This window comes from Ambystoma mexicanum, chromosome 4p (assembly GCF_040938575.1).
Source record: "Ambystoma mexicanum isolate Mex_15411 chromosome 4p, UKY_AmexF1_1, whole genome shotgun sequence".
NCBI lineage: Eukaryota > Metazoa > Chordata > Amphibia > Caudata > Ambystomatidae > Ambystoma > Ambystoma mexicanum.
This window is the reverse complement of record NC_090927.1, coordinates 514,501,011-515,077,726: the sequence shown is the minus strand read 5'-3', so window position 1 is coordinate 515,077,726 and position 576,716 is coordinate 514,501,011.

The following is a 576,716-nucleotide window of genomic DNA, read 5'->3' as shown; positions in this document are numbered from 1 at the left end:
CGTAGGCCAGTATCAATTGCACAGGTAGGCTAATATCAATTGCACAAGTAGCCAGATATCAATTGCATAGGTAGGCTAATATCAATTGCATAGGTAGGCTAATATCAATTGCACAGGTAGGCTAATATCAATTGCATAAGGTGGGCTAGCGAGCAGATTGGATGGGTGAGTAGTAGTGCATATAATCAAGCCTAAGCCGGTTACATGCGGCAGTTATGTGAGACAGTTGCATATATAACCCATAATAGGTTGAGGGGGTGAGTATCTGGACTATCTGGTCATACAGGTGAGTGGTATACAGTTACAAGAGGTAGATGGCATTGTTGTTCGAGTTGGGTGGGAGTAGGCTGGCGGGTTCACTTGGAATCCTTAAAGTTTTGGATTGCAATGTGGCCAGGATGTTTGGGCAGGTGGAGGAGTATGCGGCTCAACCTTCGTGTCCGCCCATTAATTGCTATAGATTTGCTGGTGGCAACTGGTGGCACACCGATGGCTGTGCCCTGGATCTGTTTATAATACCTACCACAAAAATGGAAATAATTTTCTGTCAAAGCTATCCCTGCGCACCACAGGATGAATGATCTTGGTGTTTTGGTGTCATGACATCACTGATATCATGATATGATATGATATGATATTATATGATATGGCATTTATAACGCGCCTATACAAAAGTGTTCCACATATATGGCCCCTTGTTTGTGTTCACTGAAATATCTAGGCCAGGTGGTTTTATTCACTGATAGTCAGAATACTAAAATTCAAAAGGTGCTTTTATTATTACATGTTTAACATTACACAATCACCCTGACATCTTGTTACCAACATTATAAACACAACCCCTTGTAGGGACCGTTCATCAAAATTAATTTTACATGTGATGTCATCAGTGATAACATCAATAACATTTGTGATGTCATCTTTGATGTCCTGGGTGTTAGTCTTATCAGTACACGGTGGTGGTGCGAGTTATGGTTACTTAGCTTACTATAACTGGTGAATTTTTTAGGTTTTTCGGTTTTACTTGTAACCATACGTCCCTTTACCAACCTTTTTTTCATATAATTTCATAGGTTTTTATTAGTGAAACTGAACCACAACTTCCCTTTAACAAAGTTATTTCATTGAATTTCATAGGTTTTTGTTAGTGGAACTTAACCATAACGTCCCTTTAACAAAGTGTTTTCATTGAATTTCATAGGTTTGTATTAGTGCAACTGAACCATAACGTCCCTTTAACCTTTTAACTGCCATTGGTTTTCCCCCCCAGGGCCAATGCCTTTTTTGGTGATTTTGGTATTTCGCCATTCAATGCCTTCTAACGTTTTCTGTTTCATTAACCCCTTAAGTGCCAAGGACAAGGTATCTCATCCTTGGAAACAGGGATGTAATCCCAAGGACAAGATACCACGCCCTTGGCACTTAAGGGGTTAACAAAGTTTTTTCATTGAATTTCATAGGTTTTTATTAGTGCAACTTAACCATAACGTCCCTTTAACAAAGATTTTTCAGTGAATTCTATAGGTTTTTATTGGTGCAACTTAACCATAAAGTCTCTTTAACAAAGTTTTTTTCAGAAAATTCCATGGGTTTTTAACAGTGCATGCTATTTTCCTACAACTTACTAATATCATACTTACCCCATTATAGCAAAATATGTGTCCAATTTACAAAGTTTCACCTTAAATCTCTGCCATTTTCCACCTTCTAGTATCATTTTTAACACTTCTACACTTTTTACACTGTTTTTGCTTCCGTCGATATCCGCAAACATCTGACGTCATTGCAGAACTTCCGGGCAGTGCCACGTGACCATGCACTCGCACACGGCATGATGAAGTGTCCATGAATGCATTTACATTTACATGCAGTTGCGTATTTATTGCAGTGTTATGGGCATTGTTAAACAGCTGTTGCCTTATTCTAACAGTTGGTCGTTTCACAGGTCATTGAGGACAGTTTGTAGACCTTCATACTCAGTACTTTTCTTTTTAAATACTATGGGTGAAACAATATTATTGTGTCCTTTCCACAGTTGTTGTTTCTGTGACTATAATCATTGGGTCATTGGGGAAAAAACTGTGTAGCAGCGTAACTGATGTCCTCATGGGCCAGTTTGTGTATGCTAAGTTGTTCCAGTTTCACTGGGCACAAGGTTATTTTTCGTTTGCAGTTACATATCTGTTGGTGGGTATTGGGAAGAAGGCTAGTCTACTTATATAGATCAGTGAGTACATTTTGGTTTCAAGAATATTAAGTAGGCATTTGCAAGATTTGCTGATAATCTCTGCTTCAGAGTAATGAAAGTACCATTGCATTCAAATCACCCACATTTCTTTTTAATGTATTCAGTATAGTGACCTGCAGTGGTTGTGGAACCCTTGTGGTAGATTATGCCTACTGTTGTGAAGGTTTCCTTGCCAAGTGATACTTGCCCGTGTGTGAAGCTAGTAAGCTTGCAGTTGTTTTTGGTACCATATGCATTGTATCGTAAAAGCATTACTATTACGTATTGGCTATGTGACTGTATCTGTAAGGTGGAATGATTGTCTGAATTGCAAGTAGTACAGACTACGCTATGATTTGCATTTTTTACCTGCTGCTGAAATGGAATGGATTCACAGTTGGGTATAGATACATACACATCCTTGTTAGGGACTTGTTCCTGCAACACATGGCTGCAGAGAGTGCATGTGTGTTTCCACATGTATGAAATCTGGAAGATAGGTACGTTTTTGCTTTCCAGTACTTGCAGTAAGTACATTAAACATTCTTGTGCATCTTCTTGTGTGTTTATAATGAATCTCACCATTCCCAGTAGTCCAATTCCTGCCTTATTCTTGAGACAATGTAAGTGTTGTCAGAATTGTTTGTTGCATTTCTTTGTTTTCAACAATTGGTGGCAAGTGGAATAGAGCATTGATTCCTACATTTGCATAACAATTTACACCAATTGTGTTGGAAAATTTGAATGGACAAGACAGTTCTGTGTCTGAGTCATTTGATGGAAGTTCATGTGCTCATATGTCAGATTCCTCATACTGGCACATGGTGTTTTCTACTTCAGTCATGGCTAATTCTGCCTCATTTACTATGAATGGCTCTCCAATTGGTTCTTGGCTTCCTGTAAGAGAAGGTTGACTGGTCTCAGGAGTGTCTACGTTTAGTTGTGCTTGAAGTTCTTCCTCTTGTTGGTGTTTGTTGTCCAACATGTTTTTGTACTATTTGAAGTTCAAATCTGTTATAATGCTTTCACTCGCATTGAAAGCTTCCTCATAGGAGGCATGGGTGTCCCATGAATCTTATTCTTTTCTGCATGGTTTAAAAAGTTGCAGTAGGGACATGTGGTTACGTTCTCTTTGTTGAGGAGTTTTTAATGATAGTTTCATATGATTAATCAGGCTGCGTTTGGTAAATTTAACCAGGTTGACCTAACAATGTTTGACTATGTATTTACCTTTTTCTCATCTGGTTTAATATTATTATTGTATGAGAAGTTTTGGGCTATGTGGTATAGACACATGGTTTCCAAAGCAGTACTCATGTTTGGGTAGTATGTGTCCACTAAATTGTTTTTCAAAATATCCTGGCTGTTTGGATCATTTTTGGCTATTGTTTCTATGTCTTGGTACGATTTGAGAACTCTTTTTCTGGATGCAGCAGGACCAAAGCTTAGCCAGACTGTGTTTTCAGATTTCCCATACAAGGCTCTGCCGGTTAAATGGTCTGCGGCTTCGTAGCAACCACATTCTCTATGGGAGAGCATTTTTATGCCATAGCTGTATCATTTTTGTGACAGTGTTTTGTCAGATGATATGTCATCCCAGAGGTTTTACAGCTCTGTTTTCTCAGTTTTGGTTAAGAAGGCTGTGACATATCGGGCAACTGCAGTGGAATTGTCTGCAATGTACTGCACTTCTATGTTTGCATTCCACAGGAGGGCAATGATTGCATTGTAATCATTGATGTACTTTGATGCTTTGGTTTTTTTAATGCAGTATGTCTTCTTAGGCGATTTGACTTTCACACTGTGCCTAACAGAAGACATGAAGATGTTTACTTGTCCTTTTAGCTGAAAATGGTCTATGGAAAACAAAGTAGCATTTGGTGTAGTATTTGCCTTTGTTTTTATATCTGCGCCAACAATATTTGGCACATTTGTGTCTTTGAAACTGCAAACTTTGTGCATGTAGGTCATGGTATTTTCATGTCTATCCCTGCTTTATTTTCATTTGCTATGCGTAGGACATTGTGCAAGTCTTCCCATGCATACTCTGCACAACTTAATGTGACAAACCATGTGGGTGGGCCAGGGTTGCTTAGCATACACAGTACATCTGCTTGACACCGGAACCACGCATGTTTGCCAAGAGATTTGTAATACTTGACTGTAAAACTTCATCATTCTCTTGCACTTTATGAAATAGCTGCTTAGCAGACTTGTTTAAAAAATTGGAACCTGTTTTCAATGTGTGTGCAACTGCGTAACACAGAGTTGCTAGTTCACTTTCAAATGGGGAGGTGGAATATGTATTCAATGTTTCGTCTGAATCTGGGGTCTTCAGAATACATTTGTAAAGAGCGATAATCTGAAGCTGTTATTTGTGTTCATCTTTCATCATACCTTCCACCTTTTCCAGTAGGGAAGAGTAGAGGAAAGGCTTGTGCTTGTACACTTTTTCCCCATATGCTGATTGGATATCCTTTGGCTTGCCACATTTGATATTTGTATTTGTATTTGTATTTATTGATTTATAAAGCACCTTACACCAAAGCGCTGTACAGTGGAACAACTTAATACATAAAAACATAAACAATATAACGGTGGAAGCAAAATTACAATATGAATCAATCAACAAAACAGTGAAAAGAGCAATCAACTGAAGGGAATAGGGAGAATAGGGGAGTGGGAATGGGTATGGGGGAGGGGTGGTGATGAGTAGGAGGAGGGAAGGGGAAGGGTGAGAGAGGGGAGGCAGGAGAGGGGAGGGAGATGGTCAACGGGAAAGAATAAGGAGGAAGTGGATACAGAAGGGGGAAGGGGCTTCAAGGAGGAGAATGGAGGAGGAGAGATTTAAGGGACGTGCGGAATGAGGTGAAGGTGGGGGTGGGGCGGTTTGCAAGAGGAAGGGAGTTCCATTGCAGAGGCACTAGGAGTTGGAAGGAGCGGAAACGGGAGGAGGCACAGGGGGACGGAGGTACAATGAGAAGGGAACGGGAGGGGGAGTAGAAAGAGAGACAGAGGAGAGATAAGGGGGAGCGAGACCATGGAGAGATTTGAAGACAAGGCAGAGAAAGTGAAATTTAAGTTGGGAGTGAAATGGAAGCCAGCCAAGGTAAGAGAGAGAAGTAGAGATGGAGTCACGGGAAGTAAGGAGACAGAGGGTACGAACAGCAGAGTGGTAGATGGATTTAAGAGGGGCAAGATGAGATGTAGGTAGTCCAAAGAGTGGGGAAGAGCAGTAGAAAAGGCGGGAGAAGATGAGGGAGGAGATTAAGAGTTTGGTAGCGTGGAAAGTGAGAGAGGGACGGATATGTTTCTAATGAATTGTCTATGGTGTCTTTGGAGTGCAGTGGGTGAATTGTATTCTGGTCTAAAATATTGGAGGCTGTAGTAGGATCTAGAAGTTCAGTGGTTTCTCTCAGGTTTTCTTCAATGTTTATTTCTTTGTAGTATTCATTGTTCTCTGTAAGATATTGCAGGGCTTCTCTAACTTTGCTTAAGTCTACTAGTTGCTCGTTTGCCTTTTGTAGGTACACCATTCACTAGGATAATGAAAGATTGGTCTATTGGCCATTGCACTCCCAGAATGTCTGCATTTTCTTTAAGATCTAATGGCAAATAAACTACTTTGCCACAAATTCCTTTTAGTAATTCAGAAGGGGCAATGTGGCTGTTTTCAGTTAAAGGCGTATTATCGCTTGAAATGGGTGCACTGTTTGGATTACAATGCTCTCATACAAATTAAGCTGCAGGAGTGGTTTTGAAAGTGGGAATATTTCCAAGTTATTAGTGCTAGCCTGTGAAGGCATTTGGTTATTATGAAGTTTTCCAGTGCAATATGTACAAAGTATTGAGGGTTTAGTAATTTCATATTTGTTTTCTACCATAAGGTAGAGAGCTAATTGGAACCATTGGGATTCCTCATTGTCTTCTATTTTGTATGTTATAGCTACAGTTTTGGTGCTCTTTGTATAAAAAGTTCTACGACAACACACACATACTTGGTTTGGTACTTCAGCAGATGTGCTTTTTAACTTTGCTATTTCTTTTTTGTACATGTGTAATAGCAGGTTGGCTTCTGCAAGGTTGTCGCTACTCTCTTCTAAAGTTACTGGATTTTGTAAGTGTTCTTCACTTCCAAAATATTTGCTTTGGATGTGGTCTATTTCTTCCAGGAGTTCTTTGGCTGTGCCATGTAGGAGTATATGATTTAAATGCTCCAGTGCTAAAGCAGGACATTCTGCATAGTACAGTCTCTGAACGAGATTTAAATAGTAGAATGGTGTGTTGCTAACATTTTGATGTGGTGGAAGGTGCTTTTGCAAGCATGCCCGGAAATGCAGGCTAATGAATGTCCTCGTAGTCCTGTGTATTTGCGCACTGGAGTCCATGGTTTGTAATATTTTCATTTTTAATTTGTCTTTGGCTTTCACATGCTGATCGAGGAACTGCAGAAAAGATTTGAGGGATTGTTTTTGTACGTTACACATTGAGGTGTACGGCCATTTTTAGATGGGATGGATTAGTTTGGTGGAATGGAGAGTTGATTGTAAGTTTGTTGGGGATATTCTTGCAGTCAGTGTTTCTTCTGCTATAATGGTACTGTCTACCTTTTCATACCCTCGGCCATCACTATGTATGGCAATTGGGTTTGTATGCTTCTTGAATGAAATATAGCTCTGTGCTGGTTGTGTGAATCCACTCACCAGCACAGACGTTTGCAAATTTATCTATGTTGATATTGCATATGTTAATTAATTTTGTTAGTGGTTTCATTCTGTTTAAAATTAATGAAAATAATTTCCTTTTGAGGAACATTGCACTGTCTATGAAAGCTTCCAGGATCAGTTTTCCGTGGTAAGTTTTAAGGGTTGAACTTGAATTCTCCCCTGTTTTTATAAGGTTCTGAAGGATTCTATGGTGGAATTTATTTTATAAAATTCATTTTTTGCAATGTTTACTTGTGGGTATGTTAACGTTGGTATATGTAGTGTTAGCACTACTGGTAGTTGCATTTTTCTTAATACATTTACTTTTAGTTTTACATTTTGCAAGATATGTCACACTTTGTTCCTGCTATCTGGTTCCGTTTTGCCCAGAGACTGTATTAGCTGTTTTGTTTGAACTTTTTGAACTAAGTCTGCTAGAGGTCGATGGCTATTTCTGCATTGTTTTCTACGGGGTTGCTTTTTGGTAGGCATTCTCTTGTGTCTGTTGGAGAAAAAAAGGAAAGTTTGGGTTTGGAAGTTGTGCAATGTATTTGTGTGTACTGTGCATGAGTGTCTGAATATGAGGGTAGGCACACATAGAGGAGTGTGATTGTGCAAAGGGCTGTTACATTTGGCTGGGAAGACTGTACTCCTATGTGTGTGTGTTCCTGTGGGAAAGGTTTGCTTCAGTGTGTATGACAGTGTAATGTACTTAAAGAAGTAAGGACATTACAATGTTTTTATAAAACGAGTGGATATTGCCATACTGGTGTTCTGATGACAATACAAATAGTGGACCTGGCAAGGTGCAATGAGTAAGGGTCAAGCGAGTGCTGTGGGGTTGGATCGAATTGTTTAGGCTACAATACAACAACACTGCACTGTCTGAGTAACAGGCAGAACACTACTACAGTACTGCACTTACTTTGTTGGATGTGAAGAGTAGATTTCGTCTGGGTTTTATCTTCCAGCAGAGATGTCACTTGCGTTTAGAAGGCAGTTCTTCACTGCAATTGCAAAAGAAGGAAGTTAGTTGGTATGCGTGTTAATGGTCAGTAATAGCCGTAGGAGAACACATTATTTTAGATTGTAGGGGGATTTGTTGGCAGGAAGAGTTAGTATGTGTTTGCAATTGTACAGCAATGCATATGAGTGGGGACTTGGGAGTATCAGCATTGTTGGTATGGGGGCCAGTGCTGCAGTGATTACTACGCCCTATGGGGCTGCACATTTGAAGTGTGTGAGATGTTGTTGCACTACTTGCTTTGGACATGGATTAGTGCAATTCATAGTAGGGTGAGAAAAAGGGCAGAAAGATGTACAGATTGGAAAGGAAAATGTTACTGTGTTTGGAATTTTGTTCATTTTTCTCACACATAGATGCTTGCTACATGAGTGCAGAAATTAGTTTCTGTTGTTTCATTTATTTATCCAAATGTATGGATAGTACTGTTTCCAATGTACACATGCATTTCTTTGCTTTCCTTCCAATGGTGCATTTTGTTAATTGTGCAATGTATGTACTTGCCATGCTTTCCTAATTTACATGCAGTTTAAATTGTTGTGTGCCTTCTGGGAATTTCACATAGGATCTGGCACTTGAATGTGCTGTACATATGTCCCCAATGTGGTGTTTTATAAAGAGAAATCACAGAAAGTGGTGCTGAAATTGAAATGTGTGGTTTGCAGCTGTTATGCTAGTGGGCAGTACAAGAAAACCTTGAAAGCGAACAGCATTGTAGGTAACTGTCAGTTGATGTGAGGAGATGGGACAAGTGATAGTATGATTATTGAGTAGGTTATGCAGGGCAAGTGTCAGACACCATGTTCACATGCATGCAATCTATGTACATGATATGCTTTGGTAACAGCAAAAACAAAGAGGTGATGGCTGGAAGGTTTAGACTGAATCTTAACCACTGGCATTGCTCGGGGCAACCCTCCAGACCATCGTTCTTCGCCTGCCAAGCCATTACAGAAGGGGAAAGACCATATGCAAATCAGGCTTGGCCCCACCCCAAAAGGGACAGTCCAGCCCGAACTGCTAGGTCACATCCATTCTGCACGAGACCACAAGCATCCCCAAACATGTTTCGCCCTTGTTGGGGCTCATCAGTGAGGAGTAGCTTGGGTCTCTAGGCCCAGCAGGCACGGGACCCACGTCTGGGCATACCCGTCCCACTCGGGGTGACAAAGCAAAAACAAAGAGGTGATGGCTGGAAGGTTTAGACTGAATCTTAACCACTGGCATTGCTCGGGGCAACCCTCCAGACCATCGTTCTTCGCCTGCCAAGCCATTACAGAAGGGGAAAGACCATATGCAAATCAGGCTTGGCCCCACCCCAAAAGGGACAGTCCAGCCCGAACTGCTAGGTCACATCCATTCTGCACGAGACCACAAGCATCCCCAAACATGTTTCGCCCTTGTTGGGGCTCATCAGTGAGGAGTAGCTTGGGTCTCTAGGCCCAGCAGGCACGGGACCCACGTCTGGGCATACCCGTCCCACTCGGGGTGACAAAGCAAAAACAAAGAGGTGATGGCTGGAAGGTTTAGACTGAATCTTAACCACTGGCATTGCTCGGGGCAACCCTCCAGACCATCGTTCTTCGCCTGCCAAGCCATTACAGAAGGGGAAAGACCATATGCAAATCAGGCTTGGCCCCACCCCAAAAGGGACAGTCCAGCCCGAACTGCTAGGTCACATCCATTCTGCACGAGACCACAAGCATCCCCAAACATGTTTCGCCCTTGTTGGGGCTCATCAGTGAGGAGTAGCTTGGGTCTCTAGGCCCAGCAGGCACGGGACCCACGTCTGGGCATACCCGTCCCACTCGGGGTGACAAAGCAAAAACAAAGAGGTGATGGCTGGAAGGTTTAGACTGAATCTTAACCACTGGCATTGCTCGGGGCAACCCTCCAGACCATCGTTCTTCGCCTGCCAAGCCATTACAGAAGGGGAAAGACCATATGCAAATCAGGCTTGGCCCCACCCCAGAGCAATGCCAGTGGTCAAGATTTATTCTAAACCTTCCAGCCATCAACTCTTTTGTTTTGCTATTGTCACCCCGAGTGGGAAGGGTATGCCCAGACGTGGGTCCCTTGCCTGCTGGGCCTAGAGACCCAAGCTACTCCTCACTGATGACGCCCAACAAGGCTGAAACATGTCTGGGGATGCTTGTGGTCTCGTGCAAAAGGGATGTGACCTAGCAGTTCGGGCTGGACTACCCCTTTGGGGGTGGGACCAAGCCTGATTTGCATATGGTTTTTCCCCTTTTGTAATGGCTTGGCAGGCGAAGAACGATGGTCTGGTGGGTTGCCCAGAGCAATGCCAGTGGTCAAGATTTATTCTAAACCTTCCAGCCATCAACTCTTTTGTTTTGCTATGCTTTGGTAACATACATGCAGTTTTCATTTTCTGTGTGCATTATAAAACATATGCATACCTGTAGCTTGTGTTGATGGATGTAGATGTGGATCAATCTGGAAGTAGACATTTTGGAGAGTTTTACAGTACTTTTGAATGCAGGTGCTTGGGAATCATAGGAGACCTGCGCTCTGAGTGTTGAACAGTACATCTGCAGTGTTGTACTGGGTTGATAGAGTTAGATGAAGAGATCTTGGATGTGCTTGGTGGATGGTTGTGGGACTGCTTACCAGTAGCCAATGAGAGAGGGTTGCAAAGAGTGAAGTGGAAAGGGAAGACGGGCCGCCCATGTTGTACGAAATCCGCAAACACTATGGTAGTTTGTGGATCACACATGCTACATCCGGGGCTTCTCAGCATGTCTGGCATGGAAATGGGACTGTGGGGAATAGCCAATCAGGTGTTAAGGGTGTGCTTTACAGGAAGGGAGGATACAACTTTTTTCATTGCTATTCTGGTTGTGTAGTGAAGATGACTGGCGTTATTGTATGGATAGTGGGAGATTCCTCTGTATGTGATCTGGAGAGGTATGCAAAGGCAAGAGGTGTTCCTGCTGATCTTGGTTTTGTAGTCCTGAAGGCTTTATGGTGCAGTGGGCCTGACTGCAATTTGTAGGCACTGCTTGCTCTTTGCAGAAACATGGCTACTTTTGGTAGTCCTGATGTTTTGGTGGTGCATTATGGAGGAGAGCATGTGGGCTACATCAGTGCTCCATGTTTGGTTCCTGTGTTGGTGGAAGAACTAATGCTGCTTTTGCCTACTGCAAAGGTGTTTTTTTCTGAAATACAACCAATAGCACAATGGAACAACCCCAATGTTCTTAATCCCCAGCAAAAGGTTGGAAGGTGCCTTGTTAATAGAGGCATGGGTATAGTTTTGCGACGTGCTGAGATGTTTGTTTTCTCCAATGACAATATTGACTCACTTAGTGTGCACTATTTTACCGCAGACAGCGTTTTGTAGTCCATTCTTGGAAATGCTTGTTTTTTTGTGTGCAATCTAAGGGATGCTTTGAAGAGGTTAATGTAAGGACGAATAGAAGAGAAAAAATCCCCCCAAAAAATAGAAAACAAAAGGTGTTTGTTAAGTAGCACAGTCTCTTTTCAGAGCCACCACAACAGAGGAAATCTCCTACCCTGGGTTAAATTTATCTCCCCAATCCCTTGATTTGGCCAATTTATCCGCAAACTCTGCGGTAGTTCATGGATCACATGTGCCACATCCAGGACTTTTAAGGAGGGCAGGCATGAAAATGGGACTGTGGAGGCCAGGGGCTTCGTCAATAAGGATCCTGGGTGTGGTGTGCAAGGAGAGAGTGTGGAAGAGCCTCTGTTTGCTGAGAGGAGTGCAGATGGATGTGGCTATGGCTTTGTTTTTCAGGAGGCAGAGTGTATGGATTTTGGGGGACGCTTGGATACATTGGTTGCAGGTGCATGCAGAGCACTGTGGAATGGTTGCACATCTTGGATTCCCTCATGTGGATGTGCACTGGTATGCAGTGTGTGACATGAAGTGGCTGGATTTTCTTCCCCTTTGTGCCACTTTGGTGATGCAGCATCATCCAGACATTATTATTGTTCATTGTGGAGTGAACAGTTTAGGCCACGTTCCTGTACTCTCTCTGAAGTTTGCGATGAAGGAGGCTCTTGGGAAAGTCATGGACATGTTTCCAAACTCTCAAGTACATTTTTTCATGCATTGTCCAGAGACAGATGTGGCTGCGCTCTTCATCATTTGGTCTGCAAATGGAGAAAGCCAGGCGCAATGTCAATAAGGCTGTTTGCACATTTTTACGAGATGTTGGTATGTCTTCCTTCCACAATGAAAACATTACAATTCGTATCAACGACATTTTCCGCAGAGATGTTGTCCATCTTACTGATGCTGGCAATCACCTTTTTTCCCACAATATCCAAAATACTTTGCAGCCGTTATTGCAAGCCTAGAAAGCATTTGTGCAGTAGGTGTTGGCCACTTCAAAACTTCCAAGAGCAAAAAAAAAAGGTTATTTTCAGAGCCACCACTTTCTCCCGGAAAAGAATGCAATAGTTTACATGCTGCCACCCCCAGCATGCTTTGGAAGTCTGCGGACTACTGCGCTGTCCATGGACTTCATGGACTGCACAGGGGGCTGCACCATTTCATTGGCACTTCTATTTTTGAACTGTGAAAGTTGGCTCTGAAAAGAACTGTTTTTTTTTTTAGTGTTTTGTGTTTTTTTGTTTTTTTTAAAAACATATTACACAAGGGAGGCAAGGGAAGGGAGGGTAGGGAAGGGGCACCAACCACAGGGATAAGAAATGGCAGATGGAGAGAGGAAAATGTTGGGTGGGCCTCATCGAGGTAGGGATCACTTTCCATTGTGGTCCAGGACCGCAGGCTCGAAACCATTCCAGAACTGCTCATTCCTGCAGAGTACTGTGTCGCACTACACACACAAAACAGTGACCTTTGATTTCATGGGGGTTAGTCTTAGCAGTGCACAGTGGTGGCACAAGTTATGGTTGCTTAGCTTACCATAACTGGCTAATTTCTGTTTTTTTTCGATTTTACTTGTAACCAGAACGTCTCTTTAACAACGTTTTTTCATTGAATTTCATAGGTTTTCATCAGTGCAATTAAACGATAATGTCCCTTTAACAACGTTTTTTCACTGAATTTCATGGGTTTTTACCAGTGCATGCTATTTTCCTACAACTTACTAATATCATACTTACCCCAATATAGCAACACTTCTGTCCAATTTACAATGTTTCATCTTAGAACTATGCCATTTCCCACCTTCTAGCATCATTTTTAACTCTTCTATACACTTTTTGCAACTTTCTCCACTGTTTTTTCATCTGTCGATGTCCGCAAACGTCTGATATCATCACAGACCTTCCAGACAGTGCCACTTGAGCATGAGCTCACATGCAGCATGATGACGTGTCTGCGAAGGCATCTGCACTTCGGAATCGGGTCCATGCTGGGAAGACTGTTTGGAACTGCATTTTATTTCGACTAATCTAGGAACTTTCAAGCCACCACCAACAGCTGGACGACCTACACAACAGAAAAAGCGCAGTACTTCCAAAAACAATGAAGAGGACCAAGAAGATGAGGTAGAGGACGTACCTACCTCTAGCACCTAGAGAGAATCATGGGTGTGGCAATTCTTTACCACTGTTGGGAATTTGGGACTGCTGTTGGGACTGCACAGGGGGCTGCACCATTTCATTGGCACTTCTATTTTTGAACTGTGAAAGTTGGCTCTGAAAAGAACTGTTTTATTTTTTTAGTGTTTTGTGATTTTTTGTGATTTTTTTAAACACAACACACAAGGGAGGCAAGGGAAGGGAAGGTAGGGAAGGGGCACCAACCACAGGGATAAGAAATGGCAGATGTAGAGAGGAAAATGTTGGGTGGGCCTCATCGAGGTAGGGAGCACTTTCCATCGTGGTCCAGGACCGCAGGCTCGAAACCATTCCAGAACTGCTCATCCCTGCAGAGTACTGCGTCGCACTACACACACAAAACAGTGACCTTTGATGTCATGATAGTCACAGAGCCCCCGTACAGAGCCCCTCTTCCCTTTCCATGGCAGCCTGCAGAAGGGGAAGACATAACCCTATGACCATATTACCACAAGCACATTTTTTTTCCCTTTCAAACCTATCCCACATTCGAATAACTTTACCACATAGCCGGTCCAAAGTTATAAGCCATCAAATAATGTTAAAATCCCCCTCTAATTTAGGCCCCTCCTGCCAAAATCCCACCAAACTTTACAAACACATTTATATCTAGATCTAAAATCGTTTTGCAAACTTTCGTGTTCATTCGTCAAATGGCACCACATTTATAAGCCTTTACAATATTTTGGGACCCCCATCTAAATTTGTTCCCTCTTGACAAAACAGCTCCACACTTTCCAGAACCATTCGGAATCAAGTCTAGAATAACATTCCAAGATTTCATGCAGTTTCATTGAGAGGCACGAAAGTTATAAGCCATCCAAAAACTGCTTTTCACCAACCCTGTAATGCAAAAATAGCCACAGATGTCCCTGAACATCTGAAGTGTTCGCGTACATCAGAGGACTGTACTCGAACATCCGGACTATTCGCAGACTTCCAGCATGAAAAACACCAGTTTTTTCGCTTCTTATGGCCATATCCCATCCCATCCTCATCACCCCTATCCTCCCCAGAGATTGTTTGATAAATTTGACAAGTGCAATGTTGTGGTTTTTATATGTTTTTACCTCGGTGTCGCGCACACCGGCGGATGTCAGCAAATCCAACATGGCAGGCTTTTCCAAAATTCTGACATACTTCACGCTTTTCACCATCGAATCAGGGGGCGTGTTCGATGTCCGGGGACATCACGTCACCCTCTAGGTCAATTGTAGGCCTGCCCGTGGTCTGAACAGGGAAATTGATCCGCGGAGCTGAGCCAGATATCACAAATTTGTTATGACCTATTTTTTGGTCGTTTAAAAAAACTACTGGACGGATTTCCAACAAATTTACAAAAGCACGCTTTCTCGACTCAGCCGCTGCTCCTGACGCAAATTTGGTGAAATTCCATCCAGCAGTTTGGGCTGTAGGTGTGAGCAAAAATGTTTTCCATTCAGTCTATGGAAAAAATATACATTTGGGGAACCCCCCATAACAACTTAGCCCACCCCTTGACGAAACAGCACCAAACTTGTCAAACAAATTCAGAGCGGGTCATATACTCTTTTTGCTAAGTTTGGTGAGGATTTGTCCAAGGGCAGCAAAGTTATTAGCCACCCAAAAAATGTTCTTCCTATGAGTTGAGCAACTTAACCATAACCACATTTATTCAAGGAAAAAACTTTAGTTGCAGGGACATTAAGGTGAGAACTTAATGCAACAAAACCCTGGAAATTCAGCTAAAGTCACCTTAACTTCGCACCCCCTGTTGCACAGACTATGACCACAATGATGACATCACAGATACCATCACTGATGACATCACTAATTACATGTTGTATGAGAACAATGATGACATCACAAATCACATCACTGATGCCATTACTTGTGGCAACACTAATTACATTGTATAGAACTGATTACATCAATAAGGGAATTAGACATAACATCATTTATGTGTTAGCTCATGAAAACTGACAAAGACTGGGGTCACTGGCCAGAACCAAAGGCCATAGCTAGTGGTTGGTTAATGTTCAAAAATACCAATGTGCATGGTTATAAGCCTCGACTAGTTGCCCATACCTGTTTTAAAATATACTGTGGGCAACGTTGAAAGCTGTAGTCATTGGCCATGGCTAAAGTCCATAGCTAGTGCCAATTAATATGTCAGAATATACAGTCAGCACAGCCTAAGGCTGTGGCCACTGGCTAGAATTGTGTTGAAGTCCATGGCTAGTGGCTTGTTAGTGTATATAGTATACAGTGGGCACAGTCGAAAGCCATAGCTAGTGGCTGGTGTCACAACCCTCGGCAAAACCCCTCTGGCAAACCCATTGGCCAGGTGGAGTCAGGACTCGGGCCTCTAGAGCCTGGCATCCTCTCCAAAAGCCCTCCTGGGGCCAGTCCTGGCGCCTGCGGCGCCAGGCTCATACACCATGAAAAACATGTGCTTTGGAACTACTTTATTGTGTCTGTCAGCCAACATGGAAGCATCCACATAGCTTGGTTCCTAGGAACCAAGCTATGCGGTCTAGTGTTTTGGGTGTGGTAGCCTAGGGACTACTTTACCTGGACTATTTTGTTGGGGCTATTTAAACCACACCCGAGCAAGACAACACGCTTCACATTATTTTGCAGTTTGCAACGTGACGCTCACCGTGTCCAGCTATACTCACAAACCTCGGAGAAGCAGACCCTGCAAGGAGACAAAAGGAACATCGTTAGCAGCAGCATCTTACCTGCAGTCTTCATCTTTAGCTACTCGCCACTCCTGAGGACAGCTTCCTTGAATCTGCACGCCTCCCGGACTGAATGACCTGAAAGAGGAAGATAGAGGCAACATTAAAGACAGCATAAGAGACATTGCAAATTACGAACTGTCCTAAAGGCTTACCTGGCTGGTCGCCTCTCGGCTGGCACCACTTCGGAAATTCCACACGCGCTGAAGAACACTGCGACCTACAAGGAAAGAAGGAAAAAAACAGGTTAGCAAAGGCAAGACATCGTAGCGCTGCGCATAGCGCTTACTTACCGCATCATAGCGCTCTTAATGCGCCATCGTTTACCAGCGAGGCTCAACCAAGCCAGTTCGCCGTGCTGGAGCTCTGAATACCTAAGGGAGAAAAAGAGAAATTATTAAACAAAGAAAGGCATGCAGGATAGCAACAATACTAAAGAACAGCAATAAGACCTACCTGAACGATATCAAACGTGCCGGCGTCAGTGAAGTAACTGGACCGCACACGCCCACGAAAGACAACGCGCCCCTGCAAAGAAGGCAGAACGGAGAACACGCCTAACTCTACCACAAGGTGAGGAGAGGGCCCCAGAGGGGCTGAAATCATACGGGGTTGGAGGGAGGATACTTACCCCGGTCGGCCAGTCTTGAACACAGTCCTCCTGTATTTTCAGGCAGAACCTTCCCCGCAGACCACATCTGGGCACCACTGAGAAGTATACCAGCGAGTAACGCGGCTGGGTGGCGTCCCTGTGGATACCAGGTGAGCTTAACAGCTGGTTAGTGTTGTGTAATACACAGTGGACACGGCCGAAGGTCATTGCTTATTGCATTTTATTATTTTAAATCTTCTGGCCACTGGCCAGTATTTTGTTAAGGTCCGTGGCTAGTGCCTGTTCACTGAATATAATATACAGTGAACACTGTTTAAAGCTGCTTCCACTGGCCAAAATCTATGGTTGGTAGCTTGTTAGTGTTTTACAATATTAAGTGCACATGGGTGAAAATTGTGACCACTGTCCATAACTGAAGGCCATGACTAGTACCCATTCATGTGTTAAAATATATTTGGCCATGCACACTGACCATGGCAGAAGGCCGTGCTTAATACCAGTTACTGTTGTAAAGTAATTAGTGATGTAATCAATTATGTGATCTGTGATGTCATCATTGTGGTCATAGTCTGCTCAACAGGGGGTGCGAAGTTAAAGTGGCTTTAGCTGAATTTCCAGGGGTTTGTTGCATTAAGTTCTCGCCTTAACGTTCCTGCAACTAAGGTTTTTTCCTTGAAGTTTTTTCCTTGATTTCCAAGGGTTTTGTTATTGCATAGATTTTAGATCGCTTCCAGACCACTAGCATGGTCTTAGGCCATGGTCAGTGGGCATGGCCTTTGTACACCCCTTTTTGGTGTTATCATTTTGGTTACGGCCCGATTTGGCAAGCCCAATCCGACACAGCGCCCATATCGATGCAAACTTTTCAGGTTATTTTGGCATGAGGGATGTTTGGAGGTGGCTGACATTGCAGCCACGTCTAAATGCCCAAAGGCTAAATAAGATCACAGGACTACACTGCAACCAACCCACCTCCCACTTGTGTTGCTTTTCTTTAAATTAGTTACATTAAAAAAAAAAAACATACAGCCATGAACCCTGGTCTGCCAGAGTTTGAGGCCCAGCATTTGACCACTAGTCCACAATTGCTTGGTGCTTCATGGGGCAAACATTTCATACTTAGCCTTTAATTTAATATGTTCAATGATAAAAGGCTAGTTATGAAACTTGTGAAAATCTAAACAATGACATCATTGTAGCACAATTGTTAAGTGCTACGTCTCAAACTCCTTAAGGACAGGGTTCTCTGATAACAGTGTTCAGCATAAATGTGATTTTTTTAAATTAAATTTTTTCTGTTTTATAAAAATGCAGATGCCATGTGTTATGAGATATTTAAAACTAAGAAAACATGTTTCATTCAGGGCCGTGGACTGTCTGCCATCCATGCAGTAACCAGGACCGACCCTGCCTAGTTTCAAAGCGAGAAAGGATCCAGCCCGCTTAGGCCATGTTTCTCTAAGTGTTCTTCTTGGAGGAGGCATATATTAGGCAACATGGCCTTAGTAGGCTGACCCCTTCCGTACTTTGAAGCTAATCACGGTTCTTTCCAATTGCTGCAGGTTTGGGAAACCCACTTTTGCAGTAAAAAATACCTATTTTTGTATTTGTTATTATTGACTGGGAGACTACAAATACCAGAATGCAATTCAGCAAACGGCAAAAAATTGGCTCTGAGTGCAAAACCTTCAAGGACTGACAGCAGCACGGTTTAAAAAAAGTAAATCATTCAAATGCCCATTTGGTCACCCATTCATGCAATAACCGGGACTGACCCTGATTAACATCAAAGCAGGGCTGACCCTGCTTAGTTTCAAAGCAAGAAAAAGGGCTGGCCCATTGCTCTAAGTGGCCCTGTAAGTTTGGCTCATATATTAGACAACATTGCCTGAGGAGGCTGGCCCCTTCCTCACTTTGAAGCTAAGCACAGTGTGTCCTAGTTACTGCATGAATGGGAGACATGGATGGCAATTGAGTCACTGGCCACCTGACGTCACTATAGTTATAAAAACTGAACAGTCGGTCCCGAACTACACATAACCGTGGTTATCTGTAGTCCTTTGTAACCTCAGATATAGCCGCGAATATCGGCAAAACAGCTGAAAAACAAATGCTTCCCAGGCCATCACCAAGTGCCCCTTATCTGTGCCAACTCCCCAGATGGCCTCCTCACCTCCCCTGCCCTCTCGCTTTCACTCCAGAGGACACACTACTTCTCTGATGCAGTTTGCTTTCAGATGTCGGATATTCGTGGCTATAGCCAAAGCTACAGAAAGCTTTGCATTGCAAACTCGTCCCTGGATCCCCTCCAACTCCCACATTTCACTCAGTGCTTTCTAGCCATACCCCACCTCTAACCTGATGGCATTTGTATGTTTACTGACCTGCTCATAGCTATTTACTGCTGTTCATTTTCTCCATAACCTCGGCTATAGCCATGAATATCTCTCGCATCGACAGAAAACCAAGATGGCAGTCGTTTAATTTCTGAAAACCATGATCCTGCAATGCACTATGGGAGATATAACTAGAATGTATGGTCAAGGGGGCAACCCCTTCCCTGTCAAATTTTAAAATAACTACGACACGGAATAACCCCAAACCATGCATGATCACGTGGCAACGATTCGTGCCCAAGTTGTTTCAGACCTGGTTCAAATCTGTCCAGTAGTTTAGGCTGTGCGCTTTGGCAAAAATGTACCTTTTTTGTCTATGGGAAAATGAATGGGAAGTAGGCTGCACTTTTGGCTAAAAAACATTTTTGGACGCTTAATAACTTTTCTATTTTTTTATTAATCTTTACGAAACTTTGCAGTCTGGGGGGACGCAGACTTATAAAAGCTTTCAGAATTTCGGCTAAATCCGTTACTCGAATCAAAAGTTATTAACAATAGAATTTTGAGGGGTTCCTATGTGTCTCCAACTCACCTTAACTATAGGACAGCAACTACTGCCATATCATATATATATATGTATATTCAGTGAAAAAACTTTGTTAAAGGGACGTTATGGTTAAGTTGCGCTACTAAAAACCTATCAAATTCAGTGAAAAAACTTTATTAAAGGGATGTTATGGTTCAAAGTAAAAAAGAAAAACCCCTGAAATTCAGCAGTTATGGTAAGATAAGCAACCATAACTCGTGCCACTGTGCACTGCTAACACTAACACCCAGGACATCAAAGATGACATCACAAATGTCATTGATGACATCACTGATGACAATTTTGTGAAATTGTGTGCGGTTTCATTACCAGTGGGGGAAGCTACAGACTAAACAACTGCTGGGCATACTCTGCTGGGCGAACTTGTGCGATGAGTGGAAGTCCTGTCCCGAAACCGTTTTTTTGCACATATGGTGTCAATCCACCCAGTAGATTTTTTTTTAAACGGCAAAAAAGTAGGTCCAAAAAATTTTGTGATATCTCCGTCCGGTCCACGGACTCACTTCTGGATTTGGTGTGTGCAGGTGCATTTAAGCCAATCAGGGGACAGCGTGCAATTTGCAGACATTATATACAGCTGCTAATTGGTCAATTGAAAATGTCAAGTGCGTCAAAACCTTTGAGACCGATGCCATGTTGGATTCTTGCACTGAGTCCGTACCCCGCAGACATTGCAGCCCAAAAAAGATCTGAAAAACATGTTTCTGGTTATTTTGAGGATGAAACAGTGTTTATTGATGATAAATGGGGAGAGATGAAACGGAAACATTTGTGCAGTATTGTAAGTGGAAATAGCTGTGGGGTTGTCAATGAGTCCACAGGTTTAAAACATTTTTTTATTGTGTTTTGGTTTTTACATTAAACCTTTCACAATTTAACATCTATAACACAATTTGACAAAATACCAATAAATAATTTCCAAACAAAAATAAAAATGTAACAATTACATATAAAACACCAAGATAAAAAGTAAAAGAAGAAAAACAAAATTTAAAAAAGCTGATTATCTCTACCCTGTCCAACCTTGGTGGGTCGTTCAAATCCGAGTTCAGTCAATCAGTAATATAGGGATAAACTTAAACAATAGAAAAGTTGATGTATGCTCTCCCTCTTGACAGGTTTATAGCGCTACCTTCAAGTCTACATACAGTTAGCATTGCACTCGCTCTTCAAGGGGTAACCCTGAAAATATTCATCAATTCTCTTAAATGTGTCCACAAGAAAGGCATGCTGGGCCATATAAGTGATACGCCATCCCCCCACATAAGCTGAGCCCAGAATGACTCCCCCAAACTGTTGGTCTCTTTGGGAACTACAGATCTAAAGTGTTGGAGTCTTATGTCAGTGACTTTGTTACATTCTAGAGTCAAATGCTTTAAAGTCTCCGGAATGGACACATGATCGCATAGTGTAGTGTTCGCCCTACATCAGACTTCCAACTCCCCACACGCTCGAGTGTAGGCAGTTTATTTAGTTGGAAGCGCAAGTATAGACTTTGAATTTCATTGCATGGAACTAAGTAGACAAATGTTGGCAAGACCAGCCTTTTCCTGAGGAACTTTGCATATTCAATGTAAGTTTTGTAACCGGCCAAGCAATCAATTGTAGTACACAAGTCCATTGCGTAAAGTTTGCTTTTGTGATAGATGGTTTTAGGATTCATTCCTCCTCCAAAGGAATTGATGTTACACAGAATTATCTTCATATTAACCCTGAACACATTCAATGACTCAAGGAACTGGTTTACTAATATTGCTCCCAAGTCCATATACAGGGAGTTATCTGGAGAGCAGATCATTTTTGCATAATTGGACAATTGTCTCCATTGGACCCTGGCTTGGAGCGAAATCAGCTCCAGCTCATTTCTAATAATGGTGTTTGGGACTGATTTCAACAATCCTAAGGTATCCTTCCAAACTAGTACTTGTATGGTGTTCAATTATAGGCTTAGGTCAAGGGTTGTCATATCTAAGGCATTGATTGATTGATTAATATTTTATTTCTACCGCACTCGTACACAAGTGATTCAGAGCGCGACAAGGCAAGGGAGGGGAACAGGGGAGAACAAAACAGCGATCTTACTAGGCCCACTGACATTGAGAATGCGCGAGTGCATGGGAGAGGGGGAGGGGAAAAGTGCATGGAAGGAGGGAGATGTGTAAAGTGCGAAGCAGAGGAGAAACAGATAAATAACAATAAATAATAAAGGCAACAAACAGTGGTAATGCAGCCAGCAATTTGCAAGTGCTAGGTTTAAGGCCGCAGACAGGGTAGGTCTGATAAGTGCAGTAAGAAAAAGGGGGGGCTGTATGGGTACAGATACAGACCCCAATGCAAGGGGTGGCCCGGAGGCAGTGCCGGAGAGTGGCAGGGTGAGCAGGTACCTGGGCCCGCAGGACAGAGGGTGGCCAGGTGCACAGTGCCAAGAGAGAACAGATCAGCAGGGGAGAGGGGGAGCGAAGGCAGAAGAAAAGAGGAAGGTCTTGAGGTGCTTCCGGAACCAGAGATGGTTCTCCTCAAGTTTTAGAGTTGCAGGGAGGCAATTCCAGAGGGAGGCCCCAGCCGAAGACAGAGATCTACCCCCAGCTCGTTTCTTTGAAAAACGACTGACCCTGAGGGAGTTGGAGGTAGAGGAGCGAAGGGCTCGAGAGGGGAGGTATTTGCGGAGGGATAGCTGAAGGTATTTTGGCCATACAAAAAAGAGGGCTCCACTTTAGCTAAATACCATTTTAATGAAGGAAGGAGGGTGAATTTACAAAGGTGTACATTTATCCTTTCACATGACAGAGAAAAGGGGCCAGGATTTCAGACCAGTCTTACATGCTGAAAAGGATCAGATCGGGTATTCGAGAGATTTGTTGCCTAAATAACAAATCGAGGATACTCCCTCGAAACTGTGTTCACCCACTTTCCAGAGCAAAAAATGACAACCGTAGACTTCTCACCATTCATCAGGAGGTAACTCTCGACAGAGTAGTTGAATACTAGTCTGTAGCCCCATGGCTGTTTAGCTTTCTTTGTAGCCCCATGGCAGTTTTATCAAAGAACACCAAGATATCGGCAAATGCCAAACAGTTCAGTTTTATATGCCCCAAATTGACTGGGAAAGTAATTGCCTATGACCATTGTTTTTCTATGTCGCTGATATAAACATTAAAGAGGGAAGGTGACAGGACACAGGCCTGTTTAAGCCCCACAAAGGTCTGTACTGGGCCTGACACACTACCCTCTTTCGTCATCGTGATCTTAATAGTTGGTATCCTATGCATACTAACAATTAGTTGGACTAACTTCACTAGTACTAAGCATTTAAGCAACTTGCTCCAGAGAAGAGTTCTATGTACTCTGTCAAATGCGCTACTGTGAGGGTTGCTAGTTATCTGCCTGCATGTATGCTGAGGGCTTGAGGGGTGATGTCACGAATGGAATGTTTGGGTATGATTAAGTGGAATGCTGTGTGGTGAGTGTTCCACCCAGGACAGTTGAGAGGATGTGAGCCTGGGTGGTGGGAGCCAGTGGGTTTCCCCTCATGTTCCTCCTGATCTCCTGATGGACTTGATGACATCTGATCCTGTAACTGAAGATACCAATAAAGCAACTGTGAAGTGTACTTGCCAGTGTATCTTTGTATATCTTAATGACCGAGAATCGGATATAACAATTGACGACGAGGATGAGATTGTTAGAGTCTCTTCTCTATCCAGTATGCTTCTCCCAGGTATATCACTAAGGTATGTCACAGTGCTTCCCTGCCATGCCAGGTGCTCTCTCGCCCCCCTGGGTGGTGGGACTCATCATGGGTGCAGTGGGCTCCCTCCCTTTACTCAGTCTCTTCTATTGATCCTGCGCTGCACCCCCCGCAGCAGTCTCCTTTCTCCTATTGTTCTTCTCTCTCTCTTCTCTCTGGCCCCAATCACACAGAAGGTACCTTCTTTTCCAGGGTTCTTGAAGACCAACTCATCGCCAATTTATGTTGTGACCCTAAGTGGGGTCTACAGGTAAAAGATACACTAGATGCCAGTAACCTTCATTAATTGCTTTAATCAGGTTACATCAGGAGATTCATCAGATTCAACACGGGTAAATGACCTGTTCTTTGGGAAGTTACCGACTCGAGAGTCCGCAGCCACACTTTAGCTCACTGTACCTTTCACAGAAGGGAAATATACATTTGCATCTCTTTTTTAAGCATTGTTTTGTATATTGGTCACAGTTTGCAAGGGTTGGCATTAACCTCTTAAATGCCAAGGACAAGCTATCTCGTCATTGACAATACGTGTGTAGTGCCATGGCATTCTGTTTTTGTGCGATCCCTGCAAAACAGGGATTGCACAAAACTGAAATCCAACCCCCGAGCTATGTGAGGAGGAGGTCAGCGGAGCCAAAATTGTAAGCACAATCACCCAGAGGAGATGCCAGGGACCGGTGAGTGTAGTGGGACGAGCACTCGAGCCGGGGTGCTCTTGGGGCTTTGTGAGAAAGTCGAATTAGGGGCAGAAAGAATGGATAAGCCTATGCCTGCTGAAATTAACCAAAAGTAACAGGTTTAGAGGGAAGTACAAGGACAATATAATATGCAAGCGGCAAAGTGAATAATCACAACAATTGAATACCAAACTAAAGGAAGGCTTTTGGCAAAGATGTGCCTTGATGTCAAGTATGCGTGAAATTCAAATATGGCATATTGAAAGCAAAACACGAGTCGTTTGAAGCATAAAAGAAAGCAAGTATGGAAGATTGTGAGAGAGCATAAAAGTAAGGCAATGAAGGAACAAAAACACCACAAAAAGAACTATGTATGAAAATACATTGTGGCAAGGCCAAAAGACAGACTGGCAAAGGAGAGAACACATTGTGTTGAAGCCAAGAGGCTGACAAATAGGAGCCAAGTGAATGTGAACCATAACCCAGGTACAGATACTGAAGAACCTGTGTGGGCTAGAGATCCTAGGGTTCCTGGTTGAGCGGCCTGCAATGGGTGGACCGTTTAGTCTGACAACTGAGCCTAGACCAGGAAAGCCCACTTGTGAAAGCCAAAGAGGTCTTGAAGTGAAACAGGAGAAAGCAATCTTATTGATCTGTTAAGAAACCAGAAATAGTATAAAGGAGGGCTGGAGCTGCTTTTGAATATTAAAAGAGTGAGAACAGCTATAAGTGGAACTGTCTTGAATTTGAGGAAGGGAACCCGAAGGTTTTGTGGAACCATCTTGAACTTGGAGGATGGAACCCCAAGGTTTTGTGTAACTTTCATGAACTTGGGGAAGAAAGCCTGAGTTTTTCGTGGAACTGCCTTGAACTTGGGAAAGAATCCCAAGTTGGGGAAGAGGAACTGATAAGTAAGCCAGGAGCTGGAAAAAGCTCAGAACTTTCTTTGGAACACGATTTCTTTTATTGCTGACATCAGCACACATTGATTCGCTTTCGGTTTTAGGGCAAGTAGAGGCTTTGGATATAGACAGACTTTTAAGTTGAACTTTCTGACTCAGACATTCCCTAGTTTCTTTAGGTAGAGAAATCCCACTTAGGATTGGGCAAGTTAGGCCTTCAACCATCCTGACATTTGAGTTAATAAATACATTTGTGTTTGAACTTTGAATCTGTTGTCTGTTACTTGGTTCATGATGTCTTTACACAGTACACACTAAGATAGTTGAACATTGAAGGTATGGCTCAACTGCCTCCTAAATGGCCTGTGATGCAGCAAGAGGAATCCTCTGCTCCAATGAGGTAGAACAAGTGGTGGCAGGAGTGGAAGACGAGGGCGCAGTAGTGGAGATGCCTCTACATCCAGTGAAAGGAATTGCCTTTCTGAGGGCAGTCAAGTGGAAAGTGCAGGAGTGGCGGCGCATGGATGTGGTGCCAAAGGAGTACTGTTTCTACTTGACAGTTGGTAGGGTGGGCGCAAATTGTATTTCAAAATGTCCATGAGGCACGGACATCGACCGCAGACGTCATCATGCCGCATGGGGCCAGTCATGTGATGAGGTGCGTGGTTGTCCACGACCACATCACGGCAATCGCAATGTTAGCGCACCTGGAAAAATAAACACTTATGGTGCAGTGTATCTCTGCGCCACAGCCTAGTTCCTGAAATCCATTTTCTCTGTGGATGACAGTATGTCATAAACAGGGAAACTGACTTCTGAAGTTTCAATAAAAGATATATGATTTTGTGGTATGGAACTGTGCCATGCCAGACTTTCAGGAACTAGGTTTTGGTGCTCAGATGTACCACAAGCTAAGTGTGTTTTTTTGTCGTTAATTAAACATCTTTAGCACCTGCATGGTGGTAAAGGTGTTCAATAAAAAAAGAATATGACCTTGTGGTATGCCACTGTGTCATGCCAAACCTTCAGATTCTGTTTCTTTGTGGATGATGCCACGGTCATCAACAGAGAAAATGGATTTCAGGAACTAGGATGTGGCACTGAGGTGCGCTGCAAAGATACATTTTTTTTTTACAATTAAAAACCGTTAGACCCTGCATGTTCAATTAAAAAATATGACCTCCGGTGTGGCCCTGTGCCGTAATTTCCGAAGTACATTTCTCTGTATATGAAATCATGGTCATCAACAAAGAAAATGGATTTCAGGAACTAGGGCGTAGTGCTGAAGTGTGCTACATGGTATGTTTTTTTTAATAATGACAGACCCTTAGCACCCACATGGCATGTTTTTTTAGTAATAACAGACCCTTAGCATCTATGTAGGAAACTACACGTGTCTTAATAGCTATATAATCTGCAGCAGAGGGCGGAGACTGCCAGTAACAGAACCGCTGCCTGCATTCTGGAACCCTTTTTCATTTGGCCTTTAACTTGGGCAGTGGGTGATTATCTGTAGGGTTAGCACATTGTCGTGGTGCTTCATGTTAAACCCAGACCCCCAGATTAAATATTTTTTTTACTTTTTAGGGTAGTTCTGAATAGAACTGATGTGGGGTTAAAGAGGGGCTCAGAGGGACTGTATGTAGGAAAGGTAGGTGGAAAGAAGACAATTTTAATTTTTTATTTACATGTTTTTTAAAAAAGATTTAAATTAACAGTTAGGTAAAAACAAACCTGAACAAGGGAGTAAACAACTCTGAAAAAAAAACTACTGGCAATTTTGCCCATATACCGCACAGGCATCCTCAACTGCCACAAAAGTTGTTGCATTCAGTGTTATTGGCATATAGCACTTCATGCAGGTGAAAACACTACCTACTGGCGACCTGCGCTTCTGTGGATGGTTTAACACTAGGGCTGCGGAGGCAAAACTTCCATCATTGACACCAGATGAAATCGATGGGAGAGGTGCAGAGGATGATGCAGCTTATGATGGTGGTCCTCCTTCCTCTGCGTCCAGTGGCGTTGCAGGTCCAATGATGGGTTGCAGGGCATTACAACCAAGGTGGATTGCCTGTTCATCCACTTGCCACCGGTGGTAACATATCAGGTGGCTCATGAACACCATGGTGCCCAGGCTTTCTTTAAAAAGGTAGCAGGCTGCCCTCTCCAGTAAGAACATGGCATGTTAACCTGTTCTGTGGTTTTTTTCCCACTTTTAGAGTTTGCAGCCATTGCTTTTTGCTCACTGTACCTTTCACAGATGGGAAATATCCATTTGCATATCAGTCTTTGTCGCGCCCACATGGGCTGTCCAGCAATGAAATGCTATTGCAATTCCCTTCTGAACAAGAGTACCAACAGCAACCCCATAGACGTGTTTCAGCCTTGTTGGGCCTCAACAGTGAGGTGGAACTGTGCCTCCCTGAGCACAGTGAGCAGGGAGTCCACGTCTGGGTTGCCCCAGGTAACTCAGGGTGACCAACCCCAAGTTCCTTGCAAACATTTTTCAAAAAGGTAGTAGGCGCCCCTCTCCAGAAAGAACATGTCATGAGAACCTGTTCTGTGTTTTTTCCCACTTTGAGAGTTTGCAGCCATTGCTTTTTGCTCACTGTACCTTTCACAGATGGGAAATAGCTATTTGCATATCAGTCTTTGCCCTGCCCACATGGGCAGTCCAGCACCAAAATGCTTTGTGCAGGAACCATGGATAATCCTCTACTTGAAACCTTGCCACAACATGTGCACTGTCCTTTCTTGATGTCAGACAGGGGAGTGTCTTTAGGCACCCAGAAGTACCACCAGCATAGAGAAGGTGGGAAGCTCCTGCAACGGTACTTCTTGGCTGGAGGTGGCTGCGCTACCCACTTCACGTCTTACAGTTTTTAATGGACTGTGACATCTCTTTATGCGCTGGAGGGAGCCTCAGGAAGTTGTGTCCACACTGCCAGAACATAATCAAAAAGATAATTCAAAAGAAAAAAATAGAAAACTTAAAAGAAAAAGTGTGCCCTTAAGCACACTGATGACATTACAAATGACATCACTGATGATATCACATATGACATCACTTATGGCATCATGAGTGACATCACTGGAACAGAAGATCATGTGTGCAAGGAAGAGAGATGTAACATTTGAAAATCGTACTTCTGCATATAAGGGTGGATTCTGCTTGATTGTAGTCTGCATTTAAACATTGTTTGGCACTGAACCTATTTGCTTTAACTGTCCCTTAAATAACGTTTTTTACTGCTATACCTCCAACCACCTGTAATTTTATAATTTTTTCTTGATAATATACCTGATACTAAATACCATTGTTATCAATAACTATTATTGAGCTACACAACAACTAGTTTATCTTATCAAGTATGGCTGTGTTTCCTTTGTCTACTAGATAAGAAGGGATTAGTAATTGTGTACTGCGAGGAGGAAGAGCGAGGTGGTGTTATTGGGTGACTGTAATGAGGAAGTCTCAAAGTTGTGTAGTTGGGGACTATGATGAGCAAAAGTGAGGTGGGAAGTTAGGAGCTGCGACAAGGAAGAGTAAGGTGGAGTAGTTGGGGACTGGGATGAGGAAAAGCAAGGCATGGTTATTGGGTGACTGTGACGAGGAAAACTGAGTTGGTACACAAATATACCTTACACATTGTAAACACAGATCTCCTTTTAAAACCTACCTATAAATACAAAGTTTAAAAAAAAAGAATAATACTCAGATCGAGGTTTATGAAAGTACTGGGATGAGGAAGAGGGATGTGCTGATATAAGATCTAGATTGATGTACAATATCTAAGTGTTTGAGATCAAGAATTAACAAAAAAGGAAAGATGCAAAGACAGTATGTGAATCAAATTAGTCAGACGATACTGGGACGAGGAGAGTACATTGAGCAGCACTGCAGATCGAGAACCAAGCATGCACCCAATTTCAAGGTTTTCATTGCATTAGATTGCTTCACCTTAACATTGCCTCAACTAAAGTCTTTTCACTGAATATATATGAATATATATTATCACTGCCCTATAGTTAAGGTGAGTCAGACTCCCATAGGAAACTCTTAAAATGATATTGTTAATAACGTTTGATTCCAATAACGAATTTGGCTGAAATTTTGAAAGTGATTAGGGACTTGTGCCCGCTTCCCCCCGTATCCGCCAAACCAGACTGCAAAGTTTGTTAAAGATTTGTTAAAAAATAAAAAGTTATTAAGAAGACAACATTTTTTTTCTCCAAAGTTGTGCCCTAATTCCCATTAATTTTCCATAGAAAAACAAGGTACATTTTTGCCAAACCACACAGCCCAAACCACTGGATGGATTTGGACTACGTCCGAAACAATTTGGGCATGAAGCGTTTAAAAGAGGCCTTTTTGTGGTTTGGGGTTATTCCAGGCAGTAGTTTTTAAAAATAATTGACATAGAAGGGTGTGCCCCCTTCTCATAAATAGTTAGCTATATCTCAGGTAAATTGCCAAAACCTGGGGTTTTTAGAAATGAAACAGCTGCCATCTTAGTTTTTGCTCAAAGCGAGAGATAGCCGAGGTTATCAGAAAATGAAACACAGGAAAAAAGCAATTTGCAAGGTCACAAAACATGCAAATGCCAATAGTCTAGAGGTGGGGGGCTAAAGGGCACCAAGTGAAATTTGGTATTTGGAATTTGGTATTTGGAGGGGGTCTAGGGACAAGCAAACTGCATCACAGAAAAAGTGTGTGTTGTGGGGGGAAAAGGGTGAGGGCAGGGCAGGTGAGGAGGCCATCTGGGGAGTAGGGGTAGTTGGCACAGATGTTGGGGGCACTTAGTGAGGGCCTGGGGGGAAAGAAAGCATTTTTTGAGCTGTTTTTTATGATATTCGCAGCTATAATAAACTACATACATAAAATGACTTCAGATAGCTAAGGTTATCTGTCGCTCATATCTAGAGCTATAGAAAAAAGAAGTTAAAAAAATGGGCATCTGGGACTCCCATCCAGGCAGCAACCAAGACTAACCCTGCTTTGCTTCAAAGCAAAGGAGTCGTTGACACCCTCAGGCCACGTCGCCTAATAAATGGACACAACTTAAAAGAATAAATGAGCACAAGTTAAAAGACTACTTAAGCAGCATGACCTAGGGGGCAGGCGCCTTCCTCACTTTGAAGCTAATCAGGGTCAGTCCCGGTTACTGCATGGATGGAGACAGTCCACAGTTCTATATGCCGTGTGTTTTGTTAGTTTTAAATATCTCATAAAACAGAAAGAAAACACACGCCATCCACATTATTTTCTTTTAAAAAAAGTTGATGTCAGTCCTTTAAAGTATTACACTTAGAGACTATTCTTTCATCTTTTGCTGAATTGTGTTCTGGTATTTGTAGTTTCCCATTCAAGACAGGGGGAATAATGCCACAATTGTACACTTTTTGCCTAACATAGTTTGATTATGATTTATATATTTGAGTGACAAGATGATATGTGTAATGTTCAAGTTATCTTTATAAAGCAGAGCATTCATGAAAGCCAGACATGTGGGTGAGGAGGAAAAAAGAGAGGGCAAGTAAGTCATGAGTATTTAGCCACAATGTGGCAAGAGAGTTTTTAATCCTGAACAGTGGTGCAGTTATGGTGCAGTTATTCTCCCCTGATTATGAGTGCTTTTTAGGGCACACGTAAAGGAGACATGTGGGTGAAGAGCGTACATTTCTTTCTGAGGGGGCCGGACGCAACCCCTTGTTTTTTTTTTTGAGGTTGGCAAGCTTGCTCATGTTTTTAGCCACCAGGGTTTTACTCCGGTTATCATGTTCCCAGTGCAGACGCTTACCCACAAGACCACAAGCACTTGTTTCGTATTGGGATTTTGGTTACCATGGAATATTTCACTACAGATTGCTGGGTTTAAAAGGTGAACACCTCTCATACTTTGCAAGCATATTTATTGGAACATTTTCTCTCTCAGGTTATTTTTCTGGTGTCCATTACTTTTTTTAAAGGTCCAATGCTACTTTGTCTTGTGCACTTTCCTCTAAGGGGAAGGTCAAATGAACTACATTTGTATATTTCACTTTGAGATAGGTACACTCATGGGCACCAGCTTTTGATTTTGGCCGTGGGGGCAAAAGTACCTGGTCATGTTTTCCCCTTTTCCATTCTGCTTAAATGCGGTTAGTTGGGATCATGCGATGTGTCACAACATTCACAAAGAGGATGGCCATAAACAAGGGATCGGTACCATGCTGCTTAACCAAAGTGTTTGGTTCACGGCAAATAATTGAATCTCACTGCACCTTGCCTGAAAGCATTGTGAGTTTTCAAAGCCTGCAATCTGTTATGTATAACAATACCACTGTCAAACAGTTTGTGATTGAGAAACATCTTTGCGTGATGGGTTGGAAGTGTTGTAAAACATAGAGTGCCCGTGCCCAGCGGCCATGGCCAAAGTCCATGGCTACTGGTTTGGTAGTGTTCGGCCATGCCCACTGACCATGGCGGAAGGCCCTGGCTAGTGGTCTGGTAGTGTTCTGAAAATCTATGGAATAACAAAACCCTTGAAATTCAAGGGAAAAACTTTTATTGCAGTGACGTTAATGTGAGAACTTAATGCAACAAAACGTCTGAAATTCAGCTAAAGCCAACTTAACTTCACGTCCCCCTGTTATGCAGTCTATGACAACAATGATGACATCACTGATGACATAACTGTTGACATCAGTAATTACATCATCTATGGCATACACACAAGTCAATGTATTAAAAAATTGGAAAGTCTTTGTAGATTATTTTTACTTTGTACAGTATGTGTTTTATTTAAATTTTAACAATTTTAATCACTTACAAAAGACACACAGAAATAAATATACATCTATGTATGTTTTCATGCAAATGTTGAATTTTAAAACTTCATTTAGTTTCTATGTATATGCGTTTATAGTAATAATACATTTCAATACCCATGTATGAAAATTCATCAAATGTATCCTAAAACGTAGTTGTTTCCTGTTTTATAGCACTTCATATGTCATTTAGAAAATGCTACATGCACACATTTTTCTTTAAAAAAACATTTGAGTATTTACGTATCTTTATTTTAAAATGTTGTAAATAATCAACATGTGCCACTTTCTATTTATTTTTACTCTTTGTTTGTGAATGCATATACAGATTATTTTAAAGTGAACATGTCCTTGATATATTTTACACAAACAGGAACATTCTAAGCAATATATTTTTTTATAATTCAGATATCATCTTTTACCAACATTCTGCAAAGGAAAAGCCTCACAAGTAGTTATGTGACCAATGTGTAGCAGTTTACTGTTTTAAACAATCTATTCATCTTCTAAAATGCTAATATCACATTTGTATAAACGTATGGGTGGTCTAAATATGGACAAATACGTAGAGTTATCTTATTTCTGATGCCATTAGTTAAATAATAATTGATGTTATTTATGATGCTATTAGTGATGTCACAAGTGATGTCATCAGTGATGCATTCTGAGATGCCATCAGTGATGTCATTAATGATGTTGCCAGTGATGTAATCTGAGGTCACAGGGGTGCAAATTTAAGGTGGCTTTAGCTGAATTTCAGGGTTTTTGTGTGTGATAAGTTCTCACCTTAATGTCCGTGCAACTAAAGTTTTTTCCTTGAATATATACATATATATCCCATATTTGCCGGTGTGTGCACACACTATCAAGTCTGAGTCGCACTCATAGACAGGGTATTCCACTGTGGCAGCCCTCAGTCCTGGAAGAATCACCAATATCCACAAGATTGAATGAAAATATCTTCTTTATTCAAAATACAAATGTTAAAATACGCCATATAGCTCAACAAAGTGGTCAGGGGAGACAGTGACCAAAAGGACGCGTTTCGCAACACCTACTTGCTTGGTCACATGATTTTGCCTATGTGTGTCCACCCCTTTTAAAGATACACGTGTTGCTAAAAAGGAAGAAAGAGAGGAGTGTTTTTCTTTTCAGAACAAACACAGTCTCATATTAATTTTTAGTTGGCCTATGTGTCTCAAAGACAATCACTATGCTAGTGAGTCAATATGCAGATGGTTAGAGAGGAAAAATATTTCGGCCATCTTATGCGTTCCAAATACAAGCATATTTTGTCATCCAAGCCACTTATATAAACAGTTAAAAAATCACAAAATTTTATATTCACATGTAATCCCATTTTTGGAAAGCAACAGCGTGCAAAGTGTTATGCTGGAAATGGATGTGTATAAGGTTGTATATATATTGTGCCTTCCACTGAGTTGTTACCTCGCATACTCACAATGTTGGTATATTAGTTACATTGATTGCACGGTATCTACGATCAACCCAGTATGGATTGTAATAGCAGCGTAGTCGTCTAAAGTTGCAATTCCACAACTGGATTCGATGTCTCAAATATAGTTTACATGCATTAGTGCCTAGCAACCTGTTGTGATTCTGAAATGCCTAGTGTCCCGCAACATATTGTGAAGTGGCGGTACCCTATAAAGGCAACGTTGCCATGTGATGAATCTAGAGGCTCATGCAGCGGTGCTCAGGTCATGAAAGCGTGACTTAGCTCTAAGGTGCAAGGTGCCTTGGGCCATAATGTACAATGTCGTTTGGCTCGCTCTAAAATGCTTGTTGCACTACTACATTTCTAGGCTTTAAAGTCCATGATACCTGTCAGTTTAACTGGCGATGTTATTAAAATATAGAAATATGCGTTTGAACTAATGGCTCACTCTATGGTGCTTAGTAGATAGGAGCATATCTTGGCTCTAAAGATATGTATATATATAAAGCTGCATTCCAACAGCCACTGCACTATAGTTAAGATGAAAGTAATTTGCGTTGACCTTTCCAAGAATTATATTTCTGTCCTGTAAGGAATCGCTTAATGGATGCTCCTCGAGGAGCGATTCCTTACAGGACACTTCACTCAAAACCTTTGACTTCAACGAGGGAAATAATTGCTGTAACACTATGTACCACATCAAATTCTTACTTTCAAAATAACGCTCCAATCCACTTACCTGACTCCAACAAGGGGAGGATTGCTTTAATATTAACAGCAACATCAAATTCTTATTTTCAAAAGAACGCTCCAATCCACTTACCTGGTAACTTATAGAAAGACCCAATTGCCTTGAGAAAGACTTTCGAGTCGAAACACGTGTTGGCTGTTTTTGCTCACCTAATACCAGACAATGAACTGGAATACCAAACGGTTGAGGACTTTGGGATACTGTATATATGGACAATTGTTGCTAATATCGGCCAACCGCGGAGTGCGAGTGGTTTCTCATTTTAGACCTTATGCCGCTGTGCACACATATTCTACCAGAGTTCATCAGTGATGTCTACCTGCAGGACGCTTGCCCATATAGATTGTGCATTGGACTGCAGTGTTATCGAGCGGTTTTGGAATATACGATACATAGAGGACACCAAGCCACGGTTTTCACTCACACTTAAGATGTATCCCAACATTGTGTCACTCTCAGGCTCCACCAGGAAACCCTCCCATTGCTTCTTGCATGCCCTGCTCAAACAAGCCTGCTGCAACCATAGCAAGGTGTTCCGCTGTACAGGTAGTGGGAAGTTGCTAGTGGAGATGAAATTACCCTCCAAGTGCAAGTACGGCACACAGTTCCAGAGGGGGAGATCCCAATGGTCACGCCAATCTTCTTCTTCTTATGCCAGGTCATTGCTGTTAGGCTACCCAGGTCGAACTCACAGATGTCGATGACTCGGGCGGGGAAGACTAATGACCTAAGGTCCCTCTCACCAGCAACATAAGCCTCTAGCTTAACTTGCGGGGGGATAGGCTCTCAGAGAACCAGAAGGCAGCAAACTGCACCTGGGTTGCTATGCAATGTATACAGAAGTTGGCGGCCGCAAAAAAACGCCCTTCTCGTAGGGTTGCAATAATGTGGCCCACTTGAGATACAGCACCTCAGAATGCCATAGAAACCGACATATTTCTACTTCTAGGTCCTGGAAGAATGCCCAGCTGGGCCACAATGGGACGTTGATGAAGAGATAAAGGAGTTTAGGGAGAATGTTCATCTTAATAAGTGCTATCTTGCCAGCAATAATGATGGGAAGCCGGGTCCAACCCTTAAATTTAGTCACTAGTTGTGTCATATACGTAACATAGTTGCATGTGTACATGTTAGCACCCTGTCAGGCAACCACAACACCCAAGTTTCGAATGGTGGAGGGGGACCAGGTGAACCCCTGCAAGTTGTGGGGCACCTTGGTGGCATCTGTAAGGGGAACTCGCTTGGACTTGCTGCAGTTTGCACAGAGGCCTCATACCTCCCCAAATTCTAGTATATCAGTCATAATGGGTGCCAGGGGTGTGTGAGGATCTTTGATCTATAACAGTGCATTGCCAGCATAAAGGGAAATCATTTCTGGTGTGCCCATCAGACAGAGCACACAGTGCCTTTGGTTGTGTCCTATCAAATTTGCCAGTGATTCAATGACAATGGCGAATATGAGCGATAGCAGGGGGCAGCCCTGGAGCATGCCTCTGGCAATGGTGAATTTAAGGGACAGTGTTCTGTTTGTGTTGACCCTAGCCGTCTGTGCTTTGTATCGAAGGCACAGATAAGAAAGAAACCCTGGACCAAACCCACATTTCCACAGTTTTAGTAGGTGAGGGGCGAGGGCTGTCTTGAAGCGCTTATAGAAGTCAGACGTGGGGTCATCAGTACTCAGTGTCTTCCCTGATCGTAAATCATCGTAAATCATCAATTGCCCAGGTAATGTTTGCGAGGGAGATTGGGAGATCAAGACGGGCCCTGGCCTCCTGGGACAGCTGACTAATTGGGAGGTGCTTCAGGAACCTATCAATGTCTTCTAAGGTACGAGTGTCCTTGTCGGAATAGAGATCAGCATACAATCAAGTAAACACATTGTTGACATCTTCCTGTGTGTTCACCGTATTGCCAGTTTCATCTACTATGAGTGGGATGCATCCATTGCCCCCCTCCTGCCACGCCATGTGGGCCAGCTGTCCAGCAGGCCGCTACCTCTCTCCATTTCGCCGGGCCACCCTCGTAGACATCAAGGTACTTGAGCTCTCAGTCGGCATGCGCTCTAAACTTCTCCACAGCCTCATTAATCTGTATAAGCGTGGCCGTAGGTGGGACAGCCACATGCCCCTGTTCCAGGTCCCCAAACTTCTCTTCGCAGTTCACCATGTCTCGTAAGATGGTTTCGAGGACACTAAACTCGGTAAACATGGTGATCCCATGCACATAAACCTTAAAGACTTCCCAAAATGTACTAGTAGAGGAGACAGAGCCTACATTAGTGTCAAAATATAATTTCACATGTTCATCCATTGTGGCAGCGAATGCTACATCCTGCAGTACCTGCGGCTTAAACTGGCAGCAGTTACGAGGCCTAGGGAATGACTGCAGTACTAAGGCGATACAAATGGGAGAATGGTCAGAGTGGTTTCTGGGAAGCATGTAGGCCTCCTTGACTCCCCCGAGTAACTTGTTGGATACTAGCCACAAATCTATGCGAGAGAAGGAATCATGTACTGATGAATAAAAGTAGTAGGCCCAATCACTAGCATGTAATGCCCACCAAGCATTACATGCCAAGCATCCGCCAGCCCCAAGGCTGTCATACCCCCTTTAATAATGCAAGCAGTTTGCAAGAGTTGTCTGTCGGTGGGGGTGGACCGGTCTAATTACAGGCCTGAAATAGTGTTGAAATCCATTTGGGCCTACAGCTCTGTAATATTTAAGAGTGATAATCAAATGATATATATTATCTTCAATATATGTGTATTTATATGCTGGAAAGGTTGATTCCATACACAATACATTGTCCATACTATTACAATATATTGGTACACCGTTTCTCATGAAAGGGGTTTGTTTCTCATTTTGGTACACATTCCTAAAATGTATTTATCAGAATTTCTTATTATCACTGGAGCGCAATGATCGATATATTAATTGCCATCTTGCTGTGCATATATTTTCTAATTCCAATTACTTTGTCGTGCAATTTTTGGGAAGTTGTCTACTATGTTTACTCCTTTTACTAGTTTGTTGTAATATTTTTATTTGATTGCAATAGTCCTATCATTTAGTCTTTATATAGTATCAGAATATATCCATTTATTACCTGGCGTACCATAATATTGTGCTGCTTGAGTCCATTTATCAATAATTTATTTTGGATAGTCTATAAACAATCGAATAATTAGCCCAATATTATTCTGTAAAAAGATGGCCAATTTTCTTCACCCTCGAAAATAGCATTGACCTGCATATTCAATTCACTTTGTCCTGTCTGATATATATGCTTGTGTTTCTCAGCAGTGGTCATAATTGTTAAACAGAGCCCTGCATGGTCACTTATGTCATTAGTAGATATCATAAAATTATGAATCCAATTTATCATATTTTCCTCACAGAAAATAGGAAAACAAGTACATTTCTGCAAGGCCAGGGACAAATAAGACAGGGAACACATCTGTGCAATGTGAGGAGATACAAAACATGCTAACACATCTGCACTTGATTAGCCATAACAAACCCACAGAACCAACCAATACAAATACAAGAGGCATACAACTGCAAATCCTCCAATGTTGTATACCTCACCCAAGGCAAGAACTGCTCACAAGGGAAGTATGTAGGAGAGACCCACCAAGAACTCTCTGAAAAAATGAACCTACCTAGACACACCATCTTGACTAATAATTCAGACAGGACCTGCCATTGATGCTACTGAAAATCGGCCTCTCAGGTACGACACAAGGAGGAACATGGGAGCTCAAGTACTTGAGGATACACAACATACAAAATGGCAGTCTGATATAGAGCTAAGATTTATGGCACACTATGGTCAACTTTGAGCCTGAGACGGCCAAGGCAACAATATCGACCAACCTGTATCACCACTTCTTACATACAGATGTTGTACACAATAATATTTAATAACAATGACTGAGGAAAAGAGCAGAACAAAGGGCACCTTCAATGTCTTAACTCTAATAGTTGGTACCCATTATCAAGCCTGGGGCAAAGCTCAGCAAACAAGGAACATGGCACCATCCTAATAGTGATCATATATATTTATATTTGCCACTGTGTATGCAAGCCATTAAAGAAGTCATCTCTGGTTCTTTGATAGCCTATGCAGTTGACTATCTCAGTATATTATTATCAGATAATCCAATACAAGTTATCAAAACTTGGATTTTATTTGATGATTTATAACTGAACTAACACAGCAAGAAATATATGCACAGAAAACACAACAAATTTCGATGTGTAAAGTAACTACAATATCTGCAACTCGTACTCTCTGCATATTTTCATTAAACTTTTTCCAAGCCAAATAAAACTCTAGATATTTAATTGTGACAACGTTTCAATCTGACAATGTATCACCCTTCTGCAGCATTCCAAATACTATGGGTCTCATTACTACGTAGGCGGCCGCGGTATGAATGGTGCTGGTAGGGGACCGGCACCGTTCATACCGGGCCGCCCCATTACCAGTTCTGCAGTGGGTCCTGCTCTTCACGCCTGGTCAGACCAGAAGAAGAGATGTGACAGAATCATGACCTTGAAGGAGAGTTCACACTGCTCATCAGAGCACATTGTGATTTGTTAGATGACCTCTGCAGCCTATCCTTCTCTGAGAGCCTCCTGGCGCACAACAGAAGCAAACAATCAAAATGCTCTGTACTAATTTGTCTACCATACATCATCATGTTTTGAAGTCTTCTAAGGCAGCTTCCTGATGAGAGCATTTTCACCATTTTTAATACTCTTTAATAGGAATAGCTTGCCAAACCGATCTGAGGTGGTGGAACCCTGTGGGCCACTGCTTACCACGTTCGGGAGATCTTCTCTCCAGTCTTCTATCCAGAAAGGCACTGACCAGGAACATTTTCCATGCACTGGCCGTCCAGGATCTAGATTCTATGTCCGGCAATGCTTTTGGGCAGTCCTGTCTTTTTTCCAGCTCAAGAATACTTTATCCAATGGCTCCCAGCAATTGAATAGTAGGTCATGGACTCCATAATGGACATTTATGTGACCAGCATCCGCTTAAGTGAACTAAGCGTCATTGTCCTTGGGTGCTTCCTGCTTAACTCAGTTCCCCTGGAGCCATTGGATCTTTACTTCAGCCAAGCTACCAAATAGGAGATCAAATAGTACCCTAAGCCTGCTTGGTTTTCATGTGTGCCTTTAAATTGCTCAATCTGGGTGCTGCAGGAGGTTTTATGTTGTTTACAACGCCACTTCCTTGTGACTTCCTCACTCTATAAGGTCGCTGAAATGACATCACTGCTCCCACAGCATGTGCATACTGATATGACTCGATGTATTCCCACTCAAAGAAAAGCAAACAGGATGTATAAATAGTTTTTAACATAGGTGGAGGCCATTTTGAAGAAATAACATTCTGAAGCATGACGTGAAAACAATACTGCAGTAAAATAAAGATAAACATGAACTATCAAAAACCTAACGGGCAAGGATTGCAGAGTGACAGTTGTAAATAAGAATAAAGCATTGCCTGTGGCCTTCATGATCATGACCTAGATAACGAACACCCGAGGGAGGGTATATTACCATATCAAACCAAAAGACCGAAAAGCATTAGTAACGTCAAGGATTGGCTGAAATAATTAGGGATGAGAAATAGGAAATAAAGAGAAATATAATGAGGTAATAAAATGGGGAGAATCAGAGGAATGCAATATTTGTGTTGACTGTGTGCCAGTGCCTGTGGTCTCTGGGGCTTATATTAAATGCAGAGCAAAGACTGCTACAATGCACAAAACCACTTTGTAAATAGTGTGCATTTTCGTTCAATTGTTTAACAGAAATATTCCTATGGATTGCAATGCAAAAGTTATTCAAGCAATAAACCCAGAGGTGGTGGGGCATTACTGGTTGGGTAATCGCCCAGGGCGTGTGTTAACCTGGGCCTTGGTGCCATTACCTGGCCGGTAATGCCCAACCATGGAGGGTTTTATAACTATTAGCACCATGGCATTGCATAGTTCCAGGCTGTTGACATGCTGCATTTTTGTTATTGAGAAATGGCACGTGCCTGCGAACTACATTTAGTCCTCTCTCCCTTTCCATGATGTCTATAGTCACTGAGGGGAAGAGGCGGGACAGCAGGACTGTCAAAAAGCAGACTGCGGGGCAGGTGGCTGCAGGTATGTGGGGTTTGGGCTAGTTTGGTTTGTGGATCACGCTGGGTAAAGGAGAACTGGTATGGGGCAAAACGGCTGCGGGTCGGGGGAACAAATACGTTTGCACTGGAAGAAAGATACTATCCTGCCACTGCTCTGAATGCTTGCAATGCAGCCAATACCATGAGGTAAAGCCTGCCTTGTGAGGTTCCTGATCGGACAAATAGTCAATATATACCTCCTCTTATTCTCATTTGGTGTAATAGTTTATCAACCCATGTTTCATATCAACCCTATTTCCATCATGCATCAATAGTTCTGTGAACTGTGTTACAAAGAAGAAGCACTGAATTACACATGTTGCTGTAGTTCATGTGAGCTATTTTGTCCTTCTGTATAGATGGAAGATGAATACTGAAATATGTCACTCCTCCTGGCAAAGGAAACTTTATCTAGCTTCATTGACTGCACTAAGATCCATTTAGGTTGCACAAAAGGTTCACACAAAGTTTAAAAAGTCTTAACATGCAGATCTTACAGAACATTCAAATAAATTCAAGGTTAGGTTAAACATTATTGCACTGATTTGTAATTTGCACACAGTTCGGTTTTGCCCCAATTAGCAAGTTCCTGAATTTGGCAAAGTAGTTAAATGAAAATGCTTAAAAAACATACACGAAGGTCTGTGTTGTTAACATGATCTTGCTGCAGTGCACTGCCAGTAACACATTTCACTTATCATGCTTAAAACACAAAAGGCCTGATTAGAAGTTTGGCCGTAGCAGTAAAACATCCAGTATTGACCACTCATTTTACAACTTGAAGCTCTTCCACCCCACCTGCTTTTTTATGGTGGTAATTACCAAAGGTGGTAATGTTCATTAATTTGTATGGCAGAGAGGCGGGCGGAATGCAACTTGCGATTCCGCTGCTCCCTTACTTTACACCATACAAATACTCGAGCATCTGCACCGGCATGGATTTTAAATCCTGCGCAAATGCTGAAGATCCCTATGGGTCTACCTGCTTTATGCACCAGCAAAAAGCAGCTGCACCCCATAGGGATGCATTGTACACGCGCATGGCAGGTGGCATGTACAATTACAATTAAACCCTCCGCAACATGCGAGCATGCCGGGGAGGGTTTAATTGTAATTGTGAGCACTGCTTAGCATGCACATGTACAATGGATCCCTATGGGGTCTACCTGCGCGCATGTCAAACAGTGCTCACTATGAAAAGTAAACGCTGCCTGGCATGCCAGCTTGCCAGGCAACTTTTACTCACTTTGCACTGTAGAGTGCAAATGTGGAGGGCAAAAGGCAGCATATACGCTTTGCCCTTTACAATCCCACCCCACAGTGCAAATGATGAAAAATGGGCATCGCAGACCTTGCTACGCCTCGGTGCAAATGTACCAGGTACACTCCATCAAGTTACATTTGGGAGGAAAATGAGCTCCAGAGTGTTTTACCAAGATAGCAGCCATATTTAAAAACAATGAGCGGAGTGGACGAGACCGAGTGGTTTGCTAAATCTGCTGGAGACTGTGGCTGCTTTACCAGTGGAGAGTCTTTTTTCTATCCCTATTGAACTGGAGGAGTAGCTGCTGCAGCACTAACACCTAATCCCCCACGCAGCGCGGAGTGCTGCGCAGAGTAGACGAGACCGAGTGGTCTGCTGGTGGTGTGCGGTGCTCAGTGCCATATTATATCAGTGAGTCAACTTGAGTACTGCTATCCTTACAGCTGTACGATTCCCCAACTAAGCCTTCCCGATTCCTCCACACCCCTGATTGATACACCCATTCTGTGCAGCCCACCCTCTCCTTACTCTGACATTGACTTCAATAAGAGCCCGTTTGATACGTTGCTCTGCTTCATTCTGTGTCAGGACTATTACGCCTCTATCAGCTGTTCATATAACATGCCTCTCAGACCGCATCTAAGGAAGCTGCGTAGCAACTCTGGTCTGTGCAAGAAATCACGCCCAAGGTTTGCCACATCTCAGACCTCAACTTCTTGGAGGGGCTGCACGATGGAACACTGACGGGCACCGTGACCGAGCCTCAAATACAAACAGAGGCAGAGGGTGAGACAGCAGGCCCATCAGGAGTCCCCCGGGTTGTGAACCGAATGTGCTTCCAGGAGGTATATACCAATGAAATTAATACATATAAGAATCCAAGTAACTTTGAGAGCAGCCGGAGGACCAATGGGTCGTTGCCCGATGAATTCAACCTCAAGCACACGGCCAGAAATAAATGATAAACAAGTCGGAAGTAGGCTTGATGGAGGCATGAAGATGGAAATACGGTTGCTGGACCCATGTGCCTTATGGCGGGGACTAGTACGGAAATTAGATACCGGGAACCCATTAAGGCAAACCTATGTGTTTCTGAGGAACTAATAACTGATGGCAGTGTATTGGAGTGTGCTGACAACACTGGATGTATTACCTCTGTAACAATACACTCTGACCTGAGTGCTGTACATGAAGAAAGCAATGTAAAGCACCCCAATGCTAACAGATATATAAACTCAGAGATTGAACATTCTTCATGCCCAGTGCTGCAGATTTCTCCATCTCAATTAGTATAACTAATGACACCCAATTCCTTGCAATCAGAGAAAGAAAACCCACATCCTCACCCACTGCATCACACTTTAAGGGAAGCTGATGATCAAGTAAGGTTGACATCTCCTTCTAGCTCAGCCTTAAATTCAATGTGCGTCTGCATGCACTTATTTTAAGTGAACTAAATATGAAAATGGATATCCTAAGTAGCTTGGCCTTTAACCCGAGGGGGACAACGAAGATAACGAGGATAACGCTGGATAAATGCATCAGGACTGACTCAACTTCTACCCTATTAATTAATGGGGAAGACAGTACTGCTACTGAGTTAAACAGCAAACCGCAACAAGAAGGATCCCCATAAACAAAAGAACACTGACCCTGTAAAAAGCAGGGATGTAGAAAATTCCTAAGAAATATATGTTTTCAATCTGAAGAGGTTACAAGGTCCATCCATATCTGAGGGCCTCGCAGACACAAGAGCAAACAGAAAATTCCTTGACCTCTAGCAACAATCCGAATAAACATATTAAGAATCTGTTGGAACAGAGAGCGGGCATTGAGCTATCCACGGTGCCCTTTCCGATGGAAACGTTTGCCCTGACTAAATCGCAGGCTACTAAACCTTGGGACTCTGATCGCATGATGCATAATAGAGCTAATGCAGCATGCTCACCTAACAGAGCAGATTCTATACCATCTAGTACTCTGGATACAGAACCCATCAATATGGGGAAAATAGAAATAGATCTATCCAAACTAACCTTTTTTGTGGGAGATGCAAAGACCTAAATCTACCAGTCGGTAATGTGGGACATAAGGCAGATCTATTACAACCAACGGAAAGACACTCTGATGAACCATCCTTGAGACAGGAAGTTGATATATTTGTAGAGACACCCGAAGTGGCAAGAAATGCTGATGAACCGGCAAAAACCAAGGTGATCCTATGGGCGCCGATATTTGAGCAAAGAAAGAGGAACCCTATACTGGGGAATAACACATAGACCTTTTAATTCAAATTTAATGGGAATACAGGACATAGCATCAATTGCCTGAATCCCCCTATAATTATTCAGGACAATCAAGGGGATGCTGTACAGTTACAATCTGACCCCTGAAGAGTGAAAGATGACCCCTTAACTCTGGAGAAACAAGAATGCCTACACCTTTTATTTGGGCCAAAAATAATATTGTGCCATCTATTGCCGAAACCTGCATTGAAAAGTGCCTCTACGTCTTCAACAATTGATTATGTATATTTATCACGATCAAGGTATGCGCATTGTAAGACTATGGGCCTCATTACACGGAAGGCGGTAAGGGTTAACGGTCACCGGTAATGGTACTGGTGACCGTTAACCCTTACCGCCTTACTACGAGGTCCCTTTGCGGGTAGGTACTTTAACGCCTGCTGTTTAGCAGGCGTTAAAAACCAACCCGCAAAGGGACCAGGGTGCTAATTACGGTACCGAAATTTGCGGCACCGTAATTAGCGCCTTCCGCATTCCCATAGAGCCCTATGGGGCAAAAATGGGAATGGGGAAGGGCAATGGGGGAAGGGGGAATTACCGCCCCGCCAACCTTGGAATATGGCGGTAATTCCCCTTTCCACCAAGGCGGTGCCGGTATTTTACCGGCATGGACCAAGGTGCTAATTGCACCTTGGTCCTCCGCCTACCGTGTAATGAGGCCCATATATGAACTTACAGAAAACTATGGCAAGTGACCGTAATAAAATGATAACATTTTCTTTAAAGAAAGCAAATAAACCTCTAAGCATACATTCAGACCTTTCAGTAAATAATGGTGGAAACAGAATTAGAACATTTTAAAAAGGTGGCGTACAACTTACATAGGCCCTCTCTAGAAACATTCAAAAGAACAATATACAGGCCATTGGAGAGGTACGCACAAGTGAAGACTTTAATTACTTTATTTGGAGACAAGAAACCCCTAAACCTATGGGAGCTTTTTTGACTGGGCACTTGTCATAAATTTGATCAGGGCGTTCTGGGTAGGAAACGGTTTCATAGAAAACAGTTGCGCTATCTGAGACTCAATAAAACAGATAATGAAATGTATAAAATAAATAAAAAAACAACTAATGTGGGGGGGGTCTTGGGACCGCTGCGAGAAGCATGGCTCCTTAAGAGATCCTGGTGTGCTCCAGTTCTCAAACAAAATATTGTCTGCTCCTACGTCCTATTTTTCAAACATTGAAGTCATGGAATGCCTAAGGGATGGCAAAATCCAGTGAAAATTTGCCGTAACTTCGGCGGTATCTGCAGCAGGAACTACTGACTCGGCACGCTACCCGTGCAGAAAATGGTGCCCATGGCAGTTCATCACTGGATCTCCAGTGCCGCAATGGAGGTGGAGCCGTCCAAGCAAAGCAAAATCCACGGCCCGGACTGAATTACAGGGGGGCAGCCGTAACAACCCAGCTGCATATACTCTGATGCCCCTGAGAAGCGTTGCCTATCTTTTGTCTCCACACGCTGGAGCTGCCTGGTGTACTCTCCGCGAGCACAGCCATTGCCCTTTGCTGCACAGCCTTCGGTGCCCACACTCAGCACCGGCACCCTGTCGCAGCAACATCGGACTGGCCCGACCTGCAGGGAACCGCCCGTGATGATGTGACTCCAGTTGCTCCACCTCTCCAGCGATGGCCCACCCGATGCCAGTCTCTGTGAGCTGGAGCGGTGTAGTGATCCCTCCCGACATCACTGCCGGAGGCGAGGTTGCAGCCTCTCACTGAGAGGTTCTGCCAGGAACAGCACTCAGCCTGTTGCGGCTTGGCCCTGCCACCTTATTCCAGCCCAGTTCTCGATCCGGCTTGCCTGGTCGGGACCCCTGCTCTCCACGACCCCCATAGGACCCCCTTCCTCGTGGGACGCCCTCCAGTTCACCCTCCTGGAGATCGACAACCACCACCCCATATTTTGCGGGCAGGAGGAGGAGCAGAGCCAGCACCTGGCGGTGTAGCTGTTGGCCCGGGGATTACAACCTACAACATATCACCTTCTGCCTGGCGTCCCCTGCATAGTGGAGGGAGATTTGCTTTGGAGCACTGTATCACTTCCCCTGCACTGCCCCTGCTCCTCTGCATCCACTTAATGAAGGTGAGCTTTAAGAATTCTACGGGTTAGCGGAGAAGGATAAGACCGTGCAGTGTCCTTGATACAACAAACACATTACACAGCCCCAACTCCTTCTGGCCAACAGTGCAGTCTGGGTGACACAGAAGAAGCGCATGCTCAAGAGGCCCCTCGGCGGACCTAAGGTTCACGATACCTCACAGAAATACCCTTCACGGGCGCTCCCCCCCATAACACCTGGTGTTCTGAAAGCTATCCTGCGGTGTAGGCCTGTGCCCCCCCTCCTGAAAGAATACCAGACCCTCCAGTGGCCACTACACAACACTGCATTGCCCAGCCAGGCTGGGTGGGCCTGACAGAGTTCTGATGGGGAGAGAAGTTTCCTGCCGCCTCGGTGAGGAGGGCTCTCCTTACCCCTGTAAGTGGATCTCGACACTTCCCGCCCTACACAAACCCGATCACCCATTAGGAGACTCACCTGGGCATTCCGCTGAGTGCCGGCAGGGGTGTAGGAGCGGGCAGAGCACAGGCAGACCTCTTATAACTTTATCCATCTTCACTCACCAGGCTGCAATGGCGAAAAGTGGCAAAACCTCCAAGCAGGCGGACATTGCAGTGCTCATGAGCAGGACCACCCAGGAGAAGGCGAAGGAGGGAGACATGCAGAGTGAGTCATCCTCTGGAATCTGCCCTACCCAGAGTGCCACAGACACTTAACAATCTGCCACAAAATCAGACTTAAAAGACCTGCCCGCGGCTCTGACTAAGGAGATCCAAAAGGGCACTGAAGAAGTCTCAAAGAAGATCAACCTCCTGGACAAAAGAGTGGCGGACATAGAAACTTGCATGGAGGAGTTGGAGAGCGAGTGGTGAGACCAGAAATTTGAATGGGAGCAAGGGCAGGAAAGGATGGTCGCCCTGGAGGCTAGGTGCGAACAACTGAAGGCAAAACAGGAGGACACGGAAAATAGGTCAAGGCGCAACAACATTCGTCTCAGAGGCATTCCAACTACTGTTCTGGACCCAGAACTTGAGGGGTATGTGTCAGATCTATTCAGATTCATAATAACTCTCCCAGACGGGGACCCATTTGAGCCTGACCGTGTCCACAGAACAGTCCTGAGGCAGTCGACAGCATCTCTACGGGACGTCCTGGCAAGAATCCACTTTTACAAAGTAAAGGAGGAGATCATGAAAGAAGCGAGATCGATGCAACAAATCAATTTAGAGGCTCTACCATCATGGTCTACCACGATCTTGCGAGTCACACCCTCCAGAAACGGAAGTCTCTCAAGGTCCTAATGGAATGGCTGCGGGAAAAATGCATCCCATACCGTTGAGGAGTCCCAACATCAGTAAAATGTACTTGGGAGGGAGCCCAGCAGCAGATCCACTCACTGAGAGAAGCTAAAAAATGTGTGGGCGCCCGAGGGGGAGTTGGAGCTTCTGATGCCGAGGATACCTCACAGGATCACTTCAAGAAACAGACTGGAACGTCATGGTCTAAGGTCAGCAGGAGACGCAGGATCTGTGGTCCCCACCGTAAGACGCCCAAACCGGACTGAGCACCATTGCCATTGTCCACGCTCCCGAGGTCGAAGAACGCACTGTGGGAGACTGTAGGGTTTCGCTTACTCATGTTGCCAACATCGATATTCCAGGAAATGAATCAATAGCGTAAGTTCTAGAGTGGGGGCAAGGCATCGAGCGGAATGGTGCTAGAAGTTGAGGTTGGCTAACTAATCCGGGCAGCACTAATCCGGGCAGCACCCATGGCCCGCTGCATCCCCTCCAACTGCATCAGAGCTGCAACCGCACTTCACTGCTCTACGCTGGCCCGGTTGGCCTCAGTTGCTCGGTGCCGAAGCACCACCAGTTGCCCTATTAGGTAGGATGCGTTCAATCCTACTGGTTGGCAAGGTTGAGAGGTGTGGGGGGAGGGACGGGGAGAGATTAGGGCAGAGCGAGTTGGTTTTGGAGGGAGACGTGATCTTTCTGCAGGAGACCCATCAATTGAACACAGATGAAAAGCGTATTAAATTTAGGAAATACAAAAAGGTGTTCTTTGTCACCACCAGGGAGAAAAAACAAGGTGTAGCAATTTTACTAAGTGAAAGGGTCCCTCTAACAAACATCAAAGTCAAGAGAACCCGGTGGGAGATTTCTCCTGGTGAAGGGTCACCTTACTGAGCGCCTGGTTACTGTAATTACTGTTTATTGCCCTAACACTACCCAGGACAAATGTATTGCCGACCTGATCCTAATGATTCTGGCCTTCGCGGAGGGTGTCCTGATCATGGGTGGGGACTTCAATATGGTTCTGGATCCCCTGGTAGACAAAACTCTTCCCCGACCAGAACTGATTACAAGCACACCCTCTCCCTTGCTAGTCTCCTCAGGGAAACAGAGACCGTAGATACATGGAGACTGCACAATGGCGGGTTGAGGGACTACACTTATTACTCTCATGCACACAGGGGTTTCTCGCGTATAGACCTCCTACTCGTTTCGGGGGCCATCTAACCAGCCCTGGAAAAAATAGACATTCACACTCGGACAATCTCAGACCATGCCCCAGTCTCAGCAGATCTGAGCATAAAAGATTCCACTCCTCTGACCCAGAGATTATGGAAGCTGTATGACACTATCCGTCTAGACGAGAGCAGAAAAAGAGAAACGGGTGAAACCCTCACTGACTACTTCTCTGAGAATGCAACTCCTGGCATAGCCTTAGACATTATCTGGGACACCATGAAAGCGGTGGTTAGGAGTACCCTCATCAGCGCATGGGCGGAGCAAAAGAGGATCTCTAAAATAGCCACAGCCAAATTAGACAGCGAAGTGGTATCCCTTGAAAAAGAGCTGCAGTCCCACAGGTCCCGGAAAACCGAGCGAGCATGGAAGAGAGCTAAGACTGCACTCGAAATGCACTGGGCTGATCGCACTGCCAAATCGTTAGCCTACACAAAACAATTTTATTATATGAAAGGCAACAAAGCAAACCGAGTACTCGCGTATAAACTGAAAAGAGTTCACAACAGGAAAAACATCCTAAGCCTTGTCAGAGCCGACGGCAGTACTCTTTACACCGAGTAGGACAAAATGAGAGAGTTGGTGAATCACCATAGAGGAGTAATGTCTGGCTCCACTGCTCTCCACGAGGACCTACTCAGCTACCTAACTTCCCGTGCCCCCCACCCTGCAAACTCCCTGTTAGCCCTAAAAATTCCAATTATTTCGGAGGAAGTCTAGGAAGCCATCAAGTCTAAAAAAAATACTGCACCGGGCCCTGACGGGTTAACGGCAAAATGTAATAAAATGTTATATGCCTATATTCTTGTCTCACAATTGACTACCTAATTTAACTCCTTTCTCTCCACGGGCTCAGTCACTAAGTCAATGGCGGAGTCGTTAACGATCCTAGTCCAAAAACCAGGGAAGGACCCCACCAGGCTTCCTCTTACAGACCTATAGCCCTTATGAATAATGACGGAAAAATCTTCTCAAAAAGCTTAGCTTCAAGGCTAAGTCTGCATCTCCCAGACATTGTTGCCCGCGATCAAACGGGGTTCATACCAGGTAGGGGAACACAAGACAATATCAGGCGGACTATAGATCTTATAGAGAGTGCCTCCAGGACTTGGGAGGGAATGGCAGTGCTATCATTAGACGCACATAAAGCATTTGATCTGGTGAACTGGGAGTACATCAGTAAGGTAGTAGCACAGTTTGGGTTTGGCCTGAATTTCTCAAGATAGGTAATGGCTAATTATCATAATCCCACCACACAGCTCCACGTTAACGGCGCTAGGTCAGAGCCGATCATCATAACTAGAGGCATCAGGCAAGGTTGCCCCCTATAACCACTTGTTTTTGCCTTATATATGAAGCCATTCGCAAACAGGATACAGCGAAACCTAAAAATAAAAGGGCTCACGTGGGGAAATATGAGTACAAAATTGCACTATAAGCAGATGACATGCTCATCACAGCGACTGTGCTGAACACATCCCTGAGGCCCCTATGGGAGGAAATTGAGGGAATTAGGCGGGTCTCCGGGTTCAAGGTGAATATAGACAAGTCAGCAGCACTGGCAATCAATCTTACCAAAAAACAAAAGACAACCTTCAGTCCCATATTATTGATCCCATGGGCCAAATCCACGATTGATTACCTTGGGGTACGGATCCCTAAGGACATCTCCCGCCTGTATTTAATTAACTTCCCTCAACTCCTGGAAGAATTCCGGCGAGATCTGAAGCAGTGGGAGACCCAAGAAATCTCCTGGTCTGGACGTATCACCGCTGTAAAAATTAATTTAGTTCCTAGACTACTATACCAATACGCGACACCCCCGGTAAATGTCCCAGCAAATGAACTGGCCACCTTGCAGATGAACATTCAAAAATGTATCTAGGGGTGGAAAAAGCCCAGAATAGCAAAAAGGATTATGCTCCACGGAGGGCATTGGGAGGAATGGGAGCCCGAGATGTGACTAGATACGCACACTTAGCCCAACTCTCCCATGCATACACCTGCTCCCAGACCGTTGACCAACCTCTGTGTAGGCAGTTGGAGGAAGCCTGGTGCATGGTTCCCCAGTCAGAGCTCCCTCACCCAACCCCCATAAAATTACAGGCAAATCAGGGCCTCCTTTTGGCAACAATTGTGACCGCTCACAGTTGGAAGGCAGCAGCATGGAAATGGGGGGCATGGGCCACAGGGGGCCTCTCACCCCCATTTGAAACAACCCTGATTTCTCCCGGGGCAATCACCCGCTGCGCTTTGCAGCATGGAAGGAGGGAGGGCTAGCAAAGCTGTCAGATATGTTAGAGGGGGGTTACCCCATCTCATTCGAGCGGTGTAAAGAAAAGTTTGGGGTAAGGGAGGATGAGAGGTTCCACAATGCCCAACTTCGACACTGGGTCTCCCACAGAAAGGTCAAGGAGAGGGAGGCCAGAGAGCTAACAGCGCTTGAAAGTTCGCTATTATCCACCGCCCCTAAAGGCAGGTTCTCAACACTCTACTGTCTGCTGGACAGAACAAACCCAGACAAAAAGGAAAAGTACATGCTAGACTGGGAGAGAGACCTGGGATGAGATATAGTGATCGAGGAATGGGGTAAAATCTGATCCAGGCTACACAAGAGCACACAATGCATCTCAAACAGGGAAGGAGGCTACACAATCTGTTATAGATATTATGTTACCCAAGCTCAGCTAAACCAAGAAAATCCCAAAACTCCCCCAAACTGTTGCAGAGGGTGTACAGCCACCGGCTCCTTATTCCACCTGGTGTGGTCTTGTCCAAAAGCCGAATCATACTGGAGGGAGGTGACAGACAACACAAAGGCAATCACCGGCCTGGCAATCCCGTGGGATCCTGGAATTGTGCTCCTGGGGGACAGAGGAGGAGGGGAATTTCCATTATCGGGGCAGATATCTCGGCTCTGCACACATCTTCTTCTAGCCGCGAAGGTTGCAATGGCCAGGCTTTGGAAAAATGCAGATGGCCCCTATGTCCCTCTATGGTGGTTGAAGTGTTGGGAAATTGTGGCGGCCAAAAAGGTAACAGCTATTCGGGCAGGAAACCTGAACTATTTCCTGAACACCTGGGCGCCGTTCATGGATTACGCCATAAAATACCGATGTCTTACCAAAAGGCCCCCACTAACACGCTGGCTCCAATGAGAACTGAATTGGCAGAAAGGGGGGATCGGGAGACATTGAACTATGACTAGAGAGCCCCGTGGCAAAGTCAATATTACGAGAGCCTCGGCCAACTTAAGGCCACCCGGACATGCACCGTGTTATCTCTGTCAAATTGTGTGACTATGTAATACAATGCCAATGTCAATGTGTTTCTGTGAATACTTGAATAAAATGTTTGATTGAAAAATAAAAAACTAATGCTATAAAAACTGGCCTCGTTTACATCAGTACTGTGTTTTACAGGTTGATGAAGAATAAATGTTACATACGTTAATAATTAAAAACACAAGAAACTTTTGGTGAATGATTAATACCCTTAACCACACCCAGAATGTAAAACAACTTAATGCAGTCACTGAAGATAAATGGTGTCTGCATTAGAAGGACATGAAACCCATTGGCAATTCAGTAGAACCAGGTGTTTGAGATGTCCCCTGGATTATTGATTTTGAGAGGGGGGGAATGACGATTCCTGCATAGTTAAAATATCTAATTCTGGCGCAGCCGGTCCCAATGGTCTCTCAAATAAGATCTAGAAATTTAATAGAGATACATGGTCCCTCTTACTATATATGCAATTTAAAAACATTCTTATCACTAAGGCTCTGCTAGAAACATGGAGGCAGTCGATAATCAAACCCATTTTCAATAAGGGAGATCTGTCGGAACTGGCTAACAACCGCTCGATCTCCCTTGTTGACGCGGAGGGCAAGGTCTTTTGTGCTCTGATTTTGGAACATCAGGAGAAATGGATAGAGGAAAATCGCATATTGGACCAGGCCCAAACTAGGTTTAGAAAAGGCATGAACACCTCTCATTCTGATGCCATTGGGAAATCAGCTTTGGACAACTAAAAATAATTTGCTATATGTAGCCATGATAGATTTTTCCAAGGCGTTTGACACCATAAATCGGGATACATTATGGCTAAATTAAGAGCATGGGGTATTCCACCTACTTTACTAGCCATATTGCAACTTATCCACGAGAATAACACTGTTCAAGTATGCCTAGGTGATGAAGGACATTTGACAAACAAGATAAGAGTCACTAGGGGACTGAGACAGGGGTGCATTTTGGCGCCATGACCATGTAATCTTTATATGGCAGATTTAGGCAATGCATTGGCAAAATCTGTTTTTGTCAGTCCCAAATTGGGTAATAAAAAGGTATTGTGGATGGCCTACGCAGATGATGTTATTTTATTTGACCACACTCCTGTAGGCCTACAATTATCACTCACTGCTTTGGGGGGTGTATGCCAAGCAAAAGGACCTGATAATAAATCAGAGCAAATCAAAGGTCCTTCATCTCACGAAGATGGCTGCCAAAAAATGTGGATTTAAATGGTCAACTGATGGCACAGACATATCACTGGTGAAAGAAACAAAGTACTTAGGGTTTCTTGTACTGGCAAACTCTAGAAAGCAGATAATTGTTGAGGGCCTAGAGGACTCTAGTATCCATCAGATGTGGATGATCTTGGGATTGTTCTATAAGTTCTCTATAAACCCACTAATTAAATCTTATATTGGCAAAGTGGTTCCAACAATATTACATGCTAGTGAGGTTGAACAAGTCTACTATAATATGAAATGGGAGAAGCTAGAGGGAAGGGAGCGAGTATTAAATCTTCCTCTCGCGACCCCAATGCCCTCCGTACGCTTTGAGCTAGGCCTGCAATCCCTCCAAGCCTGGTTTAGTTGGTGGGTATTATCCCTATGTGGAAAAATTATCTATCCTACTAAGGATACACTATATGAAGCCCTGTATCAGAAACCTATGACCGAGCCACAGAATTTCTTAAAACATCTGAAAGAAACTACAGAAACCATTCTAGTTCGGTGTGATAGTACTATATTAGACTTCAACATAAATCCTCTGAAAGTCAAGAAGTCTTTCAAAGAGATGGCTTGGATATATATTATCACCAAACTAGAAAATACCAACTGCATGCCACCTTTTCACAGGTGGACAAACCTCAGGGCTCCCTACCTCGCTATCTCAAATTGTTTCCAAATCCTCAATATCGTAGCCATTTCCTGATGCTCTGCCTGAACTTGCTACCGACAGGTGAAGTACCTAGAGCTTGTGTACTACACCAGATCCCAAACTAGGAATCTGTCATAAATTGTAATTCTGAAGATTCAGTTCAGACGCTTAGACATATATTGGTTGACTGTATGAAATTGATGGAGGTCCATACGAAATATCTGGGACATTTTTTTAATCTAAATTTATTTGCTGACCATGATGATATTCAGAATAATTGCCGGACAAGAAGTATTTCTTACAACCGAAATAATAAGAATGCTTGAAATACTGGAACTCTAGAAGAGTTTTGAGAATAAAAAGTAGGAAATGTTCAGCAGCTTTAATAATTCATACGTGCAATATATATTAATGTGTTCAGGGATCCTTGGATTTCTGTTTTACTATGTAATTTTATGAAATTACACTTTAGTTATATTTGATTATATGGATAGAAGGTTTTAGTTTGTTTTAGTTTGTTTTAGTTTGTTTGATTTAAATACGTACTCTGCATTTTATTAATGTGTAAAATGAATTTTGAACTTTGACATTTGTAATTTATGATTTTTCTTTTTTGTGAAAAAATGTGAAAGATCAAATATTGATCAAATCAAATAACACATTTTATAAATAAAAAAAGATGATTGTTTTTCTTCCAATCCTAATAAAATAACTCAATACCTCCTGTTGATGTGTTTAAAAATGGATGAACACCACTGGAATATTTTAACCCAGGCAATTGGTGATCTGGCTGTGCATTTAGAAAATAGGGAATTTTTGCTTTCGTGGATTCCTGTTCCTGCTCTTTTGGTGTCTGGGTGCACTTTCTTTGAAATTTTGCTGGACTGAAAAATGATTAGTTATACTATTTGGAATTCATTACCACTTGCCTATAAAGTGCAATTGTTTGTTTCTGGTCATTGCTCCTCTTCATTTGTATAGGGATTGCTGTTTGCTACCATATCCTATTCTCCTTCATCTGTTATCTTTTATCTGCCACTGATTTTGAATAAGCAGGAGAGAATTTAGAGTACTTTTCCAAATTATGCTGTTGGGGATTACTTACTTTGACTCTCAGAATGGCACATAGCATTTCTGTTTTCACAAGGTGATAGGCACACATGTTCAGTTGAACACGCTATTGGAGTTCGGAGCTACAGGTAAATCCATGAACATAAAATGGTCAAAAGAAATGGAAATCCCAGTAGTCTGTGAGAAAAAAGCTTAAGTGGTCAGGGTGGTTGTTGCTGCCAGATCAACCTCTGGACCAATTACATTGCATATCATAGAGTAGAAAATAGGCTACAGAACACAACATCAAGAGCTCATTTAATTTGATATTATTGATACTCCCCAGTTCAGAGACATCTTGTGAATGCTGTTGCTTGCTGCACAGTATTTGAGCATCATTACTATCATTTAATTCTATAAGGGTATTTGTTTAGCATGGACCTAGCATTGGGGCACAATAAAGTGCTTTACAATCATAGGGAGAAGAACAAGGTTAGGGGGCAGGGAAACAGGGGAGTGGGGATCGAAAAAGAGGGGAGGGAGAATAATTGTCAGCAATGGATCTACAAGTAACCACGGGAGGAGACATTGGGGATAAGATCACCCAGTTTCAGGTATGGTGGGGTGTGGATGGTGTATGGACCTAAGTGTTAGGGAGGGGACTTTCCTTGTAACAGAGGGTCTTGAGCTCCTTCCTGAACAGTAAAAGTGAGGTGGCGAATCAGATGATGATGGGGAGGAGGTGCCAGGGTGTTGGGGTGTAGACAGAGAAGTGATGTCTTCTTTTTTTTCCTTCCTGCAAGTCCGCACATGTCCTTACTTCAGTTGGATTGTAGGTCTTTGGAGATGCTGTGTTTCTCAGTGATGTCACTTGGGGACTTCAGGGCAGGGGTGTACTGGGAAGAGGGACAAGGTGGCAATAGCCCTCAGGCTGGTTGGACTGTTCCTTCCACGGCCAGTACAGAAAAATATTTTTAAAAACATTTAAAAAGCACTCAAAAAGACAAATTCCTTCAAATGTCAGTCTGACTGGAAGGAGTCGAGTGCTGCAAGGCCTTCTCGGATTCCGTATAGATGGGGAGAGACACTCATCTTTATTTCAGTAACGTTATAGATGTGCCTGGGTGGCACTCATATATGGGCTTCTGAAGAAAATTAGTGAGAGGGAGAAGAGTCTAGGCTGCAGAGGCAGGTTCATAATGCCCAGCGGCAATGTACACATTAAAGTGACAGGTTCTGTGAGCCTACATGGTAATGTTTCTACCAATGCACCCCATACACCATTAGTCTGTTATAATCCTCAGTGATTTATAATGAACCCTACTTGGTAAAGAAGAAAGAGTATATATCTTTTTACAGTTTGTCCTTGGTTTCATTCCACAAGAAGGCTCCCCCTATGTTCTGGTGAATTTATTGATCACTAGTGAGTTCATTTCAGAGATGTTAATAACAACCATGGATGTTACTATATGGTGGTTACGGAAATGGCTGCTGGATTATTTGTGGTACTCACTTTGAGCACCATTGAAAAACACTCACAGGAAAATGTAACATTCATGTATTAATTATTAGGACAAAAACTAAGGGGGTAATTCAGAGTTGGGTGGCATTTTTCTAATTAAATACTGCTGGAGTTTACTACCAGCGGAGGTGGTATTTCTGGAATACCTTCAGAGCTATTTCAGAAATACCACCTCCACTAGTGGCAACGTAAACAGGTGTTTTAAAAAAAAATATTTACCAGCCATGTTCACCATCAATATCAAGGTAGAAATGGATTATATGTGCAATATTAGGTCACACCACTAGTTCACAAATTCTATGCACAAAAAGATAATGGGCCTCATTACACGGTAGGCGGTAACCATGGCGCTATTAGCGCCATGGTTGCCGCTGGTATTTTACCGTGTCCGCCTTGGTGGATGGCGGAATAACCGCCCTACTCCAAGGTGAGCGGGGGCGGTAATTCCCCATTCACCAAGGCACTTCCCCATTCCCATTTTTGCCCCCATAGGGCATAATGGGAATGGGGAAGGCGCTAATTACGGTACTGCAAATTGCGGTACCATAATTAGCACCAAGTTCCCTTTGCGGCACCCTACTTTAACGGCTGGTAAAACCAGCATTAAGGTCGGGTCCCGCAAAGGGAACTCGTAGTAAGGCGGTAAGGGTTTACCGGTACCGGTGCCGTTACCGGTACCGGTAAACCCTTACTGCCTACCGTGTAATGAGGCCCAATGTCTGAAATTCTGACCCTTTTATGGATTACATGGATAAGGTAGTGAGAGCGGAATAATCACAGCTGCCCACTTTTCCACCCCCTTAATATGACCCTATGTAAAAACGTGTTTTCACTCCATTGAGTGGAAGTCTCTGCATTTCCCTTGTGTATAGTAAAGAAGGCTTACAAAAAAACCTGGGGATCATTTTGATGTTTTACCTTCACTTTTTAGGTGCAGCTATGAATAGATGGATTTTTTTTCTACAGAAAGTAAGCCTAATATACTACCACTAGTATTCCCATTGAATACTGCTAATGGCATTTGATCAATGCTGAATTGAGTGGTTTTTGCCCAATACCACTGATCTTATACCATTACCACCCAACTCTTTATGAGTTTGCTGGTAACTCAGTAGTAAATCTGCCCAGATGCCACCAAACTGTACTACCATTACCGGCACTTGGTTCAGTGGTATTACTGCCAGATTATGCATGACTGTAAACAAGAAAGGGTCCTGCCTGTAGGGATACTGTTTGGTTGCACAGTAATTCACAGTGCAAATTTAATTACATGAACGGCACACTGGCAGCATATTATTTACTGACAAGTTGTGCAAGGCTGTGTCAAAAATGCAGTACAAGCACTCAGAGTGAGTTACAATGTGTTTTACTGGTAGTGGACACATTCATTATTGAGAACATACAACAAAATTAAAAGCATTCTATGCGTGAATGTACACCAGAACCCAAGGGGGTTCATATAACAAGAAACAGGTTGTCTCATAATAAACAGAGAGGTATATATATCAGTAAGCACCCTTTCTTGTCTACAGCCTTTGCTAGCCCACTGCCCTGTTCCTGTTCTGGGCTCTCCCTCCTGTGTCCCCCAGATTATGCATGACGGCAACAGTTTTAAATCCCCATTCAATGGAGTCCCATTGGACTCCATGGGGATGTAGCCGGTATTACGGAGGTAAATCAGGTACCCCACTGGCAAACATGTACTTCACTGGTGCAGTAACGTGCCGATAAATGGAATAACTGACACATTATTACTGCACAGGCAGATTCGTAACGAAGCCCATCGTGCCTCACCAGTGCATCTCTGCCATGGCGGACATAGCAGCCTGGATATCAGATGTTGGAAAGGGATAAAGACGCCAAACTCCTACACTAGTAGTACTAGCAGACCTTTACAAGTCTGAGTCTAAGGCTGTGAAATTATGTGGTGCAGTGAACGGGTCAAGTGCAAAGTAGTCCATGGTGCAGCAGGAGCTTATTGCATCAGCAGATGGCAGGGTTTCATGGCTCTGCCATACTCTATTTATTATATTTTGATGACACCCTTGTGTGTACCCTGTATTCTATTCAAGTAGCTTTGAGGCTTTAAAACTCTCCTATGAAGTCAGTGCTTCATGTATCACCCAATTGCTTGGCTGCTCAGGCTTCAATTACCTTCATGAAGTGGCATTCCACAAAATGGCTGCTGCTTGGATGCTATCAAGTGTTAATCACAATTGCTCAGGCTGGATTATTTAATTGCACGTTGTGTAAACACTGTTGCATTCAATCAATATATCAAACTGCATTAGCTCATCTAAACATTAATGTTCATATTCCTCATTATTTTACCTTCATTTTGAGATTGCCAATCTGTAACGAACTATGTTAAAATATCAATCACGTGTTTGTAGAACCTTACTTAAACAATACAATCTTAGATACATTTTCATTATTCAAAAGAAAAATGCAAATATAAAAGTGATGTTTTAAGAAAAAATCAAATGTCCATACATTTAGGTATAATGGCCTAATTGCTAATAACTTCTTGGCCACAATATGTTTTAAAATTGTTCTACTTGGGGTAAGATAACAAAATACATTAATTAAAACTGGCTACATTAATAAAATTAAGCAATATGTGTTCTGCAGCTACCCCATAGAGCATTCCTGTGAAGCAGTCATACCGAATATTTGGCCAGCTTTGCTGTATATGTTTCTCTGCCGTTTAATTATATTATCCTTGATATTAATGGATGTATCCAAATGTGCCCCTTTTTTCGTAATAAGAAATGTTTATAGTTTCGTTCATCATCCAGTTAGCTCTTGATTATTAATTTATATTTATATTTTCCAACACAACATGGAATGAAGTTCTTTTAAGAATTAATTAACAAGGAAATTAGGTTAATTTAAAAAAATCCGAGTTTCTACGTAGAAGATAAGGTAAACATGTTCCCATCTAAGAGAAAGTAGAATATCGTTTGCTACACAAAAAGTATTGTTAGAGAAATAATGAGAGTTTTCCCCACATACAATTCTGTTCTGGTATTCACAGATTGAAGGAAGTGAAAGGGTCTCAATATACAGTGACATGTTACCAGTTTCTGTCAACTCAGCAATGGAAGCTCAATACAGCAAAGTTTATTTGCAGCCTCTAACCCTGAATAATATCTAGCAATGTTAGCAATATAGGACAAAAATATGTACTGAAATTCAATACAGAAAAGTGTATTTCCAGCCTTTACCCCTAAAGAATGTCTACCAATGTTAGCAATTTAGTACAGAAGCATATAGGTTTTATTAAAAACACTGATGTAAAGGTTTGTACATATTCAGCAGTTATTTTACCATCTTTTCTAATGGTCAGATGTCAGGATCATAGAAATCTGCAATCGAATATTGGCTACATGTATTAATATTTTCAAGTATACTTCTTGTCGATATTTTTTAAACTTGCTTCATCTTATATTATTTTTAATGTTCCTAGGCTTGGCATACTTATGTTATATGTTTACAAATGTATTTTAATAAAAATGTTAAGCTATGTTTTCCTTAATGATGTAATAGACCTCATTACAAGTAATGCAGTGTGGTCAAAAATACCAGCAGCGTGGCAGTAATTCCTTTGCTGCTGCATAACCACACCACCATTGGTAATGAGGCGGAGGATTTTTCTCCCGCAAAAGGCTGGAGGAAAATCTACCACCTTAACGCCAAATAAATCAGCAAAATCAGGGAATTACCACTTGCGGAATTACCACCAGTGGTAATCTGGCCAAAATCCACATGGGGTGGTATGGACTCCAGAAAATGAGGCCTTACACCATTGTAATCTGGCAGTAAATCAGCCAGACCAAGTGGAGATAACTTTAATTCAGTTAGGCGGTATTCCGGCAGATTTACTGCCGGAAAACCCCCAAACTTGTAAAGTGGCCCATAGATGAGTGAATATTCGTATTGTTGTTGCTCTCCCTCATTTTTGTTTATTAGTAACTAGCTGATTTAACTGGTGTTGCCGGGGCTTTCATTGCCTCATAGGTACAGGTGGCGGTGCCAAATTTGGTGCAGATTGATGAAACGGTGTGGAATTGTTTAAGGAACAATGCTTTGCCAACCCACAAACCCACACCTAAATGTTCACTTTTGCTGAAATCTCTGGAAAGGGGTGGGGTGTGCAGATATCATGTAGCCAGTAATGTCCAGAGGGCCCTAACTGGTGACTGTGCAAAATGTGGTGCTGATTGGTTAAACGGCGTGGAATTGTATAGGGAACATGGGAGAAGCCACACACCCACACCCAAATTTCCACTTTTGCTGAAATTCGGGGAAAGAGGCAAGGTGTCCAGATGTCATGTAGCCGGAAGGTCCCAACATGTGACTGCGCACAATTTGGTGCAAATTGGTGAAAAGGTGTCCAATTGTATCGGCAACATATGCCAAGCCACCAACCCAGACATTTTCACTTTTATAAATAGGTTGTGGCCCGGAAGTGGCAAGGTGACATTAAGCACCTGGAAGATCCCTACTTGCTCTTTGGGATCTTGTATAGCATGACGGCATTTTGAAAACGAATTTTTGCTGACTACATTTTCACATGACTATATTTTTCTGGCGATATTTTCACATAGAACCATGGAAATATATTTTAACTCTAGGACAGCTCTCTTTTTGTAATCCAAACTTCATTCCATCAGATAATGAATGATTCTTAAAATAAGTTATTTTCCCTTAAAGTTCTTCTTCGGGTAATGCAGTAATAGTATTGCAGATCCTTCCTGGGCCACTCTTCTTCTGGTACCACTGATACAGAAAAATCAGTGGGAATACTTGTGCAGAGCCAGCGGTTATGCTCCTATGGGTACTTTGCTTCCTATTGTTTTGTTCCGCCTATTTTGCTCCCTTATTTCATTGGGAGTGTGTGCCTGTTTTGAGGGAGTAAAAGTAACTGGAATGCCATCTGTACAGCTGGTTATGAGCAAGTGATGTCAGCACTCTGTTCAAAGGGAAAGGTGATGCTGACCAGGAAGTCTGAATCCCATACTTTGTGGTGCAGCAATACCCATGCAATTATCCTCTTGACACATACATTATGAGAAGCATGTTATGCTACCCCACGAATGACCTCATTCTAATGAAACATAAACTCTCATTGGAATTATCTTTCATTATTCATTCTGGCACATTATGTTTTATGTTGTCATTTTTGACCTGCCATGAGTTATAAGTGATATTTGTTTTTTTGTAACACAAATGATCATTTCCCCCAGTGGCATTACATGTGTATGAACTGTGAAAAAGGCAAACTGAGAGAACAAAGGCCTTCCTTGGTTTGGGTGTAGCCATCTGGCATCAATCCTGAAAGAAGAGCTTTAGTCTTAGCCTTTTTCCCTTGTATCTCAGGGCCAATTAATGAAACCCAAGTTTAGTACATGTATTTCAGTTGAAACTAATATGGCTATTACCAGGTTTCTAATCATATCACAACATATGTCCGATTTAAGTGCACCTGGTATCCATTTTGTAGATAGCTAGGACAATGCCACCAAGTATGGCAAAACATTACAAATACCAATGAAGTTTTCATATGAGCTTTATTCATTTCAATAAGACCCCACTTCTGTTACGCGGTTTTAGGTTTAGCAGTGCATGGAACCGTAAGCAAAGGTGAAAGGTAAGTTCCGAAGCTCCGGACAGCAATGGCCGCCAGCAAGTGGACAATGAGACTCTGCACTACATTTCACAGAAGTCCTGGTGAGCTTACAATAGTCCCAGGGGCCATTTCCTATCTGGCTAGATAAGCCACACCTATTCTGTGAAACAAGTTCTTTATTGTGGTGTCTTCCTACACGAAACATTAGTGCAAACCACATGTAAAGAACAAGCAATGATTTTTAAGGAGTGTTCTGAGGCAAAGGTGGGGGGATTGTCTCCGGGAGATCATTGACACTTAGATGAAGCACTGTGTGATGAAACACACACACTCACAATTTGTTAATATGAGATCCCATTGTGAACATTCAAAAACATTGTTATAGAATTGAGAGAGCATTGGTGACAATCAAAGCAAGGTAGATTGCAATGCACAAAGCTCCAAGGAAATATTGAACAGTAAGTAACCTGTGATCCTGCCTCCAGGAAATGTTTAATGCATAACAATTGTGATGTTTCTAAAATGACATGTAGAATCCCATTATGCTTCCTTAGAAAGTTAACGGTGGTACCCATGAAGGAAAGGGGTGTCCCATTTGAGAGAGAACATAGTCTATGGAAGCAATGAAACATACATGAAAGTATTGTCTTCTCCAGTGTAAACTTCACTGGTAAACTTACAGACAACAGGCTGGGAAGACTACCATCCTTCCATGTAGACAGCTCATATTTCTCCCCCAGGTAGCACACACAGATGGGGAAATTGCCTTGCATGTTTAATGAGTACTTCAAGGTCCACGTGCTAAAAGTAATCAATTCTGTTTTTTTAACGTCTGGACTCGAGTAGCCATCTCAGTCCCCCTCCCCTTTCACCCTGGCTCATTATGTGAGGCACGTTAGTTGTTTATTATCTATTTATGGGGCAGCATTGCCAGGATACTGCAGGCTCATACATCTCCCACAATCAAGGTGGGTGACAGAGATCCCATCCATTGTGGACCAAAATGAATGAGGTGAACTGATATAGTTATGTGTGTAGAGGTTCAGTTACATCAATGGTAGATGCAGCTCTTTAATGCAGCAATCGACCCCGCTAAGGGGAGCATCCAGTGCTGGTAACCTGCAAGTACATCCCCCTAAGTGTGGGGGGTGACTATTCGCACCCCGGGGCTCGTCCCGGGTGTGAATAGATTTGTTTTTTATTTTTAACGTGAGACAGGCTCTGCATCTAGTGCGCAAAACCATTCTCCCGTCAAAAACCTAAACAAGATGGGTGCTGCCATATTTATTAAATAGAGAAGGGACTTAGGATGTTGATAGGTAGGGCTGAGTGCTGCTGTGTTTGGTGTGGCTACTTGGAGTGGCGTAGTGCACTCAATTTTCTGATCAAGGAGCATTGTTGTGCAATTTGGAAGCGTGCTTCGACATCATACTGAAAAGACTGCTGCAAGGGGAGGGCAGTGCTGCTGTGTTTGGTGTTAATCCTTGGAGCAGCGCAGTACGCTTGATTTTATGCTCAAGGAACGTCATTATGAAATTTCAAAACGTGTTTTTACGGTGTCCTAACAGACTCTCTGACACATGAAGTGCTGCGAAGTGCATGGTGAGGGCAGGAAGCACTGAGACGTACTGTGTTTGGCGTGGACACTTGGAGCGGGGCAGTGTGCTCAATTTTGTGATCAAGACAAATCGTTGTGCAATTTGGAAACATACTTGGATGGAAACCTAAAAAGGCTCTCTGACACGCCACCAAGTGCCACAAAGTGCAGTCCTGCAAGATGATGCCAGGTAGCCCTGGGAGCTGCTGTGCTTGCTGTGAATGCTTGCAGCAGTGTGGTAAGCTCAATGTTGTGCTCATGGAGAATCACTGTGCAATTTGGAAACGTTCTTGGACAGCGTTCTAAGAACACACTCTAATGCGCAAAGTGCAACGAAGGCCATCCTAAAGGACAGTCCTGCGGTCCGGCAGGAAGACACAAAGGTACAAACTTAAGCCATATTTACGCTTACATATTTGAAAGGAAGGATGGAATTCATATATAATTTAAGGGGTACAAAACATTCTCTAGACGGAGCCTCAGCTACAACAGGTGCCATAAATGAAGTAAATGAGGGAGGAGGGGAAACCTTATGGCAGCAAAAGACAAGAGATCCTGTAAGATCCACCAACTATGTGCTTTTTGCTTTTCTCAAATGTCATGATTTTGGTTCTAATGGACTTTTTTTCTCCAATGTGAGAAATCTGAGGGTGTTCTCACTCCTATTCCCCATGGGTCCACTGCATTGGCGGCCAGGGGAAGTCCATCGCTTTTGGATCCTGACCCTGGGGGTGGGCAAGCGAGGCAGGATCACCTGGGTCGAGGGTCTATGGGGACTGGGAGTGGGATGCCCTTGGGAGGGACATGGAATCCTTCCTTTCCTACTAATGACCAACTTAACCCTTCCCACAACTTCATGGGGTATTATGAGTCAACTCCCTTAACTTCCTCACATATAATTACTAACAGTACTGAGACGAGGAAGAGGCAACTGGGAGTAATGAAGACTAGGTGCTTTTACCCCTCTGGTTCTGGGACGAGGAAGAAGCCTGCTGAGAGTAATAGAGAACAGGCATGTCCCCTTAATGATGGTCAGGTAGGTCCAATTGTGCATTCACACCTGCAGCCTGTTAAAGGGCTGCAGGTGTATAAAAGAACCAGCCCAACAGAACCGATAAAGGAGAGAAGGATGAGAAAAGCCGTGCGTTGATGGAGGCGCAGCATCAGAGAGGCCAAGAGAAGCAGCGAGGATCTGGAGGTACGCGGCATGCCAGTGGCTCAAAGGAGTGCAACCCGGGAGCTGGGGCTCCATGGAACTAAGCAAACTCTATAAGAGGAGCGGTGCCTGAAGGCTACCTCTTTTCATGGAGTTCACAGTGCTCGTTCTCCTGGGGTTAGAAGCCGACCAGGATTGATTAATTGATTGATTTGTTATTTATTATGCGCCTATACACAAGCTTTCAAGGTGCAACCAGGTAAGGGAGGGGAAACAAAGGGAAGCCAAGACAAACGATCTTACCAGGCCTAGTGTCATTTAGATTGATCAGTTGCGCAACAAAAAGTGCAGGGGAAGGGGTACAGGGGGAACTGCAACCAGAGCAGCAGGGCTCTGAGGTAAGTGCAAGGAAGGCTGGGACTACAGGGAGCAACCCAGCTAAGTAGTGCAAGGTCAGCCAGGTGACAGTGCAAGGTGGGCCAGGCAGCAAGTGGCTGGGGACTAGTCCGGGGGGGGGACCTGTAAGATTCAGAGGACACCAAGCAGCCAGTCAGCAAACAGATGAAGGAGCAAGGGTAGGTTAGCAGGTGAGAGTGGATGAGAAAGAGGAGGAGAAAAGGAAGGTCTTGAGGACCTTCCGGAACTTAAGGAGATTTGGCTCAAGGCGTTGAGAGAGGCTGAGGAGCCATTCCAGAGGGAGACACCTTCATAGGAGAGAGATCTAGCCCCATTGTCTGCTTAGATAAGTGACTTACCTGCAGAGAATTAGAGATAGACAAGGAGAGGGCTCTAGAAGAAATGTATTTAGGAAGAGATAGTTAAAGAAATTGAGGTCCACGGCCCCAGAAAGCCTTGTGGATTATGCAGAGAGTCTTGGACTTGATCCTTGCACCCACAGGTAGCCAGTGGAGGGATTTCAGGGCCAGAGAGATGCAGCCCCTGGCCTTCAGGCAAAGGATAAGTCTTGTGGTCCTGTTCTGGATGAGTTGAAGAGAAGTAAGAGTAGAGTTAAGGTGATTGAGAAAGAGGCTGTTGCAGTTGTCCATCCTACAGAGAACCAGAGCTCTGTAAACAGTGAGCTTCTGGGGGAAGGTGAGAAAAGGGAGAATACCTCTGAGAAGGTGCAGCTGGAATGGGCTTTCTTGACAATGTCTGTAATGTGGGGAGAGAAGGACAGAGTGGATTCGAAGATGAACCCAAGGTTTTTTACCTCACAAGAGTGTGAGGGGAGAGGGGAGAGGACCCAAGGAGGGCTGCCAGAGTGACAGAGGAAACGTGGGAGCAGGGGATCCAATGAGAAGGATCTCAGTCTTACTGGCATTAAGGCAGAGATCGTTAGAGGCACATCATGCTTGAATAGCGGATAGACAGTCATGGATGAGCGAGGAGGAGGAGGCTAAGGGTAGCCTGAAAGAGAGATGTGTGTCGTCCGCATAACACTGAAAGGTAGAGATCAAGTGGGCCAAACGGGACAGTTATACATTGAAGAGCCAAGTTGAGAGCATACAGCTCTGGGGAACACCACATTTGGAGAGAGAGGTGATGGAGATAAAGGACCCAAGATGAACCTGGGAGGGTCAACCCAAGGGGAAGGAGATCCACCATGCCAGGACCTAATCCATGATGCCCAGGGTCTAGCTGAGACGATTAATCAGGATGGCGTGGTTTACCATGTCAAATGCAGAGGAAAGGTCATGGAGAATGAGGACAGAGTGAGAGCTGGAGTCAAGGTTCGAGAGCAAATCTACACGGGTGTTCAGGAGAGCAGGTTCCAGGACACTGGCTGCTCTGAAGCCAGACTGATGTATGGAGACACCTGACAGATTCAGTGTGGAGGGTTAGCCAGGAGACAGCCAACTTCTCGCAGAGTTTGCCCAGGAAAGGGGTGATAGAGATCAGGCGATAGTTTGCTGGAATGGAGGGGTCGGCAGAAGGCTTTTTTAGCAGAGGTTGCGCAAGGGAGTGCTTGAAAAGAGAGGGGAGAGAAGCAGTGGTGAAGGAGTGATTACAGAAATCAGCCAAGGCTGGAGCGAGAGAAACAATGTTGTCTTTAATGGCTCTGGAGAAGCAGGGGGTCACCTGTTTGGATGAGACTTTCATAGACCGGACTTGTCTAGAAACATCATCAGGTGTTAAGGGAGAGAGGGAGGAGAGAAGCAGGGGCGATGGAGGCAGCCACAGAGGACCAAAGAGAGGTAGAGGGAGAGAGAGGAGAGAAAGAGGGGAGTGCAGACAGGATGACCTGGGTTTTAGTGGTGAAATGAGAAGCCAGAGCTGTGTAGAGATTAAGAGTACAGTAGATTGGCCTGCTCCTTGCAGATATTGAAAAGTTCGGCCATGTTGTTAGAGGCCACAGAGATGCAGGCTTGAATATGGACCCTCTTCTTAGAGAAGATGGAGAGTCTGCATTGCCCTAAGAGCAGGCGGCAGGCCAATTTGTCAGAGGGTGCGCCCGATTCCCCACTTCCGCTCAGCTACTCTGCACCTTTGTTTCAGAGTGGCCAGATCCCAATCATACCAAGAGTTGCACTTGGTGGTAGACTTCTGGCGGATCCTCATGACAGGGGCAAGGATATCTAGAGTGTTAGAGATAGAAAGGTGAAAGTCGGAAAGGGCTGTGTCAGAGTGGGAGTCAGCTGCAGGAGTAGGTGGCGGGCAGAAACTGGAGGCAAAGGCAGCCACTGACACTCGCTTCATAGGACGAATGACCGCGAACGAAGGTGGCAGTGCTGGTTGGGGCTTTGCCAAGAGGACAGGAAGCTTCAAGTGAGAAGACAGAAGGAAGTGGTCAGTCCAGGAGAGAGGAGTGGTGAGAGGATTAGAGAGGGAGATGTCTGAAGAGATGAGAACATCCAAGGTGTGTCCGGCTGAGTGTGTCGGACCAGGGGGTAGAATGGGGAGGGGTAAAGAGAGTCGCATAGGTTGCGGAAAAGCCCAGAGGAGTGGCTTGGGGATTCGTGGTGGATGTTGAGATCCCCAAAGAGAAGAAGATGAGAGTTATAATAAAGGAGAGAGGAGATGAGGTCAGCCAATTCAGAGAGAAAGAGGATGACCTGGCCAGGCCGCCTGTAGGCGGTGGACAAGATCAGAGAGAGGCCGGGAAAGATGGAGAGCCTGCAGACCAGGCATTCAAAACGCAGAATAGGACTGAGTGGGGATGATGGAAGCAGGGATGCATTCAGGAAAGATCAGGCCAAGGGAGAATTGACCCAGACCAATGCATCAGCCACCTTGGCCATCATTTTGCTATAGGCCACACTAGGGTGGGCTTGAGGATCAGCTTGAGGAAAATCCACCTCAGGGAAGGCAACCAGTCAATGGGCATCCTTTAAAATGAATGCTAGATCTGCAATCCTATTGTCTTCATCTTCAACTCAGGTTGTCAAGTGAGACACAAGGGATTGAACCTGAAAAGGATCGGGTCGTCCTCCTCAATAGAGATGCCTTGCAAGGAAGACATTTCATCCCTTCTGGGCACCATTCTGGACTTTGGGGTTTAATCTCGAAGTGGAGGATTCCTCGACTGTCGATGCCGAGAGGCCTGTCAGTGCTGACGCTGGCAGGGCCTATGGGGTGTCGAAAAACACAACAGCTGACAAGTACATCAAGGTGTTGTGAGCTCTCAAATTTTCATTGAGGCTTTCACCGTTCCCAGGCTCTGAGATGCACAAGGAGGTCAGTGCCCCAAAACCCTGCCATTTTTTTCAGGTGCAGTAGGTTCGACGATCTTTATCAAAGAAGTGGAGGATATGGGCAGACTCATTTTCTTGAAGACTTCATCATTTTCAAGTGGAACTCTTCCCACTTTTCCGCCAAAGCAATTTTTGAAGGAAAATGTACCTGTCTATCCGGAGATGAATCTATGTATGAGTGTCTTCACCTAATTCTCTTCTTCTTTGTTGATGAAGAAGAGTGTTGTGAGTCCCTCTTTGAGTGGGACCTTTTATGGTGTTTTTTCAACCATTTATTTTCCATCTTCTGTGGTTCTTCTACTGTGGAGCCTTTATTGTCAGATTTTCGTTTTGACATTGTTGTATTGGGCGAATTAGATGTCAAGCGTCCTAATGCCAATTTGGAGGTTCTCTCCTTTGGGCTTTGGGTATCATGAGTTGACATGAACCACAGTCTGCAACTATGTGATCTTAAAACCCAAAGGTTTCAAAATTGACATTATCAATGAAATTGAGAATTTCTAAGTATTTTGAAGACATTTTTAACATGCATCACAGAATAAGTTGACTGAGGCATCGAAAGGAGTTCCAGAGAAGCATGCAGAAAAAAGGAACTGTGGTCACAGCACGCCGTGGACTCTATTTGAATCGACATCGAAGTTACATCCAATTGTGTAGCCGATAACACAAAGGTCCTCAACACCAGCCACACAGCTCCCCCTGCTGTGAAAAAAGTTTCAGAGATCTGCAATGGCAGGAAAATAATATCTAAGATGAGGAATCCAGAGGAGGACACAATCCATTAGAATTATACTTTGTGATACACAAGCCCCAGTAAGTCGAACAGCTTCCTCGTAGACAGTTATGTCCGGACCGGTTTGGAAACCAGTTATTCTCCTGAGCTTGAGGTATGTCTGTGGTATGTGTGGTATGCAGGGGGACATGTTGGTGCATCTGTAATGTATATAACAGGAAAATGGCTGGTTTATCTTGGGGCGGTGAATATTTGCTATAAACTGAAAAGCCTGTTAGTGATGGACAAAGATGCTTGTGACAAGGCGATAGACTTTGTTAAACATGCCAACTTTGACTACTCATAATTCCGGCAAAATGCCCTAAATGTGATGAACACCTCTTTAACTGGAAAATAGAGGTGGCTATCGATGTTGCAGAGCAAGAGATTCAGTGGGAGATCCCTGAGGCACCATTGTACATTGACATTGTGAAAGAGAACACACACAATAGCCGCTCCTTTGAGGATATGGAGGTGCTAGAAGAATTGTTTGAGCAAAGATTTTCGGAAGGTGCCTCTGCATTGGTGGAAACCTCATATAATGAAGGTGAAATATGAGTATGGCACAATCGGTAATAAATGCCTTTACTAGGTCTACCCTGTGAATTGTAAAACTCGGCAGCATGGTATTTATTTTTCAGCAAAATGTTGAAAATATGTACAAACAGTACCTGACATTATGTCACTGATGGCTGTGAAATTGTATTGTCTCTGCTGCTCAAAACATAGAGAATACACCTGTGTGCAAAGTCAGGAAGTGTGTAAGGATTGTCAATTAATAGAGGAGTTGTTAGAAGTTTAAAAAAAAAGATGGAACCAATGCAACTGTTGGAGGGTGTGTCTGTTCAAGATGTAAAGTCTTTTATAGGAAAGAAGTGCTTAAAATAAGATTATTACAACCATTTTAATAGCCAACATCACCAGGATCCATAACAAGATGGGCATGAATATCTGAACCACTCATACATGCCATGCACTATTAGAAAATGTTGTTAAATCTTCGACCCTGGTAGTCTCCGATATGTTGAACCTTGTTTGTAACATACTCGGGGTGGCAGAAAACCCTTGTATGGTTAAAACGACAATTAATCAAGACTTTGAGAAAGCTATGGTGAGCCAACAATACTGGCTATAGAATTGAAAACCTACACCTGAAATCTAGCCCTTAACTTCTGTATTAAAGGACAGCGATTGTGCTGGTACCAATTTTACGATCTGCTGAATGTGATTAATATATTATGTAATCAGGCCTACAAAAGATGTGAGAGGTAGATCTTTCCTAAAACAGTCAAAAATACAGTCTAACATTTATCTCAAACTGTAACCCTGATTCCTACAGAATGCAAACTAACCTTCTTCTGAGAAAATGTAATAAGATAAAGGTTTTTATGTGTGAAACATCTCTTTTGGTTGTATTGCTGGTGAGGGGAACACGTCAGACAAGCTGTTAGACAAAATATACTACAATAAGGGGCTTATATGGCTCTTGCGCCCCTTTATAAAGCAGTTGGGGCAATGATAAGAAAATCAAAAGAGAGAATCTTGTAGAGTAGTTATCAGGGAGCATTTCTCCATTCTACATAAACTGACTAGAAAGCATTACCCCAGAAGGGCTACAATGGACGTGATTGTAAACCATTTTTATTTTATTTTATCTTGCATTTAAAGCAGCGTGCCAAACTCTCGGGCATCAGGGTGCTAGTTACAGTAAGTGCAATGTAGAATACTTCCGAATGCATGATTACTTAGATAGAATACAATAGACATGAGCAAAGTCTGGAAACGTCGTGCCTCATGGTACGGGGTTCACCAGGCAAACATATACATGGGTGTCAAGATATGGCACATGCTAAGTCTGGAGAAGCTGCACCTCATGGTACGGGAGGCTACATCAGGCATACAGATAAATGGGTGTCAAGATAGGGTACATGAAAAGTCTGGAAAAGCCACACCTCAGGTTAGGGGGGTACTTCAGACATTCAGACAATTATAACAGCATAGTAAGCAGTGTCATAGTGCTTAACCCTTATGGCATTGTAGCAAGGGGTGGATGGGCCTTGCAGCCAGGTAATATCATAGTCCAAAGTGTCACGGTATGTAGGCATAATGCAGGTTGTTAATGGCAATGCAGTGCTTACCAGAGCTTGGTACAGGCGCAGGACAAGCAGCTCGGTTATAGTCGGGAGCAAGGCTGCTAGCAACGTAATAGGCATGACAGTCAGCGTTACTTTAGGAATTATGATTTTGCAAGGTACTGAAGAGGTGAACGGTGAGGCATTCAATTGTGGCCTATGGTTGGTCCATGTACACTCTGGGGCACAGTGATCCGGGCGACAAGGAGTAAACATATTTAAAAAGCAGTATTCGTAGTATGCATCGAAGGCAACGGTAAAAACGAAACCGGGGTCGTGAGAGGCATGCAGTGACCTGAGACATTCTGTGACTTGGCACTTAATACCGCGTGTTGCAAGGAGTCAGGCAAACAATTAGGAATAAGATGAATGCAGGATCTGCGTGACTCTGAGGACACGGCTAAATAGGTATTGCGAGAAGCATATCTGAGCGGATGCATCTCGGAAATGAAAAGCAGCTTTTTGTCATTGTACGTGCTGAACTCAATACTGGCCGATTGACGGTGACAATGCAATCCGGGGAGAGCCTGCAGAGGCGGTATCCTGCAGATTAGAGAGGCACTGGAAGGGGGTTGCATGGGCGATGGCAATTGCAATAATCTGCTTGGTAGTGCAAGGGGGGCAAAGGCAGTGTAGTGCAGCGTCGATAGGCACAGTAAAGACTCGTTGAGAGGGGACACAGGGGCGAGGGATGTAGGGGGGACAAGTCGGCAGCATTTTTTGGTGAGAAGCCCATGGGTGATAAGCCATGTAGAGTAACACTCTTACCTGGTGCTGGTGGTAGGCCCCATTATACTGCAGGATTCAATGTGGGGATGAATCGGTGTGTGGGCTCCATTGCGTGGGCATAGAAGCCAACTGGAAGAGGAACTATGGCAGCCATCGGTAGACAAGGAGAGACAGGGGCCTTTGACTTGGGCCTTTTTAGAGGGCCCGGCTTCGCCTCACGGCTTTGCTTCCCAGCTCAGCGGACGGCAACCTATTATCATGCTCGATCTAGACTCGTGGTTCCGCTGGGCTCACTTAGATGGGATTCACGCAGAATAAGGCAGCGGCCATCTTTACATGGGATTCCATTCCACTTAAGGTCTTTGCTGCGGGTGCAGGAGCCAGTACCTGAATGTTGGATGGCACATCACGCTCAAACTGCACTAGAAACATCAATGATGAGCCGATCTAATCAAATTATCAAATCATAAAATATTTCGAACAGGGTCAGATACCCATAAAACTACAGGCCAACTCTAGTAAAGACTTTTTGAACAAGTCATTTAGAGCCGTGCTATACATGTTGGACATACAACAGCACTGATGTCAATGTTAAAAAGCATATGGCATCGTTTTAGCAGATGCAATACCTACAGGTAAAAAGATATTTTACAGATGGTCATAAGTACATATTACGCTAAATACCACAGGTCAATCAAAATTGCCCTCAAAAAGGTCACCCCCAATAATGCATTGACAGTGTAGCAGAACCTCTATGCCATGAGATGTAGCTCAAAAAAGCCTTAATGCTGTTTAAAATGGAAGGCCACATGTATATTGCAAGGCTGCATGTTTACGAAGGGATACCTGCAAATGTAAATGACAGAGCTATTTAAAGTAGATGAAGTAGATATCAAGGATGGTGTACCCATCCACCATATGAAGGTCAATAATAATGAGGGTTGAAACAATATTTTTAAACATAGGAGTTGCACAAACAAAAAAATGATCCTGATAGAGAATACTGCAAGGAGAACATTATTGCAACGAGGGGTGTGGGACCTAAAAATGAATATCTGGTTAAATGGGAGGGTTTGAATGCCACCTTCAATAGCTGGATTTTGGCTAGCCCTCTAGAAGATACGTACGTGGGTGTCCCAACAAAGAAGAAAATGAAAAATACATCTGTTTATATCCCCTTACCATCTAACTCCATAATGGCCAGTTTTCCAAAAAACTGCATCTCCAATCACACCATAAAACTGTCCAAAGCCATAGATCGCAAAGGACCATAGGAAGTTGCACAAGCCAAGGTCCATTATCCCTGAACATGAGAAATGTTTTCGAGAAGTAACGGGGAATTCACAATCGGCCGTACAAATCTGACTGAAATACTATGCGGGCAGACATATTACAAGAGCGTAGCCAACATCATGAAGACCATCAACAAGATACTTGCAAACAGTGTGATGCATATGGACAAGAAACGGACTCTAGACAGCTATTTAAGGAAAACATTTATTGTAGATCCGGATACCAAATTCGACTGTTTCCGGAAAACTCTTTAGCCTTTTAGGGGCAGTACAAATAGTAGATAACTTTGATCTGCATGTCAAAGCACACCCATTTATTAACAGAGGACTCTACACTTTTTCTGTATTATGACATTGTATAATGTCTAAGTATGGGTGACAGTTACATGTTCCATTTGAGACACATGCAGATCAAGTGTTGTTTAACAGTATTGTGAATATTAAGGGACTATGGGCCTCATTACGAGTTTGGAGGCAGCCAGGGAGCGCCAGGGTCTTAATGAGGCCCAATGTGTCCATGTGTAGAGAACATTTTAATGCCATCAACATCATGATATTGGATGATCAGGCAGCTCTCATCAATTTAAGCCTGGAAAGGTGGTCACAAAACTACATCTGTGCCTTTGTATGAGTTTTGACTATTGATCAAAGTGGTGATTAAAAACTGTGGGGCCCATCCCTTTGCAGGGATTATTGCATGACCCAGGCAGGTCATGCCATGCCGGCCTTCAACCGGGTGTAAGTCATGTACAGATCGGGTTTGGGTGGTATATTTGAAATCTCATTCAGTAGATCTGTACCATTCATGAGAAGGGGGTGAAAGATTGCCAAGCCGCATGTGATGACAGCAGCTAAGAAAATCACTACTAACTTGATGCACTCTGTGTCTGGGGCTCTGTATGAGTAAAAGGGTGCAACAGGATTTTCAACAGGCAGAACAGAAAGGATGAACGAGATCCACACAGACCTTATATAAGAACAAAAAGCAGAGCAATCCTGCAGCCACGAAGAGCTTGCAAATGATGCTTCCAGTCATGAAACAACAACTTGTAAACCATAACATGTGTACATTTCACGTCGAAGAAATGTGGCAAGTGCAAACTTTATATTTTCAAAATTCCTCCCACACAAACCAGCAAAGAAAAAAGCACATGTTTGAAAGTTTCACCACTGGCCACCCACACAGTACATTTGAATTTTGATATAGCTGGACGCCCCGTTTCCCCAGGACCCTAACAACAGCCTGTTATACCTATGTCCCCCTACCTATCAGCAATCGCAACATATTCTAGAACTGGTATAATTATATAAACAAACTCCAGTCCTGGAATATGTGGATAAAGTCCTGGATAGTGGGAGGTAAAAAAAATCGTTTCCACAACAATGTTCTTTCCCGGGGATGTAATGACTGGATACCTTTCCAGTTCAATTGGTGCTTTTATCATGGCTGTCCCCAGTGCTATCCTGCAAATGATTTAATTTCCCTAACAAAACCAACTCACTGATATCTGTACCATAGAACTATCATGACAGGCAGTTATCTTGAAGGTTTGTGTATGACAATGCACACATTGTGGGAACACGTAGGCTTCCATGTTAAAATCTTTTGTGCAAGTACATCAAACAACATCCTCCTCTGCATTCTCTGGAACCACGAGACGGTTTATACCATGGATGCAGCAACACCGTTAAACTATGCCACAAAGCGGCTGGCGATATAAAAATACTTTACTATGACTTCATAAACCTGTATCCTTTTAGAAGCAAAACAAAAAGTATCCTATGGGGCCCCATTGAATAATCTTCGAGGGTTGGCTTCATTACGAGTCCGGCAGTAACTGAGCTGGAAAAACCGTCAGGTTACCGCTGGACTCGTATTACCATTCCAACTCCATGATTCCCAGAATCACCGGGGCATTACAACACCAGTGACCTGGTAATTCAGGAGACGGAATTCAGTAAATCCCCATTCCCATGGGTGGGAATGGGGAAGTGGAAACAGTGGCACCATGCTGTAATGGTGCCAGTGTTTCCACGTCCGCCTGCAGGCGGGTGGTGTTAAACCCGCCAGGTCAGACATGGCGGGAGTGACACCTCCCACCTGCAGAACTAAAGATCAGCCGGTCCGGAAAGAACGGTGGTGGTAAATTTACCACCACCGTTCTTTCCGGACCGGCTGACTCGTAAAGAGGCCCGTTGATCAGGCGTTATGGACGGGACCCGTTAAGGGACTTCAGAGCTAATAACGGTACCGCAAATTGCGGTACCGTTATTAGCTACTTCACCATTCCCATTGAGCCCTATGGGGGCTCAAATGGGAATGGGGAATGGCTTTTTCAATGGGGACTCATCGGTCCCTCAAATGTCGGACTACACCGGTAAGTCCCCATTGAACGAGACCATGCCGGTAACGTTATTGCAGGCAGTCATGGCGCGAATAGCGCCATGACTACCTCCAATCTCGAAATGAGGCCCACTGTCTGACTATTTCACACCAATGTGGACGATGAAGGTCACATATTTCACACAAGACAAGAAAAGTGGAGATGCTCAATAACTTCAATAACTTTGTGATGAGACTACGCATCACACTAAAACACTGTGAGTTCCAAAGATACTCCAACAATGAGGCACTGCGCTCCCAGGTCATCGCTGGGTGCGAGTCCCAGACATTCAGAAAAAGACTATTACAGAAACAGAGGTCACCTGAGGAAATACTCGCATTGGCATGCATGGAACATGCCATTGACCAACAATTGGACAATATGAGCAAGGTAACAATTCAGCTGCACCACAAAGGAAAAGACAGTGTGAATAAGCTAATACCATTGGCCATCAACAACACCGGGAGGTGTCCAGAACTCACCTGCTACAAATGCGGGTACGAATATCTGCATAACGCAGCGTGCCCTGCACTGGGGCAATGATGTGCAGCCTGTGGCTGGGAAGACCACTTCTGGGCAATCTGTTAGAATGAGTTGCCAAAAGGGAGAGGAATGAGCCCACATGATGCAGGTGCCAGAAGTGAATCAAGAAGATACAGACAGAGAGACCAGGAGAGTAGTAGAGTCCCCACTTGCAGAGAACAAGGCTCACCAGATAGTCAAGCCTATCGATGTTCCTAGAGAACTGTGAGATACAGTGAGGTGCGATCATCATCTGGCAGCGGATCCACTTCCTCTGCATATGATCAGAGGAAGAAGGGGTACATGTGGGCGCCGGGTAACGACACAGCCAAGGAACACAGTCTGACACTGATGATTCATGTAAACAATACACACACTGAATTCCTCATTGATGCAGGGGCAACTGTGAACATTTTAAGTGAGGAAGCATTTAACAGCTTTCCGCAACCCCCAAAACTGAAAGCATCGGCAATAGACATATATGCCTATTGGTCTAATGCACCCTTACCATTCAGGGGGGTCACCTCAGCGGTCTGTTCATATAAATCACATGCCGCACACCTCCAACTATACGTATTGAAGACGTAAACAACAGTGGCTGCATTCTCAGCTTGAAGACAGCAGTAGACATGACACTGGTTCACGTCTTGTACCAATTGATGGCTCACAGTTACCTGGCCAATGCGGAGGACATTGAAGATGCATTCCCAAAGCTATTTAAAGTCCTTGGCAAGCTCAGGCATTGCAGAGTTAAGTTACACATTGACCCTAATGTCAAGCCAGTAGCCCAGAACTATCGGGGCATACCATTTAATATACAAACACAGGTAGAGGAAGAAATGAGACAATTGCTTGACCAACACATAATTGAACCGCCTACAGGACCCACACCATGGGTGTTCCTCATAGTGCCGGTACCTAAGAAGACAGCTGAGGGTGTCATACGTCTGTGCATTGATATGGGGAGGGCAAATGAAGCAATTTAGAGAGAAAGACATCAGGCACTGAGAATCACTGACATGATTCACCTCCTTCAAGGAGCGATGGTCTTCTCCAAATTTTAACTTACAAAAGGATACCATCACCTGAAAATAGTCTCAGAATCACGATACATTACCACCTTTGTAACACACATGGGGCTGTTCCGGTACAAGTGTTTGATTTTTGGAGTGTCGTCAGCAGCTGAAATTTTCCAGGAAGAAATAGATAGAGTGATAAGACACGTCCCAAACTGCCTAAACTACTCGGATGACGTTCTGGTATTTGGGAAATCAATAGAAGAACACAACACTGCACTACACCGAGTGTGTGCAGTGCTCGAAGGGGCCGGGTTGACACTAAATAAGAACACATTTGAGTTCTGCAAAAGCACCCTCAAGTTCTTCAGACACATCTTCTCAGAACGAAGCATACGGCCAGACTCTGACAAAGTGGCTGCTCTCAAGCAAACCCAGAGGACTGAGAATGTGCCCGATCTACAGTCATTCCTGGAGCTGGCCAGCTACTGCTCACGGTACTTACAGGACTACGCCACCATCAGTACACCTCTCAGAGAACTCACAAAACAACATCAGGCATTCAATTGGACGCCGGAATGTCAGGAAGAGTTCAAAACCATTCATCGAAACATCTCGAAGGACGAGGACATGGCATATTTTCACAGACAGAACAACCAAGGTGATCGTAGATGCCAGCCCAGTTGAGTTGGGTGCCATTCTGACACAGCGGGACCCAGACATGCCTCGTACTAGATTCATTGTGGCTTATGCCAGTCATACCCTGACCCATTCGGAACAGGCGTATTCACAGGCCGAGAAAGAAAGTTTAGCGGTTGTATGGGCCTGTGAATACTTTAATTTGTTCTTATACAGGAAGGCCTTTACTGTTTGATGAACCATCAAGCCCTCCTAACCATATATGGCAATCCAAAAGCCAGAATGCCCCCAAGATTTGCAAGATGGGGCCTACACCAGCAAAATTACAAATTGTTTGTCGCCCGGGCAAGGAATAAAATCCGGCTGACTGTTTATCTCGACATCCCACTGGGCCTGCTAGAACAGAACCTTCTGTAGCAGATGTCTACCTTAACTACATTGTGCATCACATGAAACCATTCCCTGTCGACTGGGTGACCCTCAAAACTAAGTCTGAATCGGATCCGGCGTTACACGCTGTCACATATTGCCTTGCAAGGGAAAAATGAAACACGCCAAATCCCAGGTAAAACATCACAGCATGGCTGTCCAGCAGGATGTACGCATTCTTGGGTTACTGCAGAATCATGCTCCTGAGTTCACTGGGGCAGCAGATCATTGATCTCGCGCACAAAGGGCACTGAGGCATGGTGTCAACCAAAAGACTTCAGAGACAAAGTCTGGTTTCCAAAGCTAGATTCCATGGTAGAGGATATGATACAGAGATGTGCCACATGCTCTGTGATAGCACTCCCACCCCATTCCAGTCCCTTGCACATGTCCCTGTTGCCATTGCCGGATGAAGTGTGGTAGGAACTGGCAGTTGACTGTTTTGAGCCACTATGTAATGGAACATACGTGTTGGTACTCATAGATTAGCACTTTTTCTAGAAGCCCGGGCGATTGAGTCTACATCTGCCACATGTGCGATACCAGGGCTAGATTGCATGCTCACAACATACAAGGACATCAAATCAGACAATGGCCTGTCTTTCACGATGTGGACTTTGCAAACTTTGCACACTACATGGGCTTCCAGCATAAAATAATCACACCATTGTGGCCAAAGTTCAATGGCATAGTTGAACGGTTCATGGACAACGCCAAACGAACACTGCAGGTGGCTAGCATCACCAAGAGCACATTTGAGCAAGCACTATATCAACTGTTGATAGATTATAGACAGACGCCACACAGCCCAACAGCAGTATGCCCAGCAGGCCTCATGTTTGGGAGAGAGGTGCGAACTGGACTGCCACAGGGCCCGACCACTCATACTAGAAACAAGACAGAACAGTAGTCCAAGATGAGATAGCGAAGCAAAAGATGAAACAAATGGCAGATGCCTACAGGGAAGCTAAAGAGAATGACATACAAGTGGGGGATCAGGTGATCTAACATTGATGGACAACAAAGGTACCATGCTCACATCAGGGAAATGGCCCCGCAAGACAATAACACGAAATGTATCACATTTCAGGAAATGCTCAAACGAAGAAGGGCAACCCTGGATTTTCACCATGACAGACTAGAGGGCGCAAGAGTCAGAGGAATCCTATCTAGGAGATGGTGAAGCCTTGGAGGAAGAGCAAGAGGTGACCAGACCGGACAGCAGTCGAGTGGCTCCAGAAGGAAGGTGCGACGGATGCCCGGCCATGTCCAACATAAAACCCTGAAGACTGATTGAAGAGCTGGGGTAACAATTTAAACTTGTTTGTTATAAAGGGGGGAGATGTAATGTCCATCAGGATGTGACAACCCACTGGCATTGTTGTGAGCCAACCCACTGGCATTGTTGTGCAAGGAAGTGGCCACCTTGAGGTGGCAGAAAAAAGACGCAGGGCTAGGGAGTTTCCAGAGTTCCGGGGTTTAGTTTGTAAAATAATGAAGTAGATGTGCAGAAGACATGCTTCGTGTCCTGTGTCTCAATTATAAAAGCGGAGCAGCCCTCCACGGATGAAGCGTGTCCAGGGACACCACAGCCTGCAGATCATGTTTGCTATGTCGAGAATTATTCCTATGGAGATATATTGGGCAGGCTAGCCACTACATTTCTGAAGTAAATAAACAGTCCCATGTAACACATTTATGATAACCTTCATTCCATCCTCTGATTTTGCAATTAGAATTCTATTGACCCCTCTCCTCTCCAGGCAGAGACGTCATATGTCATATTTTTGACTGTTACTTCAAAGAGACGATATTTAAGTGCAACAAAGCCATGAAAAACCTGTCACCATCAAAAACAAAGTACCTTCCCATCTCCCTCGTTGCGAGGACAGTTTCTATAAATCAGTGATAGTGAGGTACATGAATCCCAAGACAGGAGAGAGAACATACGAAAAACATCATGGCTGAAAACCAATTTCATATTCAGGCATGCCATTCCTTGACACCCATTAATTTCGCAAGGCTTCAGACTAGAATGTCCTATGCTGGAAAGTGCAAGGGAAGATTTATTTCAATGAAAGTGAAAACTTGCACATACTAATAATGTGCCAAAGAAAAGGTACTTAAACTGACAAACAGTGGTATTAGACAACCTTTAACGCCTTAGTGGCCTTGGACTAATTGAAAATACATCTTGCAAATCTACTTTCTCACAGCGCCAGTATTAGAGCTTGGATAACCTCATCCCCAGTGATTCCTTCTTTGTAACATCTCATTGGGACCTAACTTGCTCACAGGTTTTAGTAGCAAATAGGCAACAAGATATTGGAATGCCAATTGGGTTGAACCACTTTTGCAAAAATGTCAGATACGTGCATCTTTTGCAGAGTGACACAATCGTTATGGTTGTTCTTTGAGCATCACACATAATGTGCACACATTCAAGTACTACAGCACACTATGGCTACAGGATTCTCTCTGATTCAATGTAACCTCTACTTCCATCACACTGAGGAAGGAGACAGAGCATCAACAAATAGGGAGCAGCAGAGAGCGCTTACATTTTATCATTTCCATAACAGAAATATCTATAATGAGGCTTTGGGCATGATTGACAAAAGGCTTTCACAATGGCACAATCGCATTGGTAAACACTTTGTATGTGTTTCCAAATTTGTATTAGCAATGCTTTAATCATTTTAAGGCCTTCGCAAGCAATGAATTATTCACCCTAACAATGTATTGAGGCAATGGAGTCCTGTAAATGTGAAGTAAATTTGAATTCCTTAGAATGGAGGTCACTGTAAGACTTTGGGCCTCATCACGAGTTGGGTGGTATCCCGGCGGTATTACTACCGTGATACTGCCGGGGCTATTAGCGCCGGATCACTGGTTTGGCGGAATGGTAATTCTCCATTCCACATTGGGCCCAATGGGGAATTTTCGGCACTACTACCGTCGGCAGTATTACTGCACGGTTATAGTGCCGTAAATTGGCAAATTCGCAGCAGATTTACCCCCAGCTTAGAGCTGGGAGTAAATCCAGCCAAACCTATGATTTGACGGACCCTTAAATGCGGCAGTAATAGCGTTACCGCTGCATTTAAGGGTTACCGCCAAACTCGTGATGAGGCAGTTTGTGTTTTGTACGTTCAAAGCGAGATTGCAAGAAGCGATTGTATCCATATGGGGTATTCTCACTGCATCAAGATGAAATTGTTCCCAGGAGTTTTGCATGAACCGGGAAACCTCCTAATTAAGATTTTGTGTGTATTTGTTTTTTAAAAAGGTCGAACAGAATCCTGCCTGATCTGTCGTGGCGTGAGAGAAATACACCACGTATATTGTGTTTGTTTGCGAATGTATTTTCCGACAAATGGTGATGAAACCTTCCCTACATTGAACTGTAACAGGGAGCATGCATTGCCCATCAGACCGGATTCTGGGTGAAGCACTAAATTCCTAGTTCTCAAAGATTAGACTTCCCAGATTAGTGCAAATTATGCTCTTCGCAGAGATGCCCAATTTCCCCTCTCTCTGCATAATTGCAAATTTGGTGTGTGTGATTAAAGCCATATGTATCTGAAATTCCTCCTTGGGTGTCACTCTGGACCCACACGTCATGAAAGGTGAAAATTGGGAACTGATATTAAGAGCAAAGGTATGTTAGATATTTGAAAAGGTTCTGGACAATATTAGGTATTGTTCCTCGGCGAGTCCTTTATTTGTTTCTATTGTTTGTTATAGTTGTCAGCACGCTTAAGCTCAATATATTGTGACGGTGGCAATAATATACATTAACTTTTTCAGTTGAGTTTGAGCTCAAACTCAAGTGAAAAAGTCAACGGTATGTTAGGTCTAGCAGAGTGAACTTTGCTTGCTAACATAGCTATTGAAGATAACTACACAAGACAGGAACTGGTGTCAGCTGCTCCCTCATTACCAGTGCAGCATGCAGAAAGCTCTGTTACAACAGTGGGCATTTTGTAAGAGCTAGCAGAACTGTAAGTTGGGGAGGTATTTACTGAATGCAGCAGCATCTGGTGAAGTTTTGAGCAGGAGGGGCAGACATTCTTTCTGTTAAAAATTGGGTAAAAAGCCACACAGTTTACAATCAGTTTTGAATGGTAGCAAATGAAGAAAAAAAAACAAAACAGATGCAAGTCACCAACAGTGCAAATGAGCATTTTATGATTTTATGATGCCTTTATCCCCAACAATTGCCAGTATATAAAAAAATATTAGCAAACAAAGGGGGGTCTGGGAATCTCTCTACCAGCACGAACACAGCCCAATGACCTGTTCTCGGGTGAATAACCCCTGGGAGAGACTCTACCAAGTCTTTAGCTCACTGTCCTTTTCACAGAGAAGAAATTTCCCCACATATCAGCCTTTGTCCTGCCCAGAGGCAGTCCAGCGCCGAAATGCTAGGCAATTCTCCTCTGAACAAGAGTACCATCAGTAACCCCATACACGTGTTTCAGCCTTGTTGGGCATCATCAGTGAGGTGAAACTGTTGCCTCTCTAAGAACAGTGAGCAAGGGGTCCACGTCTGGATTGCCCTGTTAACTTAGGGTGAAACCCAAAGTTAATGTATGCAAACAAAGGGGGGTCTGGGAATCTCTCTACCAGCACAAACACAGCCCAATGACCTGTTCTTGGGTGAATAACCCCTGGGAGCGACTCTGCCAAGTCTTTAGCTCACTGTCCTTTTCACAGAGAAGACATTTCCCTGCATATCAGTCTTTTCCCTGCCCAGGGGCAGTCCAGCGCCGAAATGCTAGGCAATTCTCCTCTGAACAAGAGTACCATCAGTAACCCCATACACGTGTTTCAGCCTTGTTGGGCATCATCAGTGAGGTGAAACTGTTGCCTCTCTAAGAACAGTGAGCAAGGGGTCCACGTCTGGATTGCCCTGTTAACTTAGGGTGAAACCCAAAGTTAATGTATGCAAACAAAGGGGGGTCTGGGAATCTCTCTACCAGCACGAACACAGCCCAATGACCTGTTCTTGGATGAATAACCCCTGGGAGAGACTCTACCAAGTCTTTAGCTCACTGTCCTTTTCACAGAGAAGAAATTTCCCCGCATATCAGCCTTTGTCCTGCCCAGGGGCAGTCCAGCACCGAAATGCTAGGCAATTCTCCTCTGAACAACAGTACCATCAGTAACCCCATACACGTGTTTCAGCCTTGTTGGGCATCATCAGTGAGGTGAAACTGTTGCCTCTCTAAGAACAGTGAGCAAGGGTTCCACGTCTGGATTGTCCTGTTAACTTAGGGTGAAACCCAAAGTTAATGTATGCAAACAAAGGGGGGTCTGGGAATCTCTCTACCAGCACAAACACAGCCCAATGACCTGTTCTTGGGTGAATAACCCCTGGGAGAGACTCTACCAAGTCTTTAGCTCACTGTCCTTTTCACAGAGAAGAAATTTCCCCGCATATCAGCCTTTGTCCTGCCCAGGGGCAGTCCAGCGCCGAAATGCTAGGCAATTCTCCTCTGAACAAGAGTACCATCAGTAACCCCATACACGTGTTTCAGCCTTGTTGGGCATCATCAGTGAGGTGAAACTGTTGCCTCTCTAAGAACAGTGAGCAAGGGTTCCACGTCTGGATTGCCCTGTTAACTTAGGGTGAAACTCAAAGTTAATGTATGCAAACAAAGGGGGGTCTGGGAATCTCTCTACCAGCACGAACACAGCCCAATGACCTGTTCTTGGGTGAATAACCCCTGGGAGAGACTCCACCAAGTCTTTAGTCTTTAGATGGTTCTCAAATGTGTCCACCGTCCTGTGCTAAGAAAAACTTACTTCTGTCCCTTAAACTAGAAACTAAAGAATAAGGCAGTACTGTTCTAGCCATAGGAGAATGACTCCCTTCTTCTGGGACAAAATTCCTGGTTTGTTGAAAAAGTTCTCAAATGTTTGAATAGTCTCATGTCTCACACATTGTCATGGTCACTGGACAAGGGCCCATGTTTCTACCACCTACAGGGTCCAAATGGACCCAGTCCTGGCGTACCTGGCACCAGGCTCATGCAAAAATGTGCTTTGCACACTTTATTCCTAAGGCATGTGCATCCAGGCCAGACGTGGCCATAGGAGAACATTGGGGAGCATGTGCAAGAACCTCTGGGAGTCGCAAGGTGGAGCCACAAGGCGGGGCCAAAGGGAGGGGCAGGGGCCAGCCTATTTAAGGCCAACCCGTCCGCATCCTGGCACTTCGCGTTAGTCTGCTTTCTGCAGCGTAATGCTTACCGCCGCCTGCAGAGTCCTTACCTGTTTTCCAGCTCATCACCTCGAAGCGCATCTTCCATCGCTGAAAGCGCATTTTACCTGGTCCTAGCTACACCATCGCTGAAAGCGCATCTTACCTGGTTCCCGCTAAACCATCGCTAAAAGCGCATCTTACCTGGCTCCACCTACTGCATCGCCTGCAGCGCATCGCATCTTACCTGGTTCCATAGTCCTCAGAGTTGGAGCACATCCTTACCTGTTCCGGACATCCTGCTACGCGGGAGCTTATTTCATCCATCCTCTTCACAGAGTCTTCCATCCTGCAAACATGGACAGGCCTTTGGACAGCCGCTTCCTGCTTGACATCGCCAGGCCATAACTGCAAGAGAAAAGAACACACAAGGTTAGAAACTGCATAAATAACTTACACTTGGCCGCGCAACACCTGAGTCTTGCGTTCTACCCTGAAAGCCAACTTACCACCTACTTGGGAGCTTCGCCATTCTCTTGGGCTTCATTGAGGCTAGCTCTAAACACTGCGACTCTGTGCAGTCATCTTCACACCTATAGGGGAGAGACAAGACATTGCAAGAATTACGAACTATAATCACAGCAAAAAGACATTGCAATAATTACGAACTATAATCAAGGAAAAAAACATTGCATTAGAACACGGACAAAAATCATTGTTAAAGAATCTTACCTTCCAAGTGGTCAGTTGCAGCAGGTTTGGGCCACCACATCCACGGAACAGTGAAGAAGCTAGGTCCATCCAAGGCGCCCCTGCTAATGAGAAGCAGGACGGAGAGCTCAACCTTACAAGAAATCAGGTGAGCGTACATGGGCAAATGCTTGCTCATCTCGTTTTGGAACGAAGGGTTCGGGGGGAATCGCAATTCCACCACACCATTCTCATTGCCTCTCGTATTCCCTCAGAGGCAGTTCCAGCAACCGGAGCAGTCAACATTGCAGCAACTGGGGGAGAGAACCGATCCAAGGGAGCCAAGTCTTGGAAGGGCTCCATCCGTGCCCCAAAGTCCCCGCAGAGACCAGGTGAGCGTAACACACATTGTCAGGGGGAGTGACTCCATTCCCCTGATAGTAAAGTTGCACACAATACTTTCTTGGTGGGTCAGGAGGAAATTGCCCTTCTCCTGACATCCAGTCTCAGGACACCCAGGGGAATGACTCTTTTCACCAGGCCTTTTGGACCTTCCTGCCAGTCCGGGTTTCCAGGAGAATGACTCCCTTCTCCTGGTGTCTTGTTATCAGTTCCAGTCTCAGATAGCCCGGTGGAATGACTCCCTTCCCCAGGCCTTTTGGACCTTGCTGCCAGTGCGGATTACCAGGGGAATTACTTGCTTCTCCTGGTATCTTGTTATCAGTTCCTTACAACCAGGGGGAATGACTCCCTTTCCCATGTCTTCTTTTCATTAGGCTTCACACCTACAACACCCACTCTGAGTGTTAGGAGGGTCTGCGATACTGGCTTCTCTTCTTCTTTGACCAGACCCACTTGGTTCACTTCCCTGTCAAGTACTGCCATGAGGAAGATGACTCATATCACTTTCTTGCTTTGGGTCCCAGACCCTGGTTTCACTTCTTCTTTGAACAGCCCACTTGGTTCATTTCCCTGTCAAGTAGTGCCACTAGAAGGATGACTAATATCTCTTTCTTGCCTTGTGTCCCAGACTCAGGTTTCTCTTCTTTTTTAACTGGCCCACTTGGTTCACTTCCCTGCCAAGTACTGCCACAAGGAAGATCACACGTATCTCATTTAGAGTCCCTGACCCCCTTTGCTGTCACTGGGTTTATCCCTGCCACTGTTGTGAGAGACTCTCCCTCTCAAGTTCTCTTTGCGGTACCTGAGGTCCTTGACCCTTCCCTGGTGGTCAAAGGGCTTTGTTTCACCACTGCAATTTGGAGGAATAGGTTTGCAGCATTTCTGCCCCTGCCATGCCACCCATCCATTATGGTTGCTAAGGGGCTCAAGGACAACTGCATACACCCTCTGGGTAAACCACCCTGTGTCTTCTCTGGGTCTCCCGTGCCACTCTTTACCTTATTGGAGAGTTAAGCACGTCGCAGAGCTTCCTGGATGGTGGGCCTTTGATTAGACTTCTCTGGCATCTTGTTTTCCCTGCAACTCTGCAATGGCGTTCCCGGCTGCCGTCCACATTCCAGCCTCCTCTAGACACTTCTGGGCCAGCGTCCTGGGAGCTCTCGCCCTCCGGATCAGCAACGCAGGTTTATATCTCTCCCACGTTCGGTGCGCAGCACACCTGCCATCCTCTGCAGCTACCCAAGGCACAGTGTTTAGTCTATTGTCAATTTTTATACAATGTTGCCAGCAGTGTCTGGGCCCATTGTGTAAGTCCTTCATCTCTTTCACATGTTTTGTTTTCATTGCTGCACAGGGTGAACTCATACCAGTACTTGGATTACCTAGGATCCCGTTGTTCTTCTTCGTCTCAGTACTTTCCAGAACCTTAAGCTAATCTGCCTAATATGTAGGTCTACTGTTTACAAAGAGGTTAGCAGAGGAAGGAGAGGCTATAGTATGTGGGGTTGCGATGTTCTCATAGGACTCTACCTTAGATGGTCACCCTTATCCCTAGAGAGAAGTCCATCCCCATGAGATTCTCACACATTATAACACCCCCAGGGGGACTATCAGGTAGCGGCCTCACCTCTCTGGCCTCAGGGGAAAGGTCTCCCCAAGGAGAAGTGGTGACGTGGAGTCGAGCACAGAGTCAAGCACTCGTGCAGTCCCTGTCTCTCTTCTCTACAGTCTCTACAGTCTGTTATCCATTGCCTTCATTGTGGGTGGACCTACATAACGTACTAGCTTTCCACAGAGCGGAACGCGCCATCGAGCGCAGAGTCAAGCAGTCCTGCAGTCCTCGGCAGACGGAGGCAGGCGGTGCAATGGGAGACTCATCGGACTTAGGCCTGGCTCCGTCTGACATCGAGCCAAGACGCTGTCTCCAAAGTAACTCAAACCCTCTTCCTCAACGTGACAAAAACTCCCCAGCAAAGCAAGGCAAGAACTTCTCTACCGTTAGAAGGGTCTCTCCAAGGTGTATGTTGAACATGCATCCTTCTCATGTACCTGATTATACCGCCCCTCCTGGAGCATTGCGGCCTACATCAAGGAACCCCAAAAATCTAAACTCCGCCACAAGTCCTGACATATTTGCACCCAGTGATGGAACAGACGATTCGCAAACCCATAAAGCTGTCGGGGACAAATGTGGTAAACCTGTGTAGGTAAACTGTAATCATCTTCTTAATTTACCTGATCTGAATGCCCTGGCTGTGTCCTTGGCTTCTCCAATTAATACAGCTTCAGGAGCCTGGCCAAGCGCAGGCCGCTTGGTGAAAGGTTTGCCCGCCGAGGCTGTCGGAGGGTGACCTGGGCAGACCCATTCTCCAGCCGAGCGCGATATTGTAGATCTTGACTGCAGAATCACTCTGTGGCACGCCAGCAACTGCAGTCACCCGGATGGACATTTACATAATGAAATTCAAGAGACAAAACAAAGTTCTGACGATCTATCAGACTTTCATGCAAAGCGTACTGATTCAGGGGGCATTGACCAGCTGTTTCGCTTGTCAACTTCAAATTCGCTCCAAACAAGGGCGCTTGCAAAAGACTCCTGTATACTTGAAAACCGAGCGGGAAATATCTGCCCGCCATCCACCCAGGCAAGGGCTTTAATTCATGCAGAGGCTGAGCATGACGCCCCCTGTGGTATGACTGCCGTTCACAGAGTCCACGGTGAACAAGAGACCCAACTTTCATCCACCAAGGTACCCAGGGCGGGTTGTACTAGTCCTCAACCGGACAACTACCCAAATCAAGACAAACAAAACGAGTCTAGCAGCGACCGTGAATAAAAAAATAAAAAAGACATTAATGATTCCACATACATCGACCTGACGGGACCCTCCATGGAGGCCATTCTATCTACAAAAAAAGCTTCTCCTACAGTCTCTAAAAGAACAACGCATAATAAAAGAGTAAAAGGAAAGATACAAGGAGCCCAGAACTGCGAAAGGCCAACATCGAGACTGGACACAGTAGGAAAGAAAAGGAGACAGCGTACCTTCTCAAGACCATAAGAAAAAGAACGTTACCTTAAATAAGAAATCCGATCCAGAGATACACATCCTACCAAATCCACTAATTTCGAGTGCTCTTTTCAACTTTTTTAAGAAACAACAATGCAAGCACAAGCTAAATGCAGAAATGGAACTCTCGGACATGGAAATCTTAGAGGTCTTAGACGGTATTCTACCGGCAAAAGTTGAGAAAAACAGACAACCAGAACAACACGCAAAACAAACTACTGGTTGTTCAGGCTCCAAATACCACAAAGTCTCCGCTGTCAGGTGCCCCTCTCCGTTCTGAACAACTGTCCACTAGTCCCCGTCCTCAATCTATTCAATCAGACCTTGGGCTAAATGCCCACTTACAGACAGCCAACCAACTGGCCAAGTGGACACCCACTGGGGCCACCTCAGAACGTAACAACCAATTCTTTAGCAAGCCAAATCAATCAACGCATGAACATCGCAATCAAGAGGCCTGCTTTGAAGCAACAATGAGCCCCCAACCCTGGGCAAAAGTACATCTGCAACGAACAGATCGGGGCAACACATCGATAAGCCGGCACCCAGAAGCCATAAACCCGAACTCAAGCAGTGGAGGAGAGCATACCCTGCCATCAAGAGAAATGGCAGTACTACAGGACGGTTCACCATTGGAGACTCCATCTGCTCCTCACCATCCTACCCAACGTCCAGAACTCAGACCCTCACCTGCTAAAAACAGAAGACAGAGCAAACTCTCTGCTGAATCCTATAAAGCCTTGCCAAGCAAAAAGACAGGTATGACAACTATCATGTCAGCTATAACTATTGCGCTGGCCCCATTTGGAAAATTATACAAAGCCATCAATGACTCTACAAAGGATAATACGATGCTGGCAATGATCCAGTCTAAACTCACTTTCATCGAGGGCTACATAACGGCAGTAGAGTCAAAAAACGCTGAACACCGAGCCACATGGGAAGTAAAAATCACATGCTTAGAACTCAAACTGAAGGAATCCAGATCCACACAATGGGCCAGGGACACAGGAGCTGAAAAAGCGACCCAAACTGGTACTGATAACACACAAATGGGACTTGCCCCAATCTTCAACAAACCAGCCGTGACAGAGACACGAGAATCAAATACACGATTTACCAAGGGTCACAGTCCTTCCAAGAGGAGTTCGACACCTGTCCACCTTCAAAAAGAAAGTGTAGCTTTAAAGTTGACAAGAGCAGACAAATCAACCATTGCAAATGAATCTATCAGAAGCCGCAATCAAGCTGAAGACCAGACCAAACAGATCTTAACTACAAATAGCCCCCACCAAAAAAAGCTAAGGGAGGCACAAGCGCCCACAGATCCCACAAATTCGCCAAGTACTCCTGCGGAATTTCTTGCAACAAGCACCCTAATGGATAGATCACAGTATTTAAACCCAGATTCATCTCCAGTTAATTCTCGGGGGCAGAGTAGCAGGACAACTTTGACAACATCAAGTGATGATGGATCACAGAAGGGACTGGAACCCTCGATGAGGGTTAACCCTCAGTCCTCACTGGAATGCGGACCTCAGCAAAAATCATCAGCACATCACCAGGACCGTAAACCTGACCAAAGAGAGAGGGTTCAAGCAACAGACTTGGTATCCCCAGGAGTCTTCTCCAGAAATCCATCCATTTCACCAAAAAGGCGAACACATCGCCACTTGGATCCAGGCTCAAGGAATATGCAACGTAATGAATGAACAACCAATGTTGAAAAACCTTCAAAGGAGATCTGTGTATTTAAACTAGAGCAAGTATCTAGTAGAAGCCCTTACATGATCCTAAACAGGAAAACGGTGCTGAAAACTCTGAGCAAAATAAACACCCTACAGTCGCTGAGAACGGAAGATTTCATTTTGATTGAGCCGTATCCTAAAGACCAAAAAGCAAAAGTATATCTGCACATAAAACCTCAGGCTCTCAAAGAAATTTCTGTGGAGGTCTTCAGCGACTCCAAGTGCGCTGGTTTTCTACTGACTGAAATTGAAAGGGCTCATAAAGAGACCCCAGAAAATTCACAGAACAATAGTCGAGAACAAAAATGTCACTATATAGCATAAACCCAAGAACTTTCCAATAAAAAGAGGCACGCTTTAAGGGAGACCGCCCGAGAGACACATCACCAAGGGTCTGTAATGATTATTCAGGCAAATTCCCTGCATCGGACATATACTATCATGGCCGCCCCAGAATGTGGCCACATCACTGTCAACAGACTAGTCATTCTTTCCCAGGATGCAATGCAGGACGCTGAGGTCACTTCCTTGCCTGCAAATCAACAGGGAATCCCAGGAGATCACTGTGTTGCTACTCTTATAGGAGTATACAAACGCTGCGTGAGTATAGGATTCATCTTGCTACCTTAATTACTCTGTATAAATTAAACATTTCCTATCTACACTTTCTATATCCTCTCTATCTCATTCTTTACTATTAAATCTTCCCCAGAGCGCATCATTAAAGCAACACGTAACGATCGAAACTGAAAGGATCAAGCCACGCCCCTTTTTCACGCGGCTGCATTCGGCTTCGCTCTGGGATTACAATCCAGGTCGGGTATCCCCTCATAGACTGCATTATCCCCGATCCGCTCTGTAACTTCTTTCACTTAATTTTTTACGGAAGACAATTTACTTTCACTTTCAGTGCAGTCCCTCGCGCTCGGAAAAAAAGCTATCGGCAAGAAGCCGTATCTCTGCATTCAGCAGTCGAGCACTTGCATGTAAGTGGCTGGCTAGTAGGACTCTGCTCGCCCCTATTATTCCTCTAGAACTGTCTCCTTCTTGTGCTTGTTCTTTACTCTATTCTGATTTTCCCTCAGTTGTCTTGATTACCCATGGACACGTCTTCCAGCATCTAGACGATTCTGACCTACTACCTCCTGTGGTAAACCCCAAGATCTTTAACTCTATAATTTAACGTGGTTTCAGGCTAGAACCTTATACTAAACCCTCTACTGTCTCTCCTATTCTATTTAGTCCCTGATCAGTTCAGATAAGACCAGTGTTTAGAGACAGAACCTGATTTCACCCCTGGTCGTCCCGCAGAGACAACGCATCCCAGCAGCTCTTAGCAGGGTTTTATTCCCCGTGAGGGTTTCCCTGTGAGCCTCCCGGCGGCCAAGCCTTTGTGCCGGGCCTCGGAGGGGTTTTCAGGGGGATTTCTTAAATCAGCTGGGAAGCAACCGAGGCCACTGGCTCAATTAGATCTACACTTCAAAGATCACTTGGATCAAGAACCTACCTTTCACCCATTCAAGGTAGGTGATTCTTTTGCTTCTGTTCCATTTGGTTTGGGCTATTAATATAACAAGATACATTTGAAACCTGAACATAACAGGGTCATACAGACAGCATCAAGAAAGATGGGCCTCAACTAGCGGTAGCGACAACCACATGAGAGAAATAAAAAAACATGCAAGATAAAGACCGGACAAAACCCACAATCACAACCACAACATAAGATCGCAAGAAACCCCACTATATAGCGAAGCCCATGTGGAATCTGCAAGAGAGGTAAAGGCACGTAACAATTCCTCCCGAACCACAGCAAAAGCATCAGATCAAACCGAAAACAGAACTCTGAGGGGCCCATGGAAATGGCTAAAAGCAGCTTTAAATGTAAATTCTGGTAGATAGCAATCATAACTGGATTTAAGCCAAGATCGTTCAACAACACATCTTGACCAAGATGACCCGGCCTCAGAAGTCTTGACAATGGCCTCTTGGAACACCAGAGGTCATGTTCGCCTAACCAACCCAAATAACCAGGACTTGGGGGCATTTGACATCTTATGCCTCCAAGAAACCTGGTTAACGGAGAAACCATCTCTAGAGGGCTTCGCGATTGAGCTTTCTCCGGCTTCAAAAGGCTGGTTTGGTCGGCCTTCGTCAGGCTTGCTACTAGCAACTCGGCTTGGATCTGGAATTAAGATCACTAAAAAACTAACAGAGGCATACAGAATCGTAGCTGTCTTAACCACATGGAGCCATCAAGATCCTAGCTCCAGAGCCTGCTTTACGTCTCAGCTAGCCACCATAAACCTTTACTGGAATCCTGAAACAACATCTACAGTAAACTTTTGCAATCAAGTAGCTGATGTCATTGACAACATCTGCGTGGATCAGAACATGACTGTCACAACCTCTACCCTTATAGCGCCTGCTCCCACCAATCCGGTAACCCATTCACACATATGTGCTCCAGGACTCTGTCATTGGGTTCATAAAACATCACAACATTTCCACAACACAGCATGTGGAACCTGGAGGGAACCCAGCTGGACCAGGGCATGGCGCTCCTGGCACCAGCTGCATCATTCAGCACTGGGCTAACCATCCAACATGGAGGGGAATCAGCCCTGAACCAAATCACGGGCAGCAGTCTAGTCTCTGGGTGTGGTTGGCTATTTAAGCCACACCCAGGCATGCTTCCACGCTTCGCGTTAGACTGCCCAAAGGCAGGGGAACGTTCTCTGTGATCCAGAAGATTCACTAACATATCCGTAGCAGCCAGCCGTAGCAGCCACAGTTTTACGGGTAACGCGCAGTTCTCTGCGTTCCTGCTGAGCCCCTCCAGCTTCCTCCGAGACTCAACTCACCTGTTCCGGCTCCCGCGACGTCTCCTGGCTGCTCCTTTGTCAACCCGCGGCTCACTTGCTTCCAGTCTTCGGGTCCGCGACATCTCCAGGCTCCTCCTCCGGCATAAAGGGGCTTGCCAGTTCCCAGCCATCAGCTCCGTTCACGAGCTCCTCTCTGCTCTGGACCCTGCAAGAAAGCATAAACACGCGGTAAGAGGTAACACGTGCAGTAGATGTTTAAAGGGACATGCAGCGCAACTTACATTAAGCAAGAAGGCAGAACTGAACACCAATAGTACAGCAAGAACTTGCTAGCACGAATCCAGTGCAAAGACTGCAATAAGCAAAGAGAATTCACAACCAAGGAAGGCAAGCAAGAAGGAAAGGCATACCTAATGAACAGGCAAAAGAAGTCTACAAAGAAAGAAAGCAAGCAGGAAGGAAAGGCATGCACATATTGAACTAATCACATGCCAAAAAGCACAGCAGGCAGTTATCCAATGCCACAGCAGGCCTGGGCGTGGATGTAACATCAGTGAAGTAAGTGATGATGTTGGACTATTGCACCCCTGCTGAGGAATGAGAGCAGGACGGAAAGTCTACCTCCTATTTACATAAGACACAGTCATCCTTGAGGAGGCAGTCAGGAGGTTAGCACCACACAGAGTTTCCAGGCGCTCCCGCAGAGCTAAGGTGAGCGTAACAATGACACACATAATCATATGCGGTGACCTTAATGCAAAGTGTATTCCGGCCGGGAGCAAAACAAACACCCAGCACCCCAAAAGCTTAGCGGAAGAAAGAGGTAATGCATGGATGTCCTTGATGAACTCCATAACATGGCTTGGTTGAAATCTTGGGAGCAGATCATCCCGACATGGGAACGCGATAATTCTAGAGCAACGCTAGACTACTTTTTCGTGTCCCATAGCCTACTGTCATATATAGAATCCTTCAAGGTCACGCGAACTAAAGAGAGCGACCACAATCTCCTCTCTATGTCATGGACATCGGCCCATTCTTTGAGAAAAACGTACATTTCATCTATGGTGGCAAAAAAAAAACAACAAACGAGGTTATGCCTGACTGCCACCAACATCAAAAACATCACGGACAAATACGAAAGAGACATACTAAATAATTCTGAAAAAAAGGACCGACCTGACTATCTACCGTTTCTGCTCAACTACAAGGTAGAGTCGAAAGGAGGGAAACCAACCGGGTCGAAGACTAACCATGATTATGACAGAACTTTGGTTGAAAAAAAAGATCTACGAGACAACTGAAAAGGTCAGCAATTGCTCACAACACAGAAACAGCGTGGCTAAAGTGGCAAGTGGCAAGAGCTACAAATTATGGCTACAAAACCAAAGGCATATTATGTACCAAAACGATGCAGAGGCCATGCTTAGGACCCTTAGGGCCAGAAAATCTAGCGACTTCCAGTCCCTTATCAAAAAATCAGATAGGACCCATGTCAACCAATTTAGCAACTCAGTCTCAGAAGACAAGTGGGTCAAATTCTTTGAAAATTTGTTTTCAGCCCCGCCCGCCCAAAATCCACTTATTCAGCCGGCGACAGACAGCCCTTGGATCAATCTATCCTCCCAAGCTGACATAAGAGACGCGATCAAAAAACAGAAAGCTTCAAGAGCGCCGGGTCCCGACGGCTTAACAAACATTGACCTCAAACAAAACCTAGAGGAATGGACAATATTCATCAGTAACTTATTTACCCATTGCAGTTCAACAAGATCAATCCCGACTTTGTGGACACATTCAGTGGTGGTTCCCTTATTCAAGCGAGGTAATAGAGAAGAACCGGCGAACTATTGCCCAATTGCGTTATTAGATATCATTGGAAAAAGCTTCGCCACCTTGTTACTTAAACATTTCCAATGCTGGGCCAGAACCTCACCAGCCAACGATCCGTCAAAATGGGCTTCCTAAAAAATGGCGGCACAGCTCTAAACATTCTACTACTGAATTCAATAAAATCCAAAGTCAAACAAGGTACACCAACAGTTTTTCTGGTCTTTGTAGACCTCTCACAGGCTTTTGGCAAGGTAAACAGAAGTATCCTTTGGACCAAACTTAAAAGATGGAAGTGCCCGAGGTAAATATTAGATCCTGTGCTGGCTCTTCACACCCACACCAAAATGCGTGTTCGATTAAACCGCCAAGGTATTCTGTCAAAGGAAATTCTATCTGAGCGAGGGGTAAAGCAGGGTTGTCCCCTTGCACCAGCTCTTTTCGTCACTTTCCTGGGTGACTACAAGGACACAGAAGCTGCCATCCAAGATTTCCTGCCCAAATTAGGTAATGTCAACGTGTCGCACATTTTATATACTGACAATCTGATTTTGCTCGATCAGACCCAAGTTGGGCTCCAGCGGCAATTTACCAACCTTGCACACTATATGGACACAAATAATATGGAAATTAACAAACTGAAGACAAAGGTAATGGTCTTTGAAAAACATCAATCAAAAAACAAACGCAATCAAAAATGGTATCTGGATACCATCAATATCGAAGTGGGCCCCCATTATAAATATCTGGGAGTGACAATTGATGGTTCCACGCAAGGGCAACAAATGCAACAGACTCTGTGGGATAAGACAAGAAATCTGGCAGCTCAAATGAGAGCAAATGATAAAAAAACATGGTAAATTTTCATTATTACCAGTCATCCAATTTTACAGAGGCAAAGTGGTGCCGACCTTAACTTATGGAATGGGAGCAACACTTAACATGCCTGTAACAATTTGGCCCAAACCTGAATGGCTGTTATGGAAATCAGTCCTTGGCCTGCCCAACTCGGCCTCAATAGCGACAATCAGGCGTGATCTTTGTTTGTTGTCTTTGGCCTCTACAGTAGAGCAAAGCTCCATGCAATTATTCAGACGAACTCTCCACCTGGACACACTCCCGATTTACAAGATCATTGCCACAGAGATAGCAAGCAGGCATTCAAATACCCTAAACACCTGGGTAAAGATCGAAAAAATGAAGCTGAACGAGCTGGCCTGCACCGAAGCCGACTTAACAACAAATCCACTGAGAGTCAAGTTCAAAATGGAGTGTCAGGATTGGATCATCACATCTGACAAAGCACAAGCTAACAACCTTGTAAAACACCTGCCTCCCAACTTTAACAAACTTAAAACTCCTTTGGCCTACTGCGCCAAATTCCCTGATAAACGCCTAATGAAAGTTTTCATGAGAGCACACCTGAACTTAAACCCCACTCGTGAAATCCCAGCCATTAGACTCCAGACAAATAACAAGGAGTGCAGATTGTGTGCCTTGCCAAACCAACCTGAAACGTTAAGGCACCTCCTCATGCATTGTCTCAAGCTGAGGAAGGAAAGAGCAGCATATCTGTCCCCGTTCTGCGCAGACCTCTCTGTTGTCGAAGAATCTGTATGGTGGAACAGGTTGATGGCCATAGAAAACATTAAATGGACCATCGCTTCGGCAAAACTACTTGACATTGCCTTTAAAAAGATAACCAATCTTCGAATTTGCTGAACTGATTTTGCTCGGCCTTCAAAAGTTCACCCCATTGTTGGACGATGCGCCCGGTGGGTCCAGTTTAGTTCAGTTCAGCTTACTTCAGCTCATAGCTCACAGCTCGAAGTTTTTCTTTTTCTTCAGTCTACAGCACGATGATCAGGACAATGAACAGCTCTTACCTTGTAAAAATCTTTAACACGATTGTACATAAGTAAATAAAACATTTTTTAAAAAAGAAGTTGTGACATCTAGTGAATCATTGCAGTCAGCAGTAGAAATTCATTCTTGGAGGGGTTGAGTTTCAGGAAATCATGGAAAGCCAGATTGGGTCAATGTGTGGCAGGCCTTGAGCCTGTGAAGGTCTTAGTTGGAGGATATATTGAGGTAGAGCTGCGGGTTATCTACATATTGGTGGATGTGGATGTTGAGTGGAAAGAGAAGGGTTCTGACCGGCTCCATATAAAGATTGAAGATCACAGTGAGAGGATGGATCCTTGCAGGGCTCCTCAGGTAATGGGTAGAGTTGTTTATCTGGAGGAATCCATTTTTACGTACTGTTAGTGATTAGCAAGGTAGGATTTAAACCATATGAGGACGATCTTGCTGATCCTCATGCGGTGGTGGAGATTGCCGGTGAGTGTCTTGTGCTCTCCTATGTCAAATGCTTTTGAGAGGTCAAGAAGAACAAGGAGGCAAGAATGGCCATTGTTGAGGATTTTAGGGCATCGTCAATCACCTTGATGGTAGCCATTTCTGTGCTGTATCTGAATGCAGATTGGTAGGACTGAAGGAGGTTGTCGGCTTTGAGGTGTTGGAGGGGGATTTAGTCAGAAAGTCTTGAGTATGGAGGCATGGAGGCTGTTGTACATGTACAATGTGGCCTTGAGGGATACCAGAGTGAAAGTCATGTCTTCCATAGGTGTGTGTCTTGAAAGTTGTCCAGGTGGTTGAGGTTTCGCGAGGCAGGGTGAAGTGTTCTGTCAATTGTGGCATTGGTGTCTATGTTTGGTGGCTCATGCTGATCTTGTTGATGAAGAAATAGTGGATGGAGGTTGATTTTTAAATGGAGTGCGTTATCTGTGGGTAAAGCAGTGGGTTGTTTCAGTGCGCAATGGCATTGAAGAGGGCTCTGTTTTCATTGTTGGCAAATTACTCATGTGCTTTTGGAAGACTTTTTTGTATTATTTTTTTTATTTTATTATTTATAATATTGTTTTAGTAGTAGTTTGGCCTTGTCAGTAGTGATCAGTCATCAGCATGTAGCATGGAATTTCTTGAGCAGGGCAAGTTCAGATGCACGCCACGATTTTCACCAAGTCTTTTCTTGTTTTCTGATGGTTCGTTTGCTGAAGTTGAGTTCTTGGGCACCAGGGTGCGGAAGGATTAGGCTTCAGAGTGCATTGCTTCACTGGGGCATGGGGGCTAATGTTTGTTGTGAGTATGGTGTTGAGTTCTTGGAGAAACTAATTGCAGTCTTGGTTTGTCAGAGGTAGATCAGCCCATGTGAGGTGAAGTTTGGTGAGGTCTGCTGTTAGAGCCTCCACGACAAGTTCTTGAATTATCTGAAGGCTTGTTTGCTGTGTTTATGATGGGTTTATTTGAGATGGTGGGCAGGGAAGTTTCAGACCTGAACGGAAGGCCGGGATTGAGTGAATTGTCTTTAGCTGGAGTCCCATGTCAGGATGATATTTACCAGGAACAGTAGAATTGTTCCAATCGGGCAGATCTGTTGAGGCAGACCATGGAGGCAGGAGTACTGAATCACTCCAACGAAGGGTGCAAACACAGAACGAATGTCATAGCCTATTCCAAAAACCAGAGGACAGACTTAAGGGCTTTGGCCCTAAGGCTTCTGCAGCAGAAGGGTGCAAAAGACCTTCATTAGTAACTCCAGTCCAGACCTTAAGTCCCTTGAGGTTTCTACTCAGCGACCACTGAGGTGGCTATTGAGTTAGAATCAGGCTCAGTGATCTCAGGGTTGCCTACAGGCCTAGAATAGCAGAAATAGAGATGGTGGACATGGAAGTTTCAGACCTGAAGGGCATGTCAGGACTGAGTGAGCTGTCTTCTGCTGGAGTCCAGGTCAGGGTGATGTTTGCTGGGTAGAAATAGACTGTACTACTGATGAGTCTGTTGAGGCAGACAGAGGAGTAGGTGCAGGACAGAGGTCCTGAACCATTCCAAAAACGGGAACAGGCTCATTACATACGCACTGGTCTTTTCCAAAACCAGTGCAAGGCAAAGACTCTGACCAGTTCAAAGACAAGGAGCCAGGACACAGTCAGGAGTTAGTTTTTCAACCAGGCATCAAGGGTTCCCTACATGACATGGTTTGTCACACAATTGCTGCTCTTTGATGTGTCTGGCACATCTGACAGCTTGTAAGATAATTTTACAGTCCATGTGTGGATTAAAAAATGTTAAGAGTGCGCCCATTCCGGTCTTTCCTAGGCACTGACAAGACAGGAGAGGCACACCAGACTGCCTTAAATCCACTATTTGTGGATGCTCTTGTGAGAGGAAAGGTACATTCTCTCAGGTGGGATCCCCACAAGACATCATCACTGACAGATGACCCCATGTCATATCTCCGGCTGTCCAGAAACCACCGAAAAATCAGCAAGTCTCTGTCTGCCAAACACGTGTCCAGTGCTAGAAAGCTGGTTTGTGAAGTGCATCAGTTCTAGAACTTCCAGACTATGGGCAGATAAACAAAAGCCAGCCAGGAACCTGTAAAACTGCATTTGGAGTAGACTCACTGCAATTTAGCTCAGATGTTGCTGATCAGCCATGACCTACATTCACCTGTGGTCTTCTCTTTCTCTTTCAATAACATGGCAGACCTTCTTTGGTGCAAACGAGATGTGAACAAGTAAGGACAACCCCATCTGGATGCCAATGTGTGCCCTTGGAGGAATAGGAAGGGCAAGGGGATCTCCATAAGAGCGTCCTCTTAGAGAGGGAAACATTCACGGACTCATAAACCTTCTGCTTGTCCATGAAGAGATGTCAGCTTTTGGTAAGTGTTCCGTCAACAAAGTAATGGTGGCAAAATAAACAGCAAAGTCCGATGTGACCGGTTACGGTCGCTGATGGATGCCACACAACCTGGATCACATTCATGCCATATTACCTCAGGTGGTGCCTTGTTTGACTTCCTTATATCCTGCTGTATTATATAGCATGATTAACACAGGTTGGTACTGACTTCTATGTACACTTTGGTGGAGTGCCTTCTGGTGGGAGAACATCCTTTGGTGGGCAGATTGTTGAAGAGCATCTGTGTGTCAAGGCCACCTTCTGTTTCCAATTATACCTGCTTTAAGGATGTTAACTTTGTGCATTCCATGTTTAGGACCAGGACAGGCAATTGAAACCTTTCTTTACAGGCCTTTCTGGCCAACTTGAAGTTGGTAATGTTAAATATCTGGAGTCAGTGGATCAACTGTGTATTTCATTCAGTAAATCCTTTCATCATGTGCCTTCCCCTGCCTTGGCCAGGTGGGTTTGCTGGCCAGGTGGGTTTGCTGGATCATGAATTGGGCATTTGTGGATGTTTACTTTTGGCATGCGGTTGATTGGAAAACATTTTACAGGAAGCTGATTGGTCTAATTCTACTGTAAATGTATTGTGCATGCTTTGCCAGTTTGGCAGGGCTTTGACTTGCACAATAGGAAGCCTGTGTGCCACGCCTTAGAAGGATGACTGCTCTTAGCTTGTGATGGAGAGTCAGGACTCTAATATTGGCACTGAGACTAATGTTATCCCTTCCATATGCTCTCCATTATGTGTTCGTTGGTGTCCAGGGTGCCCTGTTCCCATCCACTCAGTGTGCATTCCTACTCCATATGTCATGTCCTGTCTATGTCCCTTCCTCTTCTTTTTAATGCCTGAAACTGACACTCTTGCAACTATAATCCAATAACCAACCAGAAACAGTCCATGGCCTCTTAACTCTGACTCGGAACAACGCTACTGGTGATAAACAACAACTCTGGACATTGCCGGCACAACCAACGTTCTCGCCTTCAGACGCCTATCACTGTCCCGACTTAGCCGTTCTTCTGGTCTTCTCCTGCAACAATAAATAATTCATAATTAGGGAGGGGAATACGCTCATCATTCATTCACATATAATTGCCAAACAGTACTATATATCCTATATGTATTTTCAGGGAGGGATAATGCTCGCCTCCTTGTCTTTCATAGAATCAAGACTCCCTGTGCTGTAAGCCTGGGTTATCTTCATTATATCTCGAGACCGCAGGTGAGCCCCACACTTGTTCAAAGCTCTCTACCACTGCTGCAGCTATGGCTGATATCGGCTTGAAATATAAAGCTCTGAATGTGGAGTCACTAGACCAATCGACTGCCCTCATGATATCTTTAGGAATACGCTTGCTGCAAAGGCTTTGGAGGCCATAGCTCCACAGAATGTGCGCCAAAGACTGACACATCGACCTCTGCAAGTGCCATGAACTCTCTCACCCACCTCACTATGGTGGTGGGTGCTACTGCATGATAGGGATTCCTGCGTGCAATAAGGAGCTACAACACACTGTGTGGTATGACTTCCACTGTAGCGGCTTCATAGCTCTTAATGCATTGTGGTACACATAGCTTGCTATTAGGTGGGAAGTACGGGAAGATATTATTGCAGAATTGGTCTTGGTAAATCGTGCAATACTGTACACTATCCCTTCTGGATAGAACACCTTCCTGTCCACCTGTAGCGCCCTAATGTCCGATAGATGCCTACAAGAAACTAAACAGAGCAGGGTTGCTAGCTTGCCAGATAACCATCGGACTGATAGCAAATAGTAACTTGGCCACTGGTCGAACAGTCTGAGGATCGTTTTGTTGTCCCACAAAGAGGAGCATTTCGGTAAGGGGCCTTACTAACCTTCACTCCCCTGAGCAGTCTAACCACTACTGGATGCTCGCCTACCAGCGTGCGTCCACTAACTTGTGACCGCTAAAATGGCTGAACGGTAAACTCCCACAGTCCTAAAGGCTCTCCCCAGATTGGTTAGTCACGCTAGGAGGTTTACTACCTGAACTACAGGGGCAGAAATGTGAGGAATACTCTGCTGCCTGCACAATCTCTCCCATGCCTGCCATGAGGCACTATAGCTCCTGCCAGTTGATGGGGCCCAAGACACCTGGATGCAGCCTCCTCCGAAAGGCCTCACATATTCCATCTGTGCCTGAAACTCTGCAAACAATCAGCGCTAGCTTCTGCTCTAGCACTAGGGTGTGTACTGTTTCTGACGGGTCTGTTAACAGGTCCCTCTGACATGGAAATTTATGCGGGAAAGCCAAGGAAAGTTCCATCAGAACTGCTAGCGACCTCCATTCCTGCATCACTATCTCTAGCTCTGCTCTTTACCTGTGGATCTTTCCTAGGGCCTTCACCAGCATCGCAAATGGCTGGCACGCGTAGTGAGGACTCTCTGCCCAGTGATGCAGGAAGGCATCTGTCCCCAGAGATTCTGGATCTAAGCTCAGCTGAAATATCTCAGTAGCTCTGTATTCAGTCTGGAAGCGAAGAGGTCCATATCAAAACGCCCCCAATGCGCGAAGTAGTCATGCAAACACTGCTTCGTCCACCCTCCAATTACTCAAGTCCTGCAAATAGCGGGAGTTCCAATCCACCACTGTGTTCTGCGCGCTGGGCAGATACTCTGCTGTATCAAAGATCCCCTGATCCAGACAGAAGTGCCAGAAGTCCTTCGCTAGCTCCACCAGCATTCTGAACCTGGTACCTCCCACCTTGTTGATATAGCGTACCGCTGATATGTTTTCTTTTCGCAGGAGCATGCAACATTGCGCCCTCTCCTTCACAAATTATTTCACTGCGAATGAGCCTGCTACCAGCTCTAGACAGCTGATGTGTAACTCTTGCTCTTCCTGGGACCATTTTCTGCCTGTCTGTAACTGTCCACACGGGCGTCCTAGGCTGATCTGCTGGCGTAGGATTCTATAATGAGTTCCGGAGGGCTCTGAATATGGCCCAGCTGTTCCATGCCTCCCTATTATGAAGCCCCACATAATTTTGCCCTGCTCTCCTCGTCTAGCGGCACTAACTGGTGGAAAGTGCATGCCTCCCTGGAGGTGCTTGATTTTTAGCCTCTGCAAGGCACTGTAGTGTAACGGACCGGGAATTATTACCTGAATGGATGCTGCGAACAGCCCCACCACTCTGGCTAGACTCCGAAGGTCGCTTTCCATGTGTCTATGATGAAACCAAGGAATTCTATCCTCTTGCTGGGGACAAGAGCTGACTACTCGAGGTTTACAAGGAACCTGAGGTTGGCTAGGACAGAGGCGACACTCTGTACCTGGGTCAGTAGCCTCTCTCTGTCGCACGGCATCCACAGGATATCACGGTATATTATCATCTGAACTCCCTTCTCTCTTAGCGCTGCTTCCACCAGCCTCATCAACTTGGTAAACACCCAATGGGCTGATGAGATCCTGAACGGAAGGCTCCTGAACTTCCAGGATTGCCCTCTCCAGATAAACCTTAAAAAGGGACAGTGCTCTACTGTCACCAGGATGGTGAGGTATGCATCTTTTAGGTCTAGTCTTGCTAGCCAGTCACCCTTCCTGAGGATATCCCCTAACAGAGAGATGCCTTTTCTTCTTGAAATGTCTGTAAATTAACCAGCTGTTGAGCTCTCTGAGGTTTATGACTGGCAAGACTTCATCCTTGTGACAGACTAGAAACATGTTGCTGTAGAATCCCGGAATCCGAGTGTCCGCTCGCTCTATTGCTTGCTTGTGCAATAGCAGCTCTATCTCCACATCTAGTACGAGGCACTCCTCCCACGATGAGCGTATCTCATCGTAGAAGGGTGCCCCTTCTTGGATACCTCTACAAATTTTAAGCGGAACCCTGTTACCGTCTGTAGCACCCATGCATTGTTTGATAGCTCATGCCAGGTCTCTGCGAATTGCAATATCCTGCCCCCTACTGGTGGATAATGTGCATTGCATTTGCTCACCCACCTGAGTGTACACTATGGTGCCTGCAATAACCTCTATCTCTGCAAACTCTGGACCTTCTGCCTCGGTTGGGAAAGAAGGTGTCCTGCTGCCTTGTTTCCCAGCATTGCTCCCTCAGGCATTGGGTTCTCCTCTGAGCACTAAAGCGACTGGCGGAGTGACCCCTGTGTCAACCGGTTCTGGAAAAAACTGTGCTGGGGAAAACGTTTCTTATGGCCGCTTGCGCTTTCTCCAGTGTAGTAAATGTTCCTAAGAACTTAGTTATTTCTTTGAAGAAGGCCTTGCCAAAGAGAAGCAAAGTCATCAAGCTTGTTATTTATTTTCAGGAGCAGGCTTTTCCACCTCTCCAACAAGCTTGCACAATTCTCATTGCCGAGCATGCACACTGCGTGTTGTGCCCAATAAGCTAGCAACTGTGTGTCTATCGGCTCCCCAGTATCCTTTGCTATCTCCACAAGTTCCATAATCTTGGCTGTGGCCCCGGCCAGGTCGGGGACCTTGTACTGAAAAGATTTCCTTGTGCGGTGCATGCTTTTCCTGATGTCCTTGGACACCTTTGTCATGAAAGTGAGCATTTTAGGGTCCGGTTCTGGGGTCTCGGCCACCTTACCCACTCTGGTCTGGGGCATTCCACTTTCATGTGAAATCTGGTTTACTTTTCTAGAGACTTCTGCATTTTCTGGGCCTATAGCGTGCCACTCTGGGAGATGGCACCCAGTCTGTTGACCTATAGTGTCTAATAACCTCTGCCTCGAACATGTCTGACATATCATCGTCCTTCTGCAGGGCCTGCACTGTGCTGGTTTTAGGCTTGCAGGCTGTGACTGTATCATTTGTCTGGGTGTCGGTACCTGCGTCGTCATCCTCATCAGTGATGTCATCCTCCTCTGTAGATGCCTGCACATCCCCTGTATATTTCGCTGCAGGGGTAGGGCGTATGAGGGTAGGCAAGTCTGTTTTCAGTAAAAATGCGTTCTTCAATCTAGTAAACTCATCAGCTGCCTCTTGGGTCTTCCTTTTAATCCCTGAATCAACACCTGGGGCAGTTGAAGAGGCCTTTCTCTTCCTGGCTGGTTTCCTTCCCTTTATCTGTTTCCTTGTTGGGGTTACCTGTGTATGGCCCTTCACCAGGATCCTCACTTGTCTCACCAGTAGATTTATTTGAGATGTTTTTGCCAAAGAGGTTCTCCAGGACTTTCAATTTGTTCTGTAGAGGTTGTACTCCTTGTGCCACTGCCTGCAGTAAGGAATCCCATAGCACCCTTTTGAAGCTTAGGGTGAGGTCATTATCTTCAGTCATTGCTTCTTCTTCACTGTCTGCACCCCATCTGGGGTCTGCCTGCTCACAAGCCATTTGTGCTTCTACAATGTGACAGGAAATACCTGATTCAGTTGCATAGTGATTAAATAACCAATGCTCACTTGTTGTGATCCTGCAGTGACTCTCACATGTAAGGTGACGAGTTGCCCTCTTCGCAAGCGTTTGCTCGATGTAATTAACAAATCAATGCTGGATCGCTTTTCTCCATTTTATTATAACTTGGAAGGCTGGAGGCGTGCACACTTGCGCCTTGTTCCGCTACAGCCCGTGCTATAATAGGCATGGGGCGTTTGAGGCGTGCAAGGCGTCTCACGCTGGCCCTTTCCTGAGAGCCAGTGCATGACGCCGAATGCTCCGACTGCTGGGAATAGAAGGGAGCGGGCCGGTGCCCTGAGGTGGGCTAGTCCGCCCACAGGACCGGCCTGCTCCCTCTCTCCTCTGCCAAGACGCAATCCCGCTGACACGTGGCATGAGAAAAAAATGCATATGGGGGCCCTTCACAGGGCTCAGCACACAATATTCTCGAGCCCCGTGAAGGGTTCGTGTGTGCATGAGCCTTGCGCCTGTGACCCACTGAGAGGCGCGCTCTGCAACTACAGCTGTAATCAGTTCTAACCGAAAGCCCCAGATGTGATTCTCCTACCACAATATGCAAACTATAAGGAAGACATGGCTAACACTGTCGCGCATATAAAACACATATCAGTGTAGATAAAATGTACATTTGCTAGGGGATGCACACAAAAGCACCAAATTTGTATAGAGCAAAAGATTGGGTGTGCTTATCTGCCAGAGAGCAGCAAACAGAAGAAGAGGTAGGGACCTAGACAAGACATGACATATCGAGTAGGAGTGCACCCGGAATGGATGGGAGCTTTGCAGTCTGGACTACAAGAGTAACTATGGTGGATCGTAGTCCCTTTTTGTTTGTTTCTTATGTTTTCTACAGTTGGGTAATGATATTGAAGTTTTGAAAGATTGCTATAGAGTAGTTAATAAAGAAGTGATGCATAATGCTCACCTCCGGTCTTGCCATAGAATACTCGCCTCCGAGCTACTGTCACAGCATAGAAATCGACATTCGGAGAAAAAAAATATGATCAACCTCAGACTCACAAATGAAACAGCAAAAGATGAGATGAACCACACGCAGGGCAACAGGCGATAAACATATCACAAAGTCTCCAAGACTTTAAAATACAGTTTATTTCAGATGTACACCCACTAACGTGTAGCATCTAATTGTATTCACTGAATGGCCAACAGCCATTTTCTATTTCAGCAAAATGGTGCAAACACTCGAAGAATGACCATGCAGAATTACTGCATCAATAACAGAAATACAGATATCCTGGGTTAGTAAATAATTATCAGAGCCAGGACATGACGTTAAGGAAATGAGTCTCACAAACCTGAAGAGGTCTTCAGCCAGATTTGAATCCAATTAAGTGAAAATGAGGATGTGATAACCTGGATTAAGTAGAGTAAGAAATGCATGCCAAATTAACTGACTGCCAGTCAACCTTGAGGAAGTCTGCAAGAGAAACAGGGACATGGAGAGCTGGGCCTCTTCCCATTGTTCCAAGGCGAGTGATGAACTAGATCATCAAGATGGTGAACTCCACACAGACATGATGTCACCTTTCCTGCCAAGAAGGGATTGTCTAGTTTCATGCCAGGGGTTGCACAGTAGGTCCATTTGCACACTGCCGGCTATCTTGTGCAGTGTAATCCTGTCGAAGACATTTGGCTGACGCCCAAAGTAATTAAAATACGACTTTCCTGTTTTGACTAATCCTGCATTTCCCTCACACATTTTAACATGCAATTAGAATTCAATTCATGAAACAGAAATGTCTGTTTTAATGAAACCTATATATCCCCTTTGCCCACTTTATCATTAAATCCAAATGAATGCAAAATACAGAAAATAATTGCTTTGCTCTTGATGCGGTCGCCTAGATCATGTATGCCTTACACACGCTGAACCCCTAGATCTGACCGTTCTCCTGCTTAAATGATGGTTCTGTTTTATTTGTTGTACACCTTCCTCTACAGAATCCCCACATGAAGAAGCCCACAAAAGAAAGCAATACTTCCTGTCCTGGTAACTGCTTGTAACCTGCTATATTCCCTCTACAAGTTAGCCTTCAAGTAAAAAAGAATTGACAAAATAGTCAGTTGTTACCCAAAAGACTAGTATATATTTATTTTTCATCTGATACAAATCATTGCAGGACCAGAATCCTTAGGTGACACAAGTATGAAAAAATCCAGGCAGGTGTCACAGGAGTACAACGTGACACAGGGAATTTGGTAACATCAACACTACAACACTAGAGGAAAGCACTGCACCCTCCGCTTATGCTAAAAAAAAAACATCCCATTCTCCTGTAGATCCCAAAAGGCCCAAGAGACCATGTAAATAGAAGCAATATGCGGAATATGGCCTAATAACATAACAGAAGATAACATAACATAGCATAACAGAGAAACTGAAAAGCACAACACGAAGCTGAGATTTATTATGCAAAGATCTTGAAGTCCCAAACAGTGCAGTGCACTGTTTACTCTCCAAATGTAGGGGTTGTCCGTACAAAATAATGCTCAGTGTCTGCAGGTTCAAAATAATAAAACACCTTGTTCCCTCGAAATCCTGGGCACATCACTTATCTGGTCCCCCTACTATGATAATGCTATGGGGTATGCATAGATGATGGAGTTAAGAAAATACTTGTGTTCCCTCCTAAATTCTGTCTGGTGATGTGTTAAAGGCACATGCCTTTAATTTCATGACATGTTTTCTGTATTTGTATTGGGTGGGCATGGTGTCACTCTGATGCAAAGAGTGCCATCTGTTTTCTTATCTGTTACCATGTCATGTTAGTTGAGATTGGCAGATTACATTCTAACTAGGTTGTAAAAAAATCTGCATGATTGTTTATTTTATATTTATGTATTTTTCGGGGAATCATGGCTTGTGTTGTCACAGGAATTTAAAGAGATATTATAAAAAGAGAAGTTGTTGTGTTGATATTCTGTTTGTTGGAGGCATGACTTGTATGTTGTACTTGTTTGTATGGGCCTCATTACGACCCTGGCAGAGTGGGTTTACGCCAGCGGTATTCGCGGCGGACCCGTCCGCCCTACTACGAGTTCCCGTAGCGCCATGGAGCGTTTTCCGCCTGGTTTTTCCGGGCGGAGAAATCCATGGCGCTACGGGACCTTGTTGTTAATTACGCCACCGTATTTTACGGTGGCGTAATTAACGCCTTCCCCACTCCCATTATACCCTATGGGGCAAAAATGGGAATGGGGAAGGGTAAAATGGGGAATGGGGATTTACCGCCCCGCCAAGGTCGGAATGGGGCGGAAAATCCGGCAACCCCCATGGCGCTATCGGCAGCTTTCCGCCGTGCTCCATGGTGCATTTGGCGCCACGATTTCCGCCAGGGTCGTAATGAGGCCCTATGAGTTTTTTGAGGGATAGCAATTTATTGTATTGCAATGATGATATGTCTCTCCAAAACAAACGTTATGTAAAAGATGGGCTCTTCAGACATAATTAATTTTCAGCACATGCTCTAGTGACGATAGTATAGCATTGCATGTACAATCCCCCGCTTAGCCTAGTTTATGTTACAGAGAGAGGACATTGTGTAATAATTCCAGCAACACAGAGATGTATTTGGACAAATACGTTGAGGCTATAATTGTTCTTGTTTAGGGTTTGCAATTGTTTTTCTTGTTTGTAACTTACAGTCACTGTCTCAACATTTTAATGCTGTAATTCCGATATCTGTGCAGGATTAACACTAGACATGTGTGGTCTCAAGATTCCAGAGGTACGGCAATAGTGCAATAATCACAACATACATTGATTTTTATTGATTATTTTATTTGTGTTATAGTTCAAGCAATGAGCTTTCCACAATACAAGAACAACAATAAAAACATACAATATGCATACATATAATTATCCATTAATTAATATTTTAAATACTATATACGGACATATTAGCAACTCCCCAAGCTGCTAAAGTGCCTATGCCAAACATTACATATTTTTAATAGGGAACAGCGTTTTCAAAAATGTACCCAAAGCTAGTTGCCATGAAATATGGAAGCCCTCTAGGGGTGTACTTTAAGCAAAAAGTGGTTTTGAATAAATCTGACAATCAATGTATCTACTGCACCCGATCCCTAACCAGAAGCACACCCTATCCTTGTGGGGTGTGTTATCCCTAGACAAGAGCTGGTGCACCGCCTGTCTAATAGAAAAGATGAGAGGAAAACTATCCCTAATTCTACAATGTGTCTGTTGAAAGATCTAAAAGAGGCTGGGATCCAGTCCCAACATCACCCGCACACTGAACATTTCATAAGGGAATATTTCCTTTTTTGGCACAACGCTATTACTTTATTCACCCTCAGTGAAGTGTGTACATGAAGTGCGATATAGAAGAGGATTTTATAGGTCCCCCAATATTAAAAAAAAATAGAGGAAATATCTCTTAAAAGATGAAAAATTGTTTGATGGCCAATCCCTTGAGTGGGGGTTGGTGGGGGACTGTTTAGTTGTGCGTTTTTCTGTTGTTTTGTCATTTTGGTTGTGTGTCATGGATCTTTTATAGAGTTGAAAAATGTTATTTTACATGTGTTATGGATGTCCATATTGTTATGTATTAGTCTATCTTAGTTCTACTCTTATTATGAGTTTTGCAATTTGTACACAATGTTGTGATATGGAGATTGCTGTATTGAATGTTGTTCAAAATGTTAAATAAAGTGATTAAAAAAAAGATGAAAAATGAGATTAGACGGTAGTGCATTAGCTACCTTAGCTGCTCAGGACTTAAGCTTTTAATCTATCTCTAAGTAAAAAACCTTCATCAAATGAGGGTTAGCCGATTTTATGTCATGCAGACAGACGGCACTGATTATTAATACTTATACATCGCAACCCCGGAGCCATTTAGGGATATCAGCAACATCACAAGGTAGACCAGTTTCGATGACACTGCTAATGGTCATCTTCTTCAGGACCAATTATTTGGGGAAGTGCTGTCAGTGAAGGTGGCCATCAGACAGGATAGGGTATCCAGACCCCGCCAAGGGATAGAATTAAATAAAAGGTGCTAACCCAGGTTTAGCTTTACAGGTAATATTTGATAAGCACTAAATGCTAAGAATTTTGTTCAAAGACAATAGTCAAGCTCTATGACTGTGCCCTATTTCCCTTGCCGGGCACACCCCAGAGGTGTACCCCCCTATAGAGTAGAAAGAGTCTCTCCCCAGTAGTTACACACATACATGTATATATTTACAGTTCCATTAGAAAACCAAGTATTGCATTATCGTAGTGAGACTGTCAAAAAGCCATGCCACATCAAATCGAAAGATAGAATGTGTGGTCTGCACAAGTGGTTACCTTAGTATACTGCTCCACGGCTTGTACGTGTTGTGTTATGAGGCAGGTAGAGGGGTCCCTTTTGTTTACCGGTCTGTCTCTTAGGCTTTTTGTGGTTAATCAATCACTAAGAATGCAGTGCACCCGAAAATGAAAAGGAAAAGGGTGTCTTGTATTATATAGATAGCCACTTGCTTCTTTAGTTTTTTCTAGATGTGGTGTGTGGCTAGTCTCTTCACATTATGCAACTCAGTGCATCATCCACGCCATGTGCCCCTGGTCGTGCCTCATATAACTACCTGACCGACAAGATGGACACAGCTGTATGTGTATTCCCCGGCACCCGTCAGTACAGCACCATTATATTTAGATTTAGTTCTTGTATATATTGTCAGGGACATTATGTCCAAGATTTTCATGACCGGATCACGTGTGGCTTTTAACTGCCTGTTCTATCGCGGCCGCTTTTTTTCTTAATGTAGAAGCTTATATTTAGATCTAAATCTTACATCTATTGTAAAGGCTCACTCCCCGTAGAACCAGGAAAAATGTATAATAAATGACACATCCCAGTAGGGAATGAGACTAAGAGAACAGGTTGCAAGTTTAGCAAGCTTTTATATAGAATTGGCATCCAGAGAACTCGAGAGCACTCTGGCAAACATTACAATTACACAATGTTATAAAGCAAAATATCATCAACACTATAGGTTACAATGCTGGCACATGACTGGCTGGAGAGTAACGTCCCATATGGCTCTGTAGGTGCTGCTTCTTCAGGATAGGCTGCCCAGTTGGCGGGAGGGTGTGAGTCATGAGGTCCTGCGGTCGGTGTCCGGGTGGAGTGAGGGTTAGGTTGCGGCGAAATAGAGTTGGCACTAACTAGCTGGCATGAGAAACTACCATTAGACATATATAAACAACAATCACTGGTATACCTTTGAGTAAATCTTGTCAACCTATAAATTGCATGCACATGACTACATCATCTCTCATTGGGACTTTTATGAGGTACAGGGCTTAGGGGGCTCGCCCTTCTTGATAACCTGGGTGACTGAGTGGCTCTTAGCACATCAAGGCAAGTGGGGAGTATAAGGACATATGTTAGTTTTAGGACACAATATACTGAGACAGAGGTCCGGATTTAGTGGGGGCACTTTGTGGTGGGCTGCACAGCAGGGTCACACTTCTGGTACATCAAGAGAATACCTTAAGAGGACACAGGGTTAGTTTGGCAGTAATTTTCCACCACCGGGGGTGAGAGGGCAGGAGCAGGTTTGTGGAGATGGATGAGCTACAAGTCATGGCTGAGGCCGGTTCACACACAGGACAGTGATCTCAGAGGAAGAGTGAGGAGATACATTAAGTTGTTTCAAATTATCCCCGGCACATTCGCGAGAAAGGGTTTTGGGAAGCTTGAGACAATGGAAGAAAAAGTGGGGCCATGAGCGCGCTGTGCGCGGTGCTACAGAGAAGAGTGAAGCTTTTCGTAGTATCAGAGTGCGGCCTAGTCCAAAGATGGGGTAGATGGCACACAAAATGGAAGCCAGGTGTATCCCGCAATGGCCCCAGCTATGCTAATGTTAGCATAAGGGCAATGGAGGCATCCCCGCTAGTGCGTGAGCAAGTGGTCCATTTCGTATAGAATGTACAGAGGGGCCCAAATGGCTCTTCACTCCCTCACACTATTGTCAGGGGCATTAGAAGAAGTTTTTTAGCAAACAGCATATCTCATATGGAGATCATAATGTCTTTCCTTTTCATATGCTTATCGTCGAGTTGTGCGTGGCTACGCTCTGAATGCAGTTAAAGCAGCGAGTGTCGAGTGTCACAGGAGACTCTGGCACGTCGCAGCAACAAGAAGTTGCTAGGTAATCAGACTTGCGTCCTTATAATGACGCAAAAGAGTTTTCAGGGCATGATGGGAAATAGCCTGTGTAATGTGTCGGCCATTTTTGGAGTTCTCAATCTACAGATTTTACAATGTTAATCATGTAGTAGACACATTGATTGTCAGATTTATTCAAAACAATTTTTTTTTAATTTTTTATTTTTTATTTTAATGTGATTTAGTTTTCTTACAAATATATAAAAACATTTATTTACTCAAAATTCCTCTAAACTTAAGCTTATACTTTCAAATCTTTAGCCCAGTATATTGAGTCATGTGAGTCCATCAGTCGTTCTCCTGTGCTACAGTCTCAACGTCAGTGCCATTCCACCGTGATTCTTCAACTTTCTTCATCACTTCATCTAGGAAGTTAATGCCAGCACAGGTAAGTCCTTTTTTTTCTCCTGTTAAAAACTTGAGCCACCATTCTCCTGCTAATTCCGTGCTTTCTTTGTGAACATATTGCCCCAAAAACACAGTTCGGGTTTCTGTCCTAGCTTCACATCTGTCATTAGGTGAGTGACTGTTTCCATTTTATCACGAAAGTTGCACACTCTACATTCACCGTTGTTTGTTCCACTTCTTCCTGTTTGCCATAAATAGTCATTTGTTTTGTAGACATTAAGTCTAATTTGTAAAAGTTGGTCTCTGTGATATCTACTTGGAAATTGTTGTAAATATTTTGGAATTTCGTCTCTTTTCCTATGGTCTTTAGCTGTGTTGTACAAGCTTTTATATTTCAGTTTTTCATACTGTGTGTTTATCCAATCAATACGTTTTAATTCCTCTTTAACTCTATCAGGATTTGACGTTAGTATCTCTAACTACAGGTTTATCCACTCCAGATGGTTCATACATTTTTGTTTCCAGCGCGATAGCAAAGCTGTATCTTTACCCTTATCTTCCAGTTTTAAAAATGCATACGGTACTGCTGGTTTTTCTTCCATTATTTTCCTCAGTAGATTTAGTGACTTCACTGAGTGTAAAGATTGTAAGCCCAACTCTGATCTTATTGCCACCATTGGCAGTCTATTTGGAAGTTTCAATACCCTTTTCCAGAACTTACTCTTCAATTTGGACCATATTCTCCAGTGTCAGTTGAGGATTCCTTCTCCACCATATGTAAGACATGGTACTACTTTTTGTAAGTATAAGGTTCTTAGTGGAACCAGCGTAAATATTCCATAATGCATATGCATGATTGATCCTTGTGCTGCTAATGCTATCACTTTGTTCTCTAGTTCCATTTGCCAGAAATTTTCCTTTTCTGATGTATTGTACAGAATACCTGGGTATTTTATGGTCTCCACTGTTTCCAACTCCTTTCCATCCAGTTTCCATTTAAACTTTTTTGTCTTTCTCTGTCTCTTGTTTCCAATTATTAGGGTTCTTGATTTGTCACTTTTTATTTCCAAATCATGTTGTTCCATATATTTTTGTATGTTGTTCCGACTTCGTTGTAGACCATTCTCAGTTTGGTCTATTGCAACCAAGTCGTCTGCATAGACCAAGGCTGGTATTTTGGTGTTATTAAGAATTGGAGGTGTGAGTTTATTATCTCTTGTTATCTCTGGAAAGTCCACCAGGTATAATTTAAAAAGTGTTGCGGATAGAGGAGATCCTTGTTTGATGCCTTTTTTAATTTTTATTTCGCTTGATAGGTTGCCCTCCTTATTCAACCACAATTTCGTTGTAGTGTTCTTGTGAAACGCTTTAATCATTTCCATTTGTACAATTTGTCCAAAAGTTTCTCTCTGTTCACACCATCAAAGGCTGCTTTTAAGTCAATAAAGGAGATGTATAGCTTACTTTTAGATTGTATTGCCTCCAATTTTAATAATGATAGTGTGAATAAATTCAACGCAGTTCCAGTGTATTTTGTAAAGCCTGTCTGTCTTGGGTCAGATATCTTTTCTCTGTCCACCCAATTCAATAGTCTTTCTTGCAGGCTTGATGCTAGAATTTTCCCAGGGATGTCCAGTAAGGCCTGTAGTTTGCTGGGTCTTCTCTAGGCCCCTTTTTAAATACTGGAACAATTATTCCAGATGTCCATGTTGATGGTAATATTTTTGTTCTAATGATGTTATCATATACTTTTCCTAGAAATCCTGCCCATTCCTCTGGATTTTGCTTCAGAGTGATGTTTGATATACCATCTGGTCCTGCTGCCGCTGAGTTTTTTAGTTTCTTTATTTTTGTACTTATCACATTGGCGATTAGATCATGCTTCCAGGTTCCGGCTTTCACTGAGTCTTCTATTTCGCATTCTTTATTGTTTGTTCCAAATACCTTTGAGAAGTGTTTGATCCAACTTATCTCTGAGACTGCATTATTCAGACGGCTTTGTTGATTCAAATTTATACTATTAATGATGGCCCAGGTTTCTTTTGTTGTCTTGTCCCTCATGGAGGTAAGCATAGTTTCCCCCTGCTCTTGATCTCTTCTTTTCTTCAATCCAATCAGCCAATTCCAGTATTGTTGCTTTATTAATTTTATTCCTTTTTTTCTTTCCAATTCTGATAGGTTGTGTTACCTTTCTTCCATTTTTTTTAGTCTCATTGTAGTGTTTTCCTTTTTTCCACTACTGCCTTAATATATGAATGTTTGGGGAAGAGTAAAGACTGTTTCATTCCTTTCCTAACTTCTCGATATTCTGCCAAAAGTAGTCTTATATGTGTCATCATTTGGTCTCCTTTCTACTTGTTCAGTGTAAATTGTTCAACATCCCCCTTTCTTAGTTTCAGCCAATTACAACCTTGGTTGATTTCTAACCTTGGACCATTTGTTATTTAATTTGTCTCATCCTTTACTTCCTATATTAGCTTCAGTGGTCTATGGTTGCTGCTTTGTGCTTCAAGGACTTCCAGCCTTTCCTTTGAACTTTGTGCAGGTGGTTCCTTGACACGTATATATAGTCTAATGTTTTTAGTCCATGTCTGCTTCCCTGGCGTGTCTCTGGGAATCTGTAGAGGTTTCGCGATAGCATTAGCTTTGACCACAATGCCTCGTTTGAGGATTCTCGTTCCACTTCTCTTTCAAGTTTTGTTTTGGGGATACCATATTGTGTCAAACATTTGATGTTCAAATCTCCACAAATTATTATTTGTGGGTTTGTCGAGCTGTTATACATTATCTATAAAGTCTCCTATACAGTCGAGGAGATCTGTGATTTTAATTTTCAGTGAGTTCCAAGACATATTTATAATTAGTACATCAGGCAGCTCATCCCTTTTTTGGGTCACTGGTTTTAAAAGGGACCATTGTGTATACGGGTTTGGCTTCCCAGTACTGACTATTGACAGAGTGCTATTGTTTTTTACCATCGTCACTAAATCTGCAAATGGTCTACCATTTGTTCCTTTTCCTGCTGGATTTATTCTGGTATTGAAGCTTTCATACACTGGGCAAGTTTCTAACCAAATCTCCTGGAGACAAAATATCTTGGCTTACTTTATGTTGTCCACGATTGGTTAAATAAATGTCTGAAGCCTCTTGTGTTCCATGTTATTAGTGCACAGGTCCAAAATTCACTTCTCTTTTTCCCTATTGTTTTGTATACTGTACATGTGTTCTGGCTAACCATGACCAGTCATTTCCTTTCGCTTCTTTTTCTCTTTCTTCCATTTTGCCTCCTCATTTTTGTGAGGTTTGACTTTGATTTACAAATGTCCCCTTTATCGACATCCACCTGTCTTCTTTTTTTCCTCTTGTATCGTTGTCATCGCTTTTTTCAATGTTTTCCCTTAGTTGGCTTGAGTTTGATTCTCTTTTCTTTGGTGTCTTGTTTTGAGTGTTTCCATATTCGCTTAGATCATAACCCAGTCGAAGCAACTTACTTGATTTTATTTTCAGTAAATCTGCTATTTTTGTTGATTTTATGTGCAATACCACTTGGTCAACTCGTTCTTCATCCAGGTATTCCACTATGACTATATTATCCATAGTTATGTACCGCAGTCCCTCTACTGAATGTATCAGACGAATTACGTTGGTTCGATTTAGATTTACTTCGTTCCGGTCTCTAAAAATATTCTCCAGAACTAGTTTTGAGCTACCTCCTCTATTACAGTTCGGGGCTGTACCTTGTCTGTGATCTTCTGCTCTTGCAGTCTCTAACAGTCCCGGTTTACTTAGGTTCCAAATATTGTATTTGTTTTTTAATGTTGTTTCGTTTTGTTTTTTCCTTGTTTCTTTGACACTATTGTTTTCCTTGTCCTTAGTTCTCCTTTTTTGTGATAGTGTTAAAAAAGCAGCAGTAGGGTCCACTGAATCAGTTGTCACTCTTCTTTCAATGTTTTTTTCTTAATGTTTTTTGTACCATTTGGTTCTCTTTTTTCCAAGTGACGTGTCAGCGTTTTTTAACTTTTTTCAGGCTGTATCACCGACCCTTCAAGCAAGTGTTTGTTTAATTCGATATAATATGAGATATCATCAATCAAATCCAGGTCCACTGTCTCATTTGTTTTTTGTGACTCTCAACCCAATGAAATCTCTAATTGCTCAGATTGTGCTTTCTTTCCCATTCGGGCAATGCTACCTTCTAGTTGCCTATTTGTAGCTTCTGTGCTTTTCACACAGTCTTTTGTTGCTCGCAGTGGAGTCCAGAGATTCCATAGAAACACTTGCGAGCCTGTAGCTTTTGATTTTGGTACTATTGTCATGTTTTTCATTTTTTGTTTTCCTATTTGGTTCTTCAGTTGAGGCTTGGATTCTGTACCTTTCTGTCTTTTTGTTCTCTCTCTTTGTCCAGTTGTTTCGCTATTCCCGTCCTTTATTGGCATAATATTTTTCTGAAATATAGAGTATTCAACTTCTTTTTGAGGGTTCCATGTAATAATGTCACCACAAAAATCTCGGCATGCAAAAATATTGCCGAAAAATTGGTGTTTTTTGTGGCGACATTATTGCATGGAACATGCGGGGGACACCCCTGCAACCCCCAAACTTTTTTTTTTCTTTTTCTTTTTAATTTTTTTTTTGCCCCGTCCCCATATATATGGTCACTCATATAATATCACTGCAACCTTTTCCCGGCAATATTATTTACGGCAACCATATATATAGGGATAATATTACCTGATACCTTTTTGAGCTGTCTTTCCATGTTTTTGGCCTTCTTTGGGTTTTGTAAGACCTGGCGGTTGATTTTGTTGCCTTGAGTCACTTCGGTTGTTCAATTCTGGTATGTCTTGCCACACCTCCAAGCCTTGTTGTGTCTCTGCGTTCGTGTTTGGCGCTATTCTTTGCCTTTGTTCTAATATTTTGCACTGTGATAACTTTGAATTTTCATCTCTTTCAAGCTTGTCGGCATGCTTTATTATCCACTGTGATGTGTCTAATATTGCTGCCATCATCATTGATTTGTCACTTTGTTCACCAACTGCTAAGTCACATTGGGCCTCATTACGACCCTGCCAGTCCGGAAAGAATGGTGGTGATAAATCCGCCACCACCATTCTTTCCGGACCGGCTGAATAAGAGTCCTGCAGACAGGAGATGTCACTCTCGCCAGGTCTTACCTGGCGGGTTTAACACAACCCGCATGCAGGCGGACATGGAAACACGGGCTCTGTCATAGATGGAATCAGTGTTTCCATGGTCCCCATCCCCATGGAGTCCTATGGAGCTCCATGGGAATGGGGATTTATCGATTTCTGCCTCCAGAATTACCCGGTCACCGGGGTTGTAATGCCCTGCTGATTCCAGCAATCACTGAGGTGGAATGATAATACGAGTCCGGCGGTAACCTGCCGGAATTTCCGGCACGGTTACCGCCAGACTCGTAATGAGGCCCATAGTCTTCTTTGCCAAGAAGCTGTGTTTTCTGCTTCGTAGTTCATTCTTTCTTGAACTTGGGCTGTGAAAGTCTCTAAGCAAATTAATTTTGAATGTATCATTGCCAATAATGTTGAATTATCTTTCCTACATTTGTTCATGGTCTTGTAGAGTTTTGTGAACCAGGCCATCGAGATTGTCATTGCAGCCATTACATTTTTATGTATCTGAAAACCCACTGCTGGGGACAGGTGCTTGTTGTTACTCCTTTCCTCTACTATTTCTTCCATGTGCCTTCTATTTTCTCCAGTCTTGTCTGAGAGTTCTTATTCTAATTTTGATGGAGTTAATTTACTGCTGTGTGTTCTAGTCCACTAGTATCCATATATTTATTTTTCATTTCTTCATTATTGTGCAATCTCTGCTGTGTTTCTTCCCCGGTTGAGTAATCCTCTCTTTGGTCGTCATCTTGTCCTTCTGTTGCTCTCTCCGGGGGAACAGAGATACTTTGCACATCCTCTTTCTCCATTTCAGATTGTTTGTGGTTTTCTTTACTGTTGCTTCGTTTTTTTCCCCAAGAGCACTCTTTCTTTTGTTGTAATCGTGACTTTCATTTCTGTCATTTGTTACTTTCCCAGAAATCGTTACTCTTGCTCCTGTTCTTCCTTGCATTATTTCAATAAACTTTGTCCACAATTTGTATTCTTTCATTTCATCAGCAAATGACTCCTCACTTTTCTTTGAGTGTTGCACATTATTCTGGCCCTATGGGGAGAAGACTGGAGCTGGTGTGGACATTTTAAGTCCAGAGTAGCTTTGTTGTGGTCCTCTTTGTGTTTGTAAGATGTGAGGCCCATGAAATGTGCTTGGTTCCTGTTGTGTGGTGTATTCCATTTATCATTCTGGCAGCCCCATGATTTGTATGCTGAAATACGAGATTTACTTGGATTTTTGTCCGTTTGACTATTTTCCTTTTGTGGTCCTTTCCCAGAGTTTGCAAGGATACCACAGTTATTATTTGTTGACAAGTCGCTGCAGTCATGGCTATCACCGATATCAGTCGGCTCTTCGAGCATCGAATATTCTGATTCTGCCTCTAGTATCTCAGCATCTGGTGTATCAGCCGTATTGATACTTTTCTCTTTATTTGTCTTTGTTTATTTGTATTGCGCACCATGCCCACGGGCATCAGGGCACATGTTTGGAAAGGTAGTTACAGAGCAGAGTTACATAGATAGGTTTGTCATGAGATCATTTTGTTCGTTTTGTTTCTTTTTGTTTTTGTTTAGGGTCAGGCCTGCCTTCTGTTACCCACTAGACACTTACCTGTGTAAATGAACGATGCCTGTTTCGTTCTCAATCTCACAATCACTTTCACTTTCACTTTCAGTCAGTTCTACCGGACCCTGTGGGCCAACGGTATCAGCAAAGTCAATCATATTACATTCCCTTCTGTCATCGGATTCACTTACTTTTACTACTCATGACAATGACAACAGTAAATCGGTCCTCTCCTTCGGCACAGCTGTCTCACTTGACTCGCAATGCCGCTCTCGCTTTGCAGCCACGGCTGCTACTAAAGCATCATTCATTACAAGTCGCTCACCCACAGTTCCTTCTTGTATCCGTGAGTTCAGTCGGGTGTTCAGTCTTCCGCTGCTTTGCTCATCATTGGCTAATATTGCTTCTGTTTTCGTGCCTCATGAGTGCCCCATGAGTGTCTGGGAGAGACTGGGACCCTCTCTGCACTCACGTGCGGCACTACGCACTGTAAAGGGGTTTATAAAACCAACCCACTTGGTTAAAGACACAGGCACAGACTTAACAATGTTCCAACAGCTTCTTTGCAGGAACAAATAAATGCAGCTCCCATTGTAGAGACTGAGAGAGACTGGGACTCTCGGGACTCACTTTTTTGGTTATGGTACTCCTAGATGGCTTCCATATTTGATGGTAACTAGCTTTAGGTACATTTTTGAAAACGTTGTTCCCTATTAAAAATCTGTATTTTTTGACATACGCTCATTAGCAGCTTGAGGAGTTGCTAATATGTCCTAATCTAGAATTTAAAATATTTATTGATGGACAATTATATGTATGTGTATTGTATGTTTTTATTGTTGTTCTTGTATTGTGGAAAGCTCATTGTTTGAACTGTAGCACAATTAAAAAAATCAATAAAAATCAATGTGCGTTATGATTATTGCACTATTGCCGTACCTCTGGAATCTTGAGACCACACATGTCTAGTGTTAATCCTGCACAGATATTAGAATTACAGCATAAAAATGGTAAGACATTGGGCCTCATTCCGAGGTTGGAGGCAAGTTACGATCCTTGGCGCAAATAGCGTGTCTGTGCAGTCATTAGCCCTCTAATAGAGGGCTATTACGACTTCGCAGGCACGAGCTTTGCGCCATGCCGGTAAGGGCATTACCGGCATGCCGTTAAAGGCACGAAAAATGCCCTTAATGGCATCATGCATAGCGCAGATAGCACTACCGGCATGAACCAATGCGGCATTAGCGGTGACCGCTAATAACGGTCACTGTAAAGAAGCAGAACCGGAAGTAGCATCATCGCACAGGAACGGGAAGGAGCACAGCAGCCATCTTTAAAAACACAATCCATTGCCATCCTCAGCACACAGGACCTGTGGGACTCTGCTGTCCGTCAGAAAAGCTTCTCCAAACACACCACAATGCCCAAGGCCCTTAAGAAGGGAGCTGCCCACCAGCGCAAGGAGCGCTTCAACGAGGATGAGTTGGAGAAGCTAGCCGGGACACTGGTTGAGCATGCTGGGATTGTGTTTGCCAACAGCATGAAGAGGGAGGCCATCTTAAAAAAAAGGAGTTCTGGGCACTTGTGGCACAGAAAGTTAGTGCAGTTGGAAACACCCCACGCACCACAAAAGACTGCTGTAAGCGCTCGGACGACTTGCGACTCAGAGTAAGGCACATACTCTCTGTCAACAGGAGCCAGACAATGGCAACAGGAGGATGTCCCAGTTCACCCATCAAGCTGACCCCATGGGTGGACATCTGCGGCAGCATGATTGGAATGGAGGGGGTAGAAGGTGTCGGCGAGATGTAGTGTGGCGCCACAACATCAGCCGATGGAGGTGAGTGTCCTTAGAAAACACTGTAATGCAGAGTCTGATGAAAGTCAACCAATATGTCAGTCCAAAGAGGCAAGCCAACACACACACACTCCTAGCAAAGTATGCAGACGCATCACAGACACATGCAGATGCCTGCAGCAAGGCAATGCCGTACCTGACACATACAAAGATATAAATGCCATAAGTCACACAGCATGCAGGCCCCAATAAATATGCATGTCAGATAGCATAGGTCTTGGCCAACATGAGTGACCCCGACATATGCCTGCATAACCCACCCATGTATCAAACGTGTCCATCCAAACTCAAATGTCTGTTACCCTCAATTGTGTGGATGATCAATTGTCCAAATGTATGTATAGTGCCTATCAAAACATCGCTCATGCCGTCCCTCTCTTTGACCCCCACAGGCTCTGACCATGACAGTGATGGCCAGGACGCAACCCCCGCGAAGACCACACCCCGGAAGAGGTCCATGGATGACGCCAACCGCCCTTCGACCTCGAAGGGACAACCCAGGGGCCGCCGTGCACCACCAGTCAAGACACCCCAGGTTGCTAGTACACCGGTGCTGGCAAGGGATGTAGAGCCCGAAGCACCAACACCCATTGCCCAGCCTGAGTAATCAACCAGGACACCACACTCGGAGGAGTCAAGTTTGGCTGGGGAGGTGGCAGCCACAGCACCCCAGGCTGTGGAGGAGCCACAGGATGAGGTATGGGTGCCCATTGAGGATGATACATCAGAACTGCCCCGCATGCCAAGTCCACTGGCATCCCCCCAAATCTCATTTCCTGAGACAGACCACGCCACCACCCCGGAGCAGTCTGGGTGGGAGCAAATTGAAGGGCACTTTAGCCCGATAGTGGCGAGTGTTGAGGCTGAGCAGGACACCCAGGAACCATCCATCTCCACAGGTGCACCCGCAGGGCCGCAGCGTGCGGAGCAGCTGACTGCCCTTGTGCGGCAGTTCGTTGAGGACAACACACAGGCTAGGCAGTAGTGGCGGGAGAACATTGCCTCTCTAGGCAGGACCATCTCTGAGAACACCGCCTACATGGGCAAAATATTTGCCGAGAACACTAGCCGCCTCTGTGAGGAGGTCTCTGCCCTGCGCCAGGTACTAGGCTGCATAGCCAATGCCATGGAGGCAGGGCATCTGGCAACCCGATTCGAGCAGGCGGCCACACCGTCATCATCTAGCTCGACCCAGACGAGCCCGCTCTGCAGGTCATCACGCACCCTGCGCCGGCCAGACATGCCGCCACCTGGTCCAGGGAGTGCAAATTAATAATCTGGGCAGCCTGATGCAGGCATTAGAGACTTGATGGGACATGTGTGGAGGAGTTTTGGGGAGAGGGGGGTTATGGGGGAGGGCGTGTGGCGGAGTTGTGGGGGAAGGGGAGAGGGGGAGGGTGTGTGGGGGAGTTGTGGGGGGAGAGGGAGGGATGAGGTTGTGTGGGGGAGTTGTGGGGGTGGGAGGTGAGGGTGGTGGAGGGTTATTTTCTTTTGTTAAATTTAATACACCCGTTGTGTCTAAAGCAAGTCCTGAGTGGACATTCATCATTGCGCATGTGTCATTTATTCATATACAGTGCATTGTGTGCATGTACCCACACACCGAGTGGCCTCTGTCAGAATATCATGTCACCCTCTGCAGCCATGTCTGTCATGTCTGTCAGTAATATTGTGCAATCACTGACTGACGCACAGCACGTCCCTCCTGTGCATCGCCAATGATGTGCAGCCACTTCTTCTTCATCCCCTTCATCATCACCAGGTGGTAGCAGTTCAATGTCAGGGATCAGGGGCACGTTGCATCGGATACACATATTGTGCAGCATAACACATGCCATGATGGTCTTGGCCATCTTTCCATGCATGTAGATGAGTGCCCCACCTGACGGTCTAAGGCAGCAAAACCATGCCTACAACAGGTCAAAGGTCTGGGTAAGGGTAAGGGTGTGGGATTGATTGTAGTCCTCCTCATGCCTGTTCTGTGTGTTTCGGACAGGGGTGATGAGCCACGGCATCAAGGTATAGCCACTGTCACCTGCATGGGAGGCATGAAAAGCTATATGTCAGTCGATTGGTGATGGACAGCTGTACTAGTCACACATGTCGGCAGATTATCGTTGGTCACATGCACATGTCCCTGGTTGTATGCACGCCATTTTCATGCCCTCAGTGTGTCCTGTGCCCTGGAATAATGTTGTGGGTTGCATCTTCAAGATGATAGACGGTGTGCTCTGCCGTCTTGTAGCTCATGCATTGTGTACGCATACGTGTTTGTGTAAATTTAGTGATGTGTTGTGTTCTGATGGGGAGCATTGGCAGTAGGCTGTGCAATGTTAGGCATTGTGCGCTGATTTTCCCATGGTGACATGCAGCATTCCTGTGTGATCCGGGATATCGGGCACAACAATGTGTGATGATCTTGCTTGTGTCGCCTTCCATCTGCACCTGTGTGTAGTGGTATTGCTTGCAATTGCGGTAAACCACCTCCATGGCATGGAGGCGACCTTTTGTTTGAGGAATCTCCTGGGGAGTCCGTGGTAGGGATATGTATTCCGTTGTGTGCTTGAGGAGGGCATCCAGCACTTGCTTCAGGATGCGAGTGACTAAGGGTGGTGATATGCCATGCATGTACCCCACTGTGTGCTGGTTGGTGGCTGTGGAAAGGAAGTGGAGCACCGACACTACCTTCAATAGAGGGGGGATGGTGGTGTATATTTCAATGAGGCTGACAATCGTGTATCATGTCCACGATGGTGTTGATGGTATCCCGGTCCAGACGGTACAGGGTGTGGTTGTGCTCCAGGGTAGGGTTGGAGGGACTGGCTCTGATGTTTGGGATTGGGTGCTGCATGCGTGGTTACGCTGGCTGCACTGGTGGGCATGGTGGGCCTGTCTAACCCTCCTTCTCCTGCTGCGTCTCCTGTGTGGTGCCTGCTGTTGGTGTTGGTGTTGTTGCTGGTGTTGCAATGCATGCATGTCCTCCTGCTGAAGTGTTGATGCTACTATTGGATTGATCTTGGTGTGGAAAGGGGTGTGGTGTGTGGCTTTGCTCCTTTTGGTCAGGCCCAGACTCCATTGCCTCTACCTGTGCTGATGGGGTGCACCTGTGTCAGTTGTGAACAATGCACATGGCATTTTACGGTTGGTCAGAGATGCCAGTATTTGCGGCGTGCCGGAAACCACTTTTAACGCCTTCATGATGCCGGTATTTGCATGTCCACTTCACTTGTGATCTCCTCCAGTTTACGACATGCCACTATTGCCGGTATGATGGTCTGCGTGCACGCACCCATGCCGCTATTAGAGGCAATGTTATTTACGGTGCCGCTAATAGCGGTTTGGCTGGTCGGAATATCCTGGAGCAGTAAGCGATGCCGGTAATCCTTTACCGGCATCGTTTATCCCTTACCCCCAACCTCGGAATGAGGCCCATTGACTGTAAGTTACAAACATGAAAAATAATTGCAGCAACTTGATTGTCTAAATACAAACCGTAAACAAGAACAATTGCAGCCTCAACATATTGTCCAAATGCATCTCTGTGTTCCTGAAATTATTACAACAATGTCCTCTCTCTGTAATATAAACTAGGCTAAGAAGGGGATATTACACACAATGCTATACTATCGTCACTGGTGCATGTGCTCTGGGCAACCTTCCACTCCACCGTTTTTTTGCTCTTCTGAGCTGAGCCATTCCGAAGAGATCCAGCCATGTGAAAATCAGTCAGAAACTGCCACCAATGGGACCAGCCCAGCCCAAACTGCTAGGCCAGGTCCCCTCTGCATGCAAACACAAGCAACCCAGACATGTTTCGGCCTTGCTGAGCCTCATCAGTGAGGTGCAGCTTGGTACCTTATGGAGCAGCGAGTAAGAGACCCTCGTCTGGGAATACCCTCTCTCACACAGGGAGACCAACTATGGTCTTTCACCTTTTGTAATGGCTTCGCAGACGAAAAACTATGATCTGGAGTATTGCTCATAGCAATGCTTGACATTAAGACTTGTAAGCTTTCCAGCCATCACCACTTTTGTTTTGCTATGTCACCCCGAGTGGGACAGGTATGCCCAGACGTGGGTCCCGTGCCTGCTGGGCCTAGAGACCCAAGCTACTCCTCACTGATGGCACCCAGTGAGGCTGAAACATGTCTTGGGATGTATGTGGTCCCATGCCAAAGGGATGTGACCAAGCAGTTTGGGCTGGACTGCCTCTTTTGGGGTGGGACCAAGCCTGATTTGGATATGGTCTTTCCCCTTTTGTAATGGCTTGGCAGGCGAAGAACAATGGTCTGAATGGTTGCCCAGAGCAAAGCCAGAGGTGAAGATTTATTCTTAACATTCCAGCTATCACCTCTTTTGTTTTGCTCTAGGAGTTTACACCATAGTTCGTCTAACGAGCAGCACCTCAATTTACTGAAAGAGCACCTCAAATATACCTTCCGCTGTTCAGTAAGGTTCATGCAGTCAAATACCAAGTGTTGCAAAGTTTCCACTACATCCGGCTTTTTTACAAAAGCGACAATTCCTTACATTCTTTTATATTTCCTTTCATGGTCCTAGGATCTCATTTGTTGGCAGGTGGTTTAAACTGATTCTTAAAATATAAGTCCTCCAGCCAGAATCCGGGAATTTCATTAAGTAGGGAGGAAGGGTGTTATATTTTTTCCCATTAAACAAAATATTGGAATGAAATTTGAATTTTTTAGCCTCACGTATTGTATGAATCCACTCTTCCCTCCACAACTTTACTTGAATGTAACTGGGATTTAGTAACATCATTTCAATGTTGGGATGCAGGGAGCCTAACATCAACTCACAAAAAGCCATCCAATTACTCAATGCTGGTTCTTTAATAGTCATTAATATAGCTTTATAGACCTGCAGCGAGGCTCTACCGGGTGTAATCGGCCCTGAAGACCGAGTTTGAGGGCCCATAACGATGGTACTGCCTGAGGGCGAGGTCTATAAAGCTATTTCAACCCATGGGCAAGCACACAAAAATATGGGGGGGACTATTCCAGGTGGAATATTTAAGTTTATAAAGGGGCACAGTAGGGGGGTTGGACCATGCCCTCAGAGGGAGGAGTTAGTAGGTGTGAGTGTGCGACAGAGCACAGAAAGTAGAGGCCCGGAGGAGTACAGGGAAGGCAAGCGAGGACCATAGAAGAGTGAGGGACAGCAGAGAAATGATAGTTGAGGGGGGTGAGTAGTGCACAGTGAGGAGGAAGGGGCACAGGGAAGGTAAGTGAGGGAGCATAGCCTGCCGTGCGTGCTCGGCCTCACGGAATGGGGGGAGTCAGCCGGCCTTAACTTTGTTTAATCAGGAGCAGGGGACACTCTCACATCCCCCATAGCATTATAGTGAACAAGGGGGAGGGGGACACCCCCACAGCCCCTGCTTCCATTGTTCACTATAATGACACTGAATGGGGGATTTAGTGAACATTATCGGCTGCATGTAATTTTCATACAGCCGATTTTCGAACAAAGCTCCCATTTGTTTTTTTGTTTTCGAATATTTATACGGATTCCATGGTTATGGGTATTAGCTTACATCTACAAAATTTCAAAAGGGGGACTGTCAAAAATCGATCATATTCATTATTAATATATTTTTATTGAAACGCCAACCTACCAAGCTTATGCATCATTAAGCTTACCAAGTTGTTTTTATTTGATTGTACCATTAAATTAAAACCCTAGTATATAAAAGACTTACCTACTCCAGTTACACACTCTTCACAACCCATCTGGGTATGACACTGCTGTTTTTGTTCTAAGGGCCTAAGATCATAATATTAGATTTTTTAGCGTTCATAGGCAGAGAGTTATTATTAGCATATTGGAGCAAGGCCTCTAATTGCTTTTGTAGGCCGATTAGGGTCTGATCAAAGAGAACTAAATCGTCACCACAGACTAGCCAATTGAGGGTTAGCTCACCGAAACGAGGAGGAAAAGAGCGGACCTTGCTAAGAGTCATGCCCAAATGTGAGATGAATACATTCAAAAGAGTCAGAGCCAACACATAGCCTTGCTGTAAGCCGCACTCAGTTATTACTGGAGCCGAAAATAAACCCTTGTTATTCAATCAAATTTTAGTTGATGTTTCTGAATGCAGCTCTTAATTATGCTGACAATGTATTCCAGACAGCCCCAATTAATTCATTTGGGCCAAAGTAAGAGGTGATCAACACTGTCAAATGCATTAACGAAGTCAACAATGCCACATAACTCGGAATATGGCAACTAGTAAAGTTTGCTTTCAAGGCTTTGGTCAGGAATCCATTCACCATGGTTCCTATTGCCTTGACGAAACCAGTTTGGAAACTGACAAAAAAAATCCTGCTTCCATAGCTCAGGTCTGCAGATGATGTCCGAGGACAGTGACACATATTTCGCTCGATATGTCAAGCAGGGCAATCGGCCTGTAATTAGCTGGATTCTGCTAACCCCCCTTTTTATGGATTAGCACAATAACAGAAGATTTCCAAGAACACGACATTTTTTGAGATTCCAGAACCAATTAAAAGAGGGTTGTTAACATATATGACCATAACACAGGATTTCCCTTCATGGTTGCATTAGAGAGCCCATCCATCCAACACACTTATAGGGGTAAATATTTGTAACAGCAATTTTTACTTCTAAAGTCAGCAAACTGTGCTACAACAAAATGACCTCATGTATACAGCTTTTGGTTGAACAATTGCAGGTAAATGTGCTTTGGTCATTAACAGAAGCCTTTGTTATCTTGTTTTTCAATTTTATGAGATTGGTGACGTTGAATAATGTCTTATATCACGAACAGTATCCATGAAAGTGGGGAAGGATGCATGCCACTGTCAATTGCATAGGTATCCATCCAATGAAGTGGATGTAGATTTTGAACCGCTTGGTATACCTCTGTTTCACCGGTTACACGCCATGCCTTAATATAATAATGGTTCAAATGAAATAACAAAAATTCCCTATAAACACATGTTCCCCTTTCGCTTAAGGGTGGAATATGGGACATCAAAAAATGAATTGGTCACAGCAGGGCATAATTGCATCTAGAAAGGCCAGGAGAAAGAACACTCGGCTAATCATATATCACACGCGCACCATCCAGTGTAAAGAGCACTTTGTTTTGTGCAATTTACAAAAGCTGCTCTTGTGTGAAAACGTCATTCGGGGTCACAAGATTTCTTGCAGTGCAAAAGTGGGAAAAACTCCAACAGTTTATTTTTTGTATGTTTTCTCTTTCTCACATCTGATATTTTACAGTGTATTTTTATACTTGAAAATATAATACATTCATACATGTACATATATTTGTTTAATTACTTGTCCACTGCAAAATAAAATGCCTATAAAGAAGACTTCATCTTTTCGTTACAGATGAAAAAAGAAATGCTCAACAAGTACTAATGCTAACCCTGAATGGCACATTGCAAAAACCTTGACTATGTGTCCATGCCACACTGATGCCCACTGTCTAACACAAAACCTTCCTAAGCAAATAGCAAGAGCCAAAACTGCTCCCTTTTCAAATGTGTGTTGTGTATTTTAATTGAAACCCACAATGTCTCCTTGTACTGTACTGGTTTTCATTTTTGCTGTGTACACAGTGACACCAAACAATATGAAAATATTATTTCAATTGGTTAGTTCCAGATGCCTGTGTTTTCTGCTGGACTTTCAGTATCATTCCTATTTGTGGCAGAATGGTAATGCTCTTTAGGTACTTCACCTTCATCTGTTCCTGTCATAAACATACATAGGAGCTTATCTATATAAATAAAAAAGTAAATGTTCGTTTGTTCAAAATCTTAAATCTCCGAATGTTCTGCACGGATTGCTTTGAAATTGTGACACAACGTTGCATTCAAATACACGTGTGTTTTTAAATACATACCATACATAGATGTCAAACCTGTGACAGGAAAAAACATGTTTTCCGAAAAACCGTGCCATCTGTTGGACGTAAAAGCAACACACGCTATACTAAACATTTTCATGCTTTTTCGGAAAAAAAGCGCCATTTTGTGGATGTAAAAGCAACACACACACTATACTAAATATATCTCCGATTTATAATGGCTCAAATACGTGCCGAGGAAGCAGCAGAGCGGCGTGCAGCCATAATTCAGGATGCACGGTTGCAAGCAAGGCGATCGCATTCTGCAGGCTGAGAGTGGCTAAAAGACGACAACGAGAAACAGAAGATCAGCGTCAAACACGACTCCGTGCTCAGCAATCACGTGATTACAATCGCCTTCCATTCCGGTACAACCCAGCTGATGATTATAGTTTGAGCCGGCATGTTCTCATCGGCACTATGACTGAAGTGTGTCCTTATTGCAAGGCTCTGAAATTTAATGGAGAAACGAAAGAAATGTGTTGCGCCGCCGGGAAAATTAAACTGCCTCAAATTGGAGAACCGCCAGAGCCATTAAAAAATGTGCTTGCTGGATATACCACCGAATCAAAACATTTCCTATCTAACATCAGGAAATACAACTCATGCTTCCAAATGACGTCGTTCGGTGCAGGAATCGTAATAGCTCAATTCATGCCAACTTGCGTTTGCAATCACCATCAACAAAGCTCAAGGCCAATCTTTACAATTGTGAGGTTTAGATCTAGACATGGTTTGCTTCTCACGTGGACAATTAGATGTTGCGTGTTCTACAGTCGGCAAACCAGACAATCTCTAAATCTGCACAGACAATGGAACAACAAAAATATTGTATACCCACAAGTATTGTGAAATTAAACATATTTGAAATGTGAGCTTTCTCTTTTCTTTCTTTTCCATTTAACCAGACTGAGGCACAGCAATGCGTGGTCTGGGACAGCTAGTTTTACATAAATATGTAATTTGACAGTGGAGACCTAGTACCTTTGAACTCATGCGTAGCCAGGTGCCCACCGCCAAATGGCTTCATTTGCACAGCAGAGTACACAGCACAAGGTGGCATACACATGTCTATGCCACCTTTTGTCCTGCACTTTTGCCCTCTGCTGTGCAGTGAGCATGCTTAAATTCCTGGCAGTGTTTACTTTGAATTGTATGTGCTGCCTGCCATGCTTAAATGCCTGGCAGTGTTTACTTTGAATTGTACGTGCTGCCTGCCATGCTTGCATGTCTTTGCAAATTGGCTTTATAGCACAAAGTATAGACCTCATTTGATTTGTGTTGTGCCTTATGGTCGCTAATAGACCTTACTTGATCTGTGTTGTGCCTTATGGTCGCTAATAGACCTCATTTTATTTGTGTTGTGCCTTATGGTCGCTAATAGACCTCACTTGATCTGTGCTGTGCCCTATGGTCGCTAATAGTGTGGGATATTTTTACCCATGCATCCAAGCCCTACGATAAAACTGTGCAGTACTGGCATGGAAAACATCATGATGGCCAGAACTCCCCAGAGAGTGCACAGGGAAAACATGAAGAATAGGCTGCCACCCATTATTGCCTATGTTGTGAGCACTGCCTAACCACCATTGGGCTACACACACAGTAGCCTGAAACCATTGGGAATGGCAATGCTGATTGCCAAAAGCAACCCAGAACTGTGGGGAATTCATTTTCTTAATCCCAAAAATGGTTGCATTACCAGTACTCACCACTATCAGAAAGCCGGCGTTTTAAAACCACCAGACTTTTGTGTAAAACTGCACAAATGAAACAAAACCAGACCAAGGAAAGACTTGCTAAGTACTGGAAGAATGTAAAACCATATTCTGAAATGACTTGAAGGAAGTAATTGTTTAATGTATAGGTACAAATTGTCAGTTTGATTTGAATGTAGAAAACTGGGAACAAAAAGTGACATTTAGCTGAAACCTGGCTTAATGAAACTGAATTCTGCCTGACAACTACCCCCGACAGGAGTTGAAACCTGCTCAGCCACTCCCCTTGCCAAAAGGAGTTGTCACCTCTCTGATTAGATTAGGGGTGGAGCAGCTGGGGACTACAGGGAGTTGAACAAAGGCATGTCCTGGACTCAGGCAAATTTTATATTGGGGGGCCGTAAAGTGGCTTCCTCTTAGGGGAAACTGGAAGGGGCAGTGCCTCTGCTAGCAGCTGAGCTTGGGGGAAGTGGATAAACCAGTTATTCCACCCTGTGATGTGGGAAGCCACACCCCTTTTTGACCAGGGCATAATTTTAAAAAGATAGATAACTCATAGTGCAGACTTGTCAGAATTATATAAGTAATATCATTATTTTTGTGATTTTTCTGTGAACATTTTGAGAGGCGTTAGGACCCTGTGGTGTATTCTGGGGGGTTGCTAGCGGAAAATAGGTTCTCACTCCAAATGTCTGCATGTTAAAAATCTGACACTTCATCAATTAATGTCCATACTCCTTGCGCACATGTGTGTAATTTTGGGTAAATGTCCGATATTGCAAAATGAGTTAAAAAGCGCAAAATGTTGTCATTTTTTAATGCAAGCCCCCAGGAAGATCAGAGGTGGACAAGCATAGACCATAAGGAATATATAATGTGCACATGTAATTTCAACAAATTGTATATCTGGGATGGATGTATTTGAATCAGAAATAGATTTGTGTGCAATCTGACAAGGGGAGGTTCCTCTGACAATAAAACCTACAGCATCACTCTGACTCACATTTCCTTCCCCCAATCATGGGAGAGGGGAGAATTGGGCCAATGACACGTGAGAGGGGCAGGTTTAGTTATGACCAACGCACACACCCACTTTCCAAAACACATAAAAAGAGACTGCTGAGACAGGTAGAGACATTCAATTCCATTTGCTGCGGAGCATGCTGACCGACGACTTCACATCCAGAGATCCAGACTTCAAATCCATCAATCTCCAAAGACCAGAACTTTACTTCAGAACTTAAAGCAAGGGCCTAAAACCACAAACTGAGAACTCTTCTCAGCAGGTCTCAGCAACCTTAAAATCATTTGCAACTATTCCAGCAAGCTGTTTGAATTCTTTTGCCAAGAACAATTGCCAGAGACCAGACCAGAGATTCAGAGTGACCCAGACCGTTGTGAGCAGAAGCAGAGAGCTGACCCAGATCACTGTGAAGTGCAGAGACCAGAACCGGAGTCCAGTCCAAAACCTCACCAGATCCGTGGCGAGGCCTATTTCAAATTTATATTGTGAGTACCTAGCAGAACTGTGCAGAACCAATCTCTTAGTTAAAATAATCTAATCCAAACTATTTTAACCTAAGTAGAAATGCCTCCTAGAAATCGTGTCATCTGTCATTTTTAAAGCTGCACAACTGTCACCTGTCAATTCTGCAGCTGCAAGCTGTCACCTGTAATTTTGAGTTTACTTTAAATCTGAAAAACGACCTTTACAAAATCGTTCATATCTCTGGAACCGTTTGTCCTAGAAACTTGGTTTAACATTCCTGAAAGCTTAGAATCTCAGCTTTCCAACGAACCTAGAACCGACTTGCTACTGCTTATACTTTTGCTGTAATCACGATTCAGGCACTCGCGAATTTTGCCGCGATTTGCGATTTGGCCTGATTTCTTTACCTGTAAAAAGATAGCAGTTTTTTGCTTTCCTCTGCTAAAAATGTGTTTGCCTCTTAATAACCATCCCTGAATCATTGCTAAAGTGAGCCTGAGCTCATCCCAAGTATCTCTCACTCACCCTGAACCTCCTAAAGGGAATTAAAAGCATTTTCAGCATATTTCTCACTTCATTGCCACCACATTCAAAGCACTTGGGCCTGTGTTTTAAAACTCATACCGGTTTTCTCTAAGCTTGCTGGGTGGGAACTGAATTTTGTATTGCATTTGATTGCATTCCTGAGAACTGTGTGCTCCTCTTTCCATCTCCTTCCATTTCTTACATTGCATAGGGGAGGGGGGTGAATTGCCAGAGAAAAAGTGATTATCTTATCTTTTGCTAAAATCATATCAAGTATTTCTGTACTGCGTTTTATACCCCATTGCTTTTCCTTTGAAATCATAAAAGTATTTTTGCTACTTTATCCATCCTACACCCACTCCTCATTGATTATAAAGAAGTGTGCTAGTGTCAGATTACCCATTGTTGATTAACATTATATTTATAAGGGCGATATTGATTATTAATTTATTATAAAAGCGTGGTATCTATATTTTGTTTTATTTCTCAAATAAACCTTTTAAACTTGCAAAACAGAACTACTTCTTGGCTCAGTGGGGTCAGGGGGATTCTAAGAGAGGGGTGTTATATAGGAGTAGTCATCCAGAACTCATGAACTGGACATAAAGATATATCAATAAGGGTTTCCATTCAGTATCCCAGACTAGGCATTGACTTAGCTGTAGTGTTGATTGAATCCTCTTACAATAGACCTCATTTGATTGTGTTGTGCCTTACCTGTAGTTACTACTGCACTCTTGCTAATAACCTATGAACTTTACTGCCCCCATCATCAGAGCCAAGCCACCTACAATGTCCACATTTAGAGGCACCACTCTAACTATGGCTACCCTCCTCCCGTTGCTCCGCGCCCACACAACCACACCACTTTACCCAGACCTACTATTTCCAATAGAATGGATAAACAGATTTGCCCGCCCACCTTCACCATGCATACCCTGTCCTACACCCCTCAGAAATATAATACTAGGTTCTCGCCTTGTTGTACCCACTACCACATGCCTGAACGCAGCCCCACTGACCATGACTAGAAACAATAGACTCAGCTATCGTACTAATCTTGTCACAAAGCTCACTAGAATGCTCACCAATCAGACTACGAACCCCAAGCAGCCTACCTCACTTTCTGAACTCTCACCTAGTCACAACCCTACTATACCGCACTTGCCACCACACACGAAAACGGACCCTCCTCAGACCTCTATCAAGGGAGCCCTCATCAACGCTCGCTCATTGGTTGCCCACGCTACTGATGTTGCCGACATTATTTCCACTAAGCACCTAGACTTTATCGCCATCACAGAGACATGGCTCGACCCAGCAGCCGGTCCCACAATAGCTCTAGCCACTCCAGACAACTACAACATCATCCGAGCTGACAGGAAAAATGGAATAGGCGGAGGTATAGCAATTATTGCAAAATCCACCCTAAACATCAGAGAAGTAACCCGCACAACCCTACCTTCAGCCGAACTTCTATCCGTCAAACTCCCATTATCTGACACACAAACCAGCCTGCTCCATATTATATACAGACCCCCAGGACCCCCCTCCACCTTTGAAGAGGATATCTCTCTCCTACTCACTACCAATTTGAAACCCAAATCCCAAATCATCATTCTGGGAGATTTCAACTTGGGACTCAATGACCCCAATGACAACCAAGCCACTTCCCTTAATGACACGATTACTCATCTAGTCTTCACCCAACACATTAATCAACCTACACACACAAAAGGAAGATCCTTGGATTGGCTTGCAGATGCCAACTGCAGACTCTCACTGACTGACATCACTCCCTGTGCTTGGACTGACCATCATCTTATTACCTTCTCTTTACCTAGATCCTTACCATCTTCCACACGACCCACAAAGTTACCTCAAATAATCTCCAGAAACAACCGCAACATCCTATAGAGAACCTCAAACCTCTTCTCGCACCTATCAGTAAAGCTAATCTACCCACGCAAAAAAACAACCCAGCAGCCATAGTAGACCTATATAACAATACTTTAGAACTAGCCCTCAACCAGATAGCTCCTCTCAAACAACGAAAAGCCAAACCTGTTGCCCACTCCAACAAATGGTTCTCAGCAGAATTAAAAGCTCTCCGTAATATTAAAAGAACTGCAGAAACTAGCTGGAGAAAAGCCCATTCTCTCTCCACTAAAGACAAATTTGCTTCAGCTGCCTCCACCTACAAATCCGCCATCTTAAATGCTAAGAAAGAGACCTACAACTTGAGAATACAAAATGCCAAATCTGGCACGAAAGAACTCTTCTCTATACTAAGAGAACTTGAATCACCACTGCCCCCTACAGAGGACTGCATCACAGACAAGGCTTGGTGTAACAATATCCAGCTCGCCCTCGCTAACATAATTGCCCTCCTACAAACCAAGATAGAAGCAAAAAAAGCTAGCCTTGTGTAGAGATGTCGCGAGAGCCCCGCTCTCGCGAGATCTCGCTCGCGCCCTTGGCTCCGCCCCCGCGCGCTATGCGCGCATTACGGGACGAGCTGAGGACACGGACAGCTGCGTCCTCCCGGCTCCTCCGAGCACGGGACAAAGTTAATGTTACAGCTGCACTGTTTCTCCTACTGCAGCCCAGCCCCAGTTGGCCACGTTGGCCTTAGTAATTCTGGACAGTATTTATGCAAGATCAGTTCCAGCTTATCAAGAAAATAAAGCCCTGGTGAAAACCCTGCCTGGCTCCTGTTGTCCTTCAAGTATTAATTTACAACATAAATTGGCGACGAGGACCACCACGAGAAACCGCGCAGAAACATGCAGGGAGCCACGCCGCCGCCACCCTTTCTGCAAACGCCAGGTAGGCCTGCCATTCCATGGCCACAATGGCAGCCCCTGTTCACGACGTACGTGGAGGCTATGGGTGGATCAGGATTTTCAGCGGTGAGACGCAGGGCCATGCTACTCAATGCCCTAGGGGTGGAAGGGCAAAGAATATTCGAGGGCCTTACCCCGATACTAGTGGATGACGACAATGATGATGTGTTTAATGAGGCCGTTAGAAGAATCGTTAAGAGGTTCGCCAGCAAAGAGAACACAGTACTCCATAGAATAAGATTTTACACTCGAAAACAAGAACAGTCTGAACCTGTCGATGACTACGTCACGAAATTAAGGGAACTAGCAGCCCTGTGTAACTTCGGCACCAATGCGGAAAACCGCATATGCGACATGCTAGTCGTCCACACCAACAGTCGGAAAGTCCAAGATAAGTTCATCCTCGAAAAAGAGCTACAGTTAGAAAAAGCCGTCGAAATCGCCAGAGCAGTCGAGGAAACAGCGGGAAGAAGGAAAGAGCTTACAGGAGCCCAAGTTCCCACCGAAATACAAGCGGTGGGATTCCGTCCAAGAAAGGAAAAGTTTGCACCAGACACGAGAGAAGCAAGAAACAGCAAGAAAGAACCCCTCAAGTGTCATAGGTGCACCAGCACCAAACACCTGGCATTTGACAGAGAGTGCCCAGCCAGAGACAAGGAGTGCTCCGTCTGCAAACGCATAGGACACTTCTCGATAGTGTGTCGATGGAGGAACAAGAAAGTTACAAGCCTCACCACGGAACACATAAGGGAAAGGGAATCCTCTTCAGATGAGGAGGGTAGACCCACAGTCATAATGGTGAACAGCACACGAGCCAGGAGAGAGAAGCCCCACTGCGTGATCAAAATCGATGGAAAAGAGACAAGGGTCATGGCTGATTCTGGGTCGGACCTCACCATCTTACCCCTTCAGACATACAAAGACATGCTGGGTAACGAGAAAGTGGAAGTACTCACCACACGACACAAGCCCACGGTATTTGGGGGGGCATCAGTCGAACTGCTAGGGTATATCAACGGCAAAGTCGAATTCAAAGGAAGAGAAACCATCACCAGAGTCTACTTCAGCCATGAAGGGCCTGCTGTTTTGGGCTGGGATGATCAAGACAAACTAAAAATCAGACTGGATCCCAGCACAGAAGATCAAGTTCTATCAGTCCATACGAGGAGCGAATCCGTCGTCAAGAGCGATTACCCAACACTTTTCTCGGAGGAGCCGGGGCACATTAAAAGTTTTGTTCACAAAATTGTGCTCAAAAGAAATGCCGTCCCTGACAAGCACCGGGTGAGACCAGTACCGGCCACAGCAAGGGACACCTTTAGGCAACAGCTAGACAAAATGAAGAAGGAAGGAGTGATTGAGGAAATAAAAGCGTCCGAATGGTTGAGCCCAGTCGTCCTGATAAAGAAACCCCAATCACAGGAATTAAGGGTGGGCATAGACCTACGCAGCCTAAACTTAGAAGTCATCACGGACAATTACCCGCTCCCAAGCATAAACGAACTCATATTATTAATGAAGGAGGCCAAAATATTCTCAAAACTTGACATGAGAAATGCATATCATCAGATACAGCTCCACGAAGAATCGAAACCCCTTACGGCATTCATCACGCCTTTCGGCACGTTTCAATTCACCAAAATGCCTTTCGGTTTGTCATCTGCTGCATCGGCCTTTCAGCGCATGATGGACGTCCTACTAAGGAAAGTCAAAAATGTAGTATATTTTCAGGATGACATATTGGTTTATGCAAGGGACAAGCAGACGCACGACACCACCCTCAAAGTGGTTCTCAACAAACTACAAGAAGTAGGAGTGCGTTTACGTCACGAGAAATGTTCATTTGGAGTAAAGGAAGTTGAATATCTGGGGTACAAGATTTCGGAAAAGGGCATCAGCCCTAAACAAAATCTAATGCAAGCCATCACCAAAGCTCCTGAACCCACCACCAAAGAAGAGGTCAGGTCTTTTCTGGGATTGGCTGAGTACTATGCGAAATTCATACCATAGTTTTCAGAAATCACTTCACCCCTACGTGATCTACTCAAAAAAGGGACAGAATTTCTGTGGAGTGAACCCCAGAAGAGGGCGATGGACACCATAAAGCAACACATCATGAAAGCTCCATGTCTTCAACCCTTTAACCCAGAGTGGGATACGGTCATTACCACTGACGCCAATGCGTACGGACTAGGACCAGTGCTAACGCAGAGGAGAGGGGACACCGAACATGTGGTGGCCTTTGCGTCGAAGGCACTATCGGTGGCGGAACAGAACTATTCCACCATTGAAAAGGAAATGCTAGCATGCGCATGGGCAGTCGAACATTTCAGAACATATGTGTGGGGCACAAAGTTCAAGCTGGTGACAGATCACAAGCCGCTCATCCACATGCTTAGTCCGGGAGGCACCAAAACATCCACTCCCAGACTAGCTTGCATTGCAGCGAAACTACAGGAATACACATTTGAAGTCCATCACATCTCTGGATGGAAAAACTCGCAAGCCGACTGCATGTCGAGATTGCCAGAAAACAAGGAAAGGGCTACCACATTCCTACACGGAGAATGCATTGTCGCATCCATCTCTGACATAAGGGCCCCAGACTACCTGGAACTCAGTGAGAGACACTGGGAAGAAGAAGACGTGAATGACCACACCATGGCCAAGATGCGCAAATGGATCAAAGAAGGGTGGCCAAATGAGAAAATGCTGCCGGAAGGCATGAGACCATATTGGAAGGTGCAAGATGAGTTGTCGGAAACAGAGGGGATAATCATGAAAATGGATCAAATCATCCCCCCCACAGGAATGAGGCGCACCATTCTCTGCAGGGCCCATGCAGGACACCTCGGGAACACGATGACCCGCCGCAGGGTGAGAGAAGCTTACTGGTGGCCGTCTATGGACCATGAAATACGTGCCATGATTGAGCGCTGCCATGAATGCCTAAACAGTGACAAAAGACTGAAGGTTCGACAAGCACCCCTCATACCCACGGAGATACCAGAAACAGTATGGTCCAAAGTGGGCATAGACTTCATAGGGCCCCTGGAAGCGATGGGAACGGAACACAAATACGGCATAGTGCTGGTCGACTATCTATCCAAGTGGGTGGAAGCCGAGTTCGTCCCGAACATAACCACAGAGACGGTCATACAGGTGCTCACTGAGATATTCCAAAGGGAAGGCCTTCCCAAAGAAGTCGTCACAGACAATGGAGTGCAACTAGTTTCAAAAGACATGGAAGCATTTTTAAGGAAGAACCACATCAAACAAAAGAAGGCGGCTTTGTATCATCCCCAAGCAAATGGACTCGTGGAGAGGGCGAACAGGTTCATAAAAGGGGCCATCCAACTAGCAACAGCGTCGGGAATGGACCCCCTCAAAACCACCAAAGAAGCCATAGCGGCCCACAGGCTCACGCCAAATGGAATTACTCAAATATCCCCGTTCAAAATGTTGAGAGGGAGGAGTGCGGCATCCACCCTCATTCCACCTTGGCTGGTGAAAGTAAGGGAAGATGAAGCTGTTAACATGACAGAAGTGGTATGGCGCATGGAGAGAAACAAGACACGCATGAAATCGTGGAGTGATGAAAGAAGAAGGACGAAGAAAGCGCCCAACATAGAAGAAGGAGACTGGGTCAAAATCAAACTGCCAAGAAAGGACCTAGCCACGGGATCCCGCTATAGTCGGCCCATAAAGGTAACTCACAAAGGAACAAATCATGTCCGCACAGAAGACGGGCGCACGTGGAACTTTGAAAGAGTGGCATTATACCAGCGAAGGCAAGAAGAAGCGAGAACCCCAGGGACACCCCACTTAGAGACTGAAAGAGAGGACCGGAGAAACGAGGAACGAGAACCAGAAGGAAGCGATGGAGAAAGAGATGAGACCGAAACAGAACGAGAAGAACCCAATGTGAGTCCAGAACCGGATCAGCAAAGACCATGCTCTGCAACCAGTGAGAGGCCCCGAAGGGAGCACAGAAGACCGGTGAGATACAATGACTATGTGTTACAGTGAACCCGTTCCGTATTGGAAAAGGGGAGGTGTGTAGAGATGTCGCGAGAGCCCCGCTCTCGCGAGATCTCGCTCGTGCCCTTGGCTCCGCCCCCGCGCGCTACGCGCGCATTACGGGACGAGCTGAGGACACGGACAGCTGCGTCCTCCCGTCTCCTCCGAGCACGGGACAAAGTTAATGTTACAGCTGCACTGTTTCTCCTACTGCAGCCCAGCCCCAGTTGGCCACGTTGGCCTTAGTAATTCTGGACAGTATTTATGCAAGATCAGTTCCAGCTTATCAAGAAAATAAAGCCCTGGTGAAAACCCTGCCTGGCTCCTGTCGTCCTTCAAGTATTAATTTACAACACCTTGCCTTCAAGCAGAACCCCAGCAGCAAAACTAACCACACTACCCCTATCTGCCCATCGTTCCACTTCTCACCAGTCACAGAAGAGGAAGTAATCAAGATAATCGCCAGCCTCAAACCATCCAACTGCAAAGGTGACATTTGCCCAGCATCCGTCATCAAAGATGGTGCTAATGAGTTAGCCCCTCTCATCACCTCTCTGATCAACTCCTCCTTCAAAAACTCAGTGGTCCCCAACAACCTTAAAGAAGCGTGGGTCCTACCCCTGCTCAAAAAACCTTACCTAGATCCCAACATCCCCACAAATTACAGGCCCATCACCACAGTCCCATTTCTTCTCAAAATCTTGGACAGGGTAGCCTATCTCCAAATACAACAACATTTGGAAGAAAACAACCTCCTAGGCCTGCGACAATCCGGCTTCAGACCAAGGCACGGGACTGAAACTGCCCTCTTGGATCTAAAAATCCAAATGGATGACACCAAACACAAGGGCAAACTGGTCATCTTACTCTTGTTGGATCTCTCTGCTGCCTTTGATCTGGTTGACCACCAGATCCTCACTCAACACCTCTCCTCGGCTGCTGCATTCTCTCAGAATGCCACTAAGTGGATCCAGTCATTCCTGTCTGACAGGACGACTAGAGTCTTCGCCCCCACTGCGGCTGCGGACCCTATCCCAATCACATGTGGAGTGCCGCAAAGCTCCTGCATTTCTCCCACACTTTACAACATCTTCACGAAGCTCCTATTTGACCGTCTTGACGATCTGGGTGTAAGCTACACTAATTATGCAGATGACACCCAGGTCCTCATCACGCTCACTGGTAGCTATGAAGAAGATGCTGCAAAGCTTAATGATATCTATTTAGAAATCCAAGCCTGGATGGCCACGCACAGTCTTTGCCTTAACGACGATAAGACAGAATTGCTTATCGTAGGCTCCCAGGCTCGCCTCAACAAACTGGACCAAAGGTACCAATCCTTTACCATTGATGGCAACATCATAAAAGTCTCCAAAGAGGTTAAAACATTAGGTGTATACCTCGATTCTACCCTATCACTAAAGAAACAAATAAACTCTACCATCTCAGCTACCTCATACACCAATAAATTGATCAATGCCTGTAGGCCTTTCCTCTCCACCTCTAGCTGCCTCACCCTATCTAGAGCGCTGATATTGTCTAAATTAGACTATTGCAACACACTCTACTTAGGCACTACCAATAAAAACTTGAACAGACTCCAGATCCTGCAAAATAATGCACTAAGATGTGCCCTCAACCTCCCGCGCAAGGCGCACATATCCACGGTTAGAAAAGAAGTCCACTGGCTCCCGATCCGTGACAGAATTAAGCTAAGAACACTGGTCATCACCCACAAGTGCCTATCACATACTGCCCCACGTTACCTTTCTGACAAATTCTCTAGACACTGCCCCTTTAGACCTACCAGAACACCTTACCTACACCAACTAAAGATCCCTAATTATAACCTAAAAACAGCAGAGGGCTCCAGTTTTCCAGTGCTTGCAGCACAATGTTGGAACACCCTCCCCACTACAATTAGATCGGAAGCCGCATTCTGGCCATTCAGAGCCATGGTAAAATCATGGCTACTAGCCTAATCAGCCAGACTCTCACCGACATGACCTGGCTAGCCGCCACTCTCCACCTGTAGTAATGTTTACTCCACCTACAGCCCTTTCAGGACCAACCTGTAACCCGGTCCGCATTAGCCACTGTAACTTTTTTTCTTTTTAGCATACTCTCTGTACATACTTTTCTCGGTATATTCTACTCTTGTATGTAAACATTCAGAGCCTGGACTAATGTACGCTCTGTCTGTTGTAATATGATGCTCGTGTAACGATATGTAACTCTGCTGTACACACGATTATAACGCCCAGTTACCTGAGGGTTCGAATGCGTTTTACAAATAAACAAACTAACCTAAACTAAACTAAAGTTTCAGTGGACTTGCTGCTGTACAGGAACACTCTCATGCTTCTGAACGATGGGCGGATAAAATGCTGATAACCGCAATGAAAAAGAGTGTGTTGGAAGAAATGAAATTGCGCTGAGCGGAAATTAAAAGAGACTGTATCATGCCATTGGAACCTCCATGTCATGGTTAATCCTTCTTTTAGGAGCCGCTGCTTGTTTTTTGGTCACATCATTGTCTGAATCTGGGCAAAATGTATGCATTTGTGTTTTTTCTTATTGATGGTTACACAATTGTACACATCAGAGGAATGGCAGTAATTTCATGAAGTGAAGGATTTGGGCCGGAAAGATAGCTCAGGAGAATGTGCTCATCTTGGAAACAAGACTACGCTGAGCAGCACGGGTCCAATATCCGGTCCCGCATTTAGAGGCTGGTGTCCAGCACGAAGCGCAATATAAGAAACCAATTTTATCTTTTAAGGATTTTCCTCCTGCAAGTTGATGGGGGTAAATCCTCCACTTTCACACCAACAATCAGCAGATGTAGTTAAAGAATTACCCCGGTCATGGTAAATCCCCCCCAAAAAACAAGGACTCCTAGCCACTACAAAAAGGGGGATTTTACACCTGCTTTTTACCACTTCTAATCTGGCAGTATTTCAGTCAGACCGAGTGGTGGTAACGGTAAATGATTTTGGCAGTACATTTGTGGAAAGTTACTGCCAAACTCGTAAGGAGGCTTACCGCTTTCCTTAGATAAAAAAAAAGTATTTGCATTGTTTCGCCATCTGCTGCATTTGGTGAACCTGCACATTAAATCGAGCAATAATATCTCTAATGGCAGAGGTGCCACAATTAACAATCGCTGTTGCATGTCCAAATAAGAACATAAGTAGTATGAATTGCATTATTAGCGACGACTGACATCAACTTTGACAAGATTAGTCCATGTTTGTTCAATATCAGTTTCCCCTGATGTTAAAACTTTTAGGGTGGGGTGATGTCCTGGACAGCCATAAGACTGCTGGTTAAGACAACGGTTAAAGATTTCCAGGGAGGCTTGGGCCTAATAGGTTTCATGCCTTCATATTAGCAAGGGCTTTGCCCTAAACAGGATTAAAAAGGACTTGACACAACCACGCAGGCTGTTTCAGGAATTTCTTTTGCTGGTGATGGCAGACACACCGAAGGAGATAATTGCAGATTGAATCCAATGGAGACTGGCTGTGCTCACATGAGCTGGCGAGTTGCTCCTGCTCAGAGCAGAGACACAGGTCTTTCAGATTTTCAGACTTTGGATTTTGTTTCGACAATGCTACCAGTGTCATGTCGTATAGTTGGTCTGCTGAGATGTGCTAGTACAGCCCCATTTGGCAATCTTGCAAGTACTGTTTCAGTGAAAGGATATCTGAAGGTTAAGCATGACAGTCTTCCTGGGAAGTCTAACACTGTTCCATTCAATTATGGGAGCCCTGCTGTCAGCATTGAAAATGCCACACTAAATGTGTGGGAATGCTGGTGTTGTGGCATTCTATATAAGATCCTACTGACTTCCGGAACTGTCAATAGCACACCGGGCTAGTGCTGCAGTCAATCAGGTTGCTCGAATTACACGTTGAATCTCAAAATCCAAACCCACGTTCCGAGCAAGCAGGAAGCTGCTTGCACCATCCTGCGGTCTTATTTCCACCTCCCCTTCCTGCTGCTGTCTTCCTCCACTGCTCCCAAACACCCCCCCCCCACCACGCTACTGCATCCAGGTCCACCATGGAGACCTGCCTTCTGTTTCCATGGCAGCATCTTGGGTGAGTATTTGGATGAATCAACAGGTCACCACAAGAGCTTGACCTGTTTATTCAACAAAACACATTGTTACTAGTTAATTAACACAGGGTGTTAATTCCAATATTACCAGGGTCCCCTTGCTGTACCATGCGGTAACGGCCTGGAGACCTTAGTTAAAGGCCCTCGCTTTGCTCAGCCCTATTAACTTGGCCCCCAGTCATTACCACCCGGTACACCCCAAGGACCCAGTTATTAGTTCTATAATAAAACCGTTATGTAAATAAATGGAAATCCACATTGGAAGGCTTTTTCACTCACCTCATATTCAGACCTGTGATATGGAGGTTGCAGCCAGTTATTTGCATCCAGGAGGCATCAGGCCTAATAATCCACTTACCAAGCCAGTCCTCCTGGAAATCCTGTAGAGCGTTGCCTGACTTGTGACTGACTCTGCCGCAATCTTCTGGAATCTGAAAGAAATAACCTAAGCAGACATTGGTCAGATTTCCCCAACAGCTTTGTCAAGGATGGTGGATATCGGCGCGTCCCAGGCATGGCAGAGGAAGATGGCATGTAAAATGCAAACTCAAAAATAATATGCAAAGGTTGGAAGAGTTTTGACTCTTCCGCCTTCATTTCTTGGGCTTTCTTTTAGATTGCTGACTTGTACTGGCACTAGGCCATTAGGTACATTGTAGTCCTCCTGAGAAGTTATGTACCTTTAACTATAACGTAATCTGTAGACGACCTGCTGAGGAGTGGTGGCCCTTTCTCATGAAGGGCAACCCTGCTGGGTGACTAGCAATTCAATAATTAGTACACTTTTGGGCTGACTGCACAAACTACCCACACTCATCGTTAGTGGAAAAGGTTGCTTTAATGTGACAAGCTGAGGCTTACAAAAATAAGCTGACCTAGCTCCCTGGTCTTACAGACTAACAGATCAATTAACAATCGCCAAAAACAACTAAATAAATAAACAATTCAAAGTCCTCACTTCCTGTCCCTCCCTCCCCTCCCCTCACTTCCTCTCAACCTTCATTCCCGCTTCCTCCCATCTTCTCTCCGAGGCCACGCCCCTCCATTCTTCAATGCCTCTTCCCCCTCTTTGTACCCCCGGGGTAGCCTGTTTGTGCCAACAGCACTAACCACCCTCTTTACCGCGATAATAATCCTTTGGCTTCAACCAACTATCATTTAACCAACCGCGTCCCTGGCACCAGAAAAACCCTCCTCAGAGGTGTTCTTTCTGCCCCCCCCCCCACAAACTTCCTATTTACTTCTTATGTAATTACTCCTTCGTCTTTCTCTTTGATTTATTTATTTTTTAAACTTTCCCCAAAACAACCTTGCTCCTAGACATAAAATCCCAAACTGAGAGAACCCTTCGTTATTTCCTCTTCTTTTGTAATTTCCTTACTTCCTTTCCTCCAACACTTCCCTTCATGTTGCTTGCCATGCCCATATCAATTTTCTCTGCTTTTTCTTCAAACAATAGCAACTCTTCATAAAACCGCCAAAGCCAGGTAACCCCTTCCATAAATTATAACTAAACTCCCTTCAGCTGCCATGGCCAATTTACTTCTCTCCATAGACCTAATGGCCCTCATGTCCTAATCCCCACCATCAAAAACCTTCTCTAGCAAGAAAACTCTATGCCCAACTACCCTAAAACCTTTACACTTCTACAGTACCAGGCACCCTGCATACATTGACCGGTCCCTTATAATCATCTTCCAAACACCACTTCCTGCCGCATCTGTAAAAGAAAAGACAAATTAAGGACCACAAGTAATTGAAATCACTCCACCTCACTGTGCTTCACTACTTCTTCTCTATCATACCCAAGACCTGCCACCGTCTCACAAAACAAATGAGAGACAATGGGGACAATTATAACCGCCCCGACATTCACCCCAGATGCCAGCTTGCAAAATGCTTCTAAACCAAAGAATCGCGTTGCCTTCATGTTTTAATCCCTACAGACAAAATCACCTTCCCTCAGTCCTCTACCAAATATAGGACTGTACCTTCATACAAACTGGATTTAATATTAAATAATTTTATTAATTCAATAGATTATAACAAATTCCAAACAGTTTAAAAAGACAAAGCACATAATTTCATCCATCATAAAAAATATATCTCATTAAGTGCAAGAAAACATTTAAAACAGTTAACAATACACACATACACTTTTTGACTTGATCAGAGTCTGACCCTCCGCAACATTAAGCACATCCGTCGGATACTAAATACTAAAGAACTCCTAAAATTCCAGGTTGCTCTCTTAATGCTTATATTCTGCTTATTGGGCAAATCCTTGTGATAACAACCACAAGGTTCTAATTTAATGAATAATGTATTAGAACGCGCTGTTACAATGTACAACGTCCTAAACACCCAACATGTGTTGTTCTTTTTCCAACAATATAAAAAATATAAGAACTTCTTCAGGGGAGCTCGACAAACAGGTCATAACACTTCAACACACTCTTCATATTGGTGTTCTTCTCAATGCCTAAGGAAAACAACATGAAAAAAACAGCCATCAATTAAGCTGCTAACTACTTCTACAACCAAAACAAGAAGGAGCATCAGTCTCCTGCTGTTGCTCACCCTGAAAGTATTTATTGCCTAAACATTCAACAAGTAGATGGGCTCGTCTTCATAGTAGACTGCGATCTGTCAAAATAACACACTAATTAAAGTCAGCTGTACCACCTGAGCTTTTTTTCTTTACTATTAAACATTCACCTATGCTCTACGCAACATGAACCAGCAACAATAGCAATAAACATGCTGGTCCTTGCATTTTAACATCAACATACTACAATGTGCATAAACCACACCACCGTCAATTAGCGAATTCCACGAACAAGCCTGCTGGTGGTAATGCCCAACTTACTTCTCTCCAAAGACCTAATGGCCCTCATGTCCTAATCCCCACCATCAAAATCCTTCTCTTGCGAGAAAACACTATTCCCAACTACCCTAAAACCTTTATACTCCTACACTACCAGGCACGCTCCATACATTGACCGGTCCCTTATAATCATCTTCCAAACACCACTTCCTGCCGCATCTGTGAAAGAAAAGATAAATTAAGGAGCACACGTAATTGAAATCACTCCACCTTACTGTGCTTCACTACTTCTTCTCTATCATACTCAAGATCTGCCACCGTCTCTAATATTGATTTTCTCCCCCAATAGTTCCTTGCACTTCAGAAGCCTTTCTCCTCCTCCTTGCTCACTATATCCCCATTCTGGCAAATCCCCCAACCCTTTTCCCGTGGTGCTCATACTCTCACAACCCAAAGCCCATACCACTTTCCCTGGTGTCCAATTCTACCACCTGACCAGATAAGAAAAACCTGTTCTTAATTTGTTACGTGTCTGCCCCACGTTCTGTTTCCCAAACAGGGCAACACTGCCGCTCCTGTCCCATAGCAGCCAAATACCTTCCTTTCCCTCATAGTGTATTGAGTTAATTAATTATTTATCATATTCATAACCACTTCTTTGCCCCAACCTCCTGCAACTAAAATCATTGTAAAACTGCACCAGTATCCTTATTATGCACCCACCATTATAGACCCCATGCCCCCAAAATGTGTTTGTCCCACCTCGTCCAACCTCTCCCCCAACCTGCTATACACACCCCCTCTTTTTCACCAAAAAGCCCTTTCATCTACTTTCGAACCCTCTAACTCCTTCTATTCCCCGCCAACACCTTCTCAGAGCCCTAACATGGCATTATTAGGCTCCTTTGCCCATTTTACCATCTTCCCTGACGCCCCACTTTTTTAAATGTTTTATAATTATTTATTTACTTATTTCCTTATTTATTATTCTTTTCCTTTTGAAACACATCCTCTTGCCCTTATACCCCATGCCCAACCACTCACTGCACTCTGATACCACCTGCCCACTGCTGCCACACCTTATTTGTTTCATTATTTGTTCTTTTTTTAAACCAGAACTCCTCTGAGGCTCACTTTGTCATCATTTCTCTTTATTTATTTACGTTCCCTACCCCCTGCATTAAGTGTTCTTGCAGACAGAACACCGGTCTTCTCTATCCTTCATATGCTGTCCAATCAAGTACCCTCAACTAATGCCACAACTACCCTTTATTTCCTGTATTCCTCACTTCAACCACAAACTTTCTCCTTGCCTCTGCCCATCCATGTGATACATTGTAACTGTAAACCAAACCCAACCTCATTTTGTATCGAACAACATTTCATGGCTATCCGCCCTCGTATTTGTGCTTCCCTGCACCCACCACAACCATACCCAATTGCTCAAGCTCCTTACACAGCATCCTTCCTTATTGCTCCCCCACTGCACCGGGGGCCGTACCTGCTCCCTCCGTCCATGCAGTTTAATCCCCCCCATGCAGTAACTCCACCCCCTCCTCATTCTCTCAATTTACCACTGTGATCACCCTCGTAATTACTTGCTCTCTGCTTTGCACCTCACATACTGCCCACCATTTCTAAATTGCCATACCTGCTCCTTCTTGTCTGTGCTATTTAATTCCCACTGTGCACTGCCCTTTGTGGCCCAACCCTTCCTTTAGCCACTGAAGCCCCATGTTCACCCTTGCATATGTTCCATATCATCAATGTTTCCACCACTGCACCAGGGGGCATCCGTGTACCCCCGTCCATGCAGTTTCATCTCAACGCCACTTCCCCCACTGCACCTGGAGCTATCTGTGTACCCCTGTCCATGCAGTTCCATCTCACTGCCTTTCCCCCACTGCACCAGGGGCCATCTGTGTACCCCTGTCCATTCAGTTCCATCTCAACGCCATTCCCCCCACTGCACCAGGAGACAACCATGCACCCCCATCTACCTGGCCTTCCAGTTCTCCAGTGCCATTTCGTTTATTAATATTGCCTGCCCCATCTCGTTCCCCACGGGGCTATCTAACCTTCCTTAAAAATTATTCTTTATTTTCCTTTATTCTTTTAATGTGTATTATATTTATTTAATCTCATCATTTCCCTCCAAATACCCCTCCCACACCACCTTCGTACCACCAACCTCACCCTTCCCAAACACCAATGCGCTTTCTGTTCCAATCCTCTTCACCTCTTGGCCCAAACCGGTGTAGCGTGGAGTGTACACCCCATCGCTGCTGCACTGCCGCTGGGGGAAGCCGTACAGATCTCTCTCCACTCACTGGGAACTCCATTGTTGCTGTACAGCCGCTGGGGAGGTGTGGGGGTGGAGCCGCCCAGCATCTCACCCCACTCTCAGTGTAGGTGACGGTGTTCCGGCCATCTCCCCACACCAAGATATCTTGTTCAGGGACGTACTGTTTCCTTCTGCTCCTGTTGTACGGTGGGCGCCCTAGCCCCTCCTGCTGCACCCAGGGATGATGGGGTACGCCAACTCCCTTCAAACGTGAGGATAAACCTGGGGGTGGCCTGAGCCCACCTACCCACCCATGATGTGACCCTGTGGTCCTCCTTGGGCAGCGCCCCCACCCAGCCTCTCCCCACTGAAACCTCTGCTGGTAGTAATGCCCTTTACTCCTGTGGTCCTTCTCGAGCATCGCCCACCCTGACCTACCCACTAGCTTCTCCAACACCCGATCCCCTCCCCATTCTGCCCCGCCTCTCCCCGTGGGTTTAGTCCACTTTATAAATGAAAATATGTAAATAAATTAATAAGCCAGGAAGTACCTATCCTTACACATTAAATTTCCTGTCAGCCTTGCTGAGGAGTGATAATATTACACTTTCCACTCCACATAATTGTGTCTGTGAGCCCAAATCGGTGCCACTTTCCGTAATCATCACTCTAAAACTGGCGGAAATCTGTTTTACCTCTCGTCTCGGGAGGATAGCTCAGCGGCAACATGCTTGCCTTGGAAGCAAGACAGCACTGAGCAGCAAGGGTTCGATCCCCGGGTCCGCGCTTAGAAACCTCTGGGTATTAAGCGTGTTAAAAATAACCTATCATATCATATCAATGGTAATAAAGTGTGGTTGAATTAGCCCTGCTAATAACCACCCATGCCATACTGAGGCCCTTTGTAAAATGTACACACCAGCACACCAGCATATACCCCTTTACAAAAAAAAAACATAATATTGTACTAACTCATTAATTCCGGGGCATGAAGGCGTTAATGTTTGAGTAAGGCACTTAAATCAGGGGGCTCAAATATCAAAATAGACCCGAAAAATGCTGCAAACATTTGGGCAAAGCAGATATCTGTAATTAAACCCCAAATCTCTGTGGTTGTGCCTGACCGGTTCTAAACGGGTTGTGCCTGACCGGCTATAAACGGGGCTCGCTGCAAATGCCTCCTCAACTACTCTTTAATAAAACAAAAGGGGGCTTTACACATAAATCATTGGCTGCGAGCATCAAGCTCAGCAAACAGCCCTCATCACTGACAAAACCCATCCTGGCTGCTGACCTGAAGGTGCTGCAGGGGCCTGGAGGGCCGCGTACCACACTCCCCTCTAGTGGTGCTCAGAGCGCACCACAAATCTAATACTAACAGAGCCGCAGGCACGCTCCCAGCTCTATCTCTCTCTCTGGAACACAGAAAGCATGGCCCAAGCCCCCACCCACTCTTCCAGTCAGCAAGCTGGCACAACCTCCTACAAGAGGAAGAGCACTCCTGCCTGCTCCCACCATCAAGAACTGGATTAAGCGGTAGCCACGGGCCATGGACCCGCAGGAAAATGAGTTCAGGTAAGTTGAAAACCCCTACCTCCTTAGCCTTAAAATTAATAGCTATAAGTTTTATAATCTATATATATTTATATTATCTGTATTACATGGCCAGTGGCCATGTAGTATTGGTTAAGTTGCTGGTTCCATAGGAAGAGCACTTTTTGGGCGGCTTATAACTTTGCTCCCCCTGGACGAATCCTCACCAAACTTTGCAGAAAAAGTATATGGGCCACTCTGAATTGCATTTTTGCAAAGTTTGGGAATGTTTGGGCCAGGGGGGGCAAAGTTATAGGGGGGATCCCAAAACTTCCTTTTTTTCCCATAGACTGAAGGGGGCAAAACATTTCCGCACGGCTACAGGTGAAACCGCTGGACGGATTTTGATGAAATCTGCGACAGGTACAGGGGCTTGGTCCAGAAAGCGTGGTTTCGTAAATTTGGTCACCATCCGTGCAGTATGTTTTTTTATAATTAACAAAAAGTAGATCTGAAATAATTAGTGATATATATGTTCGCTCCGCGGTCACACTTCACTGTTCGGTCGACGAACAAGATACCGATTGGCTAAGGGGCTGGCGTCATGACCGCGGGCATGCAACGTCTCAGCCCATTGGCTGCTGCGAGACGTGTTCTGCGTCAGATGGTTTGGATGCGCCGGACATCTTGGATCCATGGAAAGCGGAGCAACAACCAGCGTACACATGCTTTTTTCATGAAACTATTTTGCTGTGTCACAGAGCATTGGGAAAGGTTCAGACAGTAAGACATGGGTGATCAATGCATTTGTTCTTCGGTCGTCATGATGTCATTTCTATGGACACCTTGTACGCACAGTAAATGTGGGGTGTAATAACGATAGCACTTCAGTCCATGTAGTGGGCAGGAAATGTGTAACACTTCAGTCCATGTAGTGGACAGGAAATTTGTAACTGTTGAAAGCACACGCGTATTGGTAGGCAACATTGAAATTGACAACATGCCGTGAATGCATTATTTTTTACAATAGCTATTATTATGTTCATTAGTACGCCGCCATGGGTGGCACATGCTACGGTGGTTGTGGCCAGGGTCTTAAGATATGGGTGATGAATGCATTTGTTCTGGGGGTCGGTTGTCATGATGTCATTTCTATGGACATCTTGTACGCACAGTACACTTATACCTACTTAATGACGTATGTTCTATGGCCTCCTTGTACGCACAGAAAATGAGGGGTCCAATAAGTCCAGTATTTCAGCCCGTGCAGTGCACGGGGGAGTTGTTACATTTGTAAGGACACGTGTCGTGTTAGGGAACATTGAAACTAACAACATGCTGTGAATGCATAATTTTTTCCAATGACTATTATTCTTCAACTTGATTTTTATTGGCATTTCATACACCAACAATGAAAGTGTCAACAGGACAGGACTCCCCTTACCCCCACCTCGCTCCTCCCCCTTGCTTGATCCAGGAAATAACCCCCCCCCCAATGATGTCACTGATAAGTTCCAGGCATCCGAACAAGGGCTGAGACCCATACCCCTAAACGATAGATCCTTGAAGCCAGACCACTCTTGATTCATCTTATAGGTCCGATTCCTCTTGCGGGTCTATAATTCCCAACAATGTCATAGATTTCGGGCACAGAGCCCTGCGCGCTCCCTCCTTTAAATAAGCAATTAGTTATTATACTCATCAGTACGCCGCCATGGGTGGCACATGCTACGGTGGTTGTGACCAGGGCCTAGAGTCTTGGATGCATGGCCGTCGGCCGAAGGCCGAAGGCCTTACTTCCAAGACTGTAGGCCCTGGCCACAACCACCGCCGCATGTGCCACCCATGCATACACCCATAGTGTTGCATTTTGATTGGCAAGTTGTGGGGAGTGCCTGCAGTGTTGGGTGCATGGCCAAAGGCCAAGCACCCAAGAACAAAGTGGTAAGTATTAGACGTGAAAGACACTGCACACCCATCCCATGTAAGATCCACAGACATACAGCTAGGAGTGAAGCCTCTGTGCAGACGCACTGAAGGATAACACACCTACAGAATAACCCCCACTACCACACATCACTGAGGTGGTTGTGGGGAGACCCTGCACTCTTGGGTACAGGGCCGAAGGCCATGCACCCAATAATACACTTATACATACTTAATGACGTATGTCATATGGCCTCCTTGTACGCACAGAAAATTAGGGGTTCAATAAGGCCAGTATTTCGGCCCGTGCCAAAGGCCTTACTTCCAAGACTGTAGGCCCTGGCCACAACCACCGCTGCATGTGCCACCCATGCATACACCCGTAGTGTTGCGTTTTGATTGGCAAGTTGTAGGGAGTGCGTGCAGTCTTGCATGCATGGCGGAAGGCCATGCATCCAAGAACAAAGTGGTAAGTACTAGACTTGGAAGACACTGTACACCCATCCCATGTAAGATCTACAGACATACAGCTAGGAGGGAAGCCTCTGGGCAGAGGTGCTGAAGGATAACACACCTATAGAATAACCCCCACTACCACACATCACCGAGGTGGTTGTGGAGAGGCCCTCCACTCTTGGGTGCATGGCTAAAGCCCATGCACGCAAGAATGAAGTCATAAGCATTGGAGTTACAAGTCAATATGGGTGTGGTGGAATGTGCTAGTTGTGTTGATGTCCTAGTGTCTTAACTTCATGACTGTAGACGATGGTCCGAAAAGTAAATTTATAAGCAGCTAATTTACAAGGACCATGGTTTCCATATGCAGTGATGGTTGTGGATAGGAACTATACTCCTTGTACCTTGGTTGTAAGGCGTAGGTGGTAGGTTACTCACCGAAGATGGAAGTGCAGCCTACAGGCACTGCAGCATATTAGTACCATAGATTAGACGTGTAGAAAATGCCTGCCAATATACTTACTCCTTACTTTGTTCTGATTCCACATTCTTTTTTTTAATTGCCTTTCGTACTTGGCGGAAGTATCTTTTTTTCCATTTCTGTGATGAAAAAAAAGGTGTTAGTGTTCGCCTTTTTATAAAAAGGACCATGGTTTTCATATGCAGTGATGGCTGTGGATAGGAACTATACTCCTTGTACCTTGGTTGTAAGGCGTAGGTGGCAGGTTACTCACCGAAGATGGAAGTTCAGCCTACAGGCACTGCAGCATATTAGTACCATAGATTAGACGTGTAGAAAATGCCTGCCAATATACTTACTCCTTACTTTGTTCTGATTCCACATTCTTTTTTTTAATTGCCTTTCGTACTTGGCGGAAGTATCTTTTTTTCCATTTCTGTGATGAAAAAAAAGGTGTTAGTGTTCGCCTTTTTATAAAATTTACTACATTGCATAATAGACAGTTAACCTTTTCTTTTACCCTCATATTTAATTTACAAACCAGTGTACTGTGCATTGCGCTCAGTTTCTGTGTTTGCTTTTCTAATCCTTGGGTCTGGGGAAAAAAATCCTTGTCGGATTAAAAATAACCTTCATTTCATAGGGTACTAAATACTTCATTTTTTCCTTTCAGTGTTTTCTTAATCTTTCTGATCAATGTTATGTTTGTTGCCTTCCTGCCCATTTTTAACAACAGTTAGATACCTGTAGGCATATTGTAACTGTGCATTTGTTCCTACAGATTTGTGATACTTATTCATTTGTGTCGTTGTTATATCCTGTTTCCTTTATCTTTCCCATTAATGTTTTCTTTGTTGCCTTCTTGCCGATTTTTACCAACAGTTAGATACCCATTGGCGTATTCTACCTGTGCATTTGTTTCCAACGATCTGTGATAATCATTTATTTGTGTCATTCTTCCATCCTGTTGGGTAGTTAGATACCTGTGGGCGTATTCTAACTGTTTGTAGTCTTTCACATAATTTGTTGACAATTTAGAAGTACACATTATTTCGTAGATTTTGGCTTCAAGAACATTAAATACGCATTTGTTAGGTTAGCTGGCAACCTCTGCTTTAGAGTAATGGTGCTATCATTACACTCAAACCATCCAGAATTCTTTTTAATGTATGCAGTGTAGTGACCTGCATTGGTTGTAGCTCCTGAATGGTAGATTATTCCTACTGTTGTAAAGGTTTTCTTTCCAAGTGACACTTGACCGTGTGTGAATCCAGTCAATTTGGAGTTGTTTTTGGTGCCATCTGCATTATAACGTAGACGCATAAGTATTACGTAGGCACTATGTGATTGCATCAGTAAGGTAGAGCAATTGTCTGAATTGCAAATACTACATAATCTGCCATGGTTTGCATTTTGTACAAGTTGCTGAAATGGAATGCTCTCACTATTTGGTATGGAAACATACACCAATCGCTCATTTGGGATTTATTCATGTATCACTTTGTTACAGAGAGTGCATGTATGTTTCCACATGTATGAAATTTTGAAGATTTTAGTTACAGGTATGCTTTTGTTTTCCAATACTAATAGTATGTACATTAGAAATTCTTGTGGATCTTCTTGTGAGTTCATAGTGAATCTCACCATTCCAGCACAGTCGCCCTATTGTTGCCTTACTCCATGAACACTGTATGTGTTGTCAGGATTGCTTGTTGCATTTCTATGCAGCACTAACATTTGCAAACACAATTGGTCTGTGCTGTGCAGGTAAATATTGTTAACAAATGGTGGCAATTGAAATAGAGTATTCATTGCTACATTTGCATAGCAACTTACCCCACTTTCATTTGTAAATTTGAATGGGCCAGCAAGTTCTGTATCTGAGTGCATTTTTCAGTTTTTCTGTTGCTTCTTTGCCGACGTGCCTGGTTTACATTCCCTAATAGGTTCTTCTATGTTTGCGGCAATTGATGAAACTTTAGCTTCTTTTCTTTTCTTTGCGGAATTTGCTGTTGCATTCTGTTGCATTTCTGTTTCATTTACTTTTCTTTTACCACGTTTCACTTTATCTGGAACAGGGTATTGTTTTAGATGAGGGGTGTACAGTGAACTCAATCTATAGCAAGGAATATCAGCTTTGACTTTACTTGAATCAAAGTTTATTAGCAATAGACAGTCAAGTGTACGTAAGCATGATAATGCTACGTAGCTCATGCCTTCCTTAAACACTGTCTTTCCTATATCTATCAATGCTTTCTCTAGGGTAAGACCTTGGGATTTATGAATGGTATCTGCATATGCAAGAGTTAGAGAAAATTGCTCTCTACGAACAAACATGTCTTTGAAGAGAAGGAATCGAGCAATTGAGCGCCCTATCCTTTTCACTTCTGAAACTTGATCAAAGCAAATATTTACAAACTGAATGTTGCTATCACGTGGGTATGATTGAAAGCCAACAACTGTGCCCAGCGCTCCATTAACTAGCCCTTGCTCTACATCAAGGTTACGTTTAAGCATTACTCTACAATTTAATGATCATTTTAATATTTTTTCCAAGCCAACTGTGTTGGAGATTAAATTTTCTAAACTATTTAGGGGGTAATTAATAGATTTCAGCGCAGAGAGGGAGCGTGCACCAGCGTGCGCCAGCCATGTGCGCTAAACAGCATTCTGGCGCACCGCATATTCATGGAATTTCCAAGCCATAAGGAGCGCTGACGCAGTGAACATCCCACAGCGCCAGTTACACCCCCAAGAACGCCCCTTGTGCAAGGAAAAGCCATTGAAATCCCCAATGCAGTGCAAAAGGCCGTGCCAACCCTGGACCAGCTTACAGGGCCGATACACTGCAAACGCCGAGCGAGGAACGTGTATCCCTGGGGTGCGCTGGAATTATCACATGTGATAGGGCTTCGGCGAGTGGGGCGCGTGTATTACTGGGGTCCGCGGGGAGTTTCACACGCGATAGGCCCTGTGCGAGCAGGGTATGTGTATTACTGGGGTTCGCGGGGAGTTTCTCATGCGATAGGCCCTGTGCGAGCAGGGTACATGTATTACTGGGGTTCGCTGGGAGTTTCACACTCGAAAGGCCCTGTGCGAGCAGGGTACATGTATTACTGGGGTTCGCGGGGAGTTTCACACGCGATAGGCCTTGTTTGAGCAGGGTACGTGTATGACTGGAGTTCACGGGGAGTTGCACACGCGATAGGCCTTGGGCAAGTAGGGTACGTGTATGACTGAGGTGCCCCAACAGGAATTGGCAGTGTGTGTCCTCCCAGGTGATCCCTCACCACCCTCCCCAGGGCTTGCAGGCAGCCCACACCACAGGGGACTACCCTGCACCCATGGCCATGCCCCGCAGGCAGCCCATCCACCCTGGCCATGCCCCCCGCCAGCCCACATGTTACCATGCACAAGTGAGCACCGACTCATGTCCCCCGGCACCTCCCCCACCCTGCAGTGACGGGCACCTGCCAGCAGGCCCCGACTCATGTCCCCCCAACACGTCATAAAGATGCACAATCATGGCCCTCATGTCCACCAAAATCCCACAGCACGCCACCCCAGTCTTGAGATGCAATGGATTTCCCAATCCACCCCACACTGACATGCCTATCTCATGACACAAACCAAAAGTGAACTATGTACATCAACACATGTCCGTCACACACACACACACTAGGTGGCATTGATTGTGTAAACCCACATTTTGACATGCATGAACCCAATGAGCAAATTTCACACATGGAAGCAAAACATGAAAATGTATTATGAACAAAATTAATGTAATAAAATGAAAGCATAAAAAAATGTCAAACATGAAACGAAATGCATGTCCAAAACATACTAAAATGAAATGTAGAAGCAATCTAAAAAAATCAAAAAGAAAAATCGTCCAAACTCTCTGTCCACCAAAGCAAATCCAAAGAAAACGTAAAATGTAAAATCCATTGATCCATGGTGAATTAAAAAAAAAATAAGTTCTCTCAAATCCAATGTTCAACTATGTACAACGAATGTTCAAAGGGTCCATGAGCCCAACGAAAGAAATTAAACCTATCAAACAAACTACCTAAGAAATAACTATATACAAAAGTGTGGGGCATAGTCCAATCACCCCAAAATAAAGCAAAACGAAAATGAAACCTAACACTAAAAACTATATACAATGGTGGCGGGCTAGTCTGACAGCTCACTTTCCGATTTCCTGGGCCAGGGCATCATCGAACTCCTGCTCTATGTCCTGGAGGCAGTCCTCTTCCATGGCCCGAGGGTTCGCAGGGACGATGCCATGTTCAACTCCCTGCGAATTGCCTCGAGGCCCGCCTCAGTGCCCTCCGCATGGAGTTCTCCGCCCTGACCATTGTGAGCCGTGCCGCTTCCGCCCGCCGCCGGTACGCACCTATGGCCTGGCCCAACCGCTGCCACACGGAAGACACTCCCAATCCTGGGTCCTCCTGCCCTCTGGCCGATGCCTGCCCCTCGGATGATGATGGCCCCGAGCCATCATCGCTCCCACCTTGTTGCTGTTGCTGCTGTGCCTGTGCCCTGTCTGTTGCTGCCTGCACATACTCCTCCGGCTGGGGTGCAGTTGTTGTGGTGGCCACCCCTGCTGGATGTCCGACTCCCGACTGTGGCAGGGATGTGTCCTCCACCAGCCTGGCCGCTGGGTCAGAGGCAGCTTCACAGGGTACCCAGGTGATACATGGGTGCACATAAGGGGTTCAGGTGAGGAGGGGGTCGGAAAAAGGTCCAGCATACGGAGGAATCCAGCCCTGGTGACCCGTCCCAGTAGGTCAACGCGGTCAATGAGGCATCCGAGATGATCTGCAGTGTCTTCACAAAAACACTGCAGGTCACCTCGCATGCCCTGTTGACGCAATACCATCCCAGCCAGGACAGGCTCAACCTGGTCCTGGATTGCCATGTCCGCAGGGAGAGGAAGGCCAGTTGTTGTGCGCTCATCCCCTCCTGAAAACAGGTCTGGACGTAGGCATCCCTGCTGGTGCAGGATGATGCAGTCACAGGATCGGGGACAGGATTACACACAGGCACCTCTGCGGCAGCCTGTGCTGCCCCCTGTCCCTGCCCCTGCACTGCACCACTAGCACCAGTGGAATCCCTACCTCAGACCCCGTGTGTGTCCCTTCCATGGCCTCCTCCTCCACCAAACCCCCACCAACCTGGATGACTGTGCCATCTTCCTCCGTCGGACCCTGTGGGGTCTCAGCTGCCCCTTCTGCTGCCGAGGAGTTCACCTCCAACCTCCGCCTCTTGGACCTACCCTCAGCAGCTGCGGCCTGGGACGCGGCACCAGAATCCTCACTCCCCGATGAGATGACAACATGGGAGGGGAGCCGGGCCTTGCGTCTTCGGCTGGTGGTGCCATCCCTGCCGCTTTGCTCCACAGCACCCTCTCCGCCCTCTTCATCAGTTGACGCTGCAGACAGGGAGAGATAGAACACAGGCATCAGGGCACTGTACAATGGACTGATACACACATGACAGTTGTACATGAGTGGCAGTGTAAAACTTTAGACATGGCATCACACTCCCCAACACACATGTTATTTCAACTCACACACATGAGCAAATCAACAAGAATATCGCACCAGGCAGCACCATCCATACACAAACAACAGCACAACCAGTCAAAGGTGATCCTGACGTCACATGCAACATGGGGAGTGCACAACACATACACACACGCCACCAGACTTACATGCATGTGTACATCTACACCAACTAACACAGTGATGAGATCGCCATCCATGTCACATCTGGCATGTCACATAATTGTGCTTTTTTAATTGAAGTCTCTATTTTGTATTGTTCAATTTTGCATCACAGTTGCACACTTGTCAAATACACACACATGCACATGTACATAGTGCAGATACATGCAGCAGGGACCAGCATCCATGTGTGACACCACAACCATGCAACAGTACATACACATAATGTATTACATGTGTGCACCCACACATACATTTGCACAGCATGCTTACCAACACATACACCATTGATGTGTCTCACACTTGAGAGGAATCACAGGTGGCAGGTTCACGTCCCTGTACATACGCATCCATACATGTCCCTACAAAGAAATATGTGCAACCTGCACACTCCTGGCACACCACAACACGCACAGCGTCCAAACAGTACGCATGAACACTTACCGCTCGACTCCAGACGGGTCTGCCTCTCAAGGACCTGGACGTGGAGCGCTGGGCGTATGCATTCCATGACCCTCATTTCGTTGTTGTTCAGGTGGACCCGGCACCCCTTGGCATCCGCTGCCTTCAAGAGGCGCTGGGACTTGTTGAGGGTCCTGGACCTGAAGTCCTCCCAGCACTTCCGAACGTGTTTAATCTCGCGGACTGCCACCCCCTCCTCATTGATGGCAGTCACGATGTCCATCCAGATCCTCTTCCGTACTTCCTTGTCGGCACGCAAACTTCCAAAGAGGGCATCACACTGCCCCAGGACTTGCTCCACCAGGACACCAACTTCACTGGCACTAAAGCTGGTGGCCATCTGCCTCTCTGGCTGGGGGTTGCCAGTGGTGCCAGATGGTGTTGGCAGCAGCAGATGGCAGGTGGGAGCGTGCTCGGGGCTCTGGGGGGCAGGAAAATGGCCTTCTGGACAGGAGCGTGGTCTTCCGTGTGTTGTTGCGTGGCCAGCTTGATACGGAGTGATTTGACACGTGAAAAAATTGCACGTCAGCGTGAAATTCGAGGAAAGGCACTTTGCGCGTAAGCGCGTCTGTGACGTTACACGCCTGGGCGTTTCCCACAACACGGTGCATGTTTATTGTACACGTGAAAAAACTGCACATCTGGGTCTCACTGCGTGTGAATGGAGGAAAGGCCCTTAGCGCGTAGGCGCCTAAGTGATGCTGCACATGTGGGCTGGCTTAAAAGGTACACGTAGGATGCCATTTTCTTGTATGTGCTTTTTGTGGAGAGCGAGTGGGTGATTGTTGTACTTCTTGTCGGTTCAAACGCGATTACTTCACAACGGTTCCAATTCGTACTCCCTGTTTCCTCAGACAGCGTTCAATTCTTCTTTTGGTGGGGGTGTTGCCAACGCACACACGCGTGTCTTTTTCACATTCTTTTTCCAGGCAGACGGTGATTCGCGCACGTCGTTACCTACTGTGGTTGCCCCAGTGTGTTGCGTACCCCTTCAGAGATCATTGTAGGCTGCGTGTATAATGCGTACGCTTATTTTTGTGTTTCTGGGTGCCACAGCGTAGTGCGGGTTCATTTTTTCATGCACGTGGTCTACCAGGGGTTGCGTGCATGTTTGATATTGTTTTCGGGGTGCCTGTGTGTTGTGTGACCCGTCATCTTCCCCCAGGGGTCACAGCCAGCTTTGCTAGAGCACTAGGGTATGAATACCATCTAGTACCCTACCCCTTTCACCCCAATTGCAGAGGACAATTGTTTACTGCAACTCCCATGCGCACAACAACATCAGTGCCATGGTTGGGAGGCGACCAAGCAGTAAGGGAGGCATAGGTGGCCGAGCTCAAAGAGGTGGGCGCAGTAGGGGACATGGCCAGGATTTGCAGGGTGCCCCTAGAGCCCATTGTGTGGAGGACCAATCGGGGCCACCTATGCCCCGCAATGGTTGTGGGAAATGTAGCTGACACCATCCCAGCTCAGCCCTTAAGCTGGCCCATTTTGTCAACTGAACGGCACAGGATGACTCCCAGGCTGACTTCCAGGTCATCAAGTCTAAGCAACGCGTGGCGGTGAAAGTTGCTGTCACCAGGCCACGTGGATCTGGGGCAGCTATGTCATCTGCTGCCCCAAGTAGCCAGGGTGAGGAGGCTGCAGGGGCAGCTGCACCTCAATCCACCCCAGCTCCGAGTCTCCCAGCCGGGACAGTGTCGGTCCAAGTCCATCACACCGACGTTGGTCAGGCCAACATCACCCTGCAGCCAATGCCTGCACCGAGACCTATGGTCATTGCTCCTTTGCATACTTCAAGTACCCAGTCCACCTGCGCTTCTGCCCCTACCAACCAGAGCGGCGTAAGCCACTCAGGATCCGCACCACCTTCCAAGAAGAAGAAGGGTGCTCTTGCACTACAAGCTGGGACCCCAGACACAGCTACACAGTCTGGCACGTCAAGGAAGCCTAGATTCAATGACGCCGAACTAGATGCACTTGTGGGCTATGTCTCGGCCCATAGCCGCGAAATGGTGGTGACTGCAGGGTGCAAGACTACGCCTGCTCAATGTAGGGCCCACTGGCAGACCATCGCGGACCACATTAGTGCCCTTGGATTTGTAAGGCGCACAGCTGATGATTGCTACAAGCGGTGGAATGACCTGAAACGCAGAGCAAAGAACAAGCTGGCTTCCAATCATGCCTCTACTCTGGTGACTGGCGGAGGGTCTCCACCAGAGGATGACCAACTCACTGAACATGAGTCTGTCGCTAGAACCTTCGTCACAGAGGAAATGATCCGAGGCGTGAGAGACCTACCAGATCTTGAAGCATTGTCCGGTGAGTGCCCATGCATGTGTGTGCAATCCATGTGTATGTTGCTTGGGTGATGTGTTCTGATTGAGTGCCAGGTGAGGCTGTGTAGTCATGACTGGTAGGGGTCACCCATGTGGTTCCTCCAAACCATTCCCCGGCCTTGGGTATGACTGTATCCCTTCTGACCACAGTAGCCAATTTGCACCAGACTACTGCAGTTGCCCTTCAACCGTCATCTAGCAACAACATTGTTCGCAATGTTTTCCTGTTCATTCAACCTGATTGTTTCAATCCTTGCCATTTTTGCAACGCATTTTTCTGCCCTACTGCCACAAATGTGACATACTTCTGTCATAGATTACACCCCACAATGGCCCACATTTGTTAGCCTGTTATGGGAATGATTTAACCATTCAGGCTGATTGAGTAATGGCCTGCACACAATAATTTATGGGCCCTGTTTGAATGTTGAACATGACTGTTGTGTTCTGTCATGTTGAAGTGACCAACCATTAATGTATCCATCTGCCTGCCATCACTGTATAATTGAACACTCGATCTGTTGTAGTGTGTAGCACATGTGTGTTTTGTAACACTATTGTGCATGTTGTATCTCATGATGTCCATCTCACATGCATGGGTGACAGTACTTATTTCCTACCATATGTCTGTACTTCTAAAAAGTACCATGGCTATGCTACGTGCCATATGTGTGCTGGCATGTGTCATGTATGTGTATTGGACATGCCACTCACAGGCTAATGTGTGATGCCAGTGCTATCCAGCATGCAGCAAATGTGTTGCTTTTCCATCTTGGAGTCCTCAGTGTCTGCATTTTGCCTCCCCTTCCAACTCATTGACAGTGCATGCATGCCAGGGTTATAGCCATGTGGGACATGTGTAATTCATGTACTGGATCTCTGGCTTGTTAGGCCTAAGTATGTGCTATGGTGCTCATGCCTGTTTCCATTTGTTATCTTTCATGTTTTTGCAGGTGATGAGGCACTTGATGCTGATGAGGTGGAGGAGATGGTACAGACCCAGGAGGGATCTCAGCCACAACCGGGCACCAGTGGAGGACGTGGGGTGGTGGTGGGTGAAAACCCAATCCTCCTGCAGACCATTCTGTCCACGGGTGCCTCTATGATTCAGGTGCTGAATCGGACAGTGAGACATATGTCCCGTCGCAGGTGAGTGTTTCTGGCAGGGATGCTGTTCTGTCCAATCCCACCTGCACCGGGGGTAGACCCCTCTATGGGGATGTCAGTGTTGGTAACTCCGCCTTTGGCAGTTACGGATGCAGGGTCACACTCCACAACATTTGCTCCTTTTCCTGGGCCAGCAGATCAAAGGGGGAATGCAGTCCTGCAGCCTCAGGCAGTGCCAGCACAGCAAGGTGCAGATCGGCTTGCCCCAAACAGGTGTGGTGCCCGCCGACGCGGTGGCCATGCGCCACCAGGCAATACTGTATGGGAGAACTCCATGTAAAGTATAGCAGCACAACAGGGAGAATCGTGTGAAATGATGGCTCAGGCAATAGATAGGGTGGCCACTTCCATTCTTCCCCCTGAAAGGCAGATGGAACTCCAGCAGCAGGCAACAGACTCCATTTGCCACTCACACAGGAAGGACATGTTGCCGTCCAACAGGGACAGACGGGCAGCACTGGAGACTCTGCACAAAGCCATATCTGTAGAGTCACAGGGCCGCAGGGAAGCCCTGAGGTTAGAACACCAGTTCCTCAGGGATAATCTGGGTGAACTTGAGGCTTCCTGAAATTTTAGGTCAGAACAGCAGCTGGAGCAGCTCACATGTTCACTCTCAACAGAGCTCCAGGCAACCCGTGCGGTGATCCGGGCATCACGCGAGGCCATGCAGGGAGAAATGCGGGCTACCCGTGAGGTGCTGCATGGGGATCTCCGTACCATCATCCTGCAGAACAAAACCTTCCACAACCGCATGCTTGCTGCCATGGAGGACCATACCAGGGATTTGCGTGGGTTGCCTCCCTTATCACGGCCACCTCCTGATGTAGCATCAGAGGGTGAAGAGAGCAACGGCAGTTCTCCCACTGTAGCGTAGCCGTGCAGGCCATGAGCCCATGGAGGTATATTTTTTTCTCAACATCCACGCATGTGGGTGTTGGGGTGCACCCTGTCCTCGAACCCCCTGGGTGCCCCCTCCCCCCGGTCCACACATTGCATTATTTTTTTTTTTACAGTGTGTTGCTTTGTGTGGCTCCCGTGGGCATCCACTGTGTATTCCAGCTGGGCACATGCAGGCTTGTCCTGTCTTTGGGTTAGATGCTTGGGTTCCTGACACACACACCCCTCCTGCTTCCCCTTTCCATGGGCTTGCAAAGGGTGTGACCAAGTGACAGTAACTTACACAGTGACATTGGGCTCCCATGAGCTGTGTGGGCAGTCTGTAGTCAAAACTGTGTGTACATCCCTAGTGGGGATTGTTGTTGGATTCAACACTGCATGGTGTATTGATATGTGCTTGTGCATCCATGTCTTTCTACTTATTCACATGTACCTTCTTCATGTCTTTACAAGGCCGTCTCCTTTTCAGTTGCAGTTCATGTTGTATGCAGTACACTGGCACATTTGTCTGACAGCAACACTCTGCAGTTGGAAGTGGTTGATGTGCTGGCTTAGTCAGGTTGTGGGACTTGCACTACTTTAATTTTGGACTGTCATATATTGCCACTGTTTCATCCTGTGTTGCTGTTTTGTGTTGCTAGTATTTGTTCATGTGTGCTGTTTCTTATTGATTACTGGGAGCATATTGTCTGTGGCCTGTTTACACTAGGGACAGTGCACTTTGTGACACTTGTGTCATATGTTGTGCTTTCATTTGGTTGCTTTCACATTGCATGCCATGCCAATGTGTGTTGGGTAGCTGAGATGGGGAGGGGTTGGGTGACATGGCACTATTTTCATGTGGTATTTTGCAAGGGGGTAGTCAGTCATGCTGTATGAATGTGTGTCTTTTTGTCACACAGCATTGGTTGTCTTTTCACACAGCATTGGTTGTCTTTAAGTAGGTAGGGATGCACACAATGTAACACTTCCAGGTGACCAATCTAAGGCTGGTATGGTTGTGACAGTTGACTGTCCCTTATGTCATCATCATTGATTGTCAGCTGGTATGTGCCAGGGCTGTGTGCACTCCACAGGGGTAGGATTTTAGGTGAAGTAATTAGCCACCAGCTGGATACGGGCTGCCTCACCACGTGCCCTTTCAACTCCCATGCGCAGTGACCGTGCATGTGGTTGGGGATGTGGGGGCACCACCATGTCCACCGGCAGGCCCTGGCGGGTTGCAATGTTGTGCAGGACACATGCTGCCACTATGATCCTGCACACTACTGGGGGCGCACATAGCAGCTGCCCACCAGAGCGGTCAAGGGAGTGAAAGCGTGACTTGAGCACTCTGAATGTGCGCACCACTATGCCCCGGGTTGCAATATGGGCTGTGTTGTACCTTACCTCAGGTGGTGTGGTGGGGTTCCGAATTAGCGTCATCATGTAGGTGCTCAGAGGGTAGGCACTGTCCCCTGGGGAGTTGATGATGGGTATCATTAGTGGGGTTGACACATTTCTCGGTATCTGACATGCATGCATGTGCAGAGGCATTTATACTCACCAATCAGCCATGTGTCGCCATGCCGCCCAGCTTCTAGGACCCGGTTTAGGGGTGACATTCTGAAAATGAAACTATCATGGGTGGACCCTGAATAGTTTGCATATACTGAGGTGAGGATTCCCTTGGCATTACAAACTATCTGCACGTTGATGGAATGCCAGTGCTTGCGGTTTCTATAGATGTGCTCAGTTGCCCTGGGAGGACGTAGAGCCACATGGGTGCAATCAATGGCACCTAGCACTTTGGGGAAGTGTGCCACCCTGTAAAAGTCCTGGTCGGCAGCCTGCCTTTCTGTAGGTGTTCTGGGCATGTATATGTGCCTGCGGACTGAGGGGCGTGCAGTCATGATGGCCAACACCTGGTGTAAGCAGCGTGACTGCGTGGCCTGTGACACCCCCCCCATTATGGCACTTGTCCGCTGAAATGAACCAGTAGCCAAGAAGTGCAGTACATTGAGCACCTTTTCCAAGGGGCTCAGTGCTTGGGAGCCCAGGGTGGGTGAGGTGAGGTCATCCTCCCACTCACTCACCAGGTCGAGTATTATGTGTGGTGGAAACCTGTACCTCTCATACACCTGGTCATCAGGCATCCCAAAAAGGCTGGTCCTGGGTAAAAACATGCGGGCCCTGGCTATCCTCCTCCTCCTGCGGTGTCCCACGACCACTGCTGCAAGGAACGGTATATTCATTGTAGCGTCTGAGCTTGTTTGTTGTTTGCGCGCACTTTTATGCTACGCGGGGCCGCTTACGCCTGCTTCCTGCTGGCGTACGTGTTTCCAGATTAGCGCGTCTTTTTTGGCGCACGCCTTTCCCCTGTTCGATTCCATGAATACGTGTTGTTGGCGTGCGTGTGGGCGTTGCGAGCATTTACCTCCGGTACTTTCCCCGTAACGCCCACATTTTCACATGTTGTTCCCCATTCTGCGTGTTATGCCCCATGTTCCGCCCACTTTTGTCATCTGCGCTGCGCTATGTGCGCATAGCCCATGTCGTTTAATGACATGTGCGCCCGCGTGTGCCACCCACGATTTTAGCGCACATCCCAGGATTTACACGTGCACTGACTTCCATGAATCAATGTGCGCGGCTTTGGCATGCTTGCGCTGCAATTTTCAGCGCACCTTAATTCCATGAATCGGCCTGTTAGTCTTGTTCTGGCTTGCTCACACATGGGTACTGTCATTCCATGTACATCTAGTTTGTCTGTGGCGCTAATTTCTATTATTGCTTGCATTTCTTTCTTTAACATTGTTTCATTGAATTTGAAACAGCTTGCAAGAGTTGGCATTAAGGCCATACAATTGACATTTTTGTGCACTATTTGTTCCATAACATCAGTTGTACATGCATTATCGCCATAAAGTTCATGTATATGCCGGTTTTTCAATAGAGCTTGTAATACACCAACTCTAATACTTTTTAAGATGTGGCATAAGTGAGATCTGCAGATTGCCACATGTTCTCAGTTAATTCTCTGTATTGGAAATGTTGCCAGAGGTTAACATTACCTATGCTACCAACTGTTTTCCGGCAGAGTTAGTAGCCTAAGGTTTTAAAAATCGGTTCACCTTTCACTGGTGTCAATTGTAGAAGATCTCCGAAAACGATAATGTGTTTCCCTGCAAAGAGTTCTTTGTTATTACTTTTAAGTACTTCTTGCAATCTGAGATGAATCAAAGCCAACATTAGGTTGGAGACCATGCTCACTTCATCTATTAGTAGCATTTCCATTTGTTTCAATACTCTACGTAATTCCATTGCAGCTTCTGCAGAAAGTTTGTAGCAGTCTAATTTATTTGGATGCTCTACTGGAAGCAGTAGTAATCGGTGTAAAGTCACACCGCCTATGTTGTAGGCAGCTAAACCTATGGGGGCTGTTACAACAGCTGACAGTTGGTTGTTCGTCAATTGTTGAAGGAACTTGCTGATAATTTTGATTAAGAATGTTTTCCCTGATCCAGCTTCACCACTGACATACAGCAGTATAGGTTTGTAATTTTGGCAGGTACATTCTTTATTTTCGTGTTGTACGCCATGTACAATTTGTTTTGTTACGTCTTCAAAAATGGTGCGCTGATCGTTGTTAAGTTTTGCTTGTTGTACAGTTAAGTCTTGTGTATCTTATTGATACTGATACATGGTGTTTTCTACTTCTGCCATAGCTACTTCAGCCTCATTTGCTATTAGTGGTTGTCCTAATGGTTCTTGATTTCCTGTTACAGAAGGTTGACTACTGTCGGAAGAGTCTTTATCTACTTGGGCCTGAATTTCTTCTTTGTGTTGCTGCTCATTGTGTAACATTGTTTTGTACTGCGTAAAGTTCACATCGGTGATAGTGCTTTCATTTGCTTTGAAAGCATCTTCATAGCACTCATAATTATCTAGTATGTCTTCCTCTTTTCTCCATTGTTTGAAAAGTTGTAACAGAGACATGTGATATAGTTATTTCTGTTGAGGAGTTTTTAATGACAATTTCACATTATTAATTAAGCTTCGTTTGTTAAGTTTCACTAAACTCCCTTCAAAATCGGTAACTCTATATCTACGTTTGCTTTCATCGGGTTTTACATTATTTTTGTATGCAAAGTTTTGAGCTATGTGGTATAGACACATGCTTTCCAGAGTAGTACTCCTGTTTGGATAGTATGTGTCCAGTAAATTGTTTTTTAGAATGTCTTGGCTGTTGGGATCGTTTCTGGCAATTGTTTCTATGTCCTCATATGATTTTAGCAGTCTTTTTCTAGATTTTGCAGGACCAAGACTGAGCCATACTATGTTATCTGATTTTCCATACAAAGCAGTGCCAGTTAAACAATATGCTGCTTCACAGGCCCACATTCTCTATGAGAGAGCATTTTTAGGCCTAGGCTGTACAATTTCTGTGATAATGTTTTGTCTGATGCTAGGACATCCCAGAGGTCTTCAAGCTCTGTTTTTTCTGCTTTTGTTAAGTAGGATGTAACATATCGTGCAACAGCAGTTGAATTGTCTGCAATGTACTGCACATCTATGTTTGCATTCCATAATAGGGCAATGATTGCATTGTAATCATTGATACATTTTGATTCTTCACTTCTTTTTATGTAATACGTGTTTTTAGGTGATTTACCTTTAACACTATGTCGAACTAAAGACATGAAGTTGTTTACTTTACCTGTTTCTGTAACTGGTCTAGGGAAACCAAAGCGGCATTTGGTGTAGTATTTATCTTTGTTTTTGTATTTACGGTGACAATATTTGCCACATTTGTGTCTTTGAAATTGTAAAATCTGCCCATGCAGCTCACTATGTGTCTGTTGTGAAGGGATTTCACATGTGACATATTTTTGGATAAACTGCAGTGCTATCACTGTCATGCCCAAATTTCGGTGCACCTTTGATCCATAACAGCATGTGAATATGTGGTGTTCCTCTCGCTTGATATTCTTTTCTCCAAAAGAAGTGTTGTACTTCTCCAAGGGGAGGAACAGTTTTATTGCAAATAAAGTGTAGCATTGCAATGAAACAATGATGTAAATATCTTGAGACATTTACTGGATCTAGAGAGCAAAGTTCTCCAGGTGTTAATATATCTATGTTGTTTTTGTTGCTGTTTGCTATGCATAGGAACTCATGTAAATCTTCCCATGCATATTATATAGAATAGGTGGAATATGTATTCCACATTTTGTCTAAATCTGGGATATTGTGAATACATTCGTAATGAGCGGTATTCTGATGCCCCAATCTGAGTTGGTCTATCATCATATCTCCCACCTTTGCCAGTAGGAAATAGCAGTGGAAAAGCATGTGCTTCTATACTTTTTTTTTTCCCAAATACTCATTGGTGACCCTTTGGCTTGTCGCATTTGGTAAGTTTCTAGTGCATCATCTATGCTTTCATTGGAATGCAATGGATGAATTTTGTAATGGTCCAAAAGAGTGGATACTGTAGCTGGATCCAGAAGTTCGAATTGTCCAGTTTCGGATGGCTCTTGAATTATTTCAGTTGTTTTCCTTAAGCTTTCAGCAATATTTATTTCCTTGTAGTACTCATTATTGTCTTTTAGATATTGCAATGCTTGTCTAACTTTGTGTAAATCCACTAATTGTTGCCAAATTCTTTTTGTCCTTTGTTGGTACTCCATTTACCAAGACTATTAAAGAATGCTCTATTGAACGTTCCACTCCTAGAGTGTGTACATTTTCCGTTAGATCTAATGGCAAGTAAACTACTTTGCCACGAATGCCTTTCACCAATTCAGAGGAAGGTAATTTTGATGTTTTTGGATGAAGGCGTATAATTGCTTGAAATGGGTGAACTGTTTGAATTATTATGCTCTCATACAAATTGAGCTGTTGCAGGATTTTTGGTAATGGCAACAATTCCAAATTATTTGCAATAGCACGTGAAGGAGTGTGGTTGTTGTCTAATTTTGCAGTACAGTAACTGCAACATTAGGCGTTCAGTTATTTCATATTTGTTTTCAGCTAAAAGCTACAAAGCTAATTCAAACCATTTAGGGTCTTCATTGTTTTCTATTTTGTATGCTATGTCCACATTTTTTGTGTTCCTTTTGTAAAACGTTCTGCGGCAACACACACACACACGGTTTGGTACTTCAGCCGATGACCTTTTAAATTTTACTATTTCTTTTCTGTATGTGTGTAGTAGAAAGTTGCTATGTGCAGAATTGTCACTACTATGTTCTAAAACTGTTGCATTTTCTACGTGGCTTTCACTTCCAAAATACTTTTTCTGAATACGGTCCATTTCTTCTTGTAAGTATTTGGGTGTACCATGCAGAAGAGTGGTATTTAAATTGCCTAATTCTGAAGCTGGACTTTTTGCATAGTATATTTTATACACTAAATTTCTTACATTGGAATGATGTACTGATATTCTTTTAATATCATGGAAGGTACTTTTGCAAATAGGCTCAGACATGCAGGCTCACAAATGTCCTTTTAGTCCTGTGTCTTTCCGCACTGCACAAATATCAATATTTTGCAGCACTTTCATTTTACTTTTGTCTTTACGTTTTACATATTGATTGAGGAACTGACATAAAGATTTGAAAGCTTTGTTTGGAATGGCACACATTGATGTGCACAGCCATTTGTATACTGGACGGTGTGGTTCTGCTGAATTGAGAGGTAATTCTGAGTTTTCAGGAGATCGTTTTGTAAGCAGTGTTTCTTGTTCCATGATGGTAGTATTGATTTTCTCATACCCTCGTCCACTGCTATGGATGGCAATTGTGTTTGTTTGATTTTGTTTGTATGCTTCTTCATTACAATATGGCTCTGTGGTTGTTGTGTGACTCCATTCACCACCACAAACATGCAAGAAATTATTTTTGTTCACATTCTGTTTATTGCTGAGTTTCTTTTGTAGTTTGGTACTTAGTTTTGTTAGTGCTTTCGTCGTATTTAACACTAATATGAACAACTTCCTTTTGAGAATGATTGCACTGTCCACGAGTGCTTGTAGAATTAACTTTCTACGGTACCTTTTAAGGGGTGAGGATGATGTTGGTCCTCTTCTTGGTAGATTCTGAAGGACTCTGTGATGAAAAATGTTTGCTAAAATACTTTTTTTACTATGGGTTCTTCTTACACTATCAGGATTATTAGGAACATTGTTAGCTGTACAGGCAGCCGTTTTTTTGACACCATTTCTGTGTTTTGTGACACTTTTTGATGGAGGAGGTACAGTTTCAGTAGTTGCGACTTCCTTTATTATGTTACCCAACTGCATTATCTGGTTTGTACCAAGATTCTCTACACACTCTACAACAGGTGGATGCTTACATTGGGCACCTTTATTTGTCTTTGCTCTAATTCTGTGTTCCTTTCTACAGAGTTGCTTTTTGGTAGGCATTCTTTGGTGTCTGTTGAGAAAAAATATATACTTTGGTCTGCTGTCCAATGTATGGGTGCAGTGTGCATAAATCTGATGGGGAAGCTCTTTATCATGGTGTCTCAACGTACAGTGAACTCTAACAATCATTTGGTAAGGCTACTTTACTGTTTGTATACTACTACAATGTGCTTCAGATGAGAGTACAAAGTGGCCTACTTGTGATGAGAACCATTATTAATAACCAAAATGCCAAAAACCTACTACAGCAACTTCTTTTCACAATTTTACCTTCTAAGGATTACCTATGTTATTTCAGTACCAAACACACAGGGATTTGTCAGCCATTCTGCCTGTTATTCTTTATTCAATAAATGGATATTTGTAGGAAGAATGGTTTACAAATCAATGCTTGCTTTGGTGCCCAAAATAAACAAATAACCCACGCAGCCTCTCTAACGAGTAGTTACAATATAAAGGTTGTACTGTACTTACTATTTTGTGCAAGATGACCAGGTTTCTTCGGATATGTCGTCTGCAGCATAGCTGCTGTTGATTCTCAGGAGAGTAGTCTTCACTGCGAATTAAAAAAACAAAATCAATTACTTTGTGTGTTTGCAGCAGTGATGATACTGCAGACATTACTTGTACTTCTTTCGTCAGAGGATTGAACTTTCATATTTCAACCCAGTGCACGTGAACATTTAACTTCACTCTGTGCAGTCTTTGCTTAGTCCTTGCAATAAGGTACTTGTAAGTCCTTCAAAATAACTAAATCTTTAAAGGTTAGCGAAATACCTTGTTCTTTACAAAGTGTACTATGCATAGGAGAGAGGTTTGTAAGCGATAGGGCAAAGTACTAGATGGGGAAACATTTTGTACTTGTTAATGAAAAGCACAATGTCGAAAAATCGGGAGACCCTCAGAAGGAAATGTCAGCACTACAATCGGGAGCGCTTACTGTTCTCATACAATCACATTGCAAGTAGCATTACTGTAGGACGTACAGAGTACAGAACATTTTCAAATACAAAATTGAGGTCTGTCCTAAATAGGCATGCTTGCAACATATGTACAGGTTATGCGGAAGACAGTAAGCAGTAGTGCAATTTCTGCATGACAAATCGGCAATTGTGCACTTTAAAGGGGGAGCGTTGTTATGTGTTTCCTATGGACATTTAGCGGCATTATTTTGTCTAATTTAAATCATAGGGCTTCCACATGTTCTCTGATTAAAATATACATACCTGTACTCTATACTGATGCATGTGCACCTGTATGGAGCTGTACGTAGAAATTTGCAATCCTTGCACAGTAGCTTGTGAAGTAGGTGCTTTGCAATGGTATGCGACTTCCATTCAGAATCATCAACAGTATTTCTGAAGTGCGCATTGTTGATGACAGAGTTCAAATTAGTGATGTTCTATGTGATTGGTGGATGATTGTGTGACCGCTTAGTTGTGTCCAATGAGAGACTCGCTTTGCTACCGCTGTAGAAAGGGTGGAAGGACTGCGTAAGAGTTACGTGCTGCACGTAGGCAACGCTTGTCCGCTGGTAGGGTGTCTCACATACAGGTTTCTACAGCAAATCCTGCATGGAAAGGCGACTGTAGACATCAGCCAATCAGATGTTCACATTACTCTTTTGTGTGGAAAGCCGGTGCGCACACTGAACATGGCAGAGGTGGAGAGGGTCAGGGTTTTGATGCTTGGAGACATTTTTGCGCAAGGCTTACAACACTATTCCGAGAGTAGGCATGTGGCACACCATTTCGATGTACGAGGAGTGGAGGTGGTGTGGAGCGCTGACACTGATGCCAATGCTGCAGCAATTCTGCAAGTTTGTAGAGACATGCGTAGAATGACCACTCCTCATGTGGTAATTTTGCACTACGGCGCTTGCCATTTGGGATACCTGACTTCACGTACTTTTTTGGCAGATTTGGCACAGTTGGCTGAAGCTTTGCCTCCCGAGAGTACAATGGAACAACACTTCTGTTTTCTGTCCAGATCAAAGCATCGGGAGGTGTATCATCAATCGCAGCATGCGTGCATTCCTGCTACGAGTTGGTATGTTTTTTTGCAGCCACGAAAACATTGCTCCAAGCAATGCGCATTACTTTGAAGGAGATGGTGTTGCGCTATCTTCTTTGGGAAATGCGATGTTCTTTTGGAACGTAAGGCTTGCTTTAGAGAAGGTTATGTAGTGTTTGCAAGAGTAAAGCAAGGACAAAAAATACAAAAAAATACATAAAATACCAGATGTCTGTACGGTATCTGGCCAAAAATTTAAAAACGCCTCTTTTCAGAGCCTACCTTAAAGGGGAAAAAGGGGAATAGTAATTTAATGTACCGTCGTCACGCTCTGATCCTGTACATGTCCGCGAACATGGCGGTAGTTAGCAGCCAGCACATATCACCACCGGGGATTCAAGGGTGGAGCCGCATGTAAATGAGCGGCGCTATGGATTGGTCCATAGAGTTCAGTAGGTGTGTTCTGACCGATGTACTTTAGTAAGACCATCTTCTCCCTCACAGGAGACCACACAGCGTGCATGGCATGAGATGGCTGGACTTGGTACCTCTTTGTGTTACTTTACTGACAGAGCGTCCTCCAGATATACTGATCATTCATTGTGGAGGAAACTGTTTAGATCATGTATCTGGAATTTCTTTGCAATTTGCAATGAAGGAAGGACTCGCGAAGCTCATGGACATGTTTCCAAATTGTCAAATACTTTTTTCCGGTATTGCCCAAGGACAAATATGGCTGCGTTCTTCTGCGTTTGGTCCACAAATGGAGAAAGTGAGACGCAATGTGAATAAGGCTGTGTGTGCATTTCTAAGAGATGTTGGCATGTCCTCTTTCCACAATGAAAACATTTTGTTTCGCAGCACTTTCATTTTCCGCAGAGATGGAGTCCACCTCACATTTGCTGGCAATCAGATTTTTCTTCGCAATGTACAAAATGCATTGCGACCTCTTTTGCAATCACACTAACCTATCTGACAATCCGTTTTCCCCAATCCACTGTTTTTGACCCACCACACACACCACCGAAAGGCTCTTTTCACAGCCGCCACTTACTCTAAGCGTATACTTTATTGCGTTTGCTCCGCTTGCACCCTCCCTTTTTTCCTCTACGACTGTCCGCAAACTTTTTTAGAACTCCGCAGGGGTCAACGGCTGTCACTTCATAATTCTATTGTTATACTGAGAAAGTCGGCTTTGAAAAGAGCCTTTTCTGTAAAGTTTCTGTGGAGTTATCACGCTGGAGGCATCCTTTTTTTTATGCTACCATCCACTTCATTCTACATGCTAATTAAATTTGTTGTTTTCTTTTCCCAGCTTCAGGTTTCCATATTTACTTATTACTACTTATAATATCTTTATGGCCTTCTTCTACGTTGCACACTTTTTGTGTAAGACAATAGTACATTTTCAACTACCCCCCGCCTCTTTGGGTAATGTTGATCCTGTCCAACCCCGTCCGCAAACAGGCGCTCAGTCCGTACCTTTCCAATTTCAATAGGGAGGGGGTTCTGTATGTTCGATGTTAAATGTATGTCAAGTACGTAGATTATACTACATATCTGTCAAAATCACATGATTACAGTGTATATTCTGCTCACCAACTTCATTGCCACAATTTCATGCTTACCTTCCACCTTCCGAAAACCTACACAATTCCCTACAAAATAAACTTTGTTAAGGGGACGTTATGGTTAAGTTGCCCTCCCAAAAACCAGTGAAATTCGCTACAAAAAAAACTTTGTTGAGGGGACATTATGGTTAAGTTGCCCTAACAAAAACCTGTACACTTCACTAAAAAAAACTTTGACATCGCATGTGAAAATAATATTCCTAAAAAGTCCCTACGTACAAGGGGTTCTTTCTATTATGTTGGTAGCAAGATGTCAGGGGTGATTGTGTAATGTTACACATGTAATAACGAGCTCACAAATCTAGACTTAATACACACTTGTGCTACTATAAAAAATACATATGACGACCCAATGCATACAAATGATCAGCACATACAGGGAAACTGAAGTAAGGTAGAAAGAGCTAGCAGCATCTGACAGTTTATCTTCCTGTATACAAATTAATTGTGTGTTTGACGCCTGTTATTGCCCCATGCATGTGCATCATGAGCTGACACTAGACCCTAAGGAAAGTACTTTAAGAACACCCGACAAGGCTAACATTTTGCTATACAGCACCTTTTCAATTTTCATATTGTGCTGGTCAGTGAATAAAACCACCTAGTCTACATTTTTCAATGCACCAAAATAAGTGAGGCACACATGTGATGTCATCAGTGATGTCATCAATGATATTTGTAATCTCATCTTTGATATCCTGGGTGTTAGTCTTATCAATGCACGTAGATGGTGCAAGTTATGGTTGCTTAGCTTACTATAATGGGGGAATGTGCAATGGTGTTTGGTTGCACTGTGAAATATAACATTTCTTTAGTGATTTTTTACTGATTGTACACATATATGTATGGCAGGGAAGGAAAAGAAAGGGGCTAAACAAGTGATGTCGTCATTGATGTCAGCATTGACATTTGAGATGACAGCTTTCCTGGTCTGGGTGTTAGTGTTACCAGTGCACAGGGGTGGTGACAGGGTTGGGGGCGTAGTTTACCATAACTGGCGAATTTCAGGGGTTTTTCGGTTTTATTTTGAAGCATAAAGGGGAGATGGAAGGTTTTTTTTTGTGAGGTGTACAGGTTTTGGTTAGGGCAACTTAACCATAACGTCCCCTCAACAAAGTTTTTTTGTAGTGAATATATATATATTAATATATATCTTTTTATTCTTAGTAACCCACCAAGACACCTGTGGAGGACTGAAGGAAGACAGGACACAGGCTGTGCTGAACAGTGGTGTTTATTTAGACACCTGCAATAACCCACTTAACTGGGGTTGGGCAGAGTCCAGGGTCAGAGGCATAACAGTACTCACTGGGACGGATGTCTCTCTCATGCAGCTGCTTCACTGCTCACCATGTGTGTCAGGGATACACACATTACACTCCAGTGCACCTAGGTGGCTGCCCTCAGCCATGGTATTACGCTCTGAGTGTATAGCCCTCATGTAACAGGGCCTGGAAGCATGAGAGCTCCTAATTCAGGAGGAGCGCTTGGGGCCGTGCGTTTACTACACTGGACTCGGGATTCTGAAGGCATCGCGCATTCCATCCACGTTTCCCAATTCAGATCTCGCAAGATCGCCTTCCCGCGATCTCGCGATGGGGTGTCCCCACACACCTCCTTTGGTGGGAGAAGGATGAGCAGTCAGTTCATGACCTACTCTGAGAACCTGCCGGGTTTTCTTCTCTCCCGCTGTGGTCTACCTTGGTCAGAAGGTGAGGCTGGAAAGCGGGAAGGGAATTCGGGAGATTCGGGTGGATCGAGTTCTCCTTGTGTCATTTCGCTCCAGGATCCCCCGGACGGGGATGGGGGGCTCATGCCTGTGGGTTCGTCATGGTGCTGTGTTTCGGATGAGCTTTCCCGTGTATGATGGGGGTGGCTGGATGAACCTTGTTGGGCTGGATCTTCTCCTGCTTCTGAGGATGGGTGCTTGATAGATTCTCTTCGACGGTACATGGCCAATCTTTCCAAGTTCCATTACTTACCGTCGCTGTTGCAGATGTGGTCGGATCCCTTTGCGATGACCTCTATGGGTCTACTTTATTTGGAGCCAGTCATGGTGTCTTTATGGGGAAAGCATATTTTTACTAGGTCGCCTTCGCTGACTGCTGTGCGTTGAGTGGCCCTGCATTTGTCCCCTTGAGCCTTCTTTTTTTCCTTGTTTCGCTGCATGGAGAATACTATGTCTGGCATGTCCATGTCTTCATCTACCCTTACTTGGTATAGCCAGGGCGGTACCAGCATGGACGCCGCCCTTCTCCCTCTCAATAGTTGGAAAGGTGAAACGCTGGTGATTGCATTGGGTGTGATGCGGTGGGCCGCGACAGTATCCTTTACCGTCTTGTTGGGGTCTAAGCCCAATGCATGCGCCAGCTGCAGTGCTCCCTTGATGAAGCGGTTTGCTCTCTCCACTAGCCCATTTGCTTGTGGGTGGTACATACTCGCTCTCAGCTGTCGGACATTATGCTTTTTAGGAATCTTTTATGGCACCTCTCGATCATCACCCGTATGTCCTGGCCACCAGTAGGCATTGCATACTCTGAGCCTCGTCATGTTGCTTCCTAGATGGCCTGAATGCGCTCTGCACAGAATTATTTTCTGGATGCCTGTGGGGGGGATCACGTGGTTGCCTCTTAGAATGAGACCGTTCATGGCTGTAATTTTGTCACTCACCTTCCAGTAAGGGAGTAGGTCTTCTGGGATTGCTCTTTCATTGGGCCATCCCTCTCAGACCCACACTGCCACGCGGCATAGGGCTTTGTCCTGCTCGTATTCTTCTTGCCAGTGGCGTTCACTTAGTTCCAATAAATTTGCGGTTCTTGAGATCACTAATGGAGGTCACAATGCATTCGTCTTCAAGGAATGTGGTTCCTGGGGCATTTTGGTTTAAGAGCCTGGACATGCAGTCTGCCTAGGCGTTCTTCTAGCCGGCAATGTGGGCTATCTCCTAGGTGTATTCTTGAAGTTTATCAGTGATTCTGGCCAGTCTCGGTGTGGCGGTCTTTGTGCCACCTGGGCTTAACGTGTATGAGGGGTTTGTGGTCGGTGACCAATTTGAATTTTGTACCCCAGACATACAATATGAAATATTCGATGTGCCAGGCACACACCAACATTTCCTTTTTCACTGTGGAATAGTTCTTCTCCGATGCTGACAGGGTCTTGGAGGCAAAATCTACTATATTCTCCGTATCACCCCTTTTTATGGTTAGAGTGGCGCCTAGCCCGTAGGCGCTGGCGTCTTTCATGATACATATTTCCAATTCAGGGTTCAAAGGCTTTAGACAGGGTGTGTGCAGGATCCACCTTTTGATCCCGGTAAATGCTTCGTCCTGCTGGGGTCCCCATGCGTAGATCGCACCTTTCTTCAGGAGTTCCCTCATGGGGGTCGTGGTTTCTGAGAATATCGGGACAAATTACGAATAGTACTCTGTGAGGCTTAGAGTTCATCTTTGGACATCGGGGCCGGGGCATTGTTTATGGCTTCGAGGAGGTTCTTCTTGGGGCTCACCCCCTCCTTCGAGATGCGATACCCGAGGTGCTCAACTTCACTTATGCGAAACACGCATTTTTCATGGCGCAGGTGGGTGCCTGTTTCTTGCAGTCTGCTCAGTACTGTGTGCGAGTGCCTTGTCGTGGGTCACTGAGTCCTTGGCGTACTCAAGGATATTGTCCTGAAAGTAGGAGATGTTCGCGATTCCTTTCAACAGTGAGCTCATCATCCTCTGGAAAGCGGATGCCGCTAAGGACAAACCGAAAGGCATGCGAGTATACTGGAACATGCTGAATGGGGTGAGGAATGCCGTGAATGGGCATGAGGCCTTGTGCAAGCTTATCTAGTGGTATGCGTCGCACATATCTAGCTTCGAAAAAACAGTTGCTTCTTTCATCATGAGCACTATTTCACTGATGCTGGGAAGCGGGAAGCTGTCAGTGACAAATTCTAAGTTGAGGCTTCTGAGGTCAATGCAGACTCTGAGGTCGTTTGAGGATTTCTTTTTAATGAGTACTACTGGGCTCAACCATTCTGAGAACTCCACTGTTTCAATGGTGCCTTCTTCTACCATCTTCTGGAGGCGGGCTTCCAGCGCTGGTCTCGCTGTGGCAGGTACGGACCTGACTGTGTGTTTCACGGGCACTGCATTCAGTTTAAGGCGGATCTTGTGGACATAGTTCCTGATTTTCCCCGGAGTTTCGGAAAACAGGCCAGGGAAGGCTTCTTTCCAACTCAGCGCTCCTCCTGAAGGGACCAAAAGCACCTGATCGGGGTGCAGCGAATCAAGCCTTATACTGAGCCTGTGTTGATCATCCTATCCCAATACGGCAGGGCCTTGGGAAGCGAAATAGACTTTGGTAGTGGTGGACCTGCATTTGAATTCGATTTTTACTATGATGGAGCCGAGCTGATCGACGGTGGCTCCTCCGAAGACCGTCGGCTTCTGTCTGGTGGTTCTAATTTCCACTTGGTCTTGCCCCATCATCTCTTTAAATGTTTTTATGGGGAGGATGGCGATATCTGACCCTGAGTCGGCCATGACACGTGTCTCCATGCCATCCACTTTCACTGTGCATTGAGGTTTTTCTCTCCTGGTGTGGGGGGCGTTGACCATGACAACGATGGTTTTGTCGTGTAGCTTGTCGTCTTCACTCGACTCTCTGTCGCCATTGACGTGGGTGACGGTTTTTCACTGCCATGTGCAGGTCGGGGCCACGTGACTGAACACTCCTTGTTTCTGGCGGGGCAGTCGGGATCATTTGCTGCGTGTTTGGTGCTGGCGCATCTGTAGCACTTTGGTGCATCTCTTTGCCTGGGACCTTTGTCTCTGAGGCTGTCTTTCTTTGTGCCCTCTCCATAGCAGTGCGGCAAGTTCGGGTACAGGCGATGGACTCCCGACTTCTTTGCACCTGCTGGAGATCTCCTCTTCAGCTCTGGCAATTTGGATGGCCTTGTCGAGGTCCACTTCCTTTTCCTGAATTAATTTATCCTGCACCTTACTGGAGTTAGTGTGAACTACCAGCATGTTGCAGATGACTTGTTCTGCGTTGTCGCCGAAACCGCAAAGGGATGCGAGTTCCCTCATCCTGGTGATGTAGTCGTGCACTGGCTTGTTTCCTTCCTGCTTGAGTGTGTAGAACATCAGTCTGTGCAGCACCATGTTTTCCTTATGGGTGAACCTCTTCACGATGAAGCGAATTGCCTCCTTGTATGCATCATGTTCTTTGCCTGCCTCAGGCATGGCCTTGAGTCCTGCAAAGATGAAATGCCCTTCAACCCCCATTGGGTTTAGCAGCAACGCCTTCTTCCTGGCTGGTGCATACCCCATTCCCCCCATCGCCTCCAGGTATGTGGAGAAAAGTGGTTCCCACTGCTGCCATGAAATTGCCGGGGTCCCGGGCGACGAGAGGAAAGTGGGGGGGGGGTGTGGGCCTTGCATGGTGCGCCTGCGGGTTTCTGGATCCTCCTCACCATTTAGGTGGAGGCCTGAAGGAAGACAGAACATAGGCTGTGCTGAACAGTGGTGTTTATTTAGACACCTGCATTAACTCACTTAACGGGTTGGGCAGAGTCCAGGGCCAGGGGCAAAACAGTACTCACTGGGAAGGATGTCTCTCTCATGCAGTTGCTTCACTGCTCGCCATGTGTGTCAGGGATACACACATTACATTCCAGAGCACCCAGGTGGCTGACCTCAGCCATGGTATTATGCTCTGAGTTTATAGCCCTCATGTAACGGGCCTGGAAGCATGAGAGCTCCTAATTTAGGAGGAGCGCTTGGGGGTGTGCGTTTACTATGCTGCCCTCGCGTTCCATCCGCGCTTCACGTTTCAGATCTCGTGAGATCGCCTTCCCGCAATCTCGCGATGGGGAATAACCACAACACCCTCTACCGCCTGATACCCTCTATTCCCCAACCCCTTCTACCTCTGAGTACCCCCTAGGCCGCCCCCACAGCAGGGGGTGCCGGCGAAGGTCCAGGCAACACGGAATGGCGGTAACCGCCAAAAGTTCCTGAACCTTTGCCGGAACCCATATATATCACCTAATGGGGCCAATCTATCCCCTCCCAACTCCCAACTCGCTGGGCGGGTGCAGCGCCCAAAACCTCCCTGGGGAGCATCAGATATCGCATGCTCCCCGGGGCCCCCCTTCCACACTGACTCCACACAGAGGCAGCATGCAACCAAAACGCAAGCGCTTTTAGTGAGATGACAAGACTCAGTAGTATCACGTGATGACATTCATTGACTGCAGTTGTTAGCCCTGAAGATGGAGATCACTCCGAAATGCATTGTCTTCTGCACTGAATACTGCATTTTTTAAAAGATGAAATAAAATATCTACTGAGTTTTTTACCTATTGGTATTTTGCAAAGGAATATGTCATCTCAAATGTGATGATAGTTTAAACACTTACGTACTGTGAGCAACAGGTTGGACCAGGGTTGTTCCCTGTTCCTCATTTTGACTAGCAATTCAGTGCCATTAATAGAATTAAACACCCTCTGAGAAGTGATAATCTGTCATTAGACACAAGTATAAGAGAGCTGATGGAAAATATCTGTGTAGTCCTATTAACAAATACGCCCCTCCTGTTGAAAAATAATGGTATTGTGATATTAAACGTACTGCGTATCAGCTCTTTTTCAGTAGTATGGGTAGTGTGCCAAAAAGCATGATGGAAAAAAAGTAAAAGTAAAAGTAAAATCAGCCGTCTGAGAAGTTTGGATATGGTACAATTAAAGTATGGAAGCATCTGTCCTAGAGGTGTCCCATTGAAGGTGTGGCGTCCCTGCTGAGAAGTATGCTTTGTCTCTCCCAGGGAATGTATGGCATGAAGGGCCGCTATGCTCATTTTACATATAAAGCTGTCCTGCTTGAGAATGCTGCTACTATCCAATTAAAGCCCCGCAGATCCCACGAGAAGTGCTTGCAGAATTTCACACTGCTTACCACTAGCCATCCCATTTTCTCAGGATGGAAAAGAGTGGTCTTCTCAAGTCACGGCCAATCATTATCTGCACTCCCTGCTGAGGCTGCCAGCAAGTGTGACATCTGTACAATCAAACTTAAAATTAACGAAATCTATACCAGACATCCTCAGACTCAAAAAAAGGGCTATCTGGAAAAAGACAAACTATCGTAAATGTTTCTATAAATTGCATTGATAAAAGGATTGACTGCCACAGCCTTTTAGAGTTTGTTATTGCTGTCCAATTTACATTGCTCGAGAGCACGGTTTCTGTAAAGAGGTCAAGGTGATTGGAGCATTTCTAATATGCAAATAATCCACGGGTCAAATGAATTTACCCCACACAGGTTTGTTTTGTTTGATTAATTTTATACTGCAATGACGTTCGTGAAGTGTTGTGTGAAAAGTTTGTGTAAACTATAGCACACATAAATATATAAATAAACGTTGTAATAAGCCGCGGTTTCTAGTCACTTGAGGCAGGATAATGGCAGCATTAGGCAGTGCTATTTAATACGATCTCTGGAAGGGAGCTTTAATACTTGCAAGCAAACGAAACATTGATTGATGCTCCCAAACCGTAAGTGTTTATATGTGCTGATATTTTTTTTTTGCCTGAAATATGACATTGTGAAATATGTCAGCTGCATATCCGACAGATTTACTGCTGGTAGTGGGGTTGTTGTTATAACGACATTATCTGCTTCACACATGTTTACCTCAGGGATATTTACACATCCAAAATTGACTTTTGAACACGAGGAACGCTTCAGGCAAGGTTTAATCCGTTTGGGTCGGTGTGCTCGTAGGGAAACAAAAATAATTATCTTACTGAATTTCAGACAGCCACAATGTGAGAACGGTGGAATACAGCGTGCTCTTTTAGTGTTTCTCTGGCTCTAAATGATATAATGTGGTGTTTAAAGGGAAGGTAATATAGTTACAAAATCTCGTGTTTTATAACAAATTTAGAAGAAATATTGGTGCATATACAATATTGTTATTAGCACCAGCGAATCTACAATTGGTGCTATTTCTATGCTCAGTTCCTTTGAGACGATGACCCTTTGACCCCTCGGTTTCGGCTCTCATCTGAAACGTCATATTTCTACCTTCAGCACGCATGTCCATATTGTGTCATGCTACCTAATGAGGTACTTGCTAAGAAAACAGTCCATCCATTTGCTTATCTGCCAGTGTGGGTATGCCTTTGCCATTCTGAGCAGTTACTGCAAACAGTTATTGCTGTGAGAGATGAAAAATGCAAGCATGAGGTAAAACTGCAAGCATCATATTTTACACAAAAAAATCTGCATTAGGATAGATTTGCAGTGGGGATTGGCAGTGTTCATGTGATTGCACAGTGCACATGCGCTAACACCAAGCGCGCACAAACATATTTAGTTTTAAATCATACCACCTAAATGAAAGCCAGAAGCAGCTGGGGCCCACATAGAACACTTGACCACCCTTCCTGGACACCCAGAGTCATTCTCATGTGCCCTAGTGCACACCATCTCTGTATGTCCAGTGCCACTATGCCCCTCTCCTTAAGGAGGAAATGCTGGCACTAGCAACTCACCCCATTGGAAGTCTACACTTTAACCCTGGCCTTTCCAGGATTGCTGCCTTTTATAATGGACTGACCGACATCTTCACTGAAAACAGCTATGAGTCGTACCTGTCTAGACTCTCAGCAACTTCTGAATAACTATGAACTATTTCTAACTGATTGTGGTGGACTCTCAAGAAAAATGGTTGCCATGTCCTAGATCCCATAGCAGTGGAAATTCAGCCAAACCACATCTGGGAAAGCCAATTTGGCAAAGGTTTCCGATGAGAAAGCAAGGGTCCAAGTGCATAGAATTATAAAGGTGATGTATTTCATCAGTTCTGTTAGGACCAAGATTACATTGAAAGCAGGGTTAAGCCAGGGATGTCATTTCACCAAAATGTCTGGGGTAGCGGAAATAACATCACATGACCCTTGAATGCCTGATGATATCACAGGAAGTGATGTCATCTGACCCCGCCCCCAAGTGATATCACAGAAAGGGGTGGCAACCGACCTTCAGATATTTCAGATGCGTCTAGCAGCTGTGTTTCCAGGTGCTCTCATTTCAGCCAGATATAAGAACAGAGGCACAGAGGGAGGCGTGATTTGTCCACAATCACACATTTGGAGGATGTCATTTTCCAGATTCGACATGGGGTCTATATGTAAAATATACATAATGCAGTACTTGTAACAGGGTAACCAAAATCTGTAATGCAGGCTACAGCTAGTGTATGAAAGATCTATCAATCAATGGACACAGAAGTACTAGTTATCTGTGGCATTGCCGTGTTAAACTAGCAAACAAAATCACTGACCTGGGGATGTGTGCGTTGCTGTTTACCCAGGAGCAAAATGCTGCACAAGCAAGGCCTGAAAATTAAATCATTGACCAGGATTTAATATCAACAAAATTCCTTGATTATAAATGTATCTATGTGCATCATTACGAGGTGGGTGGTAAGGGATTACCGGCACCGGTAAGGGCACCGGTGCCGGTAATCCCTTACTACCCTACTACGAGTTTCCTTTGCGGGTCCTCCCTTAACGCATGGTTTTTTCAAGTGTTAAGGAAAGGACCCACAAAGGGACTCTGGAGCTAATAATGGTACCGCAATTTGCGGTAGCGTTATTAGCGCCTTCCCCATTCCCATTGAGCCCTATGGGGGCTCAAATGGGAATGGGGAAGGGCCCTGGTGAATGGGGAATTACTGGTCCCGCCAACCTTGGAATGGACCGGTAATTGCTCCATTCACCAGGGCGGAGTCGGAACGAGTTTGGAGGCAGCCATGGCGCTAATAGCCACACAGGGGAGTGCACCTGATAATGTTATCCTTGCTGGAGTGTAATGCCTGGGAAAGGGTCTTTCAATATACCGAAGACCCCCCATAGTTTTTATTATCTAAGCATAATACTGTGTGCCAATGGACTTAAAAAAAAACACTATTTAATGAAATATCATTGCTTCACACATAAATCTGTGGCACCACACAGTTATTTTAAATTGAAAACACCCACAAGTTGCTTCTCACCTGGGGACTGAAAGACCTCAACGTGCGCACTGCAAACTATCCTTTTGTCAGAACCAGTGGTGCCCAATAGTGTAGCACAAAATATGGTGCCCCCCCTGCGAGCCACACTTGAGTACCCCCCCTAAACTCCTTAACAAAGCACAGGGCCCGCCACACCCTGGGCTGGCCGGGACCACCACCTGTGTGCAATGTCCATGATGATTATGCCGCTGAAGGGGCATGCACTACTGCAAGTAATAGAAGTAAACATGTTTTTTAATCAAAGCTTAAACGTTACATGTAGCGTAGAAAGAAGGGGGTGGTGCCTGGTCCATAAATATACCAGCCACCAGTGGTGGTTGGTGAGTTGTTTTTTTGGAAGGCATAAATATTTTCCACAAGTATGTGATAGGGACCGCGTATAGAGAGGGAGCCCGAACTAACGAAAATGGGGTCGGAGGGCATTTGTTTCTCTCCCGTGAGAAAATGTTTTGAATAATGATGGTGCACTGTCTATGCATTTCCATTCTGTCCCCACCAACATTTGTACGCTTTAAGATTTATTTATAGTATCATTACTGGCACCAGGCATAACACTGGCTCCGCCAATATATGCCAGTACTGCTATGTAAGAACATACTCCAGTTGGTTTGCCCATTAAAACTGACAAGTCATAATATGAAAACCTGTCCCAACTGGTTCCAATGTAAGCCAGTCTTGACCCATAAGAACACTTATCATGCTTGATTCATCATAGATGCTCAGATAATCAAAAGTCATGCTACAGTAAAAAAATATACAGGATGCTACAACAAAGTATCAGTCGACTGAGGTAACACTACTTACCATGCTTGCTTTTTTAAAGATGCTGAGTAATAAATGTCATGCCACAGTAAGCAGTGGCTAGACTGGCTGCACCAAAATACCAGTCTAGCCAGGTAATGACAAACATGAACTTGACTCTGCCCAAAAAATACAAATAAAACATCTAAAGTCAATAAAGGATGTGGTAAAAATTCTCCAGTGATTCCCAGTCTCCCAGGGCCTAACACACATGCACACAGGCTTCCCCTTTCACCCACCGGTCACTCACCCATGCATCCCCTCTCACATTCTCTTACATCCACTCGTTGCATTCTCTACACAGGCACACAACCTCCCACGAGAACATTAAAAAAAACAGCATCACATTACTCCTCATTCACCCACTATTCGCATACATACATCTGACACGCACTTTACACATGCAAAATACACATCCTATTTAAGATTAAACCCTTCTTACCTTTTTCTTGGAGCTTCATTCCAGCCTTTGAGGCCCCCTTGGCTCCTCCGTGCTGCTCACAAACAGGAACCAGGAAGCTGCGAGAGCACAACACTTGGACAACAGCCAATATCTGTATTTTAAATTCCTTCACAAAGGGTGAGTGAGGCACAGTGATGCATATCTGCCTCTTAGTGGTGGCATACAGGACACAGCAAAAAAGGAACATTTTGGGCCAGAAAACAATTAGCCAAATTGCTGCAATGCCATGATCAAAAACCTCAACCAGTCCTTGATTTTTATCAAGCAGAAGACTCCCATGTGGTGGTACTTGGATCTACAATGCTCAGCATGTTATGTTATGTTATGTTATGTTATGTTGTGTTGTGTTGTGTTATGTTATGATAGTGGGATTTTTAAAACTATTGTGAAATAAAATAAAACATTGAATAAGCAATCATATTAAACAATGTTATGGTCTTAATGAAAAGAAAGAAATGTGTTACTACATTGAAAATCAAACCAATATAATGCTGCCATGTTAGTCAGGCCAAAACGCGGTAATTGTGCGCTGGTCTGAGTAGAGATGCAACTCCATGTATTCAGTAAAATAGCTCTCCCCTTATCGTGTTAAAGAGACATGTATGTACTGCTTTGCTGAAGGTCAGGGGTTCCTCTATTGTGTGTATTCCCATGGGGAAGAAGTTCCAGAGTTTCATTGAGATGTTTGAAAAGGCTGCTCCACTAGACTTCATTTTTGAATAATATTTGGGTTCAAGGCAACGAATAATAATAATTTCATTCTTATATAGCGGTACACACCATTAGGTTTCAGAGCGCTAAAATAACAGAAGGCATAATTATCCCACAGAGTGGTACACAATTTATCGACCTCAGAAGGATGAAATACTAAAATGACCCTGCCAGCATTCGAACCTGCCACAGCAGGCTGTGCACAGATATTTGGGGCAAGCGCTTAGGTTATTGTGCTATCTGACAGGCAAGACCTATGTCACTCCTAGACCTCAGGGTTCTGTTTGCTCTGTAATTGAAGATTTCATTCTTGTAGGAATTCTACTCCTTCGCCACATTTCAAAATTGTTCCTTTCTTGATCGGTAGCCAGTGTAGTGATCTTAGTGCTGGCATGAGGGGTTCTCTCTTGTTGACTCTTAGAAGGAGTCGTGTAGATTCGTTGTAGTTTTTTATTGGGATAGTCAGGCATACCAAGGAAGTTGCTGTTGGCATAGTTAATTCTTGACATGACAAGTGAGATAATGGCGACCGTTCTGTGTAGAAATTAAGAAAAGGTAATATCCATCTTACAGAGGGTAGGGGGAAGAAGCATTTATTTTCTACTGTGTTAGTACATTGGCCATCAGAATTGCAAAATGTGTATCTACCTTGGAGGCTTCTGGTCTGGTTCCCATTTCCATAGGCCATGGTATACACCCTTGGATAAAGGGTTGCTGGGCATGAATATGATTTCAATTTAAGCTGGATAGAGTTTAAGGTTGTTATTTATATCATCCGTGCATTGTTTGTGAGAGGCAATTGACAGGGTTTGGTCTATGTTGTTGCTGGCTGAGATTTGGCAGATATTTTGATTATCATCTGGATAGTTGTAACACGTGAGTCTGTGGGGGTCATTACGAGTTTGGAGGCAGCCATGGCACCTAGGGGGACCGCTAAGGGACCTCAGAATATGGTAGTAGGGGCTTAACGCAACCGGCATCCTTAACGGTGCTGTTAAGCCCTTACCGCCATACTCGTAATGACCCCCTGTGTCTTTTGATTAGTTTCATTAGAGGAGCCAATAAATGTTTAAGCCGTGTGGTGAGAGGTATCATTCACGTGGAACACTACAGTGAGTGTGATTGAGGTTCAGCTGAAAGACTGCAGCCAGGTGTTTTTTCGGTTTTTTCCGCCAGGACCGAGTTCATCGATTGTAGCATGCTATTGCTTAGCCCCGTTTCTTCTATCCTTTTGAGTGTCAAGGGTTTTGACCCATGTTGAATCAATAGACTGGGTAGATGTGGGGATGAGCTGTCGCCGCCCATTATTCTATCCCAGAACAAACTAAATCAATAGACTGGGTAGATGTGGGGATGAGCTGTCGCCGCCCACATTCACGCCACAATCCAGGAGAACTGCGCAGTTTGCGCACACCAAAATGGTCACCTAATCTGCCACCCACCAGTGCAAAGAAAGATGGTTCTGTTCAAAATCCGTTTTTATTGATGTCAAAAAGTTGCTAAAATCATGGGCACAAGACCACTCTAAAGATACAACCTTCTTGTGGGGGGTTCCACATCACCACTCTACTGTAAGGATACCATCAAAACAATGTTATGCAAGGATCCTATACTATCAAGCAAAAGACCACTCTATTGAAATGCATTAATTCAAGACAGATCCCAAAAATGGGTCCAGTACCAGCTTTGTCCACAAACCGGCGCTAGCGGTCTAAACTCTGACAGGAGAACTGCTACTTCAGAAGCTAATCAGCCTCCTGAGACAGCTGGAAACTTCAAAGGCCCGCTGGTTAATTAAAACTCTTAACCACCTGCTGTTCCCAGAGACGATCTGATTGCATTAACAGGCCAAGAGGCTGGGAAACCCTCTCACCTCAGAGACCCACACAACAGCCCAGGAAATCACAGGTTCATGCTAACCAAATGCAGAGTGGCCCCCTGGCCTGCTGACCTCAGCCGACACAGTAGACTCTTGCAATTGAACGGGGTATGTTGATTTTCAGTGTGGACTGTAAACAGAGCCGTGCCTGGGAGAGGAGAGACATGTGGTACTCCCAAGTTTCTGGGGGTGGACTCAGACACTTTTGTGGAATCATATTGCAGCAAATATATGTTTAAGTTAAATGCTTCTAAAATATTGTATTAAGCTCACACAAATGTGCAATTTGGAGAACCTTAATCTAAGAAATGTACCCACAATTCAAGACTTGATTCAACTTTGTACCATGTTCTGAGGCAAAACCCCGCTATTTATTGATATCACAGACACTGGGTTTATGCTAGAGACCTAGTAGATTACTGGAATGTGTGTAGAAGGAGGGTGCACATTTGTGTAAAATCTGGAAAGGTTTAGAGGTTGTGATCTGGATGAAAAGGGCAGAATTCTGTCATAAGTAGACACAACATCTTACAAAGACAGGGATCGGATGGTTTGGTGCTACAGAAAATATGTTAACTGGACGTATAATATTAGAAAAATGGTACATAGATAAATATGTATTTGGATCAGAAATAGATTTGTGTGCAATTTGACAAGGGGAGGATCCTCTGACCATAAACCTACCTAATCACTCTGACTCACAACCCAGTTCCCCCAATCAAGGGAGAGAGGAGGTACTGGCCAATGATAAGTTGAGAGGGTTGGACATGCAGAATTAGCCGGCCCACCCACTTTCTAAACACACAAAAAGAGCCACTGGAAGCCAGATAGGACTTTCTTTTTCACTTCTGCAGAGCCTTTTTAACTTCAGACTTCACAGCCAGAGATCCAGACTTCAAATCCATCAATTTCCAGAGACCAGAAATTAACTCCAGAATTTGTAGCAGAAAGGCCTGAATCCACAAGCTGAATCATTTTTCAGCAGGCCTCCAAATCATTTGCAAACTATTCAACAGCCGGGCGAGCTGTTTGAATTTTTGCCAAGAACTTTTGTCAGAACCAGAGACCAGACCACCGTGCAGTGCCAAGAACTTTTGTCAGAACCAGATACCAGGCAGAGATCGTCCGTGGCGAGGGAACCACAGTCCAATCCTGACCCGATCCGTGGCGAAGTCGCATTCCTGTCCAAAATATAGTGTGAGTACCACCAGAACTGTGCAAAACCAATCTCTTAGTTTAAAATAATCTAATCCAAACTATTTTAACCTATTTAGAAATGCCTCCTAGAATCGTGTCATCCTGTCATCTTTAAACCTGAAAACTGTCATCTGTCATTCTGAGCTTTCAAATTTCAAATCCGAAAAACTACCTTTACTAAATCGGCCGTATCTCCGGAATCTTTTGTGATAGAAGCGAGACTTTTATTTCGAAGCTGAGATTCTAAGCTTTCCAACACATATAGCTTATAGTGCCTCTGTAATTGCGCTCGATGCAAGCGGCTAAGTTGCTGCGATTTGACATTTTGCGTAATTTCAGCCAAGTGTAAAAATATTTGTCCTTGCTTTCCTTTGCTGAAATTCGTTTGCAACCTGACAATAATTTTTGCCTGTGTTTAAGACTCCTACCTGTTATCCTCTAAGCTTGCTAGGGGGAACTGAATTATATTTGATTGCATTCCTGAGAACTGTGTGCTTTCCTCCCATCTCTTTACCTTGCATAAAGGGGAAAGGGTGAATTGTCAAAGAAAAGTGATTACATTGTCTTTTGTTGAAGTCATATCAAGTTTATTTTCTGTACTGCATTTCCATTCATCATTGCATTGTCCTTGAAGCCATAAAAGCATTCTCAGCTACTTTATCCTCTCTATATCACTTCTAAGCCATCAAAAAGAGTATACACTGTAACATTATCCATTGTTGATCACTATCATCTTCACAAGTATGCTATCAAATATTAATTTATTATAAAAGTGTGATATATATATATATATATATATATATTGTTTAATTTTCAAATAAACCTTTTAATTTGCAAAACAAACCTACTTCTTGGCTCAGTGGGGTCAGGGGGATTCTGAGAGAGGGGTGTTATATAAGGGTTGTCATCCAGAGTAAACAAACTGGACATAAAAATACATCAATAAGGGCTTCCATCAGCATCCCAGACTAGGCATTGACTTAGCTGTAGTGTTGAATTGAAGTCGCTTACATGAGGATGGTTGCATGGTTGACTGTGTCAAAAGTCACTGAAAGGTCTAATAGTATCAATGAGGAAGTGGTGTGGAAGTCTGAATTCAATTTTAGATCATACCAGATGGAAAGTAGTGCTGATTCAGTCCCTCCCATACAGCTAAAACAGACTTTTGGCTTGTCCAGTGGGTGAATGATTTTCACGTATGTTAGCACTTGTCCATATACGTGCATTTATGGTAGCCTGGCTGGTAGTTGGTGGGGTTGTCTGTGCTTTCATTGAGAAGGGGGCTAATGTAGGTGGGTTTTGAAGGTCCCTAGGGAAGTTTCCAAAGCATTTAAGGCACTTATGGCTAAAAAGTCAGGATGTTAAAGTCATCATATGTGACCATGCAGCATTTACACTTTTAAAACACAAAGTGCAAAAGAAAGATGTAAATGTCCCCTCCTTTGTTTTGCACTGCATAGTGGAAATGAATAAAACGCTTGAAATTGCAAAGAGGGGAACGTTTTGCACATGATACATCAAAGTCTTTAAACTGGCAGCATTTCCTTTACAGCATATTGTTTCACTTTCTATGGCAAAATGTGTAAATGCATCCTACCAGCACGCAAGCAAACATCATGAACAATGGATTCATATGGAATCCGAATGATTTTACATCTGCACAAAAATGTCATGCTAGCTTGAAGCCATGTGGTATTTGAAGGCAGAGCAGGAATGCACAGCTCCCCACCAATCCCACTCTCCTTGCAACAAGGGCATCCCATGAGTTAATCAAGCCTCCTCTTATGCTTCTTTTAATACGGTGCATGATTGTATTTATCAGGGTACTTGTATCATCTATCCCAATGGGTGATAGCACCTGGACATTTGCCAAGACTACCAGTAAATGACCAGCCTCTGACTCTAAATCAGGCCTCAATGGAGCATGTCACTCGCAAGAGTTATCAATACTATAAAGCTTCTTCAAACACAGCAGATCATGATGTTCAGTTCACCTGATAGCCTTTCTTAGGCCCCATACATTGCAGATATAAAGTGGATTTTTCTGGCTAAGGACATAGCATACAATTTCCTACTTTAGACTGTCCTTCTATCTGAAGGATATTTCAATTCATGGATTTACTAAACTTGAAAAATGTTGTTTGGCTGTGGTAATGGCTCATGGCTCTATTATTACTCCTTTTATTGCCCGGGTTTTGGTGATAGTATGGCCAACGCTTCTCTGCAGCACCATTAATTCGATAGCACCAAGTGTTTCAGTAATAGGCATGAGCAATGCGACAACTAAATCCACAGATATCAAGATCATTGATTTAGAAGACTGGCTGTCTCTCATGCTTTCAAAAAAAGAAAAAGCGTCCACAAGTAGTAGACACTCCTGTGCCTTGCACACTGTCTGGTAATGAAATTCAAAACATTTAGCAGTTCAATTATATGTGCATATTTTCCAAACAAACAAGTAAATGGCAACAGGTAAATACATTCATGGAGATCAAAAGTAATAAAGGTAAGGTTAAAAAGACATTTTCATTCCATAAAAAAGTTTTTTTCATTATCAAAAGAATCCATTGAATTAGGACAGCACGTTTTGGGAAGCAATCCCTTCATCAGGAGCATATTCATTGTGTTAATTCTCACAAATTCAGAATGTGATCTACAACAGTAAAAAGTGATATATAAATAATAAAGATGGGAATGTATGTGTTAGATAGTCTCACGAAACATGTCAAAGAAGTATCCCTGTATAGCTTCTCTCAGACAGGAGTATGAAGAATTCATCCAGTTAAGCTCAAAAGTCTGGAATGTAGAGAAGAACAAGTGTCAGTAACTTTTACAAAAGGTAGTTCAATATATAACAAAAAAACTCTCCTATTTGAAATTCTGGGGCTTACCTCAAAAGGTCAACTAGTGGGTGGCAAAACAAAAAGGTGTGGATCAAATTCTATGCCCTGTGGTGTATAACAGAATCAGTATAAGTACTCTGCAACCCCTTAAAACATAGGTAAAATTTAAATTCACAGTGGATTTACAAAACGTATCTCTTCCTCATGTACTATCAAGTGCAGTAAAATGTTCTACAAAAAAAATAGAACAGAATAAATAAGGTCCAGGCAGAAACCCCACATCAAGTAAAGTAAATTAGATCAACCTAAAGGAGACGAAATCCACGTACAAAATCCAAGTTGGTGAACCATGTGAAACAACACATCATGCCATAGCGGTTGATGTGGCAAAAAATGGCCGACATAAATATGTCAATGTACATAACAATATATGATGTCATGGTGAACCGCGAATATCACTACGTTGGTGGAAAACAGAGAGTTGCGTAGATTTACAACAAAGTTTTAGTTACGATCATGGAACCTTCATTTTCAAAATAAAGGGTTACAAGGGTTAACAAAAAAAGGCACAGAGACTTTGGGGATGTCTGTAAAACCCCAACAGAAGTATTTGTATAGTCGGTCAAAGCCAATAAATAACATGAATAAAGGAAGGATTACTGAAACTAAGATTCAAACTTAAGAGTTGTAAAGAGAAACCTGAGGAATTTATAATGTAAGATGATTTAGATAAGTCGTACTCACAGACTAGAATAGAGAGTCTGCCCAAATCCATAAAGGTGTTAACAATTGGATCAGAATTGCACAATCAGAATTAATATGGGAATACGTTAGTATAGTAAATATTAGGTGATCAAAATATCAATATTCGAAATGATGGGTTTATAATTCCATAATAATGTAAACAGGTACATGTAAATACAAATAAATAATATAATTTAAATAAATCAACAATGGATTCAGTGAAGCCAAAATGACAACATAATAATCAAAGTTTGAACAGGATAATACAATCATACATCGAAGTGTATTTGCATAACAAACATTCGGTTGTCGAGGTCCCCAGATCGGTAGAGACTACACAGGTGTAGAATGACTTGTATCTCAAATCATATAATTATAAATCTCTAATCCTATGCACATTAACACACAGATGAAACACAATTTCCAATAAATACAGCAAAGTAAGGAAAATAATACGATCATCCTGATCCAGATAGAATAAGAAAATAATAAAAAATCAAGATGTTTCACAGTGACAGATAACCATCATGTATGTTATATAAAAAGGTTTAAGGTCAAAATCTTCAATCATCTCTGATGGTGACAGAGAATTTAAGAATGATCCAAAATAATGCTCTCTGAGACATAATGTGGGCAATATTTCCACCCTTCAATGGTGGATGTATGAGTTCTAAGGGCACATATCTTAGCTGTGCAATAGTATGTTTACCTGTATCAAAATGGCGAAATACCAGTGATTTCTGTTTTTTTGTCTAAATGTTGGATTTAGGTTCAATCAGTCTTTCCTTAGCTTTCCTAGTTGTTTTACCAACATAAAGTTTGCCACAAGGACAAATCAATCCATATATCTCATTCTTTGAGCCATAAATTGCAAAGTGTCGTAATCTAATCTTACATCCAGTATTTGAAGGCCTAATATGATCCCCTTTGTTGACATTATTATAATGACTGCAATTTAGACCCGGGAATGTACCATATTTTGGTCTCTGAATGAACATGTATTTATTGGAAGAGCCTATTTCATCCCTCACTAATTGATCTCTCAGGTTCCTTCCGCCTTTGAATGCCACCATAGGTGGATTTGGAAATAATCTTGCCAGCTTTGTGTCCAGCTGCATACGTTTCCAGTACTTTCTTATGATTCATGAAACCTGAAAGCTCTGTGAAGAATATTTCATGAGGAGAATAAATGGGTAATTATAATTTTTAGGTTTCAACACAGTCAATCAGTTCTTGTGTGATTTGTAGTTTTCGCAAGTGCTGATGTAAATATCTCAGCAGGATAACCTCTTTCAACAAACTTCCCGTCATGCTTGTAAATTTCCTCAAGAGGACATCATCTTGTGAAATGATTCTTTTGAGTCTGCGGTATTGGCTAAAAGGAAGGTTGTTTGTAAGAGGCAAAGGATGAAAACTCAAATTCTGCAGGATATTTATGTCATCTGTAGGATTACAAAAAATAGTTGTAACCAATCAGAAAGCAAGATATCAGCATCTAAAAAGTGAAGAGATGGGGAGCCTGTTTCCAGAGTGAACTTAATTCTAGAAAGACAAGAATGCAGCAGCTGGACAAAATCCAAATAATAATATCTTTATTGCGTTCAGCTTGTAAGATGTTTTCACAATTAAAAGCAAATTCAAAAATCCAAATATAAAATATTTACAAAACATCAATAAATAATAGAAACACATAAACAATCAAACTCCATCTACTAACATTTATGTAGCTCCTTCAATATAAGCCACACTCCAGGTAAGGCCCTAAAACACTTTGATTATATCGAATCACAGCTATGGACTAACAACCCTAAGTCCTCAATGTAGACAGAATTTAAACCAGCACATTTGGTAAGGACATGCCTAGGTGTTTCAAGCATATCCTTTCCACAACAGATCCGACAATACCTATCATAATGTGGCAGTCTAAACTAGGGTCCCATGATAGAGAGAAGTGGTAACTGATTTATGCAAAGCAGGAGGGGGAACGGCATACAGCAGAATAGGGACAAACCCACATGTACAACTGAGGTTTCAAATATTTGTAGGTTGCTTCCGCTACCAATGAATAATGTTTTAATTTGTACAGGTACTCAAAATAAATGTTCCAGTCCCAAAGTTTCAATTTTTTGCTGAAGTCTGCAATAAGACCTCCAATCGAGAATTTGAAACTGAATGTAGGTGCCCACTAATTGATATTAAATAGCTTGTGCGTTGTCTCCTCATACTCTCAACCCCTCCTCCTGCCACCAGAGCCTTCCCCCAACAGACAGAGAATCAGACATTCCTTAAAACCATCCCCCGAAGAGCGATGATACCCAGTTACAAGAGTAAATATTCCATGGGTACAGATTGGGGTAATTGCAAGATCTTCCACCAGAAATATGCTTCTATGTGGTTTAACCACAACAAATTGTACATAGTCAGAGTTTCTAGCCTGTAGAAAACGGCCAGGCAGAAACATTGGTTGTAGAGCGTTAAGACACCTTCCATAGTGAAGCCTGCAGTCTGCGTGGCAAATATATACATTAAGCCCGACAGTTGTTTCGGTTTCTAGTGTTGGCTTTGATTATTAAAGAATAATCACCGGTTCAGGAAAACTCCAGACCTAAATAAACATAACTGTCATTTAAAAAATGTTTTTTTTATTGTTCCTGGTTATTAAATAACCTTTAACAAACAATCACAATATTTTATCTAACATCATACAATGATACAACAACCTCATTCAAAGTTAGGAACATATCGAATCACAATTCATAGGCCCCAACTGCTAACGTTGTAGAAGTAAAAGCAAAAAAAACAGTACATCAAAAGGAAATATAAAATAAAATCCTTCATAATCCCTAAAATTCGTAGTTCATAAAATTCAATCAAGAAATACATCAATAATCAACTAATAAAACCTCAGAATCTCAATTCTAATTATTCAGTGCATAATAGACACATTTAAAGCCTTAATAAAAGCTGCGATGGCTATTACTACAGATGTAGTACGCCCCACTGATCATAAATCCCATATCAAACCAGCCTGCCTCATCGGGCACGATTCAAGTATCTTCCTCAAATGAATCGATCGTAAACTCCATCCAGATTGACAAAATGATATCAGATGTTCAACTGATTCCATCTTCCCACTTCCGTTACAAAAGTTACAAATGGCATGCTGCCCAGAAAACATTCGATATCTTACCTTTTCCCTTTGCGCCCAGGTAAGTGCACCCAAAAATGTGAGGTACCGTTTTTGTCGGGACAGCTGTGGAAACATTTGAAGGTAGGACAAGTATTATTGCCGGCATGTTTCAGTGGTTTCCAGGTGGCAAATGTCTGATAATTGTGTTTTTTCCCTACATTTTGGCTTTTGCCGGCCCTTGTGGGTAATACATTCTAGGCCGATTTGCTCAAGTCAGACCTCTTTGGATTCCTACGGTTGTCTTCTTTTCAGAAATGCATGGGGTTTCCTATTTTCCTTGGTGGTGGCCCCCCGAGGCCCAAATCTGTGGGTTGTCCACAATGCCAAATCCAGTCTTTCCCTGGGTGTTATATGTACCAGTGGTTTAGCCTTTTCCGTTTGCACCTAGGTCAGTGCACCCACACATGTGAAGTGCCATTTTTGTTGGGACACCTGTGGGAAGGTGGGAAGGTAGGACATGTTTTGTTGCTGGCGTGTTTCAGTGGTTTCCTTGTGGCAAATGTCTGGAAATTGTTTTGCCCTACATTTTGAACTTTGCCGAGCCTTGTGGTTAATACATTCTAGGGTGATTTGCGCAAGTCAGACCTCTTTGGCTTTCCACGGTTGTCTTCTTTTCAGAAATGCGTGGGGTTCCCTGTTTTCCGTGGTGGCTGCGACACCCCAGGCCCAAATCTGTGTATTATCCACAAAGCCAAATCCAGTCTTCGCCAGGGCGTTTGATGTACCAGCAGGTTAGCCTTTTCCCTTTGCGTCCAGGTCAGCACACCCATACATGTGATGTACCATTTTTATCAGGACGCATGTGGAAATGTGGGAAGGTAGAACTTTTCTTTTTTCTCTTGGTTTTGATAACGTTTTCTACTGCACTTTGTTCCACAACCCTTTCATTTCCCAAATGTGACCTGCATTTAGTCGCTGCTTTAGGCACTGTATGCTTTTATAGCCTGTGCAAGTCACCTATCCTTCAAAAGGTCTGCCTGTGCTTGTTCAAAAAATGTATGCTTGACATTCTTCACCACATTCTTTTCCTTATTTTCAAATGCTAAGTACGTCTGTTTAGGCATTGAGCATAACAATCCTGTGTACTGTGGCTCAGCTTTTGGCTCGTGAAATTGCTTGTTTTGAGCAACATTACGAAGAATGTGTGATTTCCTAACTAGAAGAGTCGGGGAATGTAGCGGTGCATTCCTTTTCCCAATATACAGAAGCCATTACCTTACAAGTGCAAACATATGCAGCACATACTTTTTATCCTGTCACTTTTCCAGTTTTTCCCCAAACTATGGGAATTTCAGGTACATAATTGTTGCCTGACCTGCGCAAATTACCCCTTCCTGAACTTGGAAGTTTTTCTTCTTTTCAGAAATGTATGCCTTTCTGTGTTCCCATTGGGCTTTCCTACCCTCCTCTTCTATTCCATCCAAGCATTTCCTATTTAAAAAAAAGGGACAAACCGCCTACCTCTCACAAAACTGATGGGAACCTTATGAACAATAGGTTTTTCTGTTTCCACTCAACCTGTTCTTGAAAGCAGTTGAAATGGCAGTTTTATAAATGCAAAACATTTGTTCCTAGCTCTTACAAAAAAAAAAAGCACAGGCTTCTTTGTACATCATTGTATTGGCAGTTTCCGAAAAAACACGAAATGTGGTCACTTTTTTGTTACTTTCTCACACCTCCCTACAGCAAACGACTAATCCTTGGTGGTGTTATGACTGCCTACATGTGGGAAGAAAGGATGTGGGAATTTGGCCGGGATATCACTTGTAACAAAAATGTTACAAGAGTTTGGGTGCGACATACCGAAATGTCAAAAAAAGGGCTCAGCACTGGGAGAAAAAACCCTCAGCAGTTAAGGGGTTCACGTGTGCACTTCTGGCTTTTAACACATTTGAGCAAGAATCAGCATGTTTATACTTATTTTAAAGCACACAATGAAAAGTTTTTTTCCCGATTCACTTTATTAAACTGCTCAAACTAATTTTCTGCAACACATAACAAGTTGCATGTTAGCTTTTTTACATCCAAACACATTCTATATTAATTATATGGCACAGCAAATGAAAGATCTCTTACATTAGATTAAGCAAGAGGCCAGGCAGTAAAGGAGATGGCAGTGGGTGGCCATACATAAGCAATAAAATACCCCTTACTGTAGGTAAAAATGATATTTGCAAGTCACCTCGGAGTTCCATAACCTTATAAAATAACTCGGCCTTCGGCCTCCTTACTCTGTTTAGTCACAGAACTTCCTCGGTGACTTGCGATATAACCGGCTTGAACCTAGGCAGGGCGGACTCAGCCCTTCACTCTTCCAACATTGTTCAATGAACTGTTATTATATTGGATGGTCCAAATACCTGTTATACCGGCACATAATAGTGTGACGCATCTGCACGAAACACGATATACAAATGCAATATTTTTATTACGACCTGGCACACATCAGGTGCTTTAATCGCTATAAAAAAAATGCATGATATCTTTATATTGTATAAAATAAGAACAAAGGTTTAGTCCCCTGAGGACGTTGGTTTTAAGACATTCTCCCACACCCTCACAAAAAACATGAATTGATGAAGATTATAATAGTTTAAACGACGCCTTTTTTATACATAATTGTAAGAGCCTCTGTAAAAGCAATAACTGTTATGGTACAAAGTCAACAAATAATGTAGGCTACTGTACTGTGCAAGCCTCGTCGTCAATGAGGAAGTATGATTCTTAAGTGTGATCTTTGGGGTCTTCGACTTTTGATGACATCCATGAAATACACTTGACATACTGAACTTGAAGCAGTTTGGCTCTTAAGTCGAGCTTGGAACAGCCATTTGGTTCACAAGATACAGCCGATGCCTTTCGTTTTGCCACTAGATAATCTCCATGCCATTCAACATGTGTAATAATGAGAACACATGCATGTGCTGTCCACAAGGCGCATGGGTGAAAAGCCAGAGCACTGGTGGATTGGGGATTAGAGGTATGCCCACGGAAGCGAGAAGCCATGAGTCCTCTGTTCGTGTTTCATCACTGGTGATCTCCTTTAACTACTTTATAATTATTTCTAGTTCTGCCATTTAACAAGATCTAAACTAAAGGCTCCATTACAGCGAAGTAATATACTTTTAATAGGATGCCTTTCAGTGTGAACAGTAGGTACTTAAACCTGACTCACATATTCAGAAAGCGCATTGGTAGTCTAGGAAAACCGGTTGTGGCCATTGAATGTAATCATCAGTCTGAACGTGTCTGTTTTGCTACTTCCATCCCCTGTAGACGACCACTGTCTAAAGGAAATGGCGACCATACTTGGTGGCAGTGTTTACACCTGTCAAAATAGGCACGCTCTACCCCTAGTTGATCAATAAATGCCCTTTTCCATATATCCTGGGCTACTTTGGTAATTCTTTTAACAGTAGGCAGTAAACCCGTAGTGTGTTCATTTGAAAATGAAGTATTTGGGTGTTGTTTTGGACTGGTCTTTTCAATGTGTTGCTCTGTCAATTGAGTGGGAAGGTTTGGGCAAAGCTCCAACGCATTGAAATTACAAGTGTTTGCCCAGGTCGAACCCTGCAGGTGTTTCCTGAGGTTTCAGATATGAGGTTTTAGTGGGTTTGACCTTGCTTCTGTATAAAGACAGGTTATTAGAACCGTGAGATAGCAGATGGGTGGCATTTGAAGAGACAGGAGCAGCTCAGGCTTGTTAGGGTCGGGATTTGTAGGATAGTTAATTAGGAGTAGAATCAGATAGGTGGGCCTTTGTAGAGTTAGGTTGGCCAATTTTTGAGTGGCTGGGGCGCATGATCTGTAGGCATCATGCATTTACTAGGCAGAGTCGAAAGCAAAAGTACTGAGAACCCTGCATGCATTTACTAGGCGTAAGGGAAGGCCCAAACACTGAGAACCTCAAATGCATTATAGGTGGAGGAAAAGGTACAGAAACGAGAACCCCAAATGCATCTACTAGGCATAGGGCAAGGGAAATCACTGCAAACTGCACTGCATTTACTAGACATGGGAGAAGGTCAAAGCACGGAAAACCTCACATGCATTTTAGAGCAGGAGGTGAATGCCAAAGCAATGACTGCACATACTTTTTGCATGTGGAGGAGAAGGCAAATCACTGAGAACTCCAGGTGTATTTTGCATTTGGAGGATAAGGCTAAAGCAGTAAGAACCCCAAATACATTTTCTTGGTAGGGTAAAAGGCCAAAGCGCTGAGAAACCCACATGGCTTCACTAGGCCTTGGAGAAGGCCAAACAATGAGAACTATACAGAGGAGACGGGCAAAGCACTGATAACTCCCACACAGTCACTGTGCCTACAAGGGCAAATAACTCAGAATCCCATATTGTTTTATGAAAAGAACATGTGAGTTAAATTACCATATCTGAAACAACTGTAGAGCCCGAACGTGGTAGGGGATGGAGTAAGGTATGGAGGGGGAGAGTGTATCTGTTGGGCATTTTACACCTGCTACAGTAGCCGCTGTTGGTGTTGGAGAAGCACAGATAGTACATGGGTTTCTGCGCCAGCCACACCTGTCAATCAGTAGGCACAGATATTTTCCTCTGCAAAGAACAGGAATATCAGTCTCAAAATGATGCATTATAAAGAAATGCATGTGTGCTTCCAGGGCCTTTGGACGTGCATCAGGTGCCAGAGGATAGAGGTAAGAAGGAGGAGGATGAGGATGTTGAGCCACTATCGACCGAGGTACAAGAGTGAGAAAATATGACATCAGCTCCATTGGCTGCTGGTGAATTTATTATTTGGAGTGGCGTAAATATTCACCACTAATATGCCATAGCGAACAACAGAGGGTGTTCGCGAGTATCACCCCAAGACGTTTTCTGACCCGGTCAGGTTGTATGTGTCGAGGAGGCGCAGGAGTGCCCCCTCGCACATATAAACATGAAGTTCCCCAATGGGTCATGCAAGGCGGAGGAAGCAGGACGCGCCCACCCTTGTATGGCTGACTGAGCATGCGCAACTGGGGAACTGAACTGTCAAATGTAAACCATGTTTCATTTTGACAGTTCATGCTAGCTCAGCAGCGCACCTGGGCTCACGCAGCTCATCCATAATGGGTGAGGGTTGTGATTCGGTCAGCACCGCTTCACCCATTATGCACAAGCTGCCCCATAGCAGCTCAGCAAAAAAAAAAAAGAGCAATCCACGGATGTGAAAGAAGGGATTCCTGAACATTTCCAACTTCTGATGACTATCTCAGATGACAATGATGACCATGACAAAGATTGTGCTCCGTCTCCGATTCAAGATCGAGACTGAGACAGAAAAATAGGAAGAGGGTGCAGGCATTGGCAATTATCAAATCTAAGAACTGTACACAGGCGGTTCGTTTCAGACACTCCCCATGTCCCAGGCCATAGTCATTTCCCTAAATTGTCAGAAAAACACATGTTTGAGGCACTAAAACTTTGTTGTCAGTCACATCAAAAGCACTGGCTCCTCACTCAAGACCACCCACACAGCAAAGTGCACCAAGCGGAACACAGGAATACCTGTCTCCGCTCTCCCAAAAAATTAGGAGGGTGAAGTTATTTTGTATTGTAAAAGCAGAAGGTTCATCTTGCCACCAGCCATTTGTTCAAGAAAAACGTTAGCTGAGGGAAGCAGGGTACCCATTTTCATACCTCTCCCATGTCGTCTTACATGACACTCTACATGTTTGACTAAATAAAATGGGAGCAGGGTAGCGTCCCAGCCCCCTTCAACTGCAGTCAAAGGGCACAATTATTATTATTATTATTATTATTATTATTATTATTATTATTATTGTATTTACTGAGCGCAAACCTAACTTCAAGAAGCAACAGAGCGCTTTACAGCGGTGTACAATATTACAAATGCAGAATAGAGAGCTTTTCAGAGGTAGCAACAGAACAGATATACAGCGAGTGAAAGGATACAGAGGGGCACAGAGGAGGGGTACAACTGTGCCGGGTGGCAGGGAGGAGAGTGGTGGGCAGTATCTAGCCAGTCAGTTGCTCAAGGTGCGACGTGATGGTTTATGTGCTGAGGAGGAGATACTCCTTGAAGAATCGGGTCTTGAGTTATTTTCTGAATTGTAGGAGCGTGGGGGCAGGTCTGATTCTGACAGGGAGGAGGTTCCATAGTCTTGGGGCGTGGGCAGAAAAGGCTTGGATTCTGGTCCTTTCCTTTTTGCAGCAGTGGATTTTAAGTCTGCAAGTGTCCTGGCTTCTGGTGGTGCGCTGTCCACAGGAGATGCTGAGATTCTCCACAAGGTGACTGGGTGACTTGAGGGCGACTGCCTATAGATGATGCAGCAATACTTGAAGGTGATTTGTGCTTGCAGTGGGAGTTAGTGAAGATTGATGAGGGCTGAGTTGATGTGGTCATATATGTGTAGACCTTTGATGACGCATGCGTCTGCATGTAGGACACTTCTCAGGGGCTCAAGGGAGGACGACGGGAGGCCTTCGAGGGGTGCATTGTCCTCATCCAGGTGGGACAGGACTAGTGCTTTAACAGTCGATCTACAGCTGTCTGGAGGGAGAAAGGGCTTGACTTTCCGCAGAAGCTGTCACATCCCTTCTGCATGGGACCACAAGCATCCACAGAAATGTTTTGGCTTATTTCCCCTTTATGATGGATTGGCAGGTGAAGAACGATGGTCTGGAGGGTTGCCCAGAGCAATGCCAGAGGTTAAGATTAGTCATAAACCTTCCAGCCATCACCCCTTTTGTTTTGCTATAGTCACCACAAGTGGGACAGGTATGCCCAGATGTGGGTCCCGTGCTTGCTGGGCCTAGAGACCTAAGCTACTCCTCACTGATGACGCTCAACAAGGCTGAAACATGTTTGGGGATTCTTTTGATCTCGCGCAGAAGGGGTGTGACCAAGACATTTGAGTGGTACAGTCCCTTTTCAGGTGGGAGCAAGCCTGATTTGCATATAGTCTTGCCCCTTTTATAATGGCTTGGCAGGTGAAGAACAATGGTCTGGAGCAGTGATCCCCAAAGTTGCTCGCGGCACCCTAAAATGTTGCTCTCCAGTTGCTCTGGGCCATGATGTGGAGGCCAAGAAGAAGGTGCAGAGGAGGTTAGACTTCAATAGAAGTATAGCTCAGACTGTGAGTCCTGCACTGTGCAAGAATGTTGGCCAATGAGCCTGCTGTGGTTCCAGTTGCTTATATTTGTAGATGCAAGATTTGAATGTGCCACCCTGCACATGCTTTTTCTGAAAATATCCTTACCTATTGCAGTGTCATTGTTAAAACTCTGTCATCATCATATACTTTGACCACTTTACAAATGCATTAATGAGCAAAAGAATTGAACCATGTTCCCATGTTTGTGTTCTGGAGAAAATGATCTTCTTCCGTTCCATTGTACAGCTAGTGAGTGCATAACGGGACAAATAAGTGATATACATAACCAATGTTTCTTTATTAAATAATTTGCATTTGTTGATGTTTGTACAGGTGAGGTATACTTGATGCCGCCATGCATTTTATGTATCAGAAATATTACTTTTAGTGTCACTTCATCTACATGTAGTGTTACATAGTGTCACATTTACATAAACATTGTCAGCATTTGAAACTCTGTCCGTTTGGCACATGAATAACTGACAGACAATATTAAAATGCAATTAATTTACTGTCCGTTTGGCACATGAATAACTGACAGACAATATTAAAATGCAATTAATTTACTAAGTTTTGAATAACAAGCCAATTAGAAAATCTAAATACCTAATTACCACCACCATACCTGTATGAAGTGGTCTTTACATGCTCAACATTTTGTTTACCACTACATGTCCAGGCAAATCCCTTTTTGGGAGAGGAGAGAGGCCTAAAATCCTTCAGACAAATGTTATCTTTTTCCAAGCCACATTTTCAGCAATGTAACAGTCCCCATGTCCTTTTACTTGCACTACTTTCCAGTACATGTCAAAAGAATTATTAGGGGGTAAACCCCAAATCCAAGTGAAATGATCTATAAATCCTACAATGTTCTGAACATTGTTACGGGTCTTGTGTGGCTAGCAATGCACCATTTGCCACTAAGGATCCTGGAAATTCAGTGGGCAGGCCCCAAAGTACAGATAAAAAACAGTACATCATTTGTCACCAATTTAACTGTCTAAACATTTGCACTAAACCTCTTGAAAATATTTTGAGCGAAAACCCTGAAGCCGCTGGTAATGTTTATTTAGTTCTACCATATTTTTGAAAAACTTGACAGGCCCCATCGGTCTCAAAATGTCCAACCTGCCACTTATTTTCCTGAACATTTCCTGTAAACAACCACTTAATGTAAGTTAAATGCCATTGTAAATGTCCTTTACTAGATTTGCAAGTGGCCTACATAACTGTTAAGAACTGAACATTAATATGTTTGATTAGCAATATTAAGTTTATTACATGTATATGTTGGTTTGCAATTATTTTTCCAACAAATGAGTGCCGATATGTTCCATCAAAAAATGGATATTGCTCACCAATTAATTTCATGTGCACATGTTGCTCATTCTGCGCAAAAGATTGGGGAAAACTGGTCTGGAGGGTGTCCCAGAGCAATGCCAGAGGTTAAGATTAATTCTAAACCTTTCAGCCATTACCCCTTTTGTTTTGCTATATTCACCCCGAGTGAGGTGGGTATACCCAGACGTGGATCCTGTGCCTACTGGGCATAGAGATCCAAGCTACTCCTCACTGATGAGGCCTCACAAGGATGAAACACGTTTGGGGATGCTTATGGTCTTGTGCAGAAGGGATTCATCACACCACAGCAGGCCATCTTGTGTATGGAAGGGCTGTGTTGATTTCTAGGAAAAAGCAAAGGAGTTTGTCGCACCTTAGCTCAGCCCTTGTGATATACAAGTGGCCTTTGTGGTAGATGATGATGGATATCATGTTGTCGCTGTTCAGAGGATAGGTGAAACCATGCAAATTCCCTGTTTCACCAATGTTCTAAATTTTGTGGACATCCGTTTCATAAGCCAGCACACACCACTGGATGAGATGATAACTGTGAACCAAAAGATTTGCACCCACTTCGGCCTTTACTGCAATGCCCAGGGCATGCTAGGAGAGCATTGGTCATGCTACCATTTCCCATGCAACTATCCAAAAGTGCAAGGCCAACTCGATGGAATTTAACTCTACACATGGCAGAGCGTCTGCGAGAAACTTGCAATACAGTCAACTGCTACTGCAATACACACGGCTGGCAACTGGGCAGTGCCTTAACACCTTCATAGTGGCAAATGTTGGACAATGTTTGTTCATTCACGCAGCCACATGAAAAAGACGTGCTATAGTTAAGCCAGCTGCATTAATCAGTGTGGTGCTGCCTCTGGTGCACCTTTTAGAATTAGGACTACCCAACATAATGTAGGAACATGAACTGTCTGGAGTTGCAAAAGAAGAGAAATGTATGATGGCAGGAACCATACATTGTTGGTATGGTGAAGGGGAATGGAGAGTATTTCCAGGCATCTTTCCTTGACCCACAGCTTAAGGTCAAGGTGACAACCTTTAAACATGTTAGTGAGGATGAGAAAAATGAAGGGAGTTGTCATTTGCAAGAGAAAGGGGGGTCTGGGAGTCTCTCTACCAGCACGAACACAGCCATTGACCTGTTCTTGGGTGAATAACCCCTGGGAGAGACTCTACCAAGTCTGTAGCTCACTGTCCCTTTCACAGAGAAGAAATGTCCCTGCATATCAGTCTTTGTCCTGCCCAGGGGCAGTCCAGCACCGGAATACTAGGCAATTCTCCTCTGAACAAGAGTACCAACAGCAACCCCATACACGTGTTTCAGCCTTGTTGGGCATGATCAGTGAGGTGAAGCTGTGCCTCTCTAAGAACAGTGAGCAAGGGGTCCACGTCTGGATCACTCTGGTAACTTAGGGTGTGACCCAAATGTAATTTATGCAAAACAAAGGGGTGGTCTAGGAATCTCTCTACCAGCACAAACACAGCCCATTGATCTGTTCTTGGGTGAATAACCCCTGGAGAGACTCTACCAAGTCTTTAGCTCAATGTCCCTTTCACATAGAAGAAATGCCCCCACATATCAGTCTTTGTCCTGCCCAGGGGCAGTCCAGCACCAAAATGCTAGGCAATTCTCCTCTGAACAAGAGTACCAACAGCAACCCCATACACGTGTTTCAGCAACAAGCCACACAATTCTTACCTGAGTAGTCATCTCCTGATCAGTATCATAGCTGGAACATTACGGCACTCGGCGAGGAACATCGCAACCTGCAAGGAGAGAAAAGACACAGGTTAGCAATATAAAAGGCGAAACAGCGCTGGGCATCGCGCATTACTCACCGGACAGCATCGTGCACACCACGCTTTCGCCTACCGGCCCATGCTCATCTTCAAACTGCATGACAACACCAGAATACCTTTCCATCCCTAAAAGGAAAGAAGCAAGACATTATTATTCGAACTAAGAGGAACGTAAGAACTGCATATAAAGACTGTAAAGCAGCAAACCTATGGAGTCGCAGCAGGCCCGGATTCCCACAGGTGGGCTTGCACCAGTAAAGTATCTTGGTCGCTGCTCGCCCCCCACATCTACCCGCCCCTGCCACGAGGCGCAGGACGGAGAATCCACCTTTTACAATATTAAGGTGAGGAGAAGGCCCAAGGGAGAGGAAGGAGTTAAGGCCAAGGGAGGTGGGAAAACATAAAGACAATCTGGTGTTGAATCCAGCTCTCCTATATTGCAGACCCATCTTTAACCAGAGGCCTTACCAAGGGACCGGGAGAGAGTTTGAGAGTGCAAATCATCCAACCAGGGCTGGGTGGCGTCCCTGTGGATACCAGGTGAGAGTAACAGAACGCAAAGCCTCAATAATATTATCCACCTGGGCGTCATGGAGACTTCAGAGATTGACCGGTTAGCTCAGTTGTTGGGGCAGTTACGTGCTGAAGTACATTCAGCCAGGCAAGAAACCAATGCTCTTAGGAGGGATTTGATTGTTACTAAGGATCGTACCGACGAAATAAGTAGACAATTGCTCCAATCACAGGCAGGACAGACCCCATTGCCTGGTAAACTTCCGCCAGCACCTGTACCAACTTCTCCCAATCCAGTACAAATAACCCTTCCTGGTGTAGTTCCTTTAGCTCCACCTGAACGATTTACAGGGAACCCCAAGAAGTACGCAACGTTCATGAACCAGTGTCATCTTCATTTCCTTTGCAGGCCTGGGGCTTTTCCTAACGACCAAGCGCGGGGTGCTTCTGTTTTGTCATATCTGAGCGGCAGTGCTGCAGATTGGTCGGTACCATTGGTAAGTCAGGATGACCCATTGTTACATGACTTTGGGGGTTTCCAGATGGAAATGGAAAAACTCTTTGCTCGTCATACCCAAGGCCAAGCATTAGACAACAAACTTTTGTCACTCCGTCAAGGAAGTCAAGACATATATAGCAACATTTAGAAGACTAGTCGTTGAAGCTTGGTGGCCTGAGGAAAAAAGGATCACACTATTTCATCGGGGTCTACGAGGGGAACTAAAGGATGTCCTTGCTCAAGTGGTTAACCCACCTAAAGACTGTGCAGAATTCATCAACCTTGTGGTGCAATTAGATCACAGATTACAAGACCGAAAAGCGGACCAGATAAGGTTAGACACTCGAGCTGTGTATGTCCAGTCAAAGGATAATGTTTCATGTACATTGGAAAACACGGGAGAACCCATGCAAATCGGAGGTGTACGGCACCCTTTAACTAAAATTGAAAGAGACAAGAGAAGGCAACAGCAATTATGCTTATATTGCAGAAAATCAGGCCACTTCCTCAAAGAATGTCCAGTGAAACCACCAAGAAGAACTGTTGGAGCCACAGAGAAGGAAGATAATAACAAGGAGTCGGAAAACTACCAAGCCCGGCAAGCGTAGAGGTCCGCTTGTCGAGGGAGAAGGATGAGCCACAGACCTCACACTTTGCATTACCAGTAATTTTGATCAATCACCAACAACCGTCTTGAATGCATGCTGTCGAAGTATACATAGACAGCGGAGCAGTTGGGAATTATGTAGACCAAGATCTGGCAGCAGAGATGGGGCTTCCCTTATGCTCTAAGTCGACTACTGAAAAAGTTACTACTGTTGATGGGACAGAAATAGCTCTGGACCAGTAACCCAATGTACAGCAGCACTAACCCTACTGTGCTAGGATGGCCACTGAGAATCTATTGCATTCGATCTCATCAAAGCTCCTTAGTTTTGACTAATCTTAGGGATGCCATGGTTGGTAGCTCACAACCCTCTAATAGATTGGCGTGCCAAGAATTTGGCCTTTTCCGATGATTGTGCTCGCACCTGTTATTACCAAGAAAAGGGGAAAACAGACTTATGTACATCTGCTACTCCCAGTAAGGCGGTGATTGTACTAAGTGTGACTAGTACACTACCAAATGAATACCAAGATTTTCAAGACGTGTTCCAGAAAGAACAAGCCAATACTCTACCACTGCACAGGCCCTACGATTGCCAGATCGACCTCATACCTGGTGCGCAAAAACTCAATTTTTTAAATCTTATCTTGATCAGTACCTGGCAAATGGATTTATCCGCCCGTCTAAATCACTGGCAGCCAGTCCCTTATTCTTCATACCTAAGAAGGAAGGAGATTGGAGGGCTTGCATCGACTATCGCGCATTAAACTAGATCACAGTAAAAAAACGTTATCCCCTGCCCCTTATTCCCGAATTATTGGATCAAGTCAAAGACGCCCAAATTTATACCAAACTGGACCTTAGGGGGGCGTACCATCTTGTTCGAGTGAAGAAAGCAGACAAATGGAAAACTGCCTTTCGTACCAAATATGGCTTGTATGAATACCAAGTAATGCCTTTTGGACTTTGCAACGCTCCTACTGCATTCCAGTACTTTATGATTGATGTTTTGCGGGAGTTCATCAACATTTGCACCCTGGTTCACAATGATGACATCTCAGTGTATTCTGCTACAAAAGAAGACCATGTCAGGCATGTCCACTCCGTCCTTACTAAACTCTGCCAACATAAACGGTATGCTAAACTCGAAAAATGCTCTTTCATGTCACCGAAGTGGAGTTCCTCGGTTTTATCCTCACACCAAAAGGTATCAGAATGGATAGGCACAAGGTAGATGCCATTCTTAACTGGCCGTCACAAACTTCATTTAAAGGAATACAGAGTATGTTGGGCTTTTTACCGCCGATTCATCCCAGATTTTTCCCAAATAGTGCATCCAATTACATCACTATTGAAAACAAACAATAAAAAGTTCCATTGGGCCAAAGAAGCAGTGAAGGCCTTTCAAGAACTTAAGAAAAAAATCACTTCTGCTCCAGTTCTACGGCATCCTTGCCCAGACCTCCCTTATATAGTTGAAACAGATGCCTCTAGCATGGCTATGGGAGCTGTTCTCTCGCAAAGGGACCCAGGAACTGGCCAGTTACACCCTGTGGCCTTCTGGTCACGAAAATTCTCACCTCCAGAACTCAACTATGCTATCACAGACAAAGAACTCTTGGCTATAAAATCAGCTTTCAAGGCACGGCGACACTATCTCCTTGGTGCTAGACATACTGTCACGGTCATAACTGATCATCGAAAACTGCAATACCTAAAAACAGCAAAGGCTCAATCAACCGGTCAACTGCGGTGGGCTCTTTTCTTCGCTGATTATGACTATGTGATTGTTAAACGGGATATTATATCCTGCCTCCTTTACTGTCTATATTGGCCTAAACCCAGTCGCTCTGCGAAGAAATCCGCGTTGCAAGGTTCTGATTTTAGGTCAATTTAGCCGCCATTTTAGGTTCATCTGTCATTTTGATTCTCGCTCCAAAGTCCCCCTGTGTTCTAAAATGGTGGACAGTGTTCTTGTGTTTGTAACATGGCCGTCTTGAACCCTAAGTGCAAGTTAATGCCTAAATTGCCCGTAGGCCAAATGTTAGGGTCATGTAATGAGACCTTGTACTTCGTTGACCTGTAGATCGAGGATTACCTGTGCCAACGTAACTGATCCGCGAGCATATATTAAGCACAATGTTGTGTAAATACTAAACGTGAACACTTGTTGAACTGCATTGTGTTAAAATATGTACTAAGGCTTATGTTAAATCCGAGAATATACTGTTACCATTTTGATTTGTTGAACATGTAAACTGAAGGTGATCCGTATGCATATAGCTGGGCGAGTCAGAGGTGAACTCGGCAAGAACCCTAGAGTGAGAATTATTAACGTACAGAGGGGCTGGACATTAGGTTAGAAACTGTATAAAAGAGTGAATATTCTGATGTACAGCCCCACTCACTTCTCACATCGAACGGGCTGGTATTCGCTGTGATGTACTGAGGGCCAGATAGCTATCTGATACTTTGTTCCTTTGAAAACTGTTCAGTTACTTTGAATAAAGATCTTTGTAAACCCACGTTTGGTGTAATTCCTTTTGGGGTGCTCAGCCTCGAGATTCTCCTTTTGCTTTTACATGATCACCTACCGGCCAGAAGTCCGAAACGGAAAGGCAGACACCTTGTCCCGCATGGGTGTTGATGAAAAGATATACATAACTCCGGATCCAGTAGCCATCATTTCAGAAGACAAACTCCTGGGTCTTACGACAACATTGACACAGGGTGAACTCCAAAACAAGATCCAACTCTTAATGGATCCATCATCTAGCCGAAACATGTCGACACCTCATATCTCAAAAAATGTCTAAATTTAGGCGTTTCTGCAACCATTTTATAGGATTATAGGGTGTATTGATTTACCCATTCCTTTCTCCTTCTGTCTGTCCTGTCTCTAGCCTTTTTGCTTTATGTAACAATAATTAGACACATTCCTTTGTGTCTGTTATGACTCATGGATGTATTGTATTGTTTTTAGCTTTTTTAGCTTTTGTACATTTATATGATTAAAATTTGATTTCATGTACCCTTATGTGTTTTGGCTTATTGTGCCTGTTTTATGATTCACGAATATCACACACTGTTGACTTGTTTGTAAACATGTCTATTGGTAGACTTTTGTACGTGTGACAATAATTGTTCAATCCTATCCTAGTGTCGAAGTAGTGAGGGGTAATCAATTCTCAGTGCCTTTACCGGCACCCCTGTTCTTCATACGTTACCTCGTCCCTCTTTGAGAATTGCTCTCCCATAAACAAACATTTTTGGGATTTGTCCTTTTTTCTATTACAAGAGGAGAAAGAAAGACAACATTAGTAAGCGTTTACTCACTTTTCCTCCCGATCGAAGAAAGCCACACAATTCTTACCTGGGTAGTCATCTCCTGATCAGTATCATCGCTGGAACATTACGGCGCTCAGCGAGGAACATCGCAACCTGCAAGGAGAGAAAAGACACAGATCAGCAATATAAAAGGCGAAACATCGCTGCACATCGCGCATTACTCACCGGACAGCATCATGCACACCGCGCTTTCGCCTACCGGCCCATGCTCATCTTCAAACTGCATGACAACACCAAAATACCTTTCCATCCCTAAAAGGAAAGAAGCAAGACATTATTATTTGAACTAAGAGGTACATAATAACTGCATATAAAGACTGTAAAGCAGCAAACCTACGGAGTCGCAGCAGGCCTGGATTCCCACAGGGGGGCTTGCACCAGTGAAGTAACTCGGTCGCTGCTCGCCCCCCACATCTATGCGCCCCTGCCACGAGGAGCAGGATGGAGAATCCACCTTTTACAATATTAAGGTGAGAAGAAGGTCCAAGGGGGAGGAAGGAGTTGAGGCCAAGGGAGGTGGGAAAACATAAAGACAATCTGGTATTGACTCCAGCTCTCCTATATTGCAGACCCATCTTTAACCAGAGGCCTCACCAAGGGACCGGGAGAGGGTTTGAGAGTGCAAATCATCCAACCAGGGCTGGGTGGCGTCCCCGTGGATACCAGGTGAGCGTAACACATACACAGTTCAGTTTCCTATTCCCAAACACCACCCGAAAAACCGAGCTGCGTAGAGCAAGCTTTGTTGGAGCACCTCTGTGTGAGGTCAATCAAGGCTGTGTCATTGGCATACAGTAACATGCCACACCTAATCCCATGTATAACTGGAGGGGTTGGTTTTTGCCAAGGAATTGTCGGGGCCACAATGTGCTCCCCTTGTAAAAAAGAAAAAATCAGGGGTTGCGGAGGTGTCCACACATTTTCAATGTAATAATGTCTCCGCTAATAACAGCAACATTTTTGTCAGGAGACATTTTTACGGGGACTTTATTCCATGGCACCGAGGTTAAACAAAGCATTGAAATTGTCCTCCTATGCTCCAGGGGTCTAAACGTGCTTACATGGCTCCTATCAGCAGGGCTCTTGGGTGCTGTAGCAAAGAATGTCATTGACTGTAAAACGCAAATTCGCTTCAGCATGCTTGCATATTCTAGCCATGCAGCCTTGAAATTTAGAGCACTCTTGGATGTAGCTGGGTTATTGACTTGGCTGAGTACAATGCCCCACTTCTTTGCCAGCCTAACCCCATATTTGCACCATGTATACTTCTGCACTGAAGACGAGAAGATTTCTGTCACTGCATTTAACCTGTTTGGGTTTTGAACGTCAAATGTATTAGTTTGGACAAAAGATTCCAAAAATGTGCACGTAGTTAGGTCTGCAATACTGAACACCCAAGCTCAGACCTTAGGGCCTCTCCTTGTGTACTTGGATCCAGACTGGTTACTTTTCTTTAAAGATTCGTTTTGGGCTGCATCTAATCCAGAGCGATCGGCAAATCCCCATATTATGCTTCCCATATAATGCAGACGAGTGGACTTTGGCCTCCATCACCCTTAGGCATTTATCCATTCTTTTCTCGTGCAAATCTGAAATAAAATCATAGCAAACCTCCAACTGCGGTTCCTATGTAACAAAATGCCCAGGTAATTGTATGTGTCCTCTATTATGATGTTAACTTTATTTACTGACCATACACAGTTCGGTTTTCTATTCCCAAACACCACTCGAAAAACTGAGCTGCATAGAGCAAGCTTTGTTGGAGCCCCTCTGTGTGAGATCGATCAAGGCTGTGTCATTGGCATACAGTAACATGCCATACCTAATCCCATGTATAACTGGAGGGGTGGTTTTTACCAAGGAATTGTGGGGGTCAAAATACAAAATAACAAAAATAAATGATAGCGGGTGAGTGGGCAGCTCTGCCTAAACCTTTGCAGGTTAAACATTCCTTGGTATAGCCGTTGGCTCTACACATCGTACTGAAACTGATATTGAATGAGATGCAGTAGCCCCTCTGGTACCTCCAGACTCTTCAGTTTCTTCCATAACATTGCCTGACCTAATGAGTCAAAAGCTCTTTCAAGATCCAAGAAAGCAACAAATAAACAAATGCCCTTGTAAACAACCGAGGCAACAAACGCACTGCCAACCACCCAGGTACAGGTAAATGCCACCAATGCCCACTTCTATGTGATTGCGGGCACCCCCATTGGGCTGCACACACGTAGAGCTGGTGGCCCCCACACTTCTGAGGAAGTCTACAGCAACCAGAAGCAGTACCATTCCCTCAATGTCCAGGTGACCTGTGACACCAACCTGACCATCATGCACTGCTGTGCCCGGTTCCCAGGATCAACCCATGACTCAATGGTCCTGTGGAACAGCACCCTACCAGCTTACACTGTGCATCACAGAGGACAAAGGACCTGGATGTTGGGTGAGTACATGTACATATATACCTACATTGCAGCATGGGTGACAGGCAAAGGGGGAGGCTAATGCCACAAATGCACATCCATCAATCACTGTGCAGGACCAACCAACGCACACCTCAATTGACAGGCCACAACACACAGGAGTAGCACATGACTGGAGAAGTATCAGTCACTGGGCAGGCCATTTCGAACCCCAACAGACATTCACATGCAATGCACTACAGGTACCAGATTGCAACATCGCCAACCCTCCAAAACAAATGTATCAGTAGACTTAGCAACCTAGAGCCATGTGATGTATGTCCTAGTGAGACATGTGGCATGCATGCACAGATTGACCTCACACATGTAAATGTGAATATGAACATTGATTGGTCTTATACTGCGCACTGTTGCCACTTGCGTAGTCTCTTTGCACTTTGGTGGGTCTGCAATGGAAGTAGTGTTGAGGCCGATTGTTAGTGTGATTGAGAAGGAGAAGAGTAAGGGGACTTTAATGTGCTGTTGCCAGCTTCAACCGGTCACTGAGCGTTGGGGTCTTCTGTGCATGGTAGCCGCCATGTCGTGCTCATGCATGAATGTGAATGGTTTGTCCTCATTGTAGGTTTCGTGAAGTGAGTGCAGTCAGTGATGCAGTAGAGGCATGGTTATATTCAGTTTAGATCATTAGGGTGCGTATGCAGACTGGTGAGTCCTCACCATGGTCAATTAGTGGCAATACATTTCCTACTCCAGCAGTCCATCTCAGGGAGCAGAACACAGCATGACACAGATGAGACACAGTGCCTGCCTCAGGGGGCAGCAGGGAGCATAAGGTACAGCCATACCATTAGACCAGATGCATAATGTGGCTAACCGGCACAGACAGGCTAAGTGTAAGAAATGTCAAATTAACACAGTTCTGCCATGTGCAAGAGAAGGCTAACCTTGTGTCCTTACCCGTTGCAGGTGACTCTCGATACCCGCTGCTTCTGTGGCTGGTGACCCCTCAGAGGGATCTCGATACACAGGAGGGAATGGCATACAACATGGTGCATTTGAGGACTAAGGGGACCATCGAGCAGACTTTTGACATCTTGAAGGCACGCTTCAGATGCCTACACCGGTCTGGGGTTGCACCCATGTACAGGCCAGAGAAGGTGGGGCAGATATTTCTGGTCTGTGCAGTGTTGCATAACCTCTGCGTCAGACGCAACATACTCCTGCTCCCAGATCTGGGCATTCCTTTGCCCGAGGATGATGGTGAGGACGATGCAGCACCAGCCAGGCCCAGGCACATGCACATGGGGGCCAGGGATTGGCGCATGGCCCACCAAGAACTCATTGATAACCCTTTCACTCTGCACTTCCCTTGCACCTTAATGCATATGATGCACACACACAATAAGTACTTGCAACAAAATATGGAATGTACACTCATTGCTTCAAGTGAAAACGAGTATGTCTTGATCAAAAGATTCAAACTACAACACCCTTTGGCCCCTTCCCCTCCCCACACATCCTGTTCCCAGACACATACCGCCTCCCCCACCCCACACACCCTGTCCCCACACCATGCCCTCGCCCTCCCCACATTCCCAAAACACCCAAATGTCCCAGTGTCAAACACAAAATTGTCACATTTTAGTCTTCTTCGCCACAGGGCCCTTGGATGGCGCAGGTGTGGCTGTTCGCTGCTGGGAGTGGCAGCTCAAGTTGCCCTACTGCAAGCATGATGGGGTGGTCACAGTTGAGGGTGGGTCAAACCCCTGGGTCCACAAGCGCTCCAGTGTGACCTGGACTGTGTGGGAGAAGGACTCTGCTATTGCCGACACCCCTTCAGCTGCAGCTTCTGGCTTGCATACATGAGGTGTGACTCATTCAGCTGTTGCTGAACCATCTCTGCCATTGCCCCATGCCATTTCTCGATGCCACTTATCTGTGCATCCATGTCCCGGGTGTTGGGCATGGCTGGTGTTGAATCCAGCTCTCCTATATTGCAGACCCATCTTTAACCAGAGGCCTTACCAAGGGACCGGGAGAGAGTTTGAGAGTGCAAATCATCCAACCAGGGCTGGGTGGCGTCCCTGTGGATACCAGGTGAGAGTAACAGAACGCAAAGCCTCAATAATATTATCCACCTGGGCGTCATGGAGACTTCAGAGATTGACCGGTTAGCTCAGTTGTTGGGGCAGTTACGTGCTGAAGTACATTCAGCCAGGCAAGAAACCAATGCTCTTAGGAGGGATTTGATTGTTACTAAGGATCGTACCGACGAAATAAGTAGACAATTGCTCCAATCACAGGCAGGACAGACCCCATTGCCTGGTAAACTTCCGCCAGCACCTGTACCAACTTCTCCCAATCCAGTACAAATAACCCTTCCTGGGGTAGTTCCTTTAGCTCCACCTGAACGATTTACAGGGAACCCCAAGAAGTACGCAACGTTCATGAACCAGTGTCATCTTCATTTCCTTTGCAGGCCTGGGGCTTTTCCTAACGACCAAGCGCGGGGTGCTTCTGTTTTGTCATATCTGAGTGGCAGTGCTGCAGATTGGTCGGTAGCATTGGTAAGTCAGGATGACCCATTGTTACATGACTTTGGGGGTTTCCAGATGGAAATGGAAAAACTCTTTGCTCGTCATACCCAAGGCCAAGCATTAGACAACAAACTTTTGTCACTCCGTCAAGGAAGTCAAGACATATATAGCAACATTTAGAAGACTAGTCGTTGAAGCTTGGTGGCCTGAGGAAAAAAGGATCACACTATTTCATCGGGGTCTACGAGGGGAACTAAAGGATGTCCTTGCTCAAGTGGTTAACCCACCTAAAGACTGTGCAGAATTCATCAACCTTGTGGTGCAATTAGATCACAGATTACAAGACCGAAAAGCGGACCAGATAAGGTTAGACACTCGAGCTGTGTATGTCCAGTCAAAGGATAATGTTTCATGTACATTGGAAAACACGGGAGAACCCATGCAAATCGGAGGTGTACGGCACCCTTTAACTAAAATTGAAAGAGACAAGAGAAGGCAACAGCAATTATGCTTATATTGCAGAAAATCAGGCCACTTCCTCAAAGAATGTCCAGTGAAACCACCAAGAAGAACTGTTGGAGCCACAGAGAAGGAAGATAATAACAAGGAGTCGGAAAACTACCAAGCCCGGCAAGCGTAGAGGTCCGCTTGTCGAGGGAGAAGGATGAGCCACAGACCTCACACTTTGCATTACCAGTAATTTTGATCAATCACCAACAACCGTCTTGAATGCATGCTGTCGAAGTATACATAGACAGCGGAGCAGTTGGGAATTATGTAGACCAAGATCTGGCAGCAGAGATGGGGCTTCCCTTATGCTCTAAGTCGACTACTGAAAAAGTTACTACTGTTGATGGGACAGAAATAGCTCTGGACCAGTAACCCAATGTACAGCAGCACTAACCCTACTGTGCTAGGATGGCCACTGAGAATCTATTGCATTCGATCTCATCAAAGCTCCTTAGTTTTGACTAATCTTAGGGATGCCATGGTTGGTAGCTCACAACCCTCTAATAGATTGGCGTGCCAAGAATTTGGCCTTTTCCGATGATTGTGCTCGCACCTGTTATTACCAAGAAAAGGGGAAAACAGACTTATGTACATCTGCTACTCCCAGTAAGGCGGCGATTGTACTAAGTGTGACTAGTACACTACCAAATGAATACCAAGATTTTCAAGACGTGTTCCAGAAAGAACAAGCCAATACTCTACCACTGCACAGGCCCTACGATTGCCAGATCGACCTCATACCTGGTGCGCAAAAACTCAATTTTTTAAATCTTATCTTGATCAGTACCTGGCAAATGGATTTATCCGCCCGTCTAAATCACTGGCAGCCAGTCCCTTATTCTTCATACCTAAGAAGGAAGGAGATTGGAGGGCTTGCATCGACTATCGCGCATTAAACTAGATCACAGTAAAAAAACGTTATCCCCTGCCCCTTATTCCCGAATTATTGGATCAAGTCAAAGACGCCCAAATTTATACCAAACTGGACCTTAGGGGGGCGTACCATCTTGTTCGAGTGATGAAAGCAGACAAATGGAAAACTGCCTTTCGTACCAAATATGGCTTGTATGAATACCAAGTAATGCCTTTTGGACTTTGCAACGCTCCTACTGCATTCCAGTACTTTATGATTGATGTTTTGCGGGAGTTCATCAACATTTGCACCCTGGTTTACAATGATGACATCTCAGTGTATTCTGCTACAAAAGAAGACCATGTCAGGCATGTCCACTCCGTCCTTACTAAACTCTGCCAACATAAACGGTATGCTAAACTCGAAAAATGCTCTTTTCATGTCACCGAAGTGGAGTTCCTCGGTTTTATCCTCACACCAAAAGGTATCAGAATGGATAGGCACAAGGTAGATGCCATTCTTAACTGGCCGTCACAAACTTCATTTAAAGGAATACAGAGTATGTTGGGCTTTTTACCGCCGATTCATCCCAGATTTTTCCCAAATAGTGCATCCAATTACATCACTATTGAAAACAAACAATAAAAAGTTCCATTGGGCCAAAGAAGCAGTGAAGGCCTTTCAAGAACTTAAGAAAAAAATCACTTCTGCTCCAGTTCTACGGCATCCTTGCCCAGACCTCCCTTATATAGTTGAAACAGATGCCTCTAGCATGGCTATGGGAGCTGTTCTCTCGCAAAGGGACCCAGGAACTGGCCAGTTACACCCTGTGGCCTTCTGGTCACGAAAATTCTCACCTCCCGAACTCAACTATGCTATCACAGACAAAGAACTCTTGGCTATAAAATCAGCTTTCAAGGCACGGCGACACTATCTCCTTGGTGCTAGACATACTGTCACGGTCATAACTGATCATCGAAAACTGCAATACCTAAAAACAGCAAAGGCTCAATCAACCGGTCAACTGCGGTGGGCTCTTTTCTTCGCTGATTATGACTATGTGATTGTTAAACGGGATATTATATCCTGCCTCCTTTACTGTCTATATTGGCCTAAACCCAGTCGCTCTGCGAAGAAATCCGCGTTGCAAGGTTCTGATTTTAGGTCAATTTAGCCGCCATTTTAGGTTCATCTGTCATTTTGATTCTCGCTCCAAAGTCACCCTGTGTTCTAAAATGGTGGACAGTGTTCTTGTGTTTGTAACATGGCCGTCTTGAACCCTAAGTGCAAGTTAATGCCTAAATTGCCCGTAGGCCAAATGTTAGGGTCATGTAATGAGACCTTGTACTTCGTTGACCTGTAGATCGAGGATTACCTGTGCCAACGTAACTGATCCGCGAGCATATATTAAGCAAAATGTTGTGTAAATACTAAACGTGAACACTTGTTGAACTGCATTGTGTTAAAATATGTACTAAGGCTTATGTTAAATCCGAGAATATACTGTTACCATTTTGATTTGTTGAACATGTAAACTGAAGGTGATCCGTATGCATATAGCTGGGCGAGTCAGAGGTGAACTCGGCAAGAACCCTAGAGTGAGAATTATTAACGTACAGAGGGGCTGGACATTAGGTTAGAAACTGTATAAAAGAGTGAATATTCTGATGTACAGCCCCACTCACTTCTCACATCGAACGGGCTGGTATTCGCTGTGATGTACTGAGGGCCAGATAGCTATCTGATACTTTGTTCCTTTGAAAACTGTTCAGTTACTTTGAATAAAGATCTTTGTAAACCCACGTTTGGTGTAATTCCTTTTGGGGTGCTCAGCCTCGATATTCTCCTTTTGCTTTTACATGATCACCTACCGGCCAGAAGTCCGAAACGGAAAGGCAGACACCTTGTCCCGCATGGGTGTTGATGAAAAGATATACATAACTCCGGATCCAGTAGCCATCATTTCAGAAGACAAACTCCTGGGTCTTACGACAACATTGACACAGGGTGAACTCCAAAACAAGATCCAACTCTTAATGGATCCATCATCTAGCCGAAACATGTCGACACCTCATATCTCAAAAAATGTCTAAATTTAGGCGTTTCTGCAACCATTTTATAGGATTATAGGGTGTATTGATTTACCCATTCCTTTCTCCTTCTGTCTGTCCTGTCTCTAGCCTTTTTGCTTTATGTAACAATAATTAGACACATTCCTTTGTGTCTCTTATGACTCATGGATGTATTGTATTGTTTTTAGCTTTTTTAGCTTTTGTACATTTATATGATTAAAATTTGATTTCATGTACCCTTATGTGTTTTGGCTTATTGTGCCTGTTTTATGATTCACGAATATCACACACTGTTGACTTGTTTGTAAACATGTCTATTGGTAGACTTTTGTACGTGTGACAATAATTGTTCAATCCTATCCTAGTGTCGAAGTAGTGAGGGGTAATCAATTCTCAGTGCCTTTACCGGCACCCCTGTTCTTCATACGTTACCTTGTCCCTCTTTGAGAATTGCTCTCCCATAAACAAACATTTTTGGGATTTGTCCTTTTTTCTATTACAAGAGGAGAAAGAAAGACAACATTAGTAAGCGTTTACTCACTTTTCCTCCCGATCGAAGAAAGCCACACAATTCTTACCTGGGTAGTCATCTCCTGATCAGTATCATCGCTGGAACATTACGGCGCTCAGCGAGGAACATCGCAACCTGCAAGGAGAGAAAAGACACAGGTCAGCAATATAAAAGGCGAAACATCGCTGCACATCGCGCATTACTCACAGGACAGCATCATGCCCACCGCGCTTTCGCCTACCGGCCCATGCTCATCTTCAAACTGCATGACAACACCAAAATACCTTTCCATCCCTAAAAGGAAAGAAGCAAGACATTATTATTTGAACTAAGAGGTACATAATAACTGCATATAAAGACTGTAAAGCAGCAAACCTACGGAGTCGCAGCAGGCTTGGATTCCCACAGGGGGGCTTGCACCAGTGAAGTAACTCGGTCGCTGCTCGCCCCCCACATCTATGCGCCCCTGCCACGAGGAGCAGGATGGAGATTCCACCTTTTACAATATTAAGGTGAGAAGAAGGTCCAAGGGGGAGGAAGGAGTTGAGGCCAAGGGAGGTGGGAAAACATAAAGGCAATCTGGTATTGACTCCAGCTCTCCTATATTGCAGACCCATCTTTAACCAGAGGCCTCACCAAGGGACCGGGAGAGGGTTTGAGAGTGCAAATCATCCAACCAGGGCTGGGTGGCGTCCCCGTGGATACCAGGTGAGCGTAACACATACACAGTTCAGTTTCCTATTCCCAAACACCACCCGAAAAACCGAGCTGCGTAGAGCAAGCTTTGTTGGAGCACCTCTGTGTGAGGTCAATCAAGGCTGTGTCATTGGCATACAGTAACATGCCACACCTAATCCCATGTATAACTGGAGGGGTTGGTTTTTGCCAAGGAATTGTCGGGGCCACAATGTGCTCCCCTTGTAAAAAAGAAAAAATCAGGGGTTGCGGAGGTGTCCGCACATTTTCAATGTAATAATGTCTCCGCTAATAACAGCAACATTTTTGTCAGGAGACATTTTTACGGGGACTTTATTCCATGGCACCGAGGTTAAACAAAGCATTGAAATTGTCCTCCTATGCTCCAGGGGTCTAAACGTGCTTACATGGCTCCTATCAGCAGGGCTCTTGGGTGCTGTAGCAAAGAATGTCATTGACTGTAAAACGCAAATTCGCTTCAGCATGCTTGCATATTCTAGCCATGCAGCCTTGAAATTTAGAGCACTCTTGGATGTAGCTGGGTTATTGACTTGGCTGAGTACAATGCCCCACTTCTTTGCCAGCCTAACCCCATATTTGCACCATGTATACTTCTGCACTGAAGACGAGAAGATTTCTGTCACTGCATTTAACCTGTTTGGGTTTTGAACGTCAAATGTATTAGTTTGGACAAAAGATTCCAAAAATGTGCACGTAGTTAGGTCTGCAATACTGAACACCCAAGCTCAGACCTTAGGGCCTCTCCTTGTGAACTTGGATCCAGACTGGTTACTTTTCTTTAAAGATTCGTTTTGGGCTGCATCTAATCCAGAGCGATCGGCAAATCCCCATATTATGCTTCCCATATAATGCAGACGAGTGGACTTTGGCCTCCATCACCCTTAGGCATTTATCCATTCTTTTCTCGTGCAAATCTGAAATAAAATCATAGCAAACCTCCAACTGCGGTTCCTATGTAACAAAATGCCCAGGTAATTGTATGTGTCCTCTATTATGATGTTAACTTTATTTACTGACCATACACAGTTCGGTTTTCTATTCCCAAACACCACTCGAAAAACTGAGCTGCATAGAGCAAGCTTTGTTGGAGCCCCTCTGTGTGAGATCGATCAAGGCTGTGTCATTGGCATACAGTAACATGCCATACCTAATCCCATGTATAACTGGAGGGGTGGTTTTTACCAAGGAATTGTGGGGGTCAAAATACAAAATAACAAAAATAAATGATAGCGGGTGAGTGGGCAGCTCTGCCTAAACCTTTGCAGGTTAAACATTCCTTGGTATAGCCGTTGGCTCTACACATCGTACTGAAACTGATATTGAATGAGATGCAGTAGCCCCTCTAGTACCTCCAGACTCTTCAGTTTCTTCCATAACATTGCCTGACCTAATGAGTCAAAAGCTCTTTCAAGATCCAAGAAAGCAACAAATAAACAAATGCCCTTGTAAACAACCGAGGCAACAAACGCACTGCCAACCACCCAGGTACAGGTAAATGCCACCAATGCCCACTTCTATGTGATTGCGGGCACCCCCATTGGGCTGCACACACGTAGAGCTGGTGGCCCCCACACTTCTGAGGAAGTCTACAGCAACCAGAAGCAGTACCATTCCCTCAATGTCCAGGTGACCTGTGACACCAACCTGACCATCATGCACTGCTGTGCCCGGTTCCCAGGATCAACCCATGACTCAATGGTCCTGTGGAACAGCGCCCTACCAGCTTACACTGTGCATCACAGAGGACAAAGGACCTGGATGTTGGGTGAGTACATGTACATATATACCTACATTGCAGCATGGGTGACAGGCAAAGGGGGAGGCTAATGCCACAAATGCACATCCATCAATCACTGTGCAGGACCAACCAACGCACACCTCAATTGACAGGCCACAACACACAGGAGTAGCACATGACTGGAGAAGTATCAGTCACTGGGCAGGCCATTTCGAACCCCAACAGACATTCACATGCAATGCACTACAGGTACCAGATTGCAACATCGCCAACCCTCCAAAACAAATGTATCAGTAGACTTAGCAACCTAGAGCCATGTGATGTATGTCCTAGTGAGACATGTGGCATGCATGCACAGATTGACCTCACACATGTTAATGTGAATATGAACATTGATGGGTCTTATACTGCGCACTGTTGCCACTTGCGTAGTCTCTTTGCACTTTGGTGGGTCTGCAATGGAAGTAGTGTTGAGGCCGATTGTTAGTGTGATTGAGAAGGAGAAGAGTAAGGGGACTTTAATGTGCTGTTGCCAGCTTCAACCGGTCACTGAGCGTTGGGGTCTTCTGTGCATGGTAGCCGCCATGTCGTGCTCATGCATGAATGTGAATGGTTTGTCCTCATTGCAGGTTTCGTGAAGTGAGTGCAGTCAGTGATGCAGTAGAGGCATGGTTATATTCAGTTTAGATCATTAGGGTGCGTATGCAGACTGGTGAGTCCTCACCATGGTCAATTAGTGGCAATACATTTCCTACTCCAGCAGTCCATCTCAGGGAGCAGAACACAGCATGACACAGATGAGACACAGTGCCTGCCTCAGGGGGCAGCAGGGAGCATAAGGTACAGCCATACCATTAGACCAGATGCATAATGTGGCTAACCGGCACAGACAGGCTAAGTGTAAGAAATGTCAAATTAACACAGTTCTGCCATGTGCAAGAGAAGGCTAACCTTGTGTCCTTACCCGTTGCAGGTGACTCTCGATACCCGCTGCTTCTGTGGCTGGTGACCCCTCAGAGGGATCTTGATACACAGGAGGGAATGGCATACAACATGGTGCATTTGAGGACTAAGGGGACCATCGAGCAGACTTTTGACATCTTGAAGGCACGCTTCAGATGCCTACACCGGTCTGGGGTTGCACCCATGTACAGGCCAGAGAAGGTGGGGCAGATATTTCTGGTCTGTGCAGTGTTGCATAACCTCTGCGTCAGACGCAACATACTCCTGCTCCCAGATCTGGGCATTCCTTTGCCCGAGGATGATGGCGAGGACGATGCAGCACCAGCCAGGCCCAGGCACATGCACATGGGGGCCAGGGATTGGCGCATGGCCCACCAAGAACTCATTGATAACCCTTTCACTCTGCACTTCCCTTGCACCTTAATGCATATGATGCACACACACAATAAGTACTTGCAACAAAATATGGAATGTACACTCATTGCTTCAAGTGAAAACGAGTGTGTCTTGATCAAAAGATTCAAACTACAACACCCTTTGGCCCCTTCCCCTCCCCACACATCCTGTTCCCAGACACATACCGCCTCCCCCACCCCACACACCCTGTCCCCACACCACGCCCTCCCCACATTCCCAAAACACCCAAATGTCCCAGTGTCAAACACAAAATTGTCACATTTTAGTCTTCTTCGCCACAGGGCCCTTGGATGGCGCAGGTGTGGCTGTTAGCTGCTGGGAGTGGCAGCTCAAGTTGCCCTACTGCAAGCATGATGGGGTGGTCACAGTTGAGGGTGGGTCAAACCCCTGGGTCCACAAGCGCTCCTGTGTGACCTGGACTGTGTGGGAGAAGGACTCTGCCATTGCCGACACCCCTTCAGCTGCAGCTTCTGGCTTGCATACATGAGGTGTGACTCATTCAGCTGTTGCTGAACCATCTCTGCCATTGCCCCATGCCATTTCTCGATGCCACTTATCTGTGCATCCATGTCCCGGGTGTTGGGCATGGCTGGTGGACCGGGACTGTGCAAGGTTGCCGGGCAAATGATGGTGTCGGGTAGGGGGTGTGATTGGTGATCATCCTCATCATCCTTATCTTCCTCCTCCTCAGCGTACTGTGGGATGTATTTACCCATGCATCCGGGCCCTACCTCAAAACTGTGCAGTACTGGCATTGAAAACATCATAATGGCCAGAGCTCCCCAGAAAATGCACAGGAAAATCCCATTTTGCCTATATTGTGAGTTCAGAGATGCAATGCTGATTGCCAAAAGCAAACCCATACTGTTGGGAATTCATTTTTCTTGAATGTCAAATATGGCAAAATCATGGGCACAGAATTACTTTACTTCAGAAATACACCAATGCCATGTCCTGAACATGGACAATATACTCCATATAATATCACTTGCTGAAATGAATTAACCTAAAAAAATCCCAAGGATGGATGCAGTAACCACAAAATCCCGATGGTGGCGCTAGCGCTCTAAACTCTGACAGGAGAGCTGTTTTGCAAGATTGTCTAAATGCAAAGAAAAGGGGTCTTATTTCATCAAAGGTTCAAAGGGGTTGCCTGTCTTGGGAACTATTGACACTTCAGAACTCAACACAAGAAGCCAGGAAATTACAGGGTTCTGTTAATTAAATGCAAAGTGGCCCCCTGGCCTCCTGATGTGAGCTTGCCAGACACCACATAAAGGACCCTTTCCTCTGAAAGGAATATGTTAATTCTGAAATGTTTGCTGTCAACAAAGATCTGCCAGCCAGCAGAGATCTGTGACTGACCCACCCAAGTCTTGGAGGCGGACCTCAACACTCTGAGGACTGATTTGAAAGGAAAATATATATTTTACAAAAACACTGATAACTCTTTGTAATCAAATAACAGAAATGTATAACTTTGAGAGCTTTAATTTAAAAAATGTACCTTTAATTCAAGACTAAACTCGAATTTGTGTGATGTTCTGTGGCAAAACCCCATTGTTTATTAATATTACAGACTCCCTGTTTCAGCTAGACAAACGAAAATGCATTGGTATGTGGGTAGATATGTGAGGAACAGTTGTATAAAATTTAATGAAGATCCAATGTTGTTCAGCACATGAAAAAGTGCTAGAAGTTGCCATTTTTGAATGCAAGCTCCTAGAAACAGCAGATTTGGACAGAGACATGGCTAAATTCAGCCACACCATGTATATGTAATTTCAAGCAACTGTGTAACTGTGAAATATGTCTTTTATTATCAAATATAGAATGTGTGCAATCTGACAGAGGAGTGTCCTATCTGCAAGCCATAAAATGACATCCCTCTGACTCACAGTTCATTCCCCAATCAAATGATAAGTGGAAGTTTGACCAATTAGAAGCTGAGAGAGAGGTAGGGTCAGTGATGCTAGAACACACCCACATTCTAACCACATAAAAGCAGACAGACAGGACAGATAGGGACCTTCCAAATCCATCTGCAGCGGGACGCTCTGCCGGAAAAATCCATACTTACCTCCATCAACCTTCAGAGAGCAACATAGAGACTTCAATCTATCCAGAACTAAGAGACCAGACCAGAGAGAAAGCAGTGCTGTACCCAGAGAGACCCAGACCAGCAGAGAGAGCTGACCCAGATCACTGTGAAGTGCAGAGGCCAGACCAGACCAGAGTCCAGTCTAAAAACCTGACCAGATCCATGGCGAGGCCCATTTCACTCAAGAATATAGTGTGAGTACATAGTAAAACTGTGTAGAACCAATCTCTTAGTTAAAATAATATAATTCAATCTATTTAATCTAAGTAGAACTGCCTCCTGACTGTCACCTGTCATTTGTAAAGCTGTCACTTGTCATTTCCTGTTGCAAGCTGCACTTGTCTTTTTGAACTTTAAAATTTCAAATCTGAAAAACGACCTTTACTAAATCACTCATATCTCCGCGACCGTTTGGGCTAGAGACTTGCAGTAACTTTTATCTGAAAGCTTAGAATCGTGGCTTTCCTATGAACCTAGAACCGCATTCCTACCCCTTATAGTTTTACAATCATTTTACCGCGATTTGCGAATTTCTTCACATGTAAAAACTGCTGCTGCTTGCCTTCCATTTGCCAGAAATTCGTTTAACCTGTTAACTATCCCTGCATCATTGCTAGTGTGAGCCTGGACTAATATTAACTAGATACCACTCACCCTGAACCTCTGAAAGGGAATTAAAAAGCATTTCCAGCATATTTTTTTAATTCATTGCCAGCACATATCAAAGCATTTGGGCCTGTGTTTTCAAAACTCCTATCTGTGTTTTAACTTCTGTAGTCTAAGCTTGCTGGGGTGAACTGATTTACATTGATTGCATTTCTGAGAACTGTGTGTTTTCCTTCCATTTCCTTGCCTTGCATCAAGGGGGGGAGGGGATTGCCAGAGAAAAGTGATTACATTGTTTGGTTGAAATCATATTGAGTATTTTCTGTACTGCATTCATTGAATATTGCATCCACCTGAGCTTACATAAAGCATCCTCTACCACATTATACTTTTGTTCCTATTTACCAGTGTGCTACCTTATCCATTTCATGTCAACTCATTAGTGATTATAAGAAGTACGCTAGTGCCAGATTCTCCGTTGTTGATCTTTATCATATCAGATTAAGTGTGCTATTCAATTATTAATTTATTATAAAGCGTGATATATATATCTATTTTAAATTATCAAATAAACCTTTTAAACTTGCAAAACAGAACTACTTCTTGGCTCAGTGGGGTCAGGGGGATTCCAAGAGAGGGGTGTTATATAGGGGTAGTCATCCAGAACGCATGAACTGGACCTAAAGATATATCAATAAGGGTTTTCATTCAGTATTCTAGACTAGGCGTTAACTTAGCTGTAGTGCTGAATTGAATCCTCTTACAAATTGGGGGCTCGAGCCGGACGTTTGGGTTAGAATACCACTTGTGCAGCTTAATACAGTGTGCTAACTGACGGGATACATACATCCGGTCGGATCACCACGCTGCATTACGCTGTGAAGCACTCCTCAAAAGGGACACTCCAAGAAAAGTTCTGTTCTGCAAAAATAAAATACAAACTTCTGTAAGTCAGGACAGAGACCAATCTCTAGAATGACGACCTTAGTAGACATGAAAATGGCCAGAGAGCACCTCTTGCATAAGCTATTTGTGAGAGGTGAATGGACCGAACAGGGCCAGGATGCGTGGTTGCAGGCCATCACACAACAGGTCACTGAAACAGGGTCAGATATATATAGAGATCAGGGTCCCTTACATGTGGCCCTGAGTGAACTATATATGGCTCCTAAAGCCAAAGAGGAACACGACAAGATTGTTAGGATAGCGGCATACCTGTACCTATATATGGGAGACATGCAGGATAGATGTGCTGAAAGCCAAAATCTGGCAAATAGGCAACAGATGGTGTTAGAGAAGGTCCAATCTGACCTGGTCTCTTCTGAGCAGAGGCTGCAGAGGAGCCAGGAGTCAGAAAATGACAGCAGACTGTACATCACTAAAATGAAGGAGGATATGGATGTGCTGCAACAGGAAAAGGCTGACCAGGATACCAGATTTCTGGCCCTGCAGAAGGAGCACCAAGACAGTTTGGACTCCTTACTGCAGAGCCAGAAAAAGCTGGAGCAACAATTAGACTTTAACAGGGCATGCACGGAGCAGGTAGCCACCCTGCAAAGTCATCTAGATAGAGTGAAGGTAGAGAGCAACAAGCTGATCTTGAAAGACCTGGATACCCAGGCAGAGTTTGATGAGGAGCGCCAAAAAGCTGGTGCCCTTCAACGGCAAAGGGACGACCTGGCGGCACAAATGCAGGCTCTTAGTCAGGAAAGAGACGCCTTAGGCCAGGAAGTCTGCCATTTAAAAAGAAAAATGGAAGAAAATCACCTGGCCCACCAGGGACTGGGTGATCTCCAAAAAGAACACCAGAACTTGTTAGAGCACACCAGGAGGGTGGAGGATGCTCTAGCAAGAAAGGAGCAGGCCAATAGGGACACAGCTCAGGAGGTAACCCTCCTGCAGCAAAGACTGGCCCAGTTCTCCAGGACCAACCAGGAAGCACAGAGGGAAAATGAGGCTCTCTGCCAGCACAATGAGAGGCTCCAGCAACAGGTAGCGATGCAGGAGAAACTGATAGAGTCGAGTAAGGCCTTAACAGAGGAACTGAAAGCACAAATGCAGGCTCTTGCATTGCAACAGGGAGCAGGGGCGGATAGAGATGAGGTCCGCTGGGAAAGAGAGACTCCTGACCATAACCGCAGGAGCCCTAACACCAGGGGCCTTCATCTTCCCCAGTCCCTGGACTCTACCACCCCCATGTCCCCTGGCGCACATGAGCACAGGGCCACAGGGATGGCAGATTACTATCCAGCTAAGAGTATGGGGCTCATAGGCCAGTACCACTCAGGAATGGAGGGGTGGGCATCCGGGTATGGGCACCCAAGTACAGTACAGTTCAATGGGGAACCCCAGGAGAGTAGGCCCATTAAGGGCATCCTGAAAACCTCTGCCCAGTTAGGTCAGTGGAGGGGGTACCCATCAAATCCTGGCAGCAAGGAGGAATCTGAAGACTCCTCTGAACTGCGCAGGACACAGGAGACCAGGTCCCCACATTCTGCCAGCCATTCCCAGGCTCGCAGAATCCGGGAAAACCTGGAAGAACAGACGGGAACCTCTGGGAGCAGTGCCTCTGAGTCCGAGGAAGAATGGACAAGGGTTACCCGAACCAAAAAGGCCAATAAGGCAAAAAGGGCCTTGCTTAAGGACCCCTTAAAGCAGATTAAGGCGATCAGGAGCGTCATCACGCCTTACCATAAGAACGCTAAGTATTCTGTTTGGGAGCACTTAGAGTTGTTTGAACAAATGATGGAGACTTTCCATTTGAAGGACAGCCAAAGCTGCATTCGATATGTAAAGTGGACCTTCTCCCCGGAATACTCCAGTTTCTTTGCGGGGCTGGAGGACCAAAATCATTTAAGATGGTCCACCTATAAGGCGGCCATCCTGAAACATTTTTCTGTTCACAGAAATCCTCAAGAGGCTCGCAAGGCAGCCTACAATTTGCAATGTGGGGAGGATCAGGCCCCACAAGAATTTGTGCAGGAGTTAAAGCGTGCTTTTGCACAGACCACAAGAAGGGTGCGCACAGATAGTAGAGAGTTTATAAATACGTTTTTCCATGCCTTGCCCAAATATATCATGACCCAGCTCGTGAGGGATTTTCATGAGAAAAGATCTTTAGACTGGGTCATTGAACAGGCTACCCGGATCTATGAGGTGCAGAAGCCCATAGAAAATAAAAGCAAAAGTAATGCCCAGAAAAACCCCAACGCCAACAGCACCCCTGCTGCTGCCAAGATGGCAGAGGTAAAGGTCACCCCCGTTTTGGATTTGGAGATGGGGGGGCCTAAAAACCTACCTGCACCTAATAATGCTAGGCCCAGAAGGTCCTCGGGCCAGTCACAGACAGGGAGCCAGGGAGGCAGCCCCACAAATGGGGTCCCTCACTCTCCTGATTATGTAAGTCCCCGTTACAAGGGAAATCGACCCATCCTGGGTTATGTGTGGACTCCTCCAGCCCAAAGGGGGGGATCCAGCCAAGCACCTAACCCAGGGAACCTCCCTCCAAACTTCCCACAGGAGGGCAGAAATTTACCAAACCCTGGGCAGAACTTTTTCCCCAGATATCCACCCGACTTTCAGCCCCAAAACCATCCATCCTTCTTTCCCCAATTCCCTGAGCCCAGACCACTGAATCCGGGAGAGGGGAGGCCAAGGGTGGAGGGGTACCCAAATCTTCCCAACCCGGGGTATTACCAGAGGAGGGACAGCTACCCTTCCCGGGATCAGCCCAGGGGAGAAAACAGGGCCCCGTATCAGCCTGAGCGGGTTTCCCAGTTAGAGCGCCAGGTTCAAAACATGGCGCGGGATCTGGGTCACATACTGAGGGCTCAGCAGAACCCTCAGATGGGCGTGCCGGCGCAGAACGCACCCAACTCTGGACCTGGTGCTCCAGAACAATGACGGGGGCAGCACCCCGATAACTCACCGGTTCCCAGGGAGGAGGCACAAGGGGAAGGGGGGTGTAAAGCCTTAGAGGAAGCTTCCTTCCTCACTTGTAAACAGCCCATGGAAACCCAGGAACCGGAAACAAAATCTCTTGCCCCTAAAAGTCTGCCTCCTAAGGAGCAGAGGGGGGGTAGGAGAAACAAAAGACCCAAACAGACTCAGTTTGAGGAGGAGGTACGGATCTTCCAATTTGAGGGAGAGGGATCCTCAGAGGATCCTGGGAAAAGGATCTTCTCCTTCAGAGAGGGGGGAACCCCCCCCAAAGAAAAATGGGTCCCTAGGGATGCAAATCCAGACTGGGGAGATGTGGAGACTGAGCTACCGCCGCCCACCATCTCATCCCAGAACCAACCGCAAGAAAATCCCCTGGTTCAAACCCATCCTGGTGACTGCCTCCAAAAAGGGGGGGGCGGCCCAGAACCGGAGCCAGGGGAACCCACAATGGCTCTGATCTCCAGTTGCCAACTTTTTCTTTCAGATTCCCAAGGCTCTCCACAGAATTCTGCCCAAATCTCTTCGCTAGCGATGTCCAAAACCAGAAAATTAGCCCACCAGTTGTCCAAAAATGTACATTATCTGTGCCCCCTTGAGGAGAAGGAGGGAAGATATTATGCCCCGGTACAAGTACAGGGGCAGGGTACAATCTCGGCACTGGTGGACACTGGATCTCAAGCTACCCTTCTGTCCAGAAGGGCTTTTGACGAACTGAATGCAGGAAGGGGAGAGAATTACCAAATTCCTCTCACCTCTCTTCCGGGACAACTACAGAACTTTGACGGGAAGGAAATTCCCGTTGAGGGGACTGCAGACTTGGACATTAAGATCGGGCGACACAAGTTGAAACACCCGGTCATAGTTGTGACCCCAGAGGGCACCCCTTGTTTACTAGGGAATGACCTCCTGAGAAGGTTGTCACCCCTAATAGATTGCGTAAACAAGGTCCTCTGGACACAGACTAGCCGACCAATAAAATTAAAACAGAGTGTCAACCATGTTAGTTTAAACGGCACCTGCCACATGGTTGAACAAAAATCTGACCAAGTAGAATTTCACTTCCAGAATAGCCAAATTCCAGACGTGACAGTAATAGCAGTAGGACAACAGACTGGTGATGGGGGGTCCTCTCTATTTCTGAAAATCAACCTTCCTTCCAGTCTAAAGTGGTACTCCACGCTGGAAGGAAACACTCTGAGATTCTATACTAATCCACAATCAGAAACTCCCACTCCTATAGTCCAGAAAGATGTGAAATCAGCTCAAAGCCTGGCTGATATTCAGCAAATTGGAGAGCAGTTGTTCATCCCTGTTCAGTTAAATGATGGGAAGGACTCTGTTCTCGCTCGAGTGTGTGTGAACAACGGTAAGAGCTTCATCAGCGAAGCCATGTTTCGCCAACTCCCAAAAGATCCAGCCATTCCCACCTTCAAACTGATAGACAAATGGGAAATGGACCTGGAAGCACCGAATTCCAAACATCTCCTGCCAAGCAGGTGTATGCTCAAAATCTCCATTGGCAACAAGAGCATAGTCCACAATTGTTGGGTCGTGCGAGACGTCCCTGCCGCCTTTTACGTAGGCAGTGACATTCTCAATCGCTTTGCCATTAGTTTGGACCTAATAAACTTCAAAGCTTGGTCCCGATTAGCGGATAATCCCATGGGCTTTGATGATCCAGAAAAAGCATTTAGGTCAGCTCAATTGCTCCCTTATGCAGTTGAAATTCAGGTTAAAGAGGAAGTCACCATCCCAGAAAGGACCCGACAATTCTCCCTGGAAGTGAAAGTTAAAAGGGGACAAGAGTTGAAAAACCCTGATGCTTACATACATCTAAATGCTTCTCTCCAACAGCAAGGGTTGGGGGTAAACCCAACACCATTAGTCAACATAGAACATGACACCATTCCAATAGAGGTGGATAACAGCGACTTAAAGAGTATTACTCTAGCCGCAGGCACCATTATTGGAATGGCGGTTGATGACCGACATTTCTCCATTGATCTTGTAAATGAACTGTTAGGACCAATCCCCAAGGACTGTTTTGACAGTGACAGTGAGGACCATACAACACCAGACAGGATTTTTACCCGGCATGGGGGGAACTTCCTGGTGTACACTTCCTGCCCCTATGGTAAGGAAGATGTGACTTGTGATTTCAGGAGGGATGAGGTGATTTTCCAAGTCCATGAGGGCTGCCTTTCCCACCTGAAGCCTCCAGTCCAAATCAGCACTCTGACCAGGGACTTCTCCACCCAGCTGGAGGAGGCCGCTGAAATAGCCAAACCAGAAGTCTTTCCAGGCTTCAGGCAGATGGTGGAAGAGAGAGTCAACCTAGCTGATGCCTGTGTGACTCTGGAACAAAAGCAAAAGTTGAAACAAGTTTTCTTGGATTTCCAAGATCTCTTTGCGGTAGACTCATATGACTGTGGTCGCACTGACATCCACACAACAACAATCCCCACGGACCCTGGCATGACTCCTGTATTTGTGAAGCAATATCGTTTGCCTCTCGCTTCAATGGAGTCCCTTACTGAAATAATTAAGAACCTTGAGTCCCGGGGAATAATCCGTCCAGTCCACAGCACCTTCAATAATCCGGTGCTGGGAATATTGAAGCCAAACGGCCAGTGGAGACTCTGCGCCGACCTTAGGGAGCTCAACAAACGGGTCCATACTTCCCGATGGCCTCTGCCCTACATTGACCAAGGGCTGGCCCAGATCCAGGGGTCACAGGTATTCACAGCAATAGACCTGACCAATGGATACTGGACCGTGCCTGTCAGTAGGGAGGACCAATACAAACTGGCTTTTACCTTTGGGGGCCAGCAATACACATGGACCCGGACTCCCTTCGGATACCTCAACTCCGGTAATGAGTTCAATATTTTCCTACATAAGGCCATGCCCGACCTGGGCGCGAGGGGTAACCTGGCTTATGTAGATGATGTCCTCATCAAAAGTTCATCTGTGGAGGAACACATAGCGGAGATCCGTTATGTTCTGACACAGTTGAGGGCCGCCGGAGCAAAACTTTCCTTTCAGAAAGCACAGTGGTGTAGAACCCGTGTTAATTTCTTGGGGCATGAGATTACTCCTCAGGGTCTCTGTCCCCAGGAAAAGAAAGTGGAAGCACTTCAGAAACTGAAAGACCCCACAACTCTGCGGGAACTAAGGAGCCTCCTTGGACTGACTAATTACAGCAGAAAGTTCATTGAGGGCTACGCAGAGATCACCAGACCCCTGATTCATCTCCTGAAGGGGGGGGTCAAGTGGGAATGGGGTCCAGAACAATCCGAGGCAGTAAAACGACTCAAAAGAAGCCTCTCACAAGCGCCTTGCCTAGCTTACCCTGTCAGAAACAAGGAGTTCTTCCTGGAGACAGGGTTCTCTAATACGTGCTTGACGGCAGTATTATATCAAAAGCATGACAAGGTCAATAAAGTAATCTCCTATGCGAGCAAAACTTTATCCTCTGTGGAGGAAAAATTCAACGATTGTGAGAAGGCACTCCTGGCAACGGTGTGGGCATTGAAGAATTACCGCCCGTTTATCCAGGGGGAACACATCATAGTGGAGACTCCACACCAGCCTCTGCAATATCTCCAAAGTGACAGAATCCGGGCCGGAAATGTGAGTAATTCCCGAATTACTTCCTGGATTCTGTCAATGCAAGGCTTTCCTGTGGAGGTCCGATATGGCCAAAACAAGAAGAGTCCCCTCGCGCAAGGTCTGGCTGACTTGCATGATTGTGCCAGAGAAAACTGTCTCGAGGACGAAAGTCTGAAAATCAAGGACAACATGGAGGCATACCTTAATTCCCCACACAAGGTCTTTGAAGAAGACAAGTGTGAGGGAATGCCCACTGTCTATGTGGATGGATGCTCTTACCATGTTGACAACAATGGGGAGAAAGAACTGGTGGCCGGCGTAGGGAATGCATGGGTGAATGAGTCCCCAGAACCCTCCGCTGGATACAAAATTGGTCCCCGAAGTAGTCAGGTGGCAGAATTGATGGCTGTGCATCAGGCCATCCTCACTGCTGTCCAACATCAACTCCACGAACTGGTCATAATCACAGATTCGGATTATGTACGGAACGGGTTCGTGGAGCACCTGGTTAATTGGAAAACCAGAGGCATGTTATGTGCTGACAACAAACCCTTGAAACATGGGAAGTTGATCCAAAACATTGATGATCTGGTCACCTCGAACGAGATGACCATCTATTGGAAGAAGATCAAGGGTCATTCCAAAGTAGAGGGACCAGACAAAACTGGAAATGACTTAGCTGATCAGTTGGCCAAGACCGGGGCCATCCAAGGGGATCTAATTGAGATTGAGTCCCTGTTGGGGGAAATCCAGGTCACTGCTATCACTAGGTCCCAGACAAATGCTCACAACGACCTTTCAATTGCACAATGGAGTAAGGAGACCCCTGATGCTGATTTGATTACCGCTCAGAAGGGGGATCCAATTATTGGTAAATTTTACCAGCACCTTGAGGACCCTGAGAACTTTCCCCTGACGGATACCGATTACATTGGGAAAGAGGACCTAAGAGTGTTGATGAAATGTCCAAAAATGTTCCGGATCCAAGACGGTTTGTTGGTAAGGAAATCCAAAGCTGGCCACGACCAGTGGGTGGTTCCTACCTCATTCCGAAGCCTGATGTTAAGTCACGCCCATGATGCGGCCACCGCCGGTCATAGGGGGTTTCACACAACATTGGAAATCTTAAGAGAGGTTGCATACTGGCCACACATGGGCCAGGACCTCAACCAATATTTGAAGGGTTGTCTTGTGTGTGCACAATTTCAGCCGACATCCCTTACGCACCGGGCGCCTTTACAAAAGAGGGGCATGACACTGCCATGGTCAGATTTACAAATCGACTTTGTGGGCCCTGTGATTCGCTCGGCTAGGGGGAATAAGTACATGTTGACTGTGACATGCTTGTTTACCAAGTGGGTGGAATGTCTCCCAGCCCCAAATTGCAAGGCAGAAACTGCAGCTGCCTTGATGATTAACCACATCTTTTCCCGTTTTGGTCTACCTCAAAGGATTGAGTCAGACAGAGGTAGCCACTTCACCAGTGAAGTAATGACAAAGATGTGGGAGATACTGGGGGTCAAAAGGAAGTTGCATATTGCTTACCGGCCAGCTTCTTCTGGGGCAGTAGAGAGATATAACCGGACAATTGTGAGCATATTAAAGAAGTTTGTGGCAGATTCTGGGCCAAGTTGGGATATCCGATTACCTCTGGTCCTAATGGCCATCAGATCTACCCCTTCATCTGCAACCAAAATGTCACCATTTGAGTTGATGACTGGACGCAAGATGGTGCTTCCTCAGCATTTGCTCTACAGGACCCAAGAGCAGACACTGATAAATGCCTCCACTACTCATGAGTATGTAGAGAATTTAAGGAAACACCTCCAACATGCTTTTGCTTATGCTCAGCGGAATCTAGAAAGATCGGCTGATAGCATTAAGACCCATTATGACCTGAAAACTTCCAGGAAGGAATATCAGGTGGGGGACCGGGTCTATCTATACAACTTCCAAAGGAACCAGGCCAAGCAGCGTAAATTTTTGCCTACATGGAAGGGACCCTTTGAGATCGTCGATAAGATCTCCCCTGTGGCCTACAAAATCCACATCCCCAAAGGTCCTTTGGCAGAGGGGGAAGACAAGTGGGTACACATAAACCAGTTGAAGTGTTGCCATCCCAGGCACACTCTGCAACAACTGGAGGAATCCTCTGGAATCCTAGCGGGTACTGTCTCAGACTAATTCAGTTCCAATCATAAAACATACCACATCTAGTCTCTAAAATATTGTGATTTGCATGAAACTGTCTCTTAGTTATACTGTTTTTTTTTTCAAAATAAGAATGTAATGTTTCGTGATGATGAAATGCATATGCTGCCGCACTATCTCAACAGTGGTGGAAAGACGTCTATGAGTAGGTATTGCCGCTCTTCCTTTGTCGTCCTAGGAGAAAGAAGACCTTGAGACTGGCCAAGGAGGACGATCCGGAGACCGGGAACGAAGACGCAACGGGCCCGGGGTACCGCCCAATCTTCCCATCAGGACCGGCGAGGAGAACTGATCGATCTGACCGGATGGAGAGGAAGATGCTGAACTGTGCCATTTATCGGAAGAAGAGGAGAACTACATCCCAGATCTTGCGGGTCCCATTAGTGAAGGATCAGATGGCCACCGCAAGAAGGGGGGCTTGTGGGATGTATTTACCCATGCATCCGGGCCCTACCTCAAAACTGTGCAGTACTGGCATTGAAAACATCATAATGGCCAGAGCTCCCCAGAAAATGCACAGGAAAATCCCATTTTGCCTATATTGTGAGTTCAGAGATGCAATGCTGATTGCCAAAAGCAAACCCATACTGTTGGGAATTCATTTTTCTTGAATGTCAAATATGGCAAAATCATGGGCACAGAATTACTTTACTTCAGAAATACACCAATGCCATGTCCTGAACATGGACAATATACTCCATATAATATCACCTGCTGAAATGAATTAACCTAAAAAAATCCCAAGGATGGATGCAGTAACCACAAAATCCCGATGGTGGCGCTAGCGGTCTAAACTCTGACAGGAGAGCTGTTTTGCAAGATTGTCTAAATGCAAAGAAAAGGGGTCTTATTTCATCAAAGGTTCAAAGGGGTTGCCTGTCTTGGGAACTATTGACACTTCAGAACTCAACACAAGAAGCCAGGAGATAACAGGGTTCTGTCAATTAAATGCAAAGTGGCCCCCTGGCCTCCTGATGTGAGCTTGCCAGACACCACACAAAGGACCCTTTCCTCTGAAAGGAATATGTTAATTCTGAAATGTTTGCTGTCAACAAAGATCTGCCAGCCAGCAGAGATCTGTGACTGACCCACCCAAGTCTTGGAGGCGGACCTCAACACTCTGAGGACTGAATTGAAAGGAAAATATATATTTTACAAAAACACTGATAACTCTTTGTAATCAAATGACAGAAATGTATAACTTTGAGAGCTTTAATTTAAAAAATGTACCTTTAATTCAAGACTAAACTCGAATTTGTGTGATGTTCTGGGGCAAAACCCCATTGTTTATTAATATTACAGACTCCCTGTTTCAGCTAGACAAACGAAAATGCATTGGTATGTGGGTAGATATGTGAGGAACAGTTGTATAAAATTTAATGAAGATCCAATGTTGTTCAGCACATGAAGAAGTGCTAGAAGTTGCCATTTTTGAATGCAAGCTCCTAGAAACAGCAGATTTGGACAGAGACATGGCTAAATTCAGCCACACCATGTATATGTAATTTCAAGCAACTGTGTAACTGTGAAATATGTCTTTTATTATCAAATATAGAATGTGTGCAATCTGACAGAGGAGTGTCCTATCTGCAAGCCATAAAATGACATCCCTCTGACTCACAGTTCATTCCCCAATCAAATGATAAGTGGAAGTTTGACCAATTAGAAGCTGAGAGAGAGGTAGGGTCAGTGATGCTAGAACACACCCACATTCTAACCACATAAAAGCAGACAGACAGGACAGATAGGGACCTTCCAAATCCATCTGCAGCGGGACGCTCTGCCGGAAAAATCCATACTTACCTCCATCAACCTTCAGAGAGCAACATAGAGACTTCAATCTATCCAGAACTAAGAGACCAGACCAGAGAGAAAGCAGTGCTGTACCCAGAGAGACCCAGACCAGCAGAGAGAGCTGACCCAGATCACTGTGAAGTGCAGAGGCCAGACCAGACCAGAGTCCAGTCTAAAAACCTGACCAGATCCATGGCGAGGCCCATTTCACTCAAGAATATAGTGTGAGTACATAGTAAAACTGTGTAGAACCAATCTCTTAGTTAAAATAATATAATTCAATCTATTTAATCTAAGTAGAACTGCCTCCTGACTGTCACCTGTCATTTGTAAAGCTGTCACTTGTCATTTCCTGTTGCAAGCTGCACTTGTCTTTTTGAACTTTAAAATTTCAAATCTGAAAAACGACCTTTACTAAATCGCTCATATCTCCGCGACCGTTTGGGCTAGAGACTTGCAGTAACTTTTATCTGAAAGCTTAGAATCGTGGCTTTCCTATGAACCTAGAACCGCATTCCTACCCCTTATAGTTTTACCGCAATCGCGGAACACGCATTCGCGAATTTTACCGCGATTTGCGAATTTCTTCACATGTAAAAACTGCTGCTGCTTGCCTTCCATTTGCCAGAAATTCGTTTAACCTGTTAACTATCCCTGCATCATTGCTAGTGTGAGCCTGGACTAATATTAACTAGATACCACTCACCCTGAACCTCTGAAAGGGAATTAAAAAGCATTTCCAGCATATTTTTTTAATTCATTGCCAGCACATATCAAAGCATTTGGGCCTGTGTTTTCAAAACTCCTATCTGTGTTTTAACTTCTGTAGTCTAAGCTTGCTGGGGTGAACTGATTTACATTGATTGCATTTCTGAGAACTGTGTGTTTTCCTTCCATTTCCTTGCCTTGCATCAAGGGGGGGAGGGGATTGCCAGAGAAAAGTGATTACATTGTTTGGTTGAAATCATATTGAGTATTTTCTGTACTGCATTCATTGAATATTGCATCCACCTGAGCTTACATAAAGCATCCTCTACCACATTATACTTTTGTTCCTATTTACCAGTGTGCTACCTTATCCATTTCATGTCAACTCATTAGTGATTATAAGAAGTGCGCTAGTGCCAGATTCTCCGTTGTTGATCTTTATCATATCAGATTAAGTGTGTTATTCAATTATTAATTTATTATAAAGCGTGATATATATATCTATTTTAAATTATCAAATAAACCTTTTAAACTTGCAAAACAGAACTACTTCTTGGCTCAGTGGGGTCAGGGGGATTCCAAGAGAGGGGTGTTATATAGGGGTAGTCATCCAGAACGCATGAACTGGACCTAAAGATATATCAATAAGGGTTTTCATTCAGTATTCTAGACTAGGCGTTAACTTAGCTGTAGTGCTGAATTGAATCCTCTTACAGTACCTGCCAGGATAGGGCGGTGGCCTGTGTGGCATCAGTGGTGTGTAGTGCACAGGAGGGATTGTGGGGCTACTGGAGACATATGTCCCCTGTCTGGCAGATGGCAGTGGTGGTTGTGGCTGTGCAGCCATTACCACAAGTGGAAGTTGTTGGGCTGCAGGTGTTGGTTGGACTACAGGTGTTGACTGGGCTGCAGGTGTTGGCTGGGATGCAGGTGTTGGATGGGTTATAGGTGGTGCTGCGGCATTCTCACTATCACTTGCCCTGCCAGATGATCTACCAGCCATTTTGCTGTCGGAGAATGTGCCTGTTGCGGTGCTATGAGCATGCAGTCAGTCTTCAGTGAGTCATGTCTGCAGGCTTGCATTACACAGATACTACATTGTGTGTGTCCTGTTCCTGTCATGCTGTTTGGTTGTTTTTCTCTGATGTATGCTTCTGCATGTGGGTGGTGGGAGTGCACATTGACGGTTGGTCTGCCATAGTGACTTGTGTGTGCGTTGGGCCTATGCTTGCTGTCCTGTACTCCCTTGGAGCACATGGGCGCTCCTCATGTGTCCATGTGTGGGGTAGTGCATTTTGTCTACAGTGCTTGTGAATCGCTGCCTCTGCCCACAACCTCTGGCATGTGTGTGTGAGAATGGCCCATTCCCTGTGACTGACATGTGTCAGACCCGTTCCGTTGGCCATGCATTGTTTCTCTGCCTAGCGATTCATTTATTTGGACACATAATTTGCATTTACATGGGTTTTGTTGTATTTACCACCATTGCCTTGTGTCCCAGCTCCAGCCTCTGCTGACCCGACTCCTTCGATGCCCTCTATGTGAAGTATGGAGCTGCACGTCTCTTGCCAGGGCATGTGGATAGGGGGTGCTACCGTCCCTCTTCCTGTGGCTGCAGATTTCCAACAATGGATGGCCAGGATGTTCCTCACCCCCAGTCGCAGGTTGCCCCACTGCTTGTAGCATTCATGGGCCGTGCATTGGATGGGCCTCACTGCAGGGACCTTATCCACCACCTCCTGTCATATGGCTGTCTTCCTCCTTTGGCTGGTACAACAGTTTCCAGTCCCAAATAGTGCCTCTGCATGTGTCACAACATTGTCTGTCAAGCACGGCTTGCAGAGCCGGACCTCTGGCAGCCTGGAATTTCTACTCCCTGGCATGCCAGCACTTTTGTATGGGTTGAATGGCAGCAGGAAGAGGCTGATTTTTTATGTATTCTGTTTTCCAAAATGTCAACCGGTGAGCTTCCTGTTCTGGCGAGAATGCTTTCACTGGTGCCGGTAATTCTGATGCCAGGGATTCTGGCTTTGGAACTACCAGCAACGGTAAATCCAGAAGTCTGGGTGCTGCTATCAATGTTTTCGGCAGATGTTTGTCGGAATCAGTAGCATTTTGCGGTATTTGCCAGTAATTTCCAGCATGACGGTAGTAGAGTTTCTGGCAAGGGCGGAAGCCTGCACCCGTGGACCTGAAATATGCCAGTAATTCTGGCGGTTGGTTTGCCAGAAACTGTACTACCGGCACAATGGAATTAAAGGCATTTTTCCAGCTGACTTTTAATGATGGCCATAGTGTTACATTCTTGACTCCTTCAGCACAGTTAACATCGACAGTGGATTCAGTGGTGGTTCTGCCTCAAGTAATTTGACTCTACCAACAGGCAGAGACACTCTTAGAGTGCAATGCTCACAAACTGGAGGTTCTGACTCAATTTGTGGAAGATTTATACAACATCCTCCACAAAGTGTTATATTTTGTACTTCTTTAGTCTGCTTAACCCCACCATTGGAATAAGTGGTATGGTTCTACCTTATTGTATGGGGCTCTACCAACCAGCTGAGCCACTAATGCCTTTTTTCGGCACTAACCAAGCCCCATGCTCTCTTTTTAATAACCTCTTGCCCACTCATCTAGAAGAAGGTAGGGTGGTGGAGCAGTATGTTGTTCTCCGTGGCATCTACCTTCTAAAGCCAACAGCACTTTATTTCTTCACGATCTGTGGATGTACATTAGCCATGGACAGATCAAAGCTGCAGCCATAATAACCAACGACACAGCAACCACAGCCATATCTGGAGGGTGCTGTAGAGAGAAAGCCATTTGATTGGCATGCACAAAGAAGCCCATACAGCTATGGATATGTTACGTCAAGCTATGCTAAGGCTCTGGTATATACCCAAAGTACCAGCTCAACATCATTATTTAAGGTGGGCTGCTCTGCTCAAGAACCAAAAGGAGAAACATTTGGCCACTAAGTGTTAGATCTGGCAGTATTAGGAAGAATAGAACGATCTACTAAAAATGGTGGTCAGTATCAGATAGGTAGGATAACCAGAATAGTACAGGGTTCAAATGGTGCTGTAAAGCCAATCCCTCCAAGGCCAGCAATGTGCCATTAGGAAGTCCATTGTTAATGACTAAATATGTTATACTTGCCTTTCTGTAAAAGGTTCAGTGTATAAATCCCTAAGAATCCTCATGGTTCTGTAGTCGGCACTAACATTTTGGGACAGAATCTGATGCCAGTTTTCTAGCCCATTTCTACACAGCAGTCTGGAAATAAACCTTTTGTCTGCCTTTCCCCTTCGTTTTCCTATTGGATTATTTGGTGATGGGCTGCAGGATTCCTCCTTTGAATTACTTCAAAAAATAAATGATTTCCTTTAGAAGTCTGAGGGGGTACCCAGCTATTGCATGGGGTGGCAGACCCCTGCACTGCAAGGGCTGCAGGGGCTCACGCTACACCAATGATGTGATCGCAAAACCTACAGAAGCAAGAAAGAAAACCTTATCATTAGACACATGTCAAAACTGTTGGCTTTGTCAATAATTGTTGCTACAATAATTGTTTTCTACCATTGTACATACATGTTTTCACAGTAAATAAAACACACACATACACATCACCAAACAAAGGGAGTAATGCCCTTAAGTGCGATCCCCTCAGCCTTAAACCCTTTCATTTTTCCAATTGCTGATCCATTTGCTAAAACCTAAACGGTAGTAACAAAAAATGCGTGCAAACCTTGCCAGTTACATACTTACTCAAACTGTTTTTTCCTCCCAGGAAAGAGCATAGTTTGGCAAGGTGACTCCATGTTACCTGAGTCCCGGTTTCTAGTCCTGGGCTTTCGTTCAACAGATCAATTATTTCTGGGAATTGCAGTCTTTTGTTTCAACTGTCTTAATATACCACAAAACAATACATTTCAAAAGAAACTCCAGTAGTGTTTAGATGGCATGGAGTCCCTCATTTGATTGCCCTAAAACATCCCAAAAACAAGAGATTTAGCCTAGTCACATGCTAAAGACAATACAAGAATGTCAATTCCTCTCCTTTTTATATTACGCCTTCCTTTGGTTAGGTATTTTGGTCCTGCACTCCTGCAGGCTATCTCTGGCCCATTTGATTAAGCCAGCCAAACAAAACAGCCGTTTTAGTCCACCGTAAATGACAAGCCCTCCAAAATGATCATACTGTTTATGCATGTTTGAGGAAGAAGTCATTAGCTGCGTCAAGGGGGTGGGGAATAGATGGATATGGGCAGGGAAGGCTGTTGTCCCCTTCTTCCTTCTGTTTGGGTTCCCTGCAGTGCTGTTAAAATATAAAAGGTGCAGGGAGGCCACCAAGGGGCGTGCACATGCTAGTTGCCTGAGTGAGTCTCTTCTGTGTTACTGGGAAAAAAAGGGTGAAGACCCCCCCCAGTCAACTGCTGAGGAATCATTCAGCTAGTACAGACCCCGGGAACATGCGCACACATTTTTGAGTTAATACGCTGTGGCTTGACAGAGATATTGTGTGAGGAACAGCATGGCGAGAAAACCAAAGTGTTTCCCCGAGTGCGGAGCATCGGGCCTGAGAGTCACATCCTGACAGAGCTGGAGTTGCGCTCTCAGAGGTTGGAGACTACTGGGGAAGAACCGGTAAGGTGCCTGTGGCGAGTTTCCCCTCCCCCCATCTTAGGGGGATCACCAAAAAATACAACCCAGCTGAGGGGCGCAATGAGGGCCTGTGTCAGGCGAGGGGCGGTTGAAGTGCCTGATCTGTGTCCCCCGTGCACTCACCCGGGCGGAACCCTCATGAGAATTTTTCATTTTTTCCTCTCCTGATTTAGTAGTGCGGGGCATGAGAGAACTGTGTTGCCCAGATTAAGTGGTTCAGGCAGAGTTTGAATCAGCGGGAGAGGGCCAGGGTATGCCAGGGGCCCACAGGGAAAACTAAGGCTACATAACTATCTTGATTCAGAGATTGGGGCTTCAGAACACTATAGCGGGAGCCTCTGTTAACGGCAGTTCTCCCAAGCCCTGAGACAGCTTTTCAAGGTGTAGGCCCCCTGGTTCTGGCTAGGGGCGATGGCCTGCATTACCGGCTGCATATCCATGTGGCGCCAGGATCTGGAGGTTAAGGTTCGGGGACAGTGTTATTGTGCATAAAGGCCCCAGGGGCCACCCTGTGGGTGGCTGTTGGACATGCGACCTCCAGATAAAGTGCAAGCAGTGCTTGTGCACGCAGTGAGAGGGGCACAGCTGGTGGTGAAGCCAGAGGATGGGAGGTGAGATGGCTCCCGGAGATTATTGAGGACTGGTTCAGTAATCCCAGGGCCAGTGCCTTTCCAAAGGGGGGTGAACAGATAGAGGTACCTACCCTTTGCTGCAGAGGGAGGGAGTTCCCTCGGCTCCGATGTGGTCAGAGTGAGAGGCCTTGAAGATCTGGCTGTGAATGACCTGGAGAACCGCCCTACAAAAACTCCAGTTATGTGCCACTCCAGACTCCATTGAGTCCGCGGAGACAGTGAACATGGTGGAGGATCCAGTTTCTACCAAGAAGGACATAGCCACACTTATGAAGGAGATCAGGGGCATGTGTACCGCCCTGGGGTAAAGACTGAACAAAATGGAGCAGAGGATTGACACCATAGATGAGAGAGTTCAGGGCAACCAAACATCTCTGGACATGATGGAATCACAAATTGATATGCGCATCGCGTAGCTGGAGAGGAGGGAGACAGAGGTGCTTTTGAAAAATCGACGATTTTGAGAATAGAGCGTGAACAAACAATCTCTGTTTCTTTTGTTTCCAGGAGAAAGGGGGAATCCGAGAGTGACATCAAACGCTCAATTATGGAGGTCTTGAGGCTACTGTTTGTCTCAGATGTCCTTGATGGGCCTACACCCATACACACAATATTACAGAACAATGTGAATTAAATCAGTTTAAGCTTGGCTGCTACCCATCCTTTACATGATTTAACCTAGTATCTTCCACTCCCAAATCATTTCTACCAACTCAATCCACACACTCCCAGCATCACACTTCCCCTACAGCCCGCACCAGTTTAAAAAAAAGGAGAACAAATACGCTGAGCATTCACCAGGCAGATAAAGGCATCATTAAACAATGCTGGAACTGCCTATGGACATACTGAGATGTGGATGTGTCCCATAAGGAGAAGTACAAGCAATGTTAAGCAGGATATGACATTGTCAGGTGTGACAATTCCCCTGCATAAGGAGTACAGCAGTGCATAGCTGTAAAATGCCAAAACATAGGTTTGAATTAACTGGAGGAAGCGATACTGTATACCTGTACCCTGTAAGCAATAGTTTTCAGGGCATGGTAGTAAATAAAATGTGATATATTTTAGACTGCATGAAAGCAAGGGTCATTATAAACTGATGCACGGCTGTATGAGTGAGGCACTGCAAAAAGAAAGCATACAGCATACATCTGGGCAATGCAGTGATAGTGGAATCAAGAACTGCTATAAAAGACGCGTATCCCCTTTAGCTAAGGTAGTAGTACAAGGCTTTATTAGAGCTAAGGGGTATGCAGAGATTATATTGAATAGAAAATAACGAATGACATTATAATGAACACAAAAACAATGAAAAACGAAAATAACTCATTTGGGAAAAAACAACAAATGGGGTTGGGAGTGGGAGTAGTGGTTTTGGGGGTGGGGAAAAGTGTTAGCAAACAAAAAAAAGGTGGGGCTTTGGGAGGGGAAACCCCTAAAAACAATGAAAAAGAAATGTGTTATTTTGGTATTACTTGGTTTGCATTCGTTGAACTTTCATTAGTTGTTTTGGGATTTGATTAAATCACAGGTAACCAAGTTATGGATACCTCTGAATAGGAAAAGATACTTGTTACTATTATTGATTATTTCATTGAGGAGAAAAAATCTTTGGAATTTACCAATATGGTACATTGAGCCTTGCTGTGTGATCATATTGTGTGTATGTATTGTCTCGTTGGCAACTCATACAGTAACCTGGCTAAGGGGAACAAAAGAAACAGAGTATGATAGGGTATTTTTTATCTCTGATTATTCTTGTTGGCCCTTTTAAAACCGTGAAAATAATAGTTTTGTCTATCTGGCATCAAAGACAAAAATAATACAAAACATGCATCAGATCTGGCAAGTGTATTGGTAAGCTACACATCTCTAATATGTGCTTTATTTGTAAACAGGTGCAGGCAAGTCATGCATGCTGAAGTGACGTATGTTGTGTAGTTAAACAGTTGACATGTATTTATGCAAGTGCCATTGACTGGGGATTTGTACACAAAATATCTTAGAATTTATGAATAATTGCTACATTTGCATATTTTGGTAACTTTGTTATGCTTGCAACTACAAACACATAGAGGATGTTTTGGGATTTAGATTATTATTAAAACATGTCGACACATAGGCAATTATTTGATTGGATATAATGTTTTTCAATAAACAATATACATTTTGAAAGGCTTTGCATTAAAACATTACGTAAATGAATGTTAATCATGACAAAACAGAGTGATTCATTCCAAAAAGGAAATTAGCTAATGCAATGTATGAGAAACCTGGGGGTATTCTCACTCCTATTCCCCTGGGAACGTCTACGCAGGTGGCCAGGGAAAGGCCATCATGTTTGGATCGTGACCCTGGGGTGGACAAGTGATGGAGGATCACCTGGGTGGGGGATCCTTGGGATTGGGAGTGGCGTACCTGCAGGCGAGACATGGTATCTCCCTTTTGCTTTAGAAAGTCAACCCAAACTCCCCCAAACCTTTTTGGGCTATTACAAATCATCTCCTTTCATTTCCCCACCTTTGTCCTTTAACAGTACTGTGACGAGAAAGAGGCGACTAGGAGTAATGTCCACTAATAACTCCCATGTCCACTTTAACACACTGGGACGAGGAAGAGGCTTGCTAAAAGCTATGGGGGTCAGGCATTTCCTCTTAATCAAAGTCAGGCAGAATTGGACAATGGTACAATCCTGCAGCCTATTGAAGAACTACAGTTGAATAAAATGAGAAACCAAGAAGTGAACAGATAGAGAGACCTGAGTAACTGTTGAGGGAGAGAGCAGCAGGAAACCCCGGAAGACTGGAGGCAGCCGTGGTGGGACCTGAGGTTAAGCCGGTATGCCCGCTGACATACCCAAGCCATGGGAAGACTCTGATTCGAAGTGAGAGCAAATGGAGCGGCAGCAAAGCAATACTGAAGAGGACAATGTGTCCATCCTTGCAGAAGCAGAAGAGCTGCATGCATCAGCCGAGCTCCAGTCCACAGGCGAACGGGACTCGCAGAAACAGAAGCACCAACTGGAGCAGAGGAGAAAAGCAGTGAGAGCGTCGGGAGGAGGATGCCGACGACCGGTGAGTGCTCTGAAAGTCACTCAGAGACCGGGCGCTGCGTGCTTAAAGGACAGTAACCTACATACTTGAAAGAAGCTAAGCACAAAAGGAGAAAAAGTGTCACCAAAAGCGAAGTGTGAAAAAGAACCTGAAATACAATGAGACATTGAATGTGTAAAGAACAAGGATGCCAAAGACTGGCATAGAGATACTCTATGGAAAACCTAAAAGGCTGACACAAGGAAGCCAAGTTAAGGAAACTCAAACACAAAGGCAAGATACTGAGGAGCCTATTTGCGAGCTGGAGAGCTAAGGGTTTCTGTTTACACAACCTGTGATAGGTGGACTGTGTGGTCATACATCTGTGCCCAGACCAGAGAACCCAAACATGTTGGAAAAGGTCAAGCTAAATATGCAAAGTGTCAAGAAGGAAAACTACCATTGTTGCATTTAACCCTTCGGGAAGGAAACCCTGAGCTGTGAAGAATTGTTGGAAATAACTTTGAGGACGGAGCCTCAAGACCATTTCTTTTGTGATCACTAGTACATTGAACTTGGAGATGGGAACCCAGAGACCTTCTGTGATGAGACTGTATTGAACTTGGGGAACGGAAACCTGAGAAAGGTGTGGAACTATATTACCTTATGTCCAAGAAAAGGTAACTTGAAAACTGTAGTGAAGTTGTTTGTACTTGGGGAAGATGAGCTGTAGAAGCCGCGGGCTGGAAATAGCTCAGAACATTACTTTTGGAACACTGTTCAGTTTATGGTTGACATCCCAACACATTGATTTGCTTTAGGTTAAGTTGAACTTACTGACACGGACTATCCTTAGTTTCGTTAGGTAGGGAATTGCCACCTCTGCATAGGGCAAGTTAGGCCTTCCACCATCCTGACATCTAAGTTAATAAAAGTATTTTTATTAATATTGAATCTGTTGTCTGTGTCGTACTTCATGATGCCTTCACAAAAGGTACTGATGTATTATGCAGTCATGTTGAGCGAAAAAGATAGTCAAATGTGCACTTATATTTTAGTTTTCTGCAAGAAAATAATAGACAGAATGTGTATTACACGTTATCTGACTGATTGAGTAACATTTATTGATAGGCCTACACTTTATCAGAGTGCTTTTACCAGTAATAATTCTACAGACAGCATTTCCCTTTGACGTGTTATCTCAAAATGGTAAACTTAGTCTGAAAAGGTTGTTTATGCAGCACTAAGCTTCTGAACTGAAAAACAGACCCCGTTAGCCATCATTGTGATTAAGCCATTAAGGAGGCTCATAGCACAGGTTTGTATACCCAGTACAAAGGCATGTGTGTAAAGCAAAACAAAAAAATGAGAACTTAAAATTAATTCCAAATCCAGGGTTTTAATGGACTTATTGTTTTAAGGGAATCTGGAGGCTCACCCTGTTAATAGATTAATGAATACATTGCCAGTCATTAATGGCAAATTCAATGTGCAGATGCCTTGAACTCCTACCTACGACCTGGTAGAACTATGGTATGGTATGTTATGGTATGGTATGGTACAGTTTCAAGGCTTGTAAAGCACAAGATATCACCTTCAGACGGCATCTTAGCACTAATCATGGTTGAAGACTAGTGTGGGAACAAGAACATGTTTAAGCTCTGACTAAACTCCAGATGATTAGCAATGAGGCAGAGGTATATTGGAAAATCACCCCAAAGTGTAGCTCCCAACACTGAAAAAGAACTACCACCCCATATGGAAGGCCCATACTTCGGCACAGAAAGGGGCCCAGATGAGGTGGAACAAAGTATGCGAGGAGGGCTGTGCTGAACAGACCTTGTGCTATTAAAGGCAGGGCCTGGTTGTAATAAGAGCTATGTACCAGGTACAAATATTGAAATGAACACATTTTTCAACTGAAAGCAAGTGAAGAGTTTGCCAAACTGCACACATATGGGCTCTATGGTGCACGTGAAAAATCAATCTAGCAGCTGCATTCTGAATAGATTGCAATCTATGGATAGCCAATTTGGGCAAGCCCAGGTAAACTGCATTGCAAAACTTCAGTCAAATGGCAATAAAAGCAGTAAGGGCTCATGCATAATGTGGCTGCTCCATTGAAAACAGCCTAGTAAATTAACCTTTTGTATATGGCAGCAGATGTTTCTGATGATACCAGAGGCTAGTATCAAGTAATTTAAGCTGTTTTGTAAAGTAATGTGCACCTAAAAATGCATTTGAAAAGTGACATGCATGATATACCTGTTCAGCTCTGCTTTTTTAACTCTTTGTTTGTTTTGAAATTCGAGATAGATTTGAATTCTGCAGAACAGAGAAAGCCACATATCTTAGAATATATTCATTTTGTAGGCATTTGCATAATTTAATAACTATGGTATGCTTGCAGTCATAAACACACGAAGGATGTCTCTGGATTCATATTATCCTTGTGAATCTGAATATATATAATGTGTATTAATGACATACATCCATATCATGAGTTATAAGGGAACCCAATGTTTCGGCTAAATTTTGATTTGACATTCCTTATTGGAGGGTTACCTCATAACTAACACATTCCCCTTTGACATAGAGAATTCAATTGGCCAATTGAAGCAAAGAGGAAGATCCATTGAGGTTTGAGTAAATTAGGGTAACCTATCACAGGCTCTGTTCAATACAAACTTGCTGCTTCAAATGATGCTGTGCATAGGAAGAGAGGGCAGCTTTTTGGGAAAGCAGCAAAGGGATAGAGCCTGTCAGTAGAAAGGCTCATTGAATTGGAAAGATCAATATGGAAATTCTCTGAAAGAAGGCACTTTCCAGAGGCAACTGAATTTAAGGACCTTGTCCAAGACAGAACCAGATGGCCTGAGAGGGATTTTTGGAGCAGATAGGCATATTCCAGGGAACAGCGTGCCTGTCAAAGTTGCGTGGATCTGGTTGATAGCCCTACCTGCCTATATTGCAAATACAAGTATTTGTGGGGACTGGTCCTGTAAATAAAACCTTGTAAAAGTATATTTCAAATTCATAATTGGAAAGCCATATTTTCCTCTGACAGTAACACCTTATTAATTAGTTCCCTGTTTTTTCAAAGAGGCAAATTATATCTTGGTGTGCGAGTACAGTGTGAATGTATATCACAGATTTGCCGGGATTGATCAGCTTCAGGACCCGTGAAAACCATAGTTAGCATAATTGAAAAATTGTCTATAGAGTTTTCCTCTATTCAAAGTTGAACAGTAAAGAAGTTAGTTTCTCACCTTTCTTCCCAAGAAAATAATGTAAAAAACCAATGTCGTTTTTCCATATAATTTTGCACAGAAAAAGAAGGATTATGCCTTAAGCATACACTGAATGCCAATTAAAGTTAACTTGCCGATTACTTTTCCAATTCAATTTCATAATGACATGCTTGTGTGACATTTTAATACACCAAGATATTTTGTTCTAAAAAATAAATGCTTCTATCTGGTGGTGATTTACAGATATTTCAACAGGCTTACCTGAGTCACCTTCAAAACCCAAAATGGTTTGCTTAGATCAACATACACTTGCAACACAACAAAAGATATCAGGAACCTTTTGATGTTTTATTGACACCATAGGTTACTGGTATAATCTGATAAGTACACAATAAAATTATTTTATCCATATTATTAAACTGTTACTTATATGTTACATTTGACTTCAAACAGAGAATTGTGATGAATCACTAGATCTCCTAGAGGGGGAAACCTATCCCATGAGGCCAGGGAGGCGAGGCCGCTACCCGATAGTCCCCCTGAGCAGGAGCATCTCATGGGGAGAGACCCCCGCTATCCATGTTATAGCACTTATAAGAACATCGCACCCCCACATACCCTAGCCTCTACTTTCTCTGCTAACCTCTTTATAGATAGTAGGCCTATGTGCTGTTGTAAGTCAGAGAACTTTAACATTCTGGAAAGTACTGAGTCGAAGAAGAACAACAGGAACCTAAGTAATCCAGGTACTGGGACAAGTTGGCCCAAAGAGCAATAAAGATGAAACATGTGAGGGACGAAGGACTTATACAATGGTCCCAGACACGGCTGGCACATTGCATAAAAAGTGACAATAGACTAAACACCATGTCCACGGCAGCCGCAGAGAACAGCAGGTGTGCTGCGTACAGAACGTGGGAGATTCAAACCTGCATGGAGCGTGTCGTGCTGCGGTGCCAAGATGAAGATTTTGGCATTCCGGAAAGTGTAAAGATGATTACTTGGTTCGCCGAAGTGATGTACAGGTAAGAACAGCTTCCCCCAGTTGGTAAATTTGCTGGCAGGAAGCAGGATGTCCAGGAAGCAGGATCTTCAAAGGTAAGTCTGACCTCAGGCGACTGTGAGCGTTACGCTGCTTGCAAGCGCAGAATAACGCAAAGCTTCTGTCTTAAGGTACGGGGCAACTTATATAGGTGAGGTTGTGGGCACGCCCATTAGGGCCGGCTTACCAGCCACACCCTGCCACTCCTAGAGAGTGGGCACGTGCAAAGGCAATCCATTAGCAGCCACACCTAAGAATACACTTGGGGCTGTATAATGGATGGAATGTTCAAGGTTAATGCATCCTGCTTACTGGATGGGATGTTCAAGGTTAATGCACCTGAAGTGCTATGTCCATAATAAAAGCTTTTTGGTGTTAAATGGATGTTCTTGTTTACTTTTGTTCATGAGCATGGCACCAAAGGCACCAGGACAGTGTCCACCCAGGTCTCCTGTGCATGCGACCCCTGCAGGCCTGTGCCCCTGACTTCATGACCATGACAGTACTCCCCCTCAAGGGCCCTCTCAAGGGTGGTTCTCCTCCCGGTCCTGGTTTGGTGGGATTATTGCGATGGAACTGTCTGATTAAACGCAGAGCATGGACGTGTTCACTGCGTTCCCAAGTTCGGTCTTGAGCTCCGTAACCTTTCCAGTCAATTAGGTAATACAATTTTGATCGAACCACCTTGGAGTCCAGGATGGATTTGACTTCATATTCTGGTTCTCCATCTATTACTTCGGGCTCTAGCGGAAAACTAAGCCGTGTATTGGATTTCATTGGTTTGAGGAGAGAGACATGAAATACAAGGTGAATTTTCATGTGAGATGGTAACTCCAATTTCATGGCGACAGGATTAATTATGGACTTTATAGTATAGGGGCCCAGGTATCTTGGGCGGAAAGCTCTTGGCCCCTTCAGGGGAATATATTTGGATGCTAACCGCACCTTTTCTCCAATCTGGTAGGCGGGAACTTCCTTCCGATGTCGATCAGCAAACAGTTTTTGTCTTTCCTTAGCCTTGGTCAGATGCTCTGTCGCCTCCTTAAGAACATGAGTGATGGTTTTATGCACGTTTTTTATGTCTGGCATTTCCAGGGTATCGGGTGGATCAAATAATGAAGTCCTCGGATTTCTTCCATGCACAGCGTAGAATGGAGTTTGCCCTGTGTTTGTGTGAACTGAGTTGTTGTATGCATACTCAGCTATCGAGAGTATATTTTTCCAAGAATCCTCGAACTGTTGCAACATATACCTGAGATATTGCTCTAAAGTTTGGTTGGTTTGTTCAGTTTGCCCATCAGTTTGAGGGTGATGGCTTGTGGACAACAGGAGATCTATTTTGGCAATAGTACAACACTTTCTCCAAGAGGCAGAAACAAATTGAGTTTGCGATCAGATACTAATATTGATGGAAATCCATGCAACCAAACAATTTGCTGTAGGAACACAGAAGCAAGAGTTGACGCAGTTGGGAGTACCTTCAGAGGGATGAAGTGGGCCATTTTGGAGAATAAATCCACAACGACTAATATGGTGTTGTATCCATTGCAGGGTGAAAGATCCATGATGAAGTCTATCGACAGGGTATGCCAAGGTGCTGGCGGTACTGTTAGGGGATGTAGTAGGCCAGCAGGGTTCTGTTTCTGAGACTTGTGTTGTGCACAGACACCGCAGGTTTCAATGAATTGGGCGATGTCTTTTCGCCAGGTTGGCCACCTGTAGTTTTGTTTTACCTTAGCCTGAGTTTTGGCTATTCCTGGGTGTCCTTCCACTAATGATTTGTGGTAATTTGTGATGATTTTCTGTTGCAGTTCTTGGTCTTGGACATATAATCGTCCTTGGAAATAGGATAGATTGTCTTTGATGGTGTACTGGTCACCTTTTAACAGCCATTCCTGTTGTGTTGATTGATCCATCGGGGATTGCAAACTGGTTCTTTGGTCATCCACACACGTGGTGGCAGCTATTCTGGCTTTAATCCTTTCCTCAGGAATTGTGGCCATGGGGTTGGATGCTGTAAAAGCCTCTTTTCCTTTACCCACGCGTGATAGAGCATCTGCTTTCCCATTGCGTACTCCAGGTCTATAAGTGATAATAAAATCGTATTCCGCGAAAAAGAGAGCCCAACGAAGTTGACGCGAGGATTGTGCTTTGGCAGTTTTCAAGTATTGCAAGTTACGGTGGTCCGTGATGACAGTGACCGCATGTCTCACCCCAAGAAGGTAATGTCTCCAGGCCTTGAATTCTGATTTAAATGCCAGTAATTCCTTATCTGTGATTGTGTACCTCAACTGGGGGGCTGAAAATTTGTGGGACCAGAATTCGACGGGGTGTAGTTGTCCTGTTTCATGGTCTCGTTGTGACAATACTACTCCCATGGCTATTTTTGAAGCATCTGTCTCAACTATCTAAGGTCTGGTCGTGGGTGTCGACGGACTGGTGCTGTAGTGAATGCTATTTTCAAATTCTGGAAGGCTTCTTCAGCTTCTGTCGACCAATGGAACTTTTCATTTTTCTTTAACAAGGAGGTAATTGGATGTACAATTTGTGAAAACCCAGGTATAAACGGACGGTAAAAGTTGGTGAATCCGAGCACGCTTTGCACTCCTTTCGTGGATGTTGGTGAGGTCCATTGGAGGATTGCATCCACCTTTCGTGTATAGATATGTACGCCTTATGGTGTGAGCATGAAACCGAGAAACTCGAACTCGGTTACATGGAAAAAACATTTTTCCAACTTGGCATACAATTGGTGTTGTCGAAGATTCTCTAAGACTGCCTGGACATGGCCTACATGTTCTTCCATGGAATTTGAGTAGATAAGAATGTCGTCAATGTAAACAAGAGCGCAAACGTCCAGTATTTCACGGAGTACATCATTCATAAAGAATTGGAACACCGCGGGGGCATTGCATAGCCCAAAGGTATTCAAAGAGGCCGTACTTCATGCGGAAGGCCGTTTTCTACTCGTCTCCCTCTTTTACTCTTACAAGATGGTATGCTCCTCTTAAATCCAGTTTTGTGTAGATTTGAGCATGTTTCACTTGGTCCAGGAGCTCTGGTCTAAGTGGTAAAGGATATCGATTTTTTACTGTGATCTGATTGAAGGCTCTAAAGTCGATGCAAGTTCTTAAGTCCCCCTCCTTTTTAGGCACGAAGAATAAGGGCGAGGAGGCAGGTGACTTGGATGGGCGAATGAAACCGTTCGCCAGGTACTGATCCAGGTAATTTCTAAAATGCTGATTTTCCTGTTCTGTCAGAGAGTAAATTCGGCTGCAAGGGATCTGGGCTCAGGGTACAAGATCTATTTGACAATCATAGGGTCTGTGCGGTGGCAGAACGTTGGCTTGCTCTTTTTTGAAGACATCCGGGTAATCTGGTATTCAAGCGGTATGGAGCTGATGAGGCCCAACACGAATCCTTTCTTCGGTTTCAGATTGGTGTCATCCTTTTTGTAACATGTGTCGGCACATTCATGAGGAAATGTCAGAACTCGTTTTTGCCAGTCGATCCTAGGATTGTGGGTCTGCAGCCAGGGCATTCCCAATAACATCTGCAACTGAGGAGCCCCGATGAGATCGAAAGTAATGTCCTCTTGATGGCCGTCCTGACATAGAAGCTTGACTTTCTCGGTGTATTGTTTCACCAGGCCGGATGATAGCTGAGAACCATCCACAGCAGTGACGTTTTCCGATGTCTGCTTCTGTCGGAGAGGAAGGCCTATTCGGAGAGCCAAATCTTGGTCAATGTAGTTAGCCACAGCTCCACAATCAATATATGCCTCCAAGGCATGTATTTTTGATGTTTGCTTGTGATTCACCAAAAGCACTGGAAGGACTAGATGTGAGGTCTGTACGGATTCCCTTTTTATGCTCGACAAGCGGACCCCTACACTTGCCGGGCATTGGCGTTTCCCGAGTTCTGTTCTTCTTCTTCATCAGTTTTGTCTGTTGCCCCAACCTTTTTCTTGGGTGGTTTTACCGGGCAGTCACGGAGGAAGTGACCTGCTTGTCCACAATATAAGAAAAGCTGTTGGTGTCTTCTTTTTTCCCTTAATGGTTTGCTAAGGGGACTTCGTAAACCACCAATTTGCATTGGCTCAGACTGTTCATGTGGTTTAGTCTGATTCTCACGAGGTCGTACTTAAACTGACGGTCCCTCTGATCTAGCTCTATCCATTTTCCGATTCTGCAACCTATGATCGAGTTGCACCGTCAGGACTATGTAGTCCGCACACCTCTCAGGGGGATTCACCACTTGTGCCAACACATCCTAAAGTTCTCCACGTAACCCTCGGTAAAAGAGTGTAGTCCTCTTCTCTTCTGGCCAGTTGGTCTGGGCTATGAGACGATTGAAGGTTACAATATAGGTTAATAGATCTTGACTCCCTTGTCTGAATGACAACAACTCGTTGTCCAGAGCTTGTCCTTGAGTATGACAGGCTAACAATTTCTCCATCTCATGTTGGAAATTCCCAAAGTTCCGGAGTAAAGGGTCATCTTGATTTACCAAAGGTATAGACCAGTGTGCCGCACTACCGCCTAAATACGAGAGTACAAACGCCACTTTGACTTGGTCATTAGGAAAGGCTCCTGGTCTGCACAAGAAATGAAGCCGACATTAGTTCATAAATACATCGAACTTGTTTGGGTCGCCGATGAAGCGTTCGGGAGGGACTAGAGGCACTGGTCCTGGAAGAACAACCTGAACCGGTGTTGATTGTTGTGGTGTGGAAGAATGAAAAGAATGGGTCACTCCAGGCAGTGGAACCTGTCCTGCTTGTGCTTGTAGCATTTGTCTTTCCAATTTGTCAGTTCTTTCTTCAGTACCAATAAGGTGCCTCTGTAATGCATTGGTTTCCTGTCTTGAAGCATGTACTTCAGCCCGTAATTCCCCTAGTAAGAGGGCTAACTGATCTGTTGCTGAAGTTTCCATAACACCCAGGCAGAGGGTATTAAAGGCTATACGTTCTGTTACACTCACCTGATCTCTGCAGAGGTTTTGGGGCACAGTTGCAGCCCTCCCTGAACTTGAATCACCCCCTTCAGGCCTCTCCCTCAGTAGAAAAGCGGTTAGCGATGGTACGTGGTGATACTGCTCCTGCGTGGAGATAAGAGTGTGTGAGTGCGCCAGTCTGTGATTGTTGTACCTCTCGAACCCTTCACCCCAAAGTACGGTTTCTGTGAAAATACGCTGGCCCATAAAGCTCACCTGTGAATTATGGAAGATAAGCTCTCCGTCCTGCTACTTCTGGCAGGGGTGCGTCGAAGGGGATTTAGTTCCTTCACTGATACCTGATAATGATTAGTCCAGTCCAGCTGCGACTATGCTTTTCCTTATGATTGGTAGGTCTTTCTTGAGCTCTTGTGATGCTGTACGTTCGGTTTAATGTATTTATATGTTGCTCGTATTTATGCCCGCAATAATGTCTCTCTTCTGTTTTCTTCCCTTAGATGGAAATGTGGCCTCAATGCAGCTGTGAGACGCGAGACGTGGCCGGATGGAAGATGGATGCTACCACAATGTTCGACAGCAGGTAAGTGATGGTTTAAGGAAAAGCGCGAAGTATGGTGAAGCGCAACCTTAAACTGACTGTTTTTTCTATCTCTAACCTTGTCTTCTGTTTTTCCTTGCAGGCGCTGCTGTCGATGATGGAGCGTTTCGTGCTGCAGTGCCAAGATGAAGAATACGGCGTTCCTGAAAGTGTAAAGATGAATACTTGGTTTGCCGAAGAGATGTACAGGTAAGAACAGCTTCCCTCAGTTGGTAAGTATGCTGGCAGGAAGGAGGATATCCAGGAAGCAGGATCTTCAAAGGTAAGTCTGACCTCAGGCGACAGTGAGAGTTACGCTGCTTGCTGGTGCAGAATAACGCAAAGCGTCTGTCTTGAGTATCGGGGCACCTTATATAGCTGAGATTGTGGGCACCGCCATTAGGGCCGGCTTACCAGCCACACCCTGCCACTCCTAGAGAGTGAGCACGTGCGAAGGCAATCCATTAGCAGCCACACCCAAGAATACACTTGGGGCTGCTTAATGGATGGAATGTTCAAGGTCAATGCATCCTGCTTAATGGATGGAATGTTCAAGGTTAATCCATCTGAAGTGCTATGTCCATAATAAAAGCTTCTGATGTTAAATGGATGTTCTTGTTTACTTTTGTTCATGAGCCTGGTGCCAAAGGCACCAGGACAGTGTCCACCCAGGTCTCCTGTGCATGCGACCACTGCATGCCTGTGCCCCTGACTTCATGACCATGACATTAGGTTTGTTACATACTCCACCAGTGTTTGCTCTACCTGCTCTTCCCATTCCTCCTTGACAATGTCCAATACGGTTCTGGGCCAGTGACCAAACAATAGTTCGAACAGGGAAAACCCTGTTGAGGACTGAGGAGTGTCCCATAGAACCATTAGCAACCGAGGTGAAGCCTGATCCCAGTTTTTACCAGTAGGAGCGGTTGCCCTCTTCAGCTTCCCGCTCTTATTATAACGTTCAACATGTCCATCCATCTGAGGCTGATAAACTGATGTTCTGATCTGTTTTATATTCAACTGTTGACAGAACTGCTTCATTATAGTGGACATGAAGTTTCGCCCTTGGTCATTTACAATTTCTTGTGGTATCCCTACCCTTGCAAAGAATGGTATAAGGTATTTACACACTTGGGTAGCGGACATAACCGTCATCAGGTTGTCTCTGAGGTATTGTAAGTGAGGCATGGTATCACAAGTATGAGACTGACACAAAACGTAAATGTGTAACACCTTTATTAGATTTGTGGGATTTTGAAAAACTCCTACTTTGCCCTATAGCTAGGATGGGAGTAGTCGCGACCATCAAATCATAAACAAACAGTCCTAGTTGTGTCCATAAAATCAAAATGGCCTATACTAACAAAAACCTAATGCCTGCCATATACCTAGTAGAAAAAGTGTGAAAAGTAATATATGTATATAAAGGACAGTCAGTGTTCAAAAGAATAAATGTGTCTGAGTCAGCTCTCCTGCCCATGTTGGACAGTAGGGGATAAGGCATTCCTTGTAGACAAGATGACACACTCTGGCTCAGGCACTTAACACAAGGCAGTTCCAAACGTGGATCGAGGCCCGCCTGGCCTTCCATGTTAAAGTCTTGCTTTCCACGAACACCATTTAACAAACAGTTCACAGCGGTCCCCTCTGTCAGGCTCAGACCTCTTACAGCAAAGGTACATGTCGGTCCCACTTTGTCAGACCTTTCACAGCAAAATGTTCACAACACTTGCAGGGGTTTCCTTCCCCAACCAAGCTTAACTCATATCCTTGAGGGGTTCCCTTCTCCTAACTTATTATACTTCCTGTCTCCCTCAGTTGGGTTCAGACCTTTTCCTTATGTCAAAGGCTTTCAAATGTGTGTGGTTTTTGTGACAGGCCCCAGCAGGACCACTTCGACTTTCCAGCTTTCAACTCACACTCCTATGTTATTTGCCCCAGTGCTTTCAGATCTGGGTAGTTCACTGTATTATGTACGACAGTTCAACGTGCAGCTTTTCACGTTCCCCTTCTCTCAGGGTTAACTTCAATCACATTGTTTTTACAGTTCATTCACTTTATCAATACAACCTTCTCCTTTCATGGAGACTTTCGAGTGGGCTACTTCCTTTTGCCGGACCATTCCATTTATTCTGTATCACTGACTTTCCAGCTATCGATACTTCAAAGTTCATTCGCAGGTCTGCCTTTCTTTGTGCCTCATCCACACGCACGCAGCCTTCAATTTTGCGATATAATGTTGCCACTTCACTTTCTTTATTACACACCAGTCTCTCACGTCGCTTGCCAACTAACCGGCTGTGTGCGTTTCTTTCTTGTCTTTTACTTTCTCCCGATTTGTGAGTCAAGGTCAGTACAACAGTCTTGGCCTTGCCTCTCGAACTCTGCCGTTCACCCGGGAGGGTTGCTGGTGTCCCTGGAACATAATGCAGATTTCTTGTTTGGGATTCAGCCCTCTCCACGTACCTTTTGGAGGCAATAACCTCCTGCAGGGAACTCCTGGGGTTCTCTACCTGTGGCTCTCATCCTTTGGTCCATTGCTCTTCTCCAGTAGGTTTGCCTTTGCCCCAGAAGTTTTGCTCTTTCTCGTGTTCCTCCTTGCTTAGATTGTGTCTCTATGTTCTGCCTTTTATCCGTGTGAGGAGAGCTAATTGGTATCAGATGTATGCACTTAGAGTCAAGTGCCTGACTTTGCCTGACCCAATTAGCAGGACATGTCCAATGCGATGTATAAGACTCAGCACTGTTACTCTTAGTCACCCTCTTCCTCGGCCCAGTGTTTGTGTGCAAAGTGGAGGGGGCTGGGACATCAGGGAATCCTATGAAACAGGATGGGTTAGGTGTATGGGAAAGAGTGGAATACCGTGTCTCACCATAGGCTGCCTCAACCCCACTCTCCAAAGAACCCTCACCCAGGTGATCCTCACGCACTGGTCCACCCCCAGGGTCGGGATCCAAAAGCAATGACTGTGCCCTGGCCACCTGAGAGAGAGATCCCCAGGGACTAGCAGGTGAGACACCTACTGGTTCCTCACAGTAGCAAGTGTCGTAGTCAACAAGTACCAGTAGGTACTGATATCCGTGGCTCGCGGGGTCGAGAGGTCCCATGATATCCATTCCTATACGTTGGAACGGCTCCTTTACCAGAGGCATACATTGAAGGGGGCCTTTGGAGGAATGTATGGTCTGTTTTCTTTTTATAACTCTGTTTATTTGAGTTTAAACAACAGAACATCATAAACATAATAAACATAGACATTCATCAGAAAAGAAAATTATGGCAGTATTGACAATGGCGGTAAACAAAATCATAGGGGTGTCTTGAGTACACCTGAGAGTCAGAAAACGGGTGCTAGTTCTGGCAATGTGATGTGTCCCTGGATGAGGAGAGGGGGCAAGGGAGGGGACGGGGAGACGAGTGGGGTGGGGGGTGGGTTGTGGGGAGGAGAGGGTAGGAGGGCTGGGCGATATCTTTCAGTACACGTCTAGCCATTTCCCCCATATCATTTCAAATTTTCGAGGGCAGCCCCGCGCGTTGTAGATGCGGCGTTCCATAGATGCGCACCTGTTCAGTTCATTGATCCACCGCTTCAAGCATATAGAGTCTGCCGAGCCCCAGGTTGCAGTGGTCAGCCGTTTCCCTGCTCCCAGTGCAATCGCTAGGAGCGACTTTCCATGTTTGGTGAGCTTGACCTCCCCCCAGATTCCCAAGAGTATCATTTTGGGGTCGTTCGGAATTGGTGCTCCTAGTATGTTGGACACTATATTGATGCATTCCTCCCAGAAGATTTGTAGCACTTCGCAGTCCCATATCATGAGAAAAAAGGTGCCTGTCTCCCGTTTGCATCAGAGACATGTCACATCTCCGGTCCCTCCCCATCTGGCGAGGGCTGTGTGAAGGTAGTAGGAGCGGTGGAGTATTCTGAGTTGTATCAGTCTGAGTTTGGCTTCAATACCTATCTCTCGAGGGAACATCAGTGCGTCCACCCAATCTTCCAGTTCTAGGTCGCCTAGATCCCTTTCCCAACTCTCTTTCAGTTTAGTGAGTTCTTTAGTTCCGAAAGAGTTGAGGGCTTGGTAAAGCGTAGAGGTGACTTTGGATGGGATACATTGAGGAAGAGTGTTGGTCTCTAGGGGGGACTAGGAGGGTATGGTGGATATGTCTGGGAATTGGGTGTGTATGGCGTGAGCCAGCTGTGTGTGTCAGAACCGGTCCATCGGTGTCAGGCCAAATCTGTCGTGGAGAGTATCGAATTCTAGTATGCGTCCCTCTTGGATCACGTGTGCCAGTGTGGTTATCCCTCGCTTTTCCCAGTTTTCGAAACAGCCCATTCTCTGTATTTCTGGGAGGTGTGTGTTGTACCATATGGGTTGGGCTAGTGTTGGTTTTGCTCCCCAGCCAATATGTGTGTGCACTTCCCTCCAGGCATGGCAGATATGGAGTAACATTCTTGATATTTTCGAGGTTCGGTTACTGGTGGCGTATATGGCTTGAAGGGGTGATACGGGGTGCATAGCTTTGGTTTCAATGCGGATATGTGGTAATGTGGCATCAGCATGTAGCCATTCATTTACCACCCCTGTCTGTGTTGCTAGATAGTACGTGAGTATACATGTACTCCAATGCCTCCCTCCCATACAGAGCATTGGAGGGTAGTAAGAGCGATTATGGGTTGTTTCCCGTCCAAGAGCAGCGTACGTAGGCTCCTGTCTATGCATGCAAAGGTTTTGTGGGCCATGGGGAGTGGAGCATTTTGTAGGACATATGGGAGTCTGGCGAGTGTCATCAATTTAAACAGAGCTGCCCTGCACATTAATGATAGGGGGAGAGATTGCCAGTGGGAGACATCATTGGTAAATCTGTCTAGTACAGGCTGCAGGTTAAGTTGGAGGTATCTGTCTAGGGTCAGGCCGATGCGTATGCCTAGGTATGTGAATTCTCAAATGTAGACGTGGTAAGGGCAAGTCTCGGGGATCGCAGTGTCACCACCCTGGATTGGAAAGTAGATGGTTTTTTGCTTGTTCACTTTCAGGCCGGCAACATTTTGGTATTCCTTGAGAGTGTGGGACACAGTCGGGCATGAGGTGAGAGGGTTGCTAAGGTATATGAGGAGATTGTCTGCGTAGAGCGAGAGCCGATCTTCTCCTCCTCCTGGCCAGGTGAATCCGGACCATTTTTATCCAATCTGAGTTTAATTGCTAGTGGCTCAATAGCTAGCAAGAATATGAGGGGACAGAAGGGGCAGGCCTGCCTGGTCCCGTGGCCCAGTGGAAACAGTCTAGAAGTCTTGCCATTTACCCTTACGGTTGCCTCTGAGGATGCGCATAGGAGTCTAACCCAGGAAATGAAGTCCCTGTCAAAATACATCCGGGCCATGATGTCCCACAAGGCCTCCCACCTGACTGAGTCAAATGCTTTCTCAAAATCGGCCGCCAGGAGGGCAAGTGGGCACAGTATCTCCGGGGCCCTGTCAAGGGCAGGTTGGACTCTACGTAGGTTCATGCGGGTGGACTTATTGGGCATGAATCCGCATTGATCTGGATGAACAAGGGACTCGATTACCTTGAGGAGTCTATTTGCCAGTACCTTGGCGAGGACTTTGGCTTCCCCATTGATCAGTGAGATGGGGCGGTAGGAGGCACATTCTTCTGTAGGCTTCCCAGCTTTGGGTATGATCACTATGCATGCTCTTCTGAGGTCTAGGAGGAGTGTGCCTTGTTCTTTACTTCGAAGAAACATCCGGTGCATGTGTCCAGGTAACGCAGTGCCGAGGTATTTCCAGGTCTCCACAGGGAAACCATTGGGGCCTGGGGTCTTTCCGGTTTGAAGTTGTGCAAGTGCCTCTTGCAATTAATTTTCAGTGATATCGGCATCTAGGAGGTCTGCTTGTTGTGCTGAGGGTCTCGGGATCTCGATCCTGTCAAGAAATTTAGAAGGAACGAATGTAGGGTTCCCTACGGGTGGGGCGTAGAGTTTTTCGTAAAAGGTGGCAAATGCTTCCGCTATGTCGGAGTCTGCGGTTAGTAGTTCCCCCTCAGGCGATCGGATAGTCTGCACATGCCCTTTTGTTTGTTTGCGTCTTTCAAGCCAGGCTAGGGTTTTATTTGCTTTGTCCCCTTTCTCGTAGATTTGGCTTCAAACAAGTCGATGAGCCATTTGTGAATTATCCAGGGCTATGTTGCTAAGGGCTTCGTGAGCCGTTATCAGGGCCTCCTTTGTGGTTTGGGTTCCTTGCGCGAGGAATTGTTCCTCACATTCAGATACTCGTTTTTCGGTGTCCACAGTCTTTTGGGTGTGTCGTTTGCGATGGGCTGATACCGCAGAGATGGCTGCTCCACGGAGGACTGTTTTATACGCTTCCCATATCGAGATTGGGCATTCTACTGAGCCTTCATTTATTTCAAAGTATTCCGTAGTCTTTTTCTCTAGTTCTTTGGCAATTTCGGGAAGCCTCAGGTGGTAAGTGTTCAGGCGCCAGGTGTTGTCTGGGCGGTGGCAAGCATTCTTCATGGTTATAAGGAGCGGGGAGTGGTCCGAGATTCCTCTTGCCAGAAACTCAGCAGATACGAGCCTGTGGGACATGTTGCGAGGGGTGAAGGTATAGTCAATTCTCGAGAATGTTTTTTGTGCACTGGAGTAGAACGAGAATCCGGCATCAGTGTCATGTAGTGATCGTCAAGTGTCAGACATTCCCAGTGTCTCGGCAAAAGTGTATAAAGCGGTTGGGGCGTGTCGGGTTCCGGCTCTTCGGTGAGATCTATCAGTGGTGACCTCCATCACTTCGTTGAAGTCCCCCCCCAGGGCCCACAGGTCCACCTCTTCTTCTAACAGTATGTTCTGCAGTTTGCCAAGGAGTTTGTTCGTGAGTGTGGGGGGAGCGTATGCTGCAATTAGGCCCCATCGTTCTCCTCAGATGTCGGCGAGTAGAACTACAAATCGGCCACGGGGGCTTCGGTCTGCACTTTCTTGACCTGCAGAGGCACCCGTTCGTGGATGAGTGGACCTTCTGAAGAAGCTGTTGCCGGTTCCAATCAAGTGGGTTTCTGTGGGGAGGGCTATATCCGGTGAGTATTGATTGAGGTATTGGAGCACCAGCTGACGTTTCATGCAGGAGCCAAGGCCGTTGACGTTCCAGTTCAATAGGGACATTATATCAGTGCTTGTCCTGGATACGTGGGTCTCGTTTTGAGGCATCTAATACGATCTTTTGTCTTGGTAGTCTCTTGGTCCGAGTATTGTGATTTCTCGGTCTTTGTTTGGTGTCTCCCGTACCTGGGTCTAACTTTGCCATAGGGAACGCGGTATAGACCTGGAGTAGCCAATTGCATCTCTTGCAGGGGGGTTGTCTGAAGGTTGCCCTGTTGCTGTATGACTGGAGATTGGGTGTTGTGGGCGTCTCTGACCCAACAGGTGGAGTGCTTGTAATTCCTGTGTCGGAAGGGCTGCATGTCCTGCCATCTTGTACTGTGATTCCGGTTGCCAACACCCATAAAACTCCCCACTCCATGTACTTCCCCCCCAACTGGAAGCACCTGTAGCCCAAACATTGAACTTAAAAAAACTTCTTCGGAAATCGTTGGTTTTACGAAGTGCTCGCTTCGTCTGTTCGTAAGGCTTACTGTCTTTCCTCGGCAGCCGCAGGGTCCTTGTCCTCCGCAGTCGTAAGACGTGTTTCACTGTCCGTATCACTGCCGTACGGCCTCATGCTTTCTCCGTGCCTTTCTCGCCTTCCCGTGGGGTCCTAGGCAAGTTTTGATCCGGCATGTCGGGTTGCAGTGGTGAGTGATCCGCCCTGTTCTTTTGGGAGAGGGTCCCCTTTGGGGAGCGTTGCTGTCCCGGTTTATTCAGGATTTGGTTCTCTAGCCAATCCCAGGCTTCTTTTGGTGAGTAGAACAGATGGGTGATGCCATTATGGTGTACCTTCAGGAGTGCTTGGAAGAAGAGTGCATATTTTATAGATAGCGAGTGTAGCTTTTTTTTGACCAAGTCGAAAGACTGTCTGGCCTTCTGGACTTCCCTAGTGTAATCGGGGAAAAAGCCAACTCGGTGGCCATTGAAGGTGATTGGTCCGGTTGCTCTAGCCATCTGGAGGATGGCATCTCTGTCACGAAAGTTCATCAGTTTTGCAATAATTGTTTGCGGCGGTGCTCCCGGTATTGGGAGTCCCGGCGGGACTCTGTTGACACGCTCGATGGAGAAGAATTTGGAGAATGTCTTTGGGGTGAACACATCGGCCAGCCAGTCTTCCAGGAAAAGTTCGGCACTTGGCCCTTCCTCCTCCTCCGGAGGATCCGGATGTTGCGTCTGGCTCGTCCCTAGCTGTCCTCGGCTCTGTTTTCCAGTTGGGAGACCTTTTGGGTGATGGTGGCCAGGTGTTTTTCCATCTGTTTCACTGTGTCCTCTGTGTTGGAGATCCTCTCCTCTGTCTCTCCCACTCTCAAAGATACTTTATGGAGGTCTTGGCGTAGGAACGAGAGCTCTGTCGACAGGCCACCTATTTTCCCCTCTAGCGAAGATCTCGACTCGCTAATGGCCTTCATGACATCTATCAGTGAGATGGTAGGGTCTTGCGTCATCGTTTCGTCACTCTCTGGGGCCTGGGCAGAGGCCCCTGCGTGGCACCCACTGTGTATAGGTCCATTTTGCTTTGGAGGGTTTGCCGATTGACCTTGTCCTTGCCCATGTTTTCAGGTGTTGGATCGGGGGAGAGGGTGCCCGTTCCTTCGTCCTCTGGGCCTTTTTATGCAGGGGTTGTATTTGGGGCCTTAACGGTCTTGTATCAAGTGTAGGCCTGCACCAGTCAGATTGTGAGGGCTGTTTGAGTTATTGCCTCTCTGGGACAGGTGTCCGTGCAGCCCATTTACCGTGTGTATGGTCGCAGCTGCTGGGGGTAGTCCAGTGTGGTTAAGGCCTCTGGGGGGGGCTTTTGGGGTGTTGCTGGTATCTGCGCAGTGTCGTCCGCAGAATATTGAGCTGTCAGTCTTTTCTGCCCTTTCCCAGGGTCTGGGTTGAGGGGCGGTGGGTTGGTGGGCTCTCCCAGTTCGTTTGCATTAGAGGGAGTAGGGTTCTTATTGGGGGTTCCTTTCCTCCTCTCTGGCCTGGTGGAGATGTGCCCAGGTCGCTTCCAGTGTTGCGGAGCCTTGAGGTGCTGTCTATTCTGAGGTGCGGGTTCCTTTTGGGCCCAGCTCACTGTCTGCCGTTCTGTAATTGCCCTTGAGGCGGGGGTCGGCACGTGTCCAGTGGTGCTTGGGGTATGTGGGTCCTTACCGGCGCATTCCCAGGTATTGACGATTGCTCCCCTCTGCATGCAGTCTGGGGTCCTGTCTGGGAACTGCTTTGGTGCTGGAGCCTGTGAGTGGTGGGTGGGCTGAGTGCCCTCGCTTGGTTGCGGTGTATCTGGGTAGGCCTGATCAGGTGGCGTGGTCCGTTTGGCCCCAGGATCCCAGGGGAGTAGGGATCCGAATAGAGGGGGAGGGCCCATTCTATGGGGAGCGCCTCACCTCCAGAGCAGTCTGATTGATCCCAGCCTGCGGGTCCCTGGCAGGTGGTGGCCCTGCGGTGTCTGTTGTTCAGGTGGTATTGGGGGCAATCCGCTGGCCGCCCCCAGTTGTGGTGGGGTCCTCCTGGGGAGAGACTCCCTCACCCAGGCTGCGCCCCACTCTCTGGTCGACACTCCTGCGGGGGGCAGAGGGGAGAGGGAAGCCTCTCACCGCGTGTGTCTGCGGTCTCTCATGTCGTGGCAGGGCCGGGTCTGCCTCTCCTGCGGTGTATTCCGGGTGCTGCAGGAGCCTCACGGGTGGCGTGCGGCCTCGGATCACTTTCAGGGGGCCTGCAGGGCTGGTGCGACACGTGCGTTCGGCAGCCGGCTGGCTGCAAGATGACGGCTCTTGGGTAGCGAGGGGCCCGCGGCCTGTTTGTTGCTGTAACTGCTCTGATTTTTGTCGGAGTTGCGGCGGTCAGCTTCCAGGGGTGTTCCGCTGCTCAGTGGTGCCCTTGGTTGGGGGCCTCCGACTCCGGGGGGGTCTGGATTTTGTACGGATATTGGCAGCTGCCGGGAGCTGGTACGTTTAGTTCCTCATCGGCGGCTCACGCATGCGCAGTCTTATGGGCTGTTTTTTGACAGACTTTATATTCCTGACAGTACTTAGACACTTCTCAGTAGAGACCGGGCCAATAAAAAGGTAGTAGTGGGCCAATCCTATTACAATTTTATGGATTACATTGGGTCTGCTTGCCATCAGCCTGGGTTTCCGGCCCTGGGTTCCCGACACAACAACTCGCAGCTACATATCCACACATTTTAGAAGATCCAATTTTTGTCTAGTACAGGCATTTATATATACATATATTCACTGAAATAACTTTAGTTAAAGTTTAGTTAAATTGACCAGATTTATCGCAACAAAACCCTTGAAATTCAGCTCATTTGGAAAGTCATGACTGGCTTAACTCAGCGTGTTCCCATTGATGTTCCCCATAATGTTACATGTTATTGTGAATCCCTTCTCTAATAATATATATGTGTGTAAATACTGGAGGGTGTATCTGTACTCCTACACTCTATATGGCAGAGTAGTAGCACAGAGCACCCTAGCCAAGATTCTCTATATGGTAGAATGGACGAGCAGCCAAGGCTTAAGCTCTCGGGGGGGATGCAGGCTGGTTCTTAGGTGCAGTGTAGTCCCCAAGCCCCCACAAAGGAATGTCCACACACTATGGTGTGTGCTAACACAGTTCTTTACATGAATAAGGTTCAAGATATATACATCAATTAATAACACACTTTGTACTCTGGAAATTCTAATATGGCAAATATATACAATGGCTATGTGGTACCACACTTAGCAATTGACGCCTTTAAAATGCACCAACTGCTGACAGTTCTAATGGCATACAAATTACACAGTAATGTGGATCAGCATAGGATATAGGAAGGAAGACAAGTTAGTTTAAACAATGGCAAAATACTTTGTCCAACTACCAAGACACAGTTCTGTGTGAGGATCCCCCCACCTGGGCAACCTGTAATAAAGAGTATTAACAAGCCCAGTCCAGTAATGTTAAAATAGTCTTGTTTCCTGGTCAAAATGTTCAACTACCCCAATGTACCGGAGTTGGAAGAGCTTCTTCGACGGTTCGACGACGGATCCCTCGTGAGTGGACTCCCTTTAAAGCAGGAGCCACGGGGCATCGAGATTCCTTAGAAGAAATGTGAACACTATCCTCTAACAGCAGCTTTGACCTTCTCGGTGCTCGTCGATGATCAATTGTGGATGTCCTGTGAAGACGAGGCATGCGATGCACCTCGATGTAAAGAGTTTGGTGCCACAAAAAAGACTCAGTGAAGAATATAGGCCTGGCAGAGGGTGTTGGGTGTCAGAGTCAATGATCGGGACTCGACCACGGCTCGATTTCAGATCTTCACTTGTCGGCGTCTTTGTGAACTTAAGGTGGTGGGAAACCCACCGGTGGACTTTCCTCAGTCCTCGACGACCTGGACTTTCTCTGGCCGGACAAAGCAGTCGACGGTGATGGCAATGGAGCCCTGTTTTTCCCTGTTCTTAGGTAAGATGGAGCATTGCGGCTCCGGTCATCGAGCAGCATCTTGTCAAGCTGTCCCTGCTTCTGGTCAACTCGACGGGCTTCCAGCAGTCACAGAGATCCTCCGAACCCCGGGCGATGGCAATGGACGTCGACGGCCTCGATGTACTGGTGCTTTACTTCAAGGTTTCTCTGCAGACCCTGTCTTTGGTCGGCAGTCTTAAGGGACTGACTGCCAGGATGCCTTGATGAAGATCAGCTTCTGCATGATGTTCCCTCGTAGCTTGGGGCGAGGCCTTGTAGCCAGGTCTTCTCTTGGATCAGTCCTGGAAAGACTCGGCAGCTTTCAGATTTTGCCAACGGTAAGTAGCAGCAAACCTTCTTCTTCCAGCTGGGCTTCAAGGATAAACTGCTTCAAGTTTCAACTTCAGCTTCTGAACAAATTGGGAAGTGAGAGGACCCCAGATATACACCTCTGTCCCTCATTCACACTGCTGAACCAAGCTCAGTCTGCCAATCAGAATGAAGGGCATTTGTGCAGGCAGGCATCAAAGTGGGCCCACAGTGCATTTAGGCCTATCACTTCCACCCAGTCACCCATAACAAGAAATGTGGATGGGGGCAAGCAACCAACATTTCAGCACACCACACTGCATTCAAGTCGGTTTCAGGCAGGGCTGTCTCATTCCTTGTGTCACACACACAGAAACCAGACACCCATAACATGGAATGCATATTGGTCACGCACTCCATTCACACAGGTCCCACCCCAAGGGTGTACCCAGAAAATACAGTAACTGGGAAGGTTCAAGCCAGTCGGGCCTGGACTTCCCCACAATACCATATATGGTTCTTCCACCCAACAGCCAGTCAGGGGAAGGGACAGAGTCAGGGCTTCCCAGGTCTTTGGGAAAACAAGGTAAAAGGTAATAGAAACCAAGAGGCCAGAGGGGCAATCTAGCCTTCTATCAGGAATCCACTGGATCCTATGGAGGGCCTGAGTATCCCGAAATGGAGGATACTTAGAGCACCTGTCAAATTCAGCATGTAGCTGCCATCAGCCCATACCCACCTCTGTGGGCCACACACAGGTGCACAAAATCATACACTAGTGGTACAGTGTTGTACCCCACCCATGGGTGCCATAAGCGTATCCCAAGGGTCTCTGATCACCTCAACCAAAAAGAGGAAGGGCTGCTCTGCTAGGAGTCCAAACTGGACTCCTGTGCAGAAAGCAACACCGAACACACATGATAAGGGAGTACAGGACAAGGACATGGAGGCCCTGTCCCTCCAATGCATTTCCAGCATCACAATGTGCACTTGGGCTTTGCCACGGGAACACGCCGAGTTAAGCCGGTCTTGACTTTCCAAATGCACTGTATTTCAAGGGTTTTTCTACGATAAATCTGGTGAACTTAACTAACCTAACCTTTTTTAGTGAATTTCAAGGGTTTTGTTATATCATAGACTTATTCCATGCCACTGGCCATGGCCTTCGGCCGTGTCTACTGTATATTTTACATCAGTACCAGGCCACTAGCCATGACCTTCAGCCGTGTCCACTGTATATGTCCCCCAATATGTTTCTTTCGGCCGTATATTATACATGTCTTTTGAGCCCACTAGCCAGGGCCTTGAGCCCTAGCCAGTGAGCACAGCCATTGGCCGTGCCCCCTGCATATTTTAAAACACTAGCATTCCCCTAGCAACGGCCTTCCAGCGACCACAATACATGTCTTTTGAGCTGAATGGTGCAAGCGGAGCACCATGATCAACGATCTTAACCCTCACAAAAAAGGTGGCAGCGCTGGCAGCACACTTGCCATGGATCATACGTTTTGCATTTCTAGCTGCTACTGAAAAAGTCTCAAGTCTCACACTGTGGTGAGGATTTCCAATGGGAATGGAGGAAGGGGACCAAAGATTACCAGTACAAGAGACACTACGCTGAAGAACTAAACTCCTCAAACCCATTGCCTATCCTACAATGACTACACCACACACCTGTTGGGTATGCACCTGATGAGGCACTGGAGCAGCTGTTACAGCAAATGCAACTTTCCGGCTGCCTGTAAAGGCACTGCTCCACTAGAATGGTCCAGTTGCAAGGAAGTGCAGTGTGGTAAGTACTTTTACACACGATGGCATGTGAGCGGGCTGTAAAGAAGGTTAATTCACTATTGAACTATTTAACAATAGCAAGTATCAGTTGCATCGGGTATATATTACTGTGCCCCTGCAGCAAGAGAAATCTCAAAAGAGCAGGATAACCCATTTTACATAACAGATTAACAGATTGTGATCTAGTTTATTTATGTTTAACTTTGATCTCATCTTGTACAATAATACGTTGAGACAAGTGTATCTTTCATGAAATGGTAGGAATGTTCTTTGTGAATCAGCAAAGACTGTTTGGGGTTTGCTCAGATCTCGGTATTGGCCCGGATTTGAATTGCACTTTTGGTGGCATGGAACCCTGCTTCAAAGGGGCACTCACATAACAAAAAGGTCAGCCTAGAGTGCTGCACTACAGAGGGCCTCTGAAGTCATCAATCATGCTAAAGGGTTGTAGATGGAGTAGCCAAAGAGGGAAGGTGGGCTGAGAAGCCCCCATTTCCTACAGGACAAGGCCCTCGGAGTATGATGCCAGAAGGCAATGGCCACTTATTACAACAACAGAGAATGGACCCCCTATTGTAGGCCTGCTTTGGGCTAATCCCCTACAACATTTTGCCTTTATAAGGACAGGTTTTCCACTCTTTCTTTGATAGATTTTTGGACTTTCAAGAAGACAAAAAAATGTTATTGGACCTCTTTTGAATTGTGGTCCATACAAATTTCCCTCAACAATGACGTGAAGACAGAAGACATACAAGGCAGAGAAAAGCTCTGTCCCCAACCATCCCCGTACCCATCTCCTGGGAACAGTGTACTGAGCTACTGTGGACCATCCTGCCTCTCAGCTGCACTGGAACCAGGCTCCTCATTGGAGGTGAAGGAACTCCTGCAGGTACCAACCAGGCTCCCTGACCTGGGAGTGCAGAGCAAGAATGATTCACCTTCTTTTAGAGCCGCTGAATTGGGACTAACAGCACGAAGGAAGCCCAAGAGCAGATGCTGAATTCTGTTTAGCCACTTTGAATCATTTTCGAGCCGCTTCAGTCATATCCAACAGCATTCGGACCAAAACAGGACCTGCAGTGCTGATTTTGGCACTCTCTTCGACTTCAAACCGCTTGCTGCAGTTTTAGTCATCCAGACGCCGGCTCGACACATTTACGCAGAACGTCTCATGTAACCAAAACCACAGGCTCGACTTTCGAAGGAGCAGCCGATTTGAGCGCTGACTCGACCTGGTGGGCATCAAAGCCCTCCCCATTGGTAAGGCCCTGGGCCCAGACGGATTCACAAACACATTTTACAAAACCTTTGCAAAAGAACTCACTCTGCATCTTACAAAACTATTCAACATTCTATGGGAAACCGGCTCTGTTACACAATCTATGGCTGAGTCAAACACAACCCTAATCCTAAAACCCGGGAAAGATCCGGCTGACTGTGCTTCCTACCGGCCCATAGCCTTGCTCAATACTGACGCCAAGCTGTTTAGTAAAATGATAGTGCGCCGCCTAGGAGAGGTATTACCTACACTAATAGACAGGGATCAGACGGGCTTTATTCAGGGCCGAGCGACTTATGACAACATCCGGAGAGCAATAGACCTAATAGCCCTGGCTCCCTCTATACCAGGCCCCCTCTCCTTGCTATCCTTAGACGCCCATCGGGCCTTTGATAGTATGTCATGGGACTACTTGCACTTGGTCTTGAAGGGCTTTGGTTTCGGCGCACAATTCTCTAAATTGGTCCTAGCCAACTTCCAGATTCCCTCTACACAAATACGAGTCAATGCTCACTGGACATCACAGATACCCCTCGGCAGAGGGACTAGGCAGGGATGCCCCCTATCACCATTGGTTTTTGCCCTAGCAAAAGAACCTCTAGCCCAACACATCATCCTTCACCCCGAAATCCAAGGGTTTAAGGTGATGGACCAGAACCATAAGGTAGCATTATATGCGGACGATGTGCTCTGTTTCCTGAGAGAGGCTCAGACCTCGGTCCACCCGCTCATGAACCGACTGGATAGCTTTGCACAGATCTCGGGCTTTTCAATAAACATAGCCAAATCAAAGGGTCTAAACATATCCGAAACACCAGAGGTGCTAAATGCCTTACAGAATACATTCTCCCTTAGCTGGATAAACTCCAAAATAATGTACCTAGGGAAACACTTAACTCCCAATTACTCTGAACTGGGGAAAGCCAATATCCCTCCACTAATAAAAGACGCCAAGGAATCTCTACTAAAATGGGCTCCCCAGGAGATATCATGGCTAGGGCGCATAACAGCTGTCAAAATGACCTTGTTACCCCGCCTTCTTTATGCATTCCAGGCGCTCCCAACTCATATTCCAGAGCGCGTCTTACAAGATCTGCAGAAAGAGACATGTCGATTCATCTGGGAGCGTAAAACACCCAGAATCCAACGCAAGATCCTCACCAGAAGTAGGCTACTTGGAGGCCTGGGACTCCCCTCGATCCTAAGATATTATAGAGCAAAACAAATCGCCCCCATCTTAGGCTTGGCTATTCAAGATGATCCCCCAAAATGGCAGGACATTGAGCAACTGTTCTCCGGGGCTCCAAACTCCCATCTCCCTTTCATACCCCGTGAGGCGCGGGCCTCTCGGAAGCCCCTACTCCCTACTACGTGCTACACACTCAGATGCTGGAACAGGCGGACCACTCTAAGGGGGTTGGCCGCAGGACTGGGCCCACTAACCCCAATCACACAGAACCCAGCCTTCACTCTAGGGCTCCTGCCTAGATCATACCGAAACTGGTCAGGAACAAAGATCTTGAGGCTGCAGGAGATGTATGCCGACAACAACCCCTTGACCTTCACTCAGTGTAAGGAGAAATTCAACCTCCCAGAATCCGAAAGATTCAGATATATTCAACTCAGGCACTGGATCACCAATCCGTCCATTAGAAAAGCAGCCGCCAGGCCTCCCACAGGTCTAGAATTAACTGCCTCAGAAGGACAATGCTCACACAAAATGGCAACATGCTACCGACTTCTAGAAAATGTCCCAGAAGAGGAAAAACTCTCTTATATGATAGCATGGGAAAAAGAGCTGGGGAGGGAGATAGCTCCAGAATCATGGCAGAGAATCTGGGACAGAACACACAGGGCTTCTAGATGCACAACATGTTATCGATGGTACTTCACGCCACAGAGGCTGCACGCAATGAATGTAGATTACCCTGATGTATGTTGGCACGGATGTGGGGCCAAGGGAGATTTGGGGCACATATGGTTGCTCTGCCCGATCATCCAATCCTTTTGGTTGGAGATCAGGTCTAAAATTAAGGACATATGTAGAACCCTCCTCCCCATGGACACATTGGTGATGGTACTGGGCGATGCCCCAGAAGATGGATCCTATCCGCAATCTGGCCCCAGAGCGCGGCTAATCACTCAACTACTGATGGCGGCCCGCCTTACTCGCGCTCGATTTTGGAAAGAATTGGGGGGCCCCCATATTGAACACTGGTGGGTTAAGGTTTGGGAGCTTTTGGGAATGGAGAAGCTAACGGCCGCAATAGAAAACCAGACAGACAAATTCCGGAATATTTGGGGCCCATTTCTAGACCACGTGGAGGAAAGGGAACATATGTACTTCCAACCAAGACTGGTTAAATACCTCCTCCAGCCCTGAATAATTTGAGAACTAGGAAGGACCCACTGAACTGAATTCTGAATGGGAGGACACTACAGGGCACTGGGAATACGACCCGGAATTAAGGGTGACTCTGGTGAATGACGTTTTTTTTTTTCTTTTTTTTTTCTTTTTCTTTTCCTTCCTCTTCTTCTCTTCAACGAAGAATGCCACAAAACACAAAGCTACAACACCACACCCCCAACGGTATTTGCGAAATACAATTACTAATAGTATCAAAAGTTGTTCAAACGAACTGTTCATGCATTGTTGAAAATAATTGAAGTTCAAAGCACAGTGACAATTTGCAAAGTTTGTAAAGATGTTGTATTTCGATAAGACGACCCAGTGGACGAGCGCCATTGGGCCGGTTACACCCGAATTGTAATCAAGTAATGTTGCCACTGATTTGGTTTATTATTGAATTCAATGTGTATTGATGTTTCAATAAAACGATTTTGACAAAAAGAATAGTGACGATGTGCTGGAGGATTTTGTTTCTGAAAATGGTGTGCAGTTCAAATCTCGGGAGATTAATGATTTTCTGACAAGTAACAACATAAGAAACCAGTGCACATCATTATACCATGCACCAAGTAATAGGATGATAGAAAGATTTAACTGAAGAATAAAAGAGTTGGTGCACATGTGTGTGCAAACTAAGGCCAGATTATCTAACATTTGCATCAGTGAAAAAAGTGAGAAAATGCTATGATAATACAAAATGGAGCAAACCAGTTTTGTCGCAATCCATATTGCATTACAAACTTTTGCAAGTGGCTATATATATTAATCAGACTTTTTTGTACAAGGTGTGCTGCATAACAAAAAACAAAGGTGTTTCCTACATTTCCCTTCAATGCAGCAGATGTAGTTAATAAAACAACCTGCTTCAATTCTACCCTGGTGAAAGCATTTTTTATAATACCGATTGGAGCTACACCTGTTTGCTCCATTCTGTATTATCTAACCAGCAAAATAGGTGCTAAATACCTTTGCTCGACTTTTTTTGCACAAGTGCAAAGCTTTGATAATCTGGGCCCTGGTGGGATTTCAAGAAAGAGCGAACTGCTTTTCTGTTTTCATATCGAACAGTGCCTCACAGCACGACTGTGGTGTCGCCTTTTGAGGTAATGTGAGGGTGTGTACCGTGTTCTTCTCTGAGTACAAATTACATGTGTAAAGTGGGCAGAGATTTCTAGTGGGATAACACAACCAAAGCCATGGAAAATCGAGAGAGGCAAAAACAGATCATGCAAAAAGGTTACACAGACCAGAAACGTGGTGCTAAGAATCACAACATAAATGAAGGACAGATGGTACATGCAAGAGTGCCTAGAAAGGAAGTCAAAGGAATGTCAAGGTTTCTGAGCCCAGAAGAGAGTGACGGTGCACAAAGAAAGTTGTGTATTCTTAGAAAATGGAGAGAGGTGGAATACAGATCGAATTGTGCCATGCAAATGGATGGTAAAAGATGAGAGCGGAGGAGCAAGTAGTTCTTTGGCAGGACATAATGAGTAAAGTTGTTGGAGGGGAAGAAACAGTAGCAAGATGCCACAGAAATTAGATAATAAAGCCCAAGTGTGTGCAGAATGCATAGAGTGTGGCACAAAGTATGAGAGAGAGACAGGGGAAAAGTGAATGGTGAACAGCATGGAGAGTGTCTCCCTTTAATTACAAAGATTATGTAATGTACTTAAATGATGTAAGGTTTGGGATGTTTAAGTTAAATGAAGAGAGGGTGATGTGTTGGGTACGTTGTCCGTGCAGGCTCACCTGTGTGTGAGTCCTGCGTGTAACGTTAGGGGGAAACAACAGTTGGGGAGTGATAAGAGCGATGGAGGGAGCATAAGGTGCAGCCTTCACTCGTGCCTCTCCCCGTCGCCTTCATAAATAAATATTGTTGTACATACTTCCGGCAGCATGAGACTATTCTTCCCCCCAGAACCCAGTACTTTATGCACCATACGCCTAGAATAGTCACAATATGCAAGACCATCACATGCCAAGTGCAGCTTCTAATTTGTGGGGTGTAAATACAACCACCGAGTGACAGAGATTGAAAGGCAATGCAAGGTCCTATTGTGAGAATGAAGCTGGCTGATGTTGAAACCCATTGCAATATGCAGGCCAGTTCAAACATTGATTTCTGACATAAGGTCTAGTGAAGGGCACAAACAGGCCTAGTTCAACTTTCGCAAAATGTACAGGTGCTCAAGTGAAGATAAATGTGCCTGAGAAATGAAAACTACAGGATGTGCCCAGTGCATGGAGACAGCACACCTAGCTGAAATGCTATTTTCATAAACTATGAAAAGCTACAATTTCACTTAAGGACAGAATCACCTTTAAAACACTATCACTAACACATAAATGCCACTCAATTTCAGCGCCAAAATATCTTGTGAACAAATTCAAAAGAAATCAATCCAACAGACGGACCCGGTCCACACATGCACACCTTCTAAATATTCCTAGATTTAAGTTATAAAAAGCAGGGGCAACAGTTTCCCAGTACTAGCTGCTAAACTTTGGAACTCCATGCCTTTAGCACTAAGAGCAGAACCATCCTTCTGGACTTTTAGAAGAAATGTGAAAACCCAGCTCTTTGTTCATGGGCAGTAATGGTGCCTCTGACTCACAATTGTATCCGTCTGTCTTGAATTGTTTCCCTCTATCTGTACCATTATTGCAATGAACTGTCTTCTCTTTCTTGCAACAATACTGTAATCCATAAGCAACGCGCCCAGATGCGCTTGGGTTAGGTGCGCTCTACAAATGAATAAATAAATAAATAAATAAATAAATAAATAAATAAATAAATAAATAAGGAGATTAAAAGCAGCGTGTTACATTGACTTCAATGCAGCACAGGACTGTGATTCAGAACTCTAAAGTGAAGCCAAGCACTGCATTTGTCACAAATAAAAACACTTAGTTTCATCATGCAAAATGACCTGATTTAAAAAGAGAGGTCTGTTTTCCTTGTAGAAGTGAACACTGGTTTACTATGTTAACTGTGGCCCATGGGTAAAAAATACCAAAAGTGAACTTATATCTGTTCAAATATTGCTTTGTTTGTTTGTTTGTTTGTTTGTTTGTTTGTTTGTAAGGCGCACCAGTTACATGGATACTTTAGGCATGGTTTACAAGTTACATCAAGGTATACACAATATTGCGAAGATAATTACATTAAATTACATACAACGGGCACAGAGTGTGCAGGCAAGAACAGTTTTTATACAGTAATTATGTACATGTGGTAATTATATACATGAGTAGAACAGGGTAGAGGAGAGCCAGGCGGGAGCCAGGCAGGAGGTCAGTGATCATTGCTATGAGCCAATTGAGGGTATTATATATGAATTTTTGGAAGGTTTGGTCCTCTCTTAACATTATGGGGAGGGCATTCCAATGCTGAGCCCCCAGAACAGTGAAGCTGCTTCCCCCTGCTTTTTTTAGTTTAAACCTAGGAACTAGTAGGCGGCAGGAGCGAGCTGTCCTCGTGGGGCGTTCTGAGACTTTTCTAGTGATTCTCTCTGAAAGGTAGGGTGGAGCAGCTTTATTAAGGCACTTGTGTGTTAAAGATACAGTTTTGAGCAGAATTTATGTCTTTTATTGATAACCATTTGTTTTTTCTCCTTAGATCTGATATATGCTCTCTCCTTGGAAAGCCCTGGGCTGTTCTGAGGGCATTATTTTGGAGGATTTGGATCTTGTTGATGATGTACTTGTTTGCCCCCAGGTACAAGGCATTACAATAATCCAGTTTGGAGAGAATGAGGGCTCTGGCTAGGATGCTGCAGCTGATCTCGGAGAGGAACTGTTTGCAGGCTCTGATCAGCTTACAGGTATATGCTGTGTCTGAGGCCATGGCATTTACCTGTTTGCTGAATGTGAGAGTGGAGTCAAGGTAGAAGCCGAGGGTTTTTACCTCTTTAACCCCTTTGATGAGGTTGCTGTCTATATTGAATGAGGTGTATTTGGAGTTAAGTTTGTTCAGGTTGGCTGTGGTACCAAGTAAAAGGATTTCTGTTTTATTGTCATTCAAGCAAAGGCCATAGGCAGCCATCCATGCCTGAATGATTAGATACATCTTATTTACAAGGGCAGTGTCCACGTCATAGTCCCCAGTGAGGGGTATGGGTATTTGGGTGTCATCTGCCAAATTAGTGTAGGTGACACCCAGATGATCAAGATCATCAAACAGTGACTTTGTAAATATGTTATACAATGTTGGTGGGACACAGGATCCCTGGGGCATGCCACATGTAATCGGGATTGGATCGTCTGCTGCTAATGGTGAGAAGACCTGCATGGTCCTGTTATTCAAGAACAACTGGATTCATACTATGGCCTCTTGTGAAAAGTGAGCGGCAGGGTCAAGGTGATTGCAGAAACTGGATTGGCAGACTCCCAGGAGGTGATTGGTCTCTAGATGCTTCTGAATTTTGTAAACATGCCACTCTGTTTAAGATCTTGAGCAGGAATGGTACTGTGGTGATAGGCCTGTAATTAGTAGGTATGGATGGGTCTAAGGATTGTTTTTTCAAAATGGGGTAGGACCCAGATCTCCTTTACATTGTTAGGTACATAACTAGATGAGAAGGAGGCATTAATTTATTTTGTGATGAAGTGTGATACATATCTAGCAGCATCTTTGATGAGCTGGGCAGCTATCTCCCTGACAATTGGAAGGTTTGAGAGATAAGATGATTTTTTCTACCTCAAGGATAGAGACTCCTGTGAATATAAAATGTTGAGGGGGTTTGTAGATTGTGTGGTTTTGCTGGCAAGTGAGGTAGGGTTGGGTAAATTCGCTTTTTTGTCAGCAATCTTATTCTGGAGGAAGTTGATTTTACTTGACAGGGTATTCTGGATGTTGGTACACCAGGGTTTGTCCTTTGGGCAGTTGTCTGTAGGTGGTATTGGGGCTTCAAGGTCCCTTAGGATCACAAAGAGTTACTTGGTATTCAAACTGGCTTGTTGCATCCTGTTATTATACGTCTCTTCTTTAGTGCAAGTGATTTCTTTTTTATATTGAGCAGAGATATTGACTAGGTTAGTTTTGTTTTCATTGGTAGGTGAGTGTTGTATTGAGGAAAGAGTGTAGTTATGAACAACAGGCCCAGATGCAGTACTAAATGTTACATGTAAGCACATCTTGGCAATTTAAAAGGCTATCCTTTTCAGAATTATCGGTGCAGCTTGTGCCTTCCCACTGAACTGAAACTGTAATCTCAAGACCTTTGGCTTTAGCCCACTTGGAATAAAGGTCTGGTTTTCAGCTTAAAATGCCAATAAATATAAAGAGTAGATCAGAATTGTGGAGGGTACAGATAAGACGGCCAGCAGAAAGGATTTTTAAGGTCAGGGCTCCCCTTAACTATGCATTAGCTTCGAACATAGACCTTTGAAGACACTTATTGGCATGGTGAAATAACATAAGCCAGGCAGATGTCTGTGTCATGTGACTGGGGAGAAAAGAAACCTATGTGGAGAGGAGAGCTGGATGTGAAACTCAGGGGCCCATGCAATGCATTGCCTATGATGAGCATTGTACTGCTTTTTTCCTTTATAAAAAGAGAAGTGTGCATTCCAGTGAGCTCATCCCAGACTCATGTTAAAGGGAATAAAAAGCCTGACAGTTCCATGTGAATATTAACCATCTGTCAAACTGTCATTGCCAAACCAACCGGTAGGGGTCTCAGCTCTAATGGGCAAAACCTGCTAATTCAGCCCAGATGCAGAACCGTCAAAGCAGAGAAGGGGCCTTTCTTCTCATCGGCTCCTAAAATCGGGAACAACTTACCAAAAGAGTTAAGACTCCTTGGTACTGTACAGGTCTTTAGGAAAGCATTAAAACCCCATCGTTTTGGATAATTGCATCTACACCTGCCCCTATGATCTTACATGTTACATTTCTGTTTACCTGTTAGTGCCTTTATGCCCTAGGTTCCACAGTGCGCTTAACAAATGTTGTAAAGGAAAGTGTGATGTATAGAATTTGAGTTAGAAAGAAAACCATGATTCTGGCCTTCTCATAATTCTGAGGAACTGAAAAATTGGTGAGGTGATAGACTGTGAAATTAATGTTTGAATTGTGAAGTGGCATATTTTTCACTATGTTGGCTCTGGGGCAAATCGCAAAAAACAATAGCTTCTCCCAGGAAGGGTGTACAGAAGTGAAATTAATATTACCTGATTAGCCATAAAATGTATTATTGAAAAATATGAATGTTCATGCAGTTATCTGAAAAATAAAGCTAGCTGGCATGTAGGGAGATTTTAAGAAAACAAAACTTATACACCAACATGTCATTTTGGAGTGATGGATTTTTCTCCTCCCTTCAGTCTCCATAATCTCCACCTCCCAACTCCTTGTTCTATCAGTAGACAATGGGCAGAATTGGCGCGAGGGAGAGGGAGAGAGGTAACCAATCCATACCATAAGAATTCCTAAAAGCCGATCTTTCAAGTGAATGTAGTGTGTTGAAAACGAATATTCCCATTTATTCCCAAATCAGAATCCCAAAGCCTTGCATTTCATCTGAATGAGTGTTGGAAAAGCATGTTTTCCCAAAACCGTCCCTTTCAAATAAAAAGCCAAAACAATTTTCCCACTGTATTACCACTCCCTGTACCCTGCCTTCAAACCAAAGGGGTGATATCTAATTGATGCCTGTAAGGTGTGGGTTTCTGCGAGAAAAGACTATTGAGATGAACTAAGCAATCACTGGGTGTTTTAAAAATGTTCTATCAGTTCATTTGCAATGAAATATGATGTAAATGGTGACTGCAAATTTCTAAATTCTACCTGTGTTGTTGTAGTAACTGAAAGTCTATTAGAAATACATGTCCATCAATTGATGAAAGTAAGTAGAAGTTGTGATATTGTATTGTGCCACAGAGTTGGTGGCTGCTGTCCTTGTGATTGATTTACTATTCATTTTTGTAAAATGTAAATAAATATATATATTATTACAATAAACCGGCCTGGTTCCTAGCTTATTGGTGGTACAGGAGGTATCTGCTTAATTGTATTATACGGTTTGGAGGCCTTATTAAAGTTGAATATGCTGTTGTCCACGACCTTGCTTGGGGGTGTTAGGGAGAATTCTCAGAAATGTGCTCATTTTCCTTCACCTTAGAGACCCCTAGCAACTTTGCTGGATTTTGAGGACTTGTTTTATTTCCCTGGAGAGAGTGTGAGCCTTTTTTCCCACTCTCTCATGTATTTCGATGTGTGTTTTACTCGTGTTTTCTTTGGTTATGGAGTTTTTCATCACTCCATAGGCATCATCATTTTATTGTTGTGTCACACAGCACCTTTAGTGCAGTGGCACAGGGGTGTCCTTTGGAATCCCCAAGGTTTAAATACCTTCTCTGGGATGAACTACTGTTCCCCAGAGAATGTAAAATTAAATTGACTTTACTAGTCTTTTTAAATTCATAGACCCAGCACACACTATCTTCCCATACAGTGCAGGAGGGGTTACTTAGTATCCCTATGTCTAAACACTCTTGTACCTGTCAAAAGCTACCCTTTCCTATTGAAATGGCTGGTGGCACTGGTTTTATAACGAACTACCATGATTTCTCCCGACCGCGAACATCGGTAGCTAAAAATCGGGGCTGCCATGTTTTTCAATATGGCGCCCAAAACCCCTCTGTAAAAACAGACTCTTTTTTCGCTGTTTCTTTGTTGTGGAAAGGTCCTTCTGGTGTTTAACTCTGTGCGCCAAACCAAGTTTGCTCCTTTTGTTCGTGAGTATTTGGTGGGCTTCAGGACTGAAGTCCGCCCCTGGCGTCTGAGTGTCTGGGGCGGGCAGGAAGTGAGGGAGGTGCCCGAAACTCCCTGTGCTTAGTCTCCCAGGAGACCCAAATGCACTCTGGCATGATTGGCTAGCTGACTGCCCGGCAAAGACAGCCACCCTGCTGGATAAGTGGCAGCTATGCTGGAATGAATGGGAGAAAACTGTTTAAAAGGCGAGTCTCCAGGAGTGGAAGGCAAAGTCGACCACTGGAACGGAAGAACCGAAGACGAGCTGGAAGACGACGGCTACTGCAACCACTGGACCGTTGGTTTGCCCGGTGAAGCCCTGCTGCAACCCCGAATTGCCAGATCTCCAATCAACAGAGAAGCGCCTTCAAGGACCGGCTTCTTCCTTTGAGTTGGTGGGACCAATCAACTTAGCAAATGCCTGGATACCATTCTCAGAGCTGGTTAAGGTTAACCAGGGGGACGGACACCAATTTGTGTTTGGAAGCCACAGCTACTTGAGCTAAAGTGATGCCATTTTGTTTGCTCCGATGACGATACTGTGCAGTGCAGGAGTCCCATGACGTCCTCCCTCTTGTCCCCACGACTGAGGCTCAGGAACAGCGAGACCTGCAGGACCTGCTAGGACCCAACATCTTCAACTGCATCTTTCTGCTCCACTGTGCCATATGGTTGAGAATTCCCAACTCTTGCGGTGGAAGTTTGTGAAACTTTCCCAATTGCAGGCCTAATCAGCTTTTGACCTGACATATCTTGCTTTATCATCTGAACTACTTCTAAAAACGTTTACAAAGACTTCTCCATTTGTACCAGAACAGTGCTGTCCTATCCAAGAACACTAGACTATTGACTTTGGCCTGGCCTATTGAATTGAACTGATCCTCCTGGTACACTGAACCTTTGCATTATCTGAAAGAAGTGTTTTCTAACCCTTTGTACAAACCTCTGCTTTTTATTTGCATTGAAAAGTACTGAAGTGCTATTTGGCTCCTTTTTCACGGGAGCACAAATTGTCTCCATAACTTAGAGTTTGTTACTGTAGTATATTGGTATTTAATATTGAGTTGATTTCTACTAGTGAATGTTTTCTAAATGACTGTGTAAATAAATGTTTAAGTATTTTTTACCAAGAAGCCTTGAGTGTAAGTGTCTACTCTAATTGAACCACTGTGATGGTGATACTTCTGTGTAACTTCTTCTACTGCTCACATTCCCTCTTGAGATAAGCCTGGCTGCTCAGCTCGCTACAAAAAGTGTGTGGTACAGACTTATACCAAAGGTTGGTGGTTGCTTACACCTGTAGTCCTAATTGTGTGTGGTGTTCCCAGAGGGTAGTGCCTGCAATTCTGCCTAACGGGATGGGGGGACTCTCTGGGTTGAGAGTGACCGTTCAATAAACTGTGAACAATTGCTGAGAAATGCCATATAATCATGGGTTATGCCTCATAAGCCCACCAGGGCCACCATTTGTAACATGCAGACTCACGTCTCCAATTGTTGCCCTCATATGCCAAGCATAGTATCAAATGATCTGGTTTCTTGTGTATGCTTCAATAGGTTGCCTTGGACTGTGAAATGAGCGAATATGCAGAAGACTTTGCCACAAGAATCCGGCACCAGCGGGCAGGCAAACGGCAGGGAACTAAGAAATCGTTTTCCTCAATGCCTTTTGACCTTGTGCATAAAGGTTCACAAAATGTGCGAAGCAACAGATCTATCTACATCCGAATACTCCGGGCAAATTTTTGCAGTGCAAAGCCAGTGCAAAGTCATTTTGTTCTGCAAAAATGACAATGCACTGACTTTCAACGGACTTTGCACTGCAAAAATAGACTTTGCGCAGTTCCATGAATCAGGGTTTGTGTCCGCAGTGCAAAGTCACTTTTCAGCAGTGCAAAGTCACTTTGAACCATGCAAAAAAATCCATGAAGCGGGCACTTTACCTTTTATTTCCCTTTGACCGAGAGTTTGTTCCTTAAACTGGGAATGGTCAACATTTGTATATATTTATTGATAGAAACGTTAACACTTTTTTTTTTAAAACGTGTGTTTTAGCGTTTTTTCATGCCCAGTAGTACAGGGTTGGCTTTTTGGCTAGCTTATAACTTTGACACCATTTGACAAATTTACAAGGCTGTTAGAAATTTGTTTAGGATCGTTTCATGTGGTTCCTAAAATTTACATTTTCACATTCATTCTTCACAGACAAATGTTTCTTTCAACTCTCCAGTGCAAACCACTCGAGGGATTTGGGTCAAGCTTTCACGAAGGGTGCAAATCTGGACTGATGTTTCTTGTATGAGTGCCCAAAAATAGACAAAAATGCATCAGTGACATTGGGTTCAGTGTGCGGACTTACTTCCAGGGGGCAGATTTGAGAAACTTTGCACCAGTGCAAGTGCAAAATTGCACAGTATTAGCACTAGGGCAAAATTTGCCCTGTTTCGGGAAAACACTTGGAAATATTAGGAAACCATTGCACCATGAAAAGTGAATTTTTGGCATGGTATAAGCATCAAGGCAAAAATTGCCCTAGTGCTAATACAGAATAGTAACATTGCCCTAGTTCAAAAATGTATCTTTTTTTGGACTAGGGCACATTTTATCTTGGTGCTTATACCATACCAAACTGCACTTGTCATGGTGCAATGCCTTTCTAATATGTCCCAGTGTTTTAAGACATAGGGAAAACGTTGCCCTAGTGCTAATACCGTGCAAACTGTGCTCTTGCACTGGTCATAGCTTCTGTAATCTGGCCCCAGGTGTCCAGATTCATGGACAGTATGCGACAATCGCATTGGGTGGAACATGTCTACTGTGCATGGTATGGGACGTACACACCTTTTCAAACTGCATTCTGCGGGCTTGAAATATTTTGTGAAGGAAATACTGCTGTCCAATGGGATTCATAGTGACCCTAGAGAGGGAGAGGAACAGTGTCAGTGAGGTGTAATATGCACTGCAAAGGACAGCAAAGGCTCTGACAATACAGCGATTTTCACAAGGGGTAAACAAACTATTAAGATGCTCTGCAGACCCTGCAATGAAAACCATTAGAAAAGGGGCATGCAGCCTACTCATCAGTCTCCAAAGCAGCTGAGATGTGGTCTCAGTGGGATGGAATATGCCTTCAAAGAGGCAGTAAAATTTCATTTTTTGCAGTTTGTTATCCAAAACACACATCTGCAAGATGCGATCTGAAATGGCATACTTCTCACCTTTAAAGGGAGTGCATTGCAACTTCATGGGAATCCCGTTAAGCTTAGACAGAGGGATGGGAGGGGTCATCGCGTTATGTCATATGTGTTGCAGTAGCTCATTGGTTAGTTTGTGTGGGTTTAATGGGGTAAAGTTGTGAGTGGGTGTGGACTGTGACCTGGTTCACTGACCAGTTTAGTTGGCTTGATCTTGATGGGGTCTAGAGTATGGATAATGTGATGTCCTGTCCAAAGTAGTCACATGCCACAGCCAGTGACCATGGCATTATCTATGGGCATACAGTGGCCACTTTACACTGTCCAGTGCTATTTCCTCTGGCAGGTGTCTCTTGGCCATGCCTGAGCCTAACTCATAACGTACAAAGTGACCGCTGGGCCTGGCCTGTTTATGAAGGGAAGTGGCTACTTCAGTATATGTAATTAAGTCTCATGTGCAGCGTAAGGGCATGTGTCCCGGAAAGTTTCCACCCGGGAGTTGCAGAGGGAACTGACCCAGGCCATTGACACCTTTGGGAGTTGTGATGCTGGCTTGAGTGCAGTGCTATGGGGGGTGATCCTTGCATCCAGTATATGGTGAAAAGAGACAGTTTTACCCTGGCCAGTGGCCATTTTCTTTGGCACATGCCCTTCAGCCATTCCAGATGCTCCATCACAAGTCCAAAAATAGCCACTGGGTCTCATCTGTGGTCAGGCCTAATGGCTTGTTTACCTATGGTAGGGGCCACTTTGGGAGTATGAATGGAGGCTTGGGTATGCCTAAAGGCTATCTGACAGGGAAAATAACCACTGGTGAGGGTAAAGTGGCCAATGGGCCAATGTGAAAACTGGGCCTGTGATGACTCTGAGTGATACATTTTAGCCTCAAGCATGGCTGAAGATGTTGCCCTAGGGAAAGTGGCAACGGGGACTGGTCAAACACAAGTCTCAGAGTTTTGGGTAACCTATCATGGATATGTAGTTGAGCACCTTGGTAACTATGCCTAGCCACAGACCAGGCCCAGTGGCCACTTTAGGATGCTTGATGGGGCATATCTGTAGGGGGAGCGATGGTCTTAATGGACTATGCCCAAACATCACTATATATTCATTGTCTCGTCATCACAGAGGACAGTTGAAAAACTACCTGACAAAAATACACAATGGTGTCTCTTAATGGTTTAAGTATGGGAATTGAAACATGTTGCAAAAATGGGACACAAAATGGCTGTTTAAAGCCCCAAAAATATAGAAGCAGGCACAAAATTTGAATTTTGAAAAATGGACAAAGTGCCAATTTGTAGGCCCATAAGCAGGTTTACTCTGTCGTGGTGAATATATTAGATTACCTGCTTGTTTGTTCTTACTCAAGCAGTTCAGCTTTGTGATTCAGGTCTGCTCCCTACCTAACCTACATAGCATCTGCTAATGATGAACTCTGGCACTCTGCGTACCTGCCTTGTGGTTAAGCTTGTTATATAGTCTGAAGTCAACTTTATATAAACTCTACCCATTTTCTTGCCAGACAATCCTGATTTGTAAGCCTCAGTGTCTTAATCAGTAGTTTTCATCTTCGAAAGGGCCTGGCAGGATCATTTCCCTTTGACCTGCCATTGAATTCAAGAACAGTGCAGAAGTCAATGATCATCTGTAAAATGGATCTCCTCCGCAAAACTGTAATCCTATCTCCTCCAACAATTGTGCCAGCCCAGAGCAAAGCTTGGAGGACCCATCAGCAAAACCGGAAACCTCCTAGGATTTTTGTTTCTCACAGACTTCCACTGATTTTGCAAAAATGACAGTTCACGTGTCTGTCATGATGATGTTAGAGGTTAATCTAAAGTGTCCTCCCAAAATAGTGAAAGCCAATAGGCTGTGTGCTTCATCGGATTAACATTTGTGAACTAGATGATTTTTTTCGACATACAGGTGAATTTACAAAATGGAAAATTCTTAAAAATTAGGTTAACATGTACCTGTATAACAGGGAATTCCAGCTTAGTTTAAACCGGCTGACTCTTCATTGTTCAAGGACATATCCTGCCAAGAAACAACAACAATGTTTTTACATCGTGTTAAATGTGAAGCCAAAATATGCAGTAAATCCTTTTTCAATTGAGTTTTATAAAATAAAGCATCTTACTCGATTTGTGAAAATTACAGCTGCGTGTTAAATGTCTTATTATTACAAATGGAGAACATTTCAAAATTAATTAAAACAATCCAGCTTTTTGCAAAAATAACTTGTGTCTCACTTTTAACAACAAAGGCACTCATTTCCTTTTCGATTCTGTGAACATTCTGATTGTGTAACAATATTCATATAGGGATGCTGAATGCTTTGACTAGCTGCAGAGAAATATAGATAGAACATGGCCACGGAATTGTTTCCTATACTTTCCGACATTATATTATCAGAAAACCAAAAGATCCCCCCTCTTTCTGAGTGCCACATACTGCAATATGTCCACAGATCAATAGCAGCCCATCCTACCATTTTGTTCTCCAACTGCATTGACCATTCGCAGAGTCTTCCTAGGTTGGGTCACATCTGGCCTTTCGCTTTGACAGTCAAAGTAGAAAGCAGAGCTGTAAGCGTATGTATTATTCAGTGCACTGCAAATATAATTTGTGTTAAACCTAATAGCAAAAAATCCACATGTTTGTGTGTCGGTTCAGTGGGATTTGAAAAAGAGTATTGAAGTGGGAAAATGGAAAAACAGACTCCCTTCTTTCCCCTCTCGCGCCTGGCCTAAAGGTTCACGGCCCAAGCACCCGCCACGAGAAGAGTTTGCCCATCTACCAGACGACCAGATACCCTGGTACAGGAACATACGGATGTGTCCATCTGCTTGCCCAGCAGCCCGCCCTGCCCATGCCGATGCCTGCGGTATGGATCAACTGGACTAAAACTATACGTCGTTAGAGATGCCATGAAGACCTAGCCAACGGATAGCACACCTGTGCCAACATACACACTGGACACTCCCGCACCAATCTACATGAAGAATATACTCAGTGCTATGATGTAGGCGACAGACATACTCACGGACGTGCATCTTTATTATTTTCCATATAGGCTTTCAGAAATGCAGAAACGCAAGACGAATCATGAACTCGTCTAAAGAGCTTGCTTACGCTTCTCCTACACTTGGGTGCCATAATGAGAATTATAACGAAGACACGATACTGGTCCTAAGACAATATGAGACTATAACCTAAAGCGCCTGTGCACCAGACGGTTCCACCTATATACTAGGCCTGAGTAGGCCGCAAGCAAGAGCTCCCGTGGACGTTAACAGAACAAGAGTCAGGTTGCTGATCCTGCAGAATGAGCCTGGGGAAAGCAGACAGCCAAGGTCGTAATGTTGCAAACCCACATTCCAAAAGCAGACCATCAAGGGCACGATGTTGCAACCTCGCACGCCGCGCACTAACATCAAAGTCGCACCTGCAATTAAACCAGGCACACTGTGGAAAAACAATATTAATTGTGCAGAATTCTGCCTCAAACACGGTCCCATCCCACGTGACCAAGCCGAACCTGACGAGATGCCAAGCCCAGGAGGAAGGAGGCGTCTGGATCCCTCATTACAAGACACAGGCAGATACACTTGAAAGGATCAATGGACATCTGCAACGATGGGAGTAGTCGGCCGTCTAGCTCACGAATAAGTCTTCACATTGTCTGCATGTACCAATAGTGAAACATTGTTGCAAATTGCAGGTACACCGAGAGCTGGGAACAGCGATGGTCCCAGGCTGGGAAGCTCACGGGTGCACCAATCAGAACATGGGGCTCTTATCACTGACGCCATTAACATCAACCAACCATTAGGAGTCCTCATGTAACAATTCTCATGTATCTAATTGTAGGGACAACCCAGATATATCACCTGACTAGCCCTCAGCCACTCATATTATTCTCTATATGCATGCTATACTACCCTACCACTCGAGTAACCAATCCAGAGTGGAGATAGGTTTTTTGCTAAACTTTGTAAAGTGACGCAAGTAGCGCGTCATACTACAGTAAAAAGGGCCTGCGAGCCCCACGATTGTGTGTGTGTCAGGTCAGACGCGTATGATCCTTGACCCATCCCTGCTGTTTGTGTTTAATAAACAGCAGAGTCACATTGCTTCTTGTGTGTGTCTCATACTCTATCTCTTTTGGGATATACGGGAGGAGTTGGGGCCTCCCTGCCCGGAGGTCTGCGGACGGCCCGGCCGACCCCGGCAGAATTTCCCCCCGACAAGTTGGAGGCACTGCTGAGATCTGTTTAAGATCGGCATTTTTTTTTTTTTTTTTTACTTTTACTTTTTCCAGGCACTCCAGTTGCGAGAAGGCCCGGCGGCGCGGCCCCCTCTGCCATTGCCCCCTTCTGAGGACTACAGGACCATCGCGGAACTGCGAGAAGACCGGACAGCGCAATCCGAATATTGGCCCTCGGGAGCCGGTTGAGAAGTATCCCGCCCGCGGTTGGCGACTGTCCAGACGTGGTCCAGACGAGGGGAGGTGGCGAGCCACTTGGAGGGGTGCACGCAGTCGAGCGGCCCCGCATCAGGAGAACTTGGTGAGCATGCCACGCACAACAAACAATGTGAAGTTGTGAGGGGGGGAAGAATTAAATACGGGAGGCGGGAGGTGTTGCACAGGTGAACGGCGAAGGTTTGATAGTTTAGTGCTAGAAATAGAATGAATGATAGTTGAACAAGCGCGAGAGCAGTTGGCAACGTAACGCGAGAGAAGGGGGCGGAGCACGAAAACATCACGTGCGGCCGCTCGTAGAAACTGATTGGCCTAGGCCGCGACTACATGTAAGGGTGTGTGTGTGTGTGGTTTCCTACGATTTGGCATTTATTGATCAAAGAGTAGATGAGGATCCCTATTGTTCGAGCAAGACACTCGATAGGTAGATGACGTTTCCCTGTAGGCGGTAGCTAGTTAAGTTGCCTAAATACGGAAGATAATTGGCTGGTTAAGCCCTCCTGTCGAGGGGCGTATCACACGCGAGGCGACGCAGCGTGCGCAGTCCGATTATAGTGTTGATTTGGTTACCTTGTTCCAGGAGTGACAGGAAGACAGCTGTGGGGTTAACGGGGGTAGATTGCAGGTGTATTTTGGATTTAACGAGTATATGAAGAACTTACCAGTAGCTCTACGTGATCGGTGACGTCACCAATAGGGTTTTCATAGGATATCGCAAACACGAGGCATCTTCGTTGTGAGAGTGTTGAGGAAGAGAACGGTGGTAAGGGAGTAGAAACGGAGATAAACGGTAAAACGAGTTGATCGAGAAAAGGCGAAACGGGGAACGTGGCTGCGCACGGAGAACGCCGGCCACGGCAAGTGTAGAAGGGGGAGGAGCACGTAAAAACAGGACGACTGTATAAGCACGTAATAAGGGGTACGCAGCCGCAGGGGGCTACGTGCGCCTCGGCCGCAGGGGGCCGTAAGGGTGTTGTATAAAGGAAGAAGGGCAGAGGAAAATGTACAAATGTGACATACTATATTTTTATAAGTTCCCTTAAGCAGACTATCGTAAGTCCCCAAACTTACGGGGCAAGGTAACGATATAAGGTTGTATATTGTAAACTACTAGTGGGATAAACTGACACCAGATTAAGGGAGGGTAGCGAGTGGAGCGCTACTATGTCATACGGAACAGGATCAGGAGGGTGGGGGAACACCCTCACTACTCCACTACAATACATATGCACAACACTGCCACCCCATAGGGAGAAACTGATTAAGTATAGCATAGAATTGACCCAGGGGACGGATAACAAAATGCTAACACCGTGGCCGCCTAACGGTAGCTTCGATCCATATGCCCAACATTCACTATTAAATCATCTGCACAATACATATAAAGGGAAGAAGTTGGCAAACCACATGGAGGTGTTTAACTTATGGAGGATGTTCCATGGGTCCCGACCAGGACCAAATGGAATATTCACTATGGGGGTAATACCAAAAGAAACAGAGATTAAGGAGGAAGACGAGAATGGGAAACAGGGGTATGAGGACCCAAAGAACACGGGGAACAGAGGTGAGGGAGGAGAAAAGAATAATAAAGCAGATGAAATAAAAAAGGAACCGAGCAATGATATACCCATAGTAGCGGGAGTAAAAACAGAGGAAGGGGGGTTGTACCCTTCAAGAGAATTGGGAGAAATTGAAAGAGGACAGTTAAGGGCGGCTGAGGGATACTCGAACCCGGCATACAGCCCTCCACCATATGTGGCTCATAGGAAAATGCCAGCAGGGGAAGGGAGGACTGGAGAAGAACAGTCTGTGGAGATAGGAAATGATGAATGGGTAGCTGCACAGATATTATTAAAATTACGAGGTTCATTAACGGGAGAAGAGAGGGAGGTAGTGAAGAAAACAGACGTGGATAATACCAGGGAGAGTGAATTGAGGGGGGAAGAGCTGTTAAGACAAACGGAAGAGATTTTGGAGGAACGATTAGCAAAACTAAGGGATGAACAGAATGAATTGACCAAGCAGCTTGAGAGGGAAGAGAGAGAGAGAGCGAGGAAAAGGAAAGAAGGTAAGAACGAAGTGGAAAAAATAAGGGAACGAACTGAGGAGCAAAGGAGAGAAGCTGACAGGGTAAAAGCAGCAGCAGAAAGGGTATCAAGAGTAATATTGCGGGAAAAGAAAAGGGAAGAAGAAGAAAAAGAAAAAGAAACGGCAATATGGAGGAGGAGGTTACTATCAGAATCAACTAAGAAATACGAAGAAGAGAGGGTGATGGAGAGTATAGTAGAAAAAGAAAGGGCGAAATGGGAGAGGGAGAAAGAGGATGAGAGAATATTAGAACAGATGAGAAGTGAAGTGATGGAGGAATTGAAAAGGAAGAGGGAGGAGAATAATAAGGAGATGGAGGAAAGGTATGAAGGAGAAAGAGGAGATAGGGGAAGAGAGAGTGGAAGATGGGGGAATATATATCATGACACAGAAGTAGCAACAACATCAGCACAAAGGGGAGCGGTTGACAAAAGAGAAAGAGGAGAACTGGACCTAATAGATTTACAAACAGTAACGATCAGGGGGGAAAAGACCGAGTGGGGGGTGCCGTTTATAAATAGCTTTTGTAGTGAGGAAGAGAGAGTGGAAAGTGAAGGGAGGAAGAGTGAAAGGGAAAGCTTAGATAAACTATACATCACCCGGACCAATATGGACTCACCATGGATCAGTAGGAGAAAGGATGAGATGGAGAGAAGTGAAGGGGGAAAAACAGGAGTAGAGGAAAGACGGGCAAATGAGGACGCAACATCCCCATCCCCATCATCTCCATCACGCCCTCCCCTATCGCACCCTACAGGATCAACCACCTCACGTTCGTTACGCAAAATAAAACTAGCTTAGAGACCTCCCTAGTCGTAGGCAGGAAAGAGGTGTACACATGCCCACATTAAATACAGAGGAAGATGGAAGAAGGGGAAAAGATGGCGTAGAAAGGGGTATGAGCAGGGGAAATACAAACAAAAGTGAAAATGCGGAAGAAAGAGAAGTGGAGGAAGGGTGTGAGGACTCAATATTATGGAACACAAAGGGTGAAACGGAACATAATTTAATGCCACTGTTGGAGAGAGGTGGGGTTAGACCACAGTATGTTCCTTGGAAGCATACCGATAAAGAAAATATCAAATGTAGGCTCCCATCATTAAGTGGAGGTGCGGGTAAATGGATATATGAAATGGAAAAACACACCGCAGGACAGAAGCTAGCAGTAGGAGATGTAAAGGGCCTTTTAATATCAATATTAGGGGATAGAGCGGATGACATATGGAAAAGAGCGGGATTTCATGGGGAAACAATAACAAATACATCGCACGATGGGGCACCGTTCGCAAACTGCAGACATGCACTATGGCAGGCATTGAGGGTACAGTACCCAGACACCTCAGATATAGGAGCAATTACATCTCGCAAAATGCATGAGAACGAAGATCCCGTTGATTATATTCAGGAAATCCAAGAGAAGTGGCACATGGAAACTAGAGAACAATGGGATAAAACACCAGCAATATTTTACCATATACTGGTACAAGGGCTCCCGGAAGGAGTTCAGAAACAACTAAAGAAAGTAGTGGGAATGGAAGCAAAACCATGGCCCGAAATACAACTGACTATAGTGCATCATTGTAGGACATGGCAAGGAAAAATGAAACAAAAGGAAGAAGACAGGAAAACGGAAGAGGCTAAACTAGTACAGAAAAAGCTTACCAAGTACACAATGGAAGGGGCACTAATAACTACACCTCCAACAATGACCCAAAGCCCCACACAAGTAGTGGCTGCACAAGATTCCTCACAAATACCACCTTCACAGATTACAACACAACAGGTGCCGCCACTCCAACCATACACGCCCAACTTGGGAGGAGGATACCCAATGCAAGGAGCTGGATATTATAATTATAACAGGGGGAGAGGAGGACTTATGAGGGGGAGAGGGTACGGGTATGGTACCCAACCGCAGGTGGGAGGATTTAGAAATTCCTATCCCACAGGGCAACCAGTATACCAGGACAACACCGGGAGCTTTCCATGGCAGAATAGGGAACCACCGGTGTGTTGGAGCTGTGGACTATTGGGGCACATGTCACGCACGTGTAGCGTTAGACCAGGAACACCATCATGGAATAGTGAGGGACAACCACGGCCCGCACAAGTACAGCAAGGCATACCACAACAGCAAATGTTGCCACAAGGAAATGAACAACAACAACAATTAACACAACAACAGCCCCAACCATTGCCACAACAACAGGTAGCGATCACACAACAACCACAAATACCACAAACGCAATTGGGTAGGGTGACGGTTTTGGGACACAACCCTTATACCGGGAATGGCCAGTCATTGTACCCCCAATAGGACAGCCCACAGACGGCCTTGGTGTGTCCCATCCTGTCAGTAACACCTAATAGTGCGGAGGAACCACGCATAGAGGTAACTATAGGTGACAAAAAATTATCATTCCTTGTTGACACCGGGGCGACCCGGTCTTGCATAAGGGAAGGTAAATTTAAGATGTCAGGTGAGACCATGAACACCCAAGGATTCTCTGGGGCTAGAGGGTTGGTTCCCTTTACTGATAACATTCCCTTATCTATTGGAGATTACGATCTGTCAGTTCCACTTTTATATTATAGTGCTTCACCAGTAAATATACTGGGGAGAGATATAATGAACAGGTTGAATATGACGATCTCCTTTACTGAGGACGGCATAATTTGCTCTACTCCAGGGATTAACATGCTCACAGCACGGCAAATTATGCAGGCATACTGTGGACAGACAGCAATTAGGGCGGAGCCAGTAGATGGTGAACTGTTCCAGTATGGAACCGACATGGCAATTGCATGGATGCCAGGGATAGAAGGGAAAATATGGAGAAGGCCAGCAGCCTATCTGTTCAGACCAGAAACACCTGTTAATGAACCAGAAGGGAAGGTGGTTTCAATGGATATTGAGAGCATTATTGCAACAGCTGATTATATTGCTGTACATGCCCAAGACAAAGAAGGAAGAGCATGGAGGGCAGTGATAGCATTAGCAGAAGGATGTAGGCTCACCCAGGTGTCAGATGAAGAGCTGTTTTCAGATGAAAAGGAGGAAGGTGAAATGGTGTTTATGATGAGTGTGGAAATATGGCTAAGAGTGGCCTACAAACAAGTAGCACAGAAAATTTCAATGGCACTTGAGGCACCCACATGCACCCCGGTCCCTTTCTTTAAGGACGATATGTCAAAGGTACCCAAATTATTGTGGACTACTGGCCCCTATGACGTGGGCTGCATAAAAAGTATAGGGGGAGTAAAAATAAAATTGAAAAAAGGTGCAATACTCCCCAGAGTAAAACAGTACCCACTATCAAAAGAGGCAGATGAGGGCATATATGAAACCATAACGGCCCTTATAAATAATGGTATATTGGTCCCCTCAGAATCACCATGTAATACGGCTGTGTACCCAGTGCGCAAGGCTAAAGGAGGGTCTTGGCGCTTTATACAGGACCTCAGGCCCTTGAACAACATAGTAGAAGCGGAATATCCCGTAGCTGCAAACCCGGCCACAATATTGTGTGGCATTCCAGCAGAAGCATCACGATTTACAGTGATCGATCTTAAAAATGCTTTTTTCTCAATACCATTACACCCAGACTCACAAGATCTAACGAGCTTCACTTACAGAAACGCTAAGTGGAAGCACACCAGACTACCACAAGGGTATTGTGAATCACCTTCAATTTTCAACAGAGTAATACAGATGGATTTGGGTAACATTGAAGTAGAAAGCACGGTGTTGCAGTACGTGGATGACATAATAATTTGCAGTAAAAATGAAAAAACATGTAGAGAGGACTCATTAAAGATGTTGACAATATTGGCTGACAAAGGTTACAAGGTAGACATGGAAAAGATACAGTACTGTCAGGAACAGGTACTTTACATTGGTCAGCTTATATCCCAACATGGAAGAAAGATCGCACCACAAAGAGCACAAGCTATTTCGGCCACTCCAATGCCACAAACTGTAAGGGAACTGCAGCAGTTCCTGGGGCTCTGCAACTACTGTAGAGCTTGGGTATTTGATTACAGTTCATATATAGGGCCCCTGCTTGAGGCGTTACGGGAAGCTAATAAAGGGGAGAACAAATTGGGGTGGACGAGGGAAATGAAAGAAGCTTTTGATGAATTAAAAGATGCGATATCAACTGCTCCGGTGCTGGCATCCCCAGACTATGAGCGGCGATTTTTTATATTTTCACATTGCGACTCAGCAGTAATGAAAGCCGTGTTGGCTCAAAAAACAAGCATGGGCTACAAACCAGTAGCATTTTACAGTGGCCACTTAGATCCTGTAATGTTAGGCCACTTCCCCTGCGAACAAGGTCTCGCCGCAGCCGCTTTTGCGGTGGAGAAAGCATCAACAATAACCATGGGGTGCCCGACTACACTATTTGTGGAACATGCACTTTTTGCAATATTGAATAAACCTAAATCTACCCTAACCATGCAAAGGGCATCAGGTTATGAGATCATTCTATCTAGAGCTGAACTATCAATTGTTAGATGTAGCACGGTCAACCCTGCCAGGTTCCTAGCAGAAGTAATTGAGGAGGGAGACTATGCCCATGACTGTACTGAAACAACTGAAATGTACTCATGTACTAGAAAAGTTGAGGAAAACGCACTAGAGGGGGGTGAGATGTTATTTATTGATGGGTCATCAACCATCGATCAGGGGGATGGTGTGAGGAGGACTGGGGCAGCAGTGGTGAAAATGATGGAGGTACCGGTGTGTGTGGCAGTGAAATGTGTACAATTACCACAGCATTACTCCGCTCAAGCAGCTGAACTGGTCGCACTGATCTTGGCGTTGAAGGAAAGCTTTGACAAACGAGTGACTATATATTCCAACAGCGCATATGTTACATCAACTGTCCACTCAGGGTTGTCGAAATGGAGAAGAAGAGGGTTTAGGAGAGCTGATGGCACCCCAGTGCAACATGCTCTCTTATTGGCTGAACTGATTGAAGTAATAAATGACCCCCAGAAACTAGCCTTAGTAAAATGCACCGCACACACCAATGGTGAAGATCACGTCTCAAAAGGGAATGCAGCAGCAGACGCACATGCGAAGTATGCTGCATACTTTGGTGAGATATGGAACCCCCCAGAGTCACAGAGAGGGAGAGGGAGGGGAATAGCAAAAGAGATGTTGTTAAAAGAAGGGTATACCCATCTTCCAGCCACACAGATTATGGAGCTACAAGCGGCTGCACCAATGGCCGAAAAGGAAATATGGGTAAAAAGAGGATGAACAATGTCCCCAACAGACGCACTATGGCGCCAGGGTGGCACTGGAAAGGTTGTAATACCATTGGCACTTTTGAACACTGCCCTGAGCCAACTACATCATCCAGCCCACACAGGCAAGGAAGTAATTGCAGCACGAATTAGGGAAGACTGGTTCTGCCCCGAGTTAAATTCGCATGTGTTGAATTTTATCAGTAACTGTATCACATGTCAACAGTTTACGGCCGGCCACACTCTAAAGGTGATAAGAGGTACTATACCCCGGCCAGAGGGACCTTTCCGGCATCTCCACATTGACTATGTTGATATGATCAATATATGTCAAGGAAATAGGTATATGATTGTAGTAGTATGCCCATTCTCTAGGTGGATTGAGGCAGGGCCCTGTTCACACCCAGATGCATTTAGAGCAGCCAAGTTCTTAGTGAGGGAGGTCTTCCCCAGGTGGGGAGTGTGCGAGGTGTTAAGGTCAGACAACGGCCCACATTTTGCAAACGAGATGTTTCAGCACATCACATCGCTGCTGAACATTAAACATAAATTTGCATGTGCATACCACCCACAGGCCAACGATGTATGTGAACGCCTAAATGGCCTATTAAAGGAGGAAATTGCAAAGATACAGCAAACAACAAAGAAGAGTTGGTTATATTGTCTTCCATTAGCATTATTTGAGCTGAGGAATAGGCCAGGGTCCGACCACCACCTCACTCCCCATGAGGTGGTTACCGGACGTCAAATGCGCCTTCCCCTAACGCCAACGTCAAGAGCATTTAGCGACAATGAAAGCACTGCAAGTGTTCTGGGTGATGAAATGCACCAATATGTGTCTTCTTTGATTACTAGTGTAGTGTTTGTGTCTCAACAGCTCGAGCGCACACGGGGCGGGTCTAATAGAAGCCAACAAGAAGACGCGGATAAAGGACTAGAAAAGGAAGGACTGTGTAAGATTGCTAAAGGTGACCACGTACTACTTCGCAACTTCAATAGGAGATGGAATGACCCACGCTTTACTGGTCCCCATCTGGTAGAGGAGGTATCAACAAGAGCAGTAAAGTTACAGGACAAGCGTGCCTGGAACCACCTACACGACGTAAAGTTCTACGGACAACAGACCCGCCCCAGCGCCACCGACAGGTCCATTGAGAGAACAGCAAAAACATTGACAACAGAAGAAGGAGGTTCTACCACAGCCAGCGGCTCAAGTATTCCCATACCCTGTCACTCCCCAGACTCCCCAGAGACAATAACTGAAGAAGAAAGGGGTGATCCCCATCCAGCCCACCCCATGATCACACGCTCAAAGAGTAAAACAACGCCCACTGGTTGAACCCAAACACCCCCTGCCTCAAACACCCCCTGCCCACCATCCACTGACCCCTGTACCCATTACAGTAGTAACTGTACTAAAGGACATTGCCTCGCACAAATACACATGTAAACACGTCAATGCTCTTTTCTTTTTCTCTCGCACACGCAGGAACCGCGTATTATTGTATTGCTAAGAAGTAGATAACTAACAAATTCACTGCCCAGGAGTAGATGGTACCCTCAGACGATAATTACCCAGAAGAATTGTCACACCAATTTGTATATGAAATAAAAAGGCCAACGTACCTGAAAAGGAAAAGGGTACGAGTTTACTACACAGCGTTCCTTTTGGCCATAGAATATTCGATGCCCCACCTCCACCCGTACTTACCTGCCCTAAGAGAGAGGTCGCTCAGAGTAGCGTGGGAACAGCTCTTCGCCTGGGCACTGAATGACTATTTGATAGGGAGAGCTTAACAACTAACATTAACCAGCATATTAAGAATTTTCAGGCGGGCAACTCTAACATCGCAAGAATTCGCTGCCGGACTGCAGCAAGGTAAGAGCAAAATGCCGGTGAAATTAGCATATGTAATAAAAGTAATAGGGATTTTGATAATCACCGGGTTCGTAGCTGCCTCTGTATGGCAGTACAGCTATGCTACCAATATTATTGCTGTACCCAAACCTAACACACCCCCATCCCCAGCTGCAACAGGTGTTACGTCAGGTGATATTAGCAAAATTGCGCACAAGCAGAATAGAGTACAACGCAGCACATACTCAGATAATAAAGGTATTGACAATTATATACAAGATTCAGCACACGTCTCAAACAACATATGGTATCAACACATGACCCGCATTGGTAAGCAGACAACAGAAGACAGCTGCTACGTTTTCTCATTAATACCATACGCCATGAGCGCTTCTCGAACATTTGTTGCCACAGAAATAGACGAAAAAACGGCACGGTGCATAATATACTTGGCACTGTTCCAAACGAAAGGAAGATTTCAAGGAACAGTGGTGCATATGACGTGGAAAACACGAGACTCATACCCATACGAAAACAACTTCCTCAAGACTTATTTGAGTTACCACAAGAGCAGTTTACATGCTGAAGCATTTAGATACATAACAAGTGGTCCTGCAAAAGGAGAAACAAAGAAAGTAACACTGCAGTACTTATCATGTGATTGGTACGCCACTGAAGTCCCTGGTAAATTAGGATGCTGGGAGAGGCCACTGGTGACGATAACGGGGAAAGTATATTTGGACAACAAATGGGAGATAGGAGTGGTTGGCAGCAACATGGTAACAAAAGAAACTATTTCAACTATCGATGCGCACAATCACAGATGTTGGACAACTTGGATCAAATACGTGCCCATGCTCACATGGATAGAAACGGATGAAGACCCGATAACAATACTGCCGTTGACTGCGCCTAAAGCATGCTACCAACATAAAGGAGAGGTGGACGTAGGATATAACACCAATTGTGGAAGCGTGATGGAGTTACCTGAGGGGGGAGCAGGAACAGCAGTGATAATGGACCATTACTGGGCCTGTGGAGAAAAGGCATATCACACGCTTCCCCCTCTGTGGAATGGTGTATGCACGATGGTGCACGTCAATGTACCATCGCTAGTGGTACCCCAGAAGCATGAGAATGTGGCAAACTTTCCCAAAATGGATGAAGGGGACAAGAGAAATAAGAGATCTGCACCGCCTCAGGGGGAGCCAGGGAATAGGACCAACGGCAATGATACTGTCCTAAACAGACGGAAAAGACAAGGGGAACCTCTGACAGGAAATTACCTATGGGGAAGGTCGGAAACGGCACTCACTTTGATTCCGCCAGAACACAGACTATTCAGCAGAGCAGCAATGTTCTTCTCCTCAATAATACATCCAGGACTGCAGGCTTACGCGAACGCAAAATGGCTCCAGATAACTAGATGGGAACTCATGATGACAATCAATTCTACAGTAAACGGATTCAACGCAATAAAAGAAGAGCTGCGAGCAATAAGGATGGTAGCACTGCAGAACAGATATGTATTGGACCTCCTCACTGCCATGGAAGGAGGAGTTTGCGCAAAGATAGGACAATCATGCTGCACATTCATTCCTGCCAATGATGCTGACAACGGCACATTGACAGAAGCAGTTTCACAACTGGCCCAGTTACACTCCAAAATGGTGGACGAAAGTAAGGGTGTGAAAAAGGATGAGAGCTGGTTTTCGCTATTATGGTCATGGATGCCTTCTTGGCTGTCAGATGGACTGAAAATTATAGTTGGCTGTATTATTTTGGCTGGAGCTACACTGATCATAATAAGATTTTGGAAAGCCCGGAAGGCACGCACCACTGACGAGTTGCTTGAAATGGTCGGTATGCACCCACTGATGCCAGCAGATGACGGCCAACACACAGGCATAATAATACAAGAGAGAGAGAAATTGCGCAACCAGATCATCACCAACCATCTGGACCCACCATCGGTGAAGGTCGAGAACCCAAGAAACCCCAGGAGTTACATAGGGAAATGGGTATACTGTACTCCTGGAGGAGCCTGTGAGTATATGTATTGGTCATTTGAAGATCATGTCAACCATTATGGACATTTAGGAGGAATAACTAAAGTGTGGAGAGTAAGAGGAGATAACGAAAAGGATATGTTTGTGGTCGACAAGTTGACCAGAGGGGGGACTGAAGTGGGAAAATGGAAAAACAGACTCCCCTCTTTCCCCTCTCGCGCCTGGCCTAAAGGTTCACGGCCCAAGCACCCGCCACGAGAAGAGTTTGCCCATCTACCAGACGACCAGATACCCTGGTACAGGAACATACGGATGTGTCCATCTGCTTGCCCAGCAGCCCGCCCTGCCCATGCCGATGCCTGCGGTATGGATCAACTGGACTAAAACTATACGTCGTTAGAGATGCCATGACGACCTAGCCAACGGATAGCACACCTGTGCCAACATACACACTGGACACTCCTGCACCAATCTACATGAAGAATATACTCAGTGCTATGACGTAGGCGACAGACATACTCACGGACGTGCATCTTTATTATTTTCCATATAGGCTTTCAGAAATGCAGAAACGCAAGACGCATCATGAACTCGTCTAAAGAGCTTGCTTACGCTTCTCCTACACTTGGGTGCCATAATGAGAATTATAACGAAGACATGATACTGGTCCTAAGACAATATGAGACTATAACCTAAAGCGCCTGTGCACCAGACGGTTCCACCTAAATACTAGGCCTGAGTAGGCCGCAAGCAAGAGCTCCCGTGGACGTTAACAGAACAAGAGTCAGGTTGCTGATCCTGCAGAATGAGCCTGGGGAAAGCAGACAGCCAAGGTCGTAATGTTGCAAACCCACATTCCAAAAGCAGACCATCAAGGGCACGATGTTGCAACCTCGCACGCCGCGCACTAACATCAAAGTCGCACCTGCAATTAAACCAGGCACACTGTGGAAAAACAATATTAATTGTGCAGAATTCTGCCTCAAACACGGTCCCATCCCACGTGACCAAGCCGAACCTGACGAGATGCCAAGCCCAGGAGGAAGGAGGCGTCTGGATCCCTCGTTACAAGACACAGGCAGATACACTTGAAAGGATCAATGGACATCTGCAACGATGGGAGTAGTCGGCCGTCTAGCTCATGAATAAGTCTTCACATTGTCTGCATGTACCAATAGTGAAACATTGTTGCAAATTGCAGGTACACCGAGAGCTGGGAACAGCGATGGTCCCAGGCTGGGAAGCTCACGGGCGCACCAATCAGAACATGGGGCTCTTATCACTGACGCCATTAACATCAACCAACCATTAGGAGTCCTCATGTAACAATTCTCATGTATCTAATTGTAGGGACAACCCAGATATATCACCTGACTAGCCCTCAGCCACTCATATTATTCTCTATATGCATGCTATACTAACCCTACCACTCGAGTAACCAATCCAGAGTGGAGATAGGTTTTTTGCTAAACTTTGTAAAGTGACGCAAGTAGCGCGTCATACTACAGTAAAAAGGGCCTGCGAGCCCCACGATTGTGTGTGTGTCAGGTCAGACGCGTATGATCCTTGACCCATCCCTGCCGTTTGTGTTTAATAAACAGCAGAGTCACATTGCTTCTTGTGTGTGTCTCATACTCTATCTCTTTTGGGATATACGGGAGGAGTTGGGGCCTCCCTGCCCAGAGGTCTGCGGACGGCCCGGCCGACCCCGGCAGAATTTCCCCCCGACAGTATGCCAGCTCTGGCTTGCATACTGAACATGGTCGAGTGTCGTGTGATATGTTTATATAACAGTGAAAGTGAAGGGAGCCAACTCTGAGGGCATATAATGATAACCATGTTCCTTGGTAACATTATTTTTGTTTTTTGAAACTTCAGTTTTTATTGAATTTTCAAAAAAGAAATAACCAACTTGAACAACCATAATAACATTAGAACATGTCTGACAGTGCAAAGCAATAGACCACCAATTGGTCAAATACACTTTACCCTCCCCCCCCCTTACTCCCTCCTCAACATGATCCCCCTCCCCGGGCCGCTTAACAATGAACATATTTGCTTATACTGTGTGACATTTCTTGAAGCAGTCTACAGTCTCTCTGGCTGGCATAAAGTTCATTCTATGCGTGGCGATCCCTTAACTGCGTTGGTGAGAGTTCTCAGCTCCATTCCTCAAACGCATGCAGCAAAATCCCATGGCCCGCCTATTCCATGTGCTTTTCACAGAAGTCTGCCCGTTCCATTTGCACAGTCCCAGGGTCACCACGTATCATTGCCGTTAGGCATTCCAACAGATATACATTCTTAGCCGTGTGAACCTTTTCTTTCCTAGAGGGGGTAGCTCTCTCTTCCACTGTGTGGCCAGGCATGCGCCATTTTCGGTAATCTTATACACTCCCCTTCATGTTCCTGTAGCCCAAACAAAACCAGCATCTGTGTTTTACGTCTCGTGATCGCATCCAGGTCCCTGATCCATCTAAGGACTTTATCCCAGTAGGACTGGACCACTGAACACCCCCACCACATATGCCAGTAGTCGGCCCTTTGACCACACTCATGCTAGCACATAGGGCTCACGCTTTGGAACATTTTGGCCAATCTGACCGGGTCATACTGCCACCTGTTTAATAATTTAATGGCATGTCATTTATACTGGCTTGAAATTGAGGCCTGTGAGTCTCCTCTGCACATTCTCTGCCATGTCTGGGGGGAGAGGTCCATCTCTAGGTCTCCCTCCCATCTCTGTCTCCAACCTGTCAAGGATCCCTTTCTCGTGTCCACCAGGGCCCTGTTAAGGGCCCCAATCAGTCCCTTCTGGCCTGTGGCTGTATCTAGAATTTTATCGAATGACGTGAGTTCTCTCTGGATCTTCTCTCTCCAAACCTCCCTCAAAAACCCCCTCTTCATTTTCAGATATGAGAAGACAGAGAGCCTGCCCAACCCCATGGCCCCTTTTAACTCCTGAAGCGTAATAAACCTGCCCTCCTTCTATAAATGTCCTACCCTTTCCAATCCCACCTCATACAATTGTTGAAACCTCTCGGGATTTGGAATGGCACCCCGGATCCGCAGGACCCAGAGATGACCAAGAGGAGAAGGCCATGTTGTGACACCTCCCATTCCTGCTCCTTGGTGGCAGCCACTCCAGATAGTACCCAGGATGGGAGATTCTCTTACCCTCTTCAACAACTTTCCCCTGGGGAGCCACAGCCATTATCCAACCGTCGCCGGTCTTAAGTGAAAATTGTCTAGGCCCACCCATTGCAAATATGCCCTTCGCCTAAGGTGAGGAATCATGATCCTAAGCTGGGAGGCCTTGTAGTATAGTTGTAGGTCTGGGAGACCCACTCCCACTGATCCTTGGAGAGGCTCAGTGTCACACTAGAGACCCTTGGTTGCTTCCCCTGCCATAAGAATCGTGTAAGTGTACCATTGATTGTTCTAAAGAAGGCATCTGTGATCTGTATTGGGAGCATTTGGAATAGATACAAGAACTTGCGGAGTACCACTATTTTAACTACGGTCAACTTATTCCATTTTGCTCGGTCTTTCTCCACTTCCGATGTCAGAGGGGGGAAGTTTGCCTCATATAAACCCTTTAACTCTCTTGTGACGTTAATGCCCGAATACCTCAGAGTTCCCAAGCTTACTTTCATGCCCAGGGGAGCGAACTGCCCCCCATCACCATCCCTGATTTTATCTAAGGGAAAGAGGACCGACTTACCTGTATTTATTTTGAACCCTGCCATTCGGACGTATCCTTCAATCACGTCAGCCACCGCTGGGACTGATGTAAGTGGGTTCACCACGTATAGTAGTATGTCATCAGCATAGAGACCCAGCTTTTAGGTCAGAGCTCCCACGGCGAACCCCTCAATTCTCCAGTCCTATCTTACTCTCCGGGTGAGGGACTCCAGCAAAAGCATGAAGAGAGTGGGGGAAAGCGCTCATCCCTGCCTCGTACCCCTATATAACGGTTTTATAACACGGCACACTCCAGCCAGGGACTCCTTCCCTGACAATGAATGTGGCGCACAATAAAATGATTTCTATCTTTAATCAACCACGGGTTCTTTTATTTGAGGAGGCCCCCAACCCGTCTCGCACCCAACCTTCACAAACACCCCGTGTCACAGCGGACGAGGAACCAGGCCGTTGTGTATCAATATGATATTTATAAATGTTATGGTTCAATGAAAATAAAAGCAAAATCAAATAATTAGACAGCAGTCACTAATGTTGTGGCAATACAAATGCAAAGATTCCTACAACACAGTTAGTTAAAAATCCCCACACTTCACATGAATCTTTAATGGCAAAACAGGAAAAATTATTTGAAAGCATGTAATGGTACTAAGGTTAAGCACCCCCCCGCAACACTCACCTGCAAACATCTGCTAACTTAAACTTTTTGGATTGAAGGCAGTGGCAAGGAGTCATGGTAACGAAGAAAAATCAGATTTAGAATTCAGACCACCACCCCAAGATGGGAGGCCAGAAAAGAAAATGAAAACCCGATTTATGAGCAAAATGGCATAATCGGATTTTACTGTTGCTACACTCGGGAGACAAGGAAGCTTACAGACTACTAAGCAGAGCACCAAGGCAACATGAACACAAGGTAAGAAAATCGGTTTTGGGGAAGAAAACAAATGCAAAAGAAAAACACGTGGCGGAATGTAAATTCGCTTTTACATGGGACTTGTGATGACATGCAGCAACAGAAAGTCTTAGCTGTCAAAATTGGAAAATCGGTTTCAAGGAGAAGGACAAAGGCACATAACGGATAGGATGCTGACAGAAAGGGATGGTTCTCAATGGGACTACGGTTTGGGGTTGAAGTTTGACAGTTCCTCCTTCAGAGTGGGTGCTGGAGGAAATAGCACTTCTTGGTTACACACTAGCCACACTGGCATTCCTTTGTCCCCTCTTCCAGTAATGCATGCTAGTCTGGTAGAGCAGAGAATCCTCACACTTCGGCCACCTCACATGCCATTGTGGACTGTTTCACTTATTAGTGCAAATTTTCAGTGGGAGGCAAGGTTTGCAAATGAATTCTGTGCCTGAGCCAAACACCAGTTTTACTGGTTTCTGAGTCTTTTCCAAGGTAACCAAAATCTTGTGTGGACAAATATAATGTACATTGTGTAGCCAAACCGCCACCCACACATATTCAGACATTTCTGTGCAAGCAAAAGCTGCCATTCAACGTTGACTTTTAAACAACATTTTTCCTTATTTTCCAAAGAGCTGATTCACACGTGTGCAGGCCTTTCATTTAAAGTTTCAAAATGTGGTTCTGCCGGTCACAGGATTGTCTTTCAATTAATCCTTTGTAGGGGTTTTGCATGTACTGTTGGTTCATGGACACAAAGGGATACTGCACAGGATGTCTTTTATTTGGACACAGAAAAGAGAAAAAGCCATGCTATTTCTTTCATTTGCAGTAGTTGGAGCGTGATGGTTCACATCAAAGGGAAACAAAAGCTGTGTCGGGCTGTAACGTAGACACCCTTGCCCTCATGTGATTTATCACTAAAACAAGGCTGTTTTGGATGTCATGCATACTTTTTGTTCTCCAGGGCATAACTTCTAGTTATGCAGACAAAAATGAAGCAAACGCAGGGCCGCTTTTCAAAGCAGTGTTCAACTGCTTGCCATACATGTGCCAGAAAGACAAAAGCACAGCCATTTTGGTGGCACTGTTTAAATGCGGTTTTAGGTGAAGGGGATTTCTGCTTAGGGCCTTAAATGCACCCCACACCTTCCCAGATGAAACAACCTAGAGTATCCTCCATTCACGGCTACACAGGCCCTAGGGGAGTAGTATATTGCCATGATACCTTTAAGAAATCTCCTGCCCAGACCCATTCTAGTAAGGACCGCCGCCAAGATATCCCACTCGACCCTATCAAAGGAAGGCCTTTTCTGCGACCACAGAAGGAGGTGTCGGGTCAACTTGCATTGTCTGGGCCTCATTGAGCAAATGGAGTGTTTTCCTCATAGTATCCAACCCCTGGCGCCCAACGACAAACCTGACTTGGTCTGAGTGTACAAGACTTGGCAGATGCCCATCCAACCTCGCAGCGAGGACCCTAGCGTAAATCTTGGCGTCTATGTTAAGGAGTGAGATTGGGTGATATGAACCGCATGATCTGGGGTCCCTGCCTTTCTTTGGTATCACTGAGATGAAGGCCTGGACGAAAAAGTCTGGTGCTCTCTCTGTGTCCAGGATATCATTGAAGAGCAATGTTAGAAAGGGAACCAGAGTCAATGAGAAGGTTTTATTAAAGCCTGGTGTGAAACCATCATCTCTAGGTGCTTTTCCAAGCCAAAAACGTCCGATGGCCTTCTGAATTTCCTCACCCGTGATTAGGGCGTCCATGATCTGTGAGTCAACCCCAGATAGGCATGGCGGGGGGGGTCCCCTCAAGGTAAGCGGGAATCTCTCCAATAGTAGCCTTCCCTTCACTTCTATATAATGCCTCATAGAACGAGGCAAACGCCTCCTGGATCCCTTCCGCTGAGTTTTCATTAGCCTCCCCCCTTCAACCTTTGTGGCCCATCTGTTTACCCGGTGTCCCCGTAGCTTGGCAGTGAGGAGGGCATCCACCTTATCTCCCTTCTCGTATAATTTCTTTTTTAGGGACTGCAGGTTATGAAGTACCTTCCCCTCTTCCAACAGTTTCAATTCTTCCCTCAGACCCCTCGCTTCCTGAATACGGTCCTCCCTCTCTGCCGGGGAGCACTGAGTACGCCTCTCAAGACCGCCTATTTCCTCCCTGAGTCCATTCTCCAGTAGTGCACGTTCCCTCTTCTTGTGGGTCCCCTCCGCGATCAGCAAACCCCTCCATGTGGCCTTATCTGCGTCCCATACCATCCCCCTTCCCACTTCACCCATGTCATTGATGGAGAAGACTTCTTTAATGCAGTTCTCGAAGCATTCTCTGAAGACTGGATCCTCTAACAATGTGTCATTAGACCACTACTTTGAGTTCCTAGGGCACAGGTTCCCCAGGTAATGTCTACAGAAACCATATCATGGTCAGACAACAAGATCGGGTGGATCACTGAGTCCCTAGAAACCTCCCAAAGATCCCTAGTGACATACAAGCAGTCTATCCTTGTGAGAGTGCCATGAGGTGCTGAGTAAAAAGTGTATCCCCTCTCCTGTGGATGGAGGTGCCACCATATGTCCCTTAACCCATATAATTCCATGGCCAGTCCCAACTCTACATCTCCCATTTTGTGGGGTGCCTGGTTCCTTGTTTGACTAGTCTGTCTATCCAGACTAGTGTACATCCACACATTAAAGTCCCCCCGCCCGAGGATAAGGTGCCCCTGGGCCTCACTCATTTATTTCAGGGTTCTTTGTAGGAATCTCTTCGGGCCTTGATTTGGGGCGTAAATCTATGCAAAGGTGACCCTTATCTTTTTTATTAGGCTGGAGATCAACACCAATATCCCTTCCGTGTCAGACCATACCTTTGACACTTTCATCCGTAGCCCTTCTGATATCTAGTTTTTTGGAGGAACAGAACATCAATGCCTGACCTTTTCAATTCCCGGGCGACCAAGGACCTCTTGGTAGGGGAATTAAGCCCCTTAATGTTTAATGTACACATCCGCAGGCTGTCCCCATCACTGCAGTATCTCTATCAGCCATATTCAAGTCCCGTATCCCGTCTAGACTGCAGAGCAAAAGCCCCCCCTCTGAACAGGAGACCCCACTTCCCCGGTTTACATGACATGAGCCTTTACGTGTACACTGAATTCCCTAAACCCCGGTTCCCAGCCCCAAACCCCCCTTCAATCTTCCCCCTAAGTGGTCGCCTCCCCCCAGGTTACCATCACCAGGCGAGTCTCAACCAACAAACAGGCCCAAAACCCGAACCCCTCCTAGAGACACCTCAAACTCGGGTGCCCCCACCCTGACCCCCAGACCGCACTGAACCCCTAGAAAATTCAACACTTTAAACATTTCTTGAACCCCACAGCTCAACAGCAAAGCACAACCAGAATCCCACTGACCCCACAGTGTCACCCCCCTGGATGCATCCCAATGGGGAAGCCCTAAACCACCCTCACAATCGACCAACTCTGTGTCACCTCGGGGAGTACACTCGGGACATATTGGGAGGGGTCATGTTCAACTTCATAAACTTCCTAGAGCCCGGGATCCTTTTCCTCCTTGGACCTTTAATACTCCAACCTCTGTCGCCCCTGTTCTCTGGCCCTGGCCCCGGGGCTGTTCCCTTGTCACCAAGTAGGTCTTTTGTGACTCTATGTATCTCTTCCTCCGTCACAAGTCTGATTCTCTGCCAATCAAGCTCAAAGGAGATAGAGAATGGGAATCCCCACCTATAGTGCACTCCTTCAGCATTCAGCATCTTAGTCAGAGGCTGGCACAATCTCCTCTTCGTGATGGTCAGTGAGGACAGGATCTGGAAGATGGTGATCCTTGCTGCGCCCAGTGTCACCGCTCCCCTGCTCTTTGCCTTGTCCAGATTTTTAAGCCAGTCAGGGTAGTTGAGGAATTGTGCCAGCACCGATTTCGGGCCTCCGGGAGGACCGTCGGCTCTGTGGACCATCTCGATCTTAATCTCATCAATCGAGTTGTCCTGGAAGAGGAGTTTCGTAATCTATATTGATCGCCATAGAGATCTCTTTCCGTCTAGCCCTCCTTTTCTGGGATCTCGAAGAACCGCAGGTTGTTTCTCCCCTCCGGTTTTCGAAATCATCCATCTTTAGCACCATATCAGCCTCTCTTCTCTCGGGTTCACTCATCTTACATCTATTTGGGTTTCCAGGGTATCCAGCGGGGACTGGTTATGCTCCACCTCCTGTAACCTCTCCTCCATATTGTCAAGTCTGACATTAATCTTGTTTACTTTGCCCCCTATATCGGCTTTCATGCCGCTGATTTCCTCCAACAGTCAGGCAACATCATCACTCCCTCCTCAATATGCTATCCTACGATCTTGTCCTGCAACGCAAAACCCGCAAGGCGGGATCTGAAATCGATATAAAGTAGCACCACAATGGGGCGGTCCCCCGGTGTAAGTCCCCCCGCCCCCTGGCACCACACTACTCACAGAGGAAGGGATCCCGAGATGGAGCAGGCAGCAGGGGCTCCCAGTAGGCCAAAGACGATGGGAGGTGGGCGTATATACGTGCCACTTTCTGGCTTCCCCGCACCTTTCTGATCGTATTGTCCCAAGTGACACCCGGGCAGCTTGTTTCAGATCTTGGGTCATCCACACAACACCCCCACGGGGATAAACCTCTGCAAATGGGGCTCCACTCCACAGTCCTGTAACACACACAATCTGCCTGAGGCAGCCCAGACTCCCTTGTTCACAGGGCACCAGGGAGGCCTTGCATCTGGGCCTCAGATCATGCCCTCCACCCCCTGCTGCGTATCACTGGCCCTCGGGTCTGAGTACAGGAGGGGGACACACGCCCCAGGACTGGGGGCCCCCACGTCTCCCACATACCCAGGGCACTGGGGCTTGCTCTTCACTTTCACCGGGGCCCGGGCTGTCCCTCCATCACTGGATGCCTCTCCGACCTACTTGGGTGGCAAGGGCACAGTTGACTCCTACCTCCGTGTGTCACCTCCAACGCGGGACAAGCCTCCAGCTCTCCCCGCCTGAGCACGATCACTCTGTCACTGTGGTATGGCGGACACCCACTCCCTTCCTCAACTCACACAGCAGCTCCCCAAGGGGGGGGGGGGGTGACAGACCCACCCCTGGGTCAAGTCGGCTGAAATCACTGCGTCTCCTTTTCTCCGAGCACCCTCCATCTCAAATCCTCCTCTCTGGGCGGTGATCTCCCCGTGGAGGACGTATCTCCACTTGGGGAGCACTGTTTTCCTTCAGGATTTTGCCCGCTGATGCCTGCGTGGTCCGTGGTCCACCTCAAAGGTCCTCAAATCATCATGAGGGCCTTTGGTGGGAGCAACCACGCTGCAAGGGGGCCCGGGAGATGGAGGAGCGATATCAGGTGACTTCCATCCATGTGCCCCCTGGTAGCTGTCCCTTGATTACATTATTATCTGTTTTCTTCACCACCTGGAGGAATAGAATTCACTTCTAGAGGTGGGTGACAAAAGGAGAGCTTTTTTTACAAATAGCCCTCAACAATGTAGTTGCTTGGACTAATGCTATACAATAGGCAGATAACACGACAGTCTCCATCCTGAATTGTAAGATGTTGTGTTGGTAGATGTAGGAATCAGACACCATGGTCGTGTGCATACTGAAGGGAAGGTGTAGCTTCAGAAAGTGTGAATTCAGTCTACTGAAAACCTGGCTCTTCCCCTAAAACCAACCCGTACGCAAACTAACCCAAACAGAATAACAGCATCTCAATGACACCAATCCAACAAACTACTAGATGCGAGAAATTGACATCTAATAACCGCTAATATAAAATAAAAGGACAAACAGAATAGAGTGAGTAAAGTAGATCAAAGCAGTGAAGTGGATAATAAGAATAAATCGTACGAAAACAGTAATGAGATTTAAATTAATGAAATGGATGAAATGCATGATGAATGAACGAAGTGAATGGAGTGGATGAAATTGTTAGAATGGATGAAGCGTGTCGAACGGATGAATGCGTTGAGCGGATGAATGTGTTGAGCAGATAAGTGTGTAGATTGGATGAGTGTGTAGATTGGGTGAGTGTATAGAATGGATGAGTATGTTGAGCGGATGAGCGTGTAGAGCGGACGAGTGTGTATAGCGGATGAGTACGGAAGTGCGGAAGTGTGTGTAGAATGCTGTAGCAGATGAATGTGCAGACCAGATGAGTGTATAGAGCGGATGAGTGTATAGAGCGGATGAGTGTATAGACCGGATAACTGCGTACGAGCGAACGACTTTGTAGAGCTGATGAGTGCATATAGCAGATGAACGCGTGGAAAGAATGAGTGCATAGAGTGGATGAGTGCGGCGAGCGGATGAGTGCGTGGAGCGGATGAGTGCGTGGAACGGATGAGTGCATGGAGCGGATGATTGCGGGGAGTGAATGAGTACGAGGAGTGTGATTGGGTGAGCAGAGCGTGATGGGTGAGCAGAGCGTGATGAGTGAGCAGAGCCGAAGAGTGCGCCGAGCGGAAGAGTGCGCTGAGCGAAAGAGTGCGCCGAGCAGAGGAGTATGTAAGAATGGAGGAGTGTGTAAGAATGGAGGAGTGTGTAAGAATGGAGGAGTGTGAAGAGTGGATGATTGCGTAGAACAGACTAGTGGGTACAGCCGACGAGTGTATGGTGCAGACGAGTGCATATGAGCGAATGAGTGCTTAAGAAAGGAGGGGTGCGTAAGAGTGAGTGAGTGCATAAGAGTGAGTGCGTAGAGCGAGTGAGTGCGTAGAGCGGGTGAGTGTGTAGAGCTGGTGAGTGTGTAGAGCGGGTGAGTGAGTAGAGCAGGTGAATACGTAGAGCATGCAAGGGCATAAAGCAGACGAATGCCTATAGCAGACGAGTGCCTAGTGTGGACGAGTGTCTGGTGCGGACGAGTTGCGTAGAGCGGATGAGTTGCGTAGAGCAGACGAGTTGCATAGAGCGGACGAGCTGCGTAGAGCGGACGAGTTGCGTAGAGCGGACGAGTACCTAGAGCCGCTGAATGTGTAGAGTGGACGGAATGGGTGAAGTATGTGGATGGAATGGGTAACATATATGGATAGAACGAGTGAGGTATGTGAATAGAACGGATGATGTATATGGATGGAACGGGTGACGTATGTGGATGAAACAGGTGACGTATGTAGATAGATGACGTACGTGGATGGAACGGGTGATGTATGTGGATGGAACGGGTGACGTATGTAGATGGAACGGGCGACGTATGTGGATGGAACGGGCAATGTATGTGGATGGAACGGGCGACGTATGTGGATGGAATGGGCGACGTATGTGGATGAAATGGGCAACATAGGTGGATGAAACGGGCGATGTATGTGGATGGAACGGGTGACGTATGTAGATGGATGACGTATGTTGATGGAACGGGCGACGTATGTGGATGGAACGTGTGAAATGTGTGGATGGAACGGACGAAGTATGTAGGTGGTACGGGTGAAATATGTGGATGAAGTGCATGAAACAACTTAGAATACACGGAACGGATCGGAGTAAATAGAACGGATTTGAATGCATGAAACGGATTGGAGTGCGTGGAACAGATTGGAGTGCGTGGAACGGATTGGAGTGTGTGGAGCGGACCAGAGTGTGTGGAGCGGACCGGAGTGCGTGGGGCGGACTGGAGTGCGTGGGGGGGACTGGAGTGTGTGGGGTGGACTGGATTGCATGGGGCGGACTGGAGTGTGTGGGGCAGACTGGAGTGCGTGGGGCAGACTGGAGTGCGTGGGGCAGACTGGAGTGCGTGGGGCGGACTAGAGTGCATAGAACTGCGTGTCATACATGGAATGGTTTGAAGTGCATGGAACGTTTGAAAGAGCATGTAATACATCATATCACATCACCACGCTTACTCTCTTCTTTACACCACCACTCAACTAGAACACAGAGATGCTATGACACCATTCGGTATAACTGTTCTCATACCAACATCTGCCGCATACTCCCCATCACTCTATGTAAACACTACTGGTTACACCCCACCCCAGCCAGGCGTTCTCCTCAGGCCTAACGCAGGCACATTCGGTCTGGATAAATCCTGCCAGAACCAACACATACTCCTGATCTCTCAACCACCACACATACCCCTAAGAAGCAGCTATTACACGAATGTCACACCAGCTGCACACGTATCCGGTGCCCACACGCACCTTTGACTCTCTCTACTCTCTCTACTGACTTGATCTTCGGTTCCCAAGGGCGTTCAACCTACCAGCGCCTTCAGACCATACCAATGGTACATAAGGCGCTATATTAATGCAAAGTAGCATAACATAAAATAACATAACATAACATAAAATACAGACTCTAAGCTTGGAGATATATCAATCTACTAGAGAGATTAAACATGCAATGAGTTAATTATCTAAGTGAACCATTTTAGAGGGGCAATAGGAAGTTAATAGCACAAAGTATTTGGAGACGTGGTAGGCTGGAGATGTGCACCAGCCACCCAGTTAAATTGATTGTGGTCTTTTGCTCGCGAATTATTCCACAGGGCAAACTTCAGAATAGTATTTGAGGACTGCAAAGTCAGGAGGCCAGATGTGGCCTTGTCTATGATAGGCCCTGTGAAAATTAAAAGTACGTGGAGAACAAAAGCGTAGGACAGTCAACTATGGATCAGTGGACTTATTCAAGGATATTGTGCAAGACTGGCACTCATAAAGAGGGGTGGACTGGCCACCAGGGGGCGCAGAGACAACCATGCTCTCTGCGTGAGCTCTGCTGCTACGGCCCCATAAAGCAGATTGAGCCCCACATTTTGGACTCCCCCGCAGATGAAAAGTGAGTGGCCCCAGTGGGAATATCCCCCCCTTCACTGGAAGAAACCCATTGCGAAAATCGGAGCGGGATCCCCCCGAAAACAACCCCTGAAACTACGGCCTGCCAGACCCGGAAAGGTGAAAATGAAACCAACCAGGCACACGTGCGCTGAAGGGCATCGTAGCGAAGAAGGGTTACTTCACGGTGCCGCAGACGGGCCCCAAGGACCAACACACAGCCACAGTCCCAAACTGTGAGGGAACTGCAAGAGGAACACCGGTGATCAAACGGATCGAGGAGGTGGGTGTCTTCGGTCAAGAGGCGTCCAGCCCTCCATTGCTCGAGACCTGCTCCTTCCCATACCTGCGCTGGGGGAGTGCTGTGGGGTGTGCCTCACCCACGCTCCGCTCTGCCCAGTGTCCTGTGAGGTGCGGTGCAAGGCGCTGGCCTGAGCCGTGTAGTGGAGGCTGCCGGAGGCCCCCCGCCGGAGGTGGACCAGAGACGAGGGCCCGTGTGATGCTCCCAGGGCCCATGGACACTTCACGGCTCCCTCTGCGGCTCTGGCGACCCGAGGCCCAATCCCCTGGAACGCACTGTGAACCTTATGGATGCGGGAGCCACTCTAACTTCAGGTGGTGGGCTGACACACAGAGACCTCCTCACCCCCAAACCCCTGCGGCTCCACAGAGCCCCATACGGAACGATCCCGAGGGGCCCAAACGCTCCTGCACCATCTAATGGAGCGCTGCACAGAAAATGGAAACCCTAGACCTTTTGCGGCTGCACAAGATAGTATAAGCCCATACTAACCGTGCAGTGCCACCCAGGTGAGCAGGGAGCAGGATAGGGGCAAATAAGGAGTCCATAGCACAATATTTTGGAACAAGGATTGTGCCCCAAAAGATATTTGCAGAAGCAAAGGACGTTGCAGTACAAAACGGCTGCTCTCACTCCAACAGCACAAAGGGAGGGAAAACTTGTGAGCCCTGACAGTGCTTCCCCCTGGGACTCCATCAGAACCCAGCCAAACCTAACCACTGTGGATCAACGAGGTAAATACCCACTTATAGTAGGAGAAGCACGCACAGCGACCCCCATCCGGTGCAATCCTACGGACGCAACAGGGAGAGTGGCACACCTCAGAGACTAAAAGCACCACCACCCTCTTCCTCCCCTAAGTGGATAACAAACTGAAGTCATTTGCATACCCCGGTGCGGATACAACACGGGTGGATATGGCAACAGCCCCAACATCGCAGCTTACTCCTGGAACCATTCTGAAGAGACCCTCCTATACGTTTGAAGCAATGCAATCCCACCGTCCGACTTCTCTTTGAGAAAGTGGTAAAGGGACCAACCCAACACACCATATATATGGTTGAAAGAGAAAGGGCTGTGTGGGAAAACTGGACACTAAACCACACACTGAGGAGACATTACTGAACCTCCCTGGTCGCAGCGCACCTATATACACAACGAAACCCCCCACTAACAGCAACACTAATAAGCCTCTGAAAGGGACAAAGTGAAGTGCTCCACCTCTGAGTGCTCAGGGAGACCCAGCAATATCATTCCAAGACCTCCACCACACGGTTGGACCAACTCGCCCTCATTGTGATCACTACGCACTGCTGACGCATCTCCCCAAGGTTACATGAGCGCGAGACAAAAATTAGCCTCATTTGCCTACATCCCCAAATCTACTTGGCCTGGCAACTCCAATATGGCAACGATGGATACCACACAAAATGACTTGGCAGCCACGAAAGGGGACATTGCAGCCCTGTTAGGTGAAATCAAGAACATGGGGGCCAACATAGGATGTAAAATAGACAAGATAACACAAACATTAGACCAGTCGTCTTCAAACTGTTTTGGCCGGGGCCCCCCTGAGCAAAATTTGGGCAGGTCGGGACCCCCCAGAAATGCCAAATGGACAGTATATATTGCATGCCGTCATCTGCTCCCATCACAGTCGCTGGGCTCCCTCATCCCACTCCTACCCAGTCCCTGGTCTCTCCCCACCCCATCACACACCCTGGGCTCTCCCCACTCTGCTCCCACCACTATCCCATGGTTCCCGCCCATTGTGCTCCCACCATAGTCCCTGGGTTCCTCCCATCCCATTCCCAACACAGTCTGAGGGCCAGTGGCGGCTGGTGATTTTTTTAAGTGGAGGGGCATAACTATTTCCCCCAAAAATGCCATAGTGACCTAGCATAGTGAGGGAGCCCGAACCAATAAAGGGGGTTCGGTTGGGGGGGTTTCCCCCTGTGAATTTTTATTAAATAATGGGTTAAAATGTTGCATTGTAAAGCATACTTTTAACAGAAAAATGGGTAAATAGCCAAACAGGTGCTGGGGGGCCCAGGGGGCAGGCATGACATTTTTTACTGGACATCTATGATAGATGTCCAGTAAAAAGATACCTTCCCTGTCCCCTGGCCCCCACTAGGCCTAACACAATCAACATGATTATGTGTGTATGCAAGGCGCTGCACATTCATACAGCAATCACTCTATCATTCACACAAGCATCCATCACCATACACTCACTCATAACATAAGCATACACGCATCCATACACATGTTTAAATAAAAACAATGAACATAAACGTACCATCTGCATTGGCATGCGTGTGGGTGCTGAAACGCCCTGCTCCAGGCTGCTCTGTCCGTATGTGCGAGGAGGCGCAGGAGCTCCCCCTCGGACATACAGACATGCAGTGCCCCAGCCAGCATTTCCAATGAGCAATGCAATGCTGGCGAAGCAAAATGCCCCAGCACTTCCATGGCTCAGTGAGCATGTGCGGCTGGGGAACTAAACTGAACTGTCAAAGGGAAACAATGTTTCCCTTTGACAGTTCAGCCAGCCCAGGAGCATTCCATCAGCTGGAAAAAGCAGATGAGGGAGTGCTCACTGTTTCACTGCGCTGGCTCCTTAGCTCCTCCATAATGGGTGAGGGGCCACTGGGTGGGCGCCCCCTCGCCATTATGGATGAGCCGCCGGGTCCGGACTGGCCTATAGGGCAATGCCTGTACCAAAAATGTAAAATGCTAGTGTGGGCCAGTCAAAATGGGCCACCATTTTCGCCAATGTGGACCAGTTTGATGAGTTACTTAACTATGCAGTTAGTAATGTTGACCATTGTTTCTGAATATATCACAATTTACTTACATTTCAACACAAAGCACCCCCTTGGGTACTATTGAAACAGTGAGCCCCATTACAACCCTGGCAGTAGCTGTGCCGGTAAAACCGGCACGGCTGCCGCTGGAGTTGCATCTGGGTCCGGCACCCGCGAATGGGCAATTACCGGGTCATGCTGAGTTAGGCGGACCTGATAATTGCCCTTTCGCGGTTGCCGGTACCGGTACATCCCCATTCCCATTTGAGCCCCATAGGGCTCAATGGGAATGGGGAGCTCGGATGCACCGGCACCGTTAATAACGGTGCCGGTGCATCCGACGAGCTGTGCTCGCGGGTTCCGCACGGCCTGCCAGGTCAGACCTGGCGGGCTGTCAGGCACCCGCGAGCACAACTCTTACTATGGCTATACTGTAGCAACGGTGCCGGCAGCTTACCGGCACCGTTGTTACCATACCACCATAGTTGTAATGAGGCCCAGTCTGTGACTAAAGGAATGAATATCCATTTACAACTGCGGGCCACTTTTTCATTGTTGCCTGAGACAGTTTCATGCTTCAGCCTGATCATGTGAGCCGCCCCAGCCCATTTCTTGCAATCTAAAAAAAAAAAAAATGTTTTTATTTTTTATATTTCATGCTGAGCTCTCAGGGCCCCCAGGGATGCACCCACGGACCCCTGGGGGGTCGTTCCCCACAGTTTGTATACCGCTGCACTAGACAATATGAAGAAAGGCTTGACGGAGTAGAGAACAACCAGGCGTCCACAGACACCCTTGAAGCACAGCTCGAGCAGAGGATAACTGATTTGGAGCAACGAGAAGAGGACTTCAAGCTCAAGATGGACCACTTGGAAAACCAGGAAAGACAAAACAATCTGCACATTTTCAGGATTCCGGAACGAGAAGTAGAAATTGAAAGCGATCTGAGGAAAACTCTTCACGACATCATTAAGCTCTTAGTGGCGGATGATGCAATAGACAAACCCAAAACAGAACAGATCCACAGAGCTGGGGGTCCCCCAGGTGGACCAAGATAGGTCCTCACCCGATTTCATCGCTTCCAAGAGAAGGCCAGAGTTCTTGAGAAAGCTCGAGGCAGCGAGGCAATCACTCTGGGAGGTGCCCAAATATCAATATACCAAGACCTATCGTCATTCACATTGGCCCTCAGGCGTATGTGTGGGCCGCTTACAAAATGGCTGAAGGAAAAGAGCGTTCGACATAGATGGGGCTACCGCTTCTCCCTTTCCTTTGAATATGAAGGAAACAAGATACGAGTGAGATCCGAAAAAGAATCTCTGAGCTAATTGGACCCAGGGAAGAAGAAGGCAATCGAGAAGAGCCGAGACAGGAAGACCGAGGATGGCGCATCCAGGGCCATAGGAGGAAGCAGGTGAAAGGCTCGAAAAAGTACCAGAGAGGCAATATCTCCCCAGAGGGGGAAAACTGAACATTCTTGAATGTGGTAAGACGGAATCTATTCTACTTTACAGATTGTGACTTGAATAAGCAGCCACTTCTGGAACTACAGTACGGCCATGACAGTAAAACTCGGGGGGGGACACAATGGGGGCTCAATTGAGATTGAGGTATCACATCAGGTCAAGGGGCGTGAAGTAATGGCCCCCACAGGTGGTTCGATGCAAGACCGGTGCTACCAACCGGGCTCGATCGATGCCACCAACTGGGTGAAGGAAGGGAGGGGTGAGGGAGGGGGAGCAGACAAGGGAATGGGGTTGAAGGAGCACCTTTACTGGTCCAAAACGCTCGACATAGTGGGAACTTAATGGGCAAACAAAATACTGGTCACGGAGGGTAAGCTACTTTCCCACAAGAATATGAAATGGCACTGACTACTGATGTAAGGGGAAGGGATTCCCTAAGGGTAGGGACACTCAATGTAAAGGGCTCAACTCACCAACTAAGAGATCACTGGTATCCAGAGAATTCCATAGGGCCAAGATGGATGTTCCCCTGTTACAGGAGACAAAATACGCTAAGCGGGAAGAACGGCAAATACTAGGGAAATGTATGGGGATGGAGTTCTGGGGATCTGGACCACTGAGGAAAGGAGGAGTGGGGATTCTTATCAGAAAAGGTATAGAATTTGAGGTAACCAAGACCTCCTCCAATGTAGAAGGACGGGCCCTATTGGTGATGGGAAGCATTTCTAAGGTGAAGGTCACGATTGCCACACTCTACTCCCCCAACACTGGTCAGGCTAGATTTCTGGCCAAAACGATCCCTTAAATCATGCTAGAGGCTTCCGGCCATATCATTTTAGGGGGGGACTTCAATCAATGGGCAGACCCAACTAAAGATTGGAAACCTGGTAATCCCGATGCGAGAGGCCAAACCCGGGGTGACTGCACAGAATTCATGGAGATGGTGGACACGTATGGAATGAGAGATACGTTGAGAGACATGCACCCAAATGAACAAGGTTACACCTTTTACTCTTACCCACACAACACATTCACCCGAATCGACTATATATATCTGTCCAGAGATCTCTCTGATATCACAACACATTCATAGATTGTCCGTGTTACGTGGTCAGACCACGACACGGTGATAGCAGAGATTCGGTGGGAGAATCTACCAGTGGTGGGAGGAAAATGGTGATGTAACGAAAGTCTCTGGAACGATCCTGTCTTCAGGACCTCATTGGAGACTGAGATTAACAAATATCTCAAACTAAATAACACCAGCGAGGTATCCAAGCAGGTGGTCTGGGAAGAAGGGAAAGCCACCTGGAGGAGTATTTTAATTCACAAAGGGCCATGCAAGAAGAGGGAAAGAAAGATTATTGAGCACAGACTCAGAACCGAAATCTGCCAGTTGGAGGGAGAAAGTATGAGGGATGAGTTGAACGATCCCAACAAAATTAATGAAGCAAAAAGAAAAAGAGAGGAACTGAGACTATTAGAACACAAGCAGATAGTTTGCAAGCTTCAACACCTGAAACAGAAATTTTATGAGAAAGGAGACAAGGCTGACACACTACTAGCTTCAAGACTTAGGGAACAAGGAGCAGAGCGGAAAGTATTAGAAATAATCGAGGATAACCCCGCCCCAGCTGATACTACCCCTACCATCCCTTAATGCTTCGCCTCCTTCTACGAGACCCTATACACCTCAGAGACAAAACCTGACCAACCTGGAACCGATACTTATCTGTCTTCTATTGATATGCCCAGGATATCACGCCTGGACTCAGATCTGTTAGAATCCCCCATATCTGAGCAAGAAGTTCAAGATGCAATAAAGAGGCTAACACTGGGCAAATCTCCAGCGAGAAGATGGTTACCACGTGGGATTCTATAAATCCCTCAGTACACAACTAACACCATTCTTGACAGACCTCTTTAACGAAATACTGGAAACAGGGAAAGCCCCAGACTCCTTCACCTGTGCCCTGATTACGGTAATTCCCAAAAATGTAAGAGACCCCAAAAAATGTGGATCATACCGCCCTATCTCCCTACTCAACCTAGACGCAAAAATATACACAAGGGTTCTGGCCGCTAGACTAGAGACACTAATGGCACAACTCATACACCCCGACCAGGTCGGATTCATACTGGGAAGACAAGGAGCGGACACAATGCGTAAAACCCTCCACCTTATTCATGCATCCCACAACATGTCCAATGAACCCGTCCTCCTTTCAATTGACGCAGAGAAAGGTACATTGTTCCGCCAGGCCGCCACTAACTCTGGCACAGGCCTACTGACTCTGGTCACATTTGTTAGACCTGCCTTCTCGAGATTGATTCTCAACTTTCCCACTGCATAATCATTGTGAAATGCCATTTTGCTCAGTTTTCATTTGAAGTATTGCCTATACTGATGCACTGCCTTGCTGAACTGGTTCACAACTGAGGGTAAGTGTTGCAAGGGTGTATAAGAACCTATTTCTTGTGTGAGAAATTGTTAGAGGATCCCTTGTGTGTAGTTGTTACTGTGCCGTTTTGCTCAGTTTTCACTCTGGTTCACTTGGTCTACAATTTATATAGGGAGTGTGTATATTTTTCTATTTGACTTAATTTAACTTGCTTGATACTTGTGATACATATACTTTCTTAGAAGTGTATAAAATAAATATATATCTACTTTTTAATACAAAGCTTTGGTGAGTGTTTCCTTGTGCCATAGTGCTGTAGGCCTATTGTGTAAACCCTGAATACTGCTCATCTCCCTCTTAAGATAAGTCTGACTGCTCAGCCATAGCTACCAACTAAATCTTTGTGGTACAGACTGATACCAAAGGGGATTTATTGCTCTCACCTGTAGTCCTAATCTGGTGTAGTGCTCCCTAAGAGAACTGCACTGGATTCTGCCTAACATGGAGTTTCTTTTTAGGGGCCCAGAGCCACTCCGAGACCTAGGCTGGTGATAAATAGTGATTGCCCATGTATATCCATTGGGGTTCTTCGTGGTTGCGTAAATGGGGAATTAGGAAGCATAGTTGGGCCGCTTCATAATATTTTCTGAGATCAGGGAGCCCTACTCTGCCTTTGCCTTTGGGGAGTATTAGGGTGTCATATGTGATTCTAGCCTTCTTCCCCAGCCAAAGGAATTAAACTATGGCTTTCTTGGCCTTGAGGAAGACATTTTTGGGTATCCCTATGGGTAGCATTTGAAAGGGATACAAGAACCGGGGGAGGCAAACCATTTGATAGTGTTGAGTCACCCTAGCCAGGAGATCGTCAACTTACTCCATTTATTAAGGTCAACGTGGAAATGTTGGAGGAGAAGGGGGAAGTTGGCTTCATATAAGTATTTCAACTTAGAGTGTTCAGTTTTGAGCCCAAGTCGGGCGTACCTGATTTCATTTGCCTCTATCGATCCCTGTAGGGGAAACAAAATGGATTTGGTTTTGTTCACTTTAAACCCGGAGAGTCGGCCTTATTCTTCTAGTAGATAGAGAGCCCGAGGAATGGACGTCATGGGATTAGTCATATGTAAGAGTATATCATCGGAGTAGAGGGCCACCTTATATTCCACCTCTCCCAGTCAAATTCCCTCTACCTGGGGGTCGGCCCTCATTGTTTGTCCCCGGGGCGTGTGCCCACCTGTCGCCCCCTCCGGCGGAGAACAGTGAAAACAGACAGAGGTGTAGGAACGGTGCCGGTGGCCCCCCCGCCCTACAAGGCAACTCTGAGACGAGGAGAGCCCTGGGTGCGAGGCCCCCGCCCAGAGCGGGGGGGGCGTGTGCCCGCCTGAGGACCATCTCGGGGGAACCCCCCAAAGACCCTGACCAGCGGTGGACCCCGCGGGGGGCACGGCAGAGGGGTGTATGAGCTGGCAGGAGACCCTACAGACATTCCGGTACAGAGATACGGAAAGTCCCAACAACAGCTCCACAGGCTCCGGCGGCATGGCTCACTCGGGTAGCACGACGGACTCCACAATAGCAATGGAAAAGGGCTTTGCCTCCATTTTACAGGAAATTAGGGAAATGCGCTCAGACATTGCCCAGAAGTTTGAAAAAATGGATCAGAGGCTGGACAAAGTGGAGGACAGGCTCCTGCAAGTGGAAAGCAACCAGTCCTCGTTGGTTGCCCACGAAGTTCACACAGACATGAGGCTCGCGGCCCTGGAGAAAAGAGACGAGGAAAGAGCAAGGCAGATGGATGACTATGAAAACAGGGAAAGGAGGAACAATCTGAGATTTTTCGGGATACCAGAGACGGAAGGGGAAACAGAGAGGGACTTAACTGGAGTTGTGAGAGACATTATTACACTGCTGTTTGCGGAGAAGATGACCACAGAACCAACATTCGACCGGGTGTATAGAGCAGGAGGTAAGGCGGGGAGCCCCCGGTCTGTCCTTGCCCGGTTCCACTATTATACGGAAAAGACCAAGGTCTTGGATGAAGCGAGGAAAGCGGGGGTAATAACTTACAACAACGCTCAGGTCTCCATTTTCCAGGACCTGTCTGCCTACACCCTGGCTAAGCGCAGAATGTGCCGCCCCCTAACGCAACTACTCAAAGAAAAGGGGGTGCGCTATAGGTGGGGGCATCCTTTTTCCCTGTCTTTCGAATATATGGGCCAACGGACAATGCTGACTACTGAGGAGGATATAAGAGGGGCCATACAGGATTACGCGGCGGACTCCAACCCCCGGGAGATGGTGAACCGCTTTGCGGAAATACAAAAAACTGAACACTCCACCGCCCGCGCAGGAAAGAGAACATAGGGACTTGGAGGGCTGACGGCGTGGAAATCCAGATTAGCTGCGGTGCAGGATTGGAAGTTCGGGACATCCCAGCTAAAACAGTCCCACTCTGAACAGCAAGTATAGTGTGAGCGATTGACGGGACAATGCCTGGGGGGGAAAGGGGGGGCTCAAGGAGACGAGCATTGAACCGCGTGCCTGGCCAAGGGGGACAGGCTGGTGGTCCGGCCGAATGCCAGCAATGGCGGAACTAACTGGCTGGACGCCGGGTAGGGGGAGGGGGGTATCCTCAAGTTGGCAGGGGTTGTTTTTTCAGGGTTCGGGGTGGGGGGAAGTTGTGGGTCAGTTTTAGGGCCATTCTGGAGGGTGGGAGGGGATATCCAATTCATCAAGATGCGAGACTAAAGAAGCGAGACGGGGGATTTGATAGGATGTGGGTGACCGGACGGGAGAGTTGCATAGACCATGGCTGAGGGTTTGCCGGCCCTAGGGGTGGGTACCTTGAATGTCTGAGGTCTGCACACCCCCACAAAAAGATCTCTAGTATGTAGAGAGTTCCGAACCGAAGGGCTAAACTAGACCTGCTCTTCCTACAGGAGACACACTGAGCGTGAGGGAAGGAACCCAAGATGAGGGGAGCAGGAATAGGTGAAACGCTCTGTGCATCGCACAGATCTAAGAAGAGGGGAGTGGCCATCTTGTTAGCGAGGGGCGTAGGCTTTGAACAGGAGGCATCACTGAGAGACCCCGAGGGTGGCTATCTACTGGTAAGAGGTTCACTACAAGGCGCCCCCTTAACTCTGGCAGTCGTAAACGGCCCAAATGAGGGCCAGGCCCAGTTCTGGGAGGAAGTAAGAGACAGGCTTAAACTCTTTGTGTGCGGCAAGGTAGTTGTGGGGGGAGACTTCAACATGGTCTTAGACCCGTCCTCAGATAGAAAGCGCATAGGTCCTCCAACCATTAGGCCTGCGGATGAGGCCATGGCGCGCAACTTCCAGAGTGTCAACGCAGAGCTGGGTCTGGTGGACACTATCCCGTCCCCTAGGTCTGACGTCCCCTCATACACATATTACTCGGCCATACATACCTCATTCTCCAGAATTGATTATATCCTGGTGGACGAGACACTTCGCCCATACATCTCAGGTTATAGAGTTGACTCGGTCACCTGGACGGACCACGATATGGCCCGGATCACTATTGCAGAGGGCTGGCACTCAGAGCGCAGAGGACGCTGGAAATGTAACGACACCTTGCTGAAAGACGAGGTCCTCGCACAGGAAGTGCTAGACGCTATAACAGAGTTCTTTAAGCTGAACGATAATGGGGAGGTTAGCATACATACATTGTGGGACGCCTTCAAGGCGACTCTACGAGGAGTTCTTATCAAAATGGGATCCCAGAAGAAAAGGGAAAGGGAGGCCCGGGAAAAGATTCTACGGGACAAGATAGCCCAACTCCAACCATGTGGCTCCCCAGAAAGGCCCATTGAGTGCGACCAAGTCGCCGCCCTGGAGGACTACAGACTCCAATTGAAGGACCTCCTCCTCCATAAAACGGAGAGGAGCCTCCAGATGGTGAAACAAAAATATTACGATAAGGGGGATAAGGCTGACAGCATTCTAGCCTGGAAGCTCAGGGAGGTCCAACGTAATAGAATGGTGAAGGCGGTGAAAGACGTTCAGGGGACATTAGGGTATGACTCTCCCCACATAGGGGAGGCCTTCCGCCATTACTATGAAACACTGTACACTTCAGAATATGATGAGGGAGACTCTCCAATAGAAGACTTCCTGGGGTCCATTCAAGTCCCTGCCTTAACGAGAGAGATGTCTGAGGGGTTGGAGGGTCTGGTTACCGAGGAGGAGATAGACAAGGCAATCAGCGGGACGAAAGTGGGGACCACCCCGGGGGAAGATGGTTTCAGGGTGTACTTTTACAAGAGGTTCCGCTCCGCCCTAGCTCCACACCTGGCGAGGGTTTTCAATTATGTACTAGAGGGGGGCATTCTCCCTAATTCCATGATGGGGGCCATCATAGCAGTACTGCCCAAGGAAGGAAAGGACCCCGAGGTGTGCTCCTCGTACCGACCGATTTCGTTACTTAACACGGATGTGAAGATCTTGCCTAAAGTGGTGGGAAAGCGGATGGAGGGGATAATGCCGAGGCTGGTCCACGGGGATCAGGTAGGCTTTATAAGGGGGAGGCAAGGGTCGGACAATATCCGCAAAATGATAGACCTGTTCCACTATGCACAGGAATCGGAGTTGGACGCATGTGTCCTCTCCCTAGACTCCGAAAAAGCATTCGATAGGGTGGAGTGGAGATACATGGAACTCCTCCTCCGAAAAATGGGTTTCGGGCCCCACATCAGAAGCTGGGTATCTGCACTCTACAGAGCTCCCACGGCAAGGGTTCAAGTGAACGGGACGTTGTCCGAGTCCTTCCCTCTCTCACGGGGAACCAGGCATGTTGCCCCCTCTCCCCTTTGATATACGTCTCACGATGGAACCATTGGCCATAGCGATCAGAGCACATCCAGGCATCAGGGGAATTAGTAGAGGTGAAATGGAATTCAAATTGTCCCTATTTGCAGACGACATTCTGGCCGATATGGTGAGCCCCGCCTCCTCGCTCCCCCCCCCCTCTTGTCCCTGATGGCCGCCTTCGGCCGCTTCTCTGGGCTAAAAATCAACACTACGAAATCAGTCCTGCTCCCAATGAGAGAACGAGACCCTGAGTTAGACCCGTTGGATAGGCTGGAAGGGGTTGCAGTGGGTAAGGCTTCCATACGATACCTGGGCGTCCTTCTTACCAGGGACCTTTCTAAACTAGCCACCACCAACTATGACCCCATAATGGCAGGGATCACATTGGACCTGCGGAGATGGGGCAAGATGATCCTGTCATGGTATGGCTGGATGACAGCGGTCAAGATGAATGTCTTACCAAGGCTCCTATACCTGTTCACAGCGCTCCCCACCATCGTCCCAGAGCAGACCTTTAGGGATTTACAGAACGCAGTCCGAGAATTCATATGGAAGGGATAAACCCCGAGGATGGGGAGGTCAACTCTGACACTGCCGAGGAAGGAGGGGGGGTTCGGGATTCCGGACTTTCGCCTTTACTTCCGAGCAGCCCAATTGAGGGTCCTCTTAGAACACATGGAAGAAGGGATGAGGACGTACTGGTCATACCTAGAGGACATGGACACCCACCCCATGAAGGTTAGGGATCTCTTATGGGCCCCGCTAAAACTATCCCGAGAAAGTTAAGTGCCCATCCGACCCTGGGTGTCCTCTGGGAAATTTGGAAGGAGGGCCCACAGACAGCCCATCTCACTTCATGGCCTTCCCCGATGTCCTCCCTTTGGAGTCTCCCCCTCAACCTGGGAAATAGAGGGTTCCGGAACTTACAGACTTGGTCAGATTTGGGGATGGTTTGGGCAGGGCAGATGTTCATAGAAGGAGAATTCCTAGCTTACGATGACCTGAGAGATGCACTTGGCCATGGGTCCCTTTCCATCTTTGAGTACCTTCGTCTCAAGGGCATACTGTGTGACAAGCGTGGGGCCAGAATTTGAGGAGGGAGTTGATCCCCTTTGAAAAGTTCCTGGACACGGCGACCTCGAGAAAGGGCGCGGTGTCGAGCATGTACAACATTTTGAACACCATTAACCTCCCCGGGAGACGAAGTTTCCGCTTATACTGGGAGGAATTGGTGGGGGGAGTTCTTTCGGAGGACGCCTGGTCCAGGATTTTTAAGATCGCCTTCCACGGGAATTTATTCACTGCAGACATGGAACATAATTTCAAGATACTGCAGGGGTGGCATAGGGACCCAGTGAAACTATCCAAAATGTTCTCGGGCGTATCACCAATGTGCCCAAGGGGATGTGGCCAGAGGGGATCCAGGAAACATATGTGGTGGCTCTGTCCAAAGGTCCAGGACTTTTGGGGTATGGTTCGAACTTGGATTGCAGAGGTGTCAGACGAACCTCTCCCCCAGGACCCGTTGTCGATGCTGTTGGGTCTCCTCCCGGAGGTCTTGGAAATACATAGATATTCAAGGATGACGGAAACAATGTTGAGGGCGGGGAGGGTGGCCCTGGCACAGAGGTGGAAGAGCCCGGAAACCCCCTCCAAGGAGGAATGGCAGCAGAAGGTAAAGAACATGTTCTTAATGGACAAACTCACAGCAATGGTAAACAACGATTCGGGCACATTCCTGGCCAACTGGTACGGAGTACAGCAGTCCTGGGGATGGGACGTCCACTGACACAAAACACTCCCCCACACCCGGGGAAGGGGTTTAGGAGCCAAGTGGGGTCTGGACTGAGTACCCACGGTCCGGGGAACGGCAACTAAAACTTAGCCTGTAAAATATTGGTCACCCAGCACATCTTCTCCTAAGCACAAGATGGGAAGAGAGCACGAACCGTCTCGCAAGACTGAAGTTCTAGTAGAATAGTGGGGGGGGGACAGTGTTGGGGAGGGGGGGTAGAGGGAGGGGGTGGGACCAAGGGTTGAATGGGCCAGTCAATTGCATTATATGTACCACTGTGTTTGCCCAGTTTGTTATAATAAGAAAATGCTTATAAAACCAAAGTTTAAAAAAAAAAAAAAGATAGTTTTGAAACATGGAATTGAGCTGCCACGCATTCCCCAGTATAAGATTTCAGTTGAGGGCGAGCGAGCTTTGAAATGCATTGTTTCCGATTTTGTGCATCGCAGAGTGATTGAGGAAATTTCAGGAAGTTTGTGCAATAGTCCTATTTTACGCGTGTACAAAAAAGGCGATAATGCAATTCCATTCTGTTTCATAATTGATTTACGTGCCATTAATAAAGTCGTTGCTCTGCAATTTCCAATTGTGCCTGATGTGACGACAATATTGACCATGATTCCAGCTACAGCTACTTACTTTAGTGTTGTGGATCTGAAGAATGCTTTCTTTAGTATTCCTATGCACAAGGATAGTAGATACTTGTTCGCGTTCACCTTAGGGGGACGCTCGTTCACATTTACTCGTGCACCTCAAGGTTACACAGAGAGTCTTAGCATCTACAGTAGGGCTTTGAAAGAACAGCTTGATACCCTTGAACTGCCCTCTACTTGTACATTGCTTCAGTATGTTGATGACCTGCTTTTAGCTGCTGACTCTGAGAGCGCCTGTAAGGAGGGCACTGTGTTGTTGCTTATACATCTAGCTAAACATGGTCACAAAGCTTTGCTTAAAAAGTTTCAATATTGTTGCCAGGAGGTCACCTATTTAGGCTATCTCCTGTTAAAGGAGGGAAGAAGATTGACACCTGAAAGATTAAAACATATTTCTGGCATGTCTGTCCCAAATACACAGAAGGAAGTTAGAGCCTTGATAGGTATGGCTTCTTACTGTAGGTTGAGGATCCCGAATTTTTCACTAGTGATCAAACCGATGTTGGCTTTGACAAAGAAGGGCATTTCTTAGCCATTGCCGTGGAACGCGGAACACCAGCAATCGTTTGATTTGCTCAAGACTGCATTATGCTCGGCACCAGTTTTGGGCACACCAAACTATGAAAAGGCCTTTGTGTTGTTTGTGCATGAATGTGATTGAAGTGCTTTGGCTGTATTAACACAGGAACATGGAGGGAAGAATAGGCCGTGCGGTTACTTTTCTTCCGCCCTTGATCCTGTAGCATGCGCTTTGCCAAGATGTTTGCGAGCTGTCGCTGCTGCTTCTGCGTCTGTAAAACAGAGTGAGGGAATGGTCCTTGGCCATGATCTAACCCTGATGGTGCCTCACTCTGTAGATGTTCTACTGCACCGAACCCAAACGCAACACCTCACTTCCACACGGTTGACGAGATATGAATTGATCTTGTTTGCTCCTCACATCCAAATTAAGAGGTGTTGTGTTCTTAATCCGGCTGAACTCCTACCTTTCCCGCAAGGTACTACTTGCAGCGATGAAGAGTCACATGACTGTCTGTATACTACCGAACAAGAGACAAAGGGTAGAATTGATTTGAAAGACACTCGTTTTAATAATCCGCAAGGAGAGCTGTTTTGTGATGGCTCCTGCTTCAAACTTCCGGATGGTATATCCACAGCTGCTTATTCAATCACCACATTAAGCAGGGTCGTGGAAACCAAGAGAATCACGCATAACTCTGCGCAGGCCGCAGAGATTATAGCATTGACCCGAGCTTGTGAACTTTCCGAAGGGCTTACAGTAAACATATATACTGATAGTCAGTATGCCTTTTGGGTGGTTCACAACTTTGGGAGTCTTTGCTCAGAGAGAGGGTTCTTAACTTCACATGGCACAAAAATCCAGCATGGCTCCCTAATAGTACAACTGCTCTCAGCGCTTGCACTCCCTATTCAGTTAGCCGTCATAAAATGTGCAGCACATCGAAAGATTACAGATGACATAGGAAAGGGGAATGCTTTTGCTGATCAGATAGCTAGACAAACTGCTACCGATCTCCTTACGGAGATGTATGTTTCAAGGGAGACTGTAAATGCCTATGCAATGGACGAGGGTTTTGGGTCTGTACGGGATATCCAAGCTGATGCCACGTTAGAAGAATCCAAGATGCGGGCTGAAGGCTTGGGGAAACTCGATGATGACGGGTGTTGGGTAGATATAGTTGAAGGGAAATGGCTACTCCCTGATGCTTATGTAATGATGATGGTCATCATGGCACATGGTTCTACGCATATATGTGCCCAGAAAGTCACAAAAATGTTAGAGAAAGTTTGGGCAAATGGCTATGTTCAGGACTGCATGATTTGCCTACAACACAATGTGGGAAAGGGGACAGCAACTCCGAGGGGAAGTTTTGGGCCACCGTCTGTCCCCTTGGAGTAAATTGACGATCTCCTGGCTAGGGTGACTCAACGCTATCAAAATGGTTTGCCTCCCCCGGTTCTTGTATCCCTTTCAAATGCTACCCATAGGGATACCCAAAAATGTCTTCCTCAAGGCCAAGAAAGCCATAGTGAAATTCCTTTGGCTGGGGAAGAAGGCTAGAATCACATATGACACCCTAACACTCCCCAAAGGCAAAGGCGGAGTAGGGCTCCCTGATCTCAGAAAATATTATGAAGCGGCCCAACTATGCTTCCTAATTCCCCATTTACGCAACCACAAAGAACCCCAATGGATATACATGGGCAATCACTATTTATCACCAGCCACAGTCTCGGAGTGGCTCTGGGCCCCTAAAAAGAAACTCCATGTTAGGCAGAATCCAGTGCAGTTCTCTTAGGGAGCACTACACCAGATTAGGACTACAGGTGAGAGCAATACATCTCCTTTGGTATCAGTCTGTACCACAAAGATTTAGTTGGTAGCTGTGGATGAGCAGTCAGACTCATCTCAAGAGGGAGATGAGCAGTATTCAGGGTTTACACAATAGGCCTACAGCACTATGGCACAAGGAAACACTGACCAAAGCTTTGTATTAAAAAGTAGATATATATTTATTTTATACACTTCTAAGAAAGTACATGTATCACAAGTATCAAGCAAGTTAAATTAAGTCAAATAGAAAAATATACACACTCCCTATACAAATTGTAGACCAAGTGAACCAGAATGAAAACTGAGCAAAACGGCACAGTAACAACTACACACAAGGGATCCTCTAACAATTTCTCACACAAGAAATAGGTTCTTATACACCCTAGCAACACTTCCCCTCAGTTGTGAACCAGTTCAGCAAGGCAGTGCATCAGTATAGGCAATACTTCAAATGAAAACTGAGCAAAATGGCATTTCACAATGATTATGCAGTGGGAAAGTTGAGAATCAATCTCGAGAAGGCAGGTCTAACAAATGTGACCAGAGTAAGTAGGCCTGTGCCAGAGTTAGTGGTACAGGGCAAGGGCCCTGGAGCAAAATGTTCTTGTAGCTGCAGTCAAGTCTTTGGTTAACGATGTTGAAAAGGTGGATGCAGAAAGCGAAAGACAATGTTAAGAGAGGGGGGGCGGCCAACCCAACAGGTAGGTAAAGGATTTAAAACACCTTTAGCACTACCGCGAAGAAAGGGCGGCCTGGCGGAACAATGTAGCTTGAAAATGAAGAAGTGACTCCTGCGGTGGCGGTTGTTCCTGGTAGTTCCTGGTAGTACCTGCAGTTTGGGGGATCCAGCAGAGGAAGAGATGCTCTTGTCGTGGAGGAAGGTTCGAGCTACTGCACTACTCAGGGAAGAAACCAACCGCAGTGCTGCCAAACGAAGTTTAAAAGGTACGCTCCTTTTAATCGCGGTCCGGGTCGATAGCTGCGTTGCCATCCGGTCTCCAAGTGCGGGGCACTGGCGATTCGACCACAGCAGGTTCGGGAAGGCGATGTGCAAACTGGTTGGCCCCACCAGCTCAAGGGAAGAAGGCTCTTGCAGATGAAGATATCCTCCCGTCGTGTGGAGAAAAGTGGTGAGATGCTGCAGCATGGCTTCACCGGTGGTGGTAGTCTTTGCAGATGTCTTTGGCTTCTCTCCTCTTCGGTTCCGTAGTTCCAGTGGCAACGTCTTGCTCTTCCAGTCCTCAGGACCCTGCTTTTATGCAAAAGGAGCCCCATTCATACAGCCTAGCTGTCACTCACACAGTGAAGTGGTCATCTTGGCAGGAGACCCTCCAGCCTATCAGGATAGAGTGCGACATGGGTTGCTGAGGCAACCCTGTCCAGGGGTCCTACTACCCCTCCCACACAATGGACCCACCCCAGACTCAGTGGTGCCGAAAGGAGGGCTTCTTGGCAGAAGCCCACCAAAAGGACGAACAAAGGATCCCTGACCTGGGTTAGGATTGTAGAGAAAGACACGAAAAATAAGTGATATCAAAGTTCTGGCAAATAAAACCTACCAGAGCAAAGTTAAAATTGAAATGCACCGGCGGTATGTTAGAGGCTGTCAGAAAAAGTGGTAGCCTCGAACAATGGGAAAGTCCCATAGAGAAATATTTGCGGTAGAATATTTTTGGTAGTAACTGTCAAACGGGAAATTATATCGTACCTCCCATTGCAACGAATATATGTATATTGGCCTACGCCAAGCTGCTTGTAAGCCACTTGCGAAGAAATCCTTGTTGCAAGGTCCTGACCTTAGAATTAATGTAAGCCGCCATTTTAGGTCAATCCGCCATTTTAGGTTCTCTCTGTAAAGTCACCCTGTGAGTTAAAATGGTGGACGATGTCATTCCGAAATACAACATGGCCGTCTTGACCTCTGTGTGTAATTAATATGTAACTTGCCTGCAGGCCACTTGTTGAGTTTGTGAACTGAGACCTTGTCCTTCGCTGACCTGTGTGTAAAGGATTACTCGTGCAATGAAACTAATCCGCGAGCATATGTTAAGAACAATGTATTCAAATACTGAACTGAGAACACTTGCTTAAACTACATTGTATTAATGTTTGAGAAGACCTGTATGAGATCCTCGAATACACAGTTGCCGTATAGGCATGTTGACGTATGTATTAAAGGCAAACTAGTTGCATGTGGATATGCAAACTCGGCAGAAATCCTAGATCAGTAATGTATTAGAGGAATGTTAACCCGAAGTAGGGTTGGATATCATGTTTGCAAATGGTATAAAAGAGCAACGAATTCTAATGTACAGCTTCCCTCAATGAACACAATGAACCACGCTGGAGTTTGTTGTGTTGTACTGAGGGCCGATAGCTATCTGTTACTTTTCTTGGAAAACTGTTCAGTATAAAATAAAGTCCTTTGTATGTTCCTTTGTAACCCGTGTTCGGTGTATTTCCTTTTGTGGTACTCAGCACCGATATTTTGATTTTGTTTTTACAGTTTGCGCCCGAATAGGGACCCTCAAGATTGATGCCGGATTATCGAAGGTTGACCCTCGCTATCGGACCGGATCGGACGGTGTGACAAAAAGGGGCCCCCACTGAACGAGACGCGACACCTCAGCAGCGCTGCACGACCTGATCCCTGAACGATTAACTTGTGTTCCGAGACGGCATCTTGACGATGGTCCACTTATCGAGGCGGGCAGATTTGCCGCAATCACCGAACACAAGATAAGATTAGTTAGTTCAAATTCTTTGTAATCCGATCGGACCTCCTTAGGAATCGATCAGGTGAGTTGTGACCTGACTCTTAAATAATCCTGATAATTTGATTTTGGCGTATTGTGTCTGCAGACACAATTATTGACCAGGTAACACCAATAATTTGATATGCCTGGGAAATTGTCTACCTGCTTCAGGGCGTTATTCCGCAGTGATAGACAATCTTTGGAATTTAGCCGTCCAGCACCACAGGAGGGGTCACCAGCGTGTACTATGTACTGTAAGCATGGCATTGGAAGTATAGTGTTTAATGATATTTGGCACAGACAAATCAGACATGCCTCTGAACTTTAGTGGCCAATCAATTGAAGTTTTGAAATCCCTCGTATTGAGTATTTAGAGTCAATTCTATTAAAGAAAAAGGCTAGAACTGCAGCATTTGATGTTTTGCAGAATTGGAAAAAAGAAGCGTTGCAGCAACTTAAGAGTAGAGAAAAACATGCGCGCCGTCATAAAACGAATGCCGAAAAAGCATTATTGTATGACCAAGATAAGCATTCTGAGTCAACTAGGAATATGGATAGGGCTTTCTCGCTTGGAATTCAGAAAATCTATCCTTCCAAAGATCTTCATGTTTCCAATGAATTCATCGACAAATTGTTAAGTGAACGAAGGCCTGGTGCCTCTGCGCCACCTCCGTATGTTCCTCTTCCTGCTGCTTTGCCTCTTCCTCCTGTTATTCCTGCTCTTCCTGCTGTTGTTCCTGCTCCTCCTAATGTTCCTCTTCCTCCAGTTACTGTTCCTCCACCTATTCCTCCACCTCTTCTTCTTGCACCAGTAACAGTACCTCAATTGAATTTGCCTGCTCCCTCTCTTCCAAGTGGTCCTGTGCCGCTTGTAGTCGATCAGGGTGCAGGGTCAAAGGTTGTCCCCCGCAATACTGTACCACCAGAGAAGAAACGTGAGTTGATTGCATGGGCTAAGCATTGTATGGAGAGGGATGATCAAGCTAATGTTTTTGCCACACTTTTTAATATGGATAATTTTCCTGAGAAAAATGTTTTTATTGAAGGTTTAGGAAATTCATTTATGTGTAATATGGGGCAAATTAAATAATACAGATCTCCCGCAAGGGTTAAGGGATCTCAACACTTTAGCGTTTTCAAGAGACACTATGGAGAAAGTAAATGAGCATGTCGAGAGGTTATTTGAGTATAGAAAGGAGTTGGAAAGGTTACAGAATGAGGATGACGAGGGGGAAAGTATGTATGTACAGAAACGGTTCCTTCCTTGTCATAAATTGATAACTGAGGAAGCACGAATTTGTATGAAAGACACGCTTAGATGGATTTCAGATATGTCGATAACTCCAGTTGAGGTATATGACACATATAGTCAGTATACGCCAGAAATGCAGAGGAAAGTGATACAGGTAATGATAGAGTACTTACAGGATGATTGTGTAAAGAGAAAGATTAGTTGTCCCACAGAGTTATTGAGTATTTATAAGAGAGCTTTTTAACTTGACAGTTCTTCAACTGCTTTAGCGCTCGACTTAGCTCTGTTGCTCAGTAAGTGTTCAGAATTGCCTACTTCTCAGTTGCCTATGAGAGAGGTTCCTCCAACATTTGTCCCGAAGGTTGAGATTGCGGCAGATCGTGCAACAAATATAGTCGCTGTGAACATTCCTGCCCATTATGTATCGCAGTTTGTTCATGTCCTATTCTCAAGACAGGAAGTGAATACTATTAGACAATCTGTTCCTGATATTAGGAAAAATCTGACAGGATTCTATAAAGAACTAGAGTCCGTCTTGCAGTCCTCAGTGTTCACCCTAGGTGATGTTGATTTGTTATTTCCTATACACCTGCCTGTAGATTTGTGGAAACAAGTTAGGACTATAGACGACGTACCAGGGTTGGGAGATACATGAGCGAATATAACTAGATTCGATAAGGAAAGGCCAGCTGGTGAAAGACCGCCCCAGGTGATACTAAATTTGCTTGATAGAATTATTGCAAAATTCAAAACCATAATTCCTGAGAAAAGGATCATTTGGGACAAACTTACAGCCTGTGTCCAAGGGAAGTCTGAGGGTGCTACTGAGTTCTTTAATCAGTTCGAACAGGTATTCTTGGATTTCAACGGACAAGACTTAGGCACAGAGTCTGGGAAAAGGTTATTTGTGGACAAATTTGTGCATGGATTGCTGCCTGACATCCAGTCACAAATGATGTCTTCTGAGAGCGCTTGGCAGGCGAAGTCCCAATCAGAAGTACTGCACATGGCTCAGTACTACGAGAATCGTGTCAACAATGAAAAAAGATGGAATTGAAAAACAAAAAGGTGATTTAAAGACTAAAGTACTATTACAGCAAATTGTTAGAGGCCCCAGAGGGGGTAGTTTGCAGATTAGAGGTCAGTATGTTCCGCAAGGGAATGTGCCCTTGGGTCCTGTGAACATTAACCAGTGTGCCTATTGTCGACAAGAGGGTCATTGGCGTGCACAATGCCCCGTCCTTTGACAGAGGTCGAATAACACATTTGGGAATATGGGTAGATGATCCAGAGGTCGCCCGGGTGTAGGGGGCCCTAGTAGAGGTCAGTTTCCACAGGATCCTCAGCAACCTTTTTCACGGGATAATCAGACTCCAAGTGTGGATACTAGTAACATATTTGACCATCCTTCTGCTGCATATCTATCTGAAGAGCTTCCTTTTGATGATATTCTGTTTCGTTAGGATTGCCCGAAGCAGGGTTTGGAACCTACACCTATTCCCGACAATCAGAAAGGCCCCTACGTTGAAATGGTGGTGGGAAATAGGAAACCTCAGTTTTTGATAGATACTGGAGCACAGAAGTGTTCCATTGATCATTAACAGGTTCCAAACATTCCACTCTCAGGGCAAACTAATGTTTCTGTAGGGTTTTCTGGAACACCAGTTGTTTGTCCAGTTTCTTCGCCGGTACCTATTTCTTTGGGTCCCTTTACGGACCACTGTCCATTCCTTTTGACTTCGAATTGTGGAGAGAATTTGCTGGGGTTGAACCTGTTAAAAGAATTAAATGCAGTAATTTATTGTTCTTCTGATGGAGTGCGCTTGACGATTTCACCACAGCAACTTTCTGTCTCGCAATTCTTGACTAGACCTTTGCCGCCAGAATTCATTGATGTACCAGAGAGCTTATGGGCTGTTGATGACAACGATGTTGGTGTTTTACAGATTGAGCCTGTTAAGATAGTTTTGAAACATGGAATTGAGCTGCCAAACATTCCCCAGTATAAGATTTCAGTTGAGGGCGGGCAAGCTTTGAAATGCATTGTTTCCGATTTTGTGCATCGCGGGGTGATTGAGGAAATTTCAGGAAGTTTGTGCAATAGTCCTATTTTACCCGTGTACAAAAAAGGCGATAATGCAATTCCATTCTGTTTCATAATTGATTTACGTACCATTAATAAAGTCGTCGCTCTGCAATTTCCAATTGTGCCTGATGTGACAACAATATTGACCATGATTCCAGCTACAGCTACTTACTTTAGTGTTGTGGATCTGAAGAATGCTTTCTTTAGTATTCCTATACACAAGGATAGTAGATACTTGTTTGCGTTCACCTTAGGGGGACGCTCGTTCACATTTACTCGTGCACCTCAAGGTTACACAGAGAGTTTTAGCATCTACAGTAGGGCTTTGAAAGAACAGCTTGATACCCTTGAACTGCCCTCTACTTGTACATTGCTTCAGTATGTTGATGACCTGCTTTTAGCTGCTGACTCTGAGAGCGCCTGTAAGGAGGGCACTGTGTTGTTGCTTATACATCTAGCTAAACATGGTCACAAAGCTTCGCTTAAAAAGTTTCAATATTGTTGGCAGGAGGTCGCCTATTTAGGCTATCTCCTGTTAAAAGAGGGAAGAAGATTGACACCTGAAAGAATAAGACATATTTCTGGCATGTCTGTCCCAAATACACAGAAGGAAGTTAGAGCCTTGATAGGTATGGCTTCTTAATGTAGGTTGAGGATCCCAAATTTTTCACTAGTGATCAAACCGATGTTGGCTTTGACAAAGAAGGGCATTTCTTCGCCATTGCCGTGGAACGCGGAACACCAGCAATCGTTTGATTTGCTCAAGACTGCATTATGCTCGGCACCAGTTTTGGGCACACCAAACTATGAAAAGGCCTTTGTGTTGTTTGTGCATGAATGTGATGGATGTGCTTTGGCTGTATTAACGCAGGAACATGGAGGGAAGAATAGGCCGTGCGGTTACTTTTCTTCCGCCCTTGATCCTGTAGCATGCGCTTTGCCAAGATGTTTGCGAGCTGTCGCTGCTGCTGCTGCGTCTGTAAAACAGAGTGAGGGAATGGTCCTTGGCCATGATCTAACCCTGATGGTGCCTCACTCTGTAGATGTTCTACTGAACCGAACCCAAACGCAACACCTCACTTCCGCACGGTTGACGAGATATGAATTGATCTTGTTTGCTCCTCACATCCAAATTAAGAGGTGTGTGTTCTTAATCCGGCTGAACTCCTACCTTTCCCGCAAGGTACTACTTGCAGCGATGACGAGTCACATGACTGTCTGTATTCTACCGAACAAGAGACAAAGGGTAGAATTGATTTGAAAGACACTCCTTTGAATAATCCGCAAGGAGAGCTGTTTTGTGATGGCTCCTGCTTCAAACTTCCGGATGGTACATCCACAGCTGCTTATGCAATCACCACATTAAGCACGGTCGTGGAAACCAAGAGAATCACGCATAACTCTGCGCAGGCCGCAGAGATTATAGCATTGACCCAAGCTTGTGAACTTTCCGAAGGGCTTACAGTAAACATATATACTGAAAGTCAGTATGCCTTTTGGGTGGTTTGGGAGTGTTTGGTCAGAGAGAGGGTTTTTATCTTCACATGGCACAAAAATCCAGCAGGGCTCCCTAATAGTACAACTGCTCTCAGCGCTTGCGCTCCCTCTTCAGTTAGCCATCATAAAATGTGCAGCACATTGAAAGATTACAGATGACATAGGAAAGGGGAATGCTTTCGCTGATCAGATAGCTAGACAAACTGCTACCGATCTCCTTACGGAGATGTATGTTTCAAGGGAGACTGTAAATGCCTATGCAATGGACGAGGGTTTTGGGTCTGTACGGGATATCCAAGCTGATGCCACGTTAGAAGAATCCAAGATGTGGGCTGAAGGCTTGGGGAAACTCGATGATGATGGGTGTTGGGTAGATATAGTTGAAGGGAAATGGCTACTCCCTGATGCTTATGTAATGATGATGGTCATCATGGCACATGGTCCTACGCATATATGTGCCCAGAAAGTCACGAAAATGTTAGAGAAAGTTTGAGCAAATGACAACATTTTGAAAATTGCCCAGCACTATGTTCAGGACTGCATGATTTGCCTACAACACAATGTGGGAAAGGGGACAGCAACTCCGAGGGGAAATTTTGGGCCACCGTCTGTCCCCTTTGAAGTCATCCATTTCGACTTTATTGAAATGGAACGGTGCAACAATATGAAGTACGTATTAGTGGTCATCTGTGCTTTTAGTAAATGGGTTGAGGCTTTCCCTGTCAAAGATGCTACAGCTATGACTATTGCGAAAACCATGTTAAAAGAATACTCCCCGCGGTTCGGGCTACCGAGCGTCATCTGGTCGGACAATAGTCCACATTTTGTCGCTGCTGTAATTCTGCAGATATCTGCGGCATTACAGATCGACAAACGGTTCCATTCGGCCAGACACGCTCAAAGCGCCGGACTAGTATTAAGACACAATGGTATCATCAAGAACAAGCTCGCTAAGACGTGTCCCGGCCCTAAATTAAAATGGCCGGACGCCTTACCGATCGTGTTATTAGCCATGCGTACAACTCCTCAAACTAAGACTGGGCTCTCTCCATTTGAGGTGGTAATGGGGAGACCTGCCAATATCTGGAACCTTCCTAAATGTAGATCTTCGAGAAATGTTGAAAATGTATTACTTTCAGATTATTGCAGCCAATTGACCAAAAACCTGTATTTGATTTATCACCAGGTGCGAGAGGCTTTACCTGTGCGATACGAAGGCCCGGGCCACAGCATACGGCCTGTAAGCTGGGTGCTCATCAAGGCATTTGAGCGGTCTTCCTGCCTTTCACCTCGCTGGCGGGGCCCATTCCAGGTCCTGTTGGTCACACAAACTGCGGTGCGGGTTTCTGGAAGAATGAACTGGATCCACGCATCGCGCGTCAAGAAACTTCCTCACCCAGTACACGATACAGAAGAAACAGAACCCCTCGCTAACGCTGCAACCAACAATCCCAAAGCAGTAAATAGCGCCGAGAGTGTATCGGAGAATCTTTCTGAGTCTGTGAGGCTTGGGAAGCCTGCCATTTGGTCTCCACAATCTCCAAAAGTTTTGCTTCCGGAAACTGCTGTTTCAGATTGAGCATCTTCACTTGTTTCTGATACGTTGCTTCCAACGGGAAGTGACGACACATTGTTCCCGGATCAATCAGTACTGGGAAAAGCAAGGTACAATCTGCGTCCAAGAAAATAAACTTACGGCACGGTTTTGCTGTGCATCTAATAGACTTACGGCACGGTTCGGCTGTGCATTCGGAGAAGGAAAGGATCATCGAGGGCTTGTTTTTGCCCAAATTTGAGAAAGGGGTTTCTGTTGGCTAGGGTTGTGGAAGGACTAAGAAGTCGCATGGCCGGGAGGTCGCCAGCAACGAACATTGGGGGTTTGTCATTTGAAGACTACAATGCCTGCCACTGCTACCGCTCGTATGGGACTTGTAAATGATTGTGTGACCAACCGGGATGATGGACAGTGCACCAGGGCCCCGAAAACGTATTACTGTGTTTTTATAATAATATTTGGTTTTATAATAGTCACTGTCTTAGGCTTATGGTACCTCAAGGAAACGCATCCTTTAGAATCCTTGTTACCGACTGAAGATGTACCTACTGTTCCTGCTCCCTTTGTACATTTGCATACTCTGTCCCCTAGGGACTCCCAGCATAGACAAAGGTACCACAATAATACTCTGCTACTTATCATGAATGCCACACATGCCATTTTTAATAAGTCCAACTGTTGGGTCTGCTCACAGTTACCGCAACACAGGGATAAGGGGCTAGGTTGGTATATTCATCCTTTACCTTTGACAACTGCTTGTTATGCTTCTCTTAGAGCACTGTTCTTTGGCCGTTGGAATGATAGCATCTCGGGGAACTTTGATGGCACTAATTTGAATAGCTTTGAGAAACGTGTTTTGACTCCCCTGGGATGCTCGCTTTTCGCAAATAGGAGTAAGCTCAACGTTGCTTCTATTAGGCCTTCTGATAGACTGTCTCGTCCTTTTCAATCTTTGATTTCCTTTAAGATGGCTCCGATAGGCAATAAGGACGCCATGCCTCCTTCTTACACTGTTAACCATAGCCCCGATTCAGTTTCTTTTTGCATACAGAGGAATGGTACTCAGTCAATGGGAGATTTTAGAGGTTGTTGCAAATTTGACTGGGGAATACAGACCTTTGTATGTAGGTGAACCTGTCTACTTTGTTTGCGGTAATGTAGCAATTCAATGCTTGCCCAGGGATTGGCAGGGAACCTGTTATTTTGGGATCCTGTTACCTGGGGTATTTATAGCTAGCACAGCAGAGGTTTCAAAAGCTCGTCCACGGCGGGACGAGAATGGTGACACTCCAGCACACATCTTGGGAGATATAGCAAAATCAGTTGTGCCATTTTGGGGGCAGATAGCGAATTCCAAAGATATCAGAAGACTAGCGAGAGTACTGGAGAGAACCATCAACCGGACCACGGACATACTCTATAATATGACATTAGAACAGAAAGCGATAAGATTAGTAGCGCTTCAGAACCGGATGGCATTAGATGTCATTCTGGCTGAACGTGGTGGAGTGTGTAAATTAGTGGGGTCGTGCCAGATTCCTCCCCAACTATCTTCAAGGCAATACAGAATCTACACGTCCTTAGTTCAGAAGTGCATGTTCCCGAGGGAAATTGGGATTTTAGCGCTTGGTTCTGGGACTTCTTGCGATCTTGGGGTTGGAAGGTACTTTCAGTCTTACTGATCATTTTGGGAATTATGTTGTTCCTTTGTTGTTGTATTCAGTGTCTACCTAGTATATGTTCCATGCTAGAGGGATGTTGCGCACAAGCGAGAGGTACGATAGGACATAAAGTGTATGCCCTGGATAAAACCTCCAAGGAATACGTGTTAAAGGAAATTTTAGCGAATGATCTGATGGTAATAGATATTTCTGACAGTGATTCAGGGTGCATGGACGATGATGCATGGAGTTATTTGCAAGGAGATCCGAAGTAGTTTAGCACTTGGCATAGGCCAAAAGGAGGGTTTGTCAAACAGGACGTTATATCGTACCTCCCATTGCAAAGAATATATGTATATTGACCTACACCAAGCTGCTTGTAAGCCACTTGCGAAGAAATCCATGTTGCAAGGTCCTGACCTTAGAATTTATGTAAGCTGCCATTTTAGGTCAATCCGCCTATTTAGATTCTCTCTGTAAAGTCACCCTGTGAGTTAAAATGGTGGACGATGTCATTCCGAAATACAACATGGCCATCTTGACCTCTGTGTGTAATTAATATGTAACTTGCCTGCAGGCCACTTGTTGAGGTCGTGAACTGAGAACTTGTCCTTCGCTGACCTGTGTGTAAAGGATTACTCGTGCAATGAAACTAATCCGCGAGCATATGTTAAGAACAATTTATTCAAATACTGAACTGAGAACACTTGTTTAAACTACATTGTATTAATGTTTGAGAAGACCTGTATGAGATCCTAGAATACACAGTTGCCGTGTAGGCTTGTTGATGTATGTATTAAAGGCAAACTAGTTGCATGTGGATATGCGAACTCGGCATGAACCCTAGATCAGTAATGTATTAGAGTAATATTAATCCGAAGTAGGGTTGGACATCATGTTCGCAAATGGTATAAAAGAGCAACGAATTCTAATGTACAGCGTCTCTCACTGAACACACTGAACCACGCTGGAGTTTGTTGTGTTGTACTGAGGGGCGATAGCAATCTGTTACTTTTATTGGAAAACTTTTCAGTATAAAATAAAGTCCTTTGTATGTTTCTTTGTAACCCGTGTTCGGTGTATTTCCTTTTGGGGTACTCAGCCCCGATATTTTGATTTTGTTTTCACATATCCACTGTCACCAGCCAGAAACTTTTTAGAGAGGTACTGTAGGGTACACTCTCGAAAATGAACCTTGGTTGAAAAACTATTAACCCCTTCCAGTACCTCCATAATAAAATGGGTTGTACTGGTTTAGTTCATAAAAATTGACTAGTAATGTCAATGGGGACTTTACATGCCCTGGGAGACAGTAGTCAGTCCCAGGGTATAGCGTCTATGTTTGGGGGTCGCTACGATACCCCTGTCACACTGCACTGAGGGTGCTGTGTAACACATGTGCATAAAGGTGGTTCCTATGGGGGATGAGAAAATCCCATAAGCATTAAACACAAAAATAGCCTAGGACACACGTAGCAAGAATGCCTAAGAGTGGGAAAAAGAGTCTCACTATTAGCAGGTAAAACAAAACAAACCCTTCAAATCCCGCAAAGCTGCTGGGGGACTCTATAGGTAAGGGAAATTAGCCATTGAATAAGAATTCTCCCTAACACTCCATAATAGAATCAAAGACCACCCAATTCTGAATACCATATGGGGAATTTGGAGAAAAGGTACAAGGATGCAAAAGATCTCCACATGGCCATCCCCACTGAGTCACTTATGGTCTCTGGGAATCAATGAACACATCCCCAATGTAGAGAGATTCCAAACATGGTAAGAGGCTGGCCTAGAGAGGGTGGGGCAATTACAGAAAAAAGACTCTTTTGTCACACTACCGGAACTGACTGAAGACCTCAGAATAGGCACACTGTCCACTTTTCAATATATACAGATAAAAGGCATCCTAACGAAACCAGCTTGGAAAGACAAGTTGATGCGAGACCTCACCCCCTTTGAAAAGTTACTAGATTCTAGGGCAGAGATCAAGGGCCTGATATCAGCTATGTACAAAGAATTGGTTGAGGCAGGGGACGGGACCACAGACCCACTGAGAAGAAGATGGGAGAGAGACCTAGGTGAACATGTAAGCCCAAAAAGGTGGGGAAGGATATGCAAAACGACATTGCTAACGGCCATATCAAGCCAATACAAATTACATGCTATCAAACTGTTACATAGATGACAATACTACCCTCTCAGGCTTTCTAAGATCTTCCAAAAGACCAACCCAAGATGCTGGTGGGAATGTGGGAAGGTCGCCGACTATTGGCATATGTGGTGGGGCTGTTCCCAAATAAGAGTATTTTGGGACGAGGTCCTGGGTTGAATTAAAGAAATAGATGGTATCCAAAGAATTCCAGACCCCCATCTTATATTATTTGACCTTGAGAAAAGTGATGATGAATGGAGTAGGATTAAAGGTCTGGTCCCTCAGTTATTGCTAGCAGCCCGTGCCATACTTGTAACAAAATGGAAGTCTAGAACAGTTCTGAGCAAGAACGAGTGGATTAATGTGACCGCAAACATATGTATAATGGAAAAGATAACAGCATCTCTCCACGGGAGATCCTCGCAATGGGAGTCTCTATGGATGGACTTTACGAACAAACACTTGTCAGGGGAGTCAAAATGTCAAGAAATTTGATGCACTGGGATTGAAAAGTAAAGGTTGTGCACCAAATGGGTAATTCCCTCATCAATATACTGTGACCACTCAAAGATACACAAAGATATTCCCAAAGATGTCTGCTCGACCCACATGGGGGTGGAGGGAGGGAGAAGGGAAAGTCATGTTAAACTGTTGCAGCTCAAAGACGGATGTATGTAAAAGATGTATGGCGAGATAATAGTGTTGAACGCTCCGATATTATTTTGTAACTTGGAGTTTGCATTTTTTCTTTCATTTATTGTGACTGTTAATGAACAAAAATTCAATAAAATCAATTTTTTTTAAAAAAAGAAAGAGGGGTGAATCATTTGGTTTTCTGATCATATATTATCTGCATACCTTGGTTGTCACTGCACACCTTGGTTGTCCTCTGCAGGGAGCTGCATGTGCTACTCAACTGTTACCCTCAGGCTATGGCACTTGTACAGTGCTTTATCCTAGGTAAGGCCACCTCACAGAACTCAGTAGCAGTGAAGGAATCTTCCAGACTGCAAGCCAACAACATGAAAACCAATGTGCCCAAAGATAAGAACTGACGGGCCCCTCACCCAGCCATTTAGCCAGGTACCCAGCCAAAAAAGACAGAAAGGGTTTCAAAGAGATGTAAATAAATGGAGTCTGAGCCAAGGGAAAAGATGACCTGGGCAGCTTGTACACTTGGAAAACCTTTCAACAACAACAGTATGAAGTGGAAGTCTATAAGACATGTGAATTTGTCATGTCTTGCAACTCCCTGTAAAATGTGTCAAATGGCTTGTCCTTTTGTGCAACATTAGATTTATATTTTTGTAAAGGTTTTTTATTGGGCTTCTATTGAGTTACGAGTAATAAACATAGCGAACACAAAAATAACAATATCAAGCAACCTGAAAATGGCATCTTTGTTATAGGTATATCTATTTCAGTCAATTTCACTGGGTTACAAGATGCTCAAATAACTGTTATTTGTAAACAAAGCTAATTTAAAAATACATTATATGTAAACATGCACAACAAGACCTTAAGGAGGCATTATATCAAATGGCAAGTTAAGGAAGTTATCCCACATGATGGGGAACGATTTCGAGCTCCAGCTCACAGTTCTCAGTCTTTGCAGGTATATCTCTGCAGTTGTTCAACGTGCTATATGCTTTAGCCAATCCCAAATGTTGCCGTATCTGACGTATTCCATTTGAGTAATCAACAAAAAAGATTATCCACGCTGCAAACAACTCAATGGGCCTCATTATGAGTATGGAGGTAGCCATGGTGCTATTAGCGCCATGGCTACCCCCATACCGCATAGGGCTCAATGGGAACGGGGAAGGAGCTAATAACGGGCCCGCAAATAGCGTTATTAGCTCCCTGGTCCCTTAGCGGCTCCCGGTAAGGGCGGCTGGTAAAACCAGCCAGCCTTAGTGGGACCCGCTAAGGGACCTCGGAATGCGGCGGTAAGGGGTTAACGGCACCTGCATCCTTACCGGTGCCGTTAACCCCTTACCACCGCACTCGTAATGAGGCCCCAATATGTTGTGTGGGGTACAATTATTTATGAAGATGTATATTGTGCAAAAGAGTCACGAAGAGTCTTTCAAACAGTTGTTAGTTTTTTACATATATATGCAATAAAAAGAATGTTTGTATCATCATATTTTTGGCTTCTGTTTTCCTTCTCATTTGTAAATGCATTATTTATTTTTTCTTTGTTCACATTATCATTGGGCCTCTTTACGAGTTTGGAGGCAGCCATGCCCTTAGTTAGGGCATGGCTGCCTCCAAACTCGTGTTCTGGTCCGGGTTTCCTGAATGGGGAATTACCAGGCCATTCCGACTTTGGAGGGCACGGAATTTCCCCATTCAGGGAACCCGGACCAGGACGATCCCATTCCCATTTGAGGCCCAATAGGGCTCAATGGGAATGGGGAGCATGCTAACAATGGGCCCGTTAATGGCGGGCCCATTGTTAGCATGCTAGTTCCCTCGCGGGTCCCGCAAAGGACGTCTGGTCTGACCAGACGTCCCTCACGGGTCCTGCGAGGGAACCTCGTAATAGGGCGGAATCGGTTTAACAGCACCTGCTTCACAATCGATTTCATGCAAAATATGCTTGTTGTGTTTTGTTTGTATGCCTCAAAAATATGACCATCCAAAAATTATTTTTATTGCATATATATATAAAAAACTAACACATGTTTGAGAGACCCTTCGTGGCTCTTTTTGCACGATATAAATCTTCATAAATAATAGTAATTCACACAACATATTGAGTTGTTTGCAGCGTGGATAATCTTTTTTTTTTATTACTGTATCTATTTGATGTAATATTGTATTCCTTTTGAGGGCAATGCAGCACATAATGAGTACAAAACCTAGAGAAATGTATTTGATAGTTAAATGACATGACTTCCCAGATGGCAGTATGCTGAGAATCCACAGTTTTAGAGTGACAGCCATCTCCCTACCTAATATTTTGACGAAATATACTGTTATTTTTTGCAACACCAGTTGGATATAGCTAAAGAGCCTTGTCATATGTAAGAAATTCGGAATTCGTGTCAAGTGACATGACCCTGGGGCAGGAGCAAGGGTGCTCCGGTGTAATTCTCTACATTTGTATAGTTGTCGGATATGACCTGTCTACATAATGTTTTGCATTAACTTCAGTTTGCGTTCATTGAGACCTTCCTGACGTATCTACAGATTTGACGCCACTCGTTGTCGTCTATCGGAGCATTTAAGTATCTTTCGCATTTGTCAATGAATTTACTCCAGAACAAAACCGAGTGTGAAATGCAGGCTCTAGATAGTGATGAGATCCTGCCCCTTATATATGACAGTGATTTTATAGTTAGGTGTTGCAGTAGCCGCAAATAAACAGAAATTGCCCTCTGGCTAGATTCCACGTTCTACTGAATTCTTGGAAGGGTGTCACATTATCATCAGTATATCAATCACCTGGTACCATGCAACTTTGTATAGCCCACATTTTCTGGAGGGCAGCACCTGATGAACAGTGGTCGAAGTGTACGAAAAGAAGTAGTGGAGCTATGTTCCCTGCCAGTCTGCCCCACTCTCCACAAACCCCATTGCTGCGCCCCTTCCAACACACAGTCCAAACCCCCAAACAAACACACCTATTATTTAAGGGAATGTTCAGTGCAGTGCACTGAAGTTCAAGCTTCAACTTCTTCCTACACTTTTATTTTAAAACTAAACCGTTCCGGAACGGTTTCTTTTTAAAATAAAAGTATAGGAACAGTGAAACTGAAAAATAAAAAGTATAGGAGCACCGCTCCCGACCGCTCCCACCCACTTCGACCTCTGCTGATGAATCTCCGAAAAATCTCATTGCCCTATACAGGAATATCATGCAACATTACATCATGGATGTTACTTTTCTGGCCAATGCTAGAATAGACCAAATATGGTGTAAAGTGCGCATCGAGGTTGGAAAGGTTTGGACTGCAGCTTTGTCTGTCCATAGTGCATTCAGTAGTTTGCGATTCATTTTGCAATTCAGAACTACTTCTTAGTAAATCTAATGTGGTTTCAACGCAACATGTTGCAGTTGTGTTGTATGATAATATAGTTTGAAGTCCTAGACACCCAGCACACAGGCTTCAATTGGCTTTTTTAGGGTTGATAGTGCTTTCCATGTGTTACTGTTCCCCCAGAGTAGTTTAAGTAATAGTGCGTCTGATGCCTTGACGTATGAATTTGGAAGAATCATTGACATTACTTCAAATAAAAGAGTTTAGGAAGCGTGAACATTTTGCATTCACATCAGCGAAATAGGCAAACATGACTAGATTTTGACTGAGTTATCCAGGTTGGATAACACCTTGCCCAGATATTCTTGATACAATATTTTAAGGTCAGCAGTTGCGATTATGCCTAGATTTCTGAAGTACACGGTAGTGGGTTCCAGAGTATTATCGTCTAGATCTCTGTTCGAGAAGACAGGTGATAAATATAGGACCGATTTTGTCCAATGTATCAATAGGCCTGATACTTCCCCATATTGTTGTAGTGTCCATAGCATGATTGAAATATTAATGTTTGGTCTTTCACGGTATGAGAGAATATCATCAGCATATAATGATACTATATTCTCAATTTCGTGTGCTCATGTCTCGCGATTAGCAAGAGTGGTGCTAAGTGTACAGGCAAATGTTTCTGTGGTTGGGGCACAAAATATAGGCAGCAAGGGACACCTTTGCCTCGATACTCTGTTTATCTGATATGCCGTTGTTTGGTTGCACCCTGGGACTAGGTCTATTATATAAAAGGGCTCTCCACTTTTGTCTTCGCAGATCAAAGTAGAACCGTTTATTAACAGTGTACATAAATCGCCAACTGACAGAACCAGCCTTTACAGCGTTTAAACTGAACAGTTCCACGTCATGTGGACTAATGTTATTCGTTGTCCAGTACCAAAAAGAGCCTTCCTAAATGTAATTTAGTGTTCCTACCACCAATGCAACTGCCTTTATCTTTGCTAATAATTGGCCAGACCATATCAATCTATTTGTAAACATTTTGCTTAACACTTTCATATCTGTATTGATCAGAGACAGTTGTCTATATGATCCACACTTAGTTTGGCAATGTTTCTCTAAGTGAACTTGCAAATGATTTTCTATACATTGTATGCAAGTGTGGGATCTGTAGGTTTTCATGAGTGGAATAAAACTCTATAGGTAACCCATGGGCCCCTTAGGTCCTGCCTTTCGGTAAATTAGATATGGCTCATTGTATGTCTTGTGTACTAATTGGTGTTTCAAGTGATTCGTGAGCCGTGTGCGTGAGAGCAGACAGGGCGACAGCCTCGAAAAATGAGTTGAGTTTAACTTGTTCTAGGTTAGTCCTAGAAGTATATAGCGTCAAATAAAATTGACAAAATGTGTCATTAATTAGTAGTAAACAAGTTTATTCGGATTGTAACAATTTAATAAGATTTGAAGCTAACTATAAACTAACAAGGCAGAAAAGCTACAGTGGGTACAGCCAAGAGTTGAGAGGGGAAGAGGGCTGTAGACTAAGGAGCTTGGACCTGCGAAACCAAGCACCTTGCAATTAGCTGGCAATGTCATTAATTTTGAGTGGGTCATGGGTAATGTTCGTGTCTTTCTTTTCTATACTTGTAATCTGCTTTCTTAGACAGGATTGTGCAGTCATCCAGGCTTGTGCCTTTACCAGGTTTGTCACAGAATTCATGCTAAAGTCTTGTGTATTCATTGAATTCAAATTTGTGCAGTCTATCCATAGCATGATTCAAAGCGGCCTGTGTGTCGTGGCTGCAAAGGACTATGGAACTCTCCCGTGACGCATCCTCACCTGATGCTTCAGACAAAGTGCTCTGTGTCGATGAGATCTCTCTTCTTCGGGATGTTGCCTTTTTAATCTTCTTCTTCTTTGTCCTTATCTTCTTGTCGTGTAGGTAAGGTCGAGCTCCGCTGGAGGCCACCTTGGCAGAAGGGACATTTCCTAGCCAAAAGGGACCCCCAGGGAGCCCGCCTCAGATTCAGGGAAAAAGCTTTTTCGGCTCCAAAAAACCCTGGAAGGCGCTGACAACGCGGAGGCAAACCCTGCCCTGGACTAGGTGGATCTCTTGGAGGCGGGCAGAGATGTTGTGATGGCAACCTTGCAAGTGTGAGTAATCCAGTGAGGATCCGCCGTGAGCAGAAGTCCAGTAAGCATCCGCCGTGAGCAGAAGTCTGGTAAGTATAAGGAGCGTAAGGAGTGAAAAGAGGAGTATGGAATGAAAGGTAGAATGATTGACCAGAATGGCCTTTAGTGCGTGCAGGAGCTCAGTATAGACTGAAGCCACAGCGCGTCCGGAGGTGCGCCATGGAGAAGGTAGTGGAAGAACTGAAGCAGAGCAAAAGCACTCCGGTGACCAGGAGAGAAGGAGGGAGCACAGGGAAGGCTTGGGAGGAAGGCAGCGGCTAGGAGCCGCGGGGAGAGAAGGTGAAAAATACTCACTAGAAGGAGAGCGGCGAACGGAGAACTCTGAACGCCAGCCGGTATTAGGAGCGATACAAAGCACAGGACGGAAGTGTGAAGGCATTGATATAGAAACGCTGTAAGGCGGCGGCCATCTTGGGGGAAGGCTGGTCCGCGCCTGGCGCTTCTAGCAGTGCTCACGCCTTGCCATGAGAAAAATTCCATCGATGCCATACCTTCCAGGGCCGGGACATGACACTGTGTTTCGATTTGGAGCTGCGGGTTCTGTGCTATGCAATCTGTCTAGTATTTTAATTTGGTATTTCAACTTTATTTCCCCTTGTACATTATGTAATACCCCATGCACTTGACACTAGAAAACCCGGAAGGTTACCTTGAAGGATTTCCACAGAGCCCTTGTAAATCAAAAAATAATCCTGATTATAATAATCCAACGTCAGACAATGAGGAGGGTTGGAACTATCAGTCACGCTAAGCATAACTGAAGCAAGACCAACAAAATTTCCCAGTCGGCCCATGCTAACAAACCCCACCTTTAGCAATAAGAATGTGTCTACTGGAAACCTAAGCACAGGATACCTCATCCCCAACAAGAGAGCCTTAAACTGATGTGCTGTAGGTGCTGAAGCACCAGAGGAGCGCCATTGTGAATGATGGCCACAGCTCAGGCCCCTAGTGTGGGCTGGCATAGAGGTGTCCAGTAACGCAGCCATATTGTATGGCTGCTGTCAACATCATATATTCATAACGTGTGGTGCAAGCACTGTTCAAAACGTAGGCCGGTCAATAAATGGGGACGAGGAAAAGGTCCCAATATGTTATGGTTTGCCACAATTCATTATGCATTAGTGTTCAAACGATGGGATGTTTCGAAGCATTGCACTGCTGCCCCAGGGTCAGAGAAAGAATTTCTCTTGCCTCCATGGTCACACTCAATCAGGCTAAGAGTGTGCATTTTAAGTTATTTTTTCTGAAACAATGTCCTCACACTGATCTAGGTCTTCCTCTGCTTCTGGGTTGCCTCACTATAATCAGGCTACAACGATGATATGGTACCATTGCATATGATGTCGTCATGATCTGTGGCTTCATCAAGTACTTCAACCATATCTTTTTATCTGAGGAATTTCATGATCTTTGTTCTCCTGCGGTATGGGTCTCTGAGTGGGTTTGTGGGGTGCTCTATCAATTACCTATACCTGTGGTTCCTCAGAATCTGGTAGTAGGCTAGGAAAGAAGTTTTCAAGGAAGTTTTAATGCCATTTTATCGTTTCCCTGTGTCAAACCCAAAAAGTACTGAGTTCGGTATTCCAAGTCGGTGAGTTGACGTCGTAGCTCTGCGTAGCTGCTCTTAAATGTGGTACTTCTCTTGATGTAGTTGCTTCCATGTCTTCAAGCGTTTTTCCAAATGTTGTCGGATAAGGGCAATACTATGAGAAAGTGTGTCTATTAGATTTTAAATTTGTTTGTTGCCATCTATTATCAATTACTTTAAATCAATATTGGAAGGATTTTCATTGCATTTAGTAGTAGAGTTAGATGTAGCGCTTGCTATTCCAGTTGTAGCTTCCATATCCAAACTGTGCAATTTCTTAGCTGCAAAGCTTTTATGTATTATGTAAGTTGCGCTTCTTGATATGGACTCTCCTTTGCCCTTTCAACTAGTCATCTGAATCAGGTGTATTTTGCCGTGAAATAGGCATTTCACATTATCTATTCTGGCCAGTTTATTGTTGTTCCGGCAGGATATTGTTGTATTTAGACCTTTGGGTTATCCACTTAAAGTTGGCCCCTGCGGATCCCTGCATGACCTCTTTCATGGACCACAATGTCTGCTGTTTCCCAAGCGACTTCGCCCAAGAATTCTTGGCCCTCCGAACAGGGCTTAACATATCTCTCAAGCTACCACCTCCTACTCCAGTGCCAGGTCCGCTGCAGGGGATTTATAGTGGCGCATCGCACCTCAAACAGGAAGCCCAGTGAGGCGAGAGCTTGGAATGCTTTCCACCACCAAATAGTCTCAAGCGGAGGGTCCAGATTTGTCCCGGCATGCTAGCGGGGAAGCAGATCACGCTAGTAGGGCTCTGGCCGCTCGAAGGATACATTGTCAGGAGCAGAGAGCCGTGGAGTGACACGTCACACAAGTAGGAGCCACACCAGTCAGTGACATGCCTGTCGGTCCACCAAACGCAGCCCGCGGCCTGCCTCCAAGTGCCAGCGGGCCCACAGGATTCCCAGAGGGACAAAAGAGGCCTGCAGCCGCTCGACAAAAATATCAGGAAAGGAAATTATCATGCCTTTGGCTCAGAAGCGGTCAGTCCATTAAACATTCCACAGTGCCAGATTGTCATAGTGAGCCTGTGTAAAGACTGGAGGGAGGTATCTGCACTTCTGCACTCTATATGGTAGGGAAAAAGCACAGAACACCCCAGCAAGGCTCTCAATTTGGTAGAACGTGACGAGCAGCCACACTTAAGCTCTCAGGAGGCGATGCAGGCTGATTCTTAAGTACAGTGAATCCCCAAAGCTCCCACAAAGGAAGGTCCACACACTATGTTAGGTGGTAGCACAGCTTTTCTTCTATAAAATAAGTATACTACCTCTACCAATTATACAAATAAATAATTACACTTTGTACTTGAAATAATTATTCAAAGAATTGCAAATATATACATTCAATTTGGTACCACAAACTACTTAAATTCAGTAATAACTACACTAACAGCAGACAGTTTTAAATGGTGGATTCTTAAGTGAGGTGTATAAACATAGAATGGGGAAGAAAGGCAGGTTAGTTGTGAACAGTGGCAGAATGCTTTCTATTTGCTAGATAGATCATTCTGAGTGAGGATCCCCCACCTGGGCAACCTGAAAGGGAAAACTTAGGGAGTAACTTAGCTTGTCTTTTACAGCCCAGTCCAATATTTTTCAATAACCTTCTGCTTTCATTAAAAGGTTCTACCACCCCAAAGTACCTAAGAGGCCACAGGAGAACAGGATCCAAGATGACTCAGTGACCCCTGGACAACTCCTGAGGCTAGAAGATGCTCTTCCTCGTCACAGTACCTTTGGTGCCTTGGCAGGCGAAGTGGCAGTGATTCTTGGTTTCACTCAACGATTCCGACTGAGGGTAGACCCCCTTTGGAAGAAGGAGCCACTGGAATGTGTGACCAAGAAGAAAAATGGAACCAAAGTATTTCTAAAGTGCAGCAGTTTGGCTCTTTGTGGTGCTCTCCTTTGGTCGACGATTTACCTGACTGTAGAAGTCCTATGAAGATGAAACTTGTTGTGGGCTCCTTAAAGGCTTGGCAGATGAGAGTAAGACCTCTGGGACCCTTTGATGACTTTTGGCTGCATGGGTGCATAGGTCACTTTTGGTGTTGGGTTTCGGAATATCATAGTTTTCGAACTTTCGGTTGTTCGGTACTGCAGCCACAGTACGGATCTCTGGACAGCTTCTGGTGAACTGGGCTTACCCACTGGAGTGGGCTTTGGACCTTCACCAAGTCTGGACCCTCGGGACGTCTTTGTTAGCTTCTGCTGACGAGAAGCCCACTGACAGACCTTCCACTGCACCCAACGGCTCTGGGCTCTCTGACGGGAAAGAATGGTCAGTGGTGACTGCAAGGATATCCTTTCAAAAGTTCTTAGGCAGTTTGGATGTTTCGCAGCTCCGAGTGCCCAGCAGCACTATGTCAGATTACCCCCTCTTCTGGGTGGTAGACAGCAACGGCTTCCAGCAGTCACAAAATGCACCTCCGGACCATGGAAGTCACCAACTGACTTCTGTGGCTTGAGATGTCTGGTACTCCTCTTCTGGACTTTGAAGAACCTTCTCCGGATGGTAGGAACACAGGACTGGCTTCCAGGATACTTCAATGAAGAGCAGCAGCTTTGCATGATGGTCCCTCGTAGTTTGGTAAGAGGTCTCCTTTGCAGGTCCTCTCTGGATCAGGCCTTAGGAGACACAGCAGCTTTCATATTACACTGAAGAAATGCAGCAGCAGACTTCTTGTCCAGCTGGGCTTCAAGGAACAGCTTCTTCTTGCTTTGCCTTCGATTTCAGTTTCTCAACAAATTGGTAAGTGAGAGGTCCCCAGATATTCACATCCATCCCTCATTCACTCAGTCAGCCAGTCATGCAGAAGGGCATTGATGCAGGCATTCAGCCAACTTCATTCCCAACTGCATTCACAGAGGTCCCACCCCTATGGTGCACCCACAACACGTAACACCTGGGAAGGCTCCAGTCAGTCTGACAGGAGGTAGATCCAGAGCCATATATGGTATTTCCACCCAACAGCCAGTCAGGAGGAAAGGGAACAGAGACATATATGGTGTTTCCACCCAACAGCCATTTCGGAGGAAGGAACAGAGTCAGGGCTTCCCAGGAATTTGGGGAACAAGTTGCCTTCTAGCAGGAATCCATTGATTCCTATGGCAGGGCTTGGCTGCCCCAAAAACGGAGGACACTCGGAGTCACTGCCAAGTCAGCATGTAGCTGCCACCAGCCCATGCCCTGCTCTGTGGGCAACACACAGGTGCCCAGAAACACACATATAAGGGGTGCCATAAGAGTATCCCATGCGTGTTGTTCACCAAAGGATAAACATGAAGAGCTGCACAGCCAGAGGTTCAAGCTGGACCTCAGTGGCAGACAACATAAGGAAAACAGAAAGAAGTGGTACGACAAGGACTGGAGGACCTGTCCCTCCATAAGTAATTTCCAGCATCACAGCCTGGCATACTTACTCCCCAAGGCCATGAATGGCTAGGTTCTATATCCAAGAAAGCTGGGAGACATTAATGGCTTAATCTGAGGAATAAAGTGGAATTCGAGGAACAACCTTTGGAGTTTTGCTGAAGAGTTGCACTATATAGCTTTAAAGGAGGGAAACAGAACGTACATATCATACACGTTCATAACAGATTCACACACATTGCATGTTTTCACTATCATAAAAAGCACATTTTACGTTGTATATTTTAATAAAACACTTTTATGCGTAGACATTTTGTGTAGTATTTAACTATTTCCAATTGTTGTGGCAAGGGGAAATATTCCAACAAGGATCTAAAAAAAAACATATTTAGAAAAAAACAGAATGGAATAGCCTGTTTTTTTTTAAACTTTGTTTATTGAGGGGAACAATTCACAACAAGACAGTTCTCATAAACAGTACAGTATAGCATATGTATAGTATCGACAGTGGCATATATCAGTAGCAGTAAGACAGGTATCGTCACCTAAGGCGATGGGATAGGTGTTACATCGGAATCGGACGTCAAATCACATAAATACAAACGTAGTAGGGACCATATATCTTTAGGACGACAGGGTGTTGGGACCGATAAAACAAAGAGTTCCTTGTCCTCATTCACCATAGACAAGTCGTTCAGGAAATTGGATCGGGGAGGCCCTGCATTGGATTTCCAGCATTTAAGGGTGCAGCGTTTGGCAATAATACATGAGATGTTGAATAGTCTCCTCGTGGTCTCCTTCACTTTCCCAATGTCAACAAGCAGGTACTTTAGGGGGGATAGGACGGCTGGGATCGCCGTTATCTCCTCGAGGAGCTTGGCCAAAAGTTCGTGATTACAGGGCATGACCAGTACATATGATATGCCCCAGCATCAGGAGCACCGCATTTCAAACATGTCCCTGTGCAACCCTCCACAAACATAGCCAGCCTAGCCGGGGAGCAATGTAGCTGGTTCAGTATTTTAAAATGGATCAGTCGGAGTCTAAGATTTCATGGAGACCGATTTGGTGAGTTGACAATATCGAGCCTATCGTACATCATCTATCTGAGTACCCACATCCCGCTCCCAGGTTTCTTTGATAGTGTTTCGTGAGGGGGAGTGTGATTGCACCAGGGTGTATAGTGACGAGATTCCCCTGCCATGACCGTCCGTCGTCACCATGACTCTGATACACTCATATGCCTGGGGTTCTACCGGGAAGAAGGGCCATTTGGCGGCAAAAGCGGTTCTCATACGATAGTATTGGAGGCGTTTAAGCTGACCACCTCCAACCGCCCTCGTGAAATCTGCAAGTTCACAGAACGTGCCATCAGGGAACATATCACGCAACCTGAAGAATCTATTCGGGTCCCAGGTCCGCTGAAGGGCCCTGTCGAAGGTCGGGGAAACACTGGAGAAATTCCACAGGGGTATATCTGGGTCATAGGGGACTTCCAGGCCAATCCTTTTATAGATCCTAGACCACGCCCGTATAGTGATGTATACCGGGTCAAAGGGGCAGTTGTTGCTATAGGTGGGGTTCAAAAGGACTGAGCGTATATCATTGGGGCGGACTGCGTGTTTCTGGAGAAGAATGTGTGGGGCAGTGTCCCCGGGGTCAAACCAATGTTTTACAAATTGTGCCTGAGCTGCTATGCAATACAATTCGAAATCAGGGGCCGCAATACCACCCTTTGAAAAAGGCTCCACCATTTTATCCCACCCCAACCTAGCAGTTTTACCATTCCAAATAAAGGAAGATGCCAGTGACCTAAGTTTAACAAAAAAGGATTTACCGGGCCATATCGGGATGTTATTGAAGAGGTACAGGAGTTTGGGTAATACAACCATTTTAAGTAGGGCCACTCGGCCGTATAGGGACAGAGGGAGGTTAGCCAACAAGTGGAGCTTGGTCGAAAGGGTGAGAAGCAGATCGCCATGATTATGTGAGTGCAGCAGCTGTCTATCTCTAGCCACCATTATGCCTAGGTATCTCACCAGTGTGAGGGCAGGCCTAAACCCTGTGATGCAAGATAGGTCACCCATATTAGGGGTCAAAGGAAAGATTTCGGATTTGGGGACATTGATTTTGTATCCCGAGTATTCTGAGAACTTGTGTATGTCAGCCATAATGTGTTGCACATTCTCATGTGGGTCCCGGACATACAACAGGGTATCATCCGCATACAGAGATATGATCTGGGGAGGGCCAGTCATCCTGAGTACTCTATGCGAGTGGTGTTGCCGAATGTATTCAGCCATTGGTTCAATAGTGAGGGCAAACAGAATAGGGGAAAATGGGCAACCCTGCCTGGTCCCCCTGTGCAGATGGAAAGAAGGGGACAGGGTGATGTTGGTTAGGACCTTGGTGGTTGGTTGAGAATATAGCAGCCGAACGCATTTGATAAAGTACGGCCCGAGTCCAAACCTCTCAAGTACAAGGAAAAGGTATGTCCAGGAGACGGAATCAAAGGCCTTTTCGGCATCGAGGGCCACTACGGCCGCCTTAGCCTCCGGGTCAATTTGTGCCAGCACATTAAACAGCCGTCGAAGGTTTAAGGCCATGGATCTAGTTGGTATGAAGCCGGCCTGATCAGGGTGGACCAGGATCGGCATGTATGGAAGTAGCCTGGTGGCCAGTACTTTAGCGAAGATTTTCGCGTCGGTATTGATTAGGGAGAGGGGCCTATAAGAGGCCATTTCCTGAGATGGTCTACGTGGCTTCAAATGGACCGTAATAATTGCCTCACGCATCGAGCCTGGAAGGACACCACAATTCATGGCCTCCTCCCATACTTTCAGTAACAGTGGGGCCAGTTCACCCTGGAATTCCTTGTACAGTTTGGCAGGCAGACCATCCGATCCAATGGCCCGACCACCAGATAAAGATTTTATGGCCTCGTTTAGTTCTTCAATACTCACGGGTTGATCTAATAAGTTCCGTGTGGTTCCAGTGAGTGTTGGGAGATCGAGGGAGTCTAGATATCTGATCATCCCTAGTTTTAACATCGTGATCAGAGTTTAAAACGGAGTAGAAATCAGCAAAAGTAGCATTGATATTGCATTCCCTGTGGACCGTGATCCCAGCTGGATTCTGAACACTAGCGATTGGGTTAGGGTGCCTATCTGTTTTAAGCATGTTGGCAAGAAATCTCCCCGTCCTATTGCTCTCTCCGTATCTGCGGGCCTTAGCCGGGGCAGCAATGTATACAACTTCCCTATTGGCCAGTTCGTGGAAGTCCTTGAGGGAAGCGTGTATCTTAGACATGGTTTCTTTGTTCAATGTGGCACTATATTCTGTCTGTAGTGTATCTAACGTGGCTTCAGTCGCACCCATTTCCCTCCTCACCACTCTTAGCATACCTGTAGATTTACCCATTATAGTGCCCCTGACCCAAACCTTAAATGCCTCCCACAAGGTAGCATAGGTGCTCACAGAGCCCTCATACAACTCCAAAAACTCCTCGATTTCAGTATGTAAAGCCTCACAGATATTGGGGTCCCTTAGGATTGTAGAGGGCATCCTCCACCTTCTAGCCGGAGGTGGGGAGTCTCCCATGCTGATGTTCAGTGTTATTGGTGAGTGGTCTGAGAGCGTGCGGGGGTGTATTGCACAGTCATCGATCTCAGCGGAGAGGGACGAGCTAATAAGCCAATAATCTATACGGGAGTGGGAATCGTGGAGAGATGAGTAGAACGTGAATTTCTTTTCAAGTGGATACAGCGTGCGCCATGCATCACTTATGTTGGCCTGTTCCATTATCTGTTTAACGGCAAGAGCCGCTTTGCACGGAACCCTGGGGGACATGGATGAGCGGTCCAAGGAGTGATCAAGGATCATATTGAAATCCCCACCCCATATTATTTGCGCCTCAGACGATGTGGATAACATGTCAAGGATTGCGCGATAAAATAGCGGGTCATATGTATTTATCAACAGGATTTGTCATTCCGCCACCTCCCCCCATACCAGCACGTACCTACCCAGAGGATCAATCTTATTGGCAAGGTACCTGAAGCACATCTTAGAGTGTATAAGCGTCAGGACTCCCCTGGATTGTGTTGAATATTCCGTGAAGTACGTATGAGGGCCCCACCGTGGAAGGAATTTATTGTTGATGCTCCCCATTGCATGTGTCTCCTGTATCAGAAGGATATGGGGATCATGGCATGTAAAATATGCAGCAATTTTCCTTGCCTTGACTGGGTTGTTGAGACCCCGAATGTTCCAAGAGAGCAGTCGAATGTTCAATCCACCTTTAGCCTGCGCCATAACTGTCTATCAAAGAGAGCATTTGCCAAGCAAGACGCCACTGTTTTAAGTCTGGAAGAGTCTCGCTGAAGAACAGTCCCCTGATTTTAACTTCATAACATCCCCAACCATGCCCTGCAGAACACCAGGACAAACTCTTACCCGTTACCCCTTCCACCCCCCCACCCGCATCATCAACCCCAACCCGATGATGTATCCCATCAACCATAACTTGGGAAGTCTCCTGGGGGTGTGAGCTGTACTCACGCGACCGGACACCATATGGGGGGGGCTCATGGCCCTGTATCAATATATGGTGGACAGGGCCACCTCGCCGTCGACGGGTTACCGAACTTGTGGTAAGGTAGTGTAGAGCAAGTCCCTTGAGCCAGCGTGGTCGTCCTGTTCCAGTACACACCGGGGCGGCAGGTTGCGGTTAGCATCCCGGTTCCCCGGGGGAAGGGGGATTGAGGCCTCGACAGGATTGTCGAAAAAGTGTGCGCGGCCTCCATGTTGGATGCGCATTTTAGCCGGGAAGACAAGCGCATATGGGATCTGGCGTAGTCTCAGCTGTCTCTTGACCGGTTCGTAGGATCTTCTCAGTATCTGCACATTGGTCGAAAAGTCTGGATGTATGTGTTTCCTGGTTTCTTCGTAATACAGGGATCCTTTTTCTCTGGAAAGCCTCAGGATAGCGTCTCTATCTCTATAATTCAGAAGCCGGGCAATGATCGTGCGGGGCGGCGCTCCAGGCTTCGGAGGGGAGGCCAGAGTACGATGGGCCCGCTCCACGAGGAAATGATCGGAGAAAGCATCAGGGCCCAGGAGGGATTTCAGGAGATCTTCCACTTGGCGCTCCATGGAGCCCTTACCAAAGGATTTGGCTACCCCTACCAGATGGATATTGTTTTGCCTGGAGCGAGATTCTAAGTCCTCGCACTTGTTCAGGGTTTTCTGCAGGTCTCCCTTCAGCTGGGTGGTATCACGGCCATGTTGTGCTATCGTGTCCTCGTTAACTCCAATCCTGTTCTCCGCCTCCGTAGTGCGGGCACTTTCCTTATCAACCCTGGCCTTCAAAGAGCTGATCGTGGCCCCTATGTCATCCAGTTTGCTGTTCATCGCCAGGAATCCACTCTGCACCATCGTTAGTAGTTTGTCCACTCTCACATCCATTGGGGACTCCAGCTGGCTACTCGAGGGCTCAGTGGTGGCTCTGCAGGCCCATGCGGCTGGGAGCTGGCAAAGGAGTCCATCGGACTAGTTTTCTTGGAGCCCATACTTTTTTTCTCGCTGTGGCCCATGTGTCAGCCCTGTTGGGTTGCGCTGGGAGTGCCCACGCTCCGGCGTCCCGTGATAGGCAGTGGTTGGCACTCGTTGGCACTCGGGAGTGTGGCGTATCTCGCTGATGAGTGTATAAGAAAAAGGGACTTTATGGTGTTTCCGGCGGGCCCCGGCGGGTGAACGCACCCGGTCCACCTCCGTCGACAAGGCCCGACCCGGCCATCAGTCAATGGTCAATCCACAGGGCAGTATCGGAGCAGGGAGGGGGGTAGCAAGGATCAAGGGCCAGCAGGATATATCCAACGGCAACTCAGAAAGGCGCAGAGCACGGCCCCTCCCCCTTCCGGCCTGCGCACGAGCCAGCACCCCCGGTCGTCGCGTGATTTCTTCTGGAGCCGTGGGCCGGATATGCCTCAGTCGCGTTCACGGTATAAGTTTGCAGTCCGATATCTCGGGAATAATCCGGCGTTCCTTCGTGAAAATCAGTGGAGTGATGCCGCAGGTTCTCCACAGCCAAATGCAGGTGTTTATTGGCGTATGGGTGGCCCCGAACAGGATTGATTTATAATAGGATATGTTACGGGCTGGAGCTCTCCCCTCAGGTGGCCATCTTCGTCGTGCGCAACAGCGCCCCCAATGGAATAGCCTGTTAGCATAACTTGAAATGCACTTTTCGCTTCTTACATTGTTTAACAACGGTTGGCATATTTTCAACTGTATGGTTTAAAGACTGAACACTTTATGAATAATGCTTTTCAAACAGAATTAACTCAGGACTTTAAGAGTACTTAAAGTGAACTACTTTGAAATAAGCAATAACCTATAGTAATGGCTTTCAATGCATGTACAAAATGGTGTATTCTGAACTGTAAGGTGAAAAGAGTGAACACTGCAGGTATTTGGTAGAAAATGAGGCTATGGTGAATCATGGCACTGCAATCCCCATAAGAGAGTTACCCATGACTGCTGGCAGCGATGGAGTGAGACCGGAGATGACGACACTGGACGCTGGAGTGGGATGCTGGGGTTGATGGTGGCAGCAGTGGCGCAGCTCACACTAGTGGAGGAACAGCTGGGCGGCCAGCCCACAGCATGAACTCCCAGCTTTATTCCTTAAACCCTGTTTTTTGTTAGACTTGCTTAATGAAGAGTTTTCTTTCTGAGACCCTTCTGTTCACCACGTCATCAAAGTGCTATCACAGAAACTTTGCACAAGTGCATGTTCAATTAGCACTGGGGCAAAAATGGTCCTAGTGCAAATAACATATTAAGTCAATGGGCCTCATTACGACCCAGGCGGTAAGGGGTTTACGGCAGCGTAAACAGCGCCGACCCTTACCGCCTGAGTACGAGGTCCCTTAGCGCCATGGAGTTTTTAACACCTGCTTTTAGCAGGTGTTAAAATCCATGGCGCTAAGGGACCATGGAGTTAATTACGCCACCGTAATTTACGGTGGCGTAATTAACGCCTTCCCCACTCCCATTATGCCCTATGGGGCGAAAATGGGAATGGGGAAGGGTAAATGGGGATTGGGGACTTACCGCCCCGCCAAAGTCGGAATGGGGCGGTAAGTCCGCCAACCACCATGGCGTAAACGTAGTTTACGCCATGGTGGTAAATTCACGGCCCAGGCGGTAACTTACCGCCTGGGTCGTAATGAGGCCCAATGTGCTTTTGCACCAGTCCTAGACCTGTGCCACATAGCAAACATGTATTGGCTGGCAGATCTACTCCCCAAAGTCATTTTAACTCTCCATCAACAACAGAGTTTATCAAAATGTAAAGGGTGTTTGTGCTAAAATGTATGTCACCAAGAAATGTGAACAAAGTAGTTCCTGCATTTCTCGCTGACCTTAAAATGATTTTGATTTCAATAACGACATCTACACCGTAAAGATGGAGTCAGCCTGCCCGGTCCTGCAATGCTGAGTTCCTAAACAATAGTCAATCTACATTAAAAAAAACTCGCCTACATGCATGGAAACAATATTGTAACCAAGCAGTCATTTTCCGAAATGAAAAAACTTTGTAATCTTTACAAAGCATCTTGAAAAGCTCGAAACAATCCCACAATTCCATGCGCCCAAGCTAATCAGAGATGACATTACTTAGCAATGTCCTTGAGAAATGTTGCGATGGCTTTTAGTCCAGATGTGGTAAAAGCCACTTCCAAGCAATTCAAAGCATACAACTCACAGCTGCCAGTGGAGCTGGCGCTTGCACTGTGCAGCTCAATTATTAAACAAAGGTTCAATTAAGCATATAGACCCTTTTTTTTACTCACAGAAAATACTTTCCACCACTATAATGCCCTGAGCAATGTTTTAAGCAAATTTACTATACAATCAATCCAATATTTCTTACCTTGTCCCACACTAATAATTGTGTTCCTTATTCACTCAAAACATACATTTATACACACACCTTATTAGGGTATTCTTTGTTTTACTGTGTTTTACTGTGTATACATTTGCTTCTTGATACTGGAAAATGTGCTTTGTTTCAAACACTCATAAACTTTGTAAAGTTTGCAAAAAAGATGAAAGAAATACTTTTCTAGGGCACTTTTACCCTGCTCACATCCTTTGTGGGGCCAAATATATACTTTGTCTTCTTTTTCTTAGATAATTAGTATGCAGATTTTAATTTACGAACTTTGTGAATACACCTAAAATGGCCTATTATAAGTTGTGAGGATCCACATGTCTTGCAAAGTATCATGGGAGATATATAAAAGATGTTGGTGCTGCTGGCACACCGCTCTACCCTTAATATTTTTAAAAAGCCAGATGGATATCCACCAAACCAACAAAGGACTGCATTCCCATGTCTTCTGCCACTTTCAAAATGTATTGGGTGAAAATCTGTCCAGTAGTTTGGGCTGCAAAACGTCACATTTTGCCTGCAGTAAACCCAATGCAAAAAGTAAAAAAACACACCTTTTTTAATGCTTTATACCTTTTAAACCATTGGATGAATTTCCACCAAATTTCCTGGGTTTTTTCTGCCCCCAGGCAAGACCAATTGGGAATATATGATACTGATGTGTCAAGCAGGGCAAAGTTATTATCCATGGAATTTTGCAAAAGTCAACAGATCATAGGTTTCACCTTAACAACCGACTACCAAGTTGTTGATAACCTGGCAAAAGGTGGATACTAAGCATTGTGTTTAGGGTATAGCATCCGTATAATACGTGTGCATGCTTAGGTCATGCCTTACGATTCTACGGGTCATGAACGCTGATTTGGTAACAACTAAGCACGTATATTCAACCTTTTACATTTAAACTTCCGCTTGTCTGTCCAGCAGCTCCGATCAGCACCAGCTAAGATAGTGAGTGGTGAGGGATACTTGCAGTCTTAGGCCAAAATATATTTAGGGTGACCGGTAGGCCTCTCCTCAGCTAGGCCTTGCTCTACAAAACGCACTTATCAGTCGAGAAAATGTCTACTGACATTCTGTTTACAACATAGCAACCATATAATACACTTCCACAAGGCCAAGCTGAAGCTTGGAGCATAGACGTAGGGCATGCCGCATAGGGTGTAGAAAAGCAGTATAACTGCACACCAAGGCCTATAAAACATCTGAGAAAGGTTGAGGGTGCACCCATTGCCTAAATATATATCAAGCACTAGGCATGTGTATGGATACAGAGAGTATACACAAAACGGGGGTGCCTATAAATCTGATGAACAATCGGGAAACAACAGGGGCCAGATTACTGAAGGTTTGCCCTGGTGCAAGTCCAATTATTCATGGTATAAGCACTAGGACAAACATTGCCATTGTGTCAAAACCTATTCTTTCAATGCATGTTTGCACTAGGGCAAAGTCTGCCCTAGTGCTAATACAGAATGATATTAGCACTAGAACAAACATTGCCTTGATGTAAAAAGACATTGAAAGAATATGTTTTTTGCACTATGACCGTTTTTTCCCTAGCACTAATCCCAAGCAAAATTGCACCTGCAACGCATCACCATTGCCAGGGCCCTCATTGGCTCGAGGCTTGACTATTGCAATGCCTTATTGCAGGCACATCTGGTCGTAACCTCAGCAAGCTACAGTTGATCCAGAACAACGCTCTCAGGGCCGCACTGAACATCCCCATGCGTGATCACATTTCAAAGGCAAGAATGCACGCGCATTGGTTGCCTATTAAATAGCTCATCCTATTCAAAACCTTGGTCATCACGCATAAATGCATCTCCAATACAGCACCAATGTACTTGTGCCAGAATTTCGAAAAAGCGCAGACCTCAAGACCACCTGCACCATCTTAGCACCCCAGGATACAGGCGTCAGCGATCTGGGATCTAAGCTTCCTGGTCATTGCTTCGAAAATCGGGAACACCCTACCACTACTGCTTAGATATGAACAACCACACTGTACCTTCCGCAAGCATCTGAAGATCCTGCTCTTCTCACAAGAGATATCTAAGTGCCCCTCCTTTCCCAAGATTGCATCTCCTGCTCACTCAAGCGTCCCCAACACCAACCATTGAAACCTGGGATATGTCTTACTCTCGCAACATGAATGCCTGTAACCAACGCCTTGATGCCTCTGGGCTTAGTGCGCTATGAAATTAAGTAAATAAATAAATAAACATTTCTGTAATCTGGCCCCTGATAGTGAGGAAATAAGTATAATGACCAGAGCATGAACATAGGATTAGTGCTGGGTATCATGCAACCGAAGTGTCCATCTGTGCTAGCGTGGGCCAAAGAAACCTCACTACAAAAGGTATCTACAAACGCCTTTTTCAAAGCTAACAACCAGTCAATACAGTGTGTAGACACCCTTTTCAACAGCTGTTTACTGCCAGCTTCAATAGGCCCTAGTAAGCACGAACAGACCAAGAGTCAGTGTTTGTGAAAAAGTAAAAATGTTACATTAAAGAAGGTAGCACGCACTGATGTGCACACCTTCATCAAAGGGAAGTGTTTGCCAAGCAAGGGACTTAGTCACATAGGTAACACTCTACAAACCTTCATGTATCATTTGCATACATAGTTTCAAGCAATGACATCAGAAATTGCATATGATGGAAACATTTCCAAAATAAATTAATACATTAGCCTGATCTAACTTGGAAGCGTTTGCAATAGCACTTTACCAGGATTATCCTGAGAACTGCAGGTTTTATCTCTAAGAGAAATTACTTTTCTACCTATTTTCTTTTTTTTTCTTCTAATGTGCTTCTCAATGATTGCATACATTTCTGTCATAGGTCACTCGTAATTCCGTGGGAAGCCCATGGGACCCAGTGGCAATAACTGTAAATTGCACTGCAAAATACAGGATACATCAGCACTACCCTTTGATTCATCAAACTCCAGTAGATACAGTCCATAGAGAATGAGCATGCATTGTAAATGTAATGTAAGTCATCCTTTCGTTTAGAACATTTGGGCGACATTTACAAGAGCAACATTTAGACTCAGTCCTTTATACTTGTGGATGATGATTGCATAGAAGATATAAAGACAACCTTCACATACAAGTCTTCAAAACAAAGAAAGCATGGTACAAGATTGTTCAATTTTTGTGCTTGTTTTACTTTATCAAGTTGGACAATAATGTACTCAACCTCGTATCTACTGTATACATTTTAAATGCAAATACAGACAACATCGAACCATTTGCCAACATGAATTCTACATTTATATTTTGGCACACGTGACACATGACACATGACAGCATACACAAAGACCCTGTACACTCTCTGAGCCAGCAGTCTGTGACACTGGGCTTCATTACAAGTTTGCCGGTCCGTCCGCTGGGGGCGTGGCTAACCGCCATGTAGGAGAGACGTGTTCGGCGCAGCTCCGCTCGATACGATTTTGGATCCGCCGCCAACTATCGCTTAACTTGACTGCAGTCACCTGAAAACCGAACACAGGGCGTGTGAAAGTGTGTTCCGCCTGCTGTCGAAGTTTGGGAACCTCACGTCCCTCTGTTGGCCCGCACCATCGAAAAGAAACAGAACGCCATGCGGAGGCAGGAAATGGCGGCCATGATGATCCCCGGCCCAGCGCTGTAGCGGAGCCCTATGACCGACCCCAGAAGAGCCCACCAGGGATCAGCCTTAGTGGAACTCGAACTGAAGCTACAGCGGTGGCCTAAGCTGAGATTCACGCTCCTGCGTCCCGAAGAAGAGCGGTAAGGAGTCGGAGGGGGGGGGCACCTGGGGCGGCCTTAACTGCAACCCCGCCGGGCCCGGAGCGAAGAGCCTTATAGCAGGATTGTGCATGACCGCCCTGCCGAGCGGCCCACTGACATTGCCCGGCGGGTGGACGACGCACAACCCCCCCTCACGAAGCATCTCCCGCACGGCGCCAGTGGACATAGACTGTATAGTGCCCGCCGAGGCCTGGCGGATCTCGCGGATAGGATATGACCACTAAGGGCGCCCGAAGCAAACACCGCCAAACCACCATGGAGTCCTTCGCGGCCGCTGGAGCGACCGGACCCGGGGAGGCTCCAGCCCCTGGGGAGGCGTCGGGCGCCGAGAGGCCCGAGCCGGCCAACTCCCAACTGCTAGAGGCCATCAAGACACTCCAGAAAACCATGGAGGACAAAATAGACGCGGTCGCCATCGACCTGAACTTATTGAGGCAGGATGTGCGCTCTATCACCGGCAGAACGGACGCTCTTGAGATCCAAGTCCGAGACAACACCGACGCCAAAACTCAGCTCTTAAAGGATGTGGACATTTTGGCGCAAAGAGTGAAGAATCTGGAAGACAGGGCTGAGGAGGCCGAAGGAAGGGCCCGCAGGAACAACATCAGAATTATCGGCCTGCCCGAGGGCATCGAGGGCAGCGACCCCACTAATTACATCGAGAACCTGCTCATACAGGAAATTGGGGCTGGGAAACTGTCGCAGGGCTTCACCATAGAAAGAGCCCATCGCTCCCTAGCCAGGAGGCCACCACCGGGGAGCCCACCCAGACCCATAATAGCCAAAGTCCTCAACTACAGGGACAGGGAATCCATTTTGGCCTTTACCAGGATGGGCGGTTCCATACAGAGGGACGCCGCGAAGATCGCAATATACCCCGACTACACCTTGCAGGTTCAAAGGAGCAGGGCCCAGTTCCACCACACCAAGGCAAGACTCAAAGAAGCAGGCCTGCGCTACCTACTCCTCTACCCGGCCAGACTCAAGGTCCTGCACAACAATAAGGCACACTTATTTGACACTCCCGCAGAGGCCTGTGAATGGATGGACAGAGAACAGATCCCAGACATTGAACGGAGGCAGCACAGGCCCTAGCCGCCTGTAACAAAGGGACTTCTCCTCACCACCTACTGGCTGCAGTAGCCGATCGCACATCAAAATGCCAGTAAGAGTGGCGACACTGATGGTACCGGAGCCGCGCCGGTCGTGGTGCACCTCCTGATAACACCCTCGGAGGCAGCCCCTCTCCTATCCCCAGGATAATTTGGGTGAGCTCACCCGCCCGTAGGGCACCGGAAGACCCTGGTCTGATGGGGCAGAAACGGGGATGTCAGAGCAAGGGCAACCTCGCTAGACGTGTTGTGTTTGAAGTTGTGTTTGTAGTTAAGTTAGACGTTGTTGTTCATGGGGGTCTGAACCCCAAGTTGGGATCACAGTTTGAATCGGACATAAACCGGACCGGGACTAAGCGCAGCGGAATCGCCACCAGGATGACCAAGTTCGCCGAACACTTCAACCTCAGGCTTCCCACAGCCACACGACCACACCCAGACTATGGCTGAGAGGATCAGAGTCATGTCCTGGAACGTCAGGGGACTAAACAGCTACATCAAACAGCGCCGCATTCACGCCTACATGAAGCGCCACAGAGTCGGAATCGCTCTCCTTCAGGAGACCCACTTATGTGGCCCCAAGCTTGCAGCGCCGGCTAAGGTCTGGCGAGGTACCCTAGTGGGTTCCTCCTACTCCACCTACTCCAGAGGAGTCTTGATATGGATTGCCCCCTCTGTCCCAGTCAAGCTGATCCACACAAAAACGGACAACGAAGGTAGGATGGCCCTAATTCAGGGCACCATAGAGGGGCGCGACGTTCGCCTGATTTGCACCTATGCCCCGAATCATGATGCCACTGTTTTCTTTCGTTCGTTGTACGCCCGGCTGTCCCCGAGTAACGAATGCATAACGATATGGGGAGGCGACAACAACTGTACCTTAAACCCTCGCATAGATAGATCGGATGGTAAGCATGGTGACCCCTCCCCACCCGCCAAGATACTCAACGCCCTCATGCAGCAATATGCCCTGAAAGACCTGTGGAGAGCGCAAAACCCCGAAATCAGAGGCTACTCCTTTTACTCCCCCCCACATAAGGTCCACACCAGGATAGACTGCCTGTTCATTAGCGAAGAGCACGTGGCCAGATTTGAGGACACGCAGTATCTAGCCAGGGTACTTTCAGACCACTCCCCACTGATGACCTCGTGGGTGACCACAGCTCCCAGGCCCCCCATCCCGACGTGGAAATTGAGAAGCGAAGCGCTATTAGACAAAGCCTTCAATGAACAAATCAGGGAGGGTTCCACACACTACTGGCAAACCAACATTGATAGCGTCAGATACTTAGGCACAGCATGGGAAGCCTACAAGGTGGTAACTAGAGGGGAAATGATAGCCGCGGCCGGAGGGGCCCTGAAATCCGTCACGTCCCTGCTAGCGCATGCTGAGACCGAACTCCAAGACCTCGAAGCTACCCCATCCCCTGATCCCACCCACCTGCAGAAAATGATTGAACTTAAACAAACATGCTTAACACACTGGGAGACGCTGGGGAGGCTAAGCTATACCAAATTCACGGAAAGGAATCACGCCCTGGGCGACAAACCCGGGAAACTTCTTGCATGGCTTTATAAACGAGAAACCCCCAGACACCCCATTTGCTCCATCCGTAATACAGACGGCTTGACCCTCCACACGCAAGTGGGTATCAACGCAGTGTTTAAGCAATATTACCAAACCCTTTACTCCGATCCAGCCCCGCCCCCAGACCACGCGATCGAAGACGCCCTGGACGCCATCAGGCTCCCTCGCCTGGAGGACCACTTGGCAGATCCCCTCGGAGGCCCCGTCACCCCAGATGAGGTCACAGCCACCATTAGGTCACTGCCCTCTGGTAAAACGCCGGGACCGGACGGTCTCCCAGGCGAATTTTATAAGACCTACGAGGACATACTGGCCCCCCTACTGTCCAAAGTATATAACGAGGCGTATGAAATAGGCCACCTCCCTGACTCCATGACTGAAGCCACCATCATCCCCTTACTTAAGCCCGACAAGGGAAGCTCTGACTGCGGCTCATACCGCCCCTTATCCATGCTGAATGTAGACAACAAGATCCTCACCGCACTACTGGCCAGAAGGCTGCGTGCAGCCATCCCGTACCTTATACACCAAGATCAGACAGGCTACGTGCAGGGCCGCTCCATGTCTGAGAACCTGCGAAGGCTGCATCATGTGATACACAGCACAAATGGCATGCTCGGTAAATATGCAGTTGTGTCCCTTGACGCCTCGAATGCCTTTGATTCGGTCCGATGGACATGGCTCTACGCCACCCTTGCCAAGATGGGGATTGGAACGGCTTTCTTGAATTGGGTCAAACTCATTTACACTAATCCCTCAGCCAGAGTGCGAACCAACAACACCTTTTCGGAAAAATGGAGCCTGGCCAGGGGCACTCGGCAAGGGTGCCCCCTATCCCCTTTGCTCTACATCTTGGCGATTGAACCAGTGGCGGCATACCTTAGGCAGGAGTATGGAGACGGGGGGATAGTGGTAAATGGAGTGAACCACCTTGTCTCCATGTATGCGGACGACATGCTCCTCTACCTAAGGGATCCCGAACATCTTCTCCCCTACATTCTCGAAACCCTAGATGGGTTCCACAGATGCACCGGGATCCAGATTAACCACGGCAAGTCTTGCCTATTCCCCCTGGCTGCACTTAGTGGAACCAAGAAAGAACACCTCCCCCCTCTGGCCCTTAAATGGGAACCCACCACGTTCAAATATTTGGGCGTTGCGATCCACCGGGACCCCGAAGCCGAACATGCACTAAACACGGGCAGGGCTAAGGAGGGACTGGCTAAATCAATTGACCTATGGTGTAAATTGCCCCTTTCGATGGCTGGCAGGGCGGGACTCCTTAAAATGGTTGCACTCCCGCGTCTTCTACATTTCTTCACTAACGTCCCCTACAACATCCCCCAACGTTTCTTCAAAGACCTGAGCAAACTATGTAGGAAACTCCTATGGCGGGAGGGGAGGCACAGAGTTGCCCTAGACATAACTCAAAGACCGTACGAGAGGGGAGGCCTGAAAACCCCTAACTTTGAGCTCTACTACATAGCGGCCCAGCTTAAGCACGTGATCCAGTGGATGGCCGATGATGCCACGACGGACACACGCCTATTGCAACCCCCAGACGCACCCTGGTTGCTTAGGGACCTCCTCTGGATCAGACCAATACCTAAAACGCTGGATGCACACCTCATCCGCCTAGGCACTCAGATCTGGAGTCGGGCCTGCAAATCGGTCAGGCTGACCGACCCTTACTCCCCACAAATCCCTATAGCTGCCATCATGTCCACTAGACCGGAGGACTGGAAGGCGATCCGGAACATGTGGGAACCCTCCGGTGTTGCCACCCTGGGCGATCTGATAGACGACCAGGGCACTCACACATTTCCCGAACTGCACGAGTTGACTGGGGTCCCACTGGGTCAGTTCCTTTTGCACGGGGCGGTGCTGGATAAGCTTAGGAAGCGATGGCCGGAAGCAGAATCCCAATGCGCCGGACACGAGACCATTGAGAACTTGGTGGGCGTTGCAGAGGGGGGACACGAAACCTCTAGGCTTTATGAGATCCTAATTGACAACACCACACATAACGAACTCACATGTAAGGGTAAATGGGAAGCCGAGCTAAACACGCAATTCGGAGACACGGAGTGGGAAACAATAACACACTACCATAAAAAAGTCTCCAGGAATGCCCGATTCCAGCTTATCCAATTTTACATCATCCACAGGGCCTACCTTACCCCAGCTGTCATCTCGAGATTCAATGGCGCCTGCGTAGTGCCGTGCCCCAAGTGCCAAGAACCCGCGGCTTCACTGACCCACATGTTTTGGGCCTGCCCGGATATACAAACCTTTTGGTCGCAAATTCAGACCAGGATAGCGGAGGAGGACATAACGCTAGACGTGCAATCCCCTAAGGCATGTCTATTGGGCTCATATCCGCGAGGCAAAAAAAACAAACCCCTCAATAGGCTCAAGGATTTGATGTACATCCTCGCAAAAAGGCGCATCGCAATGGCCTGGAAGTGCCCCAGGGCCCCTAGACTTGTGACATGGTGGGAAGACCTCCGTAGGTGGTCTGTGGCCGAAACCGGGGCCTGGGAGCTGGCGCAGCGACAGCAGAAAATAGGTGACTCGGAAGACCTCTTGCAATGGATAGCCCTCACGACAGCCCTGTTCAGTCCTAAAGAGGTCAGCACCTCAGGCGAGGACCTGGACAGCCCAGGCTCACCCTAACACCAATGGCAGACCGCGCAACCCCGGTCCGGGTTCGCATGGGGAAGGAGGGAATGGGAAGTTATTGTGGATATATAACTGATTGCTATGTTGATGATGCTGGTTGTATAGTTTTTCTTTGAAAAATCAATAAATATATTTAAAAAAAAAAAAAGTTTGCCGGTCCGTAATCAAGGGGGCCGTAAGCTCACTATGAGTCTGCCTGCCGGAGCCGCTGTGCCTGACAGGTCTGACCCTGCCGGGTGCAGCGGCCACGGTAGACAGACCGGTCACAGAAGCGGCAGCACCGTTAACAACAGTGCCGGAGCTTCCAAGTCCCCACTCCCATTGAGTCCTACAGGACTTGTAAACTCTTGGTGGCACTGGGAAGTCAGGCGCTGGTAAAATGTTACGAGTCCGGTGGCAACCCGCCGGTGACACCGGCAGGGTTACCGCCAGACTCGTAATTAGGCCCACTTGACTTTTTCCAGTTTACTCAACTGTGCACTACTTGGACATGCATAGGGAAAAACATGCCATGTACTTCAAACCTTTAATTGATTTCAACTGAAAAATTGGCTGCTGTGTTCTTCTCAACATGCTTATGATTAATCTTTTACAAGCTACTAATATTGACAATACAACACCGACTGAACTTTCTCTTTGGTCAGCTATTCATGAACTGTATCCAGGAGCTGTTTTGTTTCTTGTTTAACTCAAAAGGTACATCTAAATGCGATCTTGCACACCTTCAGAGGACCCAGTGTATTGAGGCCCAGAATCTTCTGCCCACTTCAAAACGCATGCGATGGTTGATGGTGTCAATAAGACGGGCCGTTGATTTTAAAAGGTCCTGGGCCACCTGTTGGGCCTCTGCAAGGCCTGATTTGATTGAAACTTGTCCTGAGGGAGGTTAGGTGAAAGGTCTGCGATTAGCAGCCGCTAACAATGTGTCAGCATTCAATTGTCTTAAATGCAACGCCGCATTTGCATACGCATTATAGTCAAATTCTTCTAAGAGGGTTATCCTTGGACAAAAGTGAAACTAAAGTGGATCAGGCTGAGACAAAGGAGGGCTTGCCATATATGGAAGCAGCTGCCACAACTGAGGAAAGTGGTCGTGGATGAGTAGACAGTTGAGGTAAATCCAAAGGCCTGTACTAAGCCTCAATCGTTTATTTATAGAATGGCAAGAGCAAGGCTTCTCCCAGATCACCTAGCCACAGGAATGACTTATTTTTTTCCAGAATGCCTGATAAGGCTGAAGACTGAAAGGCAAACGCCTCAAAGAGGACCCCTTCCTCAGTCTGAGCCTGCATTGCAGGAGAAATACCAAAGTAATCGATAAGGTCCATCATACAATCACAAAACTATCTTACTGAGGCTGTAAAGGTGTCCTCATCTTCCTCTTCATCTATATCTTTATGACAGGGTGCTGATGTCGAAACACCTGGAACTGGGCAGTCTGAAGTAAGCACTGCGATAGGTTTTACCAACCCTGATTGAATATATGACTCTGTTATGGGAGCTGGAGCCTAAAGGAGCTGTAATTGAGGTACTTGCTGAGGAGCTTGAGACTGGGCAAGAGGAACCTGAGGCTTATAATGTGGAGGTATGAGGGGTTGAGAAGCAGGCATAGACAAAGACATTGATGATGGCTTTGGTGTAGAATTAATTCTTAAGGACACCATTGTGTTATGCATTGCTGGAACCCAGTGTCAATTCTGAACAGGTACTGACCACAGATCGATGTATCTCATAGCTGATGAAAAGGAAGGATATGCATTGCACCTTGATGTTTAGACTATGGACACCTGAAGGCTAGGTATGAAATCATACCTTGACACTGTTGGAGGTGACTGAATCGGAGAATGTGGCTTGTGGCACCATTTTGGTCCTGTTGCTTTCTCTGATGGACAAGAACAACAGGGGGAAAGGCCTGGTTCAACATCGGTTTCATGGCTTGCCACCATCTTGCGTTGCTTGGATTCACTTGTGTTTTCAGGGATGCATGGGAAACCTATCTCAAGAGCCTAGCTCTGATGCACAGGTTTATGAAGCCCTCAGGATAGATTGTGGTGTTGTGCATGTACAGTGGACCTCAAGTGGTTACCGTGGGTCTTGTAACCCTCTGTGACAGTGTCTATGGTAGTCTGAGATAATGAAGGGGCTCCTCTGGCCTACACCACTTACTAGAACTCGTGTGCCCCTCAGTGCAAGAGCTTGTGACTAAAGCCCCTGTGGCCTCAGATGTGTAGCTGGTAAAAAAGCTTTTATGACTCACTCTGCAAGCACCAGTAGAAGAAGCCTTGTGGGCCTCGGAATTGCACCGAGTACTGAGGGAAGCATTTTGTTGACGAGTAGGAGCATTGACCCTCTCATTAGCAGGTCTTCCGGTGAAGGATTTCCCAAGCTCAGGTGCCTTAGAAAACAAGGAAGAACCTTTCCATTTGCATCTTCTTCTTGGCGAAATCCTTTAAGTACCTGGAGGGGATCTGCAAAAAATCTCACTTGTGGTGCAAGAACACCTAAACAAAGTAGAGTAAAGAGATAGGGATGTAGGAGAAATACAAGATTTTGGCACTCTGATTGCTTTCAAAATTAAAAATAACTGCTGGTTGGATTTGCACCATAAGGCACATCTGCACTACTTTGGGCCCAACTTCATTTAAATGTGAATCAAAATCCATCCAGTCATTTAGGCGGTGCACCTGTTCAATGAATGCACATTTTTCCTATGGGAAATCTAATGCAAAAAGTAAAAAACACAAATGTTTTCAATGCTTTATATCATCTAAACCATTGCATTAATTTTCACAATTTTTAACTGTTGGGGGTAGAAAATATCTTTGGAAAATTTCCTACAAATTTGTGAAACAAGTCATAAGTTATCACCACTAGAACATTGGCAAAGTCAATGGATGTTCCCTGGCCACTGGGAATAAATGTAGGCCATGCTTAGTTGATGCAATGGGTTACTTGGCGATGCCCAGTGTTTGATCTTCAGTCATGCCCTGGGCAAAGAGAACAATTTCAGCAGGAAAGAAACATGATAAAACCTTTTGCTAAATAGACATTGCGATTGAAATGCAAAAAGCATAAATCATAAAACTGCCAGTTCTTGTTCCCAAAGTAGCCATAACTCAGCTATTTCCATGCACTGTTCATGAGGTCACACATGCCATTGCAACTGGCATGAATGTGCCCACAGTTCCTACAAGACATAGAGAACAAAAATAAGAAAGGAAAAACTGGGTTCACTTACCTTGAATTCATGGTTCCATGTAATAATGTCCCCTCAAAAATGTGCCCTGACAAAAAAGTCGCCATTTTTTCCAGAGGCATTATTACATTGACCATGCGGGGGACACCCACCCAACCTCCATTTTGTTTTTTAAAAGGGAGCTGGGGACATCCCTGCAACCTGTCCCCATTCATAATGTTACCATATATAATGTCGCCAATGGCTTTTCCCAGAGACATTTTTTGTATGGGGACATTACATATGGAGACATTATTACCTGATACCAAATTCATTACTGCATAAATCAAGACAAAACCTGAATGGGCTTACAATTATTTCCAATGGCCTATTATACATGTCAATGAGACATAGGACCTCATTACGAGGCTGGTGGTAACCGTGCCTGTGCTACAGGCACGGCTGCCGCCAGTATTCATTTTTTTCTGGTGCCAAGAAAAAGGCAATTATCAGGTCATTACGACCTTGCCGGACCCCGTAATTGCCCTTTTCTATGTGCCAGAAAAATGTCTTCCCCATTCCCATTTGAGGCCCATAGGGCTCAATAGGAATGGAGAAGGTGGTAGCACCAGTACTGTTAATAACGGTACCAGTGCTACAGTCCTGTGCTGCTCGCAGGTGCTGGTACGGCCACCAGGTCAGACCTGGTGGCTGCAAAGGCACCCACGAGCAGAACTCGTAGTATGGCGGTACGGTAGCAACGGGCCGGTAGCGCTACCGGCACCATTGTTGCCTTACTGCCATACTTGTAATGAGGCCCAAAATGTCCTCTTCCCGCTACTTTGGTGAAACCTATTTTTTCTGCTATGACCCATTTTCTTACTGATCTGTTTAATCTTTCCTTGGTCTATGGTTCTGTTCCGGAGGGTCCCATCACCCTCTCTCCTGGGCATTGGCATCACTGGAGCAAGAAAACACACTGCAACACATCAGCAGACTGAGGTAGAATTTTTAAGTCAGCTAGTTTATTTCTTCCAGCAGGCAAGAAACAGGATATACATCAATGACATCTCTGGGACTCTGCTAAAATTATTAGGCTCACTCCCCCTTATATACACTCCACGGAGGTGAGGTGATGGCCTGATCAAAAGCACAACCCCTTTCCTGCCTGTGATTCGTTGCCTATAATGGCATTATTAATGTGCAGTCCCTCTTCCTACTTGTGATTCACCTGCCTTTCTGACACTCAGACCTAGTCTAGACCTGTTTTACTCACTCATTCCCCCCACAATTGTCCCCTGTATGAACGTTTTTCTAAAAAACTTTCCAGTGAGCTCATCATGAGTTAGCAAAAAATCGACCAATTTGTCTGCTCAAGCAAGCGCCCATCTTAGAGTGTCTGACCCTGTCTTTAAACCCAAAATGGATGTCCATATAACAAAATGCCTGACCAACCTATTTTTACGTATAATTTGGTATCTGCTCCGATTTGAAACTAGTTTCTTTGATATTGTATCATAACATGTACTACCTGACACATTAAAACACTCTGGAGCACATCAGTAGACTGAGGCGGAATTTTTAAGTCAGCAAGTTTATTTCTTCCAGCAGGCAAGACACAGGATATACATCAACAACATCTCTGGGACTCTGCTAAAATTACTAGGCTCACCCTCTCTTATATACACTCCAGGGCGGTGAGGTGATGGCCTGATCAAATGCACAACCCCTTTCCTGCCTGTGATTCGTTGCCTATAATGGCATGATTAATATGCAGTCCCTCTTCCTACTTGTGATTCTCAGACCTAATATATATATCACTCGGAACATCTCTTCCTTGACATCTGTATACGATGCATTTTTTAAACTCACATGCATGCTACCATCTCTATTCTCAACTCCTTAGTTATGGTGCACATAAAAAACCCATGTCATTTAAAAGGATAACAGGCCTCCTTCTCTGATCACGTGTATTGCATAACACCAAATAACCTATAAACATTGCTCATAATGCATTTATCAAAAGCATCCATTGTCAGCTCACTTTAGCATATTCAACAATATAAAACAAACCAAACTCTCCACTTCTTCAATTTTGAAACATCAGTTTTTCAACATCTCAGTCACTTAAAGAGTCAACTTGCTCCGTCTTTAAACGAAAACCTTCCTGACATCTGTTTCTGCATCATTTATCTACTGTCATGTCTGCAGCGCACACAGTTCTGAATCACATTCCATCCCAAAGACCGTTAGCTGTGCAAATCGCTTGTCTTATCTAACTGCGTAGGTTATAAAACCACACACTGTCCATTCTCCACCAGTGCGTGGGTACCTTATCTTTGGTCAACTGTCGAGCTATGCACTTCCAACAATAAATCTCTTGTTCTGCAAAGGTGCTCTTGGCACAATTACAGCTCTTTGCTCTGCAGCTATGCAGTTCAGAAGAGCAAACCCCATCATTTGTTATCTCCTGTCTGTCTTACCGGGGGCTAAATTTCACATGAAACCCAGTGTGCTTTTATACCGTGCATCATTTTTCAAGTCTTTAGAGATGTTAACTCCATTAATATAAATGATGTAACCTTCTGTCTGCTTGCACTTTTCTATCGTAGAGCATTTTAAGTGCCTACGCATTTTAAAAAAATATATTTAAACACAAATCATTCTTTCCTCAGACAAGCATACTTTTCTGTGTACTTATTGTCTAAAGTTTTTTGGACTGCTCAGCTGGTCTATTTTTGGTAAATACAAGAATTAACCTCATACTTGCTAGATTGTGGTTTCTATAAGAGTTTAAAGTGAACTACTTTGTTTTCAACCTTTCCTTCATTTTTTTAAACATTTATATTATTGTTATCAAAATTTAAACAACATACCCCTATGTACTTTGGTCCATAGCATATATTCATCTCAGATTTTCTTCATAATTGATCACTTTTAATTCCTGGCTTGATGCCAATTTCTTTTTAACTCAATAAAATGCATTTTTATTCAATAAAATGCATTCTCTGCTATACTTCAATGTGTATACACAAATGTACAGTGCACAAAATACAACACATAAAACAAGACAGACAGACAAACACACTGGACCGGTCACATACATTCTTCTCTCTACAGCCCTTCTCTGGGACCTGTCTTACCCCCTAAAATACCCCTATGGGATTAAAATTAACTTCTTTAGGTCTGTCTTTGAACAGACCCATCACCTACGTCATCCACTATGGGACTCTAGGTTAAAATGTCTTGTGATACATTCTTTAAAATGCAGGCCGGGGTGTATCCTATTTATCGCGGCCTCTCTCACGATACCTCTTACTTGCTTGGCAACACTCAAGTCAAGTTCTCAATAATTCAATTGCTTCGCCTCTCTCAAGTCAATTGCTCAATACATATAATACTCATATTCTCAAGCTAAGTTTACCCCACCTTCTCGTTACATCCTAGACTACTAAAACACATTGATTTTTCCCCAAAAAATATCCTAAGGGGCGTTGCACACAAGTGATACAAATTGTTTCTAAAAGCTATTCAAACATTAACTAAAAAAATAGGTTTTCAAAAGGGCCCCCACAATTACTCAACTTTAAAAATGTTTGGAAGATTTCCAAAAAGGGACTTTGAAATAATTTTTCTTGGAAAACTGCCAAAAATATTCCACTTCACTCCCCAGGCGCCAAGGCACTTCCATCATGCTATCAGGCCTGCAACAGGTCCCTTGTCTTTTTAGTGGTGGGCGGGCAACTGCAGTTTGCCCCCCCATCATCTCTCTCTTTCAACCTTTCCTTCATTTTTTAAAAACATTATATTATTGTTATCAAAATGTAAACAAGGCGCCCCTATGTACTTTGGTGCATAGCATATATTTATATCAGATTTTCTTCATAATTGATCACTTTTAATTCCTGGCTTGATGCTAATGTACTTTTTTAAACTCAATAAAATGCATTTTTATTCAATAAAATGCATTCTCTGCAATACTTCAGTGTGTATACACAAATTTACAGTGTGCGAAATACAACACATAAAACAAGACACACAGACAAACACACTCGACCGGTCACATATATTCTTCTCTCTACAGCCCTTCTCTGGGACCTGTCTTACCCCCTAAAATACCCCTACAGGGTTAAAATGAACCTCTTTAGATCTGTCTTTAACAAGACCCATCTCCTATGTCATCCGCTTTGGGACTCTAGGTTCACATTTCTTCTGATACATTCTTTAAAATGCAGGCTGGGGCGTACTCTATTTATTGTGGCCTCATGATACCTCTTACTTGCTTGGCCTCACTCAAGTCAAGTTCTCAATAATTCAATTGCTTGGCCTCTCTCAAGTCAATTGCTCAATATATACAATACTCATATTTTCAAGCTGCGTTTACCCCACCTTCCCGTTACATCCTAGGCTACTAAAAAACATTGATTTTCCCCCCAAAAAGATCCTAAGGGGCGTCCCCCACAAGTGTTAAAAAATTGTTTCTAAAAGCTGTTCAAATATTAACTCAAAAAATATGTTTTCAAAAAGTAACCTATTTTAATGTAAAACTTGGTACCTGCTCCGATTTGAATCTAGTTTCTTTGATAATGTATCATAACATGTACTACCTGACACATTCTCTACTGCACATGACATTTTGACTCTTAAAAATATATCGTCCTTCAAAGCACTATCCTAGAAGGCACTACAATACTGATTTCTGTAACATTTAAAGTCATTGATCACCCCAGCAAGTTATCTACATTCTGTTTAAGGGGAAGTGAGTCATTCTCTGTTACATTCAGTTTGAGAGGGGGGCTACACCACTTCAATACAGTTTATCTCCTTCTTCATTCATAACAGCAAATGTTGTTCCACTGCTGAAAAAACCATCTCTTTCCTCTTCTGACCCCTTTAATTCCCACCCTATTACTTTGCTCCCTTATCTTTCGAAAATACTGCAGCGTCTGGTCCATAGTCAACTTTCTTTCTTCCTTAATTCACATAATCTTCTCCCTCCTACTCAATCTGGATTTTGTGCAGGGTACTCCAGAAACTGCCCTTCTCTCTGTTTCTGATAACATTCTCCATGCATGCCATTCTAAACTTTCTTCTATTTTGATTTTGATAGACCTCAGTGCCGCTTTTGACACTGTGGACCACCCCACTTTGCTTTCCACCCTTTGTTTCTTTTGGTTTGCTGGTTCTGTTCTAAAATGGTTTTCTTCTTATCTTGAAAGGGAAAGACTTCTCGCTCTTTCTCTCTTTCTTACAGGGTTCCCCAAGGGCTGTCTTGGGTCCTGTTCTTTTTACGCTTTATACTTCTTCACTGTTTTATCTTATCTCGTATTTGGATTTCAGGTGCACTCTATGCCGATGACACCCCTCATTTCTTGTTATTTCCTTCTTTTAATTATTCTATTCACTTCCATTTGTCTCCTTGTCTCACAGCTATTTCTTCATGTATGTCTTCACGATTCCTATGTCTGAATAATAAGGAACCCTAAATCTTATTTTTTTATTTTTTCTAAAATTGTTCCCCCTCTTTCAATTCTATTCTCGCCCTTGTTTCTCCCTGTATCATCTCAGGCATGTTAACTCAGTGGGGGTCATTATGACTCTGGCGGAAGCCGTGCGTGTAAATACCAGCACGACTGGAGCCAGAGTCATGAATTTTCCCACGCCCGGGAATGGGCAATTACCAGGGCATTACAGCCCAGGCGGACCCGGCAATTGGCCATTCCTGGGCGCCAGAAAATATTACTCTCCATTCCTATTTGAGTCCCATTGGACTCAATGGGAATGGGGAGGACGGATGCACCGGCACCATTCATGAATGGTGCCGGTGCATCCCTCAAGGTCTGCGAGTGGGTGCCGTTCCACATGCCATTTCAGACCTGGCGGCCCGAAAGGCACGCGCTCACAGACCTCGTAGTTTGCCAGTCCAGTAACAATGGTGCCGGTAGCTTACTGGCACCATTGTCAACGGACCGGCAAACTTGTAATGAGGCCCAGTGTATTATTTGATCCTTCTTTCTCTTTTCAGATTCAGATTTGCTCGGTTGTCTGTTCTAGTCGTTTTCATTTATTTAATATTAAGAAGATGTGTTCCTTGCTTACTTTTGCTTCCACAAAAATATTGCTTCAAACCATGGCTTTTTCTCTTTGTATTATTGTTTGTCACTTTATGTCGGTCTTCCAAAATGTGTTCTTCTCCTGTCTCGTTCACTTCTTCATTACCGCAGTTCAGATTATTTTCCTTCTTCCTTCATCCTCTAATTTGTCTCCATTCCTGGCTCACATGAAGTGGTTACCAGTCCATCAGCGATGTGAATTGCATTTTCTTTGTTACGTTTTTAAATCTATTCATGCACTGGCTCCTCCTTATTTATCTGCTTTGGTCTCACTTTATCATCCATCTTTGTTCTGCTTCTCAGTTCCTTCTTTCTGTTCTCCCTCCACCTTGTGGTGCCTCTCGTTTCGTTATTTCCAATTACTTGCTCCCAAATTGTGGAGTTCTTTACCTTTGTACATCCATTCTTGCTCCAATCTTTTACAGTTTAAGAAATGTCTAAAAATGTATCTTCTTCATCCTTCCCTCACTGAATAATGTTTGAACTCTCTTGGTGATTCATTTTTGTGATTCCCTCCTTTTTGTTGTACCGTTTTGCTGACTTGTGAAGCGCTTTGGATAAAAGCTCTATATAAATGTAGTAAATAAATGAATAAATAATGGCCTGTACTTGCTGGTGGACAGATTCTAGTTTCTTTTGGAACCATAAGTGGTGGTTGTTTGGGGTGTATTGTTTTGTACAACACATAACCACGGTTCCCACAGAGCTTGAGGAAAAATACAGTTAAGGAAAAACTTTACCACCCCAAAAAGCTTATGTTGAATTTTTGTTTTGATGGTCAACGTAAAGCACAGTCCAAGTTTAGATTCAAGCTGTGCACGGGGGTGGAGTTATTATACTTTAGAACGACATGTGGACCTATGTTCTGTGTTATCACCCAAAACAGCCATTTCATTCACACATCTATCCATGTTGCATAGCTCTAAATAGTATAAGGGGCCCCCTTACATCACCATGTTAAATTTGACAGGTGGACATGCCCCTTTTCCCACGCCTAAGCCCTCCCCCTTTTGATATCAATTTGATAAGAACCCCAGAATATTTGATATCATTTTGAATCAATTTGATAAGCCCATCAATATTTCTGATAAGAACCCTGATCATTTTGCTGTAAATTATGTATATTTGTATATAAATCTATATAAATTGGATATGAATTTTATATACATTTTGAAATCAATTTTATATGATTTTGATAAGGACCCTAACAATTTTTATGTAAATTTTTGTATAAATTGATCTAGCTATAAATAGGTCTTGGGTGGTTTTAAAGCTATGAAGACACTGGAGATATATATATCTTTTGTGGTAGGCCTGCAAAACATGCACGCTTTTCAGACGTTTCAAGTGGTATTTAGGATGGTATCCAGGAAACAGCTATTATGAATCGCTACAGTTAAGACACAGGGAAAACAACCCCTGGAAATTCTGGTGATTCTGACTATTTTTTGTTTATTAGTTTATTAGTTATTTGGTTCAAACAAAAAAAAGTATAAACCTTTCAATATTACAGAAAGAGATAAATAAGAAAAAGTACAAAGAAATCATTATCAAACATATATACAATGAAAACATTTTGAAACCAAAAATGTCATTATATTGGAACAACATGGTTAAGAAGAAAAAGATTTGTATTAAAGTTCATTGGAGAGCGAGCGATCTGTTTGTTAATGTATTAGCTCAGCCCGTTTTTTTCATTAACTGAGAAAGGAAGCCACATAAGGCAAGTACCATGCTCTGCTGTTGACCTCCCATCAAGCCGGCCCACATAGGTTCATTAACAGATTCCGTCCCTAAAAATCTTTTCCTTTCAGCATTCAAAGATGGGCAGTCTGCTACCAAATGCCTGATGGTTTCTTAGCATCCATATTATTACAGAATCTGTAAGTCTCGATACCTAATCCCATCTGCCACTTACTTGTCCATTCTAGGTTAGGGATTTGCTTCAACCTAAAACGAAGGTAGATTATCCTTAGTTTGGAGCAGGGAAAAATCAAAATATATTTGGAAATCTCCTTCCTTTTGGTGAGAAACTTAGCATATTCACCATACGAAGTGTACGTTCCCACTTGGTCAGAAGGGACCGCCCAATCAGATCTAAAGAGTTTGTTCTTCACTGTAGCCAAGCTGTAGGAAAGCTCTTGATTGGATGATCCTATTTGAATTAGTGTTTCCGTCATTTGTTCTTTGAACTTCGTAATGATGTGAGTAATGGTAAACGAAGGAACGCCTAACAAGCAAACAAAAAAGAAATAAAAAGAACATTGTTGCATAGAATTTTAAAAGCAGATAAAAAAATATAATTTTGGATAATTAAGCGGCAATTGATGGTGCCTACTCAAATTGATTGGTGCGGTATATTTGACAAAATAAAGAAACAAATAAAAGGTCTGGTAAGTATAGACAGTGGAAATCGACACCGCCATGGCATTCCACTTCTACACCTATATAGGCATTGCTGAGATACACAGTGAAGATAAGAAATTATCATTCCGAATGGGTTAGAGGCATGACTAATACTTATGCCGTGGCCTCATATAAGGGAAAGATGCTGCAGAAAAGGTTGGCTATTTCAGAGTTATGTAAAATGTATCAGATTGAGAAATAAGATTCATCTGAGAAGGAGTGGATGCTTAATCAGCATAAAGGGGAGGATAAAACGCCTTTGGCTCCCCTTTCCCCTCCTGAATACAAAAGTGCAGAGACTGAGGAGAAGGGATTTGACCCCTTAAAGGAATTGAAAGCAGCGGCGAGGTACGTTAATCCAAGATATGAGCCCCCCGCCTATAGCAATGAGGACAATGTTGAAGAGAGCAAAGACAGAGAATGTAAGTATATATTGTCACACGATGAAAGTAAACAGCATGAGGAGAGGAAGGACATATAAGATAGACAGATGGAGATAGAGGGAGATAGAGAGAGAAGCGAGGAAACAGAAGGAAATAAAGGATAAAGCTAAGGGAATAGCAATAGTACAGAATTAGTGGATGGGAGGACAAATATTACTTAAGCTGGACGATAAGGGAATTTAAGGGGTTCGAGAAAGGAGAGAGAAGTGAAGGAAAAGAAAGAAAAGTAGGAAAAGAGAACATATAAAGAACAGAAAGAAAGAGAATGCAAGTGAAGGGAAGAGCAAAGAAGATATGAGGCAAAGAAAGAAAAAGAAAGGTTAGAAGAGAAGAGATGAGAGGAGATAGAATCGCAAAGAGTGAAAGAACACAGGTTGTAAAGAAGGTGAGAGGAGGATGAATTAAGGGAGATGAGAAAAAGGGAAGAAGAAATAAACAGAAGTAGGGGATTAAAAGACAACCAGATAAAATATTTAAGTAATAAAAGCATAGTGCCGATTGAAGCACAAGAACGGAAGGGAGGAGGCGAGATGGGGACAACAGCCCCGCAGAGAGCTGCAAGGGGTACCAAGAATACCAACATGGGCTGATGAATGGGACACAGAAGGTATAGAGAAAAGACATGGGGATTTATATAGGCAAACAATGGATAAAGAAGGATGTAAAACCCAAAAGAATATAGAAGGGTCTCTTTCGTGGGAAACAGGAGGAAAATCAGATGACGCCATAACAGACAAGCACAGAATGTTGTCTTTAAGTAGACTAGATCTTGATCATGCAGATGTTTTGCTCACCTGGTCTCTGCGGAGGCGATGGGGCACGGTTGCAGCCCTGCCAGGGGTTAGTTCACTCGAGTACGATTTCGCCCTATGCGTTTATGTGGTGACTGGTGGTAATAGGTGATGCTGCTCGGAACTGCTCCTGCATGGAGAATAGGGGGCGTGAGTATGTCAGCTTGTGCGCCTGATCCCCTTCCAGGCCCCTTTTCCCAAACCGTGGTATCCCTGGGATGCGCTGTCCCTGGAAAGCTCACCTGTTGATTAGTTTTGGCGAGCACTCCGTCCTGCTGCTTCTGGCAGGGGTGCTTGCATGATCTGGACCGAGTTCCTTCACTGGTCCCTTGCCTGTAGTAGTCGGGTCCTGCTACGACTAAGCCACTATACATCAGGTAAGTGTTCCTGTTTGCCTTTGTCTTTCCTCGTCTGTTTTTGTTGTATTGTAAAGTTTGTTAGCTTGTATTGCTGTCTGTTCCGCTTTTGATGTTTGCTCTTTTTTTTTCTTGCCTTGCAGGTGATATTGCCGCTCGACAGAAGCTACAGAGCTTGAGGCGCCAGCCGGAGGGAATGATGAACGAAGCTGCAGTAGTACAGTAGCTGGTAAATTGTTAACTAGGGGGCACGCGGGGTTCAAATGCGGCGCCGCCCTAGGACGGATGTTCTAACCTTGCCTTTCTTCTTCTTCACAGGGTCCGAGTTCGTGGATAAGGAGCGCGGTGCTGTGGCATCGGGATCAAGATCACTGGATGTCAGGAGATAAGTCTGCAGATGAAGCGATGAAGCACCGGTTTCCTGGAGGTGTGTATGCAGGAGAACGCCTGGTTTCAAAGGTAAGTAAACTGGTCCAAGCGGTGGTGAGCGTCACGTTGCACGGGAGTGCACAGTAACGTGAAGCACCGGCCTTAAGGATGGAGCAGCTTATATAGCTGAGCTTCTGAAGCCACGCCCACCAGGTTCAGCCTGCCTGCCACAGCCTGCCACACCCGATGAGTCAGCACATGAAGCTCAGGCCTAAGGAGCCACACCCGATGAGTCAGCACATGAGGATGTTCTCTGGAATAAAGGTTTTCAGCTCCTGGAAAGTTCTTGTAAAATAAAAGCACTCCTGTACTGAAATAAAGTAAAAGCACTCCTGCACTGAAATAAAGTGTTCCTGCTCACATCTCTATATGAGCCTGGTGCCAAAGGCGCCAGGACTGAGTCCAGCCAGAGCCCCTGTGTTTATGGGTCCCAAAGAGACATAAGTGAGTCAAGTGACCCATTGCCCCATCACTAGATAGTGTGATTTTTGTGTTCTGGGGCCTGTGGCCATGACAGCGGAAAAGGATAACAGCCATACAAGCTGGGGCAAAATGATATCAGACAAAGAAAGGGAAGAAAGCAAGAGAGTGCAAAGAGAGGGCACATGTGGATTTTCAAATGAATCAAGTATAGAGAAGTGGGCAAAATGTTCACATTTACAGAACCCCAAAGAGAGCAACAGCATCAACACCATATACTGATGCGACCACAAGAACAATCACGCAGTACAGGGGATGTATACCCGCCTTACGTGAGTAGGTTAAGGGCATTACCAGGATGAAGAAAAATAGGCGAGTGAGCCCCGCCTGGAAAACAAGGATTGTAGGCAGGTATGATTATGGACTGGGATTTTCACAATTCCCATTATTAGAGAAAGGGGGGAGACCTCAATATATACCATAGATGTCATGGCCACAAATGGATAAAGATAATTTAAGGTGTAAATTACAGAGTTTAATTTATGGGGCAGGAAACTGGATTTATGAGTTAGAGAGAATGACATCAGGAATGACATGAGCCATAGGGGACATAAAAGGCCTGCTGGTAGCCATTATAGGAAAGAGAGCTGATGACATTTGGCAATGAGCAGGATATGCACAAAAACAAGAAAAAAGCTGAGAGTACAAAGCAGGAGGAAGCAAAGTTGGTTCAGAAGAAATTGTCAAAAATAGCCATAGAGCGAGCAGTAAAAAGGTGGGGTGACATAGGAGATTCAACCAGGACAGCAAGGTAACATAATGTATCCCACAGATCAGAGTGGGTATAACTATTGGCCAAGAGGAAGAGGGACAGGGACTAGAGGAGGAGGAAGAGGGGGTTTTGCAAACCCCCAGGCAAGGGGAGGATTTAATGCTGGAATTGTGGGAGAATAGGACACATAGGTAGAACATGTAGAAGTAGAGGAGGCATGCAGCAAAACTGCCAAGCTCCAAGAGCGGGGATGTGCTAGGCTCTACAATATAATATAGAACCACAGGAGTAGTATGCCCAAGATCACATGCAAGCTCATATGTATGCGTCGCAACCACAGCAAATGCATCAAGCGCCATTACAAATGCAAACGCCACAAGGGCAGTAACAGCAAGTTCCTATGCAAACACAACAGATACAACCTCAGCAAATGCAGACACAACAGGCTATGGTACCACAATGGAATATGAACACAGCAGTTCAGCAAGCACCCACACCCAAATTGTGGAGTATGCCGGTGGTAGGAGGACATACTTTCCCAGGTACAGGGATGAATGTAAACCCACAACAGGACAGCCCACAGAGCGACCTGTTTTGTTCAGTACTATCTGTGACACCAGACCCCCAAGAGGAACCAAGGATCAAGGTGACAATAGGAGGCAAAACATTTTCATTCCTGTGTCCATGAGGGAAAAAATCCAATGTGAGGTATTGCCATGAATGCGCAGGGATTCTCTGTGGCGATAAAATGTAGTTCCTTTTACAGACAAATTACCAATCTCTATAGGAGAACATGATGTGTCAATGCCATTTTTGTATCATAGGCAGATGCCGGCTAATAGCTTCGGGTGTCACTTGATGATGAAACTCAATATGACGATATCTTTTACTGATGAAAGAATAGTATGTTCCACCCCAGGGATACATTATGTGACTGTGAAAGAACTTATATTTGCAGAGGAGTTCCCTTAGTCCAGAAGTATTTTTGTATGGAGTGACTGTTGTATTATCATAGCTGTCCAGATTGATAGACAAGCTATTAATAATACCAGATGAGTTTTTTTGTTTAGACCATAAATCCCTATGGATGATGAAGATGGGCAGTTTTTCCCTTAGAGTTAGAAGCAGCAGTGGTTAGAGAGGAAAGAGTGGTTCTTCATGGGACAGATGATGAGGGAAGAGGATGGAGAACAGTGATAGCGCTCAGAGAAGGATACTTTATTTATTGATGTTAATTATGATTATAGATCAAAGAGCTTGAACATAATACATTTACTATCAAATTCATAAAACACATATTATTTGTATACCATAAAATGTTGCTAAATTATTACATGATTAAGTTCTTCGGATATAAAACAATCATTCAGTTTTCCTTTCTCAGAATTCTTAAGATTTAGCTAAATTTGATTTCCTGAATTCATTTCACAAAATGGCAGGTAGTTCCATAAAATTCATATAAAGTTAATACTAGCTTTTTCAAGTCTAGTAATAGACAGATGTATCATGGAGCTGTGTCAGCTCGAATGGTGAGGTGCAGTGTCTCAGTCTCAGCATACTCATAACATACTCATTGCATGGATCCAATCTCGTCATATATAATTATTGCATCGAGAGGATTTACAAATTCATTTATCATTGTTTGATATCATTTTTGGTATGGATCCCTAGCTTGCCATGTTTTAAATGTTCCTTCCAGATGCTAAAAAGTGCAAAGTACATTAATTTATGGCCAGAGTTCAAACAGTAGCGCCAAAAGGACTCTGACTTAATGCTGTTAGGATCGGAGACGTAAGCCCCCAACCTACTTACATATAGGGGGCCATGTTCCTTGCACTACGTTAAGACATGCTGGGCAGTCTCCAAATGGTCCCCGGGCCCACAGGAGCAACAGGCCTCCTTTGGAATATCATGCTCCGGACCGAGAACCGACAGTACCGGCAGCATGCTGATTCTCAGGAGCAAAAATCTACGTAATTCAGGGGAACGTCACAGAAACAAGTATCCCTGGGGTGCTTTGTAACTATGTACCAGTTGTTCCATTAGGCTATGATAGCTAGTTAGAGTGGCCAGGTGTGTGTAGTTTTTGCATCAGTCGCAGGCTTCCCTCCACTGTAGGCTTCCAGCCCGCATTGGTGATATCTCCAAGTGCCAAGGACGCTAAAGTTGCAGATTTTATCGAAGGTGGTAGTTTACCTAATAAATTCAGCAGGGGGCAGATTGGAAGCTTACAAGGTACCTGTGGTCAGAGAATAGAACATCTCTTTAAAGAACTCCCTACTTTTGCGTATCAACGGAGCCAGAACCTGAAAGATAAATTGGTTTACACGAAACCAATTCACAAGAAAAGGGTAACAGAGTGGATAGGCACATTTCCGTGCCTTAACTGCAGTAACTGCAATTACATCATCAAAGGATCGAGCATTAACCACCCACACGCTGGAACTAAGATCAAGTTGAAAGACTATGCCACGTATGACACAGAGAATATTGTGTATGGAATCAAATGCCCCTGTGGGCTATTCTACGTTGGTCAGACACAACGGACTGCTAAAATTCGATGGAATGAACATTGTTCATGCATAAGGAATCACACAGTAACTTCCGCGGTGACCAGGCATTGGCAAGAGAAACACCATAATCTGGCACAGATCAGATTTGTAATCTTAGAAGTGGTCCGCAAATACAACAAATATGAGAATCTTCAAAAAAGACTCGACCAACGAGAAACATTTTGGATTGATCGACTGAGTTCTCTGACACCCAAGGGACTAAATGGGACTAAATGAAGGAATAAGCTATATGTGTTATCTATGAATATTCACTTTGTGGATTAGCATAGTTGTCTTCTTCTAATCCATTTCCACTATCCGGTCATAATTTGGCATTGGCTTAACTGTATCAACAGCCCCCTTTTTTGAGTTGACCCTTACATGTGCCTCAGTAATATTCCTATCTTGCTTACTGATCATTGACTCCCTCCCACCCTTCCAGATAAGGTACTCATGCCATAACTTTCCCAATATGTTTGTAGATTATTGACACCCTCCCACCCTCTTGAACCTGGCCCCTGTATCGGTTTCAACCTCTGCCCACATTAATACCTTTCACAACTTGTCCTAACATCGGGTCCTCCTCTAGGATCATTTTTTGACACATGGGTGTAGTAGACACCCCGCTATTAAGATGTGTATCACTTTAACTACCAAGGACCTGTTTTCACTACATTCACATATTGTGCTATCAAGATGTGTACTACTTTAACAACCCAGTACTTTTCATGGCGACAGTCCCGGCTATTGTGCTTGCATAGAGGTGGGACCCAAGGCGTACGTGTTGCCACTCGATGCCTTTGGATCCCTATGGCAACGCAAAAATTCTGCTCCCATCACTACATTCAGTTCTACTCTAATTAGCACAGCGTGGTCATGGCGACAGTCCCGCCTACTGTGCTTGCACAGGGGTGGGACCCAAGGCGTACGTGTTCCCACGCACCGCCTTTGGATCCCCATGGCAACGCATAAATTCTGCTCCCGCCATTCGCACTTGCGCCCCTGCAGACGCGTTTGACCAGCACGGAGCGATTTTGCTGAGTAACGGTAAGAGTGTGTCTCGCACTCCAGATTAGAATGTGCTGAGTGATACACCTCAGTCTGATAACTTTTCACACAATTTTAACAGGTATACTCAGACTGGACACTTCTTCTACGGGACCCAGAGCCCTTTGAACCATAAGGTACTTTTAACTAATTACCTAATTGCCACACGGTTGAATTGCAGATCGCAAGGTGAGCCACATTACCGAACTCTAATAAAGATTTCTCTTTTCTGTTTTTCCTATTCACCACTTCACTGTTGGAACATTTAAAAACACACCTTGGAACGGGTATGTGTAATTACATGCGTTTGTTTTTGGAATTACTGTCAAATGATTATTTTATGATTTTGTTGATTCACAGTTTTGAAATCGAGAAAGTTTAGGCATAACAAAAAAATTGTACGGCCCTAACGAAGGTTCTAATAACCGAAATGCATTGGCAAACGTACATAGAATTCGAGCCAATATCTTTAAGCCAGGCCTCATTGAATATGAAGTAGAATATTCAGGAGAGAGTTCACATCAATTAGATGTGAAATAAAAAAATATATTTTTTAAGAAAATGATGTACAGTTTCTAATTTGAATCTTCACGAAAATACAAACTCACAGTTCAAAAGTGGACATTCCCTATTTTTAGGGCAAACAGAGAGCACCAGTCCTAATAGAGTCAATTCACTCTATTTTTCTTTGGTTTTATTTTTGGGTCCTTATGCCATATGACCTATATAGTCTGGTAGCCCCAGGCTAAAACTTCAACAACAAATACAAGTGCAATACGATTGTATAATTAACATACAGAAACAACACATAGTGCCCTCCTTCAACTACTGTCTGCAGCATATCTACCTAATCAGTAACACCCCCATGATTGTAAAACGTATATTGAAAATTACTATGAAATTCCCCAAGTTAGAGAAAATGCTTTATGATGGGGGGAAGTTGTCTTTATTGATGGTTCTTTGAAAATTTACCAAATGACTGGTGAAAGGCATACTGGATCAGCAGTAGTAAAGATGAACCGAGACAGTGAATTTGAAGGAGTGACAAGCGGGAGATTGCCTTTGCATTACTCTGCACAGGCTGCAGAATTCAACTGTACATGCAGGTTTGTTACGGTGGAAGAGGAGGGGATTCCTCTGCACAGACGGCACTCCAGTGCAGCATATAGCCTTATTGGATATTTACTTATTGAAATATTAGCACTCCCATTGATACTAGCAGTCATAAAATGTGCAGCCCACACTAAAAGAGAAGACGTAAATTCCCATGGAAATTAAGCCGCAGATTCAGAAGCCAAAAAAGCAGCCTATGTTGCAGAGATCACTATTTTTTATATTGAAAGTATCAAACAAATGATAGGACGATGCATGTTGGTAAATGAGGGCTTTAACATGCTGTTTAATGTCCAGCTGATTGCGATACAAGGAAGAGCGCCAAAAGAAGAAAAGCAGTTATGGAAGAAACAGGGGTGTTCTTTCACCCCCACTGAGGCAATTTGGAGACAGGATAGTACTGGAAAGCCAGTTATGCCTCTAGCATTATTGAGGATAGCATTGGAGCACCTCACTCCTTTATCCCACGCATGTGACTTCAGAGAGTCTAGCTGCAACAATTGCAGAAGAGTGGTTCTCACCAAATCCATTTAGAACATGTCCTACAGTTTATTGTAAATTGCATCGTGTGCCAGAAATGTATGGGAGGGCACACTTTGCGAACAGTGAGAGGAACAATTCCCAGACCCAATGTCATATTTCAGCGCCTACATATAGATTAGGTAGATATGCTGCAGACATGCAACGGTTACAGATACATGCTGGTTGTGATTTGTCCTTTTTCTAGATGGATTAAGACAGGTCCATGCACACACCCTGATGCCGCGTGAGCTGCCAAGTTTCTTGTGCATGAGGTCTTCCCAAGATGGGGTGTGTGTGAGGTTTTTCAGTCTGACAATGTACCGCATTTTGTAAATGAGCTTTTCAAGCAAATAGTTATTCTATTAGGCATTAAGCATACGTTTTCCTTCGTGTACCATCCACAGTTAAATGGTATTTGCAAATGATTAAATGGAATGTTGAAGGAGAGGATATCGAAAGTCAAAATGACTTTGAAGACGGGATGGCTACATTGGCTACATTGCCTAACCATTGCCATATACACACTAAGAAAGCAGCCTGGCTCAGATCAGCATCTAACGCCTCATGAGTTGGTCACTAGATGCCAGATGAGAACTCCCCTTGCTCCTCTAACTGATGCCCATAATGTAGCGAGGGTACTGGGAGACAAGATGCATGATTACCTAACACCAATAACTGCAAGTATTTCTTTCAAGTCTCAACAGGTCAAAAAGTAGAGGGTGGAGTCAAAGAGAAGCGACAAAGACAATCAATCCATTGAAGTAGAAGATTTGTTGAAACAACCCAGCATTTACCCATGGGATCAGCTACAGGTGTGCACATTTATTCGGCACTTTGAGCACACCCTGTTTTGAAGGTCCATATGAGGTGAAAAAGATTACCCCAACAGCGAGCTTGGCTACATCTACATGATATCAAACCATATAAAGGAGAAATTCTGACCCCTCCTGAAGATACTGAAGATGAAGCAAGAGAAGAAGTTCTGTGCATGCAGACTCGTTTGATGGCCACGAGCAAAGACAAGGAAAATAAAGAGCATGACAGTATTGCGTACAAAGGGCCAAGATTTTTCAGCATTTGAAGAGGAGTAAAAAGCCTTTCTTTTTGGACAGACCCATGGAACATTACATTGAACTATCAAAGTTCAAAATAAGAAAAGGACACTTTATCTCTTTATGTTACCTATTGCAATAACATTACACACATTTCTGTTTGTGTCATGATCTCTGCTTCCAAAAGGTCAGGGTTTTCCCAACTCCCTTGGAAGCAGATCCATAACCCAGGTTCCGAGTGCCAACCAGTCCCAATTGGGACCTTTTGGACCCAGTCCGGGCGCCAGTGGCACCAGGCTCATAAATATGCCCAGTCCAAGCGCTGGAAGCGCCGGGCTCATAATGCTTGGGAGGACTTACCTGCAGCAGACCATGCTGCTTACTTGCCTGCCAGTTGAGCCTCTGATCCTCTTCTGTTTGGAACTACTTTTCCTGTTGGGTGGGGCTGGAGCCACTCCCTAGGTTCAGAACACTGGAACTCTTCTGGAAAGCAGGAACTCTTTTCTTACCTAGGCGTGGCTGTGGAAGGAGACACCTAAGCACTACAGGAGGCTATTTAAACCACACCCGATGGATGAATCTTGCTTTGCGTTATTCTGCATCCTCTGCAGCAGAACGCTCATCGTGTCTTCTGCATCTGATCCTGGGCCTAAGGAAAAAGGCTTACCATCCTGAATCCAGTCTTCAGCAACACCTATAAAGATAAGAAAGAACAGGTTAGCATTACGGTCTTCAGTGACAGCGCTTCACTTACCTGGTCCATCGGCTGTCACCAACGCCTCGCGCTGCATTCCGGCATCTGAAAGACAAAGGCTTACCTACTCTTCGTGCGCTCCGGAGGTCTTCGCACTGCATTCCGGCATCTGAAAGACAAAAGCTTACCAACTCTTCGCACGCTCCGGAGGCCTTCGGCGCTGCATCCCGCATCTGAAAGACAAAACAAGGTGCGTTTAAAGACATTGGGGAACTTTAATACTCATGTGCCATTACTCCTTTCCACATCTAACCCAGTGGGTATTCCGGCACCTTGCAGCCGCCCCGAACTTGTACCTGCAAAATAAAGAGACAGTTAGAGCGCATCGTAAAGCAGGCAACAAGCGCTTACTTACGTGCTTCCAGGCGCTTCTATTCATCACACGGGCTCCATCTTCAACTCACTTCAGCCCGTCATCCGCCATCGCCGGAACCCTGCAAAACAAGAGACATCATTACTAAAGACTTTTAAAGACATTAGAATTACTCGAAACTTACCGTTTGTGCAGTAAACGACGGACAGCAGTCCTCTGAAGTCAAGAGGCCTGCTCCCCCTTATCCAGTGAAGAAACTGGTTACAGCACCCTGCCCCGAGGCAGATGGAGAGCACGGCGTTCACTTACCTAAGACATCTTACCCTTCGAGTCAGACATACAGTGCACAGAGGTCCAGCCCAAAGAGCCAGCCGTGTGTTACACATCACCTTTGAAGATACGGTATACGCCCAGTCAAGACCGGCGCCTCTACGGGAATCAGGTGAGCGTTACAGAACGCAAAGCCTACCGCAAAAAATCCCGTCCAGGCGCTATGGAAACCTCGGATACCGACCAGCTAGCCCAGTTACTTGGGGAACTAAGGGCAGAAGTGCATGCAGCCTGTCAGGAAACGAACGCTCTAAGAAGGGAACTGATTATTTCCAAGGAGCGAACAGATGATCTCGCTAGACAATTGCTACAGTCACAAGCCGGACAGACCCCGTTACCCGTATCTGGGGGAAATCTTCCTTCTACAACCTCTATGAATCCAGTGCAGATCAACCTACCTGGGAATGTACCTCTAGCTCCGCCCGAACGATTTTCTGGTGACTCAAAGAGGTTTGCAGTATTTATCAATCAGTGCCGGTTGCATTTCTTATGCCGGCCAGCAGCCTTTCCAACTGATCAAGCTAAAGTAGCTTTCGTGCTTTCGTACCTTAGTGGCAATGCGGCAGACTGGTCGATCCCTCTAGTAAATCAAGATGATCCGGTCCTCCATGATTTTCAAGCTTTTCAGCTCAATATGGAAAAACTGTTCGCAAGACATTCACAGGGGCAGGCCTTGGACAATGAGCTTCTTTCGTTGCGACAAGGTAATCAAGACCTTTTGGCTTATATTGCGTCTTTCAACAGACTGATAGTGGAAACTCAATGGCCTGAGGACAAAAGGATTACGCTGTTTTATAGAGCTCTACGTGGAGAGCTCAAAGATGTGTTAGCCCAAGTAGTGAATCCCCCACAAGATTGTTCGGACTATATAGACTTAGTCGCTCAAATAGATCACAGACTGCAGAACAGGAAGGCCGATCGTTCCAAGTTTGATGCTCGAGTATTTTCCAAACCGCCAACTCCTTCCAAAGGAGTAGACTCTGGGGAACCCATGCAAATAGGGGGCCTGAAAGGTCCTCTAACACAAAAGGAGCGGGAAAGGAGAAAACAGTTGCAATTATGCCTCTATTGCGGAAACTCAGGGCACTTTCTTCGAGACTGTCCGGTGAAACCTGCCAAGAAGGCAGTAGGAGCTGCAGTTACCAAAGTTACAAACTCTGAGCAAGGAAACGACCTCGCCCGACAAGAATAGAGGTCCTCTTGCCGAGCGTGAAAACCAGTTCCGTGACCTCGCATTTCGTGATACCTATGGTCCTCATTAGCCCTGATAATCCGGATCGATTACATGCAATTGAAGCTTACGTCGACAGCGGTGCCATCGGCAATTATGTGGATCATGAAATGGTTTTGAGGATGAATCTAACTCTTTGTCCCAAGGCTGTAAAGGACGTCATTACTACGGTGGATGGAACGGAGATAGCCTCCGGACCAGTAACGCATACCACTCAAGAAGTGACGCTAGTAAGTCAAGATGGACACCATGAGAAGATCGTGTTCGATGTGATCAAGGCTCCTCAGTTTCAGATTATTCTAGGAATACCTTGGTTAGAGAAACACAATCCTCTGATCGATTGGCGAGCAAGAACGGTCCAGTTTCCAGAATGTGTCTCTACTTGTCACCCTCCACCTGGTGTTGCACTGGCAGCAATTTCTTCAGAGACTCCCCAGTTACCTCCCAAATACCTAGAATACCAAGATGTTTTCCGGAAGGATCAGGCTAACTCTCTACCTCCTCATAGGTCTTATGACTGCCAGATAGACCTGATACCTGGATCTACTCCTCCTTGTAGTAGAATTTATGCCCTCACCGAGCCTGAGAACCTTCACCTTCGACAATACCTGGATCAATACCTGGCAAATGGGTTTATTCGTCCTTCCAAGTCCCCTGCTTCTTCAGCTTTGTTCTTCGTTCCAAAAAAGGAAGGAGACCTTAGAACTTGTATAGATTATCGCTCCCTGAACCAGATCACCGTCAAGAACAGATATCCGTTACCTTTGATCCCTGAACTCCTGGACCAAGTCAGAAAAGCATGCACATATACAAAGCTGGATCTTAGAGGAGCCTACCACTTGGTACGAGTAAAAGAGGGCGATGAATGGAAGACGGCCTTCCGCACCAAATATGGGCTATTTGAATATCAGGTCATGCCCTTCGGACTTTGCAATGCCCCGGCCGCCTTTCAATATTTTATGAATGATGTCCTCAGAGAGCTCATAGATGTGTGTGTTGTTGTTTACATTGACGACATCCTCGTTTATTCTTCATCGGAATCTGAACATCGGAAACACGTGAAAATGGTCCTCGAAAGATTGCGTCAACACAAACTTTTCGCTAAGTTGGAAAAATGTGTTTTCAACGTGACTGAAGTTGAATTCTTGGGATTCATATTATCACCTAGCGGAGTGCGTATGGATTCAAAGAAGGTCGATGCAGTTCTCAAATGGCCATCACCATCCTCCGTAAAAGGTGTGCAAAGCATGTTAGGCTTCGCTAACTTTTACCGCAGGTTTATCCCCGAATTTTCTCGAATAGTCCAGCCCATCACTGCCTTGTTAAAGAAAAACAAACGTTTTGAATGGTCTACCGAGGCGGAACAAGCTTTCCAGGATTTGAAGACTAAATTTATCTCTGCACCAATCTTAAAACACCCTCGCCCCGAACTCCCCTACATCGTGGAAACTGATGCTTCAAGCCTTGCCATGGGGGCAGTTCTATCACAAAAGGACCCGGTAACCAATCAGTTGCATCCCGTGGCATTTTGGTCCCGCAAATTCTCGCCTCCTGAAATCAATTACACGATTACTGACAAGGAACTTCTGGCTATCAAGTCTGCCTTTAAGGCTTGGCAGCATTATCTGCTGGGGGCCCGACACACCGTTACTGTGATTACGGATCACCGAAACCTGCAATATTTGAAAACCGCAAAAGCCCAATCCTCTAGACAACTCCGTTGGGCATTATTCTTTCCCGAGTTTGACTTCATAATTACCTATCGACCTGGTACAAAAAACGGTAAAGCTGATGCCCTTTCTCGGATGGGAGTGGAAGAACACTTGATCAACCCTAAACCTGTACCAATCATTCCCGAACAAAGAATTCTGGGTGTAATCGCCACACAATCCATAGAGGAAGTTAAGGATAAAGCCAGGCAACTTGTAACTCCAGCAGACATACAGAATTGGCATCTGCAGGGAAAGGACTTTGCAGTAAAGGACAACTTATTGTATTTCCAAGAACGATTATACCTGCCCAGCACAGATTTACAGAAAAAAGTAATCTCTTGTTATCACGATTCTTTAATGGAAGGACATCCCCGTATGGCCAAGACCTCAGAAAAGATCAAGCGCTACTTCTGGTGGCCGTCTTGGAAAAAAGATATCAGAGACTTTATAATGTCCTGTGGAGTATGCGCCCAAAACAAGAGCCAAAAGGAAAGACCAGCAGGCCTCTTACGCCCTATTGACATCCCACCTCGCCCTTGGCATACGCTTTCTATGGACTTCATCACCGATCTACCTCCATGCTCCGGATACAATACGATCCTAGTAATCGTGGACTTATTCTCCAAGATGGCGCATTTCATTCCGCTCAAAGGCTTGCCAACAGCAGCAACTCTGGCCCGAGAATTTCTCGAAAACATCGTCCGACTGCACGGTTTTCCTTCGGTTCTAATTTCGGATCGAGGTAGTCAATTTATTTCTCATTTTTGGCGAAGTTGCTGTCGGTCGGCTCAAATTGATGTGAGACTATCGACCAGTCACCACCCTCAGACCGACGGACAAACCGAGAGGACCAATCAAACTCTGGAACAGTATTTACGCTGTATGCTGCAACAAACTGAAAAAACTTGGAAAGACATCCTTTGGATAGCCGAATATGCCTACAATAACTCTGTCCATTCGGGAACTGGGAAAACCCCGTTTTTTCTTTTATACGGCAGTCACCCTCGAACCTCGGAGTTGGATCCCCTCCAAGATCTTGAAACACCAGCAGTAGACTACCTGCATTCTACAATCACCCAAGCCTTTAAGGAAGCTGTTTCTCACCTTCAAAGGGCTAAAGAACAATACAAGAAAGGAGCAGATCAACATCGGAAGGAAGCCCCTCAATATCAAGTAGGGGATCAAGTCTGGTTATCCACCAAATATCTACCTCTAAAAGGGCCACGCACATTCAACACAAGATACCTTGGTCCCTATTCCATCACTACCATAGTAAACCCAGTAGCGGTCAAGTTGGACTTGCCCCCGCACATGAAGATACATCCGGTCTTCCACGTCTCTCTATTAAAACCCGTGCAACCTCAAACCCGACTAACTAAATCTCCAAAACCCATCCTAGTTGATGGAGAACTCGAGTTTGAAGTCAAAAGCATTCTGGACTCCAAGATCTCCAAATCTAAACTATTTTACCTAATTGACTGGAAAGGCTACGGCCCCCAAGAGAGATCCTGGGAACCTGCTGAATATGTCCACGCTCCTCGCCTAATCAAAAGATTTCACCGAACATTTCCTGACAAGCCAAAACCCCCGGAGAAGCCCGGTTTGGGAGGGGCCTTGAGGGGGGGGTACTGTCATGATCTCTGCTTCCAAAAGGTCAGGGTTTTCCCAACTCCCTTGGAAGCAGATCCATAACCCAGGTTCCGAGTGCCAACCAGTCCCAATTGGGACCTTTTGGACCCAGTCCTGGCGCCAGTGGCACCAGGCTCATAAATATGCCCAGTCCCAGCGCTGGAAGCGCCGGGCTCATAATGCTTGGGTGGACTTACCTGCAGCAGACCATGCTGCTTACTTGCCTGCCAGTTGAGCCTCTGATCCTCTTCTGTTTGGAACTACTTTTCCTGTTGGGTGGGGCTGGAGCCACTCCCTAGGTTCAGAACACTGGAACTCTTCTGGAAAGCAGGAACTCTTTTCTTACCTAGGCGTGGCTGTGGAAGGAGACACCTAAGCACTACAGGAGGCTATTTAAACCACACCCGATGGATGAATCTTGCTTTGCGTTATTCTGCATCCTCTGCAGCAGAACGCTCATCGTGTCTTCTGCATCTGATCCTGGGCCTAAGGAAAAAGGCTTACCATCCTGAATCCAGTCTTCAGCAACACCTATAAAGACAAGAAAGAACAGGTTAGCATTACGGTCTTCAGTGACAGCGCTTCACTTACCTGGTCCATCGGCTGTCACCAACACCTCGCGCTGCATTCCGGCATCTGAAAGACAAAGGCTTACCTACTCTTCGTGCGCTCCGGAGGTCTTCGCACTGCATTCCGGCATCTGAAAGACAAAAGCTTACCAACTCTTCGCACGCTCCGGAGGCCTTCGGCGCTGCATCCCGCATCTGAAAGACAAAACAAGGTGTGTTTAAAGACATTGGGGAACTTTAATACTCACGTGCCATTACTCCTTTCCACATCTAACCCAGTGGGTATTCCGGCACCCTGCAGCCGCCCCGAACTTGTACCTGCAAAATAAAGAGACAGTTAGAGCGCATCGTGAAGCAGGCAACAAGCGCTTACTTACGTGCTTCCAGGCGCTTCTATTCATCACACGGGCTCCATCTTCAACTCACTTCAGCCCGTCATCCGCCATCGCCGGAACCCTGCAAAACAAGAGACATCATTACTAAAGACTTTTAAAGACATTAGAATTACTTGAAACTTACCGTTCGTGCAGTAAACGACGGACAGCAGTCCTCTGAAGTCAAGAGGCCTGCTCCCCCTTATCCAGTGAAGAAACTGGTTACAGCACCCTGCCCCGAGGCAGATGGAGAGCACGGCGTTCACTTACCTAAGACATCTTACCCTTCGAGTCAGACATACAGTGCACAGAGGTCCAGCCCAAAGAGCCAGCCGTGTGTTACACATCACCTTTGAAGATACGGTATACGCCCAGTCAAGACCGGCGCCTCTACGGGAATCAGGTAAGCGTTACAGTTTGCTGTTTTTACCTACATATTAAAGTCGTATGCAGCTTTAGTGAGAAGATACAGAAACATAGTCAAATGTTTTGGGAATCCTGAAAACAATTATATTATTTTCTGAATAATTGTAGCAATCAGCTTGCAGTTCTTGGTCTAAAAGTGTGCTTTACAAAGAATTACAAAGTTACACATTCAGAATTAAAAGCAAAATGAGGAGGTTTCAAAATATAAGAGATTCATTGCCATCAAGAAACAGTATGGCTTTTTCAAACGCCTAATTCTTAGAGGATGGAAAACCAGGATTGTTCCTTCTTTTGACAATTGGGTTGATGAAATGCATAAGCTTTGCAAAAAGGAAAGGATCATTTTCAAGTTGAAAAACAAATTGTCCGCTTTTGAAAGGATCTGGGGAAGCTTTATTGATTTGTATTAATTCATGAATTTGTATTGATTTGCGGTATTTATTTATTTTTTATTCTTTTTTTTATTATTTTAATTTTTCAAATAATTTTGTTTTCTTCTGCATTTTTGTGATTTTTTTGTACAGATTGTATTCCTATATTGGTAGATGTTGTTTTTGTTTGTATAATTGTAAATAAATTATTTAATAAATAAATAAAAAAGAAACGGTATGGTGCTTTCATGGAATACTAATTGTGAAATCATTTTGTATCCTGATTTGAATTTTCCTCAAGATTATTATGGCATTCAAACATGTTATGAAAATTGATCCAAACATGATGGGGAACAATGAGAGAGTTACAATTATTCCTGATGGAATCACAAACAGTATTTATTTTTTAATGTCACTAGACATCTATTTCAATTCAAAAGGGATGAAGATATAAATACATATCTTGAGAATTTGGTTCATTTGAAAATTACCTATGGTATCAGTACATGAAAAAGGTGGGAAGACAAACATCAGATGAAAGCTGCTAATTGTGTTCCCTAATACCTTATGCTTTGGGAACTTCTTAACTATTCACAGCCACAGAAGCATCAATTAAGAAAGCACATTGCCTGACACGGCTCGCACTTTGCCTGGCAAGAGGACAGTTCCAAGGCAGAATAGCATCCATAGTGTGGATGAATGAAGCAACATCTCAAAGAGAAGACAATTATGTAATAGATTTAAAGACAGGAGAGAAGCCAGAAGCACAACATCAAATAAAAAATGAACAGCCTGGAATGCATGGAGCAGGAATCAAGATGGAAGAAAACAAGATGATACAATGCAAAGAAAAGAATGGGAAGGACATACGAGAATGTGGGGAAAGAGGTCAACTACAAATCAAAGTAACAGTGCTTACTCCTGAAGGATGGGCTGATGGACTTGTTGGTTGTGTGCAAAGGAGCAGCATTAACTGGACAGTGGGAAGTAGTTATGGCAAATGCAGAAAAAGAATGCAAAGGTCAATGGCCAAAGATTACAAGATTGTTGACATGGGTCGACGATGAGGGAGGACCATTGCAGATACTAGCCTTGAAGAATGCGTCCTTATATTTCAGAAATAATGCTATGGTGGAAGTTGGAGAGAATAACCAGTGTGGCTGAGTTTTTCATGTACCAGGCATGATGGAAGGAACAGCAGTCCTGATGAATCATTATTGGGCCTGTGGATCGAGAGCATGCATACAGTTGCCACCAAAATGGGGAGAAGTTTTTTCATTGGTGCTGATAAGCATACCAGCCTTAGTGGTACCACAAAGTGACTTGCAGATCATACTTTCCAAAAATGAACACACACCTGAGGAAGAAAATATCCTTCCGGCGAAGCAGACAGAGGAGAGATAATTACTTCTCAGCAAAATCAATAGAAGCCTATTATGACATTCCATATGCGCATAACTTGTTCAGCAGAACAGCAGTGGTATTCACCTCAATATTCCTGCCAGGAATTCAGACTGGAGTGAATGCTAATTGGTTACAGATAACCAGTTGGGAGCTGTTGCAAACAATTAATATGACAATAACAGTATTTAATGCAATCAGAGAAGAATTAAGGGCAATCAGGCTTATGGCCCTCCAGAATTGTTATGTCCTAGGCATATTCACAGCAATCGAAGGAGGCTTGTGTGCAAATATCAGGCCTTCTTGTTGCACATTTACACCTGCCCATGATCAAGATAATGGGACTCTGACAGAAGCAATAACGATGTTGTCAACCCTGCACACAAAGATGAAGGATGAAGTTGATGAGCCTCAGGATGATGGCTGTTTTTCATCACTAGTCTCATGGATTCAAACTTGGCTGGCGGATGCCTTGAACTTATTTGGAGCAGTGCTAGTGTTCGTACTGCTAGGATTTTGTCTTATAAGGATCATCTTGGGACAATTTTAGAAGACAGCCAAGAAACCTATTGGGATGAAGATGATGATTGACATAGATTCTGGAACTGGTGAGCAGATGCAGAATGAAGAGAGTACACATGAGACTATAAAGAAAAGTACCCTTGCACCTCCAGGAACAAAGTTCTATTACCCTAAGGATCATACACATATGTAGGATGCTGGATATTTTGTCCCCCATCAGGAGACCGCTGCCACATGACCTGGAGTGCAGATGAACATATAAAGAATGCAGGCCACCTGAGTAGGGTGACAAAGATCTGGATCCTAAAGAAACAATCATATGAAAAGATGATAAGGGAGAATGAAAAGGAGAATGAAGAGAGGAATGTGGTTGAGGATGACCAGACAAGTTGTTGGGCAGGTTCAGTGGGGCAATAACAACACTGTCTATAATCTGGTCTTGCCAGGTAGTAACATTGTTTTCTTCAGAACTAGCACCTGTTGCTACATACCCCATAGTTACTAATGGATCAGGTGTTTCAACATCCTCATCATCGCTAATGACAATCACCCCTTGAGCAGAGCCAGCTCCATGTTGGACACAGTTATCTGTTCCCACACCCTGCCACTCGGGTATACAGGCATAAATCATGGTCACAAAACCCTGGGCCTCTACACCTTTGTTGTCTTGCACCAGGAGCAACCTCTATAACATCAGCCATGGGTTTCTGTCTTTTGGAACAGGCGAAATGCATATCAACATAACCCTGATCCTGATTCAGCTCCAGTCTGTCCTGAGACTGTTGAACTCTTTTAAAGCAACATTTCAACCCTGAACCAACCGTAGGTGTGCATGAAGGTGCCTGCAATACATGGGTTCCTGTTCACACACCAGCAAAAGTGGGCATGTTCAAAGCCCTTGTAATATCCACCAGCACTATCTGTAACAGCGGGTGCCCAGTGTCACAACCCGGTTCAGGAAGAAGGCCACCCCTGATAGTTTTCCACTGTTGGTGTCCTGTTAAATGTGCTGCCCCTGATGCTTGGCCACTTGCACTGATAAAACAACGGTCAACATTGCCCACACGATTCCCAGGACTCGCTGTTAGATGGCCAGTTGCCAGGGCATTTGCACAACTCCAGTTGTTAAGTTGTTAAGCCCATTGATGGAATGGCACAAAACGGTTTTAATGTCAGCATGAATTCTGGACCAGTAATATTTGTTGAGGATTTGGGCCAGAGTTTTTGTTTGTCCTATATGACCTCTGGTCAGATGGGAAATGAGCTTTCGCCAGGACTACTTGCTTATGACTTGTAGGGATGACTAGCTGGGATTTTAGTATGCCCATCGAAGTAGTGTCTCCCTGGTACATTAACCCATGTTTAGGAAGAAAAACGGTTCTGTTGACTGTTGAACTCTTTTAAAGCAACATTTCAACCCTGAACCAACCGTAGGTGTGCATGAAGGTGCCTGCAATACATGGGTTCCTGTTCACACACCAGCAAAAGTAGGCATGTTCAAAGCCCTTGTAATATCCACCAGCACTATCTGTAACAGCGGGTGCCCAGTGTCACAACCCGGTTCAGGAAGAAGGCCACCCCTGATAGTTTTCCACTGTTGGTGTCCTGTTAAATGTGCTGCCCCTGATGCTTGGCCACTTGCACTGATAAAACAACGGTCAACATTGCCCACACGATTCCCAGGACTCGCTGTTAGATGGCCAGTTGCCAGGGCATTCGCGCAACTCCAGTTGTTAAGTTGTTAAGCCCATTGATGGAATGGCACAAAACGGTTTTAATGTCAGCATGAATTCTGGGCCAGTAATATTTGTTGAGGATTTGGGCCAGAGTTTTTGTTTGTCCTATATGACCTCTGGTCAGATGGGAAATGAGCTATCGCCAGGACTACTTGCTTATGACTTGTTGGGATGACTAGCTGGGTTTTTAGTATGCCCTTCGAAGTAGTGTCTCCCTGGTAAATTAACCCATGTTTAGGAAGAAAAACGGTTCTCCTCTCTCACAGCCCTCTTGTTCAGGTGCAATTTGCAAAAGGCTTCCGCTAACAGTGGCTCATTCCTTTGGGCAAAGACTAGGTCTGGAAGAGTTTCCGTTTCTTCTTCCCTGACCCTCCTGGGTTCTGGGTTTTGAGGGGTGTCAGGTATATCATCCACCTAACCAAAGCCTCAAGTACCTCGATTTGCGACTTCCTTTACTGCCTCTTTCTTTACCCTAGGGAACACTGCTCTCTCAAGCACCCCTTGTACAATTGTATCCCCTGAACGGATCTGGAAGGGGTCCTTTCCATGATTCTGTAATAACACTTTGATGTCACTGCTGACGTCTGGATCTATACCTTCTGCTATCACATCAATTTCAAATCTTCATTTACCTGGGGGAATGATCTCTTCCCTGCTGCTGCAAATATGAAACCCAATAGAGCACAATAGAGTGGCTCCTGAGGGTTCTGATGTGTTGGGACTTAACTTCTCAAACTCTAGGGTTTCCCGACTTGTATCGGTTGAGCCACATCCCACTCTGACACCATTTGTGAAGCCATCATGAAGAAGACACAGACAACAGGTTCAAGTTTTGGTCCACCAAGTTTTATTAAATCAAAATTCAGGGTTGGATAGGGCCCAACTTGCCCTATGCTAAGGTGGGATTTCCTACCTAAATAAACCAAGGATAGTCTGTGTCAGACAGTCCAAAGAAAGGTCTGTCTGTGTCCAAAACCTATATTTGCCCTAACGTCTAACTGTTTACAATGTGTAGGGATGTCAGCATCAAAACGAAAAGTGTTAAAAGTAAAGTTCAGAGCATTTTCCAGCTCATGGCTTGTAATCAGCTTTCCCTTCCCCGAGTTCAAAATAGTTCAAAGGGCACAGGGCTTCCCTTCTGCAAGAGTTAAAATCTCCCAGCTTTTCAAACAACACAATTGCCTGGGACACTTCCCAGCTCTTAGGATATTGTCACTTTTCACGAGTTCACATAGACAGTTCAGTTCCTTGATTTCAAAAACACATAGGAGGCTGTTGTAAAACACAGGCTTCTTTAGAAGTACTTTTAGTGGGATTTCCATACAGAGGTGCACTCAGTATAGGCGCAGTTGTTGGACCACATGGTGCACCAATTACAGGTTACGGAACTAATGCCCCTTCTTGGTTGCTTTTTCATCAACTCTATGCCACTTCTTCAACTTTTCGGTGATGCTTGATTCATTCACCTGTGTCACACTCTCCTGACACTGTACATGGCTTGTTTGGCCACTATGCATATGTCACACTTTCTTGCCTCCCCCTGGTGGTTGCCAATATTTGTTTTCTTATATAATACACAGTTCCTTTAAATGCTCTTGGCTGTTGCCAATACTTGTTTACTCATGTAATACACAGTTCCTTGTATCAGGCAGATTCCCAATTTTTCTTTCACTCTGCTCAATATTCAAGAATGCTCAAAACTTGCATCCACTCTGTTCGGCATTCACAAGTGCTTATATTTGCTTTCACTTCGTTTGGTATTCAAAAGTACTTATAATTGCTTTTCACTTCATTCGGTATTCAAACTTACTTTCTTTCAGTTCATTTGGTATTCAAAAGTACTTCTTTTGCTTTACTTTCATTGTAAAAGAGTTTTCATTGCCTGCGTTTCATATGTGCCGGCCAGCCCTGTGTTCCCACTTCTTGGTTCACTCACTGGTTGGATCCTACGGCTCTTCTACAAGGCCCTCAGCCACCAGGAGGTCCTCCCTTCCTGTACGGTACCTCACTCTTTCTCCCAGTGGCATCTTGTGGCTCCGTTCACCCAGCAATGCTCTACCTGTATCTATGGATTCTTCTGACCGCTTCTCTCGGTTGGGCCAGTCTCCCTATTGCAGTCTGCTACCAGCTTCCAACATCCTTCAGCTTTGCTGCCTGCTGTATAAACTCTGCATCCTTGAAAGGGTCTCGAATGCTCAGCTTGCCACACCACTGATCTGGAGAGGTCTACCTGCATGTAGCTGTCTGTTGCCCTGCTTCCACAGTTGACTCACTTTCCAAAAGCATTTCAGCTTTTAAAGTTCCTGCCACTATGATGAGTCCAGGAAAGACTAGATTGATTACCATTACGGCAGTAGTTCTACATTACTCATGCTGTCCTCCTTGTCCCAGTACACAGCTGAGGCTTATTTGTGTCTGTATTAACAAAGTTAGGCAGATTTGTGTTTGTATTAACAGAATGAGGATGTGTCTTCCTAGTTGGTCTCCTCCTCGTCCCATTGTTGAGCTTGTGTTTCTAGGGGAAGGTTTGGAGGGAAGAATAGGGAAAGGGTTGGCAACAGCCTACAACGACTTGAGGGGTAGAGGGTTCATTAGAAAAGGAAATGGTGGATACCATGTCTCCCCCATTCTCCTCCTCTTATTCCTATTGACACGCTCAATGTCAGAACTGGTTGGACTAAAGATCTTACCACAATTGGTAATTATGCAGGAGAAGGCAGTTATAATCTCTTCCAAATTAGCATGAGAGTTAGTCAAGTCAAAGAAATGTATTCAGATTATTATCCATTAACACATATAAAAAGGCAAGGCATTGATCCAATTCTATCCTACATAGTGCTGAACTCTACCTCTACGGCCCTTTGCTTGAGCAGGGACATGCGCTGAGTGGGCAAGAGTGTGTTTAGTGTGACTACATGCCCCAATCCCCAGTTTTTCAACAGGGCTATCCCACTAGTGTACCAATCTGAGGGACCCTTAATGGGGAATTGGGTTCACTCGCCAACTGCCTTGCCCAAATGTGAATTCACTGAGGGGCTGAGGTGGATCTTTAGGAAAAACTTCAAAATTCTCATCTGGGCCAGCGTGTCGCCTGGGGAGCTCGGGCAGACCTCTTAGATCTTGCGCAAGAAGCAGTTTTGCCTCACTTCTAAACACCCACATGCATATTAGACGGCAGTCTATATTTTAGACTCCAACACATGGAGACATTTGTCAAGTCTTTTCTCCCATATTGGTGATAAAGCAGAGCAACCCTCTAAGGCCAATAGCAGCTTGCTTGGCCGCTAGGCTTATGTGTCTCAGCCAACCTCCTTTGTTAGAGAAGGTCAGGCCCAGGGATTTGCAGTCAGTTACTACCTCTATTTTTTCATTATCGAGAGACCATCTTGCATCCACCTTTCCTGAATTTTTGTTTTGGTGAGGTTTAGTTTCAGCCTGTGGTCATAAAAGTAGGAGCAGGTGTATCTCAAACTCTGCTGTAGCCTTCTGGGTGTCAGGTCCATTCGGACTACATCATCGGCATACAGCAGGGTGTTAAAATTGGCTCCATTTAAAAGGTGGATCAGTTTTCCTGTGTGGCTGTGGGGGTTAAAATCCCATAAGAATAATGAGAATAGAAGTGGGGCTAGAGGACATCCTTGTTTTCACACCCCTGTTTGTGTTGAACTCCCTTGAATAGATATGGCCCCTAGATGACCTAACCGCAGCAGACGTTTCCTCATTCAGTAATTTTATAAGTTGAAGTAACCCTACTGGCACTCCAATCCTGCCGATCCTATTCCATAACAAATTTCAATTTATTTAGTCAAATGATTTTGTCAGATCCAAGAAGGCATTTAAAAATATGGTTACTTCTCCTTTTTGTGTATTTTTCCACTATGGTATTCAAAAGGAAGCATTGGTCCATGGTAGATAATCCTTTTTCGGAAGCCAGCCTGGATGTCGGTAAAATGGTTTTCCGAGACCCATTCTGCCAATCTTGCTACCAGACACCCTGCGAAGATTTTATTCGAGGCATCCAGCAATATAATCGGGCAAAGCTTCACCTCACTGATGAGGCCCAACAAGGCTGAAACACGTGTATGGGTTGCTTTTGGTACTCTTGTTCAGAGAAGAATTGCCATAGCATTTCGGTGCTGGACTGCTCATGTGGGCGGGACAAAGACTGATATGCAAATGGATATTTCCCATCTGTGAAAGGCACAGTGAGCAAAAAGCGTGTGCTGCAAACTCTCACCTCAGAACAGGTTATCATGCCTTGTTGTTTCTGGAGAGGAGCGCCAGCTACCTTTTTGAAATAATCGGGAAGTAGCAATGAGGATCTGTCACAGACCTTTTTTTTAACATAATAATGATCAGGCTTTTTTTCCGAGAGGGCAGAAGGGATTGGGCTTGCGCGATTGAATTGAAGACTCAGGTTAAGAATGGTAGCCATATGAACACCTCAGGTCTTAAGCTGTCTGGTCCGGCGGCTTTGCCCTTTTTTAAGATTCTCAATTTGGTGGCGATTTCCTCTCCAGTGAATTCCATGATGGTTTGTTCCTTGTTTCCCTCTGGGGAATTTGCTGGCACAAAGGACCCTGCTTCAAGGAGCACCCCTTTAAAATTAGATATCCAAGCATCTGGGGGGATTAGCCCTGCGCCTCCCCCATCACCTTCATTAAAACCCTTGGAGACATGTGCCCAAAACATTTTCGTTTTATTTCCTTTACCGCTCTGTCAAGTCAATCCTATTGAACCTCGATGTATTTCCCTTTTTTGGTTTTTAGGAGGGTTCGGTAGGATCCTTTCATAGAATATAGCTGGCCTGTGGTGGGCGTTCGCCCTGTTAGGCCAGTTAGAGGGTCCTTTTTGTGTGCCTCCATTCGGCATTGAACCTAGGGGCGTTTTCTCTTGGTGCACTTTTTCCTGTTCCTGGGTGCTCCTCATATATGTGGAACATTACTATAGATTTGAGCTTGAAGAAGTTCCAAATGATGCACTATATCGTGCGGGCTATGGGGTCCTAAATGTTTTGCCCATAGACTTAGGGTTTCCTCATCTTGAGAAATGCTTAAGATCTCGTCCCTGTCAGTCTATCTCATAGGGGGAATCCTCGTCAGATCTTCTGTGTTTAGTGCCGGGTGCGCCTTATTTGTGCTTTCCAGCCACTTTAGCAACAGAGGATTATGGCCACTCTCTATTCTATCTAGTACCTCAAAGCCTTTAGCTTTATAGAATGAAAAACAGTCAGCTATGCAATAATCTGTGATCGTTTTTCTGGAAATGGCCTATAAGGTGGGTTTAGATGGAATGGCCCCTGTGCATCTTCGGTTCAATTCGACAAAAAGATATTTAGAAATGAAAGAGTCCATTAGCCGGCCCGTTGCATTTGGTCCCCCAATAAAACTGAGAGTTAAGACAAGTCAGTATCTATTCTCTAGAGGAGCGATTGACCATCTTATGTAAGCTTCCTTTGAGGGTGTCCACCTTACTACCCAGGTGTGTTTTTTTGTTATGTTAGTGGAGAAAGTAGGAGAATTTGATAGGTGTGAATCCCCACATCCAAAGCGCATGTGAGCACTAGAGGATTATGACCACTTTCACTCCTCTTCAGTACCTCATAATTGCATATAGTAGCCCACCACGAAAGGGTTATCAGTATATAATCGATTATGTTATTGTATTTCCCGTTAGTAAAAGTAAAATTGAAAAACAGGGTAAGTCAGCCCTCCCGTTTATTGCCCTAAGCAATATCTCCCACAGAAACAGAGCATTGTCTGTAGCGGCCGGGTCAACCAAGTTGGCCTTTTGCAGGCACGGGGACACCCTCCTGCCCTGGAATATTTCTCCTACTTGTGCCTACCCAGTTTGATCTTTTAGCCGTAAGCAGGTCTTAGATCAATAGTCATTTTGTCACAAACTGCCCTAAATTGGTAAAACAAGTTGCAACGCATGCATAAAAGGTTTAAGTCTGATAAAAAAAAAGTGTATGTTTATTTTAACACGTGTTTTACCACGCCAGGGCAACTTCTAGGTTTTGAAAGCTTAATTAGGGGAATGCAACGTAATAAACCTTTTTACCTGCCTTTTCCACTCTGCCTGTCAAAACCATTTTCTGCCAGCATGGCATTTTGCAACTCGTGGAAAACCATTGGATTCCAATGGAACCAGTCTGCCTTAAACACTGGCTAAAGGAATATCAACAAAAGGTGCCCCTGTTGAAATTTTTATAGGAAAAACAATTAAACTATTTCCAATACTCTTGGCATAAAATAATTTAATCTAAAGAATATTATTTACTGAATTGGGAAGAATTCAAATGATCAGACGTCAACATATCTACATAATACCACATAAGTACAATATTATGTTTTAATAATTAATAAAGCAAAGACAACATTAAAATAAATAATACAAACCTTCATAAAGGTATCGCAATTCTTACATAATTGACATGTAAATAGGATGACTCCAGAACAAAATAATGAGGACAAATAATTTGTATATCATAATACTGTGTTCAAAATACAAACATCATCTTAAACAAACAAAGAGTCCAATAACTCCTTCCTTTTGCTGGTGAGGCCAAAGTGCAACGTATCAAGATTCAATGTGCAAAGTTTTGGTATTTCTTCATTTAAATACCTTCCTCAGGACCGCATGCCCATGCAACATGAACAGCTCATTAAACAATCTCTATCTTTCCAGTATATGTCTATTTGAATAAATAAAAGAATAAGAAGGTTTAAGTTCCATATAAAAGAGTATGCTATTTTGTGGTTGCCCTGCCCTAATTTAGAAACCAATCGGTTTTAACCTACTGAGATTGGGGGTGCACAACATGTGCTCCCCAGAGAAAAGAAATCCCAGGAGCCAGTCAGGACCAGTGAGAGGAGATCCAATAATAGACCTGCAAAATGAAGGTAGAATACAATGATTCTAACATGTTTTCCATCGAAATTGAATCAGAAATAGCTCTTACATGGGTTATGCCAAACTCACTGCATGTCAGTTAGTGGGATTTCATGAAAACATAGAAAGCAGTTCCTAACTTCGCAGGTCGATTATTAAATGATGTTATTTGCCCCGTTTCCATGCAGAAACATTGTATGCATGCATGACCCTTTATTGATAATCCTACCTATTTAAATTGCTGAACATAGGTCCTCAAAAGTAATTCAGCATTTAGAGATGGGATGGATCCTTTTGGAAATGGAGCTTGGTTTTTGGAGAATTAATCTAGGAAATACATCAAGACAAGAAAGGGGTGGCAGGTGGTCATAATGTACATCTAAACTACAATACCCTTGCTACGGTATGTGTTTGGGGTAGCTGGTATAAACTTAAAATACAGAAAAACCACTGACCCCTTCACAAGTCGTCAAATCGATACAAAATGAAGGTAAAGCCAGTCCACACATTCTCAGTTTTAGTTGCCACTTTGGTCAGCGTTTATTCAGCTAAAGGTCCACATTATATGTTTGGTGGTATGCTGCCAGTAAATCCAGCGTGAAACCACCAAACGGTAATACCATTACTGGCACCTGGACTGCTATAATTACCAGCAAAAGACAGCTCCTGGCAAGGGTAAGTAAATCCCCATTCCATGGAGTCCTATACGACTCCATGGAGGGATTACCGATATTACCGGCAACCGTGATACTGGTGCCAGTAATGCCGGATGTTTTTTGCCAGTGGAGTGCCTGACTTTCCTCCAGCTCTTGGCTGGAGGTAAATCAGGCGACCCCACCGGCAAACTTGTAGTTTGCCAGCCCAGAAACGTGCTGGTACACATTGTTACCATTAGATTAATTCCGGCCGCAAACCTATAATGAGCCCCATAGTGTCAAACACCATCTTGAATGCTTTATATATATAAATATTTTGTATTAGTATTAGGTGAAAATACAACTTTTTACCAAATTCCATTCATGCACATTAATACATTTACATAATTTAAAAAGTAAAAAGAAAAAAAATACAGAAGAATTCCTCTCTTCCTTCCTCCCTCCTTTCTCCTCTACCACTTCCTCCTCCTCCACTTATTCCTCAATAATATTCACCACAGGACACAGCGGCTTTACTTACAGTTCCATTTCTTTAGGGGCCATCAATCGGTTGGCATAAAATCAGAGGCACTCTGCATATCTCACAGTTACATTTGTTCCAAACGAGTAGAGACTTCTCTTGTGTAGTTTAGAAGGGCCAGGGTTATGGATAGACTCTCCCGCAAAACTGGACGGTCCCACCATTGGTCTGACAAAGATGGAAGGGCAAGAATATAGGAAGTCAGCCATTTCGTCCTCAGTTCCGTTAGGGAAGGGCACATGAGGGTCAGGTGTTGTAAAGTTTCATTTGCCACTTCCAAAGTACACAGTCTACATGTACAGTCCGTCTTTCCACTATCTTTGGTGCACCATCTGCTTGTGATTTCTCTAGTTGATAGGGCATTTAAGCGAAATCGCAGAAATTGATTGCGAAGGTAGTTACTCAGAAATCTGACCAAGGAGTTAAGGGACCGTATTTCCAAGGACGGTCTACCATATACTTTACATGTTGATCTCTCCTCCAGTGTTTGTATCCAATCTCTCTCCCATAGCTTTTTCTTTACTTTGCAGGGGTTTGTTATATGATGATCTACAGTGGCTTCCAGGCTCCTTAGGATCTCCTTGCAAATTTCCACCCATTCTCTCAATACGCCCTCAGATCCTTCCAGGATGGCCTTTTGTACCAACTCAAAACCTCTCGGGGGTGATGATGTTATACACTTCTGGAAAAGAGCCAAAGATTTCCACACCACCATAGCATAGAGGGAATTTAAGACTAATTCCATTCTAACTGCTTGGATTGGCATTCCCTGTGGCAAATTCAGCTCCTCTTTCCAGAATAGACCCTCCAGACAGGGCCAGATGTTAGTCCGAAGATCAAAGGAAGCCTCTGCATCAAAGGCAATGATTGAAACAACCTTCATTTTGTAAAATTGAATCAGGGGCTTTAAGGTGAAGCTACAATATTTTCCTTTGATGATCCTGGCGTGTGAGGCCAAGGTCTTCATTTTGCACCTTAAAATTGCCAGTCTAGGGGCATCCACCCTACTGCTGTTAACACACATCCCCAAGTAGGTCATAGCGCTTACCTGGGCAAGCTTTTCACCATTTAGAAACCAAGAGCAATTTCTCTTGCCTCTCCTTCTTCCTGCTTCCAAGGTCAGAATTCAGGTTTTTTGTGTGTTTATAGACAGCCTATTTTCATTGGCATAGACTTGTAAAGCATCCAGTTGTTTTTGCAGGCCCACCTGGGTGTGATCAATTAGTACAAGGTTGTCCACGTAGAGAAGCCTATCAAGTGGACGAAAAGCTTCTTATGCTCGTTAATGCATTCTCAATGTCCTAAAAGAACAGATTGAAAAGATCGGATGCCAAAGCTCAATCTTGCTTCAGGCCTTTCATTGTTGGAATTGGTTGGAGAGTAATCCCTTGCCGTACAGTTATACTTATAGTGAGGTCCTGGAGTAGAGATCTTTAATATCTTCCAGGATTTCATTAGGGCAACTCCAACTCTCCATCTTAGCCCATAGTTTATTCCAGTCGATGGTATCCAAAGCCTGGGCAAGGTCTATAAAGGCTAGATGGTACTTTGCAGATTTGTTCTTTTTAATTCGGCTCAAGATGTTTATCGGGAATACATTTAACGCTTTGCCCACTCCCTTCACAAAGCCTGACTGTCTAATGTCATACTTTCCCGTTTTCCTTGCTCCAATTTGTTAGACCTTGTAGTATAAGGGATGCAAAGAGCTTTCCTGTTACATCCAACGAAGCAATCGGCCTATAGTTTTTTGAAAATGGGAACTATGATCGAAGTTTTCCAGGATACTGGTACTCTCCTTACCTTCTTAATATATTCAAAAAGAGCCCACAAGGATGCCCACTCCTCTGGGGTTTTCTTAAGCATGATATTTGTCAGCCTGTCAGGGCTGGGTGCCCTAGAATTGCTGGCTCTTTTAATCAAACGAACAATCTCTTCTCATGATTTTTCAAACAACCATCCCCCAGTCATTGAGGGCCTTGATCCCTCCATAGGCTGATCACCAGGATGAAACAGGGCCCTAAAATGATCTTCCCAGCCTTTAGCTGAAACTCTGTTCACAGACCGAGCCTCTTGTGGGCTGTTTACACCATTCATCCATAGTCAAATTTGCGAGGTGTTCTTTGCCTCAATGTTCTTTAGCATCTTTTCGGCATTATGTTGCGTGAGCATTTGTTTGTAAACATGGACGCAATTTCGATAAGTCTGTTGGAGGTTTTTACCACACACAATTGATTCTTGCGCTCCTTGTTTTTTAGTTGTCTCAACTATCTCCTTAGTTGTTTTTTCTTAGAGGCAACTACCTTATCAAAACAGTTCACAGGTGTAAAAGTTCTGCCTGAGGGTTTGCTTTAATTTGCTACAAAGTCCCACATCATTTGGTGATAGTTAACCTCCGGTTCTCTTGGCAGCGATTGATCCCTTTATATTAGGTTTCCTAATCTTCTGGCTAGGAGGTTGATTCTTGATTTATTCACCACCAGTCTGTTGCAGGCAGAGTTAGCGTTATGTTCAGTGTTTGATTCTGTGCACTGGGCAAAAACAGGAAGAATCCATATGAATCCATTGTACATGCCTACTGCTATGTGTAAATGACAGGAGACATTTACACTTTGCACTACAAAGTGAAAAAAAGCTGTTAATCTGAATCCGTGAGGTTGAACAAGGACGGAATTCACAAAAATTGACAACAATTGCAAGGAGGCACCCAAGTGCACTGAAGTGCACCTGTACGCAGTACTGTCGGTGCAACACATTAAACAAAAATGACCAGCTTTGTGCTTCTAGTTTATTATTGCGGTTACCTAGGCACAATCCACACAACAGATCACCAGTGATATCTGTGTGAAGGCATTTTTCAACCAGCTGAACATTTTAGTAATTGTAGCCGAAAGCCAAGCTGAAGGACTTTTGACCAATCTTATAATTAACAAACAGAATACATGAGCCAGTCCTCATTAGTGGTATTGTACTCTCGAATAAGAGGTTAAAAAAGACGAAGGAAAACAAAGGTGTTTCTATGGCAATGGCATTTGCTGATGCACAATGCTCCCAGTCTATGAGAATGAGCCATACTTTTATCATAATGTCATTAAGTTTCTAATTTGCATTTCTTCATTAATAAATCCCTTTTTAAGATCTGTCTTCGCCTGTGTACAGTAATTCCTGATTCAGGTGTTTAGTGTCAGGTTACTTAATGTAAAAGGGAGATTTTCAGTGATTACAATCTTAATAAAAGACAGAATTTTCGACAAAGGACATTGCTTCATGAAACGTTCAAAACGGGAAAAATTAAATATAAAAGCATTCTGGTTGCCGTATAAGCAATATAAATAGAAAGAAGGCTCTGCGTTTTTTTTTTTTCAATTTCATTTTTCTAACGCAAAAGAAAATAGGTATGACTTAATTTCTGAATAGAAAACGATCTTTTGGCTGTAGAAGTTGTTCCTCAGAATGAGACTGGGGCGCACATGTATGTATGGGAGCTGGCCTATCACAGATGTTCGCTACCCAGTTCCATTGTTACATTTTCCTTTTATACAATCATAATTATAGTTAACTTCCTCTTTTAGGTCATTCCTGGCAGCTCAGCCAATCAGAATTACGAATTCTGGGAACTTTATTTGGTCAGAATTACTGTTTTTGTTCATGGCTGAGCCGCCATTAATTTTGGCACTGCTCTCTGTGTCCCTGATTTTCTATCTTCTCCTTTCGCCACTCAGCCGCTCTCCTATTTTCCTCTAGACTCGTGCTCTCCCACACCACACGCTTCTTTTCCGCTACTGTGTTGCATCAGGAAAATCACTCTGGCAAACACTCCCAATTTGCGGGATTCATTTCGGATTCCAGCTCTGCCCCTCGACTCCTGGCCCTGCACTGAGAGCACTGCATTGTCAGCAGTTCTCCAAACCAATGTTTCACAAACCTATGTATTCACTGGTGAAACCAACTGGCATATCAAGAAATCAATAGGCCCCGGCCTCTTGAGGATGAACAGGAGGGTCCTGCCAGGGCCTACTGACTCCTAACTATTTTGAAAGGGTCTGGGGGACACTCCGAACTATTGCAGGCATGGGTTTTGCATAGAGGGATACAGTTAAGGAAGAAAGTAGAACGTGTACATCTAATCCAACCTCTCTCTCTCCTCTGCAGCTCCATTATCAATTGTCCTTGCATTGTTTCTTCATGGGCGGAGTATGACAGGGCCCCTACCCCTGGCTTGGTTGCCTCTTCTCTCTACTGACTTAAACTGCGGTTCCCGAGGGCGTTCAACCTACCAGCGCTTTGAGGTCATACCAATGATACAGAAGGCGCTATATAAATGCCAAGTAACATAATATGTACCTTTCCAGAAGGGTGTGGGGCTTCTGTAGGCGTCTGATTGCAGTCCCTCCTAGTTCCTGACAGTGTCTCGTCACCTGCTTGACCAGCGTCTGGCATATTCAGACCATTTTTTGCATTCTGAATCACACCCTTTGAAAGTCCAAGTGGCAATACTTGTTACTGTATTGAAGGGAAGTGCTTACACTATTTGTATCCTCTCTTAATATAAGGCACTGGTAGAATACTGTTGTTGAAACCTTTGTTCATGTTTGTGGTTTTTCAATAACAATTCAGACCTTTTTCTTTAAAACGTGGTCCTACAGTGCTAGCACCAAACCTGTCCAAATTATTTTTCCTTTTGCCTTTCCAAGTTTTGCATAAAAAAGGGAAATTATTTCCATCCAATGAATATCAAGAATCAGAAAATTCTTCTGGCAGTTTTACCACTTCTCATCTATGTTGGGTAATGCCATCATGAAAATGTAGAAAAGTGCTTGAACATACAGTAATGTTGGTGACCTAGCGTTTATACGATTTTATATGTTTCCCTACTGATTTGATTGTAAAGTGCATGGCTTTTTACCCCATTTTTCTTAGAAATTGTGCAGTAAAAAGTACCATTTCAACTCTAAAATAATGTTATAGGGTTCCCCTTAGCTCTGCTACATCACTCAGGGGTCCCTTGTTATGCTCCATATCGTAGACTAATTTGGGTGAACAATTAATACCACTCAGGCGCTCCACAAACTCATTCCTAACATAATCTGAATCAGTGATTATGACCAGTTCTTTGAGTTGGTGTTGCACAGAAGTGAGGATGGCTTTATGTACCGCCATCAACTCTGCCACCTGGCTACTTCGGGGACCTATTTTGAACCCAGCAGAGGGCTCTGGGGCATCATTCACGCAATAGTTTTTTTCCCCGTGATTGTCAACATGGTAGGAGCACCCATCCACATAAACTGTGGGTATCCCCGGACACGTGTCTTCCTCTTAGACTTTGTGCAGGGAAGTAAGGTACGCCTCTAAATTGTCCTTAGACTTTCGTCTTCGAGACAGTTTTCTTGAGCACAGTCATGCAAGTCAACCAATCCTTGAGCTAGAGGACTCTTCTTGTTTTGTCCATATCTGACCTCCACAGGAAAGTCTTGCATGGACAGAATCCAGGGAGTAATTGTGGAATTACTCACATTCCCTGTTCGGATTTGGTCACTTTGGAGATATTGCAAGGGTTGGTGGGGAGTCTCCACAATGATGTGCTCCCCTGGATGAATGGGCGGTAATTCTTCAACACCCACAACATTGCCAGGAGTGCCTTTTCGCAATCATTGAAATTTTCCTCCACAGAGGACAAAGTCTTGCTCACGTACGAGATTAGTTTGTTGACCTTGTCGTGCTTTTGGTATAATACTGCCATTAAGCAAGTATCTGAGAACCCTGTCTACAATAAGAATTCCTTGTTCTTTATGTGGTAAGCCAAACAAGGGGCTTTGGAAAGGCTTCTCTTTAGTTGTTTTACTGCCTCGGATTGTCTGGACCCCACTCCCACTTGACCCCAGCCTTCAATAAATAGGCTGCGGGACCTCTGTGTTGTCTTCAATGAACTTTCTACTATAATTAGTGAGTCCAAGAAGGCTTCTTAGTTATCACAGAGTAGTAGGGTCTTTCAATTTCAATAATGCTTCCAACTTATTTTCACCTGGGGATTGAGACCCTCGGGGGTGATTTCATGCCCTAAGAAGTTCATGCGGGTCTTACATGCGGGTCTTACACCACTGTGTCTGAAAGTTTTGCTCTATCTTCCTGCAACTGGGTGAGAACATAGCGTATTTCAGCTTGATTAAGACATCATCTACATAGGCTAGGTTTCCCCTTTCACCCAAGTCGGCGTGGCCTTATGTAGGAAGATATTAAATGTGTTGCCAGAGTTTATGTATCCAAAGGGGGTTTGGGTCCACGTTTATTGCTGCCCCAAAGTGAAAGGCAAGCTTGTACTGGTCTTCCCTACTCATGGGTACTGTCCAGTAACAATTGGTCAGGTCAAAGTCGGTATACACGTTTGGCCCCTGGAACTGGGCCAGTCCCTGATCAATGTAGGGAAGGGGCCATCTTGAAATGTGGACCTGTTTTTTGAACTCCATAAGGTCTGCGCAAAAAACCCATTGGCCATTGGGTTTGAGTATCCTCAGTACCAGGTTGTTAAAGGTACTGTGGATTGGACGAATTATCCCACAGGATTCTAAGTTTTTAATAATCTCTGTGAGTGACTCGATAGACGCGAGAGGCAACCGGTATTGCTTCACAAACACTGGAGCCATCTCAGGGTCCGTAGATATGGAGGTTGAATGTATCTCTGTGCGTCCACAGTCATAAGAATCTACTGCAAATATATCCTAAAAATCCCAAAATGCCTGTTCTGCTTTTGCTTCTCGATCTCAGAGGCATCAGCGATATTGATTTGTTCTTTGACCATCTGCTTAAAGCCTGGAAAGACATCGGGTTTGGCAATTACGTCAGTATCCTCCAGCTGGGTGGAGAGATCTCTTGTTATGGTGTTGGCCTGGACATGAGGTTTCAAGGATGGGAGGTAGTCGCTGTTTACTCGAAATACCACCTAATCCTTCCTGATGTCACAGGTCACCTCTTCCACACTGTAAGGGCAGGAAGAGTACACAAAGAAATTCCCCCTTTCTGGGTGAAAACCTTTTCCGGAGGGATATTGTTGTTAAAATTGTAGCAGTCATTTGGAATTGGTCCAATGATCTCATTACCTAAATCAATAGAACAAGGTTGGGCATCAAGCGCCATTCAAACCGCGCCCAAAGTGATGCTTCGGGGTTTGCTGTTATCCACCAATATTCAAATGGTGTCATGTTCTAGCTCAACTAGGGGTGTCGGATGTAAATACAACCCTTGTTGTTGGAGATGATAATTCAGGTTGAGGTTCTGTCCTCGCTTAATTTTTAGGGAAATTGTAAATTGTTGCACATGTCCTGGGATGGTAACTTCTTCTCCCACTTCAACTTCAACCACATATGGCAGCAAATAAGCCAACCAAAATGCTTTTTCAGTGTCGTCAAAACCCATGGGGTTACCCCCCAATCGGGACCAGGCTTTGTTATTAATTAGGTCCAAATTATTTGTGAATCGGTTGAGAATGTCACTGCCTAAGTAAAAGGAATTGGGGACATCTGACAGAACCCAACAATTATGTTCTATGCTTTTGTTGCCAATTGACATTTTTTAGTATTCACCTGTTAGGTAGGAGATGTTTAGAATTTCGAGTTTCCAGGCCCATTTCCCACTTATCAATCAATTTAAATGTGGGAATGGTCTGATCTTTTGGGAGTTTCCTGAATAATGCTTCACTGCTTTATTCAAGCATACTCTGGCGAGAAAAGGCTCACCCCCCTCATTTACGTGAATGGGGAAAAACAGCTGTTCACTCTCTATCTGGATGTCGGTTAAATTTGAACTGGTTTTTCATCATTTATCAAGGGATTTGGGTTTTCTTCTGATTGTGGATTGGTATAAAATTCCAGTGTGGAATGCCAATTAAAACAGGGAGGAAGGTTAATTTTCAAAAATGGAGAAGGGTTCCCATCACCAGTTAGTTCTCCTACAGAGATGACGGTGATGTCTGGGACTTGATTGTTCCTAAAGTGGAATTCTATTTTGTCGGACCGTTGTTCAATAATGTGGCATGTGCCATTTAATCTCACATAATTTATACTTTGTTTTAATTTGTTTGGCTGGTTAGTCTGAGTCCAGAGGACCATGTTCACGCAATCAATCATGGGTCATAACCTCCGAAGGAGGTCATTCCCCAGTAGACAAGGTGTGCCCTCTGGAGTGACGACTATCACCGGGTGTTTCACCCTATGTCGCCCAATTTTGATCTCCAGATCCACAGAATCTTCGACGGAAATATCATTCCCATCAAAGTTTTGGAGTTGTCTGGGAAGAGGTGAGAGGGGAATTTGGTGACTCTCCCCCTTCCTGAAATTAGTTGGTCATAGGCTTTTTAGGACCGAAGTGTGGCTTGGGATCCATTGTTCACCAGTGCTGATAATGCACACTGACCCTGTAACTTAACAGGAACATAAAATCTTCCTTCTCTCTCCTCAAGGAGGCAAAGAAAATGTGCATTCTGTGCCAGCTTGGCAGTTAATTATTTTACATTAAACTCCGACACTGGGTGATCTTGGACAGTTTTTTGTGTTGGGGTCCGGAAACCTGTAAAGAAGATTTTGTACCCAGAGCCAACTTGGATCGGGGAGTCCCCTTTTTCCCCTGATTCTTGCCTGTCCCCCTTTTCCTGGAGACAGTTACCCAAGCCTGTTTGGGGGGAGGATACCTCAGTGCTTTCAGGGTCATCTGGATGACATTGTTGGGGTTTAAGAATTTGTTGCTCTGGGTCAGTCTCCATACATACCCAGTCTAAATCAGGGTCTTTTGGGACCCATTTTTCCTTGGGAGGGATCCCTTCATCCTTGAAGGAGAAGAAGTTCTTCCCTGAATCCTCCAGGGATTCGTCCCCTTCAAACGGGATGATGCAGACTTCCTCCACAAAGTGGTTTATCTTTTTCTCTCCATTTCTCCTACTTACCCTCTGTTCTATAGATTCCAGCTTTTCGGGGATAGAAGATTTGCGTTCAGGTTCAGAGGTTTCCAAGGGTTTTGTTCTGGTGAGAAAGGAAGCTTCCTCTAGGGCATCTCCTTTCCCCCTGAACTCCCTCCTCTGGAACCTGTTGGTTGTCAGAGGTTTCTTCCCGTCATTGCTCTGGGACACCAGACCCGGGTGTTGAGTTGTTGTGGGCAGCAATTTCCAGTTGAGGGCTCTGCTGGAAAGAAACTGAGGTTGGGGCATGGAGTGTTTCTTCCCTCCTGAGGGAAGTTCTGAGGGAGGTTTTGATGGAGGTTTCCTGGGGCAGTACTTACCTGATTGCCACACCCCTGTGCCTGGGGAGTCCATACATACCCTAAGATGGGTCTGTTACCCTTGTATCTAGGGCTGATATATGTGGCAGGACCAGATGGAGCGTTGGTCTGATACCCTGCCTGGCTACAACCCATTTAGGTGGGATCAGAGGGTCTCCTCGACCTCTCTTTCTGCTTATTGGTGTTAGTAGGGGGAGTATTTTTAGGCCCCCCTGTTTTCAAGTCCAATATCGGAGTATTTTTCAGCCCGCTGCCCTTGCAGCAGTGGGTGTGTTTGGCGGTTTGGGGGTATTAGGGTTGTTTTTGTTTTCAGAGGGCTTTTGTACTCCATAAATCCAGGTGGCCTGTTCTGTCACCCAATCCTGGGTCCTACGCTCATGGCAGTCCCTTACTAGTTGGGTCATAATGTATTTCGGGAGCACATGGAAGTAAGTGTTGATGAACTCCCGGCTTTTGGTGTTCACCCACCTAGAGATCTGTGCAAATGCTTGCTTCAGCTCCTGCATAAACTCTCTAGGTGCTTGGTCTTCCCCACACTGCAGGTTGTAGGCCGCCTTGTGGGCCTGCTGAGGGTTCAGGTGAATGGAGAAATGTTTTAAGATAGCCACCTTATAGGTGGACTATCTTTGGTGATCTTGGTCCTACAGGCCTGCAAGTAGCTGGAGTATTCCGGGGAGAAAGTCCATTTAATGAACTCCATGGAATTTGTATAATTCTTGATATGAAATGAAGTCATCATTTGGTCATAAAGTTCTAGATGCTCCCATACTCAGTATTTGGCATTCTAATGGTAGGGAGTTATAAAGCTCTTTATGGCCTTTATCTGCTAAATTGGATCTTTCACAAGACCTATCTTCATTTTGGCAGACTTTCTTTTCTACTCCACTTGCCCTCAGACTCACAGCTGCTACTATTGGTGGTCCACTCCCTGTCCTCTAGACGCTCCCTACCTATAGGAGACTCAGAATCCCTCCCAGATTGATGGAGTCTGGTCTCTTCTCCCCTGTGATGTGGTGCTGTGGGCTGTCAGGGTCACTTCCCTTGTACTCCCCTTTTCACGCAGGGAAGTAATCATCTTCCTCATCCCTTCTCTCTGGTATGATGGAGAATTCCACCACCTCCCTGAATGTGTGAAGGTTTTTAAAATACTCTTTTGAGGTCCTGGTTCTTCTCTGCAAATCAGACCAGGTGGTCCCTTTGTACCTTCAGTTTCTGCCACTCCAACTCCCTGAACGTTTCATCATAGGAGCCCACCTGGTCAAAAGTACATGCTAGGGTATTTTTAAATCTGGATAGAGATGAATATCTGATAAGGACTGGCCTTCTAGCTCAGTTGGACTAGGCCTGGTTGAGTCCAGCTGCCTCATGTTTCTCTGTTCTTGAAAACTGGCAGGTACAAAGTTAGTTGCACCCGGCACATATGAGATGGTGAGTTGGCTTGAGGTCCCTGGTAAAGAGGTCATCACTCTGTGATCGGAGGGTGCCTTTACATACTCTAACTGGTCGAGGTGCCTCAAAGCCTGTTAATATTTGGCTATTTCCTTTTCCAACCTCTCACCTTTGTTTTTCTCAGCCCCTACCTCTTGGTAACATATAAAGGACTGAGTTTTCAACTCTGACACCAGTGCTTGAGTAGCTTCCAGCACTTTATTTAGTGCCAAGTCAGGATTAATCAGCTCCCAGTCTTGGCCATTACTGGCGTAATTGATAAGATCCCTATGGCGGATCGTTACTGTCGGCTGTGTAAGGATAATCAAATTGTTGAGACTGGGAACCATCTACTGACCAGTTGCCCCAAGATGCTGAACGCGTACAAAAAACAGTAGGACAAATATTTGCATGACATTGAACATATAGGCGAAGACATTTTCTGGTGGCAAAGTGTTAACACTTCCAACTTGAAGATTTTTATTGCTATGTATAATGTTTGGCTTGAGAACCTGCTCAGGATATCAATTTAAGAGGCTTTGGGGCCAGGGGTATTTACTGTTGTACATACAATGTATCCCCTGAGTAAGCAAGTAATTAACTTGGTGAAACATAATTGACCCTATAATTATACGTTTTAGATGTATCTCTTAACCTCTGTTTTTAATTATGCCAAGCACATGATTTTAGTAGAAACGATGAATTAAGTTTGAAGATTTTAGATATTTGTATTCGACTAGGCATATGGATTATACATGTATTTATTATGTTCATGATGTATATACTATGTGAAAAGTCCATTTTTAAACTAAAACACATTAATTAATAAATACATTTAGTGCCAATACTCTGTGTCTGAGTCCCCTGTTCTCCTCACAAAGGGACTAATTTTCCTTCTGTGAGTCTTGTATTGTCTGGGCATATTCAGACCACTTCTTTTTCAGGAGTTTATTCTCCCCCCTTGTACACTTTTGGGCTGTGTTGCCTGCTCTATGTCAAACTCTGCTTGCCTCACATGTTTCATACATACTTTTCTCCTAACACAATTTGCTAATTTCTTCCCTCAACTGCTCTTTCTGTTGTTTCAAAGGGTTTAGATCTTGGCGCATCTGATCGAATTCACCCTGAGAATTGACATCCCTAATGTGTAACTGGCTGTTTTCAACTTTCAGTTGTTTAATCTGTGCTTGAAATGTGAAAATATCCTCTAAACAGGCTATGTTGTGAACAACCTCCTCACTTAATTTGTGTTGATTTCCGCTCAGGTTTGCAACACATTCTTGGTACTCCCCTTGCAGTGTAAATTGAGCTTCTCACTCTAAACCCGCTTGCTGTTGTATCACTTACTCATCTTTTAGCTGCTCAATAATGTTTTATAATTTTAACTCAGAATTTTGGCTCAGTTCCGCTTTTTCTTCTAATTGTTTCAACTCTCTCTGTGCTTGATCCAAAAGCGCAGACTGGTTTTGCACAGAGGCTCCACTAGCCTGGTATCTTTCTTCCATGATCATCATATGAAGTACATATGTGCTATGAGCTGAGCCATTTTAATTTGCTCATCTCTGCTGGTCTGTGTCATATAAAAGTTTGTTAGGGCCTGATGTAACAGCCAACTATCCTGCCACATATCAACATTTGCAGATGAGACCTCCTCCATCATTCTAGCTTGCCATGTTTTATGCTCTTGTTCTACCCATTCACCTTAAAAAAACAATTTGGATAGGAGACGCTTCCCAGCCATATTGATTTCTCCGGTGCTCATTCTGAAATGTGTTCTGCACCTGATATACTCTCTATGAAAGGGCAGAAATCTCCACCCTGTTCCTGCTTAGTTTCTACTCACAATGACAACTCACAACAACACTGTTTTATCTATACACTGCCCTGGACCTGAGGGTACAGGTCTGAATTGCACCTTCACAATGAAACACAACTTTCCATCCACTGCAAAGCAATTACACCCAAATGAATAGTCTGCTCCTACTGCAATGACACAAGTGAAGACTCTTTACTAATCCCAGCACAAGCCCCCAGTTTTGTCGTGGTTTATTATGCAGTCACACTCAACTCAGAGAGTTCCTTTGCCCCCAAGAAAGGTGGCGCACAATAAAGCACTGTTTATTCAAGTTCAGTTTGGTGAGGCCTCCAACCCCGTCTCGCACCAAACCCCAACAAATAGCTGGTGTCATCAATGGACTAGGAACCAGGCCAGTGTGTAGTAAAAATACATATTTATTAATTTATTGAATCAAGATTTGACAAACAGACTAATATCAGCCACGAATGATGTGGCAACAGTCAAAATCACAACTATGACTCGGTTATTTAAAACAACACAGGTGAAATTTTGAAACATGTAATAACAACTTACACATATTGAATTTCAATTTAACTGACAGAAAACATTCACAATCTAATACAGGGTGCTTAGGAATTACTCACTTTGAAACAATACTTTTCTCCAAGCAAACCCCACCCTCCAGGCCTCAATTTAATATGACCCCTTTGATTGAAAGGCAAGATGCAGAGAGTGAAGACACAAAGGAAAAATCGTTTTGCTGCTGATTTAAAAAGGTGCTGTTTGGGAACGGAATTCAATGAGAAAAATCGCTTTGGGCTTGTTATTTAAAAGGCAAGGTTGGGAAAAAGGAACTGAAATGAAAATCGTTTTTCAATACACTTGAAAATAAAAGGCAGGACTTGATAGTTTCAGGTCAGGGAAAAATGAAAACAAAAGAAAAATTGTGTTTTGCCCCACACATGCAGATGAGATACATGGCTTTGTAATTCTGGTTTAAAAGGAATGGGGGGATTTTGTTTTACACACTTCACACTGACTTGAAAGGTGGTGTTTTATGGATTACTTATTTTTGGAATGATGGACACGTCCCCCTTTCTATTGGAAGTCACAGATTTCAGGGACAGTCAACCAGGTCTTTATGGGTTATACCAGCTCTAACACACTGGGCATGAGCTATTGTTAGTTTCGAATTCTAACAACCCTCATCCCTTGATGTTGTATGTGCGAATGAATTGATTTACTTTAATCAAACGTGCTAAGAATCTACACAGTTTTGCCCCCTGCCCACACTTTAATGGAAAGTTTTAAGGATGGCTGCTCCCAACACAATGGGCCTCATTACGACCCTGGCGGAAATGGAAAAATGATGGCGGAAATGCAATACCGCCATCGAACACCGCTCGTTGCGATTATGACCCGTCACCGTAAAGTACGATGCCATTAGCGACACCGCAGTGAACGGCAACGCTAACTGCACCAAGTACGCGCACGCGCGCCTTGCAAAACCGGAATCACCGCCATGGCGCAACGGTACGCGAATTCTGACCCTAGCGGACATGTACTGAACGCCATCAAGCACGTCGTAAAGTACCATTCCGCCATGGCGAGAAATACGGCATCGTGAACCAACCGTAAATGGCCCACTGAGTGCCTGTACTCCACTCCCTGGCCACATTGCACAACTCCTGGCAGGCGCAATGTACTCACACTATGCAACCAGTGAAATCTACAAATCACCCATGCATGCCAACGTAGAAATGCATGCAGGGGCTCAAAGCGCCCCGTGAGTGGGCATCCATGTACGGCATGTCACCATAGCCGTACTGATGCAGCACAGGCATGTGAAGGTACAATACATCAAAATGAAAATCAAGAACACATGACACAAAACAACAGTAGTCCCCCATCGCTTGCCACCAGCGCAAGGCAACATCCAAAACAGCATCCTGAGGGGGATTGCACCAGCCCTGTACTCTTGCCAGTAAACAAACCAACCATCAGCAGAAGCATGTACCACACAAGTTGGCAGAGTGACTGAGCAGCCAGGCTCATCCCAAGAGGGGCCGATGGGAGCTGCAGGGCACAGATGGCATGAATACAGAAGCTATTCCAATGGACATGACCCCAGTCCCCCTCCAACAAACGCACGCAAACACAGGCACCTGTGACCAGCCACATTCTGAACATCCCATCATTCCACCAATCGACCTGGCTGACAGGCACCAGTCGGCCAAAAGCCAATCCCCCGCCCCTGAACAGCACATCATGTAAACAGTCACAATGGCAGCCCCTATCCGTGACCATACTGTGCTACGTAGGCAAACGCGGCCAGTACTGTACCACACAACTCAACTCAGAAGGCGGAACACAATGCAGATCATCTCGCAATACATACCGCCACAAATCGAAAATCGCCACATCACCTGCAAAGAATAACGCAACACGACAAATATCGGAATACAACTTAAATGCACATCCAAATGACAAAGGCCCCACAGCAATTTGCAAAATAACACCAAAACATCCATCATCACCGAGGGCTGCATCTGCAATAATTGACCAGCTTCCACTTGTGTGACGCCCTGTACCATCATGGCACACAGGGCCTACATCAACGTTCCAAAAGGCAACATGGAAGCGGCAAGAACCGCAGGTCCGTCCCATGAGGCAGGCACTAGTCGAGCTGAAAGGCCGAAATGTTGCACCTAGCCACCAGTACAGCGTAAGGGCATGTGGCCCATTGGCGATCGTCCCATAAGATCGAAATGGTGCTCCACTGATTCACCCGAAGCTGCAGGTGTCGAGAGTAAAACCCATCTGGAGGAGTGGCGTAGAGATGGCATCTGCAATAGGGCAGGAGATACCTGTCACCCAAATGAAACACAAATTAACCGATTGCATTACGGGACTCATGATGCATTACAATCTTCATTCAACACACCAAATCCACACCCATATGCATGCTAGCCCACTCCAAAGGAATATACACACCCCTAAATCAGTATCGATTCATAACGAAATCAATCGAGGTAAATACACCATTGGCAACGTCGGTTAATGTGCATGCGTCCGTCAAGATAGAACCCATGACATGGGATTAGTAACGTGCCTAGACACAAGTGTATGAAGGCGCGTCGAGACAGGGAGGATCCGACAAGGGCAGATAGACGTAAGTCCCACTATGGCAGCCTTGCATCACATAGCGCAGGGGAAGGGGAGTGATTCAAAAAACCCATGTACATGGCAGACCCTAAACGGAATCATCTGTCCATGCATCCATTCATCATTCCCTCATCCCGCAATGAAAACGCATGAATATTCACTCACATAATATGTGAAACTTCCATCGCGTCTGTGCGTAATGCAGTCTGCAAAAACCACTGTGCTCCTGGCCGGATCTGTAGTGTTGTGAAGCAAGATGGATTTGGGAACGTCCTGCCTTATCGTCCACTACGCTATTGCGCATCCCATTCAATTCATATCATTCATTGCTTGCTCGTTATGGGCCATGTCCCAAGGACATTCTACAATAGAACGTTACATTTCCAGCCAGACCTGTGGGCGTATCCTCGCCGCTACTTCAAAACCAAAAATGCTGGCCTTCGAATTCCTCACTTGCAACATTACGTCGAAAAGGCTTCTGTGAACGCTTGCATTCACAATTACATCAATGTAGTGCGGCTGTGTGTCATAATGCTAACTGGCTGCAATCACAAATGGGACGCCACGCCCGTCGGTGAAGTACGTTACTGTGCTGCATGAGGGTCGGCCATCGATCGAGCCCTACATACCACTGACTCTTCACAGGTATGTAAGCGGCTGCAATCATAGCATGTGTAACAATGGGAGCATAGCATGAAAATCAGTCAAAGTACATCACACTGCCATCGGGATTTGATACATGATTCCAATCCCAAGATGCCATGCGGCCAAATGCAGCCTTACGTGCGGGACGTGCTCGGCCAGAAGGGATTGCATCTGCCACAGATTCATTCAATCAGCACAGGTGGAGGCCATACAGGCCGACAGCACATATATAGCAGACCCAAACCCCTCCCACAACCACTCCCACTCCAAAATGCTACCGGCAGGACTAGCGATGTTGGGCCTGGGGGACCAGATAGCACTGCAAGTGCTACAACTACAAGAAGACGACGAACAACAACAGGTACAACAACCGGGCGCACAGGGGAGACGGAGGAGAAGGAGGAGGAGGAGGGCAAGGCAGGGTCAGCAAGGCCCACAAGCACTGCCACTACCACCACGCAGGCGGCCCGCAATCCCACGCCTCCGAGCTGATCCGTTCAACCTCACTGCTGAGCAGATCCACACCCTCTACCGTTTGGACCGGGACACCATAATCGCCATTGTGGACATGACACATGCTGACCTCGTGAGCATGATAGATAGCCCAACCGCCATCCCACCCCTACTGAAGGTGGTGTCTGTACTCCACTTCCTGGCCACAGGCACCTACCAGCACACAGTGGGACAGTTGCATGGCATTTCACAGCCACTGTTCTCACGGACACTCTTCCAAGTGCACGATGCCCTCCTGAAGCACGCCGACGACCACATCACACTACCACGCACGTACCAGGAGATTACCAACGCAAAAGTGGGATTCCATGCACTTGGCGGCATCCCGGGTTGCATTGGTGCCATCGACTGCACCCATGTTGAATTGGTTGTCCCACATGCCATGGAGGTCCAGTACCGCAACCGGAAACAATTTCATTCAATCAATGTGCAAATGGTGTGTGACTCCAACAAGATCTTTACGCATTGTTGTGCCAGATTTCCAGGATCTACCCATGATTCTATGGTCCTGAGGAACACAAGAATACCACGCTACATGGAGCGACACGCAGGGCACAGATCCTGGCTACTCGGTGAGTCTCATTCCATGCATGACATCGTGGCCCATTTGATGCGTCAATGACCTTGCAGGAGGGGGGGGGGGCTACTTAGCACTATCATTCCACTGACACCCTTTATTCGTCTCATACAGGTGATGCCGGGTATCCACTGAAGAGATGGCTCCTTACACCAATCCGGAACCCACAGAACGAGCATGAGGAGGACTACAACCATGCCCACTCACGTACCCGTGTGGTCATTGAACAGGCATTCGGCCTACTGAAGGCTCGTTTCCGCAGCCTCAGCAGGTCTGGCGGGGCACTCATGTACAGCCATGAGAAGGTTTCTAAGATGGTCATGGCATGTGTCATGCTGCACAACATGTGCATACGTAGGAATGTGCCCATGCCCCCTGACGCTGTACTGCATGCACCTGAAGATGATGATGATGATGAGGGTGGGGATGTGGAGGCACCTCAAGGAGTCCATGAGGCACAGGATGCACGTGCAATCCGACAGAGCATCATAGATGCATGCTTCTAGCAACCACGCATGGTGCCTATTACACGGAAAGGGGACCTGTGGCACTGTGTGTGTGTAGTACAGGCACATTGTGGACTGTACGCCTATGAAGGCCTCGTACGCAAATATCAATGTCCACACATGTCATTGGATGATAATGAGGTGCTGTATTGTTAATGTGATTTGATTCATACACCCTATGGACCCGCCACCCAGTGAAGCCCAACACACCCCCTCCACCCTACTACCTCCCCCCCCAACACCAGTGTCCAAATATGCATGCTGTCCGTGGGTAGACGCTATTGCAAGCCCCCTCTACGGGTATCAGGGGCACCCCTGCCCGTGGAGCGCAGGTTCCTGCCAGATCTGCGTTGGGGGCTGCCCTGGACGGAACTTGCCACGGATGATGTCTCTGCCTGCTCGCGTCCATGCATGTCTCTGAGGGTTTGTGAGAGCTCCGAGAGCACACGGCGCACAGCAGCAAGTTCAGCACAAACGTCTTTGGACGTCGCATGCAGTTCCCCCCTCAGGCTCTCGGTGCTTTTCTCCATTTGTGCTCTCAGGCTCTCGGTGCTTCTCTCCATTTGTGCTCTCAGGCTCTCGGTGCTTCTCTCCATTTCTCCCCTGAGGCTCTCACTACTTTTCTCTATTTGTGCCCTGAGTGTCTCGGTGGATGTTTCCATGGCTGCCCTGGAACCCCCGCATTCATTTGCATGGTCCTTGAGTAGCGTGGACACTTCCTGCTGTTGCTCGATCAGCAGGTCGAGGGACTGTTGCCTCTGCTGGGCCATGGACATTTGCGGTGGTGTGACAGGGGGGCTGCTCAACACATGTTGCCTTGGCACAGGACTTGTGGGGGTTGGCCAGTCGTCGTCTTCAGGGTGCCCCTGCGTGGTTTCGTCATGGTGTAGGGGATGGAACATGCAGGGGGATTGGGAAAGGTCATGGATGGTACCTACGTCGCCAGCACTGTTTTCCGTGTCGGAGCATGCTGGCATGACAGCTGTGTCACCTATGGTGCTGCTACCACCAGAGGCAGTGCCATCAGATACGTTCTTTGGGGGGACCTGTGGTGCTGGGGTTGTGGACTTGCTGGCTGCTGGGGTGCCTGTTGCAGTCCCCTCCAGTGTGCTGCCACTTGATTCCTGCTGCTGCCGTGTCTTGATCCTTGCACCTGAGGTGGAGGCTCTTGGGACGTTGGTCCTGGCCCTCTTTGCAGGCGTGCTGGTAGGGGTGTCCTGCAGCTCGTCGTTGGTATCGGACCCTGTGGTGGAGTAAAGAGGGGCGAGCGTTAGTTATGGGTCTGTCGGATTTGGAATGGCAACGTATCAAATGCATTGGGGTGGTACATGAGGCTGATTTGGGACTGGGCCTTGGAGGTGGTCTCATTTTCGTGTGGATTGAGGATGCATTCATTTGGCTGCCTGCAGTTAGGGGGTGCATGCTGCACATGTAGGGGTTGTTTATGGCATCTTGATTGATTTGTTTATTCATTCTGACTTTTAGAGGGCGCTGTCAGGGCAAAGTATGTATTGCACTATGGGGTCACATGGTACTGCACATGTTCGTGTTTTGTGGATTTCGCATTGTTTCTCTTGGCCAACCTACCTGATTCTCCGGATGTCGGCACTCCTTTCTCCATCCCTCCGACTCCCTCTATGCTCTCCATTCCTATGGTGGAGGCGCAGATATCCTCCCAGGGGGTCAACTTGATGGGCGACTCTGAACCCCCCCCGGTAGCTGTGGCGATGTTCCTGTTCGCAGAAAGTATGCTGCGTACGCGGATCCGCAGGTCGTCCCACCGCTTGCGACATTGCTGTGGCGTGCGGGGTGTTGTCCCCACCGCACTTACGCGCTGTGCCACCAGGGCCCATATGGCCTTCTTGTTGGCAAGGGCCGTCCTGGTCATTTGACTGGAGAAGACGACGGCGGCATTTTCCTGGAGGGTCTCGGTGAGCACGGTCAGTTCCTCTCGGGAGAAGTGTACCTGCCGCTTGCGATCACACGCTTTCTTGGCTACCTTTCCCATATTTATTTTTTTAACTGGGGTTGCTAACGGGTTGGGATGTGTGTCAGGGTCGGATTTTTAATGGTTGTGTTGGGATTCGGATTTTATAGTTGTGCGGCGTGCTGTTTCCCGTTCCGGCCACATGCTTTTACTTCCGTTTCCGTATATTTACGGTGCCCGTAATTTGCGGTGCCCGCTCGTTACGGTGACCGCTCATTACGGTGACCGCTAAGATGGGTGGCGGTATTGCACCTGGTGCAGCGTACGGCGGCGGTAAGGGCCGTTTTGGGGTCATTTCCGCCATCGCAGCCTTTCGGATTCCGCCATGGCGTAATGCTCGTGCCCGATGGGTCGTAATTAGCCGCACTTTGCTCCTTCGTGCAATGGCGGAAACGCTATTTACGCTGTTGCGGTCCGGTCAGTCACTTTCCGCCAGGGTCGTAATGAGGCCCAATGCAATTTAAACAGAGGAGTGGTTGTCTAATGGGAAAATTAGTTTGAGTTACATTTAATAAATTGTGCAAAGGGTCTACCTAGTTTCATCCCCCTCTACCCACTAATGGAAAGGGATAAAGGCAGGTGGCTCCGCACACAATTGATGACTTTGGGGTATCTACTTACATGGGAGGCTTTGGTCAGGGCAAACAGCAGGGTTCCTCTGAGGACAGCACAGGTCTGGTCATGAGCTTTCAGTCAGGGATTTTCTCCTGCACCCAGACTCCTTCTGCTTCTCTGCTTCTCTATGTCCAAGCCACTGTCTCCAATGCAAGGGTTGAGGCCTCTCTGCTAGTTGTTCCTCGCAAGAGTCCAGCAGCATCACTATCCCGGAATTATTCACAAAAAGGCCAATTCTGATGCAAACCTTTTATATGGCTAGTGACACAGCAACCTTGTCATGATTCCTGCGGTCAGAATTGTCTACATTGTCCCCTTCACCTCCCCCGACCACACCCGCTGCCTACTGATAGGACCAGGAGTTGAGAGGTATGTATGATGTAGGCTGAGGCAGGGAAATAGATACATAATTTCAAATTGACAAGGATTCCTGCTTCTTTTGTTCTGAAAAATCTCATACTGTAATAACTCCCTGGGTCTTTCAAATAACCCCATCATGACATAAATATATATATATATATATATATATATATATCAAAGAAAGAAAAACAAGAAAAAAAGCTAATCAAAGCTTTTTTAGGCAGCACTCTTCTCCCAAGTAAAAATGCACCAGATGCAAAAAAGGAACTCCATCACACGTCCTTTATTTTGCCAGAAAAACACGGTGGACAAGCAGTTTCAGGAGAGAACAAACAATTACGCGTTTCACCCTTCCGGGCTTCGTCGGATTGTAAACATAGAAAACAGGTATCTCCATTTAACATTTCTCTGATGTTATAGTCCCTCTTCACTTTCATGTGAAAAAATACATTGCACTTAACCTGGTTAAAATGGGTGCCATTTTGGAAATGCTTTCTTACAACGTGCTATCAACTTTCTCATACATCTTGTGCTTACATCATTTCATTTGCTTGAGAATTTCATTTATATAATTTATCTTTTTTTTGTACAAAAGCTTGACGTGACTCAGGTCAAAAACAAAATCATATAAATAGATAATCTTTGTTTGAATTCACAAGTGCATATGATATTTTTGGAACACCGTATCTTTTTAAAATTCCGATTGTTTGGGATTCCTGATGGTAGTCCGTGAATAACTGATCCTGCATGGAGACTACCTTAACATTATTGCCATAATATTAGCATAGAATATGTAGTATTCATATTGTATTAACAATTTGACCATGCTCTATCCGAATCCTTCCATTGTTATTTGCTGATGGATTATGTTAGCCAAGTAGTGCATAGTGCTTTGTCATGACCGTAAAGTGCATAGTGCTTTATCATGACCTTAAAGTGCATAGTGCCTAAAGTGCACGGTGCTAGAGATTAAAAAGCAATGTTATAATTTTGCACATATTTTGCAAAGTTTACACAGCTGTCATGACCGTAAAGTGCATAATGTTTTATCATGACCTTAAAGTGCATAGTGCTTAAAGTGCACGGTGCTAGAAATTAAAAGCAATGTTATAATTTTGCATACATTTTACACAATTGCTAATTGTTCTCCATCGTTGGTATATAGATATGTAGTATAAGGATTGATAATGGTCTTAAATTAAATGGGCTGTCATGTTGGCCTGGTTTATCGGTTGTTTTTGTATGAGCAAAGAACAGATTGGTAGAAAATAATGGTTAAATGCTATTATCCATATTTGCCTCAATAAAGTGCATAGTGCTTACAATTTGTATGGCATACAGTTAATACATAACTTACATTCATTTTTTCTTTTGAAGGCCAGTAATGACAAAGTTCCATAAATTTGATTAAATTTCATTTTAGCATTTTAAAACTAGTGTCCATAACATTAGATCAGTCCCACTATGTGGCTATTCAATTCTAAGAATTATATTCTTTAAGGGTGTTATCTTTAGTTGATTTTTTTGTTGTTTGTCATATTTCCAGGATCTGCGCAATTAAAAAATGCAAAGATGTCTGAGACATGGACTAGTAGATGTTAAAACTGGAGACCTGTAATTGTCACATATATTACAATATATTTAAGAAAGCTTCTTAAAAAATTATTAAAACCGTATATTTTGCAAAGTTGTATACAAAAATTAATACTTGTTTAAAACCAAATATCTTGTTCAAGAAAGGATATTGTGGATACATATAGAGAGTGGGAAGACATTTATAAACACAGCTTGTTCCTAGAATGTTCTATTCCCCCACAAAGGTATAGAGTTCTTCATCGTTGTTGTGACCTTCCGGGTTCTTAGTATGGTAATCAACAATGTATTTGCATTCTGTTTGTCGCAATTTTCTTTCCCGATTGCCGCCTCTCGGATGTGGGGATATTCTATCTATTCCAAAATATTTTAAAGAAGATAAATCCCCATTGTGCTTTTCTTCAAAATGTTTTGCGAGAGGATAGGATGGGTCTTTATTTTTGATGGCTCGAAGGTGTTGCAACACGCGGAGTTTTACTTCCAACTTTGTGCTTCCGATATACCAGAGGTTACAGTCACATGTAATTGCGTACACTACGTAAGATGTAGAACAGGTAATGTGTTTAGTTATTGTTATCTTTCTCTGTGTTCGAGGGTGTATATAATGTTTGAGAGAAATCCCATATTTGCAAGCTTTGCACTTGGTACATTTGTAGAACCCATTTTGGTTGCTTGCTAACCACTGTGTTGTAGATTGAACAGGGGTAACAAAGAGACTTGGCGACAATTCTGATTGTAATGATTTGGCTTTCCTGAATGTCACACTTGCATTTGGCTGGATGTGCTTTTTTATGTCCAAATCTCTCTTTAGTATTGACCAATGTTTACCCATAATTTTTTGGATTTCTCTGGCCCCGTTGTTGTACGTTGTGATGAATCTTATATTGTCAATTTTTGTGTCCTGTAGTTTCAATTGGCTTTTCTCTTTGTTTTTTCTTAAGATGGCCCCTCTGGTTTGTTTGGCACATTGGTTAAATGCGCTATTGATTGTTGACTTCTTATAGCCTCTTGCTACAAAGTTGGCCGCTGTTCTAATTGCATTTTCTTCAAATGTTTTACTCTCGCTGCAATTCCTTTTCATACGCAGAAATTCACCATACGGTATACTGTTTTTGAGGCACCTTGGATGTGCACTATCTGCATGGAGTAATGAGTTAGTACTTGTTGGTTTTCGATATGTTTCCGTAGTAATCACTCCATCTTTGATCTTGACTTTAATGTCCAGAAATACCACTTCTGTTGGATCATGATGTTGGGTGAATTTGAGATTGCTGTTCTGTGCATTCAAGGTATTGAAAAAACACATCCATTCTGTTTCACTGCCCTCCCATATTATGAACAAATCGTCGATCTAGCGACGCCATAGAGCTACCTTGTTGGTATGTAGATGCATTGTTTCATCAGCCAGCAAATTTGTCTCCCAGTTGCCCATAAACAGGTTTGCATATGTCGGTGCTACTGTAGTACCCATGGCAGTACCGCATAGTTGCTTGTAATGTAGTCCATCAAACATAAAGGCATTATGAGTAAGACAATAATGGAGCATGTCCAGTAACATCTGAGAGTGATCTCTAAAACTGAGAGATCTGGTGGATAGGTATCTTCTGGCAGCTTCCATGCCTTCTTGATGTTCAATACACGTGTACAATGAAACAACGTCTAAGGTTATGAGCAAATATCCTGGTTTCCATGGTATTTGGTCAATCTGCTGGAGGAAATCTGACGTATCTTTGATGTAGGAGGGCAGAGTTTGAACAAACGGCAAAAAAAAATGGTCCAGACATTTGGATGTATTTTCAAGCGAGAGTCAATTGATGCGACTATCGGTCTACCCGGTGGTTTTCTCATGCATTTGTGGATTTTCGGAATGAAATGTATGATTGGTAAGATGGGGAAATCTTTTGATAAGAATGTCATTTCTTGTGGAGTTAGTAAGCACATGTCAATGTCAATGTGTATATATATATATATATATAGGTTCTATATTTTTTCGGCAAATCCAGCCATACTAATTTTACTTTGTCGTGCCTTTCCTGAGCGGACTTACAGTTTTTCTTGATTTCCTCATAGAGAACACTAGTGAAAAATAGGACACTTCATCATACAAACGTAAATTTTGTCCACCCTCACACCACCTTTCAAATCTCTCAGAATCATGGGATCCATAACTTCTGTTATGTTTATCAAACAAAAATCCTTTTAGCATGGTTCAAAGGAGATTTATGTCACCTTTAATAATAGTCTGGAGCCAGGTTTGTGGCATATACGATGCCCTCTTTATGCAACAAAGTGTATTCTTCTATTAATTAAACCCCTGCCTTACAAGCCTCACTCACTTTCCTAGCCTCCACCTTTTTCTTAGGTTTCAATTCCCAAATACACTTACAGGGCATGTGGCATTTAGCCTATGTTGATTCTAGCTCTCCTCAAGAGCTTCAAATGACTGTATCAGGCTTAATTTAATGCACATTTTATGAGAAGAACTGACCCAAAGTCACTTCTGCAGGACATGTTATCAGCAACTAATTCAAAACCAGACATCTTTCTCCCAGGGATCCCAAACCAACAGGTCATGGGCCACAGTTTCATTTCAGCAGAAATGCCCCTCTGCATCCATGCTTCTCAAAGTACAGCTTTAGATCAACAAAAGGTTTTGACCTTCTGACATTTTGCACGGCAGTGTATTAACCATTTGTATAGTAAATTACATTTAAACCTGTTGTTCATAACATATACAGGCCGATTCATGGAATAATTAGCGCGGCGCAAGTGGCCAAAAACGTGCGATTCGCAGTGGAATAGCGAAAATCGCAGTGCAATTGCGAAAATCGCACAAAAAGCAGTGCACATCGATTCATGGAAGGCCGTGCGCGAGAAAACCATCGGATGTGCGCTAAAAAAGTGCGCAGCGCACGTTGGCGCACAGGCCATCTAACGGCGTGCGCCAGGTCACAGCGAAAATCGCACAGGCCACAGCGGAAATCACACATAGCGCGGCGCACACAACAAAAGTAGGCAGAACACGGGGCGTAACACTCGGAATGGGGAACAACTTGCCAAAATGTGGGTGTCACGGGGGAAGTACAGGGTGCAAGTGCGCGGAACGCCCACACACTCGCCTACAACACGTATTCATGGAATCGAATAGAGCTAAAAAGCCCACGGTCAAACCAGCGCACAGGCACAAACACGACCGCCACAAGAAAGCAGGCGGTAGCGTCTCTGCGCCTGTAAGAAATGTGCGCCAAAAGGTGCGCCAACAATAGCACCTATATACAGCTATGATGAATGTCCTATACTGTGGCCCTCCAGGACAAATGACGTGCAAAGGGGTACCCACAAACACGGACACCCGCTGACTGAAAAATAACGTGTGCGTGTATTGCGGGGTGCGCGGGAACTTTCACACGCGATTTGGCAGGGTACGTGGATTTCAGGGGTGTGCGGGAAGTTCCACACGCGATTTGGCCGGGTACGTGCGTGGGAATTTCCACACGTGACTTGGCTGGGAACGTGGAACTCAGGGGTGCGCGGGAAGTCTCACACGCGATTTGGCAGGGTACGTGGATTTCAGGGGTGCGCGGGAAGTTCCACACGCGATTTGGCCGGGTACGTGCGCGGGAATTTCCACACGCGACTTGGCTGGGTACGTGGATCTCAGGGGTGCGCGGGAAGTCCCACACGTGATTTGGCAGGGTACGTGGATTTCAGGGGTGCGCGGGAAGTTCCACACGCGATTTGGCCGGGTACGTGCGCGGGAATTTCCACACGCGATTTGGCTGGGTACGTGGATCTCAGGGGTGCGCGGGAAGTCTCACACGCGATTTGGAAGGGTATGTGGATTTCAGGGGTGCGCGGGAAGTTCCACACGCGATTTGGCCGGGTACGTGCGCGGGAATTTCCACACGCGACTTGGCTGGGTACGTGGATCTCAGGGGTGCGCGGGAAGTCCCACACGCGATTTGGCCGGGTACGTGCGCGGGAATTTCCACACGCGATTTGGCTGGGTACGTGTATTTCAGGGGTACGTGGGAAATTCTACATGCAATTTGGCTGTGTGCTCCCAGGTATTCCCTGAACACCCTCCACGGCCCCTGCAGGCAGCCGACACCACAGGGGACTACCCTGCACACCTGCTCATGTCACCCAGCACCCCCACCCCCCAGCAGTGTGGGGCACCCTCCACCAGGCCCCCACTCATGTCCCCTATCACCCCCACCCCCCAGCATCCAGGGGCACCCTCCACCAGGCCCCCACTCATGGCCCCCTGCACCCCCACCCCCCAGCAGTGCAGGGCACCCTCCACCAGGCCCCCACTCATGTCCCCTATCACCCCCACCCCCCAGCAGTGCAGGGGCAGCCTCCACCAGGCCCCCACTCATGTCTCCCACCACCCCCACCCCCCAGCCACCATGGGCAGACCCCACCAGGCCCCCACTCATGTCCCCTATCACCCCCACCCCCCAGCATCCAGGGCACACTCCACCAGGCCCCCACTCATGTCCCCTATCACCCCCACCCCCCAGCATCCAGGGGCACCCTCCACCAGGCCCCCACTCATGTCCCCCTGCAACCCCACCCCCCAGCCACCATGGGCATCCCCCACCAGGCCCCCACTCATGTCCCCTATCACCCCCACCCCCCAGCAGTGCAGGGGCAGCCTCCACCAGGCCCCCACTCATGTCTCCCACCACCCCCACCCCCCAGCCACCATGGGCAGACCCCACCAGGCCCCCACTCATGTCCCCCTGCACCCCCACCCCCCAGCAGTGCAGGGCACCCTCCACCAGGCCCCCACTCATGTCCAACTCATGTCCCCCTGGACCCCCACCCCCCAGCAGTGAAGGGCACCCTCCACAGGCCCCCACTCATGTCCCCTATCACCCCCACCCCCCAGCATCCAGGGGCACCCTCCACCAGGCCCCCACTCATGTCCAACTCATGTCCCCCTGCACCCCACCCCCCAGCCTCCAGGGGCACCCTCCACCAGGCCCCCACTCATGTCCCCATGCACCCCACCCCCCAGCATCCAGGGGCACCCTCCACCAGGCCCCCACTCATGTCTCCCACCACCCCCACCCCCCAGCATCCAGGGGCACCCTCCACCAGGCCCCCACTCATGTCCAACTCATGTCCCCCTGCACCCCCAACCCCCAGCATCCAGGGGCACCCTCCACCAGGCCCCCACTCATGTCCCCTATCACCCCCACCCCCCAGCATCCAGGGGCACCCTCCACCAGGCCCCCACTCATGTCTCCCACCACCCCCACCCCCCAGCAGTGCAGGGCACCCTCCACCAGGCCCCCACTCATGTCCAACTCATGTCTCCCACCACCCCCACCCCTCAGCAGTGCAGGGGCACCCTCCACCAGGCCCCCACTCATGTCCCCTATCACCCCCACCCCCCAGCATCCAGGGGCACCCTCCACCAGGCCCCCACTCATGTCCCCCTGCACCCCCACCCCCCAGCATCCAGGGGCACCCTCCACCAGGCCCCCACTCATGTCCCCCTGCACCCCCACCCCCCAGCATCCAGGGGCACCCTGCACCAGGCCCCCACTCATGTCTCCCACCACCCCCACCCCCCAGCATCCAGGGGCACCCTCCACCAAGCCCCCACTCATGTCCAACTCCTGTTCCCCTGCACCCCCACCCCCCAGCATCCAGGGGCACCCTCAACCAGGCCCCCACTCATGTCCCATATCACCCCCACCCCCCAGCATCCAGGGGCACCCTCCACCAGGCCCCCACTCATGTCTCCCACCACCCCCACCCCCCAGCAGTACTGGGCACCCTCCACCAGGCCCCCACTCATGTCCAACTCATGTCCCCCTGCACCCCCACCCCCCAGCATCCAGGGCACACTCCACCAGGCCCCCACTCATGTCCCCTATCACCCCCACCCCCCAGCATCCAGGGGCACCCTCCACCAGGCCCCCACTCATGTCCCCCTGCAACCCCACCCCCAGCCACCATGGGCATCCCCCACCAGGCCCCCACTCATGTCCCCTATCACCCCCACCCCCCAGCAGTGCAGGGGCAGCCTCCACCAGGCCCCCACTCATGTCTCCCACCACCCCCACCCCCCAGCCACCATGGGCAGACTCCACCAGGCCCCCACTCATGTCCCCCTGCACCCCCACCCCCCAGCAGTGCAGGGCACCCTCCACCAGGCCCCCACTCATGTCCAACTCATGTCCCCCTGGACCCCCACCCCCCAGCAGTGAAGGGCACCCTCCACAGGCCCCCACCCATGTCCCCTATCACCCCCACCCCCCAGCATCCAGGGGCACCCTCCACCAGGCCCCCACTCATGTCCAACTCATGTCCCCCTGCACCCCACCCCCCAGCCTCCACGGGCACCCTCCACCAGGCCCCCACTCATGTCCCCATGCACCCCACCCCCCAGCATCCAGGGGCACCCTCCACCAGGCCCCCACTCATGTCTCCCACCACCCCCACCCCCCAGCATCCAGGGGCACCCTCCACCAGGCCCCCACTCATGTCCAACTCATGTCCCCCTGCACCCCCAACCCCCAGCATCCAGGGGCACCCTCCACCAGGCCCCCACTCATGTCCCCTATCACCCCCACCCCCCAGCATCCAGGGGCACCCTCCACCAGGCCCCCACTCATGTCTCCCACCACCCCCACCCCCCAGCAGTGCAGGGCACCCTCCACCAGGCCCCCACTCATGTCCAACTCATGTCTCCCACCACCCCCACCCCTCAGCAGTGCAGGGGCACGCTCCACCAGGCCCCCACTCATGTCCCCTATCACCCCCACCCCCCAGCATCCAGGGGCACCCTCCACCAGGCCCCCACTCATGTCCCCCTGCACCCCCACCACCCAGCATCCAGGGGCACCCTCCACCAGGCCCCCACTCATGTCCCCCTGCACCCCCACCCCCCAGCATCCAGGGGCACCCTGCACCAGGCCCCCACTCATGTCTCCCACCACCCCCACCCCCCAGCATCCAGGGGCACCCTCCACCAAGCCCCCACTCATGTCCAACTCCTGTCCCCCTGCACCCCCACCCCCCAGCATCCAGGGGCACCCTCAACCAGGCCCCCACTCATGTCCCATATCACCCCCACCCCCCAGCATCCAGGGGCACCCTCCACCAGGCCCCCACTCATGTCTCCCACCACCCCCACCCCCCAGCAGTACTGGGCACCCTCCACCAGGCCCCCACTCATGTCTCCCACCACCCCCACCCCCCAGCAGTGCAGGGGCACCCTCCACCAGGCCCCCACTCATGTCCCCCTGCACCCCCACCCCCCAGCATCCAGGGGCACCCTCCACCAGGCCCCCACTCATGTCTCCCACCACCCCCACCCCCCAGCAGTGCAGGGCACCCTCCACCAGGCCCCCACTCATGTCTCCCACCACCCCCACCCCCCAGCAGTGCAGGGGCACCCTCCACCACGCCCCCACTCATGTCCCCCTGCACCCCCACCCCCCAGCATCCAGGGACACCCTCCACCAGGCCCCCACTCATGTCTCCCACCACCCCCACCCCCCAGCAGTGCAGGGCACCCTCCACCAGGCCCCCACTCATGTCCAACGCATGTCTCCCACCACCCCCACTCCTCAGCAGTGCAGGGGCACCCTCCACCAGGCCCCCACTCATGTCCCCTATCACCCCCACCCCCAGCATCCAGGGGCACCCTCCACCAGGGCCCACTCATGTCCCCCTGCACCCCCACCCCCCAGCATCCAGGGGCACCCTCCACCAGGCCCCCACTCATGTCCCCCTGCACCCCCACCCCCCAGCATCCAGGGGCACCCTCCACCAGGCCCCCACTCATGTCCAACTCATGTCCCCCTTCACCCCCACCACCCAGCATCCAGGGGCACCCTCCACCAGGCCCCCACTCATGTCCCCTATCACCCCCACCCCCCAGCATCCAGGGGTACCCTCCACCAGGCCCCCACTCATGTCTCCCACCACCCCCACCCCCCAGCATCCAGGGGCACCCTCCACCAGGCCCCCACTCATGTCCAACTCATGTCCCCCTGCACCCCCACCCCCCAGCATCCAGGGGCACCCTCCACCAGGCCCCCACTCATGTCCCCCTGCACCCCCACCCCCAGCATCCAGGGGCACCCTCCACCAGGCCCCCACTCATGTCTCCCACCACCCCCACCCCCCAGCATCCAGGGGCACCCTCCACCAGGCCCCCACTCATGCCCAACTCATGTCCACCTGCACCCCCACCCCCCAGCATCCAGGGGCACCCTCCACCAGGCCCCCACTCATGTCCCCTATCATCCCCACCCCCCAGCATCCAGGGGCACCCTCCACCAGGCCCCCACTCATGTCTCCCACCACCCCCACCCCCCAGCAGTGCAGGGCACCCTCCACCAGGCCCCCACTCATGTCTCCCACCACCCCCACCCCCCAGCAGTGCAGGGGCACCCTCCACCAGGCCCCCACTCATGTCCCCCTGCACCCCCATCCCCCAGAATCCAGGGGCACCCTCCACCAGGCCCCCACTCATGTCTCCCACCACCCCCACCCCCAGCAGTGCAGGGCACCCTCCACCAGGCCCCCACTCATGTCCAACTCATGTCTCCCACCACCCCCACCCCTCAGCAGTGCAGGGGCACCCTCCACCAGGCCCCCACTCATGTCCTCTATCACCCCCACCCCCCAGCATTCAGGGGCACCCTCCACCAGGCCCCCACTCATGTCCCCCTGCACCCCCACCCCCCAGCCACCATGGGCATCCCCCACCAGGCCCCCACTCATGTCCCCTATCACCCCCACCACCCAGCATCCAGGGGCACCCTCCACCAGGCCCCCACTCATGTCCCCTATCAGCCCCACCCCCCAGCATCCAGGGGTACTCTCCACCAGGCCCCCACTCATGTCTCCCACCACCCCCACCCCCCAGCATCCAGGGGCACCCTCCACCAGGCCCCCACTCATGTCCAACTCATGTCCCCCTGCACCCCCACCCCCCAGCATCCAGGGGCACCCTCCACCAGGCCCCCACTCATGTCCCCCTGCACCCCCACCCCCAGCATCCAGGGGCACCCTCCACCAGGCCCCCACTCATGTCTCCCACCACCCCCACCCTCCCAGCATCCAGGGGCACCCTCCACCAGGCCCCCACTCATGCCCAACTCATGTCCACCTGCACCCCCACCCCCCAGCATCCAGGGGCACCCTCCACCAGGCCCCCACTCATGTCCCCTATCACCCCCACCCCCCAGCATCCAGGGGCACCCTCCACCAGGCCCCCACTCATGTCCCCCTGCACCCCCACCCCCCAGCATCCAGGGGCACCCTCCACCAGGCCCCCACTCATGTCTCCCACCACCCCCACCCCCAGCAGTGCAGGGCACCCTCCACCAGGCCCCCACTCATGTCCAACTCATGTCTCCCACCACCCCCACCCCTCAGCAGTGCAGGGGCACCCTCCACCAGGCCCCCACTCATGTCCTCTATCACCCCCACCACCCAGAATTCAGGGGCACCCTCCACCAGGCCCCCACTCATGTCCCCCTGCACCCCCACCCCCCAGCCACCATGGGCATCCCCCACCAGGCCCCCACTCATGTCCCCTATCACCCCCACCCCCCAGCAGTGCAGGGGCAGCCTCCACCAGGTCCCACTCATATCTCCCACCACCCCCACCCCCCAGCCACCATGGGCAGCCCCCACCAGGCCCCCACTCATGTCCCCCTGCACCCCCACCCCCAGGAGTGCAGGGCACCCTCCACCAGGCCCCCACTCATGTCCAAATCATGTCCCCCTGCACCCCTACCCCGAGCAGTGCAGGGCACCCTCCACCAGGCCCCCACTCATGTCTCCCACCACCCCCACCCCCCAGCAGTGTGGGGCACCCTCCAATAGGCCCCCACCCATGTCTCCCACCACCCCCACCCCCCAGCATCCAGGGGCACCCTCCACCAGGCCCCCACTCATGTCCAACTCATGTCCCCCTGCACCCCCACCCCTCAGCAGTGCAGGGGCACCCTCCACCAGGCCCCCACTCATGTCCCCCTGCACCCCCACCCCCCAGCCATCATGGGCAGCCCCCACCAGGCCCCCACTCATGTCTCCCACCACCCCACCCACCAGCATCCAGGGGCACCCTCCACCAGGCCCCCACTCATGTCTCCCACAACCCCCACCCACCAGCGGTGCAGGGCACCCTCCACCAGGCCCCCACTCATGTCCAACTCATGTCTCCCACCACCCCCACCCCTCAGCAGTGCAGGGGCACCCTCCACCAGGCCCCCACTCATGTCCCCCTGCACCCCACCCCCCAGCATCCAGGGGCACCCTCCACTAGGCCCCCACTCATGTCCCCCTGCACCCCCACCCCCCAGCATCCAGGGGCACCCTCCACCAGGCCCCCACTCATGTCCCCCTGCACCCACAACCCCCAGCCACCATGGGCAGCCTCCACCAGGCCCCCACTCATGTCCCCTATCACCCCCACCCGCCATCCACCATGGGCAGCCCCACCCAGGCCCCCACTCATGTCTCCCACCCACCCCCACCCCCCAGCCACCATGGGCAGCCTCCACCAGGCCCCCACTCATGTCTCCCACCACCCCCGCCCCCCCCCAGCAGTGTGGGGCACCCTCCACCAGGCCCCCACCCATGTCTCCTACCTCCCCCACCCCCCAGCATCCAGGGGCACCCTCCACCAGGCCCCCACTCATGTCCAACTCATGTCCCCCTCCACCCCCACCCACAGCATCCAGGGGCACCCTCCACCAGGCCCCCACTCATGTCCCCCTGCACCCCCACCCCCCAGCATCCAGGGGCACCCTCCAACAGGCCCCCACTCATGTCTCCCACCACCCCCACCCCCCAGCATCCAGGGGCACCCTCCACCAGGCCCCCACTCATGTCCCCTATCACCCCCACCCCCCAGCATCCAGGGGCACCCTCCACCAGGCCCGCACTCATGTACCCCTGCACCCCCACCCCCCAGCCACCATGGGCAGCCCCCACCAGGCCCCCACTCATGTCCCCCTGCACCCCCACCACCCAGCAGTGCAGGGCACCCTCCACCAGGCCCCCACTCATGTCCAACTCATGTCCCCCTGCACCCCCACCCCCCAGCAATGCAGGGCACCCTCCACCAGGCCCCCACTCATGTCCCCTATCACCCCCACCCCCCAGCATCCAGGGGCACCCTCCACCAGGCCCCCACTCATGTCCAACTCATGTCCCCCTCCACCCCCACCCACAGCATCCAGGGGCACCCTCCACCAGGCCCCCACTCATGTCCCCCTGCACCCCCACCCCCCAGCATCCAGGGGCACCCTCCAACAGGCCCCCACTCATGTCTCCCACCACCCCCACCCCCCAGCATCCAGGGGCACCCTCCACCAGGCCCCCACTCATGTCCAACTCATGTCCCCCTTCACCCCCACCACCCAGCATCCAGGGGCACCCTCCACCAGGCCCCCACTCATGTCCCCTATCACCCCCACCCCCCAGCATCCAGGGGTACCCTCCACCAGGCCCCCACTCATGTCTCCCACCACCCCCACCCCCCAGCATCCAGGGGCACCCTCCACCAGGCCCCCACTCATGTCCAACTCATGTCCCCCTGCACCCCCACCCCCCAGCATCCAGGGGCACCCTCCACCAGGCCCCCACTCATGTCCCCCTGCACCCCCACCCCCAGCATCCAGGGGCACCCTCCACCAGGCCCCCACTCATGTCTCCCACCACCCCCACCCCCCAGCATCCAGGGGCACCCTCCACCAGGCCCCCACTCATGCCCAACTCATGTCCACCTGCACCCCCACCCCCCAGCATCCAGGGGCACCCTCCACCAGGCCCCCACTCATGTCCCCTATCATCCCCACCCCCCAGCATCCAGGGGCACCCTCCACCAGGCCCCCACTCATGTCTCCCACCACCCCCACCCCCCAGCAGTGCAGGGCACCCTCCACCAGGCCCCCACTCATGTCTCCCACCACCCCCACCCCCCAGCAGTGCAGGGGCACCCTCCACCAGGCCCCCACTCATGTCCCCCTGCACCCCCATCCCCCAGAATCCAGGGGCACCCTCCACCAGGCCCCCACTCATGTCTCCCACCACCCCCACCCCCAGCAGTGCAGGGCACCCTCCACCAGGCCCCCACTCATGTCCAACTCATGTCTCCCACCACCCCCACCCCTCAGCAGTGCAGGGGCACCCTCCACCAGGCCCCCACTCATGTCCTCTATCACCCCCACCCCCCAGCAGTCAGGGGCACCCTCCACCAGGCCCCCACTCATGTCCCCCTGCACCCCCACCCCCCAGCCACCATGGGCATCCCCCACCAGGCCCCCACTCATGTCCCCTATCACCCCCACCACCCAGCATCCAGGGGCACCCTCCACCAGGCCCCCACTCATGTCCCCTATCAGCCCCACCCCCCAGCATCCAGGGGTACTCTCCACCAGGCCCCCACTCATGTCTCCCACCACCCCCACCCCCCAGCATCCAGGGGCACCCTCCACCAGGCCCCCACTCATGTCCAACTCATGTCCCCCTGCACCCCCACCCCCCAGCATCCAGGGGCACCCTCCACCAGGCCCCCACTCATGTCCCCCTGCACCCCCACCCCCAGCATCCAGGGGCACCCTCCACCAGGCCCCCACTCATGTCTCCCACCACCCCCACCCTCCCAGCATCCAGGGGCACCCTCCACCAGGCCCCCACTCATGCCCAACTCATGTCCACCTGCACCCCCACCCCCCAGCATCCAGGGGCACCCTCCACCAGGCCCCCACTCATGTCCCCTATCACCCCCACCCCCCAGCATCCAGGGGCACCCTCCACCAGGCCCCCACTCATGTCCCCCTGCACCCCCACCCCCCAGCATCCAGGGGCACCCTCCACCAGGCCCCCACTCATGTCTCCCACCACCCCCACCCCCAGCAGTGCAGGGCACCCTCCACCAGGCCCCCACTCATGTCCAACTCATGTCTCCCACCACCCCCACCCCTCAGCAGTGCAGGGGCACCCTCCACCAGGCCCCCACTCATGTCCTCTATCACCCCCACCACCCAGAATTCAGGGGCACCCTCCACCAGGCCCCCACTCATGTCCCCCTGCACCCCCACCCCCCAGCCACCATGGGCATCCCCCACCAGGCCCCCACTCATGTCCCCTATCACCCCCACCCCCCAGCAGTGCAGGGGCAGCCTCCACCAGGTCCCACTCATATCTCCCACCACCCCCACCCCCCAGCCACCATGGGCAGCCCCCACCAGGCCCCCACTCATGTCCCCCTGCACCCCCACCCCCAGGAGTGCAGGGCACCCTCCACCAGGCCCCCACTCATGTCCAAATCATGTCCCCCTGCACCCCTACCCCGAGCAGTGCAGGGCACCCTCCACCAGGCCCCCACTCATGTCTCCCACCACCCCCACCCCCCAGCAGTGTGGGGCACCCTCCAATAGGCCCCCACCCATGTCTCCCACCACCCCCACCCCCCAGCATCCAGGGGCACCCTCCACCAGGCCCCCACTCATGTCCAACTCATGTCCCCCTGCACCCCCACCCCTCAGCAGTGCAGGGGCACCCTCCACCAGGCCCCCACTCATGTCCCCCTGCACCCCCACCCCCCAGCCATCATGGGCAGCCCCCACCAGGCCCCCACTCATGTCTCCCACCACCCCACCCACCAGCATCCAGGGGCACCCTCCACCAGGCCCCCACTCATGTCTCCCACAACCCCCACCCACCAGCGGTGCAGGGCACCCTCCACCAGGCCCCCACTCATGTCCAACTCATGTCTCCCACCACCCCCACCCCTCAGCAGTGCAGGGGCACCCTCCACCAGGCCCCCACTCATGTCCCCCTGCACCCCACCCCCCAGCATCCAGGGGCACCCTCCACTAGGCCCCCACTCATGTCCCCCTGCACCCCCACCCCCCAGCATCCAGGGGCACCCTCCACCAGGCCCCCACTCATGTCCCCCTGCACCCACAACCCCCAGCCACCATGGGCAGCCTCCACCAGGCCCCCACTCATGTCCCCTATCACCCCCACCCGCCATCCACCATGGGCAGCCCCACCCAGGCCCCCACTCATGTCTCCCACCCACCCCCACCCCCCAGCCACCATGGGCAGCCTCCACCAGGCCCCCACTCATGTCTCCCACCACCCCCGCCCCCCCCCAGCAGTGTGGGGCACCCTCCACCAGGCCCCCACCCATGTCTCCTACCTCCCCCACCCCCCAGCATCCAGGGGCACCCTCCACCAGGCCCCCACTCATGTCCAACTCATGTCCCCCTCCACCCCCACCCACAGCATCCAGGGGCACCCTCCACCAGGCCCCCACTCATGTCCCCCTGCACCCCCACCCCCCAGCATCCAGGGGCACCCTCCAACAGGCCCCCACTCATGTCTCCCACCACCCCCACCCCCCAGCATCCAGGGGCACCCTCCACCAGGCCCCCACTCATGTCCCCTATCACCCCCACCCCCCAGCATCCAGGGGCACCCTCCACCAGGCCCGCACTCATGTACCCCTGCACCCCCACCCCCCAGCCACCATGGGCAGCCCCCACCAGGCCCCCACTCATGTCCCCCTGCACCCCCACCACCCAGCAGTGCAGGGCACCCTCCACCAGGCCCCCACTCATGTCCAACTCATGTCCCCCTGCACCCCCACCCCCCAGCAATGCAGGGCACCCTCCACCAGGCCCCCACTCATGTCCCCTATCACCCCCACCCCCCAGCATCCAGGGGCACCCTCCACCAGGCCCCCACTCATGTCCAACTCATGTCCCCCTGCACCCCCACCGCCCAGCATCCAGGGGCACCCTCCACCAGGCCCCCACTCATGTCCCCCTGCACCTCCACCCCCCAGCATCCAGGGGCACCCTCCACCAGGCCCCCACTCATGTCTCCCACCACCCCCACCCCCCAGCATCCCGGGGCACCCTCCACCAGGCCCCCACTCATGTCCCCTATCACCCCCACCCCCCAGCATCCAGGGGCACCCTTCACCAGGCCCCCACTCATGTCCCCCTGCACCCCACCCCCCAGCCACCATGGGCAGCCCCCACCAGGCCCCCACTCATGTCTCCCACCACCCCCACCCCCCAGCATCCAGGGGCACCCTCCACCAGGCCCCCACTCATGTCTCCCACCCACCCCACCCCCCAGCCACCATGGGCAGCCTCCACCAGGCCCCCACTCATGTCCCCTATCACCCCCACCCCCCATCCACCATGGGCAGGCCCCACCAGGCCCCCACTCAAGTCTCCCACCACCCCGACCCCCCAGCCACCATGGGCAGCCTCCACCAGGACCCCACTCATGTCTCCCACCACCCCCACCCCCCAGCAGTGTGGGGCACCCTCCAACAGGCCCCCACTCATGTCCCCTATCACCCCCACCCCCCAGCATCCAGGAGCACCCTCCACCAGGCCCCCACTCATGTCCCCCTGCACCCCCACCCCTAACCACCATGGGCAGCCCCCACCAGGCCCCCAGTCATGTTCCCTGCACCCCCACCCCCCAGCAGTGCAGGGCACCCTCCACCAGGCCCCCACTCATGTCCCCTGTCACCCCAACCCCCCAGCATCCAGGGGCACCCTCCACCAGGCCCCCACTCATGTCCAACTCATGTCCCCCTGCACCCCCACCCCCCAGCAGTGCAGGGCACCCTCCACCAGGCCCCCACTCATGTCCCCTGTCACCCCAACCCCCCAGCATCCAGGGGCACCCTCCACCAGGCCCCCACTCATGTCCAACTCATGTCCCCCTGCACCCCCACCCCCCAGCAGTGCAGGGCACCCTCCACCAGGCCCCCACTCATGTCCCCTGTCACCCCAACCCCCCAGCATCCAGGGGCACCCTCCACCAGGCCCCCACTCATGTCCAACTCATGTCCCCCTGCACCCCCACCCCCCAGCATCCAGGGGCACCCTCCACCAGGACCCCACTCATGTCCCCTATCACCCCCACCCCCCAGCATCCAGGGGCACCCTCCACCAGGCCCCCACTCATGTCCCCCCTGCACCCCCACCACCCAGCAGTGCAGGGCACCCTCCACCAGGCCCCCACTCATGTCCAACTCATGTCCCCCTGCACCCCCACCCCCCAGCAGTGCAGGGCACCCTCCACCAGGCCCCCACTCATGCCCCCTATCACCCCCACCCCCCAGCATCCAGGGGCACCCTCCACCAGGCCCCCACTCATGTCCAGCTCATGTCCCCCTGCACCCCCACCCCCAGCATCCAGGGGCACCCTCCACCAGGACCCCACTCATGTCCCCTATCACCCCCACCCCCCAGCATCCAGGGGCACCCTCCACCAGGCCCCCACTCATGTCTCCCACCACCCCCACCCCCCAGCATCCAGGGGCACCCTCCGCCAGGACCCCACTCATGTCCCCTATCACCCCCACCCCCCCAGCATCCAGGGGCACCCTCCACCAGGCCCCCACTCATGTCCCCCTGCACCCCCACCCCCCAGCCACCATGGGCAGCCCCCACCAGGCCCCCACTCATGTCTCCCACCACCCCCACCCCCCAGCATCCAGGGGCACCCTCCACCAGGCCCCCACTCATGTCTCCCACCACCCCCACCCCTCAGCAGTGCAGGGGCACCCTCCACCAGGCCCACACTCATGTCCCCCTGTACCCCCACCCCCAGCATCCAGGGGCACCCTCCACCAGGCCCCCACTCATGTCCCCCTGCACCCCCACCCCCCAGCATCCAGGGGCACCCTCCACCAGGCCCCCACTCATGTCCCCCTGCACCCCCACCCCCCAGCCACCATGGGCAGCCCCCACCAGGCCCCCACTCATGTCTCCCACCACCCCCACCCCCCAGCATCCAGGGGCACCCTCCACCAGGCCCCCACTCATGTCTCCCACCACCCCCACCCCTCAGCAGTGCAGGGGCACCCTCCACCAGGCCCCCACTCATGTCCCCCTGCACCCCCACCCCCAGCATCCAGGGGCACCCTCCACCAGGCCCCCACTCATGTCCCCCTGCACCCCCACCCCCCAGCATCCAGGGGCACCCTCCACCAAGCCCCCACTCATGTCCAACTCCTGTCCCCCTGCACCCCCACCCCCCAGCATCCAGGGGCACCCTCAACCAGGCCCCCACTCATGTCCCATATCACCCCCACCCCCCAGCATCCAGGGGCACCCTCCACCAGGCCCCCACTCATGTCTCCCACCACCCCCACCCCCCAGCAGTACTGGGCACCCTCCACCAGGCCCCCACTCATGTCTCCCACCACCCCCACCCCCCAGCAGTGCAGGGGCACCCTCCACCAGGCCCCCACTCATGTCCCCCTGCACCCCCACCCCCCAGCATCCAGGGGCACCCTCCACCAGGCCCCCACTCATGTCTCCCACCACCCCCAGCCCCAAGCAGTGCAGGGCACCCTCCACCAGGCCCCCACTCATGTCTCCCACCACCCCCACCCCCCAGCAGTGCAGGGGCACCCTCCACCACGCCCCCACTCATGTCCCCCTGCACCCCCACCCCCCAGCATCCAGGGACACCCTCCACCAGGCCCCCACTCATGTCTCCCACCACCCCCACCCCCCAGCAGTGGAGGGCACCCTCCACCAGGCCCCCACTCATGTCCAACGCATGTCTCCCACCACCCCCACCCCTCAGCAGTGCAGGGGCACCCTCCACCAGGCCCCCACTCATGTCCCCTATCACCCCACCCCCAGCATCCAGGGGCACCCTCCACCAGGGCCCACTCATGTCCCCCTGCACCCCCACCCCCCAGCATCCAGGGGCACCCTCCACCAGGCCCCCACTCATGTCCCCCTGCACCCCCACCCCCCAGCATCCAGGGGCACCCTCCACCAGGCCCCCACTCATGTCCAACTCATGTCCCCCTTCACCCCCACCACCCAGCATCTAGGGGCACCCTCCACCAGGCCCCCACTCATGTCCCCTATCACCCCCACACCCCAGCATCCAGGGGTACCCTCCACCAGGCCCCCACTCATGTCTCCCACCACCCCCACCCCCCAGCATCCAGGGGCACCCTCCACCAGGCCCCCACTCATGTCCAACTCATGTCCCCCTGCACCCCCACCCCCCAGCATCCAGGGGCACCCTCCACCAGGCCCCCACTCATGTCCCCCTGCACCCCCACCCCCAGCATCCAGGGGCACCCTCCACCAGGCCCCCACTCATGTCTCCCACCACCCCCACCCCCCAGCATCCAGGGGCACCCTCCACCAGGCCCCCACTCATGCCCAACTCATGTCCACCTGCACCCCCACCCCCCAGCATCCAGGGGCACCCTCCACCAGGCCCCCACTCATGTCCCCTATCACCCCCACCCCCAGCATCCAGGGGCACCCTCCACCAGGCCCCCACTCATGTCTCCCACCACCCCCACCCCCCAGCAGTGCAGGGGCACCCTCCACCAGGCCCCCACTCATGTCCCCCTGCACCCCCATCCCCCAGAATCCAGGGGCACCCTCCACCAGGCCCCCACTCATGTCTCCCACCACCCCCACCCCCAGCAGTGCAGGGCACCCTCCACCAGGCCCCCACTCATGTCCAACTCATGTCTCCCACCACCCCCACCCCTCAGCAGTGCAGGGGCACCCTCCACCAGGCCCCCACTCATGTCTTCTATCACCCCCACCCCCCAGCATTCAGGGGCACCCTCCACCAGGCCCCCACTCATGTCCCCCTGCACCCCCACCCCCCAGCCACCATGGGCATCCCCCACCAGGCCCCCACTCATGTCCCCTATCACCCCCACCACCCAGCATCCAGGGGCACCCTCCACCAGGCCCCCACTCATGTCCCCTATCAGCCCCACCCCCCAGCATCCAGGGGTACTCTCCACCAGGCCCCCATTCATGTCTCCCACCACCCCCACCCCCCAGCATCCAGGGGCACCCTCCACCAGGCCCCCACTCATGTCTAACTCATGTCCCCCTGCACCCGCACCCCCACCATCCAGGGGCACCCTCCACCAGGCCCCCACTCATGTCTCCCACCACCCCCACCCTCCCAGCATCCAGGGGCACCCTCCACCAGGCCCCCACTCATGCCCAACTCATGTCCACCTGCACCCCCACCCCCCAGCATCCAGGGGCACCCTCCACCAGGCCCCCACTCATGTCCCCTATCACCCCCACCCCCCAGCATCCAGGGGCACCCTCCACCAGGCCCCCACTCATGTCCCCTATCACCCCACCCCCAGCATCCAGGGGCACCCTCCACCAGGGCCCACTCATGTCCCCCTGCACCCCCACCCCCCAGCATCCAGGGGCACCCTCCACCAGGCCCCCACTCATGTCCCCCTGCACCCCCACCCCCCAGCATCCAGGGGCACCCTCCACCAGGCCCCCACTCATGTCCAACTCATGTCCCCCTTCACCCCCACCACCCAGCATCTAGGGGCACCCTCCACCAGGCCCCCACTCATGTCCCCTATCACCCCCACACCCCAGCATCCAGGGGTACCCTCCACCAGGCCCCCACTCATGTCTCCCACCACCCCCACCCCCCAGCATCCAGGGGCACCCTCCACCAGGCCCCCACTCATGTCCAACTCATGTCCCCCTGCACCCCCACCCCCCAGCATCCAGGGGCACCCTCCACCAGGCCCCCACTCATGTCCCCCTGCACCCCCACCCCCAGCATCCAGGGGCACCCTCCACCAGGCCCCCACTCATGTCTCCCACCACCCCCACCCCCCAGCATCCAGGGGCACCCTCCACCAGGCCCCCACTCATGCCCAACTCATGTCCACCTGCACCCCCACCCCCCAGCATCCAGGGGCACCCTCCACCAGGCCCCCACTCATGTCCCCTATCACCCCCACCCCCAGCATCCAGGGGCACCCTCCACCAGGCCCCCACTCATGTCTCCCACCACCCCCACCCCCCAGCAGTGCAGGGGCACCCTCCACCAGGCCCCCACTCATGTCCCCCTGCACCCCCATCCCCCAGAATCCAGGGGCACCCTCCACCAGGCCCCCACTCATGTCTCCCACCACCCCCACCCCCAGCAGTGCAGGGCACCCTCCACCAGGCCCCCACTCATGTCCAACTCATGTCTCCCACCACCCCCACCCCTCAGCAGTGCAGGGGCACCCTCCACCAGGCCCCCACTCATGTCTTCTATCACCCCCACCCCCCAGCATTCAGGGGCACCCTCCACCAGGCCCCCACTCATGTCCCCCTGCACCCCCACCCCCCAGCCACCATGGGCATCCCCCACCAGGCCCCCACTCATGTCCCCTATCACCCCCACCACCCAGCATCCAGGGGCACCCTCCACCAGGCCCCCACTCATGTCCCCTATCAGCCCCACCCCCCAGCATCCAGGGGTACTCTCCACCAGGCCCCCATTCATGTCTCCCACCACCCCCACCCCCCAGCATCCAGGGGCACCCTCCACCAGGCCCCCACTCATGTCTAACTCATGTCCCCCTGCACCCGCACCCCCACCATCCAGGGGCACCCTCCACCAGGCCCCCACTCATGTCTCCCACCACCCCCACCCTCCCAGCATCCAGGGGCACCCTCCACCAGGCCCCCACTCATGCCCAACTCATGTCCACCTGCACCCCCACCCCCCAGCATCCAGGGGCACCCTCCACCAGGCCCCCACTCATGTCCCCTATCACCCCCACCCCCCAGCATCCAGGGGCACCCTCCACCAGGCCCCCACTCATGTCCCCCTGCACCCCCAGCCCCCAGCATCCAGGGGCACCCTCCACCAGGCCCCCACTCATGTCTCCCACCACCCCCACCCCCAGCAGTGCAGGGCACCCTCACCAGGCCCCCACTCATGTCCAACTCATGTCTCCCACCACCCCCACCCCTCAGCAGTGCAGGGGCACCCTCCACCAGGCCCCCACTCATGTCCTCTATCACCCCCACCCCCCAGCATTCAGGGGCACCCTCCACCAGGCCCCCACTCATGTCCCCCTGCACCCCCACCCCCAGCCACCATGGGCATCCCCCACCAGGCCCCCACTCATGTCCCCTATCACCCCCACCCCCCAGCAGTGCAGGGGCAGCCTCCACCAGGTCCCACTCATATCTCCCACCACCCCCACCCCCCAGCCACCATGGGCAGCCCCCACCAGGCCCCCACTCATGTCCCCCTGCACCCCCACCCCCAGGAGTGCAGGGCACCCTCCACCAGGCCCCCACTCATGTCCAAATCATGTCCCCCTGCACCCCTACCCCCAGCAGTGCAGGGCACCCTCCACCAGGCCCCCACTCATGTCTCCCACCACCCCCACCCCCCAGCAGTGTGGGGCACCCTCCAATAGGCCCCCACCCATGTCTCCCACCACCCCCACCCCCCAGCATCCAGGGGCACCCTCCACCAGGCCCCCACTCATGTCCAACTCATGTCCCCCTGCACCCCCACCCCTCAGCAGTGCAGGGGCACCCTCCACCAGGCCCCCACCCCCCAGCCATCATGGGCAGCCCCCACCAGGCCCCCACTCATGTCTCCCACCACCCCACCCACCAGCATCCAGGGGCACCCTCCACCAGGCCCCCACTCATGTCTCCCACCACCCCCACCCGAAGCGGTGCAGGGCACCCTCCACCAGGCCCCCACTCATGTCCAGCTCATGTCTCCCACCACCCCCACCCCTCAGCAGTGCAGGGGCACCCTCCACCAGGCCCCCACTCATGTCCCCCTGCACCCCACCCCCCAGCATCCAGGGGCACCCTCCACTAGGCCCCCACTCATGTCCCCCTGCACCCCCACCCCCCAGCATCCAGGGGCAACCTCCACCAGGCCCCCACTCATGTCCCCCTGCACCCCCAACCCCCAGCCACCATGGGCAGCCACCACCAGGCCCCCACTCATGTCCCCTATCACCCCCACCCCCCATCCACCATGGGCAGCCCCAACCAGGCCCCCACTCATGTCTCCCACCCACCCCCACCCCCAGCCACCATGGGCAGCCTCCACCAGGCCCCCACTCATGTCTCCCACCACCCCCGCCCCGCCCAGCAGTGTGGGGCACCCTCCACCAGGCCCCCACCCATGTCTCCTACCTCCCCCACCCCCCAGCATCCAGGGGCACCCTCCACCAGGCCCCCACTCATGTCCAACTCATGTCCCCCTGCACCCCCACCCCCAGCATCCAGGGGCACCCTCCACCAGGCCCCCACTCATGTCCCCCTGCACCCCCACCCCCCAGCATCCAGGGGCACCCTCCACCAGGCCCCCACTCATGTCTCCCACCACCCCCACCCCCCAGCATCCAGGGGCACCCTCCACCAGGCCCCCACTCATGTCCCCTATCACCCCCACCCCCCAGCATCCAGGGGCACCCTCCACCAGGCCCCCACTCATGTACCCCTGCACCCCCACCCCCCAGCCACCATGGGCAGCCCCCACCAGGCCCCCACTCATGTCCCCCTGCACCCCCACCACCCAGCAGTGCAGGGCACCCTCCACCAGGCCCCCACTCATGTCCAACTCATGTCCCCCTGCACCCCCACCGCCCAGCATCCAGGGGCACCCTCCACCAGGCCCCCACTCATGTCCCCCCGCACCTCCACCCCCCAGCATCCAGGGGCACCCTCCACCAGGCCCCCACTCATGTCTCCCACCACCCCCACCCCCCAGCATCCCGGGGCACCCTCCACCAGGCCCCCACTCATGTCCCCTATCACCCCCACCCCCCAGCATCCAGGGGCACCCTTCACCAGGCCCCCACTCATGTCCCCCTGCACCCCACCCCCCAGCCACCATGGGCAGCCCCCACCAGGCCCCCACTCATGTCTCCCACCACCCCCACCCCCCAGCATCCAGGGGCACCCTCCACCAGGCCCCCACTCATGTCTCCCACCCACCCCCACCCCCCAGCCACCATGGGCAGCCTCCACCAGGCCCCCACTCATGTCCCCTATCACCCCCACCCCCCATCCACCATGGGCAGCCCCCACCAGGCCCCCACTCAAGTCTCCCACCACCCCGACCCCCCAGCCACCATGGGCAGCCTCCACCAGGACCCCACTCATGTCTCCCACCACCCCCACCCACCAGCAGTGTGGGGCACCCTCCAACAGGCCCCCACTCATGTCCCCTATCACCCCCACCCCCCAGCATCCAGGGGCACCCTCCACCAGGCCCCCACTCATGTCCCCTATCACCCCCACCCCCCAGCATCCATAGGCACCCTCCACCAGGCCCCCACTCATGTCCAACTCATGTCCCCCTGCACCCCCACCCCCCAGCATCCAGGGGCACCCTCCACCAGGACCCCACTCATGTCCCCTATCACCCCCACCCCCCAGCATCCAGGGGCACCCTCCACCAGGCCCCCACTCATGTCCCCCTGCACCCCCACCCCCCAGCAGTGCAGGGCACCCTCCACCAGGCCCCCACTCATGTCCAACTCATGTCCCCCTGCACCCCCACCCCCCAGCAGTGCAGGGCATCCTCCACCAGGCCCCCACTCATGCCCCCTATCACCCCCACCCCCCAGCATCCAGGGGCACCCTCCACCAGGCCCCCACTCATGTCCAGCTCATGTCCCCCTGCACCCCCACCCCCAGCATCCAGGGGCACCCTCCACCAGGACCCCACTCATGTCCCCTATCACCCCCACCCCCCAGCATCCAGGGGCACCCTCCACCAGGCCCCCACTCATGTCTCCCACCACCCCCACCCCCCAGCATCCAGGGGCACCCTCCACCAGGACCCCACTCATGTCCCCCTGCACCCCCACCCCCCAGCCACCATGGGCAGCCCCCACCAGGCCCCCACTCATGTCTCCCACCACCCCCACCCCCCAGCATCCAGGGGCACCCTCCACCAGGCCCCCACTCATGTCTCCCACCACCCCCACCCCTCAGCAGTGCAGGGGCACCCTCCACCAGGCCCCCACTCATGTCCCCCTGCACCCCCACCCCCAGCATCCAGGGGCACCCTCCACCAGGCCCCCACTCATGTCCCCCTGCACCCCCACCCCCCAGCATCCAGGGGCACCCTCCACGAGGCCCCCACTCATGTCCCCCTGCACCCAGGTCCTCACAATCCCCAATCATGTGAGTTATGGTCAGCCTCCACAGCCAAAAGGCCCTACCAAGTAACCCATTCACCCACATGGAAATGGAAATTACATGTTACACCCCCAATGTTCATAAAGCAAATGAACCCATGTCCGTCACACACAATGGTTGCAATTGAATGGGAAAACACCCAACATGACATGCATGAAACCAATGAGATGATACCACACAGTGAAGTATGAAAACAAAATTGTATTAAAAAAAATTGAATGCAAATGAAATGAAACAAACTACAATGGCAATGAAAAAACGATAAGCTGCATGTCCGTCCAAAAAAATCAAAACTACAAATCCAAATCCAAAAAAATGTTGTCCAAAGTCACATTAAAAATAAAATCAATCCAAGAGAGAAAAATAAATGCAAAGACCATTGCTCCATGGTGAATAAATAAAAAAAAAGAAAATTAAAACAATCCAATGAAGAACTATGTACAAAACATCCAAGGGTCCATGAGCCCAACTGAACAAAGGAAACCTACAAAAAACCCTAACTAAAATGCAACTATATACAAAAAGTGGAGCATTGTCCGTCGACTCCAAATCATAAGAAGAAACAAAGGAAACCTAAAACTAAAGAACTATATACAAAGGCGGCGGGCAAGTCCAGCAGCTCACTCCGTGGTGTTTCGGGCCAGGGCATCATCAAACTCCTCGTCTATGTCCCGGAGGCGGTCCTGTTCCATGGCCCCGAGGGTCCGCAGGGACGACGCCCATCTGCTCCTCCAACCCCCTGCGGATTGCCTCGAGGCACTCGGCCCGCCTCAGGGCCCTCCGCATGGAGTTCTCCGGCCTGACCATTGTGAGCCGTTCCTCCTCTGCCCGCTGCCGCTCCGCACCTATCTGCTGGCCCAACCGCAGCCACACGGAAGACACTTCCTGTCCTGGGTCCTCCTGCCCTCCGGCCGATGCCTGCCCCTCTGATGTTGATGACCCCGAGCCATGATGCCTCCCACGTTGACTCTGCTGCTGCCTCCGACGCAACTGCCTCTGCCAGCACGACGGCATCCAGGCTGATGGAATCCACCGACGCCGTCGTGCACGTGCCCTGCCTGATGATGCCAGCACATCCTCCATCTGCTGGGGTACAGTTGCTGTGGTGTCCACCCCTGCTGGACCTCCGACTCCCGACTGTGGCAGGGATGGGATCCCCACCGAGCTGGCTGCATTGGTCAGGGCAGGTCCACAGGGGGCCCTGGTGGCATCTGGGCCAGAAGACGGCAAGGAGAACGACCGGCGTATAGCCTCCACAGAGGAGGAGAGGGCCGCCAGATTGGCCGACACATGCAGGAAACCCCCAAACATGGACGATCCCAATTGGGCCACGTCGGCACAGTGCTCTTCGTGATGACGTGCGTGCTCCTCCCGGGAAGCACGCACGTCATCACGAATTGTACCCGCGCGCATCGCGACCCCAATCAGGACCTTCTCCATACGGCCACGGGTCCCCTCGTCCACAGGTGGAGGGGAGTCAGGTGACATGGACATCCCCTCTACCTGCGGACGGGCCTGGGATGGGGCATCCCTGCTGGTGCATGGTGGTGCACTCACAGGGTCAGGGACAGCGACATGCACAGGCCCCTCCACGGTGACCTGTGCTGCCTCCTGCCCCTGCCCCTGGACTGCACCACTGTAACGCTCACCTGGTTCCCTCAGAGGCGCGGGTCTTGACTGGGCGGTGAAACCATCTTCAACGTTAGGCGTAGGATTCGTTTGGCTCCCGGATTTGGCCCCTTTCTCACCGAAAGTTTGACCTGAAGGGTGAGGTGTCTGCAAGTGGAAAATCAAGGTATTAGTGGCTGGAAGGTTGGGAGAAGTTCCAAGCCCCTCTCTCCCTCTCTCCCCGTGGTACTTGGTCGATTGTTGTGCTCACCTTAAATAGGTGAATGCTGGGCTCTCCATCCTGCGTCTTGTGCAGGGGCGCTGGGTCCAGTTACTTCACTGGATATGAGTTCAGTCTCTTGATTGCAGAGGGTAAGTTGAGAGCGATGCCGCCGTGTGCTGCACGAGCGTGACTTGTAAGTATTAAAGTTCCCTTTAGATTGCTCTCTTCAAATGTCTTATCTCCTTAATGTCTATGTCTTTTCCTTTTCAGATGCTGTCGGTGCCGAAGAAGATGCTCCCCCAGGTTCGTGGCAGAGAGCGTAACAAGAAGATGGTGAATACGAAGGCACGTAAGTAGAAAGGCTGCTCTAGGGCTGTAGAATGCACCTTAATGTCTCTTTTGTCCTTACAGGTGCCGGAATGCAGCGCGAGCAGAGTTGGAGCGAGCGTAACACAGGTAAGCAGTTGTGTAACTAAGCGTTACTAACCAATGTTCTTTGTCTTTGCAGTCCCGATGCCGGACGAGAAATGCAGAAAAAACGCCTTGAATGCTGCCGATGGATCGGGTAAGTTGAACCGCTAACTTTGCCTTTGCCTAACCTGTGCCTTTTGTTTTGCAGGCGCTGCTGAAGACTGAAGATTGGTTCCCAGCAGGTAATTTTCGTATTCACAGGATCCGGAACTGAAGATTCGCTGGAGCTGACACGGTGAGCGTCCTGCTGCAGATGCAGAATAACGCGAAGCACGTTGCACCAATCGGGTGTGGTTTAAATAGTCCATAGGAGTGCTTAGGTGTCTTCTTCCACAGCCTCGCCCAGGCAAAAGAGTTCCTGCTTCCAGAAGGGGTCCAGCATCAATGATCCAGGGAGTGGTGCCTGCCCCACCCAGAAGGAAAAGTAGTCCCTGCCAGAAGAGAGTGAAACATCATCTTGCTGGTAAGTAAGCAGCATGGTCTGCTGCAGGTAGGTCCACCCAAGCACTTTCACACTTGTTATGAGCCCGGCGCTTCCTGTGCCGGGACGGGTCCATGCTATGAGCCTGGCACCACCAGTGCCAGGACAAGGTCCAAAAGGTCCCTATTGGGACTTGCTGGTGCCGATAGTATATGTTATGAGCCTGCTTCCAAGGATGTTGGGTAGGTCCTGACTCTTTGGAAGCAGTGGTCATGACAGCACCCCCCCTCAAGGCCCCTCCCAAATTCGTCTTCTCCGGGGGTTTCGGTTTATCAGGAAAAGTTTGATGAAACTTCTTAACCAGACGGAGTGCATGAACATGTTCCGACGGTTCCCAAGATCGTTCCTGGGGGCCATAACCTTTCCAGTCAATCAGATAGTATAATTTTGATTTGGAAATCTTGGAGTCAAACGGGCTCCAGGTTGCATGGGTTTCAGTAGAGAAACGTGGAAAACTGGATGTATTTTCATATGGGCAGGTAGGCCCAATTTAACTGCCACTGGATTAATTATGGCAGTGATTGGGTAAGGTCCCAGGTATCGTGGATTGAAAGTACGCGGTCCTTTTAGAGGTAAATGTTTGGTGGATAGCCAGACTTGATCTCCCACAAGATAGCCTCCTTTTTATGTATGTCCGCACACTTCTTGTATTGTTCCTTGGCCCGCTTAAGGTAAGACGTGGCCTCTTTAAAGGCTTGAGTGATTGTAGAATGCAGATGATCTACAGCGGGTGTCCCAAGAGTCTGAGGTGGATCAAGATTTGAGGTGCGAGGGTGGAGTCCATATAAAAGAAAAAAAGGAGTTTTTCCGGTTCCGGCATGGACTGAATTATTATAAGCGTACTCTGCAATCCAGAGAATGTCTTTCCAAGTGCCCTCCGACTGTTGTAACATGCAGCGCAGATACTGTTCCAGGGTTTGGTTGGTCCTCTCGGTCTGCCCGTCGGTCTGGGGATGATGGCTGGTTGAAAGCCTTACGTCAATTTGGGCTAGGCGACAACAACTCCGCCAGAAGTGGGAAATAAATTGACTTCCTCTATCTGAGATTAAAACTGAAGGAAAGCCGTGCAACCGAACGATGTTTTCGAGGAACTCTTGGGCCAGAATTGAAGCTGTAGGTAACCCTTTCAATGGGATAAAATGAGCCATCTTCGAGAATAGGTCCACAATCACTAAGATTGTATTAAATCCGGAGCATGGTGGTAAATCCGTGATGAAGTTCATGGAGAGAGTATGCCACGGGTGTGGAGGAATGTCTATTGGATGTAAGAGGCCTGCTGGCTTCTCCTTCTGGCTTTTGCTTTGAGCGCACACACCACAGGAATTTATGAAATCCTTAATGTCCTTTCTCCAAGACGGCCACCAGAAATGTCTTTTTATCTTTTCCGACATTTTGGCAATGCCGGGATGTCCTTCCATTAAGGAGTCATGGTAACAAGAGATCACCTGTCTTTGTAAATCGGTACATGGTAGATATAATCTTCCTCGAAAGTATAGTAAGTTCTTATCCATTGTGAAATCTTTTCCCTTGAGTTGCCAGTCTTGCACTTCTGCTGGAGTCAGAAGTTCTTTAACTTTAGCTTCAATGTCTTCAATGGATTGTGCATTTATCAAACCCAGGATTCTCTGTTCCGGAATTATGGGTACGGGTTCAGGATTGGTCGTGAGCTCATCTACTCCAATTCGGGAGAGAGCATCTGCTTTACCATTCTTGTTGCCTGGTCGGTAAGTTATCACAAAGTCGAATTCGGCAAAAAATAATGCCCAGCAAAGTTGTCTAGAGGATTGAGCTTTGGCTGATTTAAGGTACTGTAAATTACGATGATCCGTGATGACGGTGACTGTGTGTCGGGCTCCCAGGAGATAATGCCGCCAGGCTTTAAAGGCGGACTTAATAGCCAAAAGTTCCTTATCTGTAATGGTATAGTTGATTTCGGGAGCCGAAAATTTGCGGGACCAAAATGCCACTGGGTGTAACTGGTTTGTTTCTGGGTCTCTTTGCGAAAGCACTGCTCCCATTGCGAGACTGGAAGCATCAGTCTCAACGATATAGGGAAGTTCAGGGAGAGGATGTTTTAAAACTGGAGCTGAGGTGAATTTTGTTTTTAGTTCCTGAAAAGCTTGTTCAGCCTCCGTAGACCACTCGAAACGTTTATTCTTTCTGAGAAGGGCTGTAATGGGTTGGACTACTCGAGAAAAATCAGGAATAAATCTACGATAAAAGTTGGCAAAGCCCAACATGCTTTGAACTCCTTTCACAGACGTTGGTGAGGGCCACTTAATGATAGCGTCCACTTTTCTTGAGTCCATGTGGACTCCATTAGGTGACAAAATAAATCCCAAAAATTCGACCTCAGTGACATGAAAAACGCATTTCTCCAGCTTTGCAAAAAGTCTGTGTTTTCGGAGCCTCTCCAGTACTGCTGTGACGTGTTTTCGATGATCCGCCTCAGAGGACGAGTAGACCAGAATGTCATCAATATAGACCACTACACATACGTCAATGAGCTCTCTGAGGACGTCATTCATAAAATACTGAAAAGCAGCCGGTGCGTTGCATAACCCAAAGGGCATTACTTGATACTCGAACAGTCCATATTTAGTACGAAAGGCCGTCTTCCATTCGTCGCCCTCTTTTATTCGTACTAAATGGTAAGCTCCTCTGAGGTCCAGTTTTGTGTAGATACAGGCACTTTTAACTTGGTCAAGAAGTTCAGGGATCAATGGTAACGGATATCTGTTCTTAATCGTAATCTGGTTCAGGGCACGGTAATCTATACATGTTCTTAGGTCTCCTTCTTTTTTTGGAACGAAGAACAAAGCTGAAGAGGCTGGGGACTTCGAAGGACGGATAAATCCATTAGCCAGGTACTGGTCCAAATACTGCCTCAGGTGAAGATTTTCAGGTTCTGTGAGGGCATAAATTCGACTGCACGGAGGAGTGGATCCCGGAATCAAGTCTATCTGGCAGTCGTATGATCTGTGAGGAGGCAGCGAATTAGCTTGACCTTTCCGAAAGACATCTTGAAATTCCCGGTATTCAGGAGGCAGGTGAGGACTCTCAGAAGTAGTTGCTACTAGCTTAGTGGGAGGCTGAGGATAACAGGTAGGAGCGCATTCTGGAAACCGGATTGTCTTTGCTCGCCAATCGATTTGGGGATTGTGTTTCTCCAACCAAGGGATTCCCAGGATAACTTGAAACTGCGGAGCCTTGATCACATCAAACACGATCTTCTCTTGATGTCCATCTTGGCTTACCAACGTCACTTCCATGGTGGTGTGAGTTACTGGTCGGGAAGCTATTTCCGTACCATCCACGGTGGTGATGACGTCTTTCACCGTCTTAGGACAAAGAGATAGATTCATCCTGGCGGCCAATTCACAGTCCACGTATTTGCCGATTGCGCCACTATCAATGTATGCTTTAATGGCATGCATACGATTGGGTTGTTCTGGACTCACGAGGACCATGGGCATGATGAAATGCGAGGTCAAAGAACTGGTTTTAACGCTCGGCAAGCGGACCTCTACACTTGTCGGGCGAGGTCGTTTTCCGACTCTGAACCTTTGGCACCTTTATCGGAAGCTCCTACTGTCTTCTTCCTTGGTTTCACTGGGCAATCTTGAAGGAAGTGCCCTGAGTTTCCGCAATAGAGGCACAATTGCAGTTGTCTTCTCCTTTCCCTTTCCTTTTGGGTTAGAGGTCCTTTCACAACCCCAATCTGCATGGGTTCCACGGTATCATTTCCTTTAGCGGAACTCTGTGGTCTTGAAAAAGTTCGAGTCTCAATTCTGGAACGATCGGCTTTTCGATTTTGTATTCTATGATCCAATTGAACCACCAGATCGATGTATTCGGAACAGTCTTGTGGAGGATTCACCACCTGAGCCAGAACGTCTGTAAGTTCTCCACGCAGGCCTCTGTAGAAAAGGGTGATCCTCTTATCCTCAGGCCATCCGGTTTCAACCACTAGTCTGTTAAATGATGCAATGTAGGCCAGAAGATCTTGATTGCCCTGTCGTAGTGAAAGAAGTTCATTGTCCAGGGCCTGTCCCTGAGAATGTCTTGCGAACAATCTTTCCATACTAGCTTGGAAGTCCTGGAAATTATAAAGAATAGGGTTATCCTGAGTCACTAAAGGAATAGACCAATCTGCGGCACTGCCACTAAGATATGAGAGCACGAAGGCCACCTTAGCCTGGTCCGTTGGAAAAGCGGCAGGTCTACACAAAAAGTGCAAACGACACTGATTGATGAACACAGCATATCTTTTCGGATCACCTGAAAAGCGTTCGGGCGGGGCCAAAGGTACATTTCCTGGTAGATTAATTTGCACCGGATTAGAGGAAGTCGTTGGAGCATGGCTCCCCCCAGGGGTAGGCAGCGGAGTTTGTCCCGCTTGGGCTTGCAACAATTGTCTAGCCAAATCGTCTGTTCGTTCCTTAGAAACCACTAACTCCCTAGGGCATTTGTTTCCTGGCGCGCTGCGTGTACTTCTGCTCTCAACTCCCCGAGCAACTGGGCCAATTGGTCTGTGTCTGAAGTTTCCATTGCGCCTGGGCGGGAAATATGTGGTAAGGCTTCGCGTTCTGTAACACTCACCTGGTTCCCTCGGAGGCGCGGGTCTTGACTGGGCGGTGAAACCGTCTTCAACGTTAGGCGTAGGATTCGTTTGGCTCCCGGATTTGGCCCCTTTCTCACCGAAAGTTTGACCTGAAGGGTGAGGTGTCTGCAAGTGGAAAATCAAGGTATTAGTGGCTGGAAGGTTGGGAGAAGTTCCAAGCCCCTCTCTCCGTCTCTCCCCGTGGTACTTGGTCGATTGTTGTGCTCACCTTAAATAGGTGAATGCTGGGCTCTCCATCCTGCGTCTTGTGCAGGGGCGCTGGGTCCAGTTACTTCACTGGATATGAGTTCAGCCTCTTGATTGCAGAGGGTAAGTTGAGAGCGATGCCGCCGTGTGCTGCACGAGCGTGACTTGTAAGTATTAAAGTTCCCTTTAGATTGCTCTCAAATGTCTTATCTCCTTAATGTCTATGGCCCTCATTACGACCCTGGCGGAAATCGAAAAACGATGGCGGAAATGCAATACCGCCATCGAATAGCGCTCGGTGCGATTATGACCCGTCACCGTAAAGTACGATGCCATTAGCGACACCGTAGTGAACGCCAACGCTAACTGCACCAAGTACGCGCACGCGCGCCATGCCAAACCGTAATTACCACCATGGCGCAACGGTACGGACCCTAGCGGACATGTACCTAACGCCATCAAGCATGGCGGAAAGTACCATTCCGCCATGGTGAGAAGTACGGCATCGCGAACCAACCGTAAACGGCCCTACTGAGTGCCTGTACACCACTCCCTGGCCACATTGCACAACTCCTCGTAGGTGCAATGAAGTCACACAATGCAACCAGTGAAATGTACAAGTCACCCATGCATGCCAACGAACAAATGAATCTAGGGGCTCCAAGTGCCTTGTGAGTGGCCATCCATATTTGCCATGTCACCATTGCCGTACTGATGCAGCACAGGCATGTGAAGGTCCAAGTACAGCAATATGAACTGAAATATGAGACGAAACAACAACAGGCCCCCATCGCTTGACACCAGTGTAAGGCAACATTCAAAGCAGTATCCTGAGTGAGACTGCACCAGCCCTGTACTCCTGCCAGTAAACAAACCAACCATCAGCATAAGCATGTACCACACAAGTTGGCAGAGTGACTGAGCAGCCAGGCTCATCTCAAGAGGGGCCAATGGGAGCTGCAGGGCACAAATGGCACGAATACAGAAGCTATTCCAATGGACATGACCTCAGTCTCCCTCCAAGAAACGCACGCAAACACAGGCACCTGTGACCAGCCATATTCTGATAATCACATCATTCCACCAATCCACCTGGCTGACCGGCATCTGTTACACAAAAGCTAATCCCCCGCCCCTGAGCATGACATCATTAAAACAGTCATAATGGTAGCCCCTATCCCTGACCACACTGGGCTTCGTAGGCAAACGCGGCCAGTACAGTACCACGCAACTATACTCAGAAGCCGGAACCCAATGCAGATCTTCACACAATACATCGCTCCACAAATAGGAATATGCTACATTACTTGCAAAGAAGAACGCTACACGGTTAATATCAGAATAGAAATTTAATGCACAACAAAATCACCAAGCCCATACAGCCATTAGGTCATGAACTCCAAAATATATTCCATTATTGTGGGCTGCATCCGCAATAAATGACCAGCTTCTTCTTGTGTGACGCCCTGTTCCTTCATGGTACACAGGGGCTACATTCACGTTCAAAAAGGCAACATGGAAGCGCCTAGAACCGCAGGGCCGTCCCATTAGGTAGGCACTAGTCCAGCTGAAAGGTCGATATGTTGCTCCTAGCCACTAGTACTGCGTAAGGGCATGTGGCCCATTGGCGATCGTCCCATAAGATCGTAATGGTGCTCCACTGATTAACACGAAGCAGCAGGTGTCGGGAGTAAAAGCCATCTGCAGGAGTGGCATACAGATGGCAGCGGCAAAAGGGGAGGAGATACCTGTCACCCAAATGAAATGAAAAAGAATAGTATGGGCATCAGAACTTCATTTGAATTACTCACTTCAATGATCACACTAAATCCACAGCCATATGCATGCTAGCCCACTCAAAAGGATTATTCCCACCCAAAAATCACTTGCGAATCATAACTATAAAAATCGAGGTGAAAACACTATTACAAACGAGTGTTTGTGTGCATGCGTCTGTCAAAACAGAATCCATTAGATGGGATTAGTAACGTGCATAGACACAAGTGTTTGAAGGCGCGTCGAGACAGGGAGGGTTCAACAAGGGCAGATAGATGATGGTCCCACTATGGCAGCTCTGCATCACATAGCGCAGGGGAGGTGGATAGAATCCAAAAAGCCCTGTACATGGCGAACTCTCCATTAAATCATCTGTCCATGCATCCATACATCATTCCCTCATCCCGGAATGAAAACGCCTGATTATTTACTCACATAACATGTGAAATTTCCATTGAGTCTGTGCGTAATGCAGTCTGCAAAATCCACTGTGCTCCAGCCCGGAATTCTAGTGTTGTGAAGTAACATGTATTTGGGAACATCCTGCCTTATCGTCCACTACGCTATTGCGCATCCCATACTATTCATATCAATCATTGCATTCTCGCCATGGCCCCTGTCCCAAGGACATTAAACAATAGAACGTTATATTTGCAGTCAGACCTGTGGGCGTCTCCTCGCCGCTAGCTGAAAACCGAAAGCGCTGTCCTTCGAATTCCTCATTTGCAACATCACGTCGAAAAGGCATCTGTGACCGCTCGAAATCACAAATTCATCCATGTAGTGCGGCAGTGTGTGAAAATGGCAACTGGCTTCACTCACAAATGGGACGCCCCGCCCGTCGGTGAACCTCGGTACAGTGCTGCATGTGGGTCCACCGTTAATCGAGTACTACATTCCACTGACCCTACACAAGTTTGTTCGCGACTGCAAAGATAGTATGTGAAACAATGGGACCATAGCAGAATGAACATATGAACCAATATTTCACTGCCATCGGGATCAAATACATGATTGTAATAGCAAGATACCATGCGTCGAATTGCAGCGTTGTGTGCGGGACGTGCTCGCCCAAAGGGGATTGCAGCTTGCACAGGTGGAATGAATCACCACAGGTGGAGGCTATACAGCCTGAAAACACATAAATTGCACACCCAACCCCCTCCCACAACCACACCCACTCCAAAATGCTACCGGCAGGACTAGCAATGTTGGCCCTGGGGGACCTGATAGCACTGCAAGTACTACAACTTCAAGAAGAAGACGAACACCAACTACTACAACAACCGGCCGCACAGAAGAGACACAGGAGGAGGAGGAGGGCAAGGCAGGGCCAGCAAGGCCCGCCAGCACAGCCATTACCACCACGCAGGCAGCCCGAAATCCCACGCCTCCGAGCACATCCGTTCAACCTCACGGATGAGCAGATCCACACCCTCTACCGTTTGGACCGGGACACCATAACCGCCATTGTGGACATGACACAGGCTGACCTTGTCAGCATGATAGATAGCCCAACCGCCATCCCACCCCTACTGAAGGTGGTGTCTGTACTCCACTTCCTGGCCACAGGCACCTACCAGCACACAGTCGGACAGTTGCATGGCATTTCACAGCCACTGTTCTCACGGACACTATTGCAAGTGCTTGATGCCCTCCTGAAGCACGCAGACGACTACATCTCTCTACCACGCTCGGAGCAGGAAATTACGAACACAAAAGTGGGATTCCATGCACTTGGCGGCATACCGGGTTGCATTGGTGCCATCGACTACACCCATGTGGAATTGGTCGTCCCACATGCCATGGAGGCCCAGTACCGCAACCGAAAACAATTTCATTCTCTTAATGTACAAATGGTGTGTGACTCCAACAGGATCATTACACATTGTTGTGCCCGATTTCCTGGATCAACCCATGATTCTATGGTCTTGAGGAACTCTACAATACCACGCTACATGGAGCGACACGCAGGGAACAGATCCTGGCTACTCGGTGAGTCTCATTTCATGCATGATAATGTGGGGTATGTGATGCGGCAATGACCTGGCAGGAAGGGGGGGGGTGCGTACGTAGCAATGTCATTCCACAAACATCCTTTATTGTCCACATACAGGTGATGCCGGGTATCCACTGAAGAGATGGCTCCTTACACCACTCCGGAACCCACAGAACCAGCATGAGGAGGACTACAACCATGCCCACTCACGTACCCGTGTAGTCATAGAACAGGCATTCGGCCTACTGAAGACTCGTTTCCGCTGCCTCAGCAGGTCTGGCGGGGCACTCCTGTACCGCCATGAGAAGGTTGCAAAGATGGTCATGGCATGTGTCATGCTACACAACATGTGCGTACGTAGAAATGTGCCCATGCCCCCTGACGCAGAACTGCAAGCACCTGAAGATGGTCATGATGAGGGTGGGGATGTGGCAGCACCTCAAGGAGTCCGCGAGGCACAGGAGGGCCGTGACATTCGTCAGATTCTCATAGATTCATGCTTCTAGCACTCACGCCTGGTGGCTGATACATGGACACGGGACTTGTGGCACTGTGTGTGTCTGGAACATGCACAATATGGACTGTACGCCTATAAAGGCCTCGTACACAAAGATCAATGTCCACACATCTCATTGGATGATCGTGCATTGTTTATAGCATATGTGAAATTATGTTACACACCCCATCGACCCGCCACCCAAGTGAGCCCAACACACCCCCTCCACCCTCCTACCTCCCCCCCGAACACCAGTGTCCAAAGATGCTCATTGTCAGTGGGCAGACGCTATTGCAGGCCCCCTCTCCGGGTATCAGGGGCACCCCTGCCTGTGGAGCGCAGGTTCCTCCCAGATCTACGTTGGGGGCTGCCCTGGACGGAACTTGCAACGGATGATGTCTCTGCCTGCTCACGTCCATGCATGTCCCTAAGGGTTTGTGAGAGCTCAGTGAGCACACGGCGCACAGCGGCAAGTTCAGCACATACGTCTTTGGACGTCGCATGCAGTTCCCCCCTCAGGCTCTCGGTGCTTCTCTACATTTGTACTCTCAGGCTCTTGGTGCTTCTCTCCATTTGTGCCCTTAGTGTCTCTGTACTTCTCTCCATTTCTGCCCTAAGTGTCTCAGTTGATGTTTCTATGGCTGCCTTAGTACCCCCACATTCATCAGCATGGTCCTTGAGGAGCGTGGCCAGTTGCTGCTGTTGCACGATCACCTGGTCGAGGGACTGTTGCCTCTGCTGTGCCATGGCCATTTGCGGTGGTGTCACAGAGGGGCTGGTCACCTCATGTTGCCTTGCCACAGGGCTTGTGGGGGATGGCCAGTCGTCGTCTTGTGGGTGCCCCTGCGTGGTATCCTCATGGTGTACGGGATGAAACAAACAGGGGGATTGAGACAGGTCATGGATGGATCCTACATCGACATCCCCGTTTTCTGTGTCGGAGCATGCTGCCATTAATGCAGTGTCACCTATGGTGCTGCTGCCACCAGAAGCAGTGCCTTCTGTGGCATCCATTGGGGGGACCTGTGGTGGTGCTGTTGTGGGCATGCTGGCTGCTGGGGTGCCTGTTGATGTTCCCTCCTGTGTGCTGCCACTTGATTTGTGCTGCTGCCGTGTCTTGATCCGTGCAGCTGAGGTGGAGGGTCTTTGGCCGTTGGTCTTGGCCCTCTTTGCAGGTGTGCTGGTAGGGGTGTCCTGGAGCTCGTCGTTTGAATCGGACCCTGTGGTGGAGTAAAGGAGGGCGAGCGTTATTAATGGGTCTGTGGAAATTGGAATGGCAATGTATCACATGCATTGGGGTGGTACCTGAGGGTGATTTGGGTCAGGGCCTTGGAGGTGGTTTCATTTTTGTGTGGATTGAGGATGCAGTTGTTTTGCAGCCTGCAGTTAGGGTGTGCCTGCTGCACGTCTAGAGGGTGTTTTTAGGATTTTTAATTATTTATGTATTTAATGTGAGTTTTAAAGTGCGCTATCAGGCCAATGTATGTGGACGTTCTCCTGGACATGTGTTACTGTTGCACTATGTGGACACATGGTACTTCACATGATTGGACATTGTGGATTTCGCATTGTTTTATTTGGGCCACCTACCTGATTCTTCGGATGTCTGCACTCCTTTCTCCATCCCTCCGACTCCCTCTATACTCTCCATTCCAATGGTGGAGGCACAGATTTCTTCCCAGGGGGTCAACTTGATGGGTGATTCCGATCCTCCCCCGGTAGCTGTGGCAATGTTACGGTTGGCGGATAGTATGCTCCGTACGCGTATCCGCAAGTCGTCCCATCGCTTTCTGCATTGCTGTGGGTTGCGGGGTGCGGTCCCCACCGCACTTACCCGCTGTGCCACCAGGGCCCATATGGCCTTCTTGTTCGCAAGTGCGTCCTGGTCATTTGCGTCGAGAAGACGACGGCAGCATTCTCCTGGAGGGTCTCTGTGAGCACGGTGAGTTCCTCACGGGAGAAGTGGACCTGCCGCTTGCGGTCGCACGCTTTCTTCGCTACTTTTCCCATTTTTCTTGCTTTCACTAGGGTGGATGACGGGTTGGGATGTGTCTCAGGGTAGTATTTTTTATGGTTGTGTGGGAATTCTGATTTTATAGGTGTACGGCGTGCTGTTTCCCGTTCCGGGACCATGTTTTTACTTCCGTTTCCGTATATTTACGGTCACCGTACTTTCCGATTGCCGCTCATTACGGTGACCGCTAAGATGGGTGGCGGAATTGCACCTAGGGCGCCGTACGACGGCGGTGAGGGGCGTTTTGGGGACATTTCCGCCATCGCGGACTTTGCACTTCCGCCATGGCGTAGTGCTCGTGCCCGATGGGTCGGAATTAGCCGCACTTTGCTCCGTCGTGCAATGGCGGAAACGCTATTTACGCTATGGCGGTCAGGTCAGTCACTTTCCGCCAGGGTCGTAATGAGGGCCTATGTCTTTTCCTTTTCAGATGCTGTCGGTGCCGAAGAAGATGCTCCCCCAGGTTCGTGGCAGAGAGCGTAACAAGAAGATGGTGAATACGAAGGCACGTAAGTAGAAAGGCTGCTCTAGGGCTGTAGAATGCACCTTAATGTCTCTTTTGTCCTTACAGGTGCCGGAATGCAGCGCGAGCAGAGTTGGAGCGAGCGTAACACAGGTAAGCAGTTGTGTAACTAAGCGTTACTAACCAATGTTCTTTGTCTTTGCAGGCCCGATGCCGGACGAGAAATGCAGAAAAAACGCCTTGAATGCTGCCGATGGATCGGGTAAGTTGAACCGCTAACTTTGCCTTTGCCTAACCTGTGCCTTTTGTTTTGCAGGAGCTGCTGAAGACTGAAGATTGGTTCCCAGCAGGTAATTTTCGTATTCACAGGATCCGGAACTGAAGATTCGCTGGAGCTGACACGGTGAGCGTCCTGCTGCAGATGCAGAATAACGCGAAGCACGTTGCACCAATCGGGTGTGGTTTAAATAGTCCATAGGAGTGCTTAGGTGTCTTCTTCCACAGCCTCGCCCAGGCAAAAGAGTTCCTGCTTCCAGAAGGGGTCCAGCATCAATGATCCAGGGAGTGGTGCCTGCCCCAACCAGAAGGAAAAGTAGTCCCTACCAGAAGAGAGTGAAACATCATCTTGCTGGTAAGTAAGCAGCATGGTCTGCTGCAGGTAGGTCCACCCAAGCACTTTCACACTTGTTATGAGCCCGGCGCTTCCTGTGCCGGGACGGGTCCATGCTATGAGCCTGGCACCACCGGTGCCAGGACAAGGTCCAAAAGGTCCCAATTGGGACTTGCTGGTGCCGATAGTATATGTTATGAGCCTGCTTCCAAGGATGTTGGGTAGGTCCTGACTCTTTGGAAGCAGTGGTCATGACAACCACTTGCACCAGCAGGGATGCCCCCACCAGGCCCCATGTGCACCTCAGTGGCGGCCTCCTCCTCCTCTGTGGAAACCATCAACCTGGATGGCTCCTCACCGTCTTCCGCCGTAGCAGGCCCCTGTGGGGGCTCACCCACCCCTTCCGCTGCAGCCATGGTTGCATCCCCGCCGCCTTGCTCCACAGCGCTGTCTCTGCCCTCTTCTTCACTAGCCGCTGCGTAGAGGGAGACATAGAACACAAGCATCAGGGTACTGTACAATGGTCCCCTAGACAGGAAGCAATAGCAGATGAGTACCACTGTCAAAGTATACTTCCATGATGTCCCTCCACAACACATGGGTCAGTCCAGGCAGAACACACACAGTAACAGGCATGGTCCATGCCATGGACATTTCCATACATGTCCAATGCACTCTTGAAACATACAATGATATGGAACTCACATGCATCATGGGTCATGCCTTTCAAATGCACACACTTCACCTCAGTCACATCCATCTGGCCTCATACACCCCAAACACAGCGGATACAAGGATAACTAGGCTGCATCAGTGAATCTGTGCATTGTCACACACATGTGTCATGCATCCATGGCATTCACAAGTCACAGACATGCAGGTCAGGCACACAGACATGGCTACCATATATGTACCTGGCATCAGCACCCATCCCTCACCCCCACTCATGTCCAGGAACAGAGACTGGCATGCTCACATATGTAAAATCTGCATAGGGCTCCCCATGTCTCATTTAAACACATGCAACAACCATGTGGTTCACACATCACTGGTCGCACATGCATTACCATGATGTCCCTGCACACATACATGCATACATGGCTATGTCACACATACAGGCAAGTATCAGACAACCAGCACCCCGCAACATGCCCTGTCTCACACAGCAATACTTGGCCACTTACCGCTCAACTCCAGACGGGTCTCCCGCTCAAGGATCTGGGTGTGGAGCGCTGGGCGTACGCGTTCCAGGACCCTCATCTGGATGGAACTCATGCAGCCCCGGCCCCCCTCCACGAGGCGCCGGGCCTTCACGAGGGTCCTGGACCTCAAGTCCTCCCAGCGCTTCTTGATCTTCTGGACGTCGCGGGTTGCCACCCCCTCCGCGTTGATGGCAACCACACAGTCGGCCCAGATAATCTCCCGTCCTTCCTTGCTGGCGCGGGACGATCCAAAGAGGGCATCATACTGCCCCAGGACATGCTCCACCAGGACACCAACTTCGGTGGCAGTGAAGCTGGTGCCCCTCTGCCCCTCTGGCCTGGGGTTGCCACTGGTGCCAGATGTTGAAGTGCCCGACATGGCAACCCCAGAGGCAGGAGTGGGTGGGCAACTGGGTCCTGGGGCTGGGCTGTGGAGCGATGTTATCCCAGTCGGGAGTCTTCTGTTCCATTAGGGGTGGACACAGCAACTGGACCCCTGCAGATGGCTGATGTGCAGGCACCAAATGGCAGGGCATGGTGGCAGCAGGCAGGCAGGCAGGCAGCAGCAGATGGCACGTGGGAGGCTGCTCGGGGCACTGGGGGGCAGTAATTCGGCCTTCTGGGCAGGAGCGTGGTCTTCCGTGTGTTTTCGCGTGGCCAGCTTGATACGGAGTGATTTGGCACGTGAAAATCCTGCACATCAGCGTGAAATTCGAGGAAAGGCCCTTAGCGCGTAAGCGCGTCAGCACGCATACACGATTCTATTGGACCAAAGGCCCTCAGCGCGTAAGCGCGTCAGCACGCATACGCGATTCTATTGGACCAAAGGCCCTCAGCGCGTAAGCGCGTCTGTGACGTGACCTGCACGGGTGTTTCCCTCATAGCACGTGATGCTGGAGCACACGTGGAAAGACTGCACGTCAGAGTGTCATCGCGTGTAATTGGACAAAAGTGCGCATACATGCGATTGGCCTATGTACGTGTATTTCAGGGGTGCGCGGGCACTTACACACGCGAGTACATCAGCGCACGTGTATTCCGGGGTGCGCGGAAATTTCCACACGCTATTGGCCTGGGTGCTGGATTTCAGGGGTTCGCGGGAAGTTTCACACGCTCGCCTACAACACGCGCAAAGAAACACGTACGCCAGTAGGAAGCATGCATACGTCGACCCGCAACGCATAAATTTGCGCGCAAAAAACTAACAAGCTCAGATGCCAGGATGAATATACCGTTCCTAGCAGCAATGGCCATGGGCTACCAAAGGAGGAGGAGGAGGATAGTCAGGGCCAGAATTTTCACACCCAGAACCAGCCTTTTCGGGATGCCTGATGACCAGGTGTATGGGAGGTACAGGTTTCCACCACACATAATACTGGACCTGGTGAGTGAGTGGGAGGATGACCTCACATCACCCACCCTGTGCTCCCAAGCACTCAGCCCCCTGGAGAAGGTCCTCAATGTACTGCACTTCTTAGCCACTGGATCATTTCAGCGGACAAGTGCCATAGTGGGTGGGGTGTCACAGGCCACGCAGTCACGCTGCCTACACCAGGTCTTGAACATCATCACTGCACGCCCATCAGTCCGCAGGCACATATACCTGCCCAGAACACCTGCAGAAAGGCATGCTTCCGCCCTGGATTTTTACGGTGTGGCACGATTCCCCAAAGTGCTAGGTGCCATCGACTGCACCCATGTGGCTCTACGTCCCCCCAGGGCATCTGAGCACATCTATAGGAACCGCAAGCACTGGCATTCCATCAACGTGCAGGTAGTATGTAATGCCAAGGGAATCATCACCTCAGTATATGCCAACTATCCTGGGTCCACCCACGACAGCTTCATTTACCGAATGTCCACCCTAAGCCGGGACCTAGAAGCTGGGCGGCATGGCGATACATGGCTGCTTGGTGAGTATGAATGCCACTGCACATGCATGCATGTCAGATAGTGAGCAAGGTCACAACCCCACCAATGATACCCATCACCACCTCCACAGGGGACAGTGCCTACCCTCTCAGCCCCCACATGATGACGCCAATTCGGAACCCCACCACGCCACCCGAGGTAAGATATAACACAGCCCACATTGCAACCCGGGGCATAGTGGAGCGCACATTCGGAGTGCTTACGTCACGCTTTCGCTCCCTTGACCGTTCTGGCGGGCAGCTGTTATACGCTCCCCCAGTAGTATGCAGGATCATAGTGGCAGCATGTGTCCTGCACAACGTTGCAACACGCCGGGGCCTGGCAGTGGACATGGTGGTGCCCCCACATCCCCAACCACATGCACGCCCGCTGCGCATGGGAGGGGAAAGGGCACGGGGGAGGCAGCCCGTACACAGCTAGTGGCTAATTACTTCACATAGAAATCACACCCCTGTGGAGTGCACACTGCCCTGGCACATACCATCTGACAATCAATGATGACTCAACCTGACACTGATCCTGAATGTCTGGAGAATCAACCGTCAAAACCATATCAGCCTGAGATTGTTCACCTGGAAGTGTTACAATGTGTGCATCCCTACCTACATAGACACCACCAATGCAGTTTCGTGAAAAAACACATTCATGCAGCTAAAATGAATACCCACTTGCAAAATGCAACATGAGGACAGTGCCATGTCACCCAACCCATCCCCAGCACCGCCACACGACACACCGTGCCATGTCATGCTATGTGCAGGTAAACAAAGTAATCCCCACAACATGACACAAGTGTCACAAAGTACAGTGTCCCTAATTGAAACTCGCTACACCTGAAATGCTCACAGTAATGCAGGACCAACAACACACTTGAGCAGGTATTTAGCAATAACACTTATCAGCTACTGACCCTCAAAACTACCATTAACATGACATTACGAATGTAAGGAATCAGTAGTCTCACCACCTGGAAATGCCTGCACTCCCACCACTTCCAACTGTACAGTGTTGCCGCCATGTAGAGTTGTTGGTGCACTGCTGCCAACATGGACCCCATCTTCAAAGTAGAGGGCTTTGTGTAGACATGAGGAAAGGACCTGCAAATTAGGAGGTAGACATGGATGATGAGTTACACATCAATGCAACATGCAATGTACAACACAACAGCAATATGCACTAGGAATGTATACACAGTATTGACTAGACTACCCACACATGTAGTGGGAGTCCAATGTCACCATGTACGTCAATGTCACTTGGGCACACCCTTTGCAAGCCCATGGAAACGGGAAGCAGGAGGGGTGTGTGTGACAAAAACCCAAGCATCTGAACCAAATACATGACAAGCCTGCATGTGCCCAGCCACAATGCAGCGTATGCCCACGGGAGCCACACAAGGCAACACACTGTCCCAAAAAAAAAAAATGATAAATAAAATGTAAAAAATTTTTAAAAAGTCAAAAATGGCCATTAATGGGCCCGGGGGGGTTGGGGAGGCCACCCAGGAGGTCCGAGGACAGGGTGCACACCAAAACCCACCTGTGTGGATCTTGCAAAAAAAAAACACCTCCATGGGCTCATGGCCCACACGGCTACCCTATTGTGGGAGTATCACTGCTGTCGCTATTATCACCCTGTGCAGCTGCATCCGGAGGTGGTGGCACTATGGGAGGCAGCCCACGCAAGGCCCTAGTCTGTTCCTCCATGGCTGCAAGCATGCGGGTGTGGTAGGTCTCGTTCTGGAAGATGAGTGTGCGGAGGTCCCCATGCAACAACTCACGGGATGCCCGGACCTCCGCCCTAGTTGCCTGCATCTCAGCTGAGAGCGTACGGGTGAGACGCTCCAGCTGCTGTTCTGTCCTTCGGTTTGTTGAAGCCTCAAGCTCAACAAGAGTCGTCCTGAGGTGAAGGAGTTCCAGCCTCAGGGCTTCCCTGTGGCCCTGGGACTCTATGGAGATGGCTTCCTGCAGAGTCGCCAGTGCCGCCCGCCTGTCCCAGTTGGACGCCAACATGTCCTCCCTGTGTGACTGGCAGATGGAGTCGGTTGCCTGCTGTAGTCGCTCCATCAGCCTTTCGGGGGGGACAATGGAAGTGGCCACCCTATCCATGGCCTGAGCCATCATCTCTGATGATGCTGCCTGTTGGGTTGCCATACCGTAAATGGATTGCTCCCATGCGGTATTGCCAGGTGGTGTACTGCCACCACGTCGGCGGGCACCACACCTGTCTGGGGCAAGGCGAACTGCGCCTTGCTGTGCCGGCACTGCCTGAGGCTGCAGGACTGCATTCCCCCTCTGATCTGCTGGCCAGGAACAGGATCAGATGTCGCATAGTGTGACCCTGCATCCGTAACCACCAAAGGCGTAGCTGGCAACACTGACATCCCCATTGAGGGTTCTGACCCTGGTGCAGGTGGGTGGGACAGAACAGAATCCCTCCCAGGAACACTCACCTGCGACGGCACGTAGGTCTCATCATCCGAATCAACACCTGAGTACAGCTCGGGGGAGGTGCAGCCAGAGACACCCCTTGAGAGCACAACCTGCAGCAGTTGTGGGTTCCCACCCACCACCACACCACGTCCCTCACTGGTGGCCGGTCTGCCCTCAGACCCCTCCTGGGTCTGCACCATCTCCACAACCCCAGCAGTATCAGGTGCGTCTTTCCCTGCAAAGACATAAAAGCAAACAAATGGAAACAGGCATTAGCACCATGGCACACAATGAGGGCTGAGAAGCAACAGAACCAGTACTTGATTGACACATGTCCCACATGCCTAAAACCCTCCCATGCATGCACCCTCACTGCGTATGAAGGGTAGGCAAATGGCACACACTGATGACACCAAGATGGAAGATGAACACATTTTCTGCATGCTGCCTGGCAGTGGCATCACACATTGGCCTGTGATTGCCAGGTGAAATACACATGCCATCACACAGATGGCATGTACCATTGCTATTGAGTGAAGATGGAGAGGAGGGCAGCACTTATTCATTCAGTCCAGTTCCCTCATGTAATAGCTTTTCTAATTCAAACAGGTCTGATTTTTCACCTGGAGCTGCCAGTCCAAAATTGTCCGATTGCACAGGGACATGTCTAAACAAATGATATCCAGGTAACAAAGTCACTCCACTTTACCATAGCCATGTCAGACATGCCTAGTAAAAGTGGTGGAATGCAAACAATCTGCCTGAATGAACAGAGAAAAATAAGCAACAATGTTGTGGCAAGGTGACACTTCAAGGGCAACTGGCGTGCTGTTGGGCTAGATGTCTACTGTTGGCAGAAGGGATACTGCTATGGCCAAATGCTGCTGCGCAGAATGTATTGCATGAAGCACATTGGTGACCCAAACGACTCAGGCGCACACACCCTCACCTGGCACACAAACAGAAGCCCTCACATACACACCATGCACATGGATGACACACACATGCATGTGCACTCACCGGACAATGCCTCATAATCAGGCAGATCTCCCACGCCTTGGATCTGTTCCTCCGTGACGTAGGTCCCAGCGACTGACTTATGTAGAGTGAGTTTCATGTCTTCTACTGGAGACCCACCTCCAGTCACTAGAGTTGCGGCATGACTTGAGGCCAGCTTATTCTTTGCCCTGCGCTTTAGGTCATTCCAGCGCTTATAGCAATCATTGGCTGTGCGCCTCACGATTCCAAGGGCACTTACGATGTCCGCAACGCTCTGCCAGTGTGCCTGGCGTTGTGCAGGTGTGGTCTTGGATCCTGCAACAATGACCATTTCGTTATCATGTGCGGACACATACTCGACAAGTGCATTCAGTTCGGCATCCGTGAAGCTGGGCTTCCTCGATGGGCCGGACTGTGTAGCCGTGTCTGGGGCATCAGCCTGTGCCGGACGAGCACTCTTCCTCTTCCGCTTGGAAGGTGGTGGTGATCCTGAGTGTCCTACGCCGCTCTGGACACTAGGGGCAGGAGCCCTGGTGGACTCTGTATCAGGAGTGTGGGATTGCACACTCAGCATGGGAGTTGGTGCAGGCATTGGCTCAGGTGTAATGGTGTCAGGGGGAATGTCAGCAGGATGGACTAGGACCGACACTGTCCTGGCTGGGTGTGTGAGAGCTGGGGTGGATGGAGCCGCAGCTGCCCCTGCAGCCTCTCCACCCTGCCTACTTGGGGCAGCAGATGACCTTGCTGCCCCTGATCCACGTGGCCTGATGACATCAACGTGCAACAGCGCACGTGTCATAGGCCTGCTGACCTGGAAGTCAGCCATGGAGTCAGCCAGGTCTGGTGCCACAATGGGCTGGTCCAACAAGGGCTGAGCATGGATGGTGTCAGCCACATCAGCCTCAACCAGGGGGGTGGGGGGGATTATGGGTGCCCTTGACTGGTCCTCCACACATGGAGGGGACAGGGTCACCCTGCAAGTAACAACCACGTCCCCTACCGGATCCACCACGGCCACCACTTGTGGCTCGTCCACCTTTGCCACCCTTACGGATTCCTCGCCTCCCAACCATGGCACTGATGTTAATGTGCGTATGGGAGTGGCTGTAAACTATTGTCCTGGGCAATTGGGGGTCAAAGGGGTTGGGTACCAGATGGTAATTGTACCCTAGGGCTCTAGCAAGGCTGAATGTGACCCCTGGGGAAAGATGACGGGTCACGCAACGCACAGGAAGCCCAAAAAAGGGAGATGACGTGCATGCAACCCCTCCTAGACCACGTGTGCGGAAAAAAAAACCTGCACTACGCTGTGGCACCCAGTAACACAAGAATGAACGTATGCGTGTCACACGCAGCCTAGATTGACCTCTGAAGGGGTAGGCTACACACGGGGCAAGCACAGATGCTAGATACGTGCGTCACTCACCGTCTGCCAGGAAAAAGAGCGTGAAAAAGAAACGTGTGTGCGCGTTGGCAACACCCCCGCCAAAAGAAGAATTGTACTCTGTCTGAGGAGACAGGACAACAGTAGAAGGGGACGCTGATTGAGGGAACAGGCCCAGGAAAACCAGAAAAAGAGAAAAAAGAGAAAAAGCTGTCAGAGGTAACAGGGAGTATGAACTTGAAACGCCGTGAAGTAAATCGCGTGTGAAACGACAAGAAGTACGGATTCCACCCACTCGCTCTCCACGAAAAGCACGTACAAGGAAATGGTGTTCTACACATACCTTTTATGCAGGCCCACACGTCCAGCGTCACTTCCGCGTGTATGCGCTAGGGCCATTTCCACCAATTACACGCTTTGTCACTTCCACGTGTACGCGCTAGGGCCATTTCCACCAATTACACACTTTGGGCCTCATTACGACCCTGGCGCTAAGGGGTCTGCGCCAGCGTTAGCTGCGCGGACCCCTTACCGCCAACTACGAGTTCCTGGAGCGCCATGGTCATTTTTCCGCCCGCTTTTTGCGGGCGGAAAAATCCATGGCGCTCTGGGACCTTGGTGTTAATTACGCCACCGTATTTTACGGTGGCGTAATTAACTCCTTCCCCACTCCCATTGAGCCCTATGGGGCCGAAATGGGAATGGGGAAGGGTAAATGGGTCAATGGGGACTTACTGCCCCGCCGACCTCGGAATGGGGCGGTAAGTCCGCCATCCGCCATGGCGTAAAGGGACTTTGCGCCATGGCCGGAAAGTCCGTCGATGGCGGAAAAAATCCGCCAGGGTCGTAATGAGGGCCTTTGTCACTTCCGCGTGTACGCGCTAAGGCCATTTCCACCAATTACACGCTTTGTCACTTCCGCGTGTACGCGCTAAGGCCATTTCCACCAATTACACGCTTTGACAGTCGGACGTGTCTTTCATTTTTTTAACACACAACATTTCAAACGTGTGCCATATTCAACGTGCACGTGACTTCATAGACGCGCATACGCTGGTGGCCTTTGGGCCAATGAATGTACAGACGTGTGCTGACGCGCTTACGCGCTAAGGGCCTTTCCTCGAATTACACGCAGACGTGCTGGATTTTCACGTGCAAAATCACTCCGTATCAAGCTGGCCACACGTTCACACACGGAAGACCACGCTCCTGCCCAGAAGGCCAAATTACTGCCCCCCAGAGCCCTGAGCACGCTCCCACCTGCCATCTGCTGCTGCCTGACTGCCTGCTGCCCACGTGCCCTGCCATTTGCTGCCTGCACATCAGCCAGGGGTGCTGTTGCTGTGACCACCCCTGCTGGAACCGAAGACTCCCGACTGATTTTCCATCGCCCCACAGCCCAGCCCCAGGACCCAGTTGCCCACCCACTCCTGCCTCTGGGGTTGCCATGTCGGGCACTGCAACATCTGGCACCAGTGGCAACCCCCGGCCAAGGAGGTAGAGGGGCACCAGCTTCACTGCCACCTAAGTTGGTGTCCTGGTGGAGCATGTCCTGGGGCAGTATGATGCCCTCTTCGGAAGGTTGCGTGCCGACAAGGAAGGACGGACTCGGATCTGGATGGACATCGTGACTGCCATCAACGCGGAGGAGGTGGCAGTCCGCGACTACGAACGTGTCAGGAAGCGCTGGGAGGACTTCAGGTCCAGGACCCTCAACAAGGCCCGGCGCCTCCTGAAGGCAGCGGATGCTAAGGGGCGCCGGGGCCACTTGTCAGAAGAGCAGATGAGGGTCCTGGATCGCATATCCCCAGCGCTCCACATCCAGGTCCTTGAGAGGCAGACCCGTCTGGAGTCGAGCGGTAAGTGCACATGCATCCTGATTGTGAGCTGTGCGTGTGGTGATATTTCAGTAGTGTGCAGGTTGCACATCTGTTTGTATGGGGTCGAGTATGGGTGGGGGTGTACAGGGCTGTGGGTCTAACACATGCGAGGGCCACTTGTCGGAAGATCAGATGAGGGTCCTGGAACGCATATCCCCAGCGCTCCACTGGAGTCGAGCGGTAAGTGTACATGCATACTGATTGTAAACTGTGCGTGTGGTGTGCCAGGAGTGTGCAGGTTGAACATGTATTTTTATCTGGGCAAGTAGGGGGGGGTGTACAGGGCCGTGAGGGTGACACATGCGAGGGGTCTCATGTGTGACACATGGATGGTGCTTGTGTGTTTGGGCTTGCATGGCACAGGATGTGGAGGAATGATTGTCAGGTGTGACATGGATGTCGATCGGAACACTGCGACAGTTGGCAGAGGTGTACACATGCATGCAAGTTTGGTGGTGTGTGTGCATGTGTAGTGTACTCCCTATGTTGCATGTGATGTGTGGATGACCTTTGGCTGCTCATGCTGTTGTATGTGAATGGATGGTGCTGGCTGTTGCAATATGGCTGTGGTATGGCTCATGTGTGCAAGTTGAAATGACATGTGTGTTGGGGATTGTGATGCCATGTCTGAGGTTTACCAATGCCACTCATGTATGACTGTCATGTGTGTATGAGTCCATTGGACAGTGCCCTGATGCCTGTGTTTTCTTTCTCCCTGTCTGCAGCGTCAACTGATGAAGAGGGCGGAGAAGGTACTGTGGAGCACAGCGGCAGGGGTCGCACCACCAGCCGGAGACGCAAGGCCCGGATCCCCTCCCAGGTTCTGATCTCGTCGGGGAGTGAGGAGTCCGGTGCCGTGTCCCAGGCCGCAGCTGCCGAGGGGAGGTCCAAGAGGCGGAGGTTGGAGTTGGACTCCTCGGCAGCAGAAGGGGCAGCTGGGACCCCACAGTGCCCAACGAAGGAAGATGGCACGGAGTCATCCAGGTTGGTGGGGGGTTTGGAGGAGGAGGAGGCCGTGCAAGCGACAGAGGCGGGGTCTGGAGGTGGGGATTCCACTGGTGCTAGTGGTGCAGTGCAGGATCTGGGACAGGAGGCAGCACAGGCCGCCGCGGAGGTGCCTGTGTGCAATCCTGTCCCTGCTCCTGTCACTGCATCATCTTGCACCAGCGGGGATGCCTACCTCCAGACCCGTTCTCAGGGAGGGGATTGGCTTAAAACACCTGGCCTTCCTCTCCCTGTGAATGTGGCTATCCTGCACCAGGTTGAGCCTGTCCAGGATGGGGTGGCGTTGCGTCAACGGGCCATGCGAGCTGACCTGCAGTCTTTTCATGATGAGTCTGCATGTCTTCTCGAATGGCTCGTTGACTGCGTTGACCCACTGGGACAGCTCACCAGGGCTGGATTCCTCCGTTTCCTGGACCTTGTTCCGACCCCCTCCTCCACGGAACCCCCTATGCCCCAGTCGTCCTCCCTGCCATCTTACCACCCATGTATCACCTGGGTGCCCTGTGGAGCTGCCTCCGACCGTGTGGCCAGGCTGGTGGACAACAGATCCCTGCCACAGTCAGGAGTCGGACGTCCAGCAGGGGTGGCCACATCAACGACTGCACCCCAGCTGGAGGAGGATGTGCAGGCACCATCGGACAGGGCACATGGACAGCAGCAGCTGCAGCAGCAGGAGGCTGTAGGTGGGAGCCACAATAGCTCGGGGCCTTCAACATCGGAGGGGCAGGCATCGGCCGGAGGGCAGGAGGACCCTGGACGGGAAGTGTCTTCCGTGTGGCACCGGTTGGGCCACGCCATAGATGCGGAGCGGCGGCGGGCGGAAGAGGCGCGGCTCACGATGGTCAGGGCGGAGAACTCCATGCGGAGGGCCCTGAGGCGGGCCGAGTGCCTCGAGGCAATCCGCAGGGAGTTGGAGGTGAACATGTCGGCGTCCCTGCGGACCCTCAGGGCCATGGAACAGGACCGCCTCCGGGACATAGACGAGGAGTTCGATGATGCCCTGGCCCGGAACACCACTAAGTGAGCCGCTGGACTGGCCCGCCGCCATTGTATATAGTTATTTAGTGATAGGTTTCCTTTATAGTTTATTTTTATTTGGAGTCGACGGACACTGCTCCACCTTTTGTATATAGTCCCATTTTATATAGGTTTTTTGGTAGGTTTCATTTCTTCTGTTGGGATGATGGACCCTGAATACTTTGTACATAGTTGGACTTTGGATTTGGACATTTTTTTTACTATGAATATTTTTTCCCATGGAGCAATGGTTTTCTATTTCTTTTTTCCCTTCATTTCCTTTTTATGGAGTTGAACTTTGGAAGAAATTTTTTTGGATTATCATTTATTGATTTTAATTTGAAAAGGGACAGCCAGCTTAATTCTTTTTTTTTTTACTTGTATATTTTGTTTAATTTTGTTTGCCATTACTGTTGTTATTAATACAATTTTTTGATTTTTTCATTCTTCAATGTGTGGTTTCATCTCATTGTTTTCATGCATGTCATGATATGGGTTTTCAGGTTCACTTGCAACCATTGTGTGTGTGTGTGAGACACATGTGTTGATTTACATTGTTTCCATTGGAGTAGTATCATGGGCGCATGTAATACTTGGTTGTGTCTTTGGGCTGTGGTGGCTGGCCATGAGGCCCATGCTTGAGGATTGTCAGGGCCTGTGGGCAGGGGGACATGAATGGGGGCCTGGTGGGGGCTGCCCATGGTGGCTGGGGGGTGGGGGTGATAGGGGACATGAGTGGGGGCCTGGTGGAGGCTGCCCATGGTGGCTGGGGGGTGGGGGTGATGGGAGACATGGGTGGGGGCCTGGTGGAGGGTGCCCCACACTGCTGGGGGGGTGGGGGTGGTGGAGACATGAGTGGGGGCCTGGTGGAGGCTGCCCATGGTGGCTGGGGGGTGGGGGTGGGTGGGAGACATGAGTGGGGGCCTGGTGGGGGCTGCCCATGGTGGCTGGGGGGTGATGGTGATAGGGGACATGGGTGGGGGCCTGGTGGAGGCTGCCCATGGTGGCTGGGGGGTGGGGTGGTGGGAGACATGAGTGGGGGGCTGGTGGAGGCTGCCCCTGCACTGCTGGGGGGTGGGGGTGAAAGGGGACATGGGTGGGAGCCTGGTGGGGGCTGCCCATGGTGGCTGGGGGGGTGGGTTGGTGGGAGACATGAGTGGGGGCCTGGTGGGGGCTGCCCATGGTGGCTGGGGGGTGGGGGTGATAGGGGACATGAGTGGGGGCCTGGTGGGGGCTGCCCATGGTGGCTGGGAGGTGGGGGTGGGTGGGAGACATGAGTGGGGGCCTGGTGGGGGCTGCCCATGGTGGCTGGGGGGTGGGGGTGGTGGGAGACATGGGTGGGGGCCTGGTGGAGTGTGCCCCAAATTGCTGGGGCGGTGGGGGAGGTGGGAGACATGAGTGGGGGCCTGGTGGGGGCTGCCCATGGTGGCTGGGGGGTGGGGGTGGTGGGAGACATGGGTGGGGGCCTGGTGGAGGGTGTCCCACACTGCTGGGGGGGTGGGGGTGGTGGGAGACATGAGTGGGGGCCTGGTGGAGGCAGCCCATGGTGGCTGGGGGGTGGGGGTGGGTGGGAGACATGAGTGGGGGCCTGGTGGGGGCTGCCCATGGTGGATGGGGGGTGGGGGTGATAGGGGACATGAGTGGGGGCCTGGTGGAGGCTGCCCATGGTGGCTGGGGGGTGGGGGTGATAGGGGACATGAGTGGGGGCCTGGTGGGGGCTGCCCATGGTGGCTGGTGGGTGGGGGTGGTGGGAGACATGAGTGGGGGCCTGGTGGAGGCTTCCCATGGTGGCTGGGGTGTGGGGGTGGGTGGGAGACATGGGTGGGGGCCTGGTGGAGTGTGCCCCAAACTGCTGGGGCGGTGGGGGAGGTGGGAGACATGAGTGGGGGCCTGGTGGGGGCTGCCCATGGTGGCTGGGGGGTGGGGGTGGTGGGAGACATGGGTGGGGGCCTGGTGGAGGGTGTCCCACACTGCTGGGGGGGTGGGGGTGGTGGGAGACATGAGTGGGGGCCTGGTGGAGGCTGCCCTTGGTGGCTGGGGGGTGGGGGTGGGTGGGAGACATGAGTGGGGGCCTGGTGGGGGCTGCCCATGGTGGATGGGGGGTGGGGGTGATAGGGGACATGAGTGGGGGCCTGGTGGAGGCTGCCCATGGTGGCTGGGGGGTGGGGGTGATAGGGGACATGAGTGGGGGCCTGGTGGGGGCTGCCCATGGTGGCTGGTGGGTGGGGGTGGTGGGAGACATGAGTAGGGGCCTGGTGGAGGCTTCCCATGGTGGCTGGGGTGTGGGGGTGGGTGGGAGACATGAGTGGGGGCCTGGTGGGGGCTGCCCATGGTGGCTGGGGGTGGGGGGGTGGTAGACATGGGTGGGAGCCGGGTGGGGGCTGCCCATGGTGGCTGGGGGGTGGGGGGGTGGTAGACATGGGTGGGAGCCTGGTGGGGGCTGCCCATGGTGGCTGGGGGGTGGGGGTGATAGGGGACATGAGTGGGGGCCTGGTGGGGGCTGCCCATGGTGGCTGGTGGGTGGGGGTGGTGAGAGACATGAGTGGGGGCCTGGTGGAGGCTGCCCATGGTGGCTGGGGGGTGTGGGTGGGTGGGAGACATGAGTGGGGGCCTGGTGGAGGCTGCCCATGGTGGCTGGGGGGTGGGGGTGGTGGGAGACATGAGTGGGGGCCTGGTGGAGGCTGCCCCACACTGCTGGGGCGGTGGGGGAGGTGGGAGACATGAGTGGGGGCCTGGTGGGGGCTGCCCATGGTGGCTGGGGGGTGGGGGTGGTGGGAGACATGGGTGGGGGCCTGGTGGAGGGTGTCCCACACTGCTGGGGGGGTGGGGGTGGTGGGAGAGATGAGTGGGGGCCTGGTGGAGGCTGCCCATGGTGGCTGGGGGGTGGGGGTGGTGGGAGACATGGGTGGGGGCCTGGTGGAGTGTGCCCCAAACTGCTGGGGCGGTGGGGGAGGTGGGAGACATGAGTGGGGGCCTGGTGGGGGCTGCCCATGGTGGCTGGGGGGTGGGGGGGTGGGAGACATGGGTGGGGGCCTGGTGGAGGGTGTCCCACACTGCTGGGGGGGTGGGGGTGGTGGGAGACATGAGTGGGGGCCTGGTGGAGGCTGCCCATGGTGGCTGGGGGGTGGGGGTGGGTGGGAGACATGAGTGGGGGCCTGGTGGGGGCTGCCCATGGTGGATGGGGGGTGGGGGTGATAGGGGACATGAGTGGGGGCCTGGTGGAGGCTGCCCATGGTGGCTGGGGGGTGGGGGTGATAGGGGACATGAGTGGGGGCCTGGTGGGGGCTGCCCATGGTGGCTGGTGGGTGGGGTTGGTGGGAGACATGAGTGGGGGCCTGGTGGAGGCTTCCCATGGTGGCTGGGGTGTGGGGGTGGGTGGGAGACATGGGTGGGGGCCTGGTGGAGTGTGCCCCAAACTGCTGGGGCGGTGGGGGAGGTGGGAGACATGAGTGGGGGCCTGGTGGGGGCTGCCCATGGTGGCTGGGGGGTGGGGGTGGTGGGAGACATGGGTGGGGGCCTGGTGGAGGGTGTCCCACACTGCTGGGGGGGTGGGGGTGGTGGGAGACATGAGTGGGGGCCTGGTGGAGGCTGCCCATGGTGGCTGGGGGGTGGGGGTGGGTGGGAGACATGAGTGGGGGCCTGGTGGGGGCTGCCCATGGTGGATGGGGGGTGGGGGTGATAGGGGACATGAGTGGGGGCCTGGTGGAGGCTGCCCATGGTGGCTGGGGGGTGGGGGTGATAGGGGACATGAGTGGGGGCCTGGTGGGGGCTGCCCATGGTGGCTGGTGGGTGGGGGTGGTGGGAGACATGAGTGGGGGCCTGGTGGAGGCTTCCCATGGTGGCTGGGGTGTGGGGGTGGGTGGGAGACATGAGTGGGGGCCTGGTGGGGGCTGCCCATGGTGGCTGGGGGTGGGGGGGTGGTAGACATGGGTGGGAGCTGGGTGGGGGCTGCCCATGGTGGCTGGGGGGTGGGGGGGTGGTAGACATGGGTGGGAGCCTGGTGGGGGCTGCCCATGGTGGCTGGGGGGTGGGGGTGATAGGGGACATGAGTGGGGGCCTGGTGGGGGCTGCCCATGGTGGCTGGTGGGTGGGGGTGGTGAGAGACATGAGTGGGGGCCTGGTGGAGGCTGCCCATGGTGGCTGGGGGGTGTGGGTGGGTGGGAGACATGAGTGGGGGCCTGGTGGAGGCTGCCCATGGTGGCTGGGGGGTGGGGGTGGTGGGAGACATGAGTGGGGGCCTGGTGGAGGCTGCCCCACACTGCTGGGGGGTGGGGGTGGTGGGAGACATGAGTGGGGGCCTGTTGGGGGCTGCCCATGGTGGCTGGGGGGTGGGGGTGATAGGGGACATGAGTGGGGGCCTGGTGGAGGCTGCCCATGGTGGCTGGGGGTGGGGGTGGTGGGAGACATGGGTGGGGGCCTGGTGGAGGGTGACCCACACTGCTGGGGGGTGGGGGTGGTGGGAGACATGAGTCGGGGCCTGGTGGAGGCTGCCCATGGTGGCTGGGGGTGGGGGTGGTGGGAGACATGAGTGGGGGCCTGGTGGAGGCTGCCCATGGTGGCTGGGGGGTGGGGGTGGGTGGGAGACATGAGTGGGGGCCTGGTGGGGGCTGCCCATGGTAGATGGGGGGTGGGGGTGATAGGGGACATGAGTGGGGGCCTGGTGGAGGCTGCCCATGGTGGCTGGGGGGTGGGGGGATAGGGGACATGAGTGGGGGCCTGGTGGGGGCTGCCCATGGTGGCTGGTGGGTGGGGTTGGTGGGAGACATGAGTGGGGGCCTGGTGGAGGCTTCCCATGGTGGCTGGGGTGTGGGGGTGGGTGGGAGACATGGGTGGGGGCCTGGTGGAGTGTGCCCCAAACTGCTGGGGCGGTGGGGGAGGTGGGAGACATGAGTGGGGGCCTGGTGGGGGCTGCCCATGGTGGCTGGGGGGTGGGGGTGGTGGGAGACATGGGTGGGGGCCTGGTGGAGGGTGTCCCACACTGCTGGGGGGGTGGGGGTGGTGGGAGACATGAGTGGGGGCCTGGTGGAGGCTGCCCATGGTGGCTGGGGGGTGGGGGTGGGTGGGAGACATGAGTGGGGGCCTGGTGGGGGCTGCCCATGGTGGATGGGGGGTGGGGGTGATAGGGGACATGAGTGGGGGCCTGGTGGAGGCTGCCCATGGTGGCTGGGGGGTGGGGGTGATAGGGGACATGAGTGGGGGCCTGGTGGGGGCTGCCCATGGTGGCTGGTGGGTGGGGGTGGTGGGAGACATGAGTGGGGGCCTGGTGGAGGCTTCCCATGGTGGCTGGGGTGTGGGGGTGGGTGGGAGACATGAGTGGGGGCCTGGTGGGGGCTGCCCATGGTGGCTGGGGGTGGGGGGGTGGTAGACATGGGTGGGAGCCGGGTGGGGGCTGCCCATGGTGGCTGGGGGGTGGGGGGGTGGTAGACATGGGTGGGAGCCTGGTGGGGGCTGCCCATGGTGGCTGGGGGGTGGGGGTGATAGGGGACATGAGTGGGGGCCTGGTGGGGGCTGCCCATGGTGGCTGGTGGGTGGGGGTGGTGAGAGACATGAGTGGGGGCCTGGTGGAGGCTGCCCATGGTGGCTGGGGGGTGTGGGTGGGTGGGAGACATGAGTGGGGGCCTGGTGGAGGCTGCCCATGGTGGCTGGGGGGTGGGGGTTGTGGGAGATATGAGTGGGGGCCTGGTGGAGGCTGCCCCACACTGCTGGGGGGTGGGGGTGGTGGGAGACATGAGTGGGGGCCTGTTGGGGGCTGCCCATGGTGGCTGGGGGGTGGGGGTGATAGGGGACATGAGTGGGGGCCTGGTGGAGGCTGCCCATGGTGGCTGGGGGTGGGGGTGGTGGGAGACATGGGTGGGGGCCTGGTGGAGGGTGACCCACACTGCTGGGGGGTGGGGGTGGTGGGAGACATGAGTCGGGGCCTGGTGGAGGCTGCCCATGGTGGCTGGGGGGTGGGGGTGGGTGGGAGACATGAGTGGGGGCCTGGTGGGGGCTGCCCATGGTGGATGGGGGGTGGGGGTGATAGGGGACATGAGTGGGGGCCTGGTGGAGGCTGTCCATGGTGGCTGGGGGGTGGGTTGGGTGGGAGACATGAGTGGGGGCCTGGTGGGGGCTGCCCATGGTGGCTGGGGGGTGGGGGTAGTGGGAGACATGGGTGGGGGCCTGGTGGAGGGTGCCCCACACTGCTGGGGGGGGTGGGGGGTGGGAGACATGAGCAGGTGTGCAGGGTAGTCCCCTGTTTTGTGGGCTGCCTGCAGGGGCCGTGGAGGGTGTACAGGGAACACCTGTGAGGACCCACCCAGCCTAATCGCGTGTGATTATTCCCGCGCACCCCTGTAATACACGTACCCAGCCAAATCGCGTGTGATAATTCCCGCGCACCCCTGTAATACACGTACCCAGCCAAATCGCGTGTGATTATTCCCGCACCCCTGTAATACACCTACCCTGGCTAATCGCGTGTAAAACTTCACGCGTACCCCTGTCATACACGTACCCTGGCTAATAGCATGTAAAACTTCCCGCGTACCCCTGATATGAACGTTACCCGCTTTGCGTTCCTTGTTTGGCAGCCCTGTAAACTGGTCCAGGGTTAGCGCAGCCCTTTGCGATGATTTAGCGATTTTGATGGCTTTTCCTTGCGCGAGGACGTTCTTGGGGGCGTTACTGGCGCTGCTGCAGGGTCGCTGCGATACTCTGCGCCACGGCTGGTTTGGGAGCCTGAAATCCATGAATACGCTATGCGCGGAAATCGGTTTTGGCGCACGCTCCTGGCGCAGACAATCGCACGCGGACACTCTGCGCCAGCCGCTTGCGACACTTTTCTGCGAAATTCTATGAATTACCCTGATAGTTTTTGCTTCCACAATATTAACCCTGAGGTACATTCAGAATGTCACCAAATAGGCCAGTTAATAGAACGCATCACTGTTCACTTCTACCACAAGTAGGCCTCTCCTTTTCAAATTATGTCATATTAATGTTGTAAAGAGTTTTTTTATTCATGACAAATGCACAGTCCTTGGCTTCACTTTAGCTTTCTGAGTCACAGTATTGTGCTGCATTGAAGATAATGTACACTCTGCCATCTGTTTCTTTAAGTAGAAAGTGTAGCTTTCCATGTTTTTAGGAAAACAGCATGTTTAGCCACATATGTCTTTTGCCATGCATTGGACACATCCAGCACTTTTAAGTTTCCATTTGAGCACCTGTTAATTCTGGTAAAGTTGAAAGAGGCCCATTTCTGTTGATGTCCTAGGCCTTAAATCAGAAAAATAAATGTTTTGGGACTGGTCTACATGTTCCAATGGGTAGCACCAGTCAGCTTCACTCTTGAATACTGGACTTGCCTGGTCTTTTCATTTCCGACATTCTGGGGCTATATTTTACCCCACAAGGGCCTGAGATGACGTCGATAACTAGCCTTTGGGTCATCTTGGAAGCCCATGATCTGTCTGCTTCCTTCCCCTGGGCAGCCTGCATGGTGCAGAGGTCTCCCTTGTTTCCAGCAAATAACTGATAAGAAGAATACTAAAGCGGTAGAAAACAAAATAGATACGCTGATGCCTCTAATTCCTAAAGAAGTAGGGATAGCGCAATATGTGCCATGGCCTCAAAAGAACACAAATAATTTGACTAAAGCTCTCCCCCAGCTTATAGACGGAGCTAGTAAATGGATCTATGAATTTGAAAAACAAACATAAGGGGTAGCCTTAGCACTAGGAGACATTAAGAGTTTATTGGTCACCATAGCTGGGGACCAGGCTGGGGACATATGGGCAAGGGTTGGGGTAAGTCTAGAGGATAATGAACATGATGGAGCAGCCTTTGATGAGGTAAGGACAAGGATATAGGGTGCCCTATGGAGGATATACCCAGATACCCCTGGTTTACCTTCTTTAATGCAGTGCACAATGGGTGATGAAGAGGACCCAGTTAGGTTTATTCTTAAATTAGAGAAAATGTGGAGAGTTGAGACAGTACCATTTTTCTATTTTATTGTAAAGAGGGTACTACCAAAAGAGGTCCAGAAGGCACTAGATAAAATTGCGGGAATTGAAGCCAAAGCCACAATTGTAAGAGAATCAAAGATCGGGACAGGGAGACAGCCCAGAAGCAGCAAACAGACGAGGCAAAACTAGTGGAAAAGAAACTAAATAAGGTTGTCATCCAAACACTGGTGATGGCACCAGCTCAGGGGGAAAGGACAGGAGATACTCAACAAATTGGGAATGTCACAACTGCGGCACTATGGGGTGAAGGAGGACAGGGACAATAGGGTTGGAGGGGACAGTACCCTAACCCACAGTGGCAGTATGAAGGAGCACCAAGGGGAAAAGGAGGATTTTGAGGAGCAAGAGCAGGAGGCTTTGGGAGGATAGGGCCTCGGGGAGGAGGATTCGGAACATCACAGAGTTGGTGTTGCAGGAAAGGGGGGCATTTCACAAGGGAGTGCCTGGGAGGAGATTTAATTATGGGCCATCACCTCCAGGGCAGGGATCCCAAGGGCATTACGGAAGGAGACAACAGCAATTTGGCTGAGGGGTTCAAAATCAGTTCCCCTATGGGGCTGATAGGTAAGAGCAACAACTACAGCAGGGTGAGGGAACACAGTTTAACAGAATGGCAGGGGCAACAGGCACCCCATTCCGAGGAGTTACAGTGACGGGGTGCCCTTTTTCATTCCCCAGGACAAATACATATTCTGATTAGGACAGCCCACAGAAAGCACTCGCATGTCCAATCCTATTGATAACTGCCACACCCTGAAGAGGAGCCCTTGGTGGAGGAGGAAATAGGAAACAGGCCATTTATATTTATGGTAGATTCAGGTGCAACCAAATCGTGCATCATGGAGGGGAACGTTCCATTATCAGGTAAAACTCATTACATGCAAGGATGCTCTGGGGGCTATTTATACAGTTCCATAGACTTAGGAGCTGGATATAAAATTGGAAGGGGAGGTAGTACGAGGCCCCTTGTTATATTCAGAGAGTTCCCCTGTGAACGTGTTGTGTAGGGATCTGCTCAGTACAATAAATATAACTATCATTCACAGATCAAGGGGTAGTGTGTTCCACTCCAGGGATGTGTGTAGCTCGAATAATGGTATTAATCAATGCAGTAGCAAGGGAGTCATTAGTACATGGTGTTCCTGTGGACCAAGATATATTTTTCTATGGTATTAAAGGTATGAGTAAATGCAGTGCCTCAAATTGTGACAAAGTGTTGGCAAGTGCCTACAGATTTTATTTACCGACCCATGGTTCCACCCAAGATGGTGGCAGGGACAAAATTGTCATTAGATTTACAAGGACTAGAAGTGTCGGAAAAAGAGCAGTCCTAATAGGATCAGACCATGTTGGGTGCAAGTGGCGCACAATATTATGTATAGACCTGACAGTGTATTTAAAGAAAATGACTGATGAACAGTTATTTGAGGACAGTGAACAAAATGGGGAGATTATTTTGGAAATCTGCAACCCCTGTGAAATCATGGTGCAGTATAGGGAGGTACAGTGCCCCCTGATGGCAGTGGTAACTCAGATGTTTTTTATTTTTTGAAGAGGACATGCAATATGTGCCAACACAATTATGGACTGTTAATCCACATGATGTTGGGTTACTAAAAGATGTGACCCCAGTACAAGATTACATTGAAGTAAGGTGCTTAGCACAAATCGTCCAGTGTGTGGATGATCGGTTGGGATGTAGTGAAAATAAATATCAGTACAGGAGGGATTCTGTTGCATTATTGTAATTGCTGGCTCACAAAGGGTACAAGACAGATAAAAAGAAGCAATAATACAGCCAACAGGACTATACTTGGGACAACTCATTTTTGCAATGGGGAAAAATGTTTACCATATAGGGCGGCAGCAGTATGCACCACCCCTAGGCCCAGTACCGTGAAGGAGATGTAGCAGTATTTTGGGTTTATGTAATTATTGTAGGGCATGGATCCTAGACTACAGAGTCTACACAAGGCCACTGTTAAAAAGTCTCAGGGAAGGGCAGAGGACTTAAAAGTACATTTGAATGGACTGACAAAATGACTAGACAATTTGAGGACTTAAGCTATTTGCATGGCTCCTGTTTTAGCAACCCCAGATTATATACAGGAGTTTTATTTATTTTCCCACTTGGATGAACAGCTCATGCATTGACGGAAGGAGACATTTTATATGTTGATGGATCATAAATAATTGACATGGGGACGGGCCAGAGGCATGCAAGGGCGGTAGTGGGGCACGGTAAAGGGGGGGAGAACTAGTAACCACCCCTGTAGAACGCAAGACCATAGTTCCATACACAGCATTGCCCATATTACAACTGGACCATTATTATCTGGGGAACTGATCATCCCCAGGTTTAAAAGTCTATATGATATGGTGTTCTGTACTTCTCTCGCCGCTGTATGAAGGAGTTAGATACTGGGTGCATCTCTCGCATGTCCGAAGAGCACCTGAGACAAGGCAAAGTTTAATAAGGGCATAGCCAAAGAAGAGACATTTTTGAGAATCTATGCCAGGGTGGTGTGTAGTGGCACACTCCTGCTTTTTTCTTTCTTTTTTACATTTTTCCATGTTTGTTCTTTTGTCAATTTCTTTTTTTTTTCAGAACCCAGTCGGCCCTAGTGAAAAAAGGGTCTCCCTCTTTCCCTTTCTCTTTCTTTCTCTCTCCCCCTCTCTCTCTCTCCTCCCTCTCTTTCTCCTTCTCTATCCCTCTTCTCTTTCTCTCTCTCTTTCCTTCCCTTTCTCTCTCCCTCTGGCTTTCTCTTTCTTTCTTTTTCTCTTTCTCTCTTTCTTGATAACCTTTTTTCTCCTCCTCAGAAATGGCAAGAAGAACAGTTTTGGATGAGCTCTGTCGGTATCCAGTGACCAAGTTGAAGAGTATATAAAGGCGCCTGATGGCCATTAGTCTGCAGGAGCTAGCCAAGGAAGACAGAATGCTGATAGGAATGGCAGAGTCCTCTGCCATTCCCCCAATCCTCATCTTTGTAAAGATTAAAGTTTGTTATCGCTTGCAAGATAAACTCATGGCCTTATTTCCCTAGAGGGGTGCATTAGATCTGGTGTGAGCATGTTCAAAGGGTACCCAAATATATTTAAGGGGTTCAAGTATGGCCTACCTTTCAATACCCTACCCTATCATATCATTTCATGTCACAAGGACCTCCCATGTGCGATTCTCACCTAGAGTAGTTCCCAAAGTGGGAAGAACGCTGAACTGGGATAAACTTTCACCGAACATATCACACAAGCCATAGTTATTGATACTCTCGACAAGATCTTGTGTTGCCTGGAGGAGAATTGTAGTCCTAGTTTAGTTATACAAAATCTTCACAAATGTGGTGAGATTGCTGGCCTTCACTTAAGATCTACAGCTTCAAAAGCAAGGCTAGTTCTTACGTGAGTGCAGGTTAGAAAAACGGGATTTAATAATTACCCTCAAAAGAGTTCCTTAACTCCAAATGATGTGAGATTAAGGAGACGTGTACAAGAACACCGGTGTGGCCACAAAAAAGATTTCGGCAGAAAAGAAGGGGCTGGAAATGGAAGAGGCTGCATCCTCAAATAATTCTCACCAATTTTGTAGTTGCAATGCCTGTTCAGAGGCAATAAACTGCCCTAGGAACGAGTGACTAGTTTGGAAATTGTTAAATAATGGAGGTCACTTTAGATCCAACCATATGTTGAGTCAGTTGAGTGACTCCAGCTGGCGTGCCCATTATTCTAATTTGTTTGCAGATCCTGGAGAACCAGTGATCATAGATGCCAGGAGAAGTTCTCCACGGACATCCTGGTGGATAGGGAAGATCTGGAAATAAGAATAAGAGGGCTCAGTGCATCTAGAGCCGCTGGTCCCAATGGTTTTTCGAACCAGTTACTCAAACAGCATCCTGAGGACTGGAGCCATCTGCTGATCTTGATTTTTAGTTGAATCCTGATAATGAAACAAATTCTATCCACCTGGCGAGAGGCAATTATTGTCCCCATATACAAGAGGGGCAATCGAGCTGATCCCAAGAACTATCGGCGGATTGCCCTTCTTGATTCCATGGGAACACTTTTTACCTCCATTCTACTATGTGATTTAACAAGATGGGCCTTGAAGAATGGAAGTCAGATCCCCGGCAAACAAGGTTTGCAACTGTGGTGGGCACTGGCTTGAATCTCTTTATTCTTGGAATACTCAAACAAGAGGCTTTAAGATCTGGCATGTGCATGTACATGGCATCGATGGATCTGGAACAAGCGTTCAATTGTGTCAATAGATCTAAGTTGTGGCCAAAATTGAGAAATTGGCAGTGCCCTACAGATCTGTTAGACGCTATTCGGGCCTTGTATTCAGCGACATCAATTCAGATAAGGCACACCTCCACAGGGGACTTGTCTGAGAAAATCTCAACTCATCGAGGTCTAAAACAGGGCTGTGATTTGGCTTCATTCTTGTTTAACTTATATATCTCTGATCTGAGTGTTTCTCAGAGTCAAGTGAGAGCCTTTCCACCCAAGATTAATGGAGTGAAAATTCCATGAATAATTTGGGCGGACGACATCATATTCATGGACTACACGCAAGTAGGTCTACAGAGGCAGATTAAATGCTGCACAGAGTATTTAAAACAAAATGACATGAAAATCAATGTCAATAAATCAAAATTCCTGAATATGACGTCTGCGCTAAAGAAAACATCGAAAGATCAACTATGGTGGGTTCAAAGTGAGCAAATTGAAGTGGTAAAGACCCTAGTGTACTTGGGCGTTGTGATCAATAAAAACATCGACGACCATGCCCACTATCTCTCGCTTCAAATAAAAACCATGCAGCTAGCGGCCCAAGGCATGAAAATTCTGTGCCGACATTGTACATTTTCCCTTGCCTCACTGCTAGCCTTCTGCCATCAAAAGGCTGTCCCAATTTTGACATATGGCTCAGAGGGAATGCTCAGTTTTTCCTGGAAAATATGGGCTCTTTTAGAAGTTCTATTTTGGCGAAAATCACTCAGGTTACCCAATTATCTAGCAATGTCAACTATCCGATATGAGCTCAGATTGTAGTCCCTTGAGTCAATCGCCCTATGGAAGACCATCTTGTTTTATAGCAAATGTAAGGTGGCAGAAAGAGGCACTCCCTTTGAACTATTAATTCCATCAGAGAAATGTACCAGAAAAAAAACAGAAAAGATCCTAGCCGAAAATATGGTGTACAGAGAGGAGTTCATCCCCAATCAAATAAAGTGGAAAATCAAATTTCAAGAAAGTGATTGAATTGAGACCACCCAGAAAAGAAATCTAGACTTAATAAGACCTTGTCTAGAACTAGAACAAAAAAGTCTAAATAAACCACCACACTATCTATTAACTTTTCCCTCTTACCATTATAGGCATTTCTTGATGAGAGTGAGCCTAAATATACTCACTACTGGGGAAGTAAAACTAGCCAGGAAACAAATAATGCTTCACCAATCATATTGTAGATTTTGCTGTTCGCAGGAACAAACTGAGTTCCTCTGTCATTTTGTAACTGCTTGTACAGCTCTTAATCATCTGCGCACTAAGAATTTACAAGCTCATTGTGTCTATCGAGTTACACCCTTAGATTTAGAGTGGTGGCAATGGGTCTTGATGGGAGAAAGAGTGAGTTTATGTCTAGCGGTATTCAAATTCCTTGAGATCTTATTGGTGCAATCTGAAGTGATTGCATGACCTAGATGTGGAATGTCAAATTGTTTTCAAGTTCATAGCAAGCTTAGTGGAGCATTTTGAGATCACTGAATGACCTAGATGTCTGAGCCATTGCTCTGTGTAGTGATTAGTGCAATAATCATTCCAATGGGAGATACTTTCAAAATCTAATTAACTGAAAAAGATAAGGTCCCAGACATATGTGAAAATGTGATTTCTTTTTGGTGTGTTGTATCAGGTTTATTGATTGTGATGTCTTGAAGATTGATGTGGATTCCTTTTTTGTTTTATATGTAAATGATTAATTAACTTAATTGACTTTTAAATGCAAACAATAAACATTAAACATGTTTATATATAACTATGGGTGTAAAACAGAGTTGTGTCTTGGCGCCACTCCTGTTTAACCTCTTCACTAATATTTTAGAGTTTGAGCTGAAGGCTACACTCACTGACGTCCCTATGATTGGTGGCTCACATGTCCCAGTACTGAGTTGCGCAGACGATGCAGTCTTAGTTGGCTTTCAGGATGTCTCGAGCATTGCAGGCTCTTAATAATAACTATTCTGAATTCATGGGAACAAGAGATCTAAAGATTAATGCTTCTAAAACGAGGGTGATGACGATCAAGGGGAAAAATGGATCATCCTCTTCCTTTATGCAGAACAATGTTAAACTGGAAAATGTGAATCTCTTTAGCTAGTTGGGAGTGGTATTCTGAAACAAATTCCATGGGAGGGACCACTTACATAAACAAGCTCAGTACATGGTCCAATATGAGGAACTATCAACAGCACTGCAAATTCTCTAGGATACCAGTACATTGCAACAAGCTTGAAAATCTAAGCAACACAGTGTGCGTTAGCACTTTATGGTGCTGAGCTTTGGAGATTTGAAGACACCCACTTAATTCAAATAAAAGGAGATGCTTTTATTAGATGCCTCCTCAGTCTCCCTTCCTTGGCCCCACTCTTTGACATGTACTTTAAGTTGAACCAACCTTTACTAAGTGATAAGGCGGGCTTTATCCCGGGCCGCTGTACCTCATATGGCCTTAGGAGAATGTTCGGGTTAATGTCGGCTGTGGCTACGGGGGACTCGGTGGTGGCTGCCCTTTTGGACACCACCAAGGCATTTGATTCGATAGAATGGCCGTTTTTGTTTTCAGTTCTTCATCGTATGGACATGGGGGTCCACTATGTGAGTATGGTGAGGCTACTGTATACAAAGCCGACAGCGAGGCTGAGGGTGAATGGCCAACTAACACCGGCCATCCCTCTTGAGAGAGGTACCAGACAGGGATGTCCCTTGTCACCCCTAATTTTTGCCTTGGTGATTGAAGTGTTGGCGGAAAGGATTAAGGACGTACATATGCACAGGGGGATTTAATTGTATAATCACAAGTTAATAATCTCGCTGTATGCTGATATGGTGTTGTTTATTAAAGATCCTGAGGTGAATCTGGACCCGGTGATGGAGGAAGTTTAGGGATTCGGGCTGGTGTCGGGGCTACAGGTGAATACATCCAAATCAATGTTATTCCCTCTGATGGAAGCGACGTCCCAATTCCATGATACTTGGGGATTTCAATGGCACATGATCTACACAAATTACCTAGGCATTTCTATAACGAGGGAACCGTGGGTGGTGTACCATAACAACAACCTCAAGACCCTGAACAAAGCTAAGGAGGCCCTGAGCAGGAGGAAGAGGCTCCCACTGAACTTATACGGGCAGATATACGTTGTTAAAATGCCATTGCTCCCGAGATTTCTTTATATTTTCTTGAACGCCCCAGTAAGGGTCCCCGGGGAGTACTTTTGCAGTATGAAAGCTGCGATAATGCAATTTATATGGGCAGATAAACCGGCCAGGATTTCGTGGGATAGGTTAGTGGCCACAGTGTCAGAGGGAGGTTTGGCGCTACCGGATTTCGAGACGTACTATGAGGTGGCGCAAGCTGGGTTTTTGGTATACTGGCACAGATAACAGCATGACAGGAGTCATATCGAAGTGGAGAGGGCAGTAGCTGCACCCAACCTGCTTCGGTCAGTCATCCTGTTGGCCCCAGGTCATGTAAGATACCCAAAGAATCTGGTGGAGGTAACGTGTAGAGCATGGATTAAACTAGAGCAGAAGCAGAGGCGCGGAACTCTCTACTCACCCGGCTCCCAGTAATACATACGCCGGGGATACCCATTACTGGGTAAAGAGGTTTTGTAGACATGATTAAAAAAACTAGGTATTACATGCTTTGGAGCCTTGTTCCCTGAGGGTAGGTTTGTGTCCCTGGGGGAGTTGAGGAAGATGGGGACGCTTTCACCCCTAGATGTATTTTTATACTTTAGGTTCAAGGTGAGTCTTCAATTGGTGTTTAATACCTTCCCTGATCAACCGCCGATATCCCCCATGTTAGATAAGGCACTTCAGGGCCTGCTGGGTAGACGTATAACCACGGGATTGTATTTGTTGGCTATCCAGTCTAGGAGCATGGGAGCATCTAACCCGTGGGAAAAATGGGAGAAATCATTGGGCAGGGAGATCTCGGAGAATACATGGAAATACTGCTGTGAGGGAATTCGGAAGGGAGCTATCAATGCTGGGTATAAGCTGATTCATTTCAAATACATTCACCAATTCTATTACACTCCCGTCAAAATCAAGGAATTCTTCCCGGAAGCTACAGGGAGATGTAATAGATGCCACTCAGAAATGGCTGACTTCCTCCATGTGGCTTGGAGTTGTCCGGGCATACAACTGTTCTGGGAGGGAGTGTTCGAAACAATTGGGGGGCTTATAGGCCAAATAATGGGCCCTGATCCTATGTTGGGTCTGTTGGGCTACACTTAGCAGGTTCCTAGAGGAAAGAGGAGATTGGTGACGTTGCTCCTCATTCTGGCTAAGCAGAGAGTGGCTATGTTGTGGGGGGCAGGAAGAGCTCCAAAGGTTTCACAATGGAAAAATGACATTTTGTATTGTAACATGAAGAGTGGATGGGGATCGATGAATAGGGAACGGTGTTGTGATACTGGCATGTAGGATGCGTGCACACATTACTTGCTCCAACAACCTGCATCTGGTGCTGCTGGGATATTGGCAGGTGGTGATGAATGGTAGGTCTAGATGGACAATCTGGATGTCAAGCACGTGATCACGTGCAGCGCCGTTTATAATGGGAACGTCTCTGTAGGACTTTACAGACTGATCAGCGGTGGCAATGATTATAATTGACCGGTCGGACTACATTTGCAGATCTGGTGGTCGACAGCATTGCATGGTGTGTCAAAGGGTGGAGGTAGGGAGTTTGGGACGGGTGAGGTAATGTGTTGGTTGTATGCTTTTATGAAAATTAATAAATAAAAACTTTTTTTTTTAAAAGTGATGAGCTCAAGTTGAGGCCTATTAGCATGTGGCTAACCCTATGGACTAACCTTAATGCTGTTTTCTCACCAAAAATTCGGAGGGACCTCATCGTCAGAGAGAAGATATATAGGATCCCCTGGCTAAATGATGTGTTCAAGGCCCTATTGAAAGTGAATGCTGGGGATCTTTTTACGAATACGAGTGTTATCTCCAAAAAAGATGCTGGGCTGATGAGCGAGAAATTAAAACTCATATGGGACACACAGAGGAGTAAAAAGGAACTGCTTGAACAGTCCAACAGGATGCATGCCACTATTTCTACCCTAGGCCAAAGGATGGATTATTTGGACCGATTGCTTCATGCAGTGGTAGGTCTCCTATGACTCGTTTTAGGTGTGGCTTTAAAATCTACATAAATCTACCTGCCCACACTTCCCTCATGCAGAAGTAAACACTAAGCACTTCATGCTGCTATCCAAGCTATACATTAATATTAGTCAGAACACTCTTTTCCTCCTGTTTAAGCTTATACAACTGCTAGAATGGCTTTGCAATAATGGCTAGCTTCCTCAGCTTTGACAGTTTTAGCAGCACTACAAAGTACAATTTGCATTGGACTAAGGGTGAGAAAACGCTACTTAGGCCAGACATTAACTTTGACATATGTATGTAAACTACTTTTAATTTGTATGTATTTGTGATAATTTTCTATCTTATTTTAACCTATTTACATATGTTGTTTTTTTCTTTTAAACGTGATGTTCTTATAAGGCTTGTGCTGAAAAATGTTTTATGACTGACTGCAAATTTTAAACATCATACTTTTTTTGTTGGCCGGTGTCATGAAGACGAGTGGGGATCAATAAGACAATTTGATTTTGAAAAGGATTTAATTCATGGTTAACAAAAGAAGAGGTTTTAACTCAGTCTTAGATTAGGACAGTTGTCTTCAAACTGTGGGGCTGGCCCTCCAGCGGGGCCTGAAGAATGTCCTGGTAGAGGAGACTCTTTAAAGAAGAATTACATTGACTGCTTTTAATAGAAAATATAAGCATTTAATAGAAAATAGGGGGATCGGAAACAATCATTTTACTAATGGGGGGGTTCAGTATGATAAAGTTTGAATACCACTGGATTAGGATGTCTTCTCCTTAGAGGGGCAAACAAATGCCTGATAACTGCCCTTGTGGTTTAAAAAACTGTCACTATTCATGAGCTTCAATAGTCTCAATGTCCAGTTGCCCAGGCTAAGGGATCCAAAGTTCTTGATCTGTCCAAGGTATTTTGTGCACTTCTTCACATATATAGTTCACTTAACATGGACTTTTTCCCTTTTGTACCAGGTGAGATGGGTCCAAGTGCAACACCCAACTCCCCTACATATATAAAGGTGACCACGGTTAGCATGGCTTTGGATGTGCATGACAGCCTGGCTCACTTCTGTCCTGCTTCTGGTAGGTTGGCTGTGGTGTCAGAGGAAATTACCTTATCCTGGGCTCCTGGCGTTCACGACCCGCTCCCTTGTTTCTCCTTCTAACTTCGTTCCTCCTTCTTAATGCCTAGCACCATCTTAATCTTTTGTGCTTTGCTCATCATGCAGTCTGGTGGGCCCAATGTTGGCAAAACCACCCCTCCCTGACTCTGCATGTCTTAGTTAATTTTCCATTTTCTTTTACCCATGTGGTCATCTTCTTCACAGAGTCAACAGCATCCTAGAGGTGTTTCTCGCCCTATTCCCAGAATATCTCTCTCCAACCTAACAGTTGCTTGCCTCCCAAACATCTGGTGTATTTCTCTCTCCAGCCTCTCGATTGTATATCATAATAACTCATAGAGTTAACTCCCTCCCTAAGCTCTGTGGTGTATCTCTGCCAAACCTCTGTTGTGTATCCCCCCCAAAACATCTGGGGTATAGCTCAGCCTAATACTAGTAGTGTGTTTCTCCCCAATCCTCAGGGTTCCTCTCTCCTAGAACTTCCATTGATGGTCTTACCCTCCTCTTCCCTACTCCGATGGTATTTCCTCTGCTTCTCTCCAACTCACTTTCACAGCTCTCCCAAAATCCCCTCTGCTTTTTTCTTCTCTTCTCTCGCCTGATCCAGCTCTGTTACAACTCCTTCCAACTTCCGGTGAATTCCCTTCCTCTTTTCCAGACACCTCTAAAGCTCTCGCTTCCTCTGCTTGGTTCAGCTCCTGCTCCCTCTCTCCACTTGCTGAGAATTCCCACATGTCATCTTTTCACTGTGCACTATTTCTACTCTGCCAATCCAACCGATGGGTTGGTCTCTGGTGCATGGAGTGCAGGTGTACGGTGTATGGCCCTTGAAGTGTTTATTGGTCCCTATTTTTCCTAGGTGGTGTTTCTTTCCCATCTGCATTTCATGCTCCGACCCCCATTGCTCAGTAGATAAAGGCTTTCCTTTGATAATCCTGAAATATTCACAAGTTTAATAATGCTAGAATATAACATAAAGAACTTATTCATTCATTCATGATATGTTTAATACATAGAATTGCCCTATTGATGTATACTGGAAAAGCATTTATAGAAACTTCAAAAACACAATTCTTACAAAAGAAATCAAAATCATGTTTCAGGTATACAATCGGGGTTGCAATTCATTAAATTATTTATATCATCCACAACCAATGATCCCATTTAATTATTCTTTTTGTTAGGTGCCGCGATAACAAAGGAAGATTTTGTGCTTTTTCTTAATGCGCTTCAGGTGACTTTGTTCTCTTCTTCAGGAGTGTAGGGATCTAACTTCTAGAAATAGGTGGTGAAAAAAGAATTCTAATAACTATTCTTCTTTTACATTAAGGGCTTTTAATATAAATAGCTAAATCTCTGATCTCTAGTACTCACTATAACACGAAAAGGGTATGAAAACTCCTCTTCAAAGATATCCATTAACTTACTCCATACATGAGGAACCTAAGGGCACCTTTACATTGAAAACAAATAAAAATAAAAAGATTGCTTACTACCTAACATAGGAAAGCAAAGAATGATATGTACAATTATGAGTTCATTTTATAAAAAGATAAAAGTATAAATTAAATAAACAGTTGTACCTTCCCTGATGATATTAATATAGAAGTCTTTTAAATTATAAGATTGGTTCTATGAAAAAATCTAAATAAAAAATAATAATGGTTACTTTGATAGGTCAGTTTTGTTATTGAAATATTCATAATACACTATACTAATTAAGGATTCAAAAGGGTAATAACCCTATTATCCCAGAACAATTGACCCTCACCTTTATAATCTTGTTCCAAGCATCATGGAAAAGTGTCTCAGGGTAAATATCTAAACAACGGCAAGATATAGACTACCTTATTTGTGAAGTCAGCAGACATATTGCCCTGTAAGGGAAATGTTTCATGGCACAATGTGGCCACCATTTTCATTCAAAGTCAAACTTGCCTTAATATCTAAAACCCTTTCAAAACACATTAGTTTCAAAGCCTATGTAAATTGTTAACAAAAAACATACTCATGTCCTGCTTTAAGGCAAAGATATTCCAAATGTATAATAACAGTACACAATGACACTGTTATCACTGATCTAATTATTGGAAAGTATGTGACAATATCATGTGAAATAGATTGTCGTGCAATTCATATAACTATGCCATCTGTTGTTTAAACAACAAAATAAACTGTACATTCATATACTGGGAATACACTAACATTATAAAGTCAAATAACGTAAAAAAGAAAATGGCACAACATCAAAACAACTGATAAAATCAATATAAAATCCATATATATATAGTGCATGTCCTATAAAAAATACAAAAATACTCTATTAAATTTAAAAATTGACAAAAAATCGTAGACCGTGCATTATGAAAATAAGTGTTCGTATATACCAGATGAAAAAAAAAAGAATGGTCCAAATTCTGAAATGCCCTTATTTTACAGATAGCAACCTAAATCGTATTCCTGATGTAACCCTTTAGGATCCAGTGTGGACAGTTTTTCAAATCAGAACATCTCTCATTTAGTTAGAAAGTTTGTTAATGTCTGCCCTTTCTAGGTAATTTGACACATTCCAACACAATATAAAGTCATCTGTGTTACAGAATGTTCATTCTACTTATAATGTATTGCAACTGGTACTTGATGTTGTTCATCCTTACATTCGTGCATGTTCACACCAACTTATTTTGAGCTTGCTGGTGGTCAAACATATGTAATATAAACTGCACAAACACCTGATTGCATATGCAACATTTCTGGAATCACAAGTTGCAAAGTCATTAAGATAAATTGTTTCCCCAGAATATGTATGTTGGATCATGTCTTTTTTAAATACATTATTACAGTTTGAACAATTAAAACATGGAAATTAGCCCAATTTCCTATGCATATGTGTCCAGTAGGGTTATCCGCTTTAACAAGTAGGTTACATAATACTGTGTGCTTCCTGTAAGCAAACACTGGTGGATCATGAAATCGTTTTTTAGTGATATCATCTAGATTCAGAATAGACCAATGTTTCATGAATAATTTCTTAATCCAATAATATTGTTTAGAGCTGGTTGTAAAATACATCAAATTTGGTGGCAATTTGTGTAATCTAGGTTCTAATGTGAATTCGCCTTTGAGAATTCTCAATTGTAGTTGAAAAAGCCTCCTTCTTTAGATACATGTTTTATACATACAAATTGACTGAAAGAAAGACTCTGAATAATAGTTTGTGGATGAATATTTTTAGCATGGAAAAGGTTATTTCTATCTGCATCCTTTTCATGTTACGAAGTTTACACTTTATTATCCTGTATGATCACATTAGCAACAAGGAAATGTGGTAGGTCAGGAGGAGACAGACAGTTTTTTTGTGATTTCAAGATTCTTTGTTCATATAATAATGGAAAATACCCTGCTATTCCTAGTCTATGGGTTTCCCTACCAAGCCAAACTAACTAATGGTGTTTGTTGTCTGTTGTGAAGCCCAAAAGAAAACACTCTGTCCTCTGTCCAACTCTGAGCTACTCTGTGGACTAATAGAAAGCAACAAAAGACCAGGAGAATTACTCCCTTCTCCTGGGTAAGCTTCTTCGCCATTAGTATGTAATCTTGAGATATTGCTTGTCTATCTCATGAAGTAATTGGTTTAGTTCTTTGAGGGGACTTTTCTCAGTCTAGCTTTCCCCTGCTTATTCCCTTGGAAGGGCTTGCCTCCGCAGCCTAGTAAACTTTGTAAATCCTGGATACTGATATTTCTTCAATGTCTCTAAAAGTATTTCTCTTGCTGCTTCCATTAGGGAGACTGATTCCTTCTTTGTGTGGCTCTTATCCTTGCTGTTGTTACAGATCTTCAACTCTTTGTGCATAAGACAGTTGATATCATATTCCCTCTTTTCTGGTTTACTGTCTTCCTCCTTGCTATTCTTATTGTAGACCCAATAGTAGTTCTCTTGTCCAGTTCTTATCTCACCAAGACAAGTCGGATGGGTTTCAAAATGTTTTTTTCTCTTCTGACCACTCACTGGGATGAGTAGGCTGAGTGCCAGACTGTTTGTTGCAAATTCTTAACTTCGGGCCACAATGAGTCGGCTGACAGTATTCGTTATTGCTGTGTTCCCTCCCGGGTCTCCCGCCAACCCGTTACCTTGTTTTTCGAGAGTTGTCTTCACAGGGCCTGTTCGCAGGAGCGGGTCTTCGTGCATTGTCAGGATAGCTTGGTTTCTCGTTTCGTCAGCTTCAGATTCTTCTCCGCGGCTCTGCGTCATCCCAGTTCCAACAGTCTCAGCGTTGTTGTTGGACTGATCTGTTCATCCCTCCAGGGTCATGCCCCTGCTCTTTCCTGCTTCTCATTGGGGTTTAGTTCCCCTCTGATCCTCAGCCTCAGACTTCTTCAATACCTCAGGCCGAAAACACCTTCTTGCTTCCTCACTACAGAGGATCTCACACTCTACTTCTCCAGTCACGACTTGGTTGGTTTAAAGCTCCCAAGCTTTGTTCCTTTTGCTCTCCAATATAAGTCCTTTTTCCATTTTTATTACAGGTTGCTGAGTCTTCCCCAGCAGAGGATCATACGCCATCCTCTCTGTTTGTTGAACATTCTAGGTTCAATCTTCTTTATCACAGTACTATTGATACTGTCATCATTACTTTTTCATCATACCTCTTCTTCATGGTGTTTATAATATATTGTTCTTCAAGGGGAATCTTGAATCTTGTATTACAATATCACACAGTGGTTTCATTTGATGGTGACCATTGTCTCTCAGGGTTGGGACTTCCCCTGTGAGGTCCCACTTACTGCCGCCCCTAAGTGATTTATTGCATCGTGGGCTCACATCCCTAGCCGCTCAATGAAAGGATCCCCCTGGGGAGAAGTGACTGAATACCTCAATTCATTACAGAAATAAATACTGGTATGACTCGAGTTCATTGTGAATTTAATTTGTGGATTTTGATCATTCGTGAATGTAAAACATGTGTTCAATAGAATTTCAGATCCTTCCCAAGCCAAAAACATTCACAGGCCGATTCATGGAATTAATGTGCGCCGAAAATTCCGGCGCAGAGGTGCCAAAACGTGCGATTCGCAGTGAAAGTGCAAAAATCGCAGTGCAAATGCGAAAATCGCAGGGAAACCAGTGCACATCGATTCATGGAAGTCCGTGCGCGAGAAAAATATTGGATGTGTGCTGAAAAAGTGTGCGGCGCACGCCGGCGCACAGGTCATCCAACGGCGTGCGCCACGGCCGCTGCGAAATCGCACATAGCGCGGCGCACATTACAAAAGTAGGCGGAACACGGGGCGTAACACTCAGAATGGGGAACAACGCGTGAAAATATGGGCGTCACGGGGGAAGTACAGGAGGCAAGTGCGCGGAATGCCCACACGCTCGCCTACAACTCATATTCATGGAATCGAATAGGGCAAACCAGCGCACGGTCAAAGACACGCACAGGGCCAAACAAGTACGCCACAAGAAAGCAGGCGGTAGCGTCCCGGCGCCTGAAATAAATGTGCGCCAAAATGTGCGCTAACAAAAAACACCCATATACAGCTATGATGAATGATCCATACTGTGGCCCCCTAGGACAAATGAGGTGCAAAGGGGTACCGACAAACACGGACACCCGCTGTGTGAAAAATATCATGTGCGTGTATTACGGGGTTCGCGGGAAGTTCCAAACGCGATTGGCCTAGGCACGTGTATTCCGGGGTGCGCGGGAAGTTTCACACATACGTGTATTTCGGTGTGAGTGTGAAGTCCCACACACAATTTCAGCAGGGTACGTGTACTCCGGGTACGCGGGAAATTCCACACGCGAATCCAGCAACCTACGTGTATTTCAGGGGTGCCGGGGAGTCCCACACGTGAATTGGCCGTGTGAGTCCTTCCAGCTGTTCCCTCTACAACCTCCATGGCCCCTGCAGGCGGCCCACACCACAGGGGACTACCCTGCACCCCTGCACATGTCCCATAGGCAGCCCATCCACCATGGCCATGCCCCCCAGCCAACCCACATGTCACCTTGCACTACTGCCCACCAACGCATGTCTCCCAGCACCCCCACCCCCAGCAGTGCAGGGCACCCTCCACCAGGCCCCCACTCCTGTCCCCCTGCACCCCCACCCACAAGCAGTCAGGGGCACCCTCCACCAGGCTCCCACTCATGTCCAACTCATGTCCCCCTGCAGCCCCACCCCCCAGCACTGTAGGGCACCCTCCACCAGGCCCCCTCTCCTGTCTCCCTGCACCCCCACCCACCAGCAGTCAGGGGCACCCTTCACCAGGCCCCCACTCCTGTCTCCCTGCACCCCCACCCCCCAGCACTGTAGGGCACTCTCCACCAGGCCCACACTCCTGTCTCCCAGCACCCACACCCCCCAGCAGTGCAGGGCACCCTCCACCAGGCCCCCACACATGTCTCCCACCCCCCAAACCTCCAGCAGTGCGATTTGCCTGGGTACGTGTATTTCAGGGGTGCGCTGGTAGTCTTACACGCGATTTCATCAGGGCACGTGTATTATGGGTCCGCATGAACTTCCACACGCGATATCAGCAGGGTACGTGTATTACGGGGTTCGCGGGAAGTTCCACACGCGATTGCCCTGGGTACGTGTATTTCGGGGTGCGCGGGAAGTTCCACACGCAATTTCAGCAGGGTACGTGTACTCCGGGTGCGCGGGAAATTCCACACGCGAATCCAGCAGCCTACGTGTATTTCGGGGGTGCCGGGGAGTCCCAGACGTGAATTGGACCTGTGGGTCCTCCCAGCTGTTCCCTCTACACCCTGCATGGCCCCTGCAGGCGGCCCACACCAAAGGGGACTACCCTGCACCCCTGCACATGTCGTGCAGGCAGCCCATCCACCATGGCCATGCCCCCCAGCCAACCCACATGTCACCTTGGACTACTGCCCACCGACGCAAGTCTCCCAGCACCCCTTCCTCCCAGCATCCAGGGGCACCCTCCACCAGGCCCCCACTCATGTCCCCCTGCATCCCCACCCCCCAGCATCCAGGGGCACCCTCCACCAGGCCCCCACTCCTGTCTCCCTGCACCCCCACCCCCCTGCATCCAGGGGCACCCTCCACCAGGCCCCCACTCATGTGCAACTCATGTCCCCCTGCACCCCCACCCCCAGCACTGTAGGGAACCCTCCACCAGGCCCCAACTCCTATCTCCCTGCACCCCCACCCCCCTGCATCCAGGGGCACCCTCCACCAGGCCCCCACACATGTCTCCCAGCACTGCCACCCCCCAGCAGTGCAGGGCACCCTCCACCAGGCCCCCACTCCTGTCTCCCTGCACCCCCACCCCCCAGCACTGTAGGGCACCCTCCACCATACCCCCACTCCTGTCTCCCAGCACCCCCACCCCCCAGCAGTGCAGGGCAGCCTCCACCAGGCCCCCACTCGTGTCCCCCTGCACCCTCACCCACCAGCAGTCAGGGGCACCCTCCACCAGGCCCCCACTCATGTCCAACTCATGTCCCCCTGCACCCCCACCCCCCTGCATCCAGGGTCACCCTCCATCAAGCCCCCACTTCTGTCTCCCTGCACTCCCACCCCCCAGCACTGTAGGGCACCCTCCACCAGGCCCCACTCCTGTCCCTCTGCACCCCTACCCCCCAGCAGTGCAGGGCACCCTCCACCAGGCCCCCACACATGTCTCCCAGCACCCCCACCCCCACAGCATCCAGGGGCACCCTCCACCAGGCCCCCACTCATCTCCAGCTCATGTCTCCCAGCACCCCCACCCCCACAGCATCCAGGGGCACCCTCCACCAGGCCCCCACTCCTGTCTCCCTGCACCCCAACCCCCCTGCATCCAGAGGCACCCTCTACCAGGCCCCCACTCATGTCCAACCATGTCCCCTTGCACCCCCAGCCCCCTGAATCCAGGGGCACCCTCCACCAGGCTCCCACTCCTGTCTCCCTGCACCCCCACCCCCTGCATCCAGGGGCACCCTCCACCAGGCCCACACTCATGTCCCCCTGCACCCCCACCCCCCTGCATCCAGGGGCACCCTCCACCAGGCCCCCACTCCTGTCTCCCTGCACCCCAACCCCTCTGCATCCAGAGGCACCCTCCACCAGGCCCCCACTCATGTCCAACTCATGTCCCCCTGCACCCCCACCCCCCTGCATCCAGGGACACCCTCCACCTGGCCCCCACTCATGTCCCCCTGGACCCCCACCCCCCAGAATCCAGGGGCACCCTCCACCAGGCCCCCACTCCTGTCTCCCTGCACCCCCACCCTCCTGCATCCAGGGGCACCCTCCACCAGGCCCCCACTCATGTCCAACTCATGTCCCCCTGCACCCCCACCTTCAGCACTGTAGGGCACGCTCCACCAGGCCACCACTCCTGTCTCCCTGCACCCCCACCCACCAGCAGTCAGGGGCACCCTCGACCAGGCCCCCACTCATGTCCAACTCATGTCCCCCTGCACCCCCACCCACCTGCATCCAGGGGCACCCTCCACCAGGCCTCCACTCATGTCCCCCTGCACCCCCACCCCCCTGCATCCAGGGGCACCCTCCACCAGGCCCCCACTCCTGTCTCCCTGCACCCCCACCCCCTGCATCCAGGGGCACCCTCCACCAGGCCCACACTCATGTCCCCCTGCACCCCCAACCCCCTGCATCCAGGGGCACCCTCCACCAGGCCCCCACTCCTGTCTCCCTGCACCCCAACCCCTCTGCATCCAGAGGCACCCTCCACCAGGCCCCCACTCATGTCCAACTCATGTCCCCCTGCACCCCCACCCCCCTGCATCCAGGGACACCCTCCACCTGGCCCCCACTCATGTCCCCCTGCACCCCCACCCCCCAGAATCCAGGGGCACCCTCCACCAGGCCCCCACTCCTGTCTCCCTGCACCCCCACCCTCCTGCATCCAGGGGCACCCTCCACCAGGCCCCCACTCATGTCCAACTCATGTCCCCCTGCACCCCCACCTTCAGCACTGTAGGGCACCCTCCACCAGGCCACCACTCCTGTCTCCCTGCACCCCCACCCACCAGCAGTCAGGGGCACTCTCGACCAGGCCCCCACTCATGTCCAACTCATGTCCCCCTGCACCCCCACCCACCTGCATCCAGGGGCACCCTCCACCAGGCCTCCACTCATGTCCCCCTGCACCCCCACCCCCCTGCATCCAGGGGCACCCTCCACCAGGCCCCCACTCCTGTCTCCCTGCACCCCCACCCCCAGCACTGTGGGGCACCCTCCACCAGGCCCCCACTCATGTCTCCCCCTCCACCCCCCAGCAGTGCGATTTGCCTGGGTATGTGTATTTCAGGGGTGCGCGGGTGGTCTTACACGCGATTTCATCAGGGTACGTGTATTATGGGTCCACGTGAACTTCCACACGCGATTGCCCTGGGTACGTGTTTTTCGGGGTGCGCAGGAAGTTTCTCAAGTAAATTTGCAGGGTACGTGTATTTCGGTGTGCGCGTGAAGTTCCACACACGACTGGGCCTGTGAGCGTGGGGTACGTGTATTCCAGGGGTGGGCGGGAATATTTACTCGCGACTGGGCCTGGGAGAGCGTGTTACATGTATTCCTGGGGTGGGCGGGAAGATTTACACGGTCGCCTACAACGCGCCAAAAAAAGGTCCAATCCGGAAACACGTACGCCAGCATGAAGCAGGCGCATGTCCCGCGCAGCATGAAAGAGTGCGCAAACAACAAACAAGCTCAGACGCCAGGATGAATATACCGTTCCTAGCAGCAGTGGCCGTGGGATACCGCAGGAGGAGGAGAAGGATAGTCAGGGCCAGAATCTTCACACCCAGAATCAGCCTATTTGGTATGCCTGATGACCAGGTGTATGGGAGGTACAGGTTTCCACCACACATAATACTCGACCTGGTCAGTGAGTGGGAGGATGACCTCACATCACCCACCCTGTGCTCCCAAGCACTCAGCCCCCTGGAGAAGGTCCTCAATGTACTGCACTTCTTGGCTACCGGATCATTTCAGCGGACAAGTGCCATAGTGGGGGGGGTGTCACAGGCCACGCAGTCACGGTGCCTACACCAGGTGTTGGCCATCATCACTGCACGCCCATCAGTCCGCAGGCACATATACCTGCCCAGAACACCTGCAGAAAGGCAGGCTGTCAGCCAGGATTTCTACAGGGTGGCACAATTCCCCAAATTGCTTGGTGCCATTGATTGCACCCATGTGGCTCTACGTCCCCCCAGGGCATCTGAGCACATCTATAGAAACCGCAAGCACTGGCATTCCATCAACGTCCAGGTAGTATATGATGCCAAGGGAATCATCACCTCAGTATATGCCAACTATCCAGGGTCCAACCACGACAGCTTCATTTACAGGATGTCAACCCTAAACCGGGACATGGAAGCTGGGCGGCATGGCGATGCATGGCTGCTTGGTGAGTATAAATGCCACAGCACACGCATGCATGACAGATACAGAGTAATGTCAATACCCCACTAATGATCCCCATCACCACCTCCCCAGGGGACAGTGCCTACCCTCTGAGCACCCACATGATGACGCCAATTCGGAACCCCATCACGCCTCCCAAGGTAAGATACAACACAGCCCATACTGCAACACGGGGCATAGTGGAGCGCACATTCGGAGTGCTCAAGTCACGCTTTCACTCCCTTGACCGTTCTGGCGGGCAGCTGTTATATGCTCCCCCAGTAGTGTGCAGGATCATAGTGGCAGCATGTGTCCTGCACATTGTTACAACACGCCAGGGCCTGGCTGTGGACATGGTGGTGCCCCCACATCCCCAACCATATGCACGCCCGCTGCGCATGGGAAGGGAAAGGGCACGGGGTGAGGCAGCCCGTACGCAGCTGGTGGCTAATTACTTCACATAGAAATCTCACCCCTGTGGAGTACACACAGCCCTGGCACATACCATCTGACAATCAATGATGACTCAATCTGACAATTATTATGAATTAAGGGACAGTCAACTGTCAGAACCATAGCAGCCTGAGATTGTTCATCTGGAAGTGTCACAATGTGTGCATCCCTACCTACACAAACACCACCAATGCAGTGTCATCAAAAGACACACTTCCATGCAGCAAAAATGAATACCCACTTGCAAAATGCAACATGAGAACAGTGCCATGTTACCCAACCCCTTCCCGGCACGGCCACACAACACACCATGGCATGTCATGCTATGTGAGAGAAAACAAATTAATCCCCGCAACATGACCCAAGTGTCACAAACTACAGTATCCCTAATGGAAACTGGACACACATGAAATGCTCACAGTAATGCAGGAACAACAACACACATTACCAAATACTTAACAATAATACTAATAACCTACACAACCTCCAACCTACCATAAACATGACAGTATGGACTTAAAAAATTAGTAGCCTCACTACCTGATAATGCCAGCACTTCGAACACTTCCAACTGTACAGTGTTAGCGCCACGCAAAAGTGTAGGTGCACTGCTTACAACATGGACTCCATTTCCAAAGTAGACCGCCTTGTGAAGACATGACAAATGGACCTGCAAATTAGGAGGATGAGATGGATGCAGAGGCACATATCAATACACCATGCAGTGTACAATACAACAACAATATGCACTAGGAATGTATACACAGTATTGACTACAGACTGCCCACACATCAAATGGGAGTCCAACGTCACCGTGTAAGTCAATGTCACTTGGGCACACCCTTTGCAAGCCCATGGAAACGGGAAGCAGGAGGGGTGTGTGCCACACAAACCCAATCATCTGACCCAAATTCAGGACAAGCCTGGATGTGCCCAGCCACAATACAGCGTATGCCCACGGGAGCCACACAAGGCAACACACTGTCCAAAAAATCAAAAATCAAAAATCAAAATTCAAAAATCAAAAATCAAAAATCAAAAATCAAAAATCAAAAATGGCCATGAATGGGCCACAGGGGGTGGGGGAGGCCACCCAGGAGGTCCGAGGACAGGGTGCACACCAAAACCCGCCGCTGTGTGGATCTTGCGAAAAAAAAACAATGCACGGCTACCCGTTTGTGAGAGATTCACTGCTGTCGCTCTCCTCACCCTCTGCAGCTGCATCAGGAGGTGGTGGCACTATGGCAGGCAGCCCACGCAAAGCCCTAGTCTGGTCCTCCATGGCAGCAAGCATGCAGGTGTGGAAGGTCTGGTTCTAGAGGATAATCGTGCGGAGGTCCCCATGCAACAACTCACGGGATGCCCGGACCTCCTCCCTAGCTGCCTGCATCTCAGCTGAGAGCGTACGTGTGAGCCGCTCCAGCTGCTGTTCTGTCCTTGTGTTAGTTGAAGCCTCAAGCTCAACAAGAGTTACCCTGAGCTGACAGAGTTCCACCCTCAGGGCTTCTCTGTGGCCCTGGGACTCAATAGAAATGGCTTCCCGCAGAGTCTCCAGTGCCGCCCGCCTGTCCCTGTTGGATGCCCAACATGTCCTCCCTGTGTGACTGGCAAATGGAGGCTGTTGCCCGCTGTAGTTGTTCAATCAGCCTTTCTTGGGAATGGAAGTGACCACCCTATCCATGGCCTGAGCCATCATCCCAGATGATGCTGCCTGTTGGTTTGCCATACCGTATATGGATTGCTCCCATGCGGTATTGCCAGGTGGCGTACGGCCACCGCGTCGGCGGGCACCACACCTGTCTGGGGCAAGGCCAACTGCGCCTTGCTGTGCCGACACTGCCTGAGGCTGCAGGACTGCATTCCTCCTCTGATCTTCTGGCCCAGGAACAGGATCAGATGTTGCGGAGTGTGACCCTGCATCCGTAACCACCAAAGGCGGACCTACCAACACTGACATCCCCATTGAGGGTTCTACCCCTGGTGCAGGTGGGTTTGACAGTTCAGAATCCCTCCCAGAAACACTTACCTGCGACGGCACATAGGTCTCATCATCCAAATCGACACCTGAATAGAGCTAGGGGGAGGTGCACCCAGGGACACCCCTTGAGATGATGGTCTGCAGCAAGTGTGGGTTCTCACCCACCACCACACCACGTCCCTTACTGGTGCCCGGTCGGGCCTGAGACCGCTCCTGGGTCTGCACCATCTCCACAACCCCAGCAGTATCAGGTGCGTCATCCCCTGCAAAGACATGAAAGAAAAGAAATGGGAACAGGCATTAGGACCATGGCACACAATTAGGGCTGAGAAGCAACAAAAACAGTACTTCATTGACACATGTCCCACATGACTATAACCCTCCCATGCATGCACCGTCACTGCGTATGAAGGGGAGGCAAATGGCACACATTGATGACACCAAGATGGAAGACCAACACATTTGCTGCATGCTGGCTAGCAGTGCCATCGCACATTGGCCTGTGATTGGCCTGTCCAATACACATACATGACACATGCCATCACACAGATGGCATGTACCATAGCCATGTCACACATGTGACAATAGGACTGAGAAATGCCTAAGGAAAGTGGTGGAATGCAGACAATCAGCCTGAATGAACACAGAATAATACGCAACTATGTTGTGGCAAGATGACACTTCAAGGGCAACTGGCGTGAGGTTGGGCTGAATGTCTACTGTTGCCAGAAGGGATACTGCAATACCCAAATCCTGGTGCGCAGAATGTATTGGATGAAGCACATGGGTGACCCAAACCACTCAGGCACACACACCCTCACCTGGCACTCAATCAGAAGCCCTCACACACACACCATGCACATGGATGACACACACATGCATGTGCACTCACCGGACAATGCCTCGTAATCTGTCAGGTCTCCCACGCCTTGGATCTGTTCCTCCGTAATGTAGGTCCCAGCAACATACTCATGTGGAGTGAGTTCAATGTCCTCTGCTGGAGACCCACCTCCAGTCACTAGAGTTGCGGCATGACTTGAGGCCAGCTTTTTCTTTACCCTGCGCTTCAGGTCATTCCAGCGCTTGTAGCAATCATTAGCTGTGCGCCTCACAAATCCAAGGGCACTTATGAGGTCCGCAATGGTCTGCCAGTGTGCCTGACGTTGTGCAGGTGTGGTCTTGCATCCTGCAGTAATCACCATTTCGCTGTCATGTGCGGACACATACTCAACAAGTGCATCAAGTTCGGCCTGATTGAAGCTAGGCTTCCTTGGTGGGCCGGACTGTGTAGCCGTGTCTGGGGCATCAGCCTGTACTGGACGAGCACTCTTCCTCTTCCGCTTGGAAGGTGGTGGGGATCCTGAGTGTCCTACGCTGCTCTGGACACTAGGGGCAGGAGCCCCGGTGGACTGTGGACGAGGAGTGTGGGAATGAACACTCACCATGGGACTTGGTGCAGGCATTAGCTGAAGTGTGATGTAGTCAGGAGGAACGTCAGCAGGATGGACTGGGACCGACACTGTCCTGGCTGGGAGACTCAGAGCTGGGGTGGATGGAGCCGCAGCTGCCCCTGCAGCCTCCCCACCCTGCCTATTCGTGGCAGCAGACGACAAAGCTGCCCCTGATCCACGTGGCCTGGTGACACCAACGTGCACCTCCACACATGGCCTAGACCTGCTGACCTGGAAGTCAGCCATGGAGTCACCCTGTGACAGGTCTGGTGCCACAATGGGCTGGTCCAACAAGGGCTGAGCAGCAATGGTGTCAGCCACGTTACCCTCAACCGGGGGGGCATGGGTGTCCCTGACTGGTCACCCACACATAGGGGGCTAGGGGCACCCTGCAAGTCCTGGCCACGTCCCCTACCGTATCCACCACGGCCACCTCTTGTGGCTCGGCCACCTTTGCCACCCTTACCGCGTGCTCGCCTCCCAACCATGGCACTGATGTTGCTGTGCGTATGAGAGTTGCAGTAAACTATTGTCCTGGGCAATTGGGGGTCAAAGGGGTAGGGTACTAGATGGAATTCGTACCCTAGTGTTCTAGCAAGGCTGTATGTGACCCCTGGGGGATGATGACGGGTCACGCAACGCACAGGCACCCCAAAAAAGGGAGATAATGTGCACGCAACCCCTCCTAGACCACGTGCGTGGAAAAATAAACCTGCACTACGCTGTGGCACCCAGAAACACAAAAATGAATGTATGCGTGTCACACGCAGCCTAGACTGACCTCTGAAGGGGTAGGTAACACACGGGGCAAGCACAGATGTTAAATACGTGCGCGACTCACCGTCTGCCAGGAAAAGTCGCGTGACAAATACGCTCATGTGCGCGTTGGCAACACCCCCGCCAAAAGAAGAATTGTACGCTGCCTGAGGAGACAGGACAACAGGAGAAGTGAATGCTGTTTTGAGGAAACAGGCCCAGGAAAAGACAAAAAGAGAAAAAATTGTCAGAGGTAACAGGAACTACGAACTTGGAACGCCGTGAAGTAAATCGCGTGTGAACCGACAAGAAGTACAGATTTCACCCACTCGCTCTCCACGAAAAGCACGTACAAGGAAATGGCGTTCTACACGTACCTTTTAAACATGCCCACACATCCAGCGTCACGGCTCTATCCTCCAATTACACGAGCTGACACTCTGACGTGCAGTCATAAGGAAACGCCTGCGCACGCACATCACAGATGCGCATACACGCTGAGTCCCTTTCCACCGATTGCACGCTATGACACTCTGACGTGCTTATTTTTTCTATGTGCCACGTGCGAGTAACGTCATAGACGTGCCTACACGCTGGGGGCCTTTGGACCAATTAATTCGCGTACATGTGCTGACGCGCTTACGCGCTAAGGCCCTTTCCTCGAATTACACGCAGACGTGCTTGATTTTCACGTGCCAAATCACTCTGTATCAAGCTGGCCACGCGTAAGCATACGGAAGACCACGCTCCTGCCCAGAAGGCCGAATTACTGCCCCCCCAGAGCCCTGAGCATGCTCCCACCTGCCATCTGCTGCTACCTGATTGCCTACTGCCCACATGCCCTGCCATTTGCTACCTGCACATCAGCCAGGGGTGCTGTTGCTGTGACCACCCCTGCTGGAACCGAAGACTCCCGACTGGGATTCCATCGCTCCACAGACCAGCCAAGGACCCAGTTGCCCACCCACTCCTGCCTCTGGGGTTGTCATGTCAGGCACTGCAACATCTGACACCACTGGCAACCCCCAGCCAGAGAGGCAGAGGGCCACCAGCTTCACTGCCACCGAAGTTGGTGTCCTGGTGGAGCAAGTCCTGGGGCAGTATGATGCCCTCTTCTGAATTTTACGCGCCGACAAGGAAGGACGGACTCGGATCTGGATGGACATCGTGACTGCCATCAACGCGGAGGGGGTGGCAGTCCGACTATTCCATCATGTCAAGAAGCGCTGAGAGGACCTCAGGTCCAGGGCCCTCAACAAGGCCCGGCGCCTCTTGAAGGCAGCGGATGCTAAGGGGTGCCGGGGCCACTTGCCGGACAATCAGATGAGGGTCCTGGAACGCATATCCCCAACGCTCCACGTCCAGGTCCTTGAGAGGGACCCGTCTGGAGTCGAGCGGTAAGTGTACATGCATCATGATTGTAAGCTGTGCGTGTGGTGGTGTGCCAGTAGTGTGCAGGTTGCACATGTGTATTTATGGTGCCAAGTATGGTGGGGGGTGTACAGGGCCGTGAGGCTAACACATGCGAGGGCTCTCATGTGTGAGACATTGATGGTGCTTGTGTGTGTAGGCTTACATGCCAAATGCAGATGTGTGGGCACACATGTTTGGATGAATGTGTATGTAAGTAGGCATGTTCGTGATGTCACACCTGGATGTTGGTTTCAGCTGCATGTATCAGCACTGTGTACATGTGCATGTGTGTGTATTTGACAAGGGGGCAACAGTGATGCAACATGGATGCATGTAACAGCGGGATGTGGAAGCCTGATTGGCAGATGTGACATGGATGCCAAACTGAACACTGCAACAGTTGGCAGAGGCGTACACATGCATGCAAGTGTGGTGGTGTGTGTGCATGTGTAGTGCACTCCCTGTGTTGCATGTGATGTCTGGCTCACCTTTGCCTGCTCATGCTGTTGTATGTGTATGGATGGTGCTGCCTGTTGCAATATGGCTGTGTATGGCTCATGTGTGAGAGTTGAAATGACATGTGTGTTGGCGAATGTGATGCCATGTCTGAGGTTTCCAAATGCCACTCATGTACAACTGTCATGTGTGTATGTGTCCATTGTACAGTGCCCTGATGCATGTGTTTTATTTCTCCCTGTCTGCAGCGTCAACTGATGAAGAGGGCGGAGAAGGTGCTGTGGAGCACAGCGGCAGGGATTGCACCACCAGCCGGAGACGCAAGGCCCGGCTCCCCTCTCAGGTTGTCATCTCGTTGGGGAGTGAGGAGTCCAGTGGCGCGTCCCAGGCCGCAGCTGCCGGGGGGAGGTCCAAGAGGCGGAGGTCGGAGTTGGACTCCTCGGCAGCAGAAGGGGCAGCTGGTACCCCACAGGGCCCAACGGGGGAAGATGGCAAGGAATCATCCAGGTTGGTGGGGTGTTTGGTGGAGGAGGAGGCCGTGCAAGCGACAGAGACGCGGTCTGGAGGTGGGGATTCCACTGGTGCTAGTGGTGCAGTGCAGGACCAGGGACAGGAGGCAGCACAGGCCGCCGCAGAGGTGCCTGTGTGCAATCCTGTCCCTGATCCTGTCACTGCATCATCTTGCACCAGCAGGGATGCCTACGTCCAGACCCGTTTTCAGGCAGGGGATGAGCTTACAACAACTGGCCTTCCTCTGCCTGCGGACGTGTCTATCCAGGTACGGGTTGAGCCTGTCCTGACTGGTGTGGCGTTGCGTCAACAGGCCATGTGAAGTGACCTGCAGTCTTTTCATGAGGAGACTGCACGTCATCTCGAATGGCTCGTTGACCGCGTCGGCCTACTGGGACAGGTCACCCAGGCCGGATTCCTCCGTTTGCTGGAGCTTGTTCCGACCCCCTCCTCAACTGAACACCCTATGCGCCAGTCGTCCTCTGTGCCATCTTTCCACCCATTTGTCACCTGGGTGCCCTGTGGAGCTGCCTCTGACGGTGCGGCCAGGCTGGTGGAGGACACATCACTGCCACAGTCGGGAGTCGGACGTCCAGCAGGGGTGGCCACATCAACGACTGCACCCCGGGCCGGTGGAGGATGTGCAGAAAGCAGGAGCCAGGGCACGGGCACAGGCTCAGCAGCAGCAGCAACAAGGTGGGAGCCATGATGGCTCGGGGCCTTCGACATCGGAGGGGCAGGCATCGGCCGGAAGGCAGGAGGACCCAGGACGGGAAGTGTCTTCCGTGTGGCAGCGGTTGGGCCACGCCATAGATGCGGAGCGGCAGCGGGCGGAAGAGGCACGGCTCACGATGGTCAGGGCAGAGAACTCCATGCGGAGGGCCCTGAGGCGGGCCGAGTGCCTCGAGGCAATCCGCAGGGAGTTGTAGGAGAACATGTCGTCGGCCCTGTGGACCCTCAGGGCCATGGAGGAGGACCGCCTCCGGGACATTGAGCAGGAGTTTGATGATGCCCTGGCCCGGAACATCCAGAAGTGGGCCGTCGGACTAGCCCGCTGCCCTTGTAAATAGTTCTTTAGTGTTAAGTTTCCTTTCTGTTTTGTTTTGATTTGGGGCGCTTGGACAATGCCACAACTTCTTGTACATAGTTCTTCATTAGGTAGTATTTTATTTTATAGGTTTCATTTAAAGGATTGGGCACATGGACCCTGGATGTTCACCTTGTACATAGTTTGACAATGGATTTGGAATTTTATTATTTTTTTTTTCACATGGATCAATGGTTTTTTCTTATTTTGGAACATTGGATTTATTTTCTCACACTGACACTTTGGAGATTTGCTTTTGGATTGCCTTTCATTTGGATTTCATGCATCTTTTTCATTTATTGGACATGCTTGATTTCATTTATTATTTCCATTTTCCTCTGTTCCATTTCATTGCCTTGTTTTTCTGTTTAATACATTATAATTTTGTACTTCAATGTGTAGTATTCTCTCTTTGGTTTCATGCATGTCACAATGTGTGTTCTATCATTCACATGCTGTCATTGTGTGGATTTGACGGATATGTGTTGATGTGCAGACTAGCCATTTGGGATGCTTCATGTGCTGGTGATTTCTTTGTTGGGTGGATGTCATACCTGGTGGTGTGTTCGGACTGGGGTGGCATAGGCAGTGTATTGAGTGGGCATGGGGGCCATGATTATGGATCGTCATGAGGTGTTGGGGGGACATGTATGGGGGCTGGTGGAGGCTGCCCCACAGTGCTGGGGGGTGAGGGTGCTGGGAGACATGAGTGGGGGCCTGCAGGCAGGTGCCCTGCACTGCTGGGGGTGGGGGTGCTGGGAGACATGAGTGGGGGCACCGTGGAGGGTGTAGAGGGAACACCTGGGAGGACCCACACGGCCAAATCACGTGTAGTACTCCCCGCGCACCCCTGAAATACACGTACCCTGCTGAATTCGCGTGTGAAACTTCCTGCTTACCCCTGAAAGACATGTACCCTACTGAATTCACGTGTGAAACTTCCTGCGCACCCCTGAAAGACACGTACCCTGCTGAATTTGCATGTGAAACTTCACGCGCACCCCTGAAATACACGTGCCCTGATGGAATCGCGTGTGAAACTTCCCGCGCACCCCTGAAATACACGTACCCTGCTGAATTCGCGTGTGGCGCTTCCCGCGCACCCCTGTAACACACGTACCCAGGACAATCACGTGTGGAACTTCAAGCACACCCCTGAAAGACACATACCCTGCTGAATTCACGTGTGAAACTTCCCACTCACCCCTAAATGATGTGCAAAGGGGTACGCGACAAACACGGACACCCGCTGTGTGAATAATAGCGTGTGCCTGTATTTCGTGGGTGCGCAGGAAGTTTAACACGCGATCAGGCATGGAGGAGCGTGGTACGTGTATTTCAGGGGCTCGCGGGTTGTTTAACACACGATCGGGCATGGGGGAGCGTGGTACGTGTATTTCAGGGGCTCGCGGGTTGTTTAACACGCGATCGGGCCTGGGGGAGCAGGGTACCACTCACCATCTGCCTTGCGTGTAGAAGAACGCGTAGCCAACACCCACCCGCTGTGAAGTAATGGCGTATGAACCCCAAAGCCTGCATAACACACGCACCGCACCCCACGAAAGGCACGTACTGAGCAATGGAAATCCACGTGGGATCTTCAAGCCCTGCCAGGGCAACGCCCGTGGGCGATACGTCAAAGACGCGCTTACGCGCGAAGGGCCTTTGGTCCAATGGAATCGCGTATGCGTGCTGACGCGCTTACGCGATAAGGGCCTTTCCTCGAATTACACGCTGACGTGCAGAATTTTCACGTGCCAAATCACTCCGTATCAAGCTGGCCACGCGTAAGCACACGGAAGACCATGCTCCTGCCCAAAAGGCCGGATTACTGCCCCCAGAGCCTCGAGCAGCCTCCCACGAGCCATCTGCTGCTGCCTGCCTGCCTGCCTGCTGCCACCGTGCCCTGCCATTTGGTGCCTGCACATCAGCCATCTGCAGGGGTCCAGTTGCTGTGTCCACCCCTGCTGGAACCGAAGACTCCCGACTGGGATACCATCACTCCACAGCCCAGCCCAGGACCCAGTTGCCCACCCACGCCTGCCTCGGGGGTCACCATGTCGGGGCAAACACCATCCGAGACCACTGGCGACCCCCAGCCAGAAGGGCAGAGGGGCACCAGCTTCAGTCAGAAGGAAGTTGGTGTCCTGGTGGAGCTTGTCCTGGGGCATTATGATGCCCTCTTCGGATCATCACGCGCCGACAAGGAAGGACGGACTTGGATCTGGACGGACATCGTGACTGCCATCCACGCGGAGGGGGTGGCAGTCCGACTATTCCATCATGTCAAGAAGCGCTGGGAGGACTTCAGGTCCAGGACCCTCAACAAGGCCTGGCGCCTCTTGAAGGCAGCGGATGCTAAGGGGCGCCGGGGCCACTTGTCGGAAGATCAGATGAGTGTCCTGGAACGCATACCCCCAGCGCTCCACGTCCAGGTCCTTGAGAGGCAGACCCGTCTGGAGTCGAGCGGTAAGTGGCCAAGCATTGCTGTGTGAGACAGGGCATGTTGCAGTGTGCTGGCTGTCTGATACTTGCCTGTATGTGTGACATAGGCCATGTGCGCGTGTGTGTGTGTGCAGGGACATCATGGTCATGCATTTGAGAACAGTAATGTGTGAAGCACACGGTTGGTGTATGTGTTTAAATGCAACATGGGGAGCCCTATGCGGAATGGACACATGAGAGCATGCCAGTCTCTGTTCCTGGACATGGGTGGGGGTGAGGGATGGGTGCTGATGCCATGTGCATGTATGGTGTCCATGTCTGTGTGTCTGACCTGCGTGTCTGTGACTTGTGAATGCCATGGATGCATGACACATGTCTGTGACAATGTTCAGAATCACTGATGCAGCCTAGTTATCCTTGCATCCACTGTGTCTGGGGTGTACGAGTCCAGATGGATGAAAGTACGGTGAAGTGTGTGCATGTGATAGGCATGACCCATGATGCATGTGAGCTCATAAACAACATTGTATGTTTCAAGAGTCCCTTGGACATGTTTGCTAATGTCCATAGCATGCGCCATGCCTGTTACTGCATGTGTTTTGCCTGCACTGACCCATGTGTTGTGGAGGGACATGATGGAAGGGATCTTTGACAGTGCCACTCATCTGCTATTGCTTCCTGTCTAGGGGACCATTGTACAGTACCCTGATGCTTGTGTTCTATGTCTCCCTCTACACAGCGCAAAGTGAAGAAGAGGGCGGAGACGGCGCTGTGGAGCAAAGCGGCGGGGATGCCCCCACGGCTGCAGCGGAAGGGGTGGGTGAGCCCCCACAGGGGCTTGCAACGGTGGAAGACGGGGTGGAGCCATCCAGGTTGGTGGTTTCCATGAGAGCATGCCAGTGAGGAGGAGGAGGCCGCTCCTGAGCCGCACATGGGTCCTGGTGGCGGCATCCCTGCTGGTGCAAGTGGTGCAGTCCAGGGGCAGGAGGCAGCACAGGTCGCCGTGGAGGTGCCTGTGCATGTCACTGTCCCTGACACTGTGACTGCACCACCATGCACCAGCAGGGATGCCCCGTCCCAAGCCCGTCCGCAGGTAGGGGGGATGGCCATGTCATCTGACTCCCCTCCACCTGTGGACGAGGGGAACCCTGGCTGTATGGAGAAGGTCCTGATTGGTGTCGCGTTGCGCACTGGTGTCATTCATGATGAGGTGCTTGCTTCCCGGGTGGAGCACGCACGTCATCACGAAGAGCACCGTGCCAACGTGGCCCAGTTGGGAGTGGCCATGGTCGGGGGTTTCATACATGTGTCGGGCACTCTGGCGACCCGCTCCTCCTCTGTGGAGGCTATGCGCCAGTCGTTCTCCATGCCGTCTTTTGGCCCAGATGCCACCAGGGCCCCCTGTGGACCTGCCCCGACCAATGCAGCCAACTCGGTGGGGATCCCATCCCTGCCACAGTCGGGAGTCGGAGGTCCAGCAGGGGTGGACACACCAGCAACTGGACCCCAGCAGATGGAGGATGTGATGGCATCATCGGGCAGGGCACGTGCACGACGGCGTCGGTGGATTCCATCAGCCTGGATGCCGTCGTGCTGGCACAGGCAGTTGCGTCGGAGGCAGCGGCAGGCTCGACGTGGGAGGCATCATGGCTCGGGGCCATCAACATCAGGGGTGTAGGCATCGGCCGGAGGGCAGGAGAACCCTGGAATGGGAGTGTCTTCTGTGTGGGAGCGGTTGGGCCAGCAGATAGGTGCGGAGCGGCAGCGGGCAGAGGAGGAACGGCTCACAATGGTCAGGGCGGAGAACTCCATGTGAAGGGCGCTGAGGCGGGCTGAGTGCCTCGAGGGTATTTGCAGGGAGTTGGAGCTGGACACTGCATTATCCCTGCGAGACCTCGGGGCCAGGGAACATGCCCGCCTCCAAGCCATTGAACAGGAGTTCGATGATGCCCTGGCCCATGACAACAACCAGTGAGCCATCGGACTAGCCCGCTGCCCTTGTAAATAGTTATGTAGTTGTTGTTAGGTTTCCTTTGCTTTTTAATTTATTTTGGACCTTTTGGACAATGGACCGCATTTTTGTATATAGTTTTTTTATTAGGTAGTATTATTAGGTAGTTTTCATTTCTTCTGTTGGGATCATGGACCCTGGATTGTTTATCTGTATATAGTTGAGTGTGGAATTTTATTTTTTTATTTGGAATTTACCCATGGAGCAATGGTTTTCGGTTTGGATTTTACATTGGATTTACTTTTTTGAACTGTGACTTTGGACACCTTTCCTTTGGATTATGATTTGTGGTTTTAATTTATTTTACAGACTTGCTGCTTTTGGTTTTTAATTCCCATTGTTGTTTGTTTTTTTTTTCATTCCATTTATGTTGCTTTTAATACATTTTCTTCATCAAACTTCAATGTGTAGTATCATCTCATTGGTTTCATGCATATCATGATATGTGTTTTGACAGTCACTGACACCCATTGTGTGTATGTGAGAGACATGTGTTAATTTACATACTTGCCATTGGGGTTGTATCATGTAATTGCCATTGCTAAGTGGGTGGATGCAATACTTGGGTGGGTGTTTGGCATGTGGAGGCAGCCCATAAGGGCCAGGGATCTAGATTGTGATGACGTGTTGGCTGGGGCACATGAGTCGGGCCTGGTGGAGGGTGCCCCTGGATGCTGGGGGGTGGGGGTGCCGGGGACATGAGTTGGACATGAGTGGGGGCCTGGTGGAGGGTGCCCCTGACTGCTGGGGGGTGGGGGTGCAGGGGGACATGAGTGGGGGCCTGGTGGAGGGTGCCCCTGGATGCTGGGGAGTGGGGGTGCTGGGAGACATGTGTGGGGGCATGGTGGAGGGTGCCCTGCACTGCTGGGGGGTGGGGGTGCTGGGAGACATGAGTGGGGGCCTGGTGGAGGGTGCCCCTGGATGCTGGGGGGTGGGGGTGCTGGAGACATGAGTGGGAGCCTGGTGGAGGGTGCCCCTGGATCCTGGGGGTGGTGGTGCAGGGGGACATGAGTTGGACATGAGTGGGGGCCTGGTGGAGGGTTCCCCTGACTGCTGGGGGGTGGGGGTGCAGAGGGACATAAGTGGGGGCCTGGTGGAGGGTGCCCCTGGATGCTGGGGGGTGGGGGTGCTGGGTGACATGTGTGGGGCATGGTGGAGGGTGCCCTGCACTGCTGGGGGGTGGGGGTGCTGGGAGCCATGAGTGGGGACCTGGTGGAGGGTGCCCCTGGATGCTGGGGGGTGGGGGTGCTGGAGACATGAGTGGGGGCCTGGTGGAGGGTGCCCCTGGATGCTGGGGGGTGGGGGTGCAGGTGGACATGAGTTGGACATGAGTGGGGCCTGGTGGATGGTGCCCCTGACTGCTAGGGGGTGGGGGTGCAGGGGGACATGAGTTGGACATGAGTGGGGGCCTGCTGGCAGGTGTCCCACAGTGCTGCAGGGTGGGGGTGCTGGGAGACAGGTGTGGGGGCCTGGTGGAGGGTGCCCCTGGATGCTGGGGGGTGGGGGTGCAGGTGGACATGAGTTGGACATGAGTGGGGCCTGGTGGATGGTGCCCCTGACTGCTAGGGGGTGGGGGTGCAGGGGGACATGAGTTGGACATGAGTGGGGGCCTGCTGGCAGGTGTCCCACAGTGCTGCAGGGTGGGGGTGCTGGGAGACATGAGTGGGGGCATGGTGGAGGGTGCCCCTGGATGCTGGGGGTGGGGGTGCAGGGGGACATGAGTTGGACATGAGTGGGGGCCTGGTGTATGGTGCCCCTGGATGCTGGGGGGTGGGGGTGCTGGGAGACGTGTGGGGGCATGAGTGGGGGCCTGGTGGAGGGTGCCCCTGGATGCTGGGGGTGGGGGTGCTGGGAGACATGTGTGGGGGCATGGTGGAGGGTGCCCTGCACTGATGGGGGTGGGAGACATGAGTGGGGGCCTGGTGGGGGGTGCCCCTGGATGCTGGGGGGTGGGGGTGCTGGGGGACATGAGTTGGACATGAGTGGGGGCCTGGTGGAGGGTGCCCCTGGATGCTGGGGGGTGGGGGTGCTGGGAGACATGTGTGGGGGCATGGTGGAGGGTGCCCTGCACTGCTGGGGGGTGGGGGTGCTGGGAGACATGAGTGGGGGCATGGTGGAGGGTGCCCCTGGATGCTGGGGGTGGGGGTAGTGCAGGGGGACATGAGTGGGGGCCTGCTGGCAGGTGCCCCACAGTGCTGGGGGGTGGGGGTGCTGGGAGACATGTGTTGGGGCATGGTGGAGGGTGCCCTGCACTGCTGGGGGGTGGGAGAAATGAGTGGGGGGTCTGGTGGGGGGTGCCCCTGGATGCTGGGGGGTGGGGGTGCAGGGGGACATGAGTTGGACATGAGTGGGGGCCTGGTGGAGGGTGCCCCTGGATGCTGGGGGGTGATGGATTTTGATGGATTTTCCTTGCGCGAGGGATTTCTTGGGGGCGTAACTGGCGCTGCTGCAGGGTCGCTGAGCCACTCTGCGCCACGGCTGGTTTTGGGGGCTAAAATCCATGAATACGCTGTGCGATGAAATGGATTTTATCGCACGCGGCTGGCGCAGTGTATCGCACGGGGACACTGTGCGCCAGCCGCTTGTGCCACTTTTGTGCGAAATTCTATGAATTACCCTGTCAATCTATATATATTTTATTTAGTTTGATATGCTGAGTCCATAGCGGATTAACCATCATATGTGTTGTTTCAAGTCATTACATAAGTATATTGGCAAATAGCAGTGCCATGTCTGCACCCACAGATGTGCCAGAAATGTGTAAGAAATGTTTATCTCAAAATCTGAAAAGGTTTCTATTCAGTATTCATTTCAAAAGTGTTAGTAAACAAATATAATCTGCTCCTACATTCATGTTGCAAGAGAAACAACCCAATTGCTTCGAAAGCATCTAAATGACAAATACATGTATATAGGGTAGTCACATCTAATTTGATGAGCAAGTCAACTGTTGGGTCAAATTGTAAAGATTCTCAACATTTATATGTTAAAAAATTGTACTAAATCGTAATTAAATGTTCATTAGATTGAATTCTTCCGACAATTGAATTGGCTAATAATGTAAAACAAATTGATTATGACATCAAAATAATATTACACAGCTCTTGACCTAGGAGGAAACAACCTCTTAGTCAGAACAAAGCAAGGAAAGACGTTGAAGCCCCCGTGCTAGTGCCTACACACATCTTTCTAACCCTCATCATGGTGGCTTCAGTCATGATTTTAGGGTTGCACCATGAAAGTGATTCAGAGTGTGTGAAATGTATTAAAAGATTTCATCAGCAAAATTGCAAGCAGGGCATCAGGAGGGAGCAGTGAGGCAGTTATGCAATGCTGCTGGACACAGTCGGGTAAATGAAAACTAATAGCTCTCAACCTGTTAACAGTGCACCAAGGCACACCTCTGACATTAAATCATTGGTACGTGGTTTTGGTCTCATGACTGTCTTTTGTAAATAACCTAGATTGTGTCTTCTTTCTGTGTGGAAAGTATGCCTAATATCTAACAGTACCAGGGTAACTAAGGATTGATCAATTAAAGGACATTTTAACTCCATACTATTCATGGCTGCTCTCTCACCTACTACCATCTCAAAGTTGAAGGCCTACCTTTACTCTGAAATTATTTTTCAGACACTACAACATATAACACTGAAATGCTAAGAAGTTGTTGTTTTTTTCTCACAGCAAAACAAAAGAGGTGATGGCTGGAAGGTTTAGAATTAATCTTAATCTCTGGTATTCCTCTTGGCAACCATCCAGACCATCGTTCTTCACCTGCCAAGCCATTACAAAAGGGAAAAGACCATATGCAAATCAGGCTTGATGCCATTCCAAAAGGGGCAGTACATCCCTTCTTCACAAGATCACAGGCATCCCCAAACATATTTTGTCCTTGTTGGGCCTCATTAGTGAGGAGTAGCTTAGGTCTCTAGGCCCAGCAGGCACAGACCCATGTCTGGTCATACCCGTCCCACTCGGGGTGTCTACAGTAAAACAGAACAGGTAATGGATGGAAGGTTTAGAATGAATCTTAACCTTTGGCAAGTACGTCTTTTAAGGGTTGCCAGGGGTCGCAACTGTGACCCATGAAGTCTACCTTGCTACCCCTGTGGTCTCCTTTGCAACCCATTAAAAAATATTTTAAAGCAAACTTTTTTATGCAAGCTCCTGGGCTGTGGCCAGCGCCATGTGGCTCTTTGCTTCTGGAGTGACTGGCTTTCTTGTTCAAGCCTCTATTAAAAAACATTTTTTTACAGGGGTTCCACAAGTCTAACACTTTCAGTAGGTATCCTAAATAAGAAAGAATGGGAATACCAAATAATTTGTCGTTCTGGAATTCTATACAATAATTGCTAGACTCATTAAAGGTTTATTTCAGGCACACTTCAGGTGGTGAGTCACAGATTTAGTCTGTTCTTAAACACCTCAACTCAGCCTTTCATCCTTCAGAGGTCGATAAATGAGTACCAACACAGGCTGGGTGATATTGTATTTATGTTTGTTCTATATAAAGCGCTTAAGCATAAATGCTATATAATAACACATCATTATCATTTGGCCATGAACGTCTACTTGCATTCACAGTAATTAGGTAATATGGGCCTATACACTTAACGATGCATACGGCAATCAATTCTTGTATGAAATGTTAATCACACTATAGTGATATCATAACCATATTTTTCATAGTGTACTTAGAAACAATGTTATGTGATGCCACTTCCTGTTTTGTGAAGGGGCAAAAGGTTGTGTTCCATCACTTCCTGTGATATCACTTCAGGGTGGAGTCAAATGACATCACTTCCTGTAATGTCATCAAAGGTCAAGGGCCGTGTGATGTCACTTCCTCTACCCCTGGCATTTTGGTGAAATGACATCCCTGACCTTTGGCATTGCTCGAGGCAACCCTCCAGACCATTGTTCTTCGCCTGCCAAGCAATTACAAAAGGGGAAGACCATATGCAAATCAGGCTTGGTCCCACCTCAAAAGGGACAGTCCAGCCTGAACTGCTTGGTCACATCTCTTCTGCACGAGAACACAAGCATCCCCAAACATGTTTCGGCCTTGTTGGACCACATCAGTGAGGATTAACTTGGGTCTCTCGTCCCAGCAGGCACGGGACCCACGTCTGGGCATACCTGTCCCACTCGGGGTGTCAACAGCAAAAAAAAGAGGTGATGTCTGGAAGGTTTAGAATTAATCTTACCCTCTGGCATTGCTCTGGGAAACCCTCCAGGCCATTGTTTTTTGTCCGCCAAGCCATTACAATAGGGGAAAGAGCATATGCAATCAGGCATGTTCCCACCCCAAAAGGTCTTTCCCCTTTTGTAATGGCTTGGCAGGCGAACAAATATGGTCTGCATGGTGGCAAAGTCTGATGGGAGAGGGGGCAATGAAGGGAAACCTAAGGAGGGAGAAACATGCCAGTAGCAAAATGCAGTCACAGAGGGAAAGGTAAAGAGAAAGATTGACTCTTAAATCGTCTCCACTGAGGGTGCACCAATGTGAAATGTAATTTTGTGTGCTAATACAAAACCTTTTTTTATTGCATTTTAATCCGTGATGAGAGGTTGCATGAAGTACTAGCACATACGTGCAAATATTTATCTCACAGGCATTAAATACCTAACCCTCTATTATAAATCATGACATCTATGCAATCTGTCATATAGGTTCCAACGAGTCCTTTAGCCCAAAACACCAACCATCCATTCTGTGCACTTCTACTACTGTATCCGGAGAGTTTAGGACTGCATCCCTGGACAGGACCTTCCCTCTCAAGTCCTTTCATGTGAGAGGTACGATACCTGGGAAAGGCAATCACTGACGTGTAATGGTTTTGCTCCTCTGTCTGGACATTCTGTAGTTTGCTCTTTGACATTTTTTCATGTTCACACACAATAATTTCTCTTGCCAGAAGTGGAAGGCATTCATTGTGAAAATGTTCTCTGCAACACAAGATCTCAATGTATGGCAGTGCTGTGCATTTCAATCCACTGATTCCTCATGATACAACTCTGCCCAGGGATTCAGTATCCAGGGCTATGCACCTCACTTGAATTGGCAGTGTATAGCAAGCCTTAGTGAATGCGCACTCGCTGAGCGGTAAATCTACAATTAAAACAAACATTGCCAATGCAAACTGTTTTGGCCTTTGTGTAGGCATAGGAAAGGCACTTGCCAAGCACTGCCATAGTGATATTAACAGGCCAATGATAGTGGCAGGTGCAAAATGGTTCAAGAACCTGTGCATTTAATAGCTGTGCATGGCATATGCCTAATACTTATATACAAGCCAACGCTGTTGGCTTTGCCAATGATTGATTTTAACAGGACTTCAGTGAAGGGCACGCATAATGATTAAGGCAGACCTGGTTATGACATTTCTATTACACAAGTAGTGCATTTACAGTCCAAAGTAAGTAATTAACTCTCAGGAGACTGGTTTGGAAAAACAATGGCAGGCACTTCAAGTGAACAGTTTGATTGTAAGGCTTGAATAAAGCAAGCGCAAAGAGACGGGTAGAGACAAGAACTGCATGGAAATGGCTATAAGAATTAGCATGGCAATGGGCAGTCAATTGGTGGGCACATAACCAAATAACACCTACACGCTGTGTGTCCCTCCTCATACGCATTTCGCCCTATCTGTACTCTAATGCAATAGTTTCACCTTAAAGGTGGTGCAAGTGCCACCTAATAGCCTATACTAATTACATTAATACATATGTCATGGAAGCAAATAAACTGCTTGGGATATGATTTTTTTAGGGGCATGTTTGGCGTTTAGTAAGAATCACAGCAGTCATACTTGAATCAACCCTGACAACACTGATTTAACACTATAACATCATTCTGAGCCTTTGTATGGAATTATTGATGCTAACATTTAGACATTTCTCCTTACATGTGCATACCCACAACTTTTGGCAATGCTTTCACTGTAGGGATTACCTTTCTTATTAATATAACACCTAATATTTCACTTTTTATTCCAGTGCTTAGAAGCTACTGAGAAGCAGGACAAATATGTCATGGCACACTTCTTATAAATGTGATAATATTAATATCATATTTTCTATTGAAAAGGGACTGGAGAGAACAGGGATCAGGAGAGGGTGTGGGGCAAACATGATAAACGTTTCTTTTTATCTGCACTAAGCGTATAGCCCAGTGAGTTAAATGGTCAACTGTGATATGTGCCTGCCTGCACTTTCTAAGTGCAAATCTTGGCAGTGCCTAATCAGCCCTTCATCCACTTGAGTTTCTTAAACTGTGTACCATTAAATTTGGCAGTAATTCCACCATGCTCGCAGCACTTAGAAGAGGCAGGGTTCAAGCATGAAGAGCTATGCATAAACATGCAATGTGATATAACAACATATTCTCGGAGCATTAAGGAAACTCTACAACACAAAACCATCAATGGAGTATTCTGGCATGCCCAAAATGATAGCCCAGAGAAGATTCTATATAAAAAGCTCTTGAAGTGGAGCGTCTAATCTGCCTGCCCAAAATAGACAACCCCTGCTCTCTACCTGTGCCCTTGCGAAAAAAAACACATTACCCACTGAAAGAAAGCCATAACTTACATGAAATGAGGAAGGTTCCTGGCAGGAGGAATTGTGGTGCGAATGTCAATTTGCAGCCTCCATTAAATGCAATGTGCAAACATTTCACCTGACTAGAATCTGTTACAAACTCAGTTTCTGTGTGCTGCACGTACCGAGCGCTAGGCCTCCTGCTGCTCAGTGCAGGGAAAGGCAAATGGGGTTAGGGCATGCTTTATGGAAGGGGTCCACCTGGCCCTTCCTCGAGACTTCACTGCACCAGCAACAGCCACTTCTGTACTCCAAAAACTAGGCATACTTCCAGAAACCAGTCAGTCTCAGTAACCGAGCAACCGGCCAGGTGAGCTTACTCACATGATGATGATAATGGAACATGACTCTGACCCAGAGGAAGCCTAGGGATTCTGGGGCTGTGCATCATGAATTGGCAGACTTTGGAAATCGGAGTCTGCAGATTATAAAACTGGAGGTGATTTAGAATCAGGACTGGCGTCTGGACCTTTCAAACTATTCCGTTAGAATGAGACTTGTTTAATTCTTTTTTTATCTATTGTATATTTGGTTTATCTCACACCTTTATACATTATAATTATATTTATTGTATATTTGCTTTATATCAAACCTATATACATTAGATTGAGACTCTACTCTTTGTGGAACCCCCTTCGAATTTGACAAGAAAGCTAATAGATTTTCTTAAGCAGTCATTTGGGGGTTAACGCCTCCCTGCTGGCTGTCTATCTTTGTTTTGCTATGTTGAGGGCAGTAAACCTGTCCTGTTTTATTTATTTGTTTTATTTATTTATATAGTGAAAACTACAAGCATCAGGGCACACAAAAACACAAGTGGACAAACATGTAAAGACAGGACTCATCAAAAGATCACCTTATATGGGAGAGATCACCATGAGGTTGAAATACTACCTAAAAAGTAAAGTTTTCAAGGATGAACCAAAGGTTTTCATGTTTTTGGCAATCTGTAAGGCGCTTGGCAAGGAATTCCACAACTGCGCTTCTAACATGGGAAAAGCCCTACCCAGACCCTTGGCCCTTCTGAAGTTGTGAGTGGTAAGAAGTCCAGTGTTTGTGGGACGTACAGTACGTTTAGGTTCATGTAGGCTGATGCAAGTCTTCAGTTAGGCTGGTGCCTTACCATAGAGGCATTTGTGCATGAGTGTGGCTACCTTAAAATGGATCCGATAGGGGGCCAGTGTAGCAATTGCCTGGCAGATGAGATGTGATCTTGCCGTGGAATTCCCTTGATAATGCGAACAGCGTCATTCTGAAGGGTCTGAGGTTGTTGTTGTTGCAGACATGTTTTTCTTCCAGCCATCAGTAAGGCATTACAATAATCGAGGTGAGAAAGAATTATTGCCGTGCAACAGTTGAGTAATTTGACTCGGATATAAATGGTTTAATGTACTTTAGGAGTCTCAGGTGCTAGTGACAATTCCTGGAGATATAACTTGACTGTGTCTCAGCACTAAGTGACAAATCTAGGAAAACACCCAGAGACTTGGCTTTCCCAGCAACGGAAATAATACAATCCTTAAAACCATTAAAATATTATGGTTTTTATCATAGTTTCACATTACACTTTTTTGCAAAACTTTACCAAAACAGCGAAACTTTCACATCACATCTACGCCATTAATACACATCACATCTTAAAAGAAAATTTAGATTTCTAATCGTGATTTAGTCAACATCTCTGATCGCTCTTAGCTTTCTCCATCTAGTCCTATTAATTTGTCTAGATAGTCAGTGGTTGCACATATCAACATGTAGTTGCGACAAGCAATTAATGAAGACCACCACTCTTCAATATCATTATTGCATGGAGCAAACTTCCCCCAGTGCGACAATTCGTTCCGCAATTAGCGCCAGACATTCAGCAACCAAATGATGGAGCGACTCCACGCATTTATCACAGAACCGGCAAAAATTGTTGGTAGTATTATTGTCGTGTCTTAAAAACAACATTTCTTTAGTCGGCAGCACATTAAGTGTCATCCGCAGAAACCTATACCAATGATGTTTCAACGGGAAAAGTTTAAGATACTTCGGAACCTGGTTTGCTGCACGAATGTCATGGTTTTGGGTTAAACTTGATTTCAGCATCAAACGTTTTTCAATGGTCTTGCTCCAATCGCAGTTGCTGACCTTTACTGCACAGGGATTTTTACACAAAAGGTCTGTTGAAGCACCCACATGGTCAAGATTCATTAACACGGCTTCGGACCAGTCTTTGAGTAAGCCGTTGTATGATCTATTCGAGATTTCTTTCAAGATTTGATAGCGTGCTATCGATCGGGCAATATCATCTTCCTAGAAAGTGCAACAGATTTCCAAAGGATCGATGCACTCAGTTATTGGAGGCCAATTTCAAAGCGGATTGTGGCAATCAATATAAATCTTGCCAACCTCAACACTTTCTGCCAGAACTGCCCTTCCAACTTATCCCAGACTGCAGGACCTATATTGAAACCAGCTTCGCTGCAGAATTAAATTGCAGCCACCACTTTTTGACAGTAAAACAGGATGACAGGCATCAGAGTGAATTTACCGAATTCTCTGTGTAATTTCGCACATTGTAGTGCAAGGGTGTTCATTTTAGCTTTCAGATCTTTGGTCCAGTCCCATTCTCTGATTGATTTGTTAAAGATAATGCCAAGATATCTGATATTGTCGGTTCTTGCAAGGGTTTTCCATTCTACTGTGCATCTTAAGTTGTTGCTTTTAGTGCTGTGTTGAGGACCCAAAGAGATGATCTTTGGCTTGTCTGCATTGATTTCCATGCCAATCGAGGATAAATAAATACCTAGATTTGTTAATAGTCACTGGAGACCGATCGGAGTGGAATCAATCAACACAACATCGTCTGCATAAATGGCCCTACTGATCGGGTGCCTGTTAATCCGAGGAGGAAAGGCACTGGAGACGTTCAATGCCTCTGGCATGTCAGCTAGATATAATTTGAAGATCAGAGCGGGCCAACGGGCAAACCTTGCTTGACCCCCCTCTGCGTCATGATCTCATCAGAAAGGTAACCACTAGCATTTAATCGGACTCGAATTTATGTTTTAGTACAGGGCATAATATAAGCAGTATTGCATCGCAATCATGTCGCAGTTTCTGCGATATGATTCACCAAGCGCAGAGCTTAAAAGGCACAGATTACTGAGCCTTTTTATTTAAACTCTGCGCTCGGTGCACTGACAGTGTGCAGGCAGCAGTCAGAAGCTCCTGGGCTGGGCTAAATACATTGCATCATATTTTGCCGGGACTGTCCCCCTTTCTCAAGATTATGTTCCCATTGGAAACTGCAGTGGTCTCTGTTTTTTGTAGTAGGTCTTTATAGCTTGCAGGCAGGAATGCACACTCTTGCACAGAAGAAATGCTTTATTTTACAAATTAAGATAGTGCTAGTTTGTAATACATTTATTGTAATATGTGTTTCTTTGAACAGCAACACTTGAACCCCCTTCTCCTCCAAACACTACTGAAGTGTAGTGCCTTGACAGCCACTTTGAAGAGTTAGTCCTACTTTTATGTTAGTTGCCATGTCCCAGTTTTTTACTTTTTAAATTTGGTCACCCTATGGGGGCCTGATGGGCATTACAAAGATTTTCCATTATGGATCAGGGTGCACTGGAACCCTAGCTTTCACTGTCTTATTAAAGTGCTTGTGGCACCTTAATCACAAGACTGAAGGATTATCTAAAGACCCTCTGCAGCACCATGCTGTTATTAGTGCGGGCCTGGTTGCTTAGAAAGTGGGTGGAAATAATTGGCATTTTCTAAGCATCCAGGTCCTGCACTAATAACAGCATGGTGCTGCAGAGGGCCTTTAGATATTCCTTCAGTCTCGTGATTAAGGTGCCACGAACATTTAATCACGAGACTGAAAGCCAGGGTTCCAGTGACACCTGATCCATTTTGGAACATCTTCGTATTTCAGATAACTGCAGTTTTAAAGCACACTGCTATCCATCTAGATAATCTAAGACTATGACATGCCATCATTCTGGGACCAGTTTCAAAAACAGTAAGTAGCATATGATGACATCACAATAGATGTCACATCAATTTTACCCAATGAAATGACAAAAATAATTTGGGGGGTTAACAGCCGCCGATTATCACTAAACGGCCAGGCAGCAGGAAGTTGAAACAATAATATCCACTGAAAAGTTATAAATCCTATATAAAGCCTATGTCAGCAAGTGCCTGCTGTGGAGGAACCTGTGTGAAAAGGCAACAAGGTGATTACACTTCTGTATATCCAAGGGAAGTGACGGACGGAAGGGCTCCCGCAAGTTCAGCTAATACATTAAGCCCCAGAACAAAAGTATATATAAATTGCTGTGTTATTGTATAACACTGCAAACTGGCAACATGGGGAAGTTGCTGTGGACATCCCTGAGGCTCATGGCCCTTATCAAATGAAAAGGCTGAAAGGCCCGGATGCTGTCCCTGATTGGAGGGCTTGTTGTTAGCAAGTGGCTGGCAGTAATATTTCTCCTACACGTTCCGGTGGACGGCAATCACTTCTAGTAAATCTATCTTCCTACGAACCCACTTCCATTGAAAAGCAACTACTAAATAAAGGCCTAGGATATGTTATCTCTAATAAACATGACCCTTTTGTATTTCGCACTGACTTCTTTAAATTCATGAGAAAAATTAGACTCAAAGAATTTTTCGCGAATTTACCTGAAAATTCTAATTTGAGTATGACTAATCATTCGGGACTCAAGAATCCTTCTACGTTTTGTCCTCCAACCTATGCTCTTTCGCCCGAGTCAATCTTGTTTGAGAAAAGAGTTTTAACAGAAGTCAGTAAACTTGAAAAACTAGAAATACCAATGTACCAAAATCTAACCACATTAGAAAAAGTAGCTATGGAGTCACTAGCATCGAATGAAGATATCATAATCAAAAGAGCGGATAAAGGGGGAGCCATAGTTATGCTCAATAAAAAAGGCTATATAGAAGAATGCCAGAGACAACTTAATAATACAGAATACTATACTAAACTATTAACGGATCCAACTAATGAACTAAAAAGTTTAATTGACTTGAAAACAACTAAAGCTCATGAGAGATGCTGGATCAGCAAACAAGAATGGCTTTTTCTCAATTACCCTGAACCAACTATCCCAAAATTCTATTGTCTACCTAAAATACATAAGTCCTTACTAAAACCACCAGGTAGACCAATAGTTTCAGGGATTAACTCAATCCTCGAGCCCCTGTCTAAATGCGCTGATCATTATTTAAAAGGCTATGTGGTAAACATGAAATCCTATTTAAAAGACACAAAAGAAGTGATAAAGAAGTATGAAAACTTACCTTACGACCCAGAGAGCTCCTATCTAATAGGCTTAGATATAGTCTCCTTATATACAAATATTCCCCAACAGGCGACTCTGGAAACTATTGAAGAAATACTGCTCACCAGACTGGACAACGATCCAGTTCCTAGCTCGTTTATTCTGTGGTGTATAGAAGTAGCCCTTACACGAAACTACTTTGAATTCTCAGGTACATTCTTTCAACAAATCGAAGGAACGGCCATGGGAGCCACTATGGCACTCAGTTTAGCAAATTTATTTGTTGAATATTTTGAGAAAAAATGTATTTACACACAGAACCCGTTCTCGTCCAACATACTATCGTGGGCGAGATACATTGATGATGTCTTAATGTTATGGACAGGCACAGCAGAAAAAGCACAAGACTTCCTAATTTGGCTTAATAATTGTAATCGACATCTTCAATTCACTATGAATATTCAAAAACTATCAATTGATTTCTTAGATCTAACTATTTTTCATGAGAATGGCAAGATACTAGTGAAACCACTTCATAAAACAACATAAAAAATGTCTCTCCTACATTCCGAAAGTCATCATGTTAAACATTTAAGAGATAATTTACCCTACTGTCAATTTTTGTGCCTCAAGAGAAACAGCAGTCGCACACAGCATTTGAAGAAGAGGAGAAGATCCTAACATCCAAATTAAAACAAAGGGGCTACCCAAAAAAACTGATTAAAAAATCAGCGAAAAGGGCAGCCAATAATAATCGAGATGCACTTCTAGAAGAGAAAACCAAACAGCCTCAAGGAGATCAATTAGTATGTGTTAACACATTTACTAACCTTAGTCTGAGAATTAGCCAAATTGTAAAAAAACACTGGAAAATTTTTCAAGATTCAAATTCAGGAGTACTGATACCAATGTTTGCTTATAAAAAATCCATTACCATCGGAAATCGGGTAAGCAGTAGCAAACTAAAAGAAAAAATACCAACTAATAACAGCTTGACTCGCTCCTGGGGCCTTGCACCAATAAATGGACATTATTCATGCGGGCACTGTGCAGTATGTAAACTTACGGAAAAAACTAAAGAAGTTAACATAGGCCTTTCGAAAACCTTGGCAACAAAAACAGATGGCAAACTGTAACTCAGAATACGTGATCTATATGATCACATGCCCATGTAATAAACACTACATAGGAAAAACTAACAGAAAGGTAAAAGTTAGAATGCTTGAACACAAGAGTTGTTTAAAAAACAAGGTTCTAACAGCTCCATTAGTTAAACATTTCACTGAAAACAATCATCATTTTGAAAGGTTAAATGGACAGTACTCCTGACAGTACAGGGCAATAACCACAACATTAAGAGTAAAATATTATTTGAAAAAGAACAAAGGTTAATCTTTATGACAAAAAGTGATAAAGAAGGGCTAAATGAATATATAGAATGGTTAAAAATCTGAGTTCTATGCCCAGTGAGAGACCCAACTATGAGAGAACATTTGAAGTCTGCAGAACTAAGAATAAAAAAATGGCAGTAACTGCTTAGGTGCTTAATAAACAGCTTAAGTGTGAACATTCATAAACCAAAAACTGAATACACCCGAGTTGAGATGCAAAATCTGTTTTCATCTCTGAATCCACTCAAAAGATCTACGCTACACTAATCAAATGGTTAGTTTGTGCAAGCGACGACGATAAACACTAAAAAAGGACCAGAATTCTGATAACTAGAGCCTCCCAAGATGGCGCCCATACACGACGCATAACCGGCGCCTTCCGGCATCGATTCGGAAATCAGTCACACTAAAGGAGCCCCACTGACAGAAAGCTCAGGACTGGAAACAAGACCAACCGAGCGAAACTATATCGCTGCAAGTATTTAAAAGAGACCGCGCTGGAACCACAGGTAAGCGGGAGCCTTTGCCTAAACGCCATATAGATGTTTTTAAAAGCCATAGACTACTGCAAAAGAGAGATGACAAGAATATACAAAAAACATTTCAAACAACCATAGAGACGTAGAATTATATATACATCCGGACTATTTAAAATTCTGAACAGTTTTAAAAAGAAAACTGTCATTAAAAAACGGTCATTGACCATAGTCTATGTATGATTTGTTCACTGACAGATTTACACTAGTAACACCTGGAACTACGGGAATTGATACCTGAACTAACTGAACAAAAGAGACCCAGATTTTCCGGACTCACCATACGGAGGTAAGAAATTCTAGCCCCAAAAAGAAACAACACGTTTCCAAACAATTTAGCAGTGTCAACAAGGAAACCTGTTTTGTAAAAGTCTTTTTAAAAAAAGAATTGCCATTTTATATATCTGACTAATGGTCATATATTGTGAACCTATGATCAAGCATCTCCAGAGCACTGATATGGATAACCTGGCCGTTTCCACTGTTCCTTCTATTTTTATGAATTTTTTCATAGGAACCCATAGAAGAAATTGTCTTCTTACTAGAAAACTGTCCAACTATCGTGGGCGTTTCTCTTTCCTTAGAGGGCTCTACTGCACATGGGAATTCAGGTAAATTTGGTTTAACGCTGAAATTTGCCCACACACATTTATAGTGTTTAAAGAATATGAGCACAAGTGCTGATTCTTGTTCCTTTGATTTTTTGTCAACAGTTACCCGTCTTAATACTGAGTGAAGCCTCACTAAAAGAAGACTTTTATAACAGCAATGCATTTACTCTAAACATTACTATTGATTACTCCTGAAGAAAGTCCCACCACCATCAAGAGGACTGAAACATGTCGAGTCTATAGTCTAAAATTAATACTAGACTATTCATAATTATCTAGAGATTGTAAATGATCTAAAACCGTGTCCTGATAGGATTTGTCCTATAGGCCGATCTAGTTATCAATGAGAGATATACATTTGCTGCTTATCTGTTTTTTAAGAATTATTGTATGTATGTGCTTTGTCTTTATTAGAATTAATTCTATTCTTAGAGTGTTATGATGAATGTAATGAATATGTACTTTTTTCTCCATTTTATAAGACATTTTATGCTGAAATTATTAAAATAAATATATTTTTGGGAAATACGCATGTAGTTCGCCTTAACAGGATATAACTATTGACCAAAACGGTTCTCCTACCTTTCTCTAGAGTACTATTTGTCTTTCCCAAAACCAAGGTAAGTATCCACTCTGTACAAGGAATGGATTTTGGGATCTCCCTCATTAGCCTTATACCTCATAAATCACCAGCAGCCTTCCAAAATGCATGCAGTCAGGGCATATATCGATAGTGGCGCCATTGGAAATTATATGGATCACGATTTGGCTACAAGGATGAATCTTCCCCTGTGTGAAAAAGCAACTACAGATTTAGTCACTACTGTCGATGGAACTGAAATTGCTTCGGGCCCAGTAACGCACTCGACAACTGAAATTACACTTTTGTGTCAAGACGAACATCGGGAAGACATTGTGTTCAACCTAATCAAGGCTCCACAATTTCAAATAATCCTAGGAATGCCATGGTTAGAATCACACAATCCTTGTATCGACTGGCGTGCGAAGAGTCTGACCTTCTCAGTCAAATGTGCTCGTACCTGTTACCGAACAAAGGAACCTTTGGTTAAAAAGGTTGCAACAGTCATGGATCTGCCTAATCCGCTACCTCCAGAATACCAAGATTATCAAGACATTTTTCAGAAGGATCAAGCGAATACCCTTCCGCCCCATAGATCGTACGATTGTCAGATCGACCTTATACCTGACGCTCAGATTCCATGTGGCAGAATCTACGCACTTACAGAGCCTGAAAATCTGCATTTGAAAAAATACTTGGACCAGTACCTGGCTAACGGCTTTATCTGCCCGTCCAAGTCCCCTGCAGCCTCGCCTTTGTTCTTCGTGCCAAAAAAGGAAGGGGACCTTAGGACTTGCATCGATTACTGCGCATTAAACCAAGTCACAGTTAAAAACCGTTATCCCTTGCCTCTGATTCCTGAGCTCCTGGATCAAGTTAAAGATGCCCGAATTTATACCAAGCTAGATCTTAGAAGGGCATATCAAATAATTAAAAGGGGATGAATGGAAGACCGCCTTCCGCACCAAATATGGATTATTCGAATACTAAGTGATGCCTTTTGGACTTTGCAATGCCCCAGCGGCGTTCCAGTATTTCATGAATGACGTCCTGCGTGAATTGATTGATGTGTGTGTCGTAGTATACATAGACGACATTTTGGTATATTCATCGTCGGAACAGGAACATGTGAAACACGTCCGTGCAGTTTTGGACAAACTCCGTCAACATAGATTGTTTGCAAAACTGGACAAATGCTTCTTCCATGTTACGGAGGTCGAATTCCTTGGGTTTGTCCTAACCCCACATAGTGTACGCATGGATTCACGGAAGGTTGATGCCATTCTCAACTGGCCTTCTCAAACCTCGATTAAAAGTGTTCAGAGCATGCTCGGATTTGCGAACTTCTATCGCCGCTTCATTCCGGGGTTCTCACAGCTTGTTCTTCCCATTACTTCTCTACTACGAAAGAACAAACGTTTCCAATGGTCAGAAGAAGCCGAGAAGGCGTTTCAAGACTTAAAACAAAAATTCATCTCAGCCCCGATCTTGAAACATCCACGTCCAGACCTACTGTATGTGGTCGAAACCGACGCTTCCAGTTCAGCAATGCGAGCGGTCCTCTTGCAAAAAGATCCTGAGACAGGTCAGCTTCATCCAGTGGCTTTCTGGTCACGGAAATTCATGGCGCCAGAATTGAATTATGCCATTACAGACAAAGAACTCCTGGCCATCAAGGCGGCCTTCAAGGCTTGGCGGCATTATCTACTGGGAGCAAGACATACAATAACTGTAATCACTGACCACCGCAACCTACAATATTTAAAGGTGGCAAAGGCCCAATCATCTCGCCAACTCCGATGGGCATTATTTTTCGCCGAATTTGACTTTGTAATTACTTACCGACCTGGTTGTCGAAATGGCAAGGCAGACGCCCTATCTCGCATTGGGGTAGAAGAGGAATCCACCAACCCAGACCCAGTGTCCATCATTCCAGGAGAAAAGATATTAGGAGTGATGACGTCTCTAACCTTAGACGACATCCACGAAGAAATCACACATCTCATGGACACAGACACTCTGAAAGACTGGTCTACTAAAAGTGTTCATCATTCGGTCTCAAACCATTTACCTTATTTTCAAGGACGTCTCTACCTACCCAGCAAGGAACTTCAGGAGAAGGTCATCTCGACTTACCACGAATCATTAGTTGAAGGCCATCCTGGGATTGCTAAGACTGAAGCCAAGATCAAGCGATACTATTGGTGGCCGACTTGGCGTAAGGACATCAAGCAATTTGTGTTATCCTGTGGAGTTTGCGCACAAAACAAGGCCTCGAAGAAGAGGTCACCAGGTCAACTGCAACCACTGGATATTCCACCAACGCCTTGGCATACATTGTCTCTTGATTTCATAACTGACCTTCCTCCTTGTGACGGATTCAACACAATCCTGGTGGTGGTGGACTTGTTTTCAAAGATGGCTCATTTTATTCCACTGAAGGGCCTACCCTCAGCCTCAACCCTAGCTAAAGAATTTTTATCACAGATAGTCCGAATTCATGGGTTCCCTTCCACCCTAATTTTGGATCGCGGCAGCCAATTTATCTCTCGATTTTGGAAAAAGTGTTGCGAATTAGCGCAAATCGATGTAAGACTCTCTACTAGCCACCATCCCCAGACTGATGGTCAGACCGAGGGGACCAACCAGACTCTTGAACAATACCTCAGATGTATGTTACACCAATCAGAAAACAGTTGGAAAGACATCTTATGGATAACCGAATACGCCTACAACAACTCCCTGCACTCCAGCATCGGACAGACTCCCTTCTACACCATTTATGGATTGCATCCAAGAACCTCTAATCTTGACTCTCCTCAAGCTTTGGAAATCTCAGCAGTGAAAAGCTTGCACACTACCATAATTCAAGCTTTTAAGCAAGCAACGGACCAGCTGAAACAAGCCAAGTAAATATACAAGAAGTCAGCAGACGTCCATAGGAGTGAAGCTCCAAGGTATCAAGTTGAAGATGAAGTCTGGTTGGCATCCAAACACATATCCATGAAAGGAACCTGAACCTTCAATCCCAGATACGTAGGTCCATACACCATTAAGGCTATCATCAATCAGGTAGCCGTAAAGTTGGATTTACCTTCACACATGAAAATTCATCCTGTGTTTCATGTCTCACTTCTGAAGCCAGTACAGCCAGGAACCCGGAAACTGAAACCACCGAATCCGATCTTAGTCGACGGAGAACCCGAATTTGAGATCAAGGATATCCTGGGCTCGAAAATCGTCAAATCAAAACTATTTTATTTAATAGACTGGAAAGGATATGGACCACATGAAAGATCTTGGGAACCTAGTGAACACATTCATGCATCACGATTGTTAAAGAGGTTCCATCATAGCCACCCGAACAAACCAGGACCAAGGGGAGACCCCGCCTTTAGGAGGGCATTGGGGGGGAGTGCTGTCATGGTGCGAGCTCCGAAATCCCTGGAGCTGTTGGGCCCATCCCAGTCCCCACCACCCAGAAGAGCTTGTCAGGCCTCAAGGAAGTGCCCCAGAGCCTCATGGACTCAGTCCTGGCGCCGTTGGCGCTAGGCTCATGAAATGGGCTGAACCCATGGAACTATTTAACCTGCCTAGTGAGGCTGGGCCTTGGTATAATCCAGGGAGGGGCAGAGGGACTATTTTTCTTTGGAAGACAGGGTGTGGCAAAGGGACTACTTTAACTGGAACTACTTACAAGTCTACATAAGCCACACCCTGCATGCAGAACACGCTTCGCGTTATTCTGCACTCCTGCAGCGTAACGCTCACCGTGTCTGCTCTGTCCTCAAGCATCTACAGCCACGCCCGTCAGTGCTTCCATCCATCGGAGCCTGGAAATAGAAAAAGAGAAGAACAGATGTTACTTCAGTGACCAAACACTTACCTGCAATCCGATCCATCGGTCGCATCTCCAGCTGGTTTCCTGCTCGCCGCCCCTGTTGAAAGGACGTCCACGCAGGTGCCGATACTCACCCGGGATTTCGTGTTCCTCCTGGTTTCATTGGAGCGTTTCTTCCATTCTTCATCTAGGGGCCGCGCCGCGCCTGCAAAAGGGAACAGGAAAAGAACAGCAGGTAAGTGGCGCTCAGTACTGAACGAACATTTATTCGAGTCACTCAGCGCCTTTCATCCGCGTTATACTCACCTGGAGGCAACTATTTAGCATCCTGGGAGAGTCGAATCTTCTACTTGATTTCTGCACCAAAACTGCATCTGCAAGAGAAATACCAAGCTGCTATTCAGGTAGATACTCACCCGATAATCCCAGCATTCCGAAACGTACAGTAACAGCACTCTGAAACAGTGAGGTAACTGCACCCAGAAAAAGACTACGACTACCGCGCCCCTGCTGAAGGTTAAGCAGGACGGAGAGCCAGCCTCATCAAACTCAAAGGTGAGGAGGAGAGGAGTCAGGCCTCAGATGGTGGCAAGTAGTGGGACCAATCCAACCCACTCTTAGCTAACATCTTGTTTCGCCATTGCAGGCTAACGCCTCCTGGGGAGGTTAAAAGGGAGAGGACGCCAACATACCATCAAAACTGCACCAGTACAGATATCCGTTATACGACTACGTGCTATGCCCCCGTGGAGACCAGGTGAGCGTGACACTAGGTCTGTTGTCCCTTGTAATTTAGGCCTCTCTCCCACTATACAGGATTCTCAAATCTAGGTTGGTTGTCCATTGTATTCTTGTATTCAAACGGCATTGTGAGACTTAAACTGCATTGTGAAACTTAGACCTCTCTCCCACTATATAGGATTCTCAAAGCTGGGTGTGCTGTCCATTGCAATCTTGTACTCAAACTGCATTGTTAAATTAGGCCTCTCTCCCACTATACAGGATTTCCAAATCTAGTTGTGCTGTCCATTGTAATCTCGTACTCAAACTGCATTGTGAAACATAGGCCTCTCTCCCACTATACAGGATTCTCAAATCTAGGTCTGTTGTCCCTTGTAATTGTGTACTCAAACTGCATCGTGAAACTTAGGCCGCTCTCCCACAATACAGGATTCCCAAATCTAGGTGTGTTATCTCTGGTAATCATGTACTCAAACTGCATTGTGAAATTTAGACCCCTCCCCCACTATACAGGGGTCTCAAATCTAGGTATAGTCCCCACCTCGGCCTATTATATTATGAAACCTATTTTAGCATGGAGACTGGGCCTCTCTCCAACTATACAGGAATCCCAAATTTAGGTTTAAATTCTTTCACAGCCTATCACATCCTTAAACCTCCAGACAAATAACTTCCAAGCCTTCAGTACGTATCCACACCACGAGTGTGGACACAGGCAGCAGGCACGGCCACGCAACCATGCACCATGGAATACTGCCATGGCTAAGCACATCCGGTCTAGCAACACACATACCCGTCCAGACTGAAACACCTAACTTACCTCCACCCCTCTGCCACTAGCATACAGCAACTACAATCCGAAAAGAACTCGGTATAGCTGGCCACACATCGACTCTCTGTACAATAACAATCTATCGCAATTCTACCAGCCGCGCCCACCCACGTGCCTGGCCTCTCTTTGGGATGCTTAATCGAGCCTAGGCAGCTACCTAATTCCTACACTGGCAAAATGCACACACGCATCGCCTAAACTTAACCTCTTAGAATTTTTCACCACATTGACTACGGTCACCGAGGGCTTCCTACCAGAAAAGCGCATTGAGGCCACACACGTGTGGAAAGAGCGCTATACAATACAATACAATACAATACATCACAACATACGAGCGTTAGACAGGAAGCACACGTGCCATCCGCACATTGAAACACAAGCACGCACTCAACCACACGAAGAACACGGATGCGCAGCTCTAGAGTTAGAGTACAGCTACACGTACATACTGTCATTGATTTATTATTTTGGCACTGGCTTAATGCAGCAATGCAGGTACTGCAAGAAGCAAGAGATCCTGAATGAAGCTTGCAGATGCTTAAGTGCAATTAACCTTATGGAACTGCAGGAGCACCTATGGACCTGACAATCCAGTGTGACTAACATATGGAGAATATAGAATAGCATGAACATGTAGAAGACATCTTATGGCTTAGGAAAATTACAGCAGGCCACAAGCTCTCAACAAGAGCTGAGATGAGCTGAATCCAGGCTGAACAGAGAGCCAACGTGTGAGACAGGACCCGCTCCTAGGCCACCAGATATAACATTCCATTCCCTGAACGACAGTAACACCAGCTGCAATCATTGCGAAGAATTTCTCATAATTCAGATAATTCAGAGATGCAGAAGCTCCAAATCGTGACCTCTGACGTGACCTCTGAACATGTGACCTGGCCGACAATGATGATGAATCGAAACCAGAGCTAAAGACAGGCAATCTCACGCCGCCAGACAGAAGCTTGGAACAAAGATGTTACAATGTGAGACAACTGTTGCACGATGTGAGCGAGCACTCTCATAGTCTAAGGGATAAATACAAGTTACAATGCTGATAGTCCTTTTTATTACCTTGAGAAGGTACACCAAGAGCTGAGAATCATTGCGGATCCCAGGCCTGGGGAGGTCAGCTCTAGCCAATCACAGTTCAGGCACCTAGGGGTGGGTAGCAATGGACAGGAACCAATGGTAAGACCCTCACACTGCAACATTGTTTAGAGTTAGATAATTGGGGATGAATCAAGCCAGCCACCTGACATGCGAGAGCCAATAGAATAACATGTATAGTGTCCACTATAGGCAAACTATTACTCAATACCCAATCCCAGACGATGATAGGTTTTCTGGACAGGGGCCAAGGTTGTAGCATCACTGTGATGTCAGGAAGATAAAAAACTGGCCTGCAAGCCAGGAGACATTGAGTGGTCCTCAGATTTCTTCTATCCTTGTACTGATCCCTGTTGGTTTTGTCTGTAATAAACCGCGGTTGAACTTGTCTGTCTGGGTCTGCGTTCCTATTGGGGGAATGTGTTGCGGCCTTCCATGAGTTCCTTGAGTCTGCAAACTCCTAGTAGCCCTCAAACCTACCTGTGAGTTTGTCCCCAACAAGTTGGTAGCCAGAGGATGGGCGGATGCACCAGCCTGGCACTAAGCTGTCTCCTTGGCTATCGAAACTGAGAGGCTGTAGGATCCTCGCATATTTCGAGAAAGACAGGAATATGCGTGCCCATTTAAAGGTCGTCAGGAGCTGTTTGGAAATCATCCTACCCGAGATTGGCGAGTTGTCCAGGCAGACCAGGACGGGGAGGCGAGCACCTTGACGGAGAGCTGGCAGCCGAGCAGCGTCAGCACAACACAGAACCTAAGTATTGGACGAGACCCACAGCAATTGTGGGTGTGAGGGAAGGTATTGAGGATTGTGGAGTATTGTTCAGTACGTTGAGTATTGTCAGGTATTGTTTAGTGGTGTCATAGTATTGTCTAGCACTGTTGCATTGAGTAGGGACAAGGAGCGGAGGTAGAAGTCCCTTTTTCTGTTAAGGCATATTCGGTCTTCGAGGTTAAAGGTTCTGGTGAACAGCATAGACTAGTAGCTGAAAAGATTTGGATGAGAAAAAGTTATTCCTGTGGGTTGGGCGTTTTAGCTCGGGTCATAGATGATGGTATCCCCGTGAGGGTTAGCTGGAGCTATCCTAGATTGCTGAAGGGGAGTCAGATAATTAAGTCTTCTTGTGAGAGGTGTTTCACACGTTAGACTATGCAACGGGTGCAGGTCTGATCACCAGAGAATATTGATATACACTGCCTGGAGAGCAGGAAGACAGCTGTGGGGTTTTGTGTGGGTTCGGGAGTAACAGGTTATTATTATATGTGCTCGATTTTTGGTCTACTTTTGTCATTTTCATAGCTTGGTGATGCCACCCTTAGGTTGTATGTAGGAGACCGAGAGTTTTGAGACAGTGAGGAGCTAGTGTTGAGAATTTGGGATTGGCAGACGAGGTGAACCAGTGGTGGTGCGCGGAAGGTGCATGCACAGGATTGTGGTTGTGTGTCTGAGGATGCAGCAATTGTGAAGGTGAGGCGGTGCATGGAGCATGCCTGATAGGGTGCGGAGCCAGACAATCTCTTACAAATGGAAAAGTATTATTATTGTCTTGTGACCCATTTATTTCTGAACAGTGGAATATCGAAACCCTTGACTTGAGGTCAGGTAAGAGTTATTGAAATGTATCAAGGTAAAAGTGGGGGGTAACTCCACTTCAGCATTTGTGTAAAAAACTTCCGCCTTATAAAGAGAACATCTGTAAATATAGCATAGAATGGTCCAAAGGTACAGAGGGTAAATTAACAAAGCCATGGCCACCCTGTGGAAGTTTCTCCAAGGGCATGCAGCAATCGCTATTGACACACATACAGGGTGCCTACAAGGGAAAGAAATTGACTAAAGGCATGGCCATTTCTGAGCTGTGGCGCATGTTTCAAGAGGCAGAGGGGGACACTGCGAAGGGTCAATGGATGGTGAGCCAACAGGAGGTGAAGGAAGAAGGGATTCATCCCTCCTCACCTCCCCCTGCCCCTCCAAGTGTAGTATCTGATGACACAGATGATGAACAGGGAATGTACCCCATGAGGGAACTGAGAGCAGCAGAGCAGTATTCAAATCTGACATATAAGCCACCAGCATACACTAAAAAGGATAAGCCAAAGGGTTCGGGGCAGCCTGCTAGTGATGATGGGGCGAGCGTGAGGCACAGCAGCGCGCAAAGGAGGAGTTTGAGGGCATGAGCACGAACAAATGGATAGCAGGCAGGTGCTCTTAAAGCTTTAGGGGAAGACAGATGGGGCAGCAGGAGGGGTGACTGAGGCCATACAGAAACTGGAGAGGGACAGTGGGACGACATACTGGGCAGAAATAATGGAAGAAGAAGACAGAAGGGAGAAGGACAGGGAAGTAAGATTAGAGAGAAAGGACAGAGAAAGAAGGAGAGAGGAGAACTGGAGTGAGAAGACAGGGAGTGGAAAAGGGAAGAACAGGAAGAAAGGATAGAAAGGGATCTGAAGGGAAGGAAGAGAGCAGAGAGGGAAATGAGCAAGAAAAGCAGACAGAACTGGAGAAAGCGGAGGGACGAAGAGAGAGATAGCAGTGCAAGAAAAAAACAAGTTAGCAGAGAGGGAGCAGAGGAACTTGCAGTTGGACAGATCGCCAAGAGAACGAGCGCACAGGGAAGAAGACGAACGAGCAATAAGGGCAATAAGGATGCAAGCAGCGCTATATAGGGAAAAGGATAGGCGCATGGAGAACAGATGGCCTGAGCCGGACAGCACATGTTCACAGGGCCAGAGTACAACAGGAGGGAGCGATGGACAGGAGACAGCAGGTACAATTTAGTGTATATCGACCTCAGCATAAAACATAATGCAGACTCGACATCGAGGAGATTAAGTTTTGCTGATGAATTTTGTAGCAACATGGACACAGACTCTGACAATGCTGACAAACACAGTGGGGACGGGACGGAGGAGCAAGGAGGGTCACAGTCCACGGAGACAGATAACTGGGCGTCATGGGGATTTCAGGCTGACAGACCGGGAGAAGGAGGGGTAGATTCAGGGGAGCCAGCAGAGCAGAAAAATGACATGTGCACCACACATAACACATATGTTAAAAGGCTAAGAGATCACGCAGGGCATAGGAGGGGGGAGACTGCCATATCATGTTCAAGAGGACAATTGTCTAGAGCTTAAAACGACAGCAAAAGGGTACCCACTTTGGAACCAGCAGATGTGTGCACAGACATTGAGGACGAGAGAGGGCCTCGACAAATTAGAGTGTATCGAAGGAAACTGGAGGAGAGGGCAGCTTATTCACAAATGCCCTTATTAGAGAGAGGAGGGTTGAGACCTCGGTATTTGCCATGGAAGCACACGGACAAGGAGAATGTGAAGTGTAGGTTACCATCATTAAGTGTGGGTGCAGGGAAATGGATTTATGAGATGGAGAAGATGACAGCTGGCCACAGGCTAGCAGTGGGTGATGTGAAAGGATTATTAGTATCAATACTAGGGGCCGCAGCTGATGATGCATGGAAGAGGGCGGGTTTCCCAGGGGTGATGACACAGAACACAGAGCATGATGGTGCACCATTCGCAAACTGCAGAGCAGTCATACGGCAAGCATTAAGAGGACAATACCCAGACACGTCAGACATTGGGGCGATTACGTCACGCAAAATGAGGGAGGACAAAGATCCTGTGCAGTACATTCAGGAGATTCAAGAGCTTTGGCACCTCGAAACTTTTATCACATTTTAGTATAGGGACTACCAGAGCCAGTACAGAAATTGGTGGGGGTGGAAGCCAAGGGATGGCCAGAAATACAACTCACAAGAGTACATCATTGTCGATTGTGGCAGGAAGTTAACCAGAAAGCGGAAGTCCGGAAGGCAGATGAGGCCAAACTAGTGCAACGGAAGGTATCGAAGTACGCCATGGAAAGGGCAGTGATGACCAGACCCACCCAACAAGCGCAGCCACAGTATCAACAACAACAACAGTTTGCACCGCCCATGGAAGGAGGATACATAGGGCGGGGCAGTCCACAGCAGGGATTTCGGGGAAGTAGAGGTTTAGTGAGAGGGCGTGGCTTTGGGCTACAGATGCATCACAACCAAAGAGGGTTTTCAGGGGGATTTCGAGGTTATGGACAGCAGATGCAGCCAAAACCCCAGGGATTTTTCAGGAGGTTTTCCAGGACAGTGGAGGGAGTCACCACAGTGCTGGACATGTGGGCAGCTAGGACATATTTCAAGAGCATACTGATTCAGAGGGGCACAACAGAATTAGGGAGAGCAAGGCCAGCAGTCATATCAAGGGGGGCAAGAAGATTATTATATGCAGGATCAGCAGCCACAAGGGCCGATGCAAGGTACATATCAGAAGGTGCCACAAGCCCAACCACAAACACAACCACAAGCACCGCCACAGCCACAGGTACAGAGACAGGCACCACAGATGGTAGCACCGATACCACAGTATTTACAAGCACCACCGATTAGGGGGAGCACACAACAGCTAGCACAAATACAAGATGATGACCCACCAGCACCCATCTATTCAGTGGCAACAGTAACAGTTTGACAATTGGGGGGACATCCCATGGTAGGCAGCAACCCCTTTACAGGGAACGCACCATCTATGTACCCTCAATTGGACAGATCACAGACGAACTTGATGTGTCCAATCCTGTTGGTCACACCCAATCCTGTGGCAGAACCTCGCATAGGGGTGGCGATAGGTGACAACAAATGTGCCTTTCTTGTTGACACTGGGGCGACTAGGTCATGTATTAGGGAGAACATTTTAGTTGTCAAGCATTGCCATGAACACTCAAAGATTTTATGGGGCTCGAGAAGGGGTTCCTTTCACTGATAACATCTCCTTATCTATAGGAGATTGCGACTTATCACTACCTTTACTTTACTCTCAACAGACATCTGTGAACATACTTGGAAAACTTGGACAGGACATCATGAGCAGTCTTAACATGACTATTTCATTCACTGACAAAGGCATAGTGTGCTCAACACCAGGCATGCACATGTTAAATGTGAAACAGATTGTACAGGCATTTTGTGGATGCACGTTACAGAGGAGGGTGCCAGTGGACCCAGATAAGTTTCAATATGGACAGATGTTGCAATTGCATGGATGCCAGGCATTGCAGGGAAGGTGTGGCGAGTACCAAACGAGTACCTGTTTAGGTCATAGACACCACTGGACGAGCCAGAAGGGACAAGAGTGCCCATAGAAATTGAGGCAATGTTGGCAAGAGAGAACTGGATCGCAGTACATGCAGTGGATAACACAGGAAGGGCATGAAGAGCAATAATTGCAGTTGCAGAAGGGTGCTGGCTAACCACAGTGACAGATAAGGAGCTGTTCAAGGAAGAGAGACAGGAACTGGAAATGGTTTTCGAAATGAGTGTAATATTTTGGTTAAAGACTAATTACAGAGAAGTACCTCAGAGAATGGCAATGGCGCTAGAAGTGCCACCCTCATTCTGGGAGAAGGACATTGCCAAGGTACAAGACAGCTTATGGACCACAAGTCCTTATGACGTGGGATGCATAATGAGCATAGGGGGAGTGAAGATTAAACTGAAAACAGGAGCAATTATTCCAAGAGTAAAGCAGTATCCCAAAACCAAGGAAACAGATGAGGGCATTTATGAGACAAGTAATGCCCTCATTGAGAGAGGCATTCTAGGACCATCAGAATCTCCATGCAACACAACAGTGTACCCCAAGCACAATGCCAACAGGGATCATGGTGTTTTATTCAGGATTTAAGACCTCTTAACCACGTGCAGCAGAATATCCTGTAGGATCAAACCCGGCAACAATCTTGTGTGGCATTCCAGCAGAAGCCACCTGCTTCATGACCATTGATCTAAAGAATGCATTCTTTTCAGTGCCACTACATCCAGACTCACAAGACCTCACCAGCTCTATGTACCGAAAACAGTGGACACATACTCATTTGCCACAAGGGTACTGCGAGCCACCATCCATCTTTAACAGGCTGATACAGATGGATCTAAGCAACATACAGACAGAAAGCACAGTTCTGCAGTATTTAGACGACATTTTGATTTGCAGTGAGACAGAAGAACAGTGCAGAGAGGACTCAGTGCACATGCTGACAGTGTTTGCTGACAAATTTTGGAAGGTAGACAAGGCCAAACTACAGTATTGTCAGAAGGAGGTACTCTACATCGAACAGATGATATCTAAGGATGGCAGACACATTGCCCCAAAGAGAGCAGAGACAATATGCAACACACCCCTGCCCAAGACAGTAAAGGAAATGCAGCATTTCCTGGGGTTGTGAAATTACTGCAGAGCATAGGTCTTTGACTACAGCAAATACACAAGGCCACCATTGGGTGTACTGAAAGAAGCACAAAGGGGAACAAAGACACTGACATGGACCACAAACATGCCTGAGGCCTTCAAGGAACTGAAGGCATCCATAAGTACAGCTCTAGTGTTAGGGACCGCAGACTACAAAAAATAATTCTTCTTATTTTCAGACACTGACGGTGTAGTGATGAAGGCAGTGCTGACTCAGAAGACAAGCATGGGCCATAAGCCAATTGCTTACTACAGTGGACAACTTGACCCTGTAATGAAAGGTCATTATCCATGTGAACAGTCATTGGCTGCAGCAGCCTTTGCAGTGGAAAAGTCCTCAGCAGTGACGATGGGGTGCACCACCACGTTGTACATGGAACACGCCCTCTTTGCAATACTGCACTAACCAAAGAGCACACTGACTACACAGAGAGCATCAGGGTATGAAGTGATACTATCCAATGTAGGACTGAAGATAGTAAAATGCAGGACTGTAAACCCATCACTAATTTTGGCACACCCTATCAAAGCAGGAGAGTATGCACATGACTGCACAAAGAACATAGAGATGTTCAGTGAGACACGCAAGGTGGAGGAAGATGCACTAGAATGGGGAGACATGCTGTATATTGATGGTTCATTGACAATTGATCAAACTGATGGGATCAGATGTACTGGGGCTACAGTGGTAAGATTGAAGGAGGATTGGACAAGTAAGGTGGTTGTGAGTGCATGGCTACCATCCCATTATTTAGCACAAGCAGCAGAACTAGTGGCTCTCATATTAGCACTAGAACACAGTGTAGAGAGGTATGTGATAATTTATTCTGAATCAGTTTAATTTACATCAACAGTACATTCAGGACTGGCACAATGGCTGAGGAGGGGGTTCAGGAGAGCAGACGGGACCCAGGTGCAGCATGCGCTATTAGTAGGAAAATTGATCGAGGTGATTGCATATCCAAAGGAGTGAAGTGCCAGTGTGCAGCGTATTTTGGGCCACTGTGGGAGTTAGAGGAGAGACCAAAGGCCCAGGGAGGAATGAGAAACATTGTGATGAGGGAAGGTTACATTATCAAAGACACAAATTATGGAACTGCAGGGAGCTGCACCACAGGAGGAGAAGGAGCTGTGGATAAAGAGAGGATGATCCATGTCTCCAACAGATGCCTTATGGCGAAATAACTACACAGGGAAAGGGATTATGCCACTGGCATTATTGAAAACCAGACTAGCACAATTGCATTACCCAACACACACAAGGAAAGAGGTAATTGCTACACGCATTGGAGAAACATGGTTTTGTCTAAATTTGAATGAACATGTAGCTGATTTCATTAGCAATTGCTTGACTTGTCAACAGTTTACAGCAGGACATACATTGAGAGCTGTGAGAGGAGCCATAGCAAGACCTGTAGGCCCATTTATGCATCTCCACGTGGAATACGTAGACATGATCCAAGTTTGTCAAGGATACTGCCACATTATAGTGTTGGTCTGCCCATTCTCCCGATAGATAGAGGTTGGACCTGTACCCACGATGACACCCTCAGCGCAGCTACATTTCTGGTCAGGGAAGTGTTCCCAAGATGGGGCATGTGTGAGGTCCTGCAGTCTGACACGGCCCTCACTTTGCCAATGAACTGTTTCAGCATATTACAACCTTGCTAGGCATCAAGCACAAGCCTGTGCGTACCACCCACAAGCAAAAAGGATGCTTGAACACCTGAATGGACTCCTAAAGGAGTGCATTGCCAAAACTCAGCAGAGCACCAAGAAAAACTGGATTCCCTGTTTGCCTTTGCCACTATTTGAATTGTGCAACAAGCCAGGGTCCGACCACCATTTAACGCTGCACGAGGTGGTGACAGGACGGTTGATTGCATGTTCCCTAGGCTCCTCCCACAACAGCATTGAAGGATTGTGAGAACAGTGCAGATGTGTTAGGACAGGAGATGTTTGACTATATCACTTCCCTGGTTTCTAGTGCTTCTTTTATCTCGCGCCAGATACAGCGGATCCAGGGAGGGCCTGAAGACAAAGAAGAGACTGACAACGAGGACACAGCACAGGACAGTGAACTAAAACATTCAGTTAAAGTGGGTGGGAGACGTAGTTCTCCTACGTAACTTCATTCGATGCTGGAAAGCACCTCGGTTTACCGGCCCTCACGTGGTTGAGGCCATGACAGATACAGCCTTCAAGCTCATAGGGAAAACTGTCTGGAACCACATGCATGACGACAATCCCTACAAAGCAGTGGCCTCACCTTGCAACAGAGTTACTGTGATCGACAGGGCCAATGCTCAAGACCTCCACGAACTGCAAGTGTGAGCGGACCTTACAGAGTTAGGGAGACCAGGTCACTCCAGGGTTTGACAAGCCGAAGTAGCAGAATTAGCAACTGAAACACTTGTACAAATTGATGAATGAAACACTGTCTGTTTGTTATTTTCCTTTCCACCCACGCAGGTCTATGTGAAAGTTGAGAGGGTTGTGTAGGGTGTTGTCCTAATGATACCTCCCGTCTATCACCCTGAAAGTTTCTCTAACCAGCTCCTGCATTATATAAGAAGACTGAGATGATTCAGAGCACGAACAGCAGAAGTATATTTCCTTGTCTTTGTGTAGTATTTGGCCAAAGCATTCCCACAACTTGAGCACGGTGAACTACCAGTACTGGCCACATTGAGAGACTCCTCAGTAAGAAAGGTTTGGCAGGAGGTCTTTGTTTTTGTGATAAGTGATTATTTAGTTTGCGGGCCTTGAAGTACTGACAAATACTAAAACAATACCGCTTTTCTTCGTGAATTTCAGGTGGGCAACTTTATCATCTCATCAAGCTGCAAGGGCCCAGCAGTGTAAGTGGGTATGAAAAAACAATAAAGAACATTATTATCATGGTGTGATTATTACTTCCCAGTGGCATCAAGGGAATAGTGTTTTGGCAACTATACATGGCTGTTATCACTATCGCTGCACCCTCTACTAACATTCCCCCGACCCAGACAGGGAGAACGACTATGTCAGGTGGACGAAAAGACACTGCAGATAAGGTAAGGAGAGCTAAGCGCAGTGTTGACACAGACATGAAGGGAGTTGATATGTATCTCACTGACACAGCATGAGTATCAAACAACATGTGATACAAAGATATGACCAAAGTAGGTAAGGAAACCACTGTGGAGAGCTGTTATACCTGCTCTTTAATCCCCTACCCCATGAGTGCTTTGCAAACATTCATAGCAACTGAAATACCTGCAGCAAGAGCACAGTGCCTGATGTATCTCACAATGGTGCAACACAAGGAACATTCCAAGGGAAAACAGCAACATTGAGATGGATGTCCAAGGGGACTTTCCTATATGAAGATAATTACATACCGACCTTAGTCATGATGAACAATTACTGGCAGCTAGATGAAGGATTACAGTATATAACTGACGGACCTGAGAAACGAGAGACAAAGACCATCACACTTAAAGACCTGCCATGTCATTGAACAAGAGTAAAGGAGATAGGAGGAGAGCCAGGATGCTGGGAAAGGCCACAGATATTAGTGTATGGACGAGAGTACACTAACGAAGGTTGGCAAGATGGAGTGGTGTGAAGCAAGGCACTGACATTAGCACAATCGGCAGTGAACAAGGTGCAGGAAGAAAACAAAAGGTGCCTGAAGGAGTGTGATACAAGCACAAATTTGCTGACATGGGTGGAGAATGAAGCGGGACCGATGCCAATAATTCCCCAGGAGACACCAGCCCTGTGCTATCAGAAAAATAGTGATGTTGTAGTTGGTGAAAACGTAGGATGCAAGGCGATTGAGCAGCTCCCAGAAATCAGAGCAGGAACTACGACAGCACTGACGGATCACTATTGGGCATTTGGATCAAAGGTGTATAAGAAGATGCCACCGGAATGGAGAGGAGTTTGCTCATTGGTACACATCAAGATGCCTTTGTTGGTGGTACCCATGAAAGATATGAAGCTCGATGAGTTCCCAATGATGGCTAACAACAGGCGAAAGAAGAGGTCGGTCAAGATAGCAGCAACAGCCCAGACAGAGAAGGCAGGGAAGAAGGATGGATTGAGAATAGTTAGAAGAGGGGGGAATTACTTCTCAGAGGCATCTGAGATGGAATTAGATGATATCCCGACAGAACACAGACTGTTTAGCAGGACACAAATGTTCTTTGTATCAATAATACCAGGAATACAAACCTACACAAATGCCAAATGGTTACAGATCACTCGTTGGGAGATTATGGTAAGAATCAATTCTACAGTAAATGGGTTCAACAGCATAAAAGAAGAGCTCAGAGTAATAAAGTTGGTGGCACTCCAGAATAGCGACGTTCTGGATCTCCTCACCGCTATGGAAGGAGGAGTTTGCGCAAAGATATGGAGTTCCTGTTGCACCTTTTATACCAGCTAACGATGAAGATAATGGGACTCTCTGAGTTATAGCTGTACAGTTAGCGCATAGGCATGCAAAAATGGAGGATGAAGCACGAGGAACAGGAAAAGACAAGTGCTGGCTAGAATACATAAGGTCATGGATGCCATCATGTTTGTCAGATGGACTGAAGGTGATAGCAGGAGCCCTCATGCTGGGAGCAGCATCAGTGTGTGGGATTAAGATCTGAATGTCAAAATGCAAGAAAACAGCAGAAGAGGCTATGGAATGCAGATCCTGATGGATGTGAACGAAGGAGGCACGAAAGATGAGATTGTTGCAGAACGAGACAAACTAAGAGAGAGGACTGCACAGTGTCAACTATTTCCAGTAGGAACAAAAAGCTGGACAATCCACATGATCCAAGGTTCTATGAAGGGAAGTGGGTTTGGTGCAACCCCAAAGGAGTATGCTGTTGCATGGACTGGTCATTTGATGACCACACAAACTATTATGAACACCTAGGACGAATAACGAAGATATGGCAGCCCAGAGAAGGAGGACGGCCATGTAAGGATGTAGGCAACACGTCGTTCAGAAGGGGGACTAAAGAGCAATGGGCAAAATCACCCCCTCCTCCCTCTCCGATGTGGTATATGATGCGGAAGAAGAAGCCAAGTTATTTTGAACGCCCATACTATTTCGGACCAATTCCTAGTGCTCCAATCATTAAGAAGTATGTGGAGAGGTACCCACTCAGCCAACCTTACAGACCAGATGTGGTACAAACCCTACCCAGAGTGGATGAAGACCCTCAGACCGTAACTAAGGAGACTTCAATTGGCAGTATTGACTAAAGCACCAAGAAGCTGAAACCACTGACATTTTTAGAGACATCACGACATAGCAGCGTTAGACAGGAAGCACAAGTGCCATTCGAATATTACAACACAAACACACACTCAACTACACAAAGAATACGAATGTGCAGCTCTATAATTAGAGGACAGATACATGTACATACTATAATTGCTTTATTATTTTGTCATTCGCTTAATGCAGCAATGCAAGAACCGCAAGGAGCAAGCGCTCCTGAATGAAGCTTGCAGATGCTTATGTGCAATTAACCTTATGGAACTGCAGGAGCACCTATGGGACCTGATAGTCCAGTGTGACTAACACATGGAGAATATAAAATAGCACGAACATGTAGAAGCCATGTTATGGCTTAGTAAAATTACAGCAGGCCTCAGGCTCTCAGCAAGAGCTAACCTGAGCTGAATCCAGGCTGAACAGAGAGCCAACATGTGAGACAGGACCCACTGCCAAGGCCACCAGATTCGAACAACATTCCATTCCCTGAATGACAGTAACACCAGCAGCAAATAATTCCTCATAATTCAGAGTAAATTCAGAGCTGCAGAATATCAAAAACATGATCTCTGAACACGTGACCCAGCCGACTCCAATGATTAATCAAAACCAGAGCTGGGAAATAGGCGATCTCACACTGCAAGACAGGAGCTTGCAACAAAGATGTTACAAGTGTTGCACGATGCTAACAAGCACTCTCATAGTCTAAGGTGGTGAACACAAGCTACAATGCTGACACATAGTCATTCTTATTACCTTGAGAAGGTACACCAAGTGCTGAGACTTATTGCGGATCCCAGGTCTGGGGAGGTCAGCTCTAGTCAATCACAGTTCAGGCACCTATGGGTAGGTAGCAATAGGGTAAGACCATCACACTGCAACATTGTTTAGTGTTAGATAATTGGGGATGGACCAGGCCAGCCACCTGACATGTGAGAGCCAGTAGACTAACATGTATAGTGTCCACTATAGGTGGACTATTACTCTATACCCAATCCCAGACGACAATAGTTTTTCTGGAGAGGGGCCCAGGTTGTAGCATCACTCTGACATCGGGAAGATACAAAACTGGCCTGTGAGCCAGGAGACGTTGAGTGGTCCTTGGACTTCTTCTATCCTTCTACTGATCCTTGGTAGTTTTGGCTGTAATAAACCACAGTTGAACTTGCTCTCTGTCTGGGACTACGTTCCTATTTGGGGGAAGTGTTGGGGCCTTCCATGAGTTCATTGAGTCTGTGAACTCCTAGTTGCCCTCAAACCTACCTGGGAGTTTGTCCCCAACAGTGAGATCTTATAATTATAGGGTCCCATTTGTTCAAGTACTTCATATGACCAATGCCATCTCAAAAGCATCTTGTTATCAGAGGAGGGAAGAAGTACCAATACCTTTTGAGCCAGGGAAAATAATCTCATTACCGCCTTCTTATCATAACATTCTTTTTGATGTTCCTGAGCTCTAATCATATTAAGATTGGTGAGGGGGGATAGCTCTGGGGCAACGTGTTTGTCTTGGAAGCAAGACAATGCAGCGCAACACAGTCTCAAATCCTGTCCCGTACTTGGAGACCAATCTCTGGTATTAAGCATGTTATAAAAGAACAATTATAAGTAATAATTATAAGTATAAGATGGACTATATTTCTAACTGCTGTCATATGCTCTTTCAATCTTTGGTCAGTTTGGGATAATGGAATGGTGGCCCTTTCTTTTTCGTCCCAGGTTTCATGTAACATATCCAGTATGTCTTTAGGCTCTCTTCCATACAATAATTCAAAGGGAGAAACCCTAGTAGATGACTGAGGAGTTTTCCAAAGGGCAAAGAGGGCCCAATGTATCATAACATCCCAATTGTTTCCATCTGCCTCAATTCATTTCTTTAAGATAAGTTTGGTTGAATTGTTCAACCAATCAATCAGTCTATGGATGATAAATAGAAGTTCCTAGAGTTTAAATCTGGAGAATATCTGTCACCTCAGCCATGAGTTGACTCCTAAAGGTAGACCCTTGATCAGTCAAAATGTCTTTTGGAAACCCAATTCGGGAAACAAATGGAAGTAAATGTTTCAAAATCTGCTGTGAAGGATTGTTTCTTAAGGGAAAGGCTTCAGGGTGCTGGGTTCCATTATCCTGACTAACCAATATATACCTATAAACCAATTCTGATGTCTCTAATGGTCCCACTATATAATTCTGGAAATAGTCAATAATAGGTAATGGCTGTAAGGGAATGGTAGGTGACAGTTTAGTACTGGTGGTCTGGCATAAATCACATATGCTTATGAATTTCTTGATATCAGCATAAATACTTGGCCAATAGCATCGATTCACAATTTGAGCTTGTATTTTAGCAGTTCCTAAATGACCCCCGGTCAAATGAGCATGGTCATTTCCAGTACAATAGTTGTATGACTCCTAGGTATCACAATCTGTGTTCTTGATTTACCCGATGGGCCACATCCCTTCTATACAACAACCCATTCTTCTGAATAAAAATAAATGGACCACTTTTCTTACTTCCTTCTTCCTCCTTTGTTACCTGATTAAAGGCTTCTGCCAGCAGAGGATCATTATACTGTGCCAAAGCTAAATCAGAAATAATCTCTTCTTCTCTTTCTATGTGAACTGGGACTTCTGGGTCACGATCTCCCTCTCCACAACCCTGAGTTCCTCTTCCAGTTTTCTCACAATTCTTAACCTCTTCTGGTTTAGGAAACATAGCCTGTTCCAATATGCCTGGTGCTATCCTTTCCCGAGCTTTAATTTGATATGCCTTCTTCCCATTATTTTGCATCAATACTTTAACATCTCCTATATGGTTTGGATCAATCACTCCTGCCAATACGTCCAGACCATAACAGCAGGCTAAGCCTAACGTAGAGGCAAGTCTGACATTGGTACCCTTGGGGGAATAAGAATAAACTCTGTGCGGATTAAAGCTTTCTGTCGCAGTCCAATGATCTTTAGCACGATCGCTATGTAAACATTGTAGCTTTGCATTCCCCTTCTTGCAGCGTTGACAGTTGCCATGGCGTTTGGCCAGAAGCAGCACATACACGCAACGTGCCTCAACCATTGTGCACTCGCGACAGGTACAACCTCCTGTCACCATGATTACCCGATGGGAGGCGCGACGTCAGCACTTGGTACATCCACCCACTCAAACATAAACGTACGATCCTGCAATGGCACAGGTGCTTCTGATTGAACATAAGTGCCCGCTTATTCTTTTCTGTGTTTCCTGAACTAATTAACTTGACCCTCTACTCTGTGTCCCAGACTGCCTTTTGGATTTCGATTTGGTCTTCATATTGATTGCATTCCTCATAACTAACTATTTTCTGTCTAACGGATTGGCTCTTAGATTTTCCTTGTCTGCTGCATTGCTTCTTGGTTTTTGCCTTCGGATTGTGGACAGACTTGACCGGCCCTGAAGAGTTGATGCATAGTCCTTGAATGCTCTGCAGTGTGGATTATTTGTGTGAATCCTCTTGCCATTAGTGTGTCCTCATGCCACCCGGGGGTAGGTCCCTACGAACCCTACTAATCCCCCCGTTTTCTGTTCCTCTCATCCTTGGATCCTTCCGGGTCTTCTTGGAACTTACCTTACTCACTCTTCTGCCACAGACTTCACTCTTTCCCTAAGAGTGAAACAGAGTTGTGTTTGCCACCGGACTACTCCTAGGTTTATTGAGAATCCCCCAGCCTAATCAGGTTAGTGTTGCCCCATGCCTTTGTTGTGGTATAGGAGTATAAGTACTAGTAGTAAATCCTTTCTTTGTTTCCACATCCTGACGTTTACCTAGTGGTATTTGTTCTGCTCATTCAATTGAATTACATCTCTGTTTGTAGAATAAAAACAAATAGAGCGGTACATCAAGGGAAAGGTTGCCCCCATTTGAGGCGACCCGGTCTTAGACTCGATTACATTTTACGGTCCAATCACCGGGGGGTTTGGTGAGTACTGACAGAATCAGAAGCCTCCTTATGGATGCAGACGAAACATTTGCCGCCCTAATGCAGTTAGTGACAGAACCGCATAATGACATGACTGCCGCACATATTGCCATGAACAATACTGCAAGATCTGGCACAGCGTGAGCCTGAGGGTGACAGACAGGCAGGTGGCACTGCAACAGCGCCGGCCTTTCCTGCACTTGGATTACTACCCATCTAGTGGATTCAGGGGAGCAAATGGCCACATTTTCCAAAACCCACTGGACCTGTTTATGATCTAGCAAATCAAAAGTTGCGCTCAGATCTAATAGCACAAGTAGACCCATTTTGCCTTTGTCTGAAATGCCCAACATGTCAGTTTGTAAATCCAGCATGGCTGTCTCTGTGCTACGCTGCGTTCTAAACCTGGATTGTTGTTTATGCAAGATGTCTTTTGCTTCAACAAAGGTTTGGAACTGTGCAGCAGCCACCTTGTCCATAATTTTAAGCAGGAAGTTAAAATGAGTTATAGGACGCAGATTACCTGGGTCCTTTGGATCCTGACCTGGTTTTTTTTACTAGGGGTGTAATAGTGACCATCTTCAGTCCTTCTGGTATTATTCCATCTCTGAATAAGGAGTTCACCATCCTGGTAAACAATGGAGCAAAGATCTCCTTGTTTTCCAGAATTATGTTGGAAGGGAGTATGTTTTCAGCACAAGAGGTTGGTTTCATGGATGCTAATAACATTAGCATCTCCTCTGTGCTAATGGAATGAAATAAAAAAACTGTTGTGATTACTTAGTGGCGTTATCGGGGTGGGTGTGCTTTGTAATAGTCAGAACTCATGGACACAAGCAACCGTGTGTTGGTCTTTGAATATTCCTAATAGAACATCAACTGGTTTGAAGAAGAGTCCTTGAGGCCAGTTACTTGATGATACACAGGGCATGTTGGCACAATGACACAACCACAAATGGCTCTACATATCAATGGAAGTGAAGAGCAAAATAGCCATAGCCCTATTGAATTCTGGACTCATTGGGATGAAACTGGTGTATTCTAAAGAGCTCCTTGCAGGCCAATAAGTGCAGTACTAATGTGCATGGAGACCGGTAGGTTTATTAAAAGGCGCAGGTCCAATTGAAAGTTTATGGAGAACCCCTATGGACAGTGGTGGTGGTCATGATTGGGCTTCTGGAACCTGTGCTCTTTGGAGCAGATCTTCCAAAATTCCAGAATTGGTTTGACTGATTGAGATTAAAAGAATCCCTACCAGCCAATGGAAAAGAACCTTTCTCTAACTTGTCCAGGGATGATGTTACAACTGCTGGGTTGATTGGGAGTCACCCAGGGATTTGTACCTTGAAAAGTCGCTCATATCCATCCCATAAAATACCTAGAGATGTGAAAGGAGTTGGGCAGAACCCAAAATTGGTCCTAAGTGCAAAACACAAAATTCCTAACAGGGAGCATGAATGAACTTGGGAGATATGCAACAAATTCCCTACCTGGGCCTACGGGTGTTTGTGGGGGCATCCCAGAGGACAAGGTGCTGCTACGTTATATGAGGCCTAGGGACAGTGCGGGGACGATCGCAGGGTCGTCTTGGGGCTTCCTGGAGGGGATTGTAACAGAGACACTACTCCTGCTGCTCTTCCTTTAAAAATAACCCCATGATTTGGGACCATGTTTATGAAAACATAATACAAAACCCCTACCCCCTGTTGTATGCATTAGGACTTCTTCTTTGTTTGCGGTGAAGTGAATTTGGTGGGGTGGGCGGCATTGGTTGTTGCTATCTTTTTATACAATCCATTTCAGGATGAAATGATTGCAGTTTATCAACATGTATCATTTCTAAACACTCTGTGCACCTTTTTTGTCTAAAGGCTTAGCAAATAATTAAGACCCGATAGGAGGGGAGAGTGCACACAAAGGTCAGCCTTTAGGCGAATTTCTTAATTGGAGTTGTGGTACAAGTAGTCGTCAGCAATCGCGTCCTTGTATTGTGTCTGCCCAACACTGTACAAAAAACAAGGGTGAGGCACATAAGGATTGTGCCAACTATCAGTCTTTAAGAATGTAAAGCTTGAAACAGTAAATTGTTCAAAATGAAAATTCTAACATGTTTTTCTCCACTATCCTTCTAATTGGTCATCAGGAGGTATTGTATTGACACTAGTTTACATTTATCCTTTGCTGTGAATGGTCAAAGTTGATTAGTTTGTAAAATGCCTTCTTGAATAGAGTTTCTTATTTATTCTGGGATTTCCTTTTTGTCGGGAAAAACGACAAGGACAATTGCATCCCTGTGACACAGGGGAGCCAGAGGGGAGCCACATGACCTGTCTTGGGAGGATAGCTCAGAAGCAACCTGCTCGCCTTGGAAGCCAGACGACACGGAGCACCACAGGTTCGATCCCCGGGTCCATGTTTAGAAACCTCTGGGTATTAAGAGAGTTATAAATAACCTATCATATCATATTCTGCAGATCAACCATTTCCTGCCTGGCGATGGATACTTGTGGATACTTTTCTCCCCTACCCTCTCCCACATGCCTTCAAAGGGCTGATCCCACCTTTCTGCTACATCCTTGTTCCACAGCATCTGCTTTGGATGGGGGCACTTTCCATATTGCTCCTTAAGCAGCCCTATAAGGCTATAAGATGGACAGATGTCCCGTAACTAGCTTATTTAGGATGATTTTGAGGGTGGCAGGCAAGTTACACACTCCTCCTGGACCGAGCTGGTGCCACTAGTAGTGGCTTTTATCTCCTGAAGGTTCCTTGGGGATTGGAACATTTTTGGCATTTGCTTGAGGAAGTCTTGGTATCTGCTGTCACAGTTCACTCTCCCACAGCCTTCTACTGTCTGGAGTAATGAAAGGAAGCTGCCTAAATTGGGGTGATTAGTATGGTATTTGGCTGTGTTGGCTGCAAAGCTGCACTGGTGCTAACCCTCCAGACATAAACCTAGAATTGCCACATACGGAATCAAACATATCTGTTTCCCAAATGTCCTCATCTCAGGTGGACCCTCCTAACTGATCAAAAATGGGGGCACCTGCTGAGACAGTGGAAGAATCACCATCACTAGGGATGGAGGAAAAGGTTGCTGCAGGAAGGCTGGGTTGCAAATGGAAGGCTACTTTGAAGGTGAAGGCGCCTGGTCCCAACATGATACAAAATACACCTAATAAACGGACGCACCTCAGTAGGGAATGAGATCAGGAGATAGATTGCAATTTTTATATCAATAAAGATATGCACGGAGAGAACTCTGCTGCCCTGAGAGCACTCTGCCAAACAAAACACGGGCAGCACATTATGTTCCAAAAAATCATCATGTGTGATGTAACGACATATAGTACAATATAACAGTTTCAGTTGGTTGGCCCACACAGCACAGTATGGAGTGTTGGTGATGTCAGTCTCCAGTTGGTTGCTGTGGCTGGGGCGGTCAGTTGACACATGGGTCAAAGTCAGGCTTGGTTCACAAAGTGTCACAATCCTAACTAATCTAAACTACACAATGACCATTGACATGCAAAGAGTAATGCTAGACATGAAACCATTACTTAGATGGAGGTGGCTATAAAATGTGGACCAATATATGTACATTCTAACCCATGCCTCTATGAGGGCAAGGGTACCTTTGGCTCTTCTCCCATGTGCCTTAGCTACAGGGTCTGATCCGTGATTTATTTTCCCCTGTTGCTTCACAATTCAAACGAATAGATGGATGGATGGTTGTTAGTTTAGAGGAGGATATACAATCACACAGGATTAGGTATATGGTGGGCAATTTAGGGTAGCCCGGGGGAAGCGTCTTCCAGCAGTTACGTTCAAAGAGAGTGGAGAGGCAAAGGGTCTGTCAGCTGTAACTTCTAAAGGTGGGGGTTGAGGTGGCACAGGCAGGTTTGTGGAGACGGGTGAGCATGCAGGCCAGGGTTTTCTCCGGTCACAAGCAGGGCAATGAGCTCAGAGGAAGAGAGAAGGATACTGAATATTTGCAACAATAGATGGCCAAGCGCCTCCATGCGAAATGGGTCTGTGCGGAGCTGCCAGGAGGTGGAGGGGGAGGCTGGGCTTTCTGTGCGCGGTACTGGACAGGGGGAGAGATGGCTTTTTAGAAATCATGACAGGGCCTAGAAAAATATGTCGTTTTAGGGTGGCACAAAATAGAGTCTGTACGTCTCACCAGATGGCTTTGTTTACCATATTTTTATGATTACGTTGAGGCCGAATTGTTAGAACAGAAAAACAAACATGGGGACGTCTTCCGCCATTTGGGTAAAAACAAGATCCATTTCATGTGGGAATGTCAGGGGGGTCTGAAAAGACCTTTCCTCCCTTAAAAAGTGTCATGGGTTTTGACCCATGTTGAATCAATAGACTGGGTAGATGTGGGGATGAGCTGTCGCCGCCCATTATTCTATCCCAGAACAAACTAAATCAATAGACTGGGTGGATGTGGGGATGAGCTATCGCCGCCCACATTCACGCCAGAATAGGAGAACTGCGCAGTTGGCACGAGACCACTCCAAAGATACAACCTTCTTGTGGGGAATTCATTTTCTTAATCCCAAAAATGGTTGCATTACCAGTACTCACCACTATCAGAAAGCCGGCGTTTTAAAACCACCAGACTTTTGTGTAAAACTGAACAAATGAAACAAAACCAGACCAAGGAAAGACTTGCTAAGAGGTGGATACAATGTAAAACTATATTCTGAAATGATTTGAAGGAAGTAATTATTTAATGTATATGTAAAAATTGTCAGTTTGATTTGAATGTAGAAAACTGGGAACAAAAAGTGACATTTAGCTGAAACCTGGCTTAATGAAACTGAATTCTGCCTGACAACTACCCCCGACAGGAGTTGATACTGGATCAACAGCTGTGTTCCCAGGCCTGGCTGTAGGGCCTGGCTGCATCCTGAGGTCACATGGCCCTGTTGATTAGATTAGGGGTGGAGCAGCTGGGGACTACAGGGAGTTGAACAAAGGCCTGTCCTGGACTCAGGCAAATGTTATATTGGGGGGCCGTAAAGTGGCTTCCTCTTAGGGGAAAATGGGAGGGGCAGTGCCTCTGCTAGCAGCTGAGCTTGGGGGAAATGGATAAACCAGTTATTTCACCCTGTGATGTGGGAAGCCACACCCCTTTTTGACCAGGGCATAATTTTAAAAAGATAGATAACTCAAAGTGCGGACTTGTCAGAATTATATAAGTAATATCATTATTTTTGTGATTTTTCTGTGAACATTTTGAGATGCGTTAGGACCCTGTGGTGTATTCTGGGGGGTTGCTAGCGGAAAATAGGGTTTCACTCCAAATGTCTGCATGCTAAAAATCTGACACTTCATCAATTAATGTCCATACTCCTTGCGCACATGTGTGTAATTTTGGATAAATGTCCGATATTGCAAAACTAGTTAAAAAGCGCAAAATGTTGTCATTTTTGAATGCAAGCCCCCAGGAAGATCAGAGGCGGACAAGCATGGACTATAAGGAATATATGATGTGCACATGTAATTTCAACAAATTGTATATCTGGGAAGGATGTATTTGAATCAAATATAGATTTGTGGGCAAACTGACCAGGGGAGGATCCTCTGACCCATAAAACCTACAGCATCACTCTGACTCACATTTCCTTCCCCCAATCAGGGGAGAGGGGAGAATTGGGCCAATGACAAGTAGAGAGGGGCAGGCTTAGCTAGGCCCAGGCACACACCCATTTTCAAAACACATAAAAAGAGACTGCTGGGACAGGTAGAGACATTCAAATCCAGTTGCTGTGGAGCGTTTTGCCGGACCACACAACATCCAGAAGATACCAGTTCCAGACTGACTCCAGCTACATACTCCAGAACCTAGAATTTATACTTTAGAACCTAAATCAGAGGCCTAAAACCAAAAGCTGAGTTCTCTGCAGCAGGCCTCAAATCATTGCAAGCTACTCACAGCCGGGCGAGCTGCTTGAATCCCTTGCCAAGAGCTTTTGCCAGGACCAGTGCAGAGATCCAGGAGCCGTGCAGAGACCGCTGTATCCGGACAGACCAGACCAGAGATCCAGAGTGACCCAGATCACTGTGAAGTGCCGAGACCAGAACCGGAGTCCAGTCCAAAACCTGACCAGATCCGTGGCGAGGCCTATTTCAAATTTATATTGTGAGTACCTAGCAGAACTGTGCAGAACCAATCTCTTAGTTAAAATAATCTAATCCAAACTATTTTAAACTACGTAGAACAGCCTCCTAGAAATCGTGTCATCTGTCATTTGTAAAGCTGCACAACTGTCAATTCTGAAGCTGCAAGCTGTCACCTGTCATTTTGAGTTTACTTTAAATCCGAAAAACTACCTTTATTTAATTGTCCGTATCTCTGGAACCGTTTGGGCTAGGAACGAAATTCAACTTTCCTCTGAAAGCTTAGAATCTATGCACTCGCGAAATTTACAGCGATTTGCGATTTTGGCTCAATTTCTCCACTTGTCAAAATAGCAGCTCCATTCTTTCTTTTGTTAAAATCCGTTGCAACTTGGTAATAACTCATAGAGCATTGTTAAAGTGAGCCTGAACTAATATAAAGTAGCCATCACCTACCCTGAATCTCTAGAGGGAATTAAAATCAGTTGGCACATTTTCCCATCCATTGCCATTACATTTAAAAAGCATTTTGGGCCTGTGTTTCAAACTCCTACCTGTTTCCTCTAAGCTTGCTGGGGGGGAATTGAATTTCGTATTGTATTTGATTGCATTCCGGAGAACTGTGTGTGTTACTTCCATCTCCTTCCATTTCTTACATTGCATAGGAGAGGGGGGTGAATTGCCAGAGAAAAAGTGATTATCTTATCTTTTGCTAAAATCATATCAAGTATTTCTGTACTGCATTTTATTCCTCATTGCTTTTCCCTTGAAATCATAAAAGTATTTTTGCTACTTGATCCATCCTATACTAACTCCTCATTGATTATAAAGAAGTGTGCTAGTGTCAATTACCCATTGTTGATTAACATTATATTTATAAGGGCGATATCGATTATTAATTTATTATAAAAGCGTGGTATCTATATTTTGTTTTATTTCTCAAATAAACCTTTTAAACTTGCAAAACAGAACTACTTCTTGGCTCAGTGGGGTCAGGGGGATTCTAAGAGAGGGGTGTTATATAGGGGTAGTCATCCAGAACTCATGAACTGGACATAAAGATATATCAATAAGGGTTTCCATTCAGTATCCCAGACTAGGCATTGACTTAGCTGTAGTGCTGAATTGAATCTTCTTACAAATGGCTATGTGGATTGACTGCTAAATCTAGCTTGATAAGCCCAATTGTCACACCATATGTCAGGGGGACATGTGGGAAAACAGGACCAGAGACATTGGATAATGGTTTAAACTTCATTACAAAGGACTTGACAAGGGTAGAGAACATTTCCTTGTGACTTACATAGATGGTGTATCACTTGGTCAGCCTCAAGTTTACTTCTCCATATTCGCCTCCCGCTGGGTTAGGGTTCCCACAGGGTCCTTGATTACCTTTGCCAAAAAAAAAACACAAGGAAGACTGTCCCAGGTTGCTGTCCTGGAGAATTGTTGAAAACAGCCTAAACTGCATTCCCTGTGTCCAAAGCGCTAGGGCTTCTCCCTTCTTGCAATAGGAGTCCGCAAGATGTCTCTTCATCAGTTCCAGTCGTTTGAAGAGGGTAAAAAAAAAAGAAACCATCCAATGGGTTGAATATTAATCTGAATCCATGAAGAGACACACCTCCATCCCAACTGCTATAATGAAAGGCTATGTTGGAAGTTCCTGTCAGTCCTGAAGAGGCATGTTGTGATGTTCTTTATTCCTACTCTTGTCTTCCCTACCTGCTGCATGATATCCTGAGTGTTTTGAGTGTGGAATGCTGTGTGCATGTGATATGTTGAGTGTTCTGGGTATGACAGTTTCTGACTGAGTAAGGGAATGTGCTGGTGGATGTCCCTTCCTGCTGTATGTCTTGTACTACTGCCAGGGCCTGTACTTTCCTACTCCTGTAACTAAGATATAAAGACCCTCCTTTTGTACCTGTGGGACCTTGTCTACTTACCTGGTGACTTACCTTAACATTGGTAACAGGGTAAACTTGCAACTATATGTACTGTGCCTGAGTGACAGCCACCACTCACCAGGTGAAGATTACCCTCCTACAGTGCACGGTGTGTTTTCCAGCATCCCAAGGCATCTAAAATCCCTGGCCTCAGTGCCTATCTGCTTTTTCCATGAAATCTAAAGACCTCTGCCTGCCTACATTCATTTTGTGGCATACCTACCACTGCACCTGCTTGTGGTCTATGTATTGCTTCTGTACTTGCATGCAGCCGCATAGGTGCTACCCTTCGTCATGCGTGTGCCTGCTGTGCTGTCTGAGGACATTGCAATTGTGCCTGTGTTTTCATGTCCGTACTGATGCTAAGGGTGAGTGACGCTCTACTACTGCTTTGCCAGCATTAGACTTATGAAGTGTATAGGTGCTGTGGTGTGGTGGAGTTAAAAGTCGGACACAAAGGTGGCATGTTTCATCAAGATTTTATTTGACAAATAAAGAAAAGTTCCTACCTCTCCCTATCTCTGAAGGGTTATCCCTACCTAAACAAATAACAACTTGAGTGCTCGTCATCAGGATGTTTGTCCAACTAAACAGTATACGTCCTCTATCCAAAAACCTACTCTATTCCTATAACTAAAATACAAAAGGGTTCAGCATCCAAAGGAAAATAGTACCAGGAGAATTACTCCCTTCTCCTGGTAATCTTGCTTAGTCTTTATCTATTTTCCAACAATCTTTTGCACTAGCTTCTGATTCAACCAAGAGTGTATGATCAGGAGAATGGCTACCTTCTCCTGATCCACCTCACACAGCTTTGAGGGCTGTCTTTTGATATTCTTTTACAATAGTACTCAAAAGTCTCTTCACCTCTTCCCAGGGGTCTCTGAAAGATTACATTACAGTTCTAGTAATTCTTCCCTATATTATGACGTGATGAAGATTATATCCAGATAGCTCTTGTTGTCTAGTAGCCTCTTTAAACTTATTGGGATTATCACTGTGATGAGGGAGATTGCTCCTGAGAGTCTCTTGACTCATGGTTCTCTGGGTATCACTACTGTAACAAGGGAGATTACTCACAAGGCTTTTTGACTCTTGGTTCTCTGGGTATTACCACTATGATGAGGGAGATTAATCGCAAGGCTTTCTTGACTCCTGGTTCTCTGGGAATCACTGGGTATAAGCTCCTGCGTGTAGCCTAGGGCCACCTGGTTAGCTTCATAGCAACAGCTACCAGAAACTACTTTTGGCTCACTGGTCCAACTAATGCTGAACAAACACACAAACACACCTATGTGAATTTAACTCTGCATTTGGGTCAATCTATAAATAGACATTAGGGCACATCTAGAAAACATTTAAAGCATAATGGGCACCAAATAATGGACATATGGATAGGTTGGCATCTTATGTGGAAGTTGGAATTGTGGAACGCTATTTGCTAGCTCCTCGTTCCCCAGTGGTAGCTCCTGGTCCCTGGTTAATATATGATACCCACGAGCTTCTTTTAGATCCTGTTTACCTAATCTTAATTTCAATCCCAGGGCTTTCTTGACTCTTAGTTCTCTGGGTATCACTACTGTGACAACAGAGATTACTCACAAGACTTTCTTGACTCTCAGTTCTCTGGGTATCAATACTGTGATGAGGGAGATTACTCTAGTGGCTTCCTTGACTCATGGATCTCTGGGTATCAACACTGTGATGAGGGAGATCACTCCCTAAACTCTCTTGACTCTTGGTTCATTGGGTATCACTACTGT